The 576,716-nt window shown below is 38.0% G+C and overlaps 3 protein-coding genes and 1 long non-coding RNA gene across 7 annotated transcripts; 2 read left to right on the plus strand and 2 right to left on the minus strand.

Annotated features, from left to right (window-relative positions):
• Window positions 1–1,237: 1,237 nt before the first annotated feature.
• On the minus strand, window positions 1,238–22,865 carry OTULINL (OTU deubiquitinase with linear linkage specificity like). 2 transcript variants are annotated; one of them, XM_061346720.1, is made up of 8 exons: window positions 22,652–22,865; window positions 8,001–8,160; window positions 7,861–7,892; window positions 7,669–7,760; window positions 5,851–6,000; window positions 4,960–5,088; window positions 3,275–3,547; window positions 1,238–2,137 (listed from the first exon to the last, which is right to left on the minus strand). In XM_061346720.1, the coding sequence occupies exons 1-8, from the start codon at window positions 22,746–22,748 to the stop codon at window positions 1,958–1,960; spliced, it is 1,113 nt and encodes a 370-aa protein (XP_061202704.1). In that variant the 5' UTR covers window positions 22,749–22,865; the 3' UTR covers window positions 1,238–1,957. The 2 variants fall into 2 exon arrangements, with proteins under 2 accessions (XP_061202704.1, XP_061202705.1); XM_061346721.1 differs by lacking the exon at window positions 22,652–22,865 and adding an exon at window positions 19,403–19,497.
• Window positions 22,866–36,313: 13,448 nt separating this feature from the next.
• TRIO (trio Rho guanine nucleotide exchange factor) lies at window positions 36,314–277,428 on the minus strand. 3 transcript variants are annotated; one of them, XM_061346723.1, is made up of 57 exons: window positions 276,606–277,354; window positions 205,415–205,489; window positions 200,300–200,414; window positions 196,918–197,110; window positions 195,756–196,268; window positions 192,910–193,032; window positions 182,548–182,739; window positions 179,170–179,301; window positions 174,831–175,061; window positions 168,361–168,483; window positions 162,156–162,347; window positions 151,840–152,009; window positions 150,655–150,829; window positions 144,672–144,867; window positions 143,885–144,051; window positions 138,480–138,599; window positions 136,918–137,109; window positions 135,683–135,832; window positions 134,088–134,202; window positions 129,245–129,360; window positions 125,884–126,006; window positions 123,722–123,916; window positions 123,495–123,610; window positions 122,883–122,949; window positions 121,992–122,101; window positions 121,188–121,257; window positions 120,662–120,751; window positions 118,717–118,809; window positions 116,446–116,557; window positions 114,260–114,450; window positions 111,117–111,218; window positions 108,714–108,856; window positions 108,001–108,100; window positions 99,708–99,951; window positions 67,826–68,118; window positions 65,961–66,131; window positions 61,289–61,384; window positions 59,842–59,990; window positions 59,056–59,122; window positions 57,634–57,737; window positions 56,948–57,017; window positions 55,107–55,196; window positions 54,398–54,490; window positions 53,714–53,764; window positions 53,419–53,496; window positions 52,383–52,574; window positions 50,187–50,364; window positions 48,586–49,355; window positions 44,854–45,101; window positions 43,923–44,061; window positions 43,571–43,598; window positions 42,531–42,693; window positions 41,802–41,923; window positions 40,311–40,389; window positions 39,451–39,651; window positions 38,880–39,018; window positions 36,314–37,891 (listed from the first exon to the last, which is right to left on the minus strand). In XM_061346723.1, the coding sequence occupies exons 1-57, from the start codon at window positions 276,718–276,720 to the stop codon at window positions 37,349–37,351; spliced, it is 9,225 nt and encodes a 3,074-aa protein (XP_061202707.1). In that variant the 5' UTR covers window positions 276,721–277,354; the 3' UTR covers window positions 36,314–37,348. The 3 variants fall into 3 exon arrangements, with proteins under 3 accessions (XP_061202707.1, XP_061202708.1, XP_061202709.1); XM_061346724.1 differs by lacking the exons at window positions 36,314–37,891; window positions 38,880–39,018; window positions 39,451–39,651; ... (3 more) ...; window positions 43,571–43,598; window positions 43,923–44,061 and having other exon boundaries at window positions 44,965–45,101; window positions 49,140–49,355; window positions 276,606–277,402; XM_061346725.1 differs by lacking the exons at window positions 36,314–37,891; window positions 38,880–39,018; window positions 39,451–39,651; ... (18 more) ...; window positions 65,961–66,131; window positions 67,826–68,118 and adding an exon at window positions 90,288–90,469 and having other exon boundaries at window positions 276,606–277,428.
• Window positions 277,429–277,616: 188 nt separating this feature from the next.
• Window positions 277,617–279,318, plus strand: LOC133208667 (uncharacterized). The gene is made up of 2 exons (XR_009724472.1): window positions 277,617–277,784; window positions 278,609–279,318. It is a non-coding gene; the product is annotated as an uncharacterized LOC133208667 (long non-coding RNA).
• Window positions 279,319–321,913: 42,595 nt separating this feature from the next.
• On the plus strand, window positions 321,914–438,561 carry DNAH5 (dynein axonemal heavy chain 5). The gene is made up of 79 exons (XM_061346726.1): window positions 321,914–322,069; window positions 327,339–327,473; window positions 327,789–327,873; window positions 329,013–329,176; window positions 330,787–331,008; window positions 331,531–331,668; window positions 332,264–332,440; window positions 333,160–333,273; window positions 335,627–335,734; window positions 336,432–336,554; window positions 338,092–338,307; window positions 341,344–341,451; window positions 341,925–342,010; window positions 342,786–343,107; window positions 345,533–345,739; window positions 346,785–346,956; window positions 348,229–348,374; window positions 350,501–350,660; window positions 351,142–351,384; window positions 352,218–352,408; window positions 352,492–352,591; window positions 353,857–353,993; window positions 355,460–355,661; window positions 357,223–357,458; window positions 359,237–359,455; window positions 360,164–360,226; window positions 361,181–361,419; window positions 362,234–362,474; window positions 362,934–363,133; window positions 363,927–364,080; window positions 364,689–364,852; window positions 367,119–367,275; window positions 368,207–368,419; window positions 369,262–369,486; window positions 370,833–371,005; window positions 372,190–372,368; window positions 373,423–373,610; window positions 374,083–374,277; window positions 374,952–375,086; window positions 376,442–376,549; window positions 379,050–379,203; window positions 380,853–380,999; window positions 382,583–382,824; window positions 384,663–384,839; window positions 385,325–385,529; window positions 385,980–386,122; window positions 386,857–386,991; window positions 388,537–388,659; window positions 389,516–389,729; window positions 390,360–390,583; window positions 392,692–392,887; window positions 396,679–396,851; window positions 399,443–399,573; window positions 402,219–402,372; window positions 403,151–403,418; window positions 404,088–404,319; window positions 405,712–405,826; window positions 406,093–406,269; window positions 408,563–408,766; window positions 409,943–410,122; window positions 410,993–411,130; window positions 411,714–411,849; window positions 413,060–413,376; window positions 414,021–414,176; window positions 414,594–414,776; window positions 418,191–418,434; window positions 419,407–419,521; window positions 419,975–420,165; window positions 420,577–420,698; window positions 421,457–421,606; window positions 425,204–425,449; window positions 426,954–427,173; window positions 427,813–428,018; window positions 428,802–429,005; window positions 429,636–429,851; window positions 432,413–432,625; window positions 433,991–434,143; window positions 437,372–437,603; window positions 438,096–438,561. Exons 1-79 carry the CDS (start codon window positions 321,992–321,994, stop codon window positions 438,245–438,247), a joined length of 13,911 nt encoding a protein of 4,636 aa, XP_061202710.1. The 5' UTR covers window positions 321,914–321,991; the 3' UTR covers window positions 438,248–438,561.
• The last annotated feature ends 138,155 nt before the right edge of the window (window positions 438,562–576,716 follow it).

Genomic DNA, 576,716 nt, shown 5'->3' on the forward strand with positions numbered 1-576,716 from the left:
GATTACAAAAACATACCTTCTGACAATTTAACACTTTCAGCTGTAATGCTTTTGTATTCTTATTCATAGATAATATGCAAACCATTAAAAAGCCCACTATAAAAAATACATCCTTTTTTTTTGTATATCTGCTTATACCAAAACAAGAATAAAATATAGCCAAGTTTATCCATAGCTGTAAATGTTACTGTTGATGCAAAATAAATAGCAATACCCTACTCTCAGGTATTAAAACATTTCCCCATGCAGAGCAGAATCAAATCTAAAGACAAATTATTTCATTCAGTGAAAAAAAAAAAAAAGCTTTTTCTTAATAAATAAAGTATTTCATATGCAGGTTTTGATGAGATGAAGTTATTAAAGATATCAAGCCTTCTTAATTAAAAGCTACAAATTACTGAACAAAACCGAGCACAAAAACTTTCAGGAAACAAACCCATCACAATACAGAACTCAGGCGTTTGTGTTTATAAATATATATATACATACATACAAATAAGAGGACTGTAAGGGATAAAACTGCTTTCCTTTACCCAAAGGAACCAAGCACTCTCCATGCACTCCAAGCATTAGCATTTAGTTACCTCATACAACTGCTTTAGCTCCTGCAGAATCAGTTCACATTTTTGTTACTGGCTTGTATTTTCTTCTTCACGAATTATAAAGTAAACCTTCCTCTCCTTATCTCTAGGATAAGGAAAAAGGGAATTTCCGTTTCTTAATAAACTCCCCTTTCTTTAATACACCCATGTGCCTATAGGATTGAAAGCTTTTCACAAATATTTTATTAGATCTGCTGCATTATTTTCATATTTCTTCAAATTAAGGTCCCTTATTTTTTAAATAATCAAAACACAATTGATTCTTTTAGAAAACAGAAGTGAGCAAAATGTCCCCTGTATTAAGGTAAATCTCATTTACATGTCTCGGACAGACTTCCTTCAAACACTGAGGTCCAAGTTGAAGATAGCCATTTTATGCAAGGAGATTGAGGATAAAACATGCATGCACACTGCTGAGTTCAAATAATGCATAAAAAGTAATATTTTCTGAAAATGCAGTGTTTGTGAATGCATTCTGCGCACAGCTTTCTCGCATGAATTGCAAAGGAAATCTTGGCAAGTAATGTTGAAATCAGCCCTGAAAGGATTTACAAATTGACAAAAGCCATAGGCAGTTATCAGGTCTAACTCTATTTCAGCTTTCCATCTGCAGCATCTGTACTATTCCTCAAAGTAGATCTTCTGTTCATCTGGCACAGCATTCTTGAGTGTGTTGAGGAGTTTCCCCCTGTGTAACACTTCTTCACTTTCAGGTATCAGCGCTAAGTGCAGACAGCTGAATCTCACATTTCTGAAATCAATACAGCCTACAGCTGCTTGCTCTGCCCATCCCTGAAGGGAGCATTCCAGCAACAGGAAAGCCAAATGGGATGAGGAGTTACTCAGAGGCCCCACTTTACATCCTCCTATCCTAGTTAGCCCCAAGTCAACGCAGAATTAATAGCCTGGAGTATACACTGCAGACCCCAGGAGTTGCTTGCTCTGTGATTCATGCTCCTTAGCTAGAGACAGACAAGGGAAAGGCAGTAATTGCTTTAGGAACTAGAGTTTAGGAACCCATCCAGAGATGTCAGAGTAAACCTTCAGGCTAGCAATAGAAACCCCAGCATTACCTTTGCCTTCTTCGTCATGCAGTCCAATCTTTTCTGTCTAACAAACCTCAAATACAACACTTTTTCCCCCAGACAGTATAGGAACATATTTTATAGGTTTTATAGCTGGCTGATGATGAATTGAGCTGCAACAGTAAAGAAAAACGTTTACACAATAAACGCATCAATCATTCTGTTATAATTAACGAGCATTCTCAAAATCTTACTGCTACTGATTAGGAACATAATTCACTGGAACTGGTCACTCACTATATTATACAAAGGGAATAAGTCACTGGTCCTTCATGTTTGGAAAACAGGGATGTGATAGTAGCGGTCATCCTCAGTCAGGAGAGAAACCTCATTCCATTCCCTTCGGTATTCATCTGGATAGTTTACTTGAAATTCCTCAGTATTAAACCTATGCAGTCTGTAAACTCTTATCTTTACTTCAAGTAAGTATCCAAGAAGACACAGTTCAACCTAAAGATGAAAAAAGTCTGTAAGACATCTATTTCTACACATAGAAAACTCAACCAAAGATAATCCAAGCTAAAGTTTCAAAACGGTAGACAAGAAATAAAAGGGGTCGTTTTATACGTGGAGTAAGAAAGTACAAAAGTTTGAGGGTATTCTCAATGTTCCAACAGTCCTTCCACTGCTCTTTTCCATGCAAGAGGGTATTCGGATTAATGCTTCACACTTGAGCAACAGCCCTCCTTCACCTGGCAAAATACATAACCTGCTTCCACAGCCAGCTCCTGCAGCTTAGTAGGGAGCAAGAAGGGACTAGTGATTATTAAAATAAATGCACCTTGAAAAATGGGAAGCCTGCCACCTTGTGATCACTTTCCACATGAGAGAAATTTAACAGTAAAAGTTAAAAATGTCCTTGTACTTCATGCATATGAAACTTGAGAACTGGCATCTCCATTGACACTTCTTGCAAAGGATTGCTTAATCTGGAAAAATGCTTTGGAAAAACCTCATATCCTTGGGCATAGCCAGACAGAGGAACTTGTCCAGTTATAATCAAACTGCTCCTGAAGGTGACTGCAACATGTAACCATTAACTTGATAACTGAAATTGACTGTAAAAACTAATTTCACCCACTGGAAAGTGAAACTATTTGTAGAGTGCCAGTGTGGAGCTTAGCTAGCAGTACTTAACTCCTCGCTACGTATAAAATTAGGTGAACAGTTAATAGAGCTCTCATTACCTACTCTTAACAGATATTAGATTTAACAAGAACCAAAGATAGGGAAAAAAAATAAAGCAGCAATAGAGTGTTTGGCATGGTGAAGCAGACAGGAAAAGTGGAACAACAGGACAAATCTGAATAATCTGAAATTATTTTACACATCAAAAATATCATTGCTCTGAATGATGTCTCAGTGATAGCCTAAAGCATTTCAAAAATCATCCACCCCATTTTACTCTACTACAGTCTTTTTTCTGAAAGGTAAATGAGCATCCTCAATCCATTTCCTACATTCCCATTCCCTCCAGCCCACCCTCCCAGAAAACAGTGGCCAACAATCCTGGATGATGTATGATATATTCACCTAATCACAGAGATAGGGTTAGTTTTGTGATTTATTTTTCATTTACATCATTACCTGGTCTAGGCAAAGAGAGTCACCTATGGAGTTCAGATGATTCATCATGAAACTCAAAGGGTCAGATGAAGAATCACGAGCAAAGAGAAGGCTAAAGAGGCTATGTATGGGTTCTTCCCTGTTCTTTATCTTCTCATAGGCTTCCACAACTTCGTAAAGCATGATGAATTTTATGGCCTCATACATTTTGTACTCCTTGCTCTCATCAGAAAAGAATGTGTTACAGATGTTTCCTCTTTCTTCATAATCTTTAGTAGCAATTATTTCAATCCACTGGAAAGCAAACAAAAGAATATTAATCTAATTATTAAGGTTTCTTTTTAATATGAAGAATTCCAAAACAGGAAAAAAATGACAGTCTGTATTATACCACTGCTGTGGCTAAATGATGGTGCAAATATGCAGGTGGGTCTTTCAGATCCACGGACCAATCTGAAGCCTTACACATTTCAGTTTCCATTTATCCAGCTGAACCTATTCGTTACAGACAGTTCCAAGCATCTAGATACTGATATTCTATGAGAAAGCAAATGTAATCCCCTTATACAAAAGTGCCCCACCACCACTGTAGAAAATCCAGGTATTACTGTCAGTAAAGAGTCTGAAAAGAGCATAACCACCAAAAGAACCTTAGGAAGTTACAGAGAGTCTGTGTGGGTGCATCCAACACACACACTAAGCCATAAGCAAAGATTAGATGAAGTGATGACTCCTGGCCTGTTTTTTAACTTAAGTTTCCAAACTTCAGTGATTTTCCCTTATAGCACCATTTATATTAGAATCATGGAACCAGCTGTGTTGGAAAAGATCTTCAAGATCATAAAGTTGTCCTAGCTTGAATTCTTAAGTGCTGAGCCAAATTCAGAAGTGTGTCAGTTAGAAGGAACCTATACAAACTGGATAAGCCATCTAGAATGGTACTATGAACTGTACAAATTTGTATGTTATTAGTGTGTTCTGCGTCATGAGGTCAAGGTAAGTTGGCTGCACAAGAAGGGACATGACAAAGACGTGTAAGGGACATGAATGCAGTGAGAATTTCTCATTCTCCTCACAGTTGATAATGAGAGCTCCTGAGCTCTCTGTGGCTCTAGAGGAGTCAAAAGCCATTGCTTTCACCCAGAAAATGAGCCTTCCAGGAGAGAATGTTGGGCTGGGTACCAAATCAGAAAGCTTAAAGCATCCAGTCCTGAACACAGTGCCTGAAAAGAATCATCTGGAGCTACCGAGAGGTTTTTTGAGGCCACAATAATAGATGATGCTCAATGACTGGGATTTAAATGAACTTCATTTAATTTTGTGCATGTATCATTTTTATGTTGAAGTGGCAACAAACTGTGAATTGCAACTAAAAAAAAAACTTACCCATGAATACTAAATTGAGAAACTGATCCCCCCATCTCCCCAGACATTCCTGAAGACTTTCGTTACAGCTTAAACATAAGAACAAGTTAGGGAAGCTGGCCTCCCTAACTTGCAGGGGGACCCTGAGTACCTAGCCTAGTGGATCCCTGAAAGCTGGATTCCCCTGTAGGAGAGGTGATGGCCTTCCAAGTAGCTCAGGTCTCTAAACCTGAGGAGAAGGATGACTGCCATAGGAATATGTTACCAGGAGCAGTTCCCTAACTGTCTCTTAACCCATCTCTCATTGTTTTTTTCCTCCCTGCCATTTCCTAAATACTCACGTTTGTCTTTAATGTCTCCATGCATTTGCGCAATTTACCAAAGGCATTAGGACCTGTGTATCTTTCTGGCCCAAAACTGTATTGCTGAATCCAGTTGCAACCTTGAGAATACAACAGCTTTTCAGGGAGCTGGGGAAAAGAAAAAAAAAATAAATAAAGGCAACCAACTTATAACCATAACAAGAAGCAGAATACAAAGTTATATCAACTTGTCTACACACATTTTAATTTACGATGTGGTTCTGTCCTCTGATTGTACAGTTCAATCAACAAAGTGTTAAGAAGGAGGCTCCGTTTGACTGCCAGGTCCTTCAGAAACTTTTAAAACAGGGCTAACCAAAAAAGAAGAATATATGCTCTCAGCAAAATATATAACCCATGCTCTGGAAAAGCTGGATGCATCCAGATATGGTGAGGTATTTAGGATTACAGACACCTTCCACTTTGCACAGTTACCCCAACAAGCAATAGCTATAGCTCCCCACCTTCTGGACTCCTGGAGCCCAGAGCAGGAATCCTGCTGCTTCAGCAACATGCTCAGCAGCTCCCATGTCTTTGGGAGTCACAGGACTTCGCACGGAGGTGAATGTGGAGGATTCAAATATCCTTTTGTGATAATGGAGTGACATATGGCAGAGTGGCAGTAACATTTAGCCATCCAATGTTTATTCATTTTCCTTCTTACATTTAGACCCATGTTCACATGGTTATGTTCAGATCAGGGACACTTTTTCCATTAAGTGGAGTTCAAAAAGTTTGGAAATTTTCTCTTGAAATTCTGATGATTCTCCTCTACATCCATAGCTGACATGTCAGTTTTCACACTGAACAAAGCTTCCTTCTTCAGTACAAGGTTACTTGAATCATGTTCACTTATGAAATAATTTTTACCTTTAATATATCTCTCTCCCTCATCCATGATGGAAAAGGTATGCCTTGGCTGAATATCTGAAAAAGCACCGCTCTTAGTACACAATAGTTATCCCTCCTGACTTGTCGCAGGTATTTGATATGACAGCTCCAAAACAATTCTTCATATGCCTAGAAGAAAACACCCCACCCCCCCCAAAAAAAGTAATAAAAATTTTAAATCTTAGACAACATCCATGTTGATTTCACTCCAATTCCAACTACTCATAAGAGGGAGCTAGGGGAATGAGAGGGTGTGTTTGTAAGTTTTATATGCACACAGATGTTCCAACACCATGGTTTTTGTAAATACCTTAAACTGGCACTGTCCCCTAAGGGTCATTCTGCACTCTCTCCAAACCCAGTGACTCACTCCAGTCTCTGCACCACTGCTAGTGTAAACATTCACATGGTCAAACAAATCAGAGCAGGTCTGGAAAGACTTCTTTGCCATAATAGCTTTAACCTGGTTCATTTTTTTGTGTTTGCTAATTTATTAAAAGTTTTACTATCTTTTGTTGTTTGCTCCTCCAAATCCCTTTGGGCCTTGTGTGCTGTTCTGGGTACTTTCGGCATTGCTGTATTCCTCATTTATTGTGGAAAAGTTGGATGCTTCCTCCATTCATCATTCAGATGCAACTTCCACTTTCTGAAAAATACCTTCTTTTTTCTCTCATAACTCCCTTGTGCTGCTGTTTGTTTAGCTATATCAGCTTCCTTTCACCCTTTCTTAAGTCCTTGGTGTACATTTGCTCTGTGATTCCAGTACCATGACCTAAATCTATATATATCTGTCAAATGCACTGACCATAAATACTCAAGTCTCTTAGCTTCTTTTTAACATGCTTCCTTGGTTTTATGTAGTTTCCCTTTTTGAAGGTGGATGCAAGTATAATAACTTTTCTTTTTGCTTTGCTGTTCATGCAAGGATGTTGACTACAAGTACATGCTACCTCCTGTTCCAGAGAACAGAAATTGGAAAGTAACAGTTAAGTGGCAGGTCCTGTGCACTACTCAGGACAAAGGCAAGGGTGGCTTCCTTTCCTAAAGGCTCCTTGAAAGGCTGATCCATTAAACAGTCATTGGCACCACCCTGAAGTTCAACCTCACAGCTGTTGCCAGTGCTAGATGGCCAGTTGGTGTCTCCCATTACTGTTGCATCTCCTGCCCCTTCTTCCTTTTTGATCACTCTCAGCATATAACAGACAGTGTTCCCACCATCATCAGATAATCAGCAATACAGACCTGGTGCTACATTTATCCTGTGCTCATCTGAAATGCCATACCATGAGGATAGTAGGATATGTCACAGTTAATTAGCTGATTGACAGGTTTTGAGTTTAAGCTTGCTTTAACACATACAACTACTCTACCATCAGTATAGCTACTGTAGCTAGAAGGTTTTTTTTGGCAAAGTAAAAATCTAGCCCATGTTCTTTGAACCTACTTTGTTGACTAAGGCTTAACACAGCTGAAACAGAGAGCCATGAAACATGTTGCTCCTGGAGGCCTGTCTCCATCACAAGTTAGGGTACCATAGTGCTGCTCTAACTTAAAGCACTGATCAAGGACCTTTGGAGGGCACTGCTGCTCCCACCATGTTCCCTGCCACTCTGCCTCCAGTAATGGTCACCATGACCATAGATGCCAATTTAGATCTGTGTTCATGCTGTTTCTTTTGCTTTCCTTTTGACCAGCCAGTGTAATGGGCTCTGGTAGCTGCTTGCACTGGGAGTGTTATTCCTTTCGCAGGTACTCCTTCTCCCCATATTCATGCAGAGATTAAAATCCAACTCTTACCTCCCTCATATGTTTGGCCTGCTGTGTTTCTCCTTTCCATTCTCTCACACTATGCCCAAGTAGATCAACTTCTGTCAGCACACTGAGATTCCCTAAATCGAGATTAATTCATAGATTAGTTACCTTCTGCTCTGCATCTAAAGGGTAGTTGAGGGGGGATTAATGAATATGGAGTGACAAGAAAAAGTTTACTTATGAGTTTTCTCTGAAGGTAGTTGCTCCACCTGAAATCCAAATGATAAAACAGGTGTCAAAGAGGAGTTGTCAAAAGTCAGTATTTACTGAAATAAGCAACAGCACTGAAGATTAAAGTCTGTGTAACAAAAACCTACCGTTTCAGCAGCTGTGCTAAAAAGCTGTATAGCCTTCTGCAATACCAAATGACAGTAACGATGAAAGACATGCTTAGCATTAGCTGCACTTTCACTTTTTGCCACAGGAGGCACAAGGATTGCTTGGTGGCTGTTGTCCAGGACTGCACCTCATGCCTTCCTAAAACAGGGATTAAAGGAGAGGGAAAAAGCGTGTCACTGTTTTGCAATACTTTTTTCTATTTGTTTTCTTACAAAAAGAATAATTATCCAAATACAATACCGCTCAAAATGAAACAAAAAACATGAAATGAAAAAAGCAAGTATTATTTTTCTATACTTCATGTATATACTTTGTATGTTTAATTTTTCAAGTCTCTAGGGTTTTGAGTGCACATGGTTCACACTTCCAGGCTTTCCTCCACCTAATGAAGGCTAGATATATAGTGACAATGGAGTCACAGGAAGACTGATACCAAAGCAACTGTTCAGTAACAGGATGTGCTGATCCAGAGACCTGTACTGTCATTACTTTGTCACTAAGACAAGTTTTTAAGGACCTGGGAAATTCCTGGGAATTGTAGTTTATAAACAGGCCATATAAAGCAATACTAGCTGAATAAACATCGTGCAGCTACCCAAGGAATTAAAGGAATGTTCCTTCCTCAATTTACATTAAGGTCAGTTTAAAGCCTCCAGAGAAAGCTTCTCCCTAGGGATTTGGTAGAAAGCTCAAGAGACCATCACAAAGAGGGTGCGCTCTCATTGCTCCTCACAGACATAAACCAGGACATGTTTCTGTTGCTGTCTTGGCATGACAGGCAGGGTTAGGGAACGATTTGGTTGCCTTTTGTTGATAAAAGAAACTAGGATTAAGAAAGGGCCTGGAGACTGAAGAGTTGACAATGGCAGTATCTGCTTCTTGAATCAGAAATCTACCCTCTTTCTGCAATTTGAGTATAGGAAAGTCCCAGAGTGGATGATCCGCAGCTGCTCTATTATTCACTTATTTATTGATTTAGTACAAAACATTAAGAGAACTTAATTTTTTATGAAGGCATCCCCAGAGAAGGCCGAAAAGATCCTTCTCTAGAGACGTCCACAAAGAGACTTATTCATTCAGCATAGTTTTATGTCAGTTGAACTTCTGCCCCACCGGCTTTAACAGGAAATTTAAGAGTGGTTGAAGTTTTCCAAGGGAGTTAAGCCCATGCGCTGTGGACAACTATCCAGTCAAAGAGTTACATATGGATCCCAACCCTGGCAACGAGATAAACAGCTACGCACATGCTTTTTACAAGCACTATTGCATATATACAGAGCACTGCTGATATTTGGCCTTTTCCAGTATTCTGTTGTTTGAAGAAGGTTTATTGCAGGATGTCATGTACAAGTTCTCTGGAGGCAAGACCCAGATCTCTCGATGAACAAAAGGCAGGTTAAGAGCTGTAAATGAAAAGGTGTTAAGAAACTTTAAAGAAGTAATCATAGAAGGTTTTGGGGTGCTAGTTCCCATTTACACAAAACCCATATGCTGTGAACAGCCAACATGATGAACAGGTCTTCTGTCAGCTTCTACTCACAGGCTGAAATAACGTGTGTACCTGGCATGACTGGGGGTTACACCTGCATGTACTGAGTAGTTACTTGAAATGCATACACATTACTCAAAATGATTTTATGGTCCCTCTTTTGATTTTGGACAAACTGGGACTATAAAAAAGTGAGCTGGTCCATCTGTTAAAATTGCATACTTCACTTTACAAAGTACCAGAAATACATGTGAATGCAAAATTTCTTCCGTTACCAGTTTTACAGGCAAAAGATGAGAGATCTGCATCAGCTTTTAAGTTGAATCAATCAATCTTTGGGAAAAAAAAACCTTTTGCTGGTATTAATACTGAAAAAAACCTACTGGAGTCCAACAAACAAACCCCCTTTCAAGGTATACAGTTAACAGGTCACAAGCAACTGGTCTTCAAGGAGCGCTGGGAAGCACTGGCTTACTGATTTCAATCAAAACCACAAATCAGTGTCAGAGAACATGAGATAACCAAATGCTGTTCATCCATTTTTATTTAATATAGGGGATTTATAAATAGGTATTTCCCCAGTAAAGATGGGAAATCGTGCAAACAAGCAATTTTGAATGTTTCTGCTACACTTGTATTACATTACCGCATGACCTGGACTTCATAATCTTTCCCTCCTGTCATGGGAAAGCTGATGTTTATGCAGCACTTTGTGATTCAGTTACTACTTTCAGTGCTGATGTCACACTTAGAAATGGAATTACATTTTTTTATTCAAGTAAATGACATTCAGAAGTAGCAGCTGAATTGCAAAGTGATGCTGGTAAAAATACATCACAAACAAGACATGAATTAAAGAAGAGGGCAGTTTAAAATAGATCTTTCCACCCCCTCCCTGCCCCCTCCAAAATCCTTCAGAAACCGAAGAGCAATTAAATTAATAACACACAGTGGGGGGAGTAAATTAAACCCACAGATTTTTAAACCAAATTCATTCCCTGGGACACAGACAGGGTTTATCCTGCTCCTCAGGCGACAGTGGCAACCGATCTGTGCTGCAGCCAGCTGCTGGGCTCACAGCTTTCTGAAGACTGACCACAAGCATCACTGTGAGGACAGGGATGCACGGCTCTTCTCCATGCAGGGGAACAGAGCCCTGGGACTTCTAACATGGCTCTTAGCAGGAATTTGAATGAACTGTGGTGTAACAGCGCTGCAGTAGGAGCTGATACAAAAAAGTAGGAACAGTGTTTATCTTTCAATACAAGTAGTACACCATGTTTTCTTTTCATGCCACATCAACTTCCTGCTACTGCCAAACCTTAAGCTTTTACCCACCCCTGAAGAGACATGCAGAAGAAAAACAAAGCAAAAAACCCAAACAAACATAAAACAACCAACCAAATCAAAAAAGGACCAGAAAAACATGGATAAGAAACATCTGCAACATCTGCTTCTTTCACAAGTGACTCAAGAAGAGTCTCTAAAGGATTAGCTCCACATTTGCCTTCCTCACAACTTCTTTGGAGGCTTCCAGCTTAAAAATGTGTAACTGATGAAATGCAAAAATATAAGAGACCAGCCTGGGAACTAGCGGGCAGCACTGTAGGCAGCACTGAAGAACGATCCAATATTCCAGCATGTCTAATGGCACATTCATTATTTCCTCTCTCCCTTAAGAAGGCTGTCAGGATGATAGCAGAGTGCCTTAAAAGCTGACGGTGTAACTTCTGTCCAGGACATTCCGCTTTGCAGTCTTTTTGGTACTGAAAGCAGGACATAGTACTTGTTACCATAAAGTGGCCAAATTTCATACTTCTGTCATACAACATTGTATTCCTTGTTCCCAAAAAGGAGGTATACCTTCCTTCAAAAAGAGAGAATTTGGGATCCCCCTGTTCCAACCCTTCTGCTGCCTACTTGTACCCCTCCTTTTCCCTCCTCTCTTGGATCCAGATCTAGGAAGACAAACCCCTCAACCGAGAGATGCAAAGCTTGGCATGGAGGTCCCAGTCCGCCTTCATTCACCATGTGCTTGCAAAGCCATCTTCACAGTTGCACATCACTTTTTTACAGACTATGTAGTATCAGTACCAAAGTATATTATGGAATAGGCTAAGTCCCCTTTTTAAGGGAAAAAAACCAAACTTATAGCGTAGGCATGAGAACAGATGCACGCATGTGCACATGCATCTGAACTGACTGAGCCAAGAGGGAGATAGACAAAAAGCTATTAATGATACGAATTCAATGCCTACAGTAGATTACATCCTGTAACAGTTTAGAAGAGAGAGGTGTGCCTTTTTAAGTAGTGCCAAACAATTACAGAGTGGTTGATTTCCCAGTTTATTATCAGCATCTCACCTGACTTTTAAAAAATCAAAACTACTGGAAACAGATCAAACCCGTACTAAGGTATGTGGGAAGCACTGCTTAATTCAGTAACTGTTTCATTACAAAACCTTTCCTTTTCAGAGAAAAGCAATGACAACTTGTTAAGCAAACATTCTTCACCTATTATAACAAAACAACTACAGATGAGGATCTCTACTTGGTATAAGAGGAAAAAGAGAATCATTTGCAGGCAAAGATGGTAATCATCAGTGGCTTATCAAAAGTTCAACCATGTCTGCTGATCAGATCTTGACTCCAAAAAATTACAAAACAGAATCCCAGCCCCAAGCTATAACTAGAATCACGCAATTATGTAGAAAATGGAGTAGTTTCAGTAACACTGAGGCACATCAATTCCAAGAAAGGCTTTATTTACGCAACTATCCCACGTAGGAGTCCCAAGTGCTCTCTCAGCCCTTGTCCTCTTTCTGCAAAGATGTTTCAGGAAAAACAGAGTAGAAAGGTTGGCAGCCTTCTTTGGACTCCCTGATCATCAACAGGTCCTAAGCTGCTGGTGTTAATATATCTATCCAGTTATGACACTTACTTATTCCTACCCTGTAGCAACAAGCATAATGCATTCTTACCTACTGTGTGCTTAGCTAAAATATAACCTATTACAGTTACCTTTACAAAACTCATTTCATCTATATAATCAATATATTAATACATGCTCTAGCCTGCACATACCATTTTCCTTCTCTCTGAATGCCTACAAGAACAAAAGGAAAGCTTAGTTCTTATTTCCTGTGTAATTCAGCTTCCTTTTTAAGGCACTGAGTGCTCCATCTAGGACCTTCAGATGAATAAAGCTCAGCTACATTCCATTTATGTATGAAAAAACATGAGAGAAGCCTTCAAAGAATTTACAGTCCAGAGAAATACATGAAAATAATTTCATGCCATAAAACTCAAATATCTTTTCAGAGCTTATTCCTAAGTATGAGTAAAAAAAGGAATAATCTCCTTTTAAAGAAGGAGCATCTGAAATTTCTGCTAATGTGATGATTTTTTTTAATGTGGAAAAAAACCCATCCTCATGCAGAATTACTATTTAATGCCTGCACACTTCAAACAGAACTTACATAAAGGCACTAAATCTATCATTTGAAGGAAGCCCACTCTAAGGATACTTACTAATGCCTGCTGCTGAACTGCACACTGAGTTATCCCTAACTAAAGTCCCTCATGGTTGTTTCTGGTTTATCCATTTACAAACACAACTCACAAAATGTCTCCCCCTCTCCCCACCCACCCCTAGATTTTGTTTTTCTTTTTTCCAATTCTGAATCCAAACTGACAGAGTAAAGGAAACATTTTCCTCCTAAACATCTTACACTAAAGTTTAGCTGATAGGCTAAGTCTTATAAATACCTTGGGTTCTTCTGTTGATTTATCTAGATAGCTGAAGCCAGATTTGTCTAGATAACTGCAGAAAAAATGTTGAAGTCTTACTTAGCAATAAGAAGCCCCACAACTGTACCGAAGGAGAGACCAAGAAAGAGGGAATGTCAACAAAAACCTGTATGGGAAAAACCTCAATGTGAGTAGCATAGAGGAAAACAAGCTGCTTATTGGAGTCCCCTGGCACTGCTGCTGGGATAAAACACCCAGTGGATAGCCTGGGTGACTCCCATCCAGCTCATCCCTAAAGAGTGGTTTAACACCTTGAAGTGTCCTTTGCTGAAGGACACCAGAGGGGAAAGCAGCAAGAAGTGCCAGTCACTTTGGTAGGCACACACAGGAGGACAGTCCAAGGGATTTTAAGTTTCTTACCTGTTGACAAACAGTTATCCCAAGTGATGGCCAGAAAACCAGCATCATCAAGTAACCCATGACAAACAAAATATCAACCTATCTGAGCTTGTCTACTGTCTAAGTAGTATCAGTCACAGATGTTGATTCTTACAGGCACTGCATACATTGGCCATCAGGGAAAGACCCTGCTCTGAAAGCCAACCAGCTTTGACTAGGTTCCATCTGTGTATCACATCATTCCCATCTCCATACAGGGTCTGACTGCTGTAGCTTCATAACACAGATTTTATGTTAGTCTTCAGAGCACAGTCCTCTCCAAAAGTGCACCAGACTCTGTGTGCAGGCCATGCAGAGTTGTGTATTTTTCATATGCAATAATAATCACATATAATTTAAGATTAATAATGCAAATAATTCACACCTCATGGTGGTGTGTCATATCATAAAGCCTGTACCTTCCTACTAGGCATGAGCAGAAGTTATTCCAGTTGCTTTACTTGCTTGCTTGGGAGTTTTACTTGTCTCTCTCCATCTTTCCAAGACACATTAGAAGCAGAAGGGAAAGGCAACAGAAAAAATGTCAAAGACATCACTCTGAATGCAAATGACAGAAATAGGTCTTGCATCTCTTTCCCCCTGCCACTCAATGTCCAGCCCAATGAAAGGCAAAATGTCAGCTTTATTCTGCAGAGCTAATGGAAGCATCTGGGCTGTTTAAACCCTGCTCTCTCTTCATATTTTAAAGGGCAACAGTTTCAAAATGGCATTTATTTAATTAGCTCACACACGTAGGGGTCCTCTGCCTTTGTTTAAGAATACCACACACTTCTTGCACAAAATCTTAAGCACAAAAGGCATGCTGAAGGGTAAAACTGACTGCATCAAGGTAACTTAAATGTTAGCTACCATCACTCAGTCATAGCTTATACAAACATTTCATGAAAAATGTGATTCAAGAACCCAGAATATTCCATGTGGAAGCTCTCCGATTGTAAAAACACAGTATTATTGACACTAATGCACGTCTGGTATTGTTACAGACCTTTCAATGCCAAGAGAAGCTTCAAGTGAAGCACTCTGGACATCGGTCTCAGGGACCAAGAGCCTGTAGTTCCTTGACAACTCTACTTGCACGAGCTGCCTCAAAACTGGACAGTTACGTGGCAAGGTCTACATAACACACAAATTATTCAGCCCTGTAAAATACAATAATATGGTAAAATAAGTGTAACCCTGCTTACTGAGCTCTTCTTGAGGGGCTGGCATGTGGCAGGAGCACAGCTTAGTAACGCTTGTAAACTAAGAAAATTAAATACAGACTACTGTACAATCCCTAGCCTTGAAAGTCAGCAGTGTCATTTTTAAAGCTCTACAGTGACATGAAACCCCCTATGTATAAGGCCTCAGCCTTTGGTGAGTATATCACAGCTGAAATTCATGTGCAGGAAGTGACACAAAATGAAACCAGAACTGGAGGCCAGTGAAGACATCCGCAGGTTGTTCCCAGACAAACACAATAGGCACACGCACAGCATGGAGCTGTGCTCAGAGCAGAACTGGGGGACACTGGAAGGACATCTCTTTGTCACACAGACAGACCGACCTGAAACCAGTATTTAAGTTTTCACAAAGACTGATTTTGCACAAACTCAGCATTTAAAAACTTTGCCAGCATCTTCCCAGTGGCAGCTGGTTTGTGAGCAGTGGCAAGCACCTTGCCATGATGCTACTTTGCTGCACAGACCCTAGGGCAGACCTGCTGACAGTTGAAGCCCTACTCACACATCATATCAAGGCACTAATTGGACGCTAAGGTACGTATTTCCCATTTTCATAGCACCATCCACCCACCCTGGAAACAAATTATAAATATTCAAAAAATATGGAAAACCTTGGCAACATATTATGGACAAGGAACCTGAGATGGGATCTTGCCTGAGACTACGTGCAGAGCTAGTGACAGGACTAGAGACTGAGCACATACAGTCACATCATTCTGTATTTTCAGCCCTCTACCTTAGCATGATGTGGTTCAAAGAAGACAACACAACTCTTCTGCTCAGTCCATAGCCTTCTCCTCAGGGAAGTGTTTGTCGAAAGAAATGTGTGGGCAGCACAAGCTGACTTGCTAGTCACATCCCCCTTCATGGATGTGTGGTGTAAGTGATGACATGAGGACAGGGGCTAGAGACACACCCCCTCTGTCAGAAGCATCCAAAGCCTCCACACAGGCTATAGAAAAACCCCAAGGTTGTGGCTCCTGAGGATGCCAAAAATGTACAGTATCACTCTTCACCAGTGAAAAAATGGGAAGAAGCTGCAAAGACAGAGTAAGGCTGAAACGAAACTAAAAGCTGATGAGTTAAGAATTTTTCAGAAATGCATGCAGCATTTTTGTAGTATTTTACAACATGTTTGCCTTCACTGGAGCCTCCTCATGAGTGGAAAGTAACACCTTTAGCTCCTTTCCCCCCTCACTTATTCTGGGGCAAAACTCTGAGATGGTTTTATATGATCAGACAATTGATAAGCAACCATGGGTTACACTGTTCAGGGGAAAAAAAAACCAAAACTTACAACAAACCAAATTTTGTATTATGTAAGCTATACTCTCTCTAGCACCCAAGAACCTGTGCAGGATCCCTAGCTACAAACGGTGCTCTTAAAACTATCCTTGGCTCCTTTCACATTGCTGTGGCTGTAGCACGCAAGTCCTGACATTCTTCCATCATAAACCACTGACATTTTAGTTAGTAAATAACTATCTCTCCATCTTTCTGGGAGGTACAGCATTGTCATGTCTGATCTCCAGTGTTGCAACCATGTACAGAAGAGCTGGTGTCTGCCATGCTGGGAATCCCAGCAACAGAGCACATGGGAAAAGTCCCCCATTACTGCTATGTGTGTCACCACACCAGCTCAATCAACCCAGGAGTGCAGAAAGGATGCCCTGTGTCCACTGTTCTTTCCCAAATTCCTTCAAATCAGAAAACGGATCCTAAAGTGATTCAGAGTCAGATGTCAGCAACTCAGACTAGCGCTTGACTTTAAAGAGCACTCTAACTCCTATAGAACTCAGAATGCCTGAATAAAAACATCGTTAGAATAGGACTAATGTGACACAAGAGTAATTAAAAAATAAAATTCACAGCCTAATCCAAGAGAAAATTACAAAGCTCCATAAGGTAAATGTTATGCAATTCTAATCACACCCCCAAATTAGTCATCATAATCATACAACCTTTTGACTCCTGAGCACTGGTTATTCCCTTGTGTTTTCTAAATAACCATACTCATCACCCTAGTGTAGTTTGTCACCATGACTCCCACAGTTCAGCTGCACAAGGTCAGGAGGTACAGCACAGAGTTCACTTCTAAAACCTCAGACTCATTTGCCTGTGTAATCATCCAAGGCTGATCATGTTTAGACATTGAACTGAAGAAAAAACTGCAGACATTACTGAAAAACCCTTTAACATTTGTTTTCATGTCATTAGTAGATAGGATGCAAGGATTTACCCTGGAAGCTGTATCTAAGGAACAAGGTGGACAGAAAGTCCTGATGCTGAACTGGAAATCCACAACATCTAGTCAGGCAACCTAGTCCAAAAAGCTAAACAAAATGAAAAACCTTACATCCCAATGGCAAAAAGCTATCAGAGCCACACTTTTTTTTTTCTTTTTCTTTTTTCAGGACTCCAAACCCGATGCACATACTTATCCATAGAAGCACTTATATTTATTATGCTGGTTTTTCTCTTCAATATCAATTTTAACACCCTTCACCTGGTAGTGCTGTGTAGAGATATGCAAAATTGCGGTTTTTGCTCTTATTGCATGGTGCCCCTTTTCATGTAGAATTAAAATATTTGTCCAGCAATAAAGAAATTAAATTCCTAAAGGAGCAAACTTCAGTGACTACAGAGAAGCTTTCTGAGCCTTAAAACCAAAACAGGTCATTTCTTCCTGTTTCACACACTTTACCTCTTTGTTTCATCACTTGCAGAAACTGGAGTGTGCCAAAGGACGGAAGTGGGAATAACTGTACCTGCATATACCAGTAATAGAGCAGTTAGGACCCACTAGCTTAAAACTCACTCACTAAATACCACAGAAATCTCATTCTTTCTCCACTGAAGAAAATGAAAGTACAAACTGAACACAGTTTGTACAGCTCCTCCAAAAGGCAAACCATTCAGTGTGAAAGTCAGTGCTAAATGAGAGCTGGGCTAGTAACTATCAAAACAGAAATGTATCCTAAAATGTAAAACAGAAAAGCAAGTTAGCAGGGTATGGTACCTTCAATCTAAAAGACCACAGTGACACATCATAGAACTGTTTAGGCTGGAAAAGACCTTAAGATCACCATGTCCAGCCGTTAACCTAGCACTGCCAAGTACACCACTAAACCATGTCCCTAAGCACCACATCTACACATCTTTTAAATACCTCCATGGACAGTGACTCAACCCCTTCCCTGGGCAGCCTGTTCCAGTGCTTGACAACCCTTTTGGTGGAGAAATTTTTCCTAATGTCCAGTCTAAACCTCCCCTGGTGCAGCTTGAGGCTGTTACCTCTTGTCCTGTCACTTGTTACCTGGGAGAAGAGACTGACCCACACCTCACTACAACCTCCTTTCAGGTAGTTGTAGAGAGTGATAAGGACCCCTCAAGCATTCTCCTCTCCAGACTAAACAGCCCCAGTTCCTTCAGCCATTCTTCATAACACTTGTGCTCCAGACCCTTCACCAGCTTCATTGCCCTTCTCTGGACCCACTCCAGCATCTCAGTGAACACAGTTCAGTTGCAGTTGCAACTGAGCACAGGATTCAAGGTGCAGCCTCACCAGTGCTGAGTACAGGGGGATGATCCCTGCCCTGGCCCTGCTGGCTGTGCTATTTCTGATACAGGCCAGGATGCTGTTGGCCTTCTTGGCTGCCTGGGCACAAGCTGGCTCGTGTTCAGCCATGCATGACACAGAGAACTACATGCAACTGTACCAGCCAGCAGATCAGAAGAGGTGCACACCCATCTTCCTAAGTTTCTGTAAATCATGTGCTCATTTGTAGTCCATTTTTCCTAAACCTTTATCTATCAGATGGGGAGGGAAGCCAGCCTGCAACGTTTAAATTCAGGGAAAAAAAAACCTAAAACAAAACTAACAAATCACCCAACAAAACAAACAAACAAAAAACCAACCCCGAAAGCATAACAACCCCCCAAAGGCACACCTGATGTGAAAATGGCAAGCGCTGTTGTTTTAAGTTCACAACGGTCCCCACGTCCCTTAGAGCTTCCAGCGCAGAGCACTCAGAATACACCAGCTCATAAAGCAAACCCACCCCAAACACGTCCAGCTCCTCCCGGAGGACCTGCCCTCCCCTCCGGTCTCTCCCCGGACACATACCGGGGCCGGGGCCGCTCCCGGCTCCCGCCTCCCGCAGCAGCCTCGGCCCCGCAGGTCAGGTGAGCTCCGCACCGGCCGCGCCGCCGCCGCCGCACCCCAGGGGACGGTGGGGAACGATGCGGGGGAACGGAGAGCTGGCGGAGGCTCAGCCCGGTCCTCCCCGCCGCGGGGACCTGCGGAGCAGCAGCTTTCCGGGTACCGCCGCCTCGGGAAAACGGCCCCAAAACGGGCAAGTGGAAAACAAAAAGTAAAGCGGCAACAAATGAACCCAAACCCTCCCCTCGACCGCGGGAGCCCTGCGGCACCCGACCAGCCCCCCCCTCCGCGCCTCACCCGCTCCGCCGCTCCCCGCCTCTGCCTCCCCGGGGATAAACCCCGGCTACGGACGCAGCGCCGGCACCGCCCGGGGCGGGGATCCCGCGGGGCCGCCCCCCCCGTCCCCGGTCCTATCGTCCGGGGCCAGTCCCGGCACCCCTGGGCACTGCCACTGCCGGCGGCACCAGCCGAGCTCCGCTCCGGCCCGGCACTGCCCCGGCAGCGGGTGCTGAAAGGGCCGAGTAAAGCCGGGGTGGGAGGGTACCCCAGACAGCGTGGTGCTAGCTGACCCCGTTTCGGGGAGGAAGGCTGACCCTCGGCACCCATCTCTGCTGACGGTGACTACCTTCAGCCAGTCCGGTTGGCTTCAGCTTAAGAAACAAGTGGAGTTCTCCATTTCCGCAGCAGTCCCTGCAGCTCCTCTATCAGTCAGATACAATTCGTACTTCAGTGTCACAGTTATTTTACATTTTACAGCAGCAGTTCCTTTAATGGAGACCAACATCATCATCATCATCATCATCTGAAATCTATCCATGAAATCTCAATACAACTTACGACTGCAAAGATACAGTGTTTTTTCTCCTATCATTAAATGTTGATTTCCTCACTGGTTCACTCATTATTAACATAATGAAGTCCATTTGTACAAAGAGAAATTCACCCTTGCCAGGTACCCCCCTACGCAGCAGTCTTCCAGGTGTAATTTGCCCTGGCTGTATGTAGAGAATTTGCACAGACTGCAGTAATTTATTTTCTGGTTGCATATTAAGGAACAAATTTTTTCCATCTCCCTAGGGACTTTGCAGGAAAAACAGAAGGGGATTGTAATGGTCTGAACAAGTGACGCAAACATAAGTCTTCTACAGAGTTACAAGCGGTTTGCTCCAGTTCAGAGCCAGGCCAAATGTACAGGGTTGTTTTGTTGCGTTTTGTTTGCTTGTTGTTCTAAAATGTAAAATACTAAAATGGTTTGAGACAGAAAATCAACACTTTTGTGAACAGTGAAGACATTCCTGCTATCTCTCACAAATACCAGATTGTTTCTCCATTTATCTCAGTTAATCAGGGCAAGGAACAAAATAGGCAAAACCTATGAAACATCAGTGTCCCAAATACTCAGGTGCATTCACAGAAAGCCACAAACACACTTATCCAAGCAAAAGAAAATCTAGGCTTAAAATCCGGCTAAAAATAGTAAAAGTAAATAGTTGGCTTAAGAAGTCTGAAGCTGTCAGTTATGTAGTGCTATGTGCTGCTCCACTGAAAAATCCATTTTGGAATTTTGTGCCATCTCTACACCTCCTGCAGCATCAGCTGGCTGGTGCTTGCTTTCTGGACATGCAGTCTGCGGCTTAACTCAGATGTGTCTCAGGAGGGGCAGTTGGGAGATGCTGTTAGGCTACAGATTACACAGCATCCACCTGCAAAGGCTCCAATATAGCTGGGATTTGTTTCTGAGCCACACCTTTCCTTCAGCTGTCACATACCTCAGCTTCCCTTCCTAGCTTTCTTCTCGCCTCAGACAGGCCAGTGTTGGTGCCACTTGGTAGTTTAGCTTTCCAGCCAACCCCAGATTTGCCTCAGTCTGCCCTCTCTAACCCATGTTCAGATCTGAGGATTTAATAGGTGATTTCTTTGTGCAGACAGGCCTGAAAGTTAATGTTTATCTGGTTGCTGACTCACTAGAGAGGAGAGATGAAACACGCCTAGTTCAAACACTGCAGATCAACCCCCGTATCCATGAGTCCTTCCCACTTCCCAGCTCTGTGCATTCTTCGCAGGAAATTTATTCGGCACTTCAGTGCGATATAGAGAATAGCTTATGCCCCTCTGCACATGCTATTGCTGGGAATAAGCCCTGGCAATCAATCAAACAGGTATCACTTACTTGAAACCGCTCGAGGTATTTTTTTAACTAACACGGTACATATGCTTTTTCTTCCTCCGTAAGGTCTTTCTGGACCTCTTCCCTGAGCCAGTTATGGAGAGATCTCTGCTACCTTTTTCCATTTGTGGGCTTTGGCAGGAGAATGTTGTCTCCCCTCCTTCAAGTTGCTGAGACAGGACAGCCTTTACCTGCCTCCCTTCTCTGCAAGCCTCTCCTTGACCTGGGATGCAGGCAGCTCTGATGAGTTTGAGCCAGGTAACACGCAAGCCTCCCACATCCTGTGTTGGACTGGTATGGTGTGCCATTCCTGTTGGCTGAATATGAGTTAGGATAATTCTAAGAAGAGCAAGAAAAGTTTAGGTCTAGGTCTGTGTTGGGATCAACTTCAGAAAGCAGAATAGCAACTCACTGGAAGGCAGTTTCTGTTACAGACTGCGCAGAAGTGGAAACACACTGCTATGAGGGTTCAGAAAGCGTGAATTTCCCCTAAATATCTTGGAAAACAATATAGGGATCCAGAAAAAGCCTTACTTGGAGCATGCATTCAAGTATGTTTCTGCAGGAGTAATGCGTCCCCTGCTTTGCCTCCAAGTAGGCAGCAGCTCCATGGGGATAAGGGGAGAGCTCCAGGGAGCTCCGGCTGGAAGCAGCCCATGTTTGATTCTCTTCCTCCAGACTTTCTGGTCATGGCATTTTGCAAATGTTTGTGATGCTCAGACAAGGCTGGTGGCAAACTTCTACTGCTTAGGGATATTTATGATATTTCCTTCTGTTTAGGGGAACATTATGAACTTGTCCATGACGTGAACCTCCAGGTTTTTCTGCAGGTTATGGCATCTCCAAGCAGCAGGCATGACTGTGGCTACCTCCACTTGCACCCACAAGAGACTGCATAGCAATTACAGCAAAAGCTTATTCTGAAAGCTGTGCTAAGCAAGTGTGAAGACATTTTAACCATCTCTGTTTAACCCACAAATCAAATCATCAGCAGAAGCAGCTGCCACATTCTTGCTCCCATCTGCAAGTCAGTGTCAGGATTATAGCCACATCCCAAAGAACGCAAACAATTCAAAAGGAGCATGAAAAGGGTCTGCTGAAACTGAGGCAACAGCAATCCAAGCCAGTAAAAGCAGGAAACCTAGCTCTCCTAGAACCAGTGAGAGCTTCACCCTTCCTTTTTTTCAAGTCCATTATTAACAGTCAGGAAACATTTTCCTGTTTATCATCATTTATGACTACTACCAAGGGCAGGTACAGTCCAACACACAGGTAAGAATAGTGCCTATGCAGCTGTGATCTGCAGTACAGGAGCTTTCTATACCTGATCACCAGCCTGGTGAAATGCCAGAATATAGAGCACAGCTCTACGAACTTACCAACACTTCTCTTGGAGCGGTTAACTCTGCTTTGTTTTTCTTGCTCAGTGCACAGGTCTCTGTTCTTGCTTGCTTTTCTGTCATGTTGCCTCTGCATCTCCTCTCCAGAGGGTATCTCCACAGCTGGATTTTGCTCCCCTGAGTTCTTTTGCTAGGGGTAGAAAGAGTCTCTACAGACTTAGCATGTCTTCACAGATCAACAAGCTGTGAAAGGATCTGGCTTCCTGTTTCATTTCCGTTGAAGTTTTCAAAGTCACACAGGCTGCGGGTGCTTCTCCATATCCAAGCCACAAGAGGAAAAAACCCAGAGAATCAGCTATTTGTAAAGGCCACACTGCTGCCTCCCTCATTCCACATCTTCTAAGTTGTCTGAGGACCAGTGGTTTTCAAACTGTGATGTACCACCCATGTGGTGGTCTCTTAGTGGCAGTGCTCAGAGAGTCACAACCTCTTCTTTTCAACTCCAGTGTCATGCTTGATCACTGAGTATTTAAGATTACTTCTCATGCAATCAGTGTGCTTGCTGTAGAAGCACTTTGGCTGTGAAATGGAAACGGGTGGTCCACAAAATCACCACTTCTCTATTAAGACACGGGTCATGCTATGTAAAAGCGAAGTTAGCACTGACATGATTAAATCACTTGATACACATGGCATTTTTAATAAAACCAAGAAAAGGATGCTTCAAGGGATACTTTCCTTTCCCTCCTCACTCACTGTTTTAAGTTAGATGAGACCAGTGTAAAGCTACTAATTGCTTCTTAATTGCACCATTGGAAGATATATCCCAATACCATAACTTTACAGTTAGATCTTACTGAGCTACAAGTTAAAGCTTACTAAATGCAGTCTCCCACTCTGAAAATACCTACAGGTCCTTGTTTCAGAGGCAGAAGCAACCATTTGCCCTGCTAGATTCCTCTTCTGTTGACTGCTGCTGCACTTTACAGATGGACTTAAACAAAAAAATAAATGAAACAGAAAAGAATTGCTGGAGTTTATTCAGTTACTGACTCACATTTCCTCTTTTGCTGGAATGCAGATTTCCCTTTCCACATCTTCTGCTAGATCTTCAGGGCATGGTGAAAATGCTGGGACATCTGAATACTCTGTGTGGCAGGGATCTAGGAACTTGGAAGAGTTTTCGAAAGTGATGTTATCTTTGCTCCAACAGGATCAGGTAACAGGCAAAAAAGGGTTCCAAATGAAGAAGAAGACAGACCTTCTGCAGCGCTTCCTTGCAGGAAAGCCTCACCTGAGCTTTGGAACTGAACTAAGATACAAAAAATACAGGATATATTCCACACACACACCCTGTGCCTTTTTTTTAATTTTATTATTATTATCATTAGAAACAAGTAAGAAGCCTATGCAACGTCATGGGGAGAAGGGAAAGACAAACCTAAAATGGAAGCTGAGGAGTTTGATGCACCAGAGGCAGTGAGCACCTGGGCTGGTGCAGTCCACAGACTAAGAATAGCTGTTGCACTAAGTAGCTGGTGTTTGCATGCCTGCCTGTTTGTGCTCTTTATCGCATTCACAAGCTGATGAGGGAATTTCCTTTGTCCACCCCCACACTCTGTGGTGGGCGTTATCAGACGGCCTCTCCTCCCCATGACATTCCCTTGTGGTTCTGAGAGATGCAGAAAACGAGGTCTGCATTTGACTTCACCGCAGCTCAATGCGCTTATTTCCCTGCTCCCCAGTGATAGGGGACTCTTGGTCTTCAACGGCAGCTGGGAAACCCAGATGTGACATGACACAACATGATCCGGTGATCTGAAAGCTTTAAATACAAATGCTTCAGAGATGCCATGACTGCATGAGCTTGTCCCAGAGCTGCGGGCAGTTTCATCTCAATTACTGAGCTCTACAGTCAACTTCTGCCTTTCTTTCCACTTTTCCCCTTTCAATTGGAAGCAGACTAAATATCCCCAACCTCCAATTGCATGAACTTCCCTTCTCCTCTATGTAGTTGCCCTACCCTCTAATCTGTTACCTAGGAGAAAATCACCCTTTTAGGAACAATTATCTTTGTCACTGGCAACTTGCTGCTGCAGCTGGATAGGTTGGAGGCAGGAGAGGTGCTGTCCTATGCAGGTGGCTAGCAGATTACTTAGTGGGTCGACAGGTTGTCCTTTTCCTTCTGAAGACTAATAGGGGGATTAGCATCACTAAAATCTACTTTCCGGACAGACGAGGATTTTGGAAGCATCAGGCATGCTTTTAGTGCAGAGTTGCCTCCTTATGCCTTGGGCTTAGGAATCTCTGTTACAAAATCTGTGACGTGTTTTGCTTTCGGACAATCAGGTACTTCATACTTGGAATAAGAGTGCATATATATATTACGGCTTCTTTTTCTTTAGAAATCAGTATGTAAAGACTTAGAATTCAGCTGGTTCTCCTTCAGGCTCTAAGGTGTTGCTGTCAGAAGGAACACGACACTGCCTATTTGTAGGCATTTGCCTTTTTTTTTTTTTTTTCATTGTCTAGCATCAGTGCCTGGCTTTGCAACAGTGACTAGATATTTACATTTTGGTATCAAAAGCGCACAGCTGCGAATCAAAGTAAGCATTTTAAAAGCTGGGTGCTGTGAGTAACTCACTGAGACTACAGCTCGGAAGATCAGGGCACCCCTTTCCCTGGGCTTCTCTTCTGAAGTAGCAGGAACGAGCCACTGCCTACCACCTCCGCTAAGAACCGCATCAGTCATCAGCGATGACTTATTTTCTACTGCAACAGCAAAGCAGAATCACTAAGGGGAAAAAGGAGCTCATTCTTTTCAGAGGAAGGAGTCACCCCAACCCAAAACATCAAATGTCATCAGTGAAAAGAACAAAATTTCTTCAGAGGAAGTCTTAGCAACAAGCAAGAAAATGAAACAGATGTGAAAACCAAGGCCACTAAGGGAAAGCAGTAGTCTGTGCACAGAGGAGCAACAGTGCTAACAGAAAACTCATGTTAAGACAATGGCTTGGGCATGTACATGCCCCCTTTCATAATGCAGCTTATTGATCTAAATGACTTTAACATTAATAGAAACAGTAACAGGAGATGCTCCTTTATGAAAGATGCTTTGTGCAGCTGATAGTTCACTTATTCTGAATTGCAAAGATAAACATCTTGGTTATATTTGCCATTTTCTCTCCCCCATCTCCTAACAGGATCACCATCCATGCTGACAGCTGAATATACATGTACTGCTTCATTTAACAGGTCAAATCAACCTACTGCTAAGCTAATACACACTATAGTTGTCTATATATTCCACAACACAGAAGGAAGGATGACATTAATTTCTTTTAGTTAGGACACAGGACAGGAATTGAGAGGATGAAATTTCATTTTTGCAGTTGTCAAAACCTTACACACCTTCAGCAAATCTTTTTACCACTTGTTAAAAAAGGGGAAAGGAAACAAGAAGCTTTCTCCCATCATAAAGTGAACCTTAATGATTAAAATTGAGAGATGTTGAAAATACCATGGTGATGGAGACTCTTTAACTGAATATACAGCCCCCACTGTGACAACAAGCAGCACTCTCATCTCCCTTTGAAGTCAGTCACAAGTAAAAGACAGAATCCTCCTACTTGCAAGGGATGTCAGCACCTTCCTTATAAAGGATTAAACGATTTCTCATTCTGTATATTTTAATGGGTCTTACCACTTTAGACATTCTACTGTTTAGAATACAAGTATTGGCATTTCGACTTCTCTGGCAAATAAATGACATTCATTTTCTTTAAAAAATAGCCTGTGTTAAAAATGTAAAATGACATTTCCTGGCTGTTCCCGTTCGGCTTCTTCTCAAGTATACACGGACACACACATTTCCCTGGACACACCTTCAACCACAGAAATTCTGCCTCAGTGAGATTTGGCTTTGTGTGTTTATAAGGTTTCTGGAGACCCTATGGCCCTGCAAGAACTGTTGTTCCCGTGGTGTCAGGCATACAGAGATCCCATATGCCACCCATGGGTACACACAAAGCAGCCCATGCAGCATAGCTCAAGAGGTGTGATCCACCCCTGGCAGGTTGGACTCTGAGCATGATCACTACATGTTACAGGAATCAGAGCTTCATTTCAGCTTCTTGTATCCGTTTGACACAAGGAAGCTGTGAATTTTGAGTAGCACTAGAACAACAAAGCAGAAATCTTTCTCCTAAGTTTGGGAGAAGGAGGATCATGTCTTTATTCCCTCTGAACAATCTGGATTTACATTACATCAGAATAATGCTATTTTCTGTGGCACTTCAGGATGACAGCTTGAAGATACTCAAAGCTGCCACCAAATTTTTATGTGGAGTTTTACGTTTAAAAGAATAATTATCTACACAGTCACGTAGTTGGATCCTTAAGTTACAGGTTTTGTTTGAAAAACTTGAATGGTTTCTACATATGTTAATACACTTGTTTTAGCACTGAGAGCATAAATTCATGGCAAATTGTCTGGAAGGAGAAATGAAAGGGAGACTGTCTAAACTTCCATTTTTGTGAGGGAAAGAATCTGACACACTGGAGGCACAGCAGGAAACCAATGAGGAACAGAATGTTTAACAATTGCTGCTGCTATATATAGATCCTCAGCACTGAGGAGCTTTTGGGGTCTCTTTTGCTAGCAAGTGTCTCATCCTAAACACAACTCACCTTCAGGACATTTCAGAAAGTTGAATCAGATGAGGGTATTCTGCCACTTTCTCCGTCCAATGTAAGTTATTCCAGAAGGCATACAAAAGAAGCCCTTTTCTACAGGTCATACAAGAACTGGATTTTCTTTTTTTTTTTTAAGTTTTTTATTAGGTCTAATATAGTTATCAAATGCTCAGCTCTTTTCTGCTCTCAGTTATGTATCACAAGTGAAAAACAGCAAGCAAATGATTCTTTATCCTTTGCTACATTTGTTTTTTCCCAAGTGAAAGTAGGAACAGTCCTTTCTCCACTGACCTTAAAGCATTACTCTAACACAAAATGTACTAGTATGAGTCAAACAGTATGACTACAACAGCTTTATAGTAAGGTAAATATATAGTTATACTTCCTTCCACTGGCAATATTTCCAGGAGATAGACTTCATAAAGAGTTACACCCGGTAGTAAAATAATTTGTGCTCGACAAGCAAATACAGAGAGCTGTTATAAAGTCCAACATGGAGCTCAGCCAGAAATGAGCCCCTACCTTTAAGTGGCAATATGTCAGGTGCCAATGGGCAACTCGAGAGAAGCTGAGGCATTTGTATAGTCAAACTAGAAGGCGGCCAAAGTTAAGGCTGCAGATGGTAGCAGGTTTTGCAAACTGAACACCCCGGGTCTCAGTTCAAGGGCCTATAGTTTTTGAAAGCTTTTCCCATGCTAAATGTAACATTAGATTTGTCTTGTTTATAGAATTAATCAAAACATTTCAAATAAGCAGCCTAAGTGTGTCTGAGGGAATGGTAAATACACGCTAGCCAGCTGCCATACCTCATATCTACCTCATCAGAACCAAGGACAGGATTTCACAGTGCAATCTAAGCCGAGACCTCTGCTACTGTCCCCCCTCCATTGCCTAACTGCTGTGATAGACTTGCCAAGCCAAACACCACTGTCATGAACAGCTAAAGCAGTTTTGGCTTTTTATATAGGAGTTCCACAGTGTGGAGTCAGCTGTCTTGCTAGAAACAGGAAGCTGAGATATGCCCGTCTCAGTGTCTGATTTAGGATGTAATGCCTACTTGGTTGCCTCAGAAGGAGGCCAGGACATGCAGTGTGCTTTAAAACACTGTAGGGCAGCAGTGTTGGTACACACACGTTTTTATACATAGCTTGTTTAAATGTTGGATCTCCATGCGTTTAGATTCTTCCCTACAAAACCGCTCTCAACACCCGAGCACTTTGTTTCTAGTACAGGTTTCTATAGACACAAAGCTCTGTCCCTGTAGCCCATCTAATAGCCATGACCATAACTGAGGACAGGCAGTCAACAGAAGAGCAAGAATTCCCACACAGCTCTCATGAGTTGTTATTCGTGCCTCTTCCCCCCCCCCCAACAACCATTTCAACACCCCCCTGTGAAGAGCAGCTTGGAGAGACCTTTTTAACTGTTCCATAATTAGCAAAGAGCCCTTTTGCCTTCCTTCTCACAGGGTGGTGTAGGAAAGCTGCAAGTATGCACAGAAGGGAAGAACCTGGAAAAATATGAGCAGACAACTTGGAATACCAGTTCCAGCAGAGCTCCCATGGTCTGGGAACCATGTCCTCAGCAGAAAGATGAGAACAGCAATCCCTGCTAAACGCAACACCTTTCAGTGTAACACCTCTCTACAATGAAATAACAGTGTTTTCATTGCCACTAGCTGGAGAAACTCTGAAATGCTGCACCCCTGCCCCAGCCTCGATAACAAGAAATACCTGCAGCAGGGCTGGGGAAGCAGATGCCCCATGACAGCACCACAGCATAAAAGAGAATACCTACAGTTGCTACTCAAGACAACCCATCCTTATACTACTTTGTTATAGGAGACCTCCAACATTTACACAGAGATGTTTTCTTTGTCTTATACCCTTTTATCCAATTGGAAAGCTTTCCCTTGCACTTCTAAAATGCAACAGAGGGGGAAGCTCAAGTAACATGGTACAAGTTGATACTTCTCTGCCTGACTTGGGCTGTAAGCCAATGTTTGACATTGACAAACTTTACCATTGAAAATAAAACCCTGCATTACATAGGACAGTAATACCAAGGCTCTGGAAAAAAACCCTTTACAACTTTGGCTACAGTTTTCACAGTATTAGATTCCACAGCATGCACATGTGGTTTTAATGCTCAGGGATCATTTAGAAAAAAAATCCCACCAATTCAATCATAAATGGCTTACCACAACGGTTGCTTCCTGATAGAGGGTCTGATGTGTGATAGAAGTTAGGAATTAGAAAAGTAAGATTGCTAGTAAAAATACTGAGGTCATCTAGGAATAGATTTGTAAAGCAGACAGAGTCTGTAGAGCACTTAAGTACATAAAGAGTTCACATCTGAACTAATGGAAAAGAGCATTAACATTTACTTCTTATCTGTTTAAAACCAACAGATGGTGTTTAGGCCTTGTAAAAGGTTACCCCTGTCAAGTGTTGTAGTTGAGTAACAGAGAAAAATATATTTCTTGATTATTTGTCAAACCAAACATTAGACGCAAGAGGAAGATTCAACTTCAATCAAGTACTTGCACTACTCCCCTAATCACGCACAACTGGAAAAGTCACAGGGTGCCAACAGAAGCAGATGTTTGCTTTCACAAACAAATGCCATCCCTACCCATCCATAAATTATTCAGAGGATGAAAAGGAATCATAGACTTATCGGCCCATGTACTGACTATCCCAGAACATTCTTACTCAAAGATACTTATAATATCTTTATTAAATACCAAATATAGGTATTTTCCCGTGTCTGAACTTTATCAGTAAAGTCCCTTTGGAATATTAGCTTCCAAGACAAGCAACGGATACTTCTAGGGGAATGCTTTAAGCTTGCACCATGAATTATTTTGAAGGGATGAGAACTCAGTATATTCTTATCTTGCCTCCACAAGACCCATTAGCTTATCAGAAATTACTGTAAATACTTCTTAGCGTAAAAGTCTTGATTACTGTTATGCATATTTCAATGTTTCCAAGCCAATCCTCCTCTTTCCCATCTCCAGAGGCTACCATCCTCTTCAGCATTTCTCCCATTCTGCTCCACAAATCTGGAAAGTTGGCTGCAAAGTATTTCTCATGGCTGAACTGCTGGATGGCAGTGCACTCTCTAAAGGCAGTCATGACCTACTAACAGGAAACTTACAGCCAGTAGAGAAGCAGCAAATAGTATCAGACATAAAGTAAATTAGATCTCGTGTCCTCAACATAAAAAGGACATGGAACTGTTGGAACAAGTCCAGAGGAGGGCCATGAGGATGATCAGGGGACTGAAGCACCTCCTGTATGAAGATCGGCTGAGAAAGTTGGGGCTGTTCAGCCTGGAGAAGAGAAGGCTGCGTGGAGACCTCATAGCAGCCTTCCAGTATCTGAAGGGGGGCTACAGGGATGCAGGGGAGGGACTCTTCATTAGGGACTGTAGTGATAGGACAAGGGGTAATGGGTTAAAACTTAAACAGGGGAAGTTTAGATTGGATACAAGGAAGAAATTCTTTCCTGTTAGGGTGGTGAGGCACTGGAATGGGTTGCCCAAGGAAGTTGTGAATCCTCCGTCCCTGGCGGTGTTGAAGGCCAGGTTGGACAGAGCCTTGGGTGATATGGTTTAGTGTAGGTGTCCCTGCCCATGGCAGGGGGATTAGAATGATGATCTTGAGGTCCTTTCCAACCCTAACTATTCTGTGATTCTATTTACTGTAAAGTTTGCATCAAAGAGCAGAACATGCACATGCAGCCATACCATGGTTTCTTCATGTGCACCATACTTCCCTCAGTCAGGCTCTGAGGTGGTGGCAAGGATCAGATACACAGTTGAAGCTTAGTACTGTCCATGCTACTCCTAAGGAGGTGAACTTGCCATTATAGAATCATAGAATCTTAGCATCCTAGCTAGACGTGCAGTCATCTCCTTTCTGTGTTTACCTGCTGTTTTTCACTTGTTTCTCTCTTATTTCTCCCCAGTCTCCCAGAGTACTTTTTGAATTGCTGACTATCTTAAATTGGGCATCGCACCCTTGGCTTTTTCAAGACATCAGGCAGAACAAGCTCAGTTGTTATCATGCCATGAGTACCACAAGTAAGTCAGATTTGGGAAAGGCCTTGATTTCTTTCCCATGAACTACCACATCCAACTCTGAGGCAAAACTCTAGGAAACTAGGCTTCCTTTCTTTGTGCATATAAATAATCACCTATGTCTTCATCACTACTATATTTCTACTTACAGAGAAAGAAAAGAAAGGGCAAGTAATCATTTTATGCACAACATCAATTTGCAACCCCTGAATTCAGAAAAAAGAACCTCCAAGAACTGTATGCGCAGTCGACATACCTTGAAGAAATCTATATGCTTTTCCACATACATACATCTTTTTGCTGTATTTGCAGCATGCAAATAGCAACATAGGGAGAGTGTGTTTTAAAGCTTGCAAGTGAATGACCAGTTTTCTCCTGGAAGTGCTTGCATACATGCCCCATACTGTGTGATAAATCCAGGTAACACCGCCCATTCACACAGCAACTGAATGTGTACCTCAGACTTTTACTGAGCAGCAACAGAAGGATCGTACGTGGAAACTGAAGTGGAGTTCAGTGCCTTTGTGCAAATGCAACTCCCAGCAATGACTTTGGAAATCACAAGGACATTTTTCACTGCTGCTGCCTGAGTTGCAGTGAAAAATGTTCTCAGCAGAGGTAATGGATCTACTGTCACCGTCTTGCAGCAGGTCATGAAACTGCCAGCTAACCAGCGAGATTAATTCCCCAGGGTCACACCATTAGATCATTTAGCTTTGACAACCACCACGTATGTAGATTGCCCTGAAAGGTTTGATTTTCTGCAGAACAAAGCTAAGGTTTTGTGTGAGTTATGAAGCAACCTCTTGACCACCGATATGTGCTAGATGGAAAAGAAAACAATGCCATTAATTTCTTGAGTCCTGGCAGAAACAACACACAGCATTAAAAAACTACCTGGAAGAAAACAGTATTAGAAGTAACAGTTATTAGACCTGAACCTCTCTCATGCTCCTGGAAGAAGTTTGCCAAGAGATGAAGCTATCACAAGGTCAGATGATTGCCTCATCCATATCATGACCACCAATGTAATAGGAATTCAGCTAGGATTTTCACACCTAAAATTTCTCTAGATAGTGGGATGAAAGAAAACACAGAGCCTCTTACAGCAAGCAGATGGCCTTCTCAGTAGAGGTGCTGACCCCTACTGCAGCCTTATACTCTATCATGTATTAAATATTCATACTATATCCATTATTAATCAAATATAGATTATTTCCATTTTAAAAAGTAACAGACTATTGAGCAGCTAGCAGTCTTGAAAAGGAAATGGATGGTTAAAAGTTAAGTGAAAAATCAGATCCATTTAGAATAACAATTAATACAAAAAGACAAATAATGACAAATAAAGACTAGAGTTTAGATTTGGGAACCATTCAACACCCACGCTGTGGGATGGAGTACAACAGCATGTTTCATGTTCTTCAGAAAACGGTCTGAAAAGCAAAGTAAGATTGCCAGTTGTCATCTACATCCAGTATCAAGGTAAAGGCAGCAATCGTCACCAGATTTACACCCTCCCTTGCCTTGTGAAAGATCCTTGGAAGAAATGAGTTTAGACCTCCATTAAACTCCAAGAACAGTGAGTAATTCTGATGTTCAGGCACTTTTGTGGTGGTGATCAAGTTACCCTCAGGACACCCCATCCTAAAAGCCTTCCTTCAATACTTTATGACATTCTTTTTCCATCAATATGAATCATCCAGGATTGTCTGCTAGCAAAGCTCCCAACAATAGAAACAAAACCAGAATGACCCAATGGATGCATTAGCTCCTGTAACTGGGACTAGTTGAGCTTCTCAGCTTTGAGTTTTCCTGGCAAGCAGAGTCCAGAACCCTCCAAGTCCCAGGACAGTACTCCATCACCGAAGAAGGAAATACTCTCTTCACCATCAGTCTTAAGAGATGGCAAATTAAATGACATCATTCTGGAAATGCTCAGTAGATCTTGGCATCACTGAAGGAAAAGCCTGAGAGCTTGAAGAACCATACATTTCAAGGAATCACATGGTCTTCAGCAACACACAGGCAAGATGCATAAAATCAGGCAAGATGTGTGATGTAAACTGCTCTTCAACCAGAAGGGGTTAGGCAGATTCCCAGTGGAACAGGGCAAACTACCAGCTGCTGCCAGTTCTCCCCAAGTATTTGGGAATAACCCTTAAAACAGCAAGCCTTCACAGAGACTGAGCTCAGGGTCTGCTAAGTGAATTCCTGATGCTGCCAGGTGAGTCTTCAGGAAGCTTAATGTGAAATTTCTTCAAGTAATCTTCGGAGGTACTCCTAATGCATGATTTGAGTGTGGGAATGAGCCTCCTGTTGAATTGAGGGTGCTAGCCTCACTGAAATTGGTGTTTGAAATTTAATGTGAAAATGAAGAGTTTCAGCTTAATCAAGTCCAAGGCAGGTTACAATTTTCTCCCTCAGGATGAGAGGAAATGAGCTTGATGGCTCCATCCAGGAGCTGACAAGAACACTCCTGCAAAAGGAGTTTTTGAAAAGCCCAGGGGAGCTAGGCTGGCTCTCTGGGTAGTAAAATGAAGGCTGGCGGTAGTCAACTTCTATTTGTTTAATACAGGAGATCTCCACCATGCTCAGTTCCATCAAAACAATCTCTCCCTGAGGCAATCCGAATACCTCAGCTTCGTCTGGTAAACAAAGCAGCTGAGAAAATTCAATGAGAGAAAATTAAGGTTCATGGTGGATGTACTGAAAAGGGGATCCAAGTTTTATATGCATGGTCGTGGGCTCTGAACTCACTGATTCTGCTCAACTTGCTGTCTCAAGTACCTCAGCTACACATTCCCTTAAACAACAAGGTTGTTGGTTAACAAGGTTAAGTATATTCCTGTCTTCATTTATCTTAATATTTTGGGGACCATGGGACTTAACCTCAAGAGTCAGCCATTGTTCCTCCCCCCCACTCTTTTTGATGGAGTTCTACACTGACTCCCTCAGCAGTGGGGTTTTAATGTTTCTTGACAATATCATGTAGTATGTTATATGCAAAGAACATTCCATTACATTTTCAGGCATCTTCTACTACTGCTCAGGTTTCCACACTTACTGAAATAATTTCAGGAAGCCAGATGTTTTTGCTGGAGGACATTCTGAGGACATCTGGCCTAAACATCCTTTGGAATTTGAAGACAGAAAAAGCCCAATTATTTTTTCTCATGTTCATAAACACATTTATAGCCCCATCTGAGAATTAATATGACTTACAATTAAGTGACCTCTATATACACACAGGAGAAAACCAGGCTCTTTCACCTTACTCTTCAAGAGCACTGCCAGGTATGTGTTAGGCCACTGCCCATTACGAAGACAATGCAGGTTGCTTTCCTGACCATGGAAATATTATCTAGCCAGGCTTTCCACTTAACTGTTACACAGTGATTTTCAAATTCAGCTGTGTGCAATGGAGAACTTCTGTGCTCCCAAACCCCACTTGCAAAGTACTGACACATGCACTGACTTCATCCCTTATAGGATGCAAAAAGTGTTTAGCTGCAAACCCCAAGTCTTTACAGTGGAAAGTAACTTTTCTTCATAATGAATCTGGAATGCCTAAAAGATGTGGGAAATCTGTTCCCCAGTTTAATATTAAACCGAAATATGATCCTTTGGTCTTTAACTGGGAACATCTGGTAGAAAACTCTGCTGGTCAAAATTTACTAGCTAATAAAGACTATAATGAATTTCCACAGTTAGAGAGTTAGGCATGTTTTATATAAAAGCAATCATGACACTACAAAGCAATCAACACTTAGAGAAAAGGCAAATATTATTTTGTAAGGCATGAAAGCAAGATACATCACTGCAAATTAAAAGGAATTTTAGGGCAATAAAATAATGTACTTTTTTCTTTTTAAATACAGAGCCCAATTAAAACATAACCAAACCTAAACTTTTAAACTCCTTAAAGCAAGAGATCAGACAAATATGTCAAATATGTTTAATTCTTTTCAAAATAACTGATGGCAAAATAAAATATTTACATCACATCATACTGTGTAAACATGTAACGTCACTGTACAAAGAAATATACATGCAAAATAAAGCAAAAATTTGACTAAAACAATAAAGGAAAATAATACACAAACATAATGATATGAGGTTGGCAGGAATACACATCCAGTTCTGAAGTCAGTTGTTTTCTCTTAGAAAGTTTCTGTACAACTTTACAAAAAAGAAAAAAAAAACAAACCACAAAAAACCCCAAAACAAACCCAAAAATCAAACAAACAAACAAATAAAAAAGGAATAAATAGAATACAGTGGAAGCCGCAAAGCTCAAAACTAACCCAAGCTAGGTTATGGCTTAAGACCCATACATCTAACTATTGTGGGATGTCGGCTTGGTTTCTTTAAACACTGCATTTCACACAAACATAGATGACAACACACCCATATGAAGCCAGTGATGCACAAAAACCCATCTCTGCCTTTTTAAATAGCTCACATTAATATTACTTCAATCTTAAAACCAGTTACTAAGACAATTACATTACGTGTCAGATTCTCATCTGACCACTACTTTCTGAATGTATTCTTCACCAAAGAGCACAAAATTCATTTGTTCATTTCACAGAAAGAAGTAAACACATATTTGAAAAGTCTAAAAAGCAGTAAGTGTTGAGACTGATTTTGGGGAAGTCAGACTTTGGCATTTTGAATATAATAATAATAATAAATTTTAGAAAGTGTCACCTGACTTCTTAACCAGTTTGAGCTCTGGGATACGAAACTCTCCCTCTCTTTTTTCAGCAAACCTTAAAACTGACTAGCCTTGACTAAATTCTATGCTAACCCTCATCTTAAACTAATAATGACAGTGTGGTACAACACACCCGCCCCTGCCCACCCAGAAACCCCAAACACACAAACAAAACCATAAAGCTCGCCGTACTAAGTATGTGCTTTTTCTATATATTTATTACAGTTACAACAGAGGTCCTCATAAATAGTTGCATAAAATGTTAAAGCCACAACATTGCACATGATATGAAAGAAAACAAAATCCCAAATGAGTGCATTTACAGTATTTCATCCTGCTGTATACTGCTTGACAATCGGGTTTGCAAAGCTGGGCATCAACCCGAAGTCCTTTTCTAAGGGGACAGTGAGTACTGACCCAAACTGAAGACCCGCACAGTGGTATACCACCATTTAGGAAGGAGAGGGGAAAAAAAAGGATAAGGGGAGAGGGGAAAAAAAATTACAGACCGAAGGCAGGTAACAGTCTATATACAAGTAAGGCCTACATTTTATCAGAGCAAAACAATTCATTCTATTTGTATGCAAAAACTTTGAGGTTGGATGCACTTAAAAGCAGAGTCTGATCTCAGTGCACTGCTACGTGAGATACATACAGGCGAGGCAACTGGAAAGCTCTAGGACCAAGTGAAAACCAGATGTTATAAATGGAGGCTGTCTCAACGAGCAGCCATTTTGGTGAGTCTTCTCCAGGCATGGTTTCATTTTTAACACCAGTGCTTTGAACATAGGCATTTCTTCCTTGAATAAATCTTGAAAACGGTAGTTAAGTTCACTTGCAAAATTCAACTCTGGTTTATTAAAAAAACTATTTTTTTTCATTTTTTTTTGCAGAAACCTGAATAAAATACTGTTACTGTATCGCTCGTGACTGCTTTTTGCAGAGTACAGTGCTATCGTCCTCCACCCCAGTGAGTCTGCATCGCCAGTCCCCCACACCACCCTGCGTGGGTCCCCCTGGAATGCGTTTGCACACGAACATTCGCTAGCAGCTGGTTGGCTCGGGGTTTGCTTTCCACAAAATTCAAGTCAACAGCTGATTGGCAAAAGGAGTCCTATCTCCAGTCTGATTCATTGGCAGGAGGAGTCTATCTCCAGTCTGATTGATTGGCAGGAGGAGTCCGTCTCCAGTCTGATTGGCAGGTGAAAGAGAATGAGAGAGAACTTCAGGCAAGGTCAAACTCTTGGCAAGAGCCTGCTCTGTAAGAAGTTTTTAATGCTACGGATGGGTCGAACATCATTCTGGTGTTTTCGCCGCTCAATGAATGAAGTCAGTCTGGATATGTCAATGCTGTCAGCACTTTTGCTGTTCCCCAGCTGCAGCCATTGCTCCTGGAGGGCCAGTGCAGCCGAGGGACGCTTAGCCGGGTCATCCTGAAGTAGGAAGCATACAAAATCTTTGGCCTTCTGGCTAACTCCTTTGAAGTAGTCATCTGGGAAACTAAAGTCTAAGCGGCAAATATTCAGGCAAGTTTCCTCTACACTTTCATCCAGGAAAGGAGAGACGCCACTAAGAAGGACATATGTGAGCACTCCAATGCTCCAAACATCTGAAGTGAGGGAAACAGGATTTCCAAGAATAATTTCAGGAGCTGCAAACTCTGGGTTTCCAAGTAACTGGTGGATATAATACGTGGTATTGAGTTGGACCGCGTCTCCAAAGTCAGCCAGTTTTATTGTTGGCTTAGTGGAACTCTGGTCCACCAAAATATTTTCAGGCTAGAAAACATAAAGCAAAAGTTAAAATGTCGTTTTTTCAAGTCAGTCTAACACACATTTAATGCTCCAACATTACTGTTTCCCAGCCAGTGCTGTCAGCTCAAGAACGTAACAAACCGCTGCAAACTACTACTGCTGAAGGCCAGCTCCTAGGCAGTCCTATCAAGGTTTCCCCCATATCAATGGGCAGGCAGCTTTTTGCCAACTACAGCGTGCAATGAATGTGTTTTATCTGCTGGCACTATCATGTCTGCAGGAAATACAGTTCTGCCAGATAATACTGCAGATGTTTACAACAGCAGCTAGGCAAAGTTCCACAGGAACCTGTGTTTGGGAACTTAAGCTTGAAGAAGAGCAATTATACATAGAGGGTAAACAAATGAACTGCTCTATTTGCTTTATGACAGAGAGACAACAAACTCCTTGCATTTTAAGACTGGAAGAAAAGAAAAAGTGTAAATAAGTTTTTAATTAATATTCACATTGAGATCTTCTTATATAGCTTTTCCTATTAGAATGCATAAAATCCTTGTGGATTCAGTAAAACTCAGAAGGGTAGAACAGAGGCCCAAAAAGGTACCATTCACATAGTTATTACAACCCTTAAAATGCAATGATGTGAAACAGATTTGCAGGAACAGAGGCAAGAGCACTCTCTCACAACAAACTCTGTGCTTCCTCAGAAAGAAATGGATTTCTTCTGCAAACTTCTCAGAAAGCAAGCAAGCAAATAAATAAATAAAAATCAAAACAGTTCCTGTCAGCAATTATTTCCAGCACAAAGGACTACCCACAGCCATCAAGCTTTAAGGAGAAAGCACAGGGAACTCAAAGATTTTGCTTTTGGGGCTGGAGCCCTGACCCATACCATTCCACACAGTATCAAAGCAGTTCACAGTTCTGTGTTCCCAGCTGCAAGCTTCCTAGAAGAGGGAGGGTTTTATGCCTGGAATAGCACACACTGACAGGAATCCCATTCAGTGCTCACCTTTAGGTCCAAATGTACTATTCTGCAGTTGTGAAGATACTGCACAGCTTCCAGAATCTCTCCCAGGTAGAGTCTGATCTTCCCTTCTGTGAGGTTTCCCCATCGCACGATGTAGTCTAGAAGGCGACCCTGGTCAGCCCTATTGGAATGACAAGGATTGTATTTTGGATTAATCCATCTATGAGAACGGAAAGAAAAACCTAACAGACCACAGACTACAGGAATAACTAGCCTGCAGCACCTAGAAGACAGAGGTCTAGGGTATGAAGAGCAGATTTGATATAAAGCCAGCAGATCACAGCATTCCTAATTCACTTGTACAACCAACTCATATTAAAAACTTCCTGGAGCGTCAGACTAAGATAATCATCTACATATCGGCTTAATATCTCACCTTGTTTCTTTCTGAGTATTAAACTTTAACAGCAGCATTAGACAACTGCAACATTTTACTTAGGTGTTTTCAAACTTCTAGGAAATCTTAAAAGTCCTTTACACAAAACCCACTACAAATGCCCCAGAAAGTCAGCTTAGAGATTGCATTTTACGGATAATGTTAGAGTCCACACACATTTCTAACACTAGTATGTAGCTGGTGGAGGTCTCAAAGGTATCGAGAAGGCCAATGAGCTGGGGATGCTGGAGATTCTGCATGACTCCAAGTTCATGGGTAACCTGGTCTCGCTTCATCAACTTCTTATTCACAAACTTAGTGGCTACTGCTCGCTTGGTTCCCTTCTGGTCACACTTCTTAACGACAGAAAATCTGCCCCTGGAATACAATATTGAAAGGAAAGAATTAACCGAGACACACATTAAGGATATATTTTTACCTTGAAAGATATTCTCAGAGAAATCTGATTTTAGATCTGCAATAAGCTATCCTCACAGAGCAGTTTCTGGACATAAACCAGTTTTCAGTGCATGCATCTTCTACAGAATGTGTCTGCATAAACAATTATCTCCTGATATTTGTTTCATCACATTTGCAGTGACATCAAGTCTGAGTAGAAACCAGCTTTTCAAAGGTCATTATTAAATTGGACAAATATATATTTTACAAGACTTCTCTGGCTCATTTTCAGACTTCCGCTGTCTGTAATTTTCATATCCTAAATAAAAAGGCTTAGGAGAGCTTCACTACAGAAGCAGCATCAGTCAATTTAAGGCATGCTTAAAAAAAAAACAACAAAAAAAACCCCCCAAAACAAGCCCTTAATCTAGGACACCACTTCAGCCTAAATACTTTCTGTTTACGCAGTGCCATCTAGTGCTAGTAGAATTTTTGCTTCCTCATTTCTATTTAATCCAATGTATTTCTGGCTTTTCAGGCTCATATGAGAAGTATTTTTCAAAGAGAATTTTATTTTTTTGACAGATAAGTTTCTATTTTGACACAGACGGCCTTGGAGATAAGCATACAGAACATACCTGCCAAGCTCAGCCACTTCACTGTAGAGGGAATCAAAGTTGTCTTTCCAGATTACCATGATCCCATCACTTCCAGGACCTACAAAAAAAGATAGTTTACCCAAGACTGAATAAATTCAGATCAACTTCATAACTTTTTGTCAATATAGGCAATGTATTGTTTCAGATGTTTGCAGAAGGAGAAATATTTGGACTTCATATTCAGTTTGCTAATACGTTTCGGGAAGAATTTGCCTCATTCAAACTACTGGCCCCTAACATCTTCCTTTTGAAACAGAGTATGTCCATATTGAAAAGCAACTCATGGCCTCGGACTGTCCATCCTCTTGCAGCTCAGAAAGAAAATTACTTCTGTAATCAACTAATTCATTCATTGTTTATAAAGACTACTAGAGCAACAAAAAGTAAAGAGTATTACTCTTTGCACAAGACAATGCACAAGAATTGACTACAATCAAATGGCAAGTCCTTCAAGTCTGAAGGACTGAAAAAGACTTTGTAGTTTGATCTTGAAGCCCTACTTCATGCTACAGCCTTGGAGCTTCCATTTTGCTCTTATGGAGTGGGGAAATGAAGGGTGGGATGTCCTCAGAAGAGCTGAGGCCAGTGCTTCTTTGTACAAATATTGGTAGAGCTGAGTAAAAGGGCTAGCAAAATACAACTGCCTGTCTTTTGGAGTCCAGTTGCAGAGTAACTAAGAGATACTAAATTCTGGTTTAGTTTTGATTGAAGAGTGAACACTTGCTTTTGAAGAAGATCAGTAAGACCAAGGAATGTTGCTGAAAGATAGTAGTTTAGTTTACAAGACTTCTGTGACTCTGATTCTGGCCTAATCACAGTTTTGGGCTTCTTTATTGGTGTAGGAAGGACAGTCATTACACTAGCTCCCTAAAGTACATGGTTTCACACTGATTCTTGTTCATCAAGAGCTTTTTACTCCCCTGACTAGAAAGTTTCCTTGGCTGAGATACTATCAGTGGAATCACCCCATCCTGTTAATCTGCATTAAGACACAGGGTGGCAGCAAGGCAAACTGTATTACACACCAAAGCAGCACAGCCAATGCAAATTCTATAGTGGAACTAATTCAGGTGAAGTAGGAACTGTCTGTACAAGCATGAGTAACCTTGGCAAGTTGGAAGAAACAGCAAAAAGAATAGGTATCTTACATTATGTCTTATTATCAATAATATACCTACCACTGGGGAAACAAAAAAAGTGATTAGTGTATCAGCTACCTGAAAAAAAACACCCCAAAATTCTACTTTCCAGGAAATATTGTAGGCATCTTGTCTGTATGAACCTCTAATTAGTTACATCCTAAAAGCGCTCCTGTTCCTTCTGAAACAAGCAACATGTCACAGGTAAAAAGGTTTGTTATAATATTCCTTTAACAGTGATGCCTAAGAGCTGGGGTTTTCTTTTTCCTGTACTATGGATACCAAACTTAAAAACCCCCGAAGATTAAAAAGAAGCAAGAAACATGCCTACCTAAAACTCGTAGACTGGCAGAAGATGAAACCGAACCCATATCGTTTGCAGCTATACATGTATAGATACCATCGTCTTCTGCAGTGACGCCAATGATTTTCAGTGAAGCCTCTCCTAAGTCACTGGGAAACACAATGGCATCCATTAACTTTATATTCATTTTACAGACCTTAAGGTATAGACAAATTTAGATTGACACTGTTAATATTTCTTATTTTCCATCCCCTATCTCTCTTTGGACAAGCAAAATATGTTGATTTCTGTGTGTCAATAATGAAGACACTGACATTGCTACATCAGTAGGAACTAAAGGCTTTCCTCTGCAAAATACTGTAGAGTGATGTGAAACCAGTCATCTTCCTCAAAAATGATGGTAAGCTATTAATGGAAATAAGGAACTGACAGGATGGCATTTCACAGCACTGGCAAGTGACAGCTGGTTCAAGTAGTAGGTCGGTGTGACGGAACCACAATGGCTTCTGCGATAGCTGATCATAAATATCAGATGGATTTTCTTTTGTTTTTAAAGATCAACAGAATATGACATTTGTGTATGCCAGCCATACACAGAAGTTACACAACATTTCCAGAAAATCTCGGCTGCAAAATATTTGTGAGGGCAACCATATCTTTATGCCTCAAAGCCAAAAGCTATCCTGAACCAAGGATGCAAACAGAATATAAAATAGCTTCGACAGTTCTTGTTGAACGTTACACAAATTACTGTACCTGTACGAAATGCTGTGATGACCGTCATTGCTCAGTGTGTTATGATCAGGACCCTTCCAAGTAACTGAAGCCTTGGGGCGACCACAGACTTTACACCTAAGCACGATGGTCTCTCCTGTCTCACATGTTACCTCACTCAATGGTATTATAAACTCTGGGGGAACTGGAAAAATAAAATGAATGGCATAGGTCAACTGAAGTTAACAAATTTGCTTTTCTATTCCCTTCACTCTCTTGTTTCTATCACACAAAGCAGTACCGTACTTTAGATTTCCAAGGTATATCTATCCCCCTACGCTTGGAACGCACATATGGTTTGCTGGGGTTCTGCAGGGCTGGCAAAGTGTTCTCCACATGAACTTGGACACAACACTACTGCTATGCCACGGATAAACCTGAAGCCTACTGTGGTGAACCAAACACCCTATGTATGGCAAACTGAGGAAACCTTAGAGTGAAAAATATTTAAGGATATGCTCAACTATATTTATATCTTCAGGCTATCATTATATCCAGCTAAGCTTGCAAAAGGGGACAGAAAACACCTCACTCATCCAATGACACATGGTAGTGGTTTCCCTTTTTTACAGGAAGTTTGGCTCTGTGCATTAAGACAAAAACCCAGTTTGGTTCTGACTCCAGAAGGCCACTATCTTTGTCCCGATTAGCCTCTGCACTGGAGAGGTCCTGAATATTCCCTAGGGGGTAAGGTTAAAACTGAAGCAGCTCCAACTCCTGGCCTTGTTATTTTGCAAACTCAGCAAGTCCCAACTTCCAGTCTCCATATACAACACGGCATATGGTCCTTGTGTTTTATGTTCTTTTGGACTTGTGACCAAAAATGTGTTCCTTCCATCTCAAAAAATAATCATGAGTTAATTGCATTAACTGTCTCGCTCATCCAGAAACGGCCTATATGTATATTCTGATAAAAACCACTCAGTTCCCAACAAAATCCATATCAAGCAAATTTAAACATAGAGAATAATGTTTTAACCAAATTATATTTATTACACCTTTTAAAAGTTAAAGCAACTTACCATCATAAATGTAATTGGGGTTGAGAAGCTAGAAAGGAGAAATTAAAAGAATTAATGTCCTGATAAGCTTATAGCAACTTAAAGAATGGTAGAAAACAAAGCACAGTGATGGGTTGAAGTTACTGTGCCCACAAAGATCCAAGAAACATCTTAATACCAGAATTTTGGCATGCTCTACTCTTTCTGTATTATCCTTATGCTATATCATGCTTGCAGGCTCAAAGATTCTATCTTCCTGTTTCCAAACCACTGTTGCCTCCAGTTCCTTCACGGGAAATTCTGACAGAAGCTACTTCTAAAGATAGCCCAACACAACTTCTTTTGGAAATGACTACATCTTTATAAGACTTACCTTTACAGAAACCTTGTTGGCAAGTCCTTCTCGGGATTTGCGGTAACCATTTTCTAGCTTGCCTTCCCTTTTGCCGTCTTTATCTTTTTTCTCAGATTTCTTCCTTAAACGGAGTGCTGTGTGCCAAGACGTTGACTTCCTGAATACAAAATATTAAACTTTGATGAATTTTTTCAACTCTAGTTTATGTGCTAGTTTCAAATGGAATTGGAAAAGTATGTCAAAATGTTACCTCACTGTCTTTAACTATATTGAAATGGAATACATGAATTATTCCATAAGACATGCAACCCATAGTTAAAATTGTAAGCAAGCGAGGAAGATTAGTCTGTAGATTTCAGGAAATACTGAACTCTTGCCAAGAAATACCACTTCTTGGTCAAATGGTAAACTTTCTGTGTGAAAATACAAACTCAAACTAAGCAATGATCAATATGAAATCCCTCTATATAAAACTTTAGCGCTAAGAACTTTGACATAATTTCTCCCATTGCAGATCTGAGATCTTTCTAGCACCACCTGTCATTTTCAATAGATTTGTAGCTCAAAGCAGAGATCTAGAAACTCTAAAATTCATTTCACTTGGAACAAACATGCCCTGACTGTCTTCCTAAACAGAGGTGTCTAGCCTAGTAACTCATTCTATTAAACAAACCAGAAAAATTTGCTGCTCTTAGATCATGTATTCTTTCACCATCTTTTCCCAGAAGACTGCACTACTACAGCTTTTTCATAAAGATCATGCGCTTCTGGGCCCTTTCTTACTTGCCTGTATTTGAAGTTCACTAAGGGACCTCTCAAGTACTCATTCTGCTTGATGATCATTTATTTCTCAAAGATCACATCAACTTTTGATTTAAAAGGTTCAAAGCCTTGTCTAAATGGGAAGTTCTTCTTCTCCCTCCCTTTCTCCACACACCCAGGCACTCACTTGATGGTTCCATCAGGGTTGTCAATGATGACTGCACTGGTATGCCCCAAGACATAGCCGGGAATCCAGCCCTCGGCTGCGGGGCACTGATCAGTGGCGGCTCTGAACACCAAAAACATGTTCTGTTGGTTGCTGGCTAGAATCTGCACGACCTCTCCTTGGTAGACATTTATCTCATCCTCCTTCACTGCCGTGTAATCGTGTGTCACCAGCATGGTGGAGATATTGCTACTGCTGCTACTTTCACTCTGCAAGTGTCAATTGGAAGCAGAAAGAAAGAAGAGGGGGAAAAAAAAAAGAATCAAGTTTAAAGTTCATGGAGAAGACATGCTGTTCGTGGCCTGCTACATTACCTGCATAGTCCACATAACTTAAGCTGTAGTCAAAGAAAAGATTTGTGATTTCTCTTTTAAAGCTTCCTGCATCTATTTATCTTGTGCAAATTAGTTTGAACTTTGAATACGTTCATGTACAGCTGCTGCAGTTGCTTTTACTCAGGATTACTTCCTTTAACCAAGAGTCAGTTTATACATAGATCTCAACTGAGATACACAGATCTCTTCCTTTCAAGCTCAGACACCAAACCTCACATCTTTATCAGGCAACAAAACTGTAGCACAGAATGTAGGACAGTTTTTCATGGTCTTAGAGGTGCAGCTTCAAAATCGTAGTCATTACCTCATAAATACTGTAAATTCCAATGACAAAAAAAAACCCTAGTCTTTCCCTAGCACCTATTCCCTAAAGTTATTTCCTTCCTGAAAAAACTTAAAACCAAAATGAATGGCCTATTAATGATGTGGCATGAGGTATGTATGTGTGTGTGCACCTGTCTTTTGTCTTTGTTCTTACTTCAAACTGTGTCAGGTCACTACTAATGGGGGCTCACTACTGCCTAGTAGTAGCTGAGTTGAAGAAGGGTATCAGTACTCAGCTGTAGCTGGAGGCTACTATCACTTTATAACATAACCACGTTAGCACCACATATGTGCTAGTAGCGAGTGGAAAGCGTGGCACAGAGGATTAAAAACAGGATTCTCAAAACTGTCAAATATTTCTCCCCTCAGGATTGAGGAGATGCAGCAGGAGTCAGTGGACAGCATGGTAGACTGGGGGCCCTGAAAACCAAGTTCTCTTCCAATCTGCTAATGGCCTTAAACAGGCTACTCCATCTCTTGGTGCCTGTGCTTCCCATGAGCTTTGGCTCATGTGCTTTGGCTGAGAAACCAAGACATTTGGAAAGCAACAGTCTCAGAATATTCATTCATAGCATGCTCAGTACATTGATGCTTGGGTTTCCAGTGAGTCTGTACATTTTATTCTAGCTAGACTATTTTATTCAAGTGGGTGATTCAAGTCCATCCTGTTTTTTTCCACTGTTAGGATGATGAAGCAAATGCTACCACAGAGTGAAAGATCTCATCCTGAATTGTATTTTTACTAAAGGGTATTTATGTCAATTCCAGATGCTATATTTCCAGTGAGAAAACCCATTTTGTTTGGCTTAAAAGACTTTCTGCATGGTCTTCTGTGTTAGCAAGCCCCTTCCATGACTCAAGGCAAACCAGGAACAGTAGAACCAAAAAGCCAGTCTCATTTTCAGTCATTGTTTAAATTAAGGTTACAACTTGCTAGATTCTTCTAGCTACAACTCTATTCAGAGAAAGCTCTTTTCTTCAAACTCATTCTTCTAGACTTAGCATGCAGCAGAATTTGTGTAACTGCAGGACTGACCTCCCTGTAACATAACACTTCTTTTTAATAGTTAAGTCTTGAAGGGTCATACTAAACTCTGGATATTTCTTATTTTCAACAAGGACAGCAAAATCTGTTAAATAAACAAGTGTTTGGTAACTACTAAATGTTAAATGTTCTTGTGAATGTGTTTATATCTGAATTTATTCTCACCACAGAAAGACAGCCTCTCTGTTCGCCTTGCAAGGAAGTAGTTATTCTTGCACAGTTAATGTTTTTCTACTGCAAGTTCTGCTGGTCATCAGTGACCTCAATTATGGGATTAGAGTATGTGGAACCAAAATCTAAAAAAATCCCTCCCATATTCCTGAAACACTAGCAAAATTAGTTCCTTTTTCTTCTTCTTCGAAGTTACTTATCCTAAACAATCAACCTTAACCATATGTGCATGTGAATACACATATACAAATGGTTAAGTAAAAAGAAAACCTCAGAACCCATTTTCCCTGGCTTGTTGAATGTCGTATGAAATCCTGCTAAAGCACAGCATAGAAATGACGTTATACATGAAGAATTATGACCCATCTCAATCACCAAACTAAAAGAAACATAGCTATGAAGCAAAAGGCATGCAGTGCCATCCTGTCTCTCCCTCTTTTTTTTTAATGGAATGACATCAGTTAATACTATGCAAGACTTCTCTGAATATAAACAGCACCACCATCTTGATACTATGTCCTGTGCAGTAATTGCAAAATACTCAAGTTACCCCAGATATTATATTATCATCACATTTTACTAGACTGAGGATAAACACAGGACAGAGCTAAATCAAATCAAATCAAAAGCTGAAGGAAGATCAGGATAAAAAATACGTTACATGCAAAGCGTAATTTTTTTCTGTAGCTGCTATAAAAGTGTAAGAACTAAGAAGTCAAGAAAGCTCTGTGTGTTAAACAGTTCTACAGAGAAATGCATGCATTTACAAAAGGTCCGGCAAGTTAGGTGATTTGCAAAATTGGTACTGCATACTATTGGTGAGAGAGTGGAAAAACAAACATTCCTGAACACAACACTTAGTGAGAGAACAATCAAATGTGAGTTTAAAGGGAATGGCACCATAGCCTGCCTACCCCATCCACGGCAAGTGCCCTGAAAGTTTTGCTTTATAGTTGCACTTGCCCCTGTGATTGCTGTGTTGCGCTTCCTGGTGGATGTTATTACAGAGAATGTGGATTCTGTTGACACGCCAGCTGTCCACACAAACACACCAAGTGCATACTAAAGGTTGAAACTCCAGATGCCCTAAACGAGTTCTTCTTACAATGCAGAACAGTGAAGCCACTATTTGTTTTGGTTGTAGTAGAAGGAGGATTATTTTAGCTATGTTTTGTTGGCCTATTTTGAGAGGTTTGCAGGAAGCTTCCTTGATCCGACACAGGACTTAAAAAGAGAATGTTGCACATCAGCTAAGGCTGAGGAGGGGTGGGGGAAATAAAATTATGACAAATAAAACCAAGCAGCCCAGGGAACGTACTGTAGATGTCTCCACGAAGTTAAAACTCAACAGGACAATGGTGGCGGATTTGTGCGTGAAAGGTAAAAAAGCCCCAAGGCAATCTGCCAAAATCCTGAAGTCAGATTTAAGTGCTGGCTGCAATGCATACCCCAAGGTGCTCTGGCTGCCACGCTTCAGCATGTTAATCATGTGCCTTCAAATTAAGAGACGAAAAAAGCAAGGAGAGCAAGTTAGTAAAGTATCAGCCTAGTGATCTATGTTTTCAGCAGAGGCAGAAATTGCATCTATTGTTAGCAGTCGGTTTTGTGTCTGTGTACATACCCACATTTGTATGTATACATACACAGAGAGGTAGACAATTTTGTTCTTTTAATGTGCAGAAGATATTCAAACAGTTGATTATTTCAGAGTAGCACAGCACCGGAGAGCCAGAAGTTAGTATGGAGAGCGATGGTAACGCACAGAAAGCACAGGAAGGTTTTAGAAGAGCTTGCAGGACAGAGGTGCTCCGCTCTTACCCCATTACTCTGGGTGGAGTGAACTGACTGCTCGCTGGTCGAGGAGCATGTGCTCATGCGGTCTGTGTCCTTGCTGTGTGAAGAGTGGCGGTGAACCTGCCGCTGGAGGGAGTCATTGTCCCCAGGGAAAGTGAAGGAGCCAGGGCGGCTGGCAGGGGATGCTGGGATGGAGCTCCAAAAGGAGCCCTTCTGCAGGGGGCTGCTGGGTGGAAAGGTTTCTTTGCCAAAAGGAGAAGGGAAAGTCGTGGAGAGAGGAGAGTTCATTGGTGAGATGGCTCCTGGCCTTGGCTTCCCAAGCGTCAGTGATCCTATGCTGTTTCTTGATCGACTGTCCTCTGAGCTTCCACGTAAGTCTTTCTGGGCTCCGTCAGATGAGCCAGAAATGTTTCCCGCTGTCTTCCTGGGACTTTCAATAACTTTCATCTTGGGAATCTGCTCAGCATCTTTCTGAGGACCATCCAGCTCTGCATGGGTAGGGTGCCTGTCTGGCTGGCTCAGACCAGTTTCTAAGGAGGTGTTGTAGTGTGGCAGGGAGAGATTGTGAATGGACATACCTGACATCTTGTCTGCCTCTGCTTGGGCCGAGGCTGCAGAGGAGACCAGGACTGGGGAATGGTGTCTGACAGGCTGGGGGATCCGGGATGGCCGGCTACGGCTGGAGCTGGGGACGCCACTACAGCTGCTGGGGCCGCTGCTGTTAGCACTGCTGCCGCCGCTGCCACCTCCACCACTGCTGTGGTTCCTCTGGTACTCGATTGGGGACGTCAAGGCTGCAGTGGGGGTGGGAGGGAACGCGATCAGGGAAAGGAGGGCAGGAAAGGGAACAGGAACAGTTTAAAACACACATGTTTACTGGCAGAATGGGAGTGCTGTTAAACCAAGACAGATTTCCTTAGCAATGTTGGTCATGCCATAGACCTCAAGTCACTTTTCTACATCACACCTTCATGACCTGTTCTTTTAAAAGAAAAAAATCTGAAACCAGGGAGAAATGTCTTCCTCTAGGATCACATTGTCAGTCAGCAGCTAAGTTGGGAAAAAAACAGGTGTGACTCCAAATTCTCAGCTTGTTGTTCCACCCATTACAACTCTTTAAAAAAATCTACATCGGGGCAACAACTGATGGATACAAAAATACAGCAAGAAACTTCTGGTATCACAGCACACACAATCATCTTCTACTTTTCTCCCACAGAATCTGAATGCTGTTGCCACAGTATGACACAATAATGGACACCAAAATAACACAAACAAAACATTCTGACTAGATGCTTATAATTCCACTTGGGTTTAGCCTTTAAAGGCTCGCATTTGCTTAAAAGAAGTACACGAGCTCTCAACCTCAATGGATGATGGCAATCTTGACTCACTCCTACAAAACATTTGGAAAATTTCACCAAGAGAACACCATGTAAATGCAGACTACCACTCTTATAATAAATGCTAGCATCTGTTCCAAAGCAAAAATGCAGCCCATATCCTCCAACTGTTCTGTATTAGCTCAGGAAAAAGGAAACTTGCGAAACATTCCAAAACCAAGAAATAACAGATGAGAGAAAAGTCGGTCAATTATGAACTTTCGGTGAAAAGAAAGCATTTACCATTTAAAAAGTTGCGCTGGTTTTCCAAAATTTGGTTAATTTCATGGATCCATAACTGGCGGACTCCTGGACTAGCAGAATGCAAAATAAAGGTCTCCGTGACATCGCCCATTCTTGATGTTAGTGCAAATTTACATGGATCGCTGTCCACATTTTCCTCCAGGGAAAGGCAACTCACCTTCAAGGAAAAAAGAGAATTTACTTCATGTATGTTATGAGAAACATACCTCTACAATATCTTACTTATGAGCTCAGAGTCAGATCTTCAAATGGCAACCACTCTTTTCTTTCAGTAAAATAATACCACGAGATGAAGGATTACATTAAACTAAGGGTTACTGTACATCTTACTGAAACACTATATATGAACAATCTTCATCTGGTCACTATGGCCCAATGTTCTCCACTGTCTCTCACTCTATGTGTTATTTAAAATGCTGAATTTGCTATGGAGCTTTACCACTGGCCCATGCCAAAGGTTTCTACTGCAGATACAGCAATGCCTTGAACAGGCTGTTCAGCCAGCACTAAACAGCTAAATTGAGGAAGTGTGGTCTGGATGATCGGGTAGTGAGGTGGACTGTGAACTGGCTGAAGGAGAGAAGCCAGAGAGTTGTAGTCTATGGGGCGGAGTCTAGTTGGAGGCCTGTATCTAGTGGAGTGCCTCAAGGGTCAGTACTGGGACCAGTATTATTTAATATATTCATCAACGATTTAGATGAGGGAATTGAGTGTACTATCAGCAAGTTTGCTGATGACACTAAGCTGGGAGGAGTGGCCGACACACCAGAAGGCTGTGCTGCCATCCAGAGAGACCTGGACAGGCTGGAGAGTTGGGCGGGGAATAACTTGATGAAATATAACAAGGGAAAGTGTAGAGTCCTGCATCTGGGCAGGAACAACCCCAGGTTCCAGTATAGGCTGGGGAACGACCTGTTAGAGAGCAGTGTAAGGGAGAGGGACCTGGGGGTCCTAGTGGACGACAGGATGACCATGAGCCGACACTGTGCCCTTGTGGCCAAGAAGGCCAATGGCATCCTGGGGTGTATTAGAAGGGGGGTGGTTAGTAGGTCGAGAGAGGTTCTCCTTCCCCTCTACTCGGCCCTGGTGAGACCTCATCTGGAATATTGTGTCCAGTTCTGGGCCCCTCAGTTTAAGAAGGACAGGGACCTGCTGGAGAGAGTCCAGCACAGGGCAACTAAGATGATTAAGGGAGTGGAGCATCTCCCTTATGAGGAAAGACTGAGGGAGCTGGGTCTCTATAGTTTGGAGAAGAGGAGATTGAGGGGTGACCTTATTAGTGTATATAAATATATAAAGGGGGAGTGTCACGAGGATGGAGCCAGGCTCTTCTCAGTGGCAAACAACAATAGGACAAGGGGCAATGGATACAAACTGGAACACAAGAGGTTCCACTTAAACTTGAGAAGAAACTTCTTCTCAGTGAGGGTGACAGAACACTGGAACAGGCTGCCCAGGGAGGTTGTGGAGTCTCCTTCTCTGGAGACATTCAAAACCTGCCTGGACACATTCCTGTGTAACCTTATCTAGGTGTTCCTGCTCCGGCAGGGGGATTGGACTAGATGATCTTTGAGGTCCCTTCCAATCTCTAGCATACTGTGATACTGTGAAACAGAGTGCTCAGCTGGCAGCAGTAGCACCGAGGTGAATTAAGAGGAGCACAGTCCACCCTAAACACTTCATGAGGAGGGCTGATTGGCCCTAGCACTACTAGTCTTTGTTTCAGGGAAAGCTTGAGGTGGGGGTAAATGCTTTTTGTTTGAGGAAGAGCTGACACGTCTAAGAAGGTGACACTATACATTTGGACCGATTTCAGCCAAAACTCAAAAGGAGGAATATGTAAAGAGTTATCTTTATTTGCGATGACTTTGCAATGTGGTGTACATACAGCATAGAGCTGAAGACTAAACTCTTTGTGAATGCTTGTCCAGCTTTGTACAGGAACATCTGTTTTGGTATGCTTCACCTGGGAAGCATCAGAATACTGGGATCCAAAGACTTCCATTTATCATCGGAGCGAGCACAAATTCGGTACGATATAATTTCAAGAAATGATGGACACCTCCCTGTGCTTTATGATTGCACATCTAGATGTCACTAGTGACATCTCACTGAATCAGTGTTCCCTTAGCAGAGTTTGTGCAGGGGACAAAAAGACTCACACACAACAGTTACCTTGATGCTGTTTTTAAACAAGAATCCAGGCATGGAAAAACCTTTCTTTTTATCCAGCAGCTCACTGAAAATGACAATCTGCTCAAACAGGAAGACCCGTCTCTCCTTGCAGCGTGGCAGAAGTCCTGTGTCCTGGTCTGTAACCAAGAATGTGTCCTGGAGCAGCAGCTTACCCTGGGCTACAATTTTACCCTAAACACAGAGGCAACCAGAAACACATTTAGTGCAGTTCTTAATTTCTTTCCCCACCAACCTTTTTGAGCAGATGCTCCTGCTGAAGTAACTTTGTACATTTCCCAATTTCTTGAGTGTTACTGACCATTATATATTCATTGCTCCTCCTACCACAAGATATTCTTGTGCCCTTTCTCAAAAAAACCCAAACAAACAATCATCAAGAAAAAAAAATATCCACCACTCTACCCTTTCCAATTCAAACTGCAGTTGGACGCTTGTAACACTAAGGTTTTTATCTCTCTTTTCTCAACAACTTCCACAGTAACTCCTATGCTCTTGCAGTGTCTTCTGGGGTGCCAAAAGAGGAAGAATTCAAGTTTATACTTGTATCACAGAGCAGAAAGGGCTTTGAAACTAGAACATGTGACTACTGTCTGGCTGATGCATACTGCTTTGGTAGCTAATTTCCATCTCTTCTAGACTTAGCAAAACAAGGAGAAAGGCTATAGTTGCCTCAGGAGCTTTACTGACCTTAGTAACTCCTTTGTCTACATTACTGAAGTCTTGTCTGCTCACTTGCTGGTAACTGATTACTTCACTATTTTGCAAGTCATTAGTCAATAAGGGAACCGTAATGCTAGATTTTGTAGAGGGACTTACCTAGTGTGACTGACACAACAGGTAAAGTTTCTCAGGAAAAAGTCCCTGGCAGGGCTAAGACCTGATTTTTTGCTCACTGCTTTTTGTTCCAGGTAACCAGATAGTGATGGAGCATCCTATTTCACTTCTCCCAACAACATTAATCGTTAATTTCTGAAGAACCTGACAAGAACTCAAAGCAAAATGCTAGCCAACTTACATCAAATCCTTGCAGGCGGCCAACATTCATCATGTCATTACACCGTTTTGGTACTATACACATGACCTCTACAGCTCTCTGTTCAAGACAAACAAAAAGTCAAAACTTTATTTTCCAAATGAGTTAGCAGCATAAAATAGTTTCATTTGTTATGGTTGCTTTAGAAGCGAAATGTGAAAAATAAACACTTAGAATCACATTCTCAAGAAGATCAAAAAGGAAAGTGACTGTCAAAACAAGAGAAGTTCAAAGTAAAGAGTATCCAAATCACTAACAGAAAAGATGTCAAAAGTACCTCTAGTTCTGTTGTGTCAAGATTAGCTTTTTTAGAATACTTGAGGAAGTCCTGAAAAAGGAAAAACAAATGAACAATAATATGAGTACTTTTCTCATTAATCAGAAGAGAGAAAGCTTAGAAAATCTGAATTTGCTATCTTCTGTCAGAGAATGACAGTCTGCAGAAGACACAAAGAAATATTTTCTTTTTAAAGTTTCTTGTTGTGGTGCTTCCCCACTCTTATTTTTTAAGATTTATTCACTGTTTTGATTTATCTCATATAACAGCATGTTAAAGCAATGACCTCTGATATAAAGGATTGCTCTTCAGTAAGCATTTACATGACATTAAAATGGTTGCAGAATTAGATGGAAAAGTTGGGATGAATCCCAGAAACTCGTATCACATTTACATCTGAAAATAGCTGGGAGATCCCTCTCCCCTTCATATGACATTGGTACAAATTCTAAACACTTCCATGTCACTGGCTGGAGGTCATTGGTCTTTTAACAGTTAAAAAGAAAAAGCAAAATTCTGCCCAAGCTGTTTACTGCATTTTTTGTATTTAAATATAAAATAATCACATGACATTGCTTACAAATCTGGGTTCTGCAGGAAGGTGGAAAAGCATCATCAGTATTTAAAAAAGAAAGCATACCTGTTAACACATACAGTAAATCATTCACCTCAACATCACTTTACCTTTAGTAACAGCTGGTACTTCATAATTCTCTGCACAGGTTTTATTAGCAAGTCCGTGAGCTGAAGTCTGTGGCCCAGGCGTTGCTTTAGATCCTGAGGGTTCAAAACAAACATGTTTTGTTTGTTCAGTTAGAAAAAACTTTGTTTTGTTGAGCTAGAAACACAGCAGGATACATCACTATTAATGGCTGACAGAAAAAAACTGGCAAAACTCAGAGCAGAATTTAATCTTCAGCTAGCAAAAGCTGGAGTCCTTCCCCTTATCTGTATCAGCTTTGTTTCCAAAGTATTCCCCTTTCCAAGCATCTTCCATGTCTTTGTTTTGAAAAACTATGTTGAAACATAATTTTTCAGTCACAGGTTTTAATACAGTCTATTTCTGACAGTGATCTTTGCTTGTCCAGAATTACCATCGAGAATTGCCTGGGCCAGGGCTTGTAAAGGTGAGACTCTACTGATAAGCATCTTCTACCTAACTTTAGTTTCTTCCTGCAGAGATGAACTCATCCCTAGCAGGTAGAGATTAACCCATCTGTATCAGACTTGAGAAATCAGAACAGAAATGGCAGGGAATTATGATTTAAAACAGGAACAATGATTTGCACTGCCTTTTCTTCTTTGGTTGTTTCTGTTTTGGTCAACAGAGCTGGTAACACTTATGATTTGTACACACCCTCCACCTTACATATGTTCTCTCTCAGGAACTTACCTCAAAAAACGTATCAATGTATTCTGAGACAATGTGCTCAGACTTTGGTTTGTTTTGGCAGTAAACTATGTACATGTGCAACCTTCTCTCCTAAAGGAACAAAGATACAGAGTGACACATTATCATCAAGAACAAAAACCATGCCAGATTGAAACGGAGTATTATTTTAAGAAGTGCAGCTGTTCAGAAGCAGCTACATATGCAGAAACTACAGATTTAAAACACATTTATTTGGGAATATCATTATGATTTTAGGAAGGCAACACAACTGAGAAATTGCCACAGTTATAAATACTCCCGAACAACAGGTGTTGAGAGATGATAGCTCAGAATGTCCCACAATAAAATTAAGTATGAAAATCGTTTTCTTCTAGCAAAAGCAATGGATGGAGCATTTGAAATACAATATTTTTTATTTAATTTTAATAATATGATTATTATTCTAATATATTAGAATAACGACCCCTTCCTGTTTAGCTGTACAGAGTAGTTAGGAGAAACCTCTCAAGTTTTGTATTTAGTATTAGCTGTCCTTACTGGAGTTTGAGTGGGGACTTAGGTAACATAGCCTGGAAATAGTGGCACTAGCATTTTTAAACTTTGGTTCTGTATTTTGTGCACGTGATTTTAACGCCAAAGCAATGAAGAAAAAGAGGGAGAGCATAACTTCAGCTTTTAAGATTCATTCTTGATTACTGACCTTACTGGTTAAGAAACAGACATGCCAGATGTGTCTATTACCTACCCTAAAATCTTTCTTGCTATTTTGCTAGGATTGGTTTATAGAATCATAGAATAGTTAGGGTTGGAAAGGACCTTAAAATCATCTAGTTCCAACCCCCCTGCCATGGGCAGGGATACCTCACACTAAACCAAGTCACACAGAAACCAGGTTTGCTGTTTGAGGCTTTGGTGCTCACAGACCTATGGAGTACTGACCAGTGAAAGACAAATGGAAAGCAAAAAAGGAAGAAGCAGATGGAGATTGAAAAGGACACAGAACATGGATTAAGAGCAGGAACTGAATTGTCATGTTCTAGCTGATAGTCAGGGTTTTGCTAGAGGATGTTGTAATAGCATCACGGCTTGCCTTTGCATCTGGAGTGGTAAGGGTGCCTTTCAAAGACAACTCAGTTGCAAATATACCAGGAGAAAGTAAACAGCAATCGAAACCAGGGAGAGCTACTTCCTTCAGGTTTACCATTTTACCAGTGCCAGAGTTCTCCCCTCTCCTTGTGCCTGTTTTTTAATAAACCCTCAGAAATGAAACAGCTCATTCTTCATCATTAGTCCTGGAATTAGGCTTCCAGTGTTACTGTTCAGTTAATATTTGGTTCTATGCTCTTCTGGTACCCTGGTATCGACTTCAAACACAGACCACAGGGAAAATCTGAAACCTATTAAATTTGCTTTAATCCAGTCTGTCTTCACTCTTTGTACACTTGTGCAAATGATCATATATAGCAGGCAAGCTTCTCTTCTAATCTCTAGCCTGATTTGGAGTACGTTGAGACCTCATCTCAAACAGATATTAAATTGTTTTTATACACAGAGACACCAAAATGATTGATTAGTGGCATGTCTGATATATTCTGAATTTTGATATCTAGGTTTTAGACAACTAGTTCACCTGATTCCCTTCCAAAGTGTTATAATATCTGCACGTATCACGTGGTCATTCTCTTTAATAAATAAATAAAAAGTGGAAAAACAGGGACTCGTATAAGCCTATAAAGGGTACTCTGTTTCACTAAAATTAAACATGAATTTCTGGCACTCCCAGTTCCTTCCCCAGGTGAAGAGGGAGGAATCTCACCCTCTACTGTGATGTTTGCACTTACATGCTTAACAAACAAGGATCCCAGTTTTTCTGGATCTTCAAGGCACTTCTCCAACTCTCCTAAAAAGAAGCTGAACATAAATAGAATAAGTACTTCTTTCTGATGGCACACACTATAGCAACAGGTAACTAATTGCAAGGTGAAGTGGTCTTACTGCAAGATCCACTTTGTGTCCCCTAGCAGCAGCTTTAGGTATTAATGTATGCCCAAAATGACAATGTTAATGGTGTCATATTTCAGTATAGATTTCCAAAGGAACACACTGATTCCATACCAAGATGAAAAAGTTTTGGTGTTTATGAATAGAATTCTTTAATTTCATGTATTGACTGAAACTTTTCTCCTTCCTAGTCAGAATGCCTGAGGTGCTCATATTGCTGTGCTAACCCCTAACAAATTCTTTAGGCTCTATTCTTCATGAAAACATTTTTGAAAACAAAGCCTCAAATAATGTACAAACTTCTACATAATCCATACTACAGATTCTCAATTGAGAATCTAATTCTCACTTGCTTTATATAAGCATCCTTGTTTAAAGCAAATCTTGAGACCTACAACTCAAAGCAGACCAACTGTATTTACCTTCTATCTGAATATTTCAGGGAAAAAAACCCTGATTTCTTAAAGTCAGTCTAGTATTTTTTAGGTAGAACTGTTCAGCAGATGGTTTCCAAGTTTATACGTACTCTCTGTGCCAGTCATAAATCTGGTGAATGTTTCCAAATACAATCTTGTCTTTGCCTTTCATGTCATCAGGTACGCCATCTTCCTTCATAAGTGCCATATAACCCTGCAACAGTCCAAAGAAATTCACTGTGAACATTTAACTTTTTAAAAAGCAAGTTACCTTTTAATCCCCCTTTTCCCAGAAGCTGTCCAAACTGCTCATGACACCAGCTTGCTTGGGATACAAAAACAAACCAAAAAAAATGTTTTCTAACACAGCATAGCATAGAGCAGAGACACAAAATATCACAAACTAGCTTGGGGTTGCCTACATGTCACTGCCCAGTGCTAGAAAGATCAATTCACCCTAGCTAATTTAGCCTGCCTGAACAGGCTCAAAGCATAGACAAAACTTCACCAGCCCCTCTTCTTGTCTGAAGCAGCTGCAATGTTTTGCCAGGGAAGGTTGTTACCAAGTCAATGTCAGAGCCACCAAACTGGCTTCTGCACTCTTTTGCTCAGTGTTTCTTATTTCAGTCATTCATACTAACCCTACATCAAAATGTGCTGAGAAAGAAAGCAGCTGCACTGCATACAGGACTGCACCTTATGGACTACTACTTGCGGTTTGAGCAAACTGAACACCAAAAAAATTTAACATCAATTCTATTCGCAAGCATTCTGGCTGCAATGAATTTCCTTTACATTCTGTTATATTCCCACCTTCTCTTATGCATATATAGTTGTCTCACTAGTTTGCAGAGTTTATGTTTTGATGTCTAGCATTTTTGCCAGGAATTATTTTGTTAGTTACAAAAATACATCTGTTCAGAGCCTTCTAATGCACCCTTTAAATACTATAAAGACTATCACAATGCCAATCTTCCTTTCCCTAAAACAGAGTTCATGAGTTGAACCTTGTTAGGCAGAAAATTTACTGTCATGCTCATTCTCTCTACCCTTACACGTGCATTTTGTTGGCAGCTGAAGATTGAAGGGAGATGTGTGATGTTACTTCATTTTTCAGAAGGAGAAACTAGGAAATCTAAAAGAAGCCTAGCAGCAGGAGAGGAAGCAAGTTTTCAAAATCCAGGATAGCTGTTCTGTTTTGAGCCTCAATGTTTTTATTTTACCTGTGCTAAATAAAACCATCTAGTCTAATATACCATGAGTCCAGAGGTAGTGATCTTAAATGACAAAGAACTATACTCCTTAGAAGAACAGTAAGGTGCACACAGTAACAGAAGAAAGAAGGGAATAAGTTTTGATGCAGTGTTCCTAATACATTAAAAGCCTCAAGAAGGAAAAACTCTGAATGCAAATATTCACATTTTCAGTTTCTTCCTGTTTTGTTTTGAGGGGAAAAAAAGAAAAAGTGAGGACCCAACTGGTCAGTACTACATTTAGAAAAAATAAAATCAACAGAATGAAAAACATCATACCTCAACTACATAACCCAGATCTCGAACATAATCTCGCTCTGTCTCCACTAATTCCTGTAAGACATAGCTACAATGGAAAGAAAATGGTGAATGCATGTCATTAAAAAAATGAAACAGATTCTTAAAGAGGATAAATGGCAACTTTTTACACATTTGCAGTCACATATGTGATAAGCAGAAGAGTTAATGCACATTCTTTCTAGGCAAGATGCTGCTTTAACTTTGGAACTGGAGCAGAATGGTTCTGTTTATCTAAAGTCAGATGTTTTCTTACATGTCATTAAAATTAAACATTTAAGTACTGTTTAAAATAAAATGCTATTATGTCTCTGGCCTGGAGAATCTTAAGTGTATGAAGTGTTATTTCTACCCACAGATTTAAATGATTTTGGAACCAGGCATGTTTTTGTTCTACTATGGTAACAGTTTACTACCACATAAAAAAAATTAAGGGTGTGGTGGAACAAAAAAAGGGGAATGACCAGCTTTTGGAAGCCAAATTGCTCTCTGAACATTTAAAGATCAGCATCTTCCTGAAGAAGACTGAGACTGACATGTGACAGAAGTCACAGGTATGATTAAAAATCACAGGAAATTGAAACTGCAACTAATGTTTGAGAAAAAAGTGTTTCTTTGCATAATATAACTTTATGCTTGACACCTAACACAAGTCTTACTGCTTTCAAGACTAACAGCTTCTGCTGCTAGCTCAAAATGGACATTTTTTAAATAGTTCTTTTCTCTCTTCAAAGCATTGTGAAAAATGAAGTGAAAACGTGGTCTTACTGTCGTCTTTTTAAGGAGCTGGATTTCCTTTCTTCCATCTCATCTATGGGTGATGAAGAGGAGAGAAGGGAGTTATCTGAAGGGTTGAAGGATGGACTGCTGCTGTCACCTTGATCTACCAACAAGGAGCTTGGACGGTCCTCCAGGGCCTGAGAAGGTGTTCAAGACAGACATCAAGACTGATTTATTTCCCCTTAGTTCACAAGACACATTTACATGAAGCTGTATATGGGAACCTACTTGAGATCAATTATTGTAATGTATCTTGGCAAAGGAGGTCTCAAGCTTCTAGGAAACCACACAACAGCTTGGCTTTCCATGACAGATAACCTGATCTTGTAGAAGCACATTTGAGCTATGTCAGTCTTTCTTTCACGAGAAAACAAGGCAGTTCAGTTGGTTTGCGCAGCAAGGGCTAAAAGTCATACTATCCTGTTCAACATGTACATACTTCTGTAGTGGAAACTACACAGATGCGTGCTTACTGCTAGGTATTAAATTGTATTTGTTATACTTCAGTTCTGGCATACTGAAGTTAGTTTCAATAATAAGTAGGGCATTTTTAAAGGAGACTATTTGGATCTTGCATTTTTTTAACACAACGGAAGTGGCATTCTTTGTCAGGTATTTTGTTTATCACATTAACTAACCAAAATACTGACTTAATGAAGAAAAGAGTTTCTACACTTTCAATGCTGAGTTTGAGCTTCATGACAGTCCAGATCCTAGGAAAGAGTCGTTATCTCTTCTGCCAGATACACTTTTTCCCTTGCATGGACTCCACGGATTTCTGTTTGTATAACAGATGGAGAAGCCACAGGATAAATAATATGAACAAGCTTCTATGAAGCATTTATTCGACTTGTTTAATTCAAGCCCATTATCTTGGGTTAAGCTACAATTATGTATCACATTTTCCTCACATGTGATACAGCCTTTAATGCAAGATACAGTTACTTCACCAGGGTGGGGTTCAGCTGTAAACTTTTTTTCTTTCTGTACAAAAAGTAAAATCCCAATAATGATATGACTGGCCCAAAAAACAGGGGAAGCTGATCCTTGGCTGTAACTGTGAAATGAGAACATCTCCAGCAGGGATGGTATGCATGGATCATTAAGTCATATCCACTTCTAGGCTGCCTGAAAGACATACAGACTGCCAATGTTCCCTTTTACAAACAACTGTGTTGAATTTCTACTAATACAGCATATATTTTCTGCTACTCTTCTCTCTCTCATTTATTACTATTCGCATCTCTACAAAACCATTTACCTATTCAATGAGTGCTTTCACAAAAGAGGGCGCACAAAACATAATCCCAGAAAATGACTTTTGAAACAGGCATCAAGATTTACAAGTCAAATGTATGTAGCTTTTCTTTGAATAGCAAGTAGGGACTTGAAGACACAACTTCTTTAAAGACATGCATCTGCCAGTTAGCCTCACCATTTTACTTTTGACGAGCTCTTCAATTGCACTGACTAGTTCTGCTGCACTGGGTGTCTCGGAGCTGGTTGGCCGCACCAATAATCGAGAAGATGTCTGTGTAATGACACAAAGGAAGAAGAATCCTGGAGTTAGCCTGGTCCTTGCTCAAGTATTAAGAGATTTCCTTCACTTCTCTGTCAGACAAAGTACCTGACAGTAACTGTCAGTGTAATGTAATACCAGGATCATTCATTTCAACTTGGGCAACTGGCACTGGAAATTTTAAGTAACCCCCAAAAGTTAAATGCTGGGATAAAAAATTCCTGTTCCTACATGCAATAGAAATCAAGGAAATATCCTTCATCTTCCTCATTATGATAATGCCTGACAAATAGCTACAAAAATTGCCTGAGCCAACCCAACGGACAACAGTTTGTTAACATTTTATTGCTTGTTAAACAAAACAACACCTGCAGAACAGTAACAGGAACCAAGACGACTCAAAATAAAGGAGAAAGCATCATTAAGCTAAGAAAAAATATACCAGTAACTCAGGGGCATTTACTTTTCTAAAGGAGCTTGGGTATATTGCCCAGAGGGGAAATTGAGCTCACCATTCCTTGTGCCATCCATTTTCCCCAATGGTATGTGTAGAGCACAGATGATCTCTGGCCTCACAAGCTATAAAATGCCAGCTTATAGATACAACTGAAGGTAAAAGGTGTTCACAGTAAAGGATTCTGGGAGAGGGCCATTAAATTCAGCCTCAGTAATTTGCAAACAGAGTTTGCATATTACATTTATTACTGAATAACTGGAAAGTAGAAACAGGGTGTAATATGAACCTGACTTCATATTACAGACAGCACAATGAACACCATGTAGCACAGGGTAAGCTGTCCTGCAAATGTTTCCAACAAACTCGACAAAGAAATGGCACATATAATGATTTAACACATGAGATTCTGCTCAAATCAAGCATGGGTGTAACAAGGTTCCCTGTAAGTCAATGCAACAACAACAAAAAATATGCAGGTTTTAGATAGTTTGTCTCATGTTCACCTTATTTGGAAAGGAAAACAGGGGTTGGGTAAGCAAAGAAAATACAGACAACTTTAAATGGAAAGATATGGGAACTGAGCCAAGGCAGAGACAGAACACAAGTCAACATAATGCTGCATCAGAGTTTACAAAAAGAGAAAACAAAAAAGCAAAAATAATTAGTTTCATATTAGCATAACTGATCTTGAGACTTTAATACTGCTTATCCAAAAATTAATGCAAACAACTTGTAAACTGCCATCAAATGTAAATCCATGAAGTGTGCAATGATTCTACTGAAGGCAAGAATGCATACTGTGCAGATGAGCTCTTAGGGGAGAAAATGGTTACATTATTTAGTGATATCAGACAACTCAGCATGACCTAGCACATGATGTTGCATGCACACCAAAACCTGAGCAATGCCACAGCCAGCCTATCTTTTAGGCAACTGCATAATCCTGACATCTGACTGTTGGCCAGCTTTTCCAAAGCTGTGCTTGTATGCCGGTTTTCACTTTGGATATGGAGCTCAGCTTAGCCTTACAAAACATTGGAAGTGTTGGAATCACACTCTGGTCAAGCTCCCTTCTCTCTGTTACTGCTCTAAGGGAGTATTATAGGGTGTGACTGCTGGTAAAACTTCAGGACTGGTTGCTTTTCAGTTCATGTGGTTATATCACATACTGTCTGAAAAAGAAGGAGCTGCTTAGATGAAGTCTGCCTGCTGAGCTTCCTAATGATGTGCTCTGGGAACAGAATACACCCACAAAATAAAGAAAGGTGGAGAGAGCAACTGAGCACACTCAGGTATAAGATGCTGCTGGGATCCACAGCAGGCTGGGCAGGCAGGGAGAAACCCAGCAAGCAGAGAGTTTCCAGCATGGAGCATAGACCAGGAGCGCTGAGAGGGAGAAATGTTTGCAGTGAGGCACAGATGGAAGCCAAACCTCTGAGGTCACGGAAAGGAGAAGACATTCCTTGGGATCCAGGGGAGCTGAGCAACCCAAGAAACCACGGAGCGTGGCAGGAATGTGAAGGATGACTCCACCCAGAAGGCAGACAACTGGGAATTTGTTTGCAAGCTTTTTATTAACCAGTAACTCCATCAGAAGAGCCAACTGATTTCTGCTGGGTAAAACTTTGCTCTGGCTTCTCACTTCTGTGTTCCAATAAAGCATTTGCTTTAGGTACTGCAAATTGGTGGTATGTCTTGGTGTGGGGACTTCTGGGAGGCATTCACAACCTCCCAGGATGCCACATGAGGGGACTTTTTTGCCTCCCACCATGCAGTAGGACAGGTATTACATAAAACCAGTGTATGACAGAAGCAGCATTATTTATATGTTTTGAAAAATTATGGTGTAATATTAACTTTACCAAATTTTATCTTCTGAGAAGTCTTGTCTAAGATGCAGTTTGAGCTACTTTATAAACTGTTTTTACTGCACAGAGTGCATGTTAACCTTTTAAGAAATTAAAGTCAAATTACTGGGCATTGAAAGCTACTCAAAAGACCCTTACTTCGTTAAGGGTCTAACCTTGCACCAGAAATACAAAAGTGAGCGGACACTAACTTACAAGCATATTCCTTCACATAACTGTTCTGCTGTGTAGAGAGACCTATATAAGCAAAATCCATTTTTATCTGAAGAACTTTATATAAGACTTGCATATCATTTTTCTTTAATAAGGGACATGCACAAATGGCAGCTCATCAGCAGGAACTGTAACATATTTTGACCAACATGATTTTTATCCTATTTCTCAGCCTCAGACTGAGATTATTATTTTGTAGTGATTAAAATATTCTCTCAGGTCTAGAAGGCTGGCCTGTTTCTGCTTTTGTTTCAGGAATACTTCCCAACATATTAAATCTTCAACTCCTATATTACACTTTTTCAATTCAGAAAACATGTAGGAATTAAATACACATAGAGCATGGGAACCAGCTGTTCTGATCCTACAAATGATAGCTGCAGGAATGAGTGGGATCCCCACTGAAAGGCAATGCTTTTAAAAGAAACAAAGGAACAGAAATAAATAAATCAGCCAAGGTTATCAACAACATCTGCATCACTAGAACAGCGAGTAACCAGCCACAAAATTCACTAACAGTATTCAGCGTTATAGACTACAAAGGTTACAAATTTTAAGCAGCAAAATGGGAAGTGATGTGTGCATTCACTGCACAAGTCCAGACTGTTTACACTCTAAAAACCTCTATTTCCAGGCTTGATATTCGTACCCTAAACATCTGATCCAGGTTGAAAATTGAAATAAACCATCTCAACATATGAATATCAAAACATTTAAGAAAAGCAGATCAAATGCAAGCAAGATTTCCTTCACACAGTTGCTACCTGCATCCAGAATTGCATTACCGATGCAGAATTTTTACCCTCAATTGAAATATGCTACTGTTTATAAAAACCAGCTGGATTATGTGCTGGTTTTGGCTGGGGTAGAGTTAAATTTCTTCATAGTAGCTAGTATGGGGCTATGGTTTGCATTTGTCCTGGAAACAGTATTGATAACACAGGGATGTTTCTGTTATTGCTAAGCAGTGCTTACACAGAGCCAAGGCTTTTCTGCTCCTCTCCCCCCCACACCAGCAAACAGGCTGGGGGTGCACAAGAATTTGGGAGGCAACACAGCCAGGAAAACAGACCTCAACTGACCAGTGGGATATCCCATACCATATGATGTGATGCTCAGCATATAAAGCTTAGGGAAGAGAAAGAAAGGGGAACACTCGCTGTGATGGCGTTTGTGTTCCCAAGTAACCATTACACATGATGGAGCCCTGCTTTCCTGGAGATGGCTGAACACCTGACTGAAAATGAGAAGCAGTGTATGACTCCTTGTTTTGCTTTGCTTGTGTGCGTGGCTTTTGCTTTACCTATTAAACTGTCTTTATCTCAACCCACCAGCTCTCTCACTTTTACTCTTCTCTCTCCCCTATCCCTGTGGGGCAGAAGAGTGAGTGAGTGGCTGTGTGGGGCTTGTTTGCTAGCTAATTGGGGTTGAACCGCAATAATTATTAGCCTTATTTGGATATTAACTTCTTAGTACACCTGTCTCTTAGGCACCCAAAAAAAGCAGTTTAAAAAAACCCAAGATGAAAAAGGAAATCTTACAGTTGATGTGAACAGCTCCTTCTGCTAAGGTATGTACATATTAATTTTTTTCCCCTTAACTGAGGTTATCCGAAAGAGTAGGGTTTGGTGAACAGCCTATGATCTAAAAAGGTTATGTATGGCCATTAATTTCTCCAGGTAAACTTTATTTGCACATAGAATTTTAACCTCAGTACCCAAAGGTATGATTATAAACCAATGACATTCTAATCATTAAATCTGGCATCAGTCGATCAGATGTAAACAGGCCTGCACACACGCAAAGCAGCTCGTTTCCACATTTAAAGTGCTCGTAGTAACAATTCCATGCTTGTGCAGAAAAAATAGAGAAGAATTTAATCCACGCTCTTTCCACAGGAGACCCTCTTAATGTCTGAAGTAGCCTAAGTGAGTCCTTCCATCTACCATAAAGCTGTATTACATACATTACAGAGGCATTTGGAAACAGAAGAAAGATTTGTGCAAAGGTTATCTCAACATGCAAGGCCTTCCCTGCTTCTCCCTCCTACCTTGTCATCCTGTGAGTCGGGCTGGAGAAGACTGTGTTGCTGAATTGCCATTGGAGGAGGAAGTGGCACAGCATCTGCTCCCTCTTCACCTTCCTCCTCTCCACAGCTCTGCATTCCTGAAGAGGATGACTTGGAGAGAGTGCCACTGCTCAGCCCCTCATTCCGGCCTCTCTATAAATAAAATCAAGACATTTGAGATCTGTTACCTCCTCAACAGCACAAAGCTTGTTATTACAAGCTTGTCTTGCACAAGTCTGTTCTGTAGATTCACCCCTCTGCCAACAAATCAAGATGATCTTACACACACAATGCTACTTCTCAACACACGGGGGGAAAAACAGATACCAAAGGTAGTTGTCAGTGTTTGGTAAAAGTAGACGGATTAAGATATTAAGAACAAGCCATTCAGCCTAAAATTTACTACAGGAAGGTGTCTGCTTTCCAAGTTCAGTTCTGTAAAGAGCCACATTCTTCTAACTTGGACAAGACTTCTAAAGGGTATTAAAAAACCCCATTACAACAGGAAGTATTTTGTCAATTACCCTTTTTGCCCCCTCCCCCTTAAAGTAGTCAGAGCAGACTGCTTGTATAACTTTTACAGTTGAGTTAAAAGACAGTCCTTCCAATTATACAAGGAACTATGACTTCAATTAGCCAAAGTTTAATGTAACTAATCTCACAGGATAATTCAACTATCTTTACAAGGAGACAGCATAGACGGTTAATGCTTTTTCCTGACTGTAAGGCAGAAAAGAAAAAAAGGCCTTAGGTTTTCCCTTACTCACAGAACTGCAGAGTAACGGGTACTTCCAAAACAACGCTACAACTGCATCACAGAGGGTCTCTTTCTGCAGCCTGACATTCAAGGACAGAAACCAATAATTCTTCCCAAACCTCATATCCCAATTTGCCATGCTGTCAAGTCTAGGATTTTCTTTCCCTACATTTACTGTGTAACTTCACTGATGTTTCACGATTGCAGCAATATATATAGGGAGTAAGAAAATAAAAAAGTACTAAACAATTAGCTGGGCATCTGAGACTGCAATGGTTTTGGTACGACAACTACCAAAACCATTAGTGAGATTCAAGCCTGGTAAAAGGGAGTAACTGTATAGCATGTAAGCGGCTGTGGCCTTGGCAGCAGTAAGGATGACATTCATTTCAGCCTCAAACACAGTTCTGTAACAGAAGAGAATCTGGCTCTGCCTGCAACTAACCAGAGGCGTGGTTTGCTCGTACATGAGTTCCAGGCTTAGAAGGATGGGCACATGCTTGTGGGAGGAAAAGAAACCTTCAGTAGATGTCCTTGATGACAATACATGGAATAGTTTACAATTTCCTTCCCTCCAGTGAAGACTGCCATGTTTACTACCTGGCCATTGGTAACTACCTTTTGATTTGAAGGGCCAGTAATTTTTCTGTGCTCTAACTCTTGCTCAAATGCTTAGCAGCTTTAAGCAGTTAAGCAGCTCTCCCTGTATTTTCCATGATTCATCAACAACAAAAGGAAAGGAAACACAGAATGACCTGATAAAACCCAGAACATGAAGCACCTTTACTTGCAAAGCTGCTTTCTTGAGTGGGGTAAGATGACAATGCCAAAGAACAACTTTTTGCTCTCCCAGTTCTCTTTTTCAACTAGAGATCCTTCTCCACAGAGCTTTACTAACACTCAGTGCAGAAGGGCACAAATTGCCTGGCACAGTCCTTATGCAGGGTACAGCAGTCATCAAGAATAAGCACATGGCACATGCCACTGTACTCAAGTGCTGGACAGTCCATTAAGGAGACAACGGTCACCTGACAACTTTCATATCTTTGAAGATAAACCCAAGTCTCAGGAAGCTGCCCTGAACACTCACCTCTTCAACAGTTTCATCTTGTGGGGTTGCTGCACTGTCATCAGAGTCCTTCTGGGAGCCTGCATCAGCACTTTTACGAACCTCTCTACTCTTCTTATGCTTGTGTGCCAGTTTTTTGACATGCCCATCTGCTTTTCCACTGCTAAGACGCCTCACAGGACTGGTAAGCCATTTTCTCAGAGTGTTACCAGGGCGCTTGGGGCCCGGGGAGCTCTGTGCACCGATCATGTGGGGCTGAAGTGATGTTACTGAAGCAGGAGGACTGGCGTCATTGCTGGAGACCGAAAGGGAATCTGGAAGAAGAACGAGGGGAGCATTTAAAAGCTGAAACACTGCTAGGTGAGAAACAAGCAAAATCACATATGTAATAATGGGTATCGGATTGGATTTATGGAGGAATCGACCACATTATTTTGAAGTAAACTAGCCTTTAACGACACCACAAGCATCAGTGTGCATGCTGCATGTGGCTACCTATACGTAAGCTGTTTTTATATGCTCTCCTCAGTCAAGCTTCATAAAGTCACTCTTGCCTCAATTATAATTCAAACTTACCACTGCTGATGCTTATTTGATAGTGGATTTTACTTTCCATGTCATCTAAGTTTATGGAAAGATACGCTTGTTTATATTTTAATGTATACTGCTTTGGACATGGATATGAAGTGCAAAAATAATTTCCTCAGTGAGATAAGTAAATTATTTTTCAAGCACCATATTTTATTATAATTATTTATTTCCCCTAACCTTGGGAAAGGGGGAAGAAGAATTCAGAAGAGTGCTAAACATCTTTTTTTTTTTGCTTAAATCTACCCCGAGCTTTGGCTGTTGTTTTGTTTGGTTTTTAATAAGGCACAGCACGTCACTGTTTAAAATCCCATTTGCTCAAATCCCAGCATCGGCAGTATTTCTCTGAAGTTCTGTAATCACAGCATACACTTTTCCCAGGCCTTAGTTATATGCACATGAAGTCAATACGACTTACCCACCTAGGGTCCTGCCACATGAACTGGACTGTATGCTTATGATAAACACCCACTGGTTAGCTATTGTGAGACTGCTATTTTTCATGTTACACAACGCTTTCCCTCACCAGCAATTCTATTTTCCTAAAACCAAACTTTTTTTTCTGGACACATTTTCATAATACCATTCCTATGAATGTTATCTACCACTAGGGTATGAACAAGACTCTCCTGGGTTGTCAAATATGGGTTCATTTTTTTTCCTGTATGCACACTTCTGTGAATATATGATTAATATGAAGATGACATAAATGTTTTGCTGAATGTTTCTACTGCTGGGAATTAAATGCAGTGCTTGTGTTCCTTCTTGAAGCTTGACATAGATGTTCAGATCACTTCTTCTGGCAGCTTTGCCACAACAGACATATTGCCAGTCTGACCAGAGGTAGTTTGAATTGTGTTGAATAATATGTTCACACTGATGTAGCAATACATCTCATTGCGAACACCCAAATGCACTGCATCTACACACAAGTATGTGAGCCTGCTCCATTTCCATAAAGTACAAACTATGGTTTTGAACTGATGGGGAAAGAGACACATAATGTGAATATAAAGTTACGGCTTTTTATTTTTCCTTCACTGTTCAAGCTGCTCCAAAAGGGGCATCTTTTCCTTCCAATCTGAAATTGTGATCTATCAGGCTGTTTGTCAAGACTTTTCTCTATTCTAATAAAACACAAATGGCATGTGACCATTAAGATACATCATCTCTGATGCCAAGAACTCTTGTAGCTTATACTGTATGAACACATGTGTAAACCCTGCTATTAACCACCACTTTCAACACATTTCCATAAAGCAGAAGATAAACTTTCTAAAGCATACTTCAGTCTAACAGCCTAGTTGCTAACAATTTGAAGTAAGCCACCCAGAATCAGGATTAATCTACAGAATTCTTCTCTAGCCACAGCTATAGCTGTGCTGCACATGGGTAGGGACACTTCCTATGATGCCCTTTAACCTGGCTTCAAGACTTTATGTAAGGGGTATCAAAATACAGCTGTAGAATTATACCAGTTGGCTTTGTCTCTAAATCTTAGGATAGCAGTGCTACAGAATTACCACATTATTTTCTTGTTGAAGCAGGAAACATAAGGAAGAAATTAATTATCTACGACAATGGTTTTCAACTTGCAATTTGAGTATCCCTCAAGGCCCCTGGCTTACTGCTTAAGGGTCCTCAGCACATATGTAAGAGAAGCAAGCCTACTAGCCATCAAGCATCCTCATCACAACAGATTTTTCTACTTCATTAAAGAAAAAAAAAAAAGTAGTCTGCTTATTAAAAAATTCCAAATAAAACTCGCAACCATCTGTAAGCTCTCCACAGGAATCCAAACAGTCTCCTATTAAACCTCTGTAAGAAGTTAAGTTTGACAGCTCATTCACCAAACTTAACTTTGCCATTACTGAATCATACATCTTTTGATTTTTATCAGATACCTTGTTTCAGAAATCATAGCAAACATCAGCTGAAGGGCATCTCAATAAATAACATTCTGCCACTCGTTAAATGGAACACAGAGGAGTAGAAAAAAGTGCTGGTGTTCTTGTAAATAGGTTTCTTAAAGCACAGATTAAATGCTATGTTTTTAGGACTTCCAGGCTTGAAGATGTTATAATCACTCCGCCAAGTTTCCCTTTCATTTGTATACATTTTCCTCCCAATAACGGTTCATAAAAGTTCCTTCCATACAAACAAAACAGAGCACATTCACTTGTTTATTAAAGGAAAAAAAGAAGGCAATTGAGCCTACACAGAAGATCACTATGTACTGTTCTGTATTTTTGTATCTGTTGCACTTCTGTCCTTTACAATTACTCCTTTCTAAGGAAAGGGGAGTGTGGTGGTACGGAAACTGTGTAAAATTTACTGTTACATAAACATGCCTGTCCCTCAGCATGTAACATGCTTGCAGTTAATAAACCCATTTTTCTTTTCAGAAAACCTCTGCTTCACCTCCTTGAATTCTCACCCATCCTTTTGATCCATACATCAACACTTAACTACTGCGCTTCTTCTAAAACCGAGCAGTACAATGCAGAGCCCCCGAAACTGCAGAAGATGAGTATTTTTGCCTGACTGCACTTAAGCTGTACTACTCCTACTCTTAACCAAGTTGGCCAAGAGTTTGTGGGCAGGAGAAGGGAAGAAAGCAGGAAGAAACACACACTTTGCTCAAGTGGAGAGGATCTAAGAGGCAAAACAATGTTAGCCAGACATGTTTCGCAGCACATACTTTAGCCATATCCACCCACACAGCATTAGTTTTCATTTGGCATGCAGCATGTAACTGCTTCTCATCTTCTCTTCTTCATGATTTAATATGAAGTACTTATTGAAGTATTATTAGGGCTTCAGGGAATCATAGAAGTGGACAAAGTGTAAGTAGTACACCAAAAAGATAGCACTCGTCCACTTTGCTCTTCAGAGCATGAAAGCACTGGGAGATAAGGAAAAGCTTAAAATGAGTAAAAATACTGCATTGCCATAAATATATCAGCTTAAACATCAAATTTTATTTAAAAAGGTGTTTAAAAGAATGAAACAAAACAAAACAGCAACAACAAAAAAGAGATTTAATATCACCAGTATTAACCTGAATGGAATACCAACCCATGAGCTCCTTCATAGATCAGAGCTGATTTTTCGCCCCTTCTTAAATTTGCTGAAAACATCCCTGCAGCCCTACAGGTCAATGTTAATACTAGCTACAAATATTCCATGCCAGTATTTTCTCAGTGAGACCATTTATCATCCACTTTCTCACCCCATCCCAGCTGACAGCAGTCCAGATTCTCCAATTCTTATTCCCATCCTCTTCCTCAGGGGACCAGTTACAATACTAGAGGCATAGTCATGAAAAACCCTAGGTGCTCAAGTTTGTATATTTATGTAAAGGCGGTGCCAGATCCAAGCATTAGAGAATATCAATATCCAATGCATACATTTTCAAGAGCACAGAATGACTTTGCACCTCCACTATGAGGAAAGCCACTGTGGTGTGTCTTACCTCCCTCTGCCCCAGCACTGTGCTACTTCTATCTATATAATTAGAGATAACAGAGTTGGTTTCATTCGTTACCATGCTTGGGATTGTTTACACTAAATTGGCTTTGTTTCCTTTATGACTACATAGAAAATTGTTTTTCTAGAGTTGCTCAAGAATATTTTATCACCAAAACACACTAAGAGGAAAAAAGGAGTATTCAAAATTAAACCAAGAACAACATGGACTTCTAAAACCAAAACAGATGGAATAAATTTGGGGTATGCTAACCCCAACTGTGTTTCAAGTACAGTAAACTTTCTAGTGAGTGTCAGATTCCCTTTTAGAAAAGGATAAATGCAACAGATGGCCATCTTTGAGAGAGAAAAAAAGGCAACACACATATAATGATCATACACAGTAACAGAAATCCCACAAGAAACCACCAAATTTTTAAAAATTGTTATTTGCTCCAGTTGTGACAGCTCTGTAATTCAATAAAGTAATTTAAAAAAACCCTAACGGATGGGCTTTGTTTTATAATCCATAGCCACAATCCGAAAAGAGGGCGTTTAACTGCCATTTCTCTCAAAGTAAAAACCACATATGTTGCTCTGGCGATGAGGTCAGAGAGTTCACCGAGAGTCCATAAATACATTTTTGAAGCTAAAGAAAAAGAGCAGGCAGCATGGGTTTTGACCCCTTCAAACTAGAAGATAAAGTTACCTCCAATGAACAGGCAAAGTTTTGAAACTCGAAAGGAAACGGGAATTCTCATTTGAGTCCCAGCTTTCTTAACACTAGAAACATGCACATCTGCTATTAATAAACTGTTTTTTTCCCTTAAAAAATAAATCAGCCATGTTAAAGCTAGTTGATGACTTGAAAGACTCTGCTTCATAATTAACTATTTCCATATTGCTAGTTTTAAAGTTTTAGTGCAAGGGGTTACAAAAAAATGACTCCTTTACCTAGGGAATCAAACCAAGCTTGTTTGATGCCTGCTCTGCACCAATAAATCCCAAATGCTCCAAACTACCAAGTAAGAACATTTCACCATCTCCAGATACAAAACAGAGAATGGCCAAGTGAAAATGGAGCAAAGCAAACCTAGTAAGCCCAGCTGGTGTGTCGCACCACCTCTGCAGACCTGCTATCCACCATCAGCTTCAAGGACCAAAATCCCAGAAAATCATCACAGAGCAATTAAACAGCTGATCAATAAGATTTCATGCAGGTATGCCATGAATATTTGGGAATGAGAGCTGCTGCTTAGTTCAAAACACAGAGAGCAGGTTTAATATGCCACCTGTAAACACCTAGAGTTCAGTGATCTCCCAAGCTCGCATCTACCTACAAACATGCCCCAATCTAAGCCAAGTTACATACTATCAGAAGAATCAATGTTTACAAGCATCTACTGACAAAAAGCCATAAACCCCTGCCTGTGTACACAGTCATTGTTTGATATTACATGAGATGCGTAAAGCTTGGAAAAAGAGCATGAGGTTTACTTTATTTGTGGAAACACAGGCACAGTTTCTGCCTAGGAACTGCTTTTGAATTAGGAGATTATCAATCTCCCATATACAAAACTATTTAGATACTTTCCTGCGTGTTAGGAATTTTATTTCTGTCCTGCTGGGTATCCTCTTTAGACTACTCTCACTGAGTACTCGTATGTAAACCAATACTGGAATATACATCTAAAGACATTAGATGTGTTTCAACTTTACAAACTACCATTAAAGCAATTACCATTTAAAAACAGTGCAGCTTGAGTGTTATCAGGCTTGCAAATGGAGAATTTCCACCATTCCCTTTGAGAAGCGCGAGATTTCACTTATGATAAGAGAGAGTGCAATAATTTTAATGAAACCAGTTTCTTAAGATAAAAAGTAAAGCACAAAATGCAGAATGCTAGTTCTCAATGCACAGAAGAAAATCCTTCAATTACTTTTTGTGTTTGGAGTGGAACAAACACACTCCTCCACCTCTGGTCAGCAAACTTTTCCTGCCTTTTCTTTCAAGTTATGCTTAAATACAATTTGTAATATTTTCGGTGTGCAAACAGACAAAGAGTTCTTAGTATATCTTCTCTGATTAATGCATTATCTGTATTATTTTTGACTGATACATTAGTCCAGAGTACTTGGATTGAAATATATTCAATAATTAAATCTTCCATGTCATCATTTTGTTGGTATCAGATAGACTGGAATTCGAAACTTGAGACTAGATACTCTTCAGCTTAATGAGATACTAAGCTGGCCCACAGGCATGTTTGTAATTAAAAGGAACCCCAAACCCAAAAAGACACCCCCCCAAAGACAGACACTGTCATCTTAATAACTTTCAAAGATCTTTCTGAAATTGAGAGCAGTCATCTAATAAACATATTTGCAACTGCAATAGAGAAAGTAATGAAGAAAACTTATGATTTAGGGTAAAAACCCCATACTGTTCATTTGAGTTAGAAAATTAGTGGTATGTGTCTGAAGGGTTTAATACACTCATTGCTACTTTACCATTTTTTTTTCTTCTAATATAATCTCCTGCTTTCCTACCCTGTAAATGTAAAATCGAGGTTTTATATTTAAACTTTTAAATAATTTCACATGCATTGTAGCTCGCACAGAGAGACACATAAACACATCAACTGCTATCTAGGAGCTTACCCAACAAAATTTAGATAGGGAAAAGTCCTCCTCTTAAAACTGCTGGACAGTCTTGCACCCACACTTGCTCCTATCTTTTGGATTTTTTTTCCCTCTTTAGGCAGGAAGAAGGCATGACAGTGTGCCAGAAAAAACTTTCCCAGGTTAACAGAAGCAGTTCTGTTTGTGGTCGCTGGAATTCAGACCACAGGGCTACAAAACCCCAAATCTAAATCATATATATTACTGTAAGTGCAAGGCAGTACTACAGAAGGGGAGGGTAGTATTGTGGGATATTTCATTCTTTGCATTAAGCTGTTATTTTCTACTACTTCTGAGGAGAACTGTATTTTGTGTCACAAGTAGGAAGTATTAAAAGTTACTCACACTGCTGAAGTTTAGCTTCACAGTTTGTGAAAACCACAAGCTTTTAATAGATTAAGTCTCAGCTTCCCTGCACACAGCTTATATTTTAACAAGCAACATCTTGATTTCAGCTCCACTCTTTTGACCACCTGTGCTCAGATTTAAAGACAGCTACATCCATGTGCTTGGCAGGGCATGCCAAGGACAACTTTATTATACAAAGCTGTTTCTAAGTCAAGTTCTTACTCTGTGTCAGTGCACTGAACTACCCTTTCTTACCCATCTACAGACCAAAGCAAGTGTCCTGATCATTTTAATAGAATTATTTCCCCCAGGAAGGGTGTATTTCTACTAAGCACTAACTGCACAGGGGTTTGCATTCTTTTACATAGACTTCCAATACCATTTAGGGGGCCTACAAGAAAGCTGAAGAGGAACTTCTTGCAAGGACATGTAGGGACATGACAAGGGGAAATGGCTTTAAAATGAAAGAGGGTAAATTTAGATTAAATAATTAGGAAGTTCTTCCCTGTAAGGGTGGTGAGGCGCTGGAATAGGGTGCCCAGAGAAGCTGTGACTGCCCCATCCCTGTCAATGTTCAAGGCCAGGTTGGATGGGGCTTGGAGTAACCCGGTCTAGTGGAAAGTGTCCCTGCCCATGGCAGGGGCGTTGGAACTAGATAAGTGTTAAGGTCCCTTCCAACCCAAACTTGTCTATGGTTCTATAGTAAGAGCAAATGAACAGAAGTCCACATTCTAATTTTCAGGCAAAGCTTCCTCCTTGTGTGCAATCTCCACTGAGTTCTTTGGGCCAGGTGGGGCCATCACATGATGGAGCACATATTATTTGCTGTGCAGACCTACAATAGGCAAGCTTTTCATTGACAAATTTAAGTTACATAGCAAGTTAACTCCCTCACAGGGGCTGACACATATGATTAAGAATATTAAGGTGACACCCTTCTTTCATTCAATAGTTGTGAAAATTCTTCAGTGCAAATAGAGACAGTAAATAAGAGAAATACTGCTTTCCTATACTAGAAAGGAAGTTTTCCCAGAGCACTGATATAATTTCCCTGTTTCCCTTTAAATACAGTAGCTTTTAAGATAATTTCTCACTGAGATGTTTCATAAAATCTCAGCTACATCACCCATTTTTTACATACTGGTGTTTTGGAGAAGTGTATTTAAACAAGTCTTTATATGCTATATTGCCAGATGTCTGGCATCAGCAACATCCAACTACTTTTGGATGACCAAACTAGAAGATCAGATGAAGGCATGGCCATCTGCTCCTCCCTCCAGGAGAATGAATGCAACAGGAATGGTAAATGCCACGAATGACTGTTCCAGGTTGCTTCCTCCACACTACATCGAGTTGTAGAAGAGCTGCACACAGCCCTTGCCTCCAGGCTGCTCCCCACTACTGCTGCTGGTTAGATTAAGATCTCAGCACAGGAAGCTGGCTGAGGGCACAACACAGTTCCTGAACCAGTGGGAGCTGGCACCGGGAGTTTCCTTCCGACCTCTCAAAGTTACAGCACTCCTGCCTTTGACAAAACCAAGCAGCTAGCTAGTGGGGAGAAGAGAATTCTGAGCCAAAGAAAGGAAAGAGTGAAGGCAGAAGCTTTGGGCCTGGGCCTCATAGGCAGCGCTGGTGCTTAAGACATTAGACAGAGTTTTGCTGACTGCTGACAAGCTATTTGTCTCATGCATGCTGAGTACAACCTATTTTTGAAGAGCCATGCTGTGTGATGTTAGCAGCAAAAATGCAGCTCTGCTCTTGGTGGAAAGTTGTATGTTATACACTGCAAATGGGAACCGCCATTGACAACATTTGTGATAAGCAGTTTCAAATTTTAATTGGGGCAACTGCACAATTAATTTCTGCTCATCTTTTACTAAGCTGTAAGGTTTCATCATCTGCTACTTTAATTTTTTGCTGCAAAAAATTATCTATTTTGCTTGGAAATAGAGAAAAATAAACTCCAGTCCTAGAAATACAGCTCTGAAGCAGCACGGTAGCTTATCTGATACACTGTGTGCATCAGTCCAGAAGAGGAAGATTATGAACAGATATGAAACAAATGTCCAATCAATATAGGTAACAGAACGGCCAAAGGGAAAAAAAAGATGCATTCAGCAAGTCCTCAGCTCTACTGAAGGGAATGCCATAGGGGAAGGGAGGGAGTGAAGCAAGTCACAGAAACTGCATTAGGAAGAATCATAATCTCAGGTGTTATTTAAAGCAACACATGCCATGATTTCCTATACAAAAGTTCAGCAACGCAGAGCATCCCAATGGAAGGAATTTATCCTATGCAGATTTTAAAACATCCTCCACTACTCCAATAAAAAGGCTGCATATTAACTAAGATATTGCAAGGAAGTTTGAGCAATCTGATTTTAAAAGGAAATAGGGGATGCACAGTTCTACCGGTGCACTTTTGAAATGGATAGGGAGGAAATCCCCTTCCACTACCTTAAGTGTGATAAAAACAAGCCTCACAGTTACGAAGAGAAAAAAAAATAAACATATATATAATCTACATAAAATGCTGAACCAACATTGTTATTTTTTCTTTTGTCCAGAGGAATATAAGAATTTGAGCAAGTATAACCTCTGCCATGTATTTTACATGAGTGGCCTCTAGAAGATGAAAGTAGACTTGTTTAATTATCTCTTTTTTCCAAACACATAAAAAAAAAAAAAGCGCATGAGAAACCCTCCAAATATTCTCTAGTAAACCTGAGAGAATATGTGGTGAGTCAAGAAACCTACTTTGAAACACAAAGGGTAGGTAATAGTAATTGGGTTACAGGAACAAATGATACAAAAGAAATAATGACTTTATCAAATTTTACTTGTTTGAAAATCCCAAGTTATTAGACTGCTTGTATTAAAAATAACCCAAAACTTGTTTTCTCTTCACCTGCTGAAGTTATACATTAACCTAAATGCACATACTAACCCAACAGCAATGTTAACAGTCTTCTCCTCTTTCCCCCCATCCTCTTGATTCAAAGCAGAAGAACTCATTAGAACAACTAGCGATTGTTTGGAGCCACAGCTTTAGCAACAGCTGTACAAACACATCAATCTGAAGTTAGGAACTCTGCCATAAGCTTACTAATAATGTATGATTTAGCTTTGGGGCTATTACAATAACTTCGGTCATTTTCTCTTTCCAAATGCTATATACTGTTTCAGGCCTCAAAAAATAAATTGAGAAAGTAATTAAAGGAATTGGGAGGGGAGATGGAATGGCTAAAACAGTGACAAGAGTAAGTCCTCCAAAATTCATACATATAAAAAAGATGTTTCTTCCTTACCCAATTAATTCATACTAGTGATAGTGTTAGAAACTAATTGTACTAACATTGCCAGGCATTGTAAAATCTTGACCTTTTTAGTGTACACACGACCTGGAGTATTAATGAGCAGTCAGGCCCTTGCAGTCATGCCACTGCTTTCAGCCTCCACACCGCAAAACTAGAGGACTGTAGGTGATGACAGACAACTTCCCCCGAGTTCAATCCCACCTCAATAACTACATTATCAAGAGCAGTCAGATGACAGTGATTAGAAACTGGACTGGTTTTAAACTTTTTGTCTTCAGATGGAAATGTAACCTGAGCAATGCAATGACAGCACACATGATTTTAATAAAGGTCAGTCACACTGGAAATGTGAGGTGTTTTTAAACATACGCACAGTCCAGGTGGACTAGCAGATAGCTATTGAAAGTCATAATGCCAAACTGCTGCAGAGATGCCTTTTCAGAACAAAGTATTTTAACGGATTAGGAAAGGAGAAGTAACTCCTCCACAAATTCATCAACCTTGAATAAAGACTGAGTTAAAAGGGGAAAGATAACAGCTTGGTATGGATGATTTTTAAAACATGCAAGCTATAAATTAGTGGAAGATGTGACATTTTATCTCAATGTACAATTAAAATACACTGAATACTAAAAATGCAATCCATCATTGCCATGTTTGTTAACTTGATTACAGTCTCCTCAGGACTAACATATGCACTGCTGATTTTTTTTTTTTTTTTTTCATGATCAAGCCCACATCACATACACAAAAAGCTTCATTTTGCCATGCAACTATTCTGGTGGTTTTGTTTCCTTCGATTATTCCCAATAAAGCCTCAGAAAGAAGGTGATGTGATGTAAATCTCTATACCTTGAATCGTTCCCCAGCTGCCATCCATCTGATATTACCTAAATGTCCACATGAAAATTATGTAATAGGATCATGGGAGAGTTGTTCAAAACTGGTTTCGAAGTAGAAACCAAAAGGAAACAAAAGGCAAAGAAAAAGAACAAGCAAACTTCTTTTGAAAGGAAATAAAATAGAATTCTTATTATTAGCTTTAGTCAGAAATGAGTGGATGAGGGGAGGGAAACTTGTATCAAAATAGTAATTACTGCTACAGCAAGTCACCTTTTTAACTAACAGACACAACCATAAGCCTAAATTCAGGGCCAAAACAGGTTTTCTAGAGGAAACAAGGAATGTAATTAGCTTCTATTCCTTCTTTTATTGAAAAAAAAAAAAACAACCCACATTGCTTCTTTTCATCAGCTCCCCAGCATTTCATACAACACATCCAGAGAGCTGATCTCTAAGAAGCCCTCTCCATAGAGAAGGATGATATGTAGCTAGTATGTAGGGTTGGGGGGGGGGGTGGGGGGTGTTCTTAACCACTCATTCAGGAAGATAGACTGAAGGAATCCAATTCCATGTTCAAATGCAAGAAAACAAAGAAACGAAAAGTTAAGGATTGTTAACATTACTGATGTCATTTTTTCAAAGCAGGATGGAATATACTTATACCACCTAAATTCTGTTTTTCTCATTGCCTCCACTAAAGGCAGATCATCTGGCCTAGATGAGCAAATTCAACAGATTGTTACAGCTCAAAGGCAGATTATGAACACATTGCTCATTACTAGTCTCACAATGAGCACCTAGAGGAAACTTTAATTATATAAGGCGATATCTCGTTCTTGTGCTGCTGCCTCACTGAAATAGTTTGTTTAAAATAGAGCTGTAACATAGCAAGTGGGAAATTAAGTTGAAATATTAGTTGAAACAGTTCTACTTTGCTCAGTTTAAGCCCATCCATTCAGAACAGACTTTTGTCCATGATACATAACAGTTATTAGAAGTTTAATTACAGGTATTCTGAGAGATGTGACAAGGACCTAAAGAGGCAGCCACATTTTTCCTAGTACGAAATCAAACTCCACCCTTCTTTTCAAAGTTTTATCAATATTCCTTCTGGTGTCAATCTCCCTGGGAATCCTTCTTGGTATTGACTAGTCATTTTCCTATAATCTTTTCGAAGCTAAATCTAAAAGTTCTTAATTACTTAGCCTTCTGAATATGCTTTACCAGTGATGCAAAGAAATACAGTCAACTTCACAAAATCCAAAAATGCTTATATATAAATATTTCTTCTTCTTACAGAAGTGGTGTCACAAGTCCTTATTCCATTAAGTTTGCATTATAAACCTAGCTACATTTTCTTCAGAGGAGCATACATTTTCCTTTTACATCTTTCAAAATATCTTCAAAACTTGAAGATGAGTAGCTAGTTTGAGAAGAAGCTGGGGCAAATAGACCCATTTTAAATTACTCTGTTTTCATGCAGTACTTATATGAGGTCAGAGCAGAAAGTACTGCAGTGGAGGGAGCAGACTTCCAAGGATCAGAGGCAGTAGGCTGCCTGAGGCTAACTCTGCACACATTTGATCCACACTGCTGCTCCGTCTTGGCCTATTTCACAAAATTTAGCCTGTTTCACAAAGGTAACCTCTGAGAGCTACATGAATGAAAATACAACATTTTCAAGTGACTGAAAAGATGTATCAGAATTGTAAGAGACAAAAATTATGAGAAGCTCAGATAACTGTGGAACTTACCAGCTCAGAGCAAAAAACTTGCGACTGAGGTGTTCAGGACCACGAGCAGGGATGGCAGTCAAGAAAGGACATCAGTATCCCTTCTTGCATAAGCTCCTACACAAGAAAACTTTCATTTTTTGGGGGGTGGAAGGGATGGAAGGATATAACATTTTGTGCTAGATCAACTGCCTGGGTGGCTGCCTGTGTGATTGCTAATGCTGACACAAGAGAAGCATCTATATCGCATGGGCAAGTGCAAGGTAAACATGCTGGCAGCACCTGATGGGTAGTTCAGTCTTTGCTAGTCATGAAAAGGCACCTTCATCTAACTCTTATGCAAGTGCTGCAACCTAAGGATTTGAAAAAACCATGTTCCAAGAATGGTGAGGGAGGACACAGAGGTCAGGAAAGTAGTACCTTCGCATATGTAACTGTATAGCTAATACATGAGCTCAGTTTCAGGAGGATTTTTGTTGCATGCTCTTCATGGAGATGGAAAAGCACACACAGCACATACTTAACAGCTACCATCTGTATTCCGAAAGAATAGACTTTCAAAATGTAGAGGTGGATCCACGCCAAGAATTACACCAACCCATTAGTAATATGGACTCTCCCACTGCATCCCCTGAGTCCAGTCCTCAGAGACCTCTTATCCTCTCCTGGACACCATTTGCTAACAATTACTCTATAGTAAAAGCATCCTGCTTTATGGATGAATTATTTCTGAGGCTTGATATACCATAAAATACTACGAAAGAGAGAGAGAAAAAAAAAGCTAGTTTGATTCACATACATTCCTTTAAGCAATCTATTACACATATAATAAATGCATGTCTTCAAAGACCAGTAAGAGCTCTCTCCACTTGTACAACTACCTTTCCTTCTCTAAAATCCAGCCCCAAGATGGTTAATAATTTCAGGATAAATTTTGGTTTTGTAGATGTATTGTCTGGATTTTATCCACGAGATTTGCCTCTTAAAATTTCCCATGTTTAATGCAGACTCGCACGAACCACTTAGGGACTGAAACACACACATCCTGTTGTTTCTTCTAGCTCATAAGGTAACTGGAAAAAGATGTTATTTCAAATATTCAGTTCCAGACGGAAACTATTCAACACTCTCTCCAGCCAGATAACCATAAACAACTTTGATATGTATCCACACTTGTCTCAAATGCAGAGCATTTTCAAATTACAGGAATGGGTGGAATTACCATGAGAATTGGTTTCCTCCTACCATCACCATTGCTTTCTCCAACTGATGTCAGATAAAGGCAAAAATACAATACTTATTTATTAGTTTCAGTAGTTTCTTGCCAATTCATTAGCCAAAACCCTATTTTCTATCTAAATCTGAATGTGTTTTAAATCCTTCAGACTTCATGAATGGGGGGGGGGAAGACACCAGAAAATTTAATTAAACAGGAGTACATAATTATTAATTGCACATGTACTTTAACATTTTCATGAAAAATAAATCAATTCTTTTAATTCCTAAAAAATTTCTTTAAGCAAAGTCAAAGTCTCAGTTACAGCCTTCTATGAATAAAATAATGCACTACAGGAAATTCTGAATATTCTGCCTAAATCCTAAATCACCAGTTTTAAGTTTGCAGTGGCCAGAAATAACACGGACACAATTTTTTTACTCCTTCCAGTTCAAGAGATGGCATAGCTACAGTCATACTGGGTCATGAAAATAAGCTTTGTTCCCCTATTATGAAAGGCTACTGAGCCTACTTACAGCATGTTCCGTACACACGGACATCTGTTTTTAAGACCCAGAAAGAGAACAATGAAGAATGTTTGTGAAACCACGTATGCTTGCCAAACAAGACTTCACACACGTCTATGATCTTAATTTATGGTAATAACGGAAAGCATCTCGCTGGTCGGGATTGACTACACCCAGCACTTTATAAAACATGTTTTCTAAAAACACTTCGGAAGTAAAAACCAGGGAGATCTGAGTCTCGCTACCCGCTGCAGCAACAAGAGTTCAAAAATGAAGCAAATAAGCGCCAATAAAGACAATGGAATGCAAAAGGGGAAAAGACTCTCCCGGTGCTATTACGTAGTCACAGCTCTGGGTAAGCACTCGCTGTAAAATATTTTGCCACCAAGCATTCTGCCCATCAGTTATTATTTGTAATTGACTCCCTCCTTTCACCCTCACCTCCCTCCTGGTTAATCTACTTGCTTACTTCTAAAAACTGCAATAATTGTTGTTTTAGGAAGTAACTATTCAGCACGGGTGGGCTACAGAGCAGCTTTCTGAGAACACAGCTCCACTGCTGGGATCAGAGACGACAGCCTGCTAAGATTAACTCCCTCTGGCTGGTACTCCAATGTCCCATTATCTTTTCAGGAACTCCTCAGTTACTAACATCCCACAGACATGTGACCCTATCTTCAGATGTCCCCTATAAGATTACTTTCCATGACATCCTTAATTTCGTGTTTGCAACCCTTCTACCATCCTCCCTCTCAGTCCATCTGTAACAGCAGTTTGAATAATATCAAATAACAGAGATTATAACTTGCCTATTTTAACTATAGGCACAGAGCATACAGCAACAGGTATATCAGACTTGAGCCCAGCTGCAATCTGCAGATGAAAAGGAAACTTCCTGACAGGTGCATCAACTGCAGACACTGAAGGTTAGCACTGTTTTGTCCTGCAGACATTTCAGACTGTTACATGTGAGACTCAAACTTGTCTTGCAGCAACAGTCCAAATGCCAAGTATTGTTTTTTGCTAAAACTACAAAGGAGGAAGAGGAAAAGACCCACCAATAACTGGGTTTAACATGAATATCCCTACCATTAACTCTGTTCTCCTCCAGTTGAGCCTGAAACAGCATGGCTTTCCTCCACATTACGCTTTAGAATCAACAATGTCTCTAAATTTCACACAAACCAATTTATTTCCCATCCACCCATTTCTTTCCAAGCTCTAGTCCCCAAAACATTACTTCCAACAATAATTTTAACAGAAATGTCACAGATATTAAACAATCTATGATTTTTTGGTTTAGCAGCAGCATTCTAAAAAAATTTCTGCTAAACTCTTAAAACAAATTACTACCACTAATTACATGTCACACAGCAAGTTATCGTTTCTCATTTCCACAGTTCAACTAAAAAAAAATATAAAGTACCACATGCATTTTACATGCTTTTTTTCTGAAAGAGCTTACTGTACAGCATCCCAGTAGTTTACAGAGCAGATTCATTCCATAACTGCTCACTTTCCCATACAAGTACTTTCTGTCACACTCTGCATTTTTTGACTGGGGTCAGAGGGAAGGAAAGTAAAGGCAGAGAGATGAGAAAAAAAAATGCATCCTACTAAACTCCTATGATTTGAAAACATCCTCTAAACAACAAACCCTTCTCCCCCAGCCCATTATATCTCCATTGCACATATTTGTACCTAAATCCAGGATCCAGTATTTACAGCCACTCGGCTGCCCGTTGCTGCAGCAGGTAGGATTTACTGAGTGAAGCGATCCCAGGGTGTCAGTCTGTTTAATCCTGTTTGGCATGGTGAGGAGTCAGCTGTTCCAATACCCACAGTTTACGAATAACCTACTCGCCCACACCTCAGGGATGTGTTACAGCTTCTGCTGAAGATGTTCACCCAGATAACGTTATAAGCAATGCCATTAGATTGAGGATGTCGCTGTTATCTTCTCAGTCTGGTGTAGCCCCCTGCCCTGCCGTCAGAGCAGCTCCTCTCTTCTAGGGATGCTCTCCTCTGACTCACTGAGCACAGTTCCAGTCTTTAAATTCACATGTGGGAATAGCCAGATGCAGCAGATTACACTCTACCGTAACTACCCTAATTGAAGCTCAAGATGATCTTAAAAAATACAGAAAGCCAGCTTTCTTCCTCTCAGCCTTAAGAAAAGATGCAGCCTAGTACCTCTACTAAGCTTTACAGTAACTGGAATGCAGAAAACCTACCTTTAGCACCTCTTTTTTATTTTGCAGTGCATAGTTAGTTTTTAATGCTTTAGCTAAAGCCACAGGCACAAAAAAGCCAGACATTTTCTGGTCAGCTACACCATTCAGTGCTTGCCCTGGAACTTCCATTTTCCTTGATAAAATCTGTACCAAACAACAAATTTTGCCTTACCTTCATCTCCTCTTGTGCCTTGTTTGTGAGAAGTAAAACAACCTAAACATTTTGATAAATTTGTTGAAGTTCTCACCCTGGTTTAAACTGCATTTCAGATCTTTTCACCTCTAAGCTCATATTCTGCAAAATGAATTTCTAGTTCATCAAGCAATCTTCCTGTTCAGTAAACTAAAACAGTGTGCATTTTATTTTGTATTTATGCATTCTTCACCTAGCATGCCACACAAGCATTTGTCCATAAATATTCATTTCTGCATGTTTTTTTTTAGCTAAACGTTTTACAAACCTAGAAAAGATGTTTGGTTTCTTCCCCCAAACACCTCATCATCTAATTTAAAGGACATGCAAAAAGCTACATTCACTAGATAAAGAGCTATGAAGCCAAAGCAAGGATTAAATTTCTGTAAAAACAGAAATGAAATGCTTTCATCATACTGTCATGAAAAAAGGGCCTTAAAATGAGACTGAATAAACAATACTGTAAAAGACACAAGCATGTAGCAGGAAGAAGAATATACAGCAGTGAGGGGGTTGCCAATAATAACAGAACAAACAAATACATGTAATGCAAGGATAAATAGGAATTTTATGTGGAATTCATAGCATATAGAGTCCCAAGTGTCAAAGAAGGCTTATCATTAGCACTTATCACAAATTGGGTACACACACATTACCCTGTCTGCACTACTAAAGAGCTCTGCACACCCTCCACCTGAGACTGAGGTTTTGCTTTCTTCCTGTTTCTAAGGAAAGCCACTCTAGGTTCCAAATCACCTTCCCCCTCACAGCCTCATAAACTGAGACCATTAATTCCAATTCCTGAACATTTTTCTGCTGACCCAAGACGACTTTTAAATGACACTGAATTCCAGAGGGGGTGGAGGGACAGCAGAAAAAAACCTCTTTCTTCAGGATAAGTGATCTTTATAGTTGCCACCTACAGTGAGACTTCCACTAAGGCTAGTTTATCCTTCACAAAATTGTAGAACATCTGAAAATGATTCCAGTTTCTAGCTGAGTAAGAAAAAAAAATAAATGAAACAATCCTTTTCCTCTGCTCCCCAAGAGTTCCCACGCACACTGAGCGTGCTAAAGAACATCCAACCATTCTCACTGTAGTTAAACTCTTATATCTTTTAACTAGAATTTAAGAAAATATAGTGATTTTATCAGTGTAGCTTTAAAAGAGAGATTTCCATACATAAGAAAACTTCTTACTAAAATACAGCTAAAAATAATAGATAAAACTGTTTCTGGGTTGATTTTATTTTGGTTTTCAACTGCATGTAGACTGACCTTATAAAACCAGTAATATCTGCAGGAAGATATTTTAAATGCTCTGGGAACCACATCATTTGCAGCTTGCTATTGCAAAAAGTTGTCCCCCTCCTACTCAAATCAAACACTGTTACTTTTAGGTTTTGCTTTGGCCCCTTCTCTTCTCAGAAGACAAATCTGACAAGTAAATAAAGGTGGTGGGAGAGAGAGAGCCACATGAACCAGTACATAAAATTTCACATTACATGGTTAAGAAGAAAGGATCATGGATATGCAGTTGTCTTCTATGCATAAAATAGTGAAAAACAGTTGCTCTACAGGAACACTGGAGTGGAGACAGCAGACTCCACATGAATGTCCTTCAGAGTGACTGTGGATATAACATAAGAATTTGATTGAAAAACATCAATGCATATAGTGAAAATAATAGCTACAACTCTCTTATGTACAAGACAGAAAGCTCGGACCAGTAACTTCTCCTACTGAAGCATAAGCAAAAGGGAGGTGACTTCTACATCACAAACCCAACATTTCTTAATTTAATATGCAGGGCCTTTCTCAATTTCCATCTGAAACAGAGACCTATATCAATATATGTAATTTTAAGCCCAAACAAGCAGCCTAATAATGTCTTTCTATGGTTTACTTCAGGCTGTACCACAAAGCTCTCTTTGTCCTTTAGCTCCATCAGGTTTTCTGTATTCCAGAGCCTTATCCTACAGTAACTCTCCTCTGCTATACAGCTCTTCCTGCAGCTCCTCACATTAACAAGTTTTTCTAGGAACTCACCATTGGTAATAACAAGCCAGTCAGGTAATCTTATTCCTGCAGGGAAAAATATGCTTACGTGGAGAACACCTTTAGGCAAAGCCACAGCAGGGCACAGAGCACAAGCTCAGCGCAGAAGAGGCTGGATTGCTGGTATGTTGCACAACAGCACTGAGCTGCCCCATTTCCTCCCCTTCATCTGCTCCTTCAATATTCATAGACCACACTCCAACGGGACAACAAACTGATCAAATTAGCAAAGAAAAAAGCTCATACACCATGCCATTTGGCAGCATTTAAACTGTTTCTTTTTTTCACCTTACCTGCAGAAAGCAAAAATGTTTTCTTGGCTATACTTGTTGTATTGTATAATAAATATAGATTATATATATATAGGTATAGATATATAAATTTATAATTTCAGCTTAATTTCTAAAAGCAAAGAACTGATGAAAGGCCCTTCAGACCCCTGGCAATTTAAGACATTTCTCAGTTACTTAAACTTCTGACAAAGTAAGTGTTCAGGTGAAAATTTTGTTAATGGCCATTTCACAAAGAATTTAAAATTCCAGGCAAAAGAGCTCTCTCACTTTTAAGGCGGGATTTTGTAAGAAAGACTACATCCCAGTGAGCAAACGAGGAAACTAAAAAACACCCAAAACCCAAACAACAACAGCAACAAAAACTATTAGAAGAGCACTGTACATACTCAGTAGGTAGGGTAGCACATACTTTGCATGAAATACAGAAATTAAACACCATATCTATTACTACAGTGAAGGAATGGGACGAGCTTTCCGCAATTAAGTAAGTCTCTGGGCTTACTGATGGACAATGCCAGACTGCCAAAACCATTGTAAGGTATTAACATTTTGCCAGTTTATCCCAGCACAGCAGTAACAGCTCATTAGGTCTCTGCCACTGACAGCCAATGAATCAGCTTCTCACAAGTACCAGCTCTTAACTGCAGCATCTGCAACCTCTGTTTGCCACTGGATTACCCTCCCTCTGGAAGTGCCACCTCATCTGAGGTACTATTACTAGTCTTGCATGCAAGAATAGAAATACGCATCTCTCCTTTTGTTTAAGAGGACAACTGGAGTTAAACCAACTGCATTTATCATACTCCAAGACATCTGCATGGTAATAGAAGTAACAACTTATATTAGAACAAGGATAAACAGTATTCCAACTTAATCTCTGAAAGGCCCCATTACAATTTACACCATCTTGGAGAAAATAAGCAGAACAAGAAAGGGAAGCTAACAAAATAAGAAATTTCATTTTTAAGCACTCATTTTGAGTTGCCTCGAAGCCTGAAAAAGAAGACAAAGAACCAGCCTTTTTCCCTTAATAGCTATATATATTTTTTTTTGGGGGGGAAAGAAAGGGTATGTTCAAAGATGATAGCAGTAAAAAACGCAGCTTTAAAATTCTTAAAATTTAATTAAATAAACCTTAAGTAAAATTGTTCTCAAGTAAAATTAAATCTGTCGTCTTCTCCAGAATCTTCCCCCTTGTATTCCAGACATTCCATTTACAAAAGGAATTTATGTATTTTTAAATCAGTACTACAGTTATTTAAAAAATTCTTGTTTATCTTAAGAGTGGAGAACTGTATACAAGATAGTTGAATCTAACAGAAGAGTGAATTCTTTACCGAGTTCTGCCAGCATCTGAATGTCACGATTTTAAAACCATTTTGGAAGTGATCTGTGAGACAAATGCTTTCATCACTTAGAATTGCACAGTTCCTAAAATTCTGAATCATGTTTCTGCATGTGGGAGAGAAGTTTCAGACTTCTCCAGAACTCCAGGACCAAAGACCACCCAGACCCAGGAGCCAAAGCCAGACATAAATCCAGAACTATTAAAATTCTTGAACTAAATTAAGATTGCACAAACCAATAGGAATTCTATTTACAATAGGCATTTCTGATATAAATAAATAAATAAATAAATTGGGCAGACATTGCATACGAAACCTACCCTTGGAAAGTTAAGACACTCTGATTAGACACATCAAACATAGACATTCACAACAGAACACCCTAACACAATCAAGAAACTGTACAGCAAAACCTCATCAATAAATAAATACGAGGTTGAATCTCAGAGGTGAGCTACTACACAATGATGAAAATTGTGAAAGGAGCCTGACTTTGCCTTTTCCTCAGTGTACAATGTGCCCACAGTTTAAATGCTCAGAGCACAGCTGCACCACTAGGATCTAGTTTCTTCAGCTCCACACACAAAGATCATCCTGTTCCCAAAAAAAGAGCCTCGCTGCTCCTCAGTCTCACAGATAACACTGCCGGACTGCAATGAGCGGAATCATTACAACAGTGGTTCTTTGGACTTGCATTCAGTGTGCTGTTTCCTGTTCTTTGCTACCAGTGCTGCCAGCTGCCAGAGACACTTTAAATTGAATCAGTCAGAAATTGTATTTTGCAATGAATTGTGTGAACATCCTTAATTTGAGATTTCCAAGAATTCCTTTCAAAATACTGGGATGTTTCAATCAAAACAAAAAAACAACAACAACAAAAAAACCCCCATAAACAACCCAAAATCCCAACCAACAACCATCTCTAACAGAACATGCCAGCCACCTAATTAGCTGGCAAACCTGGGAAAAGTTATTTTCTGACAGACAGTAAAGAAATATTTTCAGCTGGGTGATTAATAACCTTCCCTTCTACATCTTGGGTAAAGCATTTTGTCAAGAGCAACTGACAGAAAGACACTGAAGCACTCAGGCTTTAATTAAGAATATTGGGAAATGATTCATTTATCCAGCTCCTCAGTCACACAAGTCCTTCCTGTCTCCAGCTTTGCAGAACATGCCCTAGCTGTTGCTTAAGCCTACAGTAAGAAAGAATATCAAAAAGCACGTGACATTGTAAACTCCCATCTTAGTCATTTGGCTATTATTTCCTTGAGCTTTTAACACTGTTCTGCACCATAGCCAAGGAACTGGAGCCTGTACACCACTCACAGGAATGAGGAGGCCTTTCAAAGAAATGATGAGATGCTCACTGTCCCTGCCCGTCTGTTATCTGGAAAAGCTTTGGGAAAATTCTGACTCGACACAGTCACCACTGCAGCATGCCAAATCAGCTTGAAGGATCCCAGCCACTGTCAGCAAAACCACAACAAACCAGCTTCAGATAATTCAAACATCTTTTGGATGAGTGTAAGGAATGTTGTTCCACATACATTCGCTACTTAGGGGGGGGAGGGGGGGTAAGAAATATGGCATGCCTCATCTCTACATTGGAGAAAACATGAAAAGTGTTCCAAGAGAGAAATACTTACTGTCCTAATGAGACATATTGAAGAAACACTCATTTTTTACATTAATTTTATTATCCAAGTTACCCTTCCTGTTTTTTCTTCATTTGAATTTTCTGATGTAGTCTCCTCAACCATATTTAAAACATTCTTTCCCTTCCCTTCACACTCCAAAGAAAAAAGGAATCGGCCTGCTGGCGTGAAAAAAAAAAAATCTGGTCAAAACAAGGTTTAATTCTCCAAACCAGTTGTAGCTGAACATACAGGAGGTGGGACTTTTCTTAAATATAGATCTCTTGGCTAATTATCTTAACTGGAAACATACCCAAAGACAAAAGGAAAGGGTAAGAATATATTCAGAAGTAGTGTTCAGAATATTCAATTATGGTCTTGATTTAAAATTCATTTCTTTTAAGTCACTTAAAAGGAAAATGAACCATTCTAGTAACCAAACTAGGTCATTAGAAATAAAAGAAATGCTTTTCAAAGTGGACATGTGCTCCCTGTAAGAAATACTGATTCTAAAGTTCCATACCTATGCATTTCAAAGAACTGCTTCTGCAAGCTGTGTGGGTTATATGCTGGCTGGTATTGCTGACCAAAGCGCTTTTCTTTTTCCCATTCTGCTAAATGCAAATTGTACAAACGCATGTTGGTTAGTTACAAAGGGTTACACTAAGACTGTTCCTCCTTTTGTCTGTGCTCAGTACTGCCTAACGTAAGTCATGTCCATGTAACAGACCAGGTTAAATTTTAGATTGGTAATAATGTTAACTTCCTGAAGCACATAAAAAGACCTAACCAGACTCGATATCCTAATATGCATGCCACTTGCCAACAACAATATAAGGTTAGTATTCTTAAAAACTTAAACTTTGCAAAAAAGTAATACTGTCTTTCAAAAGCTCACAATCTGACAAAACAATGCAATCTTCTTCTGCACTTCTGCCATTTAGAATGGCATTTTGCATCATAAAAATACTAAAATGCTCCTACATGAAAGATGAAACTGTCAAAATAGATTAAGCGTTTTTTCAAATAAAAATCATTACAGAAATGTAAACATTTATCAACACCCCAACAAATTCAATAACAGAGTAAGACTTGAGTTATTTCAAAACCAGCAAATGAAGGTAGTAGAATACTATTACTTGTAATAAGTTGCTCCAGTTCTGAAGGTTGTAATCTCAGCAAACTAACAGTGATGAAGTGAGCAAGCACTGGATCCCATAGCCTGGGCTTTCACTTAAGACCAATGCGGGCCTCATCTACACAGTTTTTTAACACTCGCAGGGACGGTGATTCCACCACTTCCCTGGGAAGCCTATTCCAATGCCTGATCACCCTCCCTGTGAATAAATTTTTCCCATTGAATATGCACCAAAACAGTAGCAAAACATTGCACTATGAAGCAGTTATTTGAAAACAAACTTGAGGTATCTAGTGCATCTGTCAAAAAGCTTCTGATAAAGCTGCATTAAAAGTGATGCAACATTTCTAGTATAGCAGGCATAACAGACTAATTTTTACCATAGGATTGAAGGAGAAGTGAAATTAAGTCAATGGGACTGCACTTTCAGCAGCTGCCTCATAAAAACTGAATTGGAGAAGTCAGCAGAATGCTAAATCCTGCTACTTCCATCTGCAAGCAGTGATGGTGACAGATGATGTGATGTAATGTGATGATGTCCTGAAAGGTGCACAAGAACATTGGCTCTAGCCTGCTCCTTGACAATTTTCTCCTCTCCACTAAACATGAAACACATAAATACTCCTCCCCCTAACCAAGTTTAAGAATACAAGCTGCAACAGCATAAGTGGCAGAAAACTAGAGAGTTGGAAAAAGAACAGAAGACCTTATGGACTCTGTCAATATTACACAATCCTGTGACAGAAGGAAAACGCATCAGGTAAAATTACCCAGATAGTCCTCGGAAATGGACATCCATCCCAGCTGCAGAAAAGAAATACACCAATAGCTCATTGTCTTCTGTCATGGGCAAGGCAGTTACCACATAGCTATGACAACCCTATGTCTCTAGGAGTTCTCTCCTGTCCAAATAGGCATCCCTAGCTCCATTCTCCCTGTCCATCATCACACTGACAAGCTACTTATGCACTGAAATGGAAGAGAAATTATTTGGGTGGCTCTTAGATGCTCTTTGGAGTACCAGCTCTGAAGATTTATTTAATTCAAACCAAAATATAGGTAACAAAGACACCCTCAACAAGTAATTCTGAAAACACTGAAACAACTTTTCCCGGTTTGTCGCACCTGAAGAGGGACAGTTAAGGAAAATACACACTGCTCCATGATGTTTTTCTTCAGTTGAAACACATGAGCAACATTTGCAGGATATTAATTTAGTTTGTATTCTGTTCTACCTCAATGCCTTGGTTAGAAAAAGAAAGTGCTGTCAGAGGAAGGCTAATTGCAAGCAAAATAACAGCTCTCTTGGGAAATCTAAAGCCATCAGAATTGCTGGTTTATATCCACCTTCTACCTCCCAAAGATCAGCTGTGCAAATACATCTGTTCTGAAGCAGATACATTTTACACACTGATTTCCGTTCCAACTGCGATATACAAGAGAAATATATTTGGCAGCTGTCTGGGACCAAAAGTACATTCGAGCCAGCACTATAAAATTTCTTCTTATTGTCAACTGTAATACTAAGCTCCCACGCAGGACAAAAAGCTTTCATTACCTATGTACAAAAATTCCAGAGATGAATTAAACACATACGTATGCCCACAGATAGACTCAGCATGGGAAATACAGACATACCTGTCAGGTCTTCCTGGGCTAGGTTATGATAGAAGAACAGTGCAGGAGTTAAAGGCAGGTTTACGCATAAATCAATCCTATAAAACACCCGTAAACTTGGCTTAGAAAGAACTCTTGCAGAAATTCAAATAGAGAGATTCACTGAATCTCCTTATCTAGTTTAGGACTGCACAATGCCAAGGAAGCAATTCATACAGACTTTACTGTTTATTCAATACTGAATTAGAATTTGGCTACTAACTCTGACCATCTGATGTAGTTTGGCTATAAAGCTCAATGCAAAGATTATGATCCCACAGACCACAGTCAATTGCTGACATTTGATTTAAGTTTACTTATGCTCAAACCACATTTTTAACTGTAAACTCAAGTAAAACCTCAAGGTGGGAAAGTCAGGATAGAGAATTCTTGTTTTACTTTATATTGAAGCTATTTTATTTACCTGGACTAAAGCATGAGAATACGTTTGAAAAACTACACACACAACTCTTAAATTCAACCTATCTTTGCTGCTATTAGAACTAGCAATGCTTTTTGGCAAAATATTTGTGATTATATGGAAACTTATGATTTATTAGGCTCTCAGAACAACTGATAATGGTTAAGGTAAACTTCAGCTAATAAAATGCGTGCACCTCTGTTCAAGCTCAAATCTGCCTGATAAATAAGTTGAACTGACACTGTAGCACGGCTTTTACAATTTTTCGCTGATTTAGATGAGCAGAGTGTGAAACCCAACTGACTGCTCAGCTTTGCCTCCCATGAGCTCCTCATAAAGCTTACTATCAGCTGGTTATCTGGATGGGAAGCCTGTTATTTGGAAATTTTATGAGGAGGTGATTGATTCATCAAGAAACAGAATTTTTAGCTAAACATTTAATAACTTGTACAACTGCAACATATTCCTCAATATCACCTTCTGCATGTGTGTGTCCAGCTGTGTTGCACAAGCAGTTCCCTTTCTCTGTGGTGCCCTGGAAATGACAGTCCCCACCATTTGCCACGTGGCCCCAAGGCAACTAGGAAAAGCAAGTACCCTACCTACTCATTGTTAGGAGTTACTTTCCCTGCTGGCCTGGACTATAACTCATTTCCTGCAGCTGCAAACGCTGTCAGACAGTCCCACAGGCACTTTGGCTCTGAGCCATGGGTGGGGATCCTTTTTCCTTACACATGGCCCATGCTTTACTTGCTTGCAATCTTGAAACAGCAAATCCTCCCCTTTTACAGCCTCCCTCTGTTTGTAAAAAAACAATTGCTACCCAACTCATTCTTCCATTACAAACAGGGAGCCCTTCTTCAATTATTCAAAGTGGACTTCCATTTTACTTGATCAAATTCCGCTGCTGTTGCTATCCTCTTCCTAAGTAAAAGTATTTGGACTTAACATGGGAACACTCAATTTCTCAATCATAACTTTCAAAGCTCTTGATCACACACAAGACATTTTAGTTTTACTCTCCTCCACTTCCCCTTACATCTAAAAACAATACCCTGAATAGAAGGTCTCCAGTTGGGCAAGAACAAGTTTACTTAATGTAACAAATTCAAGACTCTCTTTCATCCTATTCTGTGGCCTCAACTATAAAATATTTGTCTTTTCTGAAAAAAGATCTCTAGATCACCCCTGCAATTTCTCTTTTCCTTAATTCCTGAACAGAAGGTCAAAAAGAGCTCTGACACCTGTGATACCTGCCCTGTACCACTCCTTCCCATCTTGCAGGTATAGAGAAGGGCTTGCTACACAGCTCTTTAAACAAATTTGTAAATCCTTGTCTTGGAAAATGTCAGCCATGATATCCTCCTTATTACGGGAGATCCTTGAGAGATACTGCAGTTGGGAGAAAAAAGTACTGCTGAAAGAACATTTTTCTGTTTATGGCACCAGTTAGGACAATATCCTGAGAGTGAAATCAGAAGCCAGTATTCAGTACTGAAGTGGTGTGTGGTATGTCACCATGTTAGTAAGCCATCATTTACCTTTCAGATCTGAATAGACCTACACAAGATAACTGGATTATAAGAATGTATGAAACAAGCAGACACAGAACTGTAGAACTGTTTAGGTTAGAAGACTTTCAAGATCGAGCCCAATGTTAATCCAGCACTGCCAAGTCCATCCCTAAACCTACACACCACAACTACACATCATCTAAGTACCTCCAGGGATGGTGATTCCACTCCTTCCCCGGGCAGCCTGTTCCAATGTTTGACAACCCTTTCTGTGAAGACTTTTTTTTCATATTCAGTCTAAACCTTCCCCAGTGCAATTTGAGGCTGTTTCCTCTTGTCCCGTCACTTGTTAGTTGGGAGACCGACCTACAACATCCTTTCAGGTAGCTGTAGAGAGCAATAAGGACCCCCTGAGCCTTCTCCTCTCCAGACTAAACACCCCCAGTTCCCTCAGCTCTAGGCCCTTCACAGCATTGCTGCCACTGCGTGTCATAAAATTTTAACAACTTTAACTATTCAAATTTAATTATTCGGTAAATGAAAGTTCCCAGTGGCAAAGTTTTGAACCAAACAGATAGGAACACGAATTACCAGCTAGCCGTGGTCCCAAAACCCTCATGAGCAAAGGCTTGTTGTAGCCTTTGTAGCTCTCCAAACAGCAGCATCTACAGAAGGGATATGATGGACTACCACAAATTCTTCAGACTTCAGAAATACTCGAAGTCAGATACGACAGTGAACTTACAGTCTCAACCAGCAAGACATTCATAAACAATTTAAAATACCTGCCAATTTTTCTGAGCTTACAAGTTTAATTTCATTATACTGAATCCTGTCCCCTGCCCTATATTTATCCAAAGCTCTGCGGCTGCATAAATGCCCTGCAATCAAAGGCTAGAGAACTGCACATAGCAAAAAGATGTACTGCTGAATGAAAAGAAACCCTTGTTAAGAGAAGGAAAAGTACCAAAAAACCCAACAGGAACATTCTTTCTCCCCCACACCCAACAACATGCGGGGACTCATTGCAAAAAAAAAAAAGTTGCCTTATGTATTACTTGTGAAAAACATGTTCTTCCAAAGCTAGTAATTTATTTTTTTGTAGTGCACCAACTGTTATTCAACCTCTTCACTACCCACTTGTTTGTCTTTTTTCCCATTATAAAAGGGATTCGGATTTTTTTAAATGTACTCATCTCTAAACTGCCATCAAATTGATTAAATTGACCCAAATAATGTACAAAATTAGATCTGATATCAAGCAGAGCAAGCAAAAGGTCTGGAACATGAAATCAACCCTTCTCCTAAATGACTATCCACTAGTGAATATCTTTTTTCTGTGTAATGCTTTCCCCATCCTCTTAGCAAAATACTTGTCACGTTTACTACAATAAAATTTTAGAGATTGAAGACAGTGTAAACAATATCTTTTTTTAACCACTGATACTGGTTAGGTATTTAAAGTAATACACACTCTTAGAGGACAAGTAATACACTTACAGGCAAGTGATGAGGGTCATTTTCTGGGGCTGTCTTCTAACATTAGAATAAAATGACATTACCTTTCATGGTTCACAGAGAATATGCGGACAGATGAGGAATGACCAAGACGAGCTGTCAGAAGTAGGCTCCACTGAACATACTTTCTGCTTTAATAATCTTTCTTGTTACCCTACTTTGGATGATAATTTTAGATTAAAGGCATTAAATATCCCCCAACACTTCTGTACTCAGTGATGAGATGTGGTTTTACACAACTTAAGAACCAGCTATAAATTAGAAGAGGTCTGTGATTTCAAAACTTTGAACGTCACAATCTGATATGCTGTGGCTTTGCAACCTGTACTGGCAAAACAGCAAATGGTACTGACGAACACTGTTGGAAAGATGAAATTTGTAGGGTCCAGATATACGAAGAGGAGGGCAAAACTCTGCTTCCCCAAGCCATTTGTACAGGCTAAACACTCAGCATCCAAACAGCCACGCAGAACTACTTCTGATGGCGATCATCTCCCTTTTTCCTTTGGAATTACATAAAGCCTTTCTCCCTGAGCCTCTCACAACAGCTTGAGATGTCAGATACGTGGAGATTCCAGACTTGTGTCTACTGCATGTGGCTTAGCCCATGAACTATATAGAATTAGCTCACACTGTGAGCCTCACATATGACATACATTTTTAGACTTACAAACTATAGAGAGCAATATCCTAATTAGTTGAATCATTAAAAAACTCCGCAAGTTTCACTGAACTATGGCCAAAAAAAGGGGAAAAAAAAAAAAAGGAAAAAAATCTGTATTAAAAAGTTGAGTTGCAGGATCAAGCACTAGAAATCTAGGAAAAACAACAGTTAAAAAATGTCCACTCAAGCACATGGTCTGCCTTAAATTATGTAAGTCATTAACATGTTCTTTGTTATGGGGGTTGTGTTCTGTTTTATTTTTTTAGGAATTCATACCTCAATCAAGGATCACAATGAACAATTCTGAGAAGATCTAATTATTTTTCCATTCTTCTGATTAGCATATTCCCCAATGCCTTAAAGATCTTTAATCAAATGCAGCACTTGAGAATGAATAATTGCTTTGTGGGATTGTCTGAGGTACTTTTCACTATGGGGGGGGAAATAAAATCAGAGCACTCCACTAATTTTGCTTAATTTTTGTAGTCCCTCTGTGAAATGAACATTATCAACCTCATTCAAGCAATAGGAAGTTGACGTAAAGACTGAAGTCAAACGTATCCAGTGGTTTCAAGTACCCTGTCTAAAGTTCGCCAGGGTTTTTTTCACTTCCATCCACCCCAGATTACTTAAAATTATATAATACTCTGCATGTTCACGACAGTTCACAGTGACTTCAGTCACAGGCATGAAAACTTTACAGATCAAACATCCAGCTCCTGAAGTCTGACACCCAGTAATGTGGGAATAAACTATTACCAGCTGCTTATCAGCTGGGGTTTAGACAGCATGCCATTACATCCCACAGGAAGCCTGTGGCAGAAGCAGGGACAGAAGTCACTGCTAAGGCTGCACTCAACCCTGCAAATCACAATCCTTCTAGTAATGGCCTTCTCTTCTTCAGTCTCCATGATTAATGTAATTAATTAATGCTCTTTATTTCAAAGCAACATGTCAAAGAGAAACAAAGCAACTTTACAATGCTCTGCCCCATTTTTTCACAAACACACACTAATGGAAAAAAAGAATACAGGTTTTGTCCACTGGTTTGATTAATAGAAGTAACCTCTGAAAGACAAAACCAGCTCTGTGTGTCCTTTAGGAGTCTGACAGGCTCAGTAATCTTCATACAACATATATTATCCACTACAATCTGCCTCTCCTAACAAAATTCTCTGCATTCAAAGGCAAAGTCCCATAGCTCCAAAGGAAATTAGATTTATCAATTTTGTGCTTTTAAAAAAAATGTAATTCCTCTTGACATTTCCATGATTTCACCCCTAGCCAAAGGAAGAAATGTTTCAGTGATACCCAACTATGTTTTCCAATTTTATCATCAGAACTGAAAACTTTTGCTATCCAAATTGTTATAGGACACAAGAGGATGAAAAGTATTCCAATTATACAGCTCAATCTTTCAGACTCCCCCTCAGTCACCCTGCATTCAGGAAGTTCCTGCTGTGCATACTCCTAATGTAAGAAACACAACCACTCTCCTCTTTTAGCCAAGCATATTTACACAGTGTCTGGAAAAAAATGGGGAAAATTGTCATGTGATAGCTGGGATGGGCTGAAATATTGAAAAAATTGTGGTTATATTTATGAAAAACTCTCCAAAACCAGTAGTTTGAGTTTTGGAGACCAAATTTTCCCAAACATCACTTTCCTGTTAATCTTGTTACTCACAATAACCAACTTTTCTAAATGCATCTTTTCCTCCAGCTTGTGATTAAACACCTCCTGATGAATTGTTTTTCTGGTGTTTCTTTTTAATTCATAGTGCTCTCTGTTCACAGGCTGCAAACTCAAGTAGTTTCAAGTGAAGCAAGGAAGCATTTTCTCTAATAACAGAGATCCAGAGGACTGCAGCGCACCAAAACCTTAAAAACTTAAAAAAAAATTATCAGATTTTTCTTTCACCCTTCAGGGGTACATTCTTTCACACATCTGAAAAAACAAAGTAAGATTTCAGAGCTGCTCTGGGAAAAAGGGATGTTTGTGCCACTGCTACTCTGGAAAACTCAGTTAAGTAAAATACATAGGTGCAAATAGCCAATTCCTGTGCTGGGGCAAACAGATGTGTACATTTCCCTTTTCCGTCTCTGAGCTTGAGTTGTCATGATTTCTTACTGCAGGATTTTCAGGAACCACTGATAATGCATGCTGGAGATTTTCTTCCCTCCCCTTTTCAGCACACGACAGATACAGATCTTCCTATCACTGCAACTTGATCTAACAATATATATAACTCTCTTCACCAAGACATGATTTGCTTATGTCTCTTCCCCATCTTCAGCCACATTTTCACTTAACACTGAGAATTGCCAATTGCTTAGTTTGGAATAGACAGTGTGGCTGCAAGTCACTAAAGGCGTTGCTTTTTAAAGAATTAAAAACTAGAAACCAAAACAGTGTAAGAATACCAAAGTTCCCATCTGCGCAGTACTCCCCATTACCCCAAACTTGTGTTGCTGACTACTAGACTTCATTCATTTCCATCATTTCTTACCTTTGTGGTTAAAAATCCCCTCCATCTCCATACTACTGCGAGAGTGAGCGATGCAGAGGGACCCACAGGGGACCAGGCCTTCTGCAGCTGGGGACCGATCCGTGGTTCGAACCAGACACCAGTCGGGCTTGTCATGGGGCCTCTCCAGGACCTCCACTGTCTGCCCACGGCGGATTGTCAGCTCATTACTGTTGCAGGCGGTGAAGTCGTGGATTACCACCGTCAGCTCGCACCCACCAGACAACTGTGAGGAGAAAAACAAGGGGGAGAAGCCAGATGAATGCTCGTTATCGAACCATCCGTCACACACTGTTACCTATTTAGGATTCCTGGCAGGAGTCATATTTTGGATGAGATGGCAAGCTCCTGGGACTTTCCACATCAAGAACAGACCATTTCAAAATCAGGCAGTTCAGGCATTTTAGAACTGATTTCTAACTCTGCTTGTCTCTGCCTATGCTCAAAGCACACCGGTCGTGCCAGTGCTGGGCGGAGGATTTAAGCAGTTTTTCTTGCTAGACTGCTCCTTACCCTGAAAGCTGAAGTAGCAGTTGCTTCAGAATATATTTTCTGGGTGATAACAGGCACCAAAAGCTCAATATTACTTAAATACAGTCACTCATGAGCTTTGTTATCTTGAAAATTCAAGGCAGAAAGAGGGTCCTTTTTTGAATGAGCTTACATACTGCCCACCTCACTCACAGTTTATGCATGCAGGTCACAAAATCATTGAGGACACACCATACAAAATCAGTATGAGGTTCTTCATATAAGATGCCCAAATACTTAACTATTTGCTAGAAAATACACACAGGCTCACAACTTTCACATTTTTACTGATTCTCCAAATGAAAACACACCAACTTGAATTTAAAGCATGCAAGCTCAGGGTTTTTCCTCCTCCTCTTCAAAACACTTCATTAGAATTACTTTGCCTAAGCTTCAGTTTCCCTCTTTGATTGTTTCATCTGCTTTGACATGAAATGAAAATTACTATCAGAACTTTGCAAAGTTCTCAAGATTGCTCAGCACCAGAAGTCCCATACAACTTAAGCAAACAGCCTGGGAATTCTTTCTCCTTCCGTACAGCAATGGTGTTCCAGGCTACTTCAGCTTTTTTGCACATGAATATTTCTATAGCTCAGGCTGCTTCATTGCAACATTCATATCAGATGTCAGCTAGTATGCAACTTCTATGAATTCAGTCATTTTGGACCAAGCCAGTAAACTCCAATTTAGTGAGGTTATCTTGCAATGATCGACACAGACAAAGGAAGACAAATATGCTGTGAGTTCCAACTACAGCAAATATAAAAGCATGTGCTACACCAAGATACTGAACGGTTCCTGCCACATTATTTTTGACTATTACATTTAGGCTCTTACATTGCTGGCAGCTACATCCCATGAGTGTTAGGAAAAGGAGATAAGAGACTGCAATGTTACTTATTTACTGGTTTCATTACAAGCCTGGAACTGAAGCACCAGATAGGAACTTTTCTAGGATAACACTATTTGTTATCAAGCAAGAATTTTAAAGCAAATGCCAAAACCAGCAAACCCCCAGTAAGACTCAAAGGCTGATTCCAAACTTCTCTTCCTCAAGCCTGCAACAAACGACAGGACATAACTCCTAGCAGATGGTCTGCAGTTACTCCAGAGCTTTCCCATGGTATCTGCCTGCTAATCTTACTGGCTACCCTTGCTTGTGTCTAAATACGAAGAAGAAAAATTTTCATTGGGGAATGCAAGCGCCAAGAAAGGCAGAAAACCCTCATACATCCACTGTCTAAGGAAGATAAATCAGGGGCACTCAGGTCCAAGCTAAATATTAATCACAATTCTGCTACTACATCTCTCCAGACTTCCCAAATACCCAAATTACTGGGGAATGTTTGTACATCTCCAAAACATGCTAGTTTCTCTTATTAAAAAATTTCCTGTTCCCTTACACTCTTTCCCCATATTAGATTAGTTTTTAGTCCATGCAAAACTATGACAAAGGAGAAAAAGTAAAAAGCCTTCCCTTGTTTTCTGGTATTGATTTATGTTACAGCTTTCTTCAGACAAACCCAGAAACAATTGAAACCATCTGTATGCCTGATGGGGACTAACAAAAAAGCTGATAAAGTATGACTTCACAAGGTGCCCAATGCAGACCAAATTTTTCCCTGGAGAGTCCATATCCCAATCAGTGCAAGCACCAAGACTGTTAAACCACAACACAAGCTGATACTTTCCAGAAACTGCATGTAGTCTTTGTATTTTCTCCTAAATACCTAACAGGAGCATAGCTTTGGTGCCCTGCTTGTTTTTCTGACCCTTCACTTCCTACAAAGAGAGATTAAAATACACTTTGTGACCAGTGCAATGGCTGTGTGTTTCTGGCTTTAATATCGATATTCCTTCTTCGCCTTCCCCTAATAAAAAAAATTCTCAGATTTTATGTTCCCTGAGTATTTTATATAGTATTAATCTACAGGAAAAAGCAAACAAAGGCTGTAAGTGGCTATGTCAGAAGCTATTAAAGTACAAAAAAAATCTTAGTCTTTCAGACTGTGTGGGAATCAGATATCCTAGCTGGTCAGTATTCCACTGAAATTCAATATTCACACGTCAGTATAGTGTGTAACACACATTCTGCATGCAGTTGTTACACACCAACCTCAAACATGCACTGCTGCTGTTACATGCAACTTGGGGTGTGATTTCTCTGCTCCTGCATACTGCAAATGGTGATGTAGATGTGCATTGGGTAGAGAACGCCATTATGGAGAACTGCCCGAAACAGCATTTGCCAGTTTTCCCCTCCTTTGGGATAACTACCATTCTTTCTCCCTGCAACAGCAATGGTTAGGAAGTGCTGCTTTCCACTTTGTTTCATTGCTGATTTTCTCTCCATAACACACTTTCTGAATGCAGTTTCATCTTTCACACTGATTAAATGCAGTTGGACAGCAAGGAGTGTCTCTGATTAAGCACATTGCTCAACAGCTGTTGTTGGACAGCTTTGGCAAGGCTCTCTAGGCTAGCTGGAGGGAAGAGCAAGAGGCACAGCAGAACTGGGAGAATGATTTGCACTGAAGAGAAAAGAATTTCAAACCATCTAAATCCAAATTTAGGCCGAACAAGGGCTTTATATACTTTATCCATCCTTCTCAAGAAACCCTTTATGTAAACTGAATTAATCATGCATGATAAAAATAAATGAGGCTATGTCTGAAACATGGAAACTGTAGAGACAGAGACAAGATGAGAAACAAAAGCCAGACAGAAATAGAACCACAGATTAAAAAAGGTGCAAGGTTTAATTAAACAGCTTATCATGGGACATGGTGTCTTGCTGTTGCTAAATAAATGTTAACCATCTATGTTCATCTCTCTTGGGCCTGTTAATCACTGTCGGTTGTAGAGAGAGAAAATAAAACCGTAATACACTCACTGGCTGAACAGATTCTTAGTGTAGGCTTGCTGAAGTCAGAGACAACACACCAAGAGCTCACCTGCCAGCAGTATCTAGGAGCATCACCACTGACAAGAGTTTTGCTACTTAGAACAGCCTTTACATCAGGCTGTTAACCTCCTCTCAGAACTGCAAATTAAATTTACTATCCCATGGCTATTTTACATCAAGTAGAAGCAAAAGGAAAGATAGCAACTAATAAGATTTCTCAATTATTTCAAGTATGAAAATCTTTAATCCCCTTTTAAAATGGAAACGAGTGCACTATGCAAGAAAAGAAATGGGAGACACACAGAAGTAATGTCTCAAATAAAGTGTATTTTGCTTTGACGAGGTAGCTGCCCAAGACTTGGTTTCTGACTCTGAAAAGAGGCGTTAACTCAGAGCAATGTCTGTTTTTTTTTTTAACCAGCATTTCTTTCTACTGATGAGAACCTTTTCAGCTGGCTGAACTAAATACTTGGTTGTCTCCTGCTGCTTCAGTCCTTTTTCCTTTTTCCAGAGGACTACACACAAGCTTAAAGCAGCATGAGAATGAAATACAACTTCACATAGACAGCAGTACAAAGTGTTACCAGCTGGGCAACAAAAGACAATTTCTCAAAACTAATATATTGCTCCACTGACCACCCACAGCAGCTAGCATGATTTCTGCTACTTAAGGTAACAACCTATAACAGCTCTTCTTCTAAAAGTCTCTTGTCTTTTCAGCTACCAAAATAGTAGTTTAGATTGTTTCATGTTTCTACCAGGTCACTTAATACAAGCCATGTAAAAATCTATCAAACCTATACTGTGCCCTTCAGCCTCCCTATGTGCTATGCATTGGATCATGTTAAAAAGACAATGCTAAAATCAGAGCTAGCTCTGAGGTTAGGAACTGCTGAAAGGTGGAAAGGGTCAATCATCTGTTTTATTTGTTAGCCACCTCAAATACTGGCTACATAGCTATAGAAGTTGAATGGAAGGAATGCTGTAAAAAGTGATGGGCAAAATATTTATTGAGAAGGGTACAATAACAGCACTTAGAAAACTGAGATGCTTTGATAGGCTAGAAATCTCCCTGTCAGAAAATTTTCTATTTCACTCTGTACTCCATTATACCTTACAATACTTCATGATGGGTCAGTGCTATAGATGTATTTAGCGTATCTCACAATATGAAGACATACCCCTGATATTAAAAATAGGCTGGAAAGGGATCTAAAGTTACCTAGTCCAATTCTTTCTCTTCTGCTAGAGCACGATCAACTGCATCTATGTGACCCACCATTAATATTTACTCAAACTATTCTCAAAGATCTCTAGCTATAGAGATTCCCCAGACTTCACAATTGCTCCGCTCACAGATTTCACATTTTCATACCCATAAAGAAAATAAATTATTGCAAACTTTTAATAAGAAGAAAACCTTTGATCTCATCTCACCCACTGAAAGACTGTTCTGTAACTGTGTAGTAGCTTTTTACACACTTGAAGACCTGCCTTTTTCTTCAGAATCATTAGTCCCAACTCTTTATCTTGCCTTAGAAGCTATGTTTCCCCTGTAACACTTTCCATGGACCACTAATTTGCTAAAATTCTGTACTCAAAACTGGATGTAGTATCTAACACAGGCCTCACAAGTGCTGAGTAAAGAATGAGGACTTTGTATCCTGCAGCTCAGCAGCCTACTTCTGCAAGCCAATGTAGGGCTGCTACTCCCTCAACCTCCTGTAACTGCACCACATTTAAAGTAATAAACAGCTTGTGAGCCTCTTTATCATCCAGACTGTCTTCTCAAAAGCTGTTCAATACTCTTACCGTTTTCATTACTATTTAACTATTTCCACCTATTCATACAAGCTCAAACACGTTCCTTTTTAAATAGCATGATATTTTGCCAATTAATTTCTCCCATTTGCCAAGATGATTTTGAATTCTAATCCCACTTTCCAATATAATTTTCAGATGACACAAAGCTGGGAAGGATGTCAGCTTCATAAACATATGGTCTATTGCATCATCCCAGTCATTTCTGAAAGGCAACGTGTAACAGTGTAGCCAAGAATCAGAAATTACAATTCTAACCCCAAAAGCCAGGGTGGGGAGGAAAAAAAGCTAATTGTGAAGCTATTCTCTGATCTCAGATATATATTGATTATGTCAGAAAACAGGATGCAAGAAGCTCAGCTGAACAATACTCAACCACTTCCTACCAAGGCTAAGGATTTTTAGCTCTTTCATGGTGTTTCTCTGAAAGTATGAGAAAGAGCATTGAGTTGTAGATAAAGGATTTCACTCTTGATCTTCTCCGTCCGTAACAGCGTAGCACTACTAAACAAAACATTTATTTTAAAAGAATCAGTTGAGAAAATAAAAGAATGGTTTTACTTGGCTGTTGATTATTATGACATGTTTGGTATTTGTAGTCTTTTCTTAATCACAATAGGGGATACATGTGAACAGAAAAATGTCCAGCAACGGCATAAAAAGTAATACAGTGCTAAACATTTTTTATTAATTATTTATTATATTATATATAATATAATTATATAGATAAAAAGAAATTATTATAAATATAAATTATTATAATTTATTAATGCTGTTTTAAATTACTTGATATTTTTAGTGTTTTTCAATTTGGAATCCCAGCTCAATTTGCAATATGCTCCAAATTCGACCGAGGAGTTCCACTGCCCCATCTGGCTGACTACATCAACAGTACATAAAATCTGTAAAACTGTTTTACTCTATACAATATCCATACATTCTTCAAGCTTTTAGACAGAGAAAACAGTCAATTTCCAAGTGGACTGCAGCTAATGAATTATCAACACAAACTTGAGAACTTCAGCAAGAATGTTAAAATATCCTACAGATTTTACTGGCTTTCTGCCTGTTACTGTTCCTTATTAATTTTTAAACAGATAAGGAATCTTAACAAACCAAACCATGTAACAGAAACATTAACCAAAGCTACTCTGCTAATTCACACTTCTAAAAAGTGCGCAAACAGTAAATTCCTTCTTTGGACACACACTGTATGTAGCACAAGTGAAATCCAAAGTGTCCCAGTTTTTAGTTTGCTTTTCTTGTTAAAGAAAAGTCTAACAAAAATTTATTACACTAACGTAAGAATTCAAAAATACTTCAATAACAACATTCTGCTCACTAAACAAATTTAAAACTTAATTTGTCAGGAAAATATTTAACAGCGATCTCCATTCCTCCTTCTTTTAAGTAATAGCTCCTGTCAAACAGGTTGTTGGTAAGACTCCTCCTCGTGTCAGATTGGAAGACAATCCTGAGGGAATTTCAGTCAGCCAACTCTTAGCAATTTCCACACGATGCATTAAATATTACCATATTTCAAGAGGGAACAATCCATGCTATTCTGCAGTAAACACTACATCACCAGCAGGTGAAGAGGGGCAATGGTCTTGCATGGCAGAGATGGATTGCACCATCTCCATCTCAATTTTAGCACAGTCCAGCCAGCCTGAGTGCACACAGTTTGATGTCTCAGTCAATAATCATGGAAATCAGAGACAGCATTTCTTACTTTGGAGGAAGTTACCTAAACTCTTAAGAAAGCATAAAAAATGACCTTTGCTAGTATACACAATGCAACTTTGGTAAGTCACTAAATAGCCAAGAATGCAAAGAATAAAACAGTAAATAGCACTCAAAAGACTTTTTCCTCACAGGTATCCTTAAAGAGGCCACCACCTTAAAGAAGCCATGACCAGTACAAATGCAAAAGTTCAAAACATAGGCTATTTTTAACAAACACAGGATTAACCTTAAGCACCTAATACTTCCCTTCTGTCTTCCACTTTACATGGAAGAAAAACATCATCAAACCACAGAGTTAAAGTGACATGCAAAAATAGACTAACTCTATTTTGGATAATGATGGGAATGGTCAAAATATTACTCTGAAAACCTATTCACTTAGCTGCCCTGTAATATACTGGTAATTTACCTGCATAGTTTGAATGTCTCATCAGAGCAATTTTACCCAATGAGGTAATATGCCAGAAATCCCTAACCACATTTTCAAGTAATTTGCTTTGCAGCTTCAATATTTTTATTCATTCTTCTGTTTGACAAACTTCTATTATCCATCTCTAGCTCCCTCCCCAAGGTCCTATTACCTCTCACTTGTCAGAAATGTTTCAATTCCAAAGCGACACACATGTGCTTTATAAGAATTTTTATTCTTTTGATGACCATCAATGCCTTCCACCCATGATAAACTTTGGCTGAGTTACCCTTATGGGATAACCCAGCAAAAATCTATAGGCAGAGATGAAGGAAAGGAAACACTAGCACTAGTACCAAATGATAGTGTTGTCTGTTGCTCCCCTTTGATATGGTGATTTCTACCAGCTCTCATGCAGAAAGTGAACACTCTTACTCTCTAACTCATGAACACTGGACAGTACTTTTCATGTGGCAACCATCAACCTCAAGCCAATGCAAAAAGCAGATGATGTGTTTTCAGAAAGGCTGAGACCAGTACCAAGAAAAACGCTGTGCATAAGTATCAGATTTTATAGAAAAGAAAGCTTTCTTTCTAAACTGGGTCAAATCTTTGAACAAACTGCAGAACAGAGGGGATCAAAGTGCTTTCAGTTTGGAACAAACATAATTCCTTCATGACCTATTAGATTTAAACAATCATTCCTGCTCCCCATTAAGATATTTTCTCTACTGCATACAGTTATTTTTAATAATATTTCCATGCTTCCTCTCTGAAGGTACTAAGGGCTTATCCTGGGCACAAACTCACACTAAGGGATAGACTGCTTGCTCTCAGAACAGAGTAACACCTGGGAAACTTACCTTATCACTGTCTAGCGTGTTCTGTGAGGTTCGTGAGGCAATTGAAATAGTATCAGGTTGGCTGCTACCATCTCCCTGACTGTCCAGGTCCTCGCCGTCTCTGCAAATAATTCAGTTTTCATTACCATTTTTGCACTGTGTTTGTAATACGTTGGTTACCTACTTTCAACTCTAAAGAAGTGGCACCTAGACAGTGTGCTAACAGACACCAGCCAGCCAGACAAGCTAACTGATACAAAAATCAAATACTCAGCACTGTTCTATGCTTTAAGAGAACAGATTTGTTTGCTCAAAGTCTACATCATGTAGAATTAAGGCAATAACCAACCATCCAGCACTATGGCAAGAAACTTGCATAGCCATTTACCAAAGCTAGCAAGCAGAACACTCAGTCACACATTTTAAGTTCCATAAAAGGAAACTAAGGACCAGAATTACACATGAAAAATTGTGAAAATCTAAAATGTACGGCTATCCTATACTGTAGTGCCAGCCCCTTCTGTAATGGCTGAATGTACATAAGTCAGGTACTGTTCTGAGCAGAAATCTGAACAAATTCAGCACTGCAGGAAACTGGAAATTACAAGATAAAGCTGGCCAAAATGACTCTTTCTTTTGTGCAACTCACCAAAAGTCATTAGAAATTTAATACTACAGAGGAAAGAGTGCTGTTTTGTTCTTAGAGATTTCTGATTATTTCAAATACTACTTACCTTCTTCCTTTCTGTTTTGTTGTCGGTGCAGTTTTGGGGATATGGATCGGCTCCTTCAATGCTCCTTTCAGATGAATGGTCCTTTCTTGTATCACTTCCCGGATGTGTTTGATCCAGTCCTGTTTATTCTCTATACTGGATGCCTTTGATATGCAAAAGAAACAAAACCCCCACAACAGACCATTAAAGTTGAGAAGATACACACATACAGTCAAGCTAATAAACACAGAGAGGAAGGCATAAAGAATCACTTTGTAAATCACTTCTGAAAACTTGAACAGAGAAAAGGAAATTCAAGCTAGTTGTCTTAATTTTGAATTGCCAACACTTCTATACACTTCTCAAAATCATTAATATTGTTCATTTAAAAAACATTTCCATTTAGATTCAGATTCCTCTTTCATAATTTGAAGGCTAAAACCCTGTAGGTATCTCATGCGAGACAGGGGTGGATCAACTTACTTAAAGAATTTTAGTAAGAGCAGACTGAACATTGGTAATTTAAACTCATGCTACTTTTTTAGGTCATTTATAGCTTTATACAATAATCTACTAACACTGAAAGAAAGAAATAATTTATACTGCAAGACATATACTTTCACAACACATTTCATGTATTACTCCTTCCACTTTTGAAACATATCTGGAAGCAGAAAGCTAATTTAGAGACTGTATTTTAATAACTGCCTGCAATATATCATCTATACTTTTAAGATACCCTGGAAAAGATTTGCTCTCCAGCTGCCCAACCTGTCGTCTGATTATTTAATCCAGTCTAAACCTACATCTGAAAAGCTATTAAATATAAACACTGTTGCAGATCCAGAAAACAAATAAATTATAACTTCCTACTTCTCTTAACTGCTGTCTCCTGAAGTCATCAGCTTAATATATATTATAAATATTGAACAGCCTATAAATATGTATAAGCAGGGATTCTAAAGGGATGGAGAAAGTTGCAGGAACAGATTAACAGTTCGGAAAAAGATCTTTGTTTTCTTTTACAAAGAAAAACATTGAAGAAAGAAGCCAACACAAAAGATTTGTTACATCTTTTATTTAGGTTTTGATGGAATTTACTTATGCAACTAACAAGCTACGGAAGTGCTAGTTTCCAACGTTCAAACCCTAAAAAATTAAAAAAGTAATAAAATTGTTGAAAAGCCATACAAGTTATCTAAATATGCTATGCTCTAAGCAAAGAAGAAAACAGGAACACCTTAAAGTGATCTTATGTAGAAAGCTGTTCAATAAAACCCCTTATACTACTCTACCCTGGGAGTATCATTTCAGGCAGCAAAGCATTGTCTGTGAAGTCATGGGAGTATCAGGACTGAACAAATTGCATTATTCAGCATTCAATTTCTTTGCACTCCCTGACTGCTGTCAGAAAACTAATGTGAGCTCATCTTAGCCTGTAATTCACTAGGAAAACATATAAATTTAAGTGTCAACATGCAAATTTGAGTGTCTGTTTTTAAGTGGCATTATTATATGGCACTATAGTGGCAAAATGTATGTGAAAGCTAAGGTCAACAGTAGATGTATTCACTTGTGTAACTTGCTCTAGGTGGCCCTGCCTTGGAATGTGGGTTGGACTAGATGATCTCCAAAAGGTCCCTTCCAACCCGAATGATTCTGTGAAATGGGAAGATGAACTTCAGATGCTGAAAGACTGCTATGAGGTCTCCACGCAGCCTTCTCTTCTCCAGGCTGAACAGCCCCCAGCTTTCTCAGCCTGTCCGTGAAATTACCTGTTAGCTGCTTATGGAATTACAAGAAAGTTCTCCAATTGAAACTGTAAGTCCCAGGTTCCATACTAGAGTCACAGGAAAAATGGATTTAGATACTCTCCTAGCTAGGCAAGGAACACTACTGAACCTGTACCTTTCCCAGACACATAATTTACAGGCATTATATACACACTCTTCCAAAGGCAAGTATCTTCAAAAATACTTGCAGCCCAGCGAAATACAAAGTCTTTTGAAGTGTTTCGATTTCTGCAATAAAATATGGACCATGAAAAACAGCGTTGCCAACAAGCAGCAATGGCCTGAGTTTGACATGTAACACTGGTGCTATGATTTGTCTGTGACCTATCAGTTGCTCTGTCAGATGGTGGTTGCAGTCTTCAAGCTATAGAAAGACTATGGAATCAAACCTCTCCCAGCTCTAATTTATGAAAGTAAGTTTGTTTAATCCTTTAGTAGATCACACAGATTCCCCTGTGCTGTCAAGCCACGAGTTAGATATACTACATCCTTTACACACAAAGAAAAAATTATCTGTCAGCAGCTGTCCCTCTCAAAGCAGGGTAAGTCATCGCTTTTTGCCTTCTCAGCAAGTACGAACAACCACTACAAGAGTTAGTATAAACTGTACAAGCACATCTGCTAAAATTACCTTGAGAACAATTTTGTTGTCTGAAGTTGGTGTCCTTCCAACCCATAGAGCAAACTTGCAGGGATCTCCTTCTACATGTTCTGTGACACCGAGTTCAGAAGTCTGGAATTAGGCAAAGTTTGTTAGGATAACATGGCATTTTTTTTTTCTCAGAAGCCACAGAGCGATGCTAATATCCTAAATAAATACACCTATAAAATACTTTATTCTAAAATAAACAGCTTTGTTGTTTGAAGAGATTTTTAAAGGCTCAGGGCTAACTCATGCTCAAGAGGATACTTTATTTTGGGGGCAGTGGTGGGGTTTCTTCAAAAAAGGAAAAACTGCAAGCTAAACATTTTTTCCTGTAAAGCAATGATAAACAATAGCATTTATAATCTCAATACCAAATTGCTTATTTTTTTTTACTTCACAATAAAAGCTTTGTAGCTCTAAAAAAAGATGCTTGATAAAGAGTGCTGGCTTCTCTTCTTGTTGATTTCCAGGGAACACTCAAGACATTGATTTTTATGTTTTCTCTCATATAAGATAGGCTTAAGAATTCTCTTGATATCTTCTAAAACTCCGATCTCTTTTCTGCCAAAGGATCCTTTCCTAATGTGTTTCCTTCCCTCTGAAACAGATGAAATAATTCAGAAATGTAGTTTCCCTTGAGAATTTTGTGGGACACCTACATTAACAATCAGTCTTTAGGAATGGTCTAGTGTCAGACCTTAATAGCTAATTTTCATCCAAAATGTTTTGACTTTCCAACTGGAATAACATCTCAATCATGTGAATTGGCTTCCAGTTTAACAATTCATATACACTCTGCTCCCAAAAATTACAAACTAAGAAATACAGCTCAAACTACAAGAACCCTCACTCCAGAAGACAGCTACTAAGCATTCTTACATTATTGGAAGCTGTACTTTTTCCCCTTATATACATTCATCACTAGCACATGTGCAGTTTATTATCAGAGATGTTGGATACACATTACCCAAGTAAAAGTAATTTCTTTCTTTTCTCATTTGCCAACTTGAACTGTGGATTTTTTTTCTTCCGTAAAAAAATTCCCAACCCAACACATTTCACCTTTGTCATCTCTTTTCACTAAAATAGACTCTTATTCATTGAAATACTTAAAAGCCTGTGATACATTTTAAACCTAACTCACCAACAACTACTGTGTATGTTAAAAAGCTTGTAAAACAAATCAACATTACATTATGTAATTCAAATAAAATATACCCTATTGCGCTTCCCAACATGAAGTCTGAATGGGCAAGACAGCACAATTTTTAACACGGGTCATTTTTTAAAGCGCAGTCAGAAGCCTTAATACACTTGTGAATATTATCAGTTTTACAAGGAACAACTGAAATCCATTACGAGTTACTGAATACATAGAATTCACACTCAGGTGAGGAAGCCCCTCAACTGACAGTTACTGGTGACTGGGAAAATATTTTGGCAAAGTAAAACCTGCTTGACTACTTGCTTTGTTTCCATAGCCCTCCTTAGGCATTTGCTTTTGGACACTTTCTCTCTTGTGAAAAACGTTCACTAACATGTCCTCCTAATGCAAGCCATGCCACTGAGTATCCTTTGCTGTGGAAACCATGATGGTCACCATACCCAAAGCAAAGAGAAGGACCACGCTTTTGTAAAACCACCTTCCAGAGGTAGGAGACAGGGTAATGTGCAAAAAGATCCTTGGCTCAAACACCCCCATGAAAGCATTTTCTAAAGAGCAAGCTGTAAGAATTGCTATGGGAGTAACCTGTATGATAGGATATTTTGCCAAATAGGATGTGAAGGCAAAAAGAACGCTTGTACTTTAAAAACAAAGCACAATGAGAGTTCCAAGATTTTCAGCAGCTTCTCTAGACCTGAAGCTATTCCTGCATTTCTGTCAGAGGAACTGACATGACAAGCTTACAGGACTGGTTTTTCAGCTCTGTCTCTACTCCAACATAAAGCCTTAGCAGCTGATACTACCCTCCAGTACACCAGAAGTTTTTTGTATTTCAAGTTCTTGAGAGCACCTAAGAAAGGTGTGATCAACAAATCAGCTGCAGCTGTGTTACCTGCTAGTTACCTTACATCAGGAAGAAGAGCAAGTGTTGGAAATGAAGTGACAGAACATGCAAAGGAAGATATGTTAAAAAGAGGTTGTCTGAATTAACCTGCTTTACCAGTTTGGACACAGAGGTAGGAAGGGGAAAAGAACAAAGGAAAAGGAGCTGAAGCAGGGAGAAAAGTCTCAGTATTTACACTGCCTACATTTAGTCATATATCACAATAGGATCAACAGAAGAATTATTCTTTTAGACCATGATATTGAGAAGTAAAGTAATTTCAAGTACTTATAAACTGTCTGACAGAAAAGCTTGCCTCTAAGGGATGCAGATCAAGCCATGGGAGACTGTCTTCTCGCTTGGCTACCTAAATTTATGGAGTGTGAATACTGCTCTGACCCAAGTCATCCAGCAAGACAGGAAAGTAAAGCTATGAATTCCAGTCATATTTTTAAAGCATAGATGCTACAAATAAGGAAAGCAAGAGCAAAGTTTTTTTTTTTTTTTAGATGGAAAAAAAAACCAATTTCCATCTTTACATCCTTTCAGTAGGCCAAAAGAGCTATGATTTTATTTACAAAACATTATCATAAGACTACTAGTCTCAGTAAACATTCTGGAATGAACTTTTCCATAATGAGTTCTTGCCTTTCCAGATCAATATGTGTAGTACATCCACCAAAATAGATCCTTAACATGAATATTACTACAACAGCAGTAGTAAACAAGGAAGACAAAGGCAGCATGTCAAGTCACTCCATTCTTCTGCTTTATACAAATTAGCTTTAAAGAACTAGCAATCACACACACAATTAGGACAAAATCAGCCCAATCTTGATTTTCCTTTGACCTGACGCACATTGATATGTAGTCTTCAGGAACTGCTCTTGGCTTACTCTTTCTCCTCAAGAGCATGACAAAGCAACAAACATAATATTCAGTCTACACATTCCAAGGGTGTTCTTTCAGTGCACCACAAGAGTTGTTCAAGTTTTGCATGTACATTTAAATCATGTGAGTTTAGCCACAATATAATCTAGATGGTTTCATAAATATGATTACTTTTTCTCCCATACTTACAAACAATTTACTCTTGTAGATATACTTGCTCCTTCCACTGGAGTCCTTTACTTCTTTACTGAAAACCAAGGACATCTCAAAAAGGAAAAGGTGCCTCTCTCGTCCCTTTCGAATCAGTGTTTTTGGGTCCCACACTTGGAAGGATTCTTGAAGGATGAGCTCTCCCTGAGATTCTATATTTTCATCAAAGCCTAAAAAGACAGAGAGGAAAGTTTCCCCATGAAAAATTGTTAATATGAGGAAATTAAAAAGCACAGCTTCTACTAAGTAATGTGATTTTTTCCCCAAATACAGTTTGCAAAAGATGGGATTCTAAGGAAGCAATACAAAAAACAAGACTTGATTTCAACATTGCAATTGTAGCTTTTTCAACATTCAACTGTAGCTCAAGTCTAGGTCTAAATTTAGAGATCCAACTGTTAAGAAGTTTATCAACTCTTCTGGCAGTATTTCACCAACAAGTGATAGATCTATCTATGTCAGCTTCTGGTAACCTCTTCCATGATGAAAATTATTTAAGCTTTCTGTCACTGTAGAAAGTGAGCAATTTGCAAGGACATGGAGAGCACATCAGGTTGTTCTGCAAGCTCCCAGATGCCACCTTTGCTGGTGGTACACCTTCCCTACCCTGTATGCAACGTGCACACAAACATGTTCCAATAGGGGATGAGAAAAGATGGCACCTTGGAGCTGTTGCCATGTGATCAGCACTCCAGCATTGAGACACAATGAAGAAACAGCAGCTGGATTGCTTACCTTGAGATATAACGTAAAAATGAAGATTAACAGTATCAACATTTTTACTTTACTTGTATTGGTACAGTGGTCTCCCAGTGTAATAACAGCTTCAGAGACCCAGGACAATAGAAATTATTCTACCAAACTCAGATTCTGAATGGCATTAAACTGGTTTTTAAATAGATACTGCTTGCCAATATGCTCTGAACAGAAGCGCATCATCCTTCTTGAGAAAACAGCAGTTCTCTCTGTTCTAAACAGGGCAACAGTATGGACAGCAGCAGAGGAACGCTGCCTCAGGATGTTCATTCAAAATCCTCCAGAGACATAAAGAGGAAATGTGCTCACTCACTATATTTGTCTAACATGGGACAACCCAAAAATACAGTCATGATTTGTTAGAAAACCATCTTATATAAAAGATTGGGATGTTCTCCAGTTGCATTCCCAGCATTAAAAAAAATATTACCAAATCTGGTCAGCATCTATACTACCACCACCTCCTAGACAAAGCATTTGGAACTGATCCAGCAAACTGACCAACAGTGCTTAAAATCAGGGAAGAGAGATCATTTTGAGCATTCACATGATCACCTATAACATGTCAAACCAAGATGAGTAATTTTCATAATACTGGGAATTCCACAACAAGGTCCATTTTACTACTAGAAGGCAGAGAAAAAGAAAAGAAATATTGACTAAAAGCACCTGTAAGTCTTTGTTCAGCAACTGCAAGGTATGGCAGATCTGTTTTTATCAAAAAACTTAAATGTCAAAGAAAAACATTTTTATTACTAAATGTATGATGGCACCATCATACACAATTATTTGACAATTACAAAACAGATTTTGGCAGAAATTCGTTCCAAGCACAAAGAAGCAGTTACATCCAACCTTCACTGTCTGCCATAAGCATGATTATGCTGTTCTGGCTAAGGTTCAGGCTAAATTGGCTTATGCTGACATTTAACTGCCAGAAGATACATTTCATTTCAACCAGAAGTCTGTTATGGAATAGGCAGTGAACAGATGTGAAAATGACAAACTTCTTGGAGACAATTATTTGATACATAAATCAGCAAATTCTCCTCTAATACACTTATGCGCCTCACATAAGGAAGCCAAGGACACTCACTATGTAGTAGTCTGTACCCTTGTAGTGGAAAACTTTTGTTAGCCTATATATTTTTGAAATCTGCAGTGGCAAAGATATAGATCAGGATAAAAGAGCGTTTTTATAAGTAACAGTTGTCTGTCACAATTAATTTTCCTAAATAAGTTTGCATTTTACATAGCTGCAAATAAAGTGTATACAAAATACAAACCCCAGAGCTAAGAAAATAAATGTTCACATTCTTGAGATCTTTAACATACAGTGAAATAGAAAGTTATTAAACAAAGTTAATCTACAGCCCACAGCTTAATTGGAAAGCCAGTTTGAATCCTACCTTCCAGCATACTGAGGTGCATGGCATCATTGGCTCGCTTTGGCACACTAAGCATCACCTCCAGGCCATCCTTAATCTCACCTTTACCTTCTTCACAGCACGTGAGCAGCTCCTGACAAAGATAAGCAGATGTGAGTGCTCATTACCATGTATTTCTACATGAATATAATAGTCAACCAAACAGTACTTCTAAAAATCAAAAAATCAGTTTGGGCATGTACAATCTTTTTGAACTTCTTACTCTGCCGGTGACATGTCAGCATACTTAGCATTTATCAATGATCTGCCCTTCAAGGAGCAGCCCAAGGTTTCAGTTAACCACCTTTAATTCAAATAAGATCATTTGCTTTATTAGAAATCTTTAAAAACTGCTTTAAGAACAACATTTTTCTTGATAAGCAAACACAGATATCAGATGCAGCACTACATGGAGGCCCAGAACAATGCAGCTGCCAAGTTGTAAAGATGGTGGGAAGCAGGACAGCACAAAAGGACCCTTGCCTCCCATGTCAGTCTTCTCCACTGCACCAAAGATGTTTTCTATACTACTGCTGGTAAGAGGATTTACACTGTTTCACATATTCCATGAATTACACTTATTCTGTGTTCATACCATTAAAAGCATCCTACAGATAAAACTTTTGAATACAAAGAAGCATTAACTAATGGATAGGAGTTAAAAGAACGGAATATGCTGAATTATTGTAGTGGAATTTAGGTCAATGCAGTTCCCTGTCCGTTCAACATCCCACAGGTATTAACATAAGAGCACCTGAGCTGATATTCAAATTTCCTCACATCCTTTGAGCATTTGAACAGCATCCAGATAAAATGTAACTTACATAACCAGAGGGGCATATAATGTTTCTTCTATTATTCAAAAGGCCCACTTATTTCATTCCCTCGGGTTAAATTCCTTTTTCCTTTCTAAAGAGAAAGCTGTGTGATTCCTACTATTATCATCATTACACTATTCTTATTTGACTGCCAATACTGCCATTACAGCAAAATACTACATCATAGCACCTAAATCTTGCATGAGAACCCTGCAGAAAAGTAAGTGCGATCCCCCAGGAGGCACAGAAGGCAAGCAGCTTCAATGCCGTTTGGAAAAATAAGCAGTACTTCCGGAACTGTAAAATATTTCAGTTACCATTCAAGTTTCAGACTCTCCATCCTTCTATGTTTTACATGTCCTCTTATCAGAAGAAAAAAAAAAAAAGGAAAAAAAAAAAAAGGAAAAAGAAAACCCAGCCACAACCACATAAATCCATTTTACTATGCAGCAAAGCCACCTGGCTCCACAAACACTGGTAAAACCAACCTATCCCATCACTTCAATGATGTAGTGGCTAAGGTGTATTTAGTTTTAAAAACATAATTGTTTGAATCAATAGTCAAAAATTTCTGAAACAGCACAGCACAGCCTAGAGTACTTCTGTAAGTTATAACTGAATCCAGTTGCACCTTTCTGCAGCGGAAGGACAGACAATATGTTTCAGTTGAAAACGACAGACTTCTTTCCATCCAACACTACCTGAAATAGCTGCAGTGTTTTCCAGAAACTTTAAAAACAATCATCCATGGCAGTTCTTAATTAAAACTGGGAGAGACAGATCAGTTACAGTGATTTTTTGGGAAGCTATCACAAAACAAGCAATGCTACCTTCCAGAGAGGCAGCACAATTCAAGAACACTGCTGCTCAAGTCAACAAGACATTTGTCCATTCAGTGAAAACTCTAACTACAGGTTTTGTTTACTTAAAAGCTAGTACTTGATATTTCCAGGCAACATTACACGTAACAACTGTTTGTGCAACAGCTCTACAGGTCTCAATGTGTATGTGTATATATATATATACACGTACATACATTTTATAGGTATTTTATAGTATATGGCTTTATAAATTCTACGTGTTTTATATTACTTAATACCATAAACATAGCTCATGGCTTGCCAGAAACCATTACAAAAATGTGCCTGTCTATATGGCCATGAATTATTTTTTTCTCTGGAAATGCAAATTATGTTGTCTAAGTACACATTAGTAGAGAGGTATCTATTTTGATTTACAGGAATCTGGACAAAAAGTTGCTTATTTATGCCTTTTTTCATTTTCAGTCTCCTAAAAAGCATCGCAGCAATATTTGAGGCTGCTTAACATGCTGGAGTCCCAGAGAGCAGAGTAAAACAAACCTCCTGATTTCGGCAAGAGCTTCCCCTTCTTAAGAGCAGCAGAATCAGTTGAAGAACTTTGAAATAATACTGACCTTTAAAAGGAGCTGGTATTTTGTTATCCTCTGGACAGGTTTGATAAGGTAAGAGGAGATAGAGTTGGCCAGTCCGTGTCTTTGTTGTATTTCCTACATGAAAAAAAGCAAACACTTGATGACTGTGAGCACCAATAGTCAAATATAAACTGCTCTGAGGGCTATAATGCAATAAGATACATGAACTACAAATTCTGTTTTAGGAGACAAAAAAAGGACAGGGTGACAAGATATTCCAGCCATAGCAAATAGTTGTGTTGTGCATCTGCCTTCTCACTTCGTACTAACAAAAGATTATTACCTCCAAGGGTATCTGTGAAGCATTTTAATAAACCTAAATACACGCAGCAATGCCTTTTTAATTTTTAAACTAAAATCTCTATTCCTTTTGTCACTACCAAGAGGGAAAAGAAAACAAATTTCAGTGTCCTGGGGAACAGCCAGGACTATCACAAGAAGGCTGCAGTGGAGGTTTATTAGCATCATCTACTAGTTTAAATGTTGTCACAGAAAGCATTTTCCCCCCACAAGAGGGAGCACGAAGAAACATTTTGAACTAAAGGAAAGAGGTTACCAAACTTAGAAAGGAAACAGCCACTTACAAACAACAACAAAAAAATCACCTCCACAAAGCTAAAGGAGGAAAATAGAATTAGATGATAATTAGATTGTATAATTATAGATCTGAAGTACTGATCATGGCTGAAATTCACAGGTTCAATGTTTGGTGCTTACCACAGTATCTGATGTATTTTAACCACACAATTTCAAACAGCAAGTTGGGCACCACTATGTGCTTCCACACCATGATTACAGTATCAGAAATTCCCAAGATGGGATACACATGTCATTTTCACATGGCCCAGTGGTGGTATCGATGGAAGCTCTTGAAGTTACCTGTGTACAGACTTAGGTCTTCATACTTCTAATCCACTTTAGGTGGATTAGGGGATGGAGAGCTCTGGATACACTGGAAAAGAGAGGGATCAAAGGATGCTCCTTTGGAGATGGTCACATGAACTTATTTCTAATACAGTTTTATCAGAGCCCTTTGTGAATTATTTTCTTTTGCCATATCTGCCTGATTTCCTGTAACTTCTTCAAAGACTGAAAGTTTAACGGAGGCATTGCAAAAAGGGTTTACTTTACAATGTTTAGAATCCCCATCTCCTCAGTGATAGACCTTTGAAATTAATCCCAAGAACTTCAGGGATTTCTTGCTTTGTTGTTTTTTATTATGTCCTTCCCTCTGCTCCTCCTAATAATTCTAACCAAAATTTGTGGTGTCACTACACAGCTAGTGGCTCAGCACAGTGGAGAAGGAAACAAAAATGGAGCACTCTGAATAATCTGTAAATACACATGCCACCAAAACTTCTTCAGTGTGGCCCAAATTCCTCCCTAAAACCTCTAACAGCTGCTAAAATTTGGTCCCTTCTTAAGCGGAGTATTACATGTAGACCAAGTAACCTTGGGACTGAATAAGCAAGGTGGGTGGTTTAACAGCTCTGAACAATGGCAGTCAACTGAATTACCACTATATACAATTACAATTTAGAGGTGCTCCAAGAATTTAACAAAGATTTCAACCCTTATTACACACAATGCAAACTAAGCACATCAAAATGCTAAGATTTGCAGAATGTGCTTGTAAGAGCTCAAGATTCATGTCTCAGTTGTTGCTGCCAGAAACCGTTTCCCGTTCTGAACTGCTCTGATATGTGATAGCAGCTTTTCACATTTGATTTGACAGCTTTATGAGACCAACTGAGCAATATCAGTTAACCATGTGAGATATACAATTGATTTTCTTTAGCTGGCACTAAATTGTAGCATTAGTACCAAGAAACTCTTATTTTCTTGAGAAATTGGGCACTCAGCACAACTGCAAGTACATGATTCAAGCTGCCAAGGCACACTTTCAAGATGAGCACAACATACTTACATCGAAGTATGCTCCTGCATGTTCTAATATCAGCTGGGTAGAATCTGGTTTATTTTTACAGTAGGTAACGTACATTTGGAATTTGTCTGCCTGCAAAACAAAATGCAAATTTACACAAGTTATCAGAGAGCATCATTTCTGTTTTTACAGTTATCAGAGAGCTTATCTTTTCTCTCAAGAAACTGAACTATACAAAACTATTCTCCCATTCAAGCTGGCATCATCAGGCAAGTTATACTGAAAACAATAGTAATGTGTGCCAAAGTAGGTTATTCATAACTAAGACAAAGACACTAAAGCGAACATGAATGCAGGATTAGGCAACTTGCATAAACTTGAAGAGCATCTAAGCATTGACATATGACAACAGTAAATTTATTTCCCCCTCCACCCAGTTAAACACATTTTTATTCTAATTTGAAGGGCACTTTTACAAGTTTTATAAATTAAAAAGGGACCCAAGAGCCAGAATCTATTCCTTCATTATTTCCCTTATTACTTCCAAACACAAGTCTGACTTCATTACCCAAGTAACGAAGCAGTGGCCAACATCTTCTGGTAGCTGTTCATATTTTTCCAGCTCCTTGAGGAATATACTATGGGTAGAAAAGAAACAGCACAGCTTAAAAAGAAGTTTAGCTTTCATCTCAAGAGAAAAAGGAGGTGACTTGCTTTTTGGATGCTCAAGTTAACACAGAGCATACAAAGGGCTGTAAAATCAGGTTCTAGAATATGCTAGGTGCACTTTATTACCCAGAAGAATCATAACCCAACACAGAGACTAATGAATTAACAAAGAGGGAAGATTCTAAGCAAGATTCCTGTACATGGATCTGCCTAGGAACCATTCCACAAGCATCTTTCAAGCTCCATACTCAAGTAAAAGTTACAAAGGTGGGGCATCTCCACATAAGATTCAAAGAGCCAAGAAAGAGCAGGAAGCCCTACTCTTTCCCATTAGCATTTGCACTTGGGAATCAGGAATGAGGGTTCTGAAGGAATGACAGTCTTAAATTGTTGTTAGTGCTGTATCTGTGTTCAGTTCAGCGGTTTTCATCTCTCTAGAACAACCGGAAAACCTGCAGCAAATGTATCCAAATAATATTTAAGCAGCTAAAAGATGGTCAAGACTGAAAAAGACAGTTTCTAATGGCACACCTACCTAGCTGCAAAAAGCAACAACTGAAACAATTTAGCAATGCAAGAAGATTTATTTTTTTTTTAATGGAAAAGCATCCATTATTCATATGCACATTATTTTCATTAGGAAATCCCTCAGGTCATCCTTTGGACTTAGCAATAATATGGGAATGGAAAATAAGTCACTCACTTATTGTGGAACTCATAGATTTCCTGCATGTTTCCAAAGATAATGTGTTCTTTGTTTACAATACCAGGTGGGATCTCCTCTACTCCACTTGTCATTTCCCATAGATATGTCTGCCCAGAACAAAAAAGATGCATGAAAAGTCATGACAAACACTGAACAGAAGCATACAGGTATCTGTAAGCGCGCATTCCTGGAGAGAAATTGTGGAAGGATCATGCAGCATCATCATCACCAAATGTGACAGTGTGACTGTTTTGTCAAATATACCTTGTGATTTTGACAGTAAAATCCACATTATAAAACTGACAATTTAACATAATCCCTTGAGACTTCAGCATTTAAAATGCATAGCATTTTTGACAACCTCTAATGCTTCGGGATATTCCTTATCACGTTCATGTTTGCAGTCTAGAAGTTCACGCTTTGTGCAACAGCTAACACTGAACGTTACTTGCTTCAGCATAACAATTACTGGGCACTTTTCCATGGAATCTCTCTGAATTTCTATTCAGAAAGTCAGCTAGTAGCAGAACATGTGATACAGATAATAAGAGAATTAACACAAGCTCTCCTCTATTGCTAGCAAAGCAAATAAAGTAAGCCCCTCCTTTTTCCCTCCTCTATCTCAAACTAAAAACCCCATATGTTTGTGAATTGGGAAAGAAGCAAATGCTTAAACTTAGTATGTAATAAAAGCAAAATGCATAGGATGAATTCTGAAGTAGCTGTTATCAGACGTAATTCTAAGTTTTTTCCTGTTAGCAGAGAAGATACATAATTTGGTCCTACGACTGCAAACCAAACATGCTCAGCTGTTAAAACCAGAAAGAAACAGAACGCAATGGACTGAATCCTGTCTTCAAAGATTAGCGAGAAAAAAAGAAAACTTACATCCATGCATTCCCGGAGGTCTCTTACGTAAGCCTTTTCTGTTTGAATTAGCTCAGCCATAATGAACCTTAGGTGACAACAGAAAGAATAATCAAATCTCAGTCTGTTAGAGTATTATGAATGCATAATAACCCGAATACATCTTTCTCCTCATCAGCTTTTGCTTTTTCCACTGCTGCAAGAAAAAGCTGAGAACTGAAACGTGGAGACTACAGATGAACGAGACGTAACAGGTAACTTCCCTTCATTACTAACCAGCACAAAAAGAAAGGGTAAAGAGAAGGAATTTTTCCTCAAATGCTTTACACTTGCTACAATCATTTAACTGTTGTCTTCCCTCCTCCCCATACACATTTATTTCACATTATTTCTAAAAAAAAAAAAAAAGCATGTTAGAAATCTGATACAGTTTTGAAAGTTTAAAATTCTGACATGCTAGACTTATCTGTGAGAACAAGCATGTGAATAAAAGCAATAGGAGCTATTGAGTAATATCACTCTCTTTTTACCATTTATTCAATTTCTAAAATGCCAGACAAGCCATGACAGTTGTTTTATTATCAGGATTGATTTATGCATTCTCAGTGATTAAAAAATAAATAGATTTATTACTCTTTCCTGCGGGCAGACTTTCTTTTTTCTTCGTTAAGCTCATGAGCAGCATCACGCAGTTTCACCTCTGACCCTGGGACACTGGCTGGGATTATATCCAGCTGCAAACTTTTACTCTTTAATAAAGAAAGAAAGAATCGATTAAGGAAAGAGACAGGAGAAAACAATCACTAAATTAAACACAAGCAAAGCTTGTTTGCCTGTCATCACACTCAAATGTCTCTTACCGATTTATTGGAATCAGAGGAAATACCCAGAGCTTTCTCTAAAGAGGTCCTGTATTTCTCCATGCGCAGGGAAAAGTCTCTGTACCTCTTATCCACTGCTGTGACACATTTTTTAATCTCTGTTGCATGAGCATGCCCTTTTTCACAAAAGCCATCAGCCAGCTGTATCAACAACTTCACCCTCTCTTTGGTTTGCTATGAAAACAGGAAAATATCGAAAAGTTACTAGCTCTACCTGTCACGAAGGGGGTCATTTTGCTTAACCTGCTACTAAGTTCAGTTGGAGCAGCCATCAAAGGAGCTAGCTTTCTCCTCTCTCTTCCCAGAACTCCTTTAAACAGGTACCTTTTTCTTAATAAAAATATTGTAAGATGAATACAGCTTTCTTTGGGTTTTATTACTACATGACTAGATACAGGTCTGTTGGTTTTCTTTCAAAAATGCCGTTTATATCTAACCCAGAGATTAAATTCTGCTAGGCAAGCTTTTCAGCACATGGGTATTCTCCTTGCATCAATACAAATGGGTTTTGATGCCCAAGAGGATATTTTGTTCATTATCACTGAAGCACTGGTATTGGACCTCATACACAGTCACAGTCTCAACAATCTATCTCCTTCAGCCATCACTGAAATGCTGAGATGGAAATAAGTCTTGTTATATGCCTTACAGATTCAACAACTTCGAAAGATTAAGACTATATTCTTCAGACCTTTTTAGTGTTATGTTTTGCTCTGACAGCCACTGAAACTAAGAGGACAAGTAGCCATCATGTAAACTGTAACTAAGTGATTTTCCCAATTAACAAGCTGCCTAAGACTATGCACTTTCTTTCATGTAAATCATAAATCATCCACGATGGATGAGTTTGTATCTCCACCTCTTTTTGATACCATGTCAGAATTCAGTGTGTTGTCTGAATAAAGTGTACTATCAAGGCCCTTGGTAACAGGGAGTTAACCAAAACAGTCAATAAAAACTTGACTCTTTTATGACAGTTGGAAAATCAACAGTGCTTGTCCGTTGTTGTTTTTTTTTTTTAATTCTTTTTCTTTCCTAAAGAAAGTCCCTCACCCAAGCATTTCTTTTCACTATGGAATTAGAAAGGGCTAATACATCCTCCCAACAGGTAGCAAAACGCCAAGGGAGTGGCACTAACAACATCCTTTCAAAAGGGGTAACCACGTCATCTGCTGACAGAGGAAACAAGGGGGGCAGTGGTGCTCTGTGTGTTGGAAGGGATCCAGCAGAACAAAAGCTGAAGCAAAACTCAGAAGGAAGAAAATCCAGGTTTGAAAAGCAAAAGTGATCCCTGTTCTTTCCGGATTCTCTTTTCTCCCTTCCTACATGAACCACAACCAAGTCTATCTCTAAGTTTCCTTTTTTGAGGTGATCTTTCAGACAAAAGAAACACCTCCTTTCTTTCTATTGCTTTTCTATTCTTGATGAAGACTGCAGAGCTGAGAGGTGGAAACACATGACAGTTTGAACAGGTGACAAAACAAAGCACAGAGACAGACAAGGCTACATAAGATCAAGTACTACGGTCACGCACTGGTTGCCTGTCTTTCAGTCTTTCACATGTGAAAACTGGTAAGCCTTCACAATTGACATCTGCATCTTGGCACAGGCTTCCAGGTATGCAGAATAACATAATGCTGCCATGGCACTAAAGTTACAGCAGAATCACAGATTACTTTAATAAAATGAGTAACTTAACAAGCAAAGATTTATTTTTTCTACTGTCTTCTAATTAATTCACAGCTGAATAACAACATGCCTTGGTGTATTTTACATCCTAAATGAACTAGCAGTAAGCCACAGAGATGAGGATACAAAAGTGGAAGTGAATGGCCCTGCAAGGTTTATAGATTTCTGAAAAACATTTTTAAACTATCTCACTACAATTCTGTTATGAGAAATCAACAGCACATAGGGCTGATGGAGCTCTGGTAACATTGATTATCTTCTGAATTATCTTTTGGTTTATTCTGTTCCTAGCAGAAATACAGACAGAAAGCCACTGCAAGTAAGCAAATCTTGATCAAAAAATCCTTGGTTTGGTTTTTTTGGGGGGGTGTTTTTTTTTTTTTAGGGGACAGGAAAGAATTTGTGTTGTTTTAAGTTTTTTAAATCTTAGATACTTTATTTATTTATTTTACCTTTGCTGTGATCTGAAATTCTTCATGTTCTTTTAATAACTCTTGAGTGTGCTGGATACTGGAGCCAGTGGAAGTATGTGTGGATAAATAAAACTCTCCATTGTCATGAATCCATTCCAGAGCCTAAAAAAAGCAATAATGAAGGAAAAGTAAGAGAGAAGGCAACATACTTTTGCCAACAGAAACGATCTGTAATCGGTATTTGACAAATACAAATTAGCCACAGGTAAATTTTACTCTATATCACTCATGACAGTCATTTAATACCTCTACAATACCAAAGAGTTGTAACTCTGAAATAATTCACTCAGACCATGAAGCAATGCTTAAAGAATTAAAAAACTGACACATGAATCCGAATACTTCGGGGAAGCCCAATACTACAGACTACGGTAGTCCACTACTGAAAGGTTCAAACTGTCTATGTCTACAGTTTTGTTCGTACACTCCCCAGCTGAGCAGAAATCACTGTTTTAGTTCAACACAGAACAGCTCTAGACAGAAATATGCATTCTCCAGCCTGTAAAAAGGTACATAATACTGCCAAACGTGTAGGATAAATTTCCCAAGCACCTAAGATTTAACCATCATTTCATTCTTTAGCTGATGTATTCCAGCTTCAAAAAGTATGTTCTGTAGTTAAATGTAATCCTAGAAATTAAACCTACAGCAGAGAAGAAATGGTGAGATGTATCACTTAAACCAATTACTGTATGTATAGGTAGTAAAAGACAAGACCTAAAAATGGCAAACTAAAATTGCCTCCCTTCCATGTCCCAGCATCTTATATTCTCACTCTTATGAATCATGCTGAACCATGCATGTATCTGTGTTCTATCCACATTAATATTTGCTGCTCTTTTAAGCATAACTCAGTGGTTGCAAGGGATCCTATTCTCTGGCTATCAGAAACAGAGTACTCTCAAACTGCCGTGTAATAGTAAAAATAAAAAATGTAACTGAACAGTGACAATACCAAGCAGTTCTGCAGCTCTAAATAGAGATTACTACAGCAGTATGCAGAGAGACATCAACTTAGAAACTTCTTCATCTTTATATACCCAGTATCAGATACTCAAGAAGTTTAAGACAGCTTTCGTAGGACTATATGTTAAGAAGTGCATGTGTATCTTCTGTGTCTTCAGTGAATGCAGACAACACAAAAATTCAATACCCCAAGAGAAGAAGTAGTAGGTTGCTAGTGGGTCCTCATTCTTCCTTTTACCTCTCATACTTTCAATTTATGCTTTTATCTATCCACATTACCAAAAACAGGAGAAGCTTAATCTTGGTGGATAGTAGATATGTATTTGCCAAGAGCATAACCTTACACTGAATCAGAAAACGCATCATCTGTATTATAATTCCACCACAATTTAAGCTCATTAAGGCTGCAACCTGATCAAAGATAATCAAACAACTTTGATTTTCTTCCTTCTATTTAGGATGCTTTTGCCTTTTGGAACAAAAACTAAGGTGAAAGCCTTCAAAACTCAACACTGAATGTGAAAGCTAGGATGCCATTTACCTAGCATGCTAGTGCATATGCAAGTATGATGAGATAGGACAGTATTTTTCAAACGTCGCTCATGGAAACAAACCAACTGCTCTTGGACTACTGTCAAGAAAAGGGACATGTGAACCAGCCACTTGTGTGATACCCTTTGTCATTCTAATGCCAATCTTTGCAAGTAAAGGCTGATATGGACAAGCAGCATGGCTATCACTGATACTATGAACAACATTTATACTTCTTGCTTTTAACTTTTTGACCTCCACCTTGTTTTGGTGGGTTTACTACACAAAAAAAACAACCTTCCCCTCTCAAAATGTTACCCTTTTGTAACTTTTTGGCAGCTCTCTAGAGCCATAATTTAAAAGAAAGTTCATTGATCTTAATTCCTACAGTTCAGATCAGCTCTCATTTCATGTGAGGATCAGGATTGTATGATGGAGATATATCACTGAACAAGAACTGGAAAATCAGTTTAGTCATCAAGTGAGCCCTTAGCTCTGGAAGGATTTGAGAGTCTGCTACTGTCCTCTCAAACTACTATGGTATCTGCTCCCATTGCAGGGCACTGAGTTCTGAGAGTATTTGTTCTTCCAACTTCCAAACGAAAATCTAAATGAAGACAGTGACATTTCAGGGGTAATCAGTCTGGAGTCCCTATAAGGCTGGTTTTACTTTATGATGACTGAACTGGTGACTGCTGAAGAATGGGATTTACAATGAGAATGCTGACAGATCTTTATCTCCAGGGTTACACTGTTAGTCAGTAATCTCTGTACAAAAGCAAGTAGGTCATGTGCTTGGCAGAGGTTGGAGTTAAGGTTATTCAAAAGTGGGGTGGGGGGTGGGGAAGGGGTGATGGTGTTGTTTTAAAGGGGTATTAATCTTTAACTTCACTCAAGATTTATCTTGCATCACTCTCTTTGGGAAAGCATGGAAGAAGGACTTCAGAAATCTTTTAAGAGATCAAAACAGACCACTAGTATGTAAGCTTCTGTCTACACTGGCTATCAGAAAGAAAAAAAAAGAGATTTTTGAGACCTTTAAAGTAGATCTAACTATATTTCACACTATTGGCGTTATTTTTCACCTTTTCTGCAGAACAGGAACAAATAGCTTCCTTTCTTTGTCCTATATCCAGTTTAAAAAAAAAAGTAAAAAACCACTGTAGATCATTTCAGTCGCTAATTCTGCCTTGGAACCCCTTGATTATTTTTTATGGCTTGTGTTTTGATTAGTGAACGGGATTTTTTGTGTTTGTGGTAGCTATTTAACAGCTCTTTCCAGACTGAGAAATTCAACAAAATCCAGAGAGGTGGATCTATCATGCAAGAAACAAAAAAACTGACTACACACATAACTTCAAAACAGAAGTCATTCAGTTATTATTGTTTAATGCGTTATCCAACATGTCAGTTTTCTGGAACTGCCAACCAAGTTAATCAGATCTCTCCCCCTCCTCCCCTCATACACACACACCCCCCTTCCCTGAAAAAAATGTTGCTGCCTGTTATTTCCCTGGTCAAATTGGGGTGTGTGTAAAAGTTAACAGGTGTAACATTTGTCAAACACAAGCTTGCAGAAATGAGATTTCCAGATACCAGACCAAGCTGGCAGAATCATAACACTGTATTTAATTTACAACAGTAAAGACACCTTGCCTCAATGGATTTAGTTGTTCTGTATTAAAGTAAAAGCAAATGATTTCAGTGCCTTTCTACTTTAACCATTGATCTTTCAGCCATTTGACATACTGAAGTCAACGGCAAATTTGTTATTGTGGAACAAGTCAGTGTGTGTCAAACCTTGATAACACTGAAGAGGATTTTTTTTATATAAAACTCTCACCTGTTTGGCACTTCTTTCAAATACCACGTATTGCTGGCATTGATCGAGACGTCTTTTACGCATGGTCCAATAATGCAGTACACGGTTCTCCCTCTGGAAGAGTTCATTCAAGATATCTGAAGAAAAGAAAACAGTTTCAAAAGAGGTTACAACAACCAATTTTGAAATATCAAATAAATAATCAGATTAAAGTACTTTCTGTTGTAGAACTTACAATACACTTACTCTTTCTATTACTATCAGTTTTGATCTTTTTCCTGATATTCATAAAACAGTGCTTCTTTTTCATTATTGTTTACAGAAAAAAACTAGAGATGCAATTCAAACATACTACTGACACCTTCTCTCAAGTGTTTTTCCTACACAGACTGGCGCAGAATTGGAAGTATAGTCTGATAAAGATAGTTCTTTATGGCATTTCCTCCGAAACAATGAGCGTGCACAAGTAACCAGAACATACTGAATGAAACATGTTAATCATAAGGAAAAAAATACCCAAAACTTTGCTGAATAAACCAGTCTCCTATAAAATATTTTAATAATTTAACACATATAGGCAAACATATAAACTTAGGTCACTACAAGAACAAATTCAACATAGGCAGATAATCATTTTATGGAAAAGCTAAGTAATAAAACAATACACAAAGTTTGTAATTCCCCTAATAAAAAAAAATAGAAAAAATAGCAGCAGTATAATCAAGTGGACTTGTTCAAACGAGTTTTCACTGAGCCTTGAGAGAACTTCCAGGCAACCAAATAATTAGCTGCACAATTTGTTAGTCTATTCCTGAGTATAAGAAGCTGTCTGCCATTGAGAAGCCATATCCAAATTCCACTGTTAACCTACAATTCCATATGTCTGACTTTTTAATTCTTCTTGGATAGCAAAGGCTTCTTACAATATGCATAAGATTTTATCTAAACTCTGCTTCTTTGTTGTTGTTTTTCCTTTAAATGAAGAAATCCTAGCAGTTTCTTGTGAAGTTCACTTTATCCACTGCTTCATCCAGAGCAGCAGCCCTACCAGACTTTGAAGCTATTGCAAACCCAGATGGCAAGCTGAAATGCACAGAAATAGGGATGCCCAAAGTCTCTGATGCAATGAACCCAAGGGGACGTCTATCACAAGCAGAAGGGACCACAAAAAAAAAGCCTCATTCTTCACAACAATGTTTTACTTAGTTTTCTACTTACACCCACACCTGGCTATTATGAAGGAAGCCTATCAGGTGTTAGGCTTCTTAATGCCTCTGCATTCCTCTGCCCCACTGTGTGGGTCCACCATGCCTTACATCCCAAAACCTAACAACTCCAAGAAACAGTTTGACAGAGAAATAAAGGGAGACTGAGGGAAAAAGCATCACACTCTACCTCTACTTGTGACCTGGGACCAATTACAAACACTTGTCACAGTCTCCCTGAGGATTATGAAACCTGTCTGCATCACTGCCAGTGTCCTCCAGCTTTAAACACCATACTCCCACTTGCCACAGAGCACTGAGATCACCCAGGACTTGCTTTTTGGATGGAATCTGGTCCCTGCAGACAAGGTTTTCTTCCTGCTGGGCAGACTACCCTCAAATACATCCTAACTGACCTGTCCCTTAGCCAGACCATGAGCTGATCTGCTATAAGCCTCACCTGTTTTCTCAGTTTTCTTTCTGCCTTATGCCACCCACCTCCAAAACATTCAGAATACATGCCAGATTTCAAAGGGTGGTTTGCAGGTAGGATACAATTATCATTATATAATGCAATACACCCAACAGGACACACCATGTAAAAAGAGACATCTTGATAGTGACGCAAATGAAGTAATTCTGACAAAGAGCAAATAAGGTGAATTTAGCTTGTTGGAACAGCACTTGTTCTGTTAGGACATGATACAGATGGCAAGGCTGTGAGAGACATTTGGCTGGGCACCATTATTGTTACTGTTATTAATTTCTTGGACTTGCAAGGAAAAGAAAAATATTCTACAAAATACTTAAAAGAAGCTATAGAACGTAATATTTACTACTAGGTTTGCACACGAAGCTCTGTTTGAAGTCTTCTGAACAAGTCCCTGTTGTTATTTTCTTTGATTCCAACCTTTGTTAGGATCGTTTCCTAAACTTCCTACTTATTCTCCATGCTCAGAGAACTTTCAGCTGTCTCTATGCATCCTGCATTTTCTATAAAACTAAGAATACAAGTACCACTAGACAAGTTCTTACAGCAGGTTCAGTTGCAGCCCTTGCATCAGAGACAGAGCTAACAAAGAAGCACACAAAATTAGCAGCAAAAGCAAAGATGAAGATGTTCCCTTCCTGAGCTGACAGCAATTGTCACCAACTGAATTCACCTGCCAGAGCACAGTTTCAGGACACAACTCCTTCCCAAAATTCAGCTTTGGCACAGTGTCTCATACAGTATTTGGATACTCTTAACTGCAAGTCAAGGAAATTACTTACACTGATATGAAGGGACAGAAGGACACCTCTCAGATTTCAGTACCATTATGATTCCTGTTTCCCATGAAGCATGTGCTCAGGTAAACTTTGCTTGATTGAGACATTGCTTTTCTAAATACCATAATCTGCAGTTGCAAATAATGATCAAGTATGGCACAGAATGAGGTTTCTGAAAAATGTTCAGCAGTTCTCCAGAAACTCAAGGGTTACTCAAGCTTTTAAAGTGTTCCTTTATGTACTATATACTGATCACAGTCTGATGTGCTGTTTCAGGCATACACCTGAGTATGAGTCCAGCAGAAAATGTAACCTCTAGTTCACCAAAATGAAATAAACACTATTATTTTTTTCTCTATCAGTTTAGAAAGAAGATGAACAGAGATTTGTTTTTCTTTATATGCATATTCGAACAGGAAAATCGGAGTGAACTTTTAAATGATTAGGTAAGCTATTATCATACCAATGAGACCTAAAAGGAAGCAGTCCTCCCCAGTTTTATCTTGACTCATGCTTAATTCTCAGAAGATATTAAATGGCTTATGAGAGGAAAAGTATTAGAGCACATAACTTACTTTTTTTGCCTGCCTGGGGATTTTTGTTGCTTTTTAAACATGTATCATTCATCTAGGATTTTAAATGTACACAGAACATGCTTAACACTGCAGTTCTGATATATAATTATTCTTAAGGACGTTAGTGGAGACTTTTCTGCTCTTTCCTGAACACATTTACCTTTCTCAGAATGACTGCTTCTACACAGATTTCAAAGCTGAATTTTTGAAATGTTTGTCCCAAACCCCTAAGACCTTTTTCTTAAACTTAGTAAGTACTCAGAAAGTAACTACAACCTCCTGGTTACTTCTGCTCTGTTTCCTTTGTCTAATACTAAGAGAAGAGCTAAGTGACAAATGTCAGCAACCCTTCTTCAGTTGTTGATAACGCCAGCGTTTGCACTGAGATTTTGTCTTATACAGTTCTATAAAAGTTGATGCCATGGGGACAGAGGAAAAACAATCCTTTGTCAGCTCTATGTGCTCAAAGTTTCAACTGCCACAAACCAATTATTTACTTATAGTGAAAAGTATGGCAAATACCCTATTATCTTTCCAACAGAAAAAATTCAACACAGGCAGATTTTCAATTTGAGAACTGTTAGATACATGGGTAACTTTAACACAAAATGTTTCCCCCTTGTAGTAAAGTGAAGCAGTGAACATGTTCTTTTCTAATAGAGTCATCAAGAAATTTAGAGTGGAAGTGACCTCTGGAGGCCATTTGTTTAAATCTCCTCCTAAAAGCAGAACTAACTTCAAAGTTTTGCAGTGGCTTTTCCAACTGAGCTTTAAAAATTCCCAAGGGCAGAGATTCTACTAGCTCTCTGGGCTACCTGTTCTACCCAGTGCTTTCTCACTCCTACTCTTACACTTTCTCCTTATATCCATTCAGAATTTTCCCTGCTGCAACTTCTTCCTTTGGTCCTATTGCTGTGCTCCTCTGAGTCTGGTTCCATTCTCAGCATAATTCCCTTTTGAGTAGCTGCAAATAGCAATTAATTAGACAATTACACATCTCTGGGTTTCAGTCTCTAGCATGGCCTGAGTATTCAGCCACAGCATCAAAATGAATTGAGCAGAACACAACTGGCAAATAAGGTAGTAAAATACAATATTCTGAGTCTCTCTGACCTCTCTTCTGCCTACCTCACCCATCAGTTATGTATAGCCTATTAGTTCCTGTGGTTTTGTCCTTGAAAACCCTACAGATTTCTCTCTCTATTCCACTCCTCACTGTACATGTTAAGGTGGCACTACACTGAATTAATCCTAGCAAAAGCCAAGCCCCATGTAACAGTTCTTTCCTGCCTCATCTCAGCTACTACCTATCTACACATCTGATTTTAAACATCATGTCAGTTATCTGACACTTCATGAAGTTCCTTAATACTGATTCAACTACATGAAGGGCCCAAGGGCATCATTCAAGGGATTATCTTGTACCACAGTGGCACTCCCAAGGAACTTGCAGAATGCACCACATTAACAGACTGACTAAGCTCCCATTTGGCTTCAGACCAAACATTATCATGTCTAAATTTACTATCTCATTGTCTCAACAAAGGCAGCACATTTGAGACTCAAACTGAAAGAAGATTAAATGTAAGCAGAAGACAGATAAATTCAAAAGCAACTTCATTTGGGTAGAAGAGAATTTCACATCCGGCAGCTCCTTCAAAGCGTGTGAGAAATTTTAATTATTTCCTGTTAAGCCTGACAGAACCCTTTCCATTTGGACAGGCTTCACCCCCCATCATCAGCACACACACCACAGCACATGATGATCACATTCTGTGGAGAAAAAAAGATAAGAAGAAACAAGAAAACCCTTACTTTTCACTTGCTGTTCAGGTGCTTTGATGTGAGTCACCATCCCTGGCATGTTTACGCTGTTCCTGTGCAGGTATTTCAGGAAGACATCAGCATTCCTCCGAGCCAATGTGCAAGCCTAGAGAGTCAGTGGTATTACTTTCTTTGGAGATGCACAAATATACGTTCAGAAACAGATGAAGGACCTTCCTCACCCACTTTTGTGCATTTCCCGTGCTCTCTAATTTTAGAAAACTTTGCTTGTTAATCCCCTTCTGCAGGTAAGCCAAACCAACCACTAAAACAGTTTTCCCAACAAACAGCAGTTAATCCTTACTTATACGGCAGGAAAAAAACCCACAAACAAACAAATCCAAACAAAATGCTATTCCTTTTTTTATCTGAAGATCCTGGAAACCAGTTACCTGGTCTAGAGCTTTCAAGCATGACTCAGAGCTTACAGAGAAGTTTGTTTTGTGTATATGCCATGTGCTACCTGAAGTTACTTATTGCATAAGGAGAGTGCACATGCTCATGTACTCACCTGGATATTCCAAAACATCCACCAGTACTTCAAACAGAAAGTAAATGCTCTGCTGAAGTGAAACCAAAAGTGCTAGAATATTAAGACATGCCCTTAAAATATTAAGACAAGGCCTTGAGAGCTTTCAGTCACTGCCACTGTATTGCCAACACTCAGTTCAGCTGCCTTCTTCACCTTAATGTACACATATGAGCTGGCTGTCTCATTTTTAATAAGCAGAGCACGAAATGCTACTTTAAAAGGTTAGATAAAGGTAGCATGGGTCTACCCAGTAATAAAGACACAAAGCCATTTCTCACACCATTATAAAACAAAGATTGGTAACTCACATGCCAGCTTCAGAAAGACCTATTTGATAGTGTTTTTTGAACTATGCTAATGTTTTTAATGTTTTCATCTGTACACTGAGAACAAAAAGGCTTTTAATAAAAATAACTTTTATACTCTTAGTAGTCTTTCAAGTTGGTGCTGGAAAAAGCCTTCGGTTGTATGGTTAGTAACATTGCTTTGTAAGCACCCGTTACACATTCATTCAGTATGATCAATAAACTTCTTCACCAGGACATTAGTTGGAATGAAAATCTTTCATTTATCTGCAAGCTTTTACTCAAATTTAACTACTCTGAGATGCCTGTCAGGCAATTTCTTCCTTCCGTACAATACTGTAGTCCAAGTACATCAGAGAGCTGCTCTGATGCACAAGCACGAATGGCACTATGACTGTCGCTTCTCTTCCAAAGCAGCAGCCTTCAAGCATTCTTTAGATGACAGTTTCTCAAAGCAGCAATCCCCAATTCATCTTCAGTCACAGTGGGAAACCTGACATCTATTGAAGTTAAACAGGAAATATATTTATAAAACTGGCTCCAATTTTATGCACTTGGCAGTATCCTCCTAATCACTGTCAGAAGCAGTTAATATGGCACTTCCACGTCTTTGCAATTTGGGACATACCTGTAGCTTTTGAACGAGCACTGTTGCTTTCCACATACATTTCAGCACTATAAGAGTGAGCATTTGACTGCATGCTTGCCAAAACACAGAAAACCACAAAAAAAAAATAATCAAACCTGACCTTCAGGAATGCCTCCTTCTGTTCCAGGTGTTTGCTTATCATGGGAGTAACATGATCTGTTTCAGAGTTGGGACCCAGTTTGTCTGCTCCCCCACACCAGTCTTCTTCTCTCTTATATTCTTGCTCCAGGCTTTCTAGCACGCTGCACACCTATCAGGAAAGAGTTCAACTTGAATATAATTCAGTAAGAAAAAAAAATAAAATCAAAATTCAAGCCAAAACCGCGGAAAACCAATCTGACCCTTACATATATCTTAGCTTCTGACATGTTTTGACGGGGATTTAAGAGAAAGCAACAAACTCTAGCTATAGGTTTGCAAGCATTGGCTTGCTTAAGTGAAGTACCTCAAAAGGCTATCCCTTGCTCATTTTTAGTCTGCCTCTGTGAGTGTGTAGTTCAGGGTGGGCTTAAGATATGATTGCAAAGGAAGCAACCTTCCCCCTAACTGTTCTAAAGACAAGTAGGATGAAGCTGATTTTTCAGACTCTCCCACAAAAATCAGAATTAGCCATCTGAAATATTTCCTTTAAAACCTGTGTAACTTGTTTACGCTCTAAGCAAAACTTCTTGAAGCAAGCAGAAATCCAACTAACCACTTGTACAGTGAGTTTCATCTTGAAAATGTTCTACAAGACTTTTCTCAACTGAAAATAAGAATCTGAACCAGTTACACTACAGACTCTTAGCAGTTAGTACAATTTGTATATTCGTTCATTTATCACAATGGTTTGCCTTGAAAGGACCTTTCAAAGGTCCTTTCTATAGTCCAACCCTTCTGCCACTGCCAAGAACATCTTTCACTAGATGAGCTTCCTTAAAGCCTCATCTGACCTGACTTTGAGTACTTTCAGAGATGGGGCATCAACAACTTCTCGGGGTGATCTGTTCCAGCATCTTACCTCCCTTATGGTAAAAAATTTCAGTCTTACACCTATCTAAATCTATCCTCTTTCAGTTTAAAACCAGTGCCCCTTGTCACGTCACTACAGGCCCTGGTAAAAAGACTATGTCTTATAAAACCCCTTTATATATTGAAAGACTGCAACACATGGTTCCTCCTTCTAAGGCAGCTGGCCAGAGGATTTGCTTTTGCAGGGTTTTTTTTTGTAACTGCAGTTGTTACCAAGCTAGCATACATAACCAAACCTAGTCAACCATTTTTTTAGGTAATGCTGTTGTATGCCACACTGAAGAATTAGCCAAGGCAGACACAAATCATGTAGCATTTCTGTACCTGTTCAGAAGTTTTATAGAAGGCAACAGAGGCATTCACAAGCTTGAGACGATCCTCCATCTTCAGCATCAGTTGTTGCCAGTGGGAAGCAACCTTCTCTGCACACTCCCGAATCATATCCATATCATAGTGATTAGCCTGTAGCATTGCCTCTGCCTTCTGCTGAACCTGCAGGGCACTTTGATGTGTTTTCTGAAAAGAGGTGAAAATTGATAAGTTCAGTGGGATGCTTCAGTGTATTTAACACCTTAGCTCACATTTCCACTGTGCCAATGACACCTCTATACACATACACAACTAAAAATAGTATTAGCCACTGCATAACTTCACTATATAAATACAAAGGAAATAAATCCTGTAGAGATTTATCATCAAATCAACAACGACTAGCAGTTTGTAAGCAACAGGCACTGTCTAGCATGAAACCACACACAGCATATCCATGTTGCAATATACTTGGTTATAATTATGAATTTCAGGTTGATTCTCTTTCCCTTTGTGGTGAGGAAAAAGATGATGAATAGGATGTATCCTATTTTGGCTTGATTGCTGTTACTGTTCTCACAGCTTCACTGCAGTCTTCTACACATCAGCAGTAAACTAGTGAAGGGGCAGACATTCAGGCCAATAAAAAAGAAAATTCTACATTCATTATAAGCATATACTGTCTAAACATATACTTGCCTAAAATCTGGAACCCCTAACTATAATAAGTATTATTATATCTGAGTACTGAATGACCCAGAAAACAGAGAATTTAAGCTTCCTGGTCATTTATTCTTAAACTGACAAACACCCAGAGGTCTCATGATTTTTATACTTATGAGTTACCAAAGCTCTCAAAATGAGGGTACATGGAGTGCAAACTGTAAAAAGAGATGGAAAGCATAAAAGTTCACTGAACAGCAAATGAATATGAAAGAGTTACTGCAAGACAAAGTACTTCTGAAAACAGTTTTCCCAGAAAATCATAACATCAGTGAATCTTTCAACAAAAATTCTTTAAAAAAATGTATGCTATAAATAATCAGTATCATTGCAACTCCCTTGATAGTGCATATAAATGAATAATACTGTACTTCAGTCAGTCTTAATATCTCTGCCTATTTTTTTGCAGATATATGATGAATCCAGTAAGTTTTGCTTGAAGTCATGGCAGAAGGATGGACACACCACCACACACAAATTTCAGTGAAACCTTAAAGGACCATATCAGACAAAACTGATGTTGGCTCTTCCATTTATTCTTAACCTTGTTAGAATGCAACATATAATGCTAATTATAAAAGTGAAACACCATTTTCAGTATAACTGCTGTGAGCAGCTATCACTTTACAATGATGCAAATGGGTACTAAGATGATGTATTCACCAGGAATTGCAGCTCCAAACTGAACAAGGCACCCACCTTCCCTGTGTCTTTACCTCTCTGCTGTAAGAAAATTTCAACAGCTTTCCCTAAACTAAAAATATTGTAACATGAACTCAACAGTGCTATTTACAGAGGTTCGTGAAGTGCAATACAGGATTTCTTGTCTATGGTCACTGAAATGGTGCTTTTACCTCTATTGCATGTTGAAACTGCTCATGCTCCCTCTGTAACTGTTCTGCCTCCTGCAAAGAGCTAGCAGTGATAAGCCCAGCATTTAACATGGACTCCCCATTTCGGATCCAGCCCAAAACCTGTAACAAAAGAGAAGACTATGAAATATGCAATTCCACTACTGACCAGCAAGAAAAGGATCATCACTAGGGACAAAAACATTTAGGGACATATGCAGTACCAGAGTTGATAACTAAACAATTTATTAATTGTATATTTACAGTGAGTTATATATCCAATAAACATATTAACTATAATTTCACTTAGCTGACAACTCATACCTTTCAGTCAACTACTACATGTTTGTGGTGTCAGTTTATACTCTGAACAAGGCTGTGTTCTGTCACCTCAAAAACAGGAACAAGTTACAAGCACTGTTTGCCTAAGAGCCAACATCAGTAATGTAAACTAAAGACATCAACTTAGTAAGCAAATAATTTTGGATATTAATGTCGAGAAAAATGTTATCACCGAGTGTCTTCTAACAGCTTAAAGATTTCTAGTTTTCAGAATGTGCCGCCTTTGACATTTCTACTGAAACCAGAAGAATCCCTGGGTGAGAAGAATCCTCAGGAGGACACCTTGTGCATTCCCTACCAACAGCAGGAACATGCAAGCTTAAGATCTGCACCTTGGTTCTTACTCAAGACTTCAATCCCACACTTTCATCGTAATTTTTCAAAACCAAAATTCAGACATTTTTATCATCATTAATCTTCTTTTTAATGTCTAACACTCAAATCCCTTTTGCTTTAATTTTGGCTCCTCTAATTTCTCCTGCCCACAATCGACAGAAAAAAATAAAAAATTCCCCCCTCTTGGCATCAAGACCATGACCCAATTCCCTCTTCTAGGTTCTCCTTCTCTTGCTGACCAGTCTCATCGATCTCTCCCATGTGAAGTTAACTGCCTTATTTTTCTCACTGTTCTCTTGCAAGTTCTCTCCAGTTGATAACCATGACCTCGGTTCAAAACCTTTCAAATACTGAATAAAGCTGGACATAATTCAGGTTATGTACTGTCATCTGTACAATTTTTCTATAGAACTGATGTCCAGCTAGTAATTACCCCTGTGCTATATTTGTTCAGCTGATTATTCTTGCTAGTACATCATGATCTGTATTTGTCACTAATAAAATTCATATCCTCACAGCACAATCCTTCCATACGTCAAGATTATTCTGAACTGTAATCCAGTGCCTTCTGATGAACTCAAGCCCCCTTTCCATCTTCTTTTGCCTTTATCTTCAAATTTAAAACTAAAATCTCCAATCTAACATGTAGACTTTTGGACTGAAAGCATGACCAGTATCCAAATACAGACTTCTACAGATGATTATATTCATTTATTTTGAAATCTGTTTTCCAATCTAGTGAGTCTCTTCACGTTTGCTACTAAGTATAGTTTTCCAGCAAGTTATCGTTCACGGTAATGTAGTCTCATATGACATTCTCATAGTAAGCTAGGGCCAGATAGCTTGAACTATTTTAAAAGCTTTAATGGAAAGAAGATCTATGTATTTTGTTTTTTCACCTCTACACAGAAGACCTGTTACCTTGTCAGAAAGAAATGGGATTTATCAATAGGAACTTATGCTTAATGAATCTATGTTAGCCTTTTCTACTCTCATCACTGCTCAGGTTTAATAATCTACTTGTTTCAATATTTTTCCTGGGAACTATGTTAAACTAGTTGATCTATAATCCTCCCTTGGCTAATCCTTTCCCACTTTTGAGAAGTAGATGTTGAGTCCCGAGTTCCAGGCCTTCAGAATGTCAACTCAAGGGGAAAATACAAGCACCAGTAAATAGCAAGTCTGTTCTCCTTCCAGGGTTGCTGCCTGTTTGTTGGCATGTTCCCATCACCACAGTGTCTGGGTGGACCACAGACCCCATCTTTCCCCTTGCAGCCTTCAGCAGGCTAGAAAAGCATAGGTAGAGCATCTCAAAACTGTGGAAATGAAGCAGAGTTTGGGACATTTGAAAGGGTCAAGCAGGAAGTTCTACAGATAAATGCTTGATGTAAGATTAGTTTCTTGATTGATTTTTTGACTCTAACTGAACATGACCACGAAACATACCTGCCTCAGCCTGCAGTCCTAGCTATGTTTTCATATCCATATGGCACAATACAGAGTGCCAGGATACTCTTCCTGAGTAGTATTTTGTGAGAATCAGAGCTCAAGTACTGGATTGTGTTAGCACTAAGCTACAAGATCTGTATGTGAGAACACAAAGCAGCTCAAGCTACTCTTGATGGTACAGGCTTGTACTTGGTGTAAGTATTTGCACACTGTTGTGTAGATATGAATACATAGGTATATATCTAAGAACATTCACCATGATCAGGGCAGCAGACAACATTGCACTGAAAAGGCTTAATGAGCACAGTAAACCCAATTGCATTGGTTTTGGAGCTTGGTAGAGATTCTGACCTAGGTAGATACTGCATGTTAAGCAGAGCAAAGCATTCATTCTATGAAGTGAGTATGTGTGGGTGATTGCAGCAATAAGTATCTAACAGCTATAATTTAGTTATAATTTATATATATATATAACAGTTATAATTTAGTTTAGGTATAAAAAAAAGTTTGTCTGGCAACCATGCAAGTGGAGTTCTGGATAAGATGGATACTCTGCTAAATATTTCTGGTTTTGCCCATTCTGCACCTACTACACATCAAGTTGACAAGCAAATTCTTTGCAGGTTTTGTTTAAATCTCTTTGTGTTCTGGCCCTTCTGCTTCCTCCTACTCCTGAGGTTTGATCTACAGAACTTCAATGCCATAAATGCAGAACGGGTACATTAGTAAGGGGAGAAGTAACTCTGGATGTTTTTATCTGTCTTCTGTTCTTATTGATTAGAATTCGCTAAGCTCCAAGCTGCACTATTTAATAGTGAAGAGACTCCTTGCAAGTATTTGACTAAAAAACTAACCCAGGAGAGAGTTTGCTGCTCTCCATTCAGTAATCCCAGCAATGAACCCTATAGTAAAGTTCCTGCAGTATTCTAGTCTCACCTTTTCACACGACTACAAACTCTATATTTTTATACATGTGTGCATAAAAATACAATAGCAGTAATGTCAGTTTGGCAGGAAATATTCAAATGGAAACCTTGTTAAAATCATTGCTACGGAGACAGTACCCCATCTACATAATGAGTGTGCTTACGCCCAGTTCATTAACAACAAATTTGACAGAAAATCACAGTAACAAAACTGGGAAACCATTACAAACTGGAAAACCATTACAAAACAATTACTGCTTCAGGCAACAAAATACAAACAAAACAGACTGAAGAGGAGGTTTACCATGTCATTTACTCTCAGGTAAGACACCTGCTGTGACCTGTTGAGCTATGTTTTTCCCAGTGTTGCGGAAACAGGAGATCGTGCTTTGTGCAATTTAATAGATGCTAAAATAAATCAAATGTGTTTTTCTGAAAAAGCAACTGAAATTACAAAACTAGGAGTTACCAGCCCTAAAACATTTCAAGGGGGATAAAAAGAAATCTTAAGAGACAGTAACATTTCAGGTTTAGCTCCATTCAATTTTTAGACCTTCTGGCCAAGGAAGTATTGCAGATTAAGATGCACAGTGAAAGTCTGGAAAACGAGCTTGTAATACATGAACATTTTGTCAGCTACATTTTCCTGTAATTTTGTTTGAAAATTCACACCTATTATGGCATTTAATTCAACACAAATATCTCACTTAATAGAGATGTATTTTAGAAATACAAAATAGAGTCTGTTTTTCCTCCTAAGTCTCAATCTATTACAAAAAGGCATTTGGCTAGAACAGTATACTACCTATATCTTTATTCTAAGAGGACTCATTTTTTTCAGTTTTCTTAAAAGTCTAAATTTGAGTTTCAGTTTCAGTCAGGGCTAGTAGTGGTTTGAAAAAGTTAAAAAATCTTAACAGAATCACCAACAAACCACATGTGTAACATGGATATTCCTCTACATCCATAATGTTCATCATCTGCTTGTATCTGCCAAAATAGAGAACATTTGTTCTGCAAACACACATTTAACCATCTGTGTCTTTCTTGTCACGCTTAACTTGTGCTCACACGCACAAAGCTAGTGGAGCAGAGTACTCTACTGTGGATATGTGCACTCTTTTCCTTCATTCTCAAGACAGTATGCAACCCAATACAGAAACCATCCTGTTCTACAGAAACTCCATCTCAACCATTACTCACATGAAAAGAGTCATTTGCAATTTGTATTTACAAAGATGAACAAGTGCTAAAATGGATACAGGATAGTTCAGTAGAGCATGTAAAGGGCTGAACAAGAAGGCTGTGTATTTGATTAATGCTTAGATTGCACTGACAGCAGATACTACCAGTTCCTTGCCTTCCCTTTATTCAAGGCCATACAGAAACTTTGGATCAGCTATTATAGAGTAACCAACTGCTGACTTGAAATACTTTGGAAATGTTCTATTCACCTCTCCTATGCAAACTGGACTTTTATATCACTTGGCAATTCTAGAGTTTCATTCATAGTCTCATGGCACGTGAGTTTTTGTAAGAGCTCGTAACAAAGAGAAAAGGGGCAAGTTGCACTGGGAGCCATTATGGGCCATACTAACGCAACAGATTGTAGTAGACATCTGTGATGCTGCCAAGTCTGAGAAAGATGAAAAACTCTTACCTTTCTAGTAGGGTTTTTGGTTGGTTGGTTGTTTTTTACATTTTCACCTACTTCAGTGGTTTTGCCCAAAGCATCTCAAATTCACCATAAGCTTAGGTGTTTATCAGGTAAGACAAATGCCAAGTTGGACGTGGCTCTGAGCAATCAGATCTAGTTGAAGATTCCCCGGCTCACTCCAGGGGGGTTGGACTAGATGACCTTTCAAGGTCTTCTCCAACCCAAACTATTCTATGATAAGGACCTCAAAAACTTGCCACTTTACTGCCAAGAGAAGCAAAACTTTGTTTTCTTCTCCTGGAAAATAAACCATGCTGGTATTATATTGTCGTTATTTATAGATGTTTCAAACAATATACCAAAGAGGATTAGGCAAGAGTGCAGGGGCTCTCAGAGAACACTTTCATTAATCACCATACAGGTAAAAGAAGTATAGGTTTAACATCAGATAAAATTGCTCTACACTTTGAATACATGACTTGAATCCAAGAAGAAACACAGACAGTTGATGTAAATTAAAAACTGTACCCAACGTTAAAGGAGGATGATGTTTCTTACGTGCTCACTTCAAAGTCCCTCCCCCCTCCAAGCACAAGACTTGATACAGATAGCAGAAAGTAATTCCGTTATGAGAACAGACCCCTCCAAGAGGTGCAGGACAGCTCAGTGGGAGGGTTGAACCTACATTCCCTACATACCTGCTTGACTTCGGCCTGCAGGTGTCGTAGCTGCACACACTGCTCCAGGTGCTTGCGGTGCTGCTCAGCAGCCAGGTCCAGCTCCTGCTGCTTCTCATGCAGGAACTCCAGCAGGTCCTGCACTCGGGTGGCCATGTCTACATCTCGGTCACACAGCAGCTCCACACCTGTAATCAGCCCGCTGCTTATCAATGACCTGCAAGTCTTTCGAAGACAAATAGCCCCTTTCCACATTTTACTTCTACAGTTCCTTTTCAAAATTCACCTTGCCCCTCTGACTGTTTGCTTAAATAAGCATTGGGTTTTGTACTCTTTAAAATTATTATTACTAATTAACTTTTTTCTTCTTTTTTTAAAGAAGCCCAAGATTTACCCTATGTGACTGCATACAGTTACAAACATCAAGTGAAGAGGCATAACAAGCAAAAAGACAGACGTACTACTTGAAAGCCGAAAATTTTGATTTTATTGCATTGCTCCGATTAACTATAAAATTACCTCCCCACTATTTACTCTAGTTTTACTGATTTCCTGAGTCGAGGCCCTTTCTTGAAATCTAAACATCTTCACGTGCTGCTCACTCCTAGTTAAAAATTATATGCCATAATAACAATATATTCTCATGAATGCTATGAAATTTTTAAGTATAAAGACAAAAAAGTAATGACCCCATGTCTCTGATTTGCAAATAACCATCATCTCTGTTATTTTCACAAATCCCGTAGAGAGACAACTGGATGACTTTTACAAAGCTACTGCCTGGAATAGCACAAAGAAGCCATCTTACCAGATGCCTGCACTTCATTGACATACTGCAGCAGATCTTGCCCTTGATGGATGACATCAAAGGTCAAGTTATTCATGGTCAGGGCTTTGTCTGCATGATGCTGGAGCCTCTGTTCTGCTATTGTAAGATCTTCAGTGTCAAAGTCATTCATCTGCTGAGAGAGCTCATCATTCCAAGACTCGAGGTCTGAAATTATCTGGGGGAAAAAAGGAGGAAGACAATGTTCAATTACCCATCACACAACATATGTTTATTTCCAATGTCGTGCTTACAGTGGAGGTCAGAAACTTGAGTTGCTCAGTGCTGACTGAGTTCATTGATCATGGTTCAGACACAGGCTGTTTTAGTATGGATTTTAAATTTCAGCAAACAATCTAGAAGAATCTTATTAAGAACCACTACAGCTCTCCTTCAACCAGTGCTTGTGATAGTGCGGCGTATCCCTGCCTTGTTTAAGGTATGCCTTCATCAACACAATGCTTGTGAAACAGATGACATTAAAATCTTTCTATTTCCACTTTTAAAGGAAAATGTTGACCTAAACCATCTTTCCAATTCTTCAGTCCACACCCAGTATCAATTCGCACATCAGGATCCAGCTGAGCTTTCAATTACGCCAGTGTTGAGTCCTTTTACAAAAAAGACAGTTCTGCAGTTTTGTGAGCAGGAAGCAACAGGCTCTCTGAGCACCTCTGACTTCTGCCAGACAACTGAGAAGCATTACTTGTCACAAAAGGCAGGATATCTAATGAATGGAGCAAACCCCAAAAGTATTACTTTATTACAGTATCACGGTAATATCAGAGCTGAATTTGCTTGCTGAAACAATTCAGCTACATTTCTGTCTACTAGGAAGACAACTACCTCTACTCCAGGTGAAACCAGGACAACCTCAGTTTATACTTTAATTCTGGATTCTACTCTCAGTCATAAAATGTTCAAAGAGGGTAGCCGAGGAAGTACTTTACTTTTTTAAACACATGTATCACAAACAATGAGCCCTCCTTGTCTGCCCACACAAGTGCATTTTTCAAATCATACTGCAAAACCTTGCTGATATGTAAAATGCTCCTTTTAATTAGGATACAAAACTGTTCTTAAGTCTAACAGATAGTGCTTACAATCCTCATTGATCAAGGTGGTTGAGTTCTTATGGCAGAGGTTTGATGCATCAGTTACTTAAACAAGTCTGTCTGACACACTTAAGGCTGTAACTATTTTTTGTCAGGATTTTCAGCAGAGTTTTGCCACAAACTACCACAGTGCATTGTTTAGCTCCAGAGTTCTACAATTTTAGGAGCAGGACAAATTGATGTGAATGTTGCTAAATGACAGGAAATAACCTATTTATGCAGCAAGACACAGCAAAAAGAGGATCTCTCTGAACAGGCACTAGTAACAAAGTAGCTGACTGCATAAACATTTAACAAAAGTCAGTTGTTACCAAAAGGAATATGCCTATGCTTTCCAAGTGGTTAATCAGAGCCGTGAAGCTACTGACACAGTTAAACTACCAGAAAAGTTCCAGGAAAACAAGCCTTCTGAAAAAATAGAACTGAGGAGAAAGCTAAGTTAAATCATCTGTACAAAGCTTCTGTAGGCAGCTACAATCCTTCTTGAAGGCCATAAAAGATGCAATTATTATTGAAATTGTGGTATCAGTTACTTCCTGTTTTAAAGGTGTTCTGCAAAAGTTATACTTGATTCATTAAGTATTCAAGTTTTGCACTATACCATGAAGGGAGATACCAATTAGGGTAGCTATTTTCAATACCTAATTCTGACAAGCTAGCTCTACCATAGTGAAAACAAGCAGAAACTCATGTTTCAGTCATAACACTGAAAACAGAAAAGCTGATGGACAAAGCATGCAGGAAAGATGTACAGGACAAGGCTTTTCGCCACTGCTTGAAGCTTCTTTTATCTCTTTCATGTGCTCTGAACATCACACGCACCATCTATTTATGAGTGGTTTCCCCTCTAAACACACACACAGGCTTCCCCTTCACAACTTCCCTTTATTTCCCTTTGACTTAGTCTATGCCCAGCATGTCTCACAGGCTCTTTTTGCTATTCACTATCACTATCTGTACCTGATACGAATGACAGGTAGCTCTAAGAGGTAAACACCATGTGTCACCTCAGCCAAGAGCTTTCAGTGATGCTCCCTCCAAAGAACAACAAACAACAGTAAAAATTATAATTTTTTCCCATGTTATTTCATTCAAATTCAAGGTTAAGATCTTGGCCTGCACACTGTTTAAAGCAGTCTGAAGCACTGTACAAGAGCAAGACATTCCCTGTCCCCTTCAAAAGGCCAGGAAGTCCACAATTCAAATACATAATGCCAGTACGGTCCCACATTCATTCAAAAGATAGGAAGTCAATGAACATCACAGCTAGGAAGAGTTAAAACAAAAGCAACATGTATTAAGTCCTCCTCTGCCCACACTCTTCAGTGCTTCCCCTGAAGTTCTGCTTTACAAGCAACACTTTTAGAGTAAGCAGGATCCTTTTCTTGTTTGTAAAGTCTAGTAAGACAATCAGCATTAAACAAACAGAACAAAGATGAATGTGACTAACAGACATCAAAAGTAACCAAATCACAAATGAATACCGCTCTCAAGAAATGGACAACCCAGCATAAACACAGGGTAACTACTTACCATAGCACGTGTTCAAGAAGTTCCTACTGCAGAGTCTGATCTGCCTGACATTCCTAGGTTTTAGCAAATGTAAAGGTAACACTGACAGGAAACAATGCAGGGTGTAACACAGAAGGGATACCGACTCTTTTGCAATGACTGGGAAAGAAAGAACCACAGGTCTCTTCTCAGAAGGGTCTAACTAGCATTCTTTGTACCAAGTGAGTGCTAACCAGGACCAGGAAAATATTATGTGCTGGAGAGAAAGAAAAATGGAAAATGGGAAAGGGAAAAGAGTTAGGTCTCTGTGATCTAGCACTCTGCATCCTTGCCTTTTCAGCTGTATGACTTAACAGGCATCTTGTAAGTATGGTCCAAAAATAGAGTTGAGATAAAGCTGCGAATTGAAAAGTGTGTGGTATGCTTTGTGTGGAGCCCTGACATAGGCCTTGAGGCATTTAAGTTACAGACAAGCAAAAATGCACAGACACGGATGAAACACACATTTTAGACTACATACATTGCCTCTGATTTTATCTTCCCACTGGCTAGGTCCATACACATCTTCCTTATGCTACTAATAACAACAGAAAGGGACTTTTTGTGTATATTATTTTGCTCTTCCTTGCTTTCAGTTAATACAGGCATTCACAACAATATCTCATTACCAATGGCACTTAAAAACCTACTGAGGATAGAGAATGTCAAAGTATATCTGCCAAGAGCAAGCGGCAGGACAGACACAGTGCTGCAGTTCCAGCAATTTCAGAAGACCAGGAAAACCTGAAAAGCTGTAGGATAAAGACAGCAACTAAACAAACAATGTTTAATCAGTGAGTAATGAAGGAAGAGTAAGCATAAAAAGAAAAGGACTAATGCTGCCAACAAATCTCCCCAGTCCCCAGAAGCACAGCTGCATGGTAAGATCCTGCAGTGCTAGCAGAGCCCATTTTACCCTGTGCTCTTTTGCAAGCAATAAGACAAGCTAGAAACATGACTTGCCTTCCAGAAAAACTGTCCTCACAGGATGCTCTGTTGAATGAACTGGCCCTACAGACAAGTCTTCATTGACTGGACCAGTCATGAAAAATCCTTGACAAAGCAGGAGGTCAAAACAAAAACAAGTTCCTAGCTGGCATCTGGCTCCTCCTCACTATCATGTTACTTAAGCTGAGCTTCTGCTTTCAAACAACTGATCTGGAACTAGTCCCTGCATTTTCTTCCTGGAAGTTTCCGAACAGATGTCTGACTTTAGGGAGAGGGAAAAGAGAAGCATGCTTTGCTGAGAAAGCAGAGAGAGGACATGGTACAGAGACAGCAAAGCAATAACATTTTTCTGAAGATGCTCTGCAACCAGGGTCATTTTGTTCCCTGGAGGCCTCCTTAACAATCTTAACCATGGTTTTTGTTTCTGAGCCACATAAACAAAACACACCAACTCTTTCAATAAGGTAATCGGTACTTTGCTTTATGTTGTATGTGCCAAAATGTACAGCATGGCAAGTGTCAGCTGACAGGACCTGTCAAGTCAGAGTCTGTAGTTTTCCAATGAAAAATCCTATGGCATCACCAAACAATATACACAGGAGTACTACTATCTATACAGATGCTGACCTGCACTCAAGGACTAGAACACATCTGCAAAACAGGGCTCCTGCATCCAGCCTTTCTGCTACTGTAGAATCCTGTTTTATGTAACCTACAGCAGAGAGCAATACCTTAATCATGAGCTTCACTCAAATGTTTAACCTAATTCTTTCTTGGTATGCCTTGCACCCATAGCTGCCATTTCCTCAATAAGTGTTCTGAGAACATCACACAGACATCAAGCACTGAAGATCACTTCTGCAGAGACTGCAAAATTGCTGACAACACCTTTCATGTTCCCCCACATATACCAGCCATCCAACTAATTATTACAATCACAGGTTTGCCAAAATCTTTCCCTTGAATGCACAAGACAGCTACTCTCTCATAATCAAAGTAGCAAGCTCTCTGCAGACTAGTATGAATTGCAAAACAGAGAACCTTCTTAGTCTTCCTTTACACCAGAGTTGTTATTAGTGTAAAGTGCACACTCTCACTTCCTCTGTGGGCACAGATCAAGGAACTGTGTCTGCCTATTCCTGCATTGCACGTAAGAATGTGCTCAGCTAAATCAGACTTAAGCAATAAATAGGATCTGATCCTGATTTTCCGAAAAAAAAAAACAAAAAAAACCAAAACAACAAAAGCATCCCACCTGCAAACAACAAATAAAACAAACAAAAAAAAATAATCTCCAAGCCAAGCAAAAAACCAAACCAAACCAAACCCCCAAAACAGCCCCCAAAACAAGAGAAGCTAACAATTCTGCTGGCTGTCTCTTTGCCCTTATACCATTCATACCTAACCAACAGTTGCAGCTTTTACTATATACAGGTGAAGAGATAAAATTATCACTGTAACTCCTGTTTTTCAGAGTCTGAAGATAAGCCATTATATACTCAAACAGGCTCATTTACCAGTGGAGAACCCTGAACCATCCAAGGCACACACTCAGGCACTGTGTGCAGTACTACTACTATGGCTTTAGAAGTCATGCCAATTTAGCTGAAGTTTTATAATGCATTTCTATTAAACTGCTGCACGTGCAGTGTCATGTCTGGTTGCATACATGTCTCTGCACGTAAACAGAAACTTTGCAACTGATAAGCTGAAGCCCTCTTCCGAAATTTGGCCAGACTCAAAACTTCTCAAAGTTTTGCAGGGGGACGGCACTATAACTGCATTATTTTCAGAGGTAAAAAAGAATCTTAAAAAAAACAAACAAACAAACAAACAAAAAAAAAAACAAAAACCACAAACAAAAACCAAACAGACAGTCCATACAACATCCCTAAAGATCAAAATAGAATTCCAAACACCACTTGTAGCTGTCAACTGAAAAAGTGGCTGATTGGAAAGAGAAGAGAGGTGTTACTACAAAGCAACAGCTTAGAGAGCTTGTACTAAACCATCCTGCAAATCTTAATCATATTAACTGTGAGCATAGTAGTTTATCATGATAGCTTGATATTCAAACTAAACCTACCAGATGGAACAACTGGTACATTATGATTTTACAAGACACTTGCTCAGAGATGCACTGGGACCCAACTAGAGCTTGAGTTAATATCAAAAAGCTCAGCTCTGCACTCTCTTGACACTTTTATGTACAAGACAAAAGTTCAGGTAAGAAGGATGTCTATTCGCCATTTGAACCAAATGCCAATACAACTACCTAACAATCTCAGCATAAAAGTTCCTATATGAGAGAAAAGATTAATGCAGCACAACTCCCAAGAGCAGACACTCACATCTATTGCATCTCTTTCAAATATGCGGAGCTGCAGAAACAGCTCAAGCTTGATCTTGCGTTCCTGAAAAAGCTCCTCCATCTGAGACTGGGCCTCATCCAGCTGCTGCAGGACTGTCTCTATGTGGTTGATTGAGCTGTTATGGGGGGTCTTGTTACTAGAGATGGCAGAATCCCTATTTAAAGGAGAGAGAAGGGAAAGGGGAAAAAAAAGAAAAAAAGAGCATTATTAAAAAAAACCCAACAATAAAACATACAATTTGGATGCTGTATGTGATCACAAAATGAAGACTGTTTCAGACAAGATCCGTGCAAGCCGTATTACATAAAAGGTAAATCTGTATGCCTTTGTTGATAAAACTCCAAAATAAGTTTTTGTACTTGAAAAAACATTAGGAAATCAGACTAACTCAATTGTTTGACTAATGCAACTAAGGCTTGACTAAGGACATTCTGTTTACAGGAAGAATAAAGTTTAAAACCAGAGACAAACCCTTTTATTTAATTACTATCAAGTGGCATATGATAACTATTTACATTACCGAACCTTCCTGCAATCAAAAAAAATAATCAAAATTAGATAATAATAAAAACCCCATTACTTAATCTTTTGCTTTAGCATAAAACCTGCAAATTCATATATAATAATATCAGCTCCTGCAAAGAAGATACGTACCAGGGTAGCTGGGGCCCAATTTTATTTAGACTGTTACTGAATGAGCAATCAGTCTGAATGGACTGCAGACTGATGGCCTTGACTACAATAAAGTTACTCATCAGTCTGCAAAACAATTTCAAGTGTCTCTTTATAAAAAGACTTTTGCTCAGAACTCAGAATGCTGTAGAGCCCTGCATGTCAGACTACAAAGGCATACAACTGCTCCTATCAAAAAGGTAGCTTATGTAATCAAAATCTTCTTGTAGAGGTAGTGTTTATAAGCTGAGCTTCCTGTAAACAGAGGGTTAGAGACCATCAGTACAGCATGAAACATCATTGTTGTCCTAACATTTATCAGTTTTATTTATAGAATCATAGAATATTTAGGGTTGGAAAGGACCTTAAGATCATCTAGTTCCAACCCCTTATAGGTCATATCTTGCAGTCATCACCTCTACCCTCAAAACAGAAAGAGCCTCACAGAGTCAGATGTACACTAAAAGAGTTTTAAATAAAAATTTGTTTTACCTTAGTTGTTGTATAAGATCCTCGCCTTCCTTTATGACATTGACTGTAACCTGCAGAGTGGTCTGTTGTTGTTGACCAAAACGTTTAATTAGGTCTTGGACAGCCTCCACAGACTCCGCATAGACATCATCAAGCAGTTCTTTCTGTAGCTCTTCAAGCCATGTCCACAGCTAAAGGAAAAGAGGGGGAAAAAAAAGAAAGAAAAAAAAAGAATCTTAAGCCTCAGGCTCAGGCAGTCACCATTTCAGATCAGTCCCTCTGGACAAGAGGAAACAGACCGAGGTAGTGGAGAGAAACAGGATTTGCTTCTCTGCATAGAAAAATCCCATCCTCAATTTAATGAAAATGAGCCTTTGTTTCAAATAAGGTTTTCACTTCTTGGAAATACCAGGAAAGCTTTACCCGTGTTGCTAAGTCACCCTTTCTTTCCCATTTTCCTTCTACAGTACTGAGTGTATCCGACTGAGCAGCGCACAGTTCATAGTGAGAATCCCATCTGCAGCTCTGCGAGAGTCCCTGGGAGGGAAATGCTATGGTAACACTCCCTGAGAGAAGGGAGGAAGGAAGGAAGGAAGGAAGGGAGATGTATTGTAGCCACCATCAAATTTACACTGCCAGGCTGACACATGCACACAGACAACATAACACTTTTCAGTGGCCTTCAAAAAAAACGAAAAAGAGCATTTCAGAAAACAAGATACAGAGACAAATCAGATGGGAGAAGTTATTTTTCAATCATGATCTCTACAGCTATGTTGTTTACCCTCTTGATTTCAATTTCATAGTATTACAACAAAAATGATAATTAATTCCACCAGTTAATTCACATTTTCCCTTAACATACCCACATTCTTGTTCAGAACTGCCCACACACCACAGCTTACACAAAAATCCCTTGGTACATGCTAGCTATATCACTACTGGTAACTTGAATCCTACTGTGTTCTTTTCCGCAATTTTATGAGACAAGCTCTTGCATCCTAAGCTCTGTGTGAAAATTATTCATCAGCAAGATATTAGCTATCTGTTGTGCAACTGTTAAAAACACTGCTGGAAGAGAGGGAGCATGGCTGTCTCCTGCAACGCTCCAGAAGCAGCACAGTGAAACAGCTACTCTCACAGGAAGCATTCAAACTGGATCCCTCCTCTCTATTTTATCATCACATCCCGAATGCTGTGATTCCAAGACCAAGGATTAGAGTTTTGTTTTTATTCGAAAGAATAACTCTGATCTGATTTAAAGTATGAAGGTATTTCGACTACATTTTAGTCTATACTGTTTACAGATACAAATAGGCTTTGCTAACTCTAAACCTAATTAAAAGATTAACATAGTTAAAATACAGACAGGAAACAATCAGAACTGGCTCAATCTCAAATGACAGAAAAATAAATTCTGTTTTATTTCTTTGCTTGACATTTTCGACAAAAACACGCATTTCACGCTGCCATTTGTATAATGTTCTGACAATAAGGGTTTCCTAACTACCAATGGAGCTACAGTAAAACAGTAAATTCAGTCAAGTACTCTAGATCTTAATTGGTTCTTTTGAAGCTTTATTTTAAAAACAAATATAAAACTAATGTCAGTTTTTGTACCTTAGAGCCGTACATGCCTCCTGAGGTAGCCTTTCAGTTAACTAAGCTATAAGCTACATTTTCACAATTGGGAAGAAGTAATGCCATTTAACCAGACTTCTACAGATCTACCACCGCCTCCCCCCCCTCCCCCCCAACAGAACTGCCTATTCATACACACTGTTATTCGGACTACTCATATGCTTTAAAGACAATGCCTGTCACAGATTTGAATGCAACTCCATAGCTGTAAACTCCACAAGCTCAAGCCACAGCAGTCTTTCTTATTAAAAAGAGCACAAATAGAACTCACCAAGTGGGCCAAAAGCACTCGTCAACATTCATTTCAGCATAACCCAATGCAGCATCCAGTTTTATGGTTCCTGCCCCCACTTCCCAAATGCATACTTAAGAATGCAAATTTCACTTTGAGACAAATGCAACTTAAGAGCAAGAAGCCTGACAATACAACCTGAAAACTTTACTCAGGTTTCAATGCCCAGAGGATATGTTTTTATTCCCCAGCTTATGAAGTTTGCGTCTGAACTAATAAATAAGGCATCATGTTAGAGACCTTCCAAGTGAGCTGGTTCGTACACACAACCAGGGCAACTTGCAACTGTGAAAATGTATTTGAGAGTAACACTGTTGTTGCCTGCAGGTCTAATGTGTTCAGTACTGGCTGGAATCTCTCCACTCCATGCTTACTGCCCTGTCTATAAAAGGCTCAGTTTCCAGAGATGTTTATCACAGGCAAACTGGGATTAAAACTGTTTTGTCTTAGACTGTATCAAGTTTGCCCCTTAGCTCCCTTACAAGCACCTGTACTGCAGCTCAAGACAGGTTTAAAAACTACTTAAATTTTTTCCAGTACATCTTTTGCAGCTGGGTTGTGTCCAACCTGCACAAGGGACACCTCACCTCTGCATTTCTTATGCTCCACATACAATTCAGCCACTTCTCAACTGGGTGGAGAGGACCTGGCAGGAGCAATACAACTTGCAAGTGTTGGGCTGGTGATGTACTGTGTGTGCAAATACTCCCCTTATAGCTCACCCTGGATGCTGGAGACCAAGCTAACACAGAACAAGCAGACCTTTCCCTCTGCATAGCCAGTTCAAAGCCACACCACCTGCCTAGAGCAGAGAGATATAGGCACAAGCACAACAAAGTGTTATGCTGACTGGCTTAGCACTTGGTCAGCATGGCATCGCTGTGAGTATGGTATCTTGCCCCTCAAGGTGCCAAAGGGCTCAAAAATACACTGTGTTTGCCTAGTTCATTAGCTGAATTGCCCACTGTTTGGGAAAGAAAAATATTTACCAACGTGCAGAAAGAGAAGGAGAGTAATTAGTATGCATTACTTGCCTAGCTGTGATTCATACACTGTTGAAAGTAGGACAATTTAAGTCATTTCTGAAAACAGCCCTGTGACAGTTCCATAGGAAAAGTTACTCTAATACATTACCAAATAAGCTTTTTCCTTTTCCCACCAAGTAAGTTTCTGACAAACAGCTTCTGCTCAAAATAATCTTGATGTTTATATACAGAAGTTAGAATAAAGCCACCACAGATGAACAAAGCTGTCAGGTTATTAAAGCTGGATAGAAATTCATACATTTTACTGAGAGGAGCTTAATTTATAATGGGTAGCAACAGTCACCTGGCTTCTTTACAGCTTAAAACCAGAATGAGCTCTGGATATCCTGGAAATTACATAGTTTACCTTTATCTTTGGAGATACAATTATGGATGAAGATAGTACAAGGTTGCATGGCAAAGCCAAAAGAAAGCAAACAGTTTACAGCAGGGGGGAACAGAGACTAGAGCTTACCCATACATGATCAGCAGTGCAGAACTACAGATTTTATAGTGCAATGATTTTCTGAGGTAATGCATTATTCCATAAGAAAAAGCTTGGCAACAAAAATCCAGTGGGGGAAAAAAACCACAAAGTTTTCATTATAAAACCATTAACTTTCTCTTGGTGTGAACTTTTAAGCAACTTCCATGCATGTCTGTTTCTATTCTCTGTAAAAGAAGCAGCACGAAGATCCCTAAACAAGGCACCGAGTCCTGTGTCCTCAGTAAAAACTTCATCCAGCAACAACACAGCACTAACATACAGCGAGAAAAGCATATAAAATAACTCAATCCAGTCACAGAAGGAGGCTCTCCTGCTCTTTTCATCTGTTTTTCACATCTTATCAGAATTAAAATTGGAGAGGGAAATCAAACTCTGAATCCCTGACAGGCAAATGTTTCACCCAGCAGATTTTTTTCCTTGACCTAAATTTAGCACAGACTAAGAAACATCTGCTTGAATGAGCCTGCATCCTGTGCTACCTCTTTCCTAAGTTCTTGGGAGCACGCCATTAGTCACTGAGATGGTATTATTTTAATTGTCTGCAACATCCTGGAAGCTTCAGTGTTTCCATCATGGGCCTCTATCCATTTAAGTCTCATCTCTGCAATCTCCTGAAAGACTGCATCTAAATAAGATCTTACTGTATTTTGCTGAATATAATCAGAGAATGATTTTTGAGTGAATACGTTATTCATATTAGGGTAAAATATCCATCACACTCTCTCAAAGTTATTTTATTTTTCATTTTTGTAATAATGGCTTTTGGATATGTAGTCAGCCTTCTCCGCAGGATAAGACAAAAAAGGCACACGGCTTCTGCACGTAAAACTGCCAATTCCTCTTTCTGCCCCTTCCCCCAGCACATACACTGTTGCAGTATGTTTATTGCCACAGGCACAGTTGCTGAAGGAGCTATTACTTGAACAGGGCCAAATGTTGCAATAGTATTCCCTGACAAGTAGATGTGGGCATAGAAAGGGGCTGATGTGTGTGTGTCTGCTTGTAAGTTTTGCCTTTCAGGACATCCAATGGACAAAACCTGTGTCTTTAAAACAAACAAACAAACAGACAACAAAAGCAAACTCAAAAGATGTTAACCTCCCTGGAGTTCAGCTTCCAGGGTCTTTCAGCGACATTTAAGATAGTAAATGCACACTTTTTTTTTATTAGATCTAATTATCTTTAAAAGCTTCAAATATCCCTATCTATTCTACAGTTATAACAAAATCAATTTTCTATTTCAAACAAATTCATCCTTGAAGAAAAACCAAGTTGCTCACATGTTCCTAAAATTACATCAGCCCCTGTTAGCATTTTTCCTATTCCTTAACTGAACAAGAGAAGTCTATATGTCTATACCATAGCTTTACACAGTTTAAAGGCCTATTTCTGCCTCACTTTTCTCAAGCACTCAGTGCTATTTCAACAGTACTTGGACTTAAATTTGATCCCTTTTTTCAAGTAAAGTAGGTACCAGTATTGAAAACATGGAGAGACAATCTGTGCAGGGTAACTGATTCCAGCCCTACCAAACCAGTAAACCATAAGACACTTTATTGTGCTCCCACCGAATGCGTTCCTCTTATTTCAGATTTAAAAACATTTCTCAACTCTCAGATTCACACTGACTGGCATATCAAAGTACTGACCAGAGACAGCACAGATAGTTGGGGTTCTTCATCCTGTAGAGCAAAAGGCTCTAGGGAGACCTTAAAGCAGCCTTCCAGTACCTAAAGGGGGCCTACAAGAAATCTCAAGAGGGACATTTTACAAGGACAGACAGTGACAGGACAAGGGGGAATAGCTTTAAACCGACAGAGGGTCAGAGATTAGATACCAGGAATAAATTCTTCACTGTGAGGATGGTGAGGCACTAGGTTGCCCAGAGAAGTTGTGGCTGCCCTATCCCTGGCAGTGTTCAAGGCCAGGTTGGACGGGACTTGGAGCAACCTGATCTAGTGGAAGGTGTCTCTGCCTGTGGCAGGGGGGTTAGAACCAGACGACCTTTAAGGTCCCTTCCAACCCAAACCATTCTATGAGTCATGTATTTTTGCCAGACCCACCATACTGAGCTGTGCTATAACAACACAATAAAAAAAGTCAGAGGTGCACAGAAGCCCAAGGAACAGAGCCTTCACGCCTAGATGGGGGTATCCAAAAGCTGCTGTGCTGCCTGGAAAGGGCACAGAGAGTACAGACCAGCCTTATTATGACATTCAAATTTAACCTGTAGATCATCAGTACATAAAATTCAAATACTCAGGAGTGATGCGCGATTAGAAGAGGTGTCACCTCAGGGTCCATGCTGGAATGAAATGAATGAAAAGCTGCATGAATGTCTACCCTTACATACCAGATGGACGTATGCAATAGAGGGCATATTTCTGGCAGCAAGTGTGAGACAAAGCAAGACCATTATCAATAAGGTTTACTGAATCAAATACATATTCATCATAGCTAGATATTAATGAATCAACAGCATTATGGCCAGCTCAAGGCCTCCTCAGCCTTCTCATGTGCTGGCATCCTCCAAACAATGCCACATCTCAGTTTCAGAGGGCTCAGCTTCAACAGCTTTACAGACCACTGTTTCATTACTTTTGTTCAGGAACAGTGAGGTTTTGTATTTGAAATCTCAGCCAAATCCACTTCCCTTTTCTTTGTCTCAGCCTCAGTCTATTCTGGTGCAAAGTTTAGTTCGAGTAAGATGAAAAAAAACCAAGATAGACATCTTCTAGTAACACCATTATATTGTGTATACATAAGAAGCGCTCTGAGCTGTTTTATGATCAACTTGTCAGAATACATACAAAAGGTTATATGCAAAAAGCTAACAGGCTCTTAAGAAATCATTCTCTTCCACATACAGTCAGCCTGCTCTGTATTCCCACAGCTAACTCCAGGAAAATATCTGTTGCTCTACTTTGGCACTACTACAAACACCTGGCTTGGCCAGGATTTCAGCCTTCCCACTCATAGGTGAGGAGGGAGTCATTTCAGAGAGAGCGTGTGCGCGTGTGTGTCTGTATCTGTGTATGGAAGAATGTGAATTCGCACCAAAATCCTATTCATTTCTACTTGGTGACAGATTTCACAGCAAAGTATCATGAGTTTTGCCCTAAGTTTTGCACATAACCTTTTATGAGAACTGCTTATTTTGGAAACATTTTATCTGTGCAAATTTTTTTTTTCACCTTATCCTTCCATGTTATGAAATGTCAAAAGGCAAAAAAGAGATAAAGGATTAACTGTCTTGCAATGGTCAACAGTTTCAGTGTTCAGTTATGCTTATCCATCCTCAGGGTGGGAACCTAACAGGACACAGCTTCAATGCAAATATTTGGATGCCGGTATCTACAGTCCCAAAAACTTTTACACCTTGCCAGCACATGGCTTAACTTCATCACTTAATAAAAAATTTGCCTTCTAGACTGAAAATTTGTCACTGTTTGCATGGGAGATGAAATCAATATTCACAATCTTACAAACTAGTAATAACAGCATGGAATCAACTTACATATAAGCAAGCAACCAATTTTCATGGATTACCATTAAGCAAAAATTAGTAACAGTGACACCATTACATAACATTGTATTTCTAGCTTCCCTGAATATATCCGTTTTTTCCCCAGTGAGAAATACGGTCTATTGAAGTTAGCCTGTGAGAAATCTGAGTACTTGTATGTTGTTTTCTTATGTTTGTAAGCTACAGGGAGCTCTACCAGCCTGTAATCACCTGGCTAGAGAACTTCTGGAAACGTTAAAGACAGCCAGCATTTCCAATGTGCACTGTAACATCCTGCTGCACACACACTACACAGCTGCTTTGTGCACAGGTATAGCAAAAGTCTGTTACTTTCAGGATGTCAAGCCGATCTACTGCTTTCGTGGCAAGCAAGCCGCCTCTGAAAGCAGAAACTGTGCTGATCTACTAAGCGTGAACAGAGTAACGGTCTGTGCTGACACATCAGGGCTGTTGTTTCCCAGGCAAGCTGGGAAAAGTTGCAGATAAATTCTGTGTGAAGCATAAAGGTTATGTAAAGCTACACAGGAGAAGTAGAATTGGAACACTCTCATCCAGATGAGGAGCATTCATTCAATATGAAGTATTTCTGGGGAAAAGAATAAAACTCACCAAAACATCCTACCTAAAAAAAATCAAGGGATTGGATGGATATCAGAGCCACATTCCAAAGCCTCAAAACAGCTAGCTACTCGCATTACCAGCTTTTCTCAGCTCTCTGGCTCCCTCCAAACTGTCACACGCAAACATGGTTTCTATTCTTCATGCCTATTTTTTAGACCAAGAAAAAAACAAAAACCCACAAGAAGGAAACTTCACCCTGAATACTTGAAACACAAGACACGTTGATGGCATTTTGCTTTTTTTGTTTGTTTAGGGGGATTTGTTGTTTGTTTGCTTGTTTGTTTTAGCAACTGAAGCATCTCTTTCTGGTTCAACAAGTAGCATATTATCCTACTACTTGAATTCCTCTCTTCACTAGCTAAGAGTAATTAATTTCTTCACTCCCCCATACAGCAGAAAGGTTACGTGCTTACAGGTATGCACTAATTTATTCAGTAACTTCCCACATCCTGCAGGAGAACAGCAATTCTCCTGCCAACAAAGCACAGATGACTTTCAGGTTTAGGGCATTTTTATCTTCCATCTGCTTTGTGATGCCTTCTCAGCACTCCACATGCATGTTTGATAACAAACATGCTCTTGAAAACAGATCAGAATACAGAAAGCACAGAACAGCTTTGAGCTTGCTATTTCATTGCACCGTAACCAAACGACTAGTCTACTAAATATGAGCCACACTGTATTTTTAAATGGAATGCAAATAAACAATAGACTTGCTCACATAAATAACTACGCTTTTTAATTTTCCTTGCTTTATTACGTATAAAGGCCAGCCACACGACAAACAAAAATGAACATGTGTACACCAGCCACAGTACCTTTTCTCCAAAGGTCCAGGCTACAAAGAGGCTGCCATAGTAACTAACAGCTGTGTGTACTTAGAGGCTCACAATGATATCCATTTTCCCAAAGAAATAAATCAAGATATGGAATATCCTTTTTTTTTCAATACATTATTATCTAGGGGAGCAGTGGCAACATTCCAACACATCTGGATCAGCATCCCAGAATTACTCAACAGTGACTCACACATCAGTCTGCCTTTCACTTTTGGGAGATTATTTAAAGCCCTTTCCTTGCAAATCCTTTTATAGTATTCGTCTTCTATCACTACAACCCACTGTATCCATTTAAATACCATTCCAGTTGCTCTACTTAATGCAAATTAAAACAGGTAATGAAGAAATTTATAGAAACAATGAACATGTTTCAGAAGAGAACTACTCTCATGCTTCACAACAGGTAATGGAACAGGGTAGCAAGGTAATGGAACAGCACTACGTGCTTGAGAAAAGTGCAACAAAATTGTTGTCCCCCAAGAATAGCTTACAATACAGCATTTATGTTTTGCTTAAACAAGCAGAGCCCTGGAAGAATACTGACAAGGAAGTGTCTAACAGAAAACTGATGGGGGAGCTATGTACTCATGTCTGGAGCCAAAAAGTAATTCAATTCTGACCTCCTTCAAAGACCAACTCCCTTCTGCATTTGTTTCAAGTGCAAAGCAGATGTTTCATATACAAAAAACTCCCACCCTTATCCTCCACAAGGTTTTGCTGAAGAAGCTACTTTGAATACTATACTTCCCCACTGAACAAACCATTTCTCAGTGTAGTGTGAAGGGAAGGAAGACATCTGATATGCTGTGATCCAGAAGCCTTTAATATTTTCACCGAGTTTGAGCAGAAAGAAGACTTAACACAAGCTCTAAACAGAAAGTAAGTAATGTACAGTTGTTGAAATTTGCCACTATCTTAACCTAAACCCCCCTACTGAAGTCATTATTTTTGCTCAAGCCTATTTCAACCTCTCCCATGAGCTTAGAAACTCACATGATCTGTGTTCTGAACCGGAGCAGAAAACTGATTTGGATGAAAACTGAATGTGTTTCATAGAAGCATAGTATGGTTTGGGTTGGGAAGGACCTCAAGATCAAGTAGTTCCAACCCCCCTACCATGGGCAGGGACACCTTCCACTAGATCAGGTCGTGCTATGCCCTATCCAGCCTGGCCTTGAAACTGGGGCACCCACAACTTCTTTGAGCAGCCTGTTCCAATTTTCTTTTCCTGGTGTATTACTTCAACCTTTGAAGAAGACTGAAAATTGCAAATATGAGGCAAACCACTGTCATTATCAGGTAAAATATCTTTAGTTTGTGAAGAACCGTCAATATACAGAATCAAAATGTAATGTGTAAATCAGAGAAATTCAACAGTCTCTCTGGGCAACAGGATTGCCTTAAGTAGCCTTGTGCTTCTGCCATGTGTTTCAGTCTCATGCTGTGTCTGACAACTCAGTTAACTGTACTGGAGAGCTCGCTGGATTAAAGAACCAAAACCACAAGTGCACAGTATCTCTCTTCACAGTCCTGCCTTTTAGCTGCATCAGTTCCCTGATCTGACCCTCCCCCCCTTCCCTGTGACTGAACAAGCACAGGCACTTGCACAAGAAAGGAGGTAGAAGCTGCTTCTGCTTCAAAGTAAAAAAAAAAAAAAGGCAACAAAACAAACAAACAAACAAACAAAAAAAACCAAACACAACGAAACATTAAAAAAATACATAAAACAATCACCCTACTCCAGCCCCCAATCCAGTGAATTACAAACCAAAGCCTACTGTACAATGGCAGTTTCATGACTTCCTATGGCAAGGTTCTAACAATGAAAGTAACATTGGACAATTAGCGGTTTAATGTTATGACTACAATTTAGCAGCAGTTTTACCTCCTTAACATGAGTGTGAAAGGACACAGACATGTCCAGCAGGATCTTGCGCTGCTCCACACGCCTAACAAAATCCTGTATCCTGTCTTCGAGTTGATGAGCAGCTTGATAAATTTCTTCCGGGTCACACTCTCCAGTCTGAGCGAGCTGTTCAGCGGCTTCTAGGAGCTTATCTGCATTGGTATATGTGTTCTGTAGAGAAATAAGTTAATTTCAGAGGCTTAAGTGAAAGGAAATTCAGGCAGTGTATTTTAAAGCCATTCCACTAATGAAAACGAAAGGACAAAAAGGCCCTTGGACTGTATTTTTCATCTATTTTTTTTAAGTAGTAGAATATAATCTTACTAAAGATTTTGTTGTATTTCTAGATACTTTTTCATTTAATTGTGCATAAATTCATTCCTTATCTCCTTATTTACATCTATTCAAACATCGCCTCAATCCAGAACTCTGGGAGCCTATTTATTCATCTTTGGAATTAGTATTTTATATTCACAACTAGAATAAAGATCAGCCTAAATGTCTAGTTACTTCAATACTGGAAAAACCACTACAGGCATGGCCAGAAAACTTCAAATGTGTATTATCAGAGAGGTGAGAAAGTCCTAGTTGCTGGTAAGGATGCTTAACATCAAATCTGCACATCCAGCAGGAAGGTGGAAAGTGACCAGGCACAGAGGAATAAAATCTCTCTCCATCCTTACAGAAGAGAGGTATCCAAAATCCATGTGTCAACTGGATCATCCATCATTTGTGAAACAGCAGCAACAGAAGAAAATTTAGAAGTCAGCTATGGCTAAGTGTTAAGAGTAGAACAGTGTCCCAATACATCATAGGATTAACAAATGCAGATCAGCAGTCTTATTAGAGATTTGGGTCAAAGCAGAAAACAGAATGGAGGAGTCTGGTACCTCATATACTTAGAAGAGCTATGGTCCTGAGAAGAAAGATACATTTTAACAACTCTTAAAGTGTAGTACTTGCAGCCTGCAGCTATATCTTTCTCATTTATTCAAATCAGGACTGATTCCAAACATTTGCTAAAATTTGGGTGCTCTTTTTGAGCCTAACCTTGGGTTTCCATGAGAATAGTTCTCAAAACGGACTCATCAAGAAAGCATAGAAGGGTGTTTACCTCTGCAGCAAACAGACTGAAGCCAAGTCTACGTTAAAGAAGCTTTGCTTGTCACTACATGGTAAGTCTGAACCATGGACTATAAAAAAAGAAATCTTAACAGTATAAACTGTGCCCTTCCTTTCCCTTCTGCCCTTCCAACCTCAATTACATCAGGTAGAAACACCATTTGCCAAGACAAATTAAGTGTATGCAAATGTACTTTTCTTTGCCATAAATATAGTATCACACCTCCAATCAACATTATAATATCCCTGAAAGTTAAATCCAAGCCTGGCCCTAAAACTCAACTAAGGGGCAGGAAATAAAAGCTCTCCTCCAGGGTCTCAAGAAAATTAACCAGGCAAGCCCAGGACAGATTACCTGACTCAGTGCAGCTTTCATATATTTGGCAGGGGAGTTCCCCCTTTGTTTATTATGCCTTATTTATGTAAGGAATTAAATCCATGCTGTTCCTTGATTTTGACTATGACCATCTTAGACTCTCCGTAAGCTTCAGCTTTTTAATTGCATGGAGAAGTAGAAATCTCCTTCCCAGTTTCCCTGGGAAAGCCTGCAGAGACTAAGATAAGCCTACCCTTTTTGGTGAGAAGTGCACTAATCAACACTCCAGATCACTGACTCAGGCCATGCTGGCCCAGAACACACTCTAATCTGTGCTTTGGTGTTTTGACTTCCATGGTTGCAGCTCACACGTGTTCTAGGGGCAAGGCTGAAGAGCCTTAAGGCACTCATCAAACAACGACTTCATCAACCCAAAGAGCCACACCCAGCTGCAGATGGCTGAAACAGAAGTTTCCCATTTTAATGAAAACTTTATCTCATATGTGAAGCATTGTTTATGAATTCCAGGACTATCTTCCTCCTAACACAGGCCCAGGCACATCAGATTCCTCTTCTGTAAACTGGATGGTGAACTGCCTGTACTTACAAATGATCACTACCTGGATGCTGCTTCAAAAGGAGTTGCAATTCTCAAACCTTAACAGCAGACACTCCCTATCACTCAAATTTGTCTTCCAAGTGGAGCTGAAATATAATATAAATATTTATCTTGGTAGATAATAACTGCCCTTTGGAATAAAAGCTGTAACAAATAGGCTCACTGTACTAACTACTGCCCTTCCCAACTCTCTGCTTACTTCTGAACGATGCTTGGAGGAAAACTAAAAAAAGTAGTAACATGAAGATTTTGAAAATGCTGGTCCCAAGGGGAGGCCACCAGTTAAAAACAGAAGGTTAGGCAGAAAGAGCTGGAGTTCTCTCTTGAAGCTGTTTATACCAATTTCCTAACTTACAAAGGAGGCTTCACAGTGACAAATACAACCTAAGAGTTTTGAAACAGAGTAACACTTCAGAGTATCTCCATTAGCACACCCTCCCCAAATGCAGCAAAAGAATCAGCCTGGCAAGAGCTTTAAGTCATTCTCTAGTCCATCCCTCCCACTGCAAAGTGGAATCAACAGTACTTGAGTCTTTAATAGATGTTTTTCTCCAAAAAGCTGAAAAGACCCTCCACAGTGGTGAGTTTACAATGTACTGCAACAACATATCCAACTGCTTTTCCTAGTCTTCCTGTTGAGAAACCCTCTCTTCATATTCTTCAGAAAAAATGAACACACTTATTTTTCCAAAGCATATGAAGTGACATAATCATATAAAAGTCAAAGGCTAAACTTAAAAGACTAGTGCAGGAATTAGTACTACTGACAATATGGCAACAGAAGTGAGTGAGGGTATGGACTGAATTTCATTCAAACTGCGACTTTATTACACTATGGAGAGGGAAGAGAGATGCATGCAGAAGGAGGGAGGAAGTTTAACAGAGGTACACAAATCATTAAAGGCAGAGAAAATTAAGATAGATTACTCATTAAATACAGTGGATGCTATCATGTGTAAGCATCAGACAACACACTTAAAAAGAAAAAGTACTTTAAATCTAAGGAGCAATTAAATTGCATAACTCACTGCCACAGGATCTGGCATACATTCCAAGAGCATAAGTGGGTTCAGAAAGCAGCTAGCCCAACTGAGGGAAGAAAAGTTCATCAGTAACTATTAAACACTGGTTCTGATGCATCCTTCAGTTCCAGACTTCACATAGGTTCAAGATGACTGGGAATGTAAAGGTAACTTTTTAAGCATACAGTCTCTTTTCTTTATGCCTATGTTGGTAGCCACAAGATACTCTAAGGCATTGACTTTCACTTTGATATATTGCAGCCTTTCATGAGTAAATTTAAGAACCAGTTCAAATACGTATCATTCTTCTATAGCCTTAAAGGAGGTGAGAACAGGTGGCCATAGGGAAATGACAGGTGTATTGAAATGAGGTTTAGAAAAATCTTTTTGGTGAATCTCTTGCACCAAGAAGACTTTAGAGTTCTTTTGCTCAGATATTGCCTGCACATGGTGAAAAGAACTTATCTGTAGAAAAAGATCCACTATAATTCTTGCCATACATCTTTTAGGTTTTTTGAGAATAGACTACTGTCATAAACCAGACATTGTTCATAGTTGCAACTGGAGAAGCTGACTTAGAATTCCATACAAAAAAGCATGGGGAAGTACAACCATACTACTAATCTGCATCCAGTGCTTCTAAGCTGAAAATCTATGCACGGAAGTCAATCAGTTACATGAAGATTAGGAGCCTTGACACTTTGACTAAATGGTTTCATGGATACAAAGGTGATCATGGAGAGAGATGAAAAAAGAAAGGAGACAAAAAATAAGGTAAGTATGAAGCAAACTGGACAGGCTTCACATGAAAAGAGGAACACAATTTACAATGGTGGGTGCAAGTCGAAGGATGTGTAGCTACCAAAACCTAAGGAGTATTATTAGTAGTCTGAGTTTTAACTACCTAGTGTTCCTGTAGTGGTAATAAAAAGTGTCAAATTAAGAGAAAAAAGCCCTCATATCACACAAATTTCGAAGCGAATAGTTTTAAAGCCCACTTCCCACTGACTCTTGGAACATCTTTTGTATTCAAGACACAACTTATTTTAACATCTCTTTGAATGCTGCTGAGGAATTGGAACCTCATTGACATTAAAAAAGAATGAGGAAGGAAGCAGAAGAGAAGAAAGAAATTTTTTGCTCTCCTCAAAATTAGGAGTTAGCCTTTGATCAGGAACATTTCAACACTACTGTTGGCTCCCTGCATTTGATAAAGCATTGCCATGCCACCAACAGTTCACACTGCTTCCTCTCAGGTTTTGACTGAGCTAACTGAAAACCCACTATTATGCCTAGGGTCCTATTTACAAAAGAAGGCAACAAAACACAACAAACACTAACAACAACCCTAAATCAAAACATAAGACTTAGACCAACCAGAAATATAGGTAGAGAATAAATAAGCCAAAAGTTATTAATGCTTTAGTAAGGACTGCAGATTGCTTTCTTATACTTGAGCATAATCTTCCTTACAACACCACCAACAGGAATGCCTTTGGAGGCCTGCTTACGTTCAGCTGTAGAGCAAGGGGAACAACTCAGAGGGTGTGCCTCTCTTGGCAGTCACTACACATTCAAGAGTTACAGATGAAAAAACTTATTAGATCATCTTGTCCACCCTTCTGTCAGTGGAAGATAGTCCCCTGTAGCACATTTAAGCTCTTCGACAAATCTTAAGTTTTCAGTATCTCCAAAAATAGAAATTCCACCCATCCCCTAAAGAGACAATTTTAAACTCTAGTAACGTTCAGTTTCAGGAAGTTTTTTTTGCTAAGTATTTGCTTTATAGCTTTCTACTTTAAAATATAAGACAAATTAACAAGACGCTTTTTAAACACTTTACATTCCACTAACAGTTCTACACACTTCATTCCCTTTGATTACTCAAACTTTTTTTTTTCTTTGTGCAAATAACACAGTATTAAGACCATTCAGGTTTTGTTAAGTGTCTTACAGAAACAGATTCTTGCTTGTCTGACCCAGAAAAGTAAGTATTTCCACATGAAAAATATTACAGATTTTACTCAAAATGAACTATTAGGCATGCACATGGAAAATCCAGCACGTATATATACAAAGCTAACAATGCTTATTATTTTGGAAAATATAGGCAATCAATATTGAGGAAGTTTTCTGAAGGTATACAAACTCCTCAGCCACCAGAGTGCTCTAAGGCCACATTTACTATAAAAATACAATTAAAAGCATAATCACCCATTAAAGTCAATCTGTAAACACACTTTTGATTCATTCACCCTAGTAGGTATCACTGTGGAATCCTGCATGTCACTTCAGAATTTTCTCATAATGAATCTTCTGTTTTGACTGAAGGACCACGCTATCAACCCTACTCTAATGAGGTTTTCCTTAAAGAATGTTTACTCTTACTAATCATTAAGGCTGGACAGACAGTGCCCATTACTAATGGGGAAGATTCTAACATTCAGCTTCTCAGGGGTTTTGTTCACCCCACATACCCTTTTCAAGTCTGCCACCCAAACTACCTTCCTCTTGTTATGCTCCCCGAATTCCTTAGGATCTCCACTCATTTCAGCTTGACACTTTTTAATGGAAAAGTATGTTCTGAAGTTCTATCATCAGTCCTGCTTAAGGCTAAAACAAGAGTCTTCCTATGAAAAAAGTGGTTTCTCCTTTCCCCTCATCAGACTGTTGTGGGGGTTTGAGAACTCCCCAGTCTTAAAGTCAGAAATGAGGGCTATCAATTCATCTCCATCCTCTCTTACTGCCCACAGAAAAGCTTAAAACCTACAATCCCTTGGAACTAAGTTACTTTAAAAGGAGAGCTTTCATTCTTCTGTGATTCAAACATTTGAAAGCATACTTTCCAAGACAACAGCAGTAAATAATAGCAGCAGCAGCTCTCTTGGGCTTCAAGGCTCCTACTCTATGGAAGTTTGTCTTTTTCTCACTGAAGCTGGAGCACAAAGAGATTAAATAAAAGTTTGCAACAGAAACAAAATAGTCCATTCTTGGAAATGAATTTTTTGTACCGGAGCTCCCTCTACCCAGCCCTTCAGTGCCAGAGCAAGAATTTTTCATTTATTTGAATGACAAGTGTTCAACCCTTAATGTGACTGGTTTTACCTGTGCCACTTCTTCAAAGTCTTCATGGCGTTTCTGCAAAGCTCTAGCTCGATGCAGGGACTTTCCCACTCCAGTATGTTTGCTAAGGAAAGCCTCTCCATGGTTTTCAATCCAATCCAACACCTGTGGTATAGAGAAAGACACACACATTCTGAGTGAATGCACTGAATGTTGCAACACAAACACAATTATTGAAGAAACTAAGAAACTGTAGAGGGACTGCGTACTATGAACTGTAATGTTGGTTACAATACAGCACTGCCATTGAAGGACATGAAATATATCTCATTAACTTTTCTCAAGAAAATAACTAGCTCGAACTAGATAAATTGTATGATCTAACATTATACGTTTATATTGAAGCTTACCAAGGACAACCTTATCTCTACACTCATCAATTTGACAGTAATCTGATCCAAGTGGCTAGATCCCTTGTGAGGGTTTCTATAACCCGTTTATGCCTCCAGCTGACATGTTTCTGTAATGTAACACTATAGAGTTTGCACATTCCCCAACAATGCTAGTGAGTAACAGTGAAGTTCTATTTTAGCTGAGAAGTTGCTTCTCCTACTACTTATTAAGTCAAGAAGAAAGATCCAGTAGTAGAATTAACTAACACAACTGAGTTTAAATCATTATGAGATGAACAGCAATGTCTGCATTCAGAGCATATGAAGGATTTTGTCCAAATTCTGAAGAAGCATCTCCTCAAAGCATCAAATAGACATAGTGTACTGTAAATTTTATAGCTGGAAAAGTGAGGAATGAAAGATATTTTAAGGGCATTAAAGCGTCTACCACAATGACTTGGCTGACAGCTTTATAAATAGTAAAAACAGTATATGCAATTAGTTCCTGCCAGTTAACACCAAGGAATACTGCACACATACCACGTTTCTAATGAGTGAACCAACAAAAACATCTGGTCTCTCTCCAAACTAATACATATTACCCATATCTTAATTCATTCATTAGCTAGCATGCATATGGCATTTAATTCTTTTAGAAGATACTCAGATCTTCAAGAATGCTGTTCAGACTTAAAGGCAACTGTATACAAGCAATTTTCTTAAGTCAGATAATGAGTTTAATACAGTACTTACACACTGCTGGTACAGTTCACTTAAATAAAAAAGAATGATGGAGATAGATGTTAAAACGAGCATTTTGTTTTGGTTCGAATGTACCTGTTAGAAACCTGAAAATATCTCTCCTTAGCTACTCGTCTCCTTTACTCTGATTTCTGAAACTAGGTGAGGTTTTTTTCCTTCCAGACTTGAGAACCATTCCTGAAACATCACTCATGGCTACACTCAATACGCATGTAATCTCACACACTATTCCCATACAAAACATTCATGCTTTCTTTAGTAGAAGAATGTGGTGTGATTTTCTCATTTATCTTGACCCTTAGATTCTTTTTTGGTTTGCAAATTCTCTCCTACTGGGTATCTTCAAAACAACAACAACCCCATAACACCACATAGTACAGCCATCTCAAATCACCAACACTTCACTAAATCTCCAAATTCCATGTTATGCAACATTTGTTTTTCCTAGTAGCTTCTGCCAAAAGAATATCATTGTGGTTTAGGTCAATGTAAGTTTTCGCTTGCTTCTTTCAAGGGAAAGTATTGATCAGAGAAAGTAGCGTGAGAAGCCAAACATGGCCTCACTTATCTGTAAAGTTTATATTACCAGCACTTTTGATTAGTTTCAGGACATTATTCTGCTTTTCTCTGCCCCTTTACTCTGCTCTCGTGAGACCTCACTTGGAGTACTGTGTGCAGTTCTGGTGCCCTCAACATAAAAAGGACATGGAACTGTTGGAACAAGTCCAGACAAGGGCCACGAGGATGATCAGGGGACTGGAGCACCTCCTGTATGAAGACAGGCTGAGAATGTTGGGGCTGTTCAGCCTGGAGAAGAGAAGGCTGTGTGGAGACCTCATAGCAGCCTTCCAGTATCTGAAGGGGGACTATAGGGATGCTGGGGAGGGACTCTTCATTAGGGACTGTAGTGATAGGACAAGGGGTAATGGGTTCAAACTTAAACAGGGGAAGTTTAGATTGGATATAAGGAGGAAATTCTTTCCTGTTAGGGTGGTGAGGCACTGGAATAGGTTGCCCAGGGAGGCTGTGAATGCTCCATCCCTGGCAGTGCTCAAGGCCAGGCTGGACGAGGCCTTGGGTGATATGGTGTCCCTGTCCATGGCAGGGGGGCTGGAACTTGATGATCTTAAGGTCCTTTCCAGCCCAAACTATTCTATGATTCTACGAAAAATAGACATGTTTGGATGACAGATTTAGCCTGGACTCCAGAGACTACCAACAGTTATAAGCTAACAAATCAAATCAACAACAAAATCTGTCCCAGAAAGCCTGGGATGAAAAGCAGAAAGCAGTCCAGGGAGAATGATTTTTGCTCTAAATAATGCTAAGTAACTTCTCAAGAAAAGAAATTGTCATAGAAATCCAGTACACAAATCATGACATAAACCAGTCAACTAGAGAAACACTGCTGCCCCTAAGTGAAATCTGTATGAATACAAGTCTTATTAGTGATCATAGGCTCTTACCTTGATTCTTAACAAAACCAAGAAAGCACTTTCTAGTTGGGAATTTCACAGCACGTAAAGAGAGAGTCAAAGTAAACGTATGCTCCTGCAAAAGTGAGAACTTTTGCATACCACTTTATCCAAAGGACAATGTCATCAGCTGGCACTGGTATTAGCCATTTAGCAACCTTATTTGATGCATTTTCTTCATGGGAGAGGTAAGAGTTAAAGAAGCCATCATACAAACTCACTAAGGACTCTTCTACTAATACAGAAAGCAAAAGGAGTTCACTCCGGTGATTCAGTAATACGTAGGAGTTTAAGAGGCTCAACACTTTTCCATCAAAGGGTGAATATTATTATCCTCCACTGTAACAAGTGCTTTAAAGATGCAATTAAGCTCTAACTGCTGTCTCAGCAGAACCATACTTATGCCCAATAAAGAATTTAGAAAAATGCTTATTTTTCTAGCACCAATATTGAACATATGATGGAAGAAACTACTATGGGAAAAATAGTTTCATTTTGAAAAATTCATTGCTCATGGCTGTAAATTACGTGGTCTGTATATGCTGCTGGCAGAAATAAATAACCTGATTTCTTGCAGATTCAACGTTCTCATTTTCACCAGCCTTTCATGCATTATTATCCAGTGCTTACTGCCCACCCCTTCGTCTACTTCGTACACACTCACTTTCCTGATTCCCACCACTTACTTGGTGCTGGCATAACATTCAGAAGGGGAAGATGGAAATCTCTGCATTTCTAATCTTCGGGTAGTTAAACTGCAGACACACTCTCTCCCCAAAAGAACTATTTTACATTGGAATCCCATTCAAACGCACAAGAGACTCACCCAGTGAAATCAGTATTATGTTGATGCTTAGCAAGTAGTAAGCATTCTTGGCCCACCCTTCATTAGTCAAGGCTGAAACAAGTGACTGTTACAACAAAAACTCTAATGGAGTCTTTGAGGGAGGCAGATCAAGGAAGGAGAAGCAGAACATTTATCCAGAACAGAGAAGAAACACTTTCCTAGTACTGAACATAAAAGACAGAATCAAAAATCTGAACAGTTTTCTAAAGTGGAAGTAATGCAAAATGAAGTACCAGCTCAACAAAGCCAATTCCCTCCTCCAACTCAGCTGTCACTCATTTTAGCCTTCCATGAACTGATTTATTTCATTAACTCAACAGAAAACTATGCCAGTAGAGTGGGGAAGGAGGAAATCACAAACTCATGCTGAAGGACAGATTAACTTACAGTGTACTTGGTCGCTTGCCACTATGTGCAGTTTAACAATAAACAGTGGTAGACAGCTACACTTAAGTTTATTTTGAAAAAAAAACAAAACAAACAAATAAACAAACAAAAAAAAACACCCAAAAGGAAACCAAACCCACATTAAACTTTACAGACAATAATAAAAACAACCCACGTTTTCATGGTAGTTTCTAAATCATGCTAGGTAGTCTTAACTGAATTTTTTAAGGTCTGAATAAAGACCAAAGAAGCCTGACATAATGTGTAAATTAAAAGAGAAGTATTTTAGAAAGTGGCTTTGGAGCTCTACACAAACCATTCCAGAACTGTCTTGTATATACATTAAACCAGTATCTCAAATCCAAGTAATTTTATGCACTGAATGGTACCAACAATTTTTCAATTGGAAAAGGTAACATTTCTCAGGTAAATTAGATGATCTGTTAAGGTTCTGAGTTTGCTTTGCAAGAATGGAGTCCTTATTGTTCAAGATCACATTTTTCCCTGATGGCTTTTCAAAGCTGAGTGAGCTACAATCTTCCAAAGCAAGGCTATTCCAGGAAAATACCATTATGTGCTTGCCGTTACCTTGAACTAACCTGCTCCCTGCTATTAGATTAATTTGTCTGGTTAATTTGTCACTGTCTCACAGCATGATCTGCACTGAAATATACATATGAAAAATTGTATTGCAAAAGGGAATATTAACCACAACTCACATTGTGTTTCTTAAGGCACTGCCCAAAGTACACCAATATCTGAAATTTAAGTAACATAACAAAAAGCTATACTTTCACATGCAACATTCCAGAAGCCTCCAGCATGGATGTTAACTGCCATTACAGGATAAAACAAAGGACAACCCTGTCTCTGGGAGTGGTAACTACCGGATATTAAGGGAAGGGCTTAGGAACGTGGCAAGCAAGGGCTACATGGCTATACCTAAGATCTAGCTGGAAATGTAAAGTGGCTGATAAAGAGATGCATTAGCACCAAAGACCATAGCTTCAAATTGTCAAAAGGATGTCTTGCTATTTAATGTAAGGTCTGCCTTGAAAAGTATACAAAGAAACCACAGGCATAAACAGGAATAAGTTTCTCCAACCAGTAGGTAAAGTTATGTTCTAAATAATGAGCCCAAATTGATTAACCTTCTTGATCCAACTGGTTCATACTGAAAACTTCTGGTATACTTGCAGTCTACACGCATGATTTGGATAACACATTCTTGGTACTAGAAGTTATAAAAATAGGTAAAGGTGTCTACTTTGTTGTTTTTAAACCTGTGAGTATTTGATGCTAAATGCACCTGTTCCAAGGGTTAGCAGGTCTCATACAGAGAAGGAACATGCAGCTTCTTGCTGAAGAACCTGGTTGTGACTCTACAATGACTTTAGCCTAATAAAGGGTTATTTGCCAACTTCAAAGAACAAGGCAGTCTCACAGCTAACTCCTCCCCTCTGAGAAGCAGAAAATGAGTATTACCTACAGACATTTTATGACTTCCAAGATAATAAAGTCAAAGAGTAGCAACAGCACTGTAAGACTCTGAAGCTTTTAAATGAACATCCTCCCCTAAGAAATACACTGCTGGCAGCCTGGTTTACAGGCCGAGAACTTGAATTATATACCTGGCAAATAACCTCAGGAGATTATTCGGCCTAGGCTGCCTAAGTAGGTCCCACTTGAATTGAATTCAAACTAAAGGAGAAAGTTCCAAAGATCCATTCTGCACCTGTTGGCACTGGGCTACCACAGACAGGACTTATATTTTTCCCTGTGAGAAGCAAACCACTGAGTTAATTTCAGGTTCTGAAGATTCCTTATGAAACCTTTTAAGTTTAAGAGATAATTTTGGACTGTGCCTCATCAGCTTTGAAAAGTACCCTTCAATGACTGCTCATGCAAGTACCAACACTGGACCCTCCTGACTAGCTACCATTTATGTAGCTATCTTTATGAACATTGACTCTGATTTCTGTTATTTTTTTTTTTTTCAACTAACATTTTTCACACCTTCTGCATCCTTCATCACACCAGTGCTGAGAAACTGGGTAACCGCCTGTCTTTCATTATACCTCTTTTTACATCAAAAATTAAGTAATAAAGTTTTAACAATTTTACACTGTCAGAAAGTAATCTTATTTGTCATTTTTACACCTCTTTAGTACACTGCTCTCAGGTTTTAAGGAAACTCGATTAAGTCAGTTAAGTATTATTAAGGATTTGAGACTAAAAATTTGTTACAGAGTAACACTTATTTTTTGCATTTTACTCCTACAAATCTTTCTGACACTGAGTCCAGAATTTTACCTGCACTGTAAATGTCAGCTTCCAGCAGAAGCTCAAAACAGACACCTATAATGAAAATCTCTTCCATCTTATCTACTTAAATTTATTTAAAAGAAAAAAAAACAAACCGACCCTTAAGTAGAGCCATCTTACAAATACAATTTCTGCTTTTAACAGCCAGTATCCTCTAATAACACACGCAGTTTGGAATCGGTCAGTTAATCCCATGCAACTATTAAATTGTTGGATGAAAGAACATGTGGTTTACCAATCAAAACCCACCTGTCAATGCAATCAGCTTCAAATCTCAGGCTGACAGAGTACAAAGGCATTTAAACAACATGAAGCAAAACCTACCTGTTGAACATCCTGTTGAAAAACACAGAGCTGAAGCCGCTGGTGCAAGCGGACCTTTCGATGCTGCCAAATATTTTCCAGTTGGCGCTGGTGGTGCAGTACTTCATGGATGACATCCAGAACATGATGAACTGCTTTTGAGTAGTTGGCAGAAGCGGTGAGGGAATCAGAACTCCCAGGAGTCAAAGGTCTCTGAAGTTTGTCAAGCAGTGACTTTCCATCTTGGCTCACCTGACCACCAGAAAGGATGAAGAATTAATTGTCTTGCCAAAAGTTTGTTTTAGACTTAATTTCCCACCTGTTTTCTCCATTTTAGAGGTTTTTAAGAACTCAGGAAGCACCATAAAGAATTTCTTACTCCAGGCATGATTACATGCAGCTGTTACAGGAAACAAAAACAAAAACAAAAAAAAAACCCAACCAACAAAATACACAAGGTATTTCTCCCTCTATGTAAGATGATAATTTTAAGAAGTAGCAGTCTACATAACAGCCTACATTTCTATGTTTCAGTTACCTTAAGAGTAGTTTTCTTTTAAAGTGTTCTGTTTGGTTTTCTTTAAACAGATCAAGTATAACTTAGAATAAATATTATTCAGCTTTCTGTAGTCAACAAAGCACCTAAAATTAAGCATTTCCTCAGAGTTACCCTTCCAGGAACACATCTCTTTTCATTTGCAATAAAGGTGAACAGAGAGGTTATTTTCTATAGGTTAATATGAATTTGATGAATACACTTAGACCAACAGATACAACCTTAGGATGTGATTTGATCTGACAATTACAACTTCTTAATTATTGCTGCTACTGGTAAACCAAAGACAAACTGCTGTTGGGGCAAATTTAACCCTGATTAAATCACTTAAAACCTCTTCACGCAGCACAGAAAGATACTCTTTTCCAAAATGTGCTTCACTACTGATGCTGACAAGAAACTTGAGTCATTTCTAATCTCCTTGTCTTCTCTGATTCAAACTACAGCAAAAATACTCAGATTAAAAAAAAAGCAATAATCCTATCTTATCCGGTCACTTTCAACATTTAGCACTTGCCAAGCCTGCTGGAAGAACTTCCCATTGGTGCTTTATTCTGTCACATTTAGCATGAAGCTCAGAGAACTGTTGCAATTCAGTATCATTCAGCTACCTGTAAAGACCTTTCCTAATAGCTCATCTAACAGGTATCTAATAGCTCATCCAAAACAACATGAATGGAGTATAAACAACAGTTTGAATCCATCAAATCAACACCATGTCAGAAACAGAAATTCTGTCAAGACCTTTCCCCAGTGGCTATTTTCAACAGCTTTCACTAAATCTAGGCAAATTTTAAATTTGCTGTTGAGCAGTCAAACAGATCTGAATAAAAATTGTTTTCTAATAATTAGTTTACAAGCCAGTTCATTTCTCAATTCCAATTCTAGCTTTTTCATTTCAGTTATAAGTATCAACACAGAGAATGAAGATGCTTAGAAAAGTAGCTCCTATAAAGTCAACTCGGGAAAGAAAAAAAAAAAAAAAAGACTATTGTCCATAGCAGTTATAATGATGATGATTTTTCTTTTCTGTGCTCAAGACAATTATCTAGTACTAGTCTTTCAAGTATTTCAAGATAATGAACTTCAATCATCTTTCCAGAGTTTGCAAAATTCAGGGGCAAAAATAATTAATTGTGACAGCCCCTTGATCTGATTAGTTTCTTAGCTTTACAAACGTGACCATGCACATTTCTTCTTTGGAATTAACACAGTAAAGTTCCTTCCTTCCCAGCACGTGACTACCTTAGAATTTCAGCAAGATATGTAACTTCATTTATATATGTAAACTTTATTTAAGGCACGGCTCTTAGATTTCCAAGCATACGAGTTATCTAAGCTTGTAAGCTAGTAAGTTACTTTTCTAGTAATATACAGTAATTATCCTCAGTAAAATCAGACTGTCTAGTCTTAAAAGCATTTAACTTAAAAATTACTGCCTTCTACTTCACAACCAAGTCGTGCTGTCAAGACACGGTAATCTAAAAGGAATGACAAAGTGTTGTAATTTCCAGTGTGCCTCTCTCTCTCCCCCCGCTGTTCATTCATCACAAAATTAAAGGAGTTCCATGCTGTAACAGAAATGAAGTCATACAAGTAATAATGATAAGCAATAGTTCTGTAATGGTGTTACACTGAAAGAGAACTCCATCAATCTTCAAAAAGGAATGTGTGTTTAAATAAGGCAAAATAAAACCTTCCATCCAGAGAAGGAACATGACTTGTACATACACATGCAGCTATTATTTCTGTATCAATTCTGGCTGCTAAATACAAAGGTATTGCTTTACCAGATGGTGAAAAGTAATTACTTGAAATCAGAAGAAAGGCATCTAATTTTATGTTGGGGGGTTGGTTGGTTGTGGTTTGGGGTTGGTTTTTTTTTTTGTTTCCCCCTCTTTTTATTTTTTACTAGTGTCACTGAAGATTCAGTTAAAATCTCTCTCAAGGTCAAAAGCACCAGCATTAAAATCCTAAACAAATTTTCAAGGTTTGCCAGAGCAACCCTAGAATCTACCCATCTAATTTATTTTCAGAATACATCACTAGGAAGCAAACAATATTTAACATGGTAATCCATGGTACTTATTTACACTTAACAGCAGGCTCCAAACCCAGTCACATACCTAAAAAAAATTATTAAAAAATAAAATAAAATCCCCAAACCAACCAACCAAACAAAAAAAATCCCACTATTTAACTTCATTGCTTTAAAATCATTATTTGGAAGAGCCCTAGCCTTCTTATCCCATGCTGCACTTTCATGCAGCATGCATCCCAGTTTGCCTCTCTTCACATAAATCTACTAAAAACGTGCTATGTCTCTGTTCCTTGTTCTACGAAGGGATCCTCTGAATGAAGAGAGCTTATAATGAAGAGAAACCTTGCTACTAAACATGCTCTCAGGAATGAGTTAAATCAGGTATGTGTAGTAAGATCAGAAGCTTTACCACCAGAGGTGGCTTTAGTATGTTATTAGGTCCATTGACAGAGCAAGATATGAGGAATGGGGATATCTGTATTTTACACAAAAGAACAGCAACTCATGAACTCTGAACATCTGACTCATAGGAATAAAGTTTATGCAGGCATTAAGATGGCAGGTATTAAAAAAAAAACAGGTTTGATACACCAACAATAGGACTGATCATCAGCACTAATCTTACCTTCCTTTACTGCTAAATGAAATGTGACCAGACTTATGATTCACTTGCCATAATAGAGCTGGTTCTAGAGACAGTAGTATTATCTTTAATGTAATGTATAAATCACAACCGTTAATTCAATTCCTACATGACCTCCTTTTAAAAGGAGGTACAAACTGTAGACTAAGCTATTACGTTGCCACTGATCATTTTTTACCATGATTTAATCAAATTCATAATTTTATGCAACTTTCATGAGAACAGAAATTGCTGTATTTAATACAGAATAAAATCAGTCTAATTTAATAGCAAAAATAGTTTTACCCTGTGCTGAGAACAACACTGGCAAAAGAAAACAAGAAAAGCTCAACAGGAAATACACAAAATGCCTGTTAGCTTATACTGAAGTCAACATGTAATTGATTTCTCATTTTAGTTAACTAAAGCACTTGAGAGAACTCCAAATCTGAAAAACAATGGAAAATCTAGTCATTGCTTTCTAAGCCACCTTTAGAATATCCGTTTTATCTTAAGTTGTAAATACAGCTATTAGAAATACTGAGAAATATTACTTCATTGCATGCAGAACCGAAGATTAGAGCAGCAGCACAGGATATGCTGATCTTATGAATGCTGACTACATAGGTGCCTGGCTCATTTAAGTGTCTCTAAGGTTGGCAGAACTAAGTATATTACCTTACGGCCTGTCAAGTGACATCTTTTGATGGTTAAGCCTTTCTTGTGAGACAATTTCAGAGCAGGATTTCGGAAACACACTTACAGCAATCCATGCCAACACAATACATTCCCAAAGAATAACTAGCTAGCTTCCCTTCAAGTAAGTGTTTTAAGGATAGTGTAATTCTGCTACTGAAAAGTAGTAGTATACAAATGTGAACTAAAACATACTTATTACACTGTATGAGTTGTTTGTACCACATATGGTTCCACCTTGCCTTTTAAATTTCTTTCAGAAGATTAAGAGGAAGACTTATCATTCAACTTTTGAACAATAGTACCAAAGTCCAGAACACTGAATTAAAAAAGAAGCCTGGCACTAGAATTTCCAACTAATGCACTATGCAACAAATGATGTCCCTTCATGATTCAAACTTAACATTACACCATTTTCAACAACCCAAGGAAACAAGACACTTACCTCAGAGTAAGCCAAAGTAATATGCTCATATATCCCTTGATGATGATGGATAGCATCCTCTAAATCTTGCAGTTCTGAGGGAAGCTCCACCTCACCACAAGCTTTACACCACGAGTCCACATTGCTCATGTACTGCAACAGAGAAAAAACTTTCTCTTGATTTTGGGTTCTATCAGTAAGTACCACATGCTGGTAATTACTGACTGGTAATTATTCAGTGCCTGACACCTGTGTGGCAGCCACTGAAAAAAATTTATTTATTTTTTAAGGGGAAAATGTTCAGTGTATTTCTCTCTGAACTGACCAAAATGAAGATCATATCAGAATGGAAATAAATATTCAAGTCTGACCATACTTGTGCTTTTAGCTGTATGGAACTCTTTAAGCCATTCACAGACAGGCAGGCTTAGTTATATGTTGACAGCTTTCAGAACCAATTAACTGTTGGCAATACTGATGCTTGCAAGTTCACTCTTCCTCCTTTTTTTGACTTAGCAGCTAAGGAAAAGCTTACTTCACCCTGCACCTCCATTTCAGATGCATGAAAGCCAGTTAAGGTGTTCTCTATGCAAAGAAGTAAAAAATGATACAACTTTCAAGTCCAGACCCTCAGCTCTTACCTATCAACTCCCTGTCAGATACTCATGGTATCACTTCACCTTTTTAAAATCTTCAGAAAAAATGGAATTTACTTTTCATGTGTGTGCACATATACCCAAAAAATTAATGGTGAACCATTCACTGAAACACTCCATAGTTGTCTTTTGCTGGAAAGAGATCATCAAGGAAGCAAAGCAGTATTACAGAACAGAAAATTCACACCTCTGTCCCCAGAGCACTAGCTTTTACACCCAGAGAAGCACTAAATCTATTTGGTAAGCTACTACAGCAGCAAACATGTAAGGGATTTACAACTTAAGTGGGGGTCTCTTAGGACTAACTTTAAGCACACAGCTATGTCAGCATAGCTGCTGAAGTCAAGACTTTCAGGGGAAATTGAGGATACTGCAACAGCATCTCTTCTGCAGACAATTTAAGTTATCACTGAAGCTTAAGCTGTCTTGACAGACAAGAAACTGCCAGCATAACTGTATGCACAGCAGAAGTTCTGTCAACTTACTTTGACAGCTAGGGGGCATGGATTTTATACCCTTCTTATGCTAGGGAATAGGAAAAAGAATCTGTTTTTCTAGGAGTTTTCATAGCTGTTAAACTTAGTACAGTCAGACACATGTGGTATTTGTAAATTAAATTTGTCTTCCGTTCAAATAATGCTCAAGTTTCAAAGTTTTAAGAGACCAAGCCATTTCTCTCATCATATGTATCCTAATTCCTTTTGAGGAAAAAGTAATCCACAGACCACTTCTGGTACTCCATTACTGTTTGAAAGCTGGGAGGAAGAGTGATAGAGTATTTAACTCTAAGATACTTCTGTAATTCTCATTTCATCAAAGGATAGCTTTAAAAATCTCTAATGTTAAGCACTGAACATTAAAAGAAGCTCCATGTGGGACCTCTTGCACCAGTCAGGCACCAATATCTGGGTGAAACCTTCACTGTGCCTAATAGCAGACAGCGACACCTAACACTAGCAAGGAAACACATGCATTCAAGGAGGGTACGTTATTCTTTGGCTGCTTATTATTTAATCATCTTTTTATGTAGGTCAAGCATCACCAGTCTCTATAAGGGTCATTCCTCTCATTCCAAACCCTCTTTCCTTGAACTCACTCTCCATTGTTAATGAAACAGCTAACATATCACAGCCAGGTATCTTACAAAACAACTAGGACAATCCATCACAGTTAATCATAAAATAAAAACTGCAGAAGGAGCAATTAACAATTAAATTAATCCCAGCAGAGGCTGCACTATTTTTTCTTCTCTTTCCTCCTGTTTACATTTACATTTACTGACTCTTAGCACAGCTGCACAGCACACATACAAAATTTAGTCCCCTGATTTCTGATGAGTATGATTTTCTTATGAAAAAGAACAGTATTTGAGTCAGGGTATACCTGTCTGCTCATGTTTCACCATCTCTCTCTTACATGCATGGCTGACAGTGCTTAAATGTAAACCTCAATAACTCAAGCAATTAGAAAAGGATCAATACTGATAAGGTACCACACTGTGTCTTACCAAACACTTAAAGCTGGTTGGTAACCTTTGTATCAGAAAACAATTCCATTATCTCTTTATGTTGCTTTTCTGTAAAACCTGCTAAAAATGCTTATGATAGTGGCATTAGTTTATATACTTTACCTTAGTCTAAGGCCAGTCAAACCAATGTCACTGTTAGCATAATGAAAAGCAACGTGTATACGCATCTAAGTAAGTTCACATTTCTAAGTTGAATATATGTGTATTAGAAATCATGAAAGAAACTTCTTAAATTGTGCTGCCTCTCTGTATTTTTGCAGATATCAACTCCCAAGTGGTTTTTTCATTTATTCCAAATTAAATTTGTATCAGATGAGACCTTTTCTTGGATCCAGTTTAGCAAGGCAAATGTGAAGAAAAGTATCTACAGCAACCATACAGCACACCCAAGCTTCAGTCAGCCATAATGATCCAAGAACCTCTGCTCCCCAGATTCACCAGAGATGTACAGAGGAGACAATCTATATTATCAGTGGGTGACTCAACAGCACATACACAGGAACTCCTTCAGAACTGAATTCCCTTGAGGGGAAAACATGCTTTCACCATCAAGACTATTAACTCAGAGATATTTATTCCTATTTCCCCTATATACCTCTCCTCTGGCTGTTACACACGGTTAATGACTTAAATTAAAATAATTGGTATAGGCCTAAAGCTAAAACTTTTGTTTAATATAGAAGGAATCTCTTATGGGATACTAAGTAAACATCTCCCACACAATTTCAGTTTCAGAAGACAGTTAATTAGATTCTCAACTTTCAGGTCAGTTCAAGTTAGTTTTCTATACGTAATTACTATGAGTTAAACCTTGACACTCAAAGACTGACTGGGGTAGAGTGGTAAGGGCAATAGAACAATTGATGCTTTCTGGACGTAGGAAAGGCATTACACCAATATTGACTGTACTGAATGTTTTCCTTTCTTTCAATTTAAAAGCTTCATATAGTTATGCATTCATACCCATTTCATTTTCATTCATATATCTAATATGACTAAGTTTTATCTTGCATTGATATGGTCAAGGCATTTTGTGAAGAATATAAGGGCAATGGGCTGCCCTGAGTGCAACTTTTTGTTTGAGTATCAGCTGAAATTGGCAGAAATATGTTCTCTTTCTTGCCAACCTTTTCAATCCCTCTCTTGTACTTCTATTTAAATCAATAGCAAACAGTACAACCCATCACTCCAACACAGAAACTTTTGCTCACTAACCTGTTCAGCTTTCTGATGGAAGATGGAGGACATATCCAGTAACGTGCTACGTTCGTCCAAGGCTGCAGCAAATGCCTTCCACTCTTGCTCCAGCTGACTAGCAATCTGTTTTATCTGCTGTGAAGCGTAATGGCCAGACTCGACCAGGCGATTTGCTACTGACATGATGCGGTTTATGTTTACATACACATTCTATGGAGAAGAAGGAGGGAAAAATTAGTGGAAGTTAACAGACCACTTAAATACAGAGGTATACTTTTATTAAACTCTTGTTTATTACAGTACTGCTTATAGACTGGGTTTATTTGCCAGGTCTGTACATGGCTAACTTAGGAATCTAAGCATATAACGTATTATCCTACCTGCACTTATTAACAAGGGAAAAGACAAGCTGAAACAACAAGAATCTCAAGCTAATGTTAGTGGTTGGCTTAAACAAAATATTATATGAAGACCCACTATCACAGTGGAAAGGAAAAGCTAACCGTATTTTGTAACAGTCTCAATAGGAATGTCTACAGATACTCAAGTCAAGACATTCAGACACATACAAATTAGGAAAATCGAAGTATAATTAGTAACATTTTATCTATCCATGGTATGCATGCATGCAACATCACTCTACAAATCTTTACATTAACTCTGAGAGTATTTCCACTACAAAATACAGCACTCTGAGCTCTAAGAAGTTCAACAGCTTTTTTTATTATCCTGCCATTATATTGCCTCAGAGCTAGCACTGAAAACTAGACAAATAAGGTCAAAGATTAGAAAGATTCTCTATCATATTGGGATTACTCACTGATGGCTCTTAGTCACTCTGATATTCAGTCAAGAGTTTCTGCTTCTTGCAAAGCCAGGAACAAGAACAACTTCACCATCACAAGGCAGCTCCTCCAGAGCTACATGTGTATAATGCTAAACTGAAACTTCTTTCAATTCGGCTGACTCTTGTACACCTAGAATGAACTTCTTAGAATCACAAGACTGTTGAGGTTGAAGATCATGTAGTCTACCCGCCTTGATCAAAGTAGATCCAATCAGAGCAGGTTGCTGAGGGTCATGTCCAGTGGGATTTTGAGAATCTCTAAGGATGGAGAGATCACAATCTCTCTGTACAACATGTTCCAGTGTTTCTTATGTTTAAATGGAATTTCTTCTATTTCCACTTGGGCCAATTTACCTCTTGTTCTGTTAGTGAATTCCGTGGAGAAAAGTCTGGTTCTGTCTTCTTTACTCTTTCCCTTTAGATACCTACATTTTAATGTAAGATTCCTTCTAAGCTTTCCCTTATCCAGGGTAACCAGTCTCAGCTCTCGCAACCTCTCCTTGTACAACACAAGCATGACACGCAGGTGCTTTAAAGAAGCAGCATGGTGACTTCTCAGAAAGGGAATGAGCACATTCCACATAATGCTGTCCTGTAGGCACATTCTAGCTTGTGCACGTACACATGCAGCAACCCCAGTTTAGCCCTGTTTTGGACCACAGTGTTCTTTTTGTTCCTATCACAGCAGACCCTTTATTTGCCAACTGCCCTAGTTTCAGCTGTAACAGTTATTTTTCTTCCTAGTAGCTGGTACTTTGCTGTGTTTTGGCTTTAGTCTGAGACCAACCCAGTCCACTACTTCACACTTCAATTTCGGTCCTCTGCTCCCTCTCCATCATTCTTAACCTAAACGTCTTCTTACCAGGTTGTCTGGCCTGCTGGCAAAAGCACTTTTGCCTCACTTAGTGAAATAGTAATCCTTGATCCTCAGAGACAGTCCCATGGCTGCAGAAACCAAAAGCCTGTTGTCAACACCGGCTATGTAAACAGTTGTTGACCTGCATGAGCCACCTATGCTCTGACCAACAAGGTTGAGAAGAAAACCGCCTGGACTCTCATGCCCTTGACCACTGCCTCTGGAGCCATGTATTCACGCCTGAGGTTTTCCAGATCGCCCTTGGCAGTATCGCTGGGGCCTACATGGAAGAACAGAAGGGGACAATAGTCTGAGGTCTGGACAAGCTTTGGCAATCTTTCTACAATGTCCCAAATCTGAACCCCCAGCAAGAAGCAAACTTCTACAGAGAATGACTCAGGCTGGCAGATGGGAGTCTTTGTTTCCTGCAGAACATTACCACTCGCCTCTTCCTTTTGGTGCTCCTGTGTAGCCCAGACTCAGAAATCACAGATGCTTTATTTGACAGCTCCCAGCTCCTCATCAGCCATGAGGTCAGTGAACCTATTCAGTAGCTGCAAATCTTCAAGTGATGCAGAAATGCTCCTTCTAGTGCCATCTTTCAACCTTCATCATCATGGGAGCCTCCACTTCCCAAACAGGCAGAGACTCTGCCTCACCTTTCTCTCTTCGGTACAGTTGGTAGTTTGGGCTCTTGAAGCTGCAGTGCTGGAAAAGATCTGATCAATCTCTTTCTCATTATCTCTGATGATGCGCAGACTGCTGACCTTCTCCTGCAGCTCCTTTACTTGATGACACACGTTCTTAATAACCGCACACCTGCATGTGGGCAAGGAAACCATTTCCCACTGATCAAGCATTGGGAAGAGGCCACACACATTCCCTGCAGCCCCAGACTTGCAGAGCTGCGTCTTTTTTCTGGAGCTCCCTCTAGGCTGAGGCTTCTGATGTTACAGGGGCAGTCGGTTCAGCACTGGGGACTGTGCCCTGTGGTACATCACCACCACTGCTGAAGATATGGATTCTATTATGAGCAGAGTTGTGGGCCCTTGCTGCATAAAATGCAGCACAAACTGCTGCATCCATTGGCTAATCCTGTTAGCTGCACTCATTCTTGCCTATATCCTTAAAATTTACATGTGGAGGCAAACTGCTAAACACTATCACACATAATGGTTGGAAAGAAAACAACAAACACCATTAAAATCTCGACATTCTGCAGTGAAATATTTTTTTCCCTTGTCCACACAGTGCTTTCTGGAATGCCAGCGTGCAGGAAATACACACAGCAGTTAGCTATCTGTCAACCTTCCCTGATCAAAGGTTGAGGAACTGGCTCTAGTGAGCCAGTGAGGACAGAACTGACCACAACAAACTTCAGTGAAGGCCAGATTAACAGAAGAACAAGAGCTGAAGTTGCTGGAAAACTCTATGGTTCCATTACTGTTGAGAGATGTGATGGGCAGCCTATGCCAAAATCGAATATACCCCTAACAGTAAGAGAGGTCAGGGAAGAATGCTGGGATGTGGACACCCAACACTGCACAGATGCTGAGCATTTGAGGTGGAACCATTACCTGTTGGCATCAAGCCACTGCCCAGAGCCTGCCACTGACTGGCTGGCACAAGTGTTGCAGTTCCTCCAGGCTTCACTGTGCCGACTCGTCTGAGTAGTAATTGGCACAGGTGTCCATTAATTATAACTGTATGCATGCAGGAGCATTCCTGACACAGCCTACATCTCAGCTGATCCACTTAAACTGAACACATCCATGTCACGTTGGCTGTTTTTCCTTCCTGCATAATATTACTTTTTAACTTTTTAGGTTAATCCACACATCTATGCCCTCCTTTTAAGCACAGGTGAATAACTGGAAGAGAAAAAACCTGTTATTTCCAACAAATTTTAAGACTGGAGAGCATTTAGGCCTATCAAAGTGTATGTAGCATAAATTCAAGACTTCTAAATGAATCCAGAAAGCCATTACACAGACAATGGTATGAAAAATCAAGTGTCAAAAGAGAAAAGAATAAAGGCTATTTTAGACTACCATTTGATGTGTTCGTATATCATAATAAAGGAGTTTTGGAAATTCTGGAACATCAGTTAGATATGAAGGACAGGGCACCATAAATGTGAAGTCTAGCAAATCAAAACTGAGCTGTGGTTAGAATGTATTCATTTTCCCATGGCAATCTGGCTTCATAAGTGTGGACAAATAGCCCCTGTAGCAGTACAAATATTAATTAATATGCTGACAGCTGAACACTGTCCAAGCTGTGTATACCACATTCCTTTCCTCAAAAAAAACTTACAACAATCACAATTTTTTTCCCCTCCATTATCACATTCCTTATTACATGATATATTTACTGAAGGTTTAACTTTCAGTATTTTAGAATGTAATGACCCAAAAGAGACATATTTAACTAAGAGGGGGAAAAAAAAAAAATCTCAAACAGGAGCTCATTATGATTGGATTGTCCTTCATCGATCCTTAAAGGTTAACAAATTTCATTCAATTTTCTAAAAGGACAGGCAGATCCACTGCCATTATTATACGACAAATGCATATTTTTTGCACTGCTTGAGAAGCGCTGTTCCAAGCAAGCTGGTGCGCATATCCCAGGGTCTGACATCTCATTCATTGCATGGATTTACATTCTGGTTTCAGTTAAAGCAGCAACAGCTATCAGGTAATAACTTCTTAAGACGTATTTAGCCATAACATTTACATCATGTCAATCTGCATGAAATACCGAGCTTCAGAATGTTTATCAGCCATCTAAAAAGTGAAAGGCTAAAGTGATACTGCATACCTTTCATTGTGTTACATGTGACTATTGTAACGAAACTAAAAAGGGAACATTACAATACATTTATGAAGCACACGAATGAACCTAGTACTTCCTCCTGAAGGGAGCATACATATAAAACATTATTACTCAGTAAGGCAACACAGATTACTAGTCTAAAACAAGCTGTAGTGTACTATGTCATTCTTTGGTGTGTGCCTTAAAGGAAAGTACACAGGTGACAGCCTGCCAACTTAACTGAACTTCCATCACACTCAATACAAAATAAAGCTGGCAGGTGCCCTCATTTTCCCAAACCCATTTAGGAAATGTTTTTTTAGTTCTTAGATTTCAAACAGTAGTTGTCTGACACAGAGACTATTAAGCATTCAGCATTAAAATACAACCTCATCAGTGACATGGTCCGTAAGTGTCGTAAGTGGCACCTCTAGATAGACTGTAGTAAGCTTGAACCATTCCTTCGCGAGGGAAATATTTTAGCAATTGAACTTTCAAATCATCTGCCACTTCGCACGCAAATGGCCACCAAGACAAGGTGTTGCATTAATGTATGAAAAACACCTGCTTTAATGATTTTAAATGTTTTCTAACATCTCTTCTCACTTCTGCAATGACAGTAAAGCTCTCTGTTTCCGAATCCAAACTTCAAAGATGAGGGCTGCAGGTATGACTCGATTTCTTCCCTTGGAGACAAACAAGCAACCAAACCTAAAACAAACAACCAAACCTCAGCAACAGCCAGACTACAATTAAGGAATGTGTTCAACCCATCCTTCGGCTATAAGGATCTTCAAAATATTCTCAGGTATCTATTTAACCATAGCTATCAGCAATGGAAAAAGTCAGAGTGAATAGCCTATGACTTCAACATCTCCTCACAGCCACATAATTTTCAACTGGATGCTCCCCCTTAAAACATTAAGCACAGGGATCTAAACTGGACCCAGTTCTCTAGTAAGACCAACTCAGTAAGAGTGATTTCTTCACTGATCTTAATTTCAGCACCCCAATAAATATCAAGAGCGAATTAAGATTCACTTCTTTGCAGTAACCCCATTGTCTATTCCTTTAGCTCACGATCGATTGACATGAACATACTTGTTGCTGTATTAACACCAGCTCATTGCTTTTTAAAATATGTTTATTTGCTTCTTCCTTCTTATGGGTTGTACATCTACCTTAGTCTATTTCATCTTGTGGACATTGGAGTGCTCCTTATAAGCTGAAAATAGCCTGAACTCATTTTGCCTTTTCAGTCTTTATCAGGTTGGTCGCATCCAGACATCATGTCTAAAGATGGCCTTGTGGATTCCCTGATCAAACATCCTCCTAGCCTGACAAGGATCATCAGCTGTGCATTCCCTGAACTTCAAGAATATCACAAATCCATGATTTGCTTGAACTATGGTTATTCAGAAGTACCAAAAATGTGACTGTATACATTTTACCTACTCTACTGCCCTGTGGCTATTCACCTTGTTTATTTGGGATGGCTGGACAGTTGACGGATTTTACCGTTTAACTGGTTTTTATTTATTTTTACTGAAAGCCCTATCTGAGTGATCTATTACAGCAACAGACAACACAAAACCCCACAAAACAGACATGTCTCCCCCTAGTAGTAAGTTAGCTTACTGCTGTTCACCACTCACCACAGTCTTCTGTGAAAATCTGCACTTCAACGTGATCTGGGGAAGACTACACAATTCACAACCTGTGGCCCTGCTCTCATTGGCTGAGGTCTCAGATGACCCAGGGCAGTCTAAAATTCACATGGTGCTTATGTCTATCTCAAGCAACAACTGTATGTGGTTACAAAATCATATATATTTAAAATGCTTTTGTTTCCCTTGTGTCCCAGCAGGCGTGTGGAAAATGACAGTAAAAAAAGTGGTCAAACACAGAATCGGTCTCTCCCACTCTTGCATAGAAGACTGATTAGTTGTATAGTCATGGGTACTTTGTTTTTGTAGGTCAAAAACTTGAGAGATAATTTTTGTATCTGCAACTCTTGTGATGCCTTATTTGCAAGTTTCTCCCTTAAAAGGTACTAAACACTTGCTTTGAGAAGTGAAGCACTGGTTTAGTCATACAAAGAGGAACTTCAAACTGAAACTGAATATTGCTCAACTTAAATAAATCTCAGGACTTGACAACAGCAATTTACTCTTGTTGAACACAGGCCTTTTAAATTGTACCGAAAATCCATCCTCATCTTTAGAGAATCATTGCGAGTTTATTTTTCCAAACAGCTAGGGAACATGGGATCTACTTACCCTAGAAGGACACAGTGCTGACATTCATCACTGCACAGCCTTTTAAATTCAGTAAAAGCAGGTCACATACTTACAGCTGCATATGTAAACTACCTTTCAGACAAACAGCCTTTTTAGCCACATCAATCTGTGTGTTAAGCAATGGCAACCACATGTATGTCCATCTTCAGTGTGCATCACTGCACCTAACCAGCTTTTCTCTGGGACAGTTTCATTGCAATCAGAACCAGTTTGTGATTACATGTAAGACTTTCATGAACTTATTCCTATTACTTTGAAGCGCAACCACATGAGCCTATCACATACTGAATACACAGGATTCCTAGACATACTGCTTGCTAATGAAACTGCTGAAAGTACAGTTAAATCTCCTCCCAAAATGTATTTTTCACCTTTGTTTTACAACATTTGGTTTAAACTTCCAACTACTTTGTGCTGTAATACTGAAAATCAAATTCTAAAAATGTGGGAAAGCCATTACAAGGAAAACAAGACACATTCAGCAAATCATCTTTGTCCTTGATGTAATGAACTCCTGCTCATGACAGGAACTAAGTAGCTTTCACAACAGTTTACATCCAGGTGGCTCCTTTTAGGCAAGAAGACTAGATTAAAACTTTGGCATCTCACCCAAAGGCCGTCACTCTTTCTCACCCCAGTTTGACACAAGCAGCTGCAGACATTGCCCTCCTGCACCTTTCGGAAAGCTAAGCTGCTACATGGGAAGGAAGGGGAGATGGGACAGCCAGCTATTGACAGAGCGTAGCACCTGCTGTGAAGGGAGCATGTGCCCTGCGGCAACCACAATGAGTTGGGAAAAGCAGATGCAACTTCAGTTATCAGGGTTAAGCTGTGAGCAAGCCCAAGAGGTTGCATTTAGCTGCTTGGACAGCATTTATCCTTCAAACAGCCTTTCCCCACCTAAAGTGAGCCTAAGGAAACTGCCTAGAAAACAAGATCTGTTAGAGTCCAGTTAAGGCCACAATGAAAAGCTCTCAAAATCTACATATAATAAACCTTTACATATAGTTGTTGCCATTCCCTCCTCTACCCCATTCCATTCAATAAATCTGCATGGTTGTAGATGGGTTCAAAGTTAAATTCCATCTCTAGTGTTACAGCATTCACATAAGAGATCTTAAATCAACTCTGATTACTGAAGAGTTATATTACAGGGAACAATGAACAAATAATAGTGTAAGCACAGAGCGTAAGTGAAGAGAGGTCAGGGAAAAGCTGAAAATGCAGGAGTTAAGATTGCTTGACATTTTTACAGTTAAAAACTAAGGAAAAATAAGGCCTGTCAAAATTCAAATTAGTTCACATCATTATTTTTTTTAACATCACATTCAGCTTAATCTTTACCCCTAACCTACAAGTGAAGATTTTGCCATTTAACCAGATAAAACCTAGAAAACCTGAACACTGCTTAAATCAAAATCAGAGTTTGGGTTTTGGGTGGGTTTGGTTTTGGCAGGTTTTGTTTGTTTGTTATGTGGGTTTTTTGTTTGTTTGGGGGTTTTTGTTGTTGTTTTTTGTTTGGTTGGTTGATTTGTTTGTTTTACAAGGGCCTGCACAGACAGGACAAGAGGGAATGGCTTTAAGCTGAACAAGGGTACATTTAGATTAGGTATTAGGAAAAAGTTCTCACTATGAGGGTGGTGAGACACTGGAACAGGCTGCCCGAAGAAGTCGTGGCTGCCCCATCCCTGGCAGTGCTCAAGGCCAGGTTGGACGGGGCTTTGAGCAACCTGGTCTGGTGGAAGGTGGCCCTGCCCGTGGAACCAGATGATCTTTAATGTCCCTTCCAAACCCAAACCATTCTATAACTGATCATTTTGAATTTGTATTTTCATATCCTCTGCCAAGGAACACTGTTTGGAATACGCTACAGAAACACATCAAAAAAACTGAAGCTTGTTTTTCTCCTTTTCAATACTTGGACTGCTTAATTTGCCCAATTTAAGCTGCTCCTTGCATACTTCAGGAAAGCATTACACAGGCTGAGATAAAGTCCTCTGTAATTAATGCCTTTGACTATTACAGGCAAAACAGAGATTAACAGCAAAAAGAGCCAAAACAGTCCAGGAGGGGTTATGCTACATTGCTCAAGTGCTTCCTGCTGTTGATAGCATCTGAACAGTATGGGAAGTATGGAGGAGGGGAGGCAGGAGGGGGGCAGAAATAGTCATTCAATTTGAAGAAAAGAGGACAACAGTAACTAATACCAGGACAGACTGACAGAAGAATTTAACCTTTAGAGCAGAAGCCCAAGAATTGCCTGGGAGGCTATCCAAAATTTTAAGCTCCAAAAGTCATGTCAATGACATCTACTGTCCTTCTGTGAGTTTGTCTCCTCTGCTTCATATGCAGAGCAATGAGCAATAACAACAAGGTGCTCCATAAAGAACCAATTCCTCATGCCTGTGAAGGGAAGGCACCTATAACTTTCTAATGGGCAAAGCTACCTTCATATATTACATTACATAACTCCATTACACTATTCCCCAACATTTGCTTTACTCTTTTCAAAAGGTTCATAATGGTTTTCTTCTTTTAAACTTCTTCAAACACAGCTGAGTTGCAAAAGAAGAAAATGTGAAAAGAAGAAAAAGAACTTGTGTTTTCTATTGCCCTAATTCTAGCTGCCTTACTCGTCCTTCCATTATTTCAGCAAGACATGTAACCTAGGTAAGATTACTTTGCCACTATCTCTTTCCACAGTTAACAGTTCTATCCTACAAAAATACCCTCTTGCAAGAGTTGATTGTTTTGACCATACTTTAATTCAATTCCCATCTCTGGACTGCCAAGGAGGTTAATTTCTAACAAGACTGGTAGTGTTTTTCCTTCACTGAGCTGACAGCCAGGGACTGGATTTAGGCCCAGACTCTCAAAGTTATTTAAACACCTTCAGTCCTCCTAGTGAAAATGACCTAAACCGTACTTGAGAGTTTAGTCCCTGTGTTCAAACAGGAATTCATGAAACTGAAAATAAGCAGCTTCCACTGCCAGTTAAAATTCAAATTTTTTAATTGCAGCCTACTGATAGCTCACAGTAAGATGGTATTTGACAAAAAAAAATGTTTTCGCTCCATTTTACTGTGGCAGAAATGAGAAGTGTGTCTTCTTAAAAATATGGAAAACTATTAGACCAAACTCAGCTGTTGATCACTACTCAGAACTTTCTGTACGAGTTGCAATCTATTCAGAAGATCCTGAGAGCTATTTCTTTCCATATGGAGTGCTAAAATTCCATATTACATACAATTCTCTGACATTTCTTACAAGACTCAAAGCAGTACTTAAATATACATCCCAGTTTCTAGAAGTCAGGACACATAACAGAGTTGCAGAGGTTGTGTTGAATATCTCTGACTGTCAGAATAATTTTGTTGCTCGCTCACAGTACCTCTGTACTTGGCTACCATTTATTCCCCTCCTGTGTGTTTTATAATGTGCTCAAATACAAATTCACACAACTTGTAATAGAAGGAACTATTTAAGTGAGCAACTTATGAATTCAACCTTAACATAGAGCAAATAGGCAATACGTCAACGCTGTCAAGTGAGGCGTTTCTTACCATACAGTTCATGGCAAAGTGATTGTGCTGTGTCTGAAGCTCCATTGCGTGGGGATGACTGGTTCCGATCTCAGTGTAGCTGTTCAGGAACAGACCTTTGTTGTGTGTAATCCAGTCAAACATCTACAACAAAATATTAAGGGGGGGAGAGGGAGTGGGGAGGAGGACGAATAAATCACTAATTTGTTATGATAAAAATCTTAGACAATGTGAGAAATCTGTGAACACGTAAGACAGAAATAGTCTAAGGCCATGAAAACAAACACAGCATTCTTTCTATTGTAAATTAAATTTTAACCACATTATTGCTGAAATCTGACTGTTCTGACCAAATATCTGAGGCTGTTAAGTCTTTAATATAGGTGTTTATCTCAACAAGCTACACTAAATTCATAATCATAAAGGCATAAACTTCATTACTACAAAGAAGTCATAGTAAACAAACAGGCTTGGAGCACAGCCCTGAGTTACCAAGCTTGTATGCTCTCTAGTGTCAGCATTTCTGGATGTCAGCAGCTTAGTAATTTACAATGGAAATGGCAACTCATGGGAATTAAATATAAATTCATTCTTGCTGATCAAGTATTTCAGCAGCAAGTTTAATATTTTTAGTTCATAACTTTACAGCAGATTTGATAACAGTTTTTCTATTGCTGAACAAATTTCAAAAACTATACTTGAGCACAGAGTTACACATTACCTTCTTCCAGACAGATCTGAGATTAAGTAAAAAGTAACTTAATATTCAAACAAACTTTAGGAAAGACCTTATCTGACAATGAAAATCAAGAGAGGTACACAAGTACAAGTGGCACTGGAAGACAAAGTTTTCGAAGACCCAGTGACACAGAAAATGTCTACGTTTAACACAACCTCCCCACAGCCTCCACAATGGTCTTGAAATATTTCTGTATCTCAGTTCCAAAGACCTTCTGACTCTCTGGATAATGCAAGAAGGATTGTTCAGGAAAAAATGGTAGCAGTAAGCAGTAAATACTCATTTAAAGATTTTTTTAAAAGTATGCTGGCTAACAGAGCAGTATTATTGAATCCATTATTCCACCCAGGTACATGACAGATCAAATTACAAGTAGAACACAATATGGTAAGGACTGTAAATCAAATAAAAAAGTTTTAATATCTCAGGACAACTGATCACATACTCCTAAAATTATCAATTTCTTATCTAGACTGCAGTGAAGAAGTTAAAACATTATTCAAGCCAGATAACTGGTCCTACTCATGACCACATTTCTCTAGGTAGTCTGACTTTACTGCCTTCTGCTACTTACACAACAATTCCAATCAGATTCCCTTCCATCTTGCCCCTTTTTTGCCTCTGTCCTGAACTATGAGAGCCCTCAGTGATATGGTTTAGTGGTGGTCTCAGTAGTCCTGGGGTAATGGTCTTTTCCAACCTAGTTGATTCTATGATCCTTCTCAGATTTTTTGGGCAAAGAGCTGTGAAAGTCCCCCAAAATGACCATATTTATTTCTCCCCACCTAATAACTCCTTTCCCCCCCCCCCCAACAGTCAGTCTAAGTTACATAGACAACTTTTAGGTGGGTAAATGAAGAACACAGATTTCAAATACAAAGTAAGCACCATCAAAATATTTTTTGTTCATGATGCAATAAAGAATACTATAAATAAGTGGATGGAAAGTTACTAAAAAGCATTTTGGGGCTGAAAGAGCAATACCTTGTCATTTTCTAAACTATTTTTAACTCTAAATTCACTTGAGCAGGTTTTTTTCAACTCTTTACATACCCCTACTATTTTCAGCTATACCCCTTCAGTAAACACTTACTTTAGAAAATTATTTCTTTTTCTAACACAGCAGAAAACATTGACAGTACTGTAAAGAAAGTCCCTGAGCAGAAATGGTAAGAGTAAGGGAAAGACCAGGGATGAAAAGACAGGAATAAGAAAGATAAAGCAGTAAGATATATGTGTGATCTGCTTTTACTCTTCCCCATGCATCTGCTTATGAGCACTGCTGGAGAGCAGGATACCAGTTTAACAGACCTTTGGTCTCATGCAGTTCAGGCATTCTTACATAAAGCACAGAGAAATCTGGAAAAGACCATACTTATCACTTCACTGCATAGTCCAGCTACTTCTTCTCCAAGAGAAAATCTCCCCACCCTTCCTTAAAGCTATTTGGTCTATGGTAACAAGTTAATAACGTGATTGTAAAAACATTCTAGATGAAAACAGATCTTATTTGAGCTCATCTATAAGTGCACTGCCTTACGCATTTCCTCTTCAAATTCCATGACAGTCAAGGGCTTTCTCATGTGAAGGGACAGGTTAGCCCAAAACATTCTGAGATCACTCAATCCCCTGTTAATGACATATGCACTGTCAAAAGTGATGCATCAGTTTTTAGCCTGGGACTTTAAATCCTTCATCAATGAAGCAGTTTCCTATGTCAGCCTCTTCAGACTTTGTCAGCTGCCTGTCACTCAAATCCCAAGGGTCACTCAAAAGGAGACCAATGTTATCCTTAGTCATCTATATTTATAAAGCATACAGCATTCATCTACACTGGATGCATGCATAAGTACCTGTCTGTAACAAAATCTTACCAAAGTAAAAGCTTCTAAGTCATTACCACTTAAAATTTTCTTTGGTGAGAACGGTATTCTTTACAGCTTAGAATTACTACCTCATCCCCTTTGCTCCAGAAGACTAACAGTCACTTCTCAGTCAAGAAATCCTTTATTTCTCATTTAAAAGGTTAGCGATTATAGATAAAAATTACTATTTGCAGTTATCCTTAGTAGTTCTTTCAAGTCCATCAAGCCGTGTCCATTTATACTCCCCTCCCCCAATTCCTTACCTTTTCAGCATCCTGCTCAAACAGCCTGAGCTGAAAACATTGGTCCAATTTCAATTTCCGCACATGCCACATCTGATGCAGATGCTGCCGTGTTGAGTGCAGCCTGTCCAGCATAGTGGATACTTTGGGTAAAAGGTTCTGTAAGTCTGCATTCCCTGACCCAGAGTTCTTTTTGGGAAAGCTATCACTGCTCTGTATCCGCTGGAGCAGCTTCTGTCCTTCCACATCAAGGTCCTCAATAGGTGCCTTAATGACTTTCTTTTTTAATTGTGAATGCTCCTCTATCATATTGCGAGCACCTTCCAGGTCCTGAGGCATTTCCTTTTTTGACAGTATATCTTGTAGTTCCTCCAGTCTGGACAGCATATGGGTTGCATTGCTAATATAGTCCTCAAAGGCAACTCTGATTTCTATCCACTCCTCATGGTTGTACTCCAAACAGCCATCAAATTCTGGGGTTAGCTGAGAAGGATCAACTACTTTGGTAAGGCCTTCCAGAGACACCATATTTGTCTAAAAAATAAAAATCAAAGTCTGAAAAATATGCTGTTACTGAAATTAATACCAAATTTTATTTCAAGTTTCTGTTTTACTCTTTGCAAGAGTTGGTAATTTTGCTCCTGAAGTTCACACGATAACTTCTCATAGACTTCTTCTGAAGTACTAATTCTGACCAGCCTCATGTCTTGCAGCTATTTCCCCAAATTAGAGAAATATTTTCTTTCTTTCTTACATCACTACACTTAAGGAGAAAACAGCAATCACTCTTTTGACTTCTGTTTTTATTAAGTTTTGACTTATGTATTGTAAAACAACAGGAGTATAACAGCAAGGTTCAGTTGGCTGTTTTCCTCTGGATGCTGTTATGATTACCATAGTGCAGACCAAGGCAACAAATATGAAACCTAACATTTTACCATTAGGGGTAAACCTCTTATTCCATCTTTCTCACACGCAGAAAAGGAATATAAATGACAACATGCACAACTACCCAGACTAATGTAATGAAGAAAAACACATTCCCTCTAGAATCACTGGCCTAATGTACCCCTCCTCTCACCTAGAACATAATTTAGCTGAGAGTTTTCAAGGTGCTGATTAGTAGTGAGCAAACATAAAGCCATGAAATAAATGTAATTTTGTATACCATAGGAGAAATTACCTCAAACTCAAACTTAGAGCTGCCAAAGTTAGTCCTCTGTTTCTGCCAGAAATTGTCTGGCTTGATTATCAGTGCAACATGAATACAACATGGAAAGGATTCCTGTAAAATCTTCAGCAGAGGCTTTATGGAGTCCCATTTTGACCCGCGCATATCTACAATGACGGTGAATCCTCGTTTACATACTTCCTCACTGCAGAAGAAAGAAGAAAAGGTTATCAAGCAAGTGTTACAACTTCAAACACAGCACTCGACTGCACCACACTGCCTAATAAACATGGTCTTCTCAGCTACACCCTAGGGTCTCATGGCTGACTAGCTGAAATGTACAACAGATCCCAGGTACCTATCAGGAAGCTTCTCTCATCCCTCTGCCAAATTCCTTGCGGGTGATAGCTTCACACCTGTTGCTGATTTGATAATCTTTGTCTCCTTTTTCATTTTAATTGTTTATATTAACAATGATTCATCTTCCAGTCTTGTTTCTCCTTCACCTTACCCATCAAACACAATTTACTGAAGCAGCAACATATAATTCATTTACAACTGACTCTTCAGAATACACTCATTTTACTGACAACCAATATTCATGCCTTTAATGACTGAGGGGGATCCTCTAAAAGACAGAAGATGGCATACTGTTCTTACCTACCACTTCTACAACTTTTTAAAACTGTCTCCGATATAGTCCATTACTATCTGAGAGTTAAAGAGTCTTTGGAGGGGAAAAAAAAAATACTGACAATTCCTTCTGTAACAGGATCAATTTGTGGAAGGTTAATGGATAAGGAAGCATTTTATGGCTGTGAAGAAAACCGCATCAACCTGTTACTGCAAATTCGCGCTCAATTTTACTGTCCAAAAGTCGACAGACCTTATACCCAAATTCTCTGGCAACTTTTTGAGAATGGCAGATTTAATTTCTTTTCATCAATACCTTTAGTACACCTAGTGCTTGCTGCTGATGAGAAGTGGCAATCACCACCAACACCAGAAATTTTTCTTCTGTTTCAGTGGAATTCGCTACGTGACTTTGTTAAGATGGAAAGTAATTCAAAACCAATGCATCATAGCCAATGGACTATCAAAAGGGACTGAATGTCCATTGTTTGAGTGCATGAGTCATTTTCAGGGATGTGACTAATATAAATGCAATTGTGGAGTCCATGTGGTGAGGTTTTCAGTGTCCAAGATGCAGGCAGCTTCACTGCCATACTTTACACAATCTCATTGGCCACATTATAGAAACATGAGTTATGACTGATACAGGAAAACAGAAAAGCTTCCAAAAGAAGTGATAATACAGATTATTTAGAAGAGGATTTCCTTTCAAACTTGAAAAAAAAACTTAAAATAACTAAAAAACACTAAACAAACAGAAAACCTCAAAATAACAACAAAAAACTGCCACTATTCTTAAAAAAAAAAAAAAAAAGAAGAAAAAAAATGAGATAATCAAGATAAATGTTGGCTGTCCCACCTGCCACAGAAATGCCAGAAATGGCAGCAAAAAATACACTGACTAGCTTGGAATACATTTAGACTACAACATAAGATCTTCTCACCATGGTGAAAATGTTTCCTAACAGCCTCACAGGATTAAAGGACAAAACCAACTACTGTTTCAAAGATACACCCATTACTGAAGAGTACATGCTATTACATGAGTGCTGCTCAGCCCACCCTTATCCTACCATGCAAACCGAGCATTGAATGAGGAGTGCTTGCCATGAGTTCACATGGTATATATATCTACTGGGATATAGAAAGTGGACTGGCCCCTCATCATGTGGTACAATGTAGATGTGTCCTCCCATCATGTGGCCCCATCATCTGACAAAAGATGAATCCCTTTTGGCCAAGGATCACAAAAAAAAGTTCTAGGAGGCTTCAGTCAGCCAAGGTCACCTGTTAAGGTAAACCTGAACTACGCTAATACCTGGTCTACTCAACACTGGTGACTTCAGTTTACCAATATTTTTAAATCAGATAAATTGTTAAATTTGTAAAATTGTGAGACTGAAATCACCTTAAGTGTCCAGATCTCTTGCCAAACAACTCGTACCTGTGAATCTTCAGCCATGTAGAGAAATAGTACTGCAATAGATAGTGATCAAAAAAAATTAACAGACTAAATGTTTGGGGCTATTTGTAACAGTTGGGCCTTCTTATTTAGCAAGTGTGCACGATCAGTCCCTAAAATATGACGTGTATGAAAACAAGGCTTGCTTTTAATAAAGCTCCCTTTATTCAAAAGCTTTGCCATGCTAGCAGAGATATAAAGCCTGCACTAACTTCCTTTCCATTTTAAATCTATTGATGCTAAACTAACATACATCTTTTTGCCAGAGGACCACTATACTTTGCCAGATTATCTCCAGAAAACTGTCTTGGGCATATCTGTTATTTACATGTCAAACATTCAAATGTGAAGTCAAAGTACTTTAGAAATAAAAATCTCAAGCCTAAGTACTAAACACTCCTACAATTCAAAGTGAAATAAAGACTAGAAAAATTACCAACAACTGCTCTTATGGCTATACACCCCATCAACAAGAAGTTACTTTAATGAAAACACTTTTGTCAATCGGAAACTGACCTCTGATTACATCAGGTGCAAAGGAGACTGCCTATAAATTAACACATGGCAGAAATACAGAAGATACTGCATTCAGGGATGTTGTCCATGGGATTTTTTTCAGCTATAGTGAAAACCGCTCCCTGAGGTTTGCCTGAGTGTCCTTGAGGTCACAGGCAAACACAATTTAAGCACAGTCAGCATTGCCCCAGTCTCCACCAAATGCTGGCATATTCTGAAATGGACCTGAAATAAGGGGTTTAAAACCATTTATGTCCCTCCTTTGTTCACTGCTAGGAACAAAGTTCTATGTGAACAAACTTTTTTACATATATATATATATATATATGCAAATACATAACTTGTTTAAAAAATACATATAACTTTATATGGGGTTTATATATACACATGCACTAGCACTGGATTTGACTTATTTTGCTGATTTATTTAAATAGCACATTGTAATTCATAGCTTAAATTGTTGATAATACAATGATACCAGTTATTTCAGTGATCTCTCCACAGGTTTATCTGAAACTTGTACATGCAACTTTATACATATCTCTTCTGATTATTCTTGTGCTGCACCGGGACACTGTAACTTACCTAATACAAAAAAACAGTTAGGAACCTTGTGCCGACCTCACCCCATACAAGACTTACTGTGATGACTGATGTACTGAAAGTTGTATGCGCAGTCTTCAGTACAGAAGACTGAACAGATTCAGTCTTCTAGATTGTGGATGTACTGCAACATAATCCATTTGTTTATTTATAGCTTCAGCTTATCAGACCGTCACTTACCTAGGAATACACGCTAGGTATGAAATTAGTCTTCTAAGGTCTTCTTGCCGTATTCTATCATGGTTACTACGAGCTGGAAAGGTTAGAATGGGACCTCCACGCTTATCTCTGCCACCTGAAAAATTGAACACGTTAAAAGACCCCACAGCATAACACCATTCTTGTTTGCTAATATAATCTTTGGAATACTTTTGGAAAGCCTCAGTCCTACACTGTATCATTAATACCCACTTAAAGAGGTGATATCAAACTAAATACCAGCACTGTCACTTAGAGACCATCCTAAAACTGAATTTTGGGAGTATCAATCAGCATATTGTCACAATTCCTACAATGAGGAAGTATCTGTCAAATAAAAATCTAAACAAAGATTAGCACAGCATTACACTTAGATATTACAGTCACATTCAAGTTTGACTGGCAGCATGACATCTCCAGCAATGGTGCTTTGTTATGTATTTAACCTTTGAATCAGCAATTGTACAGATTAAATTTAAATTCAATGTTACATTATTTTGTAGGCAAGTACTTAGAGAATACTCAGCACCCGCCACAACTAATGCAGCAGCCCAGACAGAGCTCCATTGAGAACATCCTCCCACCCAGGCGTCCAGCTACAGGTTGTACCCTGCTCTGACGCCAGTACAGCAACAGTGAGCATAACTCTGGGACACGCGCCTAGATAGAGGAGCTTCTCTGCTTTGTGGCAGAGCTCCAGGAGAAGGGGAGAAGGTTGAAGAGCATCAGGGAGCCCAAGAGAGACTACTGGAATGGCACCCTACCATCCTGGGGCACACGTCACAGGCAGACAGGACTTACGATATGGAGGATTCCCCATCCTTTCTCTGCCTGACTGAAGGGATGGGGGATGATGGTGACAAGTTCCTGCCCAGAGCAGGAGGTGCATCTCCTCTATGACTGCCCCACTTGCCCAGGTGGCTCTTGCATGATAGGTATGTGCCTTTGCAAGTGGAACCGAACAGTAATGAGGACCATAAAGAAAAAAACACAGGTCATGGCCATAGAAGACTCCCTCCTGAAGGGAACAGAAAGCCCCCTATGCAGACCAGACCCACTTACTAGGAAGTGTGCTGCCTCTCCCTGGGGCTCAGGTTAAAGATGTGAGGAGAAAGCTTCCTACTCTGGTACAGCCCTCAGATTATTACCCATTATTGATCTTCCAGTTATTTAGCAATGAAGTTGTAACACGAAGTCTGAGGGCAATCAAGACAGATTTCAGGGCCTTGGGATGAGTGGTTAAAGGAGCATAAGCATTGTTCTCTTCTATCCTCCCAGTTACAGAGAATAATGAAGACAGAAGCAGGAAGTGCCATCTGATCAAGACCTGGCTGAGCTGGCTGTCACCAGCTGGTTGATAAGGAAATTTTTTCTCATAAAGAAAAACTTTTTCACCAAAAAGGATTGTCAAAGCATTGGAACAGGCTGCACAGGGAGGTGGTAGAGTCACCATCCCTGGAGGTATTTAGAAGATGTGTAGTCATGGTGCTTAGGGACATGGTTTAGGGGGGCACTCGACAATGCTGGGTTAACAACTGGACTTGATGATCTTTTAAAAATATCTCTAAAAAGACAAAGGTCTCTTCCAACCTAAATGATTCTATGATTAACTTCATTACTAGCACAGAGTTCAGGCATATAGTATTTCACACCAAAAGTTATACCAGATGAGTAGATGGATACTATTTAAGCATTTAATTTCTAATTTTTTATACTGTTCTCATGTGCAGATTCTGAATTGTCATAGTTTTTAAGTTTGTTACCAATGCAGGGAATTCTGAATTCACTTAATATGTAATGCAGAAAACCTGGCTTTTAGCAGTTCCCCTCAAATGTATTTGCACAGAACCCTTCAACTGCACTACTGATTTAACTTGGTGTAGCTGAACAGTAAAATGCTGTTTTATATCCAGTACCTTCTAGTGACCACAAAATGTTGCTATTACTAAATGCCAAAGTCAAGTCAGTAGGATGTCTTTATCACCTGTAGTATAATACTGACACATTCTTACAAGCTAAAATTCCCGTGTATGTTCTCAACTACAGATGTGTAACTGTTTTCTCCTGTTCCATGGAAACTCAGAAAAACAGTATCATCTGTCCTGAATGATTTATCATTGCAAATCAGTGTTGCTAAACAAAGTATAAGAAAACCATAAACAAACAAACCCCCCCAAAAACAAATGCAAAACCAAACCAAAACAAAAACCTTTAGAAAGGAAGACCAAAAGCAAATTAACGAAACCAAGCACTCAAAAATTCATCACTGTCCTCCCCAACATAGTCTGTGTGTGCTTGCTTGAGACACCAAGCCAAGCTGTCAAGGTATCCAGCGATTTTTCTACACTGGACATGTTGCCCATGAGGCACTAAATGAAACTCAGAAGAGGCAAAAGCATTTTTATCAAGCTGAAATGCCAGACACCTAAACTTAAAAGGAAATTAATATTCTTATTAATATTCTTAAGAGGGTTACTTTTCATGACCCTCCTAAGAGGAACATGAGAATAAAAACAACTGAGTTGTCCCATTCTAATGGAGAGAGCCAAGTCTGGTCTTGACCATCCTGTCCCAGCTGCTGAGCAGAGAGCTTTGATTATTTATAAATAGCAAGTGACCGGATAAAAAGAAGACAGAATCCACAAGAGCCAGCACTGAGATTCCAAGAGCCCAGGCCTCTGCTCAGCTCCAGAATGATCAATGGGCTCCAAAGCTACCAAGCTTAGCTGAAAGTCTGCTGCAGCCCTTTACACTGTCCTCAGCATGCTTCAAGTCATCAGCTACAGATCTTAAAAATTTACAATTTGACTGCTAAATGCTACTGTTTCCAACCCCCCCCCAAAAAGTGCTTGATAGCTCAGGGTGGAAATTCTTCTTTAAAAAGCAGGAGCTAGCAGTACCAGGGAAAAGCATGACCTGAACTGTCTATAACACTGAGCATTTCAAAAAAATGCCTTGTTACATGCAATCACCTCTGATCAGTCTCCAGGCCTCTTCCAAACAGAAACTCCTGTATCATGCAATTTCCAAACACAGCACGGGAAAGAAACCCATATTCTTTATGTCATTTTAGATGTCACTTCAGCTGACTCTCAGTTCCACATGCACCTCAGACAAAACCAATTCTTAAAATATGGTGCTTAAATTTCTGATAAATCATGTACTGAAATTTCTGTACACTGGAGACAAAGTCTGTTGCACAAATTTCAGGGCAGGTCTAGATAAGTAAAGAAGAAATCAACACAGCCTTCATTTTTGGTGAAAAGAATTTCACTATCCAGTCTTAAATCAGACACCAAAATTGTAAATATTGAGTAAGTCAGTCCCTAAGACCTGTATTTTTTTTTAAATAAGCTATGCTGAAAGCTTTTTTAAGTCTTTTTCAATAAATAACTCTCATTTCCTTTGTTCCTGATACTCCTTTGTCATACAAAACCAGGAATGTTAAAAGCAACAAGGTATGAGGCACCAGGTGGGAACTTCCTGTGTCACAATACTTTATCCAACACAATCCCCTATTTGTCCTGGTTTAACAAAAACATATGAAGCTACTACTTTCATTAGTAAGACTTCCAGTTTTACTTCTTTTTCTGTACCCCCCCAGAGTACTGAGATACTCTATCTATTTATGCCAAAATGTGTCATATGCACAGCTGATCAACTCACATGAGTCATCCAACATTAATCACTTCTGTCTAGTGCACATCACTAGCACCAGTCTTGTCAATGGTCTCCGAACAGCACCAAAATCCAACAGGACAAGTAGTGCAGTTTTTTCAGCAACTGCCTTTCTACCTAGTTTCAAAGGGCTTCAGTAAAGCTAAACAGTGGGATGTTCGAAAAGCAGGAAAGCCTTTCAAGATGTTTCCTCATATGAAATCAAGATAATTGCAGCTTGCAAGAAAATGCTCTCTTCACACAAGTATGTGTAGAGATGTCACAGTATCTGTACTTCAACAGACTTCAGTTTTAACTCAATAAAAAAATAGCATCCACGTTTCTAGTCATACTTCATGGTTATATGAAGGCAAACCTTCATCAGCACTACAATTCATAAGCATAAGTTCCTACACTACCAAGGAAATTTGCTCTAGACAGTCTGTTATATCACTCATTACAGCTGTCAGGACCTCTTAAAAAAAATAAAAAAATCTTTTTTTGCTTTTCACCTCTGCTTGACTCAGCAGAATGGACAGGATGAAGTACTGTGAACCACATACTGTACTTGCGAGCATCAGCATCTACGCACAGTAAATCTCTAAGGAGTGGAATTTCAGGGATCATTTTGTATGTTTTAATATTTACAGATAAGAGCTTTATTTTTTGAGTTCTTGACAAATTATTTAACAAATATATTTAACAAACCCTTTCAAGTATGAGCCTGTCCTCTAAATTATCTGACACTAATAATATGGCAAAGAGAATTGTGTTTAATCCCAATATATTTGGAAGTACTTACTTCAGAGAGTCACAAAAAATGCAATTCACAAGAATAAGCATCTCAAGACATCATTCCATCAAGTTATGTTACTTAGCAAGTAACTCTGCAAGAATATGTTGCTATATTCATTCATCTAAACCTCATTTTTAAATCTTATACTATTCCTCGTTAAGGAGCCCACTTTAAGGTATATGCTGGAGATAGCTAAAACTAGATGGTAACTCATTTCACCATGAAGATAGTAAATATGTTTAGAAGATATGCAGTGAAATTTGACTTCCGCAACAGATATTTCTCCAGTACTTCAGATATACCAGTAACAAAGCCATCCCTGTAAAGCAGAAATAAGAGAAGGAATACGACTACAATATGGCAGATTGTTCTACATTGTTCTAAATAATGTTGTTGGATATGCAGGGAGGACAGGACATGACCGGGACGACAACAAACAGTATGTTCCACACTCAACAAGATACTTATCTTCTTTATTACACGTCTTTTCACAATGCTCATGTTATGTTTGGGACAGCCAAATGGAACAGGTGCTACCCTAGCCATCCATGACATTTGTAATGATATACAAAAGTACTTAAAATACCATTTTATATGTGACTAGCAACAGACATGCATTCCACAACACAAGAAAATAACTGTACCTGAAAGGTATGCAACCTTTTCCTTTAGAATTGGCAATACTTCCATAGCCTTCATTTCATCATTTTTGCGAAACCCTGAAGAAAGGGAAGACAAGATAATTAGCCAGAAATTCAGACAAGGCCAGTTTCTACATTTAATGAATGTATTGTAAAATATTTACCTTTGGAACATAATCTGGATGTTATGATTACAAGAATCAAGGTAATGTTATGATAAAAAGTTGGAAAAAAGTAAACTAAACTTTTAAAACATATTAATGAGCAAGTCATTGCTTTGACTAGCTTAAGACAAATTGCATGGTCTGTTAGAAAACAGTAGAAAACAGGATACTAGAATTAGCCTTTTCAATCAATAAATAAAAATTAACAGTTGCATTCTGTTGCTTTTAATTCCACTTTATGTGCCAGCAGAGACAAGTAGTATCAACCTAATAACAGCAGGTACCTTTAAAACAATTACCAGTCAAAAAACTCCAACCCAAAACCCAGCAAAACAAGACACAACCAAAACCCCCTAAAATTTCCGGGCCTCCCAAAAAAACACTGCACAAAAACACCTACAAAAAATCCCCAACAGTATTTACACAAAACTTTCCTCACGTCACTTTTGTGAGCAGAACTGGGAGATAAAGCTCTCAATTGTGTCTTTTCTGCTGCCTGACCAGAGCAGCATTTTTTAACAGAGAGCACATTTTGTCATGTTAACTCTATATACTCATGGAGTTTGAAAGGATCCCCAAGGTGAGTGATTACAGTCAGTCTTGCAAAGCAGCACACCACCTGCTTGTCCCTCCTACCTACTTCCATTACATTTCTGTGGACAGATTCTAAACTTCTGCCTTCCTTAACAAATGAGATTCAGGGAGCATTTTATATTCCTTGCACTCCATATTAACCTGTACAATACAAAATTATCCCTTTGGGGCCCATCTTGTTCGTATTGCAAAAATTGGGTGGTTATGTACCCACACTTCAACTAATTCTGTGGTCCTTCCCACTCTCCCTGTATTCATGTGCGGTTTCTTTTTAAATCTCATTTCTGAGCACAGTACTTCTTTTGGGGTAAGAGGGAAGTGCTCACTTCTCTAACACTGTTGAAGCCCAGAAGTGCTGTTAAGTAAGACAGCCCAAATAGCTTGCTACAAAACAGTCGCTGTACTCCTTAAAAGCAACAGTTTAGTATTTAGAAGGTAAAATAAGCTTAAGTATTTATAGTTTCAGGGAAATCTTGCAAGACCAAGCTCTTGTGTATAAGTTGCAGTCTCATCTAAAATACGTTGTTCCTTCTCTGTGCCTCTAAAGACGGCAGCAGAAGCTGTCACCGATGCCCAGCAGGGAGGTCACCATTTCTCTTCCTCCTCAAAAATACCCAAATGTTTCACACCCTTTTGTCTCAGGCTCTGAGCTTGAAGAGAAGAGCTGTGCACTTCACAGCTAAAACATCAAGTACTATAAGCAAGTTTAATATATTTAACTTACATCACAGGTTTTCTATTCCAGCCAGCAATACTGAGACTTCTCTGCCACTACAATATCTAGGTAGGGACACTACCCTTCAAAAGAGACCCGGGACACATAAAACAGAGTAAAGAGACAAAGATGGCCAGGAGTTTACATGTCATAAACTATGAGGAAGGACTAAATCAAACGACACTGTTTAGTCTAGAAGGCCTCAAAACACAAAGTCTAGTGGTGGCAAAAGGAAGTTGGCTAGAATTACAGTGAGAGGTTTACTTTAGGTGGCAGAAGTTTTGTAAAGGAGAAAACTGTGAAGCGGCACAGGGGATTGCCTGTGGAAGACTACAGATTATCCATGATTAGGGATTTTTAAAAAATGCATTTAGACATGTATCTGCCAGCAATAGGTGCTGCCTCTAGTTCACTGTAACTGAAGTGTTTGCCCAGGACATTGTCTCAGCACACACAGAGATAGCAAACAAAAGAAAACAACAAACCATAGAACCATAGAACGGTTAGGGTTGGAAAGGACCTTAAGATCATCTAGTTCCAACCCCCCTGCCATGGGCAGCCACACCTCACACTAAACCATGCCACCCAAGGCTCTGCCCAACCTAGTCTTGAACACCGGCAGGGATAGAGCATTCACAACCTCCCTGGGCAACCCATTCCAGTGCCTCACCCCCCCTCACAGGAAAGAACTTCCTCCTTATATCCAATCTAAACTTCCCCTGTTTAAGTTTTAACACATTACCCCTTGTCCTATCACTACAGTCCCTAATGAAGAGTCCATCCCCAGCATCCCTATAGCCCCCCTTCAGATACTGGAAAGCTGCTATGAGGTCTCCACACAGCCTTCTCTTCTCCAGGCTGAACAGCCCCAACTTTCTCAGCCTGTCTTCATACAGGAGGTGCTCCAGTCCCCTGATTATCCTCATGGCCCTCCTCTGGACTTGTTACAACAGATCCATGTCCTTTTTATGTTGAGGACACCAGAACTGCACACAATGCTCCAAGTGAGGTCTCACAAGAGGGGCAGGATCACCTCCTTTGACCTGCTGGTCATGCTGCTTTTGATGCAGCCCAGGATACGGTTGGCTTTCTGGGCTGCAAGCGCACACTGAAGCCAGCTCATGTTCATTTTCTCATCGACCAACACCCCCAAGTCCTTCTCTGCAGGGCTGCTCTGAATCTCTTCTCTGCCCAGCCTGTAGCTGTGCCTGGGATTGCTTCGACCCAGGTGTAGGACCTTGCACTTGGCATGGTTAAACTTCATGAGGTTGGCATCAGCCCACCTCACAAGCGTGTCAAGGTCCCTCTGGATGGCATTCCTTCCCTCCAGTGTATCAACCAAACCACACAGCTTGGTGGCATCGGCAAACTTGCCAAGGGCGCACTCAATCCCACTGTCCATGTCAGCACCAAAGATGCTGAACAACACCGGCCCCAACACTGATCCCTGAGGGACACCACTCATTACTGTTCTCCTTCTGGACACTGAGCCACTGACCACAACTCTTTGTGTGCGGCCATCCAGCCAGTTCTTTATCCACCAAGTGACCCATCCATCAAATTGATGTCTCTCCAATTTAGAGACAAGGATTTCATGTGGGACAGTGTCAAACGCTTTGCACAAGTCCAGGTAGATGACATCAACTGCTTTACCGCTGTCCACCATTTCTGCAGCCCCATCATAGAAGGCCACCAAACTGGTCAGGCAGGATTTCCCCTTAGTGAAGCCATGCTGGCTGTCACCAAGCACCTTGCTGTTTTTCATGTGCCTTAGCATGCCTTCCAGGAGAACCTGCTCTAAGATTTTGCCAGGCACAGAGGTGAGACTGACTGGGCTGTAATTCCCCGGGTCATCCATTTTCCCCTTCTTAAAAATGGGGGTTATATTTCCCTTTTTCCAGTCATCAGGAACTTCACCTGATTGTCATGATTTTTCAAATATGAAAATCATCTTGCAGCCACTGATCAGTTTCCTGCTTTTCCATGAATACCATAAAGCAAAAACAAACCCAAAATTAGATACCTGTTCTCAGAAGGGTTGACCAGGAAAACTGGTTCCTTGGGTAAGCATGCTGCATGAAGTGTTTCTACACAATGGACAATATTTTGCAATTACACAGCAACTCCAGACTGACAAAACAGTGGAGGCACACAGCTATTCCTTAAACAAGAGTCTAAGATAGCTCAAAGGAATGCCTTGTATTATTCCTTCCTTTGGAGTACTGGCTATAGGTTATCAACCTTTTACTTTAAATGCCTACAGTTTTGTTCCTACTAAGTTTTCATTTAGTATGGGCTAAAGCTTAAAATAAGACTTCAACAAAAACCGTGGACTTAAAGAACTCCCAAAAGACAGCGAATACCTTTTTCCATCTTAAAATACTTGGGCTTTAGTTCTCTGCATACAGGCACATTTCCAGAGTTAAACATTTTTTAACATGCTTTGAGCCACCCTAAGCTTAATGCCAATTTAGCACGCTCAGCTTTCATATAAACCATGGCAACTCCTTTTCTTTACAGCAAATTTAGAGGTAGAAAACACTTTTTCCTCACCTAAAGAGCATGCAGAAACTAGTGCTGTTCTTTGCTGTCTATTTTAGCACAAAATTACCCAAGACACTGTTGTTACCACAACTTACTTGCTCAGATTTCTAAGCCTTTAAACTATTTCACCTCAGATGATGCACAGTAGCTGCACATTTTATTTTGCCTGTGGCATATAAAAAGCAAGAAGCATTTAGCTAACATTTCTTTGACTATTAAGAGGCTGCTCAAGGTAAACACCCTAGCAAATACATTAGGGCTTGGCTCGTGTTCTGGATCTGCATATCCTTCAGGATGACTGCCTTGGATTATCATATTCCTGTTGCTCTGAACAGCCAATTTTCATTCCAGTTCTGCAGTGTTAAAGCATAACTGAAAAGACTGTGGGGATTACAACTGATGAAAGAATGCTGGGGAGCAGAGAGGGTGAATACAGCAAGAAACAGAGCTCCAACAGAGCAATAATAACACAAAAAGCGGTAATAAAGCAGGTTTTAAGGGCTTGGGGTGGGTCCTCCCCTCCCTTTTTAAAGCCCTTCCACCACAGAACATTTGCTACTATGAGGATTTCATAAAAAAAAAAAAAAAAAAAAAAAAGGAAAATTAAAAGGCATTTGCCGCACTCAAATGAAATGCCATAAATATCTGCACCAATCTCTCCCTACACAGCTCCCAGCCTCCGCGCCAGCCGGCTGCATCACATGTTCCTGAGGGTGATGTCATCCTTTCCCGGCCGGCCGGCTGCAGCTCCTGCGCCGCGGTGCTGCGGCAGTGCCCGCAGCCCGGCACCCACCACGCCGGCAGCAACGGCGCCAGCAGAGGTGCCGATGGCAGACCCGCTCCCAGTGGGGTGGGCTCAGCGGAGGATCACAGCCCAAGCCTGCACTTGGCAAGTACGGACTTCAAGTGGGCTTTCATTCCTGTGGCACACTCTTTTCAAAGAGATGTGTGTGCATGTATGGCACATATTTGTGCTGCTCCTTTCACTATCCACATCACCTAATAAAGCATTTTTATTTGCAAAACGTGGGGTTTAATAATAAATCCTACACTAGCATCTTTTAAAGACAATTTTAGTCTTAACTAGGAAAACCACCCTTAGTATTTTCAATACTTATTAAAGGAATATTAATTTTACAGTTTTGCATTGTTAATAGGTAGTATATGCCCTTCTATTATCATACAGACACTTTTCCCTAACTACCAGTCAAGAGGAAAGAACATCACATTAAGCTAATTAATATTCAACTTCAGTAGGTTAAGTAACATCTGACTAAGTAGTCCAATTTAAGAGGGCTTCCCCCTGCCCCATGAAGCTTTCAGGATTACACAATCCCAAGTTATATACAACCTTCTACTAGAAGTCTGTTATTACGGAGTAGTTACTGAAATATTCTGTCATATGACTAAAGATCTTTAAAACATGCAAACAAGAAAGAAACAAAGAAAGCCACCTAAACTTTTCACACAGATATCTGCACTGGAAAACAAAGAAGTCTTTCCCACAAACACACCATCTCCTCTTTGCCCCCACAACTTCAGAGCCAGAAGACACCATCAGCCAGCCAAATTTTAGAAATTACATTGTCTGTACTAACCCTTCTTCTCATGCTGTACAAAACTAACATTTTGCTGCAATGTATTAATTTATCCAGGTTAAAAGACCCATGAAAAAAAAAAAGCATTCCTGGGTAGAGATATTGCCCCTAGGAGGTTTCCGAGGTCCTTTATCCAAATGGCCAGGAGAGCCCACTCTCAGTTGGGCTGCAAGTTGTTGTCAAATCCCAGGGCGAAGACCTGGCTGCAGAGCTGCATATCCATCTGCGCTGGCGGACGAGAGTAACCCAGTATAAGGGGCCACCTTCTGCCTGGAAATCAGAGCATTCCTTTACTTCTAGTGCTCCCCTGGCTGCCCAGCTTGCTTAAACTTCCCATGGACACTGAAATACAGCAAACAAGTCACCTTTACAGCAGGAACAGAAACTGGGTACCCTGTAGGGTAGTTCATGCATCCAAGCCAAAGACTCTGTTAGTCTAGGGCTGAGGCACCCTTGAGGCACAGGAAACAAGGTAACAATCATTTTGCACTGCAGTGATTAGCAACTAGTCAGCCACACAGAGTGAGCAGACAAAATTGCCTTAAATGCATCTTTTAAGTTAATAACTTGATTACACAACTGCAATACAAAACATTAGAAACAGCTTCCCCAAAGATGCACTGCTACCTCAGGAACATAGAACTGTTACTTTGAAAGTATTTTCAGTGATAGTCATTGTTCAGTTATAGCAACAAACTCTGACTACTGAAACAGAAATTAAGACAGTAAAAGGACTCTGAAATTGAGGCTAAGATCAGCATCTCTTTGCAAGGAGGTCGATGAAGTATTTATCTATTGCTTTCAGACATAACTGACTAAACTTCTGAAACAAGGTTAGAACAAACACCCATTAAGAAAAAAAAAGGAATGCTCTCCTCCTGAAAACTTGCACCTTTAAGAGCACAACTGTTTTTCACCTGGAGACGTGAAAACAAGACCTTTCCACAGCTGCAAACAAAAAGAACCAGACTCAACCAGAGCACATCAATGCTTTAGGCTCTTTGGACTTCAGAAGAATGACTCCCTGTGTCATGTCACTGACAGTAAGCAAGTGCCTTATCTGCCAGGCTGCTTTCTCCAGCACCATCCTTCTAACCCCTACCTCTTCTTTGACAGATATCCCATCTCAAACTGGAGAAACCTCTTTCAGTGAGTTATTTTCCAACAGAGTACTCTGTTCTTTTCAAAGGACCTGCTCTGATATGCTTCTGCTCAAATTCACACACTATGCTACATTCTACAGGAAGGAGGGAAAAAGCCAAATAGAAACTGCAGTATCCACACTCAGAACTGCTACATTAAAGTCACAGTCCAGGTAATAAGGGAGCTAGGTAATCAGACTGAATTAGGTTAGTCATAAGTAGAAAGAAGTATTTGCTAGAAGACGAGAGCTAAAACAACTTCCACGAGTAGGGATGAGACCATTTCCTAGCCAAGCAGCACTTTTCTGCACCTAGGTAAGGCAGCAGGAACTGCAAGCCGCTCTGCACAGTAACTCCTTCCATCCACTGGTCCCTTTGTGTTGATTTAACTTCCCCTTGGAACAAACAGTCCCAAAATTTTAGCTAGTCAGCATTTAAGCAAAAAGAATCCAAGATGTTACAGTCTTTGACATTTCTTCTATTTCACAGCATGAATGATACCAACTACACAACTGAAATATGAACTATTCCTCCCTTTAATAGCAAAGCCATCCTATCTACACTTCAGGAGAAACTGCTTCGTAGTTAATTAAGTAAAAAGGAAAAAGAAAAAAAAAAGGAGTAAAGAAGCTCACGTATAATAAAATTTGTGCATTATTAGACTGATAAAAGTTTCATTATTTGCCCTTTTCCTCCCCATATCACAACATGATGACATTGACTTTAAATCCTGGAAATCCATTGGTTTCTTCACCTTTCTTATCAGTCAACAACTGTGTATGACAAACCTCAGCTGCAATTTAATTTATACACCACCTCCCAGCATCCAGAAAGAGAAAGAGAACATAGAGCAGGTTCCTATTCTCCCATTTTGCCATGGAGAGTTTTTCAAGTAGGACATTGGGCAAATTTCTAAATATGCTATTACTCCATGAAAAATAATTTTAAGCACGATAGGAGGAGATTCACAAGCAGCCATTGTAAAGCCTTTTACATCCTTACTCTAAAGTTACACAGACACCAGGACAGATTGAGTAGAACCATTTTACTCTTTCCTTCAATCAGATTTGTAAGAAATGATTGCTGAACTCCAGAAGTTCTTGGGTTTACAAATTAAATCAAACTACTGAGGTAAAGGTAGAGGAAGAAAACTGAAGTTTCATAAATCAAAAAATGAAAACAAACAAAAAAAAAAAAAACCCCAAACCAAAAAACAGCACTAATTGAGGATACAGCCCCAAAAGCTGGCAAAAGGAAGCAAAAACTAACTAAAGTTAGTGCATGTATGGGATTACTGATAGCTTTTCTTGATCTTAACTCAAGTATTTTAAGTGGCAATCTCAATTTTATGGTAGGCTTAACTATGAATTCATACTTTTGTACACAAGTAGAAGATTCATAGAGCAATCAGAGCTGTCAATTCACCAACTGCACTGTTATCACTTCCCATTATAGACATTGCCTATATTCAGTGCTGCTCAGCAATCTCACACCATCTTCCACATTGCAACAAAGCAAGAGAATTCAGGAAAATTATGGCAAGAACTGCAATTTTATTTCTTCTCTGAAGCTTCATGAGTGTGCAGATGACCAGTTTCAAATGGTATAATGGCAATTTAACTCAGGAACACTAACTTTTAGCTATGCCTGTCATGGCATCTTTAACACCATGTATCTTTCTTTTTCGGAGCAAATAAGGAACTATCAGCAGATTCTTCTTAGCTGACGTACGGATCCACTGGGCAACATTAGTAACCTTGGCATTCATCATTTATGCATTCACTTCTTCTTGGTCCAGATTCTAAAACCTCCAAGTGATTCCAACAAGGACACAAGCTTAGAGGCATATAACCAGAAGGGCATGATTTCAGTGTTTTTCCAGGAGCCAAAGTCATGATCTTAAGCAAAGTACTTGTAGCTAACAGCTATTAATTCGATGTTAAGAACCCAGTCCTGAATTCAAAGCAATACCAGGACTATGACATGAGTAGACTTTTGACTCCCTTCAGCTCTGGCCAGGCTCAAAATCAGAAAACATTACACCTTAAAACCCTCACTTTAATCACAACAGCTCACAGAACAGCCCCCCACTTCCCATTTTGTTTTGCACTCTATGCACTCTCCATACATGCTGCGGGCAATTGCACCACATCAGTACCAAGCTCGTATGCAGTGCTACCACATGGCAACCAGGGCCTCACAGAAGTGTACAGCTGAGAAATTCACTTGCTGTAAAAAAAATGAGATTCATTAAAAGGTTACGAGCTCTTTAAGCTGCCTGCACTATTTTTTTTTTTGCATTTCTGCCAAGTGTAAGATGTTCTCGCTTACTTATTTTTAACAGCTCTGTGGTATATCCTGACACTAGAACGCACCTCTCCTGTCTGTACATTGGGGGGGGGGGGGCACAATTACATACAAAGAGATGAGAGACAAGAAAAGGCTAATACTCAATCAAGGTCAAATTCCCCAGTGGAGTGACCATCCTTTTCGTGAAAGCTTACATACTCATCTATTCCTCACTTTGGGAAACAAGCTACCTCAGGTTTGTACTGCAAAAGTTGTTGAAGTGCTGCCTTAACAACTTAAGTTGAGAAAACCTCCAAATCCTAAATCACTGTTAGAAATCTGTAGTCTCATTTTAATCATGTAACAGGAACCTTAGAATTATCTATATTTTGTAGCGAAGTCCCTCCCAACCAGAATTCCCCTTTGATCCTATGAAATGGGCAAGCCAAAGTACAAACATCCATTTTTCAACTGAAACTTAAGATGATCAAAATATGATCAGTTTCCCTTCTTTGAAGTGAGGGGAAGGAACTGTGCTCTTAAGTTTACCTATCCATTTGGGGTGTTCAATCTGTTCCTGCTGTCCTACCAGTGTTGTTGTGAGTCCATTTGTTTTGGTGGCAACTGCTCATCCATCCCTAAGTGCACGATACTTCACTGCCCTGCTGAGGTGGCAAACCTTGTAGTGGTGCTCAAATACAGCAGCAGCACACTGCTTTCACTGCAGTCAGACACTTTCCCTGTTGATGTTTGCTACAGACACTCATGGCTGAATGGGCCTACACTGTCAGGGCTATCAGAAGTGTACCCAGCCTCCTATAAATAATTGGTTTAACATGCAGACGTTTTAGCAACAAGTCTTTAATCATTTTTATTTATTTTTCTGTTCAAGAAACACAGATCAAGTGAAAGGCAGTAGCTTCTAAATTCTGCGCAGCAACAGCTGGAACATAACATTTTAGATCATGTCCTTTGGCTCTTGTTCCAAACCACCATCTGGAGAAATCTGTTTCTACACTGAAACTGATGAAGACTGCAGGAAGGGCAGTAAAAATAAGCAAGTTAAAATAGATTGAAAATCCACCTGCATTGTTTTATCCTGAGCAACAATGGGAAGAACTATTTCCATCAGTCCCAAAATCAATCAAATATACCAAAACCAGACTGCATATTCTTCAAAAGAAATTCCTTTTTACAGCACAAAGTATTGCTTTTGGGCTTACTATCATTCATAGCCTCCAAAAGTAGGCATTTACTGCCTTTTTTTTTTTTTTTCCTTTCCTCCACCTTTTTTTTCCAAATATGCACACATTTTCTCAACACTTGTCACCTTAGGAGATTCACATGCAAAAACTAAACTAGGTTACATTTATACTTGGAGACATTAATACTTAAACATCCCGGTTTTGTTGAACATTCCTTCCCTCCCCCTTTTCCTTTTTTTCCCCACAACATTTTATATTCCTTCCGTGGCAGAACTAGCAGTTTGCAACAAGACGCATGTCAAATAACTGGATTTGTGAACACTGTTCATTCCCATTTTATTAGTTTGCAGCTGTAAGGAGGTTGAGCTCCAAGAGCACCAAGACACAGGAAATGTAGGATGAATCCAAGCCTCTCTGCTACATTACAGTGCACATACAATAGATGAACGTGAGGAGGAAGGGGAAGACACTTTCCTTCACCTTACATTGTAAAAACAGCCAAGTGCATATGCAGTCAAACAACAGAGAAAAAGAATCAACCAGAGCTTGCTTTATACTGCCCTTAGCTCCAGATGTGTAACTGCTAGAAACATTTAGAGGGAGACAAATAAAGTTCTATATCAGAGCTTCTCCCTGTTCTCTTTTTATCTTCTTACCTAGCCAATTTTATTTAAAACACTGATTAACATATGCTATGGCTAGAATGAACCAAATTAAAAAAAAAAAAAAAAAAATGAAAAAGGAATAGTGATCAGGAGTCCACAGGGAATTAAAGCTTGGGTATTTCACTTTTAATATGTGAGTGGTTGCTAACAGCAACCTATCTCTCCCCCTCCCTGCTTTTAAAAGGGAATGCGAGATGAGTATGAAATGCCAAAAGAGATGTCCAATAACCCATCCCGTTTGCTCAAGGATTCCATTAGAAATTATAGCTTGAATTACTCTGAGCAGGTGCATGCGTATTCTTAACCCACAGGCTGCTTTCATGAAAAATCCAGGTTTAAGACAATGGAAGGCAAGGAAAGCGAACAAGTGATTGCTCTGCTCAGGCAAAACGGAGCGATGCTCAGGCTGGGTGGTAGGGAAGCAGTGCAGCACAGCTTGAGCGGCACGCAAGCGGGTGACAGCATGGCTCCACAGCACACATTACATCATCAGCTTTGTGCAGGGCTGAGCCATCGCTCCACTCGGGAGGAGCGCTGCCACATGCTGCATCCCTGGATGCATCCCCCAGACCTTACGGAGGCAGAAATATGAGCAATCTGAAATCATGTAAACCTTCCTCTCCTCACCCTGCCCAAAATCCTCCTCATCTGATCCCTCTGGCAAATTTCATTAGAAACAAAAAGACCCTTTCCACACCTGCCTCTGCAGGCAGATTTTACTCGAGAACCAACAGAAAGGATTTTGCAGATTGTCACAACTAAGAAAGGGGGGTTTCGTTCTTCACTTATCAAATTTGTTCTAGCAGATTATTTTCTTCAGATGACAAAGGCAAGTAGTCTGAATCTCATTAGAGCCACATTTAACACAGCTACGAAAGTACACAAATTTAACCTATATCAGGGCTCCGTGTTCTCCATGAATTCCACTTACGCAGGTCCTTCTATGTTACTGTAACAAGAACAAGATTAACATCTTGCCTTCACTTTCATCTATTTCTGTAAATTGATACACATCACTATAAATGCAGCACTCACGACTCTGGTCAGAAGCACACTCCCAAACTCAGCACTCGAAACCAAGAAAAAAAATCTCTCACCAGCTCACCTATCCTCAAGTCATAAGTTAGTTTGAAAATGATCCTTTATTAAAGATATGTAGCACATGCAATAGTGAGATACATGAAACAGAGTAAGCAGGCCCTAATGCTATTTAGGTCAGAAGCCTACAGACATTCAGATATCCTGCTGTTTGTTTCTATAGCTTTAATATTCACATACAGATTGAAAAAATTGATGCCTATTAAAATGGTATCAAATTTCTTTGGTAAGAAGTTGCCTGGAAGTAGGAGCACTGCATTATACTCAGAAGAATGCTAATCAATCTTAAAAAAAAAAAAAATCACATAGGAAAATCTTGCTCATTTTACGGACCAAACTAGACAAAAGCTGTTTTAACTTGACTGTACCTCACCACTTCCTACTACTTGCCAGCACAATAAATCCAGTCAAGTACTAGTGAGCTCCTGCTATTTCATGCTCAAATTTTTAACATCAAATCTATGGACCCCGATACGGTTTCCCTCATTAAAATAAGAAAATGCAGACAGTTGCTTTCCTGTAGGCACAGGCAGTGAGTATTCATCCATCAGCTTTATTCTTCAACCTTCTAAAGCATGGACAATACAAAGATGTTATATGCCCAAATATATCCATCCATCCACCTCTGTAATGCTACCTGCAAAATACCACCACTAGCAAATGTTTTCCATTTATTTCAACTGAGGGCATTCATCACATGGGCATGTTCTAGCACCTCTGACCCATGCCTTTGAAGAACACACTCAGACTTAGCAAGCGTTATGGAGTATGGTGCAGATATCATCAGCAAATCAGGACAAAGACAATGACTCAAATACTGTAAGCTACAGTATTTTCATTAAGTTCACAAAACCAACCTAATTTAAGCTCAATTAAAATGTTTTTCTTTTTGGTCTTCTACAACACTCACTCACTACACAAAATTCTAAATGCATATGATTTCCTGGAAGAGCTCTTTGAGACAACAATAGAAGCTAGCATTTTAATTGCACTAAAAAGCAGCAATGTATTTTGGCATGTATATGAATACATTACTTCAGATGTCTACAGTGTATTTTAAAAGCACTAGGTAAGACTTTAACAATGCCTTTGCCTTCATGTCTTTAGTTCCTTACATGATTAAAGTTACACAACGTTGTCTCTGAAGACTTTAAACTCCAAAACAAATTAACAGTCCATAGGTGTACTTCTAAATGACCCAGAAAGTTTAATTAGAAATATTAACCTCTGTAGAACAGTAACAAATGTGGAATTACATTTCTCTCTAGCTGTTTTCATCTTTATTTTATTATTCTCCTCCACTCCCTTACACCATCTCATCAGGTTAACACGCAAGTTTATGGCAGTAGTACAGTACAACAACAGTTCATACTTTATTTAGTTTGGCAAATATTTTTATTTTTACAGATTATTAAATGAGAAGCATTCTCTACAGAAGTGCTTTTGGTATAGAGCCATGTTTGTTGCAGACAAGTCATGCAGCAGCTTTCACGTTTACTTCTGAGCTCCAATACCCTGACATCCCATTTAAACTGCCAAACTCTCTTATCTATCATTATATATAGCAAAAACAAAAGCCCCTGAGAAATTAAGTCATGTCAGAGGTTTACTGAATCTTTTTAGCCTGGCAGCTATAGAAAGTTTGAACATGAAGTAGTATCATGCCCTTCTCCAGCACAAGTCATTCGGGTATTTGAAAGTATATAGACAGATAATGGATGTATTCTGGACTGAGCACAAAGTAAGGCAAGTGTTACAGAGCATCCAGTCAGACTTTGAGACCTGGACTGCAACTTCTCCATAAAAAGACTTCCCCAAAAATTTTGATAGCTGATACATCACAACAGCCTACCATCAGACTTCCCTAACTAAGCACAAGTGTGTATGACCAGCACCACCGAGTACATTTGACACACAAGTACATTCTTACTAAGTCCTTTATGCACACAGTTTTTATATTATACTTTATCTCCACTACCATGGGAGGACTAATTCTCTTTAGAAGTTACTTAACAGAATTGGAAGTACATACACATCAACTTGAGATGTCTTGAGACACTCTCCTCTAGCAGATACTCTAACTCAGCATACTTCTTTCTCATGAGGGTCAGAAGCAAGACTTAGTCCACTACCATATATAACTCAATTTTATACAAATTTATCCCAGTTAGCTCAAATCAGTGCATTTCCAAAGCCCACTTAGTTCTGAACTCCGAAACTAAGCACCAAACGCAAACTCTATGGCATGCAACACTTCCAAATAGGAGCTGCAAGCGAGCTAGCAGGATATATTTCTGTCAGAATGCTAATATTATTTGCAGCAACAAAACTGCTCTGATTTCAAAGCAGAGTAAAAATTGTTCTACCATCTCAATATCTGGGGAAAACAAACATCAAGTACTTGAAATTCATAAAAAGTAAAATTTTGAACTAACAGGGCTTACTCTGTCACTTATGCTTTAAGAAATAATACATATGACGATGCTAAGGATCCAAGTTACAGCACTGTAACACAGCATCTCTACCTGCATTCTTGATAGCTTTATTGTGAAGTAATTGTTTTACAAAGAAAGTTAATTGAAGAATCAAAACCAACACACTAAAGTGTACTTGGATGTACGAGAAAAACACAAGTCCAAAAGGCTTTTCAAACATGGCCAGTATCAGAAGCTTAAGTTGCCTACAAAGCAGCCTGTCACTGGCAGATGTGAGAATCCCATCCTTTTACATGGCCTGTTTTTGAGGGCTTTGGGTAATTGACTGCCATTAAAACCACCAGATGTTTTTGAACTGTCACTCTTCAAGCTCTTGTTTCAATGACTTGCTATGAATATAAGCTACCTAACCTTCCTGGATTATTTATTTTTTTTGTATCTTTACAATTTAAAGGATACTACTTCATATTAAAGATACTGGTGTTTAAGATTTTGACTTCTCATAAAGTACTGAAATTAAGTGTGACAGTCAATTTTACTGCTATTTCCTACCTTCGTTTTGTTGAACTAAGGTTTGAAATAGCTGATGGTTACCTTCACTATTTGCTCTGCAGTCTGCTTCTATTTTAACAGCACAGCCCAGTGTTGTTACTTGTTAGTCTATCAGCACCTACCAACTGATTACAACTGAATTCAAAGCTTAAGTATATCAAGCTTTCTAACTCCTTCTATCAAACATATTAATGCAATATGATACAGTTAGGGTAGGCAGGAAGTAACTACTGGCAGCCAGAGGACTAACCACAAAAATATACAGCAAAGTTTCTTGTAGTTACTTACACTTTTCCAAAAAGAAGACACTCCACATTAAGCATTAAGCCTTCAAAGTGCTAACTCAGAAGATTTTTTTAATTTTCTGGTACAGACATGTGTGCAGTTATTGGTAGCTCATGAAATAACTGCAGGGAATATGCATGTGTGCAAACACATCACTATACACAGCAAAAAGCCAAAGAGAAAGTTCTTCCAAGTTCCATGCAACTGTACTATCAAGTGCACAGTCTAGTCAATATTCCCTTTTAGTGTCAGTGCCATCTTAAGCCAAGATTTTACGATAATTACCAAAAGCAGGCTGGGGATTCTTAGTTTAACTAACCACCACGTCAGTAGTCTAAACAGAGATTCACATGCATTAAATCCTGCTTATCAAGTATAGCTGTTCATTGACAAACTGGTGAAAAATAAAGCTGAGCAAGTAAGACATCTCTCCACTAAAATCGAAATGTCACCTGGGAGAAAAACATTTTAGGGGAGTTTCACTTTTTGTGAGGAAAGAGAAAAATATATGGGAAAATTTTAACAAACAGAATTCTCCACAACCTCAAAAAAGAAAGGCTATTGAAACTACTATGCTCTATCAGGATGAGACTCTCTTCACAAACACACAAGTCAGGCAAGTACACAGACTTCCACATATAAATTTTAAGTAGGACAATCAGTTGAACTAAATACAAGGCAAGAGAAAACAACCATTTGTTCAAACCAAGCACACACAAACTTACACATGTAAGTCAAATATCTGTAACTCATTTTGCACAATTTGGTTATTGTTAAAAAAATTTAAGTTGAAATACTCATTGTTGGCTTCCTTAAGTGAAGACTGACCTACAGTTATGGGTCAACATCAAGGCACTCCATCCATATGGAGTATTTATCTCTGAGTGAAATTCTGCAAGTTCTCTTCCAAAACCCCAGTTAAATTAGCCAACTTGTAAAGTACATAGAAAACAGTTCAGTGATTGAAGTTGTGGAATAATCTCGAAAGGAGAGCCTGTATTTAGCCCAGAAAAAGCATTTAACTTCTTACTGAACTTCTAACAAAGTAACTGCCTATGATTAACAGAAATCAATACATCACACAGTAAAATTAACTTACAATGTGGACTTAAAAAGAAAAAAAAAAGTCCCATATGCTTAAATTTATAATCAAATAAACAAGAGAAAACATGACCTACTCATCCAATACATGCTTGGTATATCCTCACACTTATAAAGCATAGTAGAACAGAAACATGTAAGTGAAGGCTAAGGGGCAACTCTAGTACCATGGAGCTTACCCAGTTCTGAAACTCCAGCCCATCAAACACACTGAAGATGAGCTACATTATAAACCAGCTGCATCCATATATTTCTATTCAGGAGTACCACACATTAGGAGCTCAGCTGTGAGCTTGAATTTTAACATACTGTGGGAAGCCCAAGCAAAGTTAACTGTACATCATATACCAGCTAGAGTCTTAATTGGGAAAGACTTTTTTTTAAGGGAAGTATCATGGAAACCCTGCATTACAACACAATTAACCTAAATCAGACAAGAGCACTTTTGGAAAGCTGCTGGAGATTATGGATCAAATTACAAAAGACAGAATTACTGCATTACCCTAGTTAGCTATAATGCCATCTTCTGAATTTTCACTCTCCAGAACAGCACCTTTAGAGTAAGAAAACAACTGTGTTGCTACTAGCTTAAAGTCTAGTCTTTGAATGAATAGTTGTCAGGTGAGCAATGTTATCTTGACACAGCCAGCCATCAGCTTATCTGTGTACATCCTTATCTCCAGAATCATCATCTTTTACTTGGAAGTGCTATTCGCCCTGAACACACCACAGGTATCCCTTGTTTATAATGAGCTCAGTATCTGCATTTATGCTCCCTTCAGCAGATGACTAATATTACAAGCACACTATTTTGATTGACACCTAATACCATAGCTGCCATTATCACTTACATCATGCTAAAACATGAAGTGTTACCCACATCTATTTGGAGAGTAAAAGAATACAGAATTGCTTTGACACACTGTCAAGAAGCACTGTCAGGCTTCACCCACCACAGCTACATTTTCTGTTTCTCCATTTTACAAGGTCATTAACTACCAGAAGTAGAGAAGAGTCTACAATATTATAGCTACACATCCAATTTAATGTTAAGTATTATACAGTAACGTGCCATTACAAGATAAAGTTCAAGAAATAGTCTAGTGACTTACCATTCAGGAGTATCAACACACCAGCTTTTTTGGTTGTATCCTGTTTATAGGAACACATTGCTCATACCCCAACATGCATATTCTGTTGTCTGTGGCTAAAAGAATGGCTAAAGTAAATGATGCTTGGGAATAAGAGCAAATTAAATCCTTATCCCTTTAACAGAAAAATAATGAATTCCAATTTCAAAAACTCAAACCTGAGTTCAAGACCCCAGTGGATTTGATATAGTTCCCATAACTGCTAGGTTTCCATCTTCTTCAAGAAGCTCTATTTTCAAGTCAAAACATTTTTCAACTAGTCTTGTTTGAGCAGTCAGATGAAAAAAGGTATAATACATGTTCAATATCCAAGTCATCTTTGTCAATGCCTGTCTTTTGCCTGTACAGTTTCCTTGACTGTCAGTTTGCTTAACAGTTGCTCTGCCTGGATTTACTACCAAAGAGGCTTTGACAATGATTGCTATTTAATCCTGTGTAATACCCAGATACAACTGTTCCCAAATCAGAGGACAGTTTGAAAAACACAGTCTCTTCCCCAGCTACACACAAGTCTGGAGTCATGAACTAGAAATCCTGTTGCTGCAAAACTCAATAGAAAGGACCACTACTACAAATAAAAGCTATTAATCTTGTGTATATTTGTCCACAATAAGCAAACAATTATAATCAAGGCTTCTAATTCCTTACTTAAAATTTCAGTTTAATAATTTGAACTTTTTAATGTTTGTATATTAGGCAATGACATTCCAATAAAACTGAGTAACAAGAGTTCACCACCTAAGAATCTGGACTTAAGCCAAACTTCATACAGTATGACATGAACAGGAGAACCTGAAATATGCAATGCAATGTAATTTAAAATCAACAGCCAACCTTCTTTCTGCCCAGTCATCTCACACAAGCCTGTTTCAGTTGCAGAAGCTGAACACTAGCTAGACATCTGCAAGCAATTTTCAGTTATTGTCACCTTCGAAGCTGTCAACTTCGAGGGTCTGCAATTCAATTTTTTTTAATTAATTTTTTTAATTTTTGGTAATCTGTAAACTCCATCCTCTGCTTTGCTTTAATGAATTCCATTATCTAATCATCATGGTACAACAAGAAATGTTTCTTACATAAAAAGCTTCAGTGTGCACGCAAATTTGCTAGCAAGGTTATCCCACATAAGTATGTAGCAAAATACAGAATTATTTCCTTAATCATTTCATCTCTGGTCATATTTACATGAACATTCACATCCCAGTTTCTGAAATGCTTATCCTCCTGAGGATGATATTGCCATGACCTAAATGAAAGTTGACATACACACTGCCTTAGAAAATTAAAACTGAAGTGACACATTTAAAGTTTATCCTGATTTCTAAACCACCAGAACATCCTTTCCAAAACAAAATTTAAAAAGCCCATATCAACACTCCAATATTCTCTCTAGTTACTACTACTCTTCGGATTTAAACAAATAACCACAAGAATTATTAACAGTCTGATGAATTTATCATTTCAGTGTAACACATACCTAAGATTTAGATAACGCTTTACATCAACAATTTAATTAAGAACAAACTAGGCATTAGTGAGCAACAGTTCCTGCCTACAGCACCAGATGATAAAATGTAAGATAAATTACAGTGGAGAAAAACAAAATATTCTGCTTCATTTTACCTTAAGATATCTAATCCTCCATTATTTCATCATATCTCATCGAAAAGCTAACATACCTGTATGACCTATGGATTTAAAATTCTTAATGCCAGCTACGGGTATGAGAGGTTACTCCACTCAGTTAAAAGAAACTGGTTCACTTGGGTTGGGTTGACAAAGGCAAGACATTAGGAACAATATAAATATTTCAGTTTAACGGCCATTTTCCAAGACTGACAGTGTGTCACAGTAGCACAGGGCACACACATGCTAGCACAAGAAATCCAGGTCATAACTGGAACATTTCCAGGCAAACTGACTCAGGGCCTTTACTCCATGACAGCTCTGGTGAATTACCACATCCTACCAGACTACAGCTTAAGCCTTATTCACAGGCTGTTGTCTTAATGCTCGCACAAAAGCTGAATTCCAATTTGGCCACTGCATTACTTAGGTTACCCTGTTCATACCAAGGAAAAAAGGAATATGTTTATTTGCTTTACATTAGACATTGCCACTTCTGTGCTTAAAGAATTCAAAGACATTTAGGACTATGACCCCAAATTAAGACAGTCCTTTCCCTCCCGCTGTAATCTGGAATATTACTCACTGCTGCTCTGGACAAGAAGCATTTGGGCAGACAGAGATTTCAGCTTCCCTATTAGCATTGGTCTTCCACAGACTTGTTTAACAACTTGTACAGCAAAGCTACATAATTTCCAGATTTCTGCATATATTTGCCAATACTTCACAAGCCTTGCCTTTTGTTTCCAGGACTTGCAAACAAAGCAGCATGATTTTGTTAAAGCAGCTAAGAGCAGGTTACCACAAAAAAAAAAAAAAAAAAAAACAAAAACGTGAGTGATATGACTAAGAAAAGCTTTTTTAAAGCAAATTGAGAATGACAGGATCCTCTTCCTGTTTTGCCTGTGCTCACCATGTAACATGCATCAAGGAGGCATTCCGCATTAGAAAGTGTGCCACTGACAGCTATAAAAATGTGAAGATATTTGACCTGTGTCACATCAAGCACATCAATCCACAGCACTGATACACCTTTTCCAACAGACATAGCACACAAGCTGTCCTGCTTGAGGACCAACACAATTCCATGTCAGCCAGCTACACAAAAAGAAAATTACTAACCCCCCCTTGTTGTTCCTTCAGGAAATGAGAGAACAAAGAAAACCAACAAGGAATCTTTTAGCCATTTCCAGACAACATGCCTCTAACATGACTCAAGCACTTGAAAGAGTGTTTTACCATGAAACACTGCTCCATACATCAGCAATTACTTCAGTAAGACTATGCCAACTATGTAAGCAATTCAACTTTTAACAGGATGCCAGGGTTTATTCCTGAATATGAATGCAGCTCACTGTGACAGGCCAGTAAGTATCTATGTAGCACTACATAGCACTGGCCTTGCCAACATCATGTGGGCAAACCTATCAAAGAAACAATTATCCCCCAAAGAATTGCAGTGGAGGGAGACAGTCTATACACACTACCTAACTCCAAGCTAAACAGGGTCTACATAGGGAACTCTTTCATTCGTAACTGCAGGCACATTTGGGCCAAGCCTGCAACTGTTGACTTCTCCCCAGCAACTGCCTGGCACAGCCCCGGGGCTCCCACCATGGGGACAACGAGAGTGGAGTCCAGATGCGCCTGCCTGTAAGCCCAAGACACCATCACCAGCAGGTCACTTGCTCCTCAGTGCACCAAGGCACCCTGCAAATGTACAAACCCATGCTGTTTTATACAGCCTGCATACCTACAGAAAGCAAAAGCACACATGGTAGAATAAGAAAGTTATAAATTGACATCTGTCCTCATTTTCTGTACCCTTTCATACAACCACATTCCATGGGCATTTGTTTTTGTTTTGTTTTTTTTTTTTTTGAAGTATCACTGCAGGATTAAATTCACAGTTAGAACTTAAAGCTCATTTTTTTCCTAATTAGATTTGAAATCATTCTTTTTAGTTTACATGAGTACTTGAGAGATTTGGATTTTGCAGTATGGGGTAAACTATTCACTAGTCATAGAAGCAATTTTCATTTTCAAGTCTTTTTTAATATTAAGCCTTATTTAAATTTAATTGTCAGTATATTCTTGCTCAAAAAAACAATACATCAGTTCAGTGTTGGCAGACCTGAAAATCAATTGTAACCCATAGTACTACACTTCTACCACTTCACCTTAGGAAAATTCTTCACGCTTAATTTTCAGGCAGTTTGCAAAGTTAACTTCACAGAGGCCTACATGCATAAAGCCACCCAAATTCCATCAGAGCTTTGATATTGCCAGAGTTTGGGATTTTCAGTTCCCCTTTGTCACAACCATTAACTGCAGTTTAAGTATTCTGCCCTTAGAGCTCCTGTTTACACATCAGACTTTTGTAGCTTAAGCTTGCACAGGAAGGTACACAGGATAGAAAGACCTGTAAGCAGTTAAATAGGATAGTCTTAAAGACTCTTGCCTTTAACCAAACAAGATACTTAGATTTATGCCTTCACTTACAGTTCTCTGCAATACAAGGATTCTCTGACATAACAGTCCATGATTTCCTCTTCACCTGCATCAGAAATCACACTGCATTTCTTTCCTAAGATTGTTTCCTTTTGCCAGGAGCAGTCCTGCAGCAGTGTCTATGATGCCAATGTAGAAGTGAGTTCCCTATTCTGCCTTAGTTTCCTGAGTGAGAAATTGTCTTCACTCATGAAACTGTAGAAAGAAAATTTTAACATCGGCCAGTATTTTACACTGTCCTTACGGCTATCTTTAGACCTGTATTTAACCAACTACACTTTAAGATCTTAAGATGCTAGTGCACATTTAGATTCTCTCTGCACCCTTTAAGTGACGAGAAGCCTGTAACTTGAAGCAAGAAATCGAAAAATTCTCAGGTAAGTACTACAAGGACACCTGAAACATTTTAGGGCCCAGAAAGAAGAAGAAGCTCCTGCTGGCTCTGTGCAACTTGGATCCTGGCTCCAAATACAGAATGGCTCAGACTGGAAGTAACCTCGGGAGGTACACAGTACAACCTCCTGCTCAAAACAGAGTCAGCTCTGAGGTCAGACCAGGTGGCCCAGGGTTTAATCCAGTTGGGTCTCAGAAAATTCTGAGGATCATATTCTACAGCCCCTCTGGGCAAACTTTTCCAATGCTTAATTATCCTTGTAGTGAAAACAAGGGTACAGTGTCTCCACCAGGTTGCTGATCAAGATGCGAGACAGAACAGGGTGCAGAATAGAGAAACTCCACCTGGAACAGGTACAAATTTAATCATTAACCACTACCCTCTGAGCCTGCAGATTCAGGAAGTTTTTCATTCAACAAGCAGCCCGCCTACCTACATCAATGTCCCAACATGAATACAAGGTTGCTGCTGTGGGAAGGTCACGCCAAAAGCCTTGTTGAAATCAAATCATACTCACTGCTCTCTGCCTTATCCCAGTCTGACAGATGCAGTCATTTCACCACAGGGGGTGACTGGGTTGGTCAGATGACTCTCCTTTGGTAGACTCATGATGGCTATTTGCAGTCAACAACAGCACCTTCACATGCCCACAACTGATTCCAAGTGGACTTTGTTTATGATTTTTCCATGGACCAAAGTGAAGCTGACCAGCCTATAGCTCCTTGGGTAATGCTTCTTGCCCTTCTTGAAGACACGTGAAGCATTTACTGTTTTCCAGTCATTGAGAAACTTCTCTGGTCACTGTGACCTTCTGACTGTGTGGCTATTCTAATGTGAAGCAGATCTCTCAGCATCCTTGGATGCAGCCCACCTGATCACATGAACTTTGCATAGGTCAAGACTTCAAGAGCTACTGGAGTTGAACATCTTCCACCCTGGTTGCTCTTCTCCCCAAATCCTGTCTGTAGATACAAAGACCTGGTAGGTCTTGATAGAAAAGAAGGCACTGAGTACACCAGCCTCATGTGCAGCAATGGTAACTAAATCACCCACCCCACTCAGCAGCACACACACCTTTTCCTTCTTTATTCCTATGCTGTTAATGTAGCAGCAGCAGCCCTTCTTGTTGCTCTCAATGTCAATCTTTTATTTCAAATCTGGCTGAACTTTTGCTTTCCTTTGTGCCACTACTTGGCATTTTTCCTGCAGATAAACCGATATCATGAACTTTTTTGGACTTCACCTTATACACTGTCTCAAGAGATTTCCCTTTGAACTGATTGCTCCTAAAGTCTAATTTATTATTCGACCTGGTGAAGAAGGTACTATATGACCATCTCACTGTACACCAAGACACTTCTTACCTCCATTTAATTTTCACAACCTATTCCAAAACTCCCAGTCTACAGATCTACTCTTTACAGTTACTGTTGAGTGTCTAGAAATACATTTCCAAAATGTATTTTTCATTCTTATATGCTTATTTCCTCACTGAAAACCACCCAGAATGTAGCTTATCCTTAAAACGGGGAGCAATTGCTGGAAATAGTGGCATAAGTAATACCACTATTTTTGGTATGATGGAATAACTCAATTTTAATTCTGCTGGAGTAACCTCTGTGACTGGACTACCTGCAAACAAACTTTGAGCTCCTTTACGCAAACAAAATTAAATTAACATATTAACAAAGTCACTGATAGGATTGCATAATAGCATTTGAAGTTCTGAGTTATTTTCCTCTTCAAGTGAATCATCTCAGAAAACCCTATCTATTTATCACACTATTAACCTCCCTGCTAGAAGCCCAGATCATTGAAGCAAGCGAGTTGTTAAACAGGAAAAGATGCCAGCAGTATCATAGGCCTATAATTCGGTCTCTGTAGAAGTGACAGAGGAAGACTAGCATTATAAGTATACAGAGAACACCTAAACATTCTTTATACTGACCATTATAGCAACATTTTTAACAATTCAATCTTGAACTAACCAGACTCATGGAATTAAAAAATATGGGTGGTCAACCTGTCATACATAAGGTTGTAATAAAACATTATAAATTACCATAAAATCATTCACCCCTGTCAAAGCAAACCTAACAGCTTCACCATTTGCATCCACCTTCCTTTAGTAATCTTCTGACAAAGGTTAACAGAAAGAACAGCAACTCTGCATTTTCAAACATTCTGACCAAGAAAAACAGGAAATACTGGGAGGAGGGAGTGAAATGTTTATGCTTTTTTTGCATATTTAAGTTTAACAAGCCAGAAATCCAACAGATACAGTCATAGCCTGTTTGGGGAACTGTAGTGATTTTTTAGACAAATAAGGCATTCTACTTGGGAGGCTGAGAAATACAGTAAATGCAACATGGTTACATCAAAAATGCTATGCTTGAAAACTATAGCCCACAAGAAATCATCTTTCTAGGAACACATCTATTCCCTGACTGGAAGAAAAGTTAAACAGCTTCTTAGAGGGATTCAGACAAATAGGTGAAACTACTTTTTTCTTTAAATAAAGATAACCTAAGGCAGATGCTAAACTGAGTGTTTGCTTTGGTTCTGACCAGTTACTTCTATTCTTATAAGTAAAACATCAATTGTATCCCAAGCTGGACCGATTCTGATACTACCACTCCTAACTGCATTGCCATTAATCAGCACAGGTATCACAGAAAGCATAATTTCACTGATGCTTCTCCTTAACACAGCACTTCAAGTTAATACAACAGGTTGAGTTGAACTTAATTGCAGTAGTTTCATATTCCTCCTGCCAAGTTACAAAGGGGAAAAACTTCAGTCTTCCAAATACTGCAGCTTAGTAACTGGGAAAATCCTTCATTATGGGTGAGCAAATACCTGAGCTAATTTATATCTGGCAAGTTTGATTATCAGAGAGAATACATGGTTACAGTCTTCAGGTTGGAAATGCATTCAACAAACCACCCATGAAAAATTATTTCCTTATCTGAGTTTTTGGAAATCAGTGAACTGATACTATTATGGCTCTGAACATATACACCTTTCATCACTCACCTTTTTCTACCCTCTCAAAAGATCATCTTAGTGTGAAACTTCTCAGTTTAATTTTTCAAAGGAAGCTTTTTCCATCACATGGCAACTCCTACAACACAGTAACTGTAAACTCTCACCCAAAGCAAAGGAAGGGAGCCCACCTCACTTACTCCAATGGCGTTGTTGCATGGGCTTTTTACACTGTAAACTGCTAGTTTAACAGGTACAGCCAAACCAGATAGCTGGTTTCTGCATTCTAGTTATATCATTACAGGAATTGATCCATTTCAAGTCCACAGAAGTGTAAACGTGAAAAACAACAAATCACCATACCCTCATCTATAATGCTCATCTGATGGGGGACTAAGCACATAGTTTAAGTTGCATTCCTTGAGAACTGACAGCACACTACCAGGTCAGACCTGCACAACAACCCTGCCCCCAATATACAGTATCTTTTTCTAAATGAAGAATGTCTCAAACATCCTTCCAGGTTAGTCACCTCCCCCTTTTGGGCACCTGGAACCTTCTGTTTCAGCAAGACTTTCTCCATCATCTAGCTTTTCTTCTCTTCCACTTGTAACTGACCTAATTTCATTTCCTTTCCATTAAAACTTTTTGTGGTTTAACCCCAGCCAGCAACTAAATAGCACAGCCACTCACTTGCCAAAACCAGGACAGACCACAATGATCCACATCAAGGAGTTTACCTCCTTCACCAAACCAATCATATAAATTTGTTCAGTTTATTGAAAAAAAAAAATCCATTTCAATTGCCACTGAAATTCATCTCTTCTGCAGATGTTACATAGCGAGAAATATGACTTCTGTCCAGCTAAAATATTTCCAACATTTACTATTACACCTGCCTTAAAAATGTCTTAATGATAAACTTGATTGTCAACTGTAAGAATGCTATAAATGATGACCTTGTTTCTTGAACTAAGTTTTTCTAGCATCCTGAAACTTAAGCTTCAGTTAGCTATGCTTATATACTATGTGATTTTCTACATATACATGCATTATTTAACCTTCCCAAAAATATTTTAATTGGACTGGCATTTCATTTCTATCCCACCGAGATGAAATATTCAGCTGGGGAAATTAACATCACCCACTGGACCACACTTTGAATGCAAAGCAGATGAGTGGTGTTCATCAGGGTTCAGTACTGGGAGCAGTGCTGTTCAACATCTCTGTTGGCAATGCAGACAGTGGGATTAAGGGCGCCCTCAGCAAATTTACTGACACCATCAAGCTGTGTGGTGTGGTCAACATGCTGGAGGGAAGGAATGCCAGCCAGAGGGACCCTGACACACTTGTGAGGTGGGCTGATGCCAACCTCATGAAGTTTAACCATGACAAGTGCAAGGTCCTACACCCGGGTCGGAGCAATCCCAGGCACAGCTACAGGCTGGGCAGAGAAGAGATTCAGAGCGGCCCTGCGGAGAAGGACCTGGGGGTGTTGATTGACAAGAAGCTCAACATGAGCCAGCAGCATGTGCCTGCAGCCCAGAAAGCCAACCATATCCTGGGCTGCATCAAAAGCAGCATGAGCTCAAGGGAAGCGATCCTGACCCTCTACTCTGCGCTGGTGAGACCCTACCTGGAGTCCTGTGTACAGTTTTGGGGCCATCAGCACCAGAGGAATGTGGACCTGCTTGAGCAAGTTCTGAAGAAGGCCACGAAAATGATCAGAGGGCTCCTCCCCTGTGAAGACATGCTGAGAAAGCTGGGCTTGTTCAGCCTGGAGAAAGGGACACCTTATAGTAACCTTCCAGTACCTAAAGGGGGCCTATAAGGAATCTAGGGAGGTACTTTTTACAAGGGCATGTAGCAACAGGACAAGGGGGAATGGCTTTAAACTGACAGAGGGGAGGTTTAGGGGAGGCTTAGATTAGATATTAGGAAGAGGTTTTTTACTGTGAGGGCAGTGAGGCACTGGAATAGGTTGCCCAAAGAAACCTGGGAATGCCCCATCCCTGTCAGCGTTGGAAATTTCAAATCAGACTGCAGTAAGAGATTAGTTTCAGAAAAATGAATATGGCTTATTCTGAACAGACAAGGAGATAAACTAACAGGAATGTTTTGTCTACTCATGGCAAAGGCATCAGGTGTAGTCCAGAAACAAGTCACAAGTTCTCCTCTTCCCCCTCCCCCAAAAAAGCCCTTCTGGCAAAATGTATACTTTGTAAGAGAGATGAAGTGAAGCATAACTTTTCGTCTTAAACTGCTACTCAGGGAAAATGAATTTAAGTCTAGAGGTAAAAATTACAATAATAAAGTTCTTTAATGTCTTGAAACACCTAACATGCAGAACCACAACATACATGCTATCTAACATTCAGCTCTGCGTATCAGATTGGCATGTATTACTAACGTTTAGCAATTCTGCGTACACTCACAAAGCTCTACATGATTCTTTCCCAGTTTTTCAAGGAAAGCTTCTCAAGCATGAAAAAGTTCTCTGCATACACTCTTACAAATTTTCTATTACATTTTACGAAATCTGTACCCTCTACCATATCAAAAACCAGCCCATGTTCAAGGTGTCATGTTCACATGTGTAAAGATCTGCTGATATGGTTTCATCATTGCCCTTCCCCCCCCCTTTTTTTTCCCCTATAACCAGAGGAATTCAACTAGAATCTACAATATTTTCCTATGTCTTTATGTCAGTCAAATACTGAATTTTTTTGTACTCTTGCCATCATTTCCTAACCTTAACAAAGGATCCCTATTTTTTATGTACAGACTCTTCTCTGAACTATCAACTTAAAGGACTTCATGTCATCCAGAAAGGGGTTGACTTAACAACTATGCAGATTCATTCCACACTCACAAATTAAGCATACAGTACAGCCTGTAACATAACTTAAATACAACTCTGGCAATATAGAGTACATCAGAAGCGAAGAGGTCAGTTTAGCCTCTATGTCCACCTCTGCTTCTGATCTACATTATGTCTCAGGTACTTGTGCCAGTTGCACTAATTTGTGAAATGATGCGTGTACTGTAAGCAAACCTACAGAGAGCAAATCTTTTTAGACAGGCTAACAGCCATGCAAACATGCTGCCATGAGTTGAAAAATTATTTCATTTCTTTCTGACACATTGGAGCATCTCACTCATGCCCCTGCACTGATGAGAAAGGTTATCCAGTCAAAAAAAGCATTTCACATTTCTCCAAAATAATTGGCAAGAGTTGAACTGACTGATTTCCTTCTTAACACCTACTTAATAATTAATAAACTGGTTTTGGTTTAGCCCATACCCAGACTTTGTGGAATTCAAAACTGCTTAAGACAAACTGAGCTTTGGAAAAAAAAAAACCTATTCTAACTCCTGGAACAGAGAGATTAACGCCACATTCAGCTTCCACCAGTCAACTGAGAAGGTAAGACCTGATCAAAGGCAATCCAGAAAGGTATTTAAACATGAGGAATTCTTATACAAAGATACATCTGAATTAAAACAAACTCCATTTCAAAGAGTTCACATGAGAAAAAGGATGCCAAGAAAAATCAAACACCTACCTTTGAGCTTCACCCAAATATATTCCACCCCCCAACAGTTTCTATTTGAATTATTAGCGAGTTTTTCTTCCATGGCTTACCACTGTGTTGGAGCTGAGAAACTTTTACAATTTCACCAAGGGGAAGAGAAAAATAATCATACAAAAGTACAACTGCAAGAATTTTCATTTATAAAGGTTGGTGAAGACTTGTAGAACAGGTACAAGTGTTATACTGCATTTTTATCCACCTGTAGCCAACATGCACCTTTCTAGGCATTGCTATACTTCACCAGTATAATCATTAGACAACCTATATAAACTCCCAACTGAAATAAGCAGCCAACAATATTTTTTTTAAGCCAACGGCTTTAATCTAAAATTCTCTGATGTATACAAAGATGCGAAAGCTCCTAGTAACAAGCTACACAGGACACATTACAGCACGATCATAAGTTTAAACTCAGTAACATTGAATTTACTGGTTATGACCAGGTAGAAAGCACATTTATAAACTTACAGTTTTGCACCTCTTGCTTATATCTATCATTCACGAAGTTCCTCCTTTTTACATATTCTTACACTCAATTGATAAACAGGATTCACTTATAAACTTCATTCTAAACTATCCTATTTAAGTCCTGATAATAACTGTTGATTAATAATGACATATATATGTATATAGCGTACAGAGAAAGAAAGTTCTTAACTTTCTCCATCTGCCATTAAACAGAAACCTTAGAGTCCAGAGACATACTAGCAAGAACTAGAGAACTCCAGTATAAAGTAAATTAAGAACCAAATAAATAAATAAATAAATAATTTAACCAGACATCTGCCAGGGGCAAATTTGCTTGTTGCTTCTTTATTCAAAACTCTTATAAGACAGGCTAAAAAACATATGCAAGGGAACCCTGACCCTATCTCATTTTTCTGTAACTGCCATTTATACACTTGACTGCATTAATACTGACTGCTCCAGAGACTTCCAACATCTCAGTCACCTTCAGCCATGAGTTTGACCCAACATCAGCTTCATCACACATGTGTCTACTAGCTAGCAGATCCAGCAGCAAGCTTAAGTCTAACAACACAAATGGAAACCCACCAGGCACACAGTGAAGTCCAGCCAGAGACCTGAGACTTGAGTCTCTGGCTCCTACTATGATTTTAAATGTCTTTCAACACTGCAACACATTCTGAACTGTTAGCATCTTCCATGGCTTTAGCTTACACCTTAACATTATGTTTAGAAGTTCTCCAGGTAGCAGTAGCCACCACTGTTTAGCTCATCCTATGTCATTTTAAAGACTTATTTTCACACTGAAAAGATCCTAAGAACTGGTTTTTACTTTTCCGCTCTTGATATGACCAAACAAGGGCTTGAACAATGAAGCTATTTAGATAGATTCAGTTCTAATCTCCTAAAGCTAGGCTGAAACGCTGCATGTAAGACATGGCCTACCCTATCGTATCATGGCCTACATACTGGCACTTAAGTGATCAAAGGAAACACCCAAACAATTGAGATGTGTATTTTCTTGGAAGCTTTTCTTATTGTTGTCAGCCTGCCCATCTGAAGAGACAGATTTCTACTATTGCCAGACAATTTAAAGCACTCATGACATTTATTGCTGTGGCTTTTATCAAGTTCTCACAGTGCTCCTAGATCATTACTGTGTTGAAGAAAGTTGAGTCACCAGCAACAGAATCAGTGCCCCCTTCATAACAACAGGCTCAAACCTAATGTTGGCGTAAACTTCCAAATACAACAAAGATTCTGAATAATTTTATTTAGGAGGCTGATACACAGATGCAAATGGATAAGAACAGGAAAAAAAAATTGCCGAACCAGCATCTTCGTGCAGAAGCTTAACAATCCAGTCCACACACTGGTTCAGGTTAATTTTCCTCCTTATGCACATTTCCATGTACAAGGAGGAAATCTTGACACACGGACTACTATCTTTTCAGTTTTCTATACCACCACATAAGAGTTCAAGAAGTTCAATGCCAAAATATCAACAATTCCATTAAGACTATTCTAATTTCAAGCAACATTACACAGGCCATAAACTACAGATATAATAAACAGGCAGGAAAAATAAGAACAAACACCACCCCCCCACCACCCCCTCCCAGTTTTCACTATCTTGACCAATACATATCTAACCATCAGCAGATATCATCTTCTGTCTAACCAGTCTGATTATTACAAATAACTTTTATCTATTTTTCCTTGATCTACAGCCTAAGAAAGCTTACTCATTTAAAGTGATTTTTAAGCTGATTTTAGCATAAAATAAGGAAGATGTGAAAGTATCTGATCAGAGGGAATAAGGTCATCACAGCTCTCCTTTTTGTTAATAATAACTTGCATACAGTTCTGGGTCACTAAGTACAGCACCAACATCTTCTAACTAACTAATAGGGATCCTGAATTGAAAATGAGGCCTCGGAGTCAAAAGTATTGTCCATGAACCATTCACTGGGTAGAACAAAATGCCATAACTGTGTACTTTTTCCCCCATAATATTCAAGAACATAAGGAGACATAGGAGCTACAGACTGCTTCAGCTCAGTGCTCAAGTAAATGCAAAAGGCCAATACTCAGACAATATATACATCTAAAATACACAGTGATGATAGCATTAGTTATACTTCCTGCTTTAATGCAGAACACACAAAAATAAAACTGTCCTTTCATTTCCATTTCAGGCTGGCAAAAGTGCAAAAGTTGAGCTAAATTTCAGAATTTAGCTCTATTGACAGTTTTTGTTTCATGTAGCTTTCTAGTACCACTAAGGAGTCCAATCTTCTTGAATGCATTTTGCCTTGCTACACTAAATACATTGATAGATACAGCTTCATCCTCAGACAACACCCTACTTACTTCCATCTTACCGGGAAAAATATTTGTCTGCTATTAACTGTCCTTGTAGACATGTTTTCTAACTGATAATATTACTCACATCTTCCTTTCTGCAGGATGCTGGCAGTATTTCAAAAGTGAGTCAGTCTCTTAAAATACATATTGCATCACTGTAGGGATACCATTCAAGAGTCCACTTAAAATTTACATGGAACATTCTTTCTAAAACCTATTTCCAGAAAGCTAATGCCCTTTGAGAGCAATGCAAGTGCTTCAGCTACCGGCTCTCAGAGAGTTCCCAAGCACCACCTAAAGCAATGCAACAATTCAGCCATCAACAGACAATTAAACAAGCCATTCTGAAGATCACAAGCAGCTTGTTGGAAACAGTTCTTTTTTTGAGAGATGCTTCTTCACTGGGTACCTGACTGGCCATATTCCTGCCAATTGCACGTTACATATTACTTCCACTCGATCGGGTGATACTAAGCTGCCTGATCCTGTAAGATTACTTTCTATATCTTGGTGTTGTACTCCCACACTACTTTCTCCATAATCAGCAATGTCAGTTCTCCATAATCAGTCGACAAACCAAACTGTTCTGACTTCAGCTTCATCCCTTGATATATTTCCACTAATTAGTTAATGTGAAAAGCAAGACTACACTAATAGAAAAAGCGTAAAAAAACCTACTGCCCTCACAATGCTAAAGAAACAAAATGGCAATACAGCATTTGGACACCAGTGGTGGTGAAACAAATTAATGCCAGCTGTTCCTCCTAAAGCTATTGGTGACACCAATTACCAAGAAATCTAATTTGACAAAGTAACAGACATCTTGCTTACCTGAACTCAGCCAGGACCTCACCCTAACAGGTATGGCTTACAAAGACTTTTAAAGCAAGAAGAAATCAAATACATTCTAACTGCTCCATTCAAAGGTTCTCCAGTCCCAAACAGTCTCTACACCTTATCAATGCTCAGACAAGTTGTCCATACAATTAAACTATTGAGATTCCAGATAGGGACAAGGGGAAATGGGTATAAATTGGAACACAAGAGGGTGTTCTTCTCAGTGAGGGTGACGGAACACTGGAACAGGCTACCCAGGGAGGTTGTGGAATCTCCTTCTTTGGAGACATTCAAAGCCCACCTGGACACGTTCCTGTGTAACCTCATCTAGGTGTTCCTGCTCTGGCAGGGGGATTGGACTAGATGATCTTTTGAGGTCCCTTCCAATCTCTAACATACTGTGATACCGTGATAAGCAAAAGGAAAGCAGCCAAATTAAGCCAAAGCTCTGTCTACCTACAGAGTAACTAAGAGCATGTGTGGACGTTTTGCAGCAGATGACCAAGTCTGAATTAGAAATACCTTCCGCATGCCTTTCATTTAAGGGCTGCAGCGATGCTCACAGAGGGCATCTCAACTCGTTATCGAGGCACAACAGAGTCACTAACACAGTATTGCATTCTCAGATGTCCAGCCTCCTCCAGCTAAAATGGGATTCAGCTGAAATACGTGGATATTTTAGAAGCCTGTGCAAGCTAAAACCCTGGACTACTCCCACAGCCTCCTAGAGCTTCCCAGCTTCCCAGCTCTAGGGGACAGCTTTCAGACAAGCCTCACCATGAGACTTTTCTTCTTAAACAGAGCAAAGATACAGACTGGTGGATCCCTAAGCTGATCTAAAGGGCCCATGTCCCCAGCTGCTCATTCCTGCCCCTACACTGCTCCCACTGTTGTGCCAACAGAAGTATTTGTGCAGCTGCATGATGAAAAGCAGCAGGGAACTGATCCAGCCAGAGAGTAATCTGCTGAAAAGATGGTGGGGGGGAAGGGGAAGGTCTTATACTGACTCAGTTTTGTTTAAACCCAGTGTGCATAGGAACCAGCTTGAGCAGCCAGGAAGCTCAATCTGGCACTGTTTCTGAATTGCAAACTGAATTACAGCCTAAGGTGAAGATCCTTTTTATCCTCTTTCTCAGCAGGCTCTTTCTGCTGAGTGCCAAATCAGCTTTAAGACTTCTTGCCACCCTATATTACAAGAGCTGGTTTAGTTGAGGCTTTACTCTTGTCTCCTACGCTAACCAAATCCTGACAACAGCTTTCCTGCCAGTGTCACAAAAGGAGGCTTTTGGAATGTTTTTCCCTGCAGGTGACTTCAGCTAGGACACTTAACAAGAATCCCAAAACAATGCTTGAAATGCACTTGCAGCTCTCCCTGGCAAATGACTGCAAGTATTCAACTTGCAGTTTTTAGAGTTTAATTTTTGCAACTATACATTACTGCTACGAAGATGCAATAATTACCTAGTTGGTAGAAATCTAACAATTTGTATTTAACCCATTTATTCCTCAAGCAGCGAGGAAAAGCTGTAAAGTTGCTTTTTATTCCTATAAGCACAAAAAAATAAGTAAGGTGCTATGAAAGAGAAGAATAGATGACCAGAGGCTGGGGAAAACTGATGAGAGAAATAATACCTAAATGCAGTCTGCTGCAGCTGAGCAGCATACAACTTGGAAGATTTAAGTGTAGCTTTTCAACAAACTGTGAGAAACTTAAAACAACGAAGTTTAAGCAAGATTCCTTCAAGACCTATAGGAAGAGCAGAAAAAGCATAAAATCCTGGGCAACATGGTTTCTTTATTTCTTTACAGAATTGCTTCAAGCCTGCACATCACAAGGCTATGCAGTTCCCCTGGACTGCCTCACAGGCCTCAAACCAGCACATCATTAGGAGATTCTTAGAGTCCACCTGCACATGAATCCCCTGTGCTGCAATGAGGCCATCCAAGTGCCGAATAGGCTTGTTAAGCTGAGACGAAAAACACAGCAGCAGTTTTTCTACACTTGAGGAGACGAGAGCCAAGACTAAGAAACAGAAGAAGAAGGCAGTGCTGGATGGTAGTTAACCTCTGTGACCAGTGCATCCACCTCCAGTTGCTGTGCTCCTGTTCATTGCCAGGAACACAATCAACAGCATCCAAGGCAAAGGCCATATGTAGATGTGACTCCATCTGGGCAAGAGAAGAACAAGCCATGGAAATGGTAGAGGTGTGGGGCAGGCTAGAGGAAGAAGGGAGAAGAGGTCAAGCATGAAGGAGGCACATTGAAACCGAAGGTGTTGGGGTGAGAACAGATGGCAAATGTTGAGCCTAGTCTTCACAGCACTCTCGCACATTGGCAGTATACTGACAGCAGAAAGAGTTAAATTGTGAAATGGCAGTTTTTTCAGGTGGCTTTGCTTTTGGTTTGTTACTGCTACATTTTTAGCTAGTCTTAGGCTCACAAACTAGTGACTTCCACTATTTAGCATGCACTATTTTATTTCTTTGTTTTTCCTATATTTTCAAGACACTGTGCAAGCTAACCTATGACCTCAGACTTGTACTCTCATACTTTGCCTAAAAACTTTCTTATTTCAGAAAGGCTGAGTAGAAGCATTTCAGAACATCTTATTTACAACAACTGTAAAGTCTCTCACACGTAAACTCGATATTAAGTCTGCAAGATGACCTCTCTATTGGAGGAAAGGAAAAATTTTTGTGCAACAGAACACTCAATAATTTAATTTACATACAAGGCTTGTTCTACAAACAACACATTACTTCTTAAGGCAGAAATAATCTTGACATAGAAAAAGCTGACAGCTTTTTAAGATCAGCTGATTCTAAAAATATCCTTTGTATAACATATTCAGATTTCCCCTCCATTACAATAAATTATAGCTCTGCTCTTAATTTTATTAATAAATTTCCATTTCATTTGTGCATTCTAGGAACATAACATAATGCCAGCAATTCAAGTGACAATGGTTTGTGGTTTTTTCTTTCTTTTCTTTTTTTTTTTTTTTTAAACCAGAAATATAAAACTTAGCTGCTTCTTATTTCTGCTGTTGTCTCATCATACTACAGGAGCATAGCAATCCCACACTGAATTTCAGCAAGTATGATTTTGTCATTGCATGTATATCTATTTAAACCAAATCATCCTTTTTAAGAACTTCAGTATTCTGGCCTGTACAACACAATAAAAGGCTAACTCGTCCCAGTTAAATCCTTATCCTGACTCAATTATGAGACCAAGGACAGAAAGTTTAAAACAAATACAAACAGCAGTGGATATGGGGGGAACCCTCCCCCTCAGACATCTTCAATCACCTGGAAGTTGCCATATCAGAATAGCAGTATGAATAATAAGGCACTGAACTGTGACAATTCATTCAAGTAAGCATGCCTTGAAGACGGGTCTTTTCTAAGGGTACTCAGCAAATAAACAAGCAGTAGTATGCTCCAAATAGCTAAAAGTGTGACTGAAAGTTACCTTATCCTAGCAATGAAGAACTAGTCCATGGCTAACTTCTTCATGTAATGAGAGTCATTTAGCAGGGGAAGACTTCTCAAAGCCCTAAAGTAAAGCAAGTTTTCTCTTGGCCACAGTGCCATATCTTTAGTACCACTCAGACAAGGAAGGCTGCTAGTCAATCTAACAGATCTCCAAGCAGCCAAACCATCTACATCAGGAAGACTACACACCTTCTTAATAATGCCTTTAAAACCAAGAGCACCCTTTTAAAAGAATTAAGGCAAAAACATTAAATCATTTTATCCATTTGCGAGCAGTTTTTTTGCCTTGTTACAATTTCAACTGCAAGATTGGGAAAGCTGATTTGATAATTGTCACTAAGCTACTGAAAACAATTCAATGCACACTAGCACTGCACTAGAGTTTCTAAACTGCTAACAGTGCAGGCATATTTTTTAATTCACTGGATGCGCTTCTAGCTATTCAAGTGCACTGTTAGTTCCCAAGTTTAACTATATAATGGATTAGGAGACAGGAGATGCTATCTGCAGCGAGAACACTAACAGCTGTTCCTGGGCTGTGCTTATCACTGACACAAGGATCTCCGATGGAGATTTCTATCGTAGCTAAGAAATGTGTAGCTTCCCCCTCCCCCCAATGACCAAGTTACATTTCCATTGCCTGGTAAAATTCAGCAGACCTGCTGCGGCTGCATACTGCCTTCTCTTTGGATTTAGGAAATCATTTCATGCGGTTCTAACATGCTGCTTGCCAATAACTCAGACCTCATGTATCCCTATGTGCCTTGATCTAGCATGCAACCCAAGGTTTGATGTGACAACACTTCCATGACAAGCCATATGCCTCAAATCTACTCCGCCAGTAAAATTTAGTATTGTTTTTCCAAGTGACTTCTGATTTGTGCTGAATCTTCACATTCCAAATCACACTAGTTTGAAGATACTAAGACTTAGGTTTTAAATTTTTTTCCACAAACTAAACCAGGTTTTGCCTCCCAAAATACATTCATGTTCTACCTACAGAAGCTTCTCAGCCTGTCACTTAGTCAGAACTCTCCTTAGTAAGAGACCTACACAGGCTTTGGTAACAGCAAACAATCTTAAAGACAAAGCAAGACAGGTTCCTTATTTGCTGTCACACTAACAGGTTTTGTGTCAACCAGCAGTTTCAAAATAACAGTAATTCATATCACTGTTTATGAGTTACTGAGGATTGCAGGTGAACTGTGTCAAAGATAAGAGAACCAGCATGATCAAGCTCTGGTCCAGAATGGATGAAATACATGCATCACCAAGCATACAGTGCTCAGTTATTTCAAGGGTCAGCTTACATTCAGAAATACCAGCCTTTAATTTATGGAATTTCTATCTGATGATGGCTTACAGACCACAGCAGATTCCATTCAATGCCAAACTTTGGTGTGAACCCTGTGCTTTTAGAACTAAGCATGCTGACTGAAGACATCACCCACGTGGAAATAAACCATGCTAATTAGTACACACTTGACCCTGTTGGATCTCCACCAGTTTCAAAAGAGCCAAAATACCCCTTAAGCCTGCGGCTGCCAAGAAATTTTATAAACAAAAGCAAATAAAATTCTGCTAAATGCAAAATGGCCTCTCTATTGTGTAAGCATCATACTACTCCCACCCAAATCCTATTTTTATAGTGGTTACTTTATCCCCTGCCAAGCCCTTCCAGAAGGTCACCATAGCATATACTTTTGTCTTGTGACCAGACTACTACCACAGGAAGATGCAGGTGGAAAAAAAAAGAAAAAACAAAAACAAAAACCCAAGGATAACACATACTGAATATCACTAATCAAAACTGGTACCTAATGCCATTTGATTCTATAGACATTTAACTATCTAAAGACAATAAAGCAACTAGAAAGTACTTTGAGTTGACCGGGTATTTCATTACACCACCTACATATTCCTCCTCTCTTCCTGAGAAACCGCTAGCTATGATTACACTACTTAGCATCTTCAGTTCCAGCTCCAGCATGCCTTCCATCAGACAGAACTTAGGTGCACCATCAGGACTCCCTGGTACGATGTCTGTACCGTAGTGCAATTAACACATGCTTAACAACAATCCAGAAGATAATAACCTTCCTAGTCATAGAAAATCCCCTTGGAAAGCACTCAAAGTGCCTCAGTAACACTACTGACTGTTCCTGAGTGCAGCTTGCTACAAATTCCAGCAACTTGTACTGTTTGACCAAGCAGGTTTGAATCATAAGCAAGTTTACTAGAGAGAGCTCTAGCAGCTACCAGACAACAGTCTTTAAGCTTCTGTTGACACAACCAAAAGCAACAGAATTGAGAGGTGGGCAGAGGACTCTTACAACAAGGGACAGGTAGTCCACACTCTTTATACCAAAATGCCAGCTATTTGGCTACAAATAAAAATAATAATTCAAAAAATAAAAATAATAAGGCTCCTCTTTAACTATTTCCTACCTTTTGCCTGAATCTGAAAAACTACTGACTTCCTTTCCACTGTTCATCTTAACACCTAGATACTGGCAGTCAAATTCTTCCAATGACATCTTGTGTAATTTGTATCTTCAACTCCCAGCCTGATGTCTATGCAGCTTTTGTTGCATCAGTAGGAGCCCTTAGTAACCATTCCAAAAGACACTACCAAGTTCAGCTTGAATAAGTTAATATTTTAATCCAGAGACTAAGTACTTTGCTATTAATACACAAAATGGCTCCTAAAAACATCCTTAGCAAGACTCATTTCTCCTGTATGAAGCAAACTCATGCAGTTTTTTGTATCAAATGTTATGCATTTCTGTGTTAAGGCAAGGGAAAAAAAGCATATGGCTTAAATTAAATTGTACTCTCAAAACTAAATTATGGCCTTTGCATTTCGTTTAAGACAAATAGTTTAAGGAATTGTTCTAATATCCTCTTGTCAGAGCTACACTTTAATTCCTCCATGTGCCAAACAGACAATTATCTATGCTTAAATTCCTCTCCCTTATTTTATATCTAACTGAAAAGACAAGGAAGAGCTCATTAAACAATAAGAACTCATCATTAAGTCAAATAAGTTTAAATCTAAATCAAATTATCAGAAATGCTTAAAAGTCTTCAAGGCTCTATTTCTCCTTAAACTCCTGAGAACCTGGAGCTGCCTCCCCACTGTTCCGTGCTCAGCCGAAACACCTCCCTCCCTTCTCTACAGCATTAGCCACGCCTGCATAGAAAGAGTATCTCTTACTAGTAACATTATCATGAAGCAGTTTGACAAGCATCTGAATAACCAGCAGGTCACCTGTGTACATTGCTCGGCTTCAGCACAATCTCAAAATCAGGTTTTAAATCCTGATCAGAGAGCATACATGATTTGAACTGACACAACCTCATCAACATTTTTATCTGCCACAAAACTGCACATTTAGCTACAAGCTGAAAATCCAGGCAAATAACGTGCTAGGGAGATTGGACATAAAAGGTGTATACCTTATACCTATGAGTTGCAAGAAATGCATTCATTTGTATGCCTACATTTCTCTTTCAAAATGTAGGCCTCTTCCATTTTCCCCTCCACATGTTCTTGTCAGCTTAACAACATCTAACCAACAGATTACTGAACCACTGTGCAGCTTCTACATTTCCTGGAAATTACTGGATTCTGAAGTGGAAAAACACATCAGGTATCAACCCCATGGTCCTAACAGCGTAAGTAACAGCAGCAGGGAACACCTGGCAACAGTTGTGGTCCCAAAAACAAAAAGCTTGCATGGCTTGGAAACAGTGTGTCTTTGGGGATGTAGTGCTTCAAAATTTCATTTTAACCGTGGTAACTATGGCTCAGAGAAGTAAGAGATACGGTAACATTCCTGTAACTATCTATTCTCTTTGAAGCATCTCAGCACCTGCTTTCTGTAGTCCATAAAATGCCAGATGACTGCCTCGGCTCAACTTCAGCAGCCTGGAAACTCCAACATACACTTTCATTTCATAGCTAATGCTATGATCACAGGCTGTGAATGTGCAATCCAGAGAAATTATTAATGAACTGAAATAGCACCACTTTACTTTCGGTAATACATACTTCCTCTTCTCTGGCTACAAACTACAAAGACTGCTACAAATTTCTACTTCTTTCCTTATCCTGCCAACAGGTGCGCAGAAAGCTGCCCCTATTTGGAAAGTCAATGACAGGCCCTACACTCTCTAGCATCATTAAGCCCGAATGGTTCAGTTTGAGGAAGGTCATGGCATTTTATTTTAAGTACTCGCCAAAATTATTTTACCTATAAAACCTTATTTTACCTATAAAATATCATGTATCATCACTAATATTCCTAATGACAACAAAAATCCTTCCAATGTGTTTCTTCGTCTGTGTTTCTTAGTCTTTGCTTATGGACTGTCCAAAAGCCCTCACACACAGCTTCTGCTCTTTTTGCTTGATGTCATTTGGAGCTGCTCAAACTGATATTTAACTCACTAAAATTCTCAGGCAGTTATCAGCCTTGTTTTCAGTTATGTGTTACTCTTCTACACATTGGCTACAATGACCCTATTTCACATTTGCACATCCATATAAACATAAAAAAATGAAACAAAACACAACAAAAAAAAAAACACACAAACCACCCAAACAAATGACAAAAAAAACCAAACAAACAAACAAACAAAAAAAAAACACAACGGTGCAAAGAAAAAAAAAAAAAACAATTCAAACCACACCACAAAACAAAAACCCCACTATAATCAGGTAATCTACAGTCCTAGTCCTTAAATAGTGTTTTCCTTTGTGGGACAGAAAAATACATACTACAGAATGATGCAAAACTCCAAAATTGGTCGTAAAAATACAGCTGTAGCTATTTTGGTTGTGAAATCATAGTTGCTTGCAGTTTGGGTTCTTTTGTCTGGTTTGGGTTTTTTTGCTCTACCTTACCAATTTCAACCACAAAGGATTTAAGAAAATACTCATTGCAAGGATAGCTCTAGCTGTATTCTATCAGTTCCCTTGTATTTATAGCAATACCAGTTTGCATGTTCTTACATGTAGATACAGTCATAGCAATATTATCTAATTATTTTTACTCCACTTTGTTTTCACAGAAAACTTACTTCTTCAATTCAGCTAAGCAACAATTCTGCCTTGAACCATCTCCCAGACCAGCCAAACCTGTTTCCTTGCTTTTTCAGAGCACCTCTGGTTACTTCTCTCCTCTTTGCACACACTTGGTTTATTGTTACCTTTTACAAATCTGATTTGTGTGAACCCCTTTTAATTACAATCTGGTCTCTTCTTACGCCTGTATATAGGAATGTTCACATTTTGCCAACATGTATTCTAACAACTAGCTAAAAGTGAATAAAGGCTATTTCCTGTGCAACTTCAGCTATTTGAAATTACCCCTGAAGTAGTATCTTTCAAAAGTAAAAAAAATTGCATGTCTATCACCTACTCTATCCAGATTCCATTAAAAGTACAGCTTCACAGTTATACAAAAAATCTCTTTTCAGAACTTTTCTCTGAATTAGCAGGCTTTTGCACAAACATTTATAAAGAAAACAATTTTTGCCAAAAATCAATTTTAAATTCTCAGAAATCTGTGTAAATCAACATCCGAACCAGCAATGCATATTGCCAGATCCATATTAGATGAGTCGACAGAGCTTCTATTGCCCACAACTAAAAGACATGCTTGTGGCAGCACTTAAACCCCATATTGTTCAGACCTATTTTATGTGAGGTCCCTCTCCAAACACCTCCCAATTCCAACCAGTTTTACTTCAATGTCAATAAGAAAAACAAATAAGCATTTGCCTTCCTGGTTTTAACTAGTCCAAGTTGGACACACACCAACTTAGCACATTTCACTGTCATTTTCAAGGACAGCATTCATGAAATCTTCAAGTTCCTTTTCGACAAGGCTACAACCAATGTCCCTGCTCAGTTTTAGCACCTCTACTTTCCACCTGCGCACAGGAATCAACTTAGAAGAATGACCTACCATTTAGTATGTATGGTAGTTCATTTGGGTAACTGACACAGGCACATATTAAGCCTTCTCTTTGAATGGGGTTTCTTCAAAGTTCTATCAAATATTCTCCTGTTGGCTACAAAACTCACAAGGCAACATCCCTACTTGAGTGTCAACTTCTATTCTTTTACATCATTTCATACCCAAAGTAAATACTGTCCCACAAGTTAAGCCTATCCTCAGCAAATCCTTTCTGCAAATGATTGGTTACTAGTCTTGAGGAAATAAAGATGCAAGTGTAAATTCATCATTATGCCTGCAAGCACCTCCAACTTCTCAAACCCGGAATTCATCAGCTGTCACATTTCTCATAGTAAAGAAACAAAATGCACAAACACATCTCAATACATACATATGTGCTTCTTTAAATTTCTGGTCCTTAAATATTTATTTTACTTAGAAGAAAAATAAATACTTCACTTTATCTTAGATGATCCAGATATTCCTAAGCACCTTAATGTGTCTACTTTATTTAACAGAACAAAGCAACTTGAAAACAAAGTCATGGCTGAAGCAAAATGTGACATTTGCACTCCATTCACTTGTCAAAGCTTAACAAATTAACTGTTTTCTACATGCTTTTGATTTAAGTGAGTCAAATTTCAAAGCTCACTTCTTCAACATCTGTTTTCTGGACAATACAACTCCCTTCTAGTAAACAGCCTCCTCCACCACTTCATGGATATCCTGCCTCTCACATCAACCCAATTTATCTTGTACTTTACCAACAGCTTTGAAATAAGACTATCCAAAATGAAATTTCTGAGCATCCCTGCCCCTACCAACAAAACAAACAACAAAACAAAAGCACAAAGCCAAATGAACTGTGCAGTTATTCCAGTTCACCTTAGCAAAATGCCTCTTCCATTTCAAGACTGTTTTCAAAACACTGTTAATCACTTAGTGGCTGTGAGTTCACTGGTCTATGGCAGCTACTAATACTATATCATGGAGCAACCACACAAGATAAAGAGGGGAAAAAAAGGGGGGGTGAAATTAATCAACTTCAAGTAACTAACCCAAATCTAAGCAAAAAAAGTCTTCTTAAAGCTTACCACTAGACTATCCGGAATATAAATAAATAAATTGAACCATTTGCTACACAACTATTGAAGGTACTTGCAGAATCTCACACTACATTCGCCTTTCCTAGAAGTAAAATAAAAATATAGATTAGCATTTACAAAAATTCTTCACATTTGTTATTTTTTCATAGCCATTAGATTCAAGCATTCACAAACATGTTCTAAAACTTTACTCAGCAGTACGTCAGTCCTGTGAACATTGCCAATATTTACTAATGGAAAACAAAGGTAAGGTATTCACAAAGCCTGCACAGTTTTCAGTGCTGCAAAGAAGCCCTCATCCTGCACTTTAAGAGAACTACCTATTTTCAGGGAGTGTTTTGAATCTTAACTAAAACTCACAGGCTTCTAACGATGCCATTTTCAAGAGAACATCAGAAATTGGTATTCCTGGTACCATGTTTACTCTTCAAATTTTCTCAAAACTATTTACTGTTTCAAGAGGAAAGCACGCTCTAGTATCTTCCAAGTATATCCCACTTTTTGCATCAAAAGAAACACAAGCTCTGTAACAATAATGAACAGTAATTCTTACCTGGTTTTGCTTAATCCCAAAGGAACGTGGGGAACAGATCAGCCTGAAACAATTCAAACACGACCTCTTTTTAAACATTTGTCTCTCACATTTTAACATCAAGTCAGGAAATAGCTTGCTCGCACTTCTCTGTTCTTGTCCATATTCATTTTTTCCTTTTCAACTTGAAGAAGTTGGTACTTCACTCAGCTGTAGTACTCCCATAGCCAACACCACTGCCATTCTTACCTTCACTTATCCTATGGTATTCCAAACACCACAATGAAATAGCTAGTACTGAAAACAAACTCTTAGACTATGTGCCAGTCAAATACACAGCAGTTACACACCAGTTGTTTGATTTTGGTGCTTTCACTATTACATATGAAATCACCGCGAATTCATCTAAGCTGCAACCCAAAACGTCTAGATGGGTGTTTTCATATAATTTTTATTTTTTCCCATGAAGTCTGCCCTAAAATTGAACCTTCAGAAAAGTAATTGAAACACATACTTATATTAAATTTACTGAAGTTCTTAGTTATGGACAGCTTGGTTTTATTTAAGTATACACAGCTTCTTAGTAGAATGCATATTTTAGCCAAGTCAAGCCAACGTACAGATTCTTGAACAAGAGGGAATAATGAGAAAGTAAATTTATTTTCTGGACGTCAATAAAATTTCTTGTGTACTTCAAAATAACTTCCGTGTTTTTAATTTTCAGGTTTGGAGCAATAATATAATTATCGTGTCTAAAAATGAAACTATCTTACAAGTAACAGAAACTATTTGTAATGTTTAAAACATAAAAGTTATCAAATGCTTTTAAAACTTTATTACAAAGCACATTTACTAAAACCTGAAACTAAAAGAGTGGCACTTGCTCCAACTACAAAAGCCCTAAGCAACTGACATTTTTGCTACAAATCCAAGCCCTAAAGCAAAGTGGGAGAGAGGATTAAGGCATTGCCATTAAATGAGAACCACTCTGCAGTGCTATTTGCATGCTGGCTGCAGCAATGCCATTGCCAGAAAGGCTGCACTAAGCCCCTATGCAATTAATACAAACAACTATTACATCCACTGCTATCATCCTAAGCAGTAGATCAAGGACAGCCTCTAATGATGCCCTACTTTTTCACATCTGGGAACATGAAAAAAGGTAAGTTCATATAATTCCAGGACCCACAACATATGGGGGTTCTTTCATTTGGTTAGCTGGTTTTCAGTGTGACAAAGCTACCATGAACTTGTGCCAAAACATGTAGAGTAATACAAGTTTCATTAAAAAAAAAAAAAGAGTAGCTAGCTTTAGAGAATCTGATTAAAGCAAAATTAAATTAACATCTATAGACCAAATTTAAGGGTCCTGCAATGTAACAGAATCCTTAGTAACAGATTAAAAATTAACACTATTACTTGATACAGAGAATCTTTAGGCCTTTACTTCCTAGTAACACTAAACAGAAATCCTTATCCAATCTCAACTTTAGCAAGCTTTTGGTCTGCCCATGCAACTTCCAAGCAAAACACCTGATGCAGAACTGAGCAAGACACAGCCAACTCCACAGTTCTGCCTTCATACCAGGGGTTTTTGTTCCCCTCCCCTTTGGGGACCCCCCACTTAAATATGCATTTGTACCTTTTAGATCTCAATTTTAAGGCTAACTACATTTTAAAATTGAGCATCTAGTTCACTTCACTAAACCATTCAACCTCTGGACTTGTTCTGAGACCTCTGCTACACTCCAGTCTCGCAAATCTGGGCAATTCAGAAAGGATGCTCTTTTGGCCATGGAGAAGCACGCAGACACTTCCCTTTAATAGACAGCTCTTTAAACACAGTACAGGCATTACTGTAATTAAATAGCATTCAAATTGTTCTACATACATTGTGCTTGATCAATAACCTTTTAGTTACTTGACTTGATTTCAACAACTAGAACTAGCCAATATATCATTACAGGACTGCCTATTGCCTCTGGAAAGAACCCAACCATGTCAACAAATGACTAACCTTGTTTTGTATTTAAAATTTAATATTTAACTTAAACAAAGCTGCTTACATTTCAGTGAAGTACAGCTAGAGGTAACTACAAAGTTCAACTAACAGCTAAAGCCTGACTGAGATGATGTCAAGGTGCTGTGAAGATAAAAGACTTAATCAGTAGTTCTGTTACTGACATAACACTGAAAATAACAGTTTATGTTGAACTACACGTATACCAAGTTTTTATTCATCCCTATGCTCTTAAGTTGTTTGCAACACCCCTCCTGAGAAGGCACACCTTCGTCTCTCATTTTTATTGTAATTAAAAGAAAAAAGAAAAGGCAACCCCCACAGCAATAGTGCAAATTGGAGGTGTCATCTCCACCCCCCCCCCCCCCAAAAAAAAAAAACCCAACAAACACAAAACTCACATGACTCATATGAGCAATGGAAGATCAGGAACAACTCTCCCACTTTAAAAGCATCTAATCAGAATGCTCAGTACCATTTACTCTAACTGGACATTTCTCTACCTGCATTATTTTGAGCTATCTAGCATATCTAACTAAGTTAAATCCCTTCTTATAAAAACTCCAGCAAATAGGATGTGAAATAAAATAACACCAAGTTTACCCTTGCTAATTACGACTCAGCTACAAATATTATAAGCTTATGCAAATATTTAAGGAAAAAAACCCTCACAATTAACCAATAAACAAACAGACACCTTTATAACTGTGCTACCTAATGACACCTAATCTACTTTATATTCAGGGTATAAGTGCTTCTTAACTGAGGTGAAAGTCTTCTAACTGTTTGGATACATGCACATTTCAGCAGCGACAAAAACAAGGTTTTCTAGGATGCTGTTACTAGGAGGAACATGAAAGTCCAACTGGTATCAGCAAGTATTTCCTAAGAAAGGCAGCCCTGGGAGAATTAAGCCACAAGCCTAGTAGGAGCTAATCTAGACTATGTCTTAACAATTCTCATTTAGTAGCTTTCCCAATTACCACAGAACAAAAGAGATGGTATTTTCCTTTGTGTAACTACATGCATTCATACTCAAACATAATCCAGAAATATTGTTCTGCAACTGGAACAGCAGCTATAGCATTAATCTTATTTTATGAGGACCACAGTATGATTAAGGATAATAATGGATTTTTTTATTTTCAAGTTCTTTGTAAGCAAGGATTTAAAAGTGAAACAGCTACTTATTTGCATCTTCCTCATAAAGCATTCTAACATCCAGGATAAAGCAAGTATGAACCAATATAGTATTTTATGTATGCATTCCAGATTCTTTTACAGCACTACAAATCTGGAATCCTGTCCACCTAATTTCCTGTGCAATTAAGTTCCATCACTGCTTCCCCCCCCCCCCCCCGCAAAAAAAAAAAAGGCAAATTACTAGTAGTTTACAAGTGTCTTTTCCTCATCTGCTTTGTACTGCACCAAGACACATCATTTTCCAAAGCCAGTGAGATGCTCGACTTAAAAAAAAAGACAGCAAACCTTGCTTTGATTTTTAAGTACCTGCAGCTAATCAAGCACTGTCATTTTATTACCAAATACAGGTGCTGTTGATCAGAAAGCCTACATTTTTCTTACATGGGGATGTTGTTTATTAACTCAGCATCTAATATCTGAACTATACTGGCTCTGATGTAGCAGTGGCCTCAGCTTAATTTACAAATTCAATATTTTGGTCACCATATCTTCAAGAATATGCTCAATGCAAATAAAAAGAAAAGCATGCACATAGGGAGAAAAGTATTAAAAAGGCAGACTAAATAATCAGTGGCAGAGAAAATGATACTAAAAACACTATACAACTTTATAAAGCTGCTACATGCTCCCGTTTTCAACATGATCTAGTTCCACCTTCTCAAATTCGGTAGAAAAACTAGAGAAAGTACAACAAAGAGCAACATGCATAAATAAAAAATCCTTCTGCACAAAAAGTGGCTAACCAGAGTAGGACTCTTCAGCCCAGAAAAGTTGAGGAACATAAGAAAGGTTTATAAAATTATGACTGGCTTGGACAGGGCACATTAACTGCTTGCAAACTCTCCTAAAAACACAGGAGATGGAGCTATCAAACAAAACTAGAAGGCAGGAGGAGGTGGTCTCTTCCACTATACTACGAAACTGTCTATAACTGAATTTCCAAGATATAAAAGTGTACTCTAGCCCAAGGGGGAGCTGAACAAGTTAGTAGAAAAGCAGAATATTGCAAGTCACTGAAAATGCAAAAATATCATTTGCCTTTGTAAGACCCGCTTACATGCTGGGACAATACAATGCAGAAGCTCCACAGAGGTTTATCCTATCCTTATGGGGTGTTTCCTAGGCATCAGTTTGGTCATGAGCAGAGGTAGGATAATGGGACAGATGCACACTGGGTTTGACCCTCAGGGACAATAGATCTTCATGTTCCTGCAGCTTAACACACTTAAAATATACATAGAGACAGGAATCTCAGCTGCTAGTAACAAGTGTCGAAGTTTACAGCACCTGTTGGGATACCAGCAAAACACTGTAATATGAAATGAGTATTCATGTCTACAATTTATCATCTAAAATGAAAGGTGAATAAAGGACTGCTTTAGTCATTTTACTACCACCTCGCAAACGTGTTTGTGCTACAGTAACCAAATTAGAGGAACAATTGCTCCTCTCAATTGAGTGTTCACAACTAACATGAAAGCAATGTGTGGTCTTTTATCCATGTGAACTTATTAGTCAAATAAGCAACTTGGGATAAGGGATACTTCTGAAATAAACAATGAATTCTTGGCAACCTGTAACAGAACTTAACCAGAAGAGAGGCAGAATTCAGCCTGAGCTAATATTCCCACAGGAGCTCTGTATATTCCAGTAAAACCTCTTCTGAGGTCTCTTGCTTGGTACCAACACACATGTCTGCAGTAGCTCTGTCACCAGGGGACTTCTGCCCTCATAGCACTGAATGCAAAATGGCATGGTAGTGTAGGAAAGAGACTGTATTAGGAAAGAAGAAAATTACCCTACAAGTACTCTCTCTCCTCTTTTCTTTCTAAACACAACTCCAAATATAGCAATTCTGACTCTGTAGGGAGTGCTTTCAACCATGCCTGACAATTCTGACTTTACAAATGGTCTATTAACAGTCACGCAAATGGCTACAACTCCTTATGTGTACCCATCAGAGGAGAGAAAAACACACTGAAGTTCAGGACACCAGGGAGCCACACAAGACAGAATATACTACAGGCTGAGGTACCCTTTTCAGGCCACAGGATTTTTTGATATTTAAGCACACTTCAGAAATACTGTTTCACTTTTTCTGAGCAAAGAGGTACAGCAACAGACTGGATTAGTCTCTTGACTTCTGAAGGAGATCCAGGCATGTTTATCCATTCATGCCACATTCCCCCAGAGGTTACAGACTGACTTCCAGTCACAACCTTTTCCTTTCCCTGAGAGGGGAAGACACCAAAGACGTGCCTAAAGTTCCACATGACCTCAAATTATAACTGTGCTGTTAGACAACACACACAAAGTCCAGGCTGAGTTCTACAAAGAAGTTTATGAAATCAACAGCACAAGCTGTAAATGCAACAACCAAGGAAAGCAAAGTTATTTCCTAAAACAATACTTCCTCCCTTCTTTCATACACGTTCTTTCACACCTCTGAACCTGGGATAAAAAACCATGACAGTTTTATTCCACAAAATCAGAGGTAATACTGTCATCTTAAATGCAAACTTTTTTTTTCACAAACACTGTTCAGTAACATTCACCCAAACCTCAAATTAAGTCTATTAACACAAGTATTTACCAAATAATCTCAAAGTTACACTGTTGCTTTAGCCTCCCTTTAAAAAAATGAAACTGCACAACTAGATCCGGTTAGAGTTCACAGGCTCAGGTTAAAGTCCAGTAGGAAACAGATGGTTGTTCCTTGCTGATGTACAAGCACTGAAAGAACTGCTGAAGGACCAAGGATTGCATCATTCTCCAGAAAAAAAAAATGCTACCTTGTGTCTAGTGCCTTTATATTGACAAGACATGTACTACACACAAATCTGAAAGATGCAAATGTGTTGCCAAGAATGTATATAATTCTGACAGAGCAGGCAATTTTACTGACAGTGCCAAAGACTTGGACAATTCTTCAAATTCAATGCTAAGTCTTTTTATATCAGAACTAAATATGAAACCCCTGGAGCTTTGAGGGACTGGAGGACTTTTTTAGAGTCATCAATTCAAGCCTTTGAGATTAAATTAGCTTAAAAAAGTTCTTCTAATTTAATGTGATAGTATCAATTTACAACTCATGATAGATCAAAAAATAAGGTGTCTTCCTTGTCTTGCAGAGCTTACCATCTCTCCAGACAAGTCTGCAAAAACAACTTAACTCAATCACAGCACATCTTCAGAAATCCAAGTTTTCACCCTAGTCTCCAGTCACCCCCCTCCTGGTCAGTGCAAACACACTCATCAGCCAAAAGAGCCAAGGTCTTGGAAGGTTTTATTTAAAGTTGGCAGCAGCCCTTAAAATCCTTACTGCCAGCAGTGACCTTCACTAAGCCCTTCAGTCCTTCTCCATCAAGTACAAGGGCTCCACACCAGGATTTTTAATCAGAATTGATCAGTGTCGCCCACAGATTCCAACATTACTTTTCTTCTGGAGTTATCCTGATGTGCTCCTGCTCCAGAATCCACCCACAGAGAGGACAAATGGGAGTGCTGACACCTCCACTGAAGTGCAACCTTTCATATCTCATACCTGTAACTTGAGCAGTCATCTCCTCCCTACTTTCAGCTCTCCAAGTCCTTGCAGCCCCAGGACTATTTTAATATTCAGAAAGGTTAACCGTCATTGCTCTGAAGCATGATCCACTTCTTCAGATCATCCAGTTCACACAGTAAATTAACCCTCTGTCAGTACAAGGTCTTAGTTACTTCCTTAAAGCATCTGCTGAGTTTCAGGGCTTACCTGCTGGCCCTCTTTGGCTGATGCTACATTAGCTTGTCATGAGCATAACAGAAGAGGGTCAATACAGCAAAACCTTGGTGCAGAGACGTCAATGGACAAACTATGTGTCTTGCAGGAAGTTTTACAGGAAGTTTTACTTTCGACTGGCTGTTGTCTGGTTCTGTGCACTTAATACCTATTTGTAACTAGAGCATGTCTTCCAATTCAATTTCATTTGAAAGGAATCCTGTTTGCGCACCTGAGATGCTCCACAGTGGAGAGCAAAGAACTGTAAAATGGGACAATCAAGACATGCGCTTCAAAAGCACACTTTCATCTGAACCTAAAGTGCTAATGGAAACAGCCATTAAAAGGCTTTAGATACCCAAAAACATTATATGTAGTTCCAGGCCTACAGAACGCAAAGTAGAGTCATCTCCTCCCCACCCCTACTTTCTGTCCACGGAAGAAACTTTCTTGCCATTAGGTCATATCACTGAGATCCAAACGATCTGCACACATTTTTAAGGTTTGGGCACATATGTTGCGTGTATGGTTTCAGATCTATAGAACAAGTAGCTTGAAGGTTTAATTTTGTTATGACATAGCTAATGTAAATTACAGTAACAAAACGTATCAAAAAGCAAATTTTTCAGTGGCATAAATTACTGTACCGAAAGTATTTTTTTAGTGATGACGATGCCAAGCACTGAAACAAAGCAAGTTACCCTGTGAAAGTGAGCCCCACTAATCTGGAGCAATGAGAACAGCCCAAGTTTGTCTTGCAGTCCCCTCCAGTGGATGAAGATGCCACTGACCTGAATAGCAATCAAAGTAGAAGAGACATTTTTTTAAAGCTTGCCTTTCCCCTAGAGTAATGCAAATCTTAAAAAGCAAACAAATCTCACACATTAGAATAGATGGCTTCATTTTCTGCATAGATAGTTTGTGCATGTACTACTGCAGTTATTTCTGGCAAAGGTCACATCAAGATGGCAATCTGATTTAACTAGGGACTTCCTCAAATTCAGGCACCTGGAATTTGTTTGCATCTCCCATGACTGGCATCTAGAATGTTCTTAACCTTAGAAACAGGCTATAGAAATCTGAATTTTCATGCCACAGAAATAAATAGGAAGCCACAATCTCTCTTATGAGAAAGCCACAACTGAAATAGTTCCCAAGGGAAAACTGTAATCATGACGGTATTTTTTCTTCATTTTAATTTCCAATTTCAGCCAACAACAGCAGAACAAAATGGACATGTTAGACAAGGCCATTAAAAAGACAGTCTCTTCTTTACGAAAACTTAGTCAAGTCAGCCAGGTCAAGTTACATGCAGTGCTTCTCCTCATACTGAGACAAGTCTTCCTTTTAATAGTCTTCATTCAGTTTACTTGTTCATTTTGTCATGCACAGAGCTCCAGGCATTTCACCAGCATGGTAAACTAGTGACTAGCTTTAAAATAACCATCAAGTTTTTCTAAATGCGTAAAAGCCATTGCAAAGCAAGCCTTGCTGCTGCCAAAAAAAAAAAAAAAAAAAAACACACAAAAAAAATAAAATTGTAATAAGCAAGAGTAGTTACAGAGAGGTGCACTTGGAGGATGACTTTGTAAAGAAAGGCCCCAAAGTTATCTATCCTTGTCAATTATCATTTGGGGACAAACATTGATTATCTGTGCAAACACAGAAAAGGACAGTGAAGCTTTTGAAAAGGAGCAGTGAGGCAAATAAGCAATTATTGATTTGTGTGTTTGCCAAACATTTTCACCCACTCATACAAGGAGAGTTTAAGAGGATTTTCACTACATAGTTAGTAATAACAGAGACAGCCTCTCCAGCTCATAAAAGGGAAGTTGGAACATAAGCCAGATGCAAAACTCCAACAAACACTGATTCACAGCTCCAGTCACACTCAAAGTCACGTATGAAATGAGCAATTCAGCCATCCAATAAGCCAAGAAGGGAAAAGAGAAGGCAATTATGTCTCTGCTCAACAGAGGCCATTTAAAGTATTCCTTCTGATTCAGCACTAACCCTTGTGATCAGTACTCTTGGCCTACCATCAATGAATTTAATTATACAATTATTGAAAAAACGCAGTGCTCTCCCTTCCCTGCTTGCCCACAACTAGTCCAATACAAGTCAGAAATTAGTCAGAAAGAACATGTAGAGTAGCTACCTCCAATTTTCCTTTTGAAGTTCAAGTCACAGAAATGTCTGGATATTAGCTCAAACATTACTGAAAATTAGATGTTTCCTTTAATCAAAGAAATGATGCCTAATCTTCTATATTAACTGATACAATGTGAGGAGCCATGAAAGCTGCCACTGAATTCCTTAACACCAATCAGTCGGTTCCCTTACATTCATCTGGGCTACTTAACTGACAGCTGTATGTTTGGATCCATGTCATCTAGCAGTTTTGCCAGATTGCTGGATCTTCCGCCCCTGCTGAGCTCCCAAAGGCAAGATGAGCTTCAACTCCTCCCTAGTTCTGCCTTCCAGTAACTCTACATGCATCTAGTATGCTTTAACAGCTCTGCTAACAAATAGACTTGCTATCCCACAGCCAATGCCTGCTTGAATCTTTTTTTTCAACTACTCAAAACAGCTGAACCAATTAATATAGATACTGTAGCAATAAGCATAAAGTTACTACCATTCAAGCTGATATAAGTGTATTTTAAAGACAATGTTTTTAAACAGGAAGGAATTCAATACAAAGGAAAGAACATGGCCTTAGCCACGTTAAAACAACATTGTTCTACCACGTGCTGGCGTATTAGTCACTGGTTTTGGAACGAGATGCCCTCTTCCCTTGTGCCAGCTTTGGGCTTTTTCCTCCTACATTTGAGAGCTGGCAGAAGGGCAAGCAAGCACAAGGAAGCAGCTAGTAAGGAAGTTACAGTTCTCCTCTATTCTTGTGTTACCTTCAACTGACAAAATATTTATTTGCTTTTGTTGTTTCAGAGTGAAAGTGAGAAGCAAGATTCAATACTCACAAAACTTAATAAGGATGTGCCTCATTTTCAAAGCTGGCCATTTCAGAAGGCTTTTGAAAGAGACAATGTTCTTTCCAATGCCCACAAGGTACTATAAGTCCCAAGTGGCAATTAATTTTGGATCTTGACTGATGTCCTAATGTTCCTAGTATATCGATGCATTAAGCAAAGGACTTCCTTCATATAGGACAGGACTTTAATTGAGGCTATGTTCAGATACGTCTCTGAAAGCTTAAGGAAAAAGCTGAGATGTAGTAACTAAAAATGTTCTAGAGAACACTCATACAATCTTTCTCCTCAGGACTTTGAGCTGTGTAACCTACATTCAACTCTATTCAGCACACAGCCAGTTAGACCACAGGTTCTTCTCTACTAAGCGCAGGAAAGTCTGCCATACAGCTGCTGCTTCAGGAAAAACTTTCACACAAGCTCCAGTAAGTAGGGGAATAGGCAAACAACCACAGATATCCCAAGAGCCATAAAAAGTGCAGTACTACCAGAAAGCAAGCCTCAGCAAAACCTAACTATTTCTAGCCTTTGAAATATCTACAACTTAAAAGGGGTGCAACAATATCTATTTTCATGTTATATATATAAGCTAAGGTCTTAAGGATTTCTGTGATCCTGTTTAGAACTGTGCACTATATTTGCTATAAATTACTACCCTCACACTTTTGTTTCTTCTTATCAGTATGACTCTTCTGTTACAGTATTTTTAAGTCTTTTTTTTTTCAGCTGTACATAAACACAAGCCTCTTTCCAGCTTTCCTTCCATCTCACTAACCATTTATTCTCCTTTTATAGGATGCCATCACAAAGCCTCCCTTTGACAAGGCCAATTTTTTAAAGGAAAATATAAAATTACCTCATTAATATATAGCTATCTTTATAAAACTTATGCTTTTGATTAAGAACTATTTTCAAGCTATGAGACCATCAGCAATTTCATATATTCAGCTAACTGACAGTCTCCTCTACCAGACTGAAATGTCACAGTACTGGTTTTTATTTTAAGGCATGGACCAAAATACTTTCAATGGACTCAAAACTCTGACCAAATAAGCCACAAAAGCAGGACACCCAATAGAAACACAGTGATTAAATTAAAGGCAGTGAGCAAAATGCACGGGTAGTGGTTTTCCTGTTTCTTACAGCAATATATTCCTAATTTTAGACACTTGAATGGTGTTAATATGAGATAAACTACACAGAATGCAATTACTTAAGTAGATGCTATTTGGAAAAATAAATAAATAAATTAAAAAAAAAAAAAACTCAACCACACTCACTTTCTGTGCTAAACTGAAGCCTGTTACAAGCATTTTAAATATCACCGGGAATGACAACTTTAATTGTATACTGCAGGATTAGATGCAAGATTGCTGTCAAAGCAACATCTCACAATATGTCAACTTTGAACTTACTTTTCACCCAAGGAGTAAACTCAAGTTAGCTCTTTTTAATTAATCCTGGTTCAGTTACCTAGCTATATGAACTGCCCTTTTTGGAAACCCATCTTTAATAATGCTAGCTTTTCCTTCAACATAATTTACTAGAAGGCAATAATCAAAATTAGGGAGATCTAGTTGCCTCCTTATAGGTTCAATACAAGAAAATTCATGTTTCACATCTGTAACTATTTCACCAGTAACAACTTTTGACCACAAAGATGAAGAAGTCAGCTTGAAATCAGTCACAATTCCTTTTTATTTGAGAGCATACATCTGCCAATGCAGGAGGTTTAGATCAGACTCTTTAAACAGAAGAGACTGTCAGCAAATAACCACCAATGTTTCCACGTAGCTTTATTTTCCTACAGCTATGACATTTCTCTAATTAAAAGATGTGATTAGTAATCTCATCTGAACACAACAAGATGATTACCTAGGGATAAGGTTTAACAAATCTCTAGAGATTAGTATAGCCTCTTACGCATAACCTCTGCAGTACTCCTGTCAGCTCAGAGGCTAGAGCGAGGGGACTAACCACAGACCTGTTTATGTGTTGGGGTCCTTGTGGAAATAAGACTGTTGGTGACCTCCCTGAACAACCAAGCTGCTCTTTCCACGGAAACCCCAACAATACATTGTTATGTTAACAGTAACAGGTTAACAGTAACTTTCTCTTGGGTTATGTCATCAAGATTGTACCTTGCAGTATAAAAATAAGGAATTATACGCAAGTTCCTTTCCTGTTTCTTGCTCTTCTCTTCAGGGAATAAAGAAACATTAGACCTATCTAGGACAGAGCCCATTAACAGCTTGTCTTCAATTTGAGCACATTATCTCTGTAAAGCAAACATCTGGGCAGCATTGCATATTAAAAGGCAACCACCCTCCCTGTTCCTTTCAAGGGTCAGTTCTCTCCGTGACCTCACCATACTTGCAATCCTAAGTCTTCTGCATCAGATACCCATTATCTCCCTCCCATTCTTCTGCCGAGGCTCATCCTTCTTGTGCTCTGCTTTAGAGCCAGAAAACCTTCCTTTTGCCTTGCAATCAGCAGTTGCTTCAGGGAAACAGTCCATTTCCTGTCAAATGCCCTGTGAAAATTCAGACTCTCTTGGACCTATTAGTCTGCCTGTGTACATCAGTATGACTGTTAGTTTTGTTTCAGTATTACCGTAAGATATAAACCTCAAGAAACAGCAGCTCTTGCAGTACATCGGGAGTATGGCGATTTCCAATATTTCTATAAGCAAATTGACCCTCAGCCTGAATTCTGTCAGTTATCTTCTCCATTCTCAATTTTCTCTTCCATTCTTTATCATTTTAGATATGCTCCTGCCTGCCCCTAGGCCAAGTATTGCTGAAGACTAGATCTCAGTTTAGTGCCAAACTTGAACACATTTGGGCAGAACCAAGATAAGGATAACAGAGCTTATTCTCCAGAGGTCTACTTCAGCTCCTACATGCTCAACAATTCACACAGAAGTCCTGCTTCACTGCTTAAAAATTGCTTGACTAGTCCCCACCATGAGCTCATTTCTCCCTCACTCTCCCCATGATATCAACAGCACAACAGAAACATGAATTCTGACTTGGATCTTTATTCTCAATTTTTCTTTAAAAGGAATGGATGCTTGGATGTGAAATGCACCACTTAAAAGGAATTAATTCATATGTGGTTTTAATGTGGATGGTAATACTGCTCTTACGCTGTGTGCTGTTCAAAAGCTATCAGAACTAATCTCCAACAAGAACATTCGGAAAACCAATGAATATTGAAGTTTTAAATATAACTAATGCTTCCAGGTGTTTGTCACCTTTGACATATGACTCCATTATGGAGATACAGTTTTGTCTCAGACAACCAGCTATCTGCCCAGCCACCTTTCAGTAAGGAATCCATTTCACCGCATTAAGAGATCTAGTTTACTATGGGAACAGTTGTAGCATATATTCAGCCAATTTTTATTTCACAAAACAGAAGGAATGGGACTTTTACACAGCAATAACATTCTTTACTATCCTGAGGAAAAGCACCCCTTCACATCCATGTGGGTCCTTTCTCAAAGGTTACATGACAGCTCAGTTCAGAAAGCTTCTTATTAAACCAGAAATTTTGCCACTTGAATGCTTAATACAGTGAACATAGATGGTAAAAAATAATAATTAAAAAAAAAGTGTAGTAACTTAGGTCACTTAGCTATCTATCTATCTATCTATATATCTAATTAAGTCCTCCAGTCTTGTCTACCCTTCCACATGGGTTTTGCATGTGAAACCTAGCCTATTATGCTGTGAAAAGCTTCCCTCACCTGTACATACTTCGTCTTTTAGATCTTAATTATGAAGAAGTTATGAAAGGATAATGACGCATTTGGTTCCTTTTTCCTCCTTGATTTCTGAAATCTTCCTCCACTTAGTTTTTACTAGCACAGCAGAACTAGCATGATGCACGATGCCACAAATCAAACCCCAAGAAATTTAACAGTAAAGTGTACTCAGATTGTCTGTCCAGAAAAAGAAAAAAAAAGTCATCTCCAAGTAAAGTACTTACTTTATGTTTGAAAAGATGCTTTCCTCAACATGTCTATGTAATAATGCAGCTTACATACTTGTGTTGCCTAATATTACATAGTGAACTAATGCATTTCTACTCCCAAAATAGCTCTGATGTAACATAGTAATCCGGTGCAGTCTGGTAAAACCAATGTCATCTACTGTCATCCACTAAGGCATTTAATGAAAACCTTACATAAACACTAAACAATGACTTAATTGAGCTAGGACCAGTCTTGATTGAAACGGCTACAAAAAGCACTCAAAAATCTACGTAATGCAGCATTAAGGCTGCCTGTGGGACCATCACTTGTCAGTATAGCACACATGCTCTAACACTAACACTTTTCCACAGGACCCCCTACTTATCTCTTTACACATAACAGACCTCCTATGGAGATGAATACTGATGCCTAGTGATTGAGCTTATTGTCTGTTGGACCTCTGTCTTATTTATTGAGGAAAAGGAACAAAACAAGGGATCACACAAGTGAAGGCAACAATTAACACAGCAAAAAGCCACTCTGGAAAAAAGATATCTATCCCTCCTCTAACACCCATCTCTCCTATGGTTAAGCAAGTCTCATTAAACTAGCAGAACCCAAACCAGCCAGTTTTGTATTCCATCTCTGAAGCTTTGTAGCTAGAGCAGGAGCAAGAGTACAATGTATTAAAAAAACTCCACAAAGAAACAAACTGAAGCCTCAGATACTATGTTGGCTGCTGAAGAACCACACAATACCTACCTCTTATCCTCTGTTATATCAACATACAGAAAAGGTGCAGCATATGCACAGATGAGGACTACAGGCAGCCCAGACAACTTAAAGGTCATCCATTATGTGCTCTGCCTTAGTATCAAGATACATCCATCCTTACCTTCCCACACTCAAAAGCAGGGCTCTGCCACTTCAGTGTCACAGCCTAGAGGTCATTTACAGAATTATGAAGAGCAGCACCTTCTTGCTCTTTGTACCCACCCTTGTTGCCTCAGTGGACATGAACTACAAGTCACATCCTGCTCAGATTCTACATCATGAGCTTGTCTACAAGCAGAAACATCACAGATTAAGTAGTTACCCAGCTAAACAACTGGTCTCTCAAAAGGTTTTTACAGCTTTAACTTCCTAAAAGTGGGTTAACACAATGGGGCCAGCAACATGAATAAATCCACTTCAAAAAACATTCTAGAAAAATAACACTTGAAAAACAGCAGTTTTCACACTTTGCTATACAACAATATATTCAATAAATACAAAGTTTAAACTGGCATATTGTTGTATATCCATGACTGTAGGTAGTCAGGTCATTTTGTTACAAACTGTTCAGTGCTTAATAGATAAACTGCTGCTTGGAACAAATACTATTTTATCAATATCAAAATAATCAAATACACCAAATTTGCTCAAAACAACCTTGCAAAAACATTCTCAGGCTCCTCTGGAAAAACAAACAAACAAACACACACACAAAAAAAAAAAAAAAAAAAAAGAAAACACAGGCACAACTATTTATACATCTGCCAAACAGAAACATAAAAAGGCAGACCATTCTACAGCAGAGAATATAGTAAGAAGAGGGAAGGTCTTAAATGTAAGAAAAGAACTAACCCTCCCATCTTGGGGGATGGAGGGGAAGACAGTTACTGCTTGAAGTCAACCTAATCAATGCTACTATTTTACCCATAATTTCCCATTACATTTACCATAATTGTACATATATCTATTTTAATAGTAACATTTGTTTTTCTGACAAAGTCAAAGCATTAACTATATGTATTTCACCTCTCCAATGTAAAGCTTCAAATTAGGTATAGCAGCATGAAAGACCTACTTACTCTTCAGTGGCAGGCAGCAAATACTAAACCACAAGGATTCACTTGCACTGGCCCCACTTTCTTGGACTGGAAAAGTCCAGGCAGAAGTATTGTGTGGGTTGCCTCCAATGACCCCAAAACATATAGTGTTGCTCCAGGGAGAAAAAAAGAAAATTTGCTCTACTTGATTTCATGGCACTCTTTGTCATCTAAGGAGAGTACTGTAGAGCACTCTAACATATGAAGAGTATTTCCGACATTCTCTTCTATTGCACAAACTTTAAACGCTCCAACAAGCTTATTTTCTTCTTTACCACAACTGAAAGCTGATAGCTTCTAAACTGGAGTTTGTAGCAGGGCAGAAAGCAATCCTTTTTGGACAGCCAACCATCAATTCTTAGATGTTCAGGTTATCCCCACTTTTTACATAGAGGTCGACAGAGGCAAATTTACTGTTTCTAGAAGAAGCTGGGGGGATAAAATATATACCCCATTTTTAAATTCATAGTTCTAATAGCTACTAGCTCTTCAAAAGAAACGTAACAAACAAAAACCCAACCCACAATCTACTTTTCCAGGAAGTTAAACTGTGCTGTAACAATCACCATCAAGAGATGGTCAGACTTCTCAGCTCTGCCTATTTAAGGCACCAGAAAGCCACTTCACAAAGCCTAACACAAGTCTTAACCTGATGTCCGCTATAAAGTTTAATGAAAACACCCCAACCAAACAACCAAAAAAAAAACCCCAAAACAGACAAAAAAAAAAAAAAACACAGAAAGTGTCACACTACTCAGTTATTAAGCTGTAAAGGTTCAAATTTAGATCTATGTTTAGTTCTTCAATTCCTACCCAGAGTTCAACTCAGTAAAATGATCTATTTTTAGCTTTTGACTCTTTTGGACATTTCCTTCCTTCATCTGGGTAAATGCGTCACAGCTTCTCAAATGTTTCTCTTTGGCTAGGGAAGGATGCATCTGATTCCAAGCTTAAAAAAAAACACAACAGTTTACACACACACGCTGAGTGGTTATTGTTGGCAGAGTTGTACCCTTGTTCAGAGTTAAGAACAGGCAAATTTGACATTGTACTACAAAAGATGTTGCTTTTTCTGCATGGACAGGTAACCACATGTCATGGCTAAATTCTGCAAGTATCACCACTAACCAAACCATGTTTTATCTCTCTTTTATAATCTGGATTGACTTGGCTCTGATGCCTTGATAATTCAATAGATCAAAACACTAGAATTTTTACATAATGGTAACAGAAATTAAATTCAGGTTTGTAACCTTCTGCTCAGCCACCAAGGCAAGAAATTCAGTCAAGTAAGTGTCCTTGTTTTCCTTCCAAAGACAGTCTTCATCTACATTTGGAGAAGCTGGTCTCTTAATATTTATTTATTTCATTAATTTAAAGCATTAATGAGCCAATCAAGTACTTACTAAGTAATACATTATGGCTGACTTCATCTTTCCATCTGAAAAAGCACCACTGTCCTAATAAACTTTAATTTGGCTTTTCTTTGTTGTCTTTGCAGAAGTCTGGCTCACCTAATCCCCTCAGTTAAGCAATGCACAGCACTGATTTCCTCTCTGAACTTCACAAGCCATGGCAAGTTCACCAACTAACCTTTACCTGCAGAAAACAAGTACTTGAGGCATACAAAATGTGACTTCAAGGTGTGCTAAGGAAGAGCATAAACTACTGCTGTAACTGTCCTATTTACATTATTTTAGGACCAACAAAAATGGACTTGCTAACTAACATCAATAAAGCAAATAAATAAATGAAGACAGGAATAAAAGCTTAGAGAGTAAAGCTTTAAATTAAAAAAAAATAATCATGGCTATTCAGTTTCATTAGCAGAGAAAACATATCCTATTTTATCTCCTTACAACAACAGACAGAAGGAGGCCTCTAAAGACAGGGGTTTATATCTTCTGAAGTCTGATCTTCACTGCACTATGTACTATCAAATTTTGCATAGAATAGGACAATTCAGTCAATTTCTGTTTCAATCACCTTGATTTGCTGACAGCTTTCTACCTTTTTTTCTGTGCCTTCAGCTGCGGAATCTATTCCTTTAATTCCAGAATTACAAAAGTCCAAGACATTTCAACCTTAGCCCAAATTTTTTAGAAAAGGGTGGAGCATTTTTATGATCTCAGAAAACAAGACAATCTTTGCACTCAATGCCACATAACCCAACATGTCCAAAAGGTAGTGGCACGATAAACATTTGAAAAGTGAAGGACTTCCTACCTTCATGCTGGTAGAAAATTATACCAAACAGTGCATAGCCAAGTCTAAACAATCGGTACAGCAAAGTCCATTGGGTAGTATAAGAGGTTAGCCAAGCTAATATTTAGTATTTTAATACTCCTTTTATTCTAACGCTCTTGGGATGTTCTCGATGTATTCTCCTGCTGTTCCCAATGCATGCTCCTTTTATTATCTGGGCCAAGTTTTAAAAAACATCGCTTCATTTCATCCCAACATTTAACATCTGCTTGGGCTCTGAAAACTAGCAGTCCCCAAGACTTCAACATTTGAGACTTCTTCTTCCAAGAAATCTCAGCAATAACATTTCTCATTGTTTAATGGCCTCAAAGTTATTTACCAGCTAAGTGACCACCACAAAGCTTAATGAAAATACTCTAACCAAATGCCTTGACAAAGCATCTCACAGGGCTGCAGGTTTCACTGATGCACAAAAATGCAGGAATTCAGTATAAAATATAAAGGTTTGGGATTTGAATTCACTGTTTTATGCAAGAAGTGAGGTATGGACTACATAGAAACAAGCAGATATTTAACATGTCCTTGTGAGCCATACTGGGCAGTATACTTCCCTGTTCATTTTTAGCACTTAGGAAATCTCACTTCACTATGACCCCAGACCCTTAGCCTCCAATTGCTAAACAGTTATGTAGGAAGCTAACCACAAAAACACTACTGGGTGTTTACACAATCTGCAGACACCTCACGAATATCTATTACTGCTCATACATGCACTAAGACTACAAGGAAACATGAGTAATTAAGCTCTGGGTAGTGTCACAGACGACTGGAACGCATCAGGATTACTTACAATAGCCCCTTTCAGCCCCAGCTGCCCAGAATACTTTCTCCAACTTTTTGTTAAAAAGATTCATTGTGCAACCTCAGTTTTCTAAGCTACATGGAGTATTTAGTTTGACAGTGCCACACATGCATCACCATGTACACTAGTAAAACAAACCTTCCTGAATCTCAGACTCATGTTATGACTGTTACACAAGCCGGTAACATTAACCTCTTACATGGATATGCAGGAATTATCTAAGCACTCTGTTGAAATGCTATACTCCAAAACACACCAAACAAAGCAAATTACTGGCATATTTTGAGTGCTGGAAGCCTATACTTTTCTTCCTACCATTTACATCTTGCTTCCTTATCATCTTAGGTCCTGAGAGACAAAAAATGTTAAGGAATTGTCACATCTTCCTGCAAAGGTTTCTTTTTCCTCCTAATTAAAAAAAAAAAAAAAAAAAAAAAACCCTTAATTACAAAACAGTAATACTTCAGTAAGGCCCAGGTTATAAAACATTACATCCAAAGCACCAGCAAGATGCACAATTCTGTACAGCTCAGTAGGAAAACCTGTTACATATCTGCAGTGTCTTTTATTAACCTAGGCAACTGCCAACTATGCACAGCAGTAACAGTGACACAGGAGAGGAAACAAATTTGGCTTAATGATGTGAGAAGACTCCACTCAATAGCCTTGTAAAACAGCCCTATTTTTTAAACAAATGCACAAAGACAATTAGGCTATCTCTTCCTCTTCTGGGCAACTACAGGAGGCTGGGAACAACAGCTCCAGTTCCAGGTAAGTTAAAGCAGGTATTTGGCAGAGAAGTCACTGGAAAGGTCTTTGTATCTTTAAAGCAGAGCCTTGTCACTCAGACTGTCTGGTGAAACTTTGGGGACACAACTCATTTATGACCCTGTATATCAATATAACAACCTACTCTAGAGGCTGAAAATCAGATGCTTTAATGTACTGTAGTGTCTACTGCTAAACGCACTTGAGTTGTTCCTTGTCATTCCAATTCCTCCTCCTCACTACTGGGTAAGTGATCTGTTTTCTCAAAACAGCAGTATCCTTCCTGAAGGAATATGACTCAGCTTTGCAGATCATCAGTATTACTTCACCAGTAGTCTACTTTTTGATTTTGCTGCATCAAGATGCTTAAACAAAGCATCACGATGCCTAAACAAAGATGCTTCTTCAAATCAAGCAGATTTCTTTATGAGAACAACCAAGTAGATGCAACCATTTCAGTCATTCGATTTAAAACAGCTTGCTATGCCTTCAATATATTTTTATTTTACCCATTAGCCTTTTTTGAAATTAGACTTAGTTCTCAACAACACACATAAAAATTAGTTTTTGTTTTCCTTAAAATCACCCACTTTCAGAAGAATATCCCTCAAACACCAGAGTATTTCCAAAGTTTCAGTGTGTCTTTCCTATTTTAAACATCTGCTGACCACGAACAGCCATTTCAGAGATTTCACCTCCTTCTTCAAGCTGCAGACCAAAATCACAGTGCAGTTACACCTTATTAATAAACTGACCTAATAGTCTGCATCTAAACAGGCCCATTTGTTGACACCAGATTTTTTTTATTTTTAATTGAAAAAGAGTCGTAATATTTTCCCTTTATATTGGGGTAAGGAAAGCCTTTCCAAGTTTTTGTTCAGGTGTTGTTTTTTTTTTTTTTTACCTAGATGATCATTACACATGGAAAAGTTTTTTGAAGCCACAGATTTCAGGTTGAAATTTCATGCCTGTTTCTGCTATGTTGCTGTGGGACACTTTTAACTGGAGAGAAACCACTTCTCCAAGAAATGTTTACTACCCGCCTTATCTACACAGTGACCAAGCTCTGCAATTAATGAAAACCTCCGCTGCACCAAGTCTCTTTCTACTTCTGTCCGCTCCCTTCTGAGCACATCAGCAATTACACTAGTTCAAATGTACTCCCAAGAATGGGCCTGGCTCTTCTCTAACTTCCATTTACCTTCCTCTCCAAAGGTGCACTTATCAACTGTCAGCTTTCACAGGTGATACAAGTAAATCTCTGCCCTCCCTTAGGAATATTCATGACTACTGCCTCTTACTCTTACAAAGGAAGCCTAACCTCTAACATTCTCTATCCTTTGCTAACGCCAGAGAAGTTTGGCTATTCTACTTTAAGCCAAGCTGCACAACAGCTGCTGAATTTCATACTAAAGTGCTCTGCGCCCATCTTCATTGTTCCAGAAAACATCAATCCAATAATGATGTATCCAGAGTAGCTTCCCCACTGTAACTTAATTGTTTCTGTAGTTATTTTTATTCTGCATACCAGGACCTATCAAGTTGTGACATTTCTCTATGGCATTTTTTTTAAAACATCACTTCACCCCAACTTTTATCATCTTATTAAATTGGATGCTGCTGGAACTGGATTCAAAACTTGAGAACCCACTTCTTTTTCAGCTGGGGTCAACCAGTACAAAACAGCGATACTGCTGCAACCTTCTTACTGACTGAATCAACTTGAGTTAACAGATTTTGGAAAAGCTGACACAACACATTAAGTTTTTTGCTGTTGTTTTTTTTTTTTTTTTAATAGAAATGCTGTTGTCACAATAAGCTGCATGAAAGAACAGCAAGTTGTTTCATACTTTGCATTTTCTGCATGCTGACCATTTCTTAAAACCCCCAAATGCACCTCAGCTCCTGACAGCCACAGGAGCAAGAATCAATACTTGCAGAGGACAGCATGGAGATATCACATGGCATACCACCAGTGCTGCCTGCCAACACTTCACTTCTGGCTTCATTATTAGATTATTTTTGTTAGACATTTGTCACTACTCTGTAGCTACTCCAGCTGCCATGCCAAGAAAGCCACACAGCCACAGCACTGACAACCTTCTCTGGAAGTTAGCTGCTACATATCAAGGAGATAGTGCTTTTCTAAGAAGGTTCATCTGTCTTAACTTTACACATCTCTGTTCTGCTTCATGGATTTAAGCAGAAAACTTGGCTTTTCCTTCATGTTTGATACCTAATATGAAAGCTATCTGCCTGTGATCTAAATGCTAGAGTTTTTTATTAGTAATATGCACAAAAGAAAAAAAATTGCTGCTTTTTAACAGTATGCTTGCTTTTTCTTTTCCATGTAATCTTTCCCCCCCTCTCTCTTTTCTTCCCCTCTTCCCAAGAGACTTCCTGCCACAGCAGCATTTTTAATGTTGTCTCCTATAGGCAGTCAACTTTCCCAGCCATTATCACACAACACACTAATGTAAAGCAAGCAAGGCAACAGTATATCACAATATGATCAACACCACTTGGAGTACTGCGTGACCCCCACATGGAGTACTGTGTGCAGTTCTGTATTCCCAACATAAGAAAGACATGGAGCTGTTGGAGCAAGTCCAGAGCAAGGCCACAAGGATGATGACGGGGCTGGAGCACCTCCCATATGAAGACAGGCTGAGAAAGTTGGGGCTGTTCAGCCTGAAGAAGACTGCATGGAGACCTTATAGCAGCCTTCCAGTATCTGAATGGGACCTACAAGGATGCTGGAGAGGGACACTTTATCAGGGACTGTAGCAACAGGTCAGGGGGCAATGGGTTAAAGATAAGGAGGGGAGATTTAGATTACATAAAACAAAGAAAATATTTACTGCTGGGAGTGGTGAGGCACTGGAACAGACTTCCCAAGGAAGCTGTGAATGCAGCACCCCTGGAAGTGTTCAAGGCCAGGTTGGATGGGGTTTTGAGCAACCTGGTCTAGTGTGAGGCATCCCTGTCCATGGCTGGGGGGTGGAACTAAATGATCTTAAGGGGCTCTCCAACCCAAACCATTCTATGTTTCTATAATCAGGAAGAAGCAAAACATAGGTGCCATCCCTGTAAAGGTGAAACTGCTAATTTCTGAGAGAACCTTCTGGTTTTTAACTTTACAGTATTATTTGTTGTGACTTAAGGGGGGGGGGGGGGGATCAATTATATTTCCATGATACTCATTAATAATTCCTATATGGTCTCAGCTACTCAAGCATTTATCAGCCTAGGCTGCTACAGGCAGATTTGATTGAACCTAGGACGATCCAAATCTCAAGTCCCTAAAATGTGCAGAAGTCTTCAACTATAGGTCTATAATCGCAATAGATTTCAGCATCCCACTTTCCTAAAATACTCACATGGACATTTTTGTACCTACATATATCTCAAAATGAAGTTTTAAATTCTCTTATCATTAACCTTAAATTAAGAAGGCAGGAAATAGTAAGTGTACAATATTAGAACTAGGTGCTATTCAAAGCTATCCTGGCTAACGGCCTGTTCTCTGACTTCACCTCAAGGGAGCTGGCACACTGAACTTTTTAGTCAGGAAACCCTTCTCTCTCCAGACCCACATCCATTTTACAGATTTAGCCCTTCTCCTGAGCAAAGACTGCTGCCACCTGCATAAATTTGGTTTTAGATGGAAAATCAGACACCTTTTTGTGTTTCCAGATTAAGTGGTGAAGTACAATTAACTGTTATATTCAGACTTGACCTGGCAAAACTTGGGTAGTTATTCACACTAGTGACAAGACTTCCAGGGCCTCTTGTTTTAACTTCGTTTTTCAAGCAGTTCTTTCTCTCCAAAAGGTCCCTGCCCCTTGATCTATATTGTGGTCCTTCTGGAAATGTGTAAAGTGCTCTCATAAACAGGTGGTGACAACACAGATCTCCTCCATGGCTTTAAAACTGTATAATTTACCCATAAATTAATGAAGCTTCCACACAGTTTGCAGAAGCCACTCATAGTAAATTAATCTTACAGGAAATAACATCTGCTTTTACTGCAAAACTTTGAAGAGTTCTCAGTTGATAACTACAGTGTTTGGGTTTTTTTTCCCCACGAAGGCTTACCAGAGTCATTTATAAAGGCACTTGTTATACTCTCTAGCCCAGAGTTGACTGAAGCACTTACAAGCCTTTTTATCTGTATCCTTTGGCATTCACAGATTTCTCCATCATCCCAGAAAGGTAAGTTTAGTTACAAACCACACGATCAATGTCTCTTTTACTCAGATGAAAACAGTTTTATTCTTTATGCTCAAAACCAAATTCATTAACTTCAACTAGCAAAAATTCTTTGGTTTGCAGGACACTGTTATAACAGCACAATTGAAACTTAACAGACAGCCCTTAGTCTTGCTTCCTAAAATCACCCATTGAGAGCACCCTTCCTAAACTACTGAGAACTCAAAAGGTGCAAAGATGAAGATTTGAGCAGCAAAAACAACAAAAGAACCACCAAACAAGATTTCTGTATGATTACTGCCCTGTAAGCCATTTGATGGAAGCCCCTCCAACTTTGCTGATGTTAGACATTTTCAGCTGTTCTAAATACAAAAAAAAAAAAAAAAGTTGAAACTTAAATACATTTTGAAAAGTTTTATCTTAATATCTTTTTCAAACAGAATAGATCTTCTATACGAACTCATGTATTAACATGCCTCTATGCAGCCATTTACACTCTGCACCTCTGGGTTCTCATACAGTAATAAGTCTGCTTTGCCATAATTCCAAGGGACTTTACCAGTCTTTTCAAGTCACACCAGTGCACTTTTTAATAAGAAAAAAAGAGATACTTGTCTATACATCTTCAGCTCAAAACAGTTCTGTCAGTTTCTATCGTCATCTCTGATCTCCAATTTAGGTACAAGACAGAAAGACACTTCCTACAACCCCTCCATTTTCTTCATCGAAAAGTAATCCCTTTGCTTGGCATTCAACTCTACTTTTTAGCAGTTTCATGTTTAATCCTGTTGCAAAGAAGATAACAGATCTAACAAAGTGCTCGTCTTTTCTTCATATAATGAAATATAGATACCAAATAGGTAACAGAAAGCAAGTTTGCTTCATTTTCTTACAATTCAAATAAAGGGATTCCTCATTTAAATTCAAGACACACAATCTTTATGTTTTCATACTACTACCTCACTTGCAGTTCAGCTGCTTTCTTCACATTCCAATTGCAACTTATTTCCACAACAACTCAGAGTGAGTTTACATTTACATAACCAAAGTGAAAACTGGAAACGTACACATTTCAAGTGATGTGAACCTAGCTGCTGTTCAATATCCTAACAAAACATTTTGCCAAATAATGAAACTCTATTCTTTAGGCTACTTGAATTCTACTTGAGGCTCAGTCTTACAAAAGGACAGGAGGAAAGCCAACAACCCTGCCGGCAGCTCAACCGACCAATTTAACTAGCCTAAGATTAGAACTGATTGTTTAGGCAGGTTTTTGTTGTTTGTTTCAGTTGTGTTTTTTTCCCCACTGGAATACATTGTAACGTTTTTACTCATTTTCTCTTTTAAGTAACAGCTACAGCTTTGCTGACATTCTCTGCAAATGACAGGAAAAAGGAAGCATTTGTCATTGTAAATACTGTAAAGAGAAAACTTTTGTCTGCTCCCACGTACACCAAATGAAGTTTTTTGCTTGTTCATTGATTGCTCTATCCATTGTGTTTCACTGAAAAAAAAAAAAAAAAAAACAAAAAAAAAAACAACTGTGCCTCCTGTTCAAACAATGGGAAGCACCAGAGATCTCTTAAGAGACCCTTTCCTTGTAAGAGTGGATCATGTACAGTAGCAGACTTTGAAGAGCTCTTCCCAATATCAAACACCCATGAGAGATGCAAGAACATTTTCCAGCAGATGTCACAGCCCAGACTGAACCAGACAACCTCCACATGTGAATACAGAAATGAGAATGCCAGCTGCTGAATATGCTCTTAAGAGGTTTTTTGATAAGCATTTCACATGTCCTTCTACTGGTTTAAGATTTTTGGTTCTGTAAGACCAAGCTCAGTGCAACTTCCCTGTTATGAAAAGTTATCACTATCAGAAGTCATCACTGCACCACTTACAAGCTTATCAACTCTGTGTCATCCCTCTACCCACACATAAATGTGGAAGTTGACTATTAATACAGCTGGCAGGGTCTTCTAAAACTGCAAGATTAAGACACACACATCCATTTGTAACTACACTAGGCAGACCGTATGTCTACTATTGTAATCCATCATTTTGCTTTCAACAGGATTTTTCATGGGAACAACAAAGCTCAGCCCTTCTTCCACGATGAAACCCACCAACACCAGCATCTTGAGTCGAGAAGGAGTTTTGCACTCATTACTGTAATGTGAAACAGGTTGCTGAGGGAGCACCAGGCTCTTCAGAAAGGATGCAACCCCCTGTTCGGACCGTCTGTCCAAGCAAATGCAGCTCCGAATTCTGTTCCAGGGATACTTGCTGCAAATCACACCTCCTCCTTCACCCTCATTAAATCAAACGCATCCAACCGCAAGCACCAACCACAAGCAGCACTGATTATGCCATTTCCCACTTCCCTCACGGACTTCCCTTAAAAACCCAATTAACGCATCTTTTATCATTACTAGCAGCACTGCTATCGTTTCTAAGTTGGTTTTTTTTTTTTTTTTTTTTTCTACACACTGTATCGGCAATCCCCTACCATCTTTCTAGCGGTGAGTCTGCATTTTCCTTGCTCGCCGCTCCTTTTTAGGCATCCGAACGGAGCAAGTGCCCAGCCCTGCCCTGCCGCCCCACCCGGGAGCGATGGCCGGGGGTGCCCGGGGGAGCGCGGAGCCGAGCGAGGGCGAGAGGGAGGAGCCGCCGCTCGGGGGAGGGCAGCCGGCACCGGAGGGAGGATCAGTCGGCGCCACCGCCCCGGCTGCCGGCAGGGCTCCGTGCCTGCTGCCGGCGGTTCGTACGTCCCGGGCAGCCCTGCCTCCCCTCCGTCCCGACCGCCATTCCCTAGGGGACAATGTCTCTGTGCCGGGGACAGCCGCCCTCCCCGCCCGGTTGCGTGCTGAGAGTAAACACCGAGGGAGAAGGAGGCATCCATTTTTTTATTCCGACAGCCTGTCAACAGGCTCCCCCCCTTCCCCTCCAGAACCTCCGCACTGAGCCTGGCTTCCCAGTCCGGCAGCGCCCAAGAGCCGCTGGCGCCCGGCCCCCGCTGCTGCCCCTCCTCAGCTGAGGCAGGGACACCCCTGATCGTAGGGCTTCGAGTTTTGTCTTTTTCTTTCCCTTCTCGCTACGAAAAGCCGCTTTCAGCGCTGCCCTCTCCCACCCCGGCCTCGGCAACCACCCAGCAGCACGGTACCGGCGGAGCGCGACCAGAGGCGTGTTGCCTTTTATAGCGGTGTCATCCCCTCATCCCTGCACGCCCGCCTTCCAGGGGGCCCGGCCAGCGCTGCCTGCAGCCATGCGGCGCGCCGATCCCCTGCCCCACTCCCCCTCCCCGACCCTCCGGCATCGAGGGCCGCCCGCGTCCTGCTGTGGGACATTATCGAGGGCACCGAGTCTGCCCTGCACCAGCTGATGAATCTCGGCCCCCGTAATGCGCCCGTTATCGGGCAGGCATGGAAAGGAAAGTCGCACCTGTCACCGGCGGCACCATCTCGGGGCAGCAGCACGCACCCGCCCCGCCACACCAGGCCGCCCACCGCACCCATTTTCACGCATCGTTTCTGCCGACAAGGGCGGCATCCAGCCAGCAGACGAAGCCCCGCTGCCTCCGGCATGGGAAGAGGGGTCACGGCTTTTCCCTACTCCCCGTTGCCACCCGGACAGGCCTCCCTGCGCGGGCCAACCCCCGCACCGCCGCCTCCCCGAGGAAGCGCGGCGGCGCCCCGCACGCACAGGCACTGCCGACGGCAAGCCTTCCCAGCGGCCACCTGACAAAGCCGGCTGCCCTCGCCCCTTGTCCCAGCGCAGAGAGAAGGACGTTGCCCCCTCCACCTCTCTCACCACCTCCAGCCGCTGCCTCGCCGCTGTCGCTTCGACACGCACACACACCCCTCCCCATTCCTCGTTGGTGAGGGACGGGGCCGCACTCACCGGATCGGAAGAACGCCGCGATGTCCGCCGAGTCCTTGGCTGCCTCCTCGGCCCCTTCCCCCGCGCCGCTGCCGGCCGTGGTGGCGGCGGAGGTGGCGGTAGCGGCGCTGCTCATGGCTGCTGCGTGTGGCGGCGGCTCCTCCGGGCGAGACCCACCGCCAACCCCACCGCCCCCTCCGCGGATCCCGGCTTCACCTCCGGGCGACAGCGGCCGTTAGGGCGGCAGCCGGAGCGTGCGAGCGATGCAGGGCGGCGGCGGGCAGCCACGGCGAGCGCAGGGACATGAAGGTATGTGCGGAATGGCAGCTCCGGGAGCGCCCACCCCCCGCAGCCACCTAGGAGGCGGCGTGTGCATGCAGGGAGTCAGGGCGGGCGGGCGGGCGGCAGCCGGAGCGCAGACAATCGCGGGAGGAGGAGGGCGACGACGACGACGACGGCATGGGAAGGGCCAGCAGTCCGCTCAGGCAGCACCCGATGGGCGGAGAAAGAAGGATCCGTTCCAGCCTCTTTTTTTCCCTATTTTTTTTTTTTTTCCGAGGGAGCAAGGAGCGAGCCGGAGGAGCAGCAGCTGCGCTAGCCGCCGTGCTGCCAGTGGCCGCAGCAACCGCCGGCCTCCATCTTGGCTGGGAGGCGGAGGAGGAGGGTGGGAAGGGGGAGCCGGGAAAGGAAGCGAGTCCCCGCCCGAGGAACAAGGGTGGCGGGGCGGGGGGGGGGCGATCGGGAATCTCCGGCTGCGTCCGGCGCCGGTCGGCATGGGGCGGGGCGGCACGACGCAGGACGTCAGCGCTCCCGCCGAGACCCCACCCCATTGGCTGGGGCGCGGCTGCCGGGGGAGCCCGGCGGGGGTGGCGCGGGGGTCGCTCGGGGTGGGAGGCGCGGGCGCGCCCGGAGGTCGGTGGTCCGTCTGGCTATGTATTTATGTATTTTATCTGTTTATTTTCAGCCGCTGCCGACTGACTTCCGCCTTCACACGCTGCTGCAGCCCTGCTGCCACAGGTCGAGCCTGGCGGGGGATCCTGAAAAACCCGGTCCGTGCCTCACGCTGCTGCCTCCCGCTGCTCGGTGCGAGGTCACCGCGGCCGGATCGGCGGCTCTCCGGGGGCGTCGTGCCCGCTGAGAGCTCCAATGCCCATTGTCTGGAATGAGGGGCACTTGCGGCTGGAAGGGAAAATAAGCGAGGTGTGCAAATGTTTAGGAGAGGTGCCTTTGAATGCCGTTGAAGCGAGGGTGCTGAGGCACAGGTGTAGGTTGCCCAGAGGCGCTGTGGTTGCCCCATCCCTGGCAGTTTTCAAGGCCAGATTGGATAGGGCTTGGAGAAGCCTGGTCTAGAGGAAGGTGTCCCTCCCCATGATAGCAGGGTTGGAACTAGATGATCCTTAAGGTCCTTTCCAACCCAAACCCTTCTATGATTCTGTAATTGCGATCAATACTGTTGCTGTATTTTCTTTGGTAATCACAGGGACACTTAAAAATATGTTGTGCTGTGGACCAGTCCTATTAACATAAAATATGCAAACAGCTCATGATGGAAAATGTAATCTGGTACTTGGTTAAGGTGCATCTCAGTACAGTCATGCTTTTCATGTTTAACTGTCAGAATAAGATTACGTGCAGGTAAGTTTGTAAAGAGAGTAGCAAAGCAGGCAGTTCATCAGTTGCACAGTTTGATAAAGCAGAGAAGCACATCTCAAATGCTGGTGGTAAATGGTCAAAGGCATTGCTTATTAGCACAGTCGAAATACAGAAGTATAGCTTTAGGAATTAAATTCTAAACCCTTTCATAGGTATTAAAAGCAAAGGTAACTTCAAGACAAATGTGATTCTGTTCATTTATCACAGTCAGATGATGTGGAATTCGTCCACAAGGTTCCTTGTATTTATCTGAAGTTGTACAGCTTGACGAAGAAGCTTTTGTGCTACTACCTCTGCCTAATTTCTCTTGTAAAGAAGAGGTTAGTTTGAAAAGATTTTCTTTTTTTTTTTAATGTTTTTCTTCCAGCCAGTGAGCACAGGAAAAAGCTCCAAATTAGCACCCCACTGACAGAAGTGGCTGCAATGTGACTTCCTTTCTAGCTGGCCTAGCACCATCCACCTAGAAAAGAAACATGACTGGGACAAATGCTGCTGTTCACTAGCAAGCAGTGAGTTGACCTGAGAGTAGGAATAGGGTATTGTACACCCACACAGAAAAGGCTGAATAAGAATGTAAGAAAATTGAATGGGTGAATGGGAAGAGTTAATATAGTGAGTAAAGAAAAATAGGCCTCTTGGAATCTGCATAATTTGAGCTTTCAGTGGCTCGAAAGCAAGAGGTGCTTAAGATCATTTGTTTTCTGAATCTGAATTAAGACTTTGATATGCTGTGCAACATTGGAAAAAAGCTTCAGAAGACTGTTCATTAGCTATTGAAACTAAGATACTGAACGTCTGTTTCCAATTAGTTGTCCATCCAGCATACTGTACAATTAGTCGGTGGGTACTGAAAAGCCAGCGTTCATATAAGCAATACTGAAGGTTATGTGACTGAAGTTTGTCCCTTCCCTTGTTCCCTTCATCTGCTGAATTGCAGGAGATGCTGGTTTTGTATTATTCTAACACATAGATGCCCTGAGGCATGTCCTCCACCATGAGAGCTGCTCGTAAGGGTGAAAGGGATTGAGATCAACTAGCTGCAAATTGGAATTCTTCACTTGCAGCAAAGGTGGCCCTTACAGAGAGAACTTAGGCAGCCAAATATGCCCATATCCTTTGCAGCATTCAGAAGCATTATTGCAATACAGTTGTGTTCACACTAATGTTCAGGATGTAAGTTAAAAGAGAGAGACAAAAATAGAAAAATGACGTTATGACAGAGTTACTTAACACACTAATAAAACAAGGCTTTCATTTGCAGGTATCCACCTTAGATATCAAATACAAGATTTAATATTTTGACATTAGGAAGTTATGTTTCTTAGTCTTGTTCTTCTTGATCACTTTAGGCTTGAAGCTTAAAAAAAACCCAACTAAGATATGAATTATCTATGTAGAGAACGTTGCACATTGAAAAGTTGCGTGAGTGCTTGAGTTTACTTACTTTGGAAGCCTGTCATTAGGGATTAGCCATATTCTCCATCCTCAACTCCTACTTTGCCTGTGTCATTTTTTGTCAGCCTGCAAGTGTTTTTGCAGCAATTGCATTGGTAAGTGCAGGAAAGGGAAAAGTATGACTTTTCATGTAAAAGATATTTTAAGGGTGCTGTGACTTGCTAACTATCAGTAGTGTTAAGGCCAAGATTCAAATTATGATTTTTAAAAACTAAAGATGCATGCCTAATTTCTGTATCTACTTTTTACACATGTATAAAAACATTTAATTTTACATAAGCAAATCATTCAAAAAGATTTATACCCCAGTAAAATAAATGCCATAAGGGAAGTGTTATTTTACTTGAATGACCATTATTTTTCCTTGTATTGTGTATTATTCCTGTTAAATGGTCACTCTGAATCAGTGTATCAATGCACAAATATCTTTATTCCTGTCATAAAAGGTCTCTTGTGAGGAAAGAAGCTTGCCTAGTGTCTAACCTTCAGCATCTGGGCTGAGAACTGTCACATGTCACTTCATGTTTCATCCCTAAAGGAATACACAGGCTGGATACTGCTTGAGTTCTTTTCCTGCAGCATTCACTGTCCACTTAACAAAGAAAAAAAAAACAAAACAGTTTGCCCCATTTCTATGGGACAACTGCTTGATTTGAAATCACATATTTACAAGCTTTCAGGAGAAGTAAACTAGGAACTCATTAGTTTGAACAAGCTACCAGACAGGATATCATACTGGCCTTGGTGGTCAGTCAGAGTTGTCTCCTTGCTCAAAAACAAAAAAAGGCTTACATGATTATAAAAAAAAAAAAAACCCACCCAAACAAAAATAAAAAAATCCACCTCAAAGAACACAAAACGCACCTAACATTCAGGTTTTTACAATGGAGTTATCTTCTCCATTGTTGACAAGCTTTACTGTAAATTTCACAAACCGAAACACAGGACATGCAAGAGAGTAAGTTCAAGACTTCCATGTCGAAAATGCTTGAAGGGAAGATGCACGTGGATTTCTCTTTACCCTAGAAGAACTGCTTCTTACAAACATTATCTTCCTGCAGTAGGCTTTCATGGGGTTCCAAATCTGTAAAACAGAACAGAATCAGTTGCAGTAAGTAGTAGAGAAGGCCATACCAGTTGCTGCTGTGCTTTTAAGATGACAAAGCTTCTTTTAAGTTTGTAGCAGTTAAGGAAAGTAATCAAAGTTATTAATGTGTACTACCTCCAAGTTGCTGTCTGTTTTCTGATCTAAATGGTGTTTTTGTTACAGCAACATTTGTCAATTTCAAATTATTCTCCAAGCGCAAGATACATCTCTTTTATCTGCAGACTAGCACTGAGGCACTTTCCAACTGTTATCATTATTATCTCCCTCTTTCCTGCAGAAGCATCCATGTCTTTTTGAAAAGTTGTCTTGAACTGCGCTAAGCCTACGTGCTCCACTTCCTTATGCTGTAAAATCAAGTTCTAGTTTCAGTGTATGAGTTCTGGCAGCTTTTGAAACTTCTGCCTTTGCCCCTTCTTTTTATTTTTGTTTCTACTTTTCTGAAAAGCAGTAAAAGTTTTTAATATCTGATAGCAGATGAGCCACCTATCACGTATGTAAAATATTGCCAGCCTACTTAAAAATAATTTTCCATACTTTCACTGGTAAGACCTTCCACATTGTTCCATTTCTTTATGTACTTAGAGCAGTACTGCCATCAGGACATAATATTTCACAGATCCTCGGCACCTGCAAGGAGAGGTTTAGTGCACTTTAAGTAAAAGCCTGTAGAGACAGCATTTGATGGTCACTATGGCTGAAATCTACTGTTTATGTGGTCATGACTGTCAAGTCTTAAGCAAAGAATCAAGCAGGTTTTTAATAACCTACAGACCAACTTGTGTGTTTTCACATATCACTTACCAAAAATGTTAACCATCCTGATTTTATTTATAGCCAAACCACATTTTTTTAATTTCTCACCATTTCAATGATGTGATATCTCTATAAAAATCCAGCTCCCAGTTCTGCTACATGGCATGTACTGACTTGTCGATGTCAGGGACACTTCTGTTATGTGTAGAAATTCCACCAGCCGTCTGATGTTTTATAGACTACTGGTGGTCTATACACCATCTGTTGACTAACCTCAGTCTAATGAAGTGTTGGCTTTTCTTTTTACACTTAAACACTCATAATGCTATATTATTATACAATTATTGGTGGCTGAACCATGTGGTTGCATCTCAGACAAGTCATCCCATTGCGTTTGCTATCCAGGTTTTTAGAAAAACTTGTTCTCTTCATAAGGAAGTATTCATACACATAAATGGACACACACATGCACACCTTAATTTCAGATTTTCTATCACTATCATTAACACTGAAGCCATACTGAACCTTCAAAGAGTACTTCCTATTTATCCAAGATGTCCTAGCAGAAATATGTGTGGTGCTTCAGTCTTTCTGAAAGAATTGAACTTACTATGCCTGGTTGAAAATAACATGCCCATTCATTATAAAGCTCCCAGCCTAGCATGATCATATCCAGAAATCCTAACAGTCAGACAGTGCATGCTAAAGCCTCTATGGGTGATTTACTCCTCCTTTTTAATCAGTTATCCTTGAGGTGGCATGACCTTTATTCTGCTTGTAAAAAAACATTCCTTCTGATATCCTGCAATATGGTCCTCACTCTACAACAGCTCAAATTACATATTCTTGATCATCTAACATTGTCATCACTGAATTTTCAAAGACTAGGTTTTGATTAAGATAGGGTTCCATATAACTAAGGAAGAGGGATGTGGAGTTTTTTTCTTGTGCATGGGCTCCTGTCAAGATTATATTGCCAACACTATCAACATCTGCGTATGTATGATTACTACTGGACAGTATTCCAACATCATGACATTTTATGCAATGAAGGCATCATTGGCAATTTATTTGATCATGTTATACAGATAGCTTGTGCAGGAGCAGCCTCTGTCCTTCATGCCTAAAAAGCACTAGCGTGTCCACAGACAAAAGTGCACTGTACATACGGAAAAAAATGTGTATCTTTAAACACTGACTGGTGCTTTGTATCGTTGTGATGGACACTCAGGAAAATAGGTCACCAATTAAGCTAAACTATTACACTAGTGATTGCCAATAAATCAGCAGACAGTGTTATGTTATGACACTGATCTATACCAAGGGGTTTGATGCACCCCATACTATATTTATGAGAAAACAGTTCACTTAGTATCAAAGCGGTGTTAAGTCCAGTTGACAATTATCCTTCTGCTTTAATGATAATAGTCTGTTAATTGTACTGGCTTGCCTATAGTCAGTTGTCAAAACAGTGTGCAAGGATTGGCACAGAGCAGCACACAAAAGCTGTGTGGAAAACAGAATTGTATTTTATGAGCTTAGACAAAGTAAAGTCGATCAAAAATGAAGCTTAAAACAAATGGCATCCTGCTTCAAAAGTTGTTTTCTAGAAGAGGACATTTATATCAGTTCTGCTGCTTGTGTACTTGTGTGCATGTATCTCCATCAGCATGCCAGTTTATAGTTGCCCAGATTGGAAAGCATCTTGAATGCCTATGTCTGTATCACTTCTGTCAATCAGTATCTTATAACAGGGATTGAAGAAATTTGAGTAATTGCTTATGCGACAAACAAACCAAAAATGCAAAAGTCCTTTTCGATACACAGAACTGAATTACAGTTTGAGTCATTTAAAAACTGTCAAATGTCTAAAAAAATATTTACCATAATTTTGCATCTGGTGCTAGGGAGTTAGTTTTGATAGCAACCTATGTAACTCATGGGGTTTTTGAGTTTATATGATTTAAGTCTTCATGGGTTGATGGTTCCCCAAGAATGCACTCAGTGTCCTGCCTGGCTCTACTGCTTTGAAAGTAGAATAGAGGTTTTTCAGCCAGGTGATACAACTGGACCTTGAGGATTTCCAGGTTCATTTGAGAGCTCAATAAAGAGGCACTTCCAAGACATCCAGGATTTTCAGTCAGATCATCAGTAAAGGCTGTTCTAGTAGATCTAGGCTGAGTACCCAAAAAGATCCCACAGATCTGCTTGATTTCAAAAGAATAGATTTGATCAGAAAAATGCTTTCCAAATTCCAAAGGAGTCTTGAGACCCATGGCATGGTTCCCTAGTACCACCAGCTGCTGCAAGAGGTGATCTCTGATATCAAAGCCACATTTTGCAATCTAATTCGCTATTTCCAGGTATGTACATTTACAATACGTTTCCTCCTTTCCCTTGATTTTATCAAGACTTTGTCTCCAGGTTGATCCTTTTAGCATGTCCTTCACTTTATGCAGATATCTCACTATTGCCCATGGTCTCTATACATAATATGTGGTTTGTTCAGATCAGTAAGTGATGGTTTTGCTTAGGGAGGTCAACCTCTAGGTGAGGATTTGTCATTCCTTAGTACCAGTTGGCCAGTATTCTCATCCTGGTTGATTATGTTATTAGCTAGACAGTAGCAACAGATGCCATTCCTCACATTGCTTAGTCTTAATGAATTTTGTGAGGGTGCAAAGTCATGAGCTGCCAGGTTTGCCCTCTTCCAGGAGCTGCTGAGATAGGAAAGAACTGACCAATGCAGAACAGAGTTTCCTAGTGTTTCCTTTGCTCATAATTAGAATGTCAAATTCCTTGCCACGCCTGGGAAGCCACTTGGCTCTCAGTACCAAAAAAGCAGCAGCTGCAGCAATGCTCTGTGGATAGAGGACAGTAAATAAAGTGGTTTTATTTTTCTATATCCTCCCCAATTTTTTAATTAGAAGACAAGTCATCTTTTATTTTCTTTTATCCTACTTGGTATATCCCCTTCTCCCCATTGTACTACAGGCAGCTAGCTAAACAGAATACGACTATTGCCAGCGTTTTGCTCCTCATGTGCTTGCTTTCTTCTTTTTCCAGTTTAGCAGCTGATTTTACAGGTAGTCCCAGTTTCCTATTTTTAATTGCATAGGGTACTCAGAGTGGAACCCTTGGGCACAGTATTGATAAGTTTTTGATGCTCACCCTAAAAAATATCCAGCACATACTGCTGTTAGCATGTTAGCCCCTATTAGAGCCAGTTGCTTCCTAAGATGCTCAGCAACTGCAAGACCATTCATGATCCGTGGAGTCTCTTGGTGGTGCTCCACATTCCCTTTGGGGTCTCAGCTGCTGTTTCTAAAGACAGAAATGCAGAACTTCAGCTTCCAAGTCTTTCTAGTCCTTAGCCCCTTTGCCAATACTTGCACACAAGACTGAAGACATCATCTGTGCATGCTTTCATTCCCGAATAAAGGGCTGTTCAGTTTGTAAGTGAAGCAAGTTTACAGATCACATGCTCATCATGGCTTACTCTGTATCACTACGTCTCAATTCTCAGGGAGGAGGAGCAGATAATGTGGTACAGGAGCTGTATTCAGATGGCAGCACTCCAAGGAAATGCCTACAGTCTTCTGGGCTTCAGCATAATTGTAGGACACAAGCTATTTTTGCATTTTACTAAAATGATTCTGCCCCTTGGTCCAAGTTAATAACCCAAAATAATCCTTCTACAGGTAGAAAGTTACATCCAATCATTCCAGCTGTAATTGTTATTACTGCATAACCTTGAAGTTTCACCACCTTGAGTTTCTTGCTCATATTGATAAGAGGTAGGAAATGACCTTTTGACAATAAACCTCTAATAGAGCAGCCAAATCAGCAGCAAGTGGGATGCTGTAGATACTCATTACAGTTACAAATCAAATGTTTAATATTTTTACTTGAGGCCTAAAATTTAAATTATCAATACTTCATAGCGAAAGATTTCATATTAGATCTCGGGAAACAATTGAAATTTTGATATTCAAATTATGTGCCTAAGCTTCTTTCCTATTTACTGCATTCACTTAACAGAAGTATTTCCAGCATGACTGTATTTGCCCAGGTTTCCCTGAGACTTAGACACTTGTCCGATAGTTTGGAAATTTGCACAACTTTTAAAAAGCTTTTGATTTGTCATGTCTGCAAGGGCTTGACAAAGGTGCCTTCCACTGGAACTATAACAGCTCATGTAATGACTTGCCTTTGAGGCATGCAGTGCAGATTTGGACCAAGCTGTGTCCTCTAGCCAAATATGGAATTTTAACATCTTTATCACACTATAAAGCAGCCATTTCATTACAAATGCAACTTTTCCTCATTTGGGTATTTCATGGTAACTTGTTGCTTTAAGCTCTGTCTACTCATTTAGAACATTCTTCATAGACTTTGATTGCCAGTTGAGCCATTAATCACTACTGCTGCTATCACAACCTGCTCCCTACTTTTCGTCAGAAAAAAGCCCTTTTTCTTTTTTTTTTTTAGTTTGATGCAATACATACTGTATTTTGACAGTTTACTTGCTTTCCATTTGTGTCTGTTGTGTGGAATTTGATTACTTTGAATTATTGTCTATTTCTGCTGTTGATTACAGTGACTAACTTTTAAGCTTCTGTAATAGTTAAACACCAGGTATAATAACAATACAACATAAAACCTGTTGTGCTACAAGAGAAGAGCAAATTCAGTCAGACATCTTGGGAGTGGTACTAGTTTTATTGAAGTTTTAGTTCATCTAAAAGTAATAATTTCTGCTTTAATTGATTGCCCCTTCTAGCATGGTGAATATCAGAAGGGATTGTATAGGTCCGAGAAATCTGTCATACCATAAAGATATTTTCTTTGTTACAAATTGAAATAATGTTAAGCTTTAAGAAACTGGGATTATAAGACCTTTAGGAGAAGATCTACTGTGATCCTACTTTCACCAGCAAGTGTCACTTCTTGACTAACTTGAGCCCAGACCAACTTTTCTGCTAAAATCACAGTATGAAGTACTTTAGTTATGTTATTAATAAATTCTTTTGCATTTGTAATTCACTGGCTTAACTTTCATCATATTTCATAAAAAAATTGTTTCCAATCATTTCACTCCATACCATGTACTGCAAGGATTATAAGTGCTCACAAGCTCTCAAATTCTATGCTTCACTGTGGAATTTGTTCTTCACTGTTGTGTTTGATAAATGGAACTGCTATGTGATGCAACCATTCTGTTTTAAATCTGTTATATATAACATAAGATGGAAATACTTATACTGAATTTTCAAAACATCTGTTGAGCTTTTTTAGGGGCTTTCTCTAAATATGGTATCAATCCCAGAAATGAAGGTTTCAAAATAGTTTCCTATATCTGCTAATGAAGATTTGTATACAAGGAGAGTTTCAGAAATATATCCCTTATTTACTTTTACTGAAGTATAATCAAGCCTTTGCTCCTTTTGTGCCATTTTTGTATGCTACCTTTAAACCACCAGTTCTCTCCAACCATGATTGCTTTGGCAGGATCAAAATCTAGTTTCCTCCTTTTTCATACATAATGAAATGAATTCACTCCATTATTCATTCATGAGGCACACTTGTTCCTTATAACATGTTTATATATATTATTGTTTATCAATTCAACAGCTGTATTTTTTTTCTAAATGATGTTCACAAAATAGTTATATCCTAAATATTAATATTTTCATGTATGTAATAGTATTAATATTTTCACCTATCTTAAGCTTTTTATTTTAAACTACTTAAAAAACTGTTCTGTAAAAAAAAAAAAATATCACAAACATCCCAAAGAATGATATTTTGCTTTTATTTATATTGAGGTTTTGTGAACAAGGCCAGTCAGAACACCATGAATAGATGAAACAAAACTACTCTCAAAAGTGTTACCAGTGGAGGAATGTAGTGGAAGCTGAAGCTGAGGCCCAGCACTGCAGTTGGAGAACTGCTTCAGAGGGCTGTCAGAAGGTTTTTCATAACACACTGAATGAATGAATTAGGTAAGTGGGTGGGAAACAAGGTGGGGAGAAAAGGTAGTTTACTGTGCTGGGGTAAACACGCAACCAACAGATATACGTATTTTCTATAAAATTAACAGTTATAAATGACAGAATTGCCTGCTTTTTCAGTGACTGGTGGCTTTCATATGAAATTGTGAGCAATATGATTACAATGCAAGGTTTCTTCTCTATTCATCAAACACAAGTCATGTCTCATAGTGTGAAAATGCTGATCTGAAATGTAGTCCCCTGTCTTGTTTCAGAGAGCAAGAGGTACCAAATGCTACAGAGAAATAAATAGTAATTTTACCAACAGTGGAACTTCCTTTCTGGCCTCATACTGCTATCATAAGTCCTAACCCACAAGTATCGCTATCTTTTAACATATATATGCATTGTGACTATTGTACCTGTAGGTGATAAAAGTTAATTGGAACACTAAGTAAGAAAAGGTGGTATCTTTGATCAGATGAGCTGGTACAACTGGAAAAGTCAGACAAGCGTTTAAACACACATGTTCTTCAAACCAGTTGAAGTAGTCTATTATGTCTTAACATTTATTTTTTTATTTTTTTGCTGGCAACATCAGTGGGCTTAAAAAACTTTCTTCTCAGTAGAACTTGAATTTCTCTTACATCTTTAGAAAATCACGGCTATAAAAATCTTATTTTAAAATGTTATGAGGTCCATATATTTTTTTATTATTAGTTTTGAACATACTCCTTTTTAATTAATCAGGTTATTCCTTTTCTCTTTTTCATTAGAGAAGCAGTACAGGTATGAGTCTTTATTACTCTCTCTGTGCCATTTACCAAATTAAAGTTTGACCTTATTTGTAGTTATCATTCTCTGTATATTAAGTAGTCTTAAACTTTTACATGCATTCCTATGTGTACAATATTGTGTTTATTTTTCCTGGACTCTGTTGCTCCTTTATGTTTTGTATCTGATGGTGTACTAAAATCTGAACATATTTCATCATTTATCTCAAGCTGAGGGTTTCCCTATGTATTTATGCGGTAGTTTATAAGTTCTAGTAGTAGTGTTATACAAATTGGTGACATAATCTTACTTTAGTCTAAATTCTGAGTTTCAGCCAACACATCTAAGAAGTTCATGTAACACAAATACATTTGTTATACCTTATAACCTTATCTTATATTTGCACAAAACCATGGGTTTATTACATTAAGCTTGGTGGAGGAATAACTACTACATTTTCTTAAGGTTTTTTTTTTTTTTTTTTAGTTTTGATATGATAATACCAGCAAATTAAGAAAGCTTAGAAATAAATCAGTAATTTAAAAAACAGCTAAAGAAGTATGAGCATGAACCTGTACCTCCATAAACATATAAAGTTTTGGGGAAAGGTTGAACAAATAAGTGTAAACAGTGAACCAGGTTTAGTTCTCGCTGCCTTGGGAGGCTGTTCTAAATTGGATGACCTCTTAAGGTGCCTCTCAGACCTGTAATTTTACAGAATGAAATACATCATTAAAATATTTACTCTGCCCGGCACATGCATTGATCTAAGTAATTTACGAAGATTTACATTCTACTAATCTCTCTCTTTCAAACTGCTAATAAATTGAGTAGATAACTGTGGTCTTAGTATAGCACCTTTCCTCATTCAAATCAAGTGCCGGCACAGCCGAAGTCAAACAGGGCCTCCTCTTATTCTTTCTCTTCCTCAGTTTACCTTTCTTCCTAAGTGCCCTTTATTCTGTGACTTGCTTCTTTTCTTCTTTGATGGACTTTATCTAAGAATTTTTTTCACATGAAAAATACTGCTGCATGTGCTAACATGTCAATTTATACAGTAGGTTTTGTAGCAGCATGACTCCGTTTGTAAAACCAGGATATTTTCTTCACTTTATACTATATTGTTGCTTTTGGAAGGAGTTTTAACTACAGTGAAAAAGCTTCTTTTAAAACTAGAACAATCACAGCCATGCAAAGATTGATGCCATTTTAATGGCTGCATATTGATTTAACAATATCACTATAAAATGTACCGTGATTTAACCGTTCCTATAGAAACAGTAAAATATTCCAGCATACACAGAACCTTTTTCGGTTATACGATTTATAGTGGGCGCATTTGAGAGCAGGCCAAAAAGAGATGTCTAAAGAGGTCTAAAAATAAGCTATCCTGAACTACCAATATGTGTAAAGATTTCCTCCCTTTGCTGCCTCTTCTTTAGGTCACGAGAGCAGCATACAAAGAGGTGATCTTGCCCACTGATTACTACTAATATTTGAACAGGTTTTTCATTGCTGATTTAGCAGCTGTCACAATCTATTCCTTGGTGAGTTTTTAATTAACAGTATCTGAATCACAGCAGAGCACGATGACATCTGAGAAGGTATAGATCAAATGGACATGTAAAAGTTCCAGGTAGAGGAAATTTCTACCAGTTGATAAAAGATCCCAGAGATGGATCTTGCACTTTTAGCTACTTTTTATTGACACCATTGAGGTGTTGCCCATAATACCTAAATCAGTGCTTTCTCTCATGGCCAGAAGAGAAGCACTGTTAACTTAACAGTAAAGAATAAATGCTTTCCTACATTAGTCTTATGTGGGTGCAATAGCACTAAGCAACTGATGGCAACAAGGAAAAGCTCAGCCGTTCTCACTGTGAAATGGAAACACACTGGCAAACAATTCCACATTCCTCTTATAGCAAAGAAGTGTTTTCTCACAACAGCTCGTTAGCCAACTGACAGTACTTGGTGAGGACCCTTCCAGAACAAATGTCTGCCTTCTTTCTACCACCCCTGGGATGCACTGCAATGCACATCCAGAAAAAAACAAACACAGCGAAACAGAGGGGAAGCGAAACCTCTGAAGCTAGTATGAAATACTGCAAGTAGCTTAATTACACAGACTTGACCAACTATTAGTTTCCTCCCTAAGTTCCCATCTTTCCACAGCTGATCTACTTCAGGTGCTTTACAAGTCATAGGATCCTTGTTATACTGTCCTGCCTGTCAGGCAGGGCAGGGTCATGATGTGGGGTAATGTCTTTTATTTTATGGGTTCAGGGCTTGCAGGAAGACTCTGCTATGTGATAACGCTCCAAGACAGCTGGAGTTCATGACAGAGGACTTGGCTGGGGATGCTGCCATGCTTAGAGTGAGTTTAAAAGTAACTATAAGCATTATCTGTTCTTAGCTGGCAAGGGGAGATGAGAAAGAAGGGTGAATTGCCTATGTTCATTCTCCTTTATAGTCCCAGAATGGGATATTTAGACCCCAGCCTTAAGAACACTTTAGTGTTTTCAATAACTTCTGGCATATGAGCCAAAATATGTAACAGGACAAGTGGTGCTGCTTCACTTCTTATTACAAATTAATAATGGGATTCTCCTATGTTTCTTAAGTTTGATGGGACCACAAGTGATGATCTGAATTGCAGATGATAATGGTTCCTTCCTTTCTGATTTGGCTTTGATAGTTTTTTTGATGTAGAAGAACTGTGAACTTAATTTGCATAACATTACTCCCACTCCTATCAGTCTGTTGATGAGCTATCTTTATTAAATATTTCACCATTTCAGGATTATTTACATGCTGCCTGATTTTATAATGAGATCAAGCTTTACTACACAGGGAGCCTACTGATGAACTTCTGGTACCTTATGAGTTTTGATACTCTTAGTGAGGCATTCAAAATTTTGCTTCTGTTAAAAGTGATTCCACTCCATTAGAAATTACTACCATTCTTAATTGATGTGCTATGTTCTGTCAGGGAAGTGGCAACTGGAGATGATAAAATGAATACCAAGATAAGAATTATGAACAAGTTCAATTGGTGGGTTTGCCTTTTATTAATATGAAGTATGTGATATTTTCAAAATAAAACATGAAAATAAATATGCTTTTACAAATTCTCTTCTAAGTTATAATGCTCACTCTTAATTCTAACTCCAGTTTCTTTCCTCTCTTTTCTGTAGCAGAATGTCCATTTCTCTTACTGTTGAGTGGAAGAAAGATGATTTGTTTTCACAAATCCCTTGAATATAAAAAATAAAGAACCTTTTTTGTCCAGAAAATAGATTAAGTTTTTTGAAACTCTGTTAAACATGAAATGAACACACTTACTGTTCTTATTATTATGAATTCATACAGTTCTAATATTCAGTGTTTTTATTGAGAATACCATGTGACACCACTCACTTTCCTGTTTCCGACACTGTTTTCTCTTATCCTCTAGTATTTAGTTCAACTTTGGGTTTGGGCAGCACAGTGGGAAAGAAAAAAACCCATATTTGCAAACATAAGAAAGATTTCATTCACAATGTGTTGTGGTTTTGCTTCTTTTTTAATCAGTTCAGGAGATGAGTCAAATTTATTGCCCAAAAGAAGCAAACATTCCTAGGAGCTGTTCTAATATGGTTTGCAGAGGTCCCTTGAGTATATTGCTGGGACTGGAGAGGGAGAAGGTGCTAGTGCACCCAGGACCAAGGTCCAATACTGGTTGCATTTTGAGGCTTCCATTGCAATTCAAGTAGCAATGAGAGTATTACTTGTGCCATATGCAGCCTATTAAAAATACTTTCCCATGAGAAAGCGCTTACACAGGCATTAATAAAATAAAGATTCTGGACAATAGCATCAAGGAGCTGCAAGCTTTCTTTTTCCTTTTGTGAGGGGGGAAGCAAAGGCAATGTTACAAAGCACTCTCTATAGCTTCCAAATAACTGTTTTTCTACCAGGCACTTCGGTAGATTTTTATTTCACAGCCTTCCAACTTGCTTATCTTTTAAATGAGAGTATCCTGATGCCTGTGAAAGTCCAAGAGTGCCCATTATTAACGAAGTTCTTGATGGAAATAATACATTGGACTCACTGTGAAATTTAGAAAAAATATGCTTCCCCTCCCCCCCATTTTAGTGAACGATCCCTTGAAGTAAAGTTTACTGAATAATGCAAACTATTTTAGGAATTAGGTATGCAGGGTTAAATGAGACACCAAAGAATGACACCACTAGTTTGTTCTTAACATGTCTGCTTTGTAACGTGTAAAACATGTGCATGTACCAAAGAAAATCAATTTATCTGAATCTCTAAATGGTACAATCATTTAGCCTATGTGAATTATTTTTATTTGAAGTATTTCCTCACTTGCCTCTCCCACTGTAACCATGACTTTCCAGTATGAGTGGTAATATGTGGTTCAATATTAACGTTTCAAATAATTTTTACGTATCTACAAGTTCTATAATAGCAGGTTCTGTAATTACTAATAAGGCAGTATATGTGTTAATGTAATATATTTAAAACTGTAATGCCTTTCAGATTGTGCTTTTCCTTCTTTTTGAAGAACGCTAGGAATTTTGAAGGGTACATAGAGGGAATCACTTTTTATTTGATAAATCGAGTTTATAATAAAATGGCTCCAAAGACCAAATAAAAAAAATATCTGAGATGGCGGAAGACAGGATATTAATGTGCTGATATCATCTGGATAATAATACAGCATGTTCCTAAACTTGGAGGTTTGCAGAAACTTTGAGAACTAAAATGGCTATGTTTTTCAGGTATCAAAAAGTTCTAAGGTACATTAGTTTAAAAGGTGCATTTAAAAATAGGCGATATATTCACAAGCACATTTGTTATTGCATTGCCCTGTTGAATCTGCACAGTGAATCTGTAAGGATCAACTCTATTCCTGAGAAAATTTCCTCTATGAGGACTATATGGGCCTGCAAGACTCTTGTGGCAGCTCCATACCTCACAGGCAGGAGACAAAAAAGACAAAGACCAGCTGCAATGTATAAATGTCTCATCTGTCCTCAAAAACCAGAACAACTCTTGAGGTAGAGGGTAGTTCAGTTTGGTGGCTACACCAGTACACCAAATAAGAAGGCATAAAATTCCTCTAGTTCACCTTTGCCCTCTTCTTACAATGTCAGGCCAAGCTGCATTGGTGCAACATGTTCACATTGTGCCCGAGTTTTTTAATACTGAGCACACTCAAAAACATCTCTTTTTATCACTGTTCTCAAGGGTCAACTCAATAAACAAAACACAATAAGAATTACTGAAAAGTCTGGAGCAGGAAGGAAGCTGGCTTACTGCTCCTTGGTTTCCCATGCTGCCAGTGTAATAAATTGCCATTTTCAACAAGGTGGCTACAGCTGGCTGAGAATTTAACTTTATTTTTCTTATTTCTAAGTGTAAATAAGAATTAATACATCAGTCCTAAAAGCATGAGCCCTTGTTGTGGGAGGAGGAGGCAGAAAAGTTTCATTGCTGATGTACTCATGGTGGGAAGATGTTCCTTGGAATGTATAGTCCATCTTAGGTGATCACTGGGGGATGGAGCAAAACAACCATTCTAGGCAACTTGGTTACAAACTTTTCTTTAATGTCTGTAAGGACAGGAATCTGGCTTTTTAATTTACAAGAAAACCTGATGGATATTTTTAAAACTGCTAACAACACATTATACCAGCTTCTTTCATGATGCCCAGCTCCCTTGCTCTACCTGGCACCTAAACTTTTGCGTAGGAAGCACTTTCATCGCTTTCCTCATGCACCTGATTCACCTTTGTATCACTATGCTTTCCCTCTTCTTTTTGTTTCAGATGGCTTGCTGGGCAGCCAAATGTTTTAACAAACATGTATGTTATACTGAGGTGCGTTTTTCCATAATCTAATTGTACTGGTCACTCCATGTACTGTGATAAATCTTTGCTTGCTGTCTAAACTTGAATTAAAAATAGCTCAAGACCATAGCTGAAGTACCGCTTCATTATTTTTAGATGGCAGACTTTAGCTTTATGTAGATTTTCTGGGTGTGGATATGACTGAAACGCATGACAATGAAGAAAACTACACTGACTGTGCTTCAGTTGTTTAGGGCAATTTATAAATACAGCTTGTGGGGTGTTTCTCTTAAGCTCGGTACTAACACACAGGCCTGACCTGAGGATGCAAATTCTATAAGGGGATAATTTTTGAAAGCAGAGTTTTAACTTCTACTCATGAAATTACCTAATTGTTCTCAGGGTGTTTTTCATTGTGTTTTGTAAGACATAAGCTAAACTCACTATCTTTGTCCTGAAAGGACTTGTTCCTTTATTCAGCAGATTTTTATGCCATATAGAAGAGCAGTGTCTGCACAGTATTTGAAAGTTAAGTCTTTGTTTTACCAAATATTATGTGCCTCTGGGACAGGAAGAAAGCCTGTGCAACAGGTTTCTGCACTCTTGCAGACGTGTTCAGACAAATTAACTTGTCATGACGAGTTTTGCTTGGTGTTCCTGAGGAGAGGCAAAGGGGTGTGGAGTGACATAATGCTGCCTCACTTTTTTGCAGTGAATGTCTTTGATTTGTAGTTCTTTGAATGGATTTTTCTTTACACATGTGACGCTCCCCTGCCGATCTCTGTGCTTGCATAGACCTCATGTAATGTAAGCCTGCATCCTTCTCCTTGGAGTAGATACAGCCAAAACAGACAGCTGTTTAGATCGCCCTGGCAAAGGATCCCACTGGTCTCACCCACACTGGATGCACATCCATGGTCTCCTGGCTGTCAGATCCATCTGTTAGGATGGCATGGTGCCCATCCTCAGCCTTGTGAGATAGATTCACTGCAATACATACACAAAGCAACCATGGGGTTTAGGGCAGGCATTCTATACAGTGTGGCAAATAGTGTCAATTATATGGTTAACACCTTTGGGCTATTAGCAGCACTATGTATTTATTTAGTGTATGTATGTTGTGTAGATACACCTCATGGGATATGTGGGTACAAAAGACAGGAGTCAAAATATTTGCACCTGGAAGCATGAAATTAGACTCCCAAGTGTGTATGTCTGTGTAGATATATATATACACAGATACATATGTACGTGTGTCCTGTTTTTCAAAGAGCAGAATACACCACAGTCCCCTGTGTAGAAACTGACACTCAAAGCTGCTGAAAATCAAACCACTTGAATATATGCAATGAGGAAGAAGTTTGCCTTTAGCCTTCTGGTTTTGTAGATGTTGGTTATTTCTGATACCACTCTTGGTAATGTCATCTGGAAGTGAGACTTAGAAGAAACAGGATTAGTCTCCTCAGCACAGTCAGGCAATGCACTGGTGTGTCTGGAGAGCACTGCATTTGCTTCCTGTGAAATTGCCTCTAGATCATGGCATCATGAGCACACAGGCAGATTCAGGTTACCTTTTTCAAATAATGGTCTATGGGGCTCCAGCAAACTTCCTCTTCCAAGTTTTGTGTACAGCGGCTCTCTGTGCACTCTCGGTGTGAGGTCTTCTGACTTCTCACTCTGTGTGAGAGTGGGTTAGTGTTTGTTGGAAGTGTGGGCTCAGTGCTGGCAGTGTGCTGGCAGCAGAGCAGCAGGAGGTCCTGCTGACATCCACAGGGCCAAACAAAGGTTCCTTTGTGGGAGTGCAGCAGCTTCAAAATATACAGTTTGTCATCAGCAATTATCTGGGTGTCATAACTGAAGATTTGCCACCTACAACCCTGAAACACAGTGTGCCTCTGTCATGTAGTTAATTTTTTGTATTATTATTCATTATTACACTAAATCCCTTTGTAACAATCTGACTAAGTAAGGGGGTCTATACAGCACCACAGATAATGGAGATACAAAGTTTTCCATGCACTAGTAAATGTTGGAGAGATGTAAAAGGTCAATAGGATAAATGAAATGCCATCCCATATATCTTGCCTCTTATTTATTGTTAGACCTCATAGAATTGTGTGAATTCCTTATTGTTTCAAAGAGTCCTTTTTGAAGCACACAGAAGCCCATTTACAGCCTCAGAGTAAATTAGGAACTACTGAATAAAGGAGAACTATGGTTGGTCACTGGTACATTTTCAAGATTTTCTCTTTTCCAACATTCATTTAAAAGAAGAGGTTTATTCATTTATTCAGTTAAATTCACTAGGGATAGCTGCACAGGATAAGGGACTGAAAGCTCCAATTCACTTTAATTTGTCTATTTGCTTACAATCTGTATTGGAATGCAGTAGCAAACAGCCAGTTTCTTTATTCATGAACATACTCATTGAACTAAGTACATTTGGAAACACGCATTTAGTTCTGGCTCCAGTAAAAGACAGGCAATGAACTCTATCATAAAAGCACTGCAGAATTAAGTTCTTTGTAGGCCTTAGTGCAGCAGAAAGTCAAAATATAAAATTCTGTGATTCACGGCATTGAGTCCTCTGTGACATAGCCACTGGGGCTCTGCTCAGAGCTTGCTGTGGGACAGCTGTTCTGATGGGCCTGACATTAAGGAAATGCTAAACCTTAGTGAATTCAGTCAGGGCTGGTGCTTAACTATTTTGCAGATTTATGCCATGAGAGGGCTTGCAATCCAAAGAAGCAAACACAGAAAAATAAGAAAACAGGGAATAACAAATATTCAGCATAAAACTTCAGTAGTTACTGAACCTAAACACCACCAGCTCTGCCTATAGCCAAAGGAATGACAGAAATAACTCCTATGACATTAATGTGGCAGAGCAAAATTTTGTCCTCAAATGCAACACAGCCAAAACCCAGGTAAACTCCCAAGTCCAGTTCATACCTCTGGATACCACTATACTCTACACTCAAAGATCCTCAAGTGGTCTAGAGGACACATGGGTTTTGCAAGGCTCAAGCTGCTGCAGCTGCCACATGAAAACTCTCAACTCCAGCCTGGACCTAAGCAATGGCTTGGCTGAGTGGCAGTCCATTTGCTACACCTCTGGGACAAAATTGCTCATCCTCAGCTGAGCTGCTGCCTGCACATCCTCATCCTGCCCTCAGTGACCGTGCAGGGCTTTCAGAGCATTCCTTTACCCACCACAGGTCAGGAAGTATCCAAGCACCTACTTGGTGAGTGATCTAGTGGGTCTTACTGGCCCCAGAAACAACAGATTGCAAATAGGCCCACCTTTACATTTATTTGCATAAGCCCATGGATGAAGCATCAGAATTACATAATTTCCCCCCTTTTTTTCTAGATATTTTCTAAATATGTGATCCACAAAGCAATGACATCTTAACAAAGGAAATTAAGTATGTAAGCTTTTTTTAGAAGGCGTGTCGTTTGACATATCTCAAGTTGATATGGTTGATATCTTGGTTGATACGCTGGAGGGAAGGAATGCCATCCAGAGGGACCTTGACACTCTTGTGAGGTGGGCTGATGCCAACCTCATGAAGTTTAACCATGCCAAGTGCAAGGTCCTACACCTGGGTTGGAGCAATCCCAGACACAGCTACAGGTTGGGCAGAGAAGAGATTCAGAGCAGCCCTGTGGAGAAGGACTTCGGAGTGCTGGTAAATGAGAAAATGAACATGAGCCGGCTTCAGTGTCCGCTCACTGCCCAGAAAGCCAACCGTATCCTGGGCTGCATCAAAAGGAGTGTGACCAGCAGTTTGAGGGAGGTGATCCTGCCCCTTTATTCTGCTCTCGTGAGATCTCACTTGGAGTATTGTGTGCAGTTCTGGTGTCCTCAACATAAAAAGGACATGGATCTGTTGGAACAAGTCCAGAGGAGGGCCACGAGGATGATGAGGGGACTGGAGCACCTCCTCTATGAAGACAGGCTGAGAAAGTTGGGGCTGTTCAGCCTGGAGAAGAGAAGGCTGCGTGGAGACCTCATAGCAGCCTTCCAGTATCTGAAGGGGGCCTATAGGGATGCTGGGGTTGGACTCTTCACTGGGGACTGTAGTGGTAAGGACAAGTGGTAATGGGTTAAAACTGAAACAGGGGAAGTTTGATTGGATATAAGGAAGAAATTCCTTAATGTGAGGGGGATGAGGCACTGGAATAGGTTGCCCAGGGAGGTTGTGAATGCTCCATCTCTGGCGGTGTTCAAGGCTAGGTTAGACAAAGCCTTGGATGGCATGGTTTAGTGTGAGGTGTCCCTACCAGTGGCAGGGGGGCTGGAACTTGATGATCTTAAGGTCCTTTCCAACCCTAACTATTCTATAATTCTATGATTCAAAGTACTATGTATGCACATACGTATCTGTCATCTGTCTGTCTGTTTACCTACCTACCCACTTACCTACCTACCTATCTCATAGTTCTAATTTTGTTCCATTTTTCTAAGCAGAGAATTTGAGTGATATTTGCTATATAACATGCGAGTCTGTGGTCATAATATTTGATATATAATTCTCTGATAAATGATAGATATATCATATTTAAACTGGTAATTATGACCTGAAGTATAATTACAAAATGAGAGGCCTGTTTATATAAATAATAATGCTGTACTGAAATTTTAATTTTATCTCCATGTTTTCTGAAATAAAAAAGTATATAAAATGTATAGCCCCTTCTTCAGTTTCTCCTTTTCTCTTCAAATTGTATTACATGATATACATTGTAATATGTGTCCATCTAATTTAATAGCTTAAAGAAATAAGCAAACCTTCTTAGTTGTGCTTAACCCTGTTAATAATATTCCACAGTCTGTGGAATTACTATCCCACAGGAATTTTTCTCTGGATGTTAGAATAAAAGCCTTCTTGTACATAAGTGAGATATTTGTAGTTGTATAAGGACACAATCATTTCCTAAATATGCAAATTAAATAACCACTTTAGCCTTGCTTAAGTTGAAAGTGGGACAGAAAGTGCCTTTATATCTGTGTGTTCCCACTGATGTTCCAGCACCTCAATACAAAGTTACTACTATTAAAGAAATCTGCTGCATTTGTCTGCAGCTCAGAAGACGGAGAGCCAGAGAAGGGAGCTGTGTAATTCTGAGCGCTATGCACACTTTCTGTTATCAGAATTATCTCCTGTATTTTTGAGCTCTTGAATGAACTACGAGGCTCCTATTACTTTACTTAAACTCTAGGTTTTTTAGTCAAATAATTTTTTCAAGTTTTCCTGTACCAACTGAGAGGATGTTCATCGCAATGAGATGTTTGCTCCCTCATTGCTGAGCTGAATGGGACATTTTGTGTAAGCCTGTGTAGTAAGAACATTTGTTCCAGGAGTATTTTTCCTGTGATAATCGTGCCAGTGCCCACCCTGTACCCACTGATTTCTCTTCCCCGTTCAGTCCCCCAGGCTGTGCCAGCCATCTGTGGAGCCCCACACTGCACTGGATGGATAGATGGATGAACAAATGAACTTCTTGATGCTTCACTTTGCCATATCCACACTGTTGTGGTCCACAGGAGTAAGCCAAAATAACAGAAAGGACATAGACTGTGGACACCAGTCACAGAAGAGAAAAGCCATCTCAATGTAGTTATCTTTTTCACCTGTTACTTACACTTTTGCGGCATTTTTGATCAGTCATAACAAAGCATACCTAATAGCATAAATAGCTGTGTATCATATCACTTAATGGTGAGGAGTTCAAGAATTTACTTGCTGCCTTATCTCCCAAGTATTGAGGTAATTTTGTATTTATGCAAAATAAGGTTCTAAGCATAAAATGAGCAAAAACTTCTAATTCAATATTCTTCTGGAAGCTTGTATAAGACAAAACAAAAAATGTACCTGATAACTTATACATTCAGAACTTAGGTACTCCTAGCATTTGAATGCTGCTATTTGCACCGAAATCAGCTTTTATTTTAGTGTCAGTTCAGGGATTGTTTTTTCCAAGAAAGCCCAGAAGCATAACCTGAAAATGTAGTATTTTCTGAGTGTGTACTCCCAGGTCCAGGAAGCATCATGAAGGGACACAAATTAGCCAGCTCAGACACTTAGAGATTGACATACCCGCTATGTGCTTTGCCACAGGGAAGACCAAGTTAATTACATCTATGGAAAGGTATACCTCTCCTGATATTTGAGGGCAGAACACATATGTCTAAATTATGATTAATACAGGTGTGAAAGAGACACTTCTTGCCGGCAGTGTTTGACTAAGCAGATGGCATGCATTCCTTCAGAATTAGCTTAGTTGCTGCACTACAACTTGTTGACACACTTTGAATTATAATAGGATAAATTATTAAAAAAGAATTGCTATATAGTGTAATAGGCATGAAGGATTCTGGAAGACAGCAGAAAAGAAAAAAGTGGCACAGAAAATCACCATTTTCTTATTTTTATCCTAGCTTGATAACTGGGTAAGAAAAAAGCCTGAAAAATGTCTGCTCCTTTGGACACTGAGACAACCCTTGTGGTGGCAAAAAGGGTGATATAAACTATGCCATTGACACAGATGAATCAAAGAAGTCATGATTAAGTGTAAAGACTGTAATTTATGACTACTAGAAATCTGCAGTGCTGTTAAAAAAAGTAATAGCAGATACTGGCAGACAGGGCCATAAAGAGCAGAGGAAGATGATTACATCCAGAAAGGGAGGTGAGGTTTTCCAGGAGTCCTATGTAAAAGCAACATTCCTCATTTTGTCATCTTTAGAGAATCAGCTTAGAAAAAAAGAGCTAAAATATGTACATTTCTTTGATAAGGCAAGGAATGCTTCAACTTTGAAAAAAACCCGCCGATTTTATGAACCTGATACATGAGATATTTTATATGGATGGCATTCTTATAGTTTATTGTTATTAATTTATAAGTATCATGCGAATAACTGTAACTGCCTTTGCAGTATGGTAGATGTGGATGTGATCTAGCCCTGGAGATGGCGAAGTTCTTTTTCTCCAGAAACGTGGAGTTTCCTGGAATATCCTACTTGAGCTCAGGAAGGTGAGACAGCCTCCAACTGTCTGCAGCAGCCTGAATGCCCCACTGATCCTCTCGCTTCAGTGTTATCTACTCATTTTGAATGGAGCTAAAAGTTAGATATTTTTGGGAGGAAAGGATCATCTGCAGACACTTATGGACAATTGCTTTGATAATGTTTCTGGTGTGGTCTTTGCTGTTCATTAAATTCACTGAGCAAGGTACATTATATGCATCTAACATACAAACCTTTTATAGAATGAGGAGTTACTGATGAATTTCAGCAGCTCCCAGAACTGGCACCATGAAATGGGAATTTTGCAAGGAAAGGTGAAAGGAAAAATTGATGGGAATAGGTACCATCCTGCTATGTAGCGTAAAGAAACATAGTCTGGCTCATTAATGACAAATAGCATTTAAAGCAGTCGGTGACTTCCTTCCTGTATCGTTCCTCTCAGGTGTTTCTGTTCTGCCTCTTACTGAGTGGTAAAATGCCAGTTACTGTATTTCTCTCTTTTTCAAACAATCAGTCACTCAGCACGAATCACCAGCCTACAGATGAATCATTTTAAACATATGGCTTGAAAAAGTCCACTGAAAAAAAGGTAATTTTTAGAATCTAGGCTATTACATTTTCTAAATTTTATTTTGCCCCTTAGCATCATTTGCAGTGAGTCACAACATAATATTCATTGGTAACTTGACTTGTATCCTATTCCAGTGTGAACCAAAGTTTCTGCTCCATTATTCTTGTTAGGCAAGTATTTCCAAAGCAGTCATAAATGCTATATAAATGGTCAGTCATTTTTTATCACTGTTTCACAACACCGATTTCAAGTCTGAACTAGAAATACATGTATGAACACCTGTGGTTTTCTCTGTATTTCTCTTCAGTGATCCGTTGTGAGAAATTACAGATAGTTTGATAGAAAGTTCAGCTGTTAGGATTGCAGACAATTCTCTTTTTCCTTACTTAAAGTCTTTTTCTAAAGGAATCAGTTTACTACCAGGACAGGTATCTGGAACCACAGCAACAACCAAATCAATTTTTGACCAACTTTTGTACATTAAAACGAGTACTGAAAATGGTCTGTGCTTTTCTCTTATTGTGAAGGAATTTCTTTCTGTTTGTAATTTCCTGCCATGAAAGATTTCACACAGATAATGGTTTTCAAAGAATGTTATTGCTTGCGCAATTTGAGACGATAGCTTACTAGTTTTTGTTTCCTGTCCCAACCAAAGAACAATAAGGAAAGCTTAGCAGAAGCTGAGCAAATTTCAGACTGCTTTATCCTTCTGTAGTAGCTGCAGGACAGAAATAACTTAGTATGATACAATTTATATGAACTCAATCAAAATAACTTTGTTATTACTGACCACTCTCTTAATCTTGCATGTTACAGATTCTCAGAATGCATCAAATCACTGGGTGGAGCTTTGTTTAGCCATGGGGTTTCTAGAGCAGTGCTTCTGGTCAGACTGACACACAGAGCCATATGACAGATGTCAGGATTCAGAATAATTCTGTTTTACTGTATATTTCTGTCAGTGACAAACACTGGGATCATATTTTTAATTGTATGGTCAATACATGCATTCTCAGCCTTACTAATGTACTGTGGGTTGTTTCATATAAAGGTATTTATAAACCCTAAGTGGTTTTGTATTCAAAACCTGTGCTCCCCTCAGTTTGCGATATTGTTGCCAGTGAATAGTTTTGCGTGTGTACGGGGAGAATGGGTCTAGTCCTGGAAAATCAAAGAAAATTCTGAAAAGGAATTGCCCATGGATTTAAGTGCTGTATTAGTATTTCATGTGAGTTGCTCATCAGTTCTGCAGCCTTCAACATTTCATTAATATTCAAGAACATTTATACAACAAATTATGGCCTCTAAACACTTTATATAAGATGTTAATATAATCAAGCATTTATACTTTATCCCCAGGTTCTTCTGTAAACATAAAACATACTGTTCTACTTGGTGGAGTGTTTTATTGTTATAACTGTAATTTCATAAAGCTATACTGGCATTATTAACATGTATTTATATTGCAGACAAATAAAGAAGATCTTAGTTAATAATAAGAAATTAACGCTATACTTACCAACACTAAATTTTTATTTTCAAAGAGGTCTTGGTCTAGGGAAAAACAAATTATTCAAGTAAAAAAATACAAGTGATGTTACTAGCAACAACTATAGGGCAAACTGAAGGAATAAATTAACAGGTAAAACAGCAGAAAGAATTGACAATTATTCATGTAAGCTTTGTTTTGTTATGATTATGTACTTTGTATCAGCACTCTGAGTACTAGAGACTAGTGAAGAAATGCGCACATTAACAGCAGGGTTTCGTACTTACTCAGCTTTCTGGAATAAAAACACAAACAAAACCAACCAACCAAAAACCCCAAAATAAAACCCAAAACAACCCCTCCCTCCCCAAAATACCCAACAGTCCTAGAAAAGCAATCTGTAAAAATGCTTATATACAATTTACCTTTTAAGGCAGTGTTTTATGCTTTTGACACAGAACAAGGTCCTATGAGTGTGGGAAGTTAATATCAGCAAATGCTTTGTTTCCAATGTATTTACTGTTGGTGGTATGGAGTATCTAAGATGTCTTCTTTTCAATGGGAACTGTGAAATATACAAGGAACAAAATCTTTCCTTCTCCATATTTTTTATGATATTGACTGTTTTATTCCCTCCCCAAATGACTTCCTCCTTTTTTCCACAAAACATTTTCTATAAAATTTCATTTCCCACTAGACACGTGGCAAACAATCAACCATTATTAATCTGTCAGCTTTCCTTTCTGTCAAACCTCACAGCCTCCTCTCCCCAAGTCCTTCCACTGCTGTCTCCCCAGGCCTGCTAAGGGGAGAAGCTGTAAAGGAAAGCAGGGGAGTTTTTCAGTCCCAGAAAGACATGTAGGACTGCACAGCCAGCCAGCAGGACTTCTGTTTGAGCACTGAAATCTTGTACACGAGGGGAGAAGACAGCAGGAAGTTTGAGTCATTTGTCAAGGGACAAAGCCACCATAGCAGGGGAAACAGCTGCCCTCAGATGGCTTTCCAGAGGATACTGGAGAAGCAGGGCAGGAGCCAGAAACAGGAGCTTGTGCGAGTCCTAAATATATTTAGTGAGGGGTCTGAGACCATCCCAGTGGACCTGGCCTGATTATAAGCCTCATATTATACTGATTAACCTCACTGGTGGATGCCATGATCTGCAGCTGAGGCAGGTGTGATATGCATGTCCACATACTGGGAACTAACAGCTGCCTGCATTTGTATTGGGGTTTATTCCCTAGAGAATGATCCCATCCTTCTATTTGGAAAGGCAGCAACATGTTATACACATTAAAGGTAAAAAACTCACTGGTAAGCACAATACATTGCATGCATGAATCACTGAATATAAGCTGAATTCGCAAGCAGTGTTTTAGAAGAATTTCAACATTAAAACTCATTGTTTTCTAAACCCACAACTTTCCATAGCATTTATCTTTGAGATTGTCCACATTTCGCAAAGAAAGCTGTGGGGTTAGAGTATTTCCCTTTGGGTTGACTTCTGTCACACTAATGGAATTCAGTGGTCTACATCTGAATGGCTTGCACTGAGTAAAGCTTCCAGAGGTCTCTTTCTGCTCACTGCCTTGCCTAACCGTGTCTGCATGGCTGGGTCAGGGCAGCTCCATTACAGCTCTGATGGCTGCTGCAACCTCCTGCAAGACTAGGGAGGATAAGGATTTTGAATCAGGAGAAACAGATGAGCATATCTCAGCACAGACAGATCTTGTATCATCATGGTCAGGAAAGAGAAGGGATTATAGTACAAACTGGTTTGTATTGCACACACAAAACATCACAGACATTGGTGCAGATTATATTCTGTTAATTTTACAAGGTGTTAATCCAGAATGTGATAATCCAAACTGCAATTCCCCAACTGTTGAGAAAATAATTGAATTTAAATTCTGTAGCCAGACACGGTGCCAATGGGAACTGTAGGAAAAGTTTGTAAATAGCACAAACTACACACTAATTTTCAAATTAGTGTTGCATAATTGCACTAAAGCTTGCCTGTTCTCTCAATCCTAAACAACTTCTGAGAGATGGGAATTTTCAGCAACAGCTTCTCAGTGGCCTGTGTCAGCTGGTCAAGACCAAAAACTGATTCACCTCGAGTCTTTTGTAGGTCTCTAACATTTTGGTGACCAAGAGAGTCATGCTGGCCTCTTTCCCAAAGACGTTTGAGAGCTGTCTGGGGGAGGCAAGCTGCATAGCTTCCATGGCCGTCAGAGGCAGGGCAGCATTCCTCTGCTCCCAGCCCTCACCCATCTGTCCCCCATCAGCTGGGGGATTCTAAAATAAATCAGGAGTGGGCCAGTGAGGAATCAGTGTTACAGAAGGTATGTTTTTCACAGGAAATGTGTAAATACATATTTGGAAGTTCTAAAAACAGGAACAAAGGGGCCTCTGTGGCACAATGATGAACTTTAAAAAGTCTGCTGACATGTTCTACACCCAGTTGTTAAAAGGCAAACAGATGTAGTTTTAAACACCCAAAGATAAAGACTCTTCAAGGTAGCATCCTTAACATTAAGTTTTTACTTTAACATCTTCCTTGGTTTTGGTGTAGCCTCATCTGTGTAAAACAGTGATATTAGATACAGTAAGTATTATTTCAAAGCATCCGGTGAGAACTTGCTCAGATTCCTGCATAGTGTTCTTTTTTTTTGCCTGGCCTTCGTTACTGAAAAAACAAACAAACAAACAAACAAGCTTACATCTGTAATATTGTGCAAAAAAGTTTTGGAAACAGTGATGGAAATGAGAAATGACTGCATCTGCCCTGAGTTGTGTCTAGTGCTTAATAATTCAGAACTCCCTACCTCAGCATCAGTAGTACCATACCCTCACTGTACTTGGTCAGTAAAATGTCTGTAAGAAGCACACTGTTGGGGCAGTGCTATGATGTTTTTATTGTCCTGTCTTTAATATCACCATTTCTTCCATTTAAAGCAACAAGTAACTCATATCCTGTTGCTCTTGCTCGGCCCGAGACCTTCTGATGTTTATGACTCTTTTCCTTTGTGCTGACTCTCTGCCCAGCTATGTGTCATAAGCAGACTCCACTCCCTTACAGCCATATTCCTTCGTCCTGGCCAGAGACATGCATGAGAGGAATGAAGTCACTCCCAGTCATTACTGGCCTCTATGCACATAGCTCTTCATATTTTCCTAACCCAAACTCTTATTTTTTGCTACTGGTCTCTGCCTTTCCTATCCAAACTATTCCTTTATTTGTGTAATTAACTGACACTTGCAATATATAATTATACACTTTGTGAAGAGGTCTTTGACGAACTTTTTAAAGAGGTTGTAAGGCAAAAGTACTCTAAAAGACCAGGTAAATTAGGAACACAGTTACTCAGCTATGTTTTCCAAAAGCCATCTGATTTATTAAAATTTGTCAAAGATTAAATCCTTTCTGTGACTTTATGTGAATTGTCTCCAGTTAAATTCAAATTTTCTGAGGGTTTCTTGAGTTTCACTCAAGCCAGTACTTTATGCTCTTCGTTCTGGTATGACCTTTCTCGGCAATGAAAGGCTGAGATTTTAGTGATGGGATTTGTTTCCATGTAGATGTTTAAATACTTTTTCCTCCGTTAAAATTTGGTGCAATTCATTTTTTTAAAGGTTTTCTTTAGCAGCTGGAAATCAATTCTATAACATTAGCCATTCCACCTAGCAGATAGTTTTCCTAATTAAAAGGATCTCCACCCCTCGTGAACAATGCTGTTCGATTTCAAGGCTTTCTTTCATCTTTCTGAGCATGGACAATTTCAGATGAGTCCTCCTGGCACTTTTCTGTTGCTCCTGTTGCTCTACCACATCACCTTCCTCCAGCTGTTGGTTCCTTCTTTGCAGAGACCCAGTAAGGAGAGACAGGAGAGTGTATTCCCACAGCAATGCTGGTTCTCTAAATTGCTATCAATGCTCCACACCCCTACCATGTCAAATTTAGTCAATGTAGCCCACACCCCCACTAAAGGGCATGGGAAAGTTATGTGGTCTCCTGCCTTCAGAAAAATTAAATAAGTTTTTCATTGGTTGCTTTTAAAAAGAGATCAGATTTATAACTACAACAATGGGTTAGTTTCCCTGTCTCTTCTTTTAAGTATATTTTATGAGTTAGTTATCTCCTTGTAAGCCCAAACTTTCTTTACGAAAAAGTTCCTGTTTCTGAGGTTGACCATAACACTTACTATTTCCAGTTGCCACTTCTTGTCCTTTTGATTTGTATCACAACTATAGTTTCCCTTTATAATTACTGCTTGGACCTCCTGTCTTGATCTGTCATTTTCCTCAATATTTATTTTTCCTCAATATTTATTTTTCCTCCTCTGAGAAATAAATATACACTAACTTTTGTTACCTGACAGTCATGCCCAAGGGAATATATTCTTATAATGTGCATTTATATCTATACACACATATTGTTTAATGCTAATTAACACGTAAATTACTGGATTATCTCCAAGTGGAACATAGACTAGTTCCAGGTGCTTACATCACTCAGGAAAAAATAACAACAAAATAATAGCAATTCAGTTTGTGACACAAAATGCTCTTGCATTTCTTCACCTTGGCTATAATTGTATTGTGGGTAATCAGTCTGTGCAGGCCTCCCATTTCCCCTTTCTCATGGATGGGGGAACAAGTAAGACCGAGGAACTCCTGTAGTTGGTATGTGGATGTACACGTCTATGCTGGGGCACATCTTCCTTAGTTTTGCTTGACAGATTGCCTTTCCAGAACTATAATAACACAGTCTCACCTCAGCCTCAGAAATCAGCCTAACAAGTTAAAATATAAAGTAATTCCTCTGATAATCAAGTGTGACCCTGGCTGCCTCAGATGAAGATTTTATCGTAGCTACATTGTGTTTGACAAAGTCTAGTAATATTGTAGATATGGATAATTACTATGGTCCTCTTCTGTGGAGAACCATTGGCCTTGATTATGTCATGGTACAATACAAAATTATCTTTACTACTGTGGGCTAGCAACAGTTATAGGGGTTCTCAGATGTGAGTGACAGACAGAGGTAGAGAAGTTGGTGGCATCACTATCATCCCTAACAAATTACTAGGATTTTTTTTATGATCACAATAGATAGTACATCTTGATTTGCTGTTTGGTTAATAAATGACATTTACTGTAAGTGTCATAATCTGGCTGCTTAAATTTATAATATGCTTTTTTATTGTCTTAATAACGGTACTACTCCATGTGTGCAACATGTTATAGTTTTGTGGTGCGCTATAGTTAGTAAATCTAAGATTGCTGTAGTTCCTATGAAATTAGGATTACTTAAAGGAACATTGCAGAATCTTACAGTGTCAAAATTGAATCAATTTACAGAGAAATTACAATTTTAAAATGGCTTATTTATCACTGAATAAATAGGACCGTCAAAGGAAAGGTCCTTCAAAGGCCTTTTCAAAGGCCTTTGAATCTGGCAAAGCACTCCTGATTCATCTGCTGAGCAACCTAATAACAAGAAACTCAGTGTTGTTCATTGTAGCTGAATACTTGTATTTTAGAAAAGTAAGTAGATTTTTGGCTTGTGGTCATGGTCATAGAAAGCAGACTCAAAAGTAGCTGTTCCGACAGTTAGCTGTGTTTGAGTGTTTGGGATTATCTCCCCCTCTAGTGGCTGGTTTATAGACAAATATAAAACCTCGGATTATTCAGTGTTACTGTATTTTTTCATTTTTTTTTAATTTTTTTTCGGGGGGGGGGGGTGGTGGGGTGGTTGGGTGGGCCTCACTGAATCGTTGAATCATTTCGGTCAGATAGTGATGACCAAAACGGGCTGTTTATTTTTACTGTTTTGGACTAGACATTCTCAGGAGGTCTCTTTCAGTTTCAATTACTGTGATTCTGTGTTACAGTGGCACCTTCAATATCTTAATGACATTAAAATCTCAGTGAGGTACCTTCACTAAGATATGTTTGTCCTGAAAGTTGAAAAATGATCATATGGAGAATATTAATGTAAAGGATGAACACAAAATATAGAAATGTTTATAATAAGCAAAATGCCTAATTTTATGCCTGTAGAGGCATAAAATCAGGGATCATGTAGAATGAGCAAAGGGTAAACAAATAGTGGGAAGCCTTGGCAAAATCACAGTGCTTAGTGACTTTTTCTTTGGTCTTAATAAAATGGTATTTATGATGACACTGTAAATAATAATAATAATAATAAAAAAAGAATAGGAAATAATCAGATTGAAGAAATACTGTGAAATGTTTAAATCATTTAGAGCTATTCAAGACAACAGGAAACCAAATACATCTTTGAATGCTGAGAACAATCTCCCAAAGAAGACCAGTTTTTTGAAGCACTACTTAATAATGGGCAGAGTCTGAGGATCTTGAATATCTGACAAATCACCTTTTCTTAAAAGTGAAGGAAGAAGAATCCTTAAGATTACTAGAACAAATGATTACGCTGTTATTTTCTAATAGTTTAGAGGACAAGAATGGGAAAGAAAATGTACCACATGGATTAAAAAAAAAATAATTTGGGTCAAACCCATCTAATTATCTTCTTTGATAGTTTAGCTGCTTGTCAGGTATGCATTCCCCTATCGGGAATTAATGCCTTTAGCATGCCCCTCATTTTTAGCGAAGTTTCTGACACAACTCTGACAATTCTCATTTTGTTTCCTAATTCACACTTTTTCAACAAAGATGATACAATCGAGGTCAGCAACAATTTGAAAGACTGCACTGAAGGCAAGCTGTAAATTATTTTCAGAGGAACTCTGTGAAGGGACTGTATGAGGTCTTCAAGGAGCCTGCCTTTCCAGGATGTTGCTTGTAAGGGAAGTGAAAATTTGTATTCATGTACAGTACTAGGCTGGGAGAGCTGATCCAGATGTGGGGCATAGGACGGGAATTAAACTGAAACTAGTTTTCATTAGAGGAGCAGAGCATGAAAGCAAAACTCAGAATTCAAGGTATTCAAGGAAGGAAAAGTCAATGAACAAGTATAACGAATAATTATCAAAACGCAAGTGTATCAGAAAATGATATGAGATCCCATGGCTGTCAAAGTGAATAATGAAAAAAATTGAACTAAAGGAATAAATGTTGTCTGGCAGCATTTTATAAGTTTATGTTCGAACCATCAATGGAAACCTTCATTTTCTGCTCTGTGGCTTCTAAGGCCACTGGAATAGTTTTATATCCAGTTTTGTATGTCACATTTTGGTAACACTAGCAACAAACCAGAAAATCTTAATAAACAGAAACTATGAATATCAAGGGAATGATGAAATAAATAGCTTTTAGCTGAAACAGCTTGTTTCTAAGAGAGAACAAAATGAGGGAGAAGACATTTCCCACTGAGGGGAAATGAGCAAATGGCTGTGTGGGGCTTATCTGTCTACAGAGTTAATCCACAACAGACACAAAAGAGCATGGCCACTCTGCCAAGGGATACGATTCTGCCCCTCCACTCTGCCCTTCTGAGACTCCCCTGCAGTACTGTGTTCAGCTCTGTGGCCCTCAACAGAAGAAGGATATGGAGCTGAACAAGCAAGTCAATGAGGTCATGAAGATGATCAGAGGGCAGGAATACTTCTGCTATGAAGACAAACTGAGAGAGTTGGGCTTGTTCAGCCTGGAAAGGAGAAGGCTCTGGGGAGACCTTATAGCAGCCTTCCAGTGCTTAAAGGGGGGCTACAAGAAATCTGTGGGGATACTTTTTACAAGGGCATGTAGTGATAGGGGGTATGGCTTTAAACTGAAAAGGGGTAGATTTATACTAGATATTAGGAAGAAATTCTTTACGGTGAGGGTGGTGAGGCACTGGCACAGGTTGCCCAGAGAAGCTGTGGCTGCCCCATCCCTGGCAGTGTTCAAGGCCAGGCTGGACAGGGCTTTGAGCAACCTGGTCTAGTGAAAGGTGCCCCTGCCCATGGCAGGTGGGTTGGAATCAGATGATCTTTAAGGTCCCTTCCAACTCAAACCACTCTATGATTCTATAAAGGTCATTTTTTTCTACCTAATCACTGAAAGGCAGATGAGAAAAAGTTTAATTTGAAAAAAATAATTGATATTAGGAAAAAGAATGAAATGGGTAAATGAGAATTGGACCACGTCCCCCGAGAGGTTTGTGTAGCCTCTGTCTCACAGAGATTTTATGAGCAGGTGGAAAAATCCTGTTAAGGAATCCTTAGGAATTGTTGGGCTGAGATGTGGAGTTTCTGCAGGTTATTTGCAGCGCTATGCATGCATGTTTCTATGAAAGGCTATCAGGAAGTTCCCTGGTCCACAGTTTAAATTACATCAAAGGGAGCAGAAAAGAAATACATTCCAATGTTAAGTACCTACCTCAAGCCTGGGTATTGGCTTTCTTACACATTTCTGTAAAGAATTTCAGGGTTTTTGCTCCTGAATTATCTGTGCTTTCCTCCTAGTATTCAGCTTTCATGTTCCCATGGATGTGTTGACATAGATTCCAGGTGAACAAAAGCTGCTGATGCCTCAGTGTCAACTCATGCATATTTAGTCTGTCCTTCATGTATATTTAATCTTAGGCAGCTTTCAGTGCTTTCATGTATGCATTGTAACCATTTGCTATGGAGTAATTACCACCCTGACTTGTATCTTCTGTGAAAAGTTAAAGAGAAAGAGATTTCCTTGGGGATTGATGTGTGTATTAACACGTTTGATTTATAGACAAATGATAACTAGGTCTAACAAACTTTTTTGTTTTTCCCCACTGCTATATTCTGAAAGTAAGAAGTACTGAAAACCTAGCAATAAGGATGTTCTCTGGTCATTTAAGAAGGCAACCCCTACTGTGTTATCCAATTGGGAGAAAGGTGTATTATGTGCACCTGTGGCATCTAGGTGTATTGAATTTCATTGCCCTTTCGCCGTGCAGTTAAAAGAGCAGCATTCAAAGCTTTTATCTCTCCTGTCTCCTCCAGCAGTGCCAGCAATGAGGAGTGCATAAATACATGCTTCTGGGAGCTGCTGAAAACGCGATGTTAAAGGTTAGGTTATTTTTGCTATGTCTTGAATACTACGGCTGCACCTGACGCAAGTTTTTAGCTCAGTAACAAGGTGTGATTTTTCAGGTCTTTTTAACTAATAAACGGAATAGGGTGGCTGTTGGGGGATCCGCAGGAGCTGCTCGGGGAGATGGCTGAGAGCGGCCCCGGCCGGGGGCCTTCACACGTCTGTACGGCCCCGGGGAACTCGGAGTCGCTGCGGGTTCGGCGCCTGCTTCGCTCTGTACGGAAGGAGACGGCGATGCCGACTCCCGTCTAGCAACGACTGCAGCGGTTTTCCGGACGGCGCTGCAGTCCGTGTTCTCTGAGAGCCTGGGCTGGCCGCGGGCTGGAAAGGGAGGGAAGTTAAAAAAACCACAGCCCAACGGCGGGGGGCAGCGGTGGCTGCTCCTCGCCATAGCAACGGCTCTAGGCGATGGAGGCCGCGATGGGACAGCGGCATGGCCCGGCCGCCTCGGGTCCCTCTGGTCCCGGGGCGCAGAGCCTCAGCGGAGTGGGCCGCCGTCGCGACAGGCCGGGGCAGTCCCTGACACCTCCGGAGAGCGGCACGGAAGCTCAGGTGCGGCGGGTGCGGGCAGTGCTGCGGACCGGGAGGTGGCGGGCAAACGAGAGAGAAGGGGAGCGCGGCCGTGGCCGCGGAGGGAAGCTCCCATGTCAGAAGGCGACTCGGGAGGGATTCGTGAATAGGGGAAACAGTGCGGATAGGATGAGCTTCCCATCGGTCGGAACCTGCGTGGCATACGGAGCTCTGGAGCTACTCTTTTCCAGTTACAGTGCTTCCACCAGGCTTCTGTAGGACGAGGAGTCCCCAAGAGGCACCAGGGTTCAGTGCCCGTTCTGTGTGACCCAGCGGTTACTGGGCATCTCTTTGTTGTCCCGAGATACCCGTGTACTTTGGTAGAAGGCAACTCGGGGTAATTTCTTCTGCTGCCTCCTCTGAGGTGTATTTGTCTGTGGTGAAATAAACGATTGTTGTTTAGGAACAAAGCCTGAGCTCTCGTATTTACAAGAGGAAGCTGTTTGTAATGTTAATTACTTGTCTTGTGACAAGACTTAATGTGTGGAAATACTTCAGGTTCTTCTTTCAGTAACAGTGGCAGAGGATGCTCCCGAGACACGCCGTGAAAAAAGAGGAGTAGTACAAAGTGCACTGACAGATCCTGCTTCCTGCCTCGCAGTGGAAGTCTACCCCGATTATGATTCTGTTACGAGCTTTGCTGAGTTGGAGCACGTAGTTACACACCACCTTTTCAAGTGTTAATGTTTAATGAACCTTTTTTTTTTTTTATAAACTCTTTGTTTCCCCTGCATTTTGGCTGAGTCCTCAATGTATCTAAGAGCAAGAAAGTCTGCAGTATGGTTTTTTGCTACTAATGGAAGCGAATTTGATTACCTTTTCCTGGGCTGGGTCTGTAGTTAGTAGATTCTGGGATGGTTGGAGCTTCTGTTAGATTTCCATGATGTTACAGCAGTACAAACAAACCCCACTCTTAACTTTTTTTTCCCAGTAGTTTCCAGTACACATTTCAAAACCATTTGGACTGATATTTCTGTACAGGTCATCGTGCCTGTCTCTCATAACAGTAGGTGGTTAACCTGGAGGTGTCTCCTACTGAAGCAAAATTTCCAGGCAAAGAGAATCAGCCTAATGCTGTGACAAAGCCATCTAGAATACCCTAAGCCTTCATAGAAAGACATTATTTGGTTTGCAAGGGATAAATTAAGAAAATGCAATTAATTAGCTGATATATGAACCTAAGGATAAATATGAAGCCTCTACCTCTTTATTAACGTTCATTCAATTTCAATCATAGCATTATTCAGTTCAGAATTTGATGGGTTTTCATTTTGCTTTTGTGGGTATGTGCTTATGAGACCAAGTAGCTATAGCTTTTCTAAAATGTGTGTGGTTTGATAATATTTGACATCTTCATGGGCTGGAAACTTCTGCTGTTGCGCAACTCTGGCATTAAGTCTGTATTAGTACACGTGTCTTGTTTTGCCTCTTTTTCTAGAACAAGGCTTGATGACGTAACTTCTCAATGACCAAAAATATCCTCCTACATTTTAGCAGCCTATATTTTGCTGGGAATGGGGTTGGGGAAGATAGAAATTAAGGAAGATTCTTTCCATATTTGAGCAATTTACAGCTTAACCACTCAGGACAAGAAAGCACAAAACTATGTCGCTACTGTACAGGTTGACCTGCCTTAATGGGAGTTTTTATGAAACAGACTAACACTTCTACCTTAATTGTACCTTAAATTTGGGGATGTTCAGGCACAATAGCCCCCCATGGAAAGAAAGATTCCTTTTTTTTTTTTATTTTTTTTTTTTTTATTGCTTCCCTGGTAGGTGTACAGTGGCTTTGTAAAGTAATAATGGGAGATATGCAAGAAATGCCTCTCCAGTGTTGGCACTTACCCAGGAAAACAAAATTAGAACACTAAGAATTGCTCAATACCAGGTGTAGAGTAGTGTAAACAGGGAAAAACATTTGATGTATCAGTGAAAACACAGGAGAATGATTAAGACAGTGGCAACTGTTTGGCAGTAGCTTTATTGAAAGAAAGAAAATGCTCTCCTCTCCAAAAGATAAACTTTCTCTCTAATTCTTTATGCCATAATTTCAATATTGTCTTGATAGGAAATTATTCTTAAACTTTTTTAGTATTTCTGTTTCAAAACAACCAAATACAGATGAGATCATGTTCAGACTCTGATAAAGGCAGGTTGCTGTAAGTCACTGAATTAATGTACATGTGCTGCAGCAGTTATAAGCCAGGGAGTCATTGCTAAGGAAACTCCTGCATTCAGCAATGTGCATCAGATTGAACAGGGGCAAAAAGCTGCATAATTTTTATCTTTCTGAGGATGCATGCAAAGTTGCAGCAAGTGCTAGTTTAAGGTGTGGAAACTGGAAAGAAAGAGTGGATGAACAAGTGGAATGGCTTCTTTAATGTTCAGTAAAGGGAGAATTTTTTTTACTTCTGTGCTTCTATTTTATTTTATTTTTTTTAAGTGATGATTGGATATCTTTGATCAGATTAAAAAGTATCCACTTGTTGCTGGTGGCAGACAAACTGTTAAATACAGTTACTGATTATCAAAGCATGCAGCAAATTGCATGTGACAGCTATTACTGTAGTATAAGATGGCCAAAGTAATCTTAACAGTGTCTGATGACAGACAACTTGTAACAAAAGCTGCTTTTTGTTTTTGTCACTAGGAGGGTACTACAAGAAGATAGAGGAGTATGCAGCAATGGAAAGAGGAACCAATGCATTAGCATAAGAGCCATGCGTAGACTTCTTTAATTTTCTGACAGGCATTTCTAATCAAAAGAAAACAAAAAGTCAGGTATGCCGTCTTGTTTAGAATACAGTGATAGTGGAGCAATATGTAAATATGGATTGCTTTTGATACATGCAGTTGGACAAAGCATGACATCAAATGTTTAGAAGGGAAAGAAGGATTTTTCTTAGGCACAAGCAAGCTGTGATTAGCTAAAAGAATGTCACAAGTCCCTATTGATTTGTTTTCTGTAGCCAGATAATATATTTGCTTATTAGGCATAGGAAATGTTTCCTATTCCTATTAAGAAAGAACTGTGGTAATGAAGGATTAGGTCATCATTGCAATTAATATGCAGAATATTTACAGTTAGAAAGATCTCTATCACTTAATTTAGATCAATGTGTTGCATTCCAAACCCATCAAGAATGATAACACTTCATGACAAATAATAATGTACCACAGGAGAAAGAGGTTTTAATAAGGTTGGCAGCTACAGGGCATCCTGCATCTCCTCCACTCTGAACATGCAGGAGAGAGATGGAAAGCTGAAGTAGCAGCAATAGCACAGCTCCTGTTGCTCAGCAACACTTCCTGCTTTCTATCATGTGTCTCTGCAGGCAGTAGTGGTGGTGCTGCTGCTTCCAGAAAGGTCTGAATTTATTGCCAAGGAGTAAATTCCTCTTTGGTGCAATAGGAATGTATGCCATGTAGGCACGAGCTGCCCATGTATAGCCTGGAAGCCCAGGGTAACTTCAACTTCGTATTATTGCCGGTTTTGTGGAGCTGAATGGTTTCAGTGTTTGTTTATGTAATACTGAAATTTGAAATCTATAATTATTGTTAACACCAAGCTTATGTGAAGGGAAGTGCTTGGTTATTGGCAAATAACTGTTCCTAGGTTTCTGAGTAGGCATTTAAAATACCAGATGGGTGTCAGGGTGAGGATCTAGGGTTGAACAGTGGGGCAGGGGATGGTGCTGCTTGCTTTCTGGCTCCATGCAGTTGGACTGCTGAAAGGCTGCAGCTTGTCCAGTTTAACTGCACAACAAAACTGGGCATGGTAACACCAAAACTTCTGGGAAATAACAGCTTGGTTCACATGCTGTTGTGTTTCCAGGATACCCAGAGGATTGTATGGTATTAAGAGGTATTAAATTCCTCCTGACACAGAAATATTTGCCTTGACTTTTGGAGGCTTTGCTCTTGAGTGGAACTATATTTTCAGTATAAAAATGAATGTGTTGAGTACAGAAGAATTACTCTGAGAGGTGACATAATCACATTTAATGCGCTTGTAGTGAGTTGACAGATTGCTCCTTGCTCCATCAAGAAGTCCATCAAGCTGCAGGAAGGTATCTCTGAAAGGTCTCTATCTAATGCAAATGGCCACAGTCTCCGTACTGGAGTGTAAAGTGAAAACCCTCAAGATGCTATAAAAATGTACATGTGAATATACAGCCTTTTTACAGCTAGCTAATTACTGGAGATGAGCTTATTAAAAGTAATCTTCTGATGGTTTTGAAAATGAATGCATAAATGTCTTCATCTAGATGGGAAAAGCCTTTCAGAACAATTAAGACAGGAAATGCATTCCCCATCCTCCCAATATTATCTATTCCAGGACTTTTGTCCTCTGTTGTGATTGCTGGCAAGCTTCATAAGTCACTATCTGAGAAGTTTCTATGTTGGCTACTTCTGCCTCATTGCAGAATTCTGGTTCAGCAGCTTCCTGTAGCTGTGTACATAGCAAAGAGTAAGGTGTAAACAGGTGCTTTATTTTTATCAAGGATGACACTTTGGGGAAAAAAAAAAAAAAATATCTGGAGGTGGTTACTCGTAAGACACAAATGTGACCCACTGAGGCAGTAAAATAATGTGGCTTAGAATCCTGAATGAACAGATCAATTGTAGTCATAGCATCATAGAATAGTTAGGGTTGCAGATCAGAGCACAAGCCTCGCTTTGTTATCAAACACAGTATTTAATGGCTGTCAGGCTTTCAGTGTTGCTGTTTGGATCTGGTGTTCTGATAGTACTAGCTACCCAGCTGTGTAGGCATGACTGCTTAAACTAAAAATAGACATAATGTTAGGCCTTTTGTAAAATGGGTAAGTGCATCCCTTTCTTAGGGATCAAAAGAGATGTCAACTGTATTTTTACTGTGAACAAGTTTACATAGTGATCCAGAGGCATGGTTAACTTCCTCAGTGTGAATTCAGGGCAGTGGGAAAACACTTGAAGTGGTAGAATACCTGCTGTACAGTGTTTAGTAGGCAGGTGGCTCAGATTTCTTGCATGAAACTGCAAGAGCTTTTCTTTTCTCCCCCCCCCCCCCCCCCCCAAACGAGAGACTTAATTGCAATTTGAAACTCTAAAACAGTCTATAGACAACTGGGAAGGAAGTTACTTTGTGTTCTAATTTAGGTCGCACAGGGATGCAACAGTTTTTGAGTCAATTTATGTCTTGACTAATATTTATCTACTGATATGTAGAGATATATGGCCATAGGAGGCTTCATAATTTCTTTCTGAAGGAAGTGGTAATAATATTAAATCATGGCAAGATTTTGTGTGTAGCTGGAGCTAAAAGCCTAAATTTCGTGACTACTCTGGTTAAGCTTTGGGTTAATATGCAGTTTGACCTGGGAGATACTCCCTTTTGACAATATGGAAAATAAAAAGACTCAGCCTTCCTTGCTGACCGCTGAGACAATGGTTCTAAGATGGACTATGCATTTGCCTAAGGAAAAAACCAAGCACACCAGGGACATCTCAGGAGATCTGGTCCTTGAACTTTTGAGGTATAAATTAGCAGCAATTAATGAAAAAATATGGATCTGTATGAGTTTAGAGCTCAGTTTTAGGATGCATGACTTGATTTTAAGCAACCCTGATTTAATCTTAAAAATGCTGAATTAAAAAATATTCTGCCAAGTTAATAAAGACACCCTATCTTAGCTTCCTGGTGGGGCCTGCAGGGAGGAGAAAAACCCTTTGCTTCTAAGGTTAAATGAGCAAAAAGTTAATTAGTCCATGAGCTGTTATTACAGTGATATTTTGTTTGCCATGCAACAGCTGGCAAAGAGAATCTTTTTATTGTTTAATGCTAGACAGCAGCTACCGAATACTATAATTTACACTTTCATTGCAAGTGGTATCACAGTGTTGTCTCTGTATGTTGTCACTATAATGCAATGTTGTCACTATACTATTGTCACTATACAACAGCATTGTATAAGAATCTGTCAGCTACTTTATAGGAATGGCCAGCGTGTGCATGTGTACATGCATATGTGTACCAAATATTTGTTAGTTTTTTTCTAATTCTAACCCAAGACTTGCCGAATCCCCTTTTTGACTTAGACTGCTAAGAACTTTTGCAGTGACAGAGAAAAATAGCTTTGGTTGTTACCATTGCAATCGTATGAAGAGAATACAGCAGAGTAGGATATGCTTTCTTTAAGTTTCTCCACACTTTTATTCAGTGTGTATTTTCATTTGAGATGTGTGATCATCTCTGTAAAGGCCAATTTCAGTTGCCAAATCTTATATCGACTGGTCTCATCAAAACCAGGATAAAAGTAATGCACTCTTTCAGTTTTTAACCACTAGATGGTAGCTAGCTACTACCTGTAATTATCCATACTAAAAGAAACCTTGTTGCCGAAGCTGTGCAGTGTAATACTACTAAATCTTTCGACATTGTGTAACGATCTTTCATAATTCCTAAACTAATATTACTATTTAATATTTTAACCTAAAAAGCTTCACTCTGATGCCGTTGTTTCTGCTTTTCATGTTTTTTTACTGATCTGCATAATGGTGATTTACCCCAAATGTGGCTTACTGGTTTGTAGGGCACTGAACATGGTTAAGGGTATCCAGAGAGACATGACAGGCTAATATTAATCTGACAATGCTGAGTTGTAACACAAGATTGCATATCCTCCTTCATGTATGCATTACATTATTAAAAAGAATGCAACTTCACCACTGATCTTAGACTCCTGGAGCACCTGTGGTGTTAAAATCACAGATCAGATTGTGAATCACCAGTAAAATAAAGGGTAAAAGGGCAGGGTTTTCTTTTTTGTTTTGTTTTGAAGTCTATTAAAACTGCAAGAAAACTTCTTTCAAATGGTAAAAATGTTTTTGTAAGTCTTTTCTGATGATACAGAACTGGGAGAAGTGGATAATATCCCAGAGTGCTGTGCTGTCATTCAGAAGCATCTAGACAGGCTGGAGACATGGGCAGAGAGAAGCGTAATGTAGTTCAGCAAAGGCAAGTGCAAGCCTCTGGGGAGGAATAACCCCATGCACTGGTACAGGCTGGGGGCTGACCTGCTGGGAAGTAGCTCTGTGGAGAAGTGATATTTTTATAGCCATTTCAGCAGTTACCAGTTATGCCAAACTTAAAACTGAGTGTTATTTGTTTTTGTGACAAGGCAAAGAAGCAATGCAGGTGATATCCTGCCTATGGTTGCTGACCAAAAGGTTGCTGCTTTGTCTTCTGGGTTGGTTATATTAATGCTGTGCTAAACTGGCTTTGCTGGAAGTCTGGCTTTTGACTGGAGAGCAACAGTGGCCTGACAATGGCAGTAAACTACTGTCTCAACCACTTCATTATTTTGTTTTCTTTTTTTTTAACATATCATGAGTTGGAAGACCACAGGAAGTTGCTTTCCATAAACATAAAAATGTTTTCATGACTCTAAGCAAGATCAGTATATCATCTATCACTGTAAATGCAATCTACTTAAAAGGCTCTTGATTGAGAGCTGACTGAAGATGTATTACAGCCATAAAGAGCCTTTCTGTGTAAGTTAATGATTTGTGATTACTTGATATTAACACATATATGGGTCTACTTCACAGATTAGAATATTCCCTGTTATGATTCCCAGTCATTTTAATTTTGCCAGCCTCTGATTTAATGTAAAATTCCACATTCCAAGTTACTTAAATGACTGAGATTTCTGGTGTTTGTTGAAGACTATTTCTTTTTGCAGATGATAAATAAGCAGACAGCTCTGCTAGGCTTGCCACTCACAAGTAAGAAAGAACCAGTTGAAAATAGGGAGGTTGAGGAAATTCTTAACTTCACCACTGATGTGGCTGTGGAGTTTAAAACACCTGAGAGAAGTGAGCAAGACAACCAGTAGTGTCGCAGACTTAGACCTCAGGCCAGCAGATTTTTTACTTCCTCAGGGACCTGCTAGACAGGATCCCATGAAGGACTAGAGGGTTGGACTAGATGTCTAGGCTAGTAAATAGTTCCTTAGTGTTCTGAATATGTCCAGGAATTAATATGTGTAATATTTAATTGCATGTTTAAGGGTTCAGATAAAACTATGCGTGTTTACTTTTGCACTAAATGATTTTTTTTTTCAGTCTTTCTCTTTCAAACATATATACACAATCAGATTTGATTATAGTAGGTGGGGAAAGTTGTATGGAAAACTTAGATAATGTGGGGAAAATGTTTTTTTACTTATGAGATTTTTATCAACACTGAGGTTGTCAAGTGATTTTAGGCATGATTCACATTGGTATGAGTGGAAGCAGAAATATTTAGGGACATATTAAGCCTGAAATAGCTGTAAACCATCTTGTTTTTCTTGTTCCTAATATTGGATCATTAGTTTGTTTTTCTTGGCATTTTCAAGAGGACATCAGATTAGATTCTGTCACTGAATTGGAAAAAAATAAGGCTATTTTAAGAAGAAAAATCTCAACATTCCTTGCTGGAGGAAAAAAAAAAAAATTAAGTAACCATTGTGTAACTGAAAAATAACAGACTGAGTGTGCTGGCATAAAAATATGAATGGAAAATTTGGTAATTTAGTAGTCTGTAGGTAAAAGCTATCTGAAAGCTGCTTGACTGTTGTTGCTATATATTTACACAGTCATGTGTGATAAGGAAAAAGATGTTTATTGACAGGAGGATTGCTTAAGAAGGCGAAACACAAATCAGACAAGCAGTTATAAAATTTACTTTTGCAAATGGTTATGTTGCCCTTCAGCATGGTGAATTGTATTGAGTGGTGTTTGCATATAAACAATATCACCTTAACAACACTGTGCTTGGTAGCAGCAATTTTCAACTCCTTCTCTACAGGCAGTGAACTCTGATGGTTAGAGACCTTTACTTTCTAAAGGAGTCCAATTTAGGTTTCAAGTAATTTAAATGCACATTAAAGCTGGATTTTAAATACAGAGCTAAAGATAATAGTTGACTTTTTAGCGCCTTCTTGTATTTTCTTAGAGTTATTTTGGTGTTCCTACAGATGAGAAATGAAATGAATAAGAGCAAAAGATTAGAGGGAGAGCCCAAAATAATGAAACAAGAAGCTTGGTCAATGATTTAAGGCTTATTGCTGAAAAACAGTACTTGATGCTTGTATCAAATAGTACAATGTTTAGAGCTGGAAGAAAGCATCTTTGGAAACGGAGCATAGGCAGAGTTATAAAGGTAAGGAAAACTGAACTTTGGACTAGGTAGAGAGTGGTAACTGCATAGTTTGAATAAAGGTGTGAAATGAGGGGGCAGGGGGGTGTAAAAACTGTTTTGAAATGGTTTAAGTGGGTAATGTTGGTTTCAAAAAGCATTCGAAGTACATAAAAATGGATAAACTGCCTTTTAAAGCAAAAGGTATTTTGGGACAGGTATTTGTCATAACAAGTAGGTTTTTTTGTGTGTAGCTGGTCTTATAAGTTAATTGATAGGGTATCAATCAAGACTTTGAAAGATAAATTTGCATTTGGAGATACTTATGCATTTGACTACTGGTACTTGTATCTAGTCCATGTTGTTGCACTGGTCTGGTGATAATATAATTTCACAAACATTAGACCAGTGCAATAAAGAGTTTGATGCTAGATCTTGCAACAAAACAGGGGTGGTCTGTGCCACCAAGGAAAACTTATGTTTATCTTTACTTTTCCCGTACTATAAAATGGGAATGGAGTTTTTGAGGACACTATGTAGCACTAAGAAACAGTAATAAAATATAGATGTCACTAATATCCTTAGGCTAATTTTAAAAGCTGGTTATTTGAACAAGTTATTCCTGAGTTAATGCAATGTCATAACAAATGGGAAAGCTGTGCTTGGTGTTTGAGACTTAAAAGCCACTAAGGGGCTTACACTAATTCTGTAGGGTATTTGCTTTTTGGAGACGAGTGAATAAAAAAATGCGTGTCTGTTGAAAACTCAGGGTGCTTGGAAAGCATAAAATGATTTCCAGTTTACTTCTACAGGGAAATCAATGAGCAATTCTTAGGCAATATAAAACATTAAAGTAAAATGAAAGACCAGTTAAAGGAGAGACAGAGGAATGCCATGTTGGTTAGGTAGATTTTGGGTAAGACAGTAAATTAACAGTAACATACTCTTTTTGACTCTTTTACTATTGAACTTCCCAATAAAGTTGAAGTGTATTGCTCATCCATCAGGCTTTGACCTGAGTGTGTCTAAATTCAGTAATGCATGGTATTCTGACAGCCAAGTGCAGCATTGCTGGATAAACTGCGCTCAGAAACAAGTTTTAACTTGTGCAGTTATGACTTGCATACTAAACATTCATGCTAACTCTAGAATGTCTGCAGACACATCAGCAACTGCCCACTGTAATGGAGAGGTGAGGTTGGCAATAGTCAATATTTGGTTTCTAAGTCTGTTGTTTCAAAGGGAGGACCCCTAATACCTCTGACTTCTGATATTTTAGTACATTCTGCTTAAATATATATACTTATACACTCTTGTGATAGCTAGAAAATACTTTGGAAAAAAAAAAAAAAACAACCCAAAGATAACTTAATCTCCCCTTGTTTTTTCAGATTGATGATGTGATGTCTATGGGTTTAGGAGTATGTTAAAATGGGTTTACGAGTATGTTAAAATGGCTTTAGGAATCTTCCCTTTATTCTGCTTCAGGTGAAGATCTCTAATTTTCTGTGCTAATTTTTTTTTGTATTAGAAATTTTAAGGGTTTATGGGACATAAACCAGGTTACTTATTATAACCAGATTAATCATCAAAAGTAATTTTCAGTTAATTAGTTTAGCTTTGGGCTTACAACTGTTGTATATGAAAAGATGACCTTTCATACCTTTGTAACTAAGCGGTGGAAAAGAAACCCAGAACTAAATGTGGCAGTGCTGCTCTTCTTTATATCAAGAACTGAGGTAAAGCAGTATAATTTAAACTTGGACAGTCCTCCCATGTATCTAAGTGAGAAAGCGTTTTCGTTTGCAACTACTGTTCCACCTGGATTTTCCAGAATCATGGGTCATTATGAGGAGTCTTTGTTTTATGACCTTGATCAGAATTGCTGCTGATACTTTTCAGGATTTGCATGTAAACATTACTGCATTTACCATCAACTCTTGCCTACACAAATGATAGCTTTTGTGTTTTAGCAATCCTTCCATCTTCAAATCTTAGTCTTCCAGTGTTCTGTTAAATATTGTTTATTTGAATTACATAAAACTGCCTACTTGTCTTTTTTGTTTTGTTTTGTTTTGTTGGGTTTTTTGTGGGTTTGTTTGTTTGTTTGTTTGTTTTTTTTTTTTTTTGTACAGGTGCTGTCTGGGGATATGTATTTTTGTAGTGTATCCTGCAGGATGTAAAATACAAATACACAGAAACTCCTAGGTCATGACCACATTGCTGGTTTAAAGCATGATGTGGGGGTAGTTAAAGTTAGTGTCTTGAAGTCCAAAGACTGAATTTTGGAATAGGTTGGTGAATTCCTTCACTGAAGTTCTGGTTGATACAAAGGGGTTGAGGGCCTGAAATGCATCACTGGACAAAAATCACAAAAGAAACAAATCTGGAATAGAAATCTATCATGAGCCTTTTGCTTATTTACATCTGGCCCTTAAAGATGGGTGGGAGGGAAAGAATGAGAGGTAGAAAGCTCAACATTTTCTTAGAATTCGTTCATTGAGATTCCTACTCTTAAGTAAAGAATATCTTAACAATTTATTTTTTTAGTGGTATGCAAAAGGAAACTGATATTTTGATCAGCTTCCAGTCTAGTTTGAGTGTTTTCAAATATTTAAATTAATGACATATACTCAAAAGCATTGAAGTTAGATTTCTTCTACATTTTTTTTTTTTGGGACAACTGAATCCTAAAAGTGAGGCAGAATTGTCTTCATCTGACTGCAGCAAGTGGAAAGTGAGAGTCTGTGATTGGAGAACACTTCATTTGGGGAGAAGTCCTTAGAAATGGCAGATCATCAAAATACAGAAGCAAGACAGGCAGTTCTTGACTTACATTGTAGCAGCTATCAAGAAAAACATGCATGTAACTTGTGGCAATTGGATGTCCCCTGGAACAATGCAAATGCCTTTCAGAAATGACGTGATAAATACAAGTTAATGTTTTTAATAATCATAAAACTACCTTTACTACTGAGATAAAAATTCCTTGGATTCTTTAGGTAAACTTCATTAAAATAATTTAACTAGATTTTTATAGTTTTGTGACATATTAACAACAAGCTCTTGTTTTGGGACTTAGTCATAAGATACTGCATAACGCTATGTGAACAGCTACACACAGTAGCTACTGTATTTGTTATAGAGCTTGGGAGACCACAATTAAGGGATTGGAAACATTAAAAGAACCAAAACAAATGTTGGAGCATGATTTCCCAGTTTGAGAAGGTGCTCATGATTTCAGCCTACATAAACAGCAACTTGTAGAAGAAATGGAGACTATGAACATATCACAGGACCATCTGTAGAGGTGGAATTGGGAACTGGTAACTAATATAAGATGAATACCTTGTGTAGCAATATATCTGAAGTTCTATACTAGAAACACAGCAGAATATAGAAGTATTCTCTGTAGTTAAAGTAAAACAAAGAGTTTTTTTGCTAGATAAAATAGAAGCTAACTAATTGGCAGAGTATTGGTTGTATTTTCTGTGTTAAAAATGTATCAGCAGTTGTGCTCAAATTACTGAAACAACAGTTTTCAGGGTTCTCCTGTTATAATCTAGTGTGAAGCTGATTCAGCCCAAAATGGTTGCTTTTTGGGGGGAAATTTTCTGACTTGAGAACATGTAGGAAAGGCCAGTCCTGTGGTGGCATTTCACTTTTGGGAAAGTGGTGAGTGCTTTAGGGAATGACAGAGGTAAAACAGCATGAAGTACATGTACAAATTAATCTGCTACTGCATTAATCAGGTGTATCTGTGTATGTTTGTCTTTCACAGGGAAAAACATTTCCAGTGCCTTCAGCATTTATGAAAGTGTGCTAGTAATTATGAGTTTACCAAATATTTGAAAATTCCTCCAGAAAGTAGGAAAGATGCTTACATAAGGGTATAAACTGTATTATGCAAGTTCTATTGGCTCTATAGAAGCTTGTGGATAAAACACTTGTGCATACTTTAAACAGTCACTAGATTTCTTTTTTTCATAATCACTGGGGAAATAAAGATTGAATTTACCACCAATGAAACATAATTCTAAATTTCTTTTTGAAATGAAATGATATTAAATCTTGTAATCCACAAGCACAACAATACCAGTAACTATTTCAGAGGGCTATTTTGTCTATAATGTAATGATGTGTATTACATATGGGAATTCAATTTAATTAGAAGAGTAGGCATACTGCTCCAAGAATGGTACAATAACTGTAGTTAAGCACATTTGTAAAGACTTGTACCTTGAGGCTTGTGGCTTGTTTTACTTGTCATTATATCAAAGAGATAAGGTATGAAACCTCAGTACCCTCCAGAAGCATGTCTTTATTAGAGAAAGCTTACAGTATCTTCCATAAATAACAAAGATGGGTCCGAACCCTATCTTGATGATCATACATGACTAGACTTGAAAATCTGGGACTAAGGACTTCGGGTGTTGAAGATAACTTGCAGAATGATGGAGCTGTACACATAAAATACCTCTCCCTCTCTGTGGCAACTGAGGCATGGACTCTGGTTATGATAAAAATCATTTATTCAGTGAGCTTATAGGCTTTTGATAGATCCTTGCCTAGGAGTTAGTAATTGTTAATATCTGTTAGTTTCTTTTTAGTACCTTTTGCAACATCATATGCTTTTCTCAACCAATCACAGTATTGTTCAAGTGCCTCTGCTTGAGCAACTTATTTGTTCTCGGATGTATAAGAACATTTCTTTGTTACCACTTTCCATTTTCCCTTGAAAACGCATTCTTTCGTCCCCTCAGTCCACATTGGAACCTTTCATTAGCTCCTGGGAAAGTCGTGGCTACAATGTTACATCTTTGTCTTCAGTAGCTCCTTTGTTTCAACCCCTACAGTTCTCACAGATTATCCCGGTGTTCTAACTTTGACTCCTCTTGACTCCCATGGTTTGCAGCTGATGAGGGTCAGGATGTTCGTGCTCTTGTTCAGGTCTGATGGCGCAGCTTCTTGTGAAGCATTCCCCACACCTCTGCTCCCTCCCTCTGCTCCCTGTCTCTCCTCCCTCCCCAACCGAGGCTTTCAGCAAATAGTATTGCGCAAAAGACTGATAACAGATATTTTGTGCTAAATCTGAAAATAGAACCCAGGGAGTCAACTGTAAAATTGTAATGGGTAGCTTGTAAAAATAATCATTTGTGTGCCTTAAGAATATAAACCATAAGTATGGAGGAATGTAACAAACTTTACCTTTTAAAAGAAATTTTAGAATTTTTATTTTTGTCTTCAAAATAGATTGTGAATTATTCATTGTCCACTTTGTGTTTTGTAACAGCAAAAGCTCAAGGAAGAGAGGGAGGCTAAACGTGCCAGGCTGGATGGCAGGCATGACTACTTACTGGACACTATTGCCTGCTGTGTGAACCTGGACAAAGCAGAAGTAGAAGATGAAATTCTTGATGGCAACCAGGTAATCTGATGAATTTGATAGTGAAACTCATAGGGTGCTTTAGAATTGGTATTATCAAACTCTGTGAGATATTTATCAGACTTTGTCTGAGATTATTTTTTTCTTAAAAAAGATATTTCTCAGCAGTTTGTAATTAAGTTGAACGAAAGTGTCCTTACTTTCAGAACCTATTGTGATGATTTTGAAATTGATTAGATATTTGGCTTTCCAGTGATTATAGTTAGTACAATAAGTTCTGTGACTGTATTTCACACACACAAAAAAACCTTTTAATAGTGCGTATGCTATGCATAATCTCAACATGATCTCAAACAGATAGAGCGCATTGACAAATTCCTGGCCCCTGGAGGTCTGCGTCATCTGATGTTCTACTATCAAGATGTGGAGACAACGGGTACAGGTAAACAAACTTGGGTTCTCCAGCAGCATGTAATAGTTGTGCTGAGCAAGTATGCAAGGAAAAAACAACTAGTAAAGTCCTTACATGCTGGGGCTTAAGGCAGGTCAAATTTGGTTGTATTGGGACACTAATCCCTGTTCATGAAATGAGGATTGATAAAATTACTGAAGCTCGTCAGTGCACTTCCACATATTGCGTGTATGCAGCAGCAAGTTATTCCCTTGTGAGCCCAGCAGCTCCTGTCTGGGGGGGGGTGAACAATGGTTTTCAGTAGTCAAAAGATGACTTTAACATGAGGTGCTCTGCCCCTCCCTCTTGTGCCACCAGTCTTCCCTAGAACCCCTTCATATTTCTTGGCGCTTTAGCATTCATCCAGGTGGTCCTGCTACCAATGGCCCCAGGAGGACCATTATCCCAGAATTCCCTTTTGCTCATATCCCATTTCCTTCCCCAGTGCCCACATGTTATCACACCTCTGGGGAAAGCCTATAAGGCGGGGAGGGGGACTTATGGGTGGTCACCTGATCCAAAAATAGGGATCTCTGGGCACATAGTCACATGCCTGAGAAAAGAAAGGGTAAGGAACCTGGCACTTTTTGCATTGTTGTGGATGTTGTCTTTTAACTACTGGTGTCAGCAATTCACTTTTTGATCTTTCTGTTAATGCAGTGTCTCACTAAGATGTGTATGCATGCAATTTTGCTGTAAAGGAATATTAGAAAACTAGTATCAGAGAAGCAACATGTTGAAAACCACAATTTAATATATTTATTCCCTCCTCCCTTCCACCTCAACTGAAGATACTGATGCTACTTGCTGTCTCTTTACAAGTGTTACCAACAGCCTAAATATGGAGCATCAGATTCAGGGATCCTGAACTTTTGCTTAGAAGGAATAGAAAAGAAATAAGTTAATAGAAATAAAAGGCTTTTGATGTGAGAATGAGAAAATTAGATTAAATAGTTCTTACTGTGCTGTGAGGTCTCTGGATGCTGCATGCTGTGAGTGGGTAGTCCCATGGGGTGGTTCCCAGGGGCTGGGACTCAAGAGATACACAAATGATGACTGTTTGTTAAGAAAACTTTTATTTGAATAAATAATCAGTGGGTTTTAAATATTCCTTTAATTTGAATCTATAGAGCAGTTTGGCCTTCCGGAAACAGGAATGACCTCTCATTTGACAAAGAAAAAGAAATCTAAAGTGTTTGTGACAGAGGGAAAAGAAGTTGCTTTAACTGGTATATGCATTTTCTTCATTAGATCTAGTCTTTTTAAACACATCACAACTGAGAATATTCGCCAGGTAAGAGTCAGTGGCTGCTGGTCACTGTACATAATCTTCTTTAAGTTTCATCTTAGGGTATTTGCTTTCAGTACGTGATATGACAGCCTTTGACATGGAGGAATGAGCAAAAGGACACAGTTTGGCTATGTGAAACACAAGGCAAAACAGGAGGGGAAGGGAAAAACTCCAACATTATCTAGCAGTTGCAACTTGAAGTGTATTGTTGCTGTGAAGAAATGATGCTAAGGAAGAAAATTTACAATAATCTAGAATAACAGAGTAATTAGTCAATACCTAAATAATAAATTTTTTAATCTCAATAAGTGCTAGTAAATTAATTAAAAAACCAATCAAGAATGGCTTTGTTTTTGAGAGTGTAGATGCAAATTATATACAAACAAGTTTTTACTGGTGAAAGACTCCTTAAATCTATGACAATCTGAAGTGAACAAAGATGGATCAAGTGCTGCAGTAATGAGGAGAACAGAGTAAAATGTGGGGTATCCCACAGCTGTAAGTTATCAGAGTGCTAAAGGAAGAATGATGGGCTGAGAATTCAGTGTTGTGGAAAACTTTCAATGCACTTTAAAATAGGGGCTTTCAAGTACAACCGCTAAACCAGCAAGTTTTAACTTTCCCCATCTCTTCTAAGGGTGGGAAAAAACCCCAAACCAAACCCTCTAAACCTCTTTAAAACTGATAGTCAAGAAATAGAAGAGCAAAGGGTGGGTGAGCCGGTGTTATAATCAAGTTATTATGATTTTTGCACATGTATGCTTTAAAGTTTTATGCTAACTTCTTAATTTTTATTTTTTTATGATTTTGAAAGGTCTGGCTTAGATTTTTAGCCAGTTATGTACTATTTAACATTTGAAGGTGTTTTTTTTCTTATTAATAGTGCTTGCAAGCTGGTATATGCAAATGAAAGATGTGTAAATCAGACTTCTTCACAAGCAGTGATATAGCCCTTGATGATAGTAAAGGGTACCTTAAAGCTAGGAAAAACAAGCTGTAAAGTAAAGCTGGTATGTGTGAGGATGCATCTAATGTGTGACACAAGTTGTTTGGTGTTAAATTATGTTACTGGAAAAAATTCATGTGGTACCTTCTGATGAAGCAAAATATGGCTGGCAGATTAATGTAATTCAGAAGTCAAAAGAGTAATTTTCAGAATGTCTCTCTCAAATGGGATAAAGGTATTCTTTTTGGACCAAAATCTTTGGGCAACTGCAAATTGGGTTTAACATAATTCCTCTGGTATTTAAGCCTTTTAAATGCATTGATCTCTGCCTATCTAGGCATATATATCTGAATATATTAAAAAAAAATTCTGATAACTTTAGAAATGACAGACTAGAATAATTTCATTCACCCATATAAGCTGAACTTTATAAATGACAGTCTCTTGTACTCTAATTGTATTTTGAAGTGTTTTCAGATCTTAGTTTCCTCAGTTTTGTATGACAAACTGTTACCATGTGCAAATATTGCAGCCCTTGTTAGCAAGAATTGTGCTAGTGATGTTTGAAGGGCACTTGTACTGGTAATTTTTGAGGTGACCAAGGACAGGAATAAATACAATGGTGGCAAAGTTTTGTTTTCTATTTTAACTTGTGTTTCTTTTACAGGAAGTAAATTTTAATATCATGAATGTAAGTCGAGATGGCTTACTAAAAAGTGTTGAGCAGTTGATATTGGAAATCTTCATTCCAGCCTTACAGACTACGGACCATGGTTGGGTTGAACTTGTTGAACCTCAACTAGCTTCAAGTGTTAAGCAGAACTTCCTTTATACTCTTGAAGCATTTGTTAGTGTGCTATCAGGAACTCAGCAAAGTCTGCTAGAAAAGGTAGTATGTTCACATGCCAAATAGACATTGAGCTAGCTGAAGAATGTCTCTTGCTCTGCAGCGCTTGAATTAACTGCTGTTGTTGAATACTTATAAAATAGTTTTTGTTAAACTGGACAAAACCAACCCTTTTTTTTTTGTCATCAATTGTATGTTGATCTGGCTTTAATAATTCTGCAGGTGCTTCTATTCTCGTTTGTTCTGGTGCCATTAACAATTTGAGCTATTAATTACTTGACTTTCCAATGACTGTGTCCACTCTTAAATCAAGAATGATTAATGCCTGACAACTGGTTGCTTTAACTGTTAATTTCTACTCAGCCTTTGTGAAGGAAAGCGCATGAGAACACAAGGTGCCAGGCTGGTGAATTCTGCAGATTCTAGTGTCCAGTTCTGATTCAAACCAGTTTAATTTAAGCCGAAGTGGGAATATTAAGTAAGGCAGTCAGTTACTTTTTGAAGTTCCTGGATTATTTGTTATGAACATTTCAGCATGTCAGGGTTTTTTAACCTGTGCTTTAGATCAATCTGAAGAATTGCGAAACATATGATCTGAAAACTCTAAGAGGACCTTCAGATTACTTGATGGTTGCTAACAGCACAGATGCTCTTGAAAAAATAGAAGTCTGCATGAAAGGATGGACCAAACAAATTGAGCAGGTGATAATACTGAGCAATGGTAAAATACGACATTGCATATTGACAGAGGATGAATTTAATCTTGTTGGTGTATAGCTACCTTTCTCTATAATTAGATGTGATCAATCCCTGTATTTAAAAGCATTGTTTGCATTTTGTGTGCTTTTACTTCTGCATAAGAATATTATTGAGAGATTTTTCCATCTACTGGTAAATAGAGCATATAAGTGTCTTTGGAATCTTAGACTCTGTTTTTGGTAGTCATCAATTCTTAAAGTAGAAAACAGTAATTCTCAGTGGATTTAATGAAACAAAAGGAACACAATAATTCACTGAACATTATTCTCAGTGGTCAAAATTTCACTTTGAAACATACTTTGCAGGTTATTTGCAGAAAATATTATTTTCTGTAACAGTGCCCTTGAAATACTACTCCCTTTTTGACTCGGAACTAAAAAAGCCATGCAAAATTAAGGCCTCTTATGTGAGGTGGTGGCTGAGTTGAATAATTTATTGTGGGAGGTTAATACTGGAAGTTAAATTATAAATTAATCCATAGTATCCATGCAGGTAAAAAATATTAACATCATTCAATAATATTATTCTATGATAAAAGGTTCTTGCAGAAAATGATCAATTGAGAAAGGAAGCTGATGACCTTGGACCGCGAGCAGAGCTTGATTATTGGAAAAAGAGATTGTCAAAATTCAACTACCTTACAGACCAGCTGAAGAGCCCAGATGTAAAGGCAGTGCTGGGAGTACTCACTGCTGCTAAATCCAAGCTGCTGAAGGTTAGTATTTTGACTTGTGATGGATACAAAGACTAGAAGTGCTCTGTATACTGTAGTTCATTTTGGCAATGTGTGTAACATTGCTGTTGGGGAAAATACTGAAGCATCTTTGCCTTTGTTTTCTTTTTCTTTCCTATTTCTCATCTTGAGTAGATAAAATTTAAATCTATCATAATTTATTGGAGAAGACTGAGAATCCCTTTTAAGTCTAAAGGCTGAATCCTTTCTGCATCCACATGGTTCAACAGAAATAAATACTTATAAATCATTGAAAAGTTGATTATTAAATCAGAAATTGATTTAATGAATTGGATATTTAATGAAAAGAAAAAACCCACCACTTTCTCATGCTTTTACAGCGCCTCTCAAAACTGCTTGTGGTGTCATAACTTCTCACATTGACAGAATGAAGTTAAAATCACAAATAGAAAAGTAAGTGAATAAGACTTAAGACAAATGTTCATCACTCCATCAAGCAAAAATAGTTAACATATGATGTCTGTATATTTTAGAGCAGTTTGTCTTGACACTGATACTGACATATCTGTTGAGCTGAGTGGTCCAAACTGTGCTCAAGTAATTGAAGCAAAAAAGGACTTGCTCCTCATTTTGAGTAAACAAGTAACTCTCAAGTAACAGATCTGTACTTTCAAATGTGTTTAAAGACTAATAACAAAGCAGCTTGGGTTTATTTTTCTTTCCCAACTTTTTATTCTTAGAACTGGCAAGCGCTGGATATTCGCATCACAGATGCAGCAAATGAAGCTAAAGATAATGTGAAGTACCTCTATTCTCTGGAAAAATACTATGACCCATTATACAATAGTGATCCTGTAAGCAGAACTTTTAAATTCTTAACATAAATCTCTTGAGGCCACTAAAATTAATGTATTTTGCAGGATAAGTTTGGAAATTACATACGTAACATTTGAGGTATGCAACTCCAGATTGACCCTTTTTTCAGTTATGCTGGAAGTAGCCTGGTGGGATTTCTGAGTACAAAATAAAGTACTTGTTATTTTGTTGCTGTGGTATCTATGCAGCTTTTGGTCTGATGCTGGGGCTGGATTCTGTGCTGTGGGAGAAAGTGAAATTAGTGAGATTAAAAAAAAATAAATAAAAACAGTGTGTGTGTGTGTGTACGTGAACCTAGGACCATGCTAAAGACAAAGGCTGGGCTTTTGTCTTTGTGTTGGTGTCCAGGTCATGCTTAGCCAAACACCTATAATGTGGTTTTCAGCTACTTGGGTTAGGAAAACAAATACAGTTATGCAAATATTCAGGTGAAAATATAAATGACCTTCTTGTAACATAGTAACAGAAGGTTACAAGCATAACAAGTAGTAAACAAAACCAGCCAACCTAAAGCATAGGATAGGAGGAAGGATTCTTACTGTCCCATTATAGGCTAAAGTAGGTGGCAAATTATTGCTTTTATTAAAACTTGGTTTTCAACTGAATGTATGCATCTTTATAGTCAGAGACACGTGAAGAGTAGCTATGAAGATTCAAAGCTTTGATCATCCAAGCTACCTTTCTTTCTCTGTCCATACTTTTCCCAAAGTGAAATTGCTTTCAAACAGTGCTCTGGGCAACCATGCTGCAGCTCTGTTTGTTTCCACTTACTACAAGCTATTAGAACAGGGTGTTCTTTCAGTGTTGTCCAGTATGATATTTGAGTCTCCCTGGTGAAAGGTTGGGTATGATACCCATAGAAACCCCAGTTAAAGTTAAATATGCTTGCTACTAACACTGTGCAGGGTCTGTTCAAATTGATCTGCTTTGTGCTTCCCCATATTGACTCATACCAAGGAGGAAGTAGTGTCATCTTCAGAGATGTATTAGTTTTGAGGAGGGTATAGAACTTGGGGTGGAAGCCATTGAGGTATGGAGGGTGTACCTTTTCCTTACTGATATTTATTAGTAAAATATTGAGAAGCAGTTTGTCAGTAGAGTAAAACTGACATTTCTTTGAAATTCAGACGTGAGGAGGACCTGTCTCAAAAATCCTTGTCTGGCCTATTCATGGGCTGAAGATAGGATTGCTGCGGTCTTGAAATCCTTTAGCAAAAAGCATTTCTCTTGTACGCAAGAGTTACTGAAAATCATATAGGGTATTGGAGAATTAAAACGGTGTGTTGGGTTAACCTTGGCTATGGGCTAAGCACTCTCTCACTCCTACTCCTCAACAGGATGGGGGGAGAACATAGCATGAAAAATCTCATGGATTTTTTCAAAGACATAGGGTTCACTTATCTGTTATAACCATGGATGAAACAAACTTGACTTGGGACAAAGTAACTCAAGTTATTGACAGTTAAAATGGATTTAGGTAGTGAGAAACAAAGACAAAAATTAAACCCACATCTCCCCACCACTTCACCCCTTGACTCCTGGCTTCTTTTCTTCCTCCTCAGAGCAGCACCAAGGGATGGGGATTGGGGTGCTGCCATCAGGCTGTATGGCTCCCCACCCTATACTTTTCCCTGCTGTGGCCTGGAGGCCCTCAGGGCTCGCAGGGCTGTTTCTCACTTGGATCCCCTCAGCTCTGACTACTGGGTAGCATTCTCCCCTTACCCAGGCTTTCTCTGAAGTGCCTGTCCATGGCTGAGGGTTTCAGCTCTGTCCTGCAGTGGGGTTGTTAGAACCGGCTGGGACTGGCCTCTCCTCACAAGGGCTGCCTCTCTCGCCAGCACCCCAAAAATGGCCTAGAAGATCACCTCCTCCCAGACACTTCATCTACTGTATTAATTATTACCCAAATGCCACTACTATAGGAAAGTTGGCTGTAGTTCCTTTCTTCAAATGAGTGCTATGAGGGTTAATGTAATTTTTTAATGAATCTATTTATATACAAGCTTAGATCAGGTTTAGTGAAAGAGTGTACAGACATGTATTTTTTTTTTTGTGAAAATAAGTGGTACTTTTGGAGCGGCCTTTGTCTTTATCAAATTTCACTTGTTATCAGAACATTTCCAACCAAGACTAGTGAAAATTTTTCCCTAAAGTTGAACTGGAGAGGTCGGAGGGTGAAGTAGGACAGGTCCAGGGAAAGAGAGGCAGAAACATTAAGGTGACCATGTTCATAATATTCCCATGTTCTCTAATTAGATGTTGAGCTAATGCATGGTAACAGAAGTACTCAGTACAGAAGTACTACAGTTCAGACTCTGTATTTTTTTCCAGGTGTCCATGATGGATGCTATTCCAGGACTCATAAATGCAATAAAAATGATTCAGAGTATCTCTGAATATTACAACACATCTGAAAAGATATCCTCGCTGTTTGTGAAGGTTGGTGCTTCAGCATGAAAGGAAATTTTCAGGGTTTTTTCTGTGTGCTGTTGCTTGAGTATGAGAGAGAATATATAAAGGAAACAAGTAACTGAAGAGGCAGCATTTTGGTCAATTTTATACTGCTTTTTGAATGTTTAAAGAATCAGAAATAGTGATAAAAGTAGTTCAAAGTTACAATTTATATTATTGTCTGTAATTTGGAGTTTTAAGAATTTTTTCAGGCTTCTTGAAGATCCAGGGCTGTTCTCAACCCTGACATGAATTGACTGAGGAACTTTCTGTTACAATGAGTTTTACCTGCGGTGAACTGTTTTTTTGTAGCCCTTAAACTTCCTTATGTTTGCATGAAGAAGGAAATGCAGTTGGAAGGACAACCTATTCTTCAATGATCACACTCTCTGCTTTCAGAAGTGTTTCTTTTCAGTCTTATGACCTTGTAGTTCTCAGTGTCATTTCAGGGTTGGTACAAAGTATTTAGGTTTAAGGTGAGCATAGTTAATCAACAACATTTTGATGGCATAATGGTCTGGGGGCTTGATATTACAAGGGGAACAGCCTATGTGGCTGGTGTTTGGTACTGCTATTTTGCAGGCTTTAAGCCAGTGGAGTCAAAGGTAGGGGACGAGACTAAAAGAAGGACAAGTTCTGCTTTGTCTTGAAATGTTCTTTTCCACAAGATGAAAATTGTTTTTAGGTGACCAATCAGATGATTGCAGCATGTAAATCTTACATTACAAACAACAATACAGCCACCATCTGGAATCAACCCCAGGAGAGTGTTATGGAAAAGCTACAAGCAGCCATTAGACTTAAAGAGGTAGGTGGGAGAGCACATGGAAAACAATATAAGGTGATTTAGGAGCACGTGGTTAAGAAAACTTTATTTTACACAAGAAAGCAATGTTATAATGTCTGAAAAAGGAGCAACTGAAAATACCCTTAGGAACTGAGGCATTTATGTTATGGCTAACAGGGAATTTAGACCAGTGTCTGTTTACCTTCCAGAAACAGGATTTTGATAGTTAGCCTAACTTAACTATGCTGCTTCTATGAGAATTACTTGGATTGTCATGCCTGAGTTTCTTTAGAAAGTTTCTTATGTGATGAAGATAGATGTGTGATAGAAATGAAAACAGAGTGAGTTACTGAGCTGAATGTACTTCAAAGATATGTGGATAAGTTATACCTTTAGAAAGGGCAATTCAGTGAACTGAGAATTCAGCTGTTGCAGGTCGCATCCAGTCACATTTTCTGTTTCAATTTATGCCCATTGCATCTTGGCCTCTGTTACTTTAAAGAACCTAGTTCTGCCTTTTTGATAACTTCCCTGTAGATTTCAGAAGGTTCTTATTAGGTTTTCTCTATTATTACTTTTTGATTCTTTAATAATATGTGATTGGAAGATTAGAATTTTATCCTGATGCTTCCTGAGGAAGCAAATTTTGCATGCTTCTAGTACAAATTAGTGTAAATTTATATGATGTTTTAGCATCAGCAGCGAGTAGTAAGTTTGTGTATTTCTATCAACATACAGTAAATGATTCAGTTGCTGCATTAAAATATGGTGAAGTATTAGTTTATTTCAGTCTGGTGAGTTCCAAAAGCTTTCTGAAAATCAATAGATTAAAACTTAAAATTTGAATCACTTAACAAATTTAGGAAACTCTGGGCCCTTGTTATTAGTATTTCCAAGTGGGGTTATTCATATGTGTACTTGATAAAGAAATAATGAACACCGTAATTTAAGGATTATTTTCTTTAAAGAAACCATTTCAAGCAAATCTGTTGACTATGAAAACTGTGTGTAGGAAGAATTTAATTTGAACATATTTGAAGCAGGGTTTGTGACCAGCTAAGAATGCAGAATGAAAACTGGAAGCTGCTGACTTTAGAAGGGCTTTTGTTCTGGAAAGTGATTTTGGAAAATTTGAAATATTATTACTCAATAAAACTACTCAGCACACAATCATTATTTTCCGTCTCTGAAAACTGAATTCTGGGTTTTCATCTTGGATATTCAGTAAACGTATCAAGCTCTGCTGTAAAATAGAGGAAACTGAATTTCACGCTAGCTAAAGATGGAATGTACAAATACATAGATGTGCAGTTCATTGATTTGATAAAATGTATGGTCCTGTAATGGTATTGTTGGGTTAGTTTTCAGAGGCAAATCCTGCTACTGAGTTTATAGTTCTCATGACTGTTTATTGATGAAAATCCTACTTGCTATCAAGATAGGAAAATACTGTCAGCATAAAGTGTTCTACCTAGTGACAGTGCCCTTTATTATATGCTTAACTTCTTTTTTGTGTGTGTATGTGTTTTTTTTTTTTTAATTAATTCTTTGTTTCCAGGAATATCAGAATTGTTTTCACAAGGCAAAAGAGAAATTGGAACAAAATCGAGCTGAAAGACAGTTTGCTTTTAGTGAAGTGTATATCTTTGGAAAATTTGAATCCTTTTATCGACGTCTGGTAAAGATAATAGATGTTTTCAATACTGTGAAAACCTACTCAGTTCTACAGGAGTCTAAGATAGAGGGATTGGAAGGAATGATCACAAAATATGAGGTACACAGTAAATTTTGTATACCCTGTCCGTCTGACTTGAACTTTAAACAGCAAACAATTATGAAAATTAGAAATGTGTTTGTCAAGAGAAAAACTAGCTCTAAGTTGTGCTCAAATTACCAAGTAATACTTAATGACGTAACTGTGTGATTGCTGGGGAAGTGAGCAGACAAGGTGAAAAGGGGCAGGTGCGCATGTGAAGCAGGTATGTGTTTACTTTTACTTGTTTCTTTGAGCAATTGGAGCCATGGTTTTATGTTATGATCAGGAGAAAAAACTGAGAAGTGCAACATTTCTGTCTTTATGAACATTTTGCTGGCTATGAAAGTGTACCGTGGCCAAAATTGCAGTATGGGGTGAAATAAGTCCCAGTTCAATTTCTGTGTTGCCTAAATGCAAACAGATATAATTTTGTTTTCTTGAAATAAGTAATTTGAAAAACCTATACCAATTAAATACAAACCCCCAAAACTTGGACACTCAGATTGACTTTTTTTTCAGTAAGCAAATGTGTCCCTGCCCGTGGCAGGGGAGCTGGAACTGGATGATCTTCAAGGTCCCTTCTAATTCAAAGCATTTTATGTTTCTATGAAATAGTGAGCTTAATTCCATCAAAACAGATTATTAAATTTACTTAAAATCTGTACTCTAAATCCAGAGTGCAATCATCACCTTTGTGTTTTATGAGGCCAGAAAAAAGTATTTCACAGATGGCTATCTTTAAGGTGGGGGAAGAAGAGAAATGACTTTGCTGGTTTGCTCTGGACAGCTCTTAAAGTTTAGGCTTTTTCTTCAATAGCAGCAAAATCATTTTGCCTGTTAGTGTTACTATTCAAGCTTCTTTCCTGATCCTTTTATTTAGTAGGAGTAAAACTTGAACAACAAGGATCTCTTCCAAGAACATGAATATGCTAAATCATGTTATTTTCCTTCTTTCTTTCCAAGATTAACTTTCTTTTCTAGAAATAATTGACTAAGCCTGAGTTAACTTACCTTATTTTATGTCTTTCTTAGTGCAGTATCATAATTATGGTAATTATATACTATAATATAATATATACTTATCATATTACATGCATAAAACATAAAAATATTGCAATTACCATAATAATGAAAATCATATGTTATAATAGAAAATAATTATTGTAAATATTAAAATAAATCAGAAGTATTTAATATGTGGAGTTTGTAGACTGCTTTTAAAGATCACATGTGATACAGTGGCAGTACAGGCAACTGAGGCATTCTAATTTGCTTTACCTTGTCCATTTTCTTTTTGTTATGACCACAAGTAAGTCGCTTTGTTTTAGTTTAATAACTGTAGGGTCAAATATGAGCTTTCCTGTTGCAGTCTGCAGTTTTAATTCCTTGACTGCATCCTTCACAGTAGTCAGTTTTCTTCTTTGTTCTCTTCTGTAGCCTTCTGAGAAGAAACCTAGGCACAAGTGGAAGGCTAGCTTAGTCCAAGACTGTTCCACATGGGCAGCATAAGTGTGTGCAGCTCTAAATTTTGCTCTGTTCACTGAGACCTCCTCTCTAAAGCCAGGAGGCACAGCTTTTCTCCACATTTCAGGTATCTGAGAATTTTCAAGTTGTGCTATGAAAATAATTTCGGTAGGTTGCAACACAGACATTTATTCAGGGCATTCATATTTGAAAAGCTGCTTGTGACCATTAGTCCAGGCTGTGATGCGGTCTGTAAAATGTATGCAGATATACTTCATTATCCATTGCAGCACTCAAGTCCTCAAGTAAGGGCTTTGTGTGAGACCTAGTTCATAGAGTCGTAGAATGGTTAGGGTTAGAAAGGACCTTAAAAATCATCTAGTTTCAATTCCCTGCCATGGGCAGGGACACCTTCCACTAGATCAGGTTGCTCTATGCCCTCTCCAGCTTGGCCTTGACGACTGCCAGGGATGGAGCATTCACTGCCTCTCTGGGCAACCTATTCCAATGTCTCACCATTCTCACAGGAAAGAACTTCTTCCTTATATACAACCTAAATCTCCGCTGTTTCAGTTTGAACCCATTTCCCCTTGTTCAGTCACTACAGTCCCTGATGAAGAGTCCCTCTCTGACATCCTTGTACGCCCCCTTCAGATATTGCAAGGCTGCTACAAGATCAATTTCATTTGGTGGGTAAGAGTAGGTAGGTGAGAGGAAATTATACATGCCTTGGTAGAAAATACTACATGGAAGCTTCTGGATAGTATGCATAAATGGCAGAAAGTAATTGTACTTTTTTAATAGTGACAAAATTGAAGTGCTGAAGTATTTATGTGGACCATAGCTACAGTTATGTGACTCATTACATGATTTGAAAAATGTTTACAATAGGAAGTTACTATGTTACGGGTGTTTATGCTTTATCACTTAGTTGTTATTTGGGATTTGCTTGTTTTTAGAGGAAAATATGGTAATGTTATTTACACCAAAACAATAAAGATGAAGTTCCATTGACTTACAATAAAATGATGGATGTCTGAGGTGCTGAAAATATACTGAGATTTGAGCTGTACTATGGTAAACTACTAGGATGTTGAACAGCGGCTCAGCTCAGGGGTGATACTGATTAAGACGTACTTTTGTTTGAGTGGAAAGCAGCTATGTAAGAGAATCCTGAAATAACAGTTTCCAGGCTGGTATATGGTGCTTCCTACTGTGTCTTTCAAAATGTCTGTTTTTCTATGGAATCAGCTAATTTAAATAGGTGGAAAATGCTAATGTGAAAATATTTTTCTGTGTTGAACTGCATAACAAATGTTTTTGAGGAAAAGCAAGAATCTGAACATTCTGTCAGTTCTAATTGACTTGAAACAGAAGTAAATAATATAAATGAAATTCATATGACCATTGCAACAACTTGAAAATGTCATGTAAGCAATTTGCTTATATTGCTCAGTAAATAAATGGGAACTAATGGCAAAGGTAAAATGAGAATGCGCACAGCCCATTGTACTAAATATTTTGGTGTGGTGAGTCTTTGTGGTAAGCCAATTTTTTTTTGTGATTTCCTTTTTCTGTGACACTGTTTAGAGCACTGTGGACATCATGAAGAAAAGGCATTACAATTTCTTGGATCAACGGAACGTTCATTTTGACCAAGACTATGAAGAGTTTTGCAAAGAGATAAATGACCTTCATGTAGGTTTTATGATTCAAATAATTTACTGAAGAATCCTGATGAAAACATTTTTTTTTAATTAATGTACTTTATTTGGAAGTTTGCTAGCAAGTTTAACACAAAAATGGATGATTTTGTTGGGTGACTGGGAGCATAGCACAAATAAGTCAAATAATTAACTTTCTCATAGTTCTGAAATCACAAGTTTGTGGAAGGAAAGGGTATCTGTAGAAGATGGTGGCACATCTTAGGGTATAAAAGCTTTTGTTGGTTGCACAGCCTCAGAGGGAACGTAGAAAGACAATGCCTTGAAAGTTGACTGTATTTTGTTTAATTCTTGAGAGGAGGAAGAACAGGGAAATTGATACTGGGGTTAGCTTCATACAAATAATGTTCCAATATAGCGTATGATAAAATGTAAAACACTATCTGGCATGTTTGAGGTGTGTACCCTATGTAATTCTCTGTTGTAGAATTATTTGCTCTCTTTTAGGATCAATTAAGGGTTTTCATGGACATCACCTTTGAAAATATTCTGAACACTGAGAGAGCGCTGAGTATGTTGAAGAAATTTGAAAGGTAGTATGTCCTATCTAGGTTGCTGGAATTCTGCCTGGCAATGGAAATAACACTTTAAAGATTATGGGAAATGGGGAGCTGAGCAGGAGGCATCTCCTTTAAATGCAAACAAAAACCAGCTCAACTTTCTCTCACTTGTCCAGCTCTGCTAAAAGATATCTTTCTAACAGTGTAGATAAATAAACCCCACCTTTTTTTTTTTTTTTTTTTTAATCAGAAAATGCAAAGCATAAGTGAACTTCATGTTTAATCTTTCAAAAATATAGCATAAGTGCAGGAATACCTTATGGCTGCTTGCATAATTACCTTATCTTTGTCCTTTAACAATAACATTGTTATCACAGCGCAGTTAGTAGAGAATAAATACTTGCATTAGGAAACAGTGAAATTTTTCTTGATAAATTCACATTGTTGCAATGCAGCCTCAGTCATTATTACATCAGTCTTCTAACACTTTAACAGAGTAGACTGCTAGTGGTGGATTGGTTACAGTTTGCTGCACATAATTTTAGCTCAATATTTGAAAACAGTGACAAAACAGAAAATGTGTAAGCTTACTTGGAAACTTGTATCATTTGGTCTAGATCTTGGTTGCTTAGAATCAGGTTGTGAAAGCATTTTTTTTTTCAAACTTTAGTGAAAATTCAGCTGCTAAAGCAGTTATTTTCTGTAGAATGCAAGGGAATCTGGAACAACTGTATTTTCCAACAATGCATCAGGGGAATTTCAGAAGTATTGAAGGAATTTTTTAAGTGATAATTATTTTTCTAAGCAGATTACAAATCCCAGATCTTGGTATTGATGAAAAGTATCGGAAAATACTCCAAAACTATGGCCATGACATAGAAACAGTCTGTAAGATCTACACTAAGCAGAAGCATGACCCTCCGCTGGCTCGTAATCTGCCTCCAATAGCTGGTAAAATCTTGTGGGCACGCCACTTATTCCATAGGATCCAGGAGCCCATGGAGTCTTTCCAGCAGCACCCAGCTGTTCTGCAAACACCAGATGGGAAGCGCATAATCTGCAACTACAACAAAGTAGCAAAAGTTCTTGTGAAGTTTGAAGTGATCTACCACAGGGGATGGCTTCAGCAGGTAAACTAGCTGGTTTTGATCATGGTATCTTAGAATGTGGTGTATTTTGTTGATGGTAGACTACTAACATCTAGCTTTACAGTCCAGATTGGATTCCTGTTGTTTCAGGCCTCAATGAAACACTCAGAGCAATGTGAAGGAATTTCTGGTTAATAACAGTAGTCAGGTACACTGAGCTATAGACTGCTAAGTGAAGGATGAAATGAGAAAAGGTATTTTATAATAAACAGTGTCTGTACTGCCTGTAGCTAAATTTAGGAGGAACTGATACTTCATTATAACTAAAAGGTTATAATGAAAAATATTTATTATGGAAAAATGCAATGAAGATTCACTGGTAGCTACGTCTGTGTCCTTTGGTTAAATGCTCTAGTGATCAGATTATCTGACATGCACCATGCCTTGATGGAGCAGTCACATACATTCTCCTTTCGCCTTTCACAAAATAACTGTAGCATCCAAGTCATCTCCCCTGAACTGGTGCCTTCCCTTGTGAGGTCCTAGTGATCTGTGGTCTGATTCAGATCCATGCTAAAAGTACATCTGGTTTCTCCTACAGCAGGGTCAAATGGCATTGGCAACCATATAAATTTGCTTAGCCTGCTCCAACCTTATATTTATTAGGTGAGAACAAAGAGAGGTAGATTTGAACACAATTTTAAGTTTTAATACGATCACACATGCCTTGAAAATACAGGATAAGTATATCCGTTTTAAAATCAGCGCACTTGTCTAACAGATGTGGCAAAACCCTATGACTACTGTTCAGTAGTCCCCTACTCTTGAAGCGGGGATCACAGACGAATGTGGACATGAGCATCACAGAACACAAGGTGGAGCTCCTGCTCTACTAGTGAACAAAAGGAAAACCGTGTGCGTATGAGGCAATGTACAGGGGATTGCAAAAGAAACAGCCCTGTAGCTCCTAGTGCTTTTTTATTCTTCTATGAAATGGAAATATTTAACCTTAGTGGCACTTTCTGATATTTCCAAACATTTTTTCCCTCCTTTTGCCTGTTTGTCAGTGGATGGTTATTACCTTGTTCATGTTTTCTTTTTTTTTTTTTTTAAGCATATGATTTAAAAGCATTATTTTTTGTGCTACAACAAATGCTGTTCAACTTGGATATATTAAAATAATAAAATAGTGGGAAGTGTGAAAGTTTTTATAATTTTGTGGCAGTGTAAGATTTGTGCTTTCAGTGTACCCCCTACCTCTGTTACTGTTTTCTATTACCCCAATAATGAAAATTTCATGAAAAAAAAAAATGAGAGGAAGAGATAAATAATGGGATTAACAACGAGTGCAGTAAGAGTTGCTGGGGAACTGTGTAAAAATACATTCAGCTCTTAGTTATGGTGGCTGTGCTGACTTTGATGCTAGTGGGCAGAGCATGACAACTTTGCAGACGTAATTTGATTAGATGATTTCTTGAAAATGCTGTGTAAAGTGCAATGATAATACAAGATACAGCTGAAGCAAGCAGTAGAGTCAACTGTATTTTAGACACTGAAAGAGGGTGCAAATTTTCAGTCTGTTACGTATACAAGAAAATGTATGCTGAAAGAAATCAATGGGATATGAAATTATTGTTTAAAAACAAGCTGCATCTCAGTGTAGTGTGATACATGAAATTTGAGAAGTAAACAAAGAACAATAAAAATATGTCAGCAAAATGACAACTAGTAAATAGGAATAGCAGCAAACTTTTTCATGTAGGAAAGATTTTCCTACCTAAGGCATGACTTCTTCCTGGTATAGGCCAAATTTTCCATGTGTGGGGGTTTAACAAATATTGTCCCTTCTAATCACATGGAGAACAAATGATTAAACCAATAGTGTGATTAGGCTTTCCTTTAATGAATTAAACCCAGAATCCATAATAAACATTAATTTTAGTCTTTTTAAAAAAATTTGCCTAGAGGTTGAATATAATTGGTAGTTCCATTAAGATTGGCTTGTGGTGTATCTGAGGATGTGTTTATTCAAAAGATATCTGAGGATGTGTTTATTCAAAAGATATCTAAAGAAGTTATCCAAGAAAAATTGAGTTCATCAAAGCGGTTGTGTGCAGCCTTATAGCAGGATGTAGAATAAGTTTTAATGAAATGAGAGATCAGATTTAAAAGGATTGAACTAAAAAAGTGTATGCCTCTGCTTTTGATGTTGGACTGTGGAATGTAGCTTATGATATACAAGAACCAAAAGAAAAATGTCTGTGGGGAAAAGGACAGTTAACATGATTGTTAAGCATTTGAGTACATACAGATTTTATTAATGAAGTTTTGTTCTTGATTCATACACTATCAATCTTTATGGTCAGTAATATCTGATTTTAGTATCTGCCAAAGTGATATTTATGTCCAAAACAAAGTATCTTGTACTGGCTTGCCTGATCAGGAATGATGGCTTTGTTTCCTGCAGATTGAATTAACCAAAAGAGGACTTGAGGCATCTCTCTTGGTAAAAGCACCAGAAACAGGAGAATTATTTGTGAATTTTGACCCTGAAATATTAACTTTAATCAGAGAAACAGATTGCATGGCTCACATGCACCTTGAAATCCCACCTTTTGCAAGTGTTATTCAACAGAAGAAAGACTGGTATAAGAAGATTGTCAACAATTTGCATGTGGGTTTATTTTAGTTATTTTATATATGTGTAATGTACATTAAGATGTCTGGGTTCTATACATATGGAAGAGAAAATATGAAGTTCAACTATTATGCATTAACAAAATATTGGAAAATCTGGGTTTTATCTCTATGACTTCTTGAGGCACTTTAAAAAAGAATTTCTGGACTTTGTATTTTCTGTGAAGTCATTTCAAAGATGCATGGGTTTAGGGAATTTCTACAGAACTTGGGAAAGAGATGAGGCTGGGAAGGAAAAGAGGCTTACAAGATACCTCTCTCTGTTGCCTGCTTTCTAAACAATAAAGCAATATATCTCTTAGCCAGTACTGGAGTCAACATTGTTTACACTTTGTTTTGAGAGTGGAAGGAGCAGGTGGTATGCCCTTAAAAAGTGTAAAGCATCCAGCAAGTAGCAGCATAGTTGCTACACCACTGATTTACACAGATATCTGTGGAATAGTTTAAAAACAGAAGTTCAGACTTCCCTTTTTCTCACCTTGCAAATCCTTTGGGTCATTTTGTCTGCCTATAAACAGACAAGGTTCTTGATGACTGAAGTTGAGGATTCAAAGCTAGGTTTTTAGAAAACTGTATCTTCAAAAGGCTACTTGATTCTGAAATGAGAAAAAAAAGTCATATTAAGTCAAAGCTATTGCAAGGATTGTGTTATGCAAAATGTGAAGCTAGATCAGCAGGTTAAAGATGCATTGGAAAGCGTCACACAGACGTTAGCTTACTGCACACAGTGGGATGGGAGAGGGAATCTGGAGGTTAAAAGAGAAAGTATGTGGGTTGAGATAAAGACAATTTAATAGGGAAAACAAAGCCAGCATGCATAAGCAAAGCAGAAGAAGGAATTAATTTAATAATTCCTATCAGTAAATCCAGAGGAATTTTCTTAATTTAAATTATCATAAATATATGCATGTGTGTCCTGGTTTAAGCCCAGTTTAATAACTGTTACAGTTGAACCCTGGACAATGTGGAGATGTACAGATCATTGTCTATTATCTAGCGCTTTAATTTTCTGTTAATTTCAGACGATGCTGGCAGAATATAGGAGAATTAAACTGAAAATACAACACCCTGTTGAGCAACTGGTGGCTCCTTGGTTGGCAAATGTAGATGATGCTATACAGCCAGGTCTAATGCTACTGACATGGACATCCTTGAATATTGAGAAGTATATTAATTCAGTATTTTACAAGTTAAGTAAGTCACTAGCTTCTTTCCATTAGCTTCAGCTTGTTTGTTTCTATATAAATGCAAGCTATATTATTAAACTTACTCTCCTTTATATGGTTTAACTTAATTGGCTTATGCATGAAAGACATCAGAATTTTCATCTATCGTTTATGAAACCTTTGTTTTTTAAAATGCCTTCTTTATTTCACATAATTGCAAAACTTTTACTAATATGGAAGTGATGGCAGTTAGGACTAGAAAAAACATAAAGTGGTGAGCAAAAGGTTCTGTGTATTCTGAATTCAAAGAATGATAGCTAGCTTTCAAGCTCCTAGGTTTCAGACCTTTCCTAATCTTACCTATCATTTCTGTAACGTACAAGTTCTTGGAATAATATCTCAACTGAGTCGGCACTGTCACTGCTCAATGGCTTTTCATATTAACTTTTTATTTTTTTAACATCAGTGTCTTTAAAACCAACATACACATTTAGGGCAATAGCTTTGGAAACAGATGAGCTTGTCTTTTCAAAAGATTATCACAAGATTGCACTGAGATGCATATTGTTTCTGAAGGGATCAAGTTCCTTTTGATTCAGCTTAATTTCTACATCAAATAGATTTTGTTTTTTGAAATGATATAAGTAGTTATGGTGGGAATTTTTGTTAGTTGAAATAGCAAATTAAAATGCATTTTGGATGCTAATCTGACATTACATTCCTTTTAATTCTGAGTAATACAAGTTGTTTCAGTCTGGAACAGGCACCTTGCTGATATTTAAATTTATGCATTGAAAGCAAATTGCTATTAAACTGTGAAAATTCTAGTGATTGTTTCCTGTTAACTGTTATTAGACTTTTTTTGAAGGATAGATGTTTTATTTGTCAGAAGTTTCTGTTGTGAGTGTGCTCTACAAGTGGTAATAAATTCAAACTGTGGGAGTATTCCTGGATCTCAATTAAATTTTAATGTCTTTATGTTTGAAATGCATATACTTTTATATACATATACGCATATACATATGAGCTCATCTGATACACATTTATAATATTCTCCCTGTTATATCCTAGAATGTGGATAGTATACAATAAGGTATATATGCTATGCAAAAAGTTAATTATGATTTCTGTGATGAACTTTTTGATAAAAGTTTAGACATTTGAAATAAGCTGGTTGAGTGTGGAGTTCATACAAAATTAAATATGATTGTTTGTTGACTTAAAAGTTTAAACAGAGCACCACAAAAACTGTTGTTTCAAAGTTCTAAGCTTATTTTGAATCTTGTGTTTGCTTCAAAAGCTGATCTGGAGTTATTGCTTGATCGAGTGAATGACTTGGTTGAATTTCGTATTGATGCTGTCCTTCAGGAAATGACTAGAGTGCCACTCTGTAAGTTGCCAGACGATGAACCACTGAGCTGTGAGGAATTTCTTCAAAAGACTAAGGTTATTAGATAAAAATTTCATAAAGAGGAGTTTGATTGCTTTGAATTAAGATATTTTCCTGTTTTTATGACATAAAACTAGTGCAGAATTAATGAAGCATGCATGGGAAAGTTTAATAAAGGAATCCTCACTTGCTTAGCTGCAACCTTAAAAAGGAACAAAAATACCAAATGCAAAGAGGTCGGAGTTCAGATACTCTTTTCTGAGTTTGTTACTTTCAAGTCAGCTACTGTATGATATTTCTTTCATGCTTTAATATCACTCAACTGAAATTTTTTTCCCCTGTGATAGTATCTTTTTTGTCATTGTTGCTTGTTATTTAATTCAATACCTTTAAATAAGGGAATTGCCCATCTGATTCCTGTGAATAGCTCTATAACAAGTACTCTTTGTTGCCTGTGAGAGTAAATACTATGCAATTGTTTGTGTGCTGAATATCTTTGTTAACCCCAAACTCTCCCGAGTTGCCAATGGGATGTGCAAAATATACTCAGAAGTGCCTAGGTGAAGTTATTCTTCCTTCACCCCAGCAAAATGCTGTTATGTTGACAGATTAACTGTGAAGAGTTGTTAGTCAGTTAAAAAGCTGATTAAGCTTGTAATAAAATTGGATGTCAGAATGATTTTATGAGGCAATACTGAGGTATTTTGGCATTTCAGGGTATAATGTTTAACTTGTGTTTTACCCTGAAATAAACTTCGCTTTAGTAAAAATTGTAGAAAATCATGTTGATAATCTGCATCCCTGGCCTCTTAAGTTTTTTTTTTCCTTACTATACTTAGCTTTTTGGCCTTTCCTCTTTTGTTCCTTGTAACAGCTCACATTGTTGTTAAATACAAAGTAAAAATATCTTATGCAGTGAATGGTTATTTTGTAAGTCTCACACTTTTGTAAAGTTTTTTTGTTCACTCTTTGATGCTTTCCTGGTAGGGCTGGTACTACATTAAATGGAGTAAAAATATGTGAATGTGAGCATAAAAACCTTCTCAACATTATGCGACAACTGATACTGCTTAATCTTCTGCAAGAAAATGTGAGCTGCTACACAGCAATTACAGCACCACAGCAGCAAACTGATTTGGGTTAGCAGAACAAGTGGTATACTAACCCTAGTTATGGGTACAACCAAAACTGTAGCAGCATTTGTAAGCTTATTGTAATTTTTAATTAGAAGGGACTGTAAATAAGTTCTGTCATATAACAGGTGCCTTTAAGTTTCTAAAGAAATTGCTGTAACAAAAATATTTAGACTGTGGAAAAAACCTCAAAGTACTTTGTTTAGGAGTAGTTGTGATATTGCAAATCAGATATGGCTTCTCTCTCAACTAGACTGAATCATTAGGGAGATCAAAGATTCTGTCTTAAAATTTGGAGGTGACTGAATCTTTCTATGGCATAATTTTTCCGATTATTGACTTTTAATTAAATGGAGGTAACCAGGTTTGATTAAGCTTAAAGAAATAGGAGATAACAAGGAATACAAAATATATAAGGCAGTTATAGTTAAAAGTTAGGGTTTGCTAAAGCATACTTAAGAAGTTTTACCATAAGTATTAAAACCCCCTGAACGATACTTTAATGCATTTCTGAATTGTATTAAATCTAATTCTTTGATTCCTTATCCCCCAGTTACTAATTTTCTTATTTATTCTAATAGATTTTGGTAGCGTTTTATTATCTCCTATCTATTTATAATGGGAAATATGGTTGGCTAAAACTCCTTTGGCACAGCCATGTAAACATAAAACGGCAATATTGAAAGAAAGGACAAATCTTGTACATCTATGTTGGAAAGTTGAGAAAATTAAGAACCATTTATTTTTGGGAGCCCTTTAATGGAACTAAGCTTTATAAACACTGACTCATTATATTAACTATGGATGAGCCATGTGATTTAGGAAAAAGCCACAGCGATTTTGAAAGACATTTATGATGTCTTTGGCACAACAAAAAAATCCAACAATAAATAGTTTGGAACAAACCCATTTAAAAATAATGTTCTATATTGATCTTATTTTTCCCAGCTCTGAGGCCTTGACACTTGTGTTAGTGAATGCTGCTGTGACTGTGAAATAGACAGAAGAACTGGAAAGGTAAAAACATTATTGTTTTTGTTTGATAACAGGAGCTCTGTATGAGAGGTTCTCAGACTTTACATTTGAAAAGCTCACTGGTGGAAGATGCTGTTAACGAGCTGATTAACATGTTACTTGACACTGAGGTACAGGTCAGTAAAGAAGATAAGTCAGTTGTACCCACTGGTGAAGTAAGGGGAAAAAATGAAGGTAAGAAGATTTTATTGTAGCCCTATGGTTATGTTTATTTTGCATGCTGATAGTGTGTGTTGGGGGTTATTGTAGCTCATCTGACTGAAGTATCAATCAGTATCTAATGTCTAAAGACTTTTGTTTGAATTTCCCTGAATAATGGATCATCTATCAATCATTTATCATCTTCTAAACAGATCAGTATTATCAGTCTAACTTGAATGTTGAAATGTTAATGCCATAGAAGCAGCTGCTTGCAGGTTTTGCTTAATTCCTAGAGAGAGAATATAAGAAATGATATCTAAATCATGTCAGTTTCTACTAAGTAAAGAAGATGGATAGGAGTGAAAGGAATTCTACACCAAAGTACAGATTACAAATAAGTATAATCTGCACTTCTGTAAAATTCAGCTGTTTTTCAGAGACCTATGGAGCTGTTGCTTTATTGTGTTTTAAGTCCCACAAATAGATTTAACTAACTAGATATATGATGTTTTAGCAACAGAAGAGGAAAGAAGATCAAAAATTTTGACTTCATCCCACAATTCCAGTGAAATATGGGCTGGACTGTCTCCTCCAGTAAAGAGGAAGAGAGTGGATTTAAGAGTATTAGAGGAAGAAGCCAATGAACTGCTTTCCTACTTCAATCACTGTAATATTGACGCCCTTTTGAAAGTCATTCGAAACACTTTGGAGACCATACGCAAGCGTATCCATGCATCTTCTACAGTCAGCTTCTTAGGTGGCCATATTACAATACTTTGCTTTATTATGTCATAAAACCAAAAAAATTATAAATGTAGTATACCCAAACTATATATAAAATAAAAAAGCCACATATGTAAAGGAAGGGAAAGCAAAGGTAGTTTGTATAAGCTGTCTTTTTAAACCACCTTTGATAACATGGTATATTTCCAAAGGATTTTTTTTTATGTGACACTAGGAAATTGCAGTGCTGTTGTCATTGCAATGCTGTTTCTCTTAGGACTGACTGTACTGTTCTGAAACCAGATATTATGTTTGGAGCTGACTTAATAAGTACTTACTTACTTGACCTTGACTTTTCCATAAAACTGTAAGAAAAAGCAATAAAGAGGTGCATAACTGTATCTCTTAGTAGTTGCCTTCAGATCTTTCTGTACCTTGTTATGAAACACTCTTCTGAAGTGTTTTCTTGTTCCACACTTTTAAGAAACAAATATAAAGACAATTTTTTTTTGGTCTCTGTAGCACGCAAGGCATAGAATATTACGAGATTCTAAGGAGGTTTTGTGCCCTATTTAATATGCTGACAGGGAATCAAGCCAAAATTTTCTGCTGTCAGAGTTTAGCTGCATGGAACAAGTTAAAGAGGAGATTCATGGAAAGAAATAGCAAAGCACTTAGTTTTCTCTTGTGCTGCTGTAGACTTTACGTTTTGTAAGTTACTCGGGAACTCATTTCTTCTTAAGGAATTGCACTCAATACTCAACATTAAGAAATATATATTGATTTATATCATTTCACTGCACAGTCTGACATCTTGAAAAAAATGTGAACAACCTTTTAATGTTTTTTTTTATATCTTTCATTTAGAAAATCGCAATGCTTCTAAGAAGAATAAAAGTGCCCATCCTATAATTAGGACTAGTATTAATTTATCTATCCCTAATATCATCATGTCACCCTCTTTGGATGAGGTACAGCAGACGCTTAATAAAGCTGTACATAGTATTGTGAAAGTAATGAAAGGAGTTGGACAGTGGAGCATGGAGAGAATATCAAAGGTTTGTGTCTTTTAACAGCCTCACTTAAAATTAATGTTTCAAAACTACTGTAAATAGTACATGAAATTTTATTTCTTCCTCAGAAGAAAATGTTAGAGAAAAAAGTGGCTTTGTTGCGGTGTGAAAGCAGAGACAGCGATTCTGATAGTGGAATGAAAGAGTCTGGAAAGAAAAGTGTCCATGGTAATTATAAACTCTGACATCATTCAATTTAAATGTTAGGTTAATGTGCTTCATACAGAATATGTTAAAGCATATTAAATGCAAAATGCATTAAAAGTGGTAGAATGAAGACTTCATAGATTTTAAACTGCCTTGGAGGATAAATAGGATATAATAACAAGGCCAGTGCTTCTCTTTGTGGTTAGAAACCAGGCTTCCCTGAGAATACTTGTCTTTGTGTGGATTTGAGTAAGGGAATTTTTCTGTGTGCCTCTCAGAGTGTTGTACTGCTTTGGGTTTTCTGAAGCATGCAAAAAGTTGCTGGGATGTCAGCTTCGCCAGCATAGTAGAAACTGGGAATGAGTTTGGAGAACAATTATAGTCACTATCAGTACACAAAACATCTTTCATGATTTGTCAGTGTAGTTTGTAACATGGCATCATAAAACTTGTGTTGAAATTCCTATTCAAAGGTAAATTGAACTTAAACACAACCTGGTACTGAATAGAAATATTTATATCAATTGCAGCATTGCTGGAGAGAAGATTGTGTAGAGGATTGAACAGACTGAAATTTCTTGAAGGGTTTTAACTTAATCTGTTTTGTGATCAAACATGGAAATAAGTTATTGAAGGCATTAGTTCAAGGAAGTTTAAGATGGTATTTATGATTGCTGTTTGTTTCTTGTCTGAAATGGTTTAGAAGCAAACCAAGTTAATTGTTGTACTTTGTACTTCAGGTACTTAAAAAATAAACTGAATCCTTTTAGGTTAGCTCCCTTTTGCACACCTTAAAATTAGGAAAGAAATGCTTGAACTGGTTAAGAAATAAAAGTGTTCTTTCAGAACTAAAAATTTCTCTTGCAGGAGATGAAATCAGAAAAGACAACAAGTTCAGTCTTGTGGGCATTTGCTAAGTAGTGGCCCTTCTTTATATTTTTCTCTCCTTTTGAGAACTGGCTATGATCATCTTCTTTGATTTAATGTTAATTCGTATTTCAAATTGTCAGTTATGATCTATCCCACAATATTTCAGAAAATAAAAAAATATATGTATTTGCTAAATGCTGAGACTCCAGTAAATCATTTGGTTGAAGTATACAGGATAAACTGGGGAGAGGTGAGAGAAAAGGAAAGATTCTAGTTTCTTTTTTGATTAAGAACACAACTATAAAATGCATGCTTATTGAAAAATAGGTTTTTAGGTTTTGTCTATACGAATTTACCTGTCCTGAACAATATATCTCTCCTATAAACCGCTTTTGAATTTGAATCTGTTTTTATAGATAGTCTGTCAGATGTATCATCACTCAGTTTGCCTGATCCGGTGCAAAGCCAGAACTACTTTAAGAGTGTTTCAGAGAACAAGGAAATTATTAAATTAGTCTCTTTACTCAGCACTGCTATCAATTCTACAAAAAGGGTAAGACAATCAAGATATTAATTGAATATCACGAGCCAAGGGATATTAATGCCTTCCTTTTAACATCCTTGAGCAATAAGGGTAGGCATTTAAATCAGTGATAAATCATGCAAATGAAAAAAATGTGGGATAGTGGATGGAAACCATGTGGCTGCAAATTTAAAAATATGTTTTGAAAGTGTGACATGGGTTGTGTACTCTGTTCACAAATTTGAGGTTTCGAATATTATATAAAGTAAAAAGATGAAAAACCTATCTCCAATTGCTGAAAACTTCATAAAATAACTCTAGGTGTAGTTGAGTTGTATGCATTTAATATAGAACTGGTAGTAATTGTGCAAGTGTGTTAAATACAGTTTTATTTACACAGAAATTCTAGAGATGCCAGCATGATTTCTGACCCATTATGAAGAGTTAATGAAGGGTTTTGGAGGAAAACTGGTTGTTGGCTTGGCATTTGTAAAGTGCTGCATAGGATTTGCTGCTGAAGGTTACGAGGTAGTTAAGGGAGATGCATAATTTCTTTGCCCTTTTCTTATACTATGCACTCTCTAGCAATCTGTAGGTATTGAACTGATATTTATTTGGGGAACTCTGCATTGGTTCCTCCTGGGGCCAGTCCAACCTTGCAGTGGAGCCTTTACAGGTGAAAATTTCTGACCCAAGGCCTTGTGACTTCAGTGGTATGAAAGTACAGCAAGCACAGTGACATACAGGATTGTGCTGAAGCATAAGGTGCAGTTCGTAATGGTAGATAGTTACCTTGGTATTTAATACTCAGTATTTTGTAATTGGAAATGTATCATTTAGCCAGATTTAAATGCCTGCAAGCACTATGTTTATCATAAATCATGATGAGGATTATCCCTTGTAGCATTCACTTCTCATTTACTTGTTTAATTAGCTGAAGTGACAATGATGTCACTTTATCTGATATTCCCAAACTCCTGAGAACCAGAAAAATAATTGTTGCACACTCCTTAATAATATTAAAATCAAAGATGCCTGAATTGAGTGTAGAATTTAATGTTGACATCACCAATATCAGACATGTAATAAATTTTATCTCAAAACTGTTCTTGCTATTTTGGGCCTTGGAGCTCACATTTAAGTTCCTAGTTCAACAAACAGTAGGTAAAGACAAGTGTACTCTATTCTAGTCTTAATGGAGTATTTTACTTCCCACTGATTCTTAGGATTTTGACTGAAGAATCACTTCATTGGAAAAAAACGTAACTGATTTGACAAATTGAATGTGATTAGCATACAGTTCCTGGCAAGGCTTGTGATTGCTAATGGAATTTGCTTTAGCTTAAATTTACCAGCTGCATTATGTTTAGTGAGGTGATGCAACCGGCTTCACCATAGACTTCTTAATGTTTTCCAACAAGCAGATGCTAAGAAATTAGATGTAATCTCTACATACAATACCAAGAATCTTTCTTCGAACTTCTGATGTGTTTCAGGAAGTTCTTACAGCTTTGGAGAGTTTTAGTTGCTACCACCACATATGGCAGAGGGACAAGGAGGAAACCATTGATAAATTCATGATGAGAAACCCATTACTGGCTGAATTTGAATGTGAAATTCTGCATTTCCAAGACATGGAGCTGAAAATCACTTCTGAGCCTGAGTACATCTGCGTGGGAGCTATTGCACTGTACACTGGTAGAGTTCAGCTTTCCACTTCTCTCTAGAGATGTATGCTTTCTAACTCCCAAAAGAAGGAGAGATGTTGCGTAGTTTTGGATGGGTGAACTAGGTTACGGATGGAATGGAGAAAGAGGAAATGGCTGCTTGCTGTTTTGCAAATGCATGCCAAAAAAACACTAATGCAGGGTATCTGTGAGGTTCAGCTGGAGTTCTTTCCCCCCTCTGGACACTTTGCTCACTTACAGAGTGGATGGTAGATGTTTGCCTATCCTTCTGTCTCTGATCCCCATAGGTACATATTTTATAGGAGTACGATTCTACATTTGATTTATGTTTCTTTTCTCCTTGCCTGGTTCCATGTAGTGAGACAGTTCAAGAGCATTCTAGTTAACACAGCTGATAAAGTGAAACATGAATGTTGCTGCTGATTCTCTTTTTGTCATGAAAGCCAGGCCTCAAATTGAATAGCTCAGATTACACATCACCTAACTAATTTTTGCATGAGCATTTTACACCAGTATAACAGCAAAGACAGTTAGAAACTATGATGGACTGTAAGAAATCATTCAAATGATTTTGAAGTGGATGTCAAATCTGAGGGAACACAATGATTTCTTCATTAGGAAAGAGTGTCAATCAACTATCTTTGATTATATCATAAGGCAACGAATCAGAGAAACAATCTGGCTGTTGATACTTAGTGGAGGTGAAATAGTTCTGATATTTAATAAATCAGAAATATTCATACCTATCAGGTATGAAAGGTAAGCATGGGAAGAAGCACTGTGTAAAAACGGACACAAGTGATTTCTGTACAGGGAATGAATAGGTAACAGTGTTAAAATTATATCCAGCTAGAATGTTATATAATGCTTGTGTTGGTATGGATTTTTTACTTTTCTCTTGAGAACTGAAAGGAAGAAGTTTGTATTTTATGTTATAACTTTAGAGGAATGGACTGGATTGTTGCAAAATTGGGCAGCAATTCATCAAGACTTCAATTTTCTCTCTAATTTTTCTGTTGTTTTTTTGTTTTTGGTTTTTTTTGGTTTTTTTTGCCACTTGGTTCCACTTGATGCTACAGACAAAACTTAGAAAAAGTAAATAGTTGATGGACTGTTCGGTTTCATTAAAAGTCAGGCCTCTTTTGTCAGCTTCCATAATCAGACTCTTAACTTTTCCCTCTCACATTTTTTTTTTTCTAGAGACTAGTTTTTGAAAAGATTGTAGGCTTAGATGATAATATGAAACAATTTGTTAGTGATGTATAGGACAAAAATTTCTATAATTATATAGGAACAAGATGAGAAATGTGGAATCCAGCCCTGTCTTTCCAGTAGGAAAGATGATATATTCTGAGCAGATATAGGAAGTAAGCAATCCTGAATTGCAAGCAATCCTATAAACCGCTCAAAGGTGTCAATGCGATTTCATGTTTTTCTGTCCATGGTACAAGAGTAGTTAGTCTGAGAAAAGAACTGAGACCAAAGAGAATACATATTACAAAAAGATTGAAAGTACATCCTAAAAAATATCTGCAATATCTAAATATCTGTTAATTGTTTAATGTTTTTAGCTGATTTGAAGCTGGCATTGAGAACAGAAACCAAAGCCTGGGTGACTTTGCTGGGGCGTCATTGTAATAAGAAGTACCGAACAGAGATGGAAGCAATTTTGACTTTTATAGAGGAAACTGACAAGAAGTTAAATCGCTGCATCAAGGATCTAGATGATATAAGAATAGCCATGGCAGCTTTAAAAGAGATCAGAGAACTACAGATCTCCATAGACTCTCAAGTTGGGCCTATCGAGGTAATTAACAGGAATGTTGCATGTATGGGTGCATACAGGGAACAATTATTTTCTGGGTTAAACCATAACAGTGTTTTAACTTTGAAAAGGTATGATTAAATATGTGTTAAATATTCATAGGCAGACCTGTTGTGTTTCTGTAAACCTTTTTTTTTATGGAACTCTGATTAAGACAAATGTAGGCTTGTTGAGGTGAGGGTGGTTTAGTGAATAGTGCACAAATTGAGTGATTGCGTTAAGATGAAGATGAGGATACAGATGTTTTATGCAGGAAACTTTCTGGCACTTTCTGGAGCTTTTTGGAACTTCTTGTGTAAGAAGTCTGTGTATGAAAAGCATTGATTTATTGATTTTACTCTCTGTATTATTATTTTTTTTGTTTAGACTACTGAAGAAGCTGATTATATGTGTGAAAGGGATTGATTTATCTGCTATATCATGGGCTGAAATAAACATAAAATTTGACTTCATTAAAGAAGTTCACTTACTAGAATGTATTTATTGAGCATCTGTATGCAGTATGTTCTTGTATGTGCAAATAATGTAAATGTGCATAGAGCCTTTCCATAGTCTGAAGAGTACAGCTAAGAAGGAATGTATCACTCAGCCTTATAAACTGTGAGGGTCTCCCTAGTTGTGTGAAGGAGCAAAACTGGGGCAAGTAGCTTATGGTGAAAAGCAAAGCATATCTGTATCCGGAACCTTCTGTGAAATTTTCATAGGCAATGTGATCTCTTAGGAAATGACAATTTTAGAAATTTGTGGTAAGACATATCTTGATTTGCCATGTAATGTATTTTTCACATAGTGGGGTGGCAGACAGTTTTACAAATTGCAATTTGATTGAACTGGAAAAGGTAAATGAAAATAATTCCACTCTATACAAAAGTTTTCAGATGGACTGTTCTGCCATAAGATTAATTTCTACCCACCTATGATAAGTCAGAGTAAGTGAATTACAGATGTGTTTTCTGTGAAACTTGACTAAGGGTTTCAATATGTAGAGTGTTTATACACTGGTGATACAGCTGAAAGTCAGTGTTCAGAAGAAACAAATATACATCCAGTAGGTTTTTAAATAGATTCCTCACTCTGAATGATGAATGATTGTAACATTTAAAATAGTTGCAACATCTTAGTTGTGGTAATTTTTGATGTGATTGCCTAATTTTTTGGTTTTGTTTGTTTTTTTAAACATGAATCGGAGCTGAAAGGTCTTTGTAGAATAGAAGGTTGCTTCACTTTCTTGAAGGCCCCTGCTTAGGTGCTTTCTCATGGTTCACCTCCCATAATATTCAGCTTGGGTTATGGCAGATAACTGATGATATGGATCAAAAAAATATTCTAATTAAAATAAAACTAAAATCTGTAGACTTCAGGAGTTCTTTAACTGGAAGTAGTTTTTCAGACAGTCAGATTACACTAGGACAAACAATCTATCAGAAAGCAGAATGCTATGTGAAAGAAGAGTTGTTAAGGAAAGCTAGCTAGCTTTAATTTTGATAGAATAGAATCATAGAATCATAGAATAGTTAGGGTTGGAATGGACCTTAAGATCGTCAAGTTCCAACCCCCCTGCCATGGGCAGGGACACCTCGCTCTAAAATGATGTTTCTTCCGGTTTGGTATTGGTTTGCCAATTGCCATGCATAAGGATGAGATTTTCTTTTCCTAACATATGAATCTCTGTTCTTAAAAATTTTAAATCTTAACATACATATATGTGTAAAATTAACTTCACTTACCATTTTGAGAGTCTTGATTGAACCTTCTGACAGGAATGCTATGCTATGTTAAACAAATACGGTCTTCTCGTGGCCAAGGAAGAGACAGAGAAGGTGGACACTTTGCACTACACTTGGGAAAAACTGCTAATCCATGCAAATGAAGTACAGAATGAGCTCATTGCTTTGCAGCCGAACTTCAGAGCAGAGCTTATTACCACTGTGAAGACTTTTACTGAAGACTGTGTGCAGTTCTATTCGGATTATAATCAGGCAAGTGGTTTATTGTATTAGAGGAGTTTTTGAGGAGCAGTGGGAACATGGAAACATTGTGAAGTTGACTAAAGGGATATGCATCTGTCTGAAGATTATATTTATTCTTGTTAATGTGGTATTTGAATTTCAGTGTAAGGCAGACTTTGCTTATTTTTTATATGTGACTAAAGTATGTAATGGTAGTAACAGCTCTTAAAGGTTAAGACTTGAAACATTTAGGGTTTATGACAACAGCTAGTTGGCAGGAGCAAATGTGAAGACTGGGACTAATGAGAAGTTGTTTTAGAATGCAAGAAACATTTTCTGATGTTGGATAGAAGTACAAATGACTTAAGCTCTTAAATTCTTTCTCGGTAGAGAATGAGTCAAGCTGAACCACTCTTGTATCATCTTCTAAGTAATGCTGATTCTTACTTGCCTAACCTTTACACTGTTATGACCACTTCTGTATTAAAAGAAAAATTAAATCACCTTCTTTGTTCTTTAAAAAAGAAAAAAAGTGCTTATTCTAGTAGATAACTATGATCTGTTTTTTCAGTTATATCTGACAGAGGGATATAATCCTGCAGCCACAAAAATTTCTGAATTTACCATTTAGAATATGATGACTAGAACGAAGTTGTGGCTATTTTCACCCTCTAAATTCACATTATAGCAAATTATTTATTTATTTACTTGTTAATTTATTTATTTATTTATTTTTAGAATGGGCCAATGGTGGTTGGTTTACAGCCTCAGGAAGCCAGTGACAGGCTTACTGTGTTTCAGGTATTGTTAATTCCAAGGCATTGCTTAACAGTTATTGCAAGTAAATTAACACCTGTAGGCTCTGAAAATGAATCAGAGCAGTTGAACTAATTTTCATTGATATATTGGGTTATAGATTAGGCAAGGTATATTTTAACTTAATGAGACCTAATTTTTATTTTTTTTTCTATGCATTTGCAAGGAATGCTGGCTAAAATAAGGCTTTTTCGGAGCTAATAAAAGGGTAAATGATGAGTAATAATTACTAGATTTAAGTATGTTGATAAAAGCCTACTCTCAAGTTTAGCGTATTTGGTTATATCCTGGTTTTGTGTTCATTATTGTCTTTTCATCATGAATACCACTCTGCCCAATCTTCCCTTCCCTTCCTTTTATTATTTTTTTAATAGTATTAAAGATTTCCATTTAAACTGCCTATTTCACTATTTTTCCTTTCAAAATGTTTTGTTTGTACCATGATTAATCTCTATCATTGTAATGATGGCTTCTAATGTTTTTTCTTTTTCAATAGTGCTATTCATTTGGCTTCCTACTATATTCCTTCACATTACAGTTGACAAATTTTGTTATTCTTTGCTGCTTAAACTGTAGCAACCCTTACTTCAACCCTTCAGTAAAAGAATTGCACAGCATACTTGGAGGGGTAGAGTTTGCTACATCCACCTTCCTTTGCTTTGCATGCCGTGCTCCACCTCTTCAATGTACAAACATTTATTGTTCTGTCGCTGTGCCACATGGAGTAAATGTCCTCCCTGTCAGCTTCTGATGTGCTTCCAAGTGCAAGGTTACTTTTCTCATGAAAATCATTGACAAAGCTGTCGAAAGTGTAAGTTGTTAGTATCTCCTGTATACCTTTCTAGTATTTGCTAGACTTTAATCACCAATGCAGCTCTAAGCATAATGCCAAATCTTGAATATTTAATTTAGTTTAATCTGTTTTTTATTCTTTCCTAGAATCGTTTTGATAATCTTTTTCGGAAATATATTACATACACAGGTGGGGAAGATCTTTTTGGTTTGCCTGTAACTCAGTATCCTCAGCTGCTTGAAATAAAGAAGCAACTGAATCTGTTACAGAAACTTTATAATCTGTATAACAATGTAATTGAGACAGTCGGTGGCTACTATGATATTCTTTGGTCAGAATTAGACACTGGAAAAATTAACAATGAACTCTTGGAGTTTCAGAACAGGTGAGAAACTGCTGCTGTGGTAAAGATGCCTAAAATAATTTTGTTACTTCTGATATACAATTATAATAATTAACACCAATAATGTACCTATATTCATTGGAATATGAAAAAAATGTAAAATAGGAATTTTAATTGATAAATATATCCACTACCAACTTCGTAAAATAAAGGAGCTATTTTTTGACTCTAGGTGTTGAGAATTATTGCTCCTTAGAGATCTTCTTGGCTATTTTTTTTTTATGAGATTGGAATATATGTTAAAATTGCTATTTATTTTGTTCATGAAGGGAAACTTTTGTTTGTTGTAACAGAGAGATGAGACAGATTCACCATAGATATCTAAGGCAAATTAATGACTTGCTGAAGTTTACCTACAAAACCTGATGTATTGCATACCTGCATACATAGAAGCAGAACTTTTCATCAAACCAGTGATTTAAAGAATTAAACCTTCATATTCTGAGGAACACGTGTTTGTTTGTTTGTTTGTTTGTTTGTTTTTTCCCTACAGTACAGACCAAGGCATATCATGAGCTTCACCAAAAGGTGAAATCAAGATATAAAGCAGTTCAGTTATTTTTGAAGATAGCTTGGACAAAGCATATTGGAATTATGCACTTACACTCCTTACAGGTTAGCCTGTAGGTGCCTGCTCAGCTATCAGTCAATGAAATAGAATGGAAACAGATTTTCTTACATGCAGAATCACATACAGAATCTTCAGAATACAGGCAACCTGAATTTGAAAGATATGTGGTTGGTCTGTGGTTAAATGGGTAACAGAATGGAAAAAGCTTTCATTATTTCTACATAGATGCTGTAAGCTTCCTCGTGGTGTAAAGGAATGGCAGGCATTTTTCGACCTAAAGAAGACCATTGAGAACTTCAGTGAATGTTGCCCGTTGCTTGAGCGTATGTCAAATAAAGCAATGATGCCTCGGCACTGGAAGCAGATTGCAGATCTCACTGAACACAACTTTGATGTGGAAAGCGAAACGTTCAAACTGAGGAATATAATGGAAGCTCCACTATTAAGATACAAAGATGAAATAGAGGTATTGTGAAGGAAAAGAAATGTATGCAGGAAACAAAACAATCTGCTTGAATAGTATAGAAGTAACAGTAGTTAACAAGGAAAACCGAATATTTCTAAAGAAAAAAACAGAGAAATAGACTATCACTTCAGCTTTCTGTATAAAATGACACAAATAAATTGTGGTGGCAACTCCTCTTTTTAAATCATAGGCAACTTGGCCCAGGAATAGATTTGTGAGGGTGCCTTGATTTGCAACTTAAAGATATTAAAAGTAATCACAGTATTAATATTTTATTCCCCAAAGCTGGTCATGTGGTATACAAATTATTAACTATGGTGTTTGTATGTCTGTAGGTCTTTTCACTTAATAAATAGTTGCTCATCAGCCTCACTAGGATTAAAGGAAATATGAGTTAGATTTGTATATTAGAGACATGAACCATTTGTGGCTTGTTTTGACATCCTTTTTATTTAAAAGGATATCTGCACGAGTGCTGTGAAGGAGAGAGACATTGAGCAGAAGTTAAAACAAGTGATAGCTGAATGGGACAGCAAAACATTTGTCTTCACAAATTTTAAAACCCGCGGGGAACTTCTTTTAAGAGGTGACAATGCATCAGAAATAATTGCCACCATAGAGGACAGCTTGATGGTTCTGGGCTCTCTCTTGAGTAACAGGTAATATGAAAAGTGGGGGAAATAAAAAAATCAGCAAGAGGCTTTGTTTTATTACACAAACGAGTATTTCACAGAGGAGAAGGCAAATAAGTATCTAGATAAAAACTAAAGAGCTTGCTTATCCTTGAACTGTTCATGGGCAAATTCTTATTGTGTTTATACTTCGATAACTTCTTTTGAAATCATGTGGATGCAGTTCAGACTGCTTGAATAATCAACTGGATTATTTTCATTGATGAAGAAAGAGGTGATAAGCAAAAGAAGGAACATTTCCCGGTTGTGGCAGGCATACTACAGGCATTACAGGCACTGCTACTTTGACCTTGTGACAGGTCACTCTCTCATACTGAAGATGCTGAAAATCCTTGTTAAAATGAGCTTCAATTTGTCTCGTTCAACATGCTGAAGCCTGCACACAGAACCTGATCATCAGGCAGATGTTCAAAAGCAACAGTTCAGTTGATAAGGACCTCTAGGAGTCTTGCAGCTTTCAAGAGTCTTGTATAGCCCTTTTATGAAACCTTGAAATTTTGACTTAGAGTAAAATTGAAATCTTACTTCTATTTTGCTTCTTTTGGATCAGAGCTGTGCTACACACCATATGTACAAAGCAGAAAGTTGCAGCAAATTTGGCTTACAGCTGCTAAGTAGCTGAATTAAGTATAGGCTTTTATATGCTCACTTGACAAAGATGTAAACAACGAAATTATTCTTAATCCTTATGAATAATATGCTGGCTTTCAAGAGATTTGCTCCTTCTTGAAATAAAATAAGTGTCTTCTTTTTATTCTAGATATAACACACCCTTCAAGACACTGATTCAGAAATGGGTGCACTATCTTTCCAGCACAACAGATATCATTGAGAACTGGATGACTGTACAGAACCTGTGGATTTATTTAGAAGCTGTTTTTGTTGGTGGTGACATAGCAAAGCAGCTTCCAAAGGTTTTCAGACATGCCTTTTTTCAGTTTGATTTTCTACATTATAAAATTTAACCTTGTAGTCATAATTCATGCAGTAACATAAACTTTTTTTTTTTTTTTGGTAATTAACAAAACTGGCTTTACTAAGAAATTAGGTAAAAAAATATTGTGTTAGAATAATAACATTGCGTGAGCTAGTTGAGCTATTTATTTCTGTATTGTAAAATTGTTAACCAATAAGTTTTGTGCCTACCAGTACATAGGAGTCCTTATCTTGAACTTTCATCAATAGCTTTTAAAATTAAAAATTAACTTTTATTTTTAGATAAAAAGTCTTCTAATTGAAAGCATGCACTTCAAGAAAGAGTTTTCTGTCTTTTTCTCTAAGAATGATTTAACGAGAAAGTAAACAGCAGGATTGGCAGTCAAGTATAAAGCTGTATTGTGTAAGCTGTAAAATTTGTGTTTTTCTAAGCTGAAAAATCCTTAGAAGTTGGACATTAGATTACTAATGAGATTACTGTTGAAACTACTGGGTACCAATTCTGCAAGCAAATACCTTTGCCCTTTTCTCTGGTCATTCCTCTATTTCTATCTTTCCTTCCACATTCTTTGTCATATTTCAACAGGAAGCAAAGCGTTTCTCTAACATTGATAAATCCTGGGTAAGGATCATGACCCGAGCTCATGAAACACCCAATGTTGTTCAGTGCTGTATTGGAGATGAAATCATGGGACAGTTACTACCACATTTACTAGAACAGCTTGAACTCTGTCAGAAATCACTTACAGGGTAAGATTACAACAAGACTGCAGTCTTGGGCAGATGATTGTGAATTGTGTAACTAGGGAAAGAGCAATTGCTTGAATACTGTCCCATGGACTTTGCAAAGATGTTCCTGTTCTAGTATAAATTCAATTGAAATTGTTCTTCCATTATACTAAATTGCTCCAATTCCTTTCCCTGCACTGCTCCTGCTTAAATATAGTTACCATGTTTGTTATTTTCCATTCATTCACCAACACCCGTGACAGGATCTAAAAGTAGCTACAGTAAGAACTATGATTTCATATGTTAGTAAATAATGCATTTGCTCAAAACATAATTCATGAGCTAATAGCAAAAATTTAAATGTCTGGCAAAGGCATTCTTAAAGTGATTTGCTGACACAGACTCGCATTTCTATTCTTAAAACTAAAGCTTAGAGATTTGGCTAAGAATGAATGGAAGAAATTTAAATTAAGAAATTTGAGGTATCAGATTGGCAGGTATTTTTCCAAGCTGACGAAAGTAAATTATTCCAAATAAACACGGGGCCTTGTTGCAATTAGCATATGAGGAAGATATATACAGGCTTCATGGCTAACATATACACTAATGTCACATGCAGGAACAGTGAAGAACTCCATCCATATTTACCTTAAAGATCAAAAATCATTTAATGCATTTAATGGCACAGTATGCTGTTCTCAATATCTTACACGAAAAATAACACTGTGAACTGGCTGAAGGAGAGAAGCCAGAGAGTTGTAGTCTATGGGGCTGAGTCTAGTTGGAGGCCTGTATCTAGTGGAGTGCCTCAAGGGTCGGTACTGGGACCAGTATTATTTAATATATTCATCAACGATTTAGATGAGGGAATTGAGTGTACTATCAGCAAGTTTGCTGATGACACTAAGCTGGGAGGGGTGGCTGACACGCCAGAAGGCTGTGCTGCCATCCAGAGAGACCTGGACAGGCTGGAGGGTTGGGCGGGGAATAACTTGATGAAATATAACAAGGGAAAGTGTAGAGTCCTGCATCTGGGCAGGAACAACCCCAGGTTCCAGTATAGACTGGGGAACGACCTGTTAGAGAGCAGTGTAGGGGAGAGGGACCTGGGGGTCCTGGTGGACGACAGGATGACCATGAGCCGACACTGTGCCCTTGTGGCCAAGAAGGCCAATGGCATCCTGGGGTGTATTAGAAGGGGGGTGGTTAGTAGGTCGAGAGAGGTTCTCCTTCCCCTCTACTCAGCCCTGGTGAGACCTCATCTGGAATATTGTGTCCAGTTCTGGGCCCCTCAGTTTAAGAAGGACAGGGACCTGCTGGAGAGAGTCCAGCGCAGGGCAACTAAGATGATTAAGGGAGTGGAGCATCTCCCTTATGAGGAGAGGCTGAGGGAGCTGGGTCTCTATAGTTTGGAGAAGAGGAGATTGAGGGGTGACCTTATTAGTGTATATAAATATATAAAGGGGGAGTGTCACGAGGATGGAGCCAGGCTCTTCTCAGTGGCAAACAATGAAAGGACAAGGGGAAATGGGTATAAATTGGAACACAAGAGGTTCCAATTAAACTTGAGAAGAAACTTCTTCTCAGTGAGGGTGACGGAACACTGGAACAGGCTGCCCAGGGAGGTTGTGGAATCTCCTTCTTTGGAGACATTCAAAGCCCACCTGGACATGTTCCTGTGTAACCGTATCTAGGTGTTCCTGCTCCGGCAGGGGGATTGGACTAGATGATCTTTTGAGGTCCCTTCCAATCTCTAACATACTGTGATACTGTGATACTGTGATACACCACCTCCAAAGACATTGTTAGCAACTATAAAGAAATATTTAATTTGTAACTAAGCTATCACTCTATCTCTGCTGAAACTAAAGCATGATCCAGCATGGTTTGAATCCAGGAGGCAGCCTAGGATTTGTATGTCCTATTCAGATCCTTCACAAATCTTCAAGAAATTCAGTTTGAGAGACCTAAATAACATGTAGCAGATTTAATGTAAAAGCATTTTATTTTCGTTTTGTTTCTTTTCTTTTTATTGATACTTACATAATAACAAATAATAAGTTTTCCATTAAGCGATTTCTGATGCTGAAAGAGCAGCATTAAAGCAGGTGCTTAACATGAAGGTATGATGGATCAGAACTGTTGTCATTACCAGTGTTAAAAATTGCAGTTATACATTGTGAGAAATGCAGGGTTTAAAGAGGAAAGGATGTACAAACTAACTGAATGCACTTATCATCTACCAACTCCCCATCCCCCTTCCTACCAATTTTGATTTTAAATGCAGCTACCTGGAAAAAAAGCGCCTCCTATTTCCACGATTCTTCTTTGTGTCAGATCCTGCTCTCTTAGAAATTCTTGGCCAGGCATCAGACTCTCACAATATACAGGCACATCTCCTGAATGTCTTTGACAACATTAAAACTGTCAGATTCCATGAAAAGGTATGTACTGCTCACACCTCAGTGTTTCATCCTTTCAAATTAACAATGTGTGATACTTGTTAAATAAGAAAGCTACCTGGGTGCATAGGGCATTCAGCTGTTTTAACAAGCTCATCAGCTGTTTATTTATTTAATTTAATATAAAATGAAATTGAAGATTTCGTTTCATATTCTCATTTACATAATAGGAAAACTCTATACAGAATAGCAAAACAAACAAAAAATTGCATCAGTGTTTAGGTTTCGGAAAACCCCCACCCGATACTGAACTGCTTTCCGTGGCTTAATGTAGGCTAGCATTCTCTCAAATAAGTTTCTGATTCTTTATGTGGATATGTGTCTTTAGATTGCCTGTATTGTACTTTCATTCATTTTTTTGATTGTAACAAAAATGTACCTAGTCTCTCACTTGTTTCTGAGTTATTCTTAATATTGCCTTCAAACCTACTGTTTGAAGAAAGTTTTCTTATACCTTTTACACAAAGAGAAAGCAACAAAAAGAAATATTTTTTTTCCTGTGTATGTCAACACTTCCATTCATTTGAAATTCCTGTAATTGATCATGTTCTTTTTGTGCTTCCATTAACTTTCCATTGCAAGGCTGCAATTTTGTTAGGATATTAACCCACTAGTAATAGGGGAAGGTTTCCTTTATTGTGACTGGAAAATAGATACCGTCATTGAAACTTAAATGAAGTTCAGGAATTTTCAATGTATTGAGGTTTGTCTCCTTGTTCTGATGACAGTGTTTTGTTTAAAGCCTTTCTGCACACCGAAAGTAATGATTTATTTGTTTTTACATTTCACTTCAAAAGGTTGGTATAATTTGTTACCTAAATAAGTTTGATGAAATGTCAGGAAAATCAAATAGTTATGGTAAAGCTAACAATAAATCTGCAATCACAAGATGTTCTTGCTTTGCTTTTATCAGATATATGATCTTATACTGTCGATCAGTTCACGAGAGGGTGAGACTGTAGAGTTGACTAAACCTGTAATGGCTGAAGGTAATGTAGAAGTTTGGCTGAATTCTCTGTTGAAGGAATCTCAGCTGTCACTGCATCATGTTATTCGCCAAGCAGCTGAGCACATCGAGGAAAGTAATTTCCAGCTGACTGAATTTCTTTCTACTTACCCATCCCAGGTAATATCATTGTTAAATCAATGAATAATTTGTCACAGATATGTAACACATTAATGGCGTTTTTTCTTGGTTTTGCAATCAAAATTGCAGTCAGTGTTATAAATGCAAACCTGACATTTGAATTAATCTGAATCAACTCAGCCTTTTAAATTACACTTTACATATCTGAAATCAAAAGCAGGAAACTTACCCTGAAGGGATTTTTTGTTTGCTTTTCTTTGTTTTTATTCTTTTTTTATTTTTTTACCTCCAAAATAATGTTGAATGTAATAAATTAATGTAACGGAGTTAACACTTTCTTTACAAGCTTAATACCTGACTAATGAAGGAAAAGTAGTAAAATCCCATGTTTGTTTATATATTCAGGAAAACAGTATATTTACTGGTAAAGATTTGGAACTGAAGGTAGTGTTGAGTGAAAACTGTTTTCTTGGTAGAAGCTTCTTCACTTCTGATCAGGAATGTTGATAGAGAGAGAATAAAGTTTGTGAGTTATTAAAAGAAAAATTTTAAATCAAAACATTAGTTTTTCACTGGTTAGTTATTAAAGTGTATTAATTATACATAGTATTTATATGCTGTAAAATATATTGAACAGTTGTATCAGCAGTGCATTGTAGACAGTATCGACAAGACTGAAGTGTGTTCTTAACTATGTCTTTATGAACAGAGTTGGGACACAAAACAAATGCATGGGGTGAATGACCTCAGTTTGGATGCATGAAAATATAATTTTTTACAAATAGTAGAGGGACGCTTTCTTTACTTTATCTGTGTTTGTGAATGTACATTTTAGGTGAAAGAGAAAAGATTATGAAGCATATACTTTTATGTTTCCTAAGGTTGGGTTATTGGGGATCCAAATGATTTGGACAAGAGACTCAGAAACAGCTTTGACTAATGCCAGGTATGATAAAAAAATTATGAGAAAGACGAACCAGTTTTTCCTGGATCTTCTGAACATGCTGATAGATACGACTACAAAAGACCTTAGCTCAGTTGAGCGAGTTAAATATGAGACATTAATCACTATTCATGTGCATCAGAGGGACATTTTTGATGGTCTGGTAAGTACTGAAAAATTTACAATGAGGTATGAGGTGGTTTTCACATATAAAACAATGTGAAAGGACAAGAACAAAATATTACTATACCTATGAACTCATGACTCTTAAACTAAATATTTAATTTCAGGGCTACTATGATTATATAGCCTTGAGTATTATAAAAAATGATGTTGTTGCTTCAATCCATGTCTTGGTTTCTCTTGAAGTAGTTCGGTGTTTTCTCTCCCCACAAGCAATAGCAGAATTTTATAATGCTTTGTGTTGGCCCTCTTAAGTTAGATGCCTCTATTGCAGGATCACTTAAGGGACTTGTTTGGCCTCACACATTGTGTTGCAAGTGATTGGCCCTTCTCTGGACAATACTGTGAGTTTCAAAGAGTAAATAGAATGAATGTAGAGTTATAGTACAGGAAAAAGTTTGAAGTTATATGAAGCTACTACACTTTTACCTATAGGAATCTCTGGACCTTACTGAGATTTAGCTGTCTGGAAAAAAAATTGCTGAGATTTTTATTTTGTTTTATTTTTCCTCAGTAATTAGTGAGAATTGCTGCCATTGCTGATAGGCAGGCATCTATATTTTCTTTCTAAAAAGAGTTGTTTCTAGTTACAGTCACCTTACATAAACTGTAATTTTAAGCTACAAACTACAGGGCATCTTTTTTAATTGTATAATCATAGAATGGTTTGGTTTACTAGGGACTTTAAAGATCATCTAGTTCCAGCCCCAATGTCATAGGCGAGACACCTTTCACTAGACCAGGTTGCTCAAAGTCCCACCTAGGCTGGCCTTGAACACTGTCAAGGATAGGGCAGCCACTTCTCTGGGTAGCCTGTTCCAGTGCCTCACAACCCTCACACTAAAGATCTTCTTCCTAATACTTAACCTAAATTTACCCTCCTTCAGCTTAAAGCCATTCCCCCTTGCCCTATCACTCCATGCCCTCGTAAAAAGCTCCCCAGCTTTTTTGTACCCTTTAGGTTCTGAAAGGCTGCTATAAGGTCTCCCCTGAGCCTTCTCTTCTCCAGGCTGAACAAGTCCAGCTCTCTCAGCCTGTCTCCATAGGAGAGTTGCTCCAGACCTGTGATCATCTTCGTGGCCCTTCTTATGTCTTTTTATGCTGGGTTCCCCAGAGATGAATGCAGTACTCCAGGTGGGGTCTCACAAGACCAGAGCAAAGGATGATTTTTGTGGTAAAAGTCAAGATAGATAGGGTCTCCAGGATTCTGTTACTAAGCTGTTCTTTATGCCTTTCATTGCGATTGCAGTGCTACTTAGATGAGATAATTGCAAAAGTAAATGCTAACCATGAATACCAGAGCCTTTTTTTCCCCTCTTTTCTTAGTGTTGCATGCATATCAAGAGTCCTACAGACTTCGAGTGGCTGAAACAATGTAGATTTTACTTTAATGAAGACTCTGATAAAATGATGATTAAGATCACTGATGTGGGTTTCACATACCAGAATGAATTCTTGGGCTGTACTGAGAGGCTTGTCATAACGCCTCTTACAGACAGGTGAAAAAGACTGATTTTATTCCTTTATTCTTTGATGCCAAAACTAGGCTTTCACAAGAGCAATTTAGTGGTTCCTACTGGATGCAAAATAAATCTATATCTTTCACAGTCTTAGCAAAGACAATAATTTTGCTTGAAATATGTGACTGTTTTTGCTTCTGTGCCTTACAGGATGAATGAATTCCAGCTTAATTTTTTGCCACATATTTGCAGGATCCCCACAGATATGATGTATGGGACCCTGATTCTCATGTATGTGAGGCTAGTGCCTGAGGATCAGGTGCATTCAACAGATACAATATGCAGAGAGTGATACAGGGTTTACAGGAAAACTAATGAGAATAGCTAAGGAAGAAAAGACAGGAAAAACTTTTATACAGCTGCAATAGATAGGAGAGCTTTGATCTAGAAAGATGTTGAAAGAATTGTAGTATTACTAACACAGAGGTCTATCTACCCAACTGGAATAACACAAAGAATACTTTGTAAACTGTTATTGGAAAATAAGGGCATTGGTTGTTTCATTTTGTTTTGTTTTTAATTATTGCCTACAGAAAATCCCAGGGCTTCTCTTTAGATACAGCTGTTAGCTGGTGTTTGACTGCATTACACATGGAATTTTCATTTATGAAAATCATAAAATCATAGAATAGTTAGGGTTGGAAAGGACCTTAAGATCATCAAGTTCCAACCCTCCCTGCCATGGGCAGGGACACCTTGCTCTAAACCATATTACCATATGGAATGCACTGTATGATCAAATTTTAAAGGTGATTGAGAAAGGAAGGTTTGACTGTCTTTTATTACTGTACTCCACAGTATAATGTAGTTTAGCACTTCAGTTAGAGTAATGCAGGAACTAAGCTAACCAAAGTAGATTAGTCAGCATCTCTGTATCTTCTCTCTTCCCTTCTTGTGATGCTTCAGGTGGTTGGTTATTGAAGATTATCTGCTCTTCCACTTTATGTAGGAAGAGACAAACCTTAATATTATCTACATCAAAGGCTGAGTGAAGGGATTTCCTTCTTACTGACTTAAATTGTAATTAGAGGCATGTGATTTTGGTAGTTTTCTTGACTCCTTAAAACAGGACTTCTGGTAATACACTTGAGTAAGTTCCCCTGTTGCTATACAGAAAACTGTGCTGCAGCTTCATTAAGTGATGACAGACTGTTGCCTTTTAGATGTTATATCACTATGGCTCAGGCTTTAGGCATGAACATGGGTGGAGCGCCTGTGGGACCTGCAGGAACTGGGAAAACTGAAACCATCAAAGACATGGGACGGTGCCTTGGAAAATATGTAGTGGTCTTCAACTGTTCAGACCAGATGGATTTCCGAGGACTTGGGAGAATCTTCAAAGGTAAGATATTTGACAAAAGGGCCAACTGTATTCTGGGGTGCATTAAGTGCAGTATAACTAGGCAGTCAAAAGATGTTTGTCCCACTGTACACAGTATTGGAGTGGCATCACCACAAAGTGAGTTTTGGGGTCAAAAATGTAAGAACAGCAGTTGGTTTTCAGCCTTTTAATAAATGCAAATAATTCATATCTTGTTAGGAATGTAAAATGTATTTGCAACAGTGTCTCCAAGAAATGTAAACATCTGAAAACGTAAGACAGTTTATGAAAAGATACATAAAGACACTTAAAATAACCAAGGACTACTGCCAGTACAAGAGGAAAAAGCTGTGAAATTTATTGCTGAACTAGTAGAATGCATTTGATTCTGATTTCAGTATTTTGTCTCCTTCAAATATCAAAGTTCTTATCAGTTGAAGGAAGTGTGTGACAAGCACTATATATGTTAAAAACAATTGACAAGCTCACTGAAGTTAGATTCAGACAACATTTATTTTTTTTTGGTGCCTGAAATTGATACGTGTCAGTTATGGCAGATGTTGAATTAGAGATCAAGTGGAGGTCTTTGTTGTATTGTTGCAAGTGACTGTGTTGATGATTTTTGTTTTGTTTTCCCCCAAATATTTGGAAGAATGCAGTTCTGAGGCAGACTGACTCCTAACTTCTTTCCAGGTGAAAGCAGCATTATTGTTCTTTTTAAACTGTGCAATAGGCTATTGACAACCCATCATATTTTCAGACTGATTACAGGGATTTTTTTGAGAGGCTAAAGAGGAACAGAAAAACATTCAAGATACTGAGAGAAGGAGCAGAAAATGATGGATATAGTGTACTGGACAAGCTTAAGGGCTTCTGGAACTTTGTGAATTCTTGCTTAAAAAAGAATTAAACTTTTCTCCTGTCCCTTTTCCAACCCTCAAAAATAAACCCCTTCCCCACCCCACCCTCAAGGTAGATTACCCTGAATTTTGGTTTATGAATTGAAAAAAAAAAAAGAAAAAAAAAAGGGTTAGCAGCATAATGGTCAGATGCTTCGTTGTCTTTCTCTTCGAAGGTCTTGCTCAGTCTGGCTCCTGGGGTTGTTTCGATGAATTCAATCGTATTGATTTACCAGTACTGTCAGTAGCTGCACAGCAAATTGCAATTGTGTTGACGTGCAAGAAGGAATGTAGAAAAAGCTTTATTTTTACTGATGGAGATAATGTGGAAATGAACCCTGAATTTGGCATCTTTCTTACTATGGTAGGTATTCACTAGGTTTCTAATATGCCAGTGATGATTGCACAATAATTGCTTCTAACCTGGTATGTTACATGTACTTGCCAGCCCTTTTGTTACTCAGCTCTTAGAACTCACTGACATCTTGAGAACACTGAGCATTACTACGCAGATATTTTACAGGGTCTTGTTTCAACAACATCAAGCACATGCAAGTAACAAATATAACCAGCATTGTAAATACAAGTTTTTACCTAAATGCTAAATTAATTTTGCATGCTATGTTCTAGTTCTCAAAGTATTATTTTTGCTACAAGTACAGAAAATGGCTAAAGAGATGTAGGGAGAAGTAGTCAATAAAAACAGGACGCATGAGACAAATATAGGTGTGATTTAAAGCCAAAAAGTTTTTTGTCAAACCAGGTTACATATTCCTTTGCTGATTCTTCTGATTCTGCAAGGTGCAGTCAACTTCATAACCCATTCTTCTCTCCAGAATCCAGGATATGCTGGAAGACAAGAGCTTCCTGAAAACTTGAAGATCAACTTCCGTTCAGTGGCTATGATGGTTCCGGATCGTCAAATCATAATTCGTGTCAAATTGGCTAGTTGTGGTTTCATTGCAAATGTTTTGTTGGCAAGGAAATTCTTCACACTATACAAACTGTGTGAAGAACAACTGTCAAAGCAGGTGATTATTTTCATATGAGGAAAAATATCTTAGGAAAAACCTACATATGATGTCACAACTTATTAGTATCTATGTGAAGAAAATGAAAAAGTTCATGTCCACTAAATAAGCTAAATGACACCTGTGGTTTAGTAGTGCAGCCCTCTGCTGTTCTGGAGGATTAACTCCTGCTACAGGTTTAACTCCTGCTACAGGTTATCTGTACAAAATGGGTCAGTCATTCAAAACACTGCTTATTATTAAGGTTTATCTTTAACGAAGGGTGATGATTGGGGCAAATAAAGCTCTTATATATTGGTTGGCCTTCTAGAGTGGATTGAGGCATTTGGTTTGTGCTGTCTGTGCATGTTTAGATGTTTCTCAAATAAAATCACCTTCCAAGATCCATAGACGATCCAGAATAATACTGCTAGTTTACTTCTCATTAGTCCTTGAGAACCTTATGTTGGTTCAAAGATTTGTGATTACCTTTCTTTTCTCTGTCACATCTTACTGTTTAGCAGAGATGGGGAATGAAGTTGCCCACAGTCATACAGCCAAAGAGTAGGATTCTAGGAGGCATTTGTGCCACATGTATCACTTCTCATACATATCTGTATCTCAAATGCTAAATAAGAATTGTTTGATCCTTGTTAATGCAGGGAAAATTTTCCCAAACTTTGCGTATCTCCTAGGTGCATTATGATTTTGGCTTGCGGAATATATTGTCAGTGTTACGAACATTAGGAGCAGCAAAAAGAGCAAATCCCACAGATACTGAGTCCACCATTGTCATGCGTGTGCTGAGAGACATGAACCTGTCTAAACTAGTAAGTTCCAAGGTCCTGATGTTGTAGTTTAAGCCCAACCTGTAACTCAGAACCATGCAGCTGATTGCTCACTCCCCCATTTTCCTCCCCCCACTCCTGTAGGGATGGGGAGGAGAATCGAAAGAATGTAACTCCCATGGGTTGAGATAAGAACAGTCCAGTAACTAAGGTATAACACAAAACCACTGCTGCTACCACCAATAATAATAATGATAAGGGAAATAACAAGGGAAGAGAATACAACTGCTCACCACCCGCTGACCAATACCCAGCCTGACCTGAGCAGTGATCTAGCCCTTCCAAGTAACTCCTCCCAGTTTATATACTGGCCATGACGTGCTGTGGTAATGGAATGACCTTTTGGCTAATTTGGCTCAGGTGTCCTGTCTCTGCTTCCTCCCGGCTTCCTCTTCTCCCTGGCAGAGCATGAAACTCAGAAAGTCCTTGGTCAGAGTAAGCATTACTTAGCAACAACTAAAAGCATCAGTGTTATCAGTGCTGTTCTGAGGCTGAAAGCCAAAAACACAGCCCTGCACCAGCTACTAAGAAGGAGAAAAATGACTGCTACTGCTAAACCCAGGGCACCTGGTAAATTAATTAACTTGCACTTTGGAATGACATGTTTTTCTCTGAAATACTATGTAAATATTTTGAGATGATCACTAGAAGATTGGATGCGGCCTTTACACTGAAGCTACCTTGGAAATGTTCCATTCTCTCAGTGGTGTTGGGTATTGGTTTTGGCTGGGATTGGGTTAATTTTCATTGCTGTACCTTGTATGGGGCTAGGAGGGAGTGAGCAAGAGGCTTTGTGGTGGTTGGTTGCCTACCTGGGTTGAACCACCACACTTTGAGTTGTTCAGATTTTTTTTATAATGTATTGCCCTTGCTACCTGTAGAAATAAGCAACCAAACAAAGTTTATGGAGTAACCTCTTGAGAACTCTTAGCCTAAAGTATTTAATAATTCTTTTGAAATAATCTGTTATTCATAGTAATGAGTAATGTCTGCCTTAAATAACTAACAAAACCTATTCTGTTGCTGTGGTACTTCATCTCCTTTATAATTTTTTTCTACACCTTAGACAAATAATTTACTATTTGTATAAATGTTATTGCTAAAATCTACTTTAGTAAATTCAGTTGGTTTATTTTCTGTAACTTTTGATTACTGGAAACATCATATCTCCTGCTAGGTCTTTAGTACCTAGAGTGTTACAATAGGTGTTTTCTTGCATTTTCAAATATTTCTTTAGCTCTGATATAGTTAGGGATTTTATTAATTTTTTTTAACATGCTAGAATAAATAAGGTTTTAATCTGTATTCCCTCCACCCCACTCCCTGGTTTTCACTAGATTGATGAAGATGAACCCTTATTCCTGAGTCTAATTGAAGATCTGTTTCCAGATATCCAGCTTGATAAAGTAGGCTATCCTGAACTGGAAGCTGCCATTGATAAACAGGTGATGTTTGTCTTGATCTATGCTGCTGTGGCATAACTATCAGTATGTGACATCTAAGAAAATCATTGCTTTTGAATCTACCCAGCTGGTAATAATATGTTTTACACTTTAGAGGAAAAATAAACTTTTCCATAAATCTTAACCACTGGTAGATTATTATTAAACTTGTTTTTAAAGATGTCACTGAATTTTAATTGGGGTGTCCTGTGGTTTTCTTGTGAGTCATTTGTTGTGACCAGTTAGAAAAATGCATGTCTACATTCCCCGGCAAGTTAGGGGGGAACGGGAAAAGAGCAAAGAAAGGGGTCTTGATCATTTAATAAACTATTTAGTTTGGTTTAGTTAGTTTATTATTTAGTTTAATATATTGTTTAATAAATGAAAGAAAAAAGAAGAATAAATCATGCAAAAGCAATTGTTCAAAGCAGACTGATGCCCAGATAATCTCTGAGTAATGGCTACTTTGGAGAAAACTCACTCCAATTTTATTACTGAACGTGGTGTTATCAGTGTAGTTAAACAATCTTTAAATGTCCCTTCCAACACAAACCATACCGTGATTCTGTGGTACGGAGTATCCTTTTGGTCATTTGGAGTCAGCTGTACCAGATGTATCCCCTCCAAACTCTTGCTCACTTCAGCCTACTAGCTGACTGGACTGTGTGAGAAACAGAGGTCTAGATGCTGTGTAAGCACAGTTCAGCAATAACCAAAACACTGGTGTGTTATCAACATTGTTTTGATCACAATTATAAAATGTGGCAAAATGAAGAAACAACCTGGATCCATCCCAATCAGATCCAGTACATATGTACAGCTGTTAACAGGATCTTTTGAGAACATGTCAAGTCTACTTGTGAACATCTTTCTTTGATAAGGGAAATATCTAGTCTATAAGATTATCGTAGAATCCATGAGTGTTCATGAGTGTTAGAAATTGTCAAGAGAAGATAAATCTCCAGTGATGGCATTGGACTACCTTGTTTTATGTAAAGAAAGAAATCGGTTCAGATACATTCTATAGTAGCATCTTTAGATTTTGTATATATATTACTGTATATATGTGGGCTCTGGAAAAAATTCAGAAGGCTATATTCTATAGTGGAGAGATAGGCAGCTTGACCGGTTTGGTATCAGCTGTGAGATCTGTTAAATGTAAATGTATCCATGGAAATGGTGCACCTGATGTGTTTGTTGTGCTTTGCAAGTTTCATTGCTTCAGCAGTGGTGCTCTTCATGATGATGAGGAGTTAGCGGCAGCACATACTTTATGGTTGCTGTTGGTGAATTTATCTTGTGATGCCTTCTGTTTTGGCTTCCTTGCAGATTGAGATAAATAAGTTGAACTGACATGAGCTTTGATATGTGAACAGTATAACAAGTGGTAGTGCCAGTTCCATAGTTACAGTTGACAGTGACTTTAAAAATTGTTTTGTCTTATCAGTAAAAAGTTAGTCCTTTTTTTACTGGTAATATTTTTCTGAGATTATTTTTGAAGCATAATTAAAAGCAGAAATCATACTTTAATTAAAATATAGTTGTTATTTTGAGAGCTTCACTTTTATAACATGGTCTTGAGCTTTTAGAAAAAATTCTGACTGTCAAAAACATATGGTGCTCTATGAATCCTTAAGAAATAGTTCTAGCTTTTCTCTACTGGCTAAAATCTATTTTGTTCACTTCCAGCTGAGTCACTTTCACAAGCAACAGCAATACCATTACAGTGAGATGACTTCTTTAAGCTTGGAACTAGCAAAAAGTAGTAAACAAGCATATCTGATTCTAAAGCATCATGTCTTTTCTTAGAAGGATAGTATTAAAAGGTTGCTCAAAGCTCTGCCTGTACACTGAGAATTAACAAAATACTTTGCAATAAGCTTTTGACTATTGTAAGAATTTAGAAACACAAATCATCATCATAAAAAAGCAACTGTTCTGAGAGGCAACTGAAAATGCTGTATGGATATGGAAGACATTGCTAGCAAAAGTGTTTCTAAAATTCTTGGCTTTTCCTTAAAAATATGTTTTAATCTTAAAAAAACCTATGTTTTAATCTTAAAAAAGATTAGTTTTAACCCTAATAAGATGTAAAAAATATAATAAAAATATTATTTTTCTTATTTTATTTTTCTTAATATATACTTGAATACCAAATTTCTTCACAGAGAGGGTAAAGACGTATTGGAACAGATTAGGGAAGTAGTGGAATCACTGTCCCTGGAAGTGTTAAAAAACATGTAAATGAGGACCTCAGTGATATGGTTTAGTGATGGTCTTGGCAGTTCTGGGGTAACGGCTGGACTTAATGATCTCAAAGGTCTTTTCCAACCTAGCTGATTCTATCTTCTTTTTCCAAATATTTTTTTTAATATACACAAAAACTTTACAAAGAGTGTAGTCTTCTGCTGAAGATTTATGTATTTTTTTATTTATTTTTAAAGCATCAAAATATCTTGTGCTCTAAATTACTAGTAATTTGGTTTTCTGTCACTTTCTATAGGTGGAGAAAGCTGGACTTATTTGTCATCCTCCTTGGAAACTGAAAGTTATCCAACTTTTTGAAACCCAGAAAGTAAGGCATGGATTGATGACACTAGGACCTAGTGGTGCAGGAAAAACTGTTTGCATCCACACTTTAATGAAAGCCCTGACAGGTATGTGAATATTTATGTTGTAAACTGTTATTAAACTTTAAACCATGTTTTTTTTCATAGAAAACCTAAATTACTTCACTGTGAGAACACATTACTGGAAGAAACTGTGTTATATGATACTAATTTTAGTGGTAGTACCTTTTGAAAGCTTGAAAATGTCTGACATTGGAAGACGTATAATACATATCCTATATTCCATGTTATGATACTTATATCAGAAGTTCTTATTCTAGAAAAACTGAGAAAGAAGTGCACTGTCTGGGTAGACAGCTTGGGCAAGTGATTAAAGCATCTCCCAGGTTTGGCTGAGGTAATCCTGAAACCTTCCCCTAATCATAAGTATTTAGCCCTCTTTGAACATGATTCACATGACAGTGTTTTTGTCTGCAGTAAAAAACGACTGCTTCTGTCCCGCGTTGCTGCTAGGAGATCCTGTTTTAGGCAGTGACAATATCTTCAGGGATATTGATTTTTTTTTGTCCTGGCTGGAGGCTTGAGGAGTGTGTCTTCTTGTCCTCTGTATTTGTAAACAAATATGTTAGTAGAAGAACTTCTGTTTGAACTTATTAAAAGCTCACAGCTGAGGGAGAAAAACACATCTCTTGTTGTAAGCTTGTGTTACCCCATTTCAGAGGCTTTAGTGGGCTGCTTATACAATTTTCCAGAAATGGATAGTTTCTGTAAAATATTATTCAGCCAATTGCTAGTCTCTCATTTACGCAGTAACTTAGTGTGCTTAAGAAACACTGTGAGCTCTGCATTGCAGTGTAAATGACTGTTCCATTTTTGGAAAAAAAAGCAGAAAGAACACGTAGTAGTGTTATACTATTTCCCTATATTTCTGTAGCACTGAGATGTGAACTACTACCAAGATAAAGCTGCCACAATGATTTTTTCAAGCTGAAATTCTAGTATAACTCCAGAAACTGTAAAGCTACAGTGATTTTCCAGGCTTCGCTCTTGCATGATAGTGAGCTGTGATTATAATTAAGATTTTAAGATAAGCCATTTTTTAACCTTGCTCTTTTAACATTATTGGTTCCTGTGTAAGTTTTAATATTAGGTTTTCTAAGGATGTCTGGCATAGGATTTTTGTAAACCGTTCTTAATGAGGCAAATATAAAGGCTATCTGATCATAATATGGCTAGATAGAAGTTGGCTGCCTAAGAGACTTCACAGGAATATGCCAACATGATATACTTTTTTCTATTAAAAAATGTTTACAAATGCACAACAGGAAAAAAACAGTAGTCAACCATGTGGAGTATTTATCTGGTTTTTAGTCACTGGGATTTAAAAATGTATATCCAAAAAAAGGCTTTAAAACTCTGTTGTTTGGTAAGCCTGCAAAATATTAAACAAAACCTTGAATAAATTTTATCCTGTTGTTCTTCTCTTCTCAGTGACTCCGTGAAATGTGAATTGTACTTTCAGAAGTTTCAGAACTTTTTGTACTTGAAATTTTGATGGCTGCAGTTAACAAATATTGATGTATAACAAAAGATAAATTTTCCAAGTAAATACATAACCTCTTATAATGATGAATGCATATTAAAACATACATCTGAGTGTAATGATTTTTAATTTTTCAGAGTTCTCTGACTGTTGAAAATAAACACCCAAACTAACTAATGATCTGCCTTCTTAGATTGTGGACAGCCACATCGTGAAATGAGAATGAATCCTAAAGCTATAACTGCTGCACAAATGTTTGGTCGTCTTGATGTGGCAACAAATGATTGGACAGATGGAATATTTTCAACACTCTGGAGAAAAACTTTAAAAGCCAAAAAAGGTAGAATGAAAAACTTTCCCTTCAAAACAAGCCAAACAATCAAGCTTCAGGACATCTCTCTAAAGCATATTAGCAGACTTTTTTTTTTTTTCGTATGTACATGGAAGCATTGGAATACTGCTGCAAATTGCTGCAAAAACTTCTGTCTGTTGTATAGTCTCTGTTTTAAATGCTTTGTGTTCGAACTGTATATTGTAGCAAATACCGCTTCACTGAATTTGCTGATCCCTGTCTTTCAAATGACAGGCCCTTGTTTGGAAGCACAGGGAATGTGAGTGCCAGTTCCCCCAAAAAGGTATACTACAAAAGAATTTTGGTGCTGTCAAGATTTCTACCTGGTCTCCAGGTGCTGTACTAGAAGTGTATGAATTTCCTTTGTATCATACCTCCTAGCCCTGCACATGTCATAGTTCATGTCAAATTGCACTAGCCAATTCTATTTAGGCAACCAATTTCTGCCTTAAGTATTGCTAGCATATATTCTTAGATTGATACATTAACTAAAAGATAGTTGGGTGCTAGTGGATTCTTCCTTGTATTGTCTGAATATTAGTATGTGACCTTATCATTAGGCCTTTAAGGAAGGGCTAAAATTAAGAAATGAAGGGATGAAAATCCTAAGTTATGTTGTCTTTCCTAGTTTTTAAGGATACAGATACTTTTAAAATAGAAAATACTTTAGGATTTGATTTTGTTGGGTTTGTTTTAAATCTCGAAATGTAGCACCCTTGATAGTGTAGCATAGCATCAACTGTTGATTTTTCTGTTTTTCCCTTTAATGTGAAATAAAAATTAACACACTTATGTGACTTCCTCAGATTCATTATTTGCAGCACTTCTGTAATGCCTCTTATGAAGCGAATTCCAGACCATCTCATGACTGAGATGCCTGCACTGTAGCTATGAAAAGCCTCCAAATATAAAACGACTTGCCTCAGAAATGAGAAGGTTTCTCATCTGGAACCTTCTTGCTTCATATGCAGTAATGCGTCAAGTCACCTACACCTAGATGTAGGGCTTGCTCTAAAGGCAGATGAGAGTGAGACCCTCTCTGAATAAGGGCTATCTAGCAATACACAGCAAAGGAAGCTGAATCAAGTTTATAAGCAGGAGAATGAACACAAAAAATCTTCCCCTAACAGATCTCTTTTACTTACAAAGATGATTTTTTCAAGAATTCCTTTCATTTAATCTCACTACAATACACCACCTCTTTGGAAACAAACAAATTGTGGTTTTAAATAGTCCTGTAGTTCCTGTCCTCTTTATGTTGTCTTATGTAAGTTGAAATAAACTTGATTTATCAGTATGTTGAAGACTGGATCCTTAAAACTGCTTCAAACTATTGCAAACTGAATACTTATGATGATACAGTTTTATGTACTGAGCAATGGATAATTTTTATCAGTGGGTGATGAAATGAAGTCATTGCAATTGGGAATGGAAATTGTATCAGAAGCTGAGATTCTAGCTGTGTGCATTAATTTGGAGTTAGTTCAAAACTTGTTTGCAGAGAGACAAACTGGTCCTTGAAAGAAACTAAAACTTCCTCAATAGTTATTTTCATCTGTTATTTATTATAGGTGACCATATCTGGATAGTTCTTGATGGTCCAGTTGATGCTATTTGGATTGAGAATCTTAATTCTGTTCTGGATGATAACAGAACTCTAACTCTGGCAAATGGAGATCGAATACCTATGGCACCAAATTGCAAAATAGTCTTTGAACCTCATAATATTGATAATGCCTCTCCAGCAACAGTTTCAAGGAATGGGATGGTATTCATGAGCTCATCAGTTCTCAGCTGGAGCCCTATCCTTGAGGTATGATAGCTAAGTGATTAGGTACTGGAAGTTTTACTGGTTACTTATTCAACACTTCACTGTTGTTACTTTAGGACCTAATTGTGTGAATTTATGCTGCGAAACACCTTTGACACTGTATAAACTTATAGGTCAGTATTTAATACAGCAATGTTTCTGGTGTTAGTTTATACAAGAGTGAATAATGTATTTTTTTCAGGAATATTGTCAACATATTCCACTTTTAAAAGCATAGACATCTCACTTTAGGGAACATTTGTAATTCAAGGTATTTTATGCAGTTGAAGATCAACTTGATTGTCAAAACATCAGCTACGCAGCAGCCTCTAGTACAGCTTCAGACCAAGGAAGAAGAAAGAATTTACTCTTACAGGGTGATTCAGGAATCTAGAAATCCTCAAAGAAAAACGTTTTATTTTGCCTTATCTCTCATGATTTACCTCCTCACTTTAAAGCGATATGCAGTCTAAACTCAGTTGTGTTGAAGTAACTGTTGCACACAAGTTGTTTCACTTAATCCATGACTTTATGCTTTTAATTTATTTTGATGGCAGCAACAGTCAAAAGGAAAACAGATCATGGGTTGTTTTGTTTTCCTTTGTTTTTTGCTTTTGGATAACAAAACAAATTTTATTCATTTCAGCCATGAAACAAACATTCCAGTGTCCCTTTCTTGCTCCCTTGCCCCTCCCTCCCCCCCCCAAATAATATTTTGTTACAAAATTGCAACCTGTAGTGATTTATCATTTGAGCCAAAAACATTAATTTGTTTTTTTGTTTCATTTAACTACTAAATAAAATTTTTTGATGGATCTTTCAGAACATCTCTCTTTAAGTCTGTTTTGGATCTTACCAAGTTTTCTACTTACCCCTAATATTTTATGAATAGCTGGTGAAGTTCCATATGTCTATTTTAAGGAGTTCTGCCATTCATTCTTTAGCACTTTGTTTTCTGCCTACCTGTTTCTAGAAAGTTTTTCTACATATCTAACAGCTTGTAATCAGTCCTAAAGCTTCTTTATTTTGGGCAGTAAAAGATAGAGTTTCAAAATATTACAAAGGTCAAAGTGTATAAAGGAATCACAGAAACACAAAATATTTGAAGTTAGAAGGAACCTTTAGAGACTGTGTAGTTGAACACCCCACACGCATTGACAGCTAGAGTAGGTTGCTCAGTACTATGTCCTATTGAATTTTGAGATAAGACTCCAGAAGCTCACTGAGAAGCCTGTTCCTGCATTTGAAAACAACCACCTTTTTTTTTTTTTTCTTACGTTTAAATGGAATTTATTTAACTTCGATTTGTGCCAAATTTTAGTTTGAATTTTGGGAAAGAATTTATAAGCATTTTTGCTGATGAGTGTATTTCACGTAAGAACTTAATTCATGGATGTAAACGAGAAGCATTCTCAGACACAAATGAGAGAAAGCTTCTGGGTAACTTGTAGAAGCAGGTTACTATGTTGAGCTAAAGACATGAAAAAACAAATCCTGTCCTATGATTTTGAGAAATAGGTATTAGACACTAACAGTGTACACAATGAATCAAACTTGTGTTCAATGCATATGAAACTCTTTCTTTGCAGTGCTAAACCACCACTGTGATTTAAAAAAATATTTGCAAATAATTATTTTTGTGCTGTTGAAAACTTAAAAGTACTTTTTTCTTCAATGTCCATGTTTAAGAACCAGTAGGAATTATACATACTTGGGTAAAGTCTGATCTTCTGCTAGCCAAACACTACCCAGCAGGCAGGGAATCTGGGTTTCAGATTAGTTAAATTTACTGATACTAGCATTGGGAACTAAATTTATTTTCTCACCATGCTTTGTGACAGGGATTTTTGAAAAGACGTTCATTCCAAGAAGCTGAAATTCTACATCAGCTGTATTCTTCTTCATTCCCAGACTTATACCGCTTCAGCATTCAGTGTCTGCAATACAAGGCTGAAATGTTGGAAGCCTTTGTGATTATGCAGAGCATTAATATGCTGCAGGGTCTTATCCCACCTAAGGTAGTGTGGATTTTTTTTTCTGTATTTACTTAATTGAATGGAGATAATTTTAAGTCATGAGGTTATGTAGAAAGGAGATTCTTTGACAACTTGGAATATTAATGAATATGAAGGTTAGTAAGGAATTCTTTTTCTTTAGAAAGTAATAGCTATGCTGTGCCTTCTTTCACGTTTGGTTTTGATGTTATGCACTGACATGTAGCATGAATCAGATTGCATATTTCCTTCAGTTGGTTTTTTTTTTTGTGGATTATTATCAGATTATAAACTGGAATGTAAACTGATTAAATGCTGTAATGGGTGGTTAAAAGTGATGTTTACAAGGTACTTTTCTATATTTTGTGGTCTATTTCATATTGGTTCAGTCTGTTTATTTATGAAGACATCAGTAAATTTAAACATGACTGAAGGCTGTTAATGTGATGTTGTTATGATTATCAAGTAGAATTTTCAGGCAATTGAAAATAAAAACCTCAATCCTTCAGGAGCAAGGAGGGGAACTGACTCCAAAATACTTGGAAAGGCTATACATCTTCTCTCTTATGTGGAGTGTAGGAGCATTACTAGAGCTGGAAGACAGATGCAAAATGGAGTACTGGCTTCGAAAACATGCAACAATAAAACTTGATCTTCCCTATATCCCAGAAGGCAGTGAAGATACCATGTTTGATTATTATGTGGCATCTGACGGTTAGTAACCCATATGGGTGGTATGGGGTGAACCTTTAATGTTAAAATTATGTTTCTTTTACAGAATTAATTTAGAAGTTTTTTGTAGCTTACCTTCTTTTGTGTTCCTTAGCAAGTATTGTTCTACAGCTACACTTTACTGATGATGTTGTATAAAGCTTTTTCCCTGTTTCCTATGAGAAATCAGAATGTAGATATATTGCTACAGAAAGCTTCATGGACTTTAATAGGCTAAAATAGACAAGCCTTGTCCCTGTCATAATTTATGTAGGAAAGAGAAGTAAGCCTTAACTTGAGATCTTTGGTTATATGATTCTATAATTTTGGTCTGAATTTACAGAATGGTATTACAATATGTGAGACGGGCTTTGACAGATGAGCTAACTCAGTGGAAAATAAAAGAAGTGATGGTGCCTTGTATTTTTAAAACATTCATTTCTTTCTTATTAGGTAAATGGGTGCACTGGAATACATGTGTTGAAGAGTATGTATATCCCAGTAGCAGCACTCCAGAGTATGGCTCTATACTTGTGCCTAATGTTGACAATGTGAGAATGGATTTCCTTATCAAAACCATTGAGAAACAGGGCAAGGTACTTCTATATTTCATATCTAAATAGTGCTAATGGTTTTTTATCAGGTTTTTCAATTAAAAGTGAAGTGTTATATTGTTGAAAGGGAAGAATAATTTTGTAAAGAGAGAATGGTAATTCTAAGAGCCACATTAATGTGAATATGCTTGAACCGTTGAATACTCATTGCTTCCAGACTTTGTTGTCTTCCACTCACCCATCCTTTCTATAGTGGAAATAACCATGGTTGCAGCTGAGATCAGGTCAGAAATGAAGTAACATTTTCATGTAGCTTGGAGAGGTGACAACAGACAGGCCAGTAAGTGCCAGACTCTGCTGGTATGAACTCCGCCCACATGGGGCAGTTACACAACTTATGTACCTTTAGGTTATGCAACTTACGCACCAAAGCTGTGTCAGATAAGCAGGATATGGTAAATGACACAATCCAAAAGAAACTGAAAGCTCTCGATAGTACGTCCTTTTCCAGACAATCAACTCCTTTTATGAATAATCCACTGCTCGGTTAGTTAAATTGTGCTGACTGACTTGACCACTGCAAATATTTTTAACTTGAGGCCTGCAAAAGCCTATGAGACATTAACTGTTTTGTTCCCACATGTCCCTTGTTGAGAATTCACTTTACATAACTCTCCTAGCTTGATTTCAGTTTTAAAGCTAAAGGGGATTGCTGAGGCTTTGCCAAGACACCCAGCTCTTGTGTTTATTCTTATTTTGATGTTGTCTTTGCCTAGGCTGTCCTACTTATTGGTGAGCAAGGAACTGCAAAGACTGTTATAATTAAAGGTTTTATGTCAAAATATAACCCTGAAAGCCACATGGCTAAGAGTTTGAACTTTTCATCTGCAACTACTCCATTAATTTTCCAGGTATAGTAGTCATTCACCTTTTAATATAATGTGACTGGATTCAGACATTGTTCTGATAATTTGCCAGAAGAATGACTCTGAAAGCAGTTTATTTAATTGAAAATGAGTACAGAAATTAAAAAAAAAATATGTTCAAAAGGACTAAATGTCCTAAGACATGATTTAAGACTTCTGTAAAAACCATGTTCTCTTCAGCTTCTTTGGTTGTTATTGAGCTGTTCTTGGATTAGTACAGTACTACGCATATTTACTTCATCACATCTAATGTTTTTATGCCAAAAGTAGCAGTTCTTGCTAACTGGGTAGAGCTGTTAGTGAAATCCCTCAGATTTCACTAGAAGCCCTGAGTAAAATAAGTGCTACCCACAACAATCTGTCAACTGTGTGCTGTCTGCAATTAAATTTCAGTAAATTACTTATTAAAAAAGTAACACATGCAGTGCAGCTGCTCTAAACAGAACTTTAAATACTTAAATCCTGAACAGTGCTGCCTATCCAAATTTCTACTGAGATAGTTTGAGCTATTTCAGGGTTTTTTAACCTGATGGGTATGCCAAGCTGATGCACTGTGTATGTTATAATCAGAAGTGCTGTCTATAGGCTCAATGCATCATCTATCATCTGGCTCTATAGCACAGTAGAAACCGTTAACATATTTAATATTTGAGCATGTAATTTTGGTCTTATTTTACTTAGTGATTTTGCTTCTATTGAATGGGCTATAGAAACAAAACCTAGTGTCAGTACCTCTATTTTTATAAAATATACAAGTTTGTTGATGGTAGCTGATAGTTGATGTTAAAGAAATCTGAAATAGATGTGCAAGTCTAACAGTCAAGTATCTGACAACAATCTAGACTGAAGCACTGTCTGTTATGACACATGCGTGTTCAAATTACGCTTTCTTGGCCTAACTGATGCCATTTGTGTAAGAAGGCTTTCCAAGCTGCTGTACAGGAACCTAAGCACAGTGCAAGAATGCAGATATTTACATTTGCAATAATGAATAACAACACCTGGTTAAGTGAGCTTTCACTTGGTATAGAATAAATAAAATCTGGACCTTAAGAAAAATGGGTTAATGGAAAGATAATGGGAAGAAAAGTGGTGGTAAGTCTAGTATTAAGTAAAGTTATTTCATCAAGTGTATTTATGTTTGTGAATTTACTTATCACTGTATGCTTTTATGAAGTACATTGATGTATGCTGGAAAGGTCTTCAAGATACATGTATTTCAGCTCTGACAGATTATTAGTTTAATTTTTATTGCTAGCAGTTATCAATTTTTCAGATAAACTGAAATGGTATAAAATTTATGAAACTGTTAGTCACCTACATTAGACATTTGTTCTGTTACCAACCTAATGCTGTATAGTATGATATTTCAGGTACGAACTAGTGCAATTAACTGCAGTAGATGTGTTGTCTAAACCATCCTTAGTAAAATTCTGTGTAGAAAAATCATCAATATGTTTAAATATTTGAATCTTATATGAAAAAAAGGGCTGTTAGTAACTATGCTAAAAAATAATTGCTTTTTAACAGCGTACAATAGAAAGTTATGTGGAGAAGCGTATGGGCACAACTTATGGTCCGCCTGCAGGCAAAAAGATGACAGTCTTCATTGATGATGTGAACATGCCCATAATAAATGAATGGGGTGATCAGGTTAGTTTGTAAGAAAAGAAAAAAGAAGGACAAATATACTTTCTTATTTTCTTTCTTTCCTTCCTGAGCTTTAAAAATGACTTCTCTTTTCTGTCAGGCAGTAGGGGTTTCATATGTACTGCTTGATTTTTAAAGCTTCTAAAAGAACCCATTAAATTTTATATTGTCCTGAATTCATTCAAAATAAATATGCTGACTACAAGAAGCAGTTTAGCGGTCCTTAAAACAAGCCTGTATGACTTTAGCGATATTTTTAACAAACACTCATTTATTAACAATAAAAAAATACAAAAAAAAACATTTGGCACATAAATTTTGATAACAAACTGGCTGTGTGGACAATAATTGAAATAGTAATAATTTTATGAAAATAATTTTATGGAATTCTATGGAAATAATTCTATGTTTGCAGCTTGAAAAACCATTTGTGATTGCTGAACATGGAAATTTCATATAAATATTTGGTAGCAAATGCAACTACTGAAGATGTATTATCTTTGGCTTGCTTAGAACAACTAGAAGTTTTGTGCTAAAAAGGAGTATTATTTCCAATATAATAGTGTTGGAAATCATGCAGCATACAAGCAAGAATAGTTTGAAGTATGAAGGATTAATTCTAAGCTAGGGATTCCCCTCTACTCCAGGATTTTTGTCTGCAGGTATTACCAATGAAGAGGACAATCCTAATATGCTTATTCCTAACAGTACATATTCCTCCTGAAGCAAATAAGCAGGAATTTGTGTGAGAAAATAATATTACAGTCTTTATTAGGTATATCGAGTGCATAAGTATGTTTTGTATTTCATTTAGTCGTGTGTATAATATTCTGCTATATAATACCTGATTATTTTACAGGTCACTAATGAGATAGTTAGGCAGCTGATGGAACAGAAAGGATTGTATAACCTGGAAAAGCCTGGTGAATTTACCAACATTGTGGACATTCAGTTTTTGGCTGCCATGATCCACCCTGGGGGAGGTCGCAATGACATTCCACAGAGGCTCAAGAGACAATTTTCTGTATTCAACTGTACTCTGCCTTCTAATTCTTCTATTGACAAAATTTTTGGTAAAGGAAAATTAGCTTTGTATCCATCCCATTTTTGAAAATGGTAGTTGATTTTTCCTTATCCCTCTGTTTACAAACATTATGATTAAATTTGAGGCTTAATAACCCTCTGATTTTTTTCCCAGCATGTTTTCATTCAGTAATCACTACTCACCTGCAATTTCATCAGTCTGTAATTTTTTCAGGTCCAGTCATATCTTTGAATCTATTGGTATGCAATGTGTTATAAGAGTGGCATGAAGGCCATTCCTAGTTGTAGTGAGGATGCTGGAGAGATGTTAAGGTCTACTGTTTCTAAGAATGACAAACTAATAACTAGACTTTCACAAATGACAGGATCATTGGTCTCAAAGAAAAAATTGGCTATTCAAAGGATGGGGGAGATATTTTAATGGAAAAAAAAAGACCATTTTAAACAAAGAGTTAATTCAAAGATAAATACCCAGTGAGCTGGTAGCAGAATGGTGTTAAGATAGGTGAATCAAGATTTGAATAAAGAATGAAAAGTCATTTCAACATATTAGAAAAAGGCTTGGGACTAAAAGTGAAAAAGAAATTTAAGAAGATTGTTGCTTTTGGTTTTTCACTAATGTGCACTAATCTTTCAATTGGCAATTTTTTTCCCCACAGGTGTAATTGGACAAGGGCACTATTGTAGTGAGCGGGGCTTTTCAGCAGATGTGAATGAAGCAGTAGCCAAATTGGTTCCACTGACACGCAGGCTGTGGCAGATTACCAAGCTAAAAATGTTGCCCACGCCAGCCAAGTTCCATTACATCTTCAACCTTCGAGACCTCTCAAGGATTTGGCAAGGAATGCTGAATACTACATCAGAAGTGATCAATGAACCGAAGGTAAGTGCAGCACATCAGTGGTTTTGTTATAATTAGCTTATAATTAGTGTAGCAAAAAGGGTGGAGAGTCTATCTTCTTGGTATTTCTCGTTAAAAAGTTTTTCAGCTTGTTTTGAGGTGAAGTGTTTTAGTTCAACTTTTACAGTGCCAACTGAAACAACTGTGTTTCATAAATACAAAAAAAAAAAAAATGCTTCTTTTGGCAATAGAGAGTTTGCCTCTATCTGCTCATTCTATTACTGACTGTGTCAGTGACACTAAATAATGGTCTGTAGTGAAACACACAAAAATAGAAAAGTACTGTTTGGCATGGGTTGTGGGAACATAACCTTGAAAACAGAGTTAACACTGCTGTTAGCAAAAGGGAGTCTCATACCAGTTGCAAGACACATGAGATAATGGTCTGTGATGGCTCCTCCCCGGAAATCCCCTAAAGGTTCCCACCCCCAGAGGTTCTTTTTGCATAGCTGGCTACTCCTTCCGATGTAGGCTGGACCCCTGTGTCGGAACGAGTGTGCCCTTTTGCTAGCATAAAAGCTCGAGCCTCATGCAATGCAGGGAGGCAGACCCTCATACCACCAACGTCAATGTTGCCTCCATGGGGACGCCCGCGGAGGTTGAGCCTGGTAACTCTCACTGCAATGATATCTCTTGGAGCTGGTTTCCTGATCGTCATCACATGATCTTAGGGGTTGGTAAGATAAATACTCAGCAAAAATATCCATCACTGTTTCTTTTACCCTTTGCTGGCTCTTCCTCCCTATATTTTCCTATAGTAATAAACAGTTGTTTTTTCTCCATTGTGTCTCACCTCTCTCTCAACCTGGAACCCTGAGACTCCAGAACACTAGGAAACTCTAGGTTTTTTTTTATTTTTAAGTGAGTGAAAAATAAAAACCAGAAGAAGTGAACTTATTTTAAAATTATGAAAACATGTATATATTGATTAAAAGTTCCTCTCTCTCCACTAGTGTCTTGAGGCTTTCAATCACTGCCTAGTAGCTGTTTAATAAATGATTTCTGACTTATAGTTTAAAAGGAAGTAGTAGTAATGAGTCATAGTTATTCCTCTTTTTTTTATTTTTTATTTCATAATCCACCTTTCTTCCAGAAAAGCTCAACTTTTTATACATAATTTCTCTTTTAATTGTTTGAAGGAAAGTCATTTAGTGTTTTCAGCACTGAAACATGAAGTGTTGGAAAAGCAACATTTATGGTAATGATGGAAAATTTGTTATACATTTGAGTTATATAATCACATCATGTTTAATGTATTTCCCTTGTTATTGAATAAGCTCCTGAATTCTACTACATCTAAAATTTGTATTTTAGAATTTAATTTCCAAAGCTAAAAATATTCAGCATGACAATTATGTGTATAAATTCTAAATTAATTCTGTTCCGAGTATAACATTCCGAGTATAACAAACAGTTGCTCAAAATTTGATTGTATAAATTTACATATTAGTTCTGAGACTTGACATAGTATGTGTCATTTGTACAAAGTGCTGTAGGTTTAAACAAGAGGCCTTCAAAGAGTACATGGGAATTTTTCTACAACTGTGTAGTAACAGTGTAGGATCAAAACCTGTGCTGCCAGGATTAAGAACCTGGCAGGTTTTCTTTCTCCATCCTCTGACCAAATTGAAGGACTGTAAAGATATATTTGGAGAAAGAATATGAGCACCTATGACTTTTTTTTTTTTTTTTTCTGCTCTCTAACTACTTCGGATATACTATTGAGATATACTATTGTTTGGGATGAAATTAATCATGCCACGATGCTATTATTTCCACCCACCTTCTACTTAATGAGCAGCCAAAAAAATGGTTGGTAAGTGCATAAATATATGCTAACGAGTATAGATATGGCTTTAGGACTAGGGAAGTGAAATCTTAATTTGGTAAATACATTCCAGTTCAGAATGCTAGATTAAGGCTTCTTGCACATTAGCTGAAAGTAAGCTTAAAATACTGTTGGTCAAAATGAGAAGCTCAAGTTATCTCTCCTACATAAACCCCAACATACTATGGTTTCTTTTCTAGCATTAGTATGATTTTAAAATAAATAAAAATTTCAGACTGAATTTTTTTATATATGTGTACAGGTGCTGATAAAACTGTGGAAGCATGAATGCAAATGTGTTCTTGCTGATCGTTTTACAACTTCGGAAGATGTAAATTGGTTTGATGCAGCTGTGGTAAAACTTATTGAGGAGGAGTTTGAAGAATCAAAAGCATTGCTGGATTCTGACATTGATGCATTCTTTGTTGACTTCTTAAGGGATGCCCCTGAAAGAACTGGTAAGGTCGGGCTCTGATAACCATGGAGATGGCAAGAGTAGGGAAGGGGATATGATAAAATAGACATTACCAGAAATATGTCTTCAAAAATGCCTAGTAAGTTTATGCATTAAGGGTGGTTGTTCTGTCCAGTGACTTTGAAGGTAGTCTGTTACCAGCTGTGGCACATCTTTATATTAATGGGATTCTTAAGTCCATATTTATATCCAGGTTACCTGTATCAGAGAGTCTTGCTTCCATTTCCATCAATGTGGTAGGTAGAAAGAACTGTCAAATAGTGAACAAAAGTCTAAATTATTCTAAAATGATGAAAGAGTGTGGTATGAATTACTTGAATTGGTAAGGTTACAGTACTAGATAAAGAATAACACTAACTACTATCCTCTGGAAACCTGGTAAAAGAGTACTGGCTCTGGGCTAATCCAGTATTTAAGGAAATACTTGACGCATGATTTTGTAACAAAGAAGTGTTATCTCAAAATCTCCTGAATGTTACTAAAGCCTTTTGAATTACCCATATGGCTTGCAACAATGTCTTTGTGTTTTTTAAATAAGAACGCTGTGTCATTAACCTTGCTAAATGACCTGGGAATATTTGTTACTCGATGAAAAAGAACAGAAAACATTTTTTTTGGGTTCTGGGGAAGGTCATTAGTTTAAGCTATTGGACCGTTCAGTTATCTGTGTTCATGTCACTGTAATGGTGGATAGTGGAGGCAATAAAAGGTTGGCATGAGTGATCAAAAGCTATTTAAATATCTTCTTGGATAATTGCAGTAGTCAGAAGGCAGTGACAAAGGAGAGTAAAGGATAGGAAATATTTGATTGGAAGAAATAAAACAGAAGCAAAAAAATGAAGTGGTGTGAGAAAGTAGTAAAATAGATTCTTAAATCCATTCAATAGTGAAGTACTGAAAACCATTGTTTTGAAGTGAAAATTAAGGGCTAAAATAATCATGTCTTTTTCCAATTAACTTCTTATTTACACTTTAAATGGACCTGCTGTGTAATGTGCCATTTAGCATGAAACTTTATCTAACCCTCATTTAGAAAAAGTATATTTTGTCCTCAATATGTTTGTCAGAGCCTTGAGAACCCCTTTCTGTTTTGGCTATAAGTGAAAAAATAACAAGTGTTATTTTGTTTTAATTGTTCTTTTAATGGAATTTAGTATTGCCTGTTATGATAGAAGTGTAAGAAAGGGAGCTAGATTTCTGAGCTCTTAAATACTTACTTAAAAAATTACATCTGACATCAATTTGCAATAACCCTCTGCTCAAGTTAGTGATACATTTCCATATACTCCCTCTGTCTCTGGGTTGTACAGTAATAACATATTTGTCCCAGAGATAAATACATAAAGACTTGAAATTAAGTACCTCAAACAACAACTTATAGATCTTAGCTTCACAGAAATTTAGTTGTGCTAGTGTTCCTTAGACCATCAAAGTGTTAAAAGGTGTTTTTTTATCAGTTATGCCATTGTTATTTAATGCTTGTGATTCTGTATCTTGAGACTATAAAAACATCACCACAATTTAACTCTTTGCTGTGCTCCTTAATAGTTCCCTCTCAGTAACTGAGTTGTTTAAGTTTCAACTTGTAAGAAACTTACTTCCACCTGGAATACACCTTTTCTTTAACCAATGTTTTTGCAGGTTAAGATAGGAAGTGGGTTAATTTTATTTTATCTAAACTTAAAAGGGTGCTCATACATGCAGAAGCTATACAGAACTGGAGAATTCTAAAATTAAGGTGACTTCAGGCATACACAGAATGCAATATAAAGGACAGCTGAGTGATAATTAACAACCAATTTATATTGAGATGTTTGGTTGTTCTATAGGGAAAAAAACACCATTTATATAAAAGTTTTGGGGTTTGGTGGTTTTTTTTTTTTTTTTTTTTTTTGTTGGTTGATTGTTTTGGGGTTCGTTTTGGACCACTGCTAATTTGTAAAAGTAAAATGTGCAAGACGGAAATGGAGAAAAATTTAAAATGAAAAAAAAATGTTGCAGATACTAGTCTAAATACAATACAGTTTGATTGCTTTTTTTTCCTGCTTTTTTTGCCCCTTTTCTTCCATTTCTACTGGCTTCCAGTGATTTACTAAGATCAAGGAAATGTTTATTTTACTGGAAGGACTTAATTTATTTTAATTCCATCAGTTAGAAATAGTACTGTGATTAATGTATTTATTCGATAACTAAGAGGAGTTTTAGCAAAGCTGATTGTTAGTAATAACTGACCTATGGCAACTTGTAACTGAAAAAATAAACCCTGCAACATATAGATCATGAAGTCTTCAAAATAATGGAGCTATTTGTGTGTGAACAAAAGAGAAACTGTACTGTGTCTACTAATTTTTTGAGGAAAACCAGACCAACCAACCAATCAAAAACCACCATGACGTCTGTCTCTGGCACTCCTCCAGTGAAGTCTGTCAGTTATTTGCTGATGATACATGGGCTGTATAAGCAGTGAGATGGATTGAAAATTGTCTGAGTGGCTGAGCCTAGAGACTGGAAGAAGACTAACAGAAGGCCAGAAACCTGTAGTGTACCCCAGGGGTTAATACCAAGTCCAGTCATCTTCAGCATCTTCATTATTGATCTGGATAATGGAGCAGAGCATATCCTTATCAAGTTCCTAGATGACACAAAACTGGGACAAGGAATGGATGGTATGTCAGAGGTTGTGCTGCTGTCCAGAGGGACCTTTACAAGAATATTGTAAGGTTCAACAGTGGGAGGCGCAAATCCCATGCACCAGTATATACTGGTGGTCACCCATCTGGAAAGCAGTTATGCAGAAAAGGACCTGGGGGTGCTGGTGGACACCATGTTGAATATAAGATACTGATGTGTCTTTGGTTAGTGGCATCCTGGGCTACATTAGAATGTTGCCAGCAGGTTGAGGGAAGCGATCCTTACCTTTTATTCAGCACTGGTTAGGCCACACCTGCAGTGCTGTGCCTAGGTCTGTGCTCCCCAATACAAGACAGACAGGGACATACTGGAGACAGTCCAATGAGGAGTTGAAAACATGACTAAAGGACTCTTACATGAGGAAAGGCTGAGAGAGCTGGGACTGTTAGGCCTGCAGAAGAGAAGGCTTAGGGGGATCTTCCCAATATGTATAAATACAAAAGGAGACTACAAAGAAAGACAGAGCTGGGCTCTTCTCAGCGGTTTCCTTTAAATATGATTAATGCTTATGAATGGAAAGATGAGACAAGGGCACTATTTCCTCATTTCCTTTGGGTGGTGAGGATTAAAAACTTCCTTGTTGCTTTCAGATAATTTGCTGAAACAAATGTATGCCTTTTCACAGTGAATATACTGTGTTTTTTTTTTTGAGGTAATCATTCATTTTGATAAAGTTTTTTTTTTCTTTTTTTCCTTTTTTTTTCTTTTTCCCCACTACTGAAATCATTTAAAAACTTTTTTAACTGCAGTATTTACTTACATTGATTCTCTGGGTTTACATTTGCTTCTAGCATTTAAGTTAATTTCATTTTTTAATCATTCACATTTCAGATGTAGGGAAAGAAGGCTCCTTATTTTTTTCTGGTTTTGTCTTTGAGAATTAAGCAGCTGAACTTGCCATTCTTTGTAGGTAGGGTATAGGCAGCACTCTCATATATACATTTAATATGTAATGTTATGTATAATAATCCTGCTTCTGGGTGATTAAAGAGTATTCTAATTACCTTCACTTACTCATTCCCACATTGAGCCTTTGTCAATCATTTAAACTGCTAAAAATTTATTACCTACTTTTTGTTGTAGGTGAAAAATCAGAAGAAGTTAATTTAGATATTCCCAGAGTATATGAGCCAATTTATTCCTTTCATCAGCTGCGGAATCGTTTAAATAAGTTTTTGCAAGCATACAATGGGAGTGTCCGTGGTGCTGGGATGGACATGGTTTTCTTTGAGGATGCTATGATTCATTTAGTCAAGGTACAGACTTACTAGATTGCCATTTGTTGTTGTTGTTCACTTGCTCTCATCACCTGTGAGTGGAAGTATGCACAAATCGAGGTAAATCACTTCTGAAACTGAAGCAAGTTATTTATTGTTAGTAAATATTTTTTCTGTCACTCTAACTAAAACTCAGCTTTTCTGAAAATGTACTGGATGCAACTATTATATTTTATGACTGGTAAGATCATGGTCTTCAATATTTTAACACTATTTCAACTTTTCTTCCTGCTAATTCTTCTGAGATCCTTTTCTCTCTTTGAAATGAGTCAAATGAAATTCATGTTAGAACTCAATTGGTTGCTTTTGAAGGAGCAGAGACAGCTGAGTATAAATAAAGGAATAAAGGTAGTTCAAATTTCCTTTGTAGATAGACCATGTGTTTACTTACTTTAAAATCCCTTTGAATGTTGATTGGAGCTGATCATAATTTTTAGCATAGCACAGCTTGATATGATTACCAACACAGTATAGGCTTCATAAAAAGGAGAAGCTTTTTTTTTTTTTAAAATAATTATTATTTCTCAGTTACACCATGATGTTATCATAGAATCATAGAATGGTCTGGGTTAGAAGGGACCTTAAAGATCATCTAGTTCCAGCCCCCGCTAGCCTATGTCTTCCAAGGCTGTGTTCAACCTGACCTTGAACACTGCCAAGGATGTAGCATTTACCACTTCTTTAGGCAACCTATTTCAGCACATCACCACCTTTACAGTAAAGAACTTCTTCCTTATATCTAACCTGAACTTCCCTGTTGAAGTTTAAACCCATTACCCCTTGTCCTATCACTACAGTTCCTGATGAAGATGCTCTCTCTGGCATCATTGTAGGCCCCTTCATATATTGGAAGACTGCTGTAATGTCTCCACATAGTTTCTCTTCTCCAAGCCAAACAGCCCTAATTTTCTTAGCTGTACTGCTTGTCATAAATTATTAAAAACTGAATATTGGATTGTACCTTCCTAACAATATAATAAATATAAAAGCAAAATTTAGTTATAGTTGACAAACATATTGCATCTTCAGTTTTCAAAATTTTGGTTATAGATACTTATAATCTCACAAAATTAGTCCCTTTCCTTGAAGGCCTTTCCTCCAGAATGGATCATGTTCTCCTATGGACTTCTTTAGGAAAATTTTTAAAGTTAAGAAATATCTTACTCAGAGAATAAAGCAAAACGTGCCTATTAACTCTGCTTGGCAACATCTAATAGCCATAATTGAAGGGATCAGCAGTATTCCAAGGGTGTTGTGCAAATCTATTTTCTTTCTCTGATTAAATACTAAGTATGCTTAGAGTAAACCTTCATACTTGTTTTTATTTTTGCTTATAAAACATTAACTTATGAAAAATAACTAGTACATTGCCCTCAATATGTAAAACATATGGGTTTACAACTGTAGAAATTGGCATTTTTCAAGTTTTTACAAGAGTGAAAAAAGTACATTAGAGAAAAGGCAACTAAATAAGTATCCCAGGCTGCTTATTAGCATGGTGTAACTGGGGGCACCAGATGTTCAAGATAACAGAGACAACAGGAGCTAATACTCTGTCATTACTTGTGCAGAAGAGACCAGCTGCTAACCAGCTGGTTGGTATTACCTTGCTTTTGAGAGTCAAGTAGCTCCATGTTGTTCTGGAAATTAATGTAGGTTTTTCTGTATGTTATGAGTACCTGTCCATGTGCAACTGATGTGTTATAGAGCAAGTTTGTCTCCTGTGCTTAAACTCATATTTTCTCAGTATCAGGTAACAACATCTAGCTGTTTCCAGATTTCTTGGCATTGTTTTAATTGTGGACAGTGGGGCAGGTGCTGCATGCAATTCACAGTGCTGAAATTTTTTTTGCTCTGAATTGCAAAGGGTCTTTTTTGTTTATATTGCACTGTTCTAAATTGAAATGTGGAGCAGGAAGTAACTACTGCCTTTTCCTTTAAAAGAAATAATGAAACAGAAAAGAAAGGGAGATGTACTTGGGAGACATTCTGCTGTTATCAAATATTCATACTGATATTGCACATTTTTATAATCAAGAAAACTAGAAGCTTAAGAAGTTTGATTATAAAGGCAGTATTATTACCTGCTGTAGAGAATATGGGAGACTGTTTGTCCTGAATTTAATGTGCCTGGGACAGCTTGTCTTCTTGGTCACAATGAAGGGGTCTGGAGAAATATGTCTTACTAAATCTGTTAAGAGAGTATGGTGTTGGGAAAATTATTTCCTTCCCAAGTTTTATAATGTGTCATGCTATGACAACACATCACTAATATATCACAGTTGAGACTTACTTGTGCTTTGTGAAAGTGTGAGATGAAGTTCCACTGTTAATCAAAAGTTCACAGGGATCGTATCAAGTGGTTGCTATACTATTGAAAGGTTTACAGAAAATATTGCAAGGTGGAAATTTCCAGAGAATATACTAATAATAATATAGATTCCCTTAACTAAACCTTGAAAATTTAATTTGTTCTACATTTCTAATATAAATACGTTACTGCAGTAGCATAGGATTTTTAGGTGTGTAAGTTTTACACATTGTAGCAATAAATGACTGATCTTACACAGATTTCTCGGGTGATTCGCACTCCTTGTGGAAATGCTCTTTTAGTTGGAGTTGGTGGATCAGGAAAACAGAGCTTGACAAGATTGGCATCTTTCATAGCTGGCTTTGATACATTCCAGATAATGTTAACAAGGTGAGCATTAATCAAAATGTAAGTAGATAAGTACTTTGTGTTTAAATTCTTCCTAAAAATGAAACAGGCTTCTAGTCTCTGCAAAGGGAGAAAGAACAAACTAACACAGGCTGAACACTGTTGCCCAGAGTGGAAAGACGTGAAAATCCTTAGAGACTTATTAACTTTGCTTGATTTAAAATTATAGAGCTATTCTATAATTCTGTGATTTTCTACATTAAGTGTGAGCTATTACCATCTTTGGAATAATAAACTGTCTTGTGTGTTTCACAGAATGGGAAGGATTATTTGCAGTGTCAAGTTAACTTTATGTGTTTTTACACAGTACACTAAACTGTACTGAAAGTAGTTGTAGGTGGCATCTATCCATAATGCCTTATGAGTTTATCTTTTAATATTTGAAATAATGCCTGTGTGAGGAGGTGAAATCCTCATCCCTGCCTATTAATTTGGTAGATCTCATGTATATGTCAGTATTTTGGCAGTCTTTTCCAAGTGTATCTTGCTTTATTTTACATTGTTCAACCAAATGTGGTTTCTTGCAGAATAACTTATGAAAGACATAAAAAAAAAATTGTAACTCCTCTAAATATTTTAGGATGGGTGCCTCCCAAAGTGCCTGTAGGACAAGTCGATGTGCAGAAAATATTTTCAGGGCTCAAATATGGTGTCATTGTAGAGAAGCTAATTTTTTTTAGCTCTTTTGCAGCAGTGTTGGCTGCAGCAGAAATTGCAGACTCACACATAGGAATGCCTTCTGTTGAGGATCTTGTTGAGAAATAAGAATGACTTCAGGAGAGATTACAGTACAGTTCACAAAAGAAGCAGCAATAAATAGTTGTATATCATTCGCAAAGACTTATGAAACCACTAGAGGGTGAAATATTGGTGTGTAGCTTTCTACTTCAAGTTGTCAGAGGATCTATATAAAGCCCATGAAAAAAAAGAAAGTCCACAAAAGATCTGGGGAATCCTTGCACTGGAAAGCTTGTAAATCTCATGTGTGCACCAGATGAATTCCAGAAGCTATCATAAAGAATAGACTGAGTAAAGATTTGAATAAACATGATTTTAAGAAAGACTCAAAGATTCTGACAAAACATAATCCTGCCTTGCAAACCACTTGAAGTTCTCAAGGTGTAGTTCTCCAGGGTCAACGAGCAAGTGTGAAAATGTGATCAGAATCCCATCTGATTGATAGTTTATTCTGTACTTTTCTAACCTTATTTATCTGAAACACATCTAATCACTTGTGCCAAAATGCCTCTCAGAAAAATTTTGAATCCTTTTTGGATAGATGTTTTGTTTTCCCTCTGTTAATTGGTGAGCTGATAATAGTTGATAGAGTTGATAGAAGATAATAGTTGTAAGATTTTAAGTGGTTTTATTTTGTTCATCAAGGTAGATGATATTCATAGTGCTAACTCAACTTTATGTTTTTTTTTTGGTCAGTACTTTTGTCTGATTTTGAGTAATTAAATGAATAACTCTTCCAATCATTATTTTGCCCTGCAGCTGAAACAAAAGCATATAGAATATCTGTGTCTTTTCTGTGTCTGTTTCTAATTTTAGTGGTGTCTTTGAATTTGAAGTGTCTTATTTACAAACACATGTATGGAACCTTATCTTGGTGATTGTGGCATCTTTGTGGAAATGCATAAAAATTATCTTCTTAATCATTAAGATAAATATTGTAAATCAGTTGTATTTATTTCCTGAACTCCTCTTTAGTAATGAGCAGCTGCAATGAAGGTTTTGATATTTCAGGTCATCCATGAGATCACTGTGGTTACACAAGAAACTCTTAATGAAATTGCTTGCAACCACTTCTCTATTTTAATTCCCAGTGCACATCCTAGAAACCTCAGCTTTTATTGCAGTCCTTTATGCAACCAGAGAGATCATTTCAGTATAACAATGTGTATTGGGCTTGCATGGCAAGGTTTTGGTAGCAGCCCAGCTACAGGAGTGGATTCTGTGAGAAGTTGCTGGAATCTTTCCCTACGTCCGATATAGCCAGTGCCAGCTGGCTCCAAGATGGACGAACTGTTGGCCAAGACTGAGCCTATCAGTGATGGTGGTAGTGCCTCTGGGGTAACATAGTTAAGAAAGAGAAAACAAACCTGATGAGGAACAGCAGCTGGAAGAGGGGAGTGAGAATACATGAGAGAAACAGCTACGCAGACACCAAAGTCAACCCACCACACCTTGTCTAATATTTTTAATGTTTTTTTCTTTAAATCTCTCTTTTATCTTTGATGCTGCTGTCTTTCCTTGTTGTTAAACTGATGACTTTAACCAAAGGGCAAACTAGTTTGAGGTTTTTAATCAGTCAGTAAAATCTGAAGTACCTTATTGCACCCAGCACTTGACAGAATCCTGTGAGACAATACTTGTATTTTCACTTTTTCAAATAAAGTAGAAATAAACAGCATGATAAGACTTCATACTTGGGGAGTATTTTTTGTTGTTGGTTTTGGCCTTTTTGGTGGTTAAATTAAAGTTCCCAGACTTTGGCACCATTTTACCCTACATTCTAAGATATTGTTTTTTATTTAAATTTGTTTGTTTGTTTTTTTTTTTTTTTATACTGAAAACCCTTTTTAAAAGGAATGAATGTGAGTACAACTGTCCTTTTTTTGTAGATCATACAACACGTTAAACTTGATGGAAGATCTGAAACTCTTGTACAGAACAGCAGGACTGCAAGGCAAAGGCATCTGTTTTCTTTTTACAGACAATGAGATCAAAGATGAATCCTTTTTGGAATACCTGAACAATGTTTTATCATCAGGAGAGGTAAGATGCCTTCTCGTGGTAATTTTTCTGCTTCTAAAATTTTATAATTCTAAAGTAAAGTAACCAAATTTATTTGAATATTCTTTTATATCTCAAGGGACAGACAAATTAAAACACAAGTGCTTTTCATCATTACAGTATTCTAAAAAGGGGACTTGATCAATTATATTAGGTTAGAGTGAGACAAAGCTATTGTAAAATTAAGAATGAACATCATCATTCTATACAGAGAAATTGTCAAAGCCAGACCCTTTTAAATGTGTTGACAAGCTGTTAGTGACATGAGAATAGCTTTTTAAAAAAAGATAAAATTGTCTGTTAAGTTAAATATTTCATTCGTATACAATCAAGTTTTGTATGGTAAATTTATGTCCAGAATGGGTGGGATGGCTTTAATAATTTCTATTTGTTTATTTATTTAGTTTGTCAGGTGTGTATTTCAGAGTAATTTCTGCTAGTTATTACAAGAGAAGAAAGCAAAACCATTGTATATGGATTCTTTGTTTTAGTTTGTTTTGTTGTTTTGTTTGCTTGTGTGGATTTTTTTTTCACTCAGGATAGTGGGTTTTACATTTACAGCAAGTTAGATTTCAGTATTTTTTGGTGGAATAACTTCAGTCAAAATTCTTGGTTAAGGGCGTGGGGAGGGCCCTAGTAGCTTCAGTGTCTGAAATGTATGTACTTTCCTAAAATGCTATGTATTAAATGAACCTTATGCTATATATTTTATTTTGGATCATCTCATAAAGCGTAAAAAAAATCTTCCTCTTTCTCAAAGGTGTCAAACTTATTTACACATGATGAAGTAGATGAGATCATCAGTGACCTCATACCCATCTTCAGAAAGGAACATTCACGTAAACCTCCAACCAGTGACGTTCTTTATGACTACTTCATGACCAGAGTTCGTCAGAACCTTCATGTGGTTCTTTGCTTTTCACCAGTAGGTGAAAAATTCCGTAATAGGGCTCTGAAGTTCCCTGCTCTTATTTCTGGATGCACTATAGATTGGTTCAGTCAATGGCCGAAGGATGCTCTAGTGGAAGGTATGTGTAGGTTATGTCTTTGCAGATACTTAATTTCTGATCTGTGGTCATGAACTTGTTTAAATTGCCAACACACAGGCAGAAGAAATTTATTTGGTTCTAAAATTTGCTATAGATTCTTTTCTTCTTCAGATCTTGCTGTATTAGGCTTTTGAAATATTTCAAACAGAAGAAAGGCTTCAATATTTCTAACAGAAGAAAGGCTTCAAATACAGTTTGAAGGAAAAATTCCCTGGAAGATGGTTTAATGACATTAGTAAAGGTGGCAAATTACTGCAAAACAAAGAATTTATTAGTGCCTGTGATCAGGCATAGAGAAGGCTGTGATCACCCAGTCCCTGGTAGCTACCAGTTAAATGGGTTGAGAGAGAGAAAGTAGTTGCACACTTTGGAGGTGAAAGAATACTAGATCCTTGCCTATACTTTTACTGAGAACGTGGAATAATGTTAGGAATCTGACAGTGGGGGAATAAAGGTGATTTGGGTTTCAGAAGCTTGGTGAAAGCTGACATAATACATGCTGACATGTTTTATATTACCTTGTAATATAAATATAATAATATCATAATATAATATATTGCTATAATATAATATAATAATTATATTATAGTAATATAGCTAAGAGGTTTTCCTGAATATTTACTTACATTTATGTTTTTCTTTCTTAAGTATCTGAGCATTTCCTGTCCTCATTTGGTATGGACTGCACTGCTGATACAAAGAGGGAAATTGTGCAGTGTATGGGCTCATTCCAGGATGGAGTAGCAGACAAGTGCTCTGATTACTTTCAAAGATACAGACGTTCTACACATGTGACTCCCAAATCCTACCTGTCCTTTATTCAGGGATATAAAGCCACATACAAAGAAAAGCATGCTGAAGTGCATATGTTGGCAAACAGGTAAACTGCTCAGTTTACTACCGTTTTTTCGGTAGTTTTCTTCCCCAGATAGGTATATTCTGATATACTTCATTTCAATGCATGCTTGTCTGTTTGCACAGCAAGACGATTTGTTTTTTTTATTTTCTAAAATGGTGTAAAGGTGTAACTTGATCAAACATTATATTTACTCTTGGTATGTAAGTTAAAGACTGTATTTGTGGACAGGGAAAAAAGGTAGTGATTTATGAAAAAGTGGTGGGGAAAAAGGTGAATATAAATTATTTCAATGTATTTTTCATTAGTAAAAGAAAACATCTACATGTGATTTCATAATGTATTCACAGTAGCTTTTACTGTACCAGAGAGTAACTTGTTTTTTGTATCAGAAGTTTTATCCTCCTGATATGAATGTTTAAGTAATACCCTTCGCATTTTTGGTTTTGTGATCGTAGAGCCCAATTTAGGCTGCTGAGCTTTTTAGCTGTAGATCATTAAAGGGGTTTTGATAAATCCTTTCTCTTTTGCAGATGCTTTATGAAACTAATTCTGCAGATTTATCTTCATGTCAAAAATACTAAAATAGAGTGTAAAATTAACATTTAGTGTATCATTTGGTAGCACTGTTAAGAAAAACTGTCTTCTCAGTTTTGAATGTCTTGTTTTTTACCTTCTGATGCCTCAAATACTAGTTTAGTTCATGTGTGTCAACTTGTTTCACTTAACCTTAGTTGCTTATTCTGAGTTGCTTTGGCAGGTGTTACTCTGTTCTCCTGTATTTGCTTAGTTGTTCAAGTGCTGCTTAGTCTTTGCAATATCAACCTCTGTATAACCCACTTAAAGTTGTCTGAAAAGCCCTAAGTAAAGACTTACTTTCTGATAGACTAAAAGGACTCCTGAAGGGGCATTTTAAGGCTGAATGAGAAAACTGTTGTTGTCTCATGTTATTTTTCTGTTGTTCTTGGTTGCTATCAATTTCAGTATTTTGATTCTATTAGCCTTTTCAATATAATTGTCAAACATAAAATAGTGATTTTTAGATATTTCTCAGCATTCTAGTATGCAGAGAATGCTTTCTGCAGTAGCGAATTCAGTCCTTTGAGTATCAGGCTGGAGCTCAACAGGGATGATGACAACATATGGGATTTTTATGCAATGATAAAGGCATATTATTTGAGCTAAAGTGGGTAAAATTTCAAGCCAGAGATGCTCTTTGTATTAATCTTTATTGTTCACTTTCTGACATGAGACACTTGTGTGAAAGTTACCGTCCAAGTTTCATTTTTGGTGTAAAACATCTTTTGCTAGTGGTCTTTGCTTGATTTGGTTTATTATATTAATAGTATTGTTTGAAAAGTGGAGATTAAATTACATAGGAAATTACATGCTTCTTATTTTACTTTTCAACTCCAGGGTGAATACTGGATTGGAAAAATTGAAAGAGGCCTCTGAGTCAGTGTCTGCTCTAAGCAGAGAGCTGGAGGTAAAAGAAAAGGAACTTCAAATTGCCAATGTAAAAGCTGACATGGTATGTGCAGTCTTCAAAGTGTATTGCTGTTTGATTTCCCCCTCCCCCCCCTTCTTTTTATTTATTGTATTTTGAAGAGACTAAGCAAGTAAAAGGGAGTTAAGTGTTGGAAAAAATGTATCTTAGAAACTTAAACAGGGACAAAAGAAATCTTGAGTTTTCTGATTCTGAAATTCAACAGATAAAATTTTGCAACAGAAATGAATATATTCTTCCAACTAAGTGTTTTCTTTAATATTTGGCATGTGGGTTTTCTCATGTTCTAGGTATTGAAAGAAGTTACTGTAAAAGCACAGGCTGCTGAGAAGGTAAAGGGTGAAGTTCAGAAAGTGAAAGACAAAGCTCAAGCTATAGTAGACAGTATCTCAGTTGACAAAGCCATTGCTGAAGAGAAGTTGGAAGCTGCTAAGCCTGCTTTGGAAGAGGCAGAAGCAGCCTTACAGGTTAGTTCTTGGACCATATGCAACATTATTTTACTGCTAAGAAGATGGATTTCTTTAAAAACAAATATACGATTACATGACTATACATGTTTTGAGGCTTTTTAGGTTCAGATTTGTTTCTCTTTTTCTGAGTACCAAGCCCAAAATATATATATATATATATATATTTTTTTTCAGAAACGGGCGAGTTTTAATTTTCATTTGAAACTATAGCTGATATATGATGTGCTGCAGGTCATTAGACCAGTAACTGATAGCGTTATAAAACAACTTGTGCTCAATGAGTGAAGTGCCTTCCATATATAAGCAGTTGTTATTCCATCCAAATCTAAGCCTCCTGTTTCAAATTTTCATCACTGAATTGCATTTTGAATAAGTGTTCTGATCCACTTTACTCTGCCGTCTTCAAAAAAATTCTTTTTTCTTATGCATTGTGGCATTACTCAGATTGCTAGTGTTCATCATGGGACTTCATGTTTTTTCAACATATTCTTTTTGCAAAGCTTTTTAAAAGAGTGATAATGCTCTACCCACATCTTTACATGATGCATCATTAGTGATGAAAAAGATTTTTTTTTTGATCTTGCATAGTATTTTTTTTTTTATGTCTGCTCAGCTGACTAAGCAGTTAGCAGGAAGCTGGCATCTCCACAAAAGATTGGAGGACAGGAAAACCTCAAAGGTGGTTATGTAGATTTATTGCAAGGTTTTCCTTTCCACTTGAGAGGCTGCCAACAACTGTAATAATTAAAGACTATTGTGATGTTCCTTAAAATCAAAATCTTCAAAATCTAGTACAAGTCATGGATCATCTGAATGTATGACTTCACTTTGAGTGAGTGGTGCTTAATAACTGCCTGTCATGATTCTTGAAGGGCAGAGGGGAAATGTCTAAATGAAGGCTGATCATATGACAGCTGATAAAAGTGCCATAAGAGAGCAGGTCTGGATCATAAATTCCTGATACTTGGCTACAGGAGAAACATATCCCCTCCCCCCTCACCTCTCCAACAAAAACCCCAAAGGTGGACAAGCATTCTGGCAAGCACATAAACAAGCAATGTTAACTGCGCAATATCTCAAGTATGAAAAAAGTACCAGTGTACTGTCCTGCATCCTATTACAGCTGGCTTTCTGGTTTTGGCTAAAATTACGAACCAAACCTGTACTGCTCTTCTTGAAATTTAAAGTTCTAAGAAAATAAAATCTGATTTTAATGAAAAGTTACACTAGCATTATTTGGTTTAGTATTGAAATTCATACATCTGCTTTTTAGTATTGAAATTTGTTTCATAAATTGCTTTGTCTGTGCCTAAAGGAGAAAATTATCATAAAAGCAAGTCTATCAGGATATATATCTGTATTCTCAACATGCATTCATTCATTCAGAAATTCCTTTGAGTGAGAAAATTATCTCTATGAGACTGTGAAGGACTGCATCTTTCAAAAAATGAAATTGTGATAATTACAGATTTACAAATTTCCAGCTAAGGATTCCTGTAATGGAATTCTGTTTGCAGTGTAGACAAATATCTATTGAAATATTTCATAAATATAAAGGTCACTCCCCAGACTAAGAAAACCTGTGGCTAGTTATTTCACTCAATTTTTACATATTTTAGGACTACTGTGACATTAGGAGAGCTATGTGGGTACAGAACAGCTTACAAGAGTTTTCAAACATATACATAGTGAGATTACTTTTTTAAATTGTGAGTATGAATTGTTAAAGTTCAATAAAACTAGTCGCACTTTACCCTGTATTAAAAATAGGACATTAAATGCACCTCAACTTCCAAAAAGTCAAAAAGAAACACTGGTTAAAGTTTCCACACAGATCTGCTGAATTATCAGGTCCACACTGTACCCAGCGGGCAGCAAAATATTTAAAGGAAAAAAAAAGGCAGGCAGAGGGAAGGTGATCAAGATGATCTGCAATAATTTACAGTCCCTTTCTTGAAGTATAAATACAAATAATAATAATCTTCCTTTATTAATTCTCAGGGAGGCATGTGCTAGACTAGAAGCATGATGATGTAACATCTGCAGTAGCCTATTTCTTACTGTTTGTCACTATTGTACTCAGGCTGATTAAAGTTCCTGTGAATAAACAAAGCTTCTAATCCAAGTTATAGGACCAGGCCTGCCCCTCACCAATTACCATTGTTTCAATGAAAAATAATATGAATATATTTTTTTTCTTCTCCAATGGATTAATAGAGTTGGTGAGATTGTGTCTATGTCTTATTAAAGGGTAAAGCAATTATTGCTATCCTTTGTTTTAAATTAACAGACAATAAAACCTGCAGATATTGCTACTGTCCGCACACTGGGTCGACCTCCTCACCTCATTATGTGTATCATGGACTGTGTGTTACTGCTCTTCCAGCGGAAACTGAACAACGTGAAAATTAATCAGGAAAAATGTTGTACCATCCCATCATGGCAAGAATCTTTGAAACTGATGACAGCAGGGAACTTCTTACAGAACCTGCAGGTGCTTGTGCAACCTTTTTGATATTTTCTTAATACTAGGAAATAGGTGACAGGTTTTTTTACTGGTATTCACAGGAGAATAAATGTGCAAGGAGAGTCAGACATACAATAGATCTGAAAAGTTAAGGGCTTAGAAATAAGTATGTCATAATGAAATAAACTTGAATCCTTCTGGCAAAGTCAGGTCATAAATCAAGTATAGTTTCTCATAAGTAAGGCAATGAAATTACTTTCAATGACAAATGATTCAAAGTTTTAAGCATTTGGTTTGAATAGCCATTATTTATCTGTTTCATTAAATCTGACAGAAAACATCTTTTTTCTGGTACCTAACATTGCATTAAGTTTCATCATTGCAACTTGTGCAGTGGCTTGCAAAAGTACAGTTAATTATCAAAATATACCAAATCAGATTTTTTTTAAATTTGGGAATTTCATCTCCATAACATGCATCTAGAGAAATAGGAAGAGTAATTGGTGAATAAATACCTGCTCAAAATTTAAACTAATAATATTATAATTAATTTACTCATAATAAATCTTACCTTGTCCTGCCCCATTGGACGCTATTACTTCTGATTTCTGAGTTTGTTTAATCTGTCTCTCATCCAGCAGGAAATTACAGATGGCAGGCTTGGCCAACTTTGTATGGTTGGTAGTGCCATAGATGCCATTTATTGTAATGTTCACATTGCATCCACTCTTAAGGATTTTTAATTTACTGAAGGGCTTCAGCATTTCATTGTTTGTGCATAAATAAATCTATTTGTGGTTCAGGGAGCTATTGTTTTGAATTTGTCAGTGGTGGCCTTTCATTATACCTGTAAATAAATATTTAAAGAGCAAACTTATAACGAATATTTGACCATCAAAATGAACTTGAATGAGAAAATGAAGAGCTTTCAGGAATGAAAGTGGAAAAAATGCTTTTCTAAGGAGAGAATCAAAGTAAGTTCTTAAAATTGAAACACTCCAATAATAAGATAATTTAAGTAGAAGATAGCTGGATTGCCCTTGGAAAGGACTTTCTTGTAGAATGTATGTTTATGAACCAGAGCTAAGCATTTTTTTTTTCTTTCTGAAGATAGTTACTTACTCAATCTTAAGAAAAATGTAATTTCAAGCAGCATACCAAAAATGGTTTGGATATATATATATATATATTTTTTTTTTTCAGCAATTTCCAAAGGATACAATTAATGAAGAAGTGGTAGAACTTTTGAGCCCTTATTTTGAAATGGTGGACTACAACATTGAGACAGCTAAGAGAGTATGTGGGAATGTTGCTGGCCTTTGCTCATGGACCAAAGCTATGGCTGTATTTTTTTCAATCAACAAAGAAGTATTGCCTTTAAAGGTAAGTCTGTTAATCAGTGGGAGGCATACAACCTCTCTTTGCTCTTTCTCCCCCCCTGTGTGCACTTGAGGATTTCATCAACTGGAAACATCAGTTGCCTTATTCTAAATGGTGCATGCCTCTGTATGAATTTATTATCCTGACAGTAAGAAGTCTACAGTAAAATATATTTGAAATGTGCTACCACTTGTAAGTTGTCAAAATTATGAAAGAGTGTGCAGTTTTATGCCTCTGGGAGTCTTCTGACTGGGCAGCTGTTATCTAGGTTAATTCACTATTGCAGTTTCTTTAACTTAATTAGACAAAAACTCAACATCTGATTCTTTTATGTTCTGGATCTCAGTTCACAAGAAGACTGACTGTACAGACAGTCTGTGTACCGGTGTTGTTAAAAAACCCCAGCATTAATACTTATTAAAAGGCAAGGATGAAAGTCAGGAAGAACATGGTCAAGCATGAGTTTAACACAGAATAAAGAGGAATGACTGAAAGGGTAGCAAGATTTGTAGTTAGAGGTAGTATTTTTCATTAGACAAAGCAAATTGGTTGGAGAAATCAAACAGGCTTCTAGTGGCACCAGTCTCTTTTGCAGACTAACATTTTGTGTCACATGGAAAATGGCTGGTATTCCCAGAAGCTTTTCTAATTACTTCTTCTAATTGATGTTAGACCAACGACTTGATTGCAGCTACCTCGAGCAAGAAGTCAGTTTGTTGTAAAATTCAAATAAAAGGTTTCAAATGCGTGATCAAATCTCTATTGAGCAGTTTGATTTTGAAATGTAATACAGTAAACCTCTTTGAGATACATTATATCAACTGTTTTGAGATGTTGTATGTATGAATGCACTTATATTTGTATGTTTTGTAGGCTAATTTAGCAATCCAGGAGAATCGGCTAACCACTGCTCTGCTGGATCTGCAGAAAGCTCAAGAAGAACTGGGTGCCAAGCAAGAAGAATTAGATATTGTACAGGCAGAGTATGAAAAAGCGATGACAGAAAAACAGGTTAACTGCTCTTTACAGAAAAGAAGTTGCTACTTTAAGGAAAACTGAATGCATTCTCTCATTTTCACTATCATTTCTTGGAAGGGATGTTGAGGGATGAAGGATAAGAGAGAGATATTATTTGGATACTGACTCTTTGGATCCCATCTCTTCTATCTCTGATTCTTTCAACCCCTCTCTTCTACCTCCTTAATATGTTTTTTATTCAGATTATTTGTGTAGCGCCTACTACTGTAACATCAAATTTTATTAATGTATGTTATCTGTGTATACTGTGTTTGAAATTCTGGGCAGAATTTCTGAGACTTAATAAGCACCAGACAGTTTGCATATCTTTTAACATGTATATCAACATGAAAGTTAAGGGCAGATAGATAAACAAGTTGAATCACATTTATGACAAGTGTTACTATTTTGTCCTAATGTATTTTATCCATCCCATTTTTCCCTCCTGATCTGCATGGTGATAGAAGAGAGAATATAATTTTAGGCTGTTAACTACTGGCTTAATTAGATGTAAAGGTTTTTCTAGTGTATCAGAACATAACTGTAAACCTTTTTGTTGGTGTATGGTTTTCCCTAGACTTTGCTTGAAGATGCTGAGCGATGTCGTCATAAAATGCAAACTGCCTCAAGTCTGATAAGTGGTTTAGCAGGTGAAAAAGAGAGGTGGACAGAGCAGAGTAAAGAATTTGCCATGCAAACTAAGAGGCTAGTGGGTAAGTTCATATTAAAAGAAATAAAATACAGGAATTGCATATGTTATGCATGGGCTTCAACTTGACATATATGACATGCAGTGTGTACCTGGGTCACTGATATTTTATGTTTGCTGATGTTTGCAGATAGCAGTTCAAAGAGAGTGTTATGTTAGCAAGTGCCAATAAAATGTCTATAACTGAGAATACGGATGAGACTGATTTTCAGGCTGTGACAATTATATGAAGAAATCAATATTTTTAAATGCAGTTATTAATGTTCATCAAACTTTTGTTTCCTAAAAGTGAATTTTTATTTTGTAAATAGGCACTTTGAAACTAAAGTACTTTGTAATAAAGAATTTATTAGTTAGATCCATCCTTTAACGTGGACTGAAATTTCTCTGACTTTTGTCTTGAAATGCTGTAAGAAGCATATATTATTGTATAAGTTGCATTACAGTAAATATATACTTTATCTGCTGGTATAAGATGTATATGTGTATTATTAACTTGCTAAAACTACAGGATACCTTCCACATATATTTATGTTTTTTTAATACATAACTTGAAAAAGTTAAGAAAATATTAGTACTCTGTAAAAGTACAGTATCTTCTTCAGTTTGAATCCTGCATTCTTACTTCAGAGATAAAAAAACCCCAAGCTTGTTATGAATCTTGGGGGGCAGCTTCAGATTAAAACATCACACTTAATACCTCTATAATGACGTTTATTACAATTTCTTATTACTAGTAGCAATAATTGCAGTTTATTTTTTCTTAATTAGTAGTCCTAAGTAAAGTTCTTTTTTCTCCCCACAAAATATGGTTTAAGCTGCTCTTGTGATTGTGCAAGGAAATGATGGAAGTTTATGAGTAAGTTTATTCTGCCATGTCCTTCTTGTGCAGAATCTGTTTGGAATAATGTTATGTGTGTATTGGGTTGACCTTTCCTGGCTGCCAGATGCCTATCTCTTGATTACTACAGTTGCACTGTAAAGAAAGAGTACCATGAAGTAGACATGACATCTACTGAAATGTAGCATTCTTTTCCTATGTAATGAGCCTTAAGGAAAGAGATGACAACTCAGTCTTGTGGGTCAAAATGTGTTCTTCAATTACAAGCCAAATGATACAACTAGTGAAGGAAGCAGCTCATTCATTAATAGAATAGGCAAAGTTGTAATTTCTTTTTGTTTGTTTGTTTTTGTTTTCACTTTTTCTATTTAAGGTGATGCACTCTTGGCTACAGCTTTTCTGTCCTATTCTGGTCCTTTTAACGAGGAGTTCCGCAGCCTGCTATTAAATGACTGGCAGAAGGAAATGAAAAGCCGGAAAATCCCCTTTAGTAGCAACTTGAACCTCATAGAAATGTTGACTGATGCACCAACTATCAGTGAATGGAACCTACAAGGATTACCAAATGATGACTTATCCATACAGAATGGAATCATTGTCACTAAAGCATCTCGTTATCCTTTATTAATTGATCCACAGGCACAGGGTAAAATTTGGATTAAAAATAAAGAAGGCAGAAATGAACTTCAGGTAATAGGAGTGCTGGTGCTTTCATAATCCCTAGAAACTCTTAGCTCACAAAATGTTATAATCAGTGATTCAAATAATTCTTAGCAAATGCCTTTTATTTAAATTGCCTGGGCTGGATATAAAAGATACTTCAGATATATTTTGGTATCTATTAGATTTGAGATTTGGCTAGATATGAAAATGTACATTTGAAGCTTATTATTTCTAATGTCTTGATTTGTTTAATGAACTTATTTTAATGAAACATAAACCTTTGGAAACTAGGCTGGATGGGTAATGTCTGGGAAGAGTTGAAGTGTGTTTACAGGATATAATAAGCATTACAAACCCCCAAATGAGTGATTAATGCAAGTTCATATAAATGTTTGAAACTGAAGATGCATAACATATTTTTATCATCTTTTAATCAGAATTATTGATAATTTGTGTTGTCTTAGCATGGATTTCAAGTGCTAAACGCTCCAACAACATCAGTCTGATGCTATCTTTTCTTGTGCTCACAGTCTTTGCCTCAATTCTATTCTAACCATAGGATCATTGTTTTTATCAGTAATATAAATAAAACTAAATAAGTTTTAAATATAAAATAAAAATCCTGGTAACTGGGCATAATATAATATAGAGGTCCGTAATTGTATTTTTAGATCACTTCTTTGAATCACAAGTATTTTAGAAATCACTTAGAAGACAGCCTTTCTTTGGGAAGACCTCTTCTGATAGAAGATGTTGGAGAAGAGCTAGACCCAGCACTTGATAATGTTTTGGAAAGAAACTTCATTAAAACAGGTTCAGCCAATAAGGTAAAAATAGAACAAATGAACAAATAAGTGGAAAGAGACATAACCCCCTTGCCCTCAACAAAAAACCTCCTATAAGTATATGACTTTGAAAGATTAAAGTAATATTTAATTGTGATTAATATGAATACTAAAAAAAAGTAGAGTTTAAGATATCAAATAGTAAATATATTTAATCTACAGAGTTCCTTATCCATTTGCTTATGACAATTTTTAAAGACTAAAATTATCTGTGAATGACTAATTTAAAGTGATCTATAGATATTTTCAACAAATACTTTGCATCAGACATATAATTTAACACTGTTTTTTTTTCCACATTTGAACACAAATTGTAACCTGTGTTTCTATATGCAACACCTGAAAGAGTGTGCACTGGTTCTTGATATGTCAAGACTTCTTTTTAATACTTTTCTTAAGGTGAAGGTTGGTGATAAGGAAGTAGATGTTATGAAAGGCTTCAGACTTTACATCACCACAAAACTGCCAAATCCATGTTACTCTCCTGAAATTAGTGCTCGAACATCCATCATTGACTTTACTGTGACCATGAAAGGTCTAGAAAATCAACTCTTAGGCAGAGTCATTCTCACAGAGAAACAGGTAAAATGACTAATTGTACCTTTTTTTTCCTGGCTATATATCTTATGTTTACCTGTAGAATGTTTTAGTTTAATTTCAATTTATTACTCTCTAATCCCATATTACAGGATGACTTTCTGAATCTCTTTATTGTGATTATTCAATAAGGAGGGTTTACAGCACATCATTAAAAGTTTCTGCAAAGTTTCTGTTCCTGTATTTTCTGGTATGCCCACTGGTAGAGTCTGTGTGGCATACATCTCAAAGAATTGACTGATTACTGATAAGAATAGAGGTGCTGACTTCTTTTCCACCAGAATGTTAAAACAATCTGCAAGATGTGAGTTAAGCATAAAAACATCAAAGGGTAGCTGGTTTATCTGTATAATTTTAATGCTATTGTATTTCTTGGAATAGCTTGATTGAAGGGACTTGATTTATGTCTGAATATAGTATAACATAGACTGTTTTAATGATATGATAGTTTTGATGCATTTACTGTTATGTAATTTTAAAAAAACTTGCTTATTTAGTGTTGTAGAAACAGGTATTTCAGGTTAGTAGTAGAGATATAGAAGAACTGTTTATGGCTTTTTGAATTTCACATTCATATTTCAAGATTTTGGTGGAAAATGGCTCAAGTTTTGTAACAAACAGTAGATGCAAATTCTTGCACTTGTGAATAATTTTGGGATAGAATCATAAAAGTTATGTAGCAACTACGAAGAAAAATAACTCTATCCCAGTTGAAAACAGGACATAATTTTATAAATATTAGGAAGATCTTGCATTTTTTGGTACAGCCTGTAAAATGAAATCAGTTTATGAAAGGAATTCCATGAAGCTGGATTTGAAATAACCTGTTTGGTGCAAATTTCTTGAATATATATGTGTCATAACTTGGCTTAATTTTGGTTTGTATTTTTTTTTCTTGATGTTATGACTGGAAGGTTTTGAAGATCTGCAGAAAATTTCCAACTGTGTACTCGTCCTGATGTGCAAAAGTATTTTAAAAGATAAATAGATGCATTTTTCACTAAAGTTTTCATTTCAAGATATTTCACTTGCTTTAGTTTGGTTGCTCTGTTTCCAACTTGTTTCTCAGGATCTTCTTGTGAGGAAAACTTAGCTTTCTGTTTTTTAAATACATTGCACTCTAAAATATGTTTAACCTCTTAAAGTGAATTTAGCAAAACATGAAACTTAATTTGGCTTAGAATTATTTCTCAACATCATAATTATTATGTTTAATTGTATGCTAACATTCTTTTAATGCTATACTTTTAAAAATTGTTTCTGCTTTGTCAAACTTGCATAATGCTTGTGTTGCTTCATAATTGCTACCTGCTTTTCTTTATTTCCATTAAGCATCACTTGACTGAGATGGAGATACCTGTAGTTTACTGGTCTTTTTTAATCTTTTTTTTCCAGAATCTTTTGAACCTGTATGCACATCTTCTAAGTTATATGACATAGAATAACTATGACAACAGTCCCAATAAATCTTTTCTACCTGATAATGATGTTTCAATATGCCTTTTGTATAGTGACAAGATAAGAACCTAATTTGAAGACTGGAAATAAAAAAAAGAGACTACTTTTGCTGGCTTTGCTTGCATAAACCCAAACTTAAGAGAAGATCCTTGTGACTTTGTTGCCAAGTTTTATTGTACTGTGTGTGCTGTATGACATTACATACAGAATTTGAATGAGGTGTTCATTTTAATTCTGGGGAAGCCAGAGAAAGGCACATGTTTTATCTGCTACTTACATCAGGTTTCTTGGTTTAGCAGAACCTAACTCCAGAGAACTAACTGCCATTAACCTGGATTGGGAAAAGGAAGTTAGTAATGTTTATGTAATGTAATCCCTGAGCAGAAAACACTTAATGAAAATTTAAAAATCATTAAAGGAATAAATTAACTACAACTAGCAAAATAACAAAATTAAGCACAACATATCATGGAGACATTCAAGGCCAGGCTGGATGTCATTCTAAGCAACTTGATCTAGTTAAAGATGTCCCTGCTTATTGCGGGGGTTTGGACTAGATGACCTTTGAAGGTCCCTTCCAACCCAAACTATTCTGATTCTGATTCTAAATCTAATAATGAGATGAAGATGATTTTTAAATATTTCTTTTCTAAGATAAAAATACTTTCTTTACAAGTAACTAAATGTTTGAAATACTTAGGAACGTCACCAGTATGTGGGAGTGAGAAAATCTCTACTTCAGAATGTGGGAAAACAAAATAATTTCAAAAGTTGTCACAGTGTTGCAAATCTGTATAAAGGCAACTCAAATGGTGGAGTAAAACCTTTCCTTGAGCCTTGCTAAGGTCTGAGGTTCTTAATGCCTCCAGTGCTATCATATATTTCTTAGTGATGTCCTTGTTTCTTTGAAATAGTAACAGCCTGTCTGCACTGCCGAAGTGGAATTGGCAAAGGGGGAGTGAACATGCAGCTTCTAGCTTAGTTGAAACTATCTACCAGCCCTTTGCAAACAGTGAAGGAGTGCTTCTGTAGACATAGCTAATACTTCTACCAACTGGCTCACTCACTGTTGATTCATCAGGTGTATATTATCTTCTGAAAGACTCTTAACCCATCCTCTCCCTCTTTCTTGCTTTTTACTCCACTGTATAAAAACATTCTGTATTGTTTTAACAGAGTAGTTTTATATCTGGGGGATTTCTTTGCAATGAGTTTTAAAGTTTAATTTGAAGAGTAGCATAAGAATGAGCTGAAAGGCCTTTAATCTCTGAAAAGCTGTTAGCAGGTATTCACCTTTCATATATGGCCACTGGGAAACAAAGTAGATATATAAACCACCCAGTTTGTATTACTAAAAATAACAAACTAAATATTTCTAGTGAAGCAACTCAGTGTGAGTTTTCTTAGGCAATTAGACGTTTTCTTAGACAATGAAGCATTTCAGTGGGAGACTGAAGTTATCCCTCTTTGGTGGAGGAGTACCTTTAGATGTATTTCTTGAAATATTTGGTGCTTGATTTGATGTCTCTGGATGCTCATTGTTATTGGGACTATATTTTTCAATATGATGACTGGAAAAAATGCATAAATGAGGATGTGAAATAAATGAGATGGAGGGAAATAAAATCGTGTGTCTGGAAAGGTGCTTGCACTCGGCTTTCTCTGAAACAGAAAGAAGAAAAACAATCACTATTCTGAACTTCTAATTCCGTTAGAGCATTATATGAACATGTTCCATAGCATTTATTGAAAAGATTTGTTAATGCATACTTATGTAGCAGGTTCAGAAATACCCATTAGAAATACCACATGAATTCTTTTCCCAAAGACTCTACACTGTTTTAGTAGGATAAGTACCTTTAAAATTAAGTACCTTGCTTTATTTTGTTTTTATTTCCAATTACTCCTCTGTTTCCTAAATATTACCATGTATTCCAACAGGAATTAGAGAAAGAAAGAACAGATCTTATAGAAGATGTGACTATGAACAAAAAGAGGATTAAAGACCTAGAAGATAATCTCTTGTTCCGACTTACAAGCACTAAGGGTTCTCTGGCAGATGATGAGAGTCTAATAATTGTATTGAGTAACACTAAGAAGACTGCTGAGGAAGTAACACAAAAACTGCAGATTTCTGCTGAAACTGAAGTACAGATCAACTCAGCCCGGGAAGAGTACAGACCTGGTGAGTGAAGGTAGTAATGAAAGTCAAATGACTGGAGCATACAGTTAAAACAGCGATACTTAGAGCAGGAGAAATAGTAAGATGCGATCAGGAAGACCATAATATTGGTGGTAAGGATTTGTGTTTTCCTGTAAGTAAAATGTATCTTGCAAATGGCACACTGAGCTACAGTGGAGAAAATAGTCAATACTATGCTTCATGTGGAATTTATAAAATGGGATTTTCTATTGTCTCCCTAGGCTTCCCATTGCTCGCACGTTGACATTCTTTCAGGCATCAGTGTAATTGTAAATGCTTTTTGTATCTGTTTGGATGAATTATTTGTTTATTCTATCATAGATCCTTAAGTTATTATAAGACATTTCACTAGTCTTGTGGCTTTTAACTGACAAGTGAAAATGTGAAAAAATCGAAGAAGGAAAAAACCCTTTCTGAAATAAAATGTTACACCTGTATTTTACAAGATGTGTAAAATGGTAGAGTTAGCATACCAAAAATCGTTGCAGACTTTGTAAAACCTTTGTATTTAAAGCTAAATGATTGTTGAAAGTAAATTAAACCAGTTCTGGGTAAGTTAAATCAATATTGTTCATTTGGATTTTATATGACCCCTGTAAAAGTTCTAAAGAGAAATTTGTTTGGATACTCAAACAGTACTTCAAACCATCATACTTTTTATATATTCTACTGATAGTGTGAATGTTGCAGTATAACATCCAGATGCTCTCTGGGTATGTTCATATTTGCAATCTGGGCTTTACATTGTATGCATTAATTATAGACAAGATTTTTTCTTTCTGATATATAAATGAGGATTAATAAATGTTTTAATTATTTTTCTGGCCGGTAAAGAATGGAGCAACTCAAGGATCTTCAGTTAACATTAGTGTTAAACTCACTGTATTTGTAAAGAGTTGAGGTTTTTCTGCTTTGCATTTCTACTTTGAACAGTCTTTTTTTCCTGTCCTTCAGTTGCAACTCGAGGTAGCATCTTGTACTTCCTTATTACTGAGATGAGCATGGTCAATGTGATGTACCAGACTTCACTTCGGCAGTTTTTGGTGCTTTTTGACCACTCCCTAGCCAGGTAATTTAGCTAACAATAAGTAGAACTTGTATTTACGCAGTCCTGGAGTTAGTTGTAGTATGACAAATGTTTGTTTCTAATGTCAGAAAAAAGCATGTTCCTTGTTACAATCTTGACAGGAGTTGTCAGTTTAAATGCTTATAAGCCTTTTTCTGTTAGTTATCAAGGCAAAGAAACTTTAAATGTGCCTACAGTCCTTCAGAATTAAATAGTTAAAAAACATACTGTTCTGATTTTCAGCTATGCAGAAGCCTTGATTAGAAAGGAATTTGTTTTTGTTGCTCCTTCAATGTGAAAGTTGTTGCTAGATTGCTATCTGGTATTCTCTTTTTAAGACCTATTACTTTTTAATGTTTTGAATGTTCTAAAATATGTCTTTTTGTCTTTTACATAATATTCTCTTTAGTGAAACCTATGTATAGTGACATTCAACTGCAGGCATTTTTCCAACAGGTCTACTAAAAGCCCTATAACTAGCAAGAGGATTACTGATATTATTGAACATATGACATATGAAGTGTTCAAATACGCTGCCCGAGGACTTTATGAGGAGCACAAATTCCTTTTCACATTACTACTTGCACTGAAGATTGATATACAAAGAAACAGAGTAAAACACGAAGAATTCCTGATGCTTATTAAAGGTTGGAACTACACAGCAATTTTAAGTAGAGAATATGTATTATTTTGTGAGCTGCAGTTTTATCTCCTAGCCACTTGCTTCTTCCTTTTGCAGATGAGAAGCCAATCAACTGAAACAATACATGTTTATTATTCTGTTCTGGTGACCGACAACATTGTATAGCAGTTCTAATTTGTAGGAGTGATCTTAACAAACACAGCTTTGAGTAGAGTTTATTTGCTAACTGCAGGAGGACAAGCAAGCAAACAGGAACATAAAAGTGATGTTAACAGTTTAAAAGAATATTAGACTCTTAGTTAAATGTGACAAGTTCATGGCTTTAGTCTTAACTGCATGCAAGCACTGCATGCAAGTGTATCTTCACTTGAAAGCTTAGAGTAATTTATGTTACCAAGATACTAATTCCATGCAGGTGGTGCTTCCCTAGACCTGAAAGCTTGCCCTCCTAAGCCAGCCAAATGGATTCTGGATATGACTTGGCTGAACTTGGTGGAGCTTAGTAAGCTTAAACAATTTTCAGATATTCTTGATCAAGTAAGTAAGACCTTTTGTTTGACAGTGATTGTCTAGTAATGGTCAAGGCATGTAGTGGGAAACTGCTTTATTTTACAGAACAGAATGAAACTGACAGCAGATACCCACAGCTGTAGCCCCAACTTCTTAGATATGTGTGTTGACAAAAAAATTTAACACCTCCCCCCCTCCCCTCTGAAAATAAGAAGAAAGTGCAACGTTTCACGCCCCATAGTAATATAATACTTTCAAAATTGGGATATAGCTTGCTATTATTCAGTTCACATAATGCAACTTGAACCTTCTTCCAATTGTTAAGTCTGTCTTCCATCCCTGCTGTGCTTTCTTACACTATGTGTTATGATGCTTGTTCCAATATTTATCTGATTATATGGAGTAAGAGTTAGGGAAAGTTTGTTCAGTAAATTCAACACTTCTATGAATAGTCTTTATGGAGACTTAAGTGTATGGTAGTTAATGGTTTAAGTAAATAGCAATTGGTATATGTGAAGAATACTTTCTGTACAGACATGTGGGGAGTAAATAGATACCTAGTGTTCTCAAAGCTATGTCTGAGCCTAGCTTGTTGTGCCATTACATCATTAATGGAAAACACTGAGTAGTAGCTAATTTTTTTTCAGAATATGAATTATTAAGGGCATTGCATTCTATAATTTTGTACTTAAAATATGAAAACTTCTCGTGTGTGTGTGTGTGTGTGTGTGTGTGTGTGATTTATCTGTTTAGTAAGATTTACTCCTTTGTTGGTATAACTGTAGATTTCCAGAGCAGAGAAACAGTGGAAAATCTGGTTTGACAGTGAGAATCCTGAAGAAGAGCTGGTTCCCAGTGGCTATGGTGAATCCCTAGACTGCTTCAGACATCTTCTTCTTATCAGATCTTGGTGTCCTGACAGGACTATAGCTCAGGTAAATATATGTAGCCAACATAGTCTGTTAAATTGTCATTGGAATAAGAGATACAGGATTGCAGTTCAGTACTTTTTTATTTAATGCTAATCTCCTTAACTCCTTTTTGTAATGGACCTTTACATTACATTTTCTGAAATCCTTTTCAGACAATTTATGTATTAGTTTTAAGGGCAGTGTTAGTTAAAGTATCCCAATATATTGAACAAATATTAGCTAGTGATTTTATGGAGAGATAGGATTTCATCTGGAAATGTATGTGTTTATTCAATTCTGCTTTATTAGTTCAGAAGTTATTTTTTATTGCCCTTGTTGATAATACTCAAATTATAAAAGTGTCTTCCTGTTAGGCTGAAGGAAAATATTTAAAAAAAACCAACCTGCATTAAGGTCTGTTCAAAATGTTTAGATTAAGGCTATCTATTTAAAAAGGACAGAAATATAAAATTAAAGTTTGTTAAATGGTTAGATCCACTTTTAGGGAAAATCAGCTTCTAGAAACCTATTTTTAATCTTTGTGTTCTTCTCCAGTGGAAAAAAAAAAGTATGAATTATGCAATTTCTGATGATTTCAGAGCAATGGTTGGAAATTTACTGAAGTCAGAATGTGTCACTAAAAGTGTGGTGTTAATTTTATGGAGGCAAACCTTTAGATATTGTAACTAGACTCAGAGAAAGTCTTGGTAATTATTAGTGTAACTGTAGTCAATAGAAGGTTAAATGGTACTCTATGATGAATTTCTCAGATGTGTGCTATGTTTTTGAAGTGGAATATACAAAATTAGTTCCTCAGTTCTGTTAATGGGGGCAAGACACACTTCTATCTTATGATGGTTTTATGAAAACTGGTATTTTATCAAACACCAACTTCTTCTATCTTCTGTCTCTGAGAAGTAACCTAGAGTTATTAATGGGAAGATTGGTCTAAGACAAAAGCAATGTAGTGGGAAACAGTGCAAGAAATATAATCTCAGACTTTTTGAAAGAGCTTTTTCTATTTCCCAGCTAATTCTCAGGAGCAGTAACAATTTTTGAAATACATAAGGAAAGATAGAGATGGCTTCTATATGTTCATCTCAGTCTTCTACTTAACAGCAGTTACTTTTGTCATTGCTACTGTCAATCCATTGTTTGTTTAAGCATGAAGGTTGAAAAGGTCCTGGAAGCATATCTTCCATGCTTTCCTCCATTTTTCTTAAGTATTTGGAAAGGGAAGCTAGATATTTAAGGTTAGAAGTTTTGCTGCATAGTGGAGATACAATCTTTAAATCATTAAAACCTTTCAAATGGTTTAGTAAGATTATTTTTATTATACTGTAATTACAGGTACTATATATAAACATGCATCCAGGTATATTTAATAGACTAATTATTTTTGAAGTTTTAACTGGTCTTATAAGGTTCAAAATACCTGCTACAAGCTCAGGAGTGTTGCATCCCAACTAGAAAGAAGTGCAGCAGGAGGGCAAGGAGACCTCCTTGGATGGATAAGGAGCTGCTGAGGAAAATTCAAAGGAAAAAAGAGGCTTTTAAAAGGTGGAAGCAAGGACAGGCGGCCTGGGAAGAATACAGGGATGTTGTCTGGGAAGCTAGGGACCAGGTTAGAAAAGCTAAGGCCCAGTTAGAATTAAACTTGGCTAGGGATGTTAAAGATAACAGGAAGGGATTCTGTAGGTACATAGCAAATAAGAAACAGACTAGGGACAGAGTAGGCCCTCTCCAGAAGCTATTGGGAGAACTGGCTACACAGGATTTGGAGAAGGCCGAGGTTCTGAATGACTTATTTTCCTCAGTCTTCACTGGCAAAGGCTCTGACCACACCACCCAAGTCTTGGAAGGCAGATGCAGGGACTGTGAGAATGAAGACCTTAGGCAAACTGTAAGAGAGGATCTCATTCAAGACCATCTTAAAAACCTAAATGTACACAACTCCATGAGACCTGATGAAATCCATCCACAGGCCGTGAAGGAGCTGGTGAATGAAGTTGCTAAGCCACTGTCTATCATATTTGAAAAATCATGACAGTCAGGTGAAGTTCCTGATGACTAGAAAAAGGAAATGTAACCCCCATTTTCAAGAAGGCGAAAATGGATGACCTGGGGAATTACAGACCAGTCAGTCTCACCTCTGTGCCTGGCAAAATCTTGGAGCAGATTCTCCTGGAAGGCATGCTAAGGCACATGAAAAACAGCAAGGTGCTTGGTGACAGCCAGCATGGCTTCACTGTGGGGAAATCCTGCCTGACCAATTTGGTGGCCTTCTATGATGGGGCTACAGAAGTGATGGACAGGGGTGGAGCAGTTGATCTCATAAACGTGGACTTGTGCAAAGCACTCGACACTGTCCCACACGACATCCTTGTCTCTAAATTGGAGAGACATCAATTTGATAGGTGGACCACTCTGTGGGTAAAGAACTGGCTGGATGGCCGCACACAAAGAGTTGTGGTCAATGGCTCAATGTCCAGCTGGAGACCAGTAATGAGTGGTGTCCCTCAGGGATCAGTGTTGGGACCGGTCTTGTTCAACATCTTTGTTGCTGACATGGACAGTGGGATTGAGTGCGCCCTCAGCAAGTTTGCCAATGACACCAAGCTGGAGGGAAGGAATGCCATCCAGAGGGACCTTGACACACTTGTGAGGTGGGCTGATGCCAACCTCATGAAGTTTAATCATGCCAAGTGCAAGGTCCTACACCTGGGTTGGAGCAATCCCAGACACAGCTACAGGTTGGGCAGAGAAGAGACTCAGAGAAGGACTTGGGGGTGCTGGTCAATGAGAAAATGAATATAAGCTGGCTTCAGTGTGCGCTCGCAGCCCAGAAAGCCAACCGTATCCTGGGCTGCATCAAAAGGAGCATGACCAGCAGGTCAAAGAGGTGATCCTGCCCCTCTACTCTGCTCTCGTGAGACCTCACCTGGAGTATTGTGTGCAGTTCTGGTGTCCTCAATATAAAAAGGACATGGATCTGTTGGAGCAAGTCCAGAGGAGGGCCATGAGGATGATCAGGAGACTGGAGCACCTCCAATATGAAGACAGGCTGAGAAAGTTGGGTCTGTTTAGCCTGGAGAAGAGAATGCTGTGTGGAGACCTCATAGCAGCCTTCCAGTATCTGAAGGGGGCCTATAGGGATGCTGGAGAGGGACTTTTCTCTAGGGACTGTAGTGGTAGTACAAGGGGTAATGGGTTCAAACTTAAACAGGGGAAATTTAGATTGGATATAAGGAAGAAGTTCTTTACTGTTAGGGTGATGAGGCCCTGGAATGGGTTGTCCAGGGAGGTTGTGAATGCTCCATCCCTGGCAGTGTTCAAGGCCAGATTGGACGAAGCCTTGAGTGAGATGATTTAGTGTGAGGTGTCCCTGCCTATGGCAGGTGGTTTGGAATTAGATGATCTTAAGGTCCTTTCCAACCCTAACTATTCTATGATTCTACAATTCTATGATATGCTAACATGTGAAAGTAAATTCATTGCATATTTATATTTCTGATATAAATTTATAGTAGCCATCAGTTTATCTATTGGTTGTATTTACACTGGGAAGAAAACAGCTTTAAATGATTACATCACAGGTTAAACTTATGCTTTTTAATATAGGCAAGAAAATACATTATTGAGACTATGGGGGAGAAATATGCAGAGGGAGTCATCTTGGACTTGGAGAAAACATGGGAAGAGTCAGATCCACGCACTCCTCTCATATGCTTTCTTTCCATGGGTTCTGATCCTACGGACTCAATTATTGCCTTGGGAAAAAGACTGAAGATAGAGACACGTTATGTTTCCATGGGCCAGGGGCAAGACATTCACGCTCGTAAACTTCTACAGCAGACAATGGCTCATGTAAGGAACAAAAATCTGGATGTCTTTCTGTGTCTGTATTAAACACTTAGAAATGAAATTCCTGTCATGAAATATAGGTTTGGTAGGTAATTAATGCTGTATTTATTTGTGTAAGCAAATGTCCTCAGCAATAGAACTGTCTTTTCATAGTCATTTAATTGGCTATAACAAGCTTCTTGATATTGTGCAGAAAAGAGTGTTTTTCATATAAAACGGAATTTTTGTTCTAGCTTGTTGACTGATGAAAATAGCTGAATTGCTTGGATGGCATGGATAGTATATATTCTTCAGCAAGTATTTCACAGCATTGTTTTAGTCTTGTATTTTTAGTAATAGAAACATATTTTGTTAAAGAAGATTAATTCCAAATATACTATTGATAGCTACATAACCTTGAGAAAAACCAGGTTGTATAGCAAAATATTTTTTAATTTCTCTAGTCTGGATTTTAAATTGGGATAGACAGTCTGACAGCACAAGCATTTTACAGGTGAAACATGCAAGGATTAAAGAGTAAAATTGCCTGTATGAGAATAAAATCTGAGATATCCTAATTTAGCTTTGCCCATCAGGTGGTAGTACTGCTATGCCTGCTCATGTGAACAGTTTAAACTTACACTCCCATGTTATGAGCTTCTTTCCTGTCTGTATAACCAATTTTTCTCTGACTTGTGCTTCAGATTCTCATTTGACAACTTCACATTGAGAGCTAATTAGCAGATTAGATGAGAAGTAATTCAAAAGACAGGGAAGAAGAGCTCTTTTTGTTAAGAGAAATGCAGTACTTTTCCTCACTGTCTCACATACACTCTTAATGAAGAGGTATGAGAGATGTCTATATGAAGTATGATAATTCATATTAGAAAGTCTGGTATCTATTGATCGGTAGCAATATATTAATTAAGTATGTGTATTTGGTTATTTTTCAAGCTTGTGACCCTTGTGAGGAACAAGGTTTAGCAGCCTGCTCTATGGAGCTACTTCTGAGCTTCCTTATATACGTCAAGATTTATGTTTTTATCAGCACTATTATCGTGTCCAGACATGTTTTAAATGTACTGAAATGGCAAAGGTAGGGACTACTTGAAAAGACCAGGTGGGATAACTGAAGAACATTTGTTTAGGTGATAAACCCAAACAAGCTAACAACGCCTCCAGAAGGAACGGCCCACATCTTAGCTCACATAAGCTTTCTTTGGATAAAAAATACATTTTTATTTGCATGTGTACCTTTACTGTGGATACTGGTCCCTGTTTGTACATGAAATGTACATGAAATCAGATGACTAAGGCATTGGTTTTGATTTGGTGAGCTAGTGGTCCAAAATTGCCTGTGGATTATTTCCTCTTTTAACAGCTCCAATAAGCACTTAAACATGCCATATTTCACTATATATTAGATGTGTCTGCTTTGTTCCTAACCTACAACATAAAGAGAGATTTTTAGGTGTTTTCTTATTTGTAAACATTGTTGATAATTCCATGTTCTACTTTTTTGAACTAGGGAGGTTGGGCACTTCTACAAAACTGCCACCTTGGACTAGACTTTTTGGATGAGTTGATGGACACTGTGATAGAGACAGAGACTGTCAATGAAAGCTTTAGACTGTGGATGACAACTGACATTCATAAACAGTTCCCCATCACCCTTCTTCAAATGTCTATTAAATTTACCAATGAACCACCACAAGGACTCAGAGCTGGACTAAAGAGAACATACAGTGGTGAGTGCTGAAGTGGTAATGATTTAAATTTCATTTTGCTCACATTTGGACTCTCTGGTGTTACGTGTGGTCACATTGTAGCCACTGGTAGTAGATGTAAACTAGTATGAGGAGCTGATCACAATGATGCCAGGACACCTCTTGATCCTTGGTTTGAGTTAGAAGTTTTGAAAATTAAAGGGAAGAGAAGATCTGATGAAGTTCTGTTGCCAGAACTAATTAGACAGTAAAACAGGAAATGCTTTTCCTTTTCTGAAGTGTTGCCTTCTCATATTTCAATTCAAAATGTTTACATTTTTAATCTTCTTTTGTCTTTTAGGAAAAAAGCAACATATTAATCTTTGTTGGCTGTTAAATGATCTTTACATTGTATAAAATAAAGTAATTTAATGTGAATTCATCTATCACTGAATGTTTTTTGGTTTTGGTTTTGTTTTCCCTTAAAGTTTACTCTTTTAATTTGAGAGATTTAATAAACATTCTTCAGCATAGAACACTTTGTAGGACAATAATTTACTTTTGGGAGAAGTAGAGAGCTAACTGAGTATCTTTAGGAGTGATGTTTTAGCTCTGATTTGAAGCAGTTTTGAAAAGTACTTTTATTGTGTTTCTGATAAAGTCCACTTACAATATCAATAGGTGTCAGCCAGGATTTACTAGATGTCAGTGACATGGTACAATGGAAGCCAATGTTGTATGCTGTAGCCTTTCTACATTCCACTGTTCAAGAAAGACGCAAGTTTGGATCTCTGGGTTGGAATATACCCTATGAGTTTAATCAAGCTGATTTCAATGCTACTGTGCAATTCATTCAAAACCACTTGGATGGCATGGATGTCAAAAAGGTAATTAATGTTTTTGTGAGGAAGGTAGATTAGGCTGATGAATCTTTCTAGTAGTGGAACGTATATACATGGATCCAATTAACTGAAACACAATCAAGATTTTAAATTAGTCTTTTGTTTCTTTACCCAAGCATTTAACATTTGAAGTATATATGTCTGTAGAAGAACAGGCTTAAATTAGACTTTTAATCCTGTGCATGTTAAATTTTTATATTAATTTGTACATTTAAAAAAATCCTTCCCACACATCTCCCCTGAAAACATCAGAAGTATAAATCTTAGAAGCAGAGACCTTCTTTTCAATGCTAATTCAGTCAAATAGTCTAAAATGGACCACTGCATTTAAATATTCTTTCATTTAAATCTGAGTAAAAATAATAATATTTGGCTCTTCCAACCTATCTTGGCAGCACAAAGAAATAGTGGATTTAAATCATTACATGAGTTCCTCTTATATTTCTTACTGTCATATGGTTAGTTGTCATATAGAGGTCTGTGGAGGATCACTTTGTGATTGGCATTTTAAGTGAAGTTGAAAGCATGATTGGAATGTAGCTGTATCATTCTTGCCCAAATGCCGGAATAGCCTCCTGTATTAGTTGTCAATGAACTCTATTTTGATAAATCCTTGAAGGTGTTTTGGGAATTGAGGGTTGTAGGAAAAAATAACTTTCTTCCAAAAGGGACAGAGATGCAGGACTTCGTATGAAAGCTGTTCTTACTAACAGAGATGTAAATGGGTGAGAAGATTAGCTAAAGTCAGTGCTTTCTGTTTGCTTTTAGGGGGTCTCCTGGAGTACTCTTTGTTACATGATAGGTGAGATCCAGTATGGTGGTCGTGTGACAGATGATTATGACAAAAGACTTATGAATACCTTTGTAAAGGTTTGGTTCAATGAAAACACATTCAGTCAGGAATTCAGCTTCTACAAAGGATACAACATACCTAAATGTACTATGGTGGATCAATACCTTCAGTACATACAGGTTGGTAAATAAAAGCTTTCCAAAACCACCCCCCCCACCACTCCCGCAATTCACTTGAATCTCACAAGTTCCAGGGTCTTTGTATTTTGACTTTTCTTCTGACTATGTTTTGGCATTTGTTCACAAGCTGCTTATTGCTTTCTAATAGTCTATGTATCTATTAGTCACACTTTATTGTTGTCATCAATGTTATCATTGCCATGACAGAAATCTTTCCTTTATCATATGATTTGCTTGAGAGACATAGTTGAAGGCACACATGTAATAAAGAGGGCAAAGAATGGACTCTAGATATCGGGTACAACCTCACAGAAATAAGAGATGTAAATATATGAAAGTACAAGATGACTATTAAAATAGTGTATAGAGATTAAAATTGAATTTGTTGTTCATCTTGTTGTGATTTGGGCTGTGATATGACAAACAGATTACAGCAAGTTATATGCCTTAAGACTGTTTTGAAGAGATTTAGTCTCTTTACAATGTGTTTTGCGTGCGAGTTGGTTGGCTTTGTTTATGTTGTTTGGTTTTTGTTTCTCTGGGGTTTGTGTGGAATTTTTTTTTTTGCTTTTCAATATTTAGGTTATAAGTCTATCTCCAGTTGTGCTCGTTTTATATTTTACTGTGTAGAGCCTTCCTGCTTATGACACACCAGAGGTGTTTGGTTTGCACCCAAATGCGGATATCACTTACCAAACTAAACTTTCCAAGGATGTATTGGACATCATCCTCAGCATTCAACCTAAAGATAGTACTGGTGGAGGAGGAGAAACCCGAGAGGCAGTTGTCGCCAGACTGGCTGATGATATGCTAGAAAAGCTTCCAGCTGATTATGTACCATTTGAAGTGAGTTAATGAAATTCTGTCAAAAACATTTGCTCCATTTTGCTTTGTGTGGATTAAAAAAAAAAAAAAGAAGTAACTATTATTTTTCTAAAAGCATGTATGAATCCATTTATACTGGCAGTGCTTCAAACAGGCATTTTAAAGAAGTCTGACCAGACTCTTAACATTTATGATGAAGTCACTAAATGTGCACTCAAGTGCTTCTGTAAGAGCTTTTTCAAAATATTAAACCACTTAATGCTTAAGTTGTCATTTGCACTATGGGGGAAGTAGCACCACCAGCTTTTAACTAAAGTTGTTGACACAGTAGAGAACTGAGATGGTGTTGCAAGTGTATTTGAGTTTCTAAAGTATTACAGCTTTAGCATACGTATTACTTTGGGATTCAGATTATATGCTGAAGATATTTTTAGGCTGCTTTCTTTGTGAAGTGAAAGGCGAAAAGCTTGTCAAGTGGCAGGTTTCATTGACTGAAGCCTAGTGTTAGTGTCTCAGGATCCATATTAACACACAACAGCCTATGTAATTATATTTGTAATGGACGCCTGCTGCCTTGCAGTCATTTCTTGTCTGAAAGAGCAACTTGCCATCTGTTTGTGTTGAAGATAGAATGTCTCTCAAGGTGAATTTCTTAGAATACATTTACTAATGGCTAGATACATGGACACTCCAGCTGAGTCTATTACGCAAACTCATTCTGGAGACTACAGTTTGGGTGTTTGGACAATTTGTGTTGTTACTGGGTCTTTCCATAGTTCTTAATTACCCTTTAGAGCTCCAGAATATTTAGAATGCTAACATTATAATTCTTCCCAGGTGAGGGTGGTTATGAGTTTCAAATAAGCTAGTAAATTAGTTAAGGTTCCTATATTTTCTGTATCAGGAGATGCTGAACTGTTGTGTTTCATTATATTTGCAAATGATTGAAAGTAAGATTAGATATGTCAGTAATAAAGCATTTACAACACTTTTGTTAGGAAATGGATGTGAATCACCCTAATGAGTCATTAGCAAAAAGGTTCACACCCATGTTTGTATTTTAACAGATACTCAGTCTGCCCATCTAGGCAGTAAAATGTCTTATTAATTAGATAATATGCCTGCCATCTCCTTGAGGAGAATTAAATCTCTTATCCTTAGTCTTCTGCCCCTTCACTTAGATTTTAATGGAATTTAGCATGAGGACTTTTATACAAGGATTAGGTGTCTTATAAATGCCAAATTCCTTCTGTCAGGATGCTGAGCTATGAGGAGAAAGGAGACTTGTACAATCAAACACTCTCTTTACTGTTTTTGCAGAGTAGTAAGTTTCCCTTATGTGTGGTATGCCCATGAGTATGACCACTCTTAATGTTTTACATCTGTTTTATGTTTTCTGTATCCCATTTTGTATTATGTAAGCTTCCTTCCCTCAAATGGAATAATTATGATAAATTTTATCTGAACAGCTCAGTTAATTTATCTGAACCAGGAATACTGACTATCTAGCAGTCTTCCAAAAATTTGCACTTGAAGTTTCTGACCTACTGTCTTTCTAGAAGCCTGAGCTTTATGACCTTCCAAAGGGCTTAACCAGGTGTCTGCAAAGGTTTGCAATTTGCTGAGTTTCTCAGAAGGTTACTGCTTCAGTGATGGGCTAAATCTCCTGGTAGCTGTTAGTTCAACTCTTAAAATTCTACTTGACATCTCCAGGAATAGATATGTGGCTTAATAAAGATATATTATATAGTGTCACCGTGTAGGAGCACTTAGCTCTGTTAAGTTTACAAGAGCTATATTTGGGCAGATCAGCTCTGATCAGAAATGATAAATTGAAATTCAGTTTATAATAATAAAAACAAATGGGGAGCACTAAATTTTTCACATGGTGATAACTATTTAAATTCCTTTTGTTTAGCAAAATACTGATAAATTTATGTTATACATATTACTAAGTTCTTAGTAATAATTAGTAATAATAGTAAGGCTGTTACCCTGCATAGGATTCAATATCTGTTGCATATAATACTTTCACTTATTTCCCAAAGGACCATATTGACCACAAAAATTCTGGGTATGTCTATTCAGTTGTTGTTAATTTGCTAATTTTACACTTTTAATTAAAAATATATTAGCAAGTTTTATTAGAATACATGACTGCCTGGAATTGTGATAGTTCTTAGGCATTGCTGATAAATAGCACTACTATGCTGAGGCAAAGTGGCTGGGGCAATTGCTCTTGATTGGTTTCTGCAAAGTGAACCTTGAGGACTGTCTGTTGGAATTAAAGCTGAAATTCTTGAAATAGGGTATAGCCTACATGCTGTTTAAACAATGTTAGCTCATAGAAAGATATACACTCTAAACTGTGAGCTAGACTAAAACCATAGCCAGTCTCAGCATCATAAATCTCTCTTGGAAAAAATCTGTCTTGCAGAGTATTCAAGGAAGATGCCAAACTGACCATTTAACTCCCTGTATAAAAGTATTATGTCTTATAAATTGTACTGGGGCCTAGCCTTGGCATAAATCCACCCTTGTCTTTTGCTTCTGCTGAAGGCTCTTTGTTTTTTTACCTACAGGTAAAAGAGAAACTAAAGAACATGGGACCATTTCAGCCTATGAACATATTTTTGAGACAAGAGATTGAACAAATGCAGAGAGTTATTACCTTAGTGAGAACTACTCTGAATGATTTAAAACTTGCAATTGATGGGACAATTGTTATGAGTGAAAATCTGAGGGATGCTTTAGATTGCATGTATGATGGAAGGGTTCCTGCTAGCTGGAAAAAAGTAAGTGTACATCACTATTATTTTTTCCTTACAAAACGAATCTGTTGACCTAGATTAAACTGCTTGGCACACAGTAAATACTTTTCTCAAACACAAGTGTTAACCAGGACTGTGCAACCGCTGGAATAGATTTTGGGCTAAAATAAACACAGACAAAACAAGCCCTCTCTCATTTATAAAAATGAAATGAATGTGGAAGATGCAGGTATTTCCCATTTTGACAGCTTGTTGCGTGTTGACAGGATAAAAAATTAGAAAGTAGAGAATAATTTAAAATGTGATGGTAGATTTTAAAAAATAACACCCGTACTGGTGAACTACATTGTTGCTGTTCTTTGAGATTACGACTTGTAGTCATAGAATCAGAAAGCAGTAGAGGCTGGAAGGGACCTCTGAAGATAGTGTAATTTAACCCCACTTCTGAAAGCAGGGTCACTTAGACCAGGTTTGCCAGGATTCTTCAGAATCAAGAATCCATGACCACTCTGGGAAACCCGTTCCAGTGTTGGACACCCTCACAGTAAAAAAATCCTAACAAAAAACCCAAATGACTACCAAGTAATCAAGTAAGCAAGCAAAAAATCTTAACTTTAAATTAAATCAGCACATTTCATCTTGTGTCCATTGTTTCTTCTCCTATCACTGAAAAGGGTTTGGCTCCATCTTCTTCAGTTCTCCACATATGATGTACAAATATTGATAATATCTCCTCTGAGCCTTCTCTCCTTCAGCTCTCTCAGCCTCTCTCCATGGAAATTGTATTCAGGAACAACTAGATCAACTGATGAAAAGAAAAATGGGGAGGTTTTTTTGGCATTTGCTTGTTTTGTTTTTATTGACAAAATAAAATGGTACAAAAAACCTAGACCAAAGCAGATGCTTCACAGCACAAGTGTGATACAACTACTCAAAGAGAAAAATAGTCATAAATTTTCACATAGTCTAAGCTCAATTTTCCTTACGTTATTTTTCCAGAAAAAGCAGAATAGTTTTGGCAGAAAGCCTGTTATCTTGATGCATTGACCTTGGCTTTAGAAAGACATGTATATAGTATTTCTTCTTAGTTTACACAGGTATCTAATTTTGCAAAAACATCATTAAATGGACAGTTACCACACGAAGCATTAAACATGTCTAAATGGAATAGTAGGCATGAATTTGAACAAAACAGGAAGTTGTTTCAGGTTTCAGTGGGATGCAACGTTTATCTTTTAAAAGTTAAGATATGAAAAGTTAACTTTAAATATGCTTTGTTAAGATTGATGTTTACTACCATGGGAAGAATTACCTTTTCTTGAGATGAATTTGATGTCTTTAAACTTTTGAATAAAACTAAAAAATGAATATCTTGTTTACTATTTTTAGGCATCTTGGGCTTCCAGTACTCTTGGTTTCTGGTTTACTGAGCTTCTAGAAAGAAACCACCAGTTTTACAAGTGGATTTTTGAAAGCCGACCAAACTGCTTTTGGATGACGGGTTTTTTTAATCCTCAGGGATTTTTAACTGCAATGAGACAGGTAAATTATGTTTCAAGTCTCACTCTACTTATTCTTTGATATACTTTAAAAAACCAAAAATAAATATTGTGATAAAGGCTGAGTTATACACATGGCTCCATCATGTCAGAGGGGAAGATACATGACTGCATAACAGTCTAGTATTTCCTGAGTGAAATATCCATACATTTTTCTGTATATCAATGACCAACATATTAAAATATATTTGCTGCTTTGAACAAGCTTTGTGTATTAAGGGCTACCTTACAACATTATGAAGATAGACTGGAGGTAATGTCTAACCTTACCACTGAGATATTCCTAGAAGAGTTGCTAAGCTCATGAATTTATTTTCCTTTTTTCTTTCCCTTTTGTTCTGTGTTCAATATTTATCTGGCTGGATACATGCCAGAACAGCTATTTAGAATTAGTCTTAAATTACATTTCTTCAGTTCAGCAGCTGGTTCAGTCTCTCTCCATGAAGTGGGAGTTTCATTTATTAATAAGTGCTTAGTATAAAGTTTGATGTATTTGTTACAGTATGTCTCTGTCAAATTGATGATTGTGTTGGTTGCTCAGCATGCTAGTTGCATTTGATAAGTGAGAGTTTTTAATTTAAACGAGGCAATAAATACCTATGTTAGTTGGCATAGAAGGACATTGGACACAGTTGTCTGGAATGTGTAAAATTGGGAAACAATATTCAGGAGGGACCTCAGAAAAAGCTAAGTTTTCAAGGAGAGAATGAAGATTTGTAGAGAATAAAAATCTCTCCTCTTGTTCTGAGGTCTAGGTGGTATAGTCTTTGTCAAACTGACATTCTAATTGGTGACCTACTTCTACTAAAATGGCAGGCATATAGCCTTTGAATAACATAACGAGATCTTTTAAGTTAGCAGTAAACTGGGATTTTCTTTTGTACCTAAGCTTGTAGAAATGGTTTAGCAGTAGGATCTGAAACAGCTGGAATGTGAAGAACTTTTCTGGCTCCCTGAAAACTTAATGTGGGTACATAATAGTGTAACGTCCCAAGTAAAACCAAAGTGACTTTCTGGGATTTTGATATGCGGTGGAATAAATAGAAATGAGGAAAATGAAAAACAAGAATAATAGCTGAAATGCTTCCTGGGTTCAGCAGTAGCAGTCATTTTTCTCCTTCTTAGTAGCTGGTGCAGTGCTGTGGTTTTGACTTTCGTCCTGGGAACAGCGCTGGTAACACCGATGTTTTTAGTTGTTGCTAAGTCATGTTTATTCTGACCAAGGACTGAGTCTCATGCTCTGCCAGGGAGGAGGGGAAGCCAGGAGGAAGCAGACAGGACACCTGACTCAAACTAACCAAAGAGGTATTTCATACCACAGCATGTCATGCCCACTATATAAACTGGGGGCAGTTACCTGGAAGGGCTAGATCACTGCTTGGGTCAGGCTGGGTATGGGTCAGCAGGTGGTGAGCGGTTGTATTCTCTTCCCTTGTTATTTCTTTCATCATTATTGGTGGTGGCAGCAGCAGTGATCTGTGTTATACCTTAGTCACTGGACTGTTCTTATCTCAACCCATCGGAGTTGTATTCTTTCAGTTCTCCTCCCCATCCCTCCTGGAGCAGGGGGGCGGGAGGAAAAGGGGGGAGTGAGAGAGTGGCTGTGTGGCTGAGTTGCCAACTGCACTTAAACCACAACAAACTGTAACCCTCCTGTTCTTTTAGAGCAGCTAAATAAGTGCAGTAGGGGAAATATATTAATTCAAATTACTTCAGATAAAGACCTTGGAAAACATTTACAAGACTGGGATAACTCTCAGGTCTGGCATTAATGGCATGGGATAGCAAGGGATGAAGTTTAACCATGACAAGTGCAAGGTCCTACACCTAGCTCGAAGCAATCCCAGGCACAGCTACAGGTGGGGCAGAGAAGAGACTCAGAGCAGGCCTGCAGAGAAGGACTTCGGGGTGCTGGTCAATGAGAAAATGAACATGAGCCAGCAGTGTGCGCTCGCAGCCCAGAAAGCCAACCGTATCCTGGGCTGCATCAAAAGGAGCGTGACCAGCAGGTCGAAGGAGGTGATCCTGCCCCTCTACTCTGCTCTTGTGAGACCTCACTTGGAGTATTGTGTGCAGTTCTGGTGTCCTCAACATAAAAAGGGCATGGATCTGTTGGAACAAGTCCAGAGGAGGACCACACGATCAGGGGACTGGAGCACCTCCCATATGAAGACAGGCTGAGAAAGTTGGGGCTGTTCAGCCTGGAGAAGAGAAGGCTGCGTGGAGACCTCATAGCAGCCTTCCAGTATCTGAAGGGTAGCTACAGGGGTGCTAGGGAGGGACTCTTCATTAGGGACTGTAGTGACAGGACAAGGGGTAATGGGTTCAAACTTAAATAGGGGAAATTTAGATTGGATATAAGGAGGAAATTCTTTCCTGTTGGGGTGGTGAGGCACTGGAATAGGTTGCCCAGGGAGGCTGTGAATGCTCCATCCCTGGCAGTGTTCAAGGCCAGGCTGGACAAAGCCTTGAGTGAGATGGTTTAGTGTGAGGTGTCCCTGCCTATGGCAGGGGGGTTGGAACTTGATGTTCTTAAGGTCCTTTCCAACCCTAACTATTCTATGATTCTAAGATAAGTGAATGTTGTTCAGTGCACTAACTGACTAAGTTTGAAGCATAAGTTGAATCTTAAGCATCTCTGTCTTCAAGTGTTCTCTGGTGATTTTGCAATCTTTGTATGTAGCTTTGGAGCTAAGTGAGCTCTTACTTATTGTTAAGGATACAGGTAATGAAAGTATAAGTACAGAAAGAGGAATGTAACCCTAGAAAATATGCAGCAAATTAAACATCTTGGTTTTGTCACTGGAACTGTTTTACTTAGCACATCCAGTTAATGTTTTCTCATTTCATGAAAACTGAAAATTTCATATTTGCAAAAGCCAGCTAACATTGGCATTCAGAGTTTGTGTTACTTGGTATGTTCCTAAGATACTGCATATAATAGAAAGATTGAAAATAAAATATAGTGGATGAAGTACTGAAAGTCTTCTTGTAGTACTATGCCATCAAAAGCTTAGACAGAAGTCAAACTCCTGTAAACGTGGATATCATAGGAAGTTTTTTTTTGTGTGTGTGTGGTTTTTTTTTGTTTGTTGTTTTTTTTTTGTTTGTTTGGGGGATTTTTTTTTTTTTTTTGTTTTTCTAATAAATGCTGTGGAAAAAATTGCTCGTGTAAAAATATAACCTCCATACTTTCATTCATTTTGGTCAGGAAATAACAAGGGCTAACAAAGGATGGGCTCTTGACAGTGTAGTGCTGTGCAATGAAGTCACTAAATGGATGAAAGATGACATCACAAGTCCTCCTTCAGAAGGTGTCTATGTATATGGGCTGTATTTGGAAGGAGCTGGATGGGACAGAAGAAACATGAGACTGACTGAAGCGAAGCCCAAGGTGCTGTTTGAGATGATGCCAGTTATAAGGATATATGCAGAGAATAACAGTAAGTAACTGTATTGTAAAGGGTGTTATTTTGATGGAACAACTTTTTATTCAACTGCATGGAAGACTTTTAGGCTTTAGGGATTTGTGAGGCTGTTGCTGTTCATTGTATTCATAGTGAATCTTTTTCAATGGGGGAGACTTATGAGTCTTCCATATAAAATAAGCTTTCAACCTTCCTTAATAATAGGCATTTTTTTTTTTACCTGATATTTAGAAAGGTCTCTATCTTCAGGTCCTAATGGTGTTAACAACCTTTTAAACCTATTACAGATGAGCTGGTCTCTGCCACGTTTGAAAAAACGTGTTTGCATTCAGTCTTCCATTGACAATATGTGTCCTAGATTGAGAAGATCAAAATTTATATACTTAAACTCTGTAATCTCTGTATCAGAGAATTAGTTCAAATTTACAATTGTTTATGCCCAGTCCATTAGGGTTCTGTTTTTTTGATGTAATTTCATTGGTTTTTATGTCTCTTCTGTCTTTTTAGCTTCAAAAGATCCACGTCTTTACTCATGTCCAGTCTACAAAAAGACCATTAGAACAGATATGAATTACATTGCTGCTGTGGATCTAAAAACCCTTCAGCCTCCAGAGCACTGGGTACTGCGTGGGGTAGCACTTCTGTGTGATGTCAAGTAATGTAAAAGAAAGTTTACTGAGGGCTCTCTTCTGTTTTTAAATATAAACATCAATATGTAGTTAGCTGTACAACTGATCACTTCTAAAAATATATTTTCAAAGGCATAGACTCTATTATAGTACTTTTAGAAAACTGTTCTCAATAAACCTCCACAATAGGCTTATGAATGCTAAATCTTAGAGTGATATAAATTTTGGTGAATAAAATTCAAGTGTTACTTTTGATATCTTAAAAAATAATGACAAATATTTAGTGTTCCCATCTCACTGTTGTGTGCTTAATTTTATCTTGAATAAAGATTCATTGACTTGAATGTTGTCACTTTTCAGTGATAAATATCCTTGTATCAGGGCTTACATTCAACTTGCTAAATGAAAAGCTTTTCCTTTGTGTGTGTGTTCATGTGTGTATATCTTTGGAAACCTAAGCCCAGTTGCTCATTCTTATTAGTTAATAAACCTCAAGATGATGTCCTAAGATTTATCTCCTAGATGATAGCTTCCAGTTTGCTTGCTGTCTAAATAAAGAAGATGAGACTGGAAAATTGTTACACCTCCTTCACCATTTGGAGAACAGTTTCATGGTGTTACACAGGAAAAAAAATTTGACAGCTGCCAAAATTCCTTTCTATCTGGCTCATGACTTATAAATATGTAATGCATAGGAAGAAAATATTCAGTAAGAATGCTTGGATAGTTTTTCATGTGCTAGTACATCAGATTTGTCAAGGCTTATGATATGAACGCTTAATGATATTAATTTTGACTTTGTTTCTGATCTAATTTTGCAATGTTGTGATTTTAGTGCTGCAGTATTTTTTTTTAGTGCTGCAGTATTTTTGGTGTGTCAGCTTGATAGGAAACTTCATGTAGAAACCCATCTTAAGGAAGAAATGTTAGCAACTCCATTTAGTTGAACACTATTGGATTCACCCATCAAGCACGTTTATTTAATCATCAAAAATCCAGGGTATTTTTGTTGCTGAGTCCAGTAAGTCACATATCTTAGAGGTCCACTAATCATTTGCAGTAACAGGTGCTGCAGAAGAGGAATCAGAATGAACCAATGTATCTGTTGCATTCTTCCATATGTAAATGCTGTAATCATAGAATCATAGAATAGTTAGGGTTGGAAAGGACCTTAAGATCATCAAGTTCCAACCCCCCTGCCATGGGCAGGGACACCTCACACTAAACCATCTCACTCAAGGCTTTGTCCAGCCTGGCCTTGAACACTGCCAGGGATGGAGCATTCACAGCCTCCCTGGGCAACCTATTCCAGTGCCTCACCACCCCAACAGGAAAGAATTTCCTCCTTATATCCAATCTAAATTTCCCCTATTTAAGTTTGAACCCATTACCCCTTGTCCTGTCACTACAGTCCCTAATGAAGAGTCCCTCCCTAGCACCCCTGTAGCTACCCTTCAGATACTGGAAGGCTGCTATGAGGTCTCCACGCAGCCTTCTCTTCTCCAGGCTGAACAGCCCCAACTTTCTCAGCCTGTCTTCATACTGGATGTGCTCCAGTCCCCTGATCTTGTGGTCCTCCTCTGGACTTGTTCCAACAGATCCATGCCCTTTTTATGTTGAGGACACCAGAACTGCACACAATACTCCAAGTGAGGTCTCACAAGAGCAGAGTAGAGGGGCAGGATCACCTCCTTCGACCTGCTGGTCACGCTCCTTTTGATGCAGCCCAGGATACGATTGGCTTTCTGGGCTGCAAGCGCACTGCCAGCTCATGTTCATTTTCTCACTGACCAGCACCCCGAAGTCCTTCTCTGCAGGCCTGCTCTGAGTCTCTTCTCTTTGCCCCACCTGTAGCTGTGCCTGGGATTGCTTTGAGCTAGGTGTAGGACCTTGTACTTGTCATGGTTAAACTTCATGAGGTTGGCATCAGCCCACCTCACAAGTGTGTCAAGGTCCCTCTGGATGGCATTCCTTTCCTCCAGCGTATCAATTGAACCACACAGCTTGGTGTCATCGGCAAACTTGCTGAGGGTGCAGTCAATCCCACTGTCCATGTCAGCGAGAAAGATGTTGAACAAAATGTAATGGAGAAACTGGTTTCTATTTTGTGTCAAATTGACATACGGAATTTGAAGATTGCATCAATTAGTTTCTTAACTAAACATGTAAAATATATCTCTTCCCCAAAGCTACTGTCTAAGGAAATAGTAAAAATAAAGGATGACAGAATAATTGTATTTTGCTGAGACTTCAGCATTCATTTCTACAATCAAATCAGCTACAAAACGTATGTAAAACATTGGTTCTAGGTGTAGAGGTCTTTCAATTATCTTTTCATTTTGGAATTATTCTTTTGCTTTCTTTTTTTTTTTCTTCTTTTTTTTTTTTTTTTCTTCTTAATAATTCACAGTGAAGCTAATGAAATGCATGAAAATCTCCTTTAGGAATTTTTTTTTAATGTAGTCATGGTAATAAGTAAATGTATGATAGGACCTTGGAGCACCATGCACAGACTTCCAGGAGGTCCTCCAAATGCTCAGTGGAGTTCTAAGTTGCAGGACCTTCTCTGAGGGAGATGCACATACTTCATCCTTGTGCAAGTCATTCACACTGAGAATTCTCAAACCACATAAACTTCAAATGCCACCTTTGAAACAGTGGAATTGTTGTACCATTATTGCTGTAGATGCAGTGGAGATGTCAAACCGTGTGGTAATTTTCAGTGGTTGAACTGTGCACATTTTTTTCACAGTGTGATTTTTCTATGAGGGTAGTTGGGAAAGGGGTAGACCCCCAAATAAATTCAGACTGGTGTTCCTAGTTATGCCAGAGACTGTTAGATCAGTGAAGCAATTAATGTTAGCAGTAACTGTTATTTCTGTTCCACTAGCTGTGTTTAAGAGGCTTGGCGTTAGCTTTTTAGGTGTCTGCAAAACCACCAACAAGATGGACTGATGAGGCAAGGGAAAGTTCAATGAAAAACTCTTTTGACATGCAGTATCATGTTGGGGGCCAGAGCTCACAACTCCGCTCTACCAGGGATCCCACTGCCTGGGTTGGGAGACAACTTGGTGTAGCTGGAATAGGACCTGGCTCAGTACTGCAGACTTCCCTGGCAGTCACTGATCTGTGGCATGCTCTGGTTACCCTCATCAGGTCAGGCTCTGACTTGCTGACTAAACTTTCTGGCATGCCCTCAGATCTGCCTTGTTCTTACAGTCCTATCTGGCAGTCACCGATATGTTAGCTGGCCCTGGCTGCTGTCGTGGACCTGCTCTCCTTTTTTGTTCAGGTGCCATGGGACTGTGCCCTTGTCAGAGAGAGCCTGGCCCTGCCCACCCTGCTGTGACTCTTGGCTCCCAGCTCCACTTTTCTTTCCAAGTAGCCTGCCCTTGCTGCTCCCTGACATACTGTTTCAAATAGGTGAAAAAACGAACTGTTTTGTTCATCTTCATAGCAGAAGTGGGTAATAAAATGCTTCTGTTGAAAGGAGTATCAATAAAATAACCAGCCCTGGCATATTATAAAACTGGTGTACTTTCTTCATGTTTGGCTCTGCTATTGATCCTGAATGGATTACCTGAGAAAAATCATTCATGGACATAAATTGTACTATTATTAAGCATGCAGCACTATAAAATCGAGAGTTTAGAAAAATGCAGGAATACAGAAAGTATTCTTTCTGATATTTGGCATGATAAATACATCTATTTTGGAGAATGTTATACAAATTTATCTTAGAAATTAATAGTAAAATAACTTTCTGAATAAGGGGAAGATATCAATGTGTCATTGGAATCCTTTGAAATTCCTCATAAATTTTGTAAGTATTTTTAAATAAGCAACCTAATCTTTCAAAACATACACTATGCTGTGTAGGCTATACTGTGTAGAAAGGTTTTGTTTTCTGAGCTTCTCTTCAAAAAGACTTCGCTCATAGGTCATTCACACTGAACTTTTCATTCTCATTGTTGTGATTTATTCTACTTTCGGAGATTATAAAGCAGGAGAAAAGGCCAAGTTTTTATCACAGTAGGCAGTTCAGTTGCAAATTAACAGTAAGTACAGCCGCAATTATTGAAAAGGATTTTTTAATCAAAGGTACATTGTTACGGTACATATACAAATCGGATTATGAAGTACTTCTTATTTTGAACTATCTTCATTAAATTCTTTTGATATGTTTCCCTTTTAGGTGTTTTTTAATTGTATACAAATATCTGAAGGGTTTTAGGCTTGAAAATATTGAAGCCATATTTAAGGCTTGAAAAAACAATGTTGGATGGTTCATAGGAGAGAGATTGTTTATCAGATACATAAAATTAAAGGTCTATTAAACAGATGAAGAAAATAGACATAGTTCTTGATATGTACACTTTGGGATCCACAGATGTTTTGCTGGAACTTCTGGCATCTCTTAATTTGCAATATGCACTTTCCCTCAGTCTTTTCCAATTACCTTTTTCTGTACCTTTTGTTCTTATAAGGAAGCACCCAGTGTAAATGATTATGTATTATGCATGTCTATATATTAATATAGAAAAAGAGAAATAAAAATCTGGGGTTTTAAACTAAACAACAAGTACATTTTGCCGATCTAAATTTGCCTGTGAAGCCTGCACATCAAAATAGAAATATCTTGGTACTTACTTGTATGTTCAATTTTTAAAACAAATAACCAAACTGAGAAGCTATTAAACCAACACTGGAAAAGCTAGCAGAAGAATCAGTGGGAAGAACAACATGGTTAAAATTTTTTCAGTTAGGGCTATGATTTGAAATGGATACTACCTTATACCTTTTTGGTAGAGCTATTATTTGTGTTGCAATCACTCTGAAAACTGAAGTAGCTATTTTAGGTTTTGCTGTCAGAGGGCATGAGATATGGGGTTTTGTCAAGAGAAACAACAGATGTTTGACTGCTGATGTAAAAACAATCTTTTTTTTTCAAAAGATATTATCTTAGAACAAGAAATTTACACCAAAAAAAAAAAGCAACCCTGACTTAGAAAACTGTAACATTCTGTGAAAAGAGCTTTACATAGTTAACAGAAGACATTGTAACTTAAGACACTCTTTTTACATGAATTGCCTGCAAATAATTGAGCATTCAGTTTCACTGATAAACTGCCACAGGTATGGCAGCCAATATATATAACTCCTTCCACAAAGCCTCTCCCCCACTGACTTGCATAACGGAATTAGTTCCTATATACCTCACTTGCTCCGAATGAACTGTGATTCCAGCAAAGTAACAGTAGTTTAGTTTGGAAAGGACACTGTAAGTGGATCACCTTATCTCTTCTAATCTGATCAGTAGGTACTCAGAAAGTAAGTGTTGACTGTTGATGAAGCCTGCTGGCACTGTATAAGATTGTGACAAGAGTGTTTCCAAACAGTGTCTAGAAATGCTTTGTGAATAAAGATGTGTTCAATACATTTCCATTTTCTGAGTTATCATTTACAAAAATCAATTCCTTTGTAATAACTTTCATTACTTAAAGGGGACTTATACAAAAGATGGGGACAAACTTTTTATCAGGTCTGTTGGAACAAGGCAAGCGGTAATGGCTCAGCCTCTGCACTCTACCTTCAGGTATTTATACACATTAATAATATCCCCCTTTGGCCTTCTTTCTTCCAGGCTGAGCAGTTCAAGCTCTCTCAGACTTGACTTACCTTATGGGAGAGATGCTCCAGATCATCATCTTCGTGGCCCTTCACTGTACTTTCTCCAGTATCTCTGTAGATTCATTTCTGCTAGATTTATTTTACAAAAGATGGCATACATTTGGTTCCCTAACTATGTATGTGTGTTTTAAGAGTATATATTTTAAATATGTCAGTGTTAAGTGGCTTGCAATTCCAGCTTTTACACTGTTGTGCTTTTACCAGAAGCTTTTATTCAAATTAATCAAAAATGTACTCTGTATAAAGAGGAGGTATGCCTCTCTCTAGTGTAGTTAAGGCATTGCTGGTCAGCTGCATTGTGATGAAAATTTGTAAATTTTCTAACGTTTTTTTTTGGCATAAAATTAAAATACGTTACTTTATGCCTTATACCACCTATATACTGAACTATAAGACAATTACTAAGACTGGCAATATGTTATAAAAGTGCTGGTAGTTAGACATGTACAGTGTACTTGTGCTTTTCTCACACTAGACAGGAAACCTTCAGTGTTTTCAGTTGTCATATCAAATCTTTGAGAATTCTGTTACCATTCCAGATTTTCTCAATGGCTTTATTGTGTGGTAAATTCACAGTACCTATGGCAGTACAGAAAGTGGCAGCACTTAACAGTTTATATTGGGGAACTGAGGGTATTTGGAATTTGAATGCAGTTCTCAGTGAATTTAATCATACTGGTTTTGTTTTTCTGGTGTTGGTGCATTGGGAATACGGTAGTCAGGTATGTTCCAGGGATTAAATTATTGGTATTTACAAAAGCCTCTGACAGTGAAAGGCATGTATATATATAGACAGTTCAGGGCTTTGGTGCTTGTAACTGTATCTTGCACCTTATGGGTTCTACAAGCCAAGTGATGGCAATGTGACATTCAATGAAAACCACCTCTGTGCTTATTCTCAACAAGTTGTTCTTTGCATTAAGTGGAGATAAGAGAGATCTGAGGAGGGATTAAGACAACTGAAATGAGAACAAAGCAGTTTTTGCCATTTATCTAAACTAGGTTAAGGTTAAGGGGTGAAAGCATTTCAAATAAAAGCACTCTGCTCCTGAACTTTTTTGTTAAAATAATCTTGTCTTGTCTGTTTCTCTTCTCTCTTTTTTTTTTTTTTAATTTTTCCAGTGGGAATATGTTATTTCCTGGATTATACTATTTAAAACAGCTAATTATTGTTGTAAAGAGTAAATGCAGAAGTAATAATTTTGGATATATCAATTACAATTAATACATATCTTAGTAAATAATGAATAATCCACTTTTTGTCATGAACTAATAACATCTTTGCCCTGGGCTCAGCAGTAGCAGTCATTTTTCTCCTTTTTGGTTGCTGGCGCAGTGCTGTGGTTTTGACTTTCAGCCTGGGAACAGAGCTGATAACACCGATGTTCTTAGGTGCTGCTTAGTAATGTTTACTCTGACCAAGGACTTTGTGAGTCTCATGCTCTGCCAGGGAGGAGGGGAAGCCAGGAGGAAGCAGAGACAGGAGATCTGACCCAAACTGACCAAAGAGGTATTTCATACCATAGGATGTTATGCACAGTATAAAAAATGGGGGCAGCTACCCAGAGGGGTTAGATCACTGCTCCGTCGGGCTGGGTATTGATCAGCAGGTGGTGAGTGGTTGTATTCTCTTCCCTTGTTATTTCCCTTATTATTATTAGTGGGGGTAGCAGTAGTGATTTGTGTTATACCTTAGTTACTAGACTATTCTTAACTCATGGGAGTTGTATTCTTTCGATTCTCCTCTGCATCCCTCTGGGAGCTGGGGGGAGGAAGCGGAGGAGTGAGAGAGAGACTGCATGGCTGACTGAGTTTAAATCACAACAATCTTTTTTTAAAAAAGGCCTGTCTTTTGCAGCCTAGGCCAAACCAAGTGAGTTATGAAAAATACTAAGTGTGTATATAGTATACATTTAATTTTTTTTTTTTTTCACAAAATTAAAGTTTTAATTTGCCTTTGGAAAACAGAGGTTTTTCTTTGAAATTTAGAACCAAAAAAAGAATTTATTTAGAAACTTTAGGGTGATTGTTTATTGAGTCCTGTAGTAGAGTTTGAATCTGCAATTTACCATGGATGAAGGCAAAATACATCACGTGGTAGTGTCTGCCCTGTAAGTCAAAAAGTTCAAGCAGTCACACTTAGATTTAGCTAACCAAGCAATTAATTTCAGTTTTCAAAAAGCTGCTTAAACATGGAGATTTTATTAAGGTCTCTTCTAATGCTCAAATATACTATCCCTAATATATTTGCGAAGCAAAATTATACAGAAAGATGATGTTTTATCTGAACAGTTTTATCTTTCAATGGTAACTGGTAAACTTAAGTGCATAAAATACAAATTATAGACATACAGTTATAACTGTTTTAGACATAATCTGCTTTTTAGTGTCAGAAGTTCAGCATCCAGAATGTAAGAGTTAAGATGGTAATCCCAGAGAACTTTAAGTATATTCTCCTCTCTAGCTGGAAATATTTTGATTTTTGTGCCTTGGAGAAAGAAATAGATTGAATGAACTTTCTATTTAAATGCAAGACGAAGTTCTGACTGGCTGAAGTGCCTAAGCCAAGATAACAGGCTTATGAGAAAAGTAGCAGTGACTGTTTTGGTAGCACAGTGGACAGCTTGAGCAGTGTCTGAAGAGAGAACCACATCTACTGTCATGAGCATTATAAGAAAAACACACTCTGCAGGCACTAGCTAATTTCTTTCATTACAAAATAGTGTATTCTCTAGTGTTTTGTAGTCATATTCAGCCTGTGCATTCCATAGCATCTCCATTTATGACAGAAAGAACTACTTAGTGTTTATTTTAGTGGCTTCTTTTATGTCAGTGAAGTTACACTAATTAAACCTAAGTGTGTTATATTGAAAATTTAAAGCGGTCTCTCTGCATAGGTGTTTTTAAGCATCCAGATTTCTGTGCATTTTGCAAGACTGACTTATATGGCAGTGGGTAGCAGTAGGTGGTGTCTTATTTTCTATGCAAGACTAATGATCATGAACTCTTGGAGCCACTGTTCAGAGAAGTAAAATGTGATCTTATCCATCATTATTATCACAGGCAGGCACCATTTAGGTTCAGGTGTTCAATTTCAATTTAAAACAGGAGGTTGATTTCTTTTTTTTTTTTAACTGCTTTTATGTTCACTGTAAGTTGTGGAATTTCTTGACGTCAGAAAATGCCATGTAATCTAACTGATGCCTGTTTCCTAGGCAATATTAACCCACTTCAGTGTAGGTGAGAATCTCATATGAAACTGCCATTTTCCCAAACTAAGCCAAGGATAAAGTGATGTGTTTATACTATTGTAATAATAGGATTAGATTGGAATTAATTTTAAGACAGTTATAAGTACTTGTTTGTAGTTTATATTTTACATTAAAAACAAACAACAAAATAGTCATTAACTGGAAGTTACAGGCACTGAGTTATTCCAGTTAAATATGTGAGGCCCAAAAAGGGAAAGATTGAAATCACAACCAGTGGCAAGTTTCTTTGAGTCAGGCATCTTTGTAAAAGGCATTTAGGCTGAGAAGGAAAGACTTTGACCATCACTTCTTCTCCTCTTTTACCATTTATCCTCATTTTTACATCTCATCAGTATTACAGTGTTCTCTGAGTTGATATGACTCTGCACTCTGCTGAATTGCAGAGATGGCTGTATAAAATATTTTACTGCAAGTGGAATGAAAGGAACAGCTGCTCTGTTATAACCTCTTATTTTTTTTCCTAGGAGCTCGTATGCCTGAAGCTGTTTGAGCAGAGGCTCACTAGGTGTCAGCAAAGTAGTCCAGAAAAAGAGCTTTTCCCTGAGAATTACAGAGGAAGTGACAGTTAAAACTTCATGCATGTAGAAGAAATTATAAAGCATATTAGGTTGTTTAGTTCAAGTTAACCTAAGATAACCAGTGTTACTGTGCTTTCCATGCCATTAGCTGTGTTTTATTTCACAGTCTTTCTGCTTTCCGTAAACTGAAAGTATCATCTGTGTGTCTAGGGAACAGTGACTATGACGTGCTGCATTTCAGACAGTTAATGAGAAATACTATGAGTTAGAAAAGTGATCTCTCTGTAAACTTTACAAAATACCCTATCTGCTCAGACACGAGGTGTGCAGTCTCTAATGAATAACTCTTTTCCACTTTCTGTGGGTCATTAGGTTTCGTGGTTTCATCTAAAGATGCACAGAAAATTTTTTATTTTGTTTTGTTTTTTCTGTTTTGGCTTTAACTATTTGATAAAACTTTCTGTGTTTTCTCTGGCTTTCAGCTAGCTTCTGCCACAGAATATAGCATCTGTCTTATCACTCAGGGCAATTGTGCTTGCCAGCTATTCAGGAGTCATCTTCCACTGGCATGCTACACCCTGGGTAACACTGGGCTTAACAGTGGCTTTTTATTTTATTCTTTGACAAATATTATTTGGTAGATCAGTCTCCCTCAGACTTTGCCTTTATTTCCCAATGCCTTTTAACATTTAGGTCTCCTTTTGGGGACAGGGGGGAGAAATGGGTGTGTGTGCGTGTTGCAATGGTTTTCTTTGCCACACAAAAAGTTCAGAACCAAACAGTTCAGAAAAGCTCTTTTATAATCATCATTAATTAGCTTTACCTTGAGCTACTGTAGCATTGGCCATAGCTTTCACCTGAAGAGCAAGCAGCTTCTACTACATGGTATATAATACCATGTATTATGCTGGGAACAGCGCTGATAACACCGATGTTTTTAGTTACTGCTCCGTAATGTTTACTTTGACCAAGGTCTTTCTGAGTCTCATGCTCTGCCAAGGAGGAGGGGAAGCCAGGAGAAACCAGAGACAGGACACCTGAGCCAAATTAACCAAAGAGGTATTCCGTACCACAGCACCTCATGCTCACTATATAAACTGGGGGCAGTTACCTAGAAGGGCTAGATCACTGCTTGGGTCAGACTGGGTATTGGTCGGCAGGTGGTGAGCGGTTGTATTCTCTTCCCTTGTTATTTTCCTTATCATTATTATCATTGGTGGTAGCAGCAGTGATTTGTGTTATACCTTAGCTACTGGACTGTTCTTATCTCAACCCGTAGGAGTTGTATTCTTTTGATTCTCCTCCCCATCCCTCCAGGAGGAGGAGGTGGGAGTGGGGGGAGTTAGCAAGCAGCTGTGTTGTCCTGAGTTACCAGCTGGGCTTTAAACCATGACACCTTCAAATTAATCTCCATGAGATTTAAAGGGGATGTGGCTAATGACAAAAATTGTTAAGTCTCCTTTGCAGACCTCTCAAATGCTGGGTAGTACACTGTTTCCTCTGGCCTAAGGTAGTGTTTTGCTGTATGAGTTAGGTTACAAACCACGTTAGCACTGTTTATTATGCAACAAAGTAATTTTTTTTTTTTTTTTTTTTTAAATCTAGCTTTGATGGAAGTGCCCTGAATAATAGCAGTGACAGTGCAGTTGCTTTATCTTTCCATAGTTAACTTTGGAACACCGTGTAAAATAATGTCTAATACTGTAAAAAATGCTCTAGAGATTATTATAGAAGCCTGAAATCGATTTTGCTGACAAATAGAGAACAGGAGCAACAGATGGCAGGTGCAGCATGATTGCTGCATGATGTCCATTGAGCTTTTGATGCATAGAAACACTGTGCTGTCAGAGGTAATATCATTAATTATACAGAAGATACAGGAGTACCCAAGCAAGAGTATAGTTGTCACTGAAACCAGGCATACTGCACTAGCAAGGTTTCTCAGTGACTCATGAATTTGGTTCGTTGCTGTATGCATTCATGAAGCAGTCAGTGTTTAGTTTCAGGTATATGATGAACAGAGTGACATCCTATACAAAATGTGTTTTATTTTTTTGGAGATGAGAAGCCTTCCATCCCTTGTCAGGGCTTTTGTGCTGCTAAAGGCATCTGGGTTTAGTCCTGTGTGTGTAACTTTGTAGCAGGTAAGCTTTGGAAGAAGGGAAGAGCTCTGCGCAGGTAAACTGGTAGCAGTAATGAGTTGTAAAGCTTTGACTTGCTTTTAATAACTTTAATTTCTTTAATTTTTTCAACACTACTTTTGCATGCAAAATATGTCTTAAGTGTTGCATGTTCTGACTTAGAATCATAGAAGAGCTAGGGTTTGAAAGGACCATAAGATTGTCTAGCTGCTTCAGCTAAAACAGTCATAATGGAAAATGACAATAGTAGAATAAAACCTTAGAGTTTGTGTTCCAAGTGTACCTCTGCTCATAAAAGCATATATTGAGGTGAATGCCTCATGCCTCTGCTGCTATTTCTTTAAATTGTCTGTATAGTAGTTTTCTAAAGCTAGACGATTAGGGAAGAACTGTGTCAACATCAAGGATTTCTTCCTGGGCATAATATTATTTGTTTATAGAGAATTCCTCTCCTTGAAAAAAAAAAAAAAAAAAAGAAAGAAAAGGTCCCAAATCACACAACCTTTGAATGCAACAGAACTTTCTAGAGAAAAAAAATAAAATTAAAAAATCCCCCCAAAACCCTGCTTGAATTGAAGATGCTGACTTGAAAGGGTTCCTTGAAGTGGCTGGTTTCTAAAACCTCTGGTATGTTGTTGTTTGTTATACACTAAGTTTAGTATGAAATCTTATTTTTAAAGCAAATTTTCAGAATTCCATATTTCTCTCAGTCCCTTTTTTATTGACAATAGGGTACAGGAGTGTGAAAGGAAATATAGTAACAGATTAAATAAACATACATAGAAGATTCTAAATTGTTTTATGGCTTCTATATAAGAATAGAAAAAAAGGCAAACCCCTTGATCTCACCATTTCTTGAATGGGTGCTTGAAAGGCACACATTGAAGTGTTTCTAAAACATGAAAGTTCTTAATCATAATATGTTTGGAAATGGATAATATTTGTAGTGAGGCTAAATACATGCATTAATCTTGTGTTTTCTAATGATATACAAAAATAAGTCCAACTTCTGCCTTGGATGGTCTCTAATCATAGAATCACAGAATGGTTTGGGTTGGAGGTAACCTCCAAAGACCATCTAGTTCAACCCCACTGCAATAAGCAGGGACATCTTGAACTAGATCACATTGCTCAGAGCCACATCTAGCCTGGCCTTGAATATTTCCAGGGATGGCACATTTGCCACCTCAGTGTACAACCTATTCCACTATTTCACCACCCTCATTGCAAAAAATGTCTTCCTTATATCTAGTTGGAATTTACTATTTTAGTTTAAAACCATTAAAAACCTCTTGTTCTGTCACAACAGGGCCTACTAAAATGCCTGTCCTGATCTTTCTTATAAGCCCTTATAAGTATTGAAAAGCCTCAATAATGTCTCCCCTGAGCCTTCGCTTCTCCAGGCTGAACAACCCTAAGTCTTTCAGTCTTTCCTTATAGGAGAGGTGCTCCATCCCTCTAAACATCTTTGTGGCCCTTCTCTGGACCCTATCCAATAGGTCCATGTCTTTCTCGTGCTGAGGACTCCAGAGTTCAGTCAATACTCCAGGTGGGGTCACCCTGGTGGATCAAGGGGATATGTGTCTGAATCAATAAAAAAACCCATATGGTTTTCAAGCCAGTGCAGTACAGCTGAGTCTCAACTTATATTTGAGGGGTGTATTATGCTACTAAGCTGACTGATAGGAAATATTGAAGACACTGGCAATTTGACTATAGAAAACCTGCAAGATAGAACTATTCTTTAGATATGTCTAATGAAAACTAAAAATGGCATTAAGAAACGTTCATACAGTATTCCTGAAAATGGTTATATCTTTAATGGACATTAGCTAGAAGCAAAAAGCTGTTGGTTTAAGCCATAGTGTCTTGAAAGTTTTATACTAAAATTAACACATAAAATTATTAACAGCAGGAAAGTTGTATTTTCTTAAAAATAAATGTACAAGTTCCATCAGAAGCTCTGCATATGTGGCCAACACAGAAATACAGAAATTGAGTGCACAGAAAACATGGGGAATGTTTGAGTAGAAACTAGGCTACACAGCAAGTCTTAAGCTTGATAGAAATTTTCTGAACTACCTTGCCTAAGAAAGCCATCTAACAATTAAACATATTTCCATTCAGTTTATAAGAAGCCACTTATAAGAGGCACACGGCAAAATTTATTTGATATTTTATGCAGATCATTAGTTTTGAGGTTGCTGCTATCTTGGCCACATTTTTACATTCGAGGATGAAACTGGTTTACATGTGCAGTGCATTGAGTTGTCAGGGCTGTCATTAGCATTTCTGAACCATTTAGTCTTCAGCTTCCCCTGACTTCTCCAATATGCTTACTGAAGACACTTTATCCACAATTATTTCTTGTGACTCCTTGAGAATGAGAAAAATCTCCTTGGGGTCCTGCTTCTGTGTAGGGTACTTTGGCCATGTGTGAGGCAACACATGTACCAGCTGAGAAAGGAGCAGCTGAGAATGTTCAGAAAGAGAAGAATGAAAGACTGGGGAATAAAGCCAAGACTGGCATATGGAAAAGGCAGTGAACAGTATAAGAAAGGGCCAAGGTACAGTTAAAAGCAGATGGGAGTAAGGGAAGAAAGAAAGGTTATGAACTGACTAGAGAATGTAGAGGTTTAAGAGAAGAACAGGGAAGAAGATAACAGAGACTGAGCAGGTGGATGAAAGAGGTTACAAAAGTGGCGTAAGAGACTGGAAACAAGAGCAGCCTTTTACATCAACTGTAGGCTTCTATTGAAAAGTGCGGGTTTGCACCAATGATTCCTGTATCTTGGTACTAATTTATTGGAAGAAGAGTGGAAGTGGGACTAGTATACTTACACCTCCACATCTTGTAATACTGCAGAATTCCCTAAAGTTAATTTCTAGGTAGTTAGTCACACCAAAGTGTTTGCTGCTGTTTTGCAGTCTCAGTTGGGAGCCAGTAATGAGTTCTGTGCCACTTTGTTTCTTCCAGACAACCTATCCCTGGCAAGTTTCCTAATTTATTGTCATCTGGCTTCATGTTTTTAAGGTTCTGTTGTTTGGGTTGTGTTTATTTTTTTCTATTATTATTTTTTAATGTTTTAAACATTTTTGTACAAAGAATGTATTTTTTTTTTTTTTGACAAAAACATTGTGGATTTTTTTGTTTTTATGTTTGTTTGTTGTTTTTTTTTTTTTCCCTAGAATGTCTTTTCCTGAAATGGTAGGACTCAAAGCACTTAAATGACCAAGTGTGAGCATTTAAAATGTTTCCATGGATTTTCCTTTTGTTCCTGTCGTTTCTATGGAGTAGTCATTGTTGCTATGTATTTTTTCTTTTTGTAGTTACCAGAACATGACTAGCTAGGTCAACATGCTCATGGTGTTAGTGGAGAATAACATAATTGCTGCTTGATTAGAGAATGTATCTTAGAAACAGCTTTCTGAGTTAGAAAAATCCCTAAAGTGTTTAAATTTCTCTAGCCATGGCATAATCAAGAGTAATTAACTAAACAAGGCACAATTTATTGTGATGAGGTAACAACATCTATACTGGAAAAAAGAAGGGGGAGAAGTAAATCTGACAGCACTCAGTATTGTGTCCTGAGCTTTGCTACTGCACGGTGTGCACTTATGCATATCAATCTAAAATCTCTAGAGCAATGAAGCAGTGATCCTTTAATTATTTTAATCAATATTATATAGTCAGACAGGTTAAGTAGTTACCTGTCATGGCTGAATAATCTTGACTAAAAGAACCCTTTCTCAGCCTGTGTTCTCGGGGGTGCACTGAGATGGATGTACTTTCACCTAAAGGGCATGCCGATGCCTGACAGCAAGCTTTTGGGAAGTGTTTTGAGTCATGAAACTTTCAACAGTTAATGGCTTGTTTTTCACAGATGAAAGAGAAAATGAAGAATGTGTCACAACCAAAACCTGGCATGTTACATCCCTTTCTCCTGCTTTGTGTTGTATTCACTAACTGAATTTTGGCCATGTATGTTGCCTATCATTCCAAGAAAAGCTGAATGTAACTTACAGACTAGCAGAAAGAAATGTTGTGCTTCTTATTTTTTATACAAGTTTTCTTTACAGGCTGCAAAATTTCTAAGTCGGTCAGTTCCACAGTGTTGCAGTGTAGAACATTCTTGAGTCTGAAACTGAATTTTGTCATCTTGAATATCATGCCTTAAGAAAATTCCTAGTGGAGCCAAGACAGAATGTAGTATAGAGGAGAAGCAGCTCAAAGGTGAGAGGAGCTGATTTGCACCATGCTCATTTCTGAATCCTGCACACGGACAGTTTCAGCCCAGTGAAACTTCAGGGATGCCAAGAATTTCCTGTCAGCAGAAAGAAGTCATACTTGTGGTGTTCATTTTAGGGGTGGCTACTGAAAATACAGATTTGCTTCTGAATTACTAGAGGCTACCATTTCTGAAGAGAGGATGTGAAATAAAATGTAGCACCTCAGAAAGGGGAGTAAAGATTGAAGGGTAAGCATGTCACAAAAAGGAGTGCTTATAGCCCAGATTGTTTTAGTTTTAGAACAGGATGAAAACTCAACTGTTACTACAAAGTCAAAGTTTTACAATAGAAATAACTATGTGTCGTGGTTTCAAACCAGTCAGGCAGCTCGTTCACTCACTCCCCCCCTTCTTTCCCTCCCCCTACTCCCTGAGGGAAGGAGAGGAGAATTGAAAAGAATGCAACTTCCACAGGTTGAGATAAGAACAGTCCAGTAGCTAAGGTATAACACAAATCACTACTGCTACCACCAATAATAATAATGATAAAGAAAATAACAAGGGAAGAGAATACACCACCTCACCACCCACCAACTGATAGCTCACACCTCCAGCCTGATCAAGCACCAACCAATACCTAGTCCAATTCCTCCGTGAAGTAGCCCTTCCGGGTAACTCTCAGTTACATCCTGGGCATGATGTGATGTGGTATGGAATACTTCTTTGGTCAGTTTGGGTAAGGTGTCCTGTTCCTGCTTTCTCCCAGCTTCCCCTCCTCCCTGGCAGAGCACGAGACTCACAAAGTCCTTGGCCAGACCAAGCATTTGAGCAGTAACTAAAAACATCAGTGTTATCAGCACTGTTCCTAGGCCGAAAGTCAAAACCACAACACTGCACCAGCTACCGAGAAGGAGAAAAAATGACTGCTACTGATGAACCCAGGACACTGTGTAAGATCAACTAGGAATAACAGGGTTCAGGAGTATTGGCAAAGGAGTTGAAACAAATGCTCACTGGAAGCCTTGCCAGTATGCCATCCTGCGCCAATCTTGTAATTAATGCCTGTCAATACAGGGACCACATTGCACTGAGATTATGGGCATCTGAGGATTGTTATTAAACTATGAATACTCCATATCCACTGCTTATTGTTGCTCATTTGCTTTGGGTTTAGAAGTTCATTAAAAAGTTACAATGTGACCTTTAGATTTTTGAGCAGCATGATGCGCTACATAACTTGAATATTTTGACATTTTTTCTCAAATGAGGTCTAAGCTTGGAAAAAACTGTAATATGGACAAGCCTGTCAAGACATAATCATACTTTGGTAAAAATGTGCTTTAGAAAATACTTGAAAAGAATAGATGTTCATAAGCCATGAAATGAATCCTGAACTTACAATACAGAAGCTAAAGTAAGGTCAGCAAAAAGTCTTTCACTGTTACCTAAAATGGTTCTTTTTGGAAATAGCAGTGTCCTGGTGAGAGCAATACCTCATGTTTATGCCCCTTTATTCAGAGCCATGATAATGAAAATGGAAGCTCACCATTCTCAATGACAAAAATATATTTTGCTTTACATAGAAATGCCTCTACTTGTGGTTGAGACAGATAATTTGGAACAACATCTTTCAAATGTCTGGTTCATAATTTCATCTATTGGCCACATGGATAGCATCCAAAGCTGCTATCTTTGGCAGTTTTCTTCAGTGCTCTTTTTTGTCAGCAATATCTCTATTATTGAGTCAGTGCAGGACAGATTTTTTTATTTTTGTTTTTCTTCACAACATCACTGAGCATCACAATGTGTGACTTCACTTGCTATGTGTTAGTTTACTTGTTGTGTCCTTGCCTGCTGATGAGATTCTACTCCTGCTTCTCCTCTATGAACTATGGATATTTTATGTTCACCTAATAGGGACACATTTCTAAGATCACCTGAATACTGCTGGAAAGTCTTGTTTTCTTAAAATTTCTCTTTTGAAAGTAAAATAGAAGGACAAATTAGGAAAACAAACATATATGGAGAGATCATTAGAAGAGGTTTTTAATGGGAAGAAAATAGTGTCAAATTCCAGTTTCACAAACATTTAGTTATGTATCTTGCTGATGTACCTTCATCTTGTGAATGTGATTGAAGAAATCACTGCTGATGTTTCGTGGTAAGCTGGTGAAAGCTGCTGCAGGAAAAATAGATTAAAATTAAGTTAATGGATTGGTTCATGTCGATCAATGAAATTTTGACCTTTGAGCTGAGAGACAGAACAGTAACGGGCCTGCTGTGAGTGGAAGATTCAGTACAGTCATGAAATCAGTTCAATAACTCCATCTTTAAACTTAAAAATCACAGAGAACTCCTAAGTTGTTGGTAGGGTCAATGCTTGGCAGCAAATGTTTCTCAAAATTAACATCACTTGAGGCTCCATTTACCTAGATTTTACAGAGCCAATCAAAACAAAAAATAGAAAGGTTATTTTGCTCTTTGTTCAGGGTTAGAATAAGACAAATTGTGTTGTGAGAGCCTTAGTACTGGAAGCAAGGTGAAGGTATATTTTGACAAAACCATACTACTGCAGAAGTAGGGCTATGACTAAGGTAGAAGTGACAGCATGGAGACAAGTCTAGAATAGTCAGCTTTTGGATGGAGGTAGACTACTTCCTTTTTATCTGAGCTAAGCTGCACTTATTTGTAATAGGTAGAAATAAACCTGAGTGTGAGGGATGCAAGCAAATGAGGCTTTTGTTTCAATTGATGCTATAATTTTACACATGTTCTCTTTGTTTAACTTGTCTACTTGAAACATATAACAAAAGGGCAAAAGGTATATACTGTCAATTTGCTAATGGAACTACATAGTCTCATGTAATATAAAATTTTTGTCTATTTATACTGGTAAGATGTTGATGGCTCAATGTTCCCAAAAACTTTTCCCCAGGAAGCCCTTGTGGAGGTTGAGGCAAAGAGGTATACAGTTATTCTCTTTGAGAAAGATGTCATGTGTATGTTTTTATCTTTATATCCTAAAATGTCACAGGGAGTGAAGCATATGGGGAAAAGATACCCATTGAGGTAGCATTGTAATGCTGCACTTTGCATTATATAATGAAACTACTAGTATATGGCTTCCCTCCCTTCAAACCTTTTGGGATATTTGTGAAATACAGCTGGTGGATTTTTCCCTGTAGACATGCCAGTTTTTTTGAAGCTTAACAGTGTGAAAACTGTATTGCAGTCTTTGCAAAAAGCATAAATTATTTCTTAAAGGGCATGCAATGGAGTTTAGTACAACATTTTTCCCATTCAGAGTACATAATATTAGCGTTTCTTTTCTGTAATGGCAATATAGACCTGTTTAGTAAGGAATAGGGATAATATGGGAGTTTGTAACATTCTGAAACTTCAACAATGAACATGAATGAAAATTTGTGTTTGTTTCCTATCCACTTATTTTTTCCATAATTTTAGTTTGACGTTTTCTCCTTAGCACTGTTTCCTATTCCCAACCATCTGGAAGGTGACGATCAATGATTTGGCTGATAAGAGGTATTGTGATGGTTGCACTGATATCCAGAGGGGCTGTGATTTTACAGGAGCAATGTCCCATACAAGGGCTCCCAGAATATCACTACAGTATGTTTGGTTACAGAGAAGGAGTAAGATTTTTTGTGTTGTGTTTTATTAACAATTCGTGGTGTCATTTGAAATCTTGTGGAGACAAATATTTTCTGCTTTTGGAATGTGTCCCATTGTCCCAAGTGTGGTAGTGGAAACTGAAATGTTAGGAAACTTTTTGTAACAACAAGAGAAAACAAGAATGTCTTTGGTTTGTGTTACTTGGGATCTTATTCAGCTTTTACCACATGAAAAGGAGATTGTCTCATGTTACCTAGTATGTCATTGGTAGACAGAAATACTAATTATAGTGCCATGATGTATGATAACAGCTTTGATGGGTATTAGACTACTTTCCCTTCTTTTCTGAAGGGGCTGATGAAAGTGTTACAGGATTGTCCTGAATTGTGCTTTACCACCTATAAAACTGTAACAGCAATAATGTTGGTCACTTCATTGGGTGATGGGTTGTTTTGTTGTTTTCTTTTTCCATCGGATTAGAGATTCATTTATTCTTTAGATATTTCTGTATTGATGGAAAGCAGTGCAATGAATAGTTAAGGAAAACATCATAGACGAAGCACGACCATGAAGGAAGATAAGGTCAGCTGCTATTCTACTTGAATATGTTTTCTTTAACAAAAACAAGAGAGAAGGAGGTTTCTACTTCTACTAGATTTGAACTCTATGTAAACTCACTCAAAAGTCAGCTAAAAAGTAATAGGGTTTGTTTTTTGTTTGTTTTGTTTTGTTGTTTTTTTTTAATAGAGAATGAAGTCTTAATACTTACTGTTACAGTTTTTGTAAGCACCTTAAAATATGAATTACAGGATTAGTTTTTTTGCCAAGTTTTCTCGGTCCTAAGAGATACGGAATCTGGCCAAGAGCAATCATGCAGAACAATCCATTTATCTTTGAGGTAAATTTTGGGGTTATTTTTCAGGTGGCCTCTGAATGTATAAAGTAAAATGTACAGCAATAGGCATAATTGTAAGCTTAAAATCAAGGTGATTTCGAGAAAATCATTACATTGGGATTTGATGTGTGGTGAGCTGTAATATTTAATCTCAGTAAATATTATACCTTTTTCTAGAAGGTACACTTCTGAGCAAGTTGTTAATTCATGTGTCTAGTGCTTAGTATTGATTGACTTCATCTGAAATGGTGTAACTGAAGGGCAATCAGTACTATTTATAGCTCTAGGTTGATCACTATCATATTTCTATCATTAGAAAAGCCATCTGTATTAATTTTAATAACATTTCATTAAGACCACATTTGTTATTCTAAATTTGTCCAGCTCTTTTAAATTTTCCAACATTAGAATATCTGTAAAATTATTTTCTGGATTGCCAATAGTAGGGAATATCTACAGGAAACACTTCCTGACGAGTGCTGATTATGTTACTTTATGTTTAGACTTTTACTGTGTATAACTTCTTATTTTGTGATACATTCTCAGACTATGAAATTTTAACATTAGCTGGTAGGTTGGGTTTCCCAAGATTCTGGTAAAAGAGCACAGATGTACAAACGTATATACACTTCTTGCTTAGTCACATTTGAAAAATGCAGTATTCAAAATTATGGTGCTGTACCTCTCAACGTATCCAGCAGCAGGAGAATGCAGAGCTTTGTCATTTGCTCAGCTTCCTCAGCATTGTACTGTAGACTTCCAAACCCCAGTCCTCTGCTGACAGACAGACAGACCCTGTGCCAAAATAACATAAAATCATAATCAATATGAGGTTGTGGCATAATGTGCAAGGACAAGAGCCTGGAAATAGCACTCTGTCAGCCTTTTTAGATGTTACAGTTCCTCTCTCCTCTTTCTGATAGTTATATTGCATGCATGCATGAACAGTTTGGCAATAGGAAGAGTCAGCATTTTAGGAAGTAGATGTTCAATTCTCTACAAGTGTGGTAAAGTATGAAAAATCATGTTATGTACTTAAAGCTGCCTCTTTCTGTAGAAGTGTCTTATTGATCAGTTTTTATCCTTATAAAACCTATGTGAAATAATAAAGCATTAGCATGAAATACAGTATGAAATAAAGGAACACTGGCAATGAATTACCTATGTTTCTGAAGTAAAAGCGTGATCAAGATGGTGTGTGAACCCAGATCTTCTGAGTTATGCAATATACCTAGACTCTTGAACAAATTCAGTGGCAGCAGTTTTCCAGGTAAGGTGTTGTACTACTGCTTATTTAAAACAATCCATGCCTGCAAGTGCTGCTAACACACAAAGATATCCATATTCGTCTGTCTTTTCAAATTTCATTTCCTCAAGTCTTAAAACTTGAAGAAATCCTGCAGAAATTTGATGAAAAATTAAATTGCAAGAGCGTAAGATACATGTTTGCATAATATTTGTAAGTAATTAATGTTCACTGCAGCACTGCTATTTCAGAAACCTACTATCAAGTTAAAGTGATATTTATTTAAAAGTGTTATGTTAAAATCATAACATTATGATGTTCTTCTAATATCTGATACATTACTGGCCACAGAAGAATTTTGCTGGTGGTAGTCTCTAGTAAGTTAGTGTTTGATATAAAGAAATCAAAACTCTGAAGATGTTCTTAATTAAAGGAAAATCATTTTGTTATTGATGCTGATATTATGCAAAAAACTTATTTCCGACCTAGAGGAAACACTGGAGAAATTTTTCTGAACAACTTCAAGAAACCTTTTCTATTAGTACGATGCTGTTCATCAAAATAGCATAATGAGCAAATTTGCCTCTAGATCATGCTGTTGAAAATGTAGAGTTTTAACTCTGAGAATTGATTTAAGTTGTTAACCTAGTGCCAAGCATTTTACAAGTTAATCTGGGTATGCTGAGTGATATTGGGTGATAGGTTAAGCAAATGTTTCAACTAATCAAACTAGTGAGAAGGCTCCTCTGTTATGATGGAAGATACAGAAATGATTCAACAAACCGTGAATTAAATAAATCTTGGCATTTTAAAAAGTATATAGTTGATTTCTTGTGCAGATAAATGGCTAAGGTATAAAATTTTCTCAATTGTGTGAGATCTTTCAGAACTAGGATGAAAGGTAGAGAACAGATACCCTGTTAATGTACATTGGCATTTTAATAATAATAGTAGAAGTCCTGGGATGAGGTTTGGATGAAAACTAAATGTTCTTCAGTACAAATCTTGCAATAAGTTGGGCTACAGGAAAAATAAATCCAAAGGCTAATCAACCTGACTTACCTAACCAACTAAACACTCACTGTGAGAGTGTAAGGAAAGTAGGCAGCCTGACAGCGTGTATTTGAAGGTCTGGAAGGGAAAATAGTGAGAAATGACAGGATTTAAATTACTGGGATGTCAATAACAGCCCTGTTTAATCAAACAACCAAGCAGGAGTTGTATTCTGAAAGAAAATACTTTGTGGAAGAGATGGGAAGTTTTAAACAATTTGGGTTACTACGCAAACCGAAGAAGCTGCACAGACTGTGAAGTAAAAGATTTCAGTGATGTTTACAGTTCTCATCTGCACGAATCCTGCTGCATTGAGGGACTTTAGAGAGAGCACAGGAATGGAGCAGAGAAAACAAAGGCTTAAGGATATATCTTTAAGAAACTGACCGTTTTTCAACTACATTTGAAGATGTAGAAATAGTCATTCAGAGGGCATCGTCCTCTATAGGAATACATCATAACGTCAAGCCTAGAGTTAAGAAAGTTTGTTTTCTACTTCCCTAATATGGCTTGTTTTGTTTCTTCAAACAAAATGCTTAACTATCTGAAGAAAAATGTCCTATCGTTTATTTAACACTGACAGGAAGCTTCATAAATCCATTCAAGTAATGTTTTCTAAAGAAGGAAATATTTTTTTCCCTTTATTTAAAAATATTTCTGTGATCAAAACAATGCTAAACTTTAATGTGCTTGAAAAAGATTCATTTCAACAATAGTAGGGAAGATTAAAATATGTGATTAATGTGAAAGCAATTTAACTGAAGGTTTTCTAAATGGATAAATTCCAGGCCAATGCATATTCTTTTTCTTCATTTCCACTTGTCCTTGAAAAACATGAAGTTGCAGTCTTAATTAATCACCTAGTTTTGTTCAGATTGATTAGGTAATAACAACTTTGGATCCTACTGGTTCATTATTTAGACCCTCTGTAAATAAGTAATTTGTCTCACTTGAGGGCCCCTCCTTTTGGTTTAGGAACTGAATACTGGCAGAATACAGATCTATTTATTTTTAACAGTTGTTTCAAACCACAAGATTTCAATCAGAACTATGGCACTGATACCTAGAAAGAATTTAGTTTTAGCATTTTGTGATGATTTACTTTCGGTTGCCTGTCACACAAAGTAAGTAGTTCCTCACAGTCATAATAGCAGGTGGTTTAGTTCACTAGGACAAAGAAAGTTTAAAACTTTGCTGATACTTAGTTTCACAGCTGTAAGACTGGGGAATGAAAATAAGAGACTGAGATAGGGATTGTTGTTCTAAAGGGGGTGGATTTAAAAGCTTCTCCTATATAAGCACTCATTCCTGTCTATTTATCTTATTGTCTTTATAGTACCAGCCACATGCATGATATAAACCTTTTACAGAGTTCCCCATCTTGACAGTAATCTTTTGGCCCTATTTTTTGGAGATGTACTGTAAAACTGAAACCTGAATAATTTTTTTTTTTTAATTTTTTTTTTTTGTCTTTTTACGCAGTTTGGCTGGCACAGCCTTCGTGTGGCTACAGGAGAAAGTGACCACTACTGTAGAAATTAGACCTGCTTTGATATATTGATAGGGTCACATGCAAAAGTAACTGTAGTTCTAGTTTGACCATACATGCCTGTAATATCCTGTAGGTCAGTAAAACAGTGATGCCTTTGTTAACATCAAGACACAAGCTTTCTGCTAAGTTTCCAAGACCTCAGAGCTGAGGCTTGCTGTCTCTGAAGTTCTAACTCATGCTTTGTTTGCATTTGTCTTATCTGCCTGGAGTTTTGTTTCCTATTTGATTGTACTGTAATAGCAATTTTTGTTCTGATTTCATCGGTGATGTTGGCCAACTATTTTACTTTCCTTACTTTTGTATGGTACAATGATAATTTTATATAAATAGTAGTAATAGCTTGTTAATCTGTATAGAATGAGACATTTGTGACTAACAATGGTAGAGAGATAAACGCCTGCTGTGATAGCAGAGGTCTTAAGAGGTAAGGAGACTGAGTACAATGTAGAGGAGTACAGACATGTGATGATAAGACATGGAGCATAGACTGGCACTGCTTATGGCTACAAACAAACCACCAATGGTCAGCTAAAACAATGCAGACCTGCAGCTGGACAAAATGGCTTTGAAGGGTAAAAAGGACAATAAAGAGATAACATCTAAGAGATGTAAAATGTAGTTAATATGACTAACATGGAGTTACAGATCATTAAAGAAAGAGATGTAATAAAGTCTTAAACATACAGAGGTGATTCCAGGTGGCTTCTAGGTGAGAAAGAATTTATCATATCTGGGTAAGTCATCAAAATAATATCACTACCTATGAAGTATGCCAGATGCTGACATCATGCCATAGCTCCCCAACCCCCACCATACCGAAGTGTCCAACTTTAGGAAACTATAAGGGGTGTGTGTGCGTAACAAGCTCAATCTAGTGATTTCTGAAGTTATGACGGTGTGCTATTATATTTAACTTCATGGCAGCACTGATTACATACAAGTCTGATTTAGTACACCAAACTGCTGAAGGGAAAAGGCAGCAGGAAGGAAACAAGCAACTATATTCCTCAAAAAGGCTTTGGTTTGAGCATGATTCTACATTTGGGGCTAAAATTCCTTTTGCTCATAATTTAGGTACTATCATCTTTTGCACTGTAAATCGTTCAATTACATCACTGCTTCTACACCTTTAAGTGTCAGTAGGCATGTAACTTAAAACTCACTTTCATTGTTCTTGAAGGCTGGAATCCTTTTTTAGCATTGCTAAATTCTCTTAAGGGAGCAAAAATATCTTGATAGAAACACTTTTAAAAACCATCATTTTGTGATTGCTCTTTGCCTCTGTGCAACAGCAGCCTCACCTTCTGTGCGATGGTGGTGCTTCATAGCCTTCCTGAGTTTATACTAGTGTTGTTCTTAAACATGGGGAAGAACTGAAAGGATATATATATAAAATATATATGTTATATATATATTTAATGTGCTTGTATATTTCAGATTACACACACTATATTATTTTTAGAAGATTGTGGGTTTAAATGACAAAACACAAAAGCCTAGTTTAAACATTTTGGCTGATATGAATGCTGGTAATTTATTTAGTCTTCCCCATGATGTGTGTAGTTCTTATGGCTTGTCAAAGATAAGGAGCATGTCTGAAGCAAAGTGAAGGAATGTATGAATAGAAAGAATAGATGTGTAAATGTAACTGAGTTCTGCATTTGAGAAATGCAAAGATATCCCTTGTGATTTTGAAGTTCTTTGTGATGTGGGACAAATGACTGTGAACAGAAGTGACACATATAGTAACTCACTGCTTATTTCTCATTCCTGCATGCTGGACTCCGCATCCTGGAGTTTCATTTCCTAGAGTGTTCAATCTTGCAGCTTAAAGCATAAGTCAGCATGGGAAGGACAGGCAGTAAAGAAGCAGTGAAACATATACTTGGAATTAGACCACAGAAAATACAATATTTTGAAATTGCATTAGTAAATGAGTATATTTTTCAGGACCAGCTACATTGTTTAATGTAGCTACCTCCTAGTACACACAGCTGGATAGAAGAATCTAACAAATTCAGTTATCAAATGTATTTACAATAAGCCTCAATTTTCACATTTTTCTTCAAAATTTTAAATGTTTTAAACTGTGTATTTTATTCAATTATTAAATACTATAACTTTGATATAGGAGTTCCTTCCATTTAAAAAGAACAAACATTCAAAGTAGCCAAAGTTGATTGATTGATGGGTCTTCAGTGAAACTAAAATGCTAACTCTAAAATGAAATACATGTCCATCTTTCTGAGGGAGATTTGGATTTGTCTGTTTCATTTGGAACAATAATCTTGTGGCATAAATGGTTCACTATGTTCAGCACCTGCTTAGTTTAATTTTTATTCTTGTTGACAGTGAGTCGCAAGAAAGCAAGCCATTTCTGATAATCTAATATTGTGTCCTCTAAACACTACTTTCATTTGCAGTGGTGAGGCCTTGAGTTCATGTGGAGGAAACTCCTGAATAGATTTTACAAGGCTTGATGTTCAGGTGCTTGCTTGTGGGTCTGGTACAATGTGCTATTGGGATGTTAGTGAGTGGAACAAGACACACTGCTTAAAAATAAGTAAGGAATAGCTACCAGACTAAAATGTATACATCAGTCAAGGCTCTTAAATGTGTGCATTTGATGTCTTCTGTAGAAAAATATTTCAGCAGACGCCTTTGCATTATGATGATGCTTACAACCTTAACATTCAAAATAATGAGACAAGGATTTGAATTGGTCAGTTTTGGACCTTCACTGCTCAAGTTCTGTGGTAAACAGCAGCACTTGGCAGTTAAGCATATGTGGTTAACCTTGATGGACTCACCACTGTAGATGGATTAACTTGTTTAATATGTAATTCCTCTTTCTTTAGACTGAGTAGCCAACCACTCATGTAAACAATTAAATAGAGTTTACACTGGTCATTTTGGAAAGTCAGATATGAGTCTTCAGTAATGAAAGGTGTTTCCTTGCTGTACTAAGGTTGCATCAGGAGCTTGGTACATGGTTCTTATTTGCATACTAAAGAATCCTGAGTACTACTAATATTCCTTCTAAATCCTGATTAATCCTTGTTTTTGTTCATTTCACTTAGTCAGCCAGTGAGTTCCAGAAAACGCAAGTCAAATGTTAGCACCAGAAAAAAGGCATGGTGGAAAATCACTACTAACTCTGTAATGCCAGCGCATATAAGTGACACATTCTGTTGAGGTCCCTTCCGGAAAAGTAAATTATGGCATATTCTACTAAATACACTTCACTGATGAAATGCATCCATCTGCACACATGTATATACATGAAGTCACCATACACAGACCAATTAAAATTATGTGAATTAATTCCAAAATTCATATGAGATAATTAGAAATATTTTATGATTTGTGGGTGAGCAGCAAGGGTAAAACAAGGACCATCTCCTTTAGAGAGCACAGAGAGCATTTTAATTAAAACAATAAACTTTATAGTATAGATTGGAGATAACACTTTAACATATTGCTAATACCTAAGTGTGAAGGCTGCACAGTAATTTAAAGGTGGCAGTTTCGATTAAGTATAACTCTTTGTACAAAGAGATAGTGAAGAGAGTAATCAATTATCTAGTGCTGGGGATTACCAAACAAGGCTGAAGTGACAGCAAAAGGCAATGAATGCACAGTGGGAAAGGCAAGTTTGCAAATTTAAGGTCTTAGATGCAAGTACAGCAAACTGAGTAATGGGGTGTGCAGTAAGGAAAATCAGACGCTGCTGACATATGCCTCTTGCTGTTTGTGCTGCTGAACACTGATACAGATGTTGAGTGTTTGGAATGATGGCCTCAATTGGCACAAGGAAAAAGGAAAGGTTTGAGATAGTTACGTTGCTCAGTCTTTATAACATACGAATTAAAATATCATAAGTATTGTTAATCATTAACTCAGGAGTGAGAAAGGGGTTTTAAAAAGCTAGTGATTAGTGCTGCGATTCAGTATCAAACACTGGTTAATTAGGTGTTGTTTATGTGTGCGGTTACGTGAGTCGTTATATTAAAAAGATGGGAAACAGCTATATTGATTCCTTTTTCAGTACAAGGTTGGTGAAAACATGCAGTCTGTCTTAAAGACTGACCACAGGAAAACCTTCACTAGAGTAGCAGCAGCAAGTAAAATGGTTAATCTTGCTTACATTACTCTGTTGCAGCAAAAAAAAAGTAAAGGGTGGGAGTGAGACTGAGAAATTATACACACTTTAAATCAAGGCACAGTTCTCAAAAGCTGACTTTGCTTTTCAGTAACCTAATGCTCTTCCTCATGTACTGATGTTTTGATTTCATCAGAGCTGGCTTATATTTACTTGTCCTTCACAAAATTTCATCTTTTCATTTTTCAGCATCAGTAGAAAATGAAGAAACCAGCATGACTGAGGTAAAAGCAGTTGATATGTATTTATCTTGTAGGACAGACATAATTAAATGATAGAGATTCTGAAAGAGAGAAGCAAGAGTATATTACGAGTTTACTGTATCAAGGAGGGCCTGTTAGATGTGACTCAATATCCTTGAGTCTTACCAGTAGCTGCTAGCGTTACCCCAGAAGAGGGGGTGGCTGAATTTCTGATGATCTGGGCTCTGCAGGTTTAGAGGCAAAATATAGAAGCTGCACCATCACTTCAGATATAGAGGTATAATCAGTTACAATTGGAAAGAGCAAGCTACAATAATGAGCATATTCATTTAGTAGTAATAAAACTTACCAAAATGGAAAAAAACGTGCTATGTATAGAAGTAATTGCTTGCACAGATTTAACAGGCACAGTATTGTCTATTGAGTGGTATGAAGCTCCGTTTCAAGATTTATTAACCTCAGAGCTTACATATATCTAGTTCAACAAGCTAACCAAAGTGAATAAAATCCCTCTATAAGCATTAAGCTCCTAATTTAACACTTCTGCTTATAACACAGGTGCATGATCACACATCCAGAACACCCAGGCTGACTGCTCTAAGTATCCTGTCTTTGAATCAGAAGAAATTCTGCCTCTGTCATCAGGTTGTGTTCTTGAAGCTGAAGAAAAGTACTTCTGTCAGTATTAAGAGTGTCATGCTTTTGACTGTGATGGAGATTATCCTCTTGTATTGCTTCTACAGTGTAGTGCAGAAGAAAAGAAGCTTTAGCTGGGGCTTAAGCAAAAGTCTTTCATTCCCCAAAATAACAGAGTATATGTTTAGCTACACCTTTTAAAAATGACATATTGACACTTTTCACTTCTCATGTAATGCCAAAAATGAGGCATATGTATTCTAAACGGAAACACAAATACAGGAGTAAAAACTAGTAAAAATGTTATCGTGCCCTAATAGACTGGCTGTGAACATAAAAAAATGATGGCCAGTAATAAATATATTTGCATTCTCTAGCTAGCAACAAGCAGTTGGAAGAATAGTCTGTGCTTTGCACTATTCATTACAACTCCATTAGCTTTTCAGTCCTGCTATTTCAAGACGCCTTTTGTCAAAATGTAAAAACATTCATATGCAGACATGGGTGTCTCAGAAGATGTGGCCAACACAAAGAATACAGCAACTGGGTTAAATTCTATGTTATGAGGCTAAGTCTAGTGAAGCACTTTCAATTTTCTGTCAGCTAGATGACCATTGCTTACATCTATGTAGTTAACTTCTAAGAATCGAGTACTTGCTTGATTTTTTTTTCTTTTTACCAGCACTAATAATGACACTAGTAATAAGGCAAATTTTTAAAATAACAAATAAAGCAAAGGCGCTTTATTTGTTATTATAAACTGAAGTTAGGCAGCTGTAGATGAATAATGACTGTTGCTTAATTTTCTAAGGGTAATGTTCAAGAAGTTTGAAGCATCATGTGTTAACAAGAAATGTGTCTCTTGCTTGGTCACAAAGAGAAGCTGCATTCACAGTCTCCAAGTATGCAGTTTGGTGCTGACATATCATGAACTGGAACTGTGACCAAGTATGTGTTTTGCGTGACAGAAGATCTTGAATCTGTTTTGATGTGCTTATCAGTGAGATATTTAAAGTATTTTCTGTGGCTCGGTACTGCAAAAAGTAGATTGCTACCTTATAAACTTTCCAGTTTCTAGGAAGCTGGAGGGAAACTGAGAGAGCATTACCCAATTGTCAGAATTTAAAACATCCCAGTGGGATTATAATCCTGCCTGCCAGGCTCAGCCAAAACCCACCGTTAAGGAGCCCCTGCATTCTTGATCCTGGGGAGTCACCAGACCCTGCACTGGAAAACATAGGATTAGTTTTTGCTGGGGTAGGCAGGCTCTTGACCAGCAAAGCAATGGTTTGTCAGTGAAGCTGCTCACTAGGAATGCAGCTTCTGAGTCAGGCCATTGGCTGTTCAGTAGATTTAAAGTAGTTGTCTTCAGTCGATTTAGCAGCAGGAAACTCTCTGACTGTTCTCAAAGCTTTGCACGTCTCAAGACCCTCCCCACTTTGATAATTCATTAAACCAGGGCACAATTCTGTCTTGAGATCTACTGTCATTTAAGCTGAGGATGAGAAATCTGAAAGAATGATCTGTGTGTTTGATTGCAATGAGAAAAGCACCAGATTCACAGGAAGATGTTGACTAAACACAGAGTCCAGTAACAGATCATAACTTTCCGTACAGTATTGTTGGCTGGGTTTGTGTTTGTGTTTTAAACTTCACATAAGTTTGTGCTGGGAATTTACACCTTTTATTAGAGTTATTGGATTTTGACACTATTTAAAAGGAAATACCTGTAGGTTATGAGTAACATGGCTGAGGAAGGCTGAATTCATATTCTTCTGGGACTTTATCAAGAGAGCTTTTGCTGAATGTGAAAAAAAGCCATTTCACATAGTAAAATTGGCACCAAGCACAGTTTCTATAAGGAGATAAGTGAAAATCAAGATACGGATATATTTAGTTGATACATAGCTTTTTTTTTCTTTTTTTTTTTTTTTTAATTTGCTATATATCAGCTGATAAATAAAGTTATTAAAGATAATTCTAGTCCCTTTACTAAACTAGATTTTATTTGAGGGAAAAGTGCTCTGTGCTCCTGGGAGCAATTTGGTATTCTAAAATGGCTTTCTCTGAAGTGTTTATTGAAATGGAGAAATTATTCCCCATATTCTTTCCATTTAGAATGGAAATCTACTCTAATACAGTGAACAACCCAAGAAAATGAAGAGTGCAGAGCAGAACAGTTTTTGATGAAAGTATGGCAGAAGCAGGCACAGGAGGCAGAGTAAAACCATTTGAAGAAATGGGAACACAAAGTGCAAATATATGAAGAGATAAAGATGACCGCATTTTTCATTGCCAGAGTAATGATGACAATTTGAAAAGTGGTTCAGGTCAGTGACATCTAATACTACAGGTGTGTTGCCATGGATCAACTCTTTTGGGAGAGTATATTTTCCCTTCACTTCTTGAGACTGTCAGATCCCAAATCCTCTTGGCTGGTGTTACCTTTTATCCAAGGCATCACTTGCACCAAGAGGTAGCTGGCCACTCGGGCACAGATAGCTACTACTGTCTGAGCTCTGTTTGTCTCTTCTGGCTATGGCCATGCTCAGCTGGCTGCTCAACCCCTCTTATTCAGTTATTTCATGTTAGGAACGGCTGCTGTAGTGTAGAAGACTGCATCCAATCCCTGATTATTCACCCCAGCCAAAGAAAATCCCACCTGAAGGAAGCCTCAGCTCCTCCAGACCATCTCTTAACCAGGCTGTTTTTCAGTCTGATATTTTGTCTTTCATGTCTATGAGCTGCATTGTAAATTAGGCAAATATTAATCCTAGGCATAGTTGCGTAAACTTAATACTCACATGTTCATGTATATTTACAATAATAGTGGTTAGCAACAACTTCTTTTTAATTTATTTTTTTTAAACTGAAACTTCCTCAAACACTGTAAAAAAAACCAACCTAATTGCATGCTTCAGACCTGCTCATTAGTCTATTCATTTCCCTTTCATGTCATCACAACCATCTCAATTTCTCTGTGTATGACTTTTTCTTTCCTAGGCCTGTGTTACAAGCCTAATATATGACATTTTTTAATGTTTCTCAGGAAAATTAAGAAGGCTTTTTATAACCTTTCAAGACCAGTGATGAGCAATAAATGCTTATAAGGTATGATCATCAGTTTTAGAAGAGGATCATACCTGTGTGGTGGAAAAAATTTGAAAAAAAAAAAAAATACATAGGGAGATAGGCAAGTGTTTGTTGTCAGTGGTAGATTGATGGAAGTAAAAGCTGTTCTAGAAGTAAGGCTGCTCAGCATGACATCTGACATTGGCTTTTGTCTTCATGAAAATTAAGTATATTTTTATTTGCAATTTTACAGGACAAGATATGAATTGGTGTTTTTGTTTATTTTTTTTTTTTGCTTTGAAGTAAGGCTTGACTATTGCTACCTTGACCAATGTTTTCAATGACATATTACTGAAAATTTAAGGGTTACAATAGCTGTGTGTTTTGCATAATGGAAAGTATAATTGAATGAGCATGTAAGGCAATTTGTAAGTATTATACTGCTGTCGGCATGATGCTAACAACACTTGAGAGAATATGTTTTCTTTCTCATTTTTAACTCCATAGGGCTATTATACCTGGTTAAGGTTAGTGCCTTCATGATTACTTCATTGATTTAAACATTATCTGGAGAATAAATGGTGTTAGTAACAACTTCAGGTGCAGGAAAAAAAAAAAAGCATTGTTAACCTTGAATGGGAAAGAGGTTTTCTTTAGAAATGGAAAATGAATTTCATTAAAAAAAAGAAGCTTAGGAAATGTCTTGGAACAATAGGAAAAATCAGAGAAAGATTATGGAAAATTTTGTTTTCGATGGGAAATAATTAAGCTAAAAGTCCTAATAAAAGTTGTGATTAAAAAAAATATTAATTCTTTATACAGATTTTACTGAAATTGGGAATGCATCTGTCCTGGGTTTAGCAGTAGCAGTCAAATTTTCTCCTTCTTGGTAGCTGGTGCAGTGTTGTGTTTTGACTTTGAGCCTGGGAACAGCGCTGATAACACAGATGTTTTCAGTTGCTGCTCAGTAATGTTTACTCTGACCAAGGACTTTGTGAGCCTCATGCTCTGCCAGGGAGGAGGGAAGCCAGGAGGAAGCAGAGACAGGAGATCTGACCCAAACTAGGCAAAGAGGTATTCCATACCACAGCACGTCATGCCTGGGGGGGGGGGGGCTGCGGGGGGGGGTGTAACTGAGTGTTACCCAGAAGGACAGGGGGTCTTCTGGGTCAGACTGGTTTTTTTTTGGCGGTGGTATCGTATTCTCTTCCCTTTTTATTTTCTCTTATTGTTGTCGTTGGTGGCAGCGGTGGTGATTTGTGTTGTACATTGGTTGCTGGACTGTTCTTGTCTCAACCTGTGGGAGTTGCATTCTTTTGATTATCCGCCCCATCCCTTCGGGAGCGGGGAAGGGGGGGGGGGAAAGGAAAGAAAGAGGGAGGAAAAGTGGGGGGAGTGAGTGAACGAGCTGACAGGCTGGGTTTAAACCATGACAGTTCTTTTTTTTAAAAAGGAAAAAACCAAACAAACAAAAAAACCCAACCAACCAAACAAACAGAAAAAAAAAAAAACCAAAACCCCCAACACGACAGTTCACCACTAATAAACAGAGAAAAGTTTACCAGTCAAAACACAGTGCTGCACCAGCTACCAAGAAGGAGAAAAATGGACTGCTACTGCTAAACCCAGGAGAGAATCCATTCTTGGTAAGCATAACTGCAGTGCCAGTGACATATGGTTAGCTCTTTGTTATGCCTAAAATGTAAATGATTAATAAGGTTATCAAGGACAATCAGGAAAATTCAAGTAACCTCAAGTGTGCTTGTGTGTCTGTTGATCAAGTCTCAGTGAAAGGTGAGGACAGCTGTGTCCTCATGCAGTCAGTCAGTATATTCTTGTTCATTGTCACAGTGACAAATGAAAGCATTTCCTGGAAGCAACTGTCAAAAGCCCTCTTGTGAGCCCTGCATTTTCTGTTTCTCAGTCAACAGCTGCCATGAAATATGACTTCATATCAGTAAGCTACAGCTCTGTGATCAAATGGGCTAGCTGTTAGTCACTGGCTGGTGGCCATTTAAATGGTGAATAATGGGGTCTAGTTGGCCATTTTTCACTGAAGAAGGAAATAAGTCTCTCTTTATAGGCTACCTCATACTACAAATGTGGAATATTTATCTGTGACATAAAAGCCTATTCAAACAGTGCAGTGTCAAACTCACTCTAAACTGATGTGCAGGCTGATTCATAAAAAGGTGCTTGGCCTGGATCCTGCTGGCAATGAGGTTTCCAGAAACTTCCTTGCATCCATGTTACTCAGAAAAGGAATGTATGAAATTTATTATCATGTATGGTTCTGGTCTTAATAATTAATAACTGCCTGCTATCCGGGCATTTTTCTTCATTTCTTCTACCTTATCTTTCGTCTCCCTCACCTGATTATACAAGACCTTCATTTAATAGAAAATGAGTTAATGCATTTCTGGTCATAAGCAAGCAGTGCTGCTGAGTGGGAAGTACAAATCTGGAGCGAGGCATAAAATTCTTCAGGGAATGAAATGTGTGCTCCCCATTACTGGTAGTATTAGTACATGAAAGAAATCAGAAATTAAACTTCTGGGGAAGTGAAATTGATACCCAGAGCATGAAATAAAAAAAGAATCCATAACATAGCATAAAGAAAGAGAAACACATCTGGAAAATATCCAACTCATCTTTTTTGTAATGTCATTGCTTTTTTTCCTGATGAATATCCAGTGAAAAATCCATGTGTGATATATTTTTTTGATGGTCACTAAAGTGAAGAGAATAAATTATTTTAATGAATGGAAAGTAATTTGATATCAGCCAGTGTTGCAGAAATTTATTAGGTAAAGGATAAGTGGTTTTGGAGTAGAATTCAGCCTTTCAGATTTGTCCCTCTGCTCTCTTTTGCCAGTTCCTCTTTTTTTGTCACAGAAAAGAGTTGAATATTATGTCAGCAATTTAATTTTTTTTTATTTCTTTAATGTTTAGGAAGATAATTGCAAAAGAGTGGAACTTCTGTTAACAAATCAAAATCTATTAGTAGATCTATGCCCTTTAAATTAATGATTTTTAAATTATTATTATTTACTCATAGATTTATTTGCATTATGTAGTACTTGTCAAATGCTGATTTCTGGAAAATCAACTCAACACTTTGACCAACTGAATCATCTCTGACATTGCTTTGATGGCAGAAGCTTTGACTCAGGGCTTGGAGTTCTCAAATCACTATTTACATCACTTTGGTATTTCTTTTCAACATCAGTGCTGAGACCTTGTTTGTGTTTGTATCATCTCACAAAAAGGTCCAACATCTGTTTTGTATTTCAATTTGACCTTGTCAATGGGAAATGAATTTTCTAGCCAAAATAACAAACCAAAATTTTATAGTTGGATAAATTTACTCAATCTATCTTCAAAACTTTTTTAAAGATATATTGTATTTGAGTGTAACGTTATCTCTTTCACTCATATTTCCATTAACCCCGAAAGAAAAACTGCTGCTGGATCTCAGTACAGTAAGGTAAGCTAGTTTTAGCCACTTTGAGGTAAATTTAAAATCTGCAAGTTCCAGACTCTAACCCTTGTGAAAACTGGACACAATTTGTGTTACTTTTGCCTTTGGTCATGCCATAATTTAGACAGGTATGATTTCCACAACCTTTGTCATTCAGAACATACTAATCATTTGATCTGTGCTAAAGCCATCTCAAATTTAACAGTACATGGGGGTCAGCACAGATGCCAAACTGATAATGAAAGCCAGAATGATGTGTCCTCATGCTCTCTTTTTCAGTCAGTATCTTGTTCATAGTCACAGTGACAAATAAAAGTGTTTCTATATAAATAACAGAAGTAACAGATGGGGGTGGTTACTTCAAACTTGACTAAATCAGCAGAACTCACAATCCATTGTCAAGAGCCCCAGTGTCTCATGGACACTCACCACAAACCCTAGAGATAAAAAGACCTGCATATTTATGAAAATTCATAAACACAGTGCTTAGTCATGTTGCCAGTTTAGCTTTGGTAAGTGAGAGAGGAAGACTGCAGTGAATAAATCATGAGGATACTGCAGGATATGAAACCCATCAGTGTTCATTCTGGCTGGGAACAGGACTTGTGGAATGAAAAATGCAATGTTGACCTTGGTATTAAAGTAAAGCAAGAAAAGCTTGAAACAGGTCCTGGAGCTATGTGAACTCTTTCTAAAAGCTTTTTTATGTGTGTGTGTATGTGTGTGTGTGTGTGTGTGTGTGTGTGTGTGTGTGTGTCTGTTAAAGAAGCAAACTGACTCATGTCGTTTGGCCTTTTCCATCCAGAAGGATGTACTTCTCCTTGGCTTCACTGACATAGTCCTTCTCAATAGTTCAAAGAGAGATATCTTTGCTTTCAGTGAAAAATTCAGTGACCACATTTAAAGTAGGACAAAGAGGCAGAAGATCAAAAAAGGAGAGGCATACAAACTGATATTCACAATTGAAAGTCAAAATTCTAAGTTCGGTAACACTTTGACATTCCTTTGCTTCAAGCTGTAGTCTGGTTCGTGTGACTCAACAAGTGTATATTTGAAGTCATATACATAAATGCAGTTTGCAGAACACAAAAAAGTTTTATACAATAGTGTTGTCTGGACTGACCTGGCAGAGCTTTCACAAAGAACTTTCACTTACCACAGGTCTTGAGAAGAAAGGAATAGTTTCAAGTCTGTCTTTTATATGAAGTTCCTCTTGTAAATCACAGACATTTTGAGTATCGAACATGGAACAAACTGCGTATTTCGTTTATGCTCTTAACCACTCCACTGCTTAATTGCAAACAGCTAACAAAAAGTGCAACTAAGACCTTCTTCATATAAGTGGGTATGAGACACATTCTGACAGAGTTACACCATTATATCATTATTAAGTTTGCTATGCTTTTTGGCCTTTAACCTGTCTTCTTGATGTGTCACATGAAGTGACCAGTCTTGACATTTTTAGTATTGCATGGCCTTAAGCCTTATTAGCACTGAAGAAAGTATGTATGATCTGAATATGAATCTGAATAAGAAATGAAGTCACCTGCTTGCAAAATCTGGATGTATGTAGTTCTCAGTGATGCAGATTTAGATATTTCACAGTATCACAGTATCACAGTATGTTAGAGATTGGAAGGGACCTCAAAAGATCATCTAGTCCAATCCCCCTGCCGGAGCAGGAACACCTAGATAAGGTTACACAGGAACGTGTCCAGGTGGGCTTTGAATGTCTCCAAAGAAGGAGATTCCACAACCTCCCTGGGCAGCCTGTTCCAGTGTTCCGTCACCCTCACTGAGAAGAAGTTTCTTCTCAGGTTTAAGTGGAACCTCTTGTGTTCCAATTTATACCCATTTCCCCTTGTCCTTTCATTGTTTGCCACTGAGAAGAGCCTGGCTCCATCCTCGTGACACTCCCCCTTTATATATTTATATACACTAATAAGGTCACCCCTCAATCTCCTCTTCTCCAAACTATAGAGACCCAGCTCCCTCAGCCTCTCCTCATAAGGGAGATGCTCCACTCCCTTAATCATCTTAGTTGCCCTGCGCTGGACTCTCTCCAGCAGGTCCCTGTCCTTCTTAAACTGAGGGGCCCAGAACTGGACACAATATTCCAGATGAGGTCTCACCAGGGCTGAGTAGAGGGGAAGGAGAACCTCTCTCGACCTACTAACCACCCCCCTTCTAATACACCCCAGGATGCCATTGGCCTTCTTGGCCACAAGGGCACAGTGTCGGCTCATGGTCATCCTGTCGTCCACTAGGACCCCCAGGTCCCTCTCCCCTACACTGCTCTCTAACAGGTCATTCCCCAATCTATACTGGAACCTGGGGTTGTTCCTGCCCAGATGCAGGACTCTACACTTTCCCTTGTTATATTTCATCAAGTTATTCCCCGCCCAACCCTCCAGCCTGTCCAGGTCCCTCTGGATGGCAGCACAGCCTTCTGGCGTGTCGGCCACTCCTCCCAGCTTAGTGTCATCAGCAAACTTGCTGATAGTACACTCAATTCCCTCATCTAAATCGTTGATGAATATATTAAATAATACTGGTCCCAGTACCGACCCTTGAGGCACTCCACTAGATACAGGCCTCCAACTAGACTCCTGTCCTGGGTTTAGCAGTGGCAGTCATTTTTCTCTTTCTTGGTAGCTGGTGCAGGGCTGTGTTTTGACTTTCAGCTGGGAACAGAGCTGAAAAACAATGATGTTTTGGTTTGGCCAAGGACTTTGTGGGCCTCATGCTCTGCCAGGGAGGAGGGGAAGCTGGGAGGAAGCAGAGACAGGACACCTGACCCAAACTGACCAAAGAGGTATTCCATACCACAGCACGTCATGCCCAGGATGTAACGGGGAGTGAGCCGGAAGGACTGAGTGGACTGCAGGGTTGGAGGAGGTATCAGTCGGTGCTTCGTCGGGCTGGGGGGAGCAAGTTATCGGTCGCCTGGTGATGGGGTGTTGTATTCTCTTCCCTTGTTATTTCCTTTATCATTACTATTATTGGTGGCAGCAGTAGTGATTTGTGTTATACCTTAGTTACTAAACTGTTCTTATCTCAACCCATGGGAGTTGCATTTCTTTTTGATTCTCCTCTCCGTTCCCCCAGGAGTAGGGGGAGGGCAAGAAGGGGGGGGGAGTGGGTAACAAGCTGTCTGGCTGTGGGTTAAACCACGACAACTCCGCCCCATAGACTACAACTCTCTGGCTTCTCTCCTTCAGCCAGTTCACAGTGTTATTTTTCGTGTAAGATATTGAGAACAGCATACTGTGCCATTAAATGCATTAAACGAATTTTGATCTTTAAGGTAAATATGTATGGAGTTCTTCACTGTTCCTGCATGTGACATTAGTGTATATGTTAGCCATGAAGCCTGCATATATCTTCCTCATATGCTAATTGCAACAAGGCCCCGTGTTTATTTGGAATAATTTACTTTCGTCAGCTTGGAAAAATACCTGCCAATCTGATACCTCAAATTTCTTAATTTAAATTTCTTCCATTCATTCTTAGCCAAATCTCTAAGCTTTAGTTTTAAGAATAGAAATGCGAGTCTGTGGCAGCAAATCACTTTAAGAATGCCTTTGCCAGACATTTAAATTTTTGCTATTAGCTCATGAATTACGTTTTGAGCAAATGCATTATTTACTAACATATGAAATCATAGTTCTTACTGTAGCTACTTTTAGATCCTGTCACGGGTGTTGGTGAATGAATGGAAAATAACAAACATGGTAACTATATTTAAGCAGGAGCAGTGCAGGGAAAGGAATTGGAGCAATTTAGTATAATGGAAGAACAAGGAAGAAGAGAAATAGGAGCAAACTGATTAAATGCACTCAAATGTAGATTGTATGAGACTAATCTGTGATCTGTTATATAACTGATTGTCTGGAGGAAAGAAAAGTGGTGGAACTGAATCGCAAAGATTTCAATAATTCAAATCATATGCCATCACAAAGCAAAAATGTTAGTTGAAGTCTAATGACATGAAGGCTGTTAGGAACTTTGTTTCAGTGAGTGTAGGTGAGAAGATGTGATAACTGCTGAAAAGAGCGTGTGGCAGATTTGGACATGACTTACAAGCAGAATTCATTAAGAACTGCAGGCTGACCATATTAGAGAGAAAAAGAAAATTAGCAATGCGTTAACCGAACTTGTTGATTCAATAGAGTTAGAAAGCTCGTATAGAGAATGGGACTGGGTTTTAGACATGATGAATTGGATGATTTTCAGAAGCAGGGTATAAGAAATTAAATGAGGCTGAATGGCATGAAATCCAAGGTCATTCGTATGAAGGCAGAGAATTTTTACATATGAAGACAAAGAGATTGGAAATAACTAAAGGCACAAAAATGTGTGTGCATTTATTCAGTTACCTACTGAGTCTGTATTGTCCATGTGATGTCTTTGTAAAATGTAGTTGGGACCTTAGGTTATATAAGGAATGATGTTTCCAGGTGAAATAGCAAAATATTATTGACATTATGTAAGGCATTGTCAGGAGACCTTATCTGGAATACTGGAATAGGCTCAGGAAATGTTTAGGAGGATGGGAACCTGAAAATATAGTTATGCTTCTGTCATTTGTGTATATGGCTTTAGTAAGTACATGCTAGTTAGTACAAATTTTAATAATGTTGGAGGTTAGTGCCGTAGGAGCATCTCAGAGTTCAGGATAAGAAAATAGCCCAAGTGTTAATTCAGTTTCTCAGACAGATGTACAACTCCCACTGATCTGTGTGACCATGAATAATTTTAGTCTGCAAACTGAAGATAGTTGCTAGCTATTTGAGCGGATGGATTAATAAAATTCTTTCTGGTAAGAGAAGAAAAGTAAATGCTGGAACAATTTTAAGACTAAACTTGAGCAGTTAATGAAAATAAGATGGAAAGACATTATGCTGATCTTGTCAGCTGCACTTTAGAAATCTATAGCATTTTCAAAGTTTACCTTTGAAATATTGCAATATAATATGTTACTGACTCTCTAGTGGGATACTTTTCATTATGATTTTGTAATCATTACAGACTTTAACCAAGATGATGCTGAAAGAAAATAATCCCTCTTGGGTTATTAAAACCAGAAACAAACTGCAAATACTATTCCAGCTTTTCTGAGACACAGAATGAAGAAAAAGAAGGCTACATATGGCAAACAGGTTGTTAAACATATGTACATAAGAGTGCACTCTATTTAGAGAGGTCATGGGCATCTTCAGGCTCTACAGTTGTAAAACAGCATATAAATGCCTGTTTTTCTCACCCAGATTTTAAGTTTTGGTCCTCAGTTGCTACTGTCATAGTTAAAAAAGATCCATACACACCTTCTCACTTATGCAACCGGTTATGCTAGCTTTATCTTCAGGCCAGATCCAATGATTTGGACTCAGTCAACAAATTTTCATCTTCACCTACCTTGAATGGAAAAGAGACCATCAACAATATGAGCTAGAATAGCCACATTCACAAAGTAGATTCTGCAATACTTAAGATATGTGGGGTTGAGAGTGAATTTAGTTAGACTGAAACTAATAAAAGGGGTGGGTAGGTAAATAAAGTGCTGAAAACAGTTTTATTTTCCGTGGTAACAAACATAATGCAGTTTCTGAGAATATTATGCTGAAAGAAGAATAAAACACACAAAAAGATAAAAACGAAACACCCAGTGTGTAGATACTGGTATAGCAATAACCTCCTTGACATTTTTATTAATCTTGTCAGCTTAAACCATAGCATTGTAATTGTATTACAATTATACAGTGTTAGAAAAGTCTTTGGTTTGAACTTTGCAAAGATTTGTAGGCATGACAATGTAATTAAGGAAACAGTGAATTTTCCATTCTTACTTGCTGCTTCATAATATACAGTGGCAGACATTTTTATTGAATATAGGCTGGTATCGAAGTTCCCTGAGAGTGGGAGATCTGGTAGGTTTCACTGCCGTTTGTTTGCTAGCACAGGCAAACTGCTGAAACTGAGGAGGAGGCCATGACTCTGGAGCACTGGACTGCTGCGCGCACCTTCTTTGTCACATTCTTCCATTTGTCTGACCTGTTCTTCTGCTTCCCACATGGTCAAATCCTTCTTACTTCCCAGACTTCAGTTGCCTCACAATATTCTCACTTAATCTGTACTCCATTTCTTCACAAGGTAAGATATATCTTCCTCCTTTTACCTATTTTCTTGCCCCACTAATGTACAGTTGGCTTAACTCAGAATGGTAACCCATTTTCCCTCACCCCCACGACCTTAATATTCATGAGTATTCCTCCTCTATGTTCATCCTTGTTACCTCCCCAACCTTTTCACAGAGGTTTAATGCTTTCCTTCATATTGGAGCTTCATATGTGTTATTTTGCCTTCAGCTGTGTGAGAGAGACAGATAACCTGCTAAAATACATCTGATGCAGAGAGAAATTTTGGAACATACATTTTTTGAACTTCAGCAGGATGTGCAGGACTGACAATGCTTTAAGCAACTGAAGACTGATACCCATCTTAATAATACCATATTCCAGTTGTGACTAAAACATTAATTATAAGATTGTGTGCTGTGTTTCAGCTGTGGTCAATCTGAAAATTAGTTAACTGTATAGCTGATATTCACCATCTGAAAACTCTAATTTATTCCCAAATGTTTTCTTAAAGGCTTTAATGTACTTGGAAAGCAGAGCTTTTCTTTTGTGGATGCTGATAGGAGATTTTCCACAGATACATGTGTCTTAATCACTGAAGACATTATCAGTGGTTATACAGATATACATTGGAGACATCTGAGAGCAAATACATTGTTGTTAAGGTATTTTAGTCATACTAGAGAGGTTGGGTATAGCTGCTGGGTTTAGCCTCACTGTCTGCAGTATATCTTTTTTCTTCAGCTAAGACACAGTGTGTGACCAAGCAGCTATTACTAAATTATTAAATCAGTGACCTACAATGAGATAAACTTAATAGTATTTTTGTTAGGAAAGGTCACCCAGTCTGTTATGAGGAGCTAATTGAAAATAAATTCCTTAGTTATAACCATTTTGGCCTTTCAATCTTTTACTCCATAGCTATAGTCATAAACAAATAAAATGTTTTCCAAAGAACATCCAGGTGCTGATCCTTCTTGTGATGAAGCCAGTATTCTCAGGAAATGAGACTTTGGAAGTTTTCCATATTTAATTTCATTCTGAAACTGAATGAATTAGAGCTGTGAGAGACTAGCCTAGGGCTTCCTAGACAAGAATTAACTGTCCTTTTCTAACAATTAGTAGCATGTTAACCATAAGACTGCACTGTGATACTGTGTTCATTATAACACTTCTAACAGAAATTTGGTTCGGCAAAGGTCTGTGAGACAAGGAGCTACCAGGTGGCTTTAAAACAGTTGCACTCTGAATGCTCTCATTCTTAGCTCAGTCAGCTGGAAATCAGAAGTGAAAGTGTTTTCTGCTCTGGCAACTTAGACATGGAAGTTCTGTTAAGAATTAAGGAAGCAAGGTCACATTTTCATGCAAAATACTTTTGGTTATAGTCCTATATCTGTGTCTTTCATCAGTTTTATATGCTCTTTAGTTCTTATTTGTCTGCTGGTTGTAGAAGAATGTCGATTTCCTATTTCCAAAATGTAGCAGTTCATAAGCCTTTACCTCTTTAATACTGTAATTATCTGTGTTTTGCATAATACTACGATAGCTGACTTTGTGTCTGATGTGTGATGTACTTGAATATAACTAAAATATTACTAGATGATATGAATTGTGGATGATTTTGGAATGGTCTACAGTTGTTTCAAACTAAAAATTATAATAAATTGTTGGCAAATGCTTATATTAATACTTTATGATTGCAAAGCAATGCATTTGTTTGATGATGCTTCTGTTCTGAAAGCTGAAGAGCATTTCAGGTGAATTTCTTATCTTTTTCTTGAGCATCCCTTATTTCATACAAAAAGATTAAAGACGTAACAGCTGCTGAAACTAGTTTGATTTTAAAACTTCGGGGCAATTTTTAATTCTTTTTTTTTTTTTTTTTTTCTGGAGCCATTCTTTAAATAAGTCATTCTTTTTTCCTCTTTTTTAATTATTCATTCCTCCCACCCCCTCCACCTCCCCACCCCCAGCATGTAAGCCACATTTTAAAAGGGAAACAATAAGGGAAACTTATTTTTCTGACACTGAAATTGCTTTCTCAACTCAGGAAGAAAGCTGAATTGCTGCTACCTTGATTGCATTCCTAACAGTATTTGATCTCAGATGATTCTTTAAGTGCTTTGTAAATCAGATTCCTAGGGATGGCGTCTTGACCCACATTTCAAGCAGTGGGGGTAAAAATAGGTAATTGTTTTGCAAAAAAGAAATGATGAAGACTTTTCTACAAGCATTGAGAGTGAAAGGGATATATTAGTGGTCATTACTGACTGGGCCTGCTGAGATCAAGAGTGTAGAAATCCTTTATTATCTGCTAATTGTCTCACTCGTTTTTACATCCTAAAAATGTCATTTTACATGTCTTTAAGTTCCAAGCATTCAGTTGCAAGATGCCCAGGCACTGTATACGTTTTTAACCTCCAACAGAACTGTGTCATTTTATTAAAATTCTCTTCACTTTACCGAAATAAAAGAAAAAGAAAAAAAAAGCAATTTTCCCTGATAAAAATGAAGGCAAGACTCCCTGAGGGAAGACTTTTTTTGGTTCTCCACATTTGCTTAATAATAACACTTTATGATCATTTGAAAATAGAAGGAAGATCTTCTGAATGATGGGTCCAACTCTGGGTAGATATTGAATAGGGTATTATGGAAGTGTAAAGAAAACATTTGGAATAAGACTATACACCCAGAGGTCCGATTAAAGACAAAATCAACTACCTCTGAAGGACAGTCCTTCTTACAGTCCCCTGCCAAATACCGATTTTCAGTCATTTAAGTCTGCATGTGAAACCTGGCTTCAGTTATTTAGTGCTAGCTTCACTTCTTTACTTAAAGGCGGTGTTTTGGGGCACTGCAATATGATGTGGACTAAAACTCTTGTTAATAGGTGCTACTAGTTGACACATAGAGGAAAATAAACATGAAAAAGACTCAGCAAACAAACGTGGTTGTCCCCAGAGGGGCTGATTCAGCTGTTCTGATATTGATAAATCCTTCAGTGATATAAAAAAGAGATTAAATACTCAGAGCTTAAGCTTGGGGTTATAAGCATTTTTGCCTTTTTATCAGAAAAATTAGGTGGGAAAGAATAAAACTATGTAGTGGGGATAAATGAGGAAAGAACAGTTTATAAGTAAATTTGCCATAAGTTGTTCGGCCTAGGAGAGAGCAGGTTTCCTTTAGGCTCTGAAAGATGTAGAGCTTTTGTACATCAGTGTCCCTTAATACCACATACCCCCTCTCACTCCCCTAAACTTCAGAATATGACGATTTAGATCAGTTGTGTCTTCCAGAGGTTAGTTCCTTGGTAGCTTATCAGTAAAGCTATTAATAAGGTTAAATATCTCTAAGTCTCTTGAGAAAAACTGTATTTAGCTTACAAAAAGCACAAAGACTCCTGAGAGTCATGCTTTCCAGGGAAGTTGAAAAAATACTAGGTAAGGACTGTTCTTGCTTCAGTGTCCTCATATCTTGGATGATTACTAAGTTCTTTTTAAATAGATTTTTTTTTCAAACACCTCTCTCATTTCTGATTTTTCAATTGTATGTTTGATTCCCATTCAAAACTGTGCATCATAAAGGTAGCATTAAGTGACATTAGTATTAATACCTGGAGATCATTAATGAAAAGTGTATGACTTAACTTTCAAGACTGTAACGGAGCTGTTTAGTTCTAGGCTGTATTTCTGTCTGTACAGTGTGCTCAAGGTTAGTATCAAATGGCAGTCTACTTGACTACTACACAGCTTACAGTTCTGGGATTTTTCTTTTTCTTCCAAATAGCTTCATGCTTTGGATGTGCAGAAATTTATAACCTAAGCGAATGATACTTCAAGGTTAATGCAGTCAGCCTTGAAAATCCTCCTCCAGAAAAATTATACATTACCCTATATAGGAACAGCTGTGATACAGGACAAACATAAAATATTGCAAGTATTTTAAGTGCTGTATGAATTGCTTGTATTTTTGTTTTCTCTCCACCTTCCTACCTTACCTGGGAGAACTGGTTCCTTTTGAAGGTTTTGGTTTTTTATCATGATGTCACCTGGCAATGTAGATGAAGCATGATGATGTGAAATTATTTAACATACCTGAAATCACACACGTACATGGAGAAATAGACTGCTGTCAAGTGACACTGACAGGATCTTGTGCTTTTATTGCAAAGCAGAATGAAAAACTTTTATGGCTCTTGGCCATGGAGAAAAATAAGAGACAAATTAGGTTTGCCTTCTGCAGAAGCCAGGAAGTTAACTTAAAAATTGCTTAAACAGACTGTATTGATATCTGAGTTGATTGGTAATGCAAAGTGGAAAGAGTACTATCAATTCATAATTCATTTGTCTTAAGACAGATGGAGAGCCAAAATGATGACAGATACTGTAGCTAATCGTGCTCTTGACTCTGTGACTTGCTAAATTGAGTTAAAAAGAGTTAAGAGTGCAGTGTCCAAAAAATACTTTCTTATGGCAATTTTTAGAGAATTGTGAAAACAAAAATAACATAGGTGCCTATTTATGCCTACAAGTGTGGAAAGCAGGAGTAGAAAAGGATTCCGAATGCAACCTCTTAAGTCCAGGCTGTAAACTCTACTTTTTAACACATTCTTTCTCCAAGCTGTTACATGGACAAATTGGTTGATTCAGTAACAGAAATTTACAGATTTCTGAAATATTTCAAAATCAATCTTATTGTTCAAAAGGAAGAGACATCCCTTGATATGTAAGCAGCATTCAGGACTAGTATATTAATCCTTACATTCTGATTAACATCTCTGCAGACCTCTGCTTTTTTTGTATTCTTGTGCTAACTAGTGCAGTGAAGAATAAAATGTATTTAATCCTCAAATTAAAATATAACAATTATTCTGTAAACCAGTTGTAGTCAATGGCTCAATGTCCGCCTGGAGACCAGTAACGAGTGGTGTCCCTCAGGGATCAGTGTTGGGACCGGTCTTGTTCGACATCTTTGTCGCTGATATGGACAGTGGGATTGAGTGCACCTTCAGCAAGTTTGTTGATGACACCAAGCTGTGTGGTTCGGTTGATACGCTGGAGGGAAGGAATGCCATCCAGAGGGACTTTGACACGCTTGTGAGGTGGGCTGATGCCAACCTTATAAAGTTTAACCATGGCAAGTGCAAGGTCCTACACCTGGGTTGGAGCAATCCCAGGAACAGCTACAGGCTGGGCAGAGAAGAAATTCAGAGCAGCCCTGCGGAGAAGGACTTGGGGGTGCTGGTCAATGAGAAAATGAACATGAGCCGGCAGTGTGCACTTGCAGCCCAGAAAGCCAACCGTATCCTGGGCTGCATCAAAAGGAGCGTGACCAGCAGGTCGAAGGTGGTGATCCTGCCCCTCTACTCTGTTCTTGTGAGACCTCACTTGGAGTATTGTGTACAGTTCTGGTGTCCTCAACATGAAAAGGACATGGATCTGTTGGAACAAGTCCAGAGGAGGGCTACGAGGATGATCAGGGGACTGGAGCACCTCCCATATGAAGATCGGCTGAAAAAGTTGGGGCTGTTCCACCTGGAGAAGAGAAGGCTGCATGGAGACCTCATAGCAGCCTTCCAGTATCTAAAGGGGGCCTATAGGGATGCTGGGGAGGGACTCTTCATTAGGGACTGTAGTGATAGTACAAGGGGTAATGGGTTAAAACTTAAACAGGGGAAGTTCAGATTGGATATCAGGAGGAAATTCTTTCCTGTTATGGTGGTGAGACACTGGAATAGATTGCCCAGGGAGGTTGTGAATGGTCCATCCCTGGCAGTGTTCAAGGCCGGGTTGGACAGAGCCTTGGGTGTCATGCTTTAGTGTGAGGTGTCCCTGCCCATGGCAGGTGGGTTGGAACTAGATGATCTTAAGGTCCTTTCCAACCCTAACTATTCTATGATTCTACAATTCACTATTTTCCACCTTCCATTTTTCTAGTTGTATAACCTGTCCCCTTTTTCTTACCCTTTCCATAAAGTATAGTTACTATCAGTAGCTTCAGGACTCTAGCACATACACATTTTTTGCATTTTTGGCTGGTATCTGCTTCTGGATGTTGACACCAAACCCACACCAGCCTCTGAAAATAAGGTGTGCAAGCTCCTCAGTCTTTACATTGACTAAAACTGTTTCACTCAAGCTGTTGGTACTTTCCTTGTCTAGTATAATCTATTTTGGAAAAGTGTGACAAATTTGATGTAATTTAAAGCTTGGCAAATAAGTCACTGACATAGCTGCCTGAACTTTAATGCTCATATGTGCACTTGAAAACTAATAAAATTTTGGGAGGTACTGCCTTCTAGCAGGAATTGCTTTGTTGATCTGGGCTTTGAGCTTGTTCCTCTGTCCACTTTCCTTCATGTCTTTTTCACTTATTACAATGGTTACCCCTGTTGCAGAAGAACTGTACTTCTAGATATTATGTCCTCTCGGTGTTGCATGCTGAGACTAAGAAACAACAGCTTCACTAACTGTAATTTCTCTTTTTCTCCTACTGACTCCTTCTGATGATAAAATGAAATGTTTCTTGGAGGTAGGCCAGTAATGAATCTGAGAGTCCCAGAAGTCTCTCAGTTATACTTCTTCAATGAATTTCTAGTCAGGGTGACCGCATTGCAGTAGAGTAGATTCTTCAGACAAGGTCAGACTAGTATGCAGAAGAATGCAAATAGAAATCGTAACTCAGCACAAACATAACTCACTTTGTCACATATGCTGCCTGCTGACAAATTAATAACTCTTTCAGGATTTAAATGCAGATGTCTTTCAAGCCTGTTCATTATTTTTGCAGCAACTATAACATTCTCAGGTGTATCTACCTTACACATTTTCTTTACAACGTGAATCACTGAGCTGAAAACAATTATTGACTAACTGCTCATATCCCACTGAGTACTACTGTGGGTTGGTATTAGTTTGCAATGTTGTCTGTAAGCTGTCCATATATCAGTGGTTTGAAAGGTATCCCATGAGGCTTTGCGTCCCCATGATATGGGCAAATGCTGGATTTTCTTTCTACCTGTCTTACAAGTATGAGGTTACCACACCAGTGCCTGCCACATAAGAGTGATACTAGGGTGTTTCTTTCTGCCATTGGTTAATATTACTGTCGTTGTAGTAATTTGTGCTCGTTACTTCCTGCTCTCTTTGTTTCTGTTCTGTGGATCACAGTACCACAATACTTCCCACAGTGGATCATATATGTTTTTCAGGAGGTGGTATATAAAACCCTTGCATATATCAAGTGCTGCTCTAGAAATACTCTAACTGCACTGCTCTGTGTGTGTGTTTGTGCTTCAAACGCATCTTAATGAAGACTTCCAGATGGAAAAGATTAAGATCTCCCAGTGTTGCTTTGTTTGTAGCAACCATCTGCTTCTTAGGGCTAAGAAAAAGGCTATAGCCATAGAAGAAAGCACCAAAATGTGAATTCAGAGAGTCTCGTTTCAAGATCTCTTTGTCAAGAGCAGGCAGGTGCTCTGCAGCATCCACGCAAGACTCTTCAACCGCGTGTCGCAGGAGGGAGGACTTTGCAGTAAAAACTTGCAGTAGGGGACCAGAGACTTGTCCAGGATAAAGGTTAGAAATTAAACTCTTTACCCTGGTGTGCACATTGTTCTTTCTATGGAGGTGGTAGCTCCAAAGTAGGAGGCTAATAAGCAGAAATCTGAATATGTCTGAAGAAACTTGCTGTGGCAATCTTCATATTTTCTTCAATGTGAAGGTCCTTTCAAGGCTTGCAGAGCAAGGTGTGGGTAGTTACTCCCTGCCTAATTTTCTCCGCTGCAAAACCGTGGCCTTTTCCTAGTGCAGTCTGATTTGCACAGCTGCTTCCTGCAGGGCTCAGGGAAAGTAAGTACATCTGCTTCTCTGGAGGAGAAAGGAGAACCAGTGAGTAAAATGTTAAGAAAACAAAGGACTGGTGAAAAGAGGAGAAGGCAGCAAAAGAAAGGGAAAAGAGCTGAAGAGAAAAAAGGTCTGAAAAAGTGAAAATAACATCTAGCCACTAGCATGGTAAAAAGTGGAAAGAATAGCAGAGAAACTTTGGCTTGGGACCATGTTGCTGAATGAATCTCATGATGCTTGAGAGCTCTCTTAGTTCCCTTTTCCTTTTACCTGAGGTAACACGTGACCATGGGAAAGCTTTCTTCTGGTAGAGTGGGACAAGTGTTGCCAGGTGGAGTCTGAAGGCAACAGATCATTCCCCTCTGCTCCCTCTTCCTTTTCTGCCATATGAGAGTTTTACCTAAAATGTATTTTTTTTCATTCCAGCTATATATCAAGGAGAGATGTAGCATATGTCAAGTTAGGGCATTGTGAAATGAAGCAGGTCCCATAGCAAACTGAAAGGGTAGGTACATACCTTTCATATCTGTTCTTAAAGAGATGGGACACATGTTATGCCTGAATCATATGTTACATATATTTTAAATGTGCACAAAATTATATTCCTACTTCCAAGTGATCCGAAAGAATGTTCATGCAGTTGCAGTAGTAATGTTTTAATTAGAAACAAGGAACATGTTTGCAGATGCATCGTGTTCCCAAAGAAAGTAAAAACATATTTCAATAGCAATTGTGTACAATAAATCAATGTTCCTGTCTATACTGACCTTGAATGTTTCCAGGAATGAGGCATCTACCACCTCTCTGGGCAACTAGTGCAAGTGTTTCACCACCATCATAGTAAAAATAATTTCTTCTCATATTAACTCTGAAATGACACTGGTGTTCCTGCTAAAATCTGATATTTTCAAAAAATTAAAAATGATTGTTAGAATGATGAACTAGTCTCTGTGTAAATATAATATGTAATGCAAATTCCATATACTGGATTTCATGTAAGTTCTTTCAGCTCTGAATGTTAAAGAAAATTACTCAAAAATTTCTAAAATGTGGTTCCATCCTCCGAAAATGATGCATGTCTGGAAGTCATATTCGGAGTAGATTTTAGATCCAATTCCAATGTAAGCAGTGTTTAGAAATGGGAAAATAGAATTGATCATTTTTCTTAGTGGAAGAAAACAGAATTCAGAATACTGCTCACTTCTCATGTCAATAGCCTTAGTCATTTATTGGCATAAGCTTAATGACACTTGTGTATTTTTCTTAAATTAGAAAGTAAGAATAAGCATGGAAATTAATTTTCTGTGTCTCCAGATTATTCTGTTCAGTTTGAAAACACGAATAATAAAATCATAAATAGTGTTCTGGGTTCAGCAGTAGCAGTCATTTTTTCTCCTTCTCTGGTGCAGTGCTGTGCGGTGCTGTGGTTTTGACTTTTTGGCCTGGGCACAGCACTGATAACACCGATGTTTTTAGTTACTGCTCAAATGTTTAGTCTGACCAAGGTCTTTCTGAGCCTCATGCTCTGCCAGGGAGGAGGGGAAGCTGGGAAGAAGCAGAGACAGAACACCTGACACAAACTAGCCAAAGAGGTATTCCATACCATAGCACGTCATGCCCAGGATGTAACTGAGAGTTACCCGGAAGGGCTAGGACATGGCGGGGTTGGACTAGGTATCGGTTGGTGCTCGGTTAGGCTGGGTATTATCTGTTGGCAGGTGGTGAGGTGTTGTATTCTCTTCCCTTGTTATTTCCCTTATCATTATTATTATTGGTGGCAGCAGTAGTGATTTGTGTTATACCTTAGTTACTAAACTGTTCTTATCTCAACATGTGGGAGGTACATTATTTTGATTCTCCTTCCCATCCCTCTGGGAGCAGGGGGAAGAAAAGGGGTGGAGTGAGAGAGAGACTGCGTAACTGATTTATGGCTGACTGGGTTTAAACCATGACAAATAGCATTTAAAGGAAAAAATCCCAGTGTTTTACTAAAATGTATGAATTTAAATGTGTTTTGCAGGGAGGAAATATTGTTTTCTATTTATTGTTTTAGGTTGGCATACTTATTCTGGCCTATCACTAATTCCATAAGTTGTGACAATGAATGTAACTTTTATCTTCTAAATTTTGAAATACTGTCAAATATTGCTTTTATTTGGGGCTGTTTTTTTTAAAAGTCTTCATCAATTGACAGAAAATAACAAACACAAGCATGTTTTTTGGCTATATTTTTACAATTCTTACAAGTCATTTAGATTTAAAAGAGTTAACCTGGTTTATTCTACTGAAGTAGAGCAGTGTGAAATAATATTTTTTTATATATATATTTTTCTTCACTGTGTCATGAAAAATGGTAGGGAGAAGTGTGAACAAATAACAAAGCCTTGAGTAATATGCACTCTTGCAGAATTTGTAGAAAGCTGCTACATCAGGAAATAGGAAGCTTTAAAATTATGCAGGGGATTAACCCTGAGAGTGCATCTAGAACTCTGTACAATGTTTATCACTGGAACACAATATTAGGAGTTCTTTTTCCATAAATTTGCTATTATTTTCCAACTAATTATACGTATTATTTTGGCATCTTCATAGGAAGATAAATTAAGTATATGATACCTTAGAAACTTTACTATAGAGTGATTTTGTGCCACAACTATAATGCACATCCGTTCTTCTGAAAGTAATTTATATGTGGTGTAGCAACAAAAAAAAAAAAAAAAAAAAAGAAATAAGTAAAATATTTCTGGTGATTCTGTGACCTTTCTGCCTGAGAAAAGACATTTAAATTATTGACTCAGTGGGAGAGGAGTAGGTACATGCTCTTTGCCCTGAGCAGCAAAACAAATTCTGTGCAAACTTTAAATCAAAATGCATCCTGCCTGTTTTGGGGATGAGAAGATTAAATGTGAGTGAAAGGAGGGAAAACGGTATGGAAGTAAAGAATAAGACATGTTTCCATTTCTAGGACATTTTACGCTTCACATTGATCAGCTAATATGATGGCATTCCTAAAGATGTGAGTTTTTCTGGAAAGTGTTGTGAAGAAAAGCACTGATTGTCACCTTTATTAGGATATCTTCTCATTGGCTAAATAAACACTTCTCCTTACAACACAATTGATCAAACAGTATTCTGAACACAAAATATTGAGTGTTGCTTTTGTTATTTTTTCCATCTCTTCCTCAGATGAAAAACAGTTTTTTCACCCTGGGTAGTTAACCTAAACTCTCCTTCTTATTCTCCTAAACCTTTGATAGCTATTCACCTTAAAGTTTATTATTTTTTTATTTAATAACTTAGATATCTGAAAGAGACTACTTTGAATTCTGCATCAGAAGATTTTGCTTCATGATTATATGCACCTAACATTTTTTGACTACTTAATTTCTGATTTTTAAGATTATCTAGACATTCCTAATTTCACCAATCAGCACTTCAGAAAAAATGAGTCTGGTACAGATTAGATTTGATTCTTGCTCCCTCCTCTTGTGTGCTAGCCATCGTGCTTAACATAGAGCTTTTATTACAGATTTTTGGAGTGTCTGATAGCAATCCAGGCTTTAAACACATTTAAATGTGATTTGGATTCATGTTTCATTTCATCATTTGAGGAGAAAAAAAGAAAAAAAGCTTTGTACCTCAATTTTTCAGCTGTCATTATGACAGTAAAATCTTAACACTTCTTCTAGAGCATTTGTCAGGGTCTGCATGATATATCAGAACCATATTGAAAATATATTTGAAACAAAACTGCATTTGATTAGATGGTATAACTTTTTGAATTTTTTGTACTCTACTTGTTTGTAAGATGTAATTTGACCAGAAATTATAGAAAAGCAATCAACTAGAAAGACTTACTGAAATTAACTATATAGGAAACTTAGAACTGGTTTTGGCTGATTTCGCATATGTTTTCACTGTGAAATAACTTGTTTATTTGATCCACAGGCTTCGTAGTCTGAACTAAACTGACAATAGCTATTTGCTTTATCTGCTTCTATCAAGTATTTCAAATTTTCATCATTTTCTCTTTGCTTAGTGATATTGAAGACTAGATAAGGCTCTTCCTGGCTAAGAGTATTCTCCTCTGATGGGGCATATGTCAATTGCCCTTGGATCAGATGATGTTTTCTGGGATAAGTTAAACTGTGAGGAGAAATAAGAGTTTAAATCAAACAACACTATTAACTATTCCTATTTAATACTTATAAGCATTTCAATGCTGGTTTTTTGTTTGTTTGTTTGTTTGTTTGCTTGTTTTGTGGTTTGTTTTTTTTTAATATAAATTCATCAGGTTCTCAGTTCTGGTTCAGACTTTGAATATTACTGTAGTGTTCACATTGAAAATGTGTCTTGTGAGAAAATATTATTTTTATGACCAATATCATCAGGTATTGGGTTCTTGTCATTATTGGTTTTTTTTTGGATATTGGAAGAAGAAATAGTAAACTGTATGTGGTCTGATGAGTTGTTAATGGCTTTTTTGGAAAACATTACTGTTTTCCTTCTCTTGAAATGTTTCACAAAAAGTACCCCAAAATCTTATTTTTCTATTTATATAATCACTATCTACAACTTTGTTATAATCTACAATTCCATTGCTGCTGTCAAATGCAGCAATTTCCAGATATATACCTGAACTTTTACTCAACAAGCTTTTATTTTATTTAGGTACGTATTAACTATTCTACAGTTGGTAGATTCTTTAAGCTAGCATAAATATAACAAACTAAAGAGTTGTGTAATTATTGATGAATTTTAATATCTCTTCAAATAACTCAGCATTTCTCAGAATGTTGTAATTCTTTTAAATAATTTAAAACATATTTATATTACATATTCAAGTACATTTCTGGTAGAAAAACTGGGAATTTTTCAATACCCACTGCCAAATTGTGTTTTCCACTGAAATGCTAATCTCTTTCTTCACAGTTTATGTACATTCATACATTCATTATATATATTGTATTGCACTTAATTTGCTGGCTTATTGCTGTTTATTTGTGAAAAAAAGTTTTAAAACTTTGGCTGGGAACTCTTTTAGAATCCAACCCTGCATTCCCCATCAGAGTTTGTGGCAAATGATTAGAGAGAAAGAAAAGAGTGATTATAACCTCAGGCAACATGCATGACAGCATTTTCAGCAAAACAAAATTTACTGAGGCTTAAGCACAGCTTTAATTAGTATTCACTCAACAATATTTCTTATTTCTCCAAGAAAATCACTTGAATTATTCAAATCTTAATTACTTACTAGTTTTGGGTTGGTTTGTTGGTTTGGCATTTTTTGGGGTTTTTTTGTTTTGTTTTGTTTTATTTTGGGGGGTTGTGTTTGGTTTTGGTTGTTTTGGGTTTTTTTTCTGCACATCTGGTAGATATGTAGTGGTTTTTTTCAAATAAACTGAAAAGCACCATTTTCAAATTTGAGAGTAGATAACCTGAGTTCTTTTTTCTTTATTCAGGTGGTGAATATCCATTCTCAAAACCTATATTATCTGTGAGAATTTGATGTTCAAGAACAACCAAGATTTTATGACTCTGTGGTGATTCAATAACCAGTCTTCTTTTGGCTCCTGGGAGGTAAATGAAAACGAGAGATTTTCACATATTTTCCATAGCTTTCAATTGCTCATTGTTGAACCTGACACTGTTGGCATCTGTCTCCTCGGTTGTCTTGATTTTCTAGCACTCCATGTTCTCACTCAAAATCTTGTGCCTGGACTTCCTTCACAAGGAAACACCTTCTGGTTTTTTTTCTGGTATGCCCCGTTAAATGACTCTTAATCTGTTCTCTGGAGCTGGATCTCTGAAGGGTTAAAGTTATTTTCTGACATAGGCCAAGGTGATTGCTTCACATGCTTGCTCAATTTTCCAGTTTTGTATTTTCCATTCATGATTTGTCTTAAATGACTTTTCCTCTTTTAAGGGAGAATAACATTTGAGGGGCTTTTATTTTTTCCACATAGCACAGAGATACACTGGTGATTTTGAAGTTCTTGTGCTGTAAAGCTAGTTGTACTGAGAGTTTCAAGGAAAACATAGCTATCAGCTACCAGATTTTTTTTCTGGTTTTGCTCAAATAAGGGTTTATTTTAATTTAATACGCTAAATTTTTGCCTTGATTTCTGGTACCAGAGATACCTTTACTTCTTTTCCTATACACTTCAGAAATAAAGGCCACAACTTGCAAAATTTTAATACCTGATCTTTCTACTGTGTCAGTATGAATTGCACACATGAATACATGGTTAGATTCTACCTTTATAATAAAATCTGGACATGCCTCTAACCTGGAAAGAACTGCTTTTGGATTTCAGTCAACTGGTCTTGCCCACTTAAGAAATCTATAGCACAGGGTATATTTCTACCTAGAATAAAAATTCCTTTCGCTAGTTAAAAAATCTTCTATTCAGAGAGATAAAGCAGGTTTTACAAGATTTTGAGCAGGAGTGTAAAGTATTAGTGAGATTGATTAGCAAGGCCAAAGAGGCACCATATTAAGTAGACACATAGGGAAGTTACCACCTAAGTTTGAAATGATACCACAGTGATCACTTGTAGTCATGAAGATTTTGAATGTGCTGTCATGCTCTGATGGTTGTAATTTTGTTAGTTTGTTTACCAATTGTTTACATCTCTACCTAAGACAGTACTGTGCTACTTGAAAGGGTAATGGCAATCTAATGTCTGCTGCAGGAAAGGCCTGAAAGGACCTCTTAATAGTGGGTCTCTTGGAAAGCACTAGGAAGCCAAAGATGGATTAAACTCCTGCAAAGTGGTGCTGTTCTAAGACTGCTCCAGTGTTAAGAGTTAGCAAATAAGAGCTAACAGGGCTTTTAACATGTGGGTAAAATGGAGAATTCAGAGACTGCTGTGGGGCAAACATAAGGTGTTTGTATAAGTTAGTAGAAACACTGCACTTGTTGTAAGTCAGGACATGCACATAGAACAACGTGGTAAACTGTTGAAAAAGGAGGGTAACTAGCCACACAATGCACGTTGCTCTATTCACTTGATAGGGCCAAAAATATATTACATGGACTGGCCCCATATTAAGGCAAAAATATCTGTTGTGTTGTGGTTGTGATTGCTTTTGGAAGTGACCTGCCTCCATCCTCCTAGCAAGCTGATGAGTTCGTCTTTAATACAGTAGTCCATCTGTCTTTAACTTTTGTGTTAACCATGACATTTGAATCGAAAAACATCTGTTACCCTTTGGCAGCATGTTCCTTGAAAGCACACTTGCAAAGACCAGATACTTCTAACGACCTTAGTTTTCCTCCCTGTCTGTCCTGATCTGCCTTAGAGAGAGTCCCAAGATCTCTCATCTACCCTTGAGGCTTTATTATGAAATAGTAAGCAATGGGAGAAAAGGCAAGTAATTTGGCACGTGGGATATGTCCCTTTGGCAGGTGGGGTATGTAAAGCAGCCTGCTGACCAACCTTATGTATATGCCTCCAAAGAGACCATGATCAAAAGTTTGCTTCTCTGGTTTTCCTTCATGTCATTCCAGATGGCAAAAGGTAATTTATGATACTTAGAATTTTAATTTTATTTTTAATTTTAACCTGGAGTTGATGTGTTCTATGGACTCATAAAATAAGCAAAGCCAGAAAAGTTACTGGAAGTAATGGTAACTATAAATTGACTTGCTTGGGAGTAGTGTACTGGTGGATTACTTTATGTCAGTGTTTTATAGTTAGGACACCAAGGTAGACCCAACTATTTCTAAGCATATGTAGAGAGATGGAAGGTGAGCACATACAAAGCTTTATGATAGCCATTAAAGGTTATGTGATTCTATGCATTTTAGTTGTGACTTCAGTAACTCTCTTTACATTTGACTTGATCGCTTAATTTCTTGTTGCACAATATAGAGTCTAAAGTTTGGGTGTATTTTTTCATGTGGACGATAGTAAAAATCTATGTAAATATTTTCTTTCAAAGTAATGGATTAAATGAAAGCGGCAAAAAAGATTTCCTTATCAAGAAACTGCCAAAACACTAAGACTAAGAAATTGCAGTGGATTTCAACCCCAAATTCGCATACTGATGACAAAGTGCCAGGAAAAGTTTTGAGCCTCATCCAGTTCTACCCAGTATTTTTAGTAATGACATATATTAATACACTTTTTTTTCCATGTCAATAGTTTTTATATTATATTGCTTATTATTTTGAAGCTATCTTAGTGTGAGAAAATGTAGAATCTTATAACCCTTAGAGTGGGGTATTAAAATATTTATTTTTCTGAAATATGATTATACTCTCCAGCTGATTTTCTAGGAAAGGTGAGGACATTTGTTGTTTAATTTTCTCTGTGCATATGTGGATATGAAGCTATTTGTATATAGAATAATAGTAGAATAATACATTAACAAATTTTACTACCATTTGAGTTTTACAGAAAATAGTGGTAATAAACTGTGGTAATTAAATGTCAGACTAAAACGGTAATAAACAATAAATTTGGACTCCCAAAAGCAAGTATACTGAAGATCATTTACTAGTCAGGCATTTGTAGGCTAATTTTTATAAAAAGCTTTTCTGTTTTGTTTTGATTTTAATTAAATAGGTATGATGCCCTCAAGTAAAATATCATCCAAGTGAAAGGTGACAGAAGAGCCTCAGCTGCATTGCAATGTGAATACAATTAATATTAGGACAGTACTTAAAAATATTTCTGTGTACATGCTTCTAACCTGCTTTATGAAAAGTATATCATCTCCCTGAATGATGCTTTTTACTACTGCATGTAAGCAATCATTCTTCAATTATGTGTAAATATTGGACTACACCTTTATATTGAATTTAAAATTAGAGGATAGATAACAATTGATGCTTCTCCTTAGTATTATCATAGAATCATAGAATAGTTAGGGTTGGAAAGGACCTTAAGATCATCAAGTTTGAACCCACCTGCCATGGACAGGGACACCTCGCTCTAAAACATATCACCCAAGGCCTCATCCAACCTAGCCTTGAACACTGTCAGGGATGGAGCATTCACAACCTCCCTGGGCAACCTACTCCAGTGCCTCACCACCCTAACAGGAAAGAATTTCCTCCTGATATCCAATCTAAACTTCCCCTGTTTAAGTTTTAACCCATTACCCCTTGTACTATCACTACAGTCCCTAATGAAGAGTCCCTCCCCAGCATCCCTATATGCCCCCTTCAGATACTGGAAGGCTGCTATGAGGTCTCCAAGCAGCCTTCTCTTCTCTAGGCTGAACAGTCCCAACTTTCTCAGCCTATCTTCATATGGGAGGTGCTCCAGTCCCCTGATCATTCTCATGGCCCTCCTCTGGACTTGTTCCAACAGTTCCATGTCCTTTTTATGTTGAGGACACCAGAACTGTACACAATACTCCAGGTGAGGTCTCATGAGAGCAGAATAAAGGGGCATGATCACCTCCTTCGACCTGCTGGTCACACTCCTTTTGATGCAGCCCAGGATACAGTTGGCTTTCTGGGCTGCAAGCGCACACTGCCAGCTCATGTTCATTTTCTCATCGACCAGCACCCCCAAGTCCTTCTCTGCAGGGCTGCTCTGAATCTCTTCTCTGCCCAGCCTGTAGCTGTGTCTGGGATTGCTCCGACCCAGGTGTAGGACCTTGTACTTGGCATGGTTAAACTTCATGAGGTTGGCATCAGCCCACCTCACAAGTGTGTCAAGGTCCCTCTGCATGGCATTGCTTCCCTCCAGCGTTATCAACCGAACCACAGAGCTTGGTGTCATCAACAAACTTGCTGAGGGCGCACTCAATCCCACTGTCCATGTCAGCGACAAAGATGTCGAACAAGACCGGTCCCAACACTGATCCCTGAGGGACACCACTTGTTAGAGGTCTCCACCTGGACATTGAGCCATTGACCATAAGTCTTTGTGTGCGGCCCTCCAGCCAGTTCTTTACCCACCGAGTGGTCCATTCATCAAATTGATGTCTCTCCAATTTAGAGACAAGAATGTCATGTGGGACAGTGTTGAACGCTTTGCTCATTATAGACCTAGATGCTTTCCTTAGCATAATTAGATAACATACATATTTAAAGCAAATTTATTTTTTTATGTATTAGGTGTAAAACATATAGGATTTAGATAGAATTTATGTTTATCCTTTAGGGAATTTAGATTTTACTACCTGCTAAGGGAAGAGAGCAGATTTGAAATAACATAAATTTACCTTTGGTGTTTGAGGTGGAATACACTTTATGCAGGTTTTAAATAAGAATATCTGTGAAGGTGTGAGCGTTCACCTTGACAAGAGTTTATAGATGTAAAGGAGTAAGCTGCTTTCCACGATCAAAGTGTCTTGGAAGTCTAACCTACCATTATGAAATAGAATTACTTGGAAGTCAAGTACTCACAATATATTGCTATGAATTAGATAAACTAACTATATGACTCTGTGGTGTGTAGGTGTGTACTTTGATATGACATATAATCACTTTTTCAAAATAAAGTCAATAAGGATTGGTTTTGACAATATTCTATTGTAAACTTGTTGTAATGTATCCCTAGGAATGCTGGGGCTTCAGTTGTAAGTTAGTGTTTGGACAGTTAAGGTCTTCCAGAAAAAACTGATAGCTAACAAACAGCACATTGCCATTGTATTGAATGAGGGTGTCAAGGCTTGTGTAGCACTGGGAGCCTGAAGGAGTGGCACATTTTGTTTCCCTTTGTTGAAACTCAAGAGATTCTTGTTGAACTATTTTTCCAACCTGTTGTGGTCCCCTGAATGACTACAAAGTCACTGGTGTGCAAATGTGCTGAGGGTGCACTGTCATCCACCATCTAAGTCATTAATGAAGAGGTTAAACAGTATTGGTCTTATAAATGACTAGTGGGGCACACAGGCACTGATGGGACTTCAGCTGGCCTTTGTGCCACTGATCACCACCCTTCTGGCCTGGCAGTTCAGTCGGTTTTCAACCCACCTCACCATTTACTTACCTAGTTTGTACTTCATGAGTTTTCCAGTGAGAGCTTTCTGGGATTACAGGGAATACCCTGCTGAAGTTGGCATAAACAATATTAATTGCTCTCCCCTCATCCACTGTGCTATTCATTACATAATAGTACACTATGAGGTTGATCAAGCATTCTCTTCTATTTTTTATCAATTGTGTCTGTTTGTGCAACTTTCTTCAGTTTCTTTCCAGCTTTTTCCTTTCTATTTTTATTTTGGTGGAGACAGGATATGTCCCATTCATTGTTATTAGTATTGTTTTCTTGAGTCTTTTAACCAAAACTCTAGGTTTCTTTTAAAATAAAAATGTTGGACATGTAAAGGTTAATGTAAGTTTACTTTCTTAAAGTTAATGGAAATCAATGAAACAATGTAAACACAACTACATAGAGCCTTAAATACCATCTAGCGGAAGTATGGACTAGCAAATTTAATGAAGTAAACTGATGGCAGCTTTAGTACTCTCTTGACAAGGTAAGGAGATAGAGGTGCTTTAGAATCAAATCTTGTATCTATTTTGGTACAGTGTAGAGATTGAGAAACAGCCACTTTATTTGACCATTTTTTCAACCTATAGATCTGTAAAATAAAATAATATCAGTAAAATTGGAAATAGGCTAAATAGCAAAATAAGGTATTATTGGTCTCTTCAGACTAGGAAAATGATCTAGTTTTTTACTTTACCTGGCTTAAAAAGGAAATTGTCCAGAAAGATGAAAAAACAATATGCCTTTAATCAATCTGATGATTCATTCTGTGCATTTACTTAGTAATAGAAAAAAAGGAGTGATTGGCAAAGAAAGGTTGCATATTGTATAAATATAGGAATGTTGCATCATAGCTGAAATATTTGGTATGATGACTGGCCTTTCCGCTCCAAAACTATTTGCTTCTATCAGAACAAAATGGTCAGGAAGCAAATACATATCAATCTTCCTTCTTTACTGTGTGGGAAAAACAACCTGCACAGATGGAAGTGAAGAGTCACTCATTAAATGTCATCATTACACTGGACTTGCTGTTTTTGATGTATCTGATAAAATTATAGAAATATGAGCAACTATCAGTTGCTGTATTTTGTGTGACGAACCACAGGGCCTTTTATTTTGAATGTTTTCATAATAATGCATACAAGTTGAAATTACTTTGTACATTATTTCCTTCAAAATAGTGATAGGTAATTTGAGATAATTAAGTCTTAAAAAAATGTACAGAACTATACTGGCCTATTAACAGTGACTGAAGAGCGAATCAGAAATTTGGAATGAGAATAAACCTAATAACCAACTGCTCCAGTAGTAAAACTACAGAGCTATAGCTAAACTACTTATATGCCTTTTTGCAACTAATCTAAAGTTGTAACAGATTTTTGCTCAGTATGAAGCTACCAAAATTATTTTCTAAAAATTTCAATTTATCATTTTATGCAATGTATGCAAAACCTAGTAAATAAATTTGAAAACCATTTCTTCAGATTTAAATTTGTCCATTTCATTTATCATCATCCCAAAAGCTGACTGGTTTTGTGTTATTTGTTGCTACCTGAAATGGATTTAGCTATTGTTATCAGCAGCATAACTATATTTCCTTCAGGCCATAATAAATACATTGTGAAGATTTTTAAAGGAGCTGCATCACTTTTCCACCCATAATATTTTTATTTTTTTTTAAATACAGAACAAAGAAAAATCCTGTGGCATATACTCAGATAAGAAATTTGTGGTAAAATATGTTAATCTATGGACAATGAAGTTTTAGGCTTTCAACATTCAAAAAATTATGTGAGTGCTGTAAATTCATAGAACCCACAGGTAACTCTAAAGCTTCTAAATTAATATTTGGATATAGAGCGTCCCAAATTTGGTTTTAAAATGGGTAGGTGAATTGACTACAATGGAGTTAACAGGTTGTAAGCTTCATTGAAATTAAGTATCAGAACTGACAGATGTGATTAGTAAGGTTTGTCTGTGACCATTCTGGGAATTATTTAATACTTGCTTTACTGTCTTGACAGGAGAGGAAGGTATATTAATAAGCTATGATTTCATACAGAAGAAAGTAAATTATATGAAGTATTGGAATAACAGAAGGAATGAACAATACAAAAAAGTATTTTGGGTTCTTACGGTGCATATTACTAATCAGAAGCTCATCAATTTTTAATAAGAGAAATGAATTTTACTGTAGGTGCAAGGTTAAATCCTAGGGTGATGTTTGATTAGTTTGTGAAGGTGATTCTTCGGTGTGCTCACCTGGGATCACAGGAGGCTATTTGGGATAGAGGTGCTTAAGGCATCACTTAGCTGTTTTTCCAGAAATGAGGTATCATTTGACTCATTTGATATTAGTTTTTCTACTATGTCCTAATACTTTTAAACTGGTCACCTTAGGAGAGCCAGGTTTCTTATCTGGGCAAAATACATGTGTGGGTTTCTTGTTGTTTTTGTTTTTTGTATGTTTTTTATTTATTTAGATGGTTTTGGGGTCACAGTGTAATCTCTGAGGTGAACTGAGAAGTCAACTGACCCTGTGAAAGTGAAAACCACATAAAAGAAATCTTCTTGTTCTTTCATGCAGCCATCAAAGCATAAAATGGAATAATAATAAAAAAACCCCTATACAGTAGAATCTTAAGGACATGTCAACTGTCTCAATTCTCCTGGCAGATATTGTATAATATGTTAAAAACACTCTAGCTTTTGGGAACAATTGCAGTTATTAGTGTATATATGTATATATAAACAGGAGAAAGAACTAACATCTAAACTTGAATATCCCTTATCTTGTTGAGTACAGAAGACATTTACTTTTTATAATGTTTTTGTTTTTCCTGACAATTTTAAAATTTTGAAGTGTTGAAAATGTTTATTTATGGGAAAACCATCTTTAACAGTGTTTAATCATTCAGATTCTTAAGTCATTCATACTTGTCATGAACTTAAAATCTTAAGTAGTCCTAAAACCATGTTTATAAAGTGTTTTCTTCCAAATGAATGTCCTTTGTATGGCAATGAAGTATGAAAAGGGTTAATGTACTACAGCACACTTTTCTTAGATGAAAACCATAGGCCTGTGCAGGTACAGCTTGCAGTTGCTCTAAAGTATCTACGTAATAACAATAATTCTTCTGAAAGAGCAGTGAAGCAAATTTCTGCTAAGTGTCCTTGAGAAGTATTGTTGTAGGAAATTGTTCAAATGTAATTGAAAGGGAGGTGATAAAGATGTACTCATGTGTCATGGTCACTTGTAAGTCATGGGAGAGCAATGTAGAATGATGTGGTGGAAAGAACTGTAATTGGCATAGTGGCATCCAGGAAATAAAGGTCTTATCTCTTCCACAAAACTCAGGGTGAATCTGTTTCCCCAAAGTCTATTACAATGAAATATATCTATTCTGTTAGAAGATATGAAGGAAACTCTTCAGGAAAATTGTATATTTTCCCTTTTTTTTTTCCCACTGATTTTTTCATTTTTTGGAGAGAGAAGAGATTGAGATGTGGAAGTGGAATCTTGTCTCAGTCATTTGAGGAAAAAAATGTCCAAAAGCATGTGCTCAATTTCAGAATCAGGTTCAGGCTAGCTATCAATGGCCTGCATTTTAAAATGTGAAATGAAAGTACTTATTTGAACAATGTCTTTTTATTATTGTTAAAACATGTAATAGACATGCTGATGAGTCATATAAATGGTGTCAATTATATTAAATGTGTGTTAGCATCAGTAAAACAACTGATTGCATTATTATTATCTAAATTTGTAACCATTGTTACCATTACAGTTGAAATTTTAATGATAATTTCTGTCCTCTTTCTGATTTTCTAGTGTAATTTGGAGTCTCCGCTAAAGGTAACAGAGGTAAATCTAAATGTCTATCTAACAGCTGTCAGACTAACAATTGATACAGTGTTTCATGTTTGACTCATCATTACTTTAATCAGATGGCAGAATGCACATAATTTCATGTGTTTCTTTTCTTTAAAATGAACTGCAGCATACAGCTCATAGATAGAGACTGCTTCTTTTTATCAAGAAACAGTAAAACTTTTTTATTTCCCTGCCACTCTTTCACTTAGACTTTTATTGACTTCCTTGTCTTTGGAAAGAACACAAATATTTGAAAGACCTTTTCCAAATCTGGATGATTTCTGTCTCCACCTGTTCATCACATCTCTTACTTGAGTTTTATTTATCACTCGTTTTTTTGGTCCTGACAGCCTGTTCGCAGGAACATCTTGTAACATCACTGCAACTGGAATGCCAAAGTCTTGCAAAGTGGAACTGTATATTTAAATCCCTAGAAGAAAATGAGTGAACTTCTGGATTTATTTGAAAGAGAAACTATCACATGTAGACATGTAAAACTTTCTTCTTAAATGATTACAAAACTGAAAATCAAAGATTATGCATTGGTGCATTTTGATATATTCTTGAAGATCAAATGCAGAAATGCTTCTGATTTATTTTTTTTTTTCCCTGTTTCTTTATCTCTCAAAATCCATTCTGCAAGCTTTCTGTTAGTGCTGCAAATTGCTCTGGTTAAAATTGCCATAGTTTCTTCCCTCTGCCAACCAAGAAAAAAAATTTAAATTTTTAAAATTATTCAAGCAAAAAATTATCAAAACAAAGCTTCTGCCATAAGGCCCTTTATTGCCTAATGTTGCAAATTCTCCTTCTGGAACTCAGCATGTTGCTGTTATGCTGCTGTTCCTGTTATGCGTATTCTGACCTGGCTGGCCTTGTCATGTAGTCACTTACAGCTGTTTTTCTCATACATGAAGACTAAGAGATCTTTGTGCTGAATGTTTGACGCTTGATTGTTCATTTCTGCGTCAGCTTACAGTGCAGTGAATCTTTATGTGAAGCCACTTCATGCAGTGAAGCTGCTATTCTGTAACAAGAAAAATGTAAATTTTATTTCAATACTTCCCCCCCCCTTAGAAAAAGAGCATGTCAGTTTTGTATTAATGTAGTTATCCTGCACTGCAGTCCTTTGTTCTAATCTTTCTCACTTTGCTTTATGTTTCTGCTTTCTGTGAAAGTTGTCAGCTTTATTTCAAATTGCCCATCCCAAATTTTGCCCAGGTCTACCAATTAACAAAATGCTAGCTCCTGTGAGCTACCAGAGAGTTTTACTATTGGACTGTAGAGAAGTGTGTGCATAATCAGAGCAATAGCTAAGCTGTTTGGAAAAGAGCTCCATCTCTGTGGTTACCAGGGAGATTACTTTGTCCTATGATGTAATCCTGGCCATATGCAGTCTTACCTATGGAACAGTGCAAAAATGAAGATGCTTCAGGGTCTGCACTGTCAAATCAGAACAAAATCTCTGAAACAGTCTGTGGAGCAGCATGAGCTAGCAAGTTTTGCGTTCAAAGTCAGAAAGCTTAGTAAAGCTGTACTTGAACACCTGCTTTCTAATAGCTGCTCATTAACTTCTCTATTATAGGAAAAATGGTAGCCTTACAGGGTAGACCACCTGGTTTAAGACAAAAATACCTTTTCATGCAGAAGAGTATGAATGCAATTATATTACATACCATTATCTGGCAGTGGAAGATATGATGTTTGTCTGGAAAAAATTTCCTTCCATACAGCCATATGTATGCAAATGAGTTTTAAAGGAGAGTTTTAGGGTGAAAAGATAGAATTGAGCTTATAATTAATAGGAGAGATAAACGATTTCTAATTCTTAGCTGTGTGATGGGCTTAGCATGAGTCAGTGCCTGTGTTAGCAAATGCTCTTCCTTCTTTCAACTGACCCATGAGTCATTAAAATTATGGTGTGATATAAACCTTAATTAGCATAAAAGTATTCTCTCAGGTGATATATATTTTAACAATCCTGTATTAATAGTCACATCCCACAAGTCCATTACAGATTTCATGGTTTAATTATCTCTTCTCAGTGTTTAGAACCCATTTGGACTGTCTACTCTTTGGCAATAAGTGGGAAATTCTTCCCTGCTTTAGTAAGTTTCTGCATGAAGTGGTTTCACATACTGTTAATATCGGTCTGAATTTTGGCTGTCTGGGAAAACAGATAGTCAGGAATTGCCAGGATGGACTTATGTAGGTTAAATTATGCTTGACGTAGTTGCTATTGAAATGAGGATGGAGAAGCAGAAAGAGTGGTACATGCAACATACCTTAATTTTAGTTACAATTTTTACACCATCTGCCACAGTATTTTCACTTTGAAGCTCATGAAATATCGACTGAAAATATGGATAATTAAGTGGACAGAATATTGGCTGGATCTTCATGTTTGAGATGTAGTAACCAATGGATGAACATCTATTTGGTTGATGGTAAGAAGCAGAGTGCTCCAGGGGTCAATACTGAGACCCAGGTAATTTAATATCTTAATCACTGACCTAAGTCATGAGGCAGACTCCATTTTTATCAGGCCTGTGGATGACAGCAAATGGGTGAAAGGAGTGACAAACCAAAAAGTCAAACTTCAATTCAGAGAGACCTTGAGAAACTTGAGGGTTGGGGCAACAGGAAGTTATTAATTTAAGCACAGAAGAAATGAAAGGGTCTGTACAAGGGGTAATCCATGTGTTACAGGCTGGGAATTGACTGTCTGAGAAACAGCCCTGCTGAAAAGAACCTGGATATCCTTGTAGATGTCAAGCTGAATATGAATCAGCAATGTATTCTTATGTTAAAGAAGGCAAATCATGCACTGGAGTTCCTCAGGGTGAGTGTGGCTAGTGGATTTGAAAGACTTTCCTATATTTGGAACTGGTAAAGACACGCATAGACTGCTGTGTCCAGGCTTAGCTGTCTACTTCTAGATCAATCTTGAATAGCTGGAGAAGGTCAGAGAGATACTGCTATTTGGGGTACACATGTCTCATGAGGAGAGGTTGAGGAAAGTGGGCTTGTTTAGTCTACAAAAAAGGAGCCTGAAAGGGTGGCCTACAGCTACTTGAAAGTGTAACAAAAGTTATGGACAAACTGTTCTCTTCAGTGGTAGGTGATAGGCAAGAGACAATAGCGTCAGGCTGCACCTTGGGAGGTTCATGTTAGACAGTAGAAAAAAACATTTGCACTAGTAAACCAGCACTGCAGTTGAACAGGTAGTGGTGTCTTTATCCTAGTGCCTTTCGAGACTGCTGGATAAACTCTCAGGCGACATGAGTTCCTGATAGACCAACTTTGAGCAGGAGGCTGGACTAGAGATTCTAGAGATGTCTTCTGCATAATACTGTTATGATTATGTGCATTTTGCTTTCATTACTAATGCTTCAACTGATGACAAAAAATGTTTCTAAATCTTATGAACATTCTGCCTACTGCACTGCTGGACAAGGCTTTCTCCGTTTGATAGTGGCTCTTAATTCATCAAATGACAGATAATTTCCTTTTTGTTCACAGCTGACATGCAAACATTGGTCAAGGTTCTGATTGGAGATTTCTTGAATTAGTAAAATTTTTGAAGACTTTTTCCAATCTGGGATTAATATTAAAGCAAATGTATGGAAGAAAGCTCTGTATTTGAAATCAGCTAAATACCCCCCTTTCTTTTTACCCTCTTTCCACCTCTGTCAGATTTATGTCTGAATTATTTAAGCCGCAATTTTAGCAGAAGATGTTCAATGTGTCATAAAAAAAAAGTAAAAAATAAACTTTAAAAAAGTTTGATAGGCTAATTTTTAATTGAAAGCTTGATGCAGAGAATGAAATATGGAAGATGGAGATAAAATACTGAATCACTCCATATGAATACAGGTGTTTTATACCTCACCATTCAAAAAGGGGGAAAAAAACCCCACCATCCCACAGACTGCTTTAGGGAATCTTCAGCCCATAAGGGAGAAAGGTGAAGGGCAGCTCTATGATGAGAAATGTTGCACCCTAGGGCAATGTGATCTCTGCTGCTACCAGTGAGGTTACAGCACACGTGTTGCATGGCTCCCTAACAATAGCATTTACTCTATTGAGGGAAAACTATAGCTGGACTCCAACAACTTCTTAAGGCATTTATCTGGGGTAGAATGAGGCCTCTGCTTGTCCAAATAGAGAGCTGCTAAATTTCATTGCCTCAGTGCTATTTTTCCTAGATGCTTTTTTTTTTTTTTTTTTCACCAATGAACCTCTTTCTGGTCAGTCACAAATTTTAGAAGAATGGGATGGTACCTTTTGAACTTGACTTACTGACTTACTCTAAAGTGCAGAGCATATGAAAGTAAGTGTTATTGGCTCCTGAATAAAGAGGAAAATCTTTGTGATGGAAAACCAACTGTTATTTCAGCTTTATTACTTGTGTCACTCATAATGTCTATGAGTGTGACTGAGCCACAGCATTGATCAGTTCAGACTTCTATCAAGGTAGTATTTAAATGCATTTGTCATGGTTTAAGCCCAGGCGGCAACCCAGAACCACGCAGCTGCTTGCTCACTCACTCCTCGTGCCCCCCACTCCGGGAGGTATGGGGAGGAGAACTGAAAGAATACAACTCCCATGGGCTGAGATAAGAGCAGTCCAGTGACTAAGGTATAACACAAATCACTGCTGCTGCCACCAATAATAATAATGATAAGGGAAATAACAAGGGAAGAGAATAAAACCGCTCACTACCTGCTGACCGATGCCCAGCCCAACCCAGCAGTAATCTAACCCTTCCAGGTAACTCTCCCCAGTTTATATAGTGGGCATGATGTGCTGTGGTATGGGATACCTCTTTGGCTAGTTTGGGTGAGAAGTCCTGTCTCTGCCTCCTCCCAGCGTCCCCTCCTCCCTGGCAGAGCATGAGACTCAGAAAGTCCTTGGTCAGAGTAAACATGTCCTAGCAACAACTAAAAGCATTGGTGTTATCAACGCTGTTCCTAGGCTGAAAGTCAAAACCACAGCCCTGCACCAGCTACTAAGAAGGAGAAAAATGACTGCTACTGCTGAATCCAGGACATCATTGGAACAGTAAATATTAATCCTAATCTCAAGCATGCTTCAGAATGTACTTGAAGCATATTTCTGAACTGTAATATCCACCTTTGTGTGGCCTGCTACTGGAAAATGTAAAAAAAAGAGCTTTGGAAAGCCTTAAAGTCTTTTTCTTCATGTGGCAATTGTCAAATAGTATGAGTCTTAGGTGCTACTACTCTTTTATATTTACTATCCCACAGTACTTACTAATCACTTTCCATAACAAAATGCTGTTATAAAACCTGTTAAGATTTCTCCATGAATATTACATTTGCTATAAAGTAACACTTCAAGCCATGGCAACTTGTACAATTCAGATAATGATGCTTTCAGTTTCAGAAAATATATTTTTTCACTAATACTCCACAAACAGAAACAGTTCATTCCTATGTTAGCCTCAATTTGGAGCCGATATGGGCGGAGTGCAGATAAAATGCACCAAGTAGTGATGGCCAAGTATATTCAGTTAATAAAACATGAGGGACCATGTGACACATACTAAGGACATAATGTTCTTAGAGAATAACAGGGTCCCATGAAGAATTGCATGTTGAACAGCTGAAAATGTTGAAAACTTAAAAAATGTAATAATAAATTACTAAGACAAAGAAAAGAATTTCCTCCTTGTTTCAGTTCAAACCTACTTTCTAAAATACTGAAAGAAAACTAAAACAAACCTACTTCTTTCAGGGAAGTTATGGCTATGCTTGCTGTAGGGAGAGTTCTGCTTAATTCTGATTTTCATGCTTGATGAATCTAAACCTGTCTTTCTATAAAACTGACATTCGACAGTGTTTTTCAAACTGGACAGAGTCCATACTGCCTCTTTCTCACAAGTTCCTATTACTTGTAAATTAACCGTGCCAGTACCAAGATAGAGACCTACCTTGTTTATATATACAAAATCTTTATCTATTAGATCTTTTCTCTTCTGCGTGCCATATATTCCACCTGGGAAGCTGTAACTTCTTTTCCCATGTCTGCAGAGTGAAAGAAAACCATAAACAAAAAGCTCTGTCCCATAGAAGGTTGGGTGTTGTTTGTTCTGCTTAATAAATTTGAACTGTTTTCAGCAACAATTCTATCAAAGGGTTGTCAAGTAACTCTCCTCAACAGAACAATTATCCAGATGTAGCACAATAGATTCTCTCTAGGCATCTTCAGGCCTGTTTCCAATCTAATAATTTGACATCAATACATACTAGTCTGTCATTTAGTGGAATACTGCACTGAAATAGCTACTGACCTAATGAAACAAATAAACTGTAAGTTGCCTGCACCTATGGCTGCTTGAAGACCTCATAGCAGCCTTCCAGTATCTGAAAGGGGGCTATAAGGATGCTGGAGAGGGACTCTTCATTAGGGACTGTAGTGATAGGACGAGGGGTAACGGCTTCAAACTTAAATAGAGGAAGTTTAGTTTGGATATAAGGAAGAAATTCTTTACTGTGAGGGTGGTGAGGCACTGGAACGGGTTGCCCAGGGAAGTTGTGAATGCTCCGTCCCTGGCAGTGTTCAAGGCCAGGTTGGACAGAGCCGTGGGTGACATGGTTTAGTGTGAGATGTCCCATGTCAGGGGGGTTGGAACTAGATGATCTTGAGGTCCTTTCCAACCCTAACTATTCTATGATTCTATTCTATGATTCTATGACATACCTCATAAAAGCTTTGTGGGGCCATGGAGAGCACATAAGAAATCAGAAATCAGTAAATATTATTTTGAAACTCAGAAAATATCGCTGAATGTATTAAATAATTCTTAATATAACAAAAAATGCTGTCAAGACCTAAAAAATTTCAATAAAAGATTACTGACATTTGTACAGATGTAAAACCAAGTCTTTAATTGCTGCAATGACAAAAACTGTGGTTCAAATTCTAGGAGAGAGAGTCTATGAATAAGATGAATAAATGTTTGAACAGCTTTGCTGCATAGAATACCCATGTATTCATTTACTCATTTCTTCAATTCAGTTTAATATTCAGCTTTCAGATTTGCTAACTAAATCAGTGAAAGTGAAAAATAAAATTTGTATGAAAAACTCATAGAAATTGTATTGCTGATAATATTATAAACAATTCCTCCTAAAAGTGACATATGAGAGAAAATCTAGCTTATTTGTCTTGAGATAAAGCGCTTGAATTGTCAGAATCCACAGTCTCATTCATCCTTTTCCTAAATAACAGCCCTTTCCTCCTGGAGGCAATGAAAAACAGAGCATATAAAATATTAAACTCTGTAGAAGTAATTATATATATGCATAATATACCTATTTATAGGAACTTACAATGAAGACACAAACTGATTTCTGGTAAGAACTTGTGTAATACGAATCCTTGAAATAATTCTGGGTGAAATAGAGATTTCTAATAAGCAAAACATTTCTGTGTACAAGGAAAAAATACAGACGTTAATGCCTTTAACAGTAAAAAGTTTGCCCAGATGATATAAAGCCCCTCATTTATTTGGAAAATTGTGTATGTTTTACTTCTGAAATGTTTTTTTTTTTTAGACTAATTGTTATCTAGTCTTGGAGCTGGGAGCAGAAAAACGCATATTTCTACTAGAATCAGTAAATGGGCAGGTTCTGTGTTTCACAGAAGAAATGGAGGAAAACCCTCTTTTTGTGGCTTTTAAATGTGAGACGAAAGATTGCTAGCAGTATCAACAAGAGACCAGATAACTTTTTCTTAAATAAACCACAAAGAATTCTGGAGACAAGGTTTCTCAAGCGGCTCCATTAACTTCCTGCTTTTGGTTAATCTATATCTTAGTGTTGGTTCTTTCAAGTTATTCCTTGTTGCTGAAACTTTTTTAATATGGGCATGTAGGAATACACAGGTTTTATTATGGAAATAGTAAAATATAGCTTTTTTGTTTCCCCATTTTTTTTTGTTGCATGTTTTTACCTTCTAGTTCTATTGCCTTTCCTTTTAGGGAGGTTGCTTCTACTGAACTGCTTCAGACCTGAGTGGGATTTAAGGTTCCAGGTGTTATTTTGTGTTTTTCTTTGCCACTGTATGTGGTATGCTTGTCCCTTTAGAAATGACCCCTGAAACCAATAAAGCTTTTGTACAGATGGAGCTTAATTAGAAGAAAAAAAACCCCAACCAACCAACCAACCAACCAAAAGTCTTGGCTTTCTAATACAGTTCCTGTCTTTTTCCAGGGTTGTATGCAGCCAGACTGAATCTTGTAGGCCCTTTCATACCTCATCAGGTGGCACTTACAGCCCCTGCTTCAATGAAATATCTCTCATTTGTTTCAATGTAAAAATTAGCATTTCATTACCATTAAATTTGGCTGCTTTTTTTTTTTTTTTTTTTTTTTTTTTATAGGGATGCACTGAATGTAGTGCACACAGTGAAGAACCACAAAATAAATCAGCTGGTCATCTAATTCCCTTCCTAAGGGATGGGATGCTATCAAGCCCTTAAAGTCACTTAATTACACAGTTATATATGCTGTGATACATGTTGTCACTTGCAGTATTTGAAGCAAAGAAATACAATAAAGCAAAAATTTCACCTGTACTGACCCTTGTGTAATTGTACAGTGCAGTTCTTCCTACTTTGATTAATAGCTGTGACAGCAACCACTTGACCAGAAAGTTAAAACTAGTGATACCAATGCAGTTTGTAAGTTTAACATCTGTGTTCTCAAAAATTGGCACTTAAACTTTATATTACAGAGCTGTCTAGTTTCTGTTGAAAAAGTATTAATTATATTCAGAATACAAAATGCATAATCAAACCTGTTTTGATTCTATAAGACTTGGGAAATGCTGATGAACACAGTAGCTAAATAAAAATGACTCTCTTCTATTAGAATAAGAATATGTGTAAAAGAATGTAAATATTATTTAACCTTTGGATTTCAGACTGCGTATTTGGAGTGGATGCAGTGACAGAGGCTAGCTTTCTGTGCATGATGTGGTGAGGGTCACTGACTCGGAAATACCTGCAGTGGTCATAGATCTTCACTGAATCATAAGTAATGCAATTTTTTATTTTTATCTAGAAGAACCCGGCGAGGTATATGTATAGAGAAGGAGATGGTAGGTCCTAGGCATGCTCTGTGTCTTTTTCTGAAGCTGTAAACCACAATTCCAGCCAGAGTGAGGAAGCTTTCAAATTAAAAGCCTAGAGAAACTGGTCCATATAGAGTTCAAAGAAAAAAACGTTATAAATGACTCCACAGTTGTAGAGTTGATGGAACAACTGAGCACCCAATATGATGTTGTAAGCTTTCTTTAGGTACTCACCAGCTTTGATGTAAGTTTCCAAAATCAGTCTCACCTTTTAACAAAGACTGCTGTCAGTTCAAAGATCTTATAATTTGAGAATGGAAATACTAAGGATTGGTGGCCTACTCATCTTTGGAAACACTGTCAGTAGAAAGGGGAGGGAAATGCGTAAGTTCTTTTATACTAAAGTTAAAGTTTATAGAGCTGTTCTGGAGTGAATGTTACAGTTACTGAACAAGCAAGTCTATATAACACCTGCTAGTTCTATGTGGCCTTCCACTTGGACTTGAACTACCACCATCTGTCTTTTCTTCTTCCCCTGCTTTCTCAGCGTGTTCCCTCCAAATATTGCAGTTACCTGTGCTCAGCTGATCTCAAGCAAGTTACTGTCTCCTGCTTTTGCAGAAATTTCAATTCAATCCAGAGCACAGTAGCTAGGAACAAAGCTGATAGGCAGCTTTCCTCCTGCTGCCAAGCTACAATGTTTTACAGTATTACAGTACACTAAACAAGTGAATGTTTATATAATTCACATGATCATCATGACATTAGCAAAAGAAAAAAATATTAAGGTAAGCACAGGTACAAAAAATGTGACTGACCGAATCCTAGGGCAAGAACGCGACTCCCTGAATAAAACCCTTGAATGGAAGAAGGCTCAGAGGAAATAGCTAAGGAGGATGTGCCCATGAAACTCAGGGAATAGTACAGGACGTAACTGGACCACAGCTCTTGCTGTAATACAGATATTCTGAGATACAGAAGGTGCCTGTATTTCAACATGCAGGACCAGAGGGTGGCCTTTGTTTTAGATAAAATTATCAACAGTTCAGTGGATCAGCTGGTGGTGTTTCTCCACACGATGTGGGTGAAGCTTTGGATTAGATGGGTCCTTGACTGGGTATAGTTAAGGGAAGCTGTGTTTAATCAGGAAACTGGAAAAATGTTTTCTGCAAGACCAAGCAAGCCCAATCTGCTGGAAAATAAAAGTTGAGATAGCTACACAGAGGTGCTAAATCCATTGATATCACCTGCATAAGGCTATTAATAATGTTCAGCACACTCACACATTTTTCACAAACAACTCCTCCACTGCTGACCTTTAAGTTCCCATTTTCAGGGACACATACAAAGAGATGAGTCTTGGCACTGAAAAGCCTGCATTTGTTTGTTTCTAAAATTCAGGAACTCACTTGGGTTATGGATTAGGGTTTGCATGCAGATGGCTAACCCTGACCCGTGGCACCACTTACAAGGTAGCAACATGAGGAGTTTCAGGATGCTGCAGATTACAAAAAGAGAGTGATACTTGTACAGATGGCCAACCCTGACCTATGGCATCACTAACAAGACAGTGACATGAGAATGTCAGCATACTGTAGACAACAGAATGAGGGGGGGAGGGGGAGAGGGAATGAAGTAAGATTTAGTTTAACAGAATTAACAACCAACACAGATATTAACTGGGTATCCAATAGTAAATACCAGACCATGCTAGCAAATTAATTGAAGGGAGGCCACTGGGGAAGAGTGAAAGAGGCATGCTCTGTATTTGAGAAGGATGGAGGCAACATGAGAAATTATTTGAGATGCAGGACGAAAGGCACTACAGAGTTAAGTAAACCTTTTGATCAGGGTGGTTTAGGAGTCTCTGTTGAGCAGCTCTGTGTCTAACAAATGCAGCTTACAGCAGAACAGTAATTCTGTTTTGGTTCCAACCATAATTGTGAATAACTCACAAGGCTGGGGGTGCCCGGGTTGCTTTCCCTACTGCTGGCAAGGGAACACCTAGAGGAGACTTCTTGCCATCCTAACATTTACTGATTTTATAATACCTTGTAATTCTTCCCACCTTCAATTTAGACCTTTATGTTCCCCAGGCAGTCATGTGCCCATCTGTCTAATGTACCAAGAGTCTTATAATCTGTCCCCTTACTAGTGTTTTCTTTCTCTTTCCTGATGGTACCAATAATTTTTTATCTCAGATTAATTAATATGATCAAAGTGAGCTCTGAGCAGTTATTCTCAATCTATGTTTAGCATTACACATCCCTGGTTTAATTTCAGACTTAGTGAAAGGTCTGGCTATTGAAAAGCAGTGTTATTTATGTATTTGTTTGATTTTATGAGATTGCCTCTTTCCATTTTATCTGAGCCAAAGATGTAATCTTTGACAGCACCATTAGTCAGCCCCAGCTATGTGAACTTTTCTTCCTTCTAAGCTACTTAATTTGTTAACGTAACAGGCTTCCTGTTCCTTAAAGGGAGTTCTATTCAGAATCACTTTTTTCCTCCTTTCAAGTTACCTACAGTTGTGGACAGTGTAGCCCAGAACAGGATTTACACAGATGGGAAATAAGGAATAAGGATGTTAAATTTTGCTATTGATTGAATTTACACTTTTATAGCTTATAACGTAGTACTTAAGTGACATGTAAGAGGGCACGGTGTAGGAGACCACAGACATATTGGGCCAGGCTTGCCTAGTAATGGTGCCAGGGACAAACTTGGGTAATTATCAGGTCTGGACTGAAAGATAATTTGTAACTACTTTGAACACATAGCCTTGTTCTGCCATAGGAATTGTAAAGGTTACAATTTAGTTACTTATTTTACACAGTGTAAAGAGATGTAGTTTAAAAAGTGGAAAGTGGAGGATTTCTGATAAAGGGTCTCTCACAGGAGGCAGTGATGTAGCGGGGCAAGCAACTGCTTTAATGCCGGGAGGATAAAATTTGCAGAAAGACTTGAAGTTGCTGATAGATGAAAATAAAAAGGTAACAGATTTATGAAACCATTCACAAAATGCAGTGCTTCTTTCTACATGACACTGCTGCTTGTCTTGACGCTTGCTTCTTCCTGAACATTTCTAAGCATTACAAATCTACAACAAAAAGGTATTCAGACAGAAGCAGAACACATTTATTAGGGAAAGGAGCAATAGTGTAGTTATTTTTGCATTCATTTTCTACATGACACTGCTGCTTGTCTTGACGATTGTTTCTCAAAGATCAGTTTAAATGCAACATTTTAGAGCTGACATTTTTTTCTCATACATGGTGCTGTAAAACAGGTTCTGGATATCCAACTCCTGAAAAGGTTCAGCAAAGTTTGATGCTTAAGGTGAAGTACTTAAATGTTCAAAATATTTGTTCTGTTATGGAAGAAATGCATTTTTGCTTGGTTCTGTTAGTGCTGATGTGCAGTCTATGTAATAGGAAGCTGTACTTCTCATTGAAAAAATTAATTTGTGTTAGTGACTGTGGGAAGAAAGACCACTTTGTATTCACTTTCAGGTGCGTTAAAGCTGGGCTTTGTGTGGAAGATTTCACCTGCATTTGCTGTATGAAATGATGCTCAATATTCAGCTTCTACAAGCACCCATCAAGTAGAGGGTTAAGAGGGGTCATAGATGGAGTCCTCATATCAGGCTTTTAAGAGCAGAACTTCACCTAAAAACATTCCCAGTATTGATAGCTAAAAATCAAATGTATTTCTTACCCTGAGAAGTCTTAACTTTTCAATCAATCAGTCTGAGTACGCAGTAAGTCAAAAACTGAGGGAACACTATTACTTGAATAAAATTCAAAACAACCTTAAATCACACTGTAAAACTATGTGGGTTACTCGGGGTTGTTTTATTTTCTTGAGGGCTTTTTTTTTTTTGGTTGGGCTTTTGCTATTTTTTTTGTTTGTTTGTTTGTTTTTTGTTTTGTTTTGTTTTGGTTTGAATTTTTTTGGTAGAGGTCATGGAAGGCTGTATTAGAAAACTTGGTAGTGAAGTTCTATAGGAGATATTCTGAATGTTCTTGAGCCTCACTTTTTAAAGAACTGCTAGGAAAAAATCTATATATTGGATTGAAAAAAAACCCCCAAACAATGAAAAGAATTTAAAAGCAAGCCATAATGATTTTTAGGGATACTTGTCTTCACAAGTATCTTTGAATCTACAGTTTCTTTGTATAATTTTGGTTGTATATACTACGGACAGCTTACTGAACATTTCTAAGCATTACAAATCTACAACAAAAAGGTGTTCAGACAGAAGCAGAACACATTTATTAGGGAAAGGAGCAATAGTGTACTTATTTTTACATTCACTTTACCTGGTGAAAGAATATTAAATGACTTTTAGTATAAATTAAAAGATCACAACCCTTCAAAAATTGGTTACTCCACAAAAACATTAATGATAATAAACTTAATACTTATAATAAAACCCCAATATTTTCAGTTGAACTAATGTAGGACCATTTGAGTCAAGTCTTGAGTAAAGTCTGTTCAATACAAGTCTTGAAAAATCACTTACTTCACAGACATATTAATTGCAGCCTAGCTGATGTAGTTTGCGTGCAGGCATTGGGCTGCATGAAATAACCCTGCTGGAATGACAGCATATATTTGAAGTCATTTGCATATACAAAAGGAGTGCAAACAGTGATTATTTACAGAGGAGACATTAGGAAATGAAAATATTCTGCCACAGTAATTTCCTCCACCCAAGCCAGCAGAGTATATGTAATTGTTAATGTTGAGAGTTAAATAAAATTGCATAGTAAATGACTTTTTTTGCACCTGTTGTTCTTGCAAATAGCAAGGAGAAGTGCTTGCTCTTCCCTGATCACCATCTAATGTGCAATATTTCCTCTTTCTTCTGGTTTATATTCTTCCTTAACAGACAGGAATGCTTAACTTCTATTTAACAAAATAGTCCATTAACCCATGTTAGCACAAAGAAGTAGAGCATCCTCTTTGGTTTTCTTATGGGTCCTGACTCCTGTCAAGGTAAGTAGGGAAGAGGCTGGAAGCTTAATCAGGGTGTGAATCCTAGTGTCCACAGATATTCTGGGTAGTCCATGACAATGAACATCAGCAGACTTATTTTCATCACAGCACAAAATTAGCCATTTAATGTCTATTGTTCTCTAATTTTTCACTTACCATTCTAGAAATGTAAACCCAGGTGTCTCATTCCTATGTAAGCAGATGTGGAAGCTCATAAATTGAATTGCAACCTGAAGGAATGTGTTGATCTCAGATAGTTTGGTTGCCAGGGAAACTACATTCTCAGTCGGTGTATGCTTACAATAGCCTCTTTTTTCAAAGCTGTCTAAATTTCATGTTGTGGTACTCAGGAACAGACTAAGATAGAGAAATAGTAATATATGTCTACTAAATGTTATCACTGGTTTCTTAAATAATATTTACAAAAATAGGTCATACATTCTGTCTCAGAATATGTATTATTTTAATAGATATAAAGTAAACCTGAGAAGTATATAACGTACATTTTGATCCTTTTGGCTACTTTTCTGTGCTTCACTTATAGATCAGTCTCAATTAGAGCACAGTTACTTGTGCCATGAATGTCTAAAGTGATACTTCTCAACAAGATTTTTCCAGGAGATTTTTTTTTTTTTTCTCCTCCAAAGAGTGTATTTTTCCAAATTACTTTGTGGAATAAAAGCAGAAATAGGTATATGGAATCATGCTTCATCAATGAGGATGCTATAGGTCTCCACGTATGTTTTTTATGTGTCAGAATTTGAGAATTACTTTATAATAGTCCAAAATCTTAGATGATGGCATTCTTACGTTTACCACACCTACTCTATTAGTTAGAGCTTTCTTTAATGTATCCTATTTTTCCTTTGAGTATCATGAAGTCAGATTTGATTCAGTAAGAAAATCGAGTTTGCAAAGGTATCAGACTTTCTGGCTTTTAATTATCCAATGAAATAATTTTCAAAAATCATCTCTCTAAAATATACATGGATAGTGACAGAGTATAAAATTTGTACTGGTTCTCCATGGAGACAACTTGTGTGACTGACTGCCTGACTTCTTCACCATTTGTGAGTCAATGCAGTTCTCCAGATTCAGTACAGCAAAATAATCTGTCCTGTGCTGGTACAGAATGTGCATGCAGACTATTTCTATTTTTTCTACAGCAGCAACAGCAGCAGCTGCCTCACCTGTGTTATTTCCTTCCAGGCAGTGAAATACAGTAATATTAGGGTTTATTTTATTCTTTTCTGAGACTACCATCAATACCTCTTTTTTTTTCTTCTTTTTTAATTAAAAAAATCATAGTAATTTCATATTTTATCTATAAAAGCAGCTTGTAGGAGCTATCCAGAAGTTGTTCTGTTATGCAGTGACTTAAAATAACCAGTAAAACCCCAGAAAGTGTAGCAGACATGACAGATTTCTTGTGTCTGAATTATTTCTCAACAAATTATATTATCTCTAATAAAATAAATGAAGTAAATATCTCAATCAGAAGAATATTATTCTTAATATTCTCACTGGAACAACAGTTCACTTACTTAAAATGTGGGTCAGAAGGGAAGCTGGTTTAAATACTGTGTTTACAACTAATAGGTTACAGCAGGAAGGAAAATAGCCAAAAGATGAATTAGTGACAAGAACGAAGCTTTGAAACACTTCATTTTGAATAACATTCAGGTAGCTTAGCAAAGAAACTATTACTGAAGTGAAGGGAATGGCTGTGGGCATTGCAAAAACATGCTGTGTATTCCATGTTTGTAAAAGGAATTTAAAAAAAAAAAAAAAGTCATATATATTAGAAGACTGAAAACTGTAGAATTTTAAGGGTATGAACTCTGACTGGAGTTCAAATGGTGATAGCTTCTGGTATAAAATCCTGAGGATATTGGAAAGACCATAATCAATCAGTGACAAAATAGATTAAATTACTGATAGCTGATGATGCCCTGGTTCTGCCATTGATAAAGGAAATCCAAATGTTGCAATAAAACATTATAGATTGAGATTTATAAATATAAAATAAAAATTCAGCAGTTCAGAGTCAGTATTAAGAGGTAGTAAGTGGAGCTATGAGATGTTTCCTTGTACTGAAGAGAAAAGGAAAAAATCGCCAAGATTTAATTATTCTTCAAGGGCTTCCTGACGTGGTCAGTTTTCTTATTGACAGACCTCTGCTAGCTGTGGAAGAGGAAGACATTGAGGAAATCAGTAGGTGCTTTTACATTAGGAAATGAGCAAATTATAAGCCTACCAGGTGATCTGCCATTGTTAATTTTAATTTGGAAACTGGCACCCAGTAAACTGATTTATTAGGAAAAAAAAAAGCATACTTAGATGAATAATTCTATGAGATTAATGGCTAGATAATAATAAAGCTGAAAATTTCCTGTTATTTCTGCCAGGATATGTTTAAAGATTTCTTTGATGTAGTGATCTCAGAATACAAACTCTATGTCCAAGGCAGTGACCTTGAAGGATTATTATGCAAACACATTTTACTAAGATGTTATGCTAAAATCTTCAAGACATTGGGGAATCTGCAGGAGTATATGGAGGAATTCTGTAGGTACCAATGTGAGAAGTATTTAGAAAATGCAAGTAACCCTTGTACATTGGTTGCTTACACCTATTTGAAGATTTACATTATACAAATATTGACTTGCATTTGAATGGAGAAAGAGCTAACATAGGAGCTGAGAACAGCAGCTGTGATGTTGTGCAGAAGCTGATGATAAATAGATCTCCTATCTGTGCCATTAAGCTGGTTCTATCATGGCTACAAAGAACCCCGTGGTCTAAGTGAAGCCTAGGTGAATGAAACACCATTGTATGTTTTAGCTTATATTTTAAGGGAACTAAGGAGGTGACTTGAGAGTTAATATCACAACTATCAAACTGCTCTTGTGGACTGCAGTGATGAAGGGACACAGTATTTGTATTTCTGTCATTTATGTGGATGGTGGGAAAGAAAATCTTCATGCACCAGAAGGTTGACACTGAACTTTGACTGTTGAGTAGTTCAGTTCATGTTACTTGCTCCATTTGTGCACTGCGCTGCAGCTTGTGTAAGATAAGAGGCTTAGTTCTCTAAACTTCAATTTGACTAATCCCCTGACTATCTGGCCTATTTGAAGTGAAAGAAGTAAGTTCCAATTTTACATTCATATATCCATTTTTTGAAAACTTGTTTTCTGAGCTTCTGAGTAGTATCTTCCTACAATATCCCTCAAAATCAAAAGATGCAGTGCATGAATAAATTTGCTACCCTTTGTTGAAAGTAATGTCTTTTCAAACTACAATCTTGCATTGCTTTCTCTCTTGCCCTGTTCCCCATTTTCAAAGTGGTCACAATACAGTTATCTGGGATAAGTAAAAGCCTTTACTAAGGGCACATTTCTTTCAAGTCTCATCCTATAAAGAACATGTTATTAACAACTTAAAGTCTAGCACAGCTTTCTGAGATTTGTAGGTATACACTTGCCATTATGTTTTCAATCACCATGTTGGACTGCCTCATTTATCTCATGTAACGGACTAGAAGAGTGAGAGCCTGCAATAAGAAAGAGGGGGAAAATACCTTCTGGGAGTATTGATTTAATAAAAAAAAAATGTTTTTCTGAGCACTTAAAATTTATAAGCATTTGAGTGCATCTAATTCCCTGCCAAAATACATGCTTTCTATTCATAGAAGAATTACATAAATGAGCTGTCAGTTTGTCTTAGCATCTTCTCTTCTGCTTTAGTGAAATACACACTTCCCTTATATGCAGTCTGCTATTTGCAGTATAAATATCATTGACTATACCATACTTACTAGTGAATCTCTTCTTCTGATTTCTCCTTTAGTGTCTTTAACTCCCTTTGAAATGGCTAGGGGGGATGTTGTTGTTGTTGTTTGGGATTTTTTTCTTAATTAAATAATCATTATTTTCAAGTGGACTACCTCATTGAAGAAAAAAATTGCTGTCAACTGGCCTATGCCATTCATGAGTTACTCCAGCTTTTTAAAATAAGCCTATTGACACAAAATTTTCATAATTTTGGAAACAAGACATATATTTCAAATTAGTCATGTTCTAAAGTGATGTTTCACTAGATGCAATCTGTGTTTATTACTAAGTCATACCGTGAAGTTAGCTAGAATATCATAATAACAAGATGGGGTGGCATGCTAATCAGAGGCACAGTTTTCTTTCTGCTTATGCTGAGTCCATCTTGAATTCAATATGACAGTTCAGTGTCATGTTCCTGAAGTGTTGTGCAGCAGGAGGTGACTATCATGTGCTGTTTGTGGCCAAGTTAATATATTTCAGTATAACTCTTTTGTAAGTTTGAATAACAACAATTAAAATGAGAATTAAATACTTTGGCAGATTGTAGGAAAATTTCACTCTGGAGATCAGACTGTCTACAAATAGCCATCTGTATTACTCTTTAAGCCAGAATCCATTATGAAGTAGCCTTTTTTATTCTGCTTTTGAAAGACATAATTTACCTTTTTGCATAGATGTGATTTTTAATTTTTAATCAGTAAGCGTAGGGGAATAAATAAAATCTACCCAGTGTTCAGCTATCTAGTGTTAAGCCTGGGATATGTTTAATAAATACCAGCCAGAGATGTAAAGTAGGGCTACAGTGTTCCTTCTGGTATTTATTTCAGAATAAATAAAAATTTTAAAAGTCAAGCTTCACTCTGAGAAATGACTGATATACAGCATGTAACTGTTCAGAGGAACATTGACTGGAACCTCTGTTGCTCCACCTCCCATTGAGAGCCTCAGTCTGTAACACACTGTGCTCTCATCTTTTGTTGAAATGATACCTGATTGTTCTTTGTTCAGAAAAAGTTCAAAAGAATGTCGTCACTCTAGAACATTTATTTCCCTGTGCTTTGAGTGTTCTCCCAGCTGGAATTCAATAGAATTTTAAGGCTATACATTTTGTTTCTGGGATCGAAAGTAAAACTATCTATATACGTCCATTTTAGATATAATCTTTACTAACCATAATGGCAGTTTTTATGCTGGTTATTTTCAGATGTTTACCAGTATACATTAGCTCATGCCTTCATACTGGCACATATTAACAACACAACTAAAGAATGGTTTTTTTAAAGATAACAACATAATATAGGGTATAATAATACAGGAAATAATATAAAATAATATTATATATACTATTTTATATTATTTAGGCACCACTTGCTTCATGTTCAGCACATGCTTAATGATCAGCTTTACAGAGTTGGAAATAAGTGTCTATTTGAATTTAACTGTATTTGGTTGCTTTTGTTTTTTTTTTTTTTTAATAATCCTGCTTTCATTTAATTTCCTATTAGATATTTTACATACAAACCTAGTTCATCCTTGTGTTACCAGGTCACCTGATCCTGAAATGATTTCTGGGTTTAAAGTCACATTTTTAAGGAATGCATAAAAATTTGGTTAATCTTCACAGAAATTTTTCTGCCTCCTTGAGCTGACTAGATCATCACGTAAAGCTGAAGAATTTGATATATCATGAATTCTCCTGTTATTTTATCAGGTTGGAGTGAATTGAGTATTGAGATGTATTTTACTGATGAAAGAAAAACTTCAATGTGCTTGGCTACATGTTCTGCTATTAGTTAAATTTAAGCTTGTCTATGATTTTCTGAGACTTTTAGAAAGCATTGAGAGGACTGTCTGGTTTCAGGTAAGAAATAGAATGTCTTTCAATTATGGGTATGAAAAAATTCTTAAAAGAATTACAGAGTATAAACCTTAGGAAGGAACATGTTGTTTCCAGGAAAAATTGGGGTGAAACGCAATGAACAAAGTTTTTCATAAACTTAACTTGAAGGGGAAATTACAAACAAGCAGTATCACCTCCTTTGACCTGCTGGTCATGCTCCTTTTGATGCAGCCCAGCATATGGAGTATAGTCTTTCAGCTAGACAAGCGTGTTCCAATGTTAACTTCTTATTAAAGGGCTAAACGCATTAACCATTACACCAATTCCTTCCTGCAGAACTGGTGTGTCAATGCAGTTGGTCATACGAAGTATAAAGTTATTGACCAAACTGCTCAGTTTTCTAAGACTCCACCTTCTGATCCGCTGTTTTTGCTGCCTTGATAGCAACTTTTGCTGTGTTTGCTATTATGAGTGGAGTCAGTCCCACGTATATTGAGTTAATCATATGTATAAGTCTTCTGAGTAGGTCTTTATAATAAAATACTACTGTAAGTCATCTAATAAATATGCAAAAAACCTTGATGCAAAATCTGGCTCTATTTGCTCACTAATTACAAAAGACTTTATTTAAAAGTATCAAAAATAGTTAGTAGTTCTTAGCCATGCAGAATTTCCTTCTGTGGAATAGATATAGATATGTTTTGGTATTAGAAGACTGTTTTTAGAGGGACATTGAACAGTAATTTTCTTTTGAGTTGGACAGAATAATGTCAACATATTCAAAAGACATCCTGTCATCCATGGACCCTTTTTCATAATGCTTTGTTCTTGATGGAAATTGCATTGCAAGCTCTTGGTTTGAAGGATGAAAATATTTTTGGCTCAGGAGAGTACAGTTTTCACCTAGACAAGTCAAAGAGCACACTTTCAGTTTTTGCAGTGAAATGGTTAACTGAATTGTTGAGATTTCAGAAATGCTCATGGTTAGAAGACAATGAAGTGTGGATAATCTTACCATTATTCTACTCTGGATGATGTACAGTGATGAAAGATCACTTTGAGGAAATGGAAAACAATGATATTATTCAATGAACTGAAGTGACTTTATGTGGTACAGTAGCTGTGCAAAGTGCTTTTTCCTTGAAAAGGTCTAAAGCTTGAAAACAAAAGCTGGAGCAGCTCTTGCAATCTACTTCTGTGCATACCCACTTCTATGCCTTTTGTATTCCTCAGGGCATACTGACTTATTCAAAAACTGAAACAAAACCATTCTACATGGTCAAAATGGAGCTGATTCACATCAGAGGCAGCTGATAGCCATTTTCCTACAGTAAGCCATACTGCAATAGGCAGCTGCCTTGTTGCAGTACCAATGTATTGTGTGCATAGAGTAAATGTATAATTTTAGTGGGGTTTTTTTTTTGTTTGTTTGTTTTTTTTTTTCTGTCTTGTATTTCTCTGTTTGAGTGAAAGGTGACTCCAGAGTTACTGAAATAGAATGCCTTTGTAGTACTGGAACTCAAAGACGGTATATAGAGCTCCAAAATTTCACCAGTTCATAGTGGATATAAAACTAAACCCAAATTATGGTGAGAGTTTTCTTGCTTAAGATTATTTCCTCTGTAAATAATTTATTTTATGAATATCCTGTAATTCTTAAAGAAAAAGAAAAGAGTTCTCCAGAATTGTGAAATTCTGCAGTGTGTTTTCAAAGGTAGTTTGGTTTGGCACAGGGAAAGATTTAACTCTGGTTATTAAATCAACTTGCTTCTAAATTTTCAAAACCAGAAAGTTTTGGTTTGTCATTTTTTTGGGTGGGGTTGCATTCATTTTGATTTATTCTGTCAAAATATCAAGAATGAATAAATAAAATACATCAAACTCAGTAAACAATTCTGCAGATAAGGTTCTAGATAAAGAATTCAGTGCTAGTGAGGCTTAGAAGAATGAAATTAGAACAAAGAGTTCACTCCCTGAAATTCTTGTAGAATAAGATGGTCTAAATAACCTGATAGTTTCAATGCTGTACACTGCGTTCAGTACAGGGGAAAAAAAAATTAAAGCGTAAAATCATTGTTTTTGTAAGATGCAACTATTTTCCTGAACTCTTAAATTCTAAGAAAATTAAATTAACCACACTTATGTTCAGGATACTGAATGAAAAATAACTTAACCTTTTTGTTTAGATCAGCTGAAACACAGAAAAATGTTCAGAGAAAATGAGCATTTTTCTCCACATTTTTTTTTACTCCTTTAACCTGCATTAGTTAAGTGGTGTCCTGGGTTTAGCAGCAGCAGTCATTTTTTCTCCTTCTTGGTAGCTGGTGCAGTGCTGTGTTTTGACTTTCGGGCTGGGAACAAAGCTGATAGAGGTGATGTTTTGGTTTTTGGCAAGAAACAACAAACAAACTATGCAAGCATAAGCCTTTCCCTTAGAAATGCCTCTTTTCTTTGGAATATTGTTTATGACATAGGATTTGTACTTCAGCTTCTAAATAAAGTTTAGGAAACAAAAAATGGAGTCTGGTTCCACTGGAAATGCAAAATATACGTGTAGATAGCATGTGCTGATGTAAAGCAACTGGATTTTCAGCTTGGATGTTTGAGAATAGTCTGTTTACAGTAGCATAACAAGCTGACAGTTGTCCTTGTTATTTTTTTCCTTAAAATCACCCATGCATTTCTTCTTGCTTTTTGCCTCTGCATTCTTAGGGGTTTTTCTTCTTTCTCCTAAGCTTTAAACTTTTAAACGTATCTGAATACTGTATCCTCTTCTGCCTTCCCTTTCTTCCAGTATTTTCTGTCGGCAAATAATGAAATTATAAATCTTGGGTAGATATTCCTGCCAGAAGTGCTTCTTACTTTCTGCTCTAAAAATGAATACCATGCCACTTATAAATAGAAGAGTTTCCTAATTTTACAGTAATGTTTCAGGATGACTAGTTTTTTGATGTGTAATGTTCTTTCTTGTCTAGCTGTGTACCCTAACATGTATTCTCTGCAGATTAATTTCCCAGTATGAAGAACGTTATTGTACGTAGCAGTGTAAAAGAACATTATTTTCCATGTACAGAAACAAAAAGCACTTTCCCTCTATAGGGCTGCAGTAGTTGCATGAGGATGAGAAGAGCGTGCTCTTGTTAATTTTAGCTATGGCCTGACTTGATGGTTGACTTAGTAAAAAAAAATGTTTCTTGCTGTTTAGCTCTTTTCCTCCCCTGTTCAAGATTTCCAAATTGCCACTTTTAATAAATTAAAATAGTATATTGTATTTCTTCTGCTGCATTGTTCTATAATATTTTTGATACTGTTCTTCTTTTCTAGAATGTTGATAAAGATTTTATGTTAGCCCACTGCGTAGAAGGGGCTATAATACACTATTTGATGGTTTTTTGTAGTGGAACTGGTATGGTTGCCCCTGCAGCTAATGATGGGAATACAGCTTCAAACTGAAGTTTTTTGTCTTGTCCCCTGAATTGTTAGCATGATCCTTTTGCCCAATCTCTTGATTTGTCTCTAGTTTTATATCTGAAGATGAAGAAACATACTGACATCTCACCTTGAAAGTTCAACTCTGCCATCAGTGTTTGGAGCTTGCTTACATAACACATCAAACAAGCTCCCAAGGGTCTTACTTATTGCTATAATAATTTATATGTATGTATGTAATATATATATATATTTTAATAATAGTGTTCTTATACTTTGAAGATAGTCCTAGAAAGTGGAGGGACTCTAGACCCCCTAAGTGCAGTACTTCCACATCTCAGACGGCTGTAATAAAGCACTCTTGGGACCAAACTACATAACATGGTAGTTTGCTGTTATGCATCAATCTGGGCCAGCTGTTACATTATTAGTTATATGTCTCTCTTTCTGTTTGGCAAAAAGCCAAATATATTTTAAGAGTTTTTCTAACTTTTGGACATCATCGCGTTTTACTGTGTTTCTATGTAAAGGTTTTGGGTCTCTTAGCAAAAAACCCCATTTTGATATTGAAGAGGCCTTTTTTTTCTTTTAGGATATAGTTCTTATTCTGTTATAATCCTGCAAAGTGAACACATTTTGACATTAATTTACTATTGCTACAATACTTATGAAAATTATTATAATTTTAACGTGTAGTAACAATAAAATGATTTAATTTTCCCATAAAAAGCAGTTATTAACTAAGCTTTCCTTCCCCATGTATTCCCTCTGATTAACATTTATGCATAATTTTACACAGAATGGTGTTCTTTCAACTTCAAGATCCAGGAAGGGAGGCTGAAACCAGAAGGAAATATGTGAATAACTATAATAAAGGTTTTTGGAACTTGTTTTTGTGGAAATACAAAGGACACATCTGACAAATTTATTAACAGCCTCCCACTTTAGGGAGAACTACTGACAGCCTTCCATAAGGAAAACACTTTCTCAGTCAGAGGAAATGTTTTGATGTGAACATACTGATTTTTGTCTCTGCTCTTGGGAGAAAGTGGGCAGCCAGCTTTGTTTGTTATTTTTTACGGCATGGTACCCCTGGTGCTGTCAGGGGCACAGAAGAGTCCTACCAAAACTCTGTTTCTTTGTGAAGCTAACTACACAGGGATCTAGTTCCTGACTCCTAGGCAGGTCTTGCTTCAGCTAGCTCAGTTTCCCAAAGACGTGGCTCTTTAATTAGTTGGGGAGTCTTCAGCTATTTCCATGATTCAGTCACCCCACACAATAAGCCATTTGCACGCCATTGTATTTAGTCTCACTAAAACTAGTAATTAGCTGAATTTCATATCAATGCTGTGTTTGTGTAACTACTTGTGGAGTTTTACAGCATAAAAAGTGTATGTATTGAGACTCATAAACTCACGATTAGTGTCTAATCAGCAGTCTATCCTGAAAGAATATATCTGCCCCTTAAGAAAAGTGCCCTGGAAACCTAACTGGTAATAAAAGCTAGCTGTCCAGGTAGTTAACACTTCAAAAATGTATCTACGTATCACTAGCACTTTGTTAGGCAGCCTTACATTAGCACGAGATTCATAAATCAATATCCTAATAACATTTATCAAGGGTACTCTGGATTAGAGGAAATCCTGATAATTTACATTAAGTACAATTCCAGCAAAGATTCTTCAAGTTAGAGGTTATAAACTAAGAGACAGTTCCAGAAGGATGTATTTTTTCTGATAAATTATATTTCAGATATAAGAAACCCAGACTCCCTCTTGTCAGGTCATAGTTGATTGAAACACAGAGAAGACTTTGGGAATTAAACCCAAATGTACCTAATGACATGTATTCTTTCCTGACTACTTCATGTTCATTTTTTTCAAATTAAGGGAGTTAGTTTCTTCATTCTATGTTTTAGATAATAAAACACCTTCACAGTTTTCATTTGCATCTTCTCTGAAGTTACAGTGAATTCTAGACTATTGCCAAATAACAGGGTGTTATCTCCTGGGATAACGATGAGAAACATAGTTCTGCCCTTGGTACAGTTAGGATTGATGTCTCTTGTGCTTTCAATATCAAACTTCAAGAAGAGCCTGGGTGTGTCCTCTCCTGGACTTTCCAGGGTAGCTGAAGGGAGAAAATAGCTTAGAAAGCCTCCTTTGAACTTCTCCAGAGTCACCTGAGCCAGTTATCTCAGTATTTCCCTGTAGGTCCTCTGCTACACCTGTCTACCTGGGGGGGCCTACCTGGGCACTCACTGCAGCTTGGTATGTCCTTGCTGGCATGAGGACCCTAACCTGTAGATTCTGTCTGCCCTCCTGCTGTGGGGTTGGAAGTTAAGGTGTTTGTGTCTGCAGGGCTTCCGTGTTGATCCCGATCTCTTCATCCTCCCTGATGTTTCACAGCCTGCTCACCTGCTCCTACAGCTCCATACCCTGGTGAGGCAGCTCCTCCACAAACCCATAGCTCCTGCAAACAAGGATACCATCTCCATCTGCCTCCACTGTGGGGACAAACCCGAAGCACTTGGTGGCCACATCATCCTTCTGGGTCCAGCTTCTGGTCTGCTGTGAGAGCTGCTCCAGGTGCTGCTGGGACCATGTTGTTACACCAGCTCTGCTGGGTACTTGTATCCTGTCACAGGCAGAGTTTCTAGCCCCCAGCCATGCTCCCTTCTGAACCAATAGCAACAGACACCCTGAACCTTGAAGAGATCCTCGAAGTCCTCTGACAATCACAGGGGTTCTCATAAGATGGAGAAAATGTAGAAGCTGAGCCCAGAAATGACTGCCCAAAATGCTGCATCTCTCAGCTGTTTTTCCATGATGCTAGATGACATCCTTACAGTGCAGCATGACAGCTCTTTTAGCATTGATTGCTTCCCTTTATAGTCCCCTGCAGTTGGAGGGTTATCTGAAGAGGTTCCAGAATTGATCTCCTTGGAGCACTTTGCCTCCTACATATCTTTTGTCTCTAGGTTGCCTGCTTCATGAACAGCAGGCCCAGCTGACCTTGTCTTTCTTGGGTGTCAGTGCTGCTTGAAAGACAGTTTTCCTTGTGTCCTTATCATCCAGCCTCTTATTGTCTCTCTGTATAGTGTTTTATCCTTCCAGCATACCTACTTCTCCTGCCATTTTGGTGTCATCCACATAACCTGTGATCACTCCTTTGATCCAATCATCCAGATAATCTGTAAATATTGAGCACTAGGAGTATGAACATCTGTACCCTGGGGCTCCATGCCTAATGTCTGCCAGTTTGACTTTGAGCCATTCATCACCACCCTTTAGGGTAAGTATTTTAGTCCTTTTTCAACCAATCTTGTGTTTCATCTATCTAGTCTAGAGTTTGTCAACTTGTTCACAAGGATGTTGTATGAGAAGGTGTCAAAAGCCTTGCCAAAATCAAGGCAGATGACATCCATGGCTTGTCCATCACCCATTCAGCAAATTGTTTCAGAATAGAAGGCATCCAGATTTGTCGAGAACAGTTTACTTCTGGTAAATCCATATGGCTTCTCCCAGTCACCTTCTTGTCCATTGCGTTACTGCCAGTAGCTTTTCAGGAGACCTTTCCTCAGTTTTCCCAGGAAAGGAAGTAAGGCTGACAGACTAGTTTCATGGATCTTTCTTTTTGCCCTATTTCCAGATGGGAAAATTAATGGCTCTTTTCTGGGCATCTGGACTTCCCTTGATACCAGTGACCTTTCAAACATGAGAGAGAGTGTTTTCTAATGACGACAGCCATATGGTCAGTGGTCTGTGCTATTTTGTTGGTTTCCCAGCATTTCCATGCCTGCTTTCATCTTGTCCCCTCTGGTCACACTCATATCCAAGTTTTAGACAGCACTCCCCATTGAGTATTAACCAGCTCTGTTGGTAGCCAACCCATTGACAATATCCTTGTCCCATCTTGGTAACCAGATCCCATTCTTCTTAGAAGACATCAGATTATCTTCGACAAGCATCTTGTGGTCCCAGGCCCAAAAAGCTGCCTGTGACACAAGCCATGAAGGCAGGTGCTGACTGCTTAATATGCTTGCCTCTGCCTGCGCCCTTGCCCAGCACTGACAAGACTGAGGGGAAAGCAGCCTTATTTCTGGTTCTCTTTCCTTTACCCCTTGGGAATCTGTTGTGCTGCTTGTTTTTTCCTGGGTCATGTTTTGCAGAATCCCTGGTGCCCACATAGAAGAAGAGAGTGAATCCAGTGGGTTGGATCAGCCTTGGCAGTCCCTCCATGATGTGCTGGGCTTTGGCTCCAGGTGAGCAACAAACATTTTGTGACTGAGTGTTGAGTCAGCAGGTGGGTTCCACAGTATCCTGCAAAAGGTAAGTCTTGTAATACTTCTCCCTGAGGATTCTGACCTGTTGAGCAGAAGCTGCTGGCCTGGTTCTCTCTTTCAGGGGCCCTTGTTTGTTCTTCCCATAATTTTTCAGGATTCCATGCTTCTTTGTCTGAATTTTTCCAGGTGAGGGGTAAGCTGTTGTCATTCAGAAACAATTGTCTGTAATTAGGTTCTTTGAGATATTCCATGAGGAGGTTTTACTTGTATAGGGTATATGTGTGTGTTAATATATATATATATTAATATGTATATGGGTTTTCAAGGAGGGTATTAAATTTACTAATGTGATAGATTTGCAATTACATGAGATTTTTATTTAGCAGAGTAATACAGCAATATATTACATAATACAGCAATTGTACTACGTATTTGAATCACAGTAGAAATGTGACTGCTATTACAGGTCTCTGTGTCCTGATGGTGGGTGTTCCCAGTCACTAGGAAGGAGTATGTGGGTTGAAGTCAGCTCAAATTTGTTGGGGTTTTTTTCAAAGATTGTTTTATTAGTTCTCTGGTTTTATACTTTATGTTGGGTTGAGCCATGTACACACTTTCCCCTCCACACTCCAGGCTGGTAACACACGAGGAAGACATCAGTTTCTACTAATTATATCAGGGAAGGCTGTTTATACAAGTTGATGACACACTAGAGCATCCATTCATCCAAAACAAAGGTGACAAAGGTGACCCTCCAGTTCCCCTTGTGTTGAGATAAGCTTAGCTGGGTTTATAATTGATGGAGGTCAGTCTTTAAATTCTTCCTCTTTGTCCATAAATAAAACATTCTGAGCCTATCACATGGGAAAAGTAATAAGTGCTAAGTAGTAAGTAGTCTAGCATGTTGCATGTGTTTAACTTCTACCTAGTCCCACCCTCCATATTATAGATTTGTTCAATTCATGATAAATGGCAGTGAAGGTTATGCTCTGCTTGTCTCTTTCTTCAAGCCTTTTCTTCTTTATGTATCCTGAGCTCTTTTTTCTTCCCTCCTCTCCCTCTCCCATTTTATTTTGGGGGAATAAGTGCAATATTCAGTGGGTACTTTGTACTGTTAAGGCAGTAATAATTGGTGAAGCAGTTAGGACTTCATAAGCTATAGATAATTCTTGGATCCAAGATTCTCAGAGAAATAACAGTATTACTTCATAAAATAAAAGTCAGAAATGTATACAAATAAAAGTGCCTAAGTCCTCTTGTATCTGCAGATAATGTGAAATATCTTCTAAATGCCAGCTAAGATGGCAACAGTGCAGTTAAAATTACTATAATTATCATAGCCTTGTAATTGTTATTCCTGTGTCTCTCAAGCTGAGACCAGGCTGCTCACATCTTTAGAAGTATTTAGAACCCACAGCTCCATCAGAAGGCATATTTTCATGTACTAATAAGTCTTTTAAGAAATATATTAGAGAGATCACTGAGTTTTGTGTTTGTGTTTGCTTTTGTCAAATCCTAGCCATACAAAACTAGGAATTAGATGTTGGTTACTACTGAGGTTTTTAGCTACACATCTTGTGAAGGATTAAAAAAGGGTGTGTGTGAGCTGTGGTGGGCTGTTGAGGGTGTGGGAGCATAAGGGGTGACCGAATGAATCTGTGGCTCAAATGATGAGACATCGTAGGTGTGCAGTATTACTTGTGACTTCTGAGGAAAATCGAAAACAATAATAAACTGACATGAAAAATAAGGCACAGAGTTATTATGTGATGTCTTTCCAATTAAATATCTGTTGAAATATCTATAATCAAGGATGGAAATTTATATGTTCCTTTTATTTATTAGGCTCTATACATTTTGTATTGATGTGCAAATGTCTTGAAAGAAACAGAAAAGAAAGGAAAAAAAAGATATTTTAAGGGAACTAAAGTTCTGAAAATCATACATATTAAAAAAATCTCTACATGATGGTTGCTAGGATAGCGGGTAAACCTGAATGAAAGGTTTTCTGGATTCAGTTAGTGCTGGTCTGACACCACATTTAATGCTTTCGCGAACTTTGAATGTTTTCTATGGGAGAACTTGCCTTAAGGCTGTTTCACTCAACAAAGTGGCAACATGGTGTGCAAAATGACCTCCTGCCCACAGCTGATAGCAGAAACAACAGCACTTTGAAATCATGCCTCTGGGGAAGTTATAATGGTTTCTCAGAGGATTTGTAGAAGCAACTTATATTCAGCTTCTTGGCCTGACCATCTTCAGGCGCTATCACTCATTTAATGTTAAAGTGGCCTGCTGGAAGCCCATTGGAATGTAATTTTCTCTGTTTTTGTTTTACTGCCCTATTGATCTAGGAGATCTTTGCAGAAGGCTACGCTGGGCAAAGTTTTGTATGTTATATGCTGTGTTTGTATAGCTGAGAAATTATTCGCACCTCTCAACTGCACCAGCTGTTATATGGCCATCAAATGCTTAAATATATTTTGCTATACTGGAATCTTAACATGTGCAGACTCATGATTGCAGCTGCCAATAGAATGCTGTGCAACAATGGTAGCACTGATAGCTTACTCCGAAACGCCATCTTATGACTGTAACCTTCCTTCTACCATAGAGCTGCTTCCTACATGCTGTTCTTGGACACCTTTAAAGTCGGCAGAATACAGCATTCGAATTCCCCAATGTAAGCATCTTTATAACTGACTACTGTCCCTGCTACTTTCCTGGTGGAGATGTCTAACTCCTGGTGCATTTCATTGTCATTAAGGAATAACAAGCACATTCTGGATGAAACCTTGCGTGTGTGCTTGGTGCTTGAAACACAAGGCCTTGTTAATCTGATTGCATGTACATTTTAATGCTATCAGTATTTTCTGCACTGTTTTTCTGTGAAAGGCAAGTTACCTTCAGTAGAGACCATGAACATCTGAACGTGGTTTTTGGCAAAGTCTCTGCAGTAAAAATAGTTTGACTGACATTTTTCTGAATCACATCTCAGAATCTCTTCCCTTTGTATAGCTAGTAGTTAAAACATTGAAACAAATATGATGAAAACATCCTCTTAGTTGGTTGATTGCTTAAAAGCTGTATGGAATATTTATTTTGAATGCTCATTTTTAAATTGCAGCATTATTTCTGTTTTATAAGGAGCAATAAAATTCTCTACAGTTTTGGAAGTGTGTCTTCACCAGGATTAGTGAAATGGAGAATGAAAGAAAAGGTACCACTGTCTTTTTTTACATACAGTTGTGTCCAAAACCAGGACACTCATATGTATTTATCTGTGAGAAAAACTGCTGTAGACACTGAAGAAAAAGCACTCCATAAAAGAACCATATGAAAAAGAACAAGTAATAAATATTTAATTTTTGATTATATGAAAATTTAAACAAGTGTTTTAGAAAAGTGTAGTTGTATATGCTAAGTAAAGTATCCTTCTCATGCAGACCTGATGAGAATGACCATTTATACCATCACTATTTTCTAAGTGAAATAACGGTGAACAAAATGGTATGGATGGTCTATTTGGAACAAGGACATTTTGAGCTACATGTATTTATATAAAAAAATCTAAATATGAAATTAGACCCTGACTAAATCCTTCAAGCTTTTGATTTCTGCTTTTTTAAACCCACATAATTGGTAATATTATCTTAAAATTGCTATTTATTATTGCATTTTCTTAATATTTTCTGTATGTCTGTAATACTTTCTTAGTAAAAGTTGCTACTTTCAGTGCTAGTTCAAGGTGTTTTGGAGTGTTGTGGACAATGTATCATATTGAATCTGGTGAAACATAATTCATAGAGTCACAGAATGGGCTGGGTTGGAAGGGACCTTAAAGATCATCTAGCTCCAACACCCCTACCATAGGCAGGGTCATCTTCCACTATACTAAGTTGCTCAAAGCCTCATCTGACCTGGCCTTGAACACTGCCAGGAAGGAGGAATCCACAACTTCTCTGGGCAGCCTGTGTCAGTGCCTCATCACTCTCATAGTCTTTGCACCAACTTGATTTTTTATTTTTTTAATTGTAAAGCTGTCCATACAACACTATATAAACTGAGTTAGACACAGGATTTCACTTGAATGAATCATAAATGTTATATGGTATTCTAAATATGGTCAATTATTTATTTTATTTTTTGGTGGAGACAGTAAATACTGATTTAAAACACTTAATCTCATATTTTATAGCAATTAGTTAAAAACAAATTACCCACTGTGAAATAATAATAAAAAAAAAGTAAAGTAAGTAGTTAATTTGCTCTTGCAGATTCCTTTTGAAGAACTATTTTTAAGCCAAAAGCCCTGTCTGCACTAGGTAGATATAGGTAATTTATTCCAGGATGTGTTCATGAAAATAAATGCAAAAGACCTTCTCACAATGTCTTTTTCAACCTTGAAATAAGTTAAATAAAGTCCCTTAGTTGTTCATAAACCATAAACTCGTGTAGCTTTGGTGATGTATGCTCTGCCAAAGAGTCAGACTCCTTAGCAATGAAATAAATATCCTGATCAATAAAGTAGATTAGGAATAAAAGACAGAGTGTAAGAGGAAGATTCTAGGTAGGACAGTGAACAGCTGTAGTTGTTTGATCTTGTTTTTATACAAAACCTGGCCAAACTAAAAATAGAAGTGCTAGGACTATCTTCTGTTGAACAAATTTTATTTTTAATCTTAAATAAATAATCATGGTCAGTCAAAACGTAAAGTTTAAACTTAAAAAACTCCTAAGTTTAACAGGATTTCATGTTAAGTCCTGTTAAACTGATTCTGAAAGGCTGCAGCCAGCACTGAGAGCCTTCATAACCCTTTCCAAACTTGCAGCTATAGTGCTGTGGTGTATCAGGTAGATATGTCAGAGGTAAGAAGTCTGGGTTAGTAGAGTCCTGTGGCATGGTGGGGTTTTTTTGGTGTTTGGAAGCTTGGGAAAAAATAGTCTATTGGGTCAATTTATGCCTACTATAGCACCAGCACATACAGGAGGAGGAGCTCCTCCTCAGTTTACAGGAACTGCACCTTCCACCAGCTGCAGGGTTAGCATAGGAACATTTAAAGGAGGTGATTGTGGTAAAAAAGTTATACAGTTTAGTGGTGGTAAGGTATTTTAAGTTATTTGACTGTATACTTAGCAAATTAAACATCCAGGAAGGATCAGAGGTACAGTATTATTTAATCGGTGAGAATGGAGAACACTCAGTTTGCTCCTCCTGCAGTCAGCCAAGGAGAGAGCCTAGACCACTGCTTCTGGTATGAAACCCACCAAGCTGACACAAGGACAGAAATGCTCTCCCTAGTTTACTATTTAAACTGATAGGGCTAATTGATTAAACAGGGTTAGGAGTTACTACAGGATGCAGAGGAAGTAGCAATTTGCAGTGGGGCAGTGGTACTTCTGGGATTTTATGGAAGGAGATTTGGGGGTGTGTGTAGTGTATTATGGGATACTTAGGGGAAAGAGTAAAGGCAGGAAAAAGGAGGGATCTATGTGGGTTTGGGAGGAACAGGCTTGGGAAAATAAAGGGAAGAAGGGATAAAGAGGTCTGGTCATGTTCAAACAGCTTGATGGTCTGTAACCTTATATGACAGAGCTCTTGCGCTTGTCCTATATTCATATTGAATATTAATTCTATATTCTGTGATGGTATACTATCTATCCTCTCTGTATGTGTGCATGCACACAAGGAAATAATTAGTTAGACTAGCAGAGAGGGAGGTTGAGAGGTTTGAGTACCATCTACTAAAGCTGGATCACTGGCATGAGGAATTTGAGGGTCTAGTGAATGACAACTGCAGGACACAAGGTTATGGGTACCGGTTAGCAAAATCCAGTCTTGATCAGCTGAAGAAGAAACACGGAATCAAGCCATCCATCACTGATGTTTTTGTGAGTCCTGTGTTTGTGTTGGTGCACCTAAAGGTACTACTCTCTGTCTCTATTTGTGTGGTTGGTCATATATACACTGTGGAGGGTGTGTCTGCACCTATGGGGAATATGTGCTTGGCCTCATTATATCCTGTAGACACAGAACTGCACCAGCCTCTCTGAGACAGGAGAAATCCCCTAAGACCAGTTCCCAGTGGGTACAGTTGCCTCTAACAGAATATCGGACGCATGAGAGAAAAGCAGAATATAGAAATGAATGGAGTGATGATTCAAATATATTCTACAGAACAGCCAGAGCAGTTATATGACAACACTGTTAAAATTTGGAAATGCATATTGCAGCCAAGCAGTCTTATCTTGGATAACAGGCAGTGAAAAGAAATCTTCATTTACCCAAAACAGCTGCATAACATCACTTGCTTCTTCCTAATGGGTTATTAACAACTTGCAGCTTAAAGAATTTCTAAAATGTGGTAAGGGCCCAGAGTCAGAGAGATGTTGGACAGGGTGTGTGAATCGGCAGTGGAGGCTGGGAGAGCTTACCAAGAGCCTGCAGTCAAGTTTCACTTTCATAGATATGATCAGTATCCAGGTATGTTTTGTGGGAAAGGGGAGAATGAGAATGGGCTAGAAGACTGCTGGTAAACAAGTATGTGTTCTTTATCCCATTTAAAATAATAGGGTCAGAAGTTATACTGAACGCAGTACTTAAGACAGAAGCAACTTTTTTCCTTGATCTTTCACTGGAAAATTACATTAAACAAGTCATTATATTAATCCTAACTCTGTGGGGCTTTTTCCCATTATGTGTGGGATTATGCTAAGGAGTTGAAACCTAAATCAGTTAAGGAAAGTGGGTAAGTGTTGTTAAGTCTGTATGTAAGAGGTTTTCATCAATGATAAGAAAGATAATTCACAGAATTATTTGTGGATTGGTATTTAAAAACAGGTTAGGTAAACACAGCTCATCCTTAAAACAATTCTGGAAAAAAACCCCAAAACAAAATAAAATGTGTACTACTCAGTGTTCTACATTTATAAGCAGAATTGCTTAAATCCCTGGGTGCCTGATAGATTTAAAGGCTCATGAATGATCATAGAACTTGCTATACTTAGGTATTTTTTTGGCTCTTGATATTTGACTGCTCTCTCATTACTGTCACTACACTGAAGCTATAGTGATTAGGGGCTTAGTGGGTAAAGGCTCATTACAGGTGCAAATGAAAAAAAAAGGATGCTTTTTTTGTTACTGAATTAAAAAAAACCCACAAACCCCCCCAAAAAATAGAACTCCATATAATATGCTGTTTTCAAGTGTATAATGATACAGTATTCTATGCCTGAACAGCAACTGCAGTAAGATGTTGAATGCCAAAGTCTAAATTAAAGTACTATCTGCTGACCTTCACATTATTAGTACCAGAAAAATATATAGTTGTAATAACTGTGCTTCAGTAAGTTAGCTTGCTCATATTCAGGCTTATGCCTGAATTGCAAATGAGAGTTCTATTGTAAAGATAGGATTAGATTATTGGGTATTTCTGCTCCTGTTGATTCTTGGAAGTCAGAAGAATAAGTATATACAGACAAAGCTGATATAAAACATAATGAATGGATACAAGCTAAACTCGTCATACTTTATTAAAAGCAAATAAAAATATTTGCCCATTTCATAGCTGTAACGTTTGAAAGTCCCTATAAGTAATACACTCACATTTGGGGTTGATCTGGTTGAGACTTGAGTAATTCCCTAATGCTGTGTAGGGTTTTTTCCTGAATAACTGATCCTGTTCTTCACATTTCAGATTCAGTAAATGGTATGGGCTGATAGATAACCCAACATTATGTTTTGGTTTGGTTTTGTTTTTAATTTTAGAAGCCTTCAGTCTCTAGACTATTGTCTGAGAGCATTGTTTTACTCTTATGAAATGTAAAAAGATTTTACTTTTCTGTTAGTAGACATAAAATCTAAGCTTGTGTATCTTGGAAAGTATCAACCCAGGCAAAAAATACTGTAAATGTATACAAAAGAAAAGACATATCAAAGACTGGTATTTCCTCAAATTCATCTTTCCCACTGAGTGAGGTATAGTCATCTGATGAAGTAAATATTCCTTTGTTCCATGAAAATCTTGGTATATATTAACATTTTTCTTTTAAAATTGTATTTGATACAACCTCTAATTCCTGTAGGAGGTGTTACTACTTCAAAAGAGTTATGTGAAAGTAAGTCAAACTTTTCATGGGGAGGACATTGTGGATACTAGCCAGCAGCTGATAACAACAGTACGCTACAGATCAAAACAGTACTTATATGTTCATGCCTAACTCAAAGTTCCATTGTGCTTTTCCCTCTATAAATCAAGCACAGTGTCTACCTTAACAGGATGCTATTTAAACAGAGTGATTTAACCTTTAATAAACTAAACGATAAATGATATCTTTTCGTCATACATTTACTCCAAGCAGTTATTTTCTAGAATTGGAACTGTAAATGCCATCCATACAGCTAGCTGATCGAAACCAACTGAAAGATGATTAACTCAGAACCACTCCCTGCTTAGACTACAGCAGGTTTTGCAGGTCCATTTAATTGTGAGATTTGAACTCATTCTGAAACTTCATTATAATTATTCCACTTATGCCACTGGAGAGTGCGAATGTGAGATTTAAAAATGAAAAAAAAATAAAAATGTAGGCTTTAACTCTTGTACTAAATGATGCAATCATTAAATTTAAGCCATAACAGACTTCTAAACCTGTGTATACAGTGCTAAATAGGGACACAAAGGTGGTCAGATGACAGTGTTCTACCCTATAATTTAGGCAAAATATTTTTTCAATGATTTCGTGAAGAAGACATCCATAAGCTTTGATTACTATTATTTGTATGTAGTTTTGTTTTTCAGTGAAATCACTTCCTCTTCTTTAAGAAATAAAACAAACTTGATGGAATAGATACATCAAACATCAAGGCCTATGCAGGTTGCTTTGTTGTTGGGCAACTAGTTGCCAGCAAGTCTTGGATATGTCTTAGCTTAGCCAGGAAATTTTATATTCTTGCCTTCTACAGAGCAGAGATCACCAGAAATCTCACTGAAGCTTTAAAGATTTTTGTCCAGCACCAGTTTTTTTTTTTTCTCTAGAAATAATCTTAGGTAAACATTAATGAAACAAATCAGCATTTTTAGTATTAGGCACAACTTCGTCAAAGGAATGGCATGGGAAATCAAAAAGCAGTAGACCTGGCTAGGAACTGGCTGGTAAAACATAAATGTCAGAAAAGACTTAATAAAAAACAGGGCAGAAGCATCCTTCCTATTACCCCAGCTTCACTAAATAGTACTGAGAAACTGGAGGAAGGGCTGGGAAAGACTTCTAGGGCTGATAACCCAAGCATGACAACGAGTCCTTGACTGTTTGGTTTGGATAAGTAATAGCCACCAGACTTACAGGTTGGAAACTTCATCTTCAGGAGAGCTTTCTGATTAGGCTACCCTATGAGGGGGGAAAAAAAAAAAGTTATGTCCATCTCCCTGATACATAGAGTTTCACTGTTTCCAAGATTAAGACTTTGATTTTTTTAATAAGAATAGGCTTGGGTTGGACCAAAACCACACTAAATATTTTATTTTTACTCTACAGGGAAAACTCAGTGATTTCACTCTTTCCCCAGTTTTAACTATACACTGTTTCCAAATGTTAACATTAAAAATGTTAACTGAGGCATAAATCAGCGCACAGTAAATCAACACTCATGTAGTTGGGCAAATGTGTAGCAAAGCACAGTCTGCTTCTAAATATATAGGGGTTTACAGGCACTTTAAACTGTATGTTTCATCTAATACTTTTTATTGTTTCAGAAATATGAATAATGAATATTTTTCAAACCTTCGCTGTGTCACTTGAGGAATATTTTGTAAGCTGCTGTTAAATACTAAGTCTGGAATACAGATTTGCTACATTTAACCGTTTTTAAAAGTCTGAGAAATAAATTGTTTGCCTAAGTATGGTGTTCTAGATTGACAATTTCTGGTCTTAAAAATCTTGTAAACAAACAGTCCATTCATCATGACTTAAAGCTTTCTTGCTATGTAGAAAAGTTGATGTTAGAGAAAAAGGCAATTTAAAAGCAGATGAAATATTCTGATGTCTTATTTCTTAGTGTGAGTAATGTATGGTACAGCTGAAGTAAACATTTTGATAGCTTTTCCTTTTATTCTGTAATTGTGCCTTGTCACTTTTGACTTGTACGTATCTACTATACAAATACAGAAGGCAGCAGTGTGAACTTTTCTGTATCTTGCAAACATGTGAGGACCTTCTCACTTCACACTCAGTTGAAAAGCTATTAATTAACACTAATACATCTTTATGGGACTAGATTTATAAAACAAAAGAGCTGGTGCTGTATAAAAAAAAAAAGAACTGGCGCTGAGACTGGAAGCCCACACTAGATGCATTATGGGGATTTACCTTGGACTCACCCTAGTCTAATTCTAGGGACTCAATGTACCTTAGAGCTTGGACTGCATCTTCTGGTTCATCCTCGTCTGAAAGAAACGCTGTTCCTGCACTTCATGTGAACCATGGCACAGAAAGTGGGCACAGTCAGATTTGTTTCAAAAGCATGATCTTAAACTCACCTGAAATGATAATGTAAAAACACTCTTAGGGTACTTGTGTCCCATTGCTTTTCCTTCAAAATGCTTCATGTAATGTCAATATTCCTTGAAAATGTTTTTTCCTGTGATGGGGACAGCCAGCCTATTTTGCGCTGAACTGATATTTCCTGTCCTGTTCTAAACTGACACAACTTCCAGTTGTTATCTAACTAGGATTCATTTTACCTACTTTTAGTTGAGTAAGATTATTTTTTTAATATCAGAAAGTCATCCAGACTCCACTGTCTGCTAGAAAGAAATGCACCTCCAGATGGAGATTCGTCACCTGTTCTAGGATGCAATGGATCACTTTCCTATGGAGAAAGTGCCACTTTCTTCATATGCTAGAAAGAGATCCTAACCCTGAAGATATCTAAATTTAGAAGGTTATGTCAAGATGAAAATAATTTCATGCTAATTCATCTGAGCTAATTTTGAACTCCTTCCTTGTCACAATGGCTTAGGTTGCAAGTTAATCTCTGTCCGTTTCTTATATTAATTGGAACTAGTTATTAATTAGAATCATAGAATCAATTTGAAAGGAACCCATAAAGATCATGGAGTACAAATCCCTGCTCATTGCAGGACCATGTAGAACTAAACATATGACTTAGAGTGCATCCAGAACTCTGACAGGCTTGGAGCCATGACCACTTCCCTGGTCTTCACTGACCACCTTCCCAGTGAAGAACATTTTCCTAATGTCCAATCTGAACTTCCCCCGATGCAACTTCATTCCATTTCCTCATGTCCTATCACTGGTCACCATGTTAGAAAAGAGTGAAGTTTTTAAGATAAATAATCATATAAAATGGTAGGAACGATTATGTTTAAGAGGTTTATAAATCAATAGTGTGATTTTGTAGATTAGAAAGAGCTATAATTTTGCAGTTCTGTCTGTCCAGTATCGTGGTCAACCTGTAACCAGTGATACAATGGTAGTCTTGGTAGCAAGAGCTCATATGACCATAAATGGTGAAGGGTGTATGGGTGAATTTAGAAAGATATATTGTGAAATTCTATCCAAGCAGAACCTAGAAATTAACAGAGGTAGCCAAGGGAAAATAGAACAATGCTGGCGTCCACATAATGGCTGGGATATGTCCAGAGGACAAAAAGGTGAAAAGAACAAGCCGAGGAAGACTCCTTACTTCATCCGAGGAAGACTCCTTACTTCATCAGGACGACCACCAGAGGGGGCTGCGCAAGCGCAGAAGAGGCTGATGTTACAATAGACTGACGTGGCAATCCTTAATGCATATGTATTAGTGAATGATGCAATCTATATCGAATATGTATAAATTGCGAACGCGATGTGACGAGACCAAAGCCAGATTTGGGCGCGTGCCCCTGGTTTCCCAGCGCTGCAATAAAGCACCTCATATAACCATTCCGGTGGTTATGTGTCAGTTCCTACGCTAACAACCAGAGAGGACACCAGCACTTCCCTCTCCATTGACCCCCTTGAGGAAGTTGTAGACTGTGATGAGGCAGACCCTTCAGCCTTCTCTTCTCCAAGCTGGACAAGCCAAGTGACCTGAGCCGCTCCTCCTAAGTCTTGCCTTTCACCACCTTGGTTGCCATCCTCTGGAAACACTCTAATAGTTTGATGTCCTTCTTGTATTAAGGCTCCAAAAACTGCACACTGTACTTGAGGTGGGGCTGCACTAGTCTATTATGGAGTGGGACGATCAGCTTCACCAACCACCCAGCTACGATATGTTTGATGCACCCCAGGATATGGTTGATCTGTCTAATTGCCAGGGCACACTGTTACCTCATATTCAACTTGCTATCTACCCGTACCTCAGATCTCTTTCTGTGCGGCTGCTCTACAGCCTCTCATCCTCCAATTTGCATGTATAACCAAGATTACTTTTTCCTCTGTGCAGAATCTGGCACTCGCTCTTGTTAAATGTCATATGAATAATTGCCCAGCTGTCTAGTTTATCCATATTTCTCTGTAAGGCCTAACATTAAAGGAGTCCACAGGTCCTCCTAATTTAGTATAATCCTAATAGGTGTTCCAAGGAAGAAGCTAAAGAACTGTTTTATAAACTCTGGGCCACATATTAAAATGTAACTTTTAAAAATACATCTTGCATAGATTTGCATTTGTGAGCAGGGGAGTATGGCTTCGGTTCTGTGCCTCTTAAACACATTATAAAGCTGAATAGTGAAAGATGCATCCTAGTCTTCCGTCTCCACCCTAGACCCAGAACTGCAGTTGCTACAGGAGTTTCTTACATGTTGACGAAATCAATTTCTTCAGAATAATACAGTGTATTATATTGTCTTCCATAACAACTTTGTGTCTGATATTGAATATGCTTGCTCAGTGAGAGAATGGGAGAATATTTTCTACATATGCTCATATAACATATCTTGTTTATATTAATTCTATTAAAAATATATCACCCTATGAAGTACAGTTTATGATAAAGTATGGATGGTCTCAAAGGTAAAACCTTTTTTTTTTTTCTGAATTATATACCTCTTGCCCTCTTTTGTTACCTCCATCTGTTAATGTGAAGCTGAAACTACCAGCCCCACAAAAAGAAAACCTATGACTTTGTAAAATCCTCAGGAGTGCTATGGTAGTGATTATTAAATGACTTAAATGACACGAGGAAAGTCAGATATTTACTATTTGTCTGCATCCTTAGGGAGCTATTGTAGAACTGCAATATCCTAGTTCCATCAGTGACTGTACAGGAGAATGAAGGCTATACAAGAACAGAGCTAAGAAGCCTCAAACACCTGCAAGAACCATTAATAACAGGTCATATTATCTTGGGGGGAGGCATCTCAGAGGTACAGGTACACTCAGCACATGATACAAATATCAGAATGTATTACAGCTGAGTTTTGTGATTGATTATAGCTTTTATGTGTTTTTACATGCTAATTACTTTGCAAATCATCTCTTTGAAGATCTCCCCTACCTCTTCCTTTTATTTATTTTTTTAATTAAGTATGGAGGCCATTTGTCTTTTTTTTTGTTTGTTTTGTGTTGAGATGTCTCCCACATCTTACTTCAGAAGCCTGATGTTGTTGCTGGTTACATTCTTTTCAGTAAGACATTTATGTAGAAAATACAGGAAACAAACATGTTTCTGCGCTATATACAATATTGACAAAATGACTGCATTTTTCACCTGTGATAAAAATGACCTAATTAAACATGTCATCAGTGACAGGGGGTTTGAATGGTTAATTGAAACCAGTTTTATACTTGGTTCCAGCAATTTCTGTGAAATAATTATTTACCTGATCAGCAGAATGGATCCAAGGAAGAAAAGCAAATGCCAGGTGTTGTTCTGCCTTTTCAATCTATTTCCACAGTCAAAGTCTGCAGCATTTTTTTATACTCTTTGGCTCTATCAAAATAAGCAGCTAGATGACAGTTGGTCCATGTTAACTTGAGAGGGGAGCAGCAGAGGTCAGCTTTCAATGTCTGAAAGCTTCCTTTCTGAGCAAAAAGGAAAATAAATAAATAAATAAATAAATAAAGAAGGAAAAAAAGTACCAGTTAGCAATTATTTTTTAAAAAGGCTTTCACAGTGATGCTAATGCTTGTTTGGCTGGTAACAACGAGTAAAAGAAAAATGGGAAGATGCTTGGACTATAGGAACCATGGCATGCAAGCTAAACTTTAGCATTGTTCCTGCCAGATTTTCAAAAGAGCTGTATAGGAGAGTTTACGTACAGATTTTATTATTTTTTTTTAATTATAGTTTCAAACAAATGTTTAAAGAGAGATGTTCACATAGAAGTTCACTAAGGGCATGTTCATAAAAGTCATCTTTTTGTATTGAAAAGGAAATCTTTATACACTTCTTTTTGTGTTCTATTGAGACTTTTAGGTAGTAGGAGATACATCTTTCTCTTTCCTGAATGATTTCCAGGTTTCTGGAATATAGTGGCTCTTCTTTGCTTTTACAGACATGGTTGTCTTTCCTGGGGAGCTTAATCACAGCTTTTGATCCTGAATTGGGGGAATGGGGACATTTCCAGGTCAGCAACAATCACAGCTGAAATTTTTACTGGACGAACCATCTCTGATGCATCACCTGTTGATTTACTAATGGTGCAGAAAGTCTCATTCATACCAGTTCTTGTACTGTAATGAATGATAGAGGGTTTTTTACATGACTCAACGCAGTTATACTGTGCTTATGTATACACACATACATACATATGTACACGTGTGTGTGTGTGTGAGTGTGTGTAACTGTTTTCCAGTCTTAGGCTTTTCCTTCCTTTGTTAATATTTCTGCATTTACACCTGGAATTGTTAAGATGATTTCATGACTGAGATGCAAAAATGTGCAATGTGCATTTTTTTTTGTTTTATTTTTAATAGAGTGGGACACATCGTCAATTTGGGGTGTATTTCATTTAGTTCCAAGGGTGTATTTCAATAATGAATTTGTCTTGTTACATTGTGCAATCCAACAATAACTTGGTATCACCTTCATTGCTGGTATGCAGTAGCTATTTAGAGTACAATAGCTGTTTTTTCCAGGCTTCTTTGTCACCTTTGTTGGGCTAATATTTTCTCAGCTTGACTTGCTGGTATTCCTAGTGTGCACATCTTCCACAGATGGAACCAGGCATCCTACTGCTATTTAGTTTGATAGTAGACCAAAGTGATCTACTCATGAGAGCAGCTGTCCCTAGAAAAATGAAGAAAGCAGGTATGGTGCTTTGGCTGGCACAGACTTGCAATTTCGTGTCTTAAGAGCTTACTGCAGTGTGTCAGCTCAGATCTGGGCCTTAGTAAGGTATAGAAACAGACATTCTCTCCACAGTTGCCGTCATTTCATTCTTGAATTTGCAGGAAATGTCTTGAGTTTCATGTCCTTATTGATGGGATTGCATGTTAAGAAAGCCACTGAAGTTTCATAAAACGTACACCCTGATTTTGTCAGTTGCCCTTGAGGATAATTTGTGTCTTTTTTTCATCTTTCTTTGTAAGCGCGAAAAAGTCACTGAAATTAACCACTGCTTTTTAAACTACCAACAGTTAGGGAATGCCACTTTTCATGTATCACAAAGCACAATCACAGCTGTCATATCTTATGCAGTAACACTCTTTTGCCTACATTTTACAAAAGAGATCAGAATCTTGGAAAGATATTTGGATTTTTTTTAAGAAGAGATAATTTGAAGTAATATTGAATGTCTTTCTTGCAGAGGTTTATGCACTCATCATCCTTGAGAAATCATGCTCTTTGTATGTCATGCACGTATATGTCTTGTTGGGAGGCAGCTAAGTTTTTACTTCAGCTTGCTGTTACATGAATGATCCACCTGTTTGAAAGGTGGGAGCCTTCCTTCACAAGGTAGGAAAGAGTCAAGGCAAGGTGGCAGGCAAAGAAGCAAAGAGACAGTACTCTGATCCTCTTAATGTAAAGGAAGAAGCCTGCACTTACTTCATGAAGGGTTGGTGTGGCAGTGGATGGAAGAGTTAGGAGAAATACAGGATGACATAGACAGTTATTGAAAAACTGTAAAAGAAGGGCTGCATTATTTCCATGCACTATCATGCAGCTGGAGGCTGCATCAAGAAGCCTTGTTGACTCAAGAAAACTCACTGTTTGTGAATGTAAAACCTCCTTTTAGGATGCTGATAACTAGTTTTTTAGCTGTATTCTAATGCAGTTTAGGGTGCTTTTTCAGATGATAGGTGAAGGCTTTCCATCTTCTGTGTTGGATGCAGCCTGTGACTTCCTGTGTGTGTCTTTGAGGAAGGTGATTTTGCATATGTAGGGAGAGGTCTGTTATTTTTGTGAGTGAAAGCTCTATGGTAAGCCTGCAAAGGGTGTGTGAAAGGACTGTCTAATACATAGGTAGTAAAAGGATACCTGCCCCATTTGAGATTTTTATTTCCCAAGCATTTCATATCAGAAAAATCTAATGCATCTGGATAATCATATATCACAGTGTATCCAGAACTGCTTACCCAAACCCCATTTTTCCCTCCTCTTTCTTAAAAAAATAGTTGTCTTATTTCTAACAGTTCTGGTCCTTGGTAAAACTCAAAAGCTTTGCACATGTATCTGACGAGATATACTTGGTATACTTGACGTCAAGCAAAGTTTTGCCAGGGACAGATTTCTGTTAAATTCCTCAATATTTGAGATAAGACTCCTTATTCAGTGTTTGCTCTTTTGCCACCAAAGTCTCTTGAAAAGAAGTTAAACAACCAATTTGCAAATGTAGTTGCAAATCATCCCAGATTTCCTTCACATTTCCATACATGTAGAAACGTGCAGATACTGAAAAGGTATTTCTTAAAGATTATTAGTGATTCTCAGTTTTTGTTCCTCCACTGCAAGGCAATTTGTAATTCTACCAGACCTGGGTTTAACTATTTTTATTTATTTGATTACATAAATATCGCAAAATTGGTTCATAACTACTGAACTTTTGAATGAACACAGATTTTGACAAGAGTTTTTTAACTATCCAGGACCAAATGGTAGAACGGGAATTTTTACATGTACTTTATTCTAATGGTTTCCAAGGAAGCTTGTACATGAAAACCTTTGCCTCTTTGCATAGACTGAACCAGAAAGCTGTCCTTAATACAAAATTGTGCAAAGTGTCATAGTATTCCAAAGTGGTGGAGTACCAGAAGCGGTACTCTGATACCAGGAGATTATGTAGCTGCCATTTTCACATTTTTTTACATAAGTAGGAATTTTATTTTTATTAATTTATTTTGTGAGCTCTTCTGCAATACTATTCCAGCATTTATGCTGGTAGTTTAGGAGATAACTAAATATTTAATTTTGGTTGTCTCACTAAGGAATTCCTTTTGTATTGTTGCAAAACCCACTGGCAGGTAAAGACACAACTTGTGAAATGGAGGCAGACATGCTCTGTCCACTGGCAGTAGAGTGTATTTTCACAGGAGATTTTTGTTCAGTAAGAGTGCTGCATTTCTTAAAACACTTAGAAAGATGAACCACAGTCAATAACATTATAATATTTATATCTTAATACATTGTGGAAACACTGACATTTGGAAATTACTTTTTTTCTTTTTTTTTTGGAAAATAGACTATATTTTGCACTGCAGTTTCACTGAAATGTGAGGATTATTAAATAAAATTGCATGGGAGAGATTTAGAAGATTAGTCCCTTGCTTACATGAATTATTCTACCCAAGACAGACACAGTTAAAGTAATTTCTGGTCCCAGTTTCTGTCCTTTAATCATGTCCTATCTTTCTCTGCACTATACTGGAGACAATATATTTTCAGTGTTTCTGTTTTTCCTGGCTTGAACATTTGTCTATCAATTCTCAGTCTCATTTCTGCGAAATAAACTGATTTTAAGAAAAAGCAAAAAACAAACAAGGCCTTCTGTTAGGTGAAGGCTAAAGCTGGTATGATGGAGAAGCAACCACCAGTGTGTTGTGAAAAGATAGCTCAGGTGATAACAATACAGATACATTGTAGCTACAATCCAGGTGACCATTCCCTTGGGCAGGATTATCCATTTAGTTTAAATTATCTGGAAGGTAACTTTGGAGAGATACTTCAGCAGCGTTACTCCTGCTGTGAAGCCCTTTGCTCCCTAATGGCGTCATCTGCTTTCTAAATGTCAATGCAGTGTTTGACTGTCTCCTGTTCTTTGATTCTGTATAACATTACTCTATAAAAGCTAAAGGTTACTGTTCTACTGGTGGAAAGTGTCTGAATGATTTGCAAGAGCAAAGCTAAAATCATAAAAGGAAGGAACTCAATAGATCAGGGCATGCCCTAAGACATGCTGGTATAAAATTAATCAAAAAAGCCGTTCCAACCCTTGCTCCCCCTTTTCACCAACATAAAGGTTGTGAAAAATAGAGGAAACAACAAAGAAACCATTTCTGTATGAGACAGATGGCATTTTAAATGTTTTGAATATACAATTAAATAGTCTTGTGGCAGGATATTACTTTCTGCAATTTTTCTAAGTCTTCTAGCTAAACTGCTGGTACTGAATATTAGTTTTATGTAGATAAAGATTTTGTGTAGGGAGGTTGCGGGGAGGTTGTTTTATTTTGGTTTTGTTTTTAGCCTGAATCCTTTAGGTTATTGCACAGGAAATGCAAGTTCTTTGAATCCGGTGAACTAGATTCTGGTGAACTAGAATCAGGCACTGGGAACAGTTTCAGCGACTATTTTTGAGCAGGCACATCTCATTATGGCAAAAGAAAATACACTTCAAACTCTGCAAGAAGCAACCATATGGAATAATAGCTGTAGGGGTCTGCAAGAGAAATGGTGTTCCATATTTGAAGTTTTCTTTACAGCATTTCAGCTCATTTATATTGAGCTATAATCCCCTGAGGAGTCAGGAGCTAGAACTGGGGTGTCTGGTAAAGATCTGCGGCAAAGCTATTGGGGGCTTGAGGGAAGAACAGTTGTTTTTTGTGAAAGATAGTCGAGTATCAATATTGAATATTCGAATTTCAATATTGGATGACTAGAAAGAAGTTGGCTTCCTTGCCTCTGGTCATCTCTGTCAGTCAGAGTTAAGATATTGTACTAACTTGTGTTAATGCATCCATAAATGTTTGCCTTAAAATCGTTCCTTGGCAGCCATCTTTTGAAGTTCAATAAGAAGCTTTGAAATTATTGAAAGAAGAATAAAAGAAACTCTTAACTACTTAAGTCTAGAGTAGTTTAGGTGGCAGCTTCAAACAGGTGAGATATGTACTGCCATGATTAAAGGACAGAAAGAAACAATACTTCTATCCTTTAAATTGCCCATTATTTTTTAATGTTTAATATTATACACAAATTTTTATAACAAACAAGTACTACATCATCTTTTTTTCTGTAAACAGGTAAATAGCTGTGGACTACCTGGCATGGAGATCACTAAAACAACAAGCTGCGTATAAGTGACAAATTTTGATTTGAAGGATTTGGGCATCTTTTTCAGGTACTGTGTACAGATTGTCTGTCTGTTGAGCTGAGTTTCCTTCTGCAAAGTCCTTCTGCATAATTTAATAAATACTTAATAAGGCAAAGCATCCAGTGTCTGACAGGCTACCTGTGCTGTGGTAATCTGTGCAAGCCAGCTCCTTGTTTCTCTTCCTTTGCTCATTTATTATTCTGTCTCAGTGGTTGAACACAGATCTTCCCCACTGCTGCAACTCAAATGCAACCAGTCACTTTAATGATCTGACTAATGCTCAAGTACAACAAACATGAGGATAAACATCCTCTGCCAAAAGAATATCCATTAGCACCTATCGTGCATGGATGTCAGCTGAGCAGGGGCTGATTTCTTTGTTGCCCAGCACTCTGCAACAGCAGATTGGTGCCTGCAACAGTCAGTGTATGCCTTATACTTTTACAAGCCATGCTAAAGTCAGAGGCAAGACTGTTCAGCCTATATTTAATTATTACAGTTTTCTTACATTTTAAGACTGTTTCACATTTCCCCTCCTTTTTGAACTGTATTCTTCCTAGAAATATCCTTGCAGCAGCAACAGTACCTTGGAAGGCTGACAGCTAGAGATGAAATGTGGTGGTTGATTTATTACAACATCTGACTTTCTGTGCAAATGCCAGGGTGCCTATTTAAGTTCACTTAAGAATGTACATTCTCTCTTCTCCCCCCACCCCCAACTTTCCCCCTCCCTTTGAATATGCAGGATGATATTTAAGAAAACATAGTTCTTATATTAAGTGAACTTATGGGTGATTAACAGCAAACAGAATGTCAAGAAAAGGTTATGGGCCAAAATGTTCCTCATCGTAATTCCACATTTTTTGTGTGAACTCCTCCATCATGTTGTAATAGAAACAGCCTGCTGCATAAAGCTTGGTTTCTGACATTCTTTGTGCCAGTTATTTCCTGAAAATAATAAAATCCTTTATTCTTGGTTTGTTTATTCCTCAAAGAAAAGTAGTTTACCAGGAGCCTGTTATTCACTTTTTAGGTAAATTAAGTGTTTTTCCCTATCCCTCAAACCTCTGCATAAATCAGAGCAGTGGGCATCAGCTTTAGTCTCTGTGACCAGGCTGAAAATCTCTGTTTGATCATCTGGAACAATCTTCCCTATAGTTACAAATGTAACCTGTAGAATATTACTAATATTTTCTCTCTTGATTTTTATTTATTTTTCTCTTGATTTTTATTTATTTGTTTTCCCCACAGGAAATTACGCAATGTAGGAGCACTGCAGAATTTGATAGAGGTAGAATTCTTTACACCTACCAAAACTTTGAAGGTGCATAATCTAATTAACAGGATTTATTTTTAGTCTTCATTCATAGGAAAAGTCCTGCTCCCACCATCCTCCTTCTTTGGGAATTGTGCATTCCTTCTCTCCCTCTTATGTCAGCAGTAGTTCTTGTCTGATCTGATGGGGAGCTGGTGCAGGATACTAAAGGGAAGAAAAGTATTTCTTGTTTGTATGGTTAGGTCTCTATTGTTTAGCTTCCAGGATTGGCTTGCCATACAATCAACTTGGTAGCTATGCAAGTACAAAGAAAACCTACTGAGTTCTTGGATTTAATAAATCATATTTAGAGACAAAAAATTTAAAAGAGAAACTAATGTTATCCTACTTTTGTTCTTAATTGCAAAAAGACATGTTAAAGCTTGACATTAGATATTAGATTTTTATTTTATTGAATAATCTCAGCACTTATTTTAACTTCCCCATTTTGCCAAATATCTAGGTTATTTGTTGGGAAACAAACAACATCAACCAAGCAAAACTGTTTTGTTCTAGTCAAAAAAAAAAAGGGAAAAAAAATCTTAAAAATGCTCCTCAAATATCAACTTCTAGTGAGCTACAAATCACAGAGATTTTTGTTCCTTTCTCCTTGTTTTGTAAGCAATTAAAATGCACTTTTTTTTTTTTTTTACTTAAATGTTTTCTCAATAATTAAGCTAAAGGAAGCAAGATTGCATTTTGGTTTACACTGATGAAGAGTTAGACCTAATTGCTTGTTGAATGGATTGATATGGTATTTCAATTGAAAAGGAAGATTATGAATAAGGCCTTGCCTGGTATTTTCTGGGAAATGTGAAAAAAAAAGCATCTCAGTTTGTGTTAAGTGCTAATGATCTGGTTTTAAGAACAACTTTTGTCAACCCCTGTGATTAAACTAGGGCTAGATAGAGGTAATACCACTAATAGAGAGCAGCTGGGTTTGCTATAAATGTGGATAGGTTCTAAACTTTACCCTGTGGCTGGTTATGCTCCAGTAAATGCAGCTATTTTAGTTAGCAATAGAGCTTTCATCTTCTTATTGCTAGATACTGACTGAGGCTCATATATTCTGATGAGAGGAGAAACTTGTTTTGTTGCTGTATATTGCATAAAACAGTTGGAGTTTTATGCAAAAGATAATGCTAAAGTTTCCCAAGGGAAGGGAGGGAAGAAGAGGTTCTGGGAAGGAGAGGAGGGTCTCCTTTATAAATGTGTGGCATAACAGGATTGGCTCAATGATATAATTATTCTGCCCTGTACCAGTTTTTAAGATGGCAGGTGCATGATGTCTCGGAATCTTGTGACACGCATGCTGTGATATAGTTCTATGTCCCCACTGTTTTGTTCAGCACTTGTTGGCTCTCAAACTTTTTATTGCAACATATGGCTGCCTGATGTTAACATTTCACTGTGGATGACACAATGAACTTCCAGAAGTCTATTGCTCCCATAAGCCTCATGCTAGCTGAGCAGTGGTGAATTTATCTGGTAAATATAGTGCCTTTTCAGAAGAGCTTGACGTGAATGTCTGGAATGTGGAGACTCTCTTCACCCTCCCCTTCCTAATTAAAACCGCAAAATCTTGAGTTTTATGCAAACTTTGCTTAGGTTCTGGCTTATCTTTTTTTTTGTTTGTTTGTTTTAAAGATTATTATTATATCTATATTATTATATCTAGATTTTTCATTGCTTTTCTATCCCTTCACCAGAGTATCAAAGGACCTTCTCTGTGGTTTTGTTTTCTATTCTTAATTCAGCTGGTGAGGAAAAGGATCAAAAAATTGAATTTTTAAATTGTAGTATAATGCCTTAATAACTAGCCTATTACCTTTTTTCTTTGTCTTAATTCTATGTTAAGTTACAAATTTTTACTAGCTTTTGGAAACTTTCTTCTTATTTGGATCTGTTCAATTCTACCTCCATGAGATTCTGTATTTATGGGCTACCTTAAATATTTTGACAACTTGATGGTGTTCAGAATTGTTGCCAACTGCAGGCAAACTCTAAAGATTTTTGAACTTTAATAAAGTACCATGGAACTTCCATAGTTACAAGTACTTCTTAAGGGGGAAATACCACATTGCTTAGGAGTCTAATTTTTGAACTCATCATCTATTTTTGGAAAAAAGCAACAGAAAGTTCAGTGGAGGAACTGAAATCTGAAGATAAATCATGGTGGTATATATAAGTGAATACAAGCTGTTTACATAGGTTTTGTAAAACTGTATATAATTTATGGAAACACAATGTACCTATTGGTTATCTCATTTGAGCAATTGGTGATTTGGAGGAATGTTTTCATGCACTGCTTAAGTTACGAAACTAGCCAGAAATTTTCATTATCATGCTTTAAAGCCAGTAGTATGTCTTTTTCATAGTATTAAAGTGAAGCGTAATTCAGTTGCTGTCACATTGAGCTACAGCTTTCAGCCATTTCTCCAATACTTTAGAGAATTAAAAATGAGAGAGCTACAGATATTTTAACGCATGCAAGAGGAAGGATCAACATTAGCCACTCAAAAGCAAATCCCCCCACTCCTTGCCTGGCATTTTCGGAAGAAGGAGTCCCAGTACAATTGTCAGAAATTCAGAAGAATACTGTTTGATATTTTAGTCATATAGAACTCAGAAATTTCACCTGTCCTTCAAGTCCAGTCCTTATTATGTAGGTACTATATTTTATATGTTTCTTTTAATAAATTCATTGCTGATGATCTCCAATGCAATGCTGTACTTTTCTATTGCTGCTTACCCTGAAAGTCTGTTCCAGTACCTGAGTGCTCTGATGGTTAGAGTATGAGAATTTCTATGATGAACTGGACTTTTGTTCCTTTTTCTCATCCTTTGACTGAGTGGCTTGAATTCTAGGTATATTTAGAGACAATATTTACATCTTCTTTCTATTCATCATAGGTAGTGTTTATAAATCTTCAGTGACATTGAGGTTTCTAGTATGGCGCAAATTTAAATCCTAGGAAAAATATAGTTTTTAGTCAGACTATAAAGACTGAATTAAATTAACTCCTTGATGGTTGATTTCAGCTATATAATAACTTTGCTCCAAACCCATGAAATTCATTAAACACAATTTGAATGCTGGAGGGAAATATAAGGACGCAGTCCAATGATGTCAAAAATGCAATTTGAATGCTGGAGGGAAATATAAGGATGCAGTCCAATGATGTCAAAATTCTTAGGCACAACAGCCTAAGTAGTTGGTAAGAAAAGGTTATGGAGCTGCAAGCAATGTGAGTGAACAGATTGCCTGAACCACTCTGGACCATTTATACTGTGCAGGTAATAAAAAAGACAGTGGAAAATACTGCTTGAGGAGATTCTTTGGTTGACTGAATCCCTAGCCAAGGGACACCATTAATATTGATTCTAACGGCAGAACAATGGTATTCAATTCTGAAAGCAAGGGTTTTGTCATCTTGCTATTTTTGCAATATGTAGAAGCTTTAGGGAGTGATCTCTGTTGTAATAAAAATTATTTAGTTTTATGTTAACTGCATGCTAATATTGACTATTAGTTTTACTGATCTGAAGAACAAATGGGAAACCACAGCTGCTGGTCTCCCTTTCTAGTGTCTTAAAGTGCTGGATAGAACATTAGTTGTCAAATGAAGTCAGACAAGCTATTACGTTTCTCATTTCTGCTAGGGAAACAGTCACTGGAATGATTAGGGAATACTATGTCCTGCCAAATCTGACCTGGGTACAGCAGGTGTTGCTCAACAGATTGTCTAGGTGTTCTGAGGAAAAACTAGAGTGATGGAAAAGCTTTTTCCTTACTTCCTCCTAAAGCAAAAGTAGTTTATAAAAGACCAAGACATTTTAAATTGATAGTCTAGTGTAGTTTTAAAATTATTGCCATAGTCTGTTTGGCTTAATAGAGAAACAATGGGGAATAAAATGACACTACCGTATTCTTGACTGTACTTGTCATGGCAGTGAGCACCCTCTTCTTCTGTGTCCTGCTATTTTGGCTGCTTAGTACCCAGGTCAAATTAGATATGGCATCTGTGTGACCTTGAGTTTGTCAGCTGTCAGAGCAAGAGGTTTCTAAAGCTCTTGCCACCTTCACCTGGGTGATGCTTTTAAGCCCAGGCTGTCACCACTGGGGTCTGCCTGCAATACTGCCAATATGCCTGTCCCTAGCCATGAATCTTGTTACCCTTTGGCTTCCTGGCTAGCCATAAACCTGCCTCATCACCATAGACTTCTCTGGAGGTCACTGGTCTTCAACTGAACTTTGCTACTATCCTCAAACTCACTCAGCTCAGCTTCTGTGGGTACCATGAGTCTGTGCCATTGCCAGTGAGGGTGTTCCCCTGCTGGGTTTGCTGTCACCCACAGCTGCCAGTTTGCCTGCCCTTACTGAGTAATCCTCTCCTGCTACTCCCTTCTGATAACTGCCAACACAATTTTAGTCATAAAGATTTCCAGCTTGCAGCCACACTAGGGTGATTTAGAAAGGATTTTTTTTCATAGCATAGTTTTTCTTCAGTATTTTACAGTTCCACAAGTGACATTTACTGATAAAATCAGTCTGTTCCATCCCTTGATATTTAAAGTCAAAGTGTATGGTGTCTCATCTTCCTCCAGACATTGAATTAAGGTGTGTGATAGGTACAATACTGTTCCTTTTTTCTTAAATGTTTTGAAGAATATTGGCCAGCAGGTAAATGTATGCTAGAATATGGATGTGCTTCAAATTACCGTAATGGACTACGGTGCTCTACAAAATCCTTAAGGTAATCACGCATGCTGATGACTGTGCCCTTGAAGCAAACATAGCAAAACATGCAGCTGATTGTGAACAAATTGACATAAACAGGAGGTATCTAGAACTCAATTTTTACAGTGACCTTTGTAAAGTAAGTTCTATATAGCTCTATGAGTATAGCTGGAGCAAAGAAAGTTAAAGGCGTCTGTAGTTTAATCCACTTTGCAGCATGTTATTCAGTGATGCCCTCTCATATAATGCATTGGCAAATCCAGAACCAATGCATCTTTGGTTAATGGTCAGACAAAATTTGTATTCAATTTTACCTGAACACGAGTCCTCTGATTAGGTGCAAATCTTTCCTTTGCTGTTGATGGATATGTATGGCTTTTGACTGCGTTCAGACTACACTCTATGTCACGGTTAATGTGGTAAGGTATGATCTGTAATAGTAACATTCTGGAGCACTGCAGGTTCCTAAGGATTGACCTCAGTCAGGTCATTTCTGATTAATGAAGTGCTACAGAAACAATCACTGTGCTGAGTGGTGCAGTGTCAGTAAAACACAAGACTAGTTACAGGTCTGCAGAGTCTTCAATGGCTGTGGTGGTAATATAGCTGTGTAATCTGCAATACAGTCCTGAGACTGTTTCAATTAGACCTAAGTAGTGGCTTCATCTACACATTCATACCAAAAGCATCTTGGTTTAGCTTCTTCCCTCTTCTTTTTTGTATGTATCAGAGCTACTTGCCCTTGCCTAAAGCAAGCCTTGTTGCTTTCTAGTATCTCAATCTTTTTGTTTCAGGTCTTTGTACAAAGCACTGTTCTAGTTCAAAAGGTACCTGTAGAAAAGAATACTGTAGAAGTGTAAGTCAATGCGCCATGTAGAGCATCACTCAGGCGGGGAAGGAAAGTATCTTCTAGATGAATTGCCTAGCACACCTATGAAAAAAATACAAACTCACTTTAACTGTGAAGGACCGCAGTTCCTGCCAACCCCCAGCTAGGTAAAGCTGCTTAGCAGCCTTTCAATGTTGGAATGACAGTCCTTTTCCTCTCTGTAAATTGAAGTGCTGTAACTTTCTGTTGCTAAGCGACCCATGACAATTACATTTTGCTCAACTGCATAATTTCTCTTAAGTCAATTGCAGGTTACTGTGGCTTTTATGGCTTAAAATCTAACTTTTGACTGAGCAAACAAGTCTGACTTATTTGAGTAAATAATGTCTTTTTAAGTAACAACTGTCTAACTTGCTTTATTTGACTGATTTTTCTCCATTAATACCCTTTCATTAACTATTCTACACAGATAAAACTTATGTTAAATAAAGAAGAGTTAGAGTAAGTATTTTAAAGTTGTCTTATGCATGCAGACCTGAGTGACAATACCTCCTTCTGCTCAAATGGTTTGAGAACAAATTTTACTACTGCTGCTCACAGTATCATTTGGATAATCTAAAAACATTATGGTCTAAGTTTCTATGCTAAAGGACTTTGCCATGTCTACAACCTACTTATTGACTAACACCTTCAATGTATACTGTAGCAACCCTCTGCGTAATGCAGTCAAATGCCTAGAAAAATATAAGCAGCTGCTCATGATAATGTTGGGAAAATTCCCTTCCCCCTTTGAGAAATTATATCTTGTATCTGAGAAGCAGAGATGTAGCATGCTCTGACTCCATTGCTTCTAAGTTATCCCTATCCCAGGTTATATATCACAAGTAAGCAAAAGTAATGTCAGTGATGCAGCACTTGGTGCAATTTTGAAGTAAGCAGAAATCCTGCTTAAAGCATGTTTTACATATTGCTCTGAAATGCAGAGGTATAGGTAATATATTAATGTTTTTAATGATAATTTCACTAGTGATTTCTCCAAAAAGGTTTTTTTCTATTTTTTTTTTTTATTTTAGGTATTATGTAACACATACCAAAATCTGAGTCAAAATCCCAAGATATTTCTTGAATTAAAAATGTTTAAGGACCAATATTCGGTGATCAAAAGCCAGCACTGGCCATGTTGTTAATTTATGAACTTAGGGAACTTAGGTAATAGAAAGAACATAATGCTTTTTGGTTTTTAAATGTATGTTTTTAAATATAAGAATACGGTATGCATTATAAAACTTAAGTTGTTTGATCTGGGATTTTTTTTATTTTTTTTTTTTTTATTTTTAAGTGCCAGGTGTAGTTCTGGTCATGAGCCTATTGGATTTTAAAAGCAACCCATCTTGCAGGAATGTCAGGTGTTGTATAAATAACAGAATTATTTGTCTTTCTTGAAAACTAGCGTCTTTCTGAACATGTTTTCTATACAAAACATCCTTTTGCATTCCTAATACTTGTCCATTCATACTCAAGAGTAGCTGTTTGTAGAAAAGGGCAGATTTGGTATCAGCCTCTTTGTCTGTTGCTTTTTTTATCTTAAGATTTCTGCAGTTGCTTCCTTAAAAAAATCTGGGTTCAGTTTTTTCGACCATCATTCTTCCCTATTAATCTGACTCTGTCTTAGTCATCCTATCAGTGTTCTTCCTTTTCTGCTTTAAGTAACCAAACATTGGATGGATGTAGACTTGTGTTATCTAGAAATTAATATCATTAAATACTATTTATATGGAGCATATAGTAACAACAGTGTTAGTGCAATGCAATGCTTCTGAATAGAAGTACAATGTAAAAAGGTAAAAAAAAGATTCTTCTGGTTTATCCCTTGTTCTTCTTTTAAGAGAAAAACAAGAAAAGTGGAGCCATGAATAGATTCAGAGCAGCCCTGCAGAGAAGGACTTGGTGTGTTGGTTGATGAGAAAATGAACATGAGCCAGCTTCAGTGTGCGCTTGCAGCTCAGAAAGCCAACCGTACCCTGGGCTGCATCAAAAGGAGCGTGACCAGCAGGTCGAAGGAGGTGATCCTTCCCCTCTACTCTGCTCTCATGAGACCTTACTTGGAGTATTTTGTGCAGTTCTGGTGTTCTCAACATAAAAAGGACATGGAACTGTTGGAACAAGTCCAGAGGAGGGCCACGAGGATGATCAGGGGACTGGAGCACCTCCCGTATGAAGATAGGCTGAGAAAGTTGGGGTTATTCAGCCTGGAGAAGGGAAGGCTGCGTGGACACCTCATAGCAGCCTTCCAGTATCTGAAAGGGAGCTATAGAGATGCTGGGGAGGGACTCTTCATTAGGGACTGTAGTGACAGAACAAGGGGTAACGGGTTAAAACTTAAACAAGGGAAGTTTAGATTAGATATAAAGAAGAAGTTCTTTACTGTAAGGGTGATGAGGCACTGAAATGGGTTGCCCACAGAAGCTGTGAATGCCCCATCCCTGGCAGTGTTCAATGCCAGGTTGGACAGAGCCTTGGTTGGCATGGTTTAGTGTGAGCTTTCCCTGCCCATGGGAGCGGGGTTGGAACTTGATGATCTTGAGGTCCTTTCTAACCCTAACTATTCTATGATTCTATTTTATGATTCTATGGGAGTTTTTTAAACAAGAAAATGTCCAAATCAATCTTCTGAAGCCAAACAGAATGAAGTAAAGGGATTCATGTTGTAATTGCTGAAAAGTAAGTTGTATGGATGAAACCTGCATGAGAACAAGAAATCCACAGAATGTGGCTGAGGTCAGAAAAAGAACAATTTGAGAAAGAAAAATAAAAACCATAATTTCATTATAAAACAAATACACACACACAAGCAATATTGGCGTGATATTAAAAAACTGTTTTGCAAACTGCTCTTTGAATAAATGAGGCTGTCCTGATTTTTTCGCAGGCTGTCTCTAAGGTAATCATCCTCACAAATGCACAGCAAATATCTTGTGGGAATATTTTTTATTGCTATCCAGTTTCTTAGTATAAAGTAACATAGTTTAGTGCTCAAGAGACAGGGACATGTATTGCTGTCCAAAGCAAAAACTAGATATTAACACACAGTACTGTACGAAACTTATTTCTTCATGCACGTAAAGTATTAATGCATCCTTTGCAAATGTCTCTTCTTGTGATTGAATGTACACACTGTAAAGACAGTCAAGATATTCTATTTTCATATGAGAGTGGTTAAACTGTGGAACGATGCATACGAATTTTGAATTTAGCGTCTCTTAGTGAAGTGACTCACTCGTTGTGCTACCATATACATTATATGTGGAGTCAAAAGTGCCTCAGGTAGTTCCTAGCAGAAACTGACATTAATGTCAGTAATTAGACCAAGGACTAGAAGAACATATGTACAGTTTATAATTTCATAAAAAGTTCATATCAAAAATGTAAACTTAAGTCTTGAAAAGATTGCAAATACACATTTCAGACTTTAGAAAATGTGGAGAATCTGTATTTAACTACTTGTGGCAATGAAAACCTAAATTGAGGAACCAAAACAAGCATCAAGCATCAAAATTTGAGAAATTAATTTTTGTAAGTGAGGAACTGTCTTCACAGATTTTTGGACTACAGCTCTGTGTATCTGATTGTCAGGATAATGAAGATCAATGGCCTATTACAGAGGTCAACAAAGTATAGGCAGTCCAAATGAATGTGTTCTGAGTGTGCAGGCAGGGCTGTAACCTAGAGTAATCTCCAGAATATATTTTGTAGAAAGGGAGTATACTGTAGGAAGTCTTGTTACTTTACCTTCCCTCACTGTTATTCTGGTTATAATAGCTATTTTAAGAAGCTGTTTGAAAACTCATGTTGTCTTATACTCATTTGTAGTCCTGGAAGAAAAAAAGTGAACCTCCCCCCCCCGCCCCAGTGATCTTCAGAATAAGAGGCATCATCCACAAAACATGGTCTGACCAGACTCTTCTCTCTGGCACTGTGTATTGCACATTAATTTGGGCCTTATTATAGTAACACCTCAAAGACAGAGAGTGTTCACTGAAAGCAGATCTTGTTATGGAAGTATTATAATTTTATAACATACATGGACAAGCTGTTATGAATCCAGAATTAGTAGAAGCAAGGGTGTTCTAGTTTTGGCTGGGATAGAGCGAATTTTTTCATAGTAGCTGGTATAGTGCTGTGTTTTGGCTTTAGTCTGAGAATAATGTTGATAAAACACTGATATTTTAGTTGTTGCTGAGCAGTGGTTACACTAAATCAAGGACTTTTCAGCTTTTCATGCTGTCCTGCCAGCAAGTAGGCTGGGTGGTACACAAGAAGCTGCAAGGGGACACCGCTGAGACAGCTGGTCCAAACTGATCAAAGGGATATTCCATACCATATGATGTCATGTTCAGCATATAAACTAGGGGGAAAGATGGTTGGGGAGCCGCTACTTGGAAACTGGCTGGGCATCGGTTTGGTGGTAAGCAATAGTTTTTCATTTTCATTGCAAGTTTTCTTGGGTTATATTTCTCTGTTGTTTTTTTTTTTTCTTTTCATTACATATTGCAATATTATTTTTTATTGTCACTGTTGTTATTATATTTTGTTTCAACAATTAAACTGTTCTTGTCCCAACTCGAGAGTTTTCTCACTTTTACCCTTCTGATTCCCCTACCCCGGGGACGGGGGAGTGAATGTGGAGCTGTGTGAAGCTTAGATGCTTGTTGGGTTTAAATCAGAAGAAAGAGTTAGCTTGAATAGTTCCTTACCTGAAAATAAAAACCTTACTCTTAGTTTGGTTATAGTGTAATTTCATGATGGTTACTTATTGAATTATTGTGTGTATCTTTTGAGTAAAGATGATGAGCTTGGATAGCTAAGGGGATACATGGATAACAAAGTAAATGTTCTCAGTATTGATTCAATTACTGAAATGTTAAACCTAGACAGTATTGGAAATGTAGTGTAGGTAGGTTTCAGAAGGCAAGTAGGTATCCAAGAATCATCTAACATGTAAAATTGGTGTCCAGTGCGATTAGAAATGCTGCCTGCAGCATTACCTTACTGCAATTCTACTACAACTTTTTATATTGCAGACTGTTTATGATTACTACTAATGGAGTTCTTCTGTTTTGTAAGAGGCTATTCCATAGTTTTTTGCTTAATGCAAAGCACCAAGTAAAGAAAAATAACATCTGAAAGTGATGACTACTGTTCTATGTATATTTGCTTCATGTTATTTTCAGCTTATGTCCTGAAAGGGAGAAAAAAAATGCAAATGTTTTTCTCTAAAATTAGATTTTAAGCAAGAAATTCATGACTTGCTGAAAAGGCTTTGGTTATATCACCATTGCTTTGGATTTGTGTCAACATTTGATCTATCAAATTTATTTGAACAAAGGATGATGAAAGTAAATTCTGAACTTACAAAACCATGTTATTAGGCAAAGAGTATATTGATTAGACCATCAGATGTCACATTTTTCTGTCAGGCTTCTACTTCATTTATAATAGATAAATTAGATCAGCTTTGAAATAATAGAAATATGTATAATATGCAAGACTCCTGCTTTATTTCTTTGCTGAAATGAAAATGTACATACCATGTAAAGCATGAGATTTCAGAGAAAGAAAGTACCCTTATTTTATTCAAAGGGCCACGTGCTGTCCAGGAGAACAGGATTTATTCCTAATTATTCTGTAGCTTATGGTCCTGTTTGGGTCAAGTCTGTGATAGGAGTAAGATGCAGCTATCCTGGCAGAAGCTGAGTACCTAAAATTGTAATTGAATATACAGCTGGTGAGCATAAGACATTCTAAAAAAAAAAAAAAGAACAAAATATCATGGCCTTGTTGTTCATCCTGTTATGGGAGATATCTCTTCTGCAGTGCCTAGGGCGTAAATTGTTCGTGTATGTTGCTTGTCTGTACTCTGAGGGTGAATGATAAATACACAAAGAAAGCTTCCTTAACATATGTATGAATTCCAGGGAATGGAGAAAGAGAAGAAAATATTCAGGCCCCAAAACCCCAAAATAAAAACGCCCCCCTTACATTCAGTGCAACATTCAGTACATATGAATGAGGACAGTACTGCAAAAAAGGAGAATGCCATTAATTTTCTTAAAGTGGTGGTCATTCTGAATAAATGCAAAACTTGATAATCTGGGTTGGTTTGTTTTGGTGTTTTTTTTTTTAATCTAATACTAAGTGTTTTAGGTAGGAGGCTTACTTTACCTCTGTAATTATAAATCTCATAAAATAGTTTAATATTCCTATTCAAAATTTTGTAATCATAACCCTTGCAAACTTGCTAATTGGAAGCAATCAACTGATGCCTTGAAACTATTTACTCATAAATGTCTAATGGATGTTCAGCATTATTGTCAATACCTTGCAGCTGGCAATAAAGCCTTAATAAGGCTATGTACATTTAAGAAGTGGATGCACTTTATATCTTTTTCACATACAATACAAATGTTTGCTTTAACACTAGACAAGGCATACATAAAATTTATTAGCTCACATACACATCCAGATACCTGAAACACAACCATTGCCTTCAGCACACATCAGATGAATTAGGTAACACATGCTACATAAAACAAGTTGGCCTAAATACCTTTTCAGCTTCTGTCTTCAGCTAATTCGGATAGCCTGGGGAAGTAGGGTGCAGAGAAGAATGTGCTAATGCATACTGAAGAGGGTAGGACTGGCTAACATATATACTACAAATGAAGCTGGATGATACACAGTGAGAGAGACAGAGAAATGTCTTAATCTGCAGTTAGAATTAGCGCTAACTCACTTCCAGTGTTTCAAGGACAAGTATTCTTCCATGCCAATGTTGACTGAAATTGGTATCTGTCTCATCGTTCATTCTTTTATTTTCTAAACAAATTATAAGGATTGTGCAGTGTCCTCTGGTCAAGTTTGTAGATTTCTTTACTTCTTTCAAGAAACATTTAGTTAAACCAGTTTCTTTTAGCTGGAAAATGCCAGCATCATATAACTGTCAAAATCTATGAAATCACGCTTGACTACAAGTCCTGTTATGTGGTACTAGGATCCCAGACTCTGATGTTTTTATCAACTGATGCTTAACATCCTGGTGAGCTAATGAGTCTGGTACTGTTCTTTCAGCAAATACTATAGCCATTTGGGAGAATAGAAGATTATCAAACCAACAGAAGATGATGCTGGTTTCCCATCACGGGAAAGATGTTACAAATATCTTGCCAAGCGAGCAGAATACAAAAACTCTTTCTCTTCCTTCTGATTTTCCTAAGCCCTGTTCTTTTCTTTTGATTTTTGCTTTTTACTAGAAATTCCAAAAGTGAAATATAGAAAATGACTGCTTGTTATTGATATAAACAGAGATTTTTTGACCTATAGATATATGCTAGAAATTTTTCTTTGTTATATAGTTATTCATTTTTCTTTCTCTGCATTAAAATATTATTTATGTACACAATGTCTTCAAAATATTTGGGAGAAGGAAACCTTTGATTAACAGAGAAAGCAGAAACTCTGAGCCATTTTTCTTTTCTTATGTAATTCCTCATTTGTTTCTCATATGTTATTTAAATTTAAGAATTCTCCCAGTTTGGCATATTTAATAGTTTCACCCACTTCAGTGAAATTTTATCCGTTTTAGCAAAATAAGTGCTACCTTTGACCTTACTTCTGCTGAATCATATTTTTATCACAAGTTTTCAGTCACAAGCCATTTTATCAAGTAGTTTGTAACGTGCAGATTCCTATATATACTCACTACAGAGCTATTTATTCAGCTATAGATATTTTCTTTCTTTATATATATAGTAGGAATGGATTTCTGAAGGCTTACTCTTTCATGCTCGCTGCTTCAACTTTTGTAGAATTCATGCAGTTTTCTTCTGTTTGTAGCCATTTAAAGTTCTCTATTCAGACACAGCCATTACCAATGTTTTTTTTTTTTTGTTTGGGTCATTTTTTGTTTTGTGCTTGGGTTTCATTTCTATTAAAACATGCTATTTCCATTGGAAATAAAGAATTACAATTTATGTTTTGTCCACATACCTACTTCACATGCAGACTTTTTCTTCAATTTGTTGTTTCCTTTTATTTTAAAATCTATTCAACACTTTTCACTAGAAGAGTAGATCATAGGAATTACAGAAAAAAATCTACGTTGAATGGGAACTCAGCAGGTCATCTTTACCAAACCCCCAGCACAAACCAAGGCTACCTTCACAGTTATATCAATTGTACAAAGTATCATCTAGTCGAGCTTTGAAAATCCTCGTGTAGAATTTTCAGTCTCTCTCAGCCCTGCCTTCCTGTGCTTAACCTATGTAACTGTGAAGAATTATGTTCTGTTGGAATAGCTCTGATTTATTTTTTGTAAAATTTATTTGCTATTCATAATGGAGATTAGTGAATCACTCTATCAGCATTATCTTCTGCACATTGAGGAACATTTCACATTGGAGTTGAGTTATGGCGATGACTGGGAATTGATACAGATGTAGAGAAAGCCTTTTGAGTGAGTGCATCACTTACCACTGCATATTTACCTACCAAAAGTTCCAAGAGTTTTCTGGCAGTAACTTGAATTAATATTATTTTAATTTGGTTATTCTTTGGAAAGGCCTTTCTGACGTTGATTGATAGAAATCTACTCAAAATTGCATGAAGTGATTGTAGTCTTATCATGAACAACACCTGCAACACCTTGTGCTTTTCATCCGCTGCTGCAACTCATACTTTATCCTGTAAGTATTAAGGACATTTAGCTTTAAGTGATTTGATGCTTTTTTTTGGAGATGCTGTGTTTCATGCACAGGATGATGTTCCATGTTCCTGAAGAAAGAGCTTGGATCAGATCCATTTCATTGTTCTCACTGAGCATCAGCCAAAGGGAGAACTAGAGGTGCTGTCTGTTTCTGAGTTAGTGTGTATTACAGACAACAAAACATCTGCCAAGACTTTGTGGGCATTCTGCTTTGCAAACAAAAGAGAAATTTCAGTAGGAGAAGCATTCTTATGTAAGTGAACTTAACAGCTGTTGATTTTCTGATGTGTCACACACAAAGCCTGTGCTGATATTAGGTTAGTTTTCTTGAATGTTAATGTGAAGCTATTAATGTCAGTGGGCCGATGAAGATGTGGTATGAATGAATTACTTCTGAATGATGGAAGGCTGCCTTTTGAATCAAGATTGATCAAAGAAACAGTAAGTTTTTCTTAATATTAAGAAAATCCAAAGGGGAAAAGTGCTGCATATCACCACCCACTCTTATGCTAAAGAGTCTCCCAACAGGGTTGTACAAGCTGAAAACATCAATCTAGAGCAGTGTGAGTGAGTAACTAAGGCAAAGACCTTTAGGTTGGGAAGGTATAAGTGATGCTTCCCACTCTGTATTACCTGCAAGTCTGCTATTCACAGCTGAATTCTACCAATTTTACCCTTAAGTTTCTGTTGGAAGTGAAGGATGCTGATTTCATTTGTAGTTATTATTAGGAACATTACTTTTTTAATGTTTGATATTTTATTTTTAATATGCATTGCTATTCTTTTGGATTTACTTTTTAGGTAGATAACTCATTATCTAGACAATCCAGATATCTTAGTAAGTAGATAAATCAGGTAAAATGCTATTTTAATCAGATGCTTGCTGCTGCAGTTACTATCTCCTTGATAGTGACTAAAAGGATGATTTTACTTTTTGCAATATGACAAAGTAGTTGGTGATATTTCTGCCATCTTTGTGGTGAACAAATGAGTCTACCATGGCAGAGGTCATCACTTTTCATGCTGGGAGGGCAGTTATTGCAGCAAAGGATTGTGGCTGAGCAAATATCTCCTCCGACTGCTATGTAAAGCCAATAGCAATGGAGCTGAATCACAGAATTTTCTTTGCCGTTTTTATAAACTGGTGGAGGTGGCACAAGAAGTTTTCAGCTAATGGAGCTTGCTTGCACTGTTTTAGGCTTGTTTCTCCTTTGTAAATTGCTATCTCTACCCCACTCACTGTTCTTTGTAAAAAATTACTTTCAGAAATTCAGACAAATTTGCAAATCAGAATTCAGCTTTGGGGCTGCAGCACTGGAACACACTAAATCTAGAAATGAAACTGAATACATAATTTCCTTCACATATCAGCAATCCTGAAAATACTGTTAAAAATTAACTCAGCCCAGTGAAAATAATTTTATAGTTAATAATTCAGTTCTGTAGGCCCATGAGATTTACTCATATATAAAGTTACTGTAGAAATTACAATTCATTTGTACTGAAGAAATGGCATTTTCTTAGTTTACAGGGTAATGAAAAGACAGTTTTTTTACAAGTGAGAAAATGAAGTTTGGTGGGAGTTTGATATTAATGTATATATTTTCAACTCAAAACTTTTATATCAAGATGGCTCAGTTGTTAAACTGCTAACACATTTCAGAACTTTTGGGAAGGCTTGTACATTGTTATCTTAGAATCTTAGTATTTAGTTGGTATAGTGACTTTATTCAGAAGTACATGTTAGATTTTTCAGGTTTTATCCTGTAAGTAAGGATAGATACAGACACACTCAGGTAAATAAATATGAACGAACTTTTAACATAGATTGTTAAACAACATTTAATGTCTGAATAATACTTTTATCATGTAGAACTAAAATGACAGCATACTTAAAATTTGTGGCTTAGGTTAACCTAAAGTGAGGTTACTTTTATTATGAAAAAAAGTGTCTGCAGAGGACAATTTAGAGCAGATTAACTAATCCTCTGCAATAATATTTTCTGTTAATTTGAATTAATTTTTGAATATAGTAATAATGTACACTATTATGAAAGTTTTGGGCTTAAGGAATACTGTGATTTAGTGGTGGTTTGTTAGCTTGGTTTTTTAAATTTCTGAGAGCAAAAAAACACATACAAAATTAAAGTGCACAAAGATTCTTAATTCAGATTGTTGTTGCATGAATTTAAAGTAGATTAGCTAAGCACATAATTCCTGAATGGACGTTATTATGAAAAATGAAAAAGTTTAGAATTTTGTCCATGCTAAGTGGCTTTGGATGTAAATAAACCTGAAGACCATTTTAATACTTAGTGGAAGATCAAACAAGATTTTATTACAATTTAAAGATTAAGTGGTATTATTTTTCCATGTAGCAGAAGTGTTTGAGTGTTTGGTGTCCTGTACTTGGTTAAAAATTTACTGGGGATAAATAATTACAAATTTAAACAATAAAATAAAATAATAAATTCAGCTTCAGTGTTGCAGCATTTTAATTCCAACTTGCTCATATTATGGGCTTTTATACACTGTTAGGTACAATATCAGGTTTCAGAGTTGTATCTGTATGATACCGTACTAGTATATCTTGAAGGAGCTGAACTTTTTGATGGGTCAACATGATTTGCTTGTAAATGACAACAAATGGATTAGTTTAAGCCAAGAGCCAGAGTTCTTCTCTTTGAATTCATTCACAGAAAATTTATGCCATATTGCATTTTTTATATGTCTTTAGAAATGGACCACCAAAATTGCTGAGAAAACATCCAAATGAAACTGACTTTATTATTTCTTAAAAACTCTTTTAAAGGAGACAGTAAGAGCTCCCTGTACTATGGATCTGATGCTGATAAATCCAGCAAAATCTTCTAGAGCCTTATGCATGCCAACTGTCTTAATAACACTGCCCTCACCATCAGTTGTCAGAGAAGCGACAGCTCCCAGTAGACCTCTGGGGTGTAATGAGTTCTTGCCTAAAGTTTTATTTTCTGAATTGGGAGTATATCTGAAGGTTGCTGCTCCCATATTTAGAAACTTTTTCATTTCTTTTCTAAATTGCATTTCCTCCTCCACAGGCGTTTGTCCACAAACCAACAAAATCTTCTGGCATAGTTCTTCCTCTGCCTATTTAATTTTAGATCCCAATCTCTTTCAGCATTTGTGTTGCCAGTCAGAGTGAGATGTGCTCCAACCATGCCTCTACTATAACATGGAAAAGAAGCACAGTGTAATAACATTTGTGCTGGACATTACTGTGTGGCACAGTACAGCCCTGGCTGGAGGCTGCTAGTACTTAGTAGAAGATGCACCTTTATACTGATATGACTATATTATTTTTGTTTGATATTTCATGGTTTGGACTTTTCCATGCTGCATTCAACTAAAGATGAACTCTTCATCTTCCGTCTAATAAGCTTACTTGGCCTTTTTTTATATAGCGAAATGCTCTATCGTAGTTTATTTTGCCCAGAAGATGGATATTATCCCCAACTAGAAGGAAGTGTAGCAGGAGGGCCAGGAGACCTCCTTGGATGGATAAAGAGCTGCTGAGGAAAATTCTAAGGAAAAAAGAAGCTTATAAAAGGTGGAAGCAAGGACAGGTGGCAGGGGAAGAATACAGGGATGTTGTCCAGGAAGCTAGGGAAGGTTAGGAAAGCTAAGGTCCAGTTAGAATTAAACGTGGCTAGGGATATTAAGGATAACAGGAAGGGATTCTATAGGTACATAGCAAATAAAAAACAGACTAGGGACAACGTAGGCCCCCTCCAGAAGCTATCGGGAGAACTAGCTACACAGGATTTGGAGAAGGCTGAGGTTCTGAAAGACTTCTTTGCCTCGGTCTTTGCTGGCAAAGGCTCTGACCACACCACCCAAGTCTTGGAAGGCAGATGCAGGGACTGTGAGAATGAAGACCTTAGGCCCACTGCAAGAGAGAATCAGGTCTGAGATCATCTGAAGAACCCGAACATGCACCAGTCCATGGGAGCTGATGAAGTCCATCCACAGGTCCTGAAGGAGCTGGCAAATGAAGTTGTGAAGCCGCTGGCCATCATATTGGAAAAATCATGGCAGTCAAGTGAAGTTCCCAATGACTGGAAAAAGGGAACTGTAACCCCCATTTTCAAGAGGGAAAAAAGGATGAACGTGGGAATTACAGACCAGCCAGTCTCACCTCTGTGCCTGACAAAATCTTGGAGCAGATTCTCCTGGAAGGCATGCTAAGGCACATGAAAAACAACAAGGTGCTTGGTAACAGCCAGAATGGCTTCACTATGGGGAAATCCTGCCTGACCAATTTGGTGGCCTTCTATGATGGGGTTACAGAAATGATTGACAGGGGTAGAGCAGTTGATGTCATCTACTCTAAGGTGGAGAGACATCAATTTGATATGTAGACCTCGTGTAGACTCGGTGGATAAAGAACTGGCTGGATGGCCGCATGCAATGGCTCAATGTCCAGCTGGAGACCAGAAACGAGTGGTGTCCCTCGTTGATCGGTGTTGGGACCAGTCTCGTTCAACGTATTTGTCGGTGACATGGACATGGACAGTGGGATTGAGTGCGCCCTCAGCAAGTTTGCCGATGACACCAAGCTGTGTGGTTCAGTTGATACACTGGAGGGAAGGGATGCCATCCAGAGGGACCTTGACATGCTTGGGAGGTGGGCTGATGCCAACCTCATGAAGTTTAACCATGCCAAGTGCAAGGTCCTACACCTGGGTCGGAGCAACCCCACACACAGCTACAGGTTGGGCAAAGAAGAGATTCAGAACAGCCCTGCGGAGAAGAACTTCGGGGTGTTGGTCAATGAGAAAATGAACACGAGCCAGCTTCAGTGTACACTCATAGCCCAGAAAACCAACTGTATCCTGAGCTGCCTGAAAAGGAGCATGACCAGCAGGTCAAAGGAGGTGATCCTGCCCCTCTGCTCTGCTCTTGTGAGACCTCACTTGGAGTATATTGTGCAGTTCTGGTGTCCTCAATATAAAAAGGACATGGAACTGTTGGAACAAGTCCAGAGGAGGGCCACAAGAATGATCAGGGGACTGGAGCACCTCCTGTATGAAGATAGGCTGAGAAAGTTGGGTCTGTTCAGCCTGGAGAAGAGAACCTGCGTGGAGACCTCATAGCAGCCTTTCAGTATCTGAAGGGGGGGGTATAGGGATGCTGGGGAGGGACTCTTCATTAGGGACTGTAATGATAGGACAAGGGGTAATGGGTTCAAACTTAAACAGGGGAAGTTTAGATTGGATATAAGGAAGAAATTCTTTGCTGTGAGGGTGGTGAGGCACTGGAATAGATTGCCCAGGGAGGTTGTGAATGCTACATCCCTGTGGGTGTTCAAGGCCATGTTGGACAAAACCTTGGGTGGCATGGTTTAATGTGAGGTGTCCCTGTCCATGGGAGGGGGGTTGGAACTAGATCTTAAGGCCCTTTCCAACCCTAACTATTCTGTGATTCTATGATTCAATATTATGTTATATTATGCTATGGTAGCTGAAGTACAGTTTATCAGGGATTGCTTGTTTACACTTTGTTGCTTACCTGAGCTCTGCCCCCAGTGAGGTCAAACATTCTCGAAAGAACACAAAATTGATCTTGCAAAATGATTAGCTTTTCAGCTGCACTCCAGAGCTCCTAAATCATGGTTAAATCAGTTATCTTTTCATGCATCTGGATCACTGATTTATGATGGTGACAAATGCTGGAGTTAAGTAAAGTCATAAAATTCTGTGAAACTGAATAATATATGTGAAGGAAATTATATCCCTTCACATGTCTCACCCTTTGAATGGAAACATTTATTTCTTTTTCCTGAAGTCTCTCGTTTCATTCAGACGAAAGATAAATGTTTTGCTGGATTTTCTAAAACTTAATATTTTGTTACATTTGTTGGACCTACATGGCAATATTAAGCACAGCAACTCATAACTTAAGAAGATCATTGCAGTTTCCTAGATAAAACAGGTTAATTAATTCTCTGAGAGAACTAATGATGCGGTGCTTTTGGTATAATCATGTTAGTTTCCTGACTGTGTAAAGAAGCTACTAACAATTGGACAAATGCAGTAAGAGACTCTCTTAGGAAGCTTTATGATTCTGTAAAGTGCTAAATTTGTTAATTATCTGGTTAATTTCATGTTGGCACTCTGTGTTCAAAAAGTATCAAAATTAGTTTACCTGGATGAATTAGATTTCTTTCATATCAGTTCTGACTCCTGTTCAAAAGAATCTGTTGATACTGCTTAGTGACAAAGTAATTTAACGTATTTCTGTGGAAAGTTTGGATCAATCCCTTTGTTTCCATGGACTATTAAGTTATCCATCTTTTTCTGATGGACTAATCGAAGCCATAGAACAAACTCATTAGTTCACACTGACAGGCTTAAGAAAATATAACTTGATTGGTTTTACTTTAGTTCCAGTGTCATTTTACAAAGGTAATTGAGATCTAGTAGTATTATATCAAAGTTTTCTAACATTTAAGCCTTCATGCATCTATGACTATCAGACAAATTACATTTCTGTTCACAAGAACTAAATCCTTTAGAATGCCAGGTCAAGGCTAGGGATGCATCTAGTAAGTATTTTTCAGGCAGACTCTATTATTAAGTGCATTTCTACTAATTTTGAGTAAAATCATAATTTTCATTTATTCACGTAATGTAGTATAATGAAATAAAACATCTACCTTAAAACCATTGCACAATAGCACAAGCCATTTCCTAAAGAGTCAGCTTGTACTAAATAACACAAACACACACTGAACATCAAAATGAAATATATTCTGACCAAAACTCATTTCTGTCTTGTATTGAACAGATGTTCACAAATTAATTTTGCTTATAAGATGCTCCTTAAAAGCAAGATGATATTTTAGGATTTTAAATGAAGACAGAATTGCTGTCTAGGTTATATTTTGTTATCCCTGTTGTCTCAGACTCTTGGCTCTGATAGCATTTTTTGAACCAAGAGCATCAATTTTAGTACTACTGTAGACGTTGCTTCAATTTACATGGAAACAGATGGAAATATTATAATATTTTAAGAAGTCCTACTGTCTTTAGAAAGAAAGGGGTATTTTAGCCTGAACAACTGTAATCCTGCATAAAGCAAACATAAATTCAAATTAGAGAAAAAAAATCAAAACTCAAACTAAAATAAATATATTAAGACACAAATTTTATAACACAGCTTTTCTTCTCCATAGGTTAAAGAACAATGAAAATAATTTCCTTTCAAGTCCCCTTCCTCTAAATCATTTCCTTGCAAAATACTTAAGATTTTCTAATAGTGATATTAAAAGCACCTTCATATTCTCATTCCAGAGGAACTTTGATTTCAGAATTAAACACATTTCACAGATTTACTGTGTTAATGCCTATTATCTTGGCATGCAATTACACACAATGAGATTTTGTTTCTTCTTTTCATTTTGTCTCATAAAAGACCAGTTTGTTTCTAACTGGATTTATCATTTTGAAAAGGTTGTTGCACAATCTGAATTATAGTTGGAATTTCAGGGAAGATAGAGTGAAAGCCTGGAAAAAAATAGTACTCTATGTTTTAGGGAGGTAGAAAATCAAATGATTCCTAAGCAAATCTCAAGAGATAGAAACATGTAAAAAAAAATAAAATAAGTGTGTTCATACTTGCAAAACCCTCAGTTAACATACACAAGAGAAAGTTGATGAAAACTGGTGAAAAGATACTTCTTTCTAAGACAACTGCTTTGTACATTTTACAAAGAAGGACTCTGAAAGAGCTGAATGTGTGTTCCTACTCCACGCGGAGATAGAGCTTTATGTCTGACTGAAGTGTGGTATACACCCTGGAGTTGTGGTCTTTAAAACTAAAGCAGCTTATGTTCATCAGTATAAATACCAAACTGCTCTGTGAGGCTGAGACCTTACAAATCCCACTGTTTTCCTTTTCTGAAATTTTGTGACCCATGACTGTCTCCTTCAGTACAATATCCACTTTTGTTAAAATTTGTTTCCCTTGTGTCTCCAAACATAGAAGAATGTTTACTTTTCTTAATATGAAGGATAGTAGCATAGCCTTTTAAATGTGCTTGTATGCTTAACTAATGATTCATACCTATATGAAATTAAACATATGATATATGTATTATGAAAATTTAATCTGCTTGTGCTCTACAAATCTCCCAAATGTAGTGTTATTCTTCTAAGTGAAAGATGAAAGTCTGAACTTCTGATATTAGTTACACCCCAGTATTGCAATGTCTTTCTAGTTTCTCATTCTGTTGTAGTACTGTCCACTGTGTCAAGATCTCGCACAGCAAACCATTTTCATTTGTCTATTTATTCCTTTATAATATTTCAATTTGTGGCAGGTATATTTTTATATTAAATAGGTATCTTCTATTTGAATAGTTTGTATTTTATATATGTTACAGAGGTTAAATTGAGTCCGGCATATATGTCTGAATTTAATAATTTATAATACAAGTTTATTATTGTTTGCTTCAACATTGCTATGACTGAATACCATTACAGACAGATATATTTTCTGTTAATTTGAAATGGCTTAGGTAATTCTCATACAGATCAAGATAATAGTAACTTTAGACATATGAAAGTTATTGCTTTGTTCTGTTGCTGGCTTTTCTTTTTTTCTGGAAAACATTAAACATGTGATTAGCTATTTTTCCTAAAGGTTCATGTGTTTACCTGGCTATTCTCACAGTAAAATCCTAGATCCTCTTGGAAATCCTCAAGTGAGTATTTTTATGTCTGACAACAGAAAATATTCAGATATGGATTACATTTGGAGATGTTAGCCTCTGGTTTCACAATGTTATTTTATGTTCTTTTTGAATTACTTGTCCTTTAGTTTTCAAAGCAATAACAGGCTTCATGTAAAAGTCCCCCCCCAAAAAAAAAGACCTGGATGGATCTCCATTTTAACCTGCATACTTGCTCGCTTTTTACTCCTGAATTCACAAATTTAAGTCTAGTAATTTATTTGTATAGTATAAAAGTGCAAGTCTAAATAATTAAAGTTTTGCAGAGACGAGAAAGTGACTAGTGCTTATATTTAGTTCTCAATGTTGAATTCAGTTGAAAGAAACATATTTTTATTAAAAAGATAAAAAAATAACGAATTAATGAGAATGTCCTATTGTGCTGCAACAAGGATACATCAAATTGCTTTGCAGTTAAATGTAAAATAAGTATATTTGAAAAATGCTTCTAAAAATTGTTAATGTAAAGAACTTCATATACATTCACTCAAGCTATTAGTATCTAATGAAAAATGTTTCTTATTAAAGTATAATTATATTCAAATTCAGTGTTACAGGTTTAAAGAAATGAACTAACAAAGATTATTTGAGGATTTGGGTTTGGTTTTTTCATTAATTAATAAAGATACAGTTATAATTCCTAAGGCATTAACAGTACTTCATAGTTTACAGACATTTTTCAGGTGATTGTGCTTGGCTAGAAAGAGAGCCAAAATTACATGTATCACAGAAAGGAAAAAAAATAATTTTTTTTTGTTGCTAAGTTGTATGGACGAAATTCAGCCAGAAACTAAGCACCACACAGCTATTCTCTAGTCCAGCCTCTCCTGCAATAGATCAGGTTGCTCAGAGCTTCATCCAGCCTGAGCTTGAGTGTTTCCAGGGAAAGGGCATCAACCACCTCCCTGGGCAACCTGTTCCAGAGTTTCAATACTCTCATTGTAAAAAAAAAAATTCTTCCTTATATCTAGCCTGAATCTGCCCTCTTTTATTTTAAAACCATTACCCCTTTTCCTGTCACATCTTTGTCCTGTCGTCATTTTTCTTACAAGCCCCTTTTAAGTCTTGGAAGACTGCAAAAAGGTCTTGCTGGTGCTTTCTCCAGGCTGAGCAACCCCAGCTCTCTCAGCCTTTCTTCACAGGTGTTTCATCCCTCTGATAATTTCTGTAGCCCTCCTCTGGACCTTCTCCAAAAGGTCCATATCTTTCCTCTACTGAGGACCCCAGAGCTGGATGAAGTATTACATGTGTGGTCTCACCAGAGAGGGTGACCAGAGGGGCAGAATCACCTCCCTGCACTTCTTGTCCATGCTTCTTTTGATGCAGCCTAGGATATGGTCATCTTTCTGGGCTGTGAGTGCACATTGCCAGCTCATGTGCAGTGTTTCTTTCACCAGTACCCCCAAGTCCTTCTTCACAGGGATGCTCTCAGTCCCTTCATCTCCCAGGCAGTACTGATGCTGCGGCTTGCCCTGACCCAGGCGTAGGACATTGCACTTGGCCTTCTTGTACCTCATGAGGTTCACATCGGCCCACTTCTTGAGCTTGCTGAGATGCATTCAATAATGAGTAGGAAAAAGAGAAGAAAACATGCCACGTTAAGGGAAATTATGTATCATTGGAAAATACTTAAAAATAAAACTACCAGGTACGTATGTACAAGCCATTTTTTCATCAGTGTTGCATATGTTGGGGCTGGAGCACAGAAGAGTCTTTAATATCTTAGACTAAAACTAAAAACCAGTATCTTTTTGCTTATAATGTCAAGGATTGCAGGTAATGCTTATGCTTCCCATTCGTACTCTGTTACAAGTGTCATGGTTTCAGAAGGGCAGAACTCTACTTTTTAAGAGAACATATCAGACATTGCTCTGGCCATGCGTTTTTTCTCAGAGATGTTTATTTATGACTCAAGAAAATCGTGTATTGAAATCACCTAGAAAAGAACCACAAACATTGGAAATTAAAAAAAACCAACCCAACAACCAAAACCCAACCCAATTCTAAGTCTGTGATATGTGCCCTCAAAAAAATGGTTATGAAATGCTGTCTGCAGCTGCCTTAGGTAACCTGCATTTACCCTCACTGGCATGCTAAAACTCTTGAATACAAGAAGCATATGCTTCAAAAGGCATATAACTCTTGAAAAAATAGTAATTTTTATCTTCTCACTCTCTTTAGAAGGTGCTGACCAGGAGACTGACTAGGAGCTGACTACCTGTTTATTTGTTGTATTTCAAATAGGGCTCAGAATTAGGATTGACTGCCTTTGAAAGTGAGCCATAGTAGAAGACAAGCTTTCTTTTTTTTTTTTTTTTGAGACGACAACCTGATTCATTATGTATCAAATCTTTGTTGGATAGAAACCAGTATGGTCCCATTACAACCTGTTTAACTATTCTCCAATATATCAATTAAAGCTCCAAGACCCCACCTCTTTTTATTTTTTCTTTTTCGTGGGTTGTGGTGGTTTTTTTGTGTTTTTATTTTATTTTTTTTTTATTATTCCCCCCC

This window comes from Neopsephotus bourkii, unplaced genomic scaffold (genome assembly GCF_033783945.1).
Source record: "Neopsephotus bourkii isolate Nb327-2 ecotype Australia unplaced genomic scaffold, CSIRO-AGI_Nbou_v1 NB_272, whole genome shotgun sequence".
Classification (NCBI taxonomy): Eukaryota; Metazoa; Chordata; class Aves; order Psittaciformes; family Psittacidae; genus Neopsephotus; species Neopsephotus bourkii.

Coding starts and splice junctions, on each gene's coding strand:
- TRIO (XM_061346723.1), bottom strand. CDS start 276,720: ATGAGCAGCGCCGCTACCGCCACCTCCGCCGCCACCACGGCCGGCAGC. Junction 111,219..114,259: donor TCTACAAGAGTAAATTGTTT/GTAAGTATGGGA, acceptor GCCTAATTCCAG/ACTTCTGAACTCGGTGTCAC. Junction 41,924..42,530: donor CATCACAGCATTTCGTACAG/GTACAGTAATTT, acceptor TGTGTTTCCCAG/TGACTTAGGAGAGGCTTCAC.
- OTULINL (XM_061346720.1), bottom strand. CDS start 22,748: ATGCAGAGGCAACATGACAGAAAAGCAAGCAAGAACAGAGACCTGTGC. Junction 5,089..5,850: donor GGGAGAGAGATATATTAAAG/GTAAAAATTATT, acceptor TCTTTTCCCCAG/CTCCCTGAAAAGCTGTTGTA. Junction 2,138..3,274: donor ACTCTCTTTGCCTAGACCAG/GTAATGATGTAA, acceptor TTTCATCTTTAG/GTTGAACTGTGTCTTCTTGG.
- DNAH5 (XM_061346726.1), top strand. CDS start 321,992: ATGCTTGTATCAAATAGTACAATGTTTAGAGCTGGAAGAAAGCATCTT. Junction 373,611..374,082: donor TTGGCATCTTTCTTACTATG/GTAGGTATTCAC, acceptor TCTTCTCTCCAG/AATCCAGGATATGCTGGAAG. Junction 375,087..376,441: donor ACATGAACCTGTCTAAACTA/GTAAGTTCCAAG, acceptor GGTTTTCACTAG/ATTGATGAAGATGAACCCTT.